Source organism: Camelus dromedarius, chromosome 7, assembly GCF_036321535.1.
Source record: "Camelus dromedarius isolate mCamDro1 chromosome 7, mCamDro1.pat, whole genome shotgun sequence".
Taxonomy (NCBI): domain Eukaryota; kingdom Metazoa; phylum Chordata; class Mammalia; order Artiodactyla; family Camelidae; genus Camelus; species Camelus dromedarius.
Window position 1 is genome coordinate 51,769,833 of NC_087442.1, and position 487,587 is coordinate 52,257,419.

The window sequence follows — 487,587 nt, forward strand, 5'->3', positions numbered from 1 at the left end:
GAAACGGCTACAGTAATACTTGATAAAACAGACTTTCAAGCAAGAAATATTACCAGGAACAGAGAGAGGCATTTCATAATGATGAAGTTATCAAGCCAATAGGAAGATATAACAACTCTGAATTCTTCTGAAAAATCATATTGGGAGATTTTTAGCATCCGGCCTTCAGAAACTGGTAGAAAAAGTAGGCAAAAGATCTTAAAGGTAAAGAAGATTAAGAATACATTATTAATTCACACTAGTATGAATTTAACATGAATTTTAGAGGATACATAACCTTTCATAATACTCTTTTCAAGTACGACACGATGAGCTTCTCTCACAGTCTCATTCTCTCCTCTAGTCCCCCATATCCAGCCTATCAGAATCCTATTGGTGATACCTTCAAAGTATATGCAACACCCATCTCTTTCCCAAAGTACCTGATATCTCCCTGGTCTGTCCACTATTACATCTTACTTATATGACTGATTTAGCTCTTAACAAATCTTCCTACTTCTATTGTTTCTCTCCTACAGTTTAGTTCCAGCACAGTAGTGATTCCCTATTTCACTCAAAGTATAACAGGAACTCCTTATAGTGGCTTATAAGCCTTTCTCTATTTGCTTAAAGGAATCATCTCCCCTCTGTTCTGCTCCATCTTCAGTAGCCTCAATGATAGTCTTCCAACATCCGAGGAACACTGTCACCTTAAAGACTTTTTTTCTACTTTTTCTTTCTGCCTAGAATCCCCTTCCCCATATATTGGTTAGATTCCTCATTTCTTTCAAATATGTGCTCAAATTTCACCTTCTCAGTGAAGACTACTGTGGTAGAGTTTATTACCACCATCCTACTTTCCATCCCTAATATAAGACTGGGGTTGGCCATGTGACTTACACCGGCTGACGAGATGTAAGTGAGAAAGAAGCTTTAATAGGTTGTGCTTTGCTATATTCCCCCTTTCATTCAATATTATGACTAGGAAAGCACTGTTCTTGGTTCATTCTTGTGGGTACAAGAGAAAGGACAACTGCCATGAACAAGGTTCCCTGAAAATCATGGCGGACATGTATGATGAGTGAAACAAAAATCTGTCACTATAAACCATTAGGATTTAGAACTGTTTATTACTAGAGCATAATCTAGCCTATCCTATCCACACTGACCAACCTCTTCAGCTCTGCAGATTACCATTCCCTCTCCTTCCTCCCCTGTCCTAATGATCCTCATCTACTTTATTCTTTATTCCTTAGCAGCTGTCGCCTTCTACTTTTTGGAAATCACCTTGAAGGGTCACTTGTGCTTGTACACATCTTGCTGAGTATGTCAAGAATGCCAAGCCTAGATAGCTTTAACTAGGACATTTATCAGAGTTGTGTTGGTAGCAAGCAATTTTGAGAGAGAAGTTAGTGTCTTTCTCTGAGACAAAGAAAAGGAGTTTTTACTGCTTGTTAAAAAATGGTGATTTCCCCATACTCACTGTTCCTCCACAAAACAACTCTACTGAGGGCAGAGGATCTGTCTGGTCCTATCTGCATAAACCCCACACAAAATATGCTAATACTCACATTGCCTGTTCTGCTGTGCATAAAAGTTTCTGACCCAGGAGTCTCACATCTTCTGCCAACAACCATGAAACAACAGGGTATCTCTATCTTACTAATTTGTAAGTAGGTAAAATCCAAGATGACACCACCACATTATATTATTGACTTAAGTATTATTTTTATTATTCTTTGTCTCTTCCACTAAAATGTAATTTCGTTGAAAGTACAGATCCTTGATTTATGCCCAGCCATTAGATTAAGGTTGGGACATAGTAAAACACACAAAAATACTTCTTGATTAAATGACTGAATAAACAAACTTTATCACAAAATAGTAAGCATCTAAAATTAGATATATTTAAGCTTCTATGCTGGAAGTAAGAAGCTATATTAGACATCTATTTCTATGTTCTATTTTCTATTAACCTGTGTTTCTATGGTCCCTTCAATTGTTAAGATCATATAATTCAATTAGTGTCATAAGCAACCAATACTATAAGAAATTATAAAAAGAGACTTAAAATATAAGGCATGTATGAGAAATACTAAGAAATCCTGCCTCCAAATAATTCAGAAACATGATAGTATTTTTTTTCATAAGTTAATAAATAGAAATGGGCCATTTGGATATAATTCATCATGAACATGGTGTTAGCACATGTGTGAGAGTACTAAAGAAATTATAAGAATGGTTGAGACTAAAATAAAATAATTCCTTGCATTCAAGTTGATATATTTGGTGGAGTGATGATAAGTTTAAAAAGAGATAGAATTCTTTCCATTTGAAGAGAGTTCTTTTGATGCTTGAGATGGATGTGAAAATTCATTTTTACCTTCGTGAATGGTTGGCAGTGAGATATTTTAACTCATGGGAATAGGTGGGTTTGACATCTGAAGGGAAGAGGTTAGAGCTCATCATGTGGGTAGATTGGGAGGAAATGAAAACTCACAGGAGGGCCAGAAAATCTTTCAGAGGAGGATTTTGGCCTGTGACTAGATAAAGTTCCAGAAGGCTTGATTAATGGGTGAAGTATTGCAGAATACTAGACTATGTATGGGAGGAAGTTCACTTCAGTAACTCACTTGTGTGGAGTCAGATTAGGTAAAATGAAAAAATTCTAAGGGCCTTTTTTTTTTTTTTTTCCCCTGTAGTGGAGGAAGTGCAAAGGTTAGGAAGGAACACATCTTATTTCCTGAGGTTCTTTTCTAATTACCTAGAAAGCCATGTTTATGTTTCCTAAAAAAAATTGTACTCAGGATCAAACTAATTCCAGTATATAAGCCAGGTAAAGTCTCTGATGTCAAACCAATTGTTTCAGACATCAAAATTTGACAAACCATGGCTTTTCTCAAAAGACTAAGAAAGTGTAAATTATTTTGCTTTATTGCTTCTCTTGAGTAATTAACTCTCATAATTTTCTTCTAATTCCAAATTTTTAGACAAAGCTAAAAGAACATAATTATTTGATTGGGGTCAACATGTTCTCAATTTCCTCAGAAACAGCAGACTGCTACGATTCTCTCTCTCTCTCTCACACACACACATACACACACCCACACACACTCCAAAAAAGAGAAAGAGAGAAGAGGGATATTTATGTTATCTGATTTCTTATAGTAATAGTCATGGTCACGACAGGGCAAGATCTATATTACTATTCCATACTATACAAAAAAAAAAAAAAAGAATTCTAGGTTATGGTATACAGATGACAGCAAAAGTCAAATGATAAGGTCGATAAAGACATCTGTTAGAAGATATCTAATAAAATACATCTGGCTTGCTTCCTGAGTAAATCTTTAATAGAGAAGAAAGGTTATTTTTAAACTGATAATTTAATCTCAATAGCACTGGAAAATGAAAACAATGCCAGCCTACCCAGGAACACGCACATTAACAGGCAATGCATATACAGGGCATGACTCAAAAGGTACCATGCATAATACAGCGGCCCTGCCCCAGTGGATTAGAAATTAGGAGGAATTTCTGTAAGACAGAAAGCAGGTAGAATCAGACTGATAGGGAAGCTGCAGTTTAACTTGGTACAAAACACTTCATGGAAGATAGAGCAAAGTAACTGAATGTAAGAAACAGAATGATAACCAGGGGGCTGTTCAGGTGACCAGTGGTAAATGTCAGAGGAATTAGACCCTTCTCTATCTCCTGCTTTGGCTAATCAAGAGAAAGTAAAGGTCTCTAGACAACATTTCAGGTAGCTAGCAACTCTTTAAAAGGAAATGAATCTCCATGTCCAGAGGACACACTGCAATCACACCTCATACAGGCATACTATATATATTCACTTCCCACAGTCGAGCATGCAAATTCATACAATCAGAAATAGTTCTGATAAAATTTGATCAGGTGTTATCAAATAAAACAATGAGCAGACAATAAAGAACCACCAGATATGTGACCAAAAACCAATAACAAGAATAATATAGAAGAAAATTTCCCCCATAAAAACTGGCATTTTCAAATTAAATGTACATATAAGAAAATCCTAACATGAATGAATGAAGAAAGAACTACACACTGAAATGCATGGTAAAATGTGAAACTCTGAGGATAAAGAGAAAAGTTAAAAGCTTCTTGACAGTCAAATACAACTTGTCTACAAAAGCACAAGAATTAGAGTTGAATCGGCTTCTTTCTCAATGGCAGATGCTACAGCACAAGAAAGCAGTATTTATCAAGTTTACAGTATATGACTGTGAATTTAAGTCTGAATCTTATAGCCATCCAAATCATCAATCAACAGAAAGAACAAAATAAAGACATTATAAAACATAAATACTCATAAGTTTCCTAATCACAGGTCTTCCAGAAGAGTTCTACTAGAAAATTATTTTGAACAAAATTCAAAATAAATCCAATAAATTAAGTGGTAATAGACATATGGTTAAAAAACACTTTTTTATAGCTTTGAAAAATACAAGAAGAGTTTACAAATAAAAACATCTAGAAGATTTTTAAGATGAAAATGAAACATGATACATATATTCACATATATATACACACATATATATAGCGTGTATGTGTGTGTGTGTTCTACAAACAAAACAACACCTTTTTTTTAAGTTGGGGAATTCACCGCTTAGTCAGACACTAGGCCATACAGAACAGGAAATCTCTACAGATTTCAAAAAGCATGGACCACATAGCCCACATTACTTTTTAAAAATCACAATTAAGGTATCTACTTAATTAATTTTAAAATAAATTATTATATCTCTAAGGATAGTGAAGAAATCAATATGAAAATAAGAATCTCTTTAGAAACAAAGATCGGAATACTTTATATCAAAATTCCTGGGAAGTGACCAAAGTCATGCTCAAAAGAAAATGTTTACCCCAAAATTGATTTACTAAAAAATAAAAATAAGAAAATATAAAAATGAAGTAATCCAAGCTTTATATGAAAAAAGTAGGAAAAACAGTATAAAGCAAAGAGGATAAATAGATAAGAACACAATTTTAAAGAGTAATTATGATCAAAATGTCAAATGCTATTATTTAAATAGAATGTTAAATAGATATAATGTGACAAGATAAAAAAAGAAGAAAAAAGAAAAAGGCAAAAACATCACAAAATAATATTAGGAATGAGAAATAAAGCTGGAAATATATATATATATATAAAACTTCCCAGTTCATTTAAAAAAGTTAGCATAATTCTGTAACAAACAAACCAGAAGAACACAAAAAGATGAAATGAATTATTGGTCAATTCTGTTCATGAACTTGTATGAAACATCCTATATAGAATATTAGTAAATTGAATCTAGCAATATATTAAAAGAACAATGCATTATCAACAATAGTTTCTTCCAGGAATATAAGAATACTTCAGCATGAGGGAACATTATGAAGTAAGTCACTGCAGGGAAAGACTGAAGAAAAAGAGTATGATTTTCTCAATAGAAGGCAAAAAAAAAAAAAAAAAAAATTCCAAACTCAATTTTAATGGAATTTGCTAGCCAGACTGCAGAAGGAAACTTTCTTAACTTGATAAATGCTTGATAAATTCCAGAAAGCAACATACTATTGGTAAATCAGTAAAGAGAATCTCACTGAACTCAGTAAGATCATTGTTCCATTAGTTACTACTAAGCACTGTGAGGAGATCTCAAACAATGAAACCACATAAGAAAAAAGGATTAAGGTATAAATAGAAAGGGACAAAACTCTTATTTGCAGGACATTATGTCTTTTTAGTGTATTTGTTTTCTCTGTCATAAAAAAGTACCACAAACTGAATGGAGTAGTATAACAAGAATTTATTCTCATACAAATCTGTAGACTAGAAGTGAAAAATCAATGTGTTGGCAGGGACGTGCTTCTTCTGTGGGCTGTAGGGAAGATCGTTTCTTGCCTTTTCCTGGTTTCTTTAGTTTCCTTCTCTGCATCACTCTTAACTTTTATTCTGTAGTCACATGGCATTCTTCCCGTGTATCTCTGTTTGCCCACAGTGCTTTTTGCTCTTCTTGTAAGGACACCAATCATATTGGATTAGAGCTCACACTTATGCCTCATTTTAACTTGATTACATTTACAAGGATCCTATTTCCAAATAAGGTCACACTATAAAGGCACTGGAGATTAAGACCTCAAAATACCATTGGGGGGAATAAAATTGAGCTCCCCGCCCCAAAAGTATAAAAAGAACCAACTGAAAAACCTCTAGAACTAATAAGCAAGCTGAAAAAGATGATCATATATAATATTAACATCAATTACTTATTTTCCTTTAGATCAAAAATAAAAAGTTAAAAGCTGTCATAAGAGAGAGAATGAGAGAAGGGGGAGGGTGGCTTCCATAAAAAAAAACAACAACAACATAACAGTTAAAATAAGCATACAATAGGTCATCACTTCAAGGAGAGAATTCACCAATGGGCATAAAAGCCTGAATAACAGGGAAGAAATTCAGTATTTCTGCATGGGAAGATATAGTTAAAACACTCATTCCATGTAAATAACACTCATTCAATACAAGTTAATATATAAATTAAAATGTAATCTGTTACAAAAGAAATCAAAACAGCAAAATTTATCTTTTAATGAAATGCAACAAGTTTGTTTTCAACATCAGATAGAAGACAAAACTTTAAATTTTAAGATCAAACGTTTATTGAAAAATAAGAACACTTAAGGGGAGCACTTGCTCTATCACATGATAGCAACAATCACAGAATTAGTAAACACTGTAACAAATACCACTTTTGTACCAGGCATTTTTCTAAAAGTTTTACATATATATTATATAACATAGCTAAAAAAGCTTAATATCTTCATTTGACAGATGAGTTATTTGAGGCACTAGATGACTAAGTATACTGCCCAAGATTATACCATTAGTAACTGTGTGGTCTCATTCTAGAATCCACATCCTTGACCAATACCATATGCATCCTGATAATGAAATATACTATAAAGTCAAAGTAATTAAAACCATTTGGTGCTGTCATTAAGTATGGACATATAAGTAACAGGATAGTACAGAGTCCAGACATTGACCCATGTTAATGTGAGATTTCAAAAGATCTCCAAGTCAATATGAAATTTAACATGGGGAAATTTCTTTTCCATTTAGCAAATTTAAGTTAGCTCTTACTTCACAGTATTCAGTATTTAAGAATGCAAGATTACAAATAAATTAGAAGAAATATGAGAACCTGTATTATAATTTGTTCTTTTGTAAATAACTTTATTTTTAGAGCAGTTTTTGCTTCACAGCAAAATTGAGCTGTACATATGGAGTTTCCATCTACCCTCTGCCCACAAACAGGCACAGCCTCTCTTACCATCAACATCCTACATCTGAGTGGTAGATTGTTCGTTTGTTTTGTTTGTTTGTTTTTGTTTTTTCAACAATGGATAAAGTTACAGTGACATCATTATCACCCAAAGTTCAGACTTTACATTATGGTTTGTTCTTGGATGTTGAACACTGTATAGGTCTTGACAAATGTATTTATAATGACATGTATCCACCATTAGTATCAGACAGAATAGTTTCACTGCCCTAAATTAGGCTGTGTTCTGCCTATTCATCCCTCCCTCCAGCTCCTGACAACCAGCGATCTTTTTACTGTCACCATAGTTTTGCCTTTTCCATGTCACATACTTGGGATGATAACAGTATGTAGACTTTTCAGATTGGCTTCTTTCTCTAAAAAATATGCATTTAAATTTTCTTTATGTCTTTTCTTGGCTTGATAGCTCATTTCTTTTTAAAATTGAGTAATATTCCATTGTCTGAATGTATCACACTTTATGTATCCATTTACCAATGAAGGACATCTTGATTGCTTCCAAGTTTTGGCAATTATGAACAGAGTTGCTATAAACATCAGTGTGTAAGCTTTTATGCTGACATACATTTTCAACTCACTTTTGCATATACCAAGGAGCACCACTGTTGAATCATATGGTAAGAGTATGTTTATTTTTGGAAAAAGCTGCCAAAATGTCTTCCAAAGTGGTTGTACCATTTAGTATTCACACCAGCAGTAAGAGTTTCTGTTATAACTTTCTTCTGTAATCTACTTTCTTCACAGCAATTATCTTATGTATTTGTTTGTTTATTCTTAGTCTGACTTCCTTTACTGGACTGTCTTATTTATAACTGTTTTCCTAAGACATAAAAAAGTGATTGGCAAGTTACAATAAGTGCCTTTAGTAAATACACACTGACAAATAAACCATTTAGTTTAACTATCTCAAGGTGAGACTATATAGAGAGCTCTAATAAAACTAAAAAGAAAAATAAAAAAATCTAAAGAATACAAGTATACAAAAAGGAAATTAAAAGTAATATATAATCAATGAATTAACTGAAAGAACCTCAAATTCACTTATAACAAGAGAAAAGCAAATCAAAAAAGCAATCAAATATTTTTGTCCATAATACTGAAAACAATTTAATGAATAATGCTGTGTCCTGACAGAGTTATGAAAAAAATGCACTCTTACATACTCTTGGTGAAACTGTAAATTGGTCATTTGCAGTATATTATAAAATATTTGTGGAAGAAATAAGGGAATGAAAAATGTAGATATCCCTTTTCCCAAAGATTCTACTGCTGGTAATCTATCTCACGGAACTGGTTGTCCAGTTGTGTTATGTATAGTGTGAATCTTTCACAAGTGATATGTCTCTATGAATTACCTCTATAACTTAAACAAACCTTTAAAAAGCTAAATGAATGGTTAATTATTTCAATTTTATATCCAGACGTGCATACTTTACCAATTGACCTAGTAAGTGCCCTTTGGGGGCTGACTGAAAAAAATATTATTTAAGTATAAGACACTTTTGCCATTGGAGATATAGTATTTGTGTGTGTGTGTGTGTGTGTGTGTGAGAGAGAGAGAGAGAGAGAGAGAGAAGGCAAATTCTTAGTATTAAATTTTCTAATATATTTGTATATTAATATATCATTTTACATAGTTATTCCTAGATGATAAAATATTTTATTAGAGTATGTTCTCTTGTGAAGATCAGTTGTAGATTCTAAGTGCCTAAATCTTGTTGTTTTCAAGAAATATCTAATGTTATCTGACTAGAAGCTTAATTAACAATTAGAATCACCACCTTACCCCATGCCTTATTCTCTCTCTCTCTTATTCACTTGTGTAGAGAAATAGGAAATGACAGAGAACACTGAGGATTTCCCTACCATTTTTCCAAATCAAATTTAACTCACATGTCAGTGTACAGTTCGAAAGTTCCTAGAAAGCCCTGTTTCACATGTGCCTTTCAATTCCCGAATGTAATGGATTAAATTCAAACAGTGTGGGAAGATGTTCCCTGATGATGCTAACAACATAGATTTCTTTGTGTCTTTTTTATTAACAAAGACATTATTTTGGTCATAATTGTTACAAATGGATACTTTCACAATTAAGTTATGCAAAGGAGAGAAAAGTGAAAAGAGTCTAGCAAAACTCAAAAATTCAATGACATTTCTTTTTCTTCTTTCCAATAAATGTAATAAAAGGAAATAATCTAATGAATTAACAAAAATTCACATATTTAAATAATATTACATTGTTCTAAATATATGATCTCTTTACTAAGATAAAAGCCAAAGTTATATCTTTTCAGCTATCCAAACAATTCACAACTGTTCAGATTTATCCTAAATTGGCTTCATAGCTAAAATAATTTCTGAAATCTGCTTTCTGAGATTAGCAGTGCCTTCTCCCCCAGTTTGAACAAAAATAATTGGAAAGGCACACGCACAAGCTTCCAGTTTATACAAGTTCATTTATTTGAAATCCCTTGAGCGCCTCCAATTAGAAAACAAGTTTTTGAGTTAATATCCTTCAATTGTTAAAAACTTGCGTCACTGCAGGAGCACAGTGAAACGTAAAGGTCCCAGCACACTGGCAGTTGATTGTGAGGGGATGTAATTGTTCCACATTTAGACTGGAAAGGGTTAGGAACTCTGCTTCCCAATGTGGCTAATGAATGAAAGGAAAATTGGACCCCTGAGCCAGAGTCAATGACCTATGGGAGTGAAAAATGTTCACAGGTTAACCAGGGCAACTGTTCCTTGCCATAATTCCCAGAGGAGGTAAATGACAAAGGGGCCAATAAAATTCTTTCTTGGTATTAGTTATTAATCCATTTTCTCCCTTGGGAAAATAACCTGGTATAGCTCTGAAAGACACCGGCCTTGAACATCTTAAACTCTATTTTCTCTTTTGCTAATGACTCATTCATTAATATATTTAACTTTAATAATTAATTGTGACATGCTCAATTCAGATGTACTATGAGATTTAATTTATCATCCTATAAAATTTTAAACATTAAGGGTATATAGTACACTTTAACATAAAAGGCAAAGTTGAAATTTTTGCTGCTAACTTTATAGTAACATAATAACAGATTATTATCTAAAGAATGCAGTAGCTACAGAGATTTCTTTTTTTCTCCCTTAAGTGGGAATTATTTCAAACTTTTGTTTAAAAATATTGTTTCCTCCTGGACTGCAGGGAGTTTTCATAGCCAGAGCCAAGCCACCACCCCTGGTCGTTTTCAGATCGAGAACCCCTGATTGGCTGCTGATGAGTCATTCCTGGTGAGGAATTTTATCTTAACACCTGCCTTATCTTTGACATCCTTTTCAAATTCTTCTAGAAAAACAATAAGCAAAAAGGAAAAAAAAATTGGGACCAATCCAGTTTTGAAACACCTGCCTTAGAGATAAAGACTGCAATTTTGGGCTTTTATAATGTCTTTAGTTTTGATCTGCAATTTGTTTGGCCTGCTATAAGCATCTGCTGACTTTCTCAAACATGTGCTCTGCCTGGGTCTTACTTCAGCCTAGTAAATTATAAATGACAAGATACTCTCTGCTACCATGGAAATATCTGTGTATCAGAAAATCTGTGAAGCTCTGGCTTCACAATAAACGCATTTTGTGACTTGAAGAAACATTACAACACTAGCTCTAATGAATTAGTCAATAATTCTTTATGATATAACTCCAGCCTGATATAGATAATCTTCAACTGAAAGTTAAAGGTGATATCCCAGGCTTATGTGAGCACTGTGAACCAAAATAGAACCATTAAAAAAAATTACAGACAGGAACTACACAGCTGGAAACCAGAAGCACCAGTTTTACTTGGGCTATTAAGAAAATACACAGTTAACTGAATAAAAAATATTTATTCTACCTCATTTATTTTTCCCTTGGTATTTAGATGTGTCCCATATTGGTGCCTGTGAAGAGGTTATTATAAGGGCATAAATTTTAAAATCATGAGTTAATTTGCTATGTAAATAGCACAAATTATTGAGTAATTACATAATTTATGCTATTATATTTTTTAGTTATATTGACTTTTAAAATGTACTTTTTTCCTGATGTGTACATGCTCTGATATTACACAGTCGTGGCCTGAGGCTCACTTGGCTAAATTTTAGGCAACCAGAAACTATCTGGATGGAAACAGCAGGGAGAGAGTCTCAGCAAAATTAACCAGCTTTAGAGAGCTTGCCTTGTAAAACCATATTAACTAAATGATGGCAAATGTCATAATATTAAAAAAAAAAAGAAGTTCAAATAAATAAATAAAAACCCTAAATAGCTTCATAAGGTCCCTTCTATGTTTTGCTTTCTGGGAGTCAGCTGGCACTAGCTTGAAGAGAAGGAATGATAGGGAAAGGAAAACAAGTCAGTAAAGGGCAGAGGAAAGAATGTGAGTGGTTGTGGTTGAAACTATGATGGCAGGGAGTGTGCTCAAGAGTTCCTGTAAAATGACAAGCTTCAAACAATAACAAGTAGTGCTGAAGATGGGGAGAAATTGGAACCCTCATTCATTGCTGAGGACATAAAATAGTTCAGCCACTTTGGAAAAGAATCTGGCAAAGTCTCCAAAGGTTAAACATAGAGTCACCATAAGACCAGTAATTCCTCTCATAGATATATATGTGTTATGGACATTAACTATATGAAACTGAGTGTAATTAATGTGCTGCAAGACAAATAGAGCACCAGAACAGAATGGGGGTTGCAGTGGGAAAGGCTGTCTCCTTCTCCTAGTCAAAGAGGATTATTCTGGAGTCATAAGATCTAATGGAACATGCCTTGCTGGGCTGAGTTATAGACTTGCATGGGACCCGTTACCCTTTTCTTCTTTATAATTTCTCCCTTTTGTAATGGGAATGCTTATCCTATGACTGTCTAACCACTGTATTTTAGAAGCATATAACTTGTCCAGTTTTACAGGTTCATATGTGGAGAGGAATTTTGCCTCAGGGTGAATCATACCTTGAGCTTCACTTATATTTGACTTAGATGATATTCACATGAGACTTTGGACTTGGAATTGATGCTCTGGGGTTGCTGGGATGTGGTGGATGTGTTTTGCATGTAAGAAAAACATGAACTTTGAGGGGCAAGAGTATGGAAAGTTATGGACTGAACTGTGTCCCCCCATTTATATTTTGAAGCTCCAACCCCCAGTGTGATTCAACTTGGATATATTAATGAGACAACCAAAGTTAAGTGAGGTTATATGGGTGAGAGCCTAACCTAAATAAACTGCTCTCTAAGAAGAAGGGACATTCAGAGTATATGTGCACAGAAAGAAGTCCAGATGTGGATACAGGGAGAAGGTAACCATCTGCAAGTGAGGAGAGATTTCACCAGAAACCAACCCTGCCAGCACCTTGATCTTGGAATTCTAGTGTCCAGAACTGTGAGAAAATAAATTGCTGTTGTTTAAGCCACTCAGTCTGTGGTATCCTGTTACAGCAGCTTGAGCAGACTAATACAAGGTGTGAAAAAGGTCCATGCAAAACTTTGCATATGAATTCTGTAGAAGTATTATTCGTAATAGTCAAAATGTGGAAACAACCCAAATGTCCATTAACTGATGAAAAGATACCCAAAATATGGCATTATCCTACAACGAAATGAAGTTTGACCATAAAGTGAAATAAAGTACTGATCCATGCGATGACATGTATGAGCCTTGAAAACATTTAGCTAAATGAAAGAAACGAGCCGCAAGCACCACATTTCATACATATCTGTTTATATGAAATGTCCAGAAAAGACAAGTCTATAGGAAAAGAAAGTAAATCAGTGGTTGCCTATGTCAGAGGGCGGAGGGGTAAGGGGAGTGACAGCTTAACAGGCACAGCTTCTTTTTGGGGTGATGAAAATGTTCTAAACTTAGACTGTAGTGATGGTCACACAAGTCTGTGAATATAGTGAACATTATTGGCCTGTACATTTTAAATTGGCGAGTTTCATGTTACGTGAATTTTATCTCAATACAGTTTTTTTTTACATTGGCATTCTCCAAGGCCACACTAATTAATGCTGATATGTTTTGCTCACAGATAGTATATTCAACAATACTGTTTATGTCATGAACACAAACAGATGGAATTTGTCTGGAATAGAAATAGCATGTCAGATTCCTCCTTCTAGTCCTAAAAGTTTATAGTAAGTGCTTCATTTTCCTCTTTATCTCTTCCACCCTTCCTTTAGATTAGGCAGATCAAGGTAAATGGATATCCAGCATTATAAGGGGAGATATGAGGCTCACAGAGGGATGCCAGAGTCCAACTGGGGTGAGCAGTGTGCCCACATGGCAGGGATGCCTTAGAAAGATTATCTGAGTTCTACTGGGTTAAGAAGGGTATGGGTTAGCCAGAAACGAGGTGTCAAAGCCTAAGCAAGGTAGAGAGCAACCCTGTACAAAAGCTTCCCCATGCAGAGTGTCAGGGACTGAATGGGATGAGGAAAGAATGGACACAGGGCAAAGTGTCAACGCAGGGAGCCAGAGAGAGAGGAGAGTGAGAAGTGTGTTCCTGGGAAGGGACAACCTGGTGTGAGATATTAGCCTAGGAAGGACAAGGAGAAAATCTAAGCAATTGGGCAATTAGAATCCAAGCAAGGTAGTAAGGAGGACATGCACACAGAAGAAGAGCCCAGCATAAAAGTTGTTGGAGACCAGCTGCGCTAAAAAGAGTTTTTATGCAAGAAGATGGGTAGCCCTCTGTGAAGTGTCAGATTCTGAGCAGCATGAGAAGGATGTCCAAACGGAGGGGCTGTGTAGTGTGAGGTACTGAAGCCCAAAAAAGCTGAAGAGAGCACTGACGTGGAAGAAGGTGGACAAGGCCTTGGGAGTCAAAACTCAAGCTGGGTGATGAGGTATTCACAAGAATGATGTGATGGCAGCAGTGATGAAAAACTATCTGCATCCAGGGAAAATGCTTTTATATATATGTATGTGTATAATGGGAACTACATTACCCACTGCATGAGAAAGGATTTACAAATATCACAAGGGAGAAAGCTAGATAACCTGTTCTGTTACACAGGAATTGGAGGCTTTGGTGTGAACTCATAATTTCATCTATATACATTATGGCTATAAAAAAGATTATGCAAGGTATACATATGGACTACATTTGTTCTCAAATTTTAATGTGCTTAAGAATCACCTAGCATGATTTTTTAAAAATGATTCTTAAACATATTCCAAGAAAATCAGAAAATAGATCATGATAAAATAAGACTTATCTCAGGAAAGCAAGGTTGGCTTAACATTTGAAAATCAATATAATTCACTATATTAACAGAACTAAAGAAAAAAGACTGTGGTTATTTAAACAGACACAAAAATGCAACTGATAAAATGTAACGCCTTTCATGATAAACATCAGCAAATAAGGACTAGAAAGTAACTTCACTAATCTGATGTATTACAATTACAAATGCGGTCTCCATCAACCAGGCCAAAACTTTATTAGAATAGCACTGCAGCTTGACACTCTTCCTTTACAATCATCTTTCCTTCCTTTCCTTCAATGTATCAGATTTGAATTGTGGTCTGGAAGCTATTTCGTCTTCTCTGATTCTCCCTTTATCCTTCATAGTCACTTCTACCAAAAAATTTTTTTCACACCTAATCCCATTTTAATGTTTGATTTTCAGAGGATGGGAATTATGAACATGTAGTTCCAGAAACGTGTACAAATGTTAATAACAACTCTATTGTAAACAGCCCCATAATGGAAACAAATCTTGATACCTCTTAATAGGAGAACTAATGAATTATGGTATGTGTGATGATATGCAAGGTTATTAATATCCTTTATCTTGAATTTCCTTGATTGTGACATGAAGATACAAATAATAATATCTCCTCTATCACAGGTTTTATGAAAGATTAAATATGTTCATGAATGTGAGGTACTTAGAATAATTCTTAAATTTGGTAATTCTAATATGATCATATAAATTACCAATTATCATTATGAACATCATTATATAGTAATTTTTCTATTGAATATTAATCTTTTGAATTAACTTCCTCTAAAAAAAGTTCACAACTTTTCTTTCTGCTTAAGGGCTTAACATATTATCTATCCTGGAGAATATCTCATGTGCACTAGAGAACATGAATTCTGCCATTGTTGGGTTGTGATCAATAGATGTGTGTTAAGGCTAGTTGGTTTATAGTGTTATTCATTTTTCACTTTTTTGATGTTCTGCCTTGTTATTCTAATCATTACTGAAAGTGAGGTACTGAAATCTCCAAATATTATTGAATTGTCTGTATCTGCCTTCAATTCTGTCAGTTTTTGTTTAATTTTTGAAAGGGGTGCTTTTTTTCTTAAGTGGATATATACGTTCGTAACTGTTTTATCATCTTGATGAGTAGACTCTTCCGTCAACATAGTGTTTCTCCTCATCTTTAGTAACAATTTTTTGTCTGAAAGTATATTTTGTCTGATTTTAGTATAACTGTTCAAGCTCTCTTGTGGTTTCTATTTGAATGGTATTTATTTTTCCATCATGTACTTTCAAACTAGTTTTGCCTTTGAATCTCATGTCTCTGTACCTTCTAGACAGCATATAGTTAAGATTTTTTAAAAATCCATTATGCCAACATCTGTTTTATTAATTGGAAAGGTAAGCCTATCTGCAGTTCATGTAATTATAAATAAAGGAGGATTTGCGTTTGCCATTTTGCTGTTTTCCATAGTCTTATATTATTTAGTTGTTGCTGTTATTCCTCTATTCCTCCATAAGTGCTTTCTTCTGTGTTAAATAGATATTTTCTAATGAAATACTTTAAAATTTTTGTTGTTTCTTTTACTACATTTTGATTTATTGAGTCATTGCCCTATGATTACAATTAGCATCTTAACTGAAACAATCTAGTTCAAATAAGTATCTACTTAATTATACAAAAACTTTGCTCCAAGATAGCTCCATTCCCTCCCCACTCCTTTGGGTTACTTTTCCCCTACAAATTACATCTTTGCACATTATAGTCTCATCAACATGATGTAGGTGTCTGTCTTTTATACTAGATAGAAGAAAACGTTTACAAACAATGTAAACTGTAATTTTCATTAATTTATGTAATTACTTTTATCAGTGCTTTTATTTTTTCATGTTGAAGCAAGTTATTATCTAGTTTCATTTTAGCCTGAAGGACTTCCTTTAATATTTAATATTTCCTGTAAAGTAGGTCTCCTAATGATAAAGATTTTTAGTTTTAGTGTCTGAAAATGAATTTTTTCCTTTAATTTTGAAGGATGTTTATGTAAAATACATACTTCTTGGGTGAGTCTTTTCCAGTACTTTGAAAATGTCATCTCATTGCTTTCTAGTTTCCACAACTTCTGATGAAAAGTCAGCCACTGATCTTACTGAGGTTTCCCAAGGGTAATGCCAAAGCTCAAATTTGTGGTCTCTCCCTGACCTGCAGATTCAGGCCAATTTTCTGCATAGGCTCACTAGTCCTCTGCCAAAGTTCACTTTCACTACCATCAGGAGCATGTACAAGGAGTTGGCCACAAAGCACACAGAGCCCTGGGGATGCCCAACAGCTATTTGGGGAATCTAAAGGCAAGGCACCTGCATCTGCTCATGGGCAGCTTCTTCATGAAGTCCATAATGCAGTTAGTACGGTCCATGTCTCTTTAATGTCCTCCAAGAGTCCTATATACCATTCCCCCAGCCTCTTTGTGTCTCCAACTCATGAGGCTCACAACACAGTACTCTGGATGGAGAGAGAGAGAAATGGGCTTTTGTGGTAGCATCTCGTCCACACAGCTAGGAAAACTGGGTGTTCATTCACTTGCTCTTACTTTCCTCCTTGGGTGAAATCTAGGGCTGAGAAGGTCTCTTTGGCACTGGGCTCTGTCACCTTAGGCAGAGGTAATAAAAGTCAAATCATTCCTCTTACCTTCTTCAATGCCTGCAAACTCATTTTGCTGTTTCTGTTGTTGTTCCAATAAGTGCTAGAAGTTCTCCTGGATTTCCACAATAGGTCATCTATCCATAAGTGATTGTCTAAGACAGTGTTCTCTAAGAGAGAGCACAGAGAGAGAGCACTGAGTGTACCTAGAGCCAGTTTACAGATCACCGCAGCGTCCACCACCAAGACAAAGTCTGTAGGCCTATTACCTACTGTTCGGGTGGGTCCTCTCAGGTCTCTTGGCATATGGTGCTGGATCCCAAAGCTCCCTCAAGATATTTCTGACTGTGGACAGATGGCCAAATGTTGTTGGAGGGAAGACACAATGAGGAAGGTCTTATACAGCCACGTAGCTGACATCACTGTCACATCATCCATTTCTCATGAATAAATGCTCCTAGCATTGTTGTAAGACTGGTCAATTTCCAGAGTTTGAAAAAGTGGTTTTGACTGTTTTTGTTCTCATTACTTTTATGGAATCAAGGATTTTCAGAAGTCCTTACCTGTCATTTCATGGTGTTACTTTTGCCTTTCTTCTCACTATTGAATATCGTCATCATCATCTGGACTTAAATATTTTAAATGATAACTTTGCAGAAGAACTATATCAATAAGATGAATAAACTTTTATAAATGTAAACTTGATTGAGGCATCTCTTATTATTTAAACCATTCAAACTCTCAGATCAGATCTTTCTGAATAAAAATCAAAGCACTATGACACCTAGTTCCAAATTCACTATTTCCTTCCAGGCATCCTATGACTCAGAACTGTTTACCAAGTGTGCTGCACTCACTTACAGCTTTCAGTTTTTACTTACTCTGTTCCCTTTGCTTGGCTAGCTTAACTGATGAATTCCTTCTAGTCATTCTTCAAGTCAAATATCAAATCAAAACTCAATCATGCCTTTCCTGAAGCCTTTCTTTAATCCCAGAGGTAATGTCTTTTTATATCTTCATCACGCTGTGTGCATTCTTCTATTAAATCACTTTTTACATAGTATGTAATTGCGGTTTACCATCTCTTTCCCCACCACTTTGAGGGCTGGGATTACAGAATTTCAATTTTTTAAACCCTGTTCTTAGGAAAATGCCTGCCAGATCGTGTGACCTACTTGAACATTGTCTGAATAACTGGATGAGAGAGTTGAGAGTCATAGACATGGAAATTTTGAGGAGGGAGATAGTAATTAAGAGGATCACGGCACTATCTGCTTTTAACCAGAGAATATATATGGATGTGGATATTCTTCCTTTCTCCCCTCTCCAGCAAATGATAAATGGACTTGTTCTTTTCTCTTTCCCTGTAAGGAGAATCACCTTTAGCTTAGTAATATCTCTGGGTGCACAAAGAGTTAATAGTTCAGGACTCAAAGGAAAAGACTTGGCATGGGCAGGGATGGGAGGAGAATTATGCAGCCAAAATATTTCTATTCATTTTTCCCTCTAACTCTGGGAAGGGAGAAAACATAAAACTGAATATTATATTAAGCATTAAACAAGGATAATATTCTCACTCCATGATTAAAGGGTAATGGCATGCTTGTGATGGTGTCAGGTATAATAAAATAAACTAAATAAATGATAAGTAGTAATCTCATTTGTAGGAAGTTATACTGGTTGACATGTCATATCTTTTCCATTTGTAGTTTCCCTAACTTTGTGATTTGTTTCCAACAAAAATTGGTGTTGGTAAGATGAATAAAAACCTAAGCATGGGAAGAAGTTGATGGATAGCTTTATGTGGTGTGCATGGAAAAATCCTCTTCAGGAAAGAATCCAAATTACTAACTGGAAAAGGGTGGGAAGAATAACTCATGTCAGTAGAAAAAAAAAAGTTATGAAAACTCAAAAGGTCAGAATTTTGGATATTTGTAAGTTAAGGTGTATTTTGACTTGTCCTGGAGAGATTCAAAAACTACAATTGAACTGAATTACTTCCAATGAAATTACTTGGCTCAAATAATTTCCTATTTCATTACCTTGCTTACCATGAGGACAAGTGAAATAGACCAGTGCAACTAATAAGTCAAAATACATAATATTTTGGGAAGACCTTGAAACATGACAGTGTAAACTGTATTTCATCCATATTTCTATTCATGTACCATTTCTGTAATCAACTACTAGCTGTTCAAAGTAACCAAAACTTTTCTCAAGCTTTTTTACACTCTTTCTTCTATACTTATAAAAGTAGTATAATTTCTTGTACAAGACGAGATATTTATGTGTGACAGGTATCAATTTGATTGGTTAGTTTAAAATCCAGAATTAAAAAAATACAAATAGCAAATGCTGGCTTTTCTGTCACTTCAACTAAAATATTACTAACTGATTAAAAATAATGTTACTAATACATACATTACTTTGGGCAAGTTATTATCTATTAGTTATCTGGCATTTAGGAAAACAAATGTGCTAAAGACATTGATCAGAAACATATTAAATTTTCCTTTCCTTCGCATTAGCTGGTATCCCAGTTATTACATATATAATATGTGTATACATATAAGTATTATATATGATATAATATATAATCATATATAATTATATGATACATGCATGTTTTAAATTGTTTATTTATTCTAATATTTTAACAAAATATTATACCTTGTCCCTAGAGGCAAAAATTGCTAGCCCTTACTAATCTACATGAAAAGTATTATTAGTCTACTTCTATAGTGAGGAAAGTGCCTTACACAGAGCTTAATTTATTCATCCACATTCACACCCTAGCAAGAAGTTAAGCTGAAGTTGGAACATAAGAGTGTCTGACTTCATGTTCTTCTCACTTCTTTTCTTCCATATTTTTGTGTGTCCAATATACGCTAGGTAATATGCTGTACTGTACTAGGGCTTTAATCAGGAAAAGACCTCAGAAAGGAAATTAGTGTCCTTGCTCCCTTGAACCTTAATGCCTAGTAACTGTGAATTTAGTTAGCATCAAATAACGTCATGGTTGACTGAAAATAGAATTCGTATTCCTAATAGCACTGTAAAGGAACATAAAGATAGGGACCATCAGAGAGAAAAAAATAGCTGCCCTAGGGTGGGCTTATGGCCTGAGGACAGGGCAGGGACTGAGGGATGTCAACCAAGTTATGGATCAGAAGAACTCCCACAGAGAAAGGTCATGGGTTGGAAAAAAAAAAAGGTAACAGGAGACAGGTAGTTGAAATGACAGCAATTATTAGGACATTCTGGACAGAGGTAAAAGTGACAATGAGCCCAAAATGAGTTTAGAAAGAATTTCTAGGGCAGGTCAATGACTGGAATAGGCAAAACTTTTATTCTAGGAATTAAATTCTAAAGGTAGAAGTCGAGTTAGTTTTAGATTAGAAAAAGGGGAAAGCAAGGGAATGACATATTGCTGTCACAGATGATGACTGCAGTAGTGGCTAAGAGTACAAAAACAAAATTAAAACTTAGGAGCATGTATCTAGGGTATTTTTAGAATGTAAGGAGAGAGAAGTCCTACGTCAGCAGGATTAATTTCTCTGATACACATCTCCTTATATCATCACTGACTAATCTCAGGATTGGTCCTACACTCTGGAAATGCCAAACATGCAAATGTTCCCTAAGTGATCTTAGCTATATAAAGAGAGAACGGAAGTATCCAAAAATCACACAGATAATTATAATAAACAGGGACAACAGGAAGAAAAAAAGAAAAATTAGATTTGGAGAAACACCCATGGGGCTTTTCTTCCTTTCTTAAATTTCTGAATGACTAATTTGTCCCTGGATACCACAAACATCAATTACTCATTCCAAAACTACTTAGAACTTATTTTTTGAGTTTTTTAAAAACATTTTTCAATCATTAGTCCCAGTTTATACAAGCAGAGTTTAGATATAGCTCCTCTGAGCATTCTTATTTTACGATACACACGATACTATATTTTTTAATTGGGTAAATTTCCATTCACTTTATGTTTAGGCCTCCCAGGACCTTGTTTTATTAAGACTAAAGAAAATCAACTTGATTCCACAGAGGCAACATGTAAGTTATGGCATCCTCATAAATGTTGATTTGGGCCACGCTAGAGTAGAGGCAAAAAGAGATACTCCATAGAGTAGTCAGTAGTAGCGAATGAGAAACCTCTAGTTAGATACAAGAGGGAGAGTATGGCATGTACTACAGCAAAGCGGGTTCAGTACAGCTGTCACAGTTTGTAGTATATTGTGGTTACGAGCACAGACTGTGAGGGTAGGGTAACTGGGTTTCAGTCTCAGCTCTGCTACTTAACTAGCTATGTGATGTAGTGACACACAACAGCTCTGCATCTCTCTTGCTTATTAGTAAAATGAATATATTATAATAGGATCTATTTCAAAGGTGTGATGGTTAACAGGAGTTGATATATGTAAAGTGCTTTGACCAGAATACTGCAATTGTTATTATTTGTGGTTGGTGATACAATGTACACATTTTGGCAGTAAGTAATCTTATCATAGCCAAACCAGAAGGGGGCCTGTTTTCTGCTCATGTAACTAGAATCCAACAGAAACTAAGTTGGGACAAAAAACTCACTGACTACTTATTACTCAAAATTCAAGTTAGGATGACCACAGGCAGAAGTCATACAACTGACATTTTGAGCTAAAACAGAACTACCTAACCTAATATTACTAGTTTGATAGTCTTGAAAAAGAGGTCTCCTACTATGCCTTCTATAACATAAATGTTCTCCTAACATACCCCTTTGCCACCATTATGTGAAGTCTGGAGTACTGATCAGAAGATATCCCATCAAGTTTAATCTGATCAAGGTAGAAATGAGAATTTTGCTCTTTTTTTCCAGTCATCATATACAGCGTTAGTTTTTCTACAAGTTTTATCATATTTTCTCTCATATTGTTTGAATTTAGAGTTAACTAAATCCCTGTGCTGTCCTCAATATTCCACAAGTTGTTGCGCTGATAGGCAAGATGAGCTCTCCTTTATTGCTTCTCTTACTTAATAAACTACCTATTTTAGTTTTATTACTTCCAGTGAAAAAGTGACCTCATGCTTGCTGACACATGTTCAGTGGTAAAACAAGAAATGTTGATATTTTGTCTTTCGTGCACCAAGTCAGTCTTCTTTTGTCACTCTCTTGTACTTCCGCTTTCCAATTTCTTTGAAGCCACTGTCCATTTGACATGAAAAATGTACTTATAGTCTTGTGGCTAATTATTGCCTCAAGGAGAGATGAAAAAAAAATCTCGAATATGGCATGATTAACTCCATCTGCTTCAGCTAAAGCAACTGCATACTTGAGAATTCCTTTGCAAAGACAACTCTTCAGCAATTCAGTTTTGTTAAACATTGCATTCCATTCCTTCAATACTGGACTGATTTTTCTATGTATCTTCAGAGAATCAACCCTATCCTGTAGCACATTTTAAAGATCATATACTTCTGTGAAATATTATGTAACTGAATTGTCTTTCCTAGCTTTTACCAACTTATTATCACGACTCATGTCATTATTCAGGTCTTTAGCTCCTGGCATTCTAACTTCCCATCACAAAAGTGAATGGTCCCATGGTGGCTGGCTGTTCCATTCAAGATTTGAGGTTAAGAGCTAAAGTTGGGGCTTGAGGCCAGACTGAGGAGTGCTACTCACATCATTGATATATGACCATTATCTCTGCTACTCAGCTTCATATCAGGAATTTTTCTCTTGTTGCCATCCTACAGGATTGTTTGCAATAAAGCTCTTAAGAGTTCTGCAACTATCACCAAGGCTGGGGCTAGATCCTAGATGTGCTACTTAGTACCTGATAATCTTAGATAGGTTATTCAGACTTCCTAACCCTCAGATTCCTCGTATGTTAATAAAGATAATTAAGGCTGGAATGTTCCGGTTAGGGTTGTTACAGGATTGACTGAGTTAAATTATTTAAAATGTTCCATATAATGCCTGACACACAGAAATTACATAATAAATGACAGCTATTATTATTTCTGAAAATATGAACTCTTCAAAACTCTCTATGAAATACCTATTGATTTAGATTAAACGATCTTGTATTAGGTTATGATTCAATGTTGAAGCACTGGAATTTGTTAATGGCTTGAAGTAAACAGAACTCTAAGAATATACATATGACTTTTGAATCTTGTTGCTTAAATTTTAACATACTTGAGAAAAAAAAAAAGACTAAATAGCAACATTATTTAATTTTTACTAAGTGTAAGAATTAAGATGGCAAGTGCCCAAGTCAGAACCTACCCATTCCTTGATGACTTCTTCCACCACATTACTGTTAACTTTCTGAATTCTTATACATATTCTGTACCTAAAAGTTTTAGCAGTAAATTATTATATCCATATCTATTTTGATAATTGTTTCACATTTTTTTTCTTTTTTTTAACCTATGTTAGTTAATATAGCTCTAATGACTTGATTCGGATCCTTCAGCAATTAAATGTGTATGTCTTAAACTTTAAAACAAAAACATCATCACCTGTTCACCTGATCTGACTATAGTGGGAACTAAACACCTATATGTACATCTGTATATAATGACTGATGAACAACTCATTCTGGTATTTCCACAGTTTGAGAATATTGGATTACGTGGTGGACCTGGATCTCTCTTGTCAGCATGGCTGGGATTGCTGTTGGTGAACAGTGTTTACCTGCCAACTAATATAGGGATTGCCTCAGATGCAGAGATTGGCCTCACCCTAAAGTCCTGTCCCTTCCTAGAGTGGCCCACTTTCTCTTTGAGGCATCCCTGACCACCCTAACTAAAACTGCAGCTCCTTTCCCATAGCAGTACACATGCCCTTCTATATTTCTTTCTTTCTATAGCATTGCTATATGACATACTTGATATATTTATTTATGTTTGTGTTATTGTTTCTCTTTCCCCTTTAGAATACAGGCTCAATGAAAGCCATATTTGAGGTCTGCTTTGTTTACTACTGTATCCCAAATGCTTAGAAGAGTACGTGAAACATAATACTTGCTCAATAATTGTTTTTTAGATAGTTATGAACTGTAGAGTAAATATCGTACCTTCTGTTAAGGGAGAAAGGTGAAATACCACATATTCCATATACATATACTGCAATAAAATAAACAAAAGTTGTGTTGTAATTTGTATTTTCTCAAGTTCAGCTTCAATGATAAACGGTGTTTATTTATAATAATGAAGCTCTACTTGTTTTTCCTTTGGTTATTTATCCATGAATTTTTATTTCAGTAGTCAAAATCTAGAAGGAGAGGAACTTGTGTGGTAGTCAACATAGCTCCCTTTTACACACAGCTGCACAAGGCCACTCAGCTATCTCTTTGTCATTAAGAAAAACGTGTCTGGGTTCTGTTTCCTAAATCTGCTTCTTACACATACTTAATTCTCACTCATCCAGTAATTAACTTCACACCCAGAACTCCCTTTTTAAAGAAAGGCCATTCTTTCAGTTGGTTTTGCATTCAGAAGCTTCTGAAGACTGTTTCATAAACTCTCCTCTGTATCCCTGCTCTCAGAACCAGGTACAGCAAATTATTAGCAATTGAAACTGCCTCTTTGTCCAGTCAGGCATGCAGGCCTGCATTCCCTGATTGCTGGGAGGGGGATTTACCTTAAAATATTATTGTAAAAAATGTTATTGAGATATATTTTACATATTATACAACTCATCCATTTCTAATGTACATTTTAAAGATTACTAATGTTACTGACTAGTGTTATCACCATAGATCAGTTTTAGAACATTTTTATTCATCCAATAAGACTGTTCTTACCCATTTACAGTTAATCCCCATTTCCATTCCCAGCTTCAGGAAACCATTTAATCTACTTTATTTCTCTAAAAGTTTGCCATTTCTGGATATGTCATATAAACAGAATTATATAATATATGTTCTCTTGTGTCTGGTTTTTGTTACTTAGGATAGTGTCTTGAAGTTCATCCATGATACAGCATATATCCATAGTTTTTATTGCTGAATAGTATTTCATTGCATGGATATGCTACATTTTATCTATCCAACTATTTTGTCTATCCAGTTGATTGGCAGTTTTTCAGTTTGTGAAAATTATGAATAATATAACAATGAACACGTCCTTGTGGCGATATATGTGCTCAGTCCTCTTGTGTAGATCTTTAGTAATTTTATGTTTAACTTTTTCAGAAACTGACAAACCATTGTCCAAAGCAGCTGTACAAATTTCATTCCCACCAACATGTTTCTTTATATCCCATCAACATGTTATTGTCGGTCTCATTTATTATAGTCATTCTAGGTAGTGTAAAATGATCTTATTGTGGTTTTAAACTGCATTTCTGTGGACGGGAGGATGGGAGTAGGCCAAGTTAAACATCAAAGACCCCACTGTTTCTACTGCAGTTTGGTGGTTTTTCTTGAATAATCCCTCTTCAGACTGTTGTAAGCCTTTGGTTAATTTCTAGAGTTCTAAAAGAGTTTGATTTTGTTGATATTTGTTGTTTTTGTGGAGGAGATTTACCAAGGTTCTCACTTCACCACTTCATAAGTCCTGCTGAAGTCTAAAGTATTACTAAGTTTTAACTTTATAAAATTCATCGTTATTCAGATATTTCTTAATTCTCCCCCTATATTTTCTTTTTTATTATCTGACTTCTCAACATTTAAAATTTTCTCCATTAGAAATTTATTTTGATAGAAGCTAGTTAATTGTCTATCCACCACATGTTAAATATTATTTCTTTTCTTTTCTACATGCCTGCATTATTCTTTGTCAGGTATAAGCTTTTATTCAAGCTTGGATTTTTATTAAGAATGATATATTTATTTGCACATTTTTTGAACACAGAAAAATAGTTGCCCACTGAAATACTGAAATGCCACTTAAATACTATCATTTATATCATATTACTTATCTATTTCTCTATCTACCTATGTTTTCTAAAGTTTCACTTGTGTGTACATTTTACATAATCATACTGGCTGATGAATGCAGAGACATTTAACCATCATGTGAAAAACTCTCCAACTTTCCATTATTGGGAAAATGCCATGATGATGATGAAACAGCAACAAACACTTACAGTGCATCTATTATATGCCAGGTCTTCTAAGTACTTATATATATTAACACATTTAATTTCCATATCAATTCTATCAGATAGGTACTACTATGATCCCCATTTTGCAGATGAAGGAACTGAGGTGCAAAAGGATTAAATAACTTGTCCATAGTGATTTATCTAGAAAATAGTGGAGCTAGGATTCCAGTTCCAGAATCTTTACTGTTCAATCTTATTGCTATTCTTGCTTTACATGACTTAACTAAGGCACACAGGGGTTAACAGTTGTTCAACCAGTAATTGGTAAAACTGACACTTTGGTTCAACCATATTCTACAGAAGGCAACTGTTGGGGATACAGCACACACACACCTCCAGGTTTAAGATGGATCACCTTGGGAAGGGAGTTTGGTGAGGAAGAGATTACCACTGTCCAGATTACTGGGGACTTAAACCACATTCCAGAGTTCCATTCTCTGCCTTCTTTCCTAGAGGTGAGAGTAATAGACAGTTCAGACATATCCAGCCAGAAGAATAATGCTGGAGCAACAGGAGTGCGAATTCCAAAATGAGCTGTTAGCACATCTCACTCCAGCAGCAATCTGCCGATAGCAATACCCCAGCTAATGGGGGAGGACCACTCCAACGCCTACAAAGAGATGCTGGAAAAAGGTATAGCATAAACTTACCAATCACCTGCCTGAGCATTCGTGCCCTCTGGATAAGCTGGCAGCCCAGGATGACTAATACGATCCTCTAGAGTCCAGATACATTGATAGCTCTTACATCTTGACAACTCTGGGCATGCTGGCAACATACACATCGACTGTGACACATATATTGGTCCATTCAGATAAAGAGATCTTTCTAGAATACCCTAGGATTACCACGTTGAGCAGAATACCCATGAAACTCCCTTTCCCTCCTCAGAACCCAGGAAGACTCCTGGCCATCCACCCAGGCAGCACACAAAGCAGGAAGAGGGCCAGCTGGGATCTAAATTTTGGTCTACCAATATCCTCTTTTATCTTCTTTCATCTGCACAAACTTTTTATGTCCATTTCCCCAAACTCTGGTTTTCATGCGATCACTCCAGTGAATGCACTCCTGTTAGTTTTAAAATGTTAACACTGACAGGTGACAGTTAGGTAGCGACAGTTTATAAGAATTTTCTGTTTCTAAGCATTTGCTTACTTTAACTATTGAATGTAAACTTGGAATTTCCTCAACAGGTAATGTTAAACATATGTCACCGATTTTGAACTCAATATAATGCATAAAAGTATTTATGAAAATCACATGCATCTCAGAGTGTCACAGGGAAATATTCCGGCAGAATCTTATGCCGTCAGTAATATGTATCTAATCAGAGAACACTGCATATTACTTTCTTAAGAGTTTTATTATTGAGCTTATTTAGTGGTGACTATGGAGCAAATGTTTAATTATAGTCACCATAAATATATATAAATAACTAAATTAGACATGATTAATATCATTGATCTGCTAGAATATGTATTATGTAAAGATAACTTTGTTATAGTAGATATGTTATTTTTTTTACCCAATTAAAATAATATTTCATTGAACTTCAGAATCTGGTAGCAAGTCTACCAGAAGGCTTGTGAACAACACAGATAAGGAAATTGTTTCCCTTGGCTCATCAGCCAGATTACACTGTAAAAGGCCAACCTGCCAGTACACACATATTGACTATCCTGCCCACACATATGGGTTCAATGATGTTAACATTCCTTCCACCATGACTGCCCTTTGGGGATGATTTCTGACAGAACCTGTGTGATGAATTGTATTTGGTCCTAATGTTTATATAAGAGGGTCCAATAGAACATAGCTTGAGTTTTCTGTTGTGATTCATATCCAGTAACATGTTCAAATCAGATTTTCTTAGAAAGGTTTCAGACATTTATCCCTCTCTTTTGCAAGATTATTAAGTAGATCTTCCCAAGAACATCCTGTTTTATAATAAATAATTTTCAGATAGTTGTTTTCCCAAATCTTCAAAAAAAAAGTATTCTCTCTCTCGTGTTACAGAACTGTTTATAACTTGGTGGTGAGATTTTGTGTGTAGATGGATTTCTTTATTCATGGACGGGGAGACTTCTATCCCAGTCTGAAGATTAACCAACAAACATCCAAGACAGAGAAAAAAGCATAAAAAGATGAATATTTTATAATTACAGGTGTTCGCTTTCATTGTTTTAAGATGTAGAAGTGGCAAATGGCAATTCAATGTTAAGGAAGATACTGTCATTAAAAAAAGAAACATTTAAAGATCTTGGCAGTTGAAGTTCATTTAAAGCAATGTGTTTCCAAAGTGTGTTACTCTGAATGGCAGTAACTTTATGAAGGAATTGTTTCATTTCACCTAAGTAATCAATTTTGTGGGAATAGAGTCATTTACAACACTACTTTATCACCCTTTTAATATCCATGGGATCAGTAGTAATGACCCCTCTTTCATTTCTAATATTAGTCATTTGTAGCTTTTCTTTTTTCCTCTGGGTTAGCCTGGCTAGAAGTTTACACATTTTACTAATCTTTTAAAAGAACCAGCGCTTTTGGTTTCATTGATTTTATCTATTGATTTCCTGTTTTTAATTTGATTTCTGCTCTAATTTTTATGTCTTATTTTCTGCTTACTTTGGCTTTAATTTGCTCTTCTTTTTCTAGTTCCCTATGTGGAAGTATAGGCTTTTGAGTTTAGTGCTTTCTTCTTTTTAACTATATTCATTCAGTGCTATAAATAGCCATCTAAGCACTGCTTTCACTGTATTCTACAAACCTAATATGCTATCTTTTCACTTTCATTTACTTTAAAATACATTTTGATTTATCTTAAGATTTATTATTTGACTTGTGTTATTTAGAAGTTTGTAGTCTAATCCCCAAATACTTTGGGAATTACAAGCTATCATTCTGTTATTTATAATGTAACTCTATCGTGAACTGAAATCGTACTTTATATAATTTCTATTCTTTTAAATTTGTTAGTTACATGGCCCAGAACATGGTCTATATTGATGAATGTTCCAAGTGGGCTTGAGAAAAAAATGTGCATTCTGATATTGTTGGATGAAATATTTTATAACTGTCAATTAGAGCCAATTGATTGATGGTGCTGTTCAGTTAAATTATATACTTAATAATTTTCTGCCTAATGGATCTGTCGGTTATTGATAGTGTTGGAGTCTCCAACCATAAGAGTGGATGTCTATTTCTCCTTGAAGTTCTGAGTTTTTGTGTTAAGTATTTTGACACTTGTTAAATGCATACACATAAAACACTGTGATGTCTTCTTGGATATTTGATTCCTTTATGTTTATGTAATAGCCTCTTTATCCCTGTCAATTTTCCTTGCTCTGAAGTATACTTTGTCAGGAATGAATTATTATTCCAGCTTTCTTTTCATTAGTGTTAGCATGATATACCTTTCAATATCCCTTTATTTTTTAACCTGTTAAAGTCTTAAAAACTTCCTCAGTTTTATTGAGAGACAGTTAACATACAGCACAGCATAAGTTTAAAGTGTACAATATAATGGTTTAGTTTATATACATCATGAAGTGGTTATCACAGTGAATATCCACCATCTTATACAGATACAAAATTAATTAGAAAAAACAATAATAATAAATTAAATAATAATTTTTCTTGTGCTGAGAACTCTTAGGATTTACTCTCAACAGCTTTCATATATAACATAGAGCAGTGTTAATTATTAACTATATTTGTCATGTTGTACATTGCATCCCTAGTACTTACATATCTTGTAACTGGAAGTTTGCACCTTTTGACTACCTTCATCCAGTTTCTAACCCCCTGCCCGAAGCCCCTGGCTCTGGTAACCACAAATCTGAACTTTTTCTATGAGTTTTTTTTATTGGTTTGTTCTTGGTTGTTCTAAAGTATAATTGATGTACAATACTATGCTTATTCCTGTTACACAAAATATGGTTCAATACTTCTATACATTTGAAACTAATCACCGTGAATAAGTCTACTTACCAGATGTCACAATACAACGATAATACATAGTTACTGTCTATATTTCCTACACTATACATTTTATACCAAAAACTCATCTGTTTTGCAACCAGGAGTTTGTACCTTTTAATCTCCCTCACCTATTCCTTCTCTCCACCCCATCCTTTCTGGCAACCACCTGTTTGTTCTCTGTATCTATAACTCTGTTTCATGTTTGCTCATTTGTCTTAATTTTTAAGATTCAGCATATAACTGAAACCATACCATATTTGTCTGTATCTGTCTAACTTCACTTCACTTAGCATAATACCCTCTGGGCTCACCCACGTTGTCACAAATGGCAAGATTCCATTCTTTTTATGGCTGAGTAATATTCCATTGTGTGTGTGCATGTGTGCACGTGCATGTATCATATATCACATCTTTACCCAGTCATCTATGATGGGGACTTTGGCTATTATAAATAATGCTGCAATGAACACAGGGGTGCATATATCTTTTCTAATTAGTGTTTTTGTTTTCTTCAGATAAATACCCAAAAGTGGAATTGCTGGATCATATAGTATTTCTGTCTTTAATTTTTTGAGGTACCTCAATACTGTTTTACATGACTGCCCCAATTTACATTCCCACAAGTGTATGAGGGTTCCCTTTTCTCCACATCCTTGCCAACACTTGTTATTAATTCTCTTTTGGATAACAGCCATTTTGACAGTTGTGAGGTAATAGCTCATTGTGGTTTTGATTTGCATTTTCCTGATGGTTAGTGACATGGAGCATCTTTTCATGTGACTATTGGTCATCTGTATGACTTCCTTGGAAAAATGTCTATTCAGATCCTCGGCCCATTTTTCAATTGGGTTGATTTTTAAAAAATCTTTAGTTGTATGAGTTTGTTGTATATCTTTGGATGTTAACCCCTTATTGAATACATCATTTGCAAACATCTCCTATTCAGTAGATTTCCTTTTTGTTCTGTTAGCAGTTTCCTTCTCTGTGCAAAAGCTTTTTTAGTTTAATTTAGTTCCATTTGTTTATTTTTGGTTTTTTTTCCCCTTGCTGGGGAGACATATACAAAAAAAAAATACGAAGAACGATGTCAAAAAGCATACTATGTTTTCATTCTAGAAGTTTTATGTTTTAAGGTCTTATATTTAAGTCTTTTACCCATTTTGAATTTATTTTTGTACATGGTGTGAGAGAGTAATCCAGTGTGATTCTTTTGCATGCAGCTCTCCAGTTTTCCCAACACCATTTATTGAAAAGACTGTCTTTTTTCCACTGCATATTCTTGCCTCCTTTGTTGTAGATGAATTGCCCAGAGAAGTGTGGGTTTATTTCTGGGCTCTCTTCTGTCCCAGTGACCTATTTGTGCAAAAGTACCAAACTTTTTTGATGACTGTAGCTTTGTAGTATAGTTTGAAATCAGGGTATGAGATACATCCTGCTTTGTTCTTTTTTCTCAAGATTGTTTTCACTTTGGGTGAGGGGGTTTCTGTTATTCCACAGAAATTTTAGAATTATTTGTTCTAGTTCTGTGAAAAATGCCCTTGGTATTTTGATAGGGATTACAATGAATCTTAGACTGCCTTGGGTAGTATGGTCATTTTAACAATATTCATTCTTCCAATCTTCCAATCCATGAGCACGGTATACCCTTCCATGTGTTTCTGTCATCTTCAATTTCTTTCATCAGATCCCTAAAGTTTTCTGAGTACATGTCCTTTACCTCCTCAGTTAGATTTACTCCTACGTATTTTACTATTTCTCATGCAATTATAAACAGGATTGTTTTCTTAATTTCTCTTTGTGAGAGTTCATTTTTAGTGTATAGAAATGCAACACATTTATGCATATTTATTTTGTATCCCTTACTTTCCTGAATTCATAGATGAACTCTAGTAGTTTTTTGGTGGTGTCTTTGGGACTTTCCACATATAGTATCACGTCATCAGGAAACAGTGACTATTCTACTTCTTCTTTTCCTAAATGGATTCCTTTTATTTCTTTTTCTTTTCTGATTGCTTGTAACCAGGACTTCCAATACCACGTGGAATAAAAGTGGTGGGAACAGGCATCCTCGTCTTGTTCCTGATACAGAGAAAATGCTTTAACCTATTTAAGTCTTAAATTCTACTGGAGTTATAACTGTTTTCTTTCATTGGACTTGTTCTGTCTTGTTAGTTCTTGTCTTCTACTCTTTATTTGCCTTCTCTGGCTTGTTTGAGTAGTTTATATAATTCTATTTTCTCACCTGTCTTAGCATATCAATTATAATTTTGTTTTAATTTAGAACTCTATTGCTTTTAATATACATTTTTAGGTAATCTAAGTCCATTTTCCCATAACACTATACTGCTTGCCAGGTAGTGCAAGTTCCTTATAAAAGAGCATTCCCAACTCATCCCTCCCATTCCTAGTAAAGTCACTGTCATTCATTTTAATTATCCTTAAGCTATACTCAACAAATACATTGCTGCTATTATTATTTTAGACAAACTGGCATCTGTTAGATAAATTAAGTATAATAAAAGTATTTTATTTACTTTTGTTTCCTTCTCTAAAGCTATTCCTTTATTTGTTTAGATCTGAGTTTCTGACCTATATCATTTTTCTTCTTTCTGAAAATTATTTAACATTTCTTACAAAGTTGATCTACTGACAACAACATCTTCTTATGCCAGCTGTCTGTCGATGGACACTTGAGTTGTTTCCATGCCTTGGCTATTGTAAACAGTGCTATTGTCAACACTGGGGTGCATAAGACTTTATCATTTTAACTCGTTATGCATTTTTCAACCTGAATCTCTGACTGATAAATTCATGATATAGTAAAACTATTTGGGTTATTTAAATAGTCATATTATTCCATGCCCAAAAGCATCAATTATACATTATTAGTTGCAAGATGAAAGTTATGATTTTAATGTCAATTTAGATAAATCTGTGTTATAAGAAAAAACTATTTTTCAAAACATAATTTTTATCCTGATAGCTTCCACAAAAAATTATTATATCAGCAAGACTGTTTTCCAATATTTTGACATTTTTAGAATTATACATAATCTTGTTTTGTTATCCAATCCAAATCCTAATATCATTTTGACACAGAGTCTGAAATAAATGCAAACACAAAGTTAAATATCTTAACTCTAATCCATATTCTTTCAAGATGCATATAAATGATGATTCTTGCAATCCTATGTGCTGAGAAGCACAAACATTGACAGTCAATTTCAATGAAAACCTATTCCTGGCAATATATAGTCTTCTATCAGAATGTCAGAATGGAAGCCTTTCTGTTTCAGTTTTGGCTGAGGTTTCAAATTCCAAGAAGAAAACAATAGTGAGCAAGTGCTTTCACATTCCACACTGAGGTGAAATACAGCATATATCAGACTAGCAAAGGAAATAGCATGGGAAGAAAATGAATACTGCTTTTCAAGCCCTAGCTAAGTAATCACCATGGCACACACATTTTGAGGATTAAGCTGCTAAAAAAATAAACTTTTTTGGATAAAGTTGTTAAACTGCTATGACATTTTTTTCCTTCCCTCTACTCAAAGAGTCAGAAAAGTAAGGAGGGTATTTTACTCTTAATTGAATTCACTAAAAAGGAGTCTAAGCTATCCATTTGGAGACTCTGATATATATACTCTGATGTGAGGGAAGAACACGCAGGTGCCTGAGAAATCTCAGGGAGAGACAGAGACGAGAGAGAGAGAAAGGAGAGAGAGAGAGAAGTGAGGTAGACATCACACACACCCTGCAATAATATGTGAGTGTTTTCTATAATCTAGAGTTGTGTCAAATGAGAAAGAGCTGATGGACAGGAACAGATTAAAAAAGGACCATCTGTAGGTTTGATATTACCCAACCAAATGGGTACACCTTCAGAAATCCAGGGCTAAAGAAGGAATCTCGACTTGAGAGGCAAGGGACAAACAAAAAGGTACGTTACCTGAATAACCAGAAGTGCAGTAGAACACTCCAAGAGAAAAACAGTTAAACTTAAACATCTGTTGAGCAAGATCATGACAGTATTAACAAGTAAAATCATTCCTTCCCCTACCTCTCTTTTCTTCCAACTTCACTAGAGAGTGTAGAAACCTGGGCTAGCAAGTTGGAAGGTTGCCAGGCAGGTAGAGGAAAAAAGAAGCAATGGTTGGCAAAGTAAAGAAAATTAAGGCACATTCTTTTTTTTTTTTTTTTTTTTTAAACTACAGGCTCTACACGTGAACAGGTATAACAAGGGAGAGTGGAGAGAGGAGATCATTAATTTTGAGTTTTGACAATTACATGACCCTAAACATTTTAATTACTGAAATAAGACCAGACAAAGACAGGAGAACTACCTTAGGAAATAACTGGCCCCATGGAAAAGTTTTGAACAGGTAAAGGGGAAAAAGAATACAACTGTTTTCTGCTTCCACCACATGGAGACATTCTTTCTTTATAAAGTTACAGGAAGTTGCTTCTATTTAGCACCATCCAAAACCAGGGTCCTTTTTAACCATAAACTCCCTTCATGAACATACCCATTAACTTCAAGACACAGTTTAAGTCTCATAACTTCTAAAATAGCTCCTGTAACTGCCCCAATCTCAATGATCATCCAATTTTTGGAACTCCTGTAATTTAGATTTCTTCCACCTTCTACTCTGAATTTAGTATAAAATACCTTGTGTTGATTTTTTTTACCACTTTATTGAAATATAGTTGACTCAAAACATTTAGTGTTTAATACCTACTGATCATTACCATCAAGATATTAAATTCATCCATCAACCCCAAATATCTTCCCATCAGTCTTTGCAATTCTTCCTTCACATCACTCTGCCCCATCCCCCAGACCCAGGCAACCACTAATCTACTTTCTCTCACTATAGATTAATTCGTTTTTTTTCTGGAATTTTATATAAATGGATTATATATGTTTACATATATGTATATATATGAAGAGAGATATTGAGAGCCAGTCCAAGGCCTTATGACCTGAGCATCAAGAGCACTGAGGGGAGGAGATCAACGTACCAGCTGAAACAGTCAGGTAGAGAGTGAACTCAACATTTCTCCACCTTTTTGCTATATACAGGAATGCAATGCATTGGATGATATCCATGCATGTTGAGGACACCATCTGCTTTACTCAGTCCACTAACTTACATGCCATTCTCTTCCATAAACACCCTCACAAACACACTCAAAAACAATACTTAATCAGCTACTTGGGCATCCCACGGCCCAGTGAATTTGACACATAAAATTAATCATCAAATAAATCATTCACTATGGACTCTTTTTTATCTGGCATCTTACACTCAACATAATTATTTTGATATTCATCAACTGATGTTGCAGAGTAGAATTCCACTGCATAGATATTCTACAATTTATTTATTTACCTTTTGATAAACATTCAGGTTGTTCTCAAGTTACTAATAGGAATAAAAGTGTGGTAAACATTTGTGTGTATTCTTTATACGGATATTTGCTTTTATTTCTCTTGGATAAATGACTAGTTGTTAAATAAGTGAATCATATTATATGTTTAACTTTCTAAGAAACTTTCAAGTAGTTTTAGAAAAGTGGTTGTATAATTTTTACATTACCACTTGCAGTGTTTGAGTTCTAGTTATTTTGTTTCCTCACCAATAATTATTATTATTTGACTGTTTAATTTTACGCACTCTATAGGCATATTGGTATCTCATTGTAGTGTTAACCTGAATTTCGTTAATGACTCATAATGTTGAGCATCTTTTAATGTGCTTATTTGTCATCAAGTACAGAGTTTAGCTAATAACCCCAAAATTATATAAAATGGAATCATAAAAATAATCTGAAAGAAGACAAAAAAAGAGGAAAGAGAATAAATGAGATAAAAGCTTCAAAATAAAGAACAAACTGATGGTACCACAAGAAAAAAATATATAGAAAATCACCCATATAGGACCAGATTACATCCTTTACTCAATGACTGAGAGACCAAATAGACAGTATATCCTTAAGGATACAAAAAACATGAATTAAAAATACCAACCAATATGACCTAATTGGTGTTTATGAAATACTCCATTCAACAACAGAATACACATTCATTTCATGTGCACATGGAACACTTACTAAGAAAGGCTTAATTCAGGGCCATGAAAGAAGTCTCAATTTAGAAAGCCTAAAATTTATGAAGTATGTTCTCTGGCCAAAATGGAATTAAATTAGTAACCAATAACAGTAAATATTAGGCAAGTCCTAAAGTATTTGGAAACTACAAGACAAAAATTTAAATAATACATAAATCAGAGAACACATAAAGAAAGAAACTAGAAAGTGTTTTGAACTGAATAAAAATGAAAACACAGCATGTCAAAAATTCTGAGATGCAGCTAAAACTGTACTTAAAAACAAAAATATAGCACTAAATATCTATGCTATAACAGAAAATTATCAAATCAGTAGTTTAATCTTCTACGTTCAGAAACTAGCAAAATCTGAGAAAATTAATCCCAAGGGAAACAGAAGAAATGAAATAATTATTGTGAAAAGTTGAAATAAATGGAAACAGAAAAACAATACAAAAATAAAGTTAAAGCTGCTGCTTTGAGAAAACCAATATATCTGATAAACTTCTAACCAGACTGATAAAGAAAAAAAGTGAGAAGACAAATTACCAAATTTGGAATGTGAGAGGTGATGTCACTAAAATTTTTGTACACACTCAAAGGATAATAAGGGAATATAATAAATTTTATGCCTATACATTTGATAATTTGGAAGGAATGAAAAACTGCCTTGAAAGACACAAACCAACAAAGCTCACTCAAAAAGAAATAGGTCATTTGAATAGCCTAAATCTATAAAGAATCAACTAATTAGTTAAAATCTTCCCATAACGAAAAATCAAGGATCAGATAGCTTCACTGGAAAATTCTACCAAATATTTAAGGAGAGAATAGTATCAATTCTACAAAAAATCTTCAGGAAAATTGAAGAAGAAGGAACACTTCCCAACTTTATGTGGCCATTATGAACTTGATCCAAAAACAAGTAAAAATATTACAATAAAAGAAACAAGATGAATATCCATTATGAACTATTTTAGCAAATCAGTATAATGACATGTAAAAAAGCCAATGGGGCTTATCCCAGGGGTACCTGCTTAGTTTCACCTGAAAATTAACCTATGTAATTCTCCTTATCAACAGTTTTAAAAGGTAAAACCATGTGAAGAACCAAATAGTTGAAGAAAAAACATTTGACAAAATACACTATCCACTCCTGATAAAAACTCTTGGCAAACTAAGAATAGAAGTAAACTTAAAACTACAAGGAGATGAGTTGGTTTACTACTAGACTGGAAAAGCTCTTTATCTCGTAAGATGCCTAGCTGCCTGGTTTGTGACTTTAGGACCAGATAAGGGCAGTAGATTTTACAGCAGATTTTAAGATGTGCTGTTTAAAGTCTGAAACTCCTCTAATGACCCTCTTGGTCACTTTTTTTTACTGATACTTAACAACTTGTGTAACCACTTTGACAACATGCTTAACTAATTAAATGGCCAATGAAAGCTTCTCAAAGCACTCTCCTGAAGCCAACATTCCTTGCACAGATCAGCCAGTTCACGCTGGAGATACAGCATGGTACACATGCAGTACATGCATATAAACCGGGAACTCCCTTGTGGCATGTCTTTCAGAGACCTGTTGTTTGCCTGCATTCTCTTTCTCATTCTGTACCTTATCCTCTGCCTCTAAATAGTAGTCTCGAACATGTGCATTCTGTGGAGTCTGGTGAATATCAGTAATGATTAAACTCTTTGTAATCTGATAAATGACATCTATGAAAAACTAACAGTTTATACTTAATTACTTAATGGTGAAAGACTAAATGCTTTTCCTATAAAGTTAGGAACAAAGCAAGGTGGTAATAATTCTCATTATATCTATTCTGCATTATACTGGAGATTCTAGCCTGTTGATTCAGGTAAAAAAAGAAATAAAAGCAAATTGTCTATATACAAAATCAACAAAGAAAGCTATCAGAACCAGTAAATGAGTTTAACAAGATTGTAAGGATACAAGAAAAATTTACAAAATTAATCACAGTTCTATTATATTAGCAGTGAACAACTAGAAACTGAAATTATGAAAATAATTCACTTATAATAACATAAAATATATGAAATATTTAGGTATAAATTTGGCAGAAGAGGTGTAAGACATACACACTGAAAATTACAAAACATACCTAGGATAAAGTAAAGACCTGAATAGATGGATAAATATCTTGCACCTACAATTTGGATGACTCAATACTGTTAAGACATTAATGTTTTGCAAATTCATCTTTAGATTCAATGCAATCCCAATCAAAATCCCAGTTAACTTTACTTTAGAATCAAAAATTGTTCCCAAAATTTATATAGAAATAGGAAACATTTGCTTTTCAACAGACAGTTATAAAAACAAAAGGACAAGAAAAGGGCTTGAAAAATATTTGTAAGATATGTACCTGAGAAAGAACTTGTGTCTCAAATACATAAAGAATTTCTACAATTCAATAATTAGAAGATAATACAATTTTAAAATGCATAAAATATCTTAAGACACTCTTATTTGGATGTTTATCTTTTTATGTGGATAAGCTTTGCATAGCCTACATTTCTTGAAGCTACCAGCAGCAATCACAATTAATAAACATGTTTTAAATACGGCCTAAAACCTACAGAGGATGTAAATGAAATCTGCTGCCATAAAATCTGTATTTTTCTTTCCAGAGTCTTTGTGAAAGTCATCAATGGAATAAACTAATGTGAATATTCAGACTACTGAATACAGCAGTTCAGCAATGCTATTAACATTCTTCTTGTTCGATTTTGGTACCTTTTTGTTTGGTAGTCTAGACATAGCCTGTGTTTCTTAGACATGTTTATAAATGGATTGGAAAGGTGGTCTAAATAAAGGCATTACTGAAATACAAAGCATCTTTTTGTTATACATTGTTGTTATGAAGAAAAGATTCCAAAAGAGGGCTTCTGGCAGTGAGTCACATATTCTGACAGATGTTTTCTACAGATGAGAGTTCAGCTCCACCTTTCCCAAAAATGTTAAGTTTTAGAAGGAGAGGTCTGTCTTTTGGAGCCCTTGGGAAATAAGTTGCAGTGCAGACTGTGTTTCTTAAAACCACTCCTCTCATTGTTTGAAATCCAATGGCAAAGGTCTTTTCTGGTAAATAAATGATTTTGAAACTTTAAAACTTTCAACGTACTTTGTTCTTTGATTCAAAACTAGTCTTGCAAGAGAACTTAAAAAAACAAAGGCATGAGGGAACAGTAGGAAGGCTAATTTTAACTCATGAATGTGAAATTTAGTGTGAAGACAAAGATTCTTTCCATCCTAAAATACAGAAGAAGCTTAAGAAAATACCTGATCCAATCTCCTTCTTCCACAGATAGGGAGACTGAGGCCCAGAGTGAGTAGGAATATAGAGCCAGGCATGGAAACCAAAAAGCCATGGTCCTACTTCTAGGTCAGTGTTATAGCCATGGTCCTACTTCTAGGTCCTATTATATCTCTGGAATGACAGGAGGAAATAATCTCTGAAAAATGTAATTAAAACCACTTAGAGACATCAAATAAATTGCCCAAGGTCATAAAGTTAGTAAGTGTCAATGCTGCAACAAGAATCTAGATATCTGAGACCCCAAAGACGAATGATTTATACTATACCACTATATTCTTCAGATATTTTATAAAATTAAAATATATTTTTGTTAAAATATATTTGAGTTTCATGAAAGAAATTTCTAATTTGACTCACCAATGTATTCTTTAGCATAACATAAATGCACAATAAATATTGGATAGTCATTACCAATTCACACATATTGACTGATTTTAATACACATTATAATGTTTGACCTGACTGCATACCAACCACACACTTAGAAGACAATGGACATTTATGCTGGTCATAATTCTCTGACAGCAATAACTTCTCACCTCTGAATCTCTCTCAGAGATGTCTTTTTCATGACCCAGTGATCTGGAGTGGTGAAGGAAGTTTATGGTTGATTTAACTTACTCATAGAAAAAAATTAATAAAAGAATGATATAAATTTTTATTAATATATGAGTATAGCCATATTCAATTCTACCACTTATCTCATTTTCCTGGAGGAATTAAGAGCAATTGGGCTGAAAGAAAGATGAGAAAAAGAGTGAAGGAAAATGTCCCTAGTATAAATTCATTTATCTTGATTCCCCTAGTAACTTGGGATTTACTCCTTGAGCATCTCTCTTCAGCTATAACTTCTCATTTTCTATTTCTTTGAACTCCTCAGTCTTCGTCTTTTTTTTTTTTTAACATTTTTTATTGATTTATAATCATTTTACAATGTGTCAAATTCCAGTGTTCAGCACAATTTTTCAGTCATTCATGGACATATACACACTCATTGTCACATTTTTTTCTCTGTGAGTTATAATATTTTGTGTATATTTCCCTGTGCTATACAGCGTAATCTTGTTTATCTATTCTACAATTTTGAAATCCCAGGCTATCCCTTCCTACCCTCCACCCCCCGGTAACCACAAGTCTGTATTCTCTGTCTGTGAGTCTATTTCTGTCCTGTATTTACAAAGCTTTGTTTTTGTTTGTTTGTTTTTGTTTTTGTTTTTTAGATTCCACATATGAGCGATCTCATATGGTATTTTTCTTTCTCTTTCTGGCTTACTTCACTTAGAATGACATTCTCCAGGAGCATCCATGTTGCTGCAAATGGCATTATGTTGTCGGTTTTTATGGCTGAGTAGTATTCCATTGTATAAATATACCACTTCTTCTTTATCCAGTCACCTGTTGATGGACATTTAGGCTGTTTCCATGTTTTGGCTATTGTAAATAGTGCTGCTATGAACATTGGGGTGCAGGTGTCATCCTGAAGTAGATTTCCTTCTGGATACAAGCCCAGGAGTGGGATTCCTGGGTCATATGGTAAGTCTATTCCTAGTCTTTTGAGGAATCTCCACACTGTTTGAGTGGGATTCCTGGGTCATATGGTAAGTCTATTCCTAGTCTTTTGAGGAATCTCCACACTGTTTTCCATAGTGGCTGCACCAAACTGCATTCGCACCAGCAGTGTAGGAGGGTTCCCCTTTCTCCACAGCCTCTCCAGCATTTGTCATTTGTGGATTTTTGAATGGCGGCCATTCTGACTGGTGTGAGGTGATACCTCATTGTAGTTTTGATTTGCATTTCTCTGATAATTAATGATATTGAGCATTTTTTCATGTGCTTTTTGATCATTTGTATGTCTTCCTTGGAGAATTGCTTGTTTAGGTCTTCTGCCCATTTTTGGATTGGGTTGTTTATTTTTTTCTTATTGAGTCATATGAGCTGCTTATATATTCTGGAGATCAAGCCTTTGTCGGTTTCACTTGCAAAAATTTTCTCCCATTCCGTAGGTTTTCTTCTTGTTTTACTTCTGGTTTCCTTTGCTGTGCAGAAGCTTGTAAGTTTCATTAGGTCCCATTTGTTTATTCTTGCTTTTATTTCTTCTAGGAGAAAATTTTTGAGATGTATGTCAGATAATGTTTTGCCTATGTTTTCCTCTAGGAGGTTTATTGTATCTTGTCTTATGTTTAAGTCTTTAATCCATTTTGAGTTGATTTTTGTATATGGTGTAAGGGAGTGTTCTAGTTTCATTGTTTTACATGCTGCTGTCCAGTTTTCCCAACACCATTTGCTGAAGAGACTGTCTTTATTCCATTGTATATTCTTGCCTCCTTTGTCGAAGATGAGTTGACCAAAAGTTTGTTGGTTCATTTCTGGGCTCTCTATTCTGTTTCATTGGTCTATATGTCTGTTTTGGTACCAATACCATGCTGTCTTGATGACTGTAGCTGTATAGTATTGTCTGAAGTCTGGGAGAGTTATTCCTCCAGCCTCTTTCTTTCTCTTCAGTAATGCTTTGGCAATTCTAGGTCTTTGATGGTTCCATATAAATTTTATTATGATTTGTTCTAGTTCTGTGAAATATGTCCTGGGTAATTGGATAGGGATTGCATTAAATCTGTAGATTGCCTTGGGCAGTGTGACCATTTTAACACTATTGATTCTTCCAATCCAAGAGCATGGAATATCTTTCCATTTTTTAAAGTCTTCTTTAATTTCCTTCATCAATGGTTTATAGTTTTCTGTGTATAATTCTTTCACCTCCTTGGTTAGATTTATTCCCAGATATTTTATTACTTTGGGTGCTATTTTAAAGGGGATTGTTTCTTTACTTTCTTCTTCTGTTGATTTATCGTTAGTGTAAAGAAATGCAACTGATTTCTGAACGTTAATTTTGTAACCTGCTACCTTGCTGAATTCTTCAATCAGCTCTAGTAGCTTTTGTGTGGACCTTTTAGGGTTTTCTATATATAGTAACATGTCATCAGCATATAATGACACTTTAACCTCTTCTTTTCCAATTTGGATCCCTTTTACTTCTTTCTCTTGCCTGACTGCTGTGGCTAGGACTTCCAGGACTATGTTGAATAGGAGTGGTGATAGTGGGCATCCTTGTCTTGTCCCAGATTTTAGTGGGAAGCTTTTGAGTTTTTCACCGTTGAGTACTATGCTGGCTGTAGGTTTGTCATAAATAGCTTTTATTATGTTGAGATATGTTCCCTCTATACCCACTTTGGTGAGAGTTTTTATCGTAAATGGGTGTTGAATTTTTTCAAATGCTTTTTCTGCATCGATTGAGATGATCATGTGGTTTTTGTCCTTTCTCTTGTTGATGTGATGTATTACATTGATTGATTTGCGTATGTTGAACCACCGTTGTGTCCCTGGGATGAACCCCACTTGGTCATGATGTATAATCTTTTTTATGTGTTGTTGGATTCTATTTGCTAAAATTTTGGTGAGGATTTTGGCGTCTATGTTCATCAGTGATATTGGCCTATAATTCTCTTTTTTTGTAGTGTCTTTGCCTGGTTTTGGTATCAGGGTGATGGTGGCTTCATAGAATGAGTTTGGGAGTATTCCCTCCTTTTCAATTGTCTGGAAGAGTTTGAGAAGGACTGGTATGAGTTCTTCTTTGTATGTTTGGTAGAATTCCCCAGTGAAGCCGTCCGGTCCTGGACTTTTATTTGTAGGGAGGTTTTTAATTGCTGTTTCTATTTCCTTTCTAGTGATCGGATTGTTCAAGTGTTCAGATTCTTCTTGATTCAGTTTTGGTGGACAGTGTGTTTCCAGAAACTTGTCCATCTCCTCTAGGTTATCCAGTTTGGTTCCATATAGTTTTTCATAATATTCTCGTATGATATTCTGTATTTCTATTTTGTTTGTTGTAATTTCTCCATTTTCCTTTCTTATTTTGCTAATTTGTGCTCTCTCTTTTTTCTTCTTTGTGAGTTTGGCCAGAGGTTTGTCGATTTTATTTACTTTTTCAAAAAACCAGCTTTTGGTTTGGTTGATTTTTTTCTATGGTCTTGTTAATCTCTATTGTATTTAATTCCCCTCTGATCTTTATTATTTCCTTCCTTCTGCTGCTTTTTGGGACTTTTTGTTCTTCTTTTTCTAATTCATTCAGGTGGTGGGTTAAATTGTTTATTTGAGATTGTTCTTCTTTTTTGAGGAAGGCCTGTATCGCTATAAACTTCCCTCTTAGCACTGCCTTTGCTGTGTCCCATAGGTTTTGAGTGGTTGTGCTTTCATTATCATTTGTCTCAAGGTATTTTTTAATTTCAGCTTTGATTTCCTCATTGATCCATTGTTTTTTCAATAACATATTGTTTAATCTCCATGCTTTCCTTTTTTTCTCCTTTGTTTCTCTGTTGATTTCCAGTTTCATGGCATTGTGGTCAGTAAAGATGCTTGAGATAATTTCTATCTTTTTAAAATTGTTGAGGTTTCTTTTGTGCCCAAGTACATGATCGATCCTGGAAAATGTTCCATGTGCACTTGAAAAGAGTGTATATCCTATTTTTGGGGGGTGTAATGCTCTGAAAATATCCACCAAATCTAGTTTTTCTATTGTAGTATTTAATTTCTCTGTTGCCTTGTTTATTTTCTGTCTGGAAGATCTATCTAGTGATGTTAATGCAGTGTTAAAATCTCCAACTATGATTGTATTCCCATCAATATCCCCCTTTATCTCTGTTAGTAATTCTTGTATGTACTTAGGTGCTCCTATATTGGGTGCATATATATTCACGAGTGTAATATCCTCATCTTGTATCACTCCTTTAATTATTATAAAATGTCCTTCTTTATCTTTCTTTATGGCCTTTGTTTTAAAGTCTAGTTTGTCTGAAATCAGTACTGCAACACCTGCTTTTTTGGCTTTTCCATTTGCATGGAATATCCTTTTCCATCCTTTCACTCTCAATCTATATGTGTCCTTCTCCCTAAAGTGGGTCTCTTGTATGCAGCATATTGAAGGTTCTTGCTTTATTATCCAGTCTGCCACTCTATGTCTTTTGACTGGAGCATTTAGTCCATTAACATTTACAGTAATTAATGATAGATATGTGTTTATTGCCATTTTGAACTTATCTTTGCAGTTGAATTGGTATATCCTCTTTGTTCCTTTCTTCTGCCTTTTGTGGTTTGGTAATTTTCCTTTGTATTTTCATGGATTTTATTTAATTTTTGTGACTCCTTTGTAAATTTTTGGCTTGTGGTTACCCTTTTTTGTAAATCTATTAACCCATTACTATAACTGTTTTTATTAAACTGATAGTAACATGATCTCAAACCCATCCTACTGTTAAAAAAATTTAAAAAAAGAAAGAAAAAGATATTCTATATTTCCCTGCCTCCCTCTCCCACTCTCAGTGATTTGTATGTCTTTTTATAATTTCATGTTTACTTTATTTGTAATTCATGAGTTATCACCTTTCCAGTTGTGAGTTTCTCATTTCTGTAGCATCCTGCTGCTTTTCTATTTAGAATAGCCCTTTCAATATTTCTTTTAGCATGGGTTTAGTGTTGCTAAACTCCTGCAGCTTTTTTTGTCTGTGAAACTCTTTATTTCTCCTTCTATCCTCAAGGATAGCCTTGCTGGATAAAGGATCCTAGGCTGTATCTTTTTTTCATTCAGGGCTTTGAATATATCTTGCCACTCCTTTCTGGCCTGTTGTGTTTGTGTAGAGAAATCAGCTGAGAGCCTTATGGGGGTTCCCTTGTAGCTTACACTTTGCTTTTCTTTTGCTGCCTTTAGAATCCTTTCTTTATCCTTGACTCTGGCCATCTTGATTATGATATGTCTTGGTGTGGGTCTATTTGGGTTCTTCCTGTTTGGGACCCTCTGAGCTTCCTGTACTTGGATATCTGATTCCTTCTTTAAGTTTGGGAAGTTTTCAGTCATGATTTCTTCAAAAACCTTTTCAATCCCCTTTGATCTTTCTTCTCCTTCTGGGACCCCTATTATGCGAAGATTGGGACGCTTTATATTATCCCATAGGTCCCTTATGCTATTTTCATTATTTTTTATTTGCTTCTCTTGTAGTTCTTCTGAATGGGTGCTTTCTATTGCCCTGTCTTCTAGATCACTAATTCGTCCCTCTGCATTATCTAGTCGGCTTTGCACAGCTATTAGATCATTCCTCATCTCTGTCAATGAGTTTACCCAGTCTACTTGGCTCTTCTTTATAGCTTCAATTTCATTTTTGACATATTTTCTATCTCTAAACACTATCTCTTTTAATTCCTTCAGCAATTTGATCACTCGTTTTTTGAAATCTTGATCTAGTAGGCTATCGATGTCTATGTCGTTGATCTTTCTTTCAGGGGATTTCTCTTGTTCTTTTAATTGGGAAAGGTTTTTCTGCTTCTTCATCTTGCTCATACCTCTTTGGCACTGTGGTTTATGGAGTATCAGTTGTTTATTTTGGTCCTTAAGGATTTTATCTATCTAATACCTATTTAGGAATAGAACTTAGGAAAAAAAGAAAAAAAAAATAAGACAGAGAGAAAGAATTTTAAAAGAAGGGAGAAAGAGGGTTTGAAAACAGTGTATAATGAATAATAGAAGAGTGAGTTGAAGCTGAGTATTAATCGGGTTGAGATGTCCTTTTAAAACCTTTACAAAAATCAATAACAGGATATCAGAACCCAAGAGAAATAGAAATGAATTAAGAAGTAAAAATTAAGAGAGTAATAGAAAATAGAACAGGTAAAAACAGATTTAAAAAAAAAGGGGGGGGGGTGGGTTTGTCAGTGTTCTCCTGGAGTCTGTGTGATTTTAATGTGAAGTCTTTCTGTCTTCGTCCTGTTTTGGAAGCTCAGCTTGCTGTTTTCAGAGGCCCTCCGTTGGCGCCCTCTTCTGTGCTGCTCCCAGCACCTGTCGGCAAGCAGATCGCGCCTCCTCCTAACACTGGGTCAGGTGCAGCTCTCCTCTGCTGTGGGCGGGCGGGTCGCTGCCCCTCCGGATGCCGCAGTCAGATGTTGCAGACTGGCCGGGTAGGAGGGCGGGTTGTGCCCCCTCCCAGCACCTCGGTCAGGGGCTGTGTTCCTGCCCGAAAGGCGGGGGCTGCTCTCGCTCTACCTGCGCAGCCGGTAGCTCCGCTGCTCTGTGCAGCTGTGCGCTCCGCCCTGATCGGCGCTCCGCGGGTGGGCTCGGGGAAGACCGAGGGACAGCCTTGTCCCTGCTCAGAGCCAAAATCCAGCTCCTTGTTTGTCTTTGTGGAGCAAGTTCTCTGAGGGACCAGGATGGAAGGATCCTATCTGCCCCGGGCTGCAGGCCAGTCTCAGTCTGACCTTTGAGGCTGCTAAGCCCTTCGGTGCAGATGCAGGTTTCGCCCCCGCCCCCGCCTGGGTGCTCAGCGCCGGGGGATATGGCGGCTGTGCGTGAGCCCTGCCTCTCTTCCCCCGAAAACTTTCCGTGGGTTTTCAGAGATGGGGGTGTGCACCCTTCCCCTGAGAGCACATCAACCTTGCTGTTTTATGGAGGGCCCAGGTTGTCCTGCCCTGTGCACCCACAGCCACGGCGCGCAGCCCCTTGCGTTCCCCCGGGGCTGCCTCCGTGCAGCCACTTCCGTCCTCCGCCCGGCTTGTGCAGCCTGGCCTGCCCGCCGCTGCCGGCCCGCGCCTCCGGCTGGGTGTCGAGGGGACGCTCTGTGCCCGTTTAACTTAGTTCTGTTAGTCAAGGGCTGCTCTGTACAGATCCGAGCCTCAGAGGCTCCCCCTCCGTCCCGCTGGCCTCTCAGTTGGAGAGGGGAGACCCAGCGAGCGAGCGCCAGTCCTCCTTTGCCGCTCCCTCCCCGCGGGACCCGTCCAGTGCTGCTTTGCCTTTTGTTCTTTCTTTTTTCCTTTTCTCCTACCAGATTTTTGGCGTCTTTATCTTTTGAAGAGGGCAATGTTCTGTCGGAGTTCCACAGGTGCTCTGGTTGGCTGAGCGGGCCTGTAGATGTGGGTCTTGGTGTATTTGTGGGAGAGGGTGACCTGCGAGCGTCCTTCTACTCCGCCATCTTCTCCGTCTACTCTCTCAGTCTTCGTCTTTTAAAACACATTCACTGAAATCTGATTATTGCCTGTAAATCTAGTCCTAAAGTGCAACTGTAATCACTATTATACTGATACACAATGTGAAGTTGTGAAACAGTATTTTGTAGAGAAATAAAATAGTAAACTTGTTTATACGTGCCTTTCACAAACATGCTAAAAATCAGCTGTGCCTTAAACATATAACATATGAACAACTGTACAAAACAGTACTTCTGGTAAACATAATCTCAATTCTTTTATTCTTTGTAAATACTTCAATTATGTATGCTAAGTAGCTTTAAAATTGCCTTTAACGTATTGCTACTGCTGTGATTATGAGCAGACTGTACAAAGTTGACATATTTTACACGTTTTTAAAGTGCACATGGTAAGTTTTTTGTAATTGTATGTCCATTCAGGTAGATGAAGTCTATTTTTCCCTGTAGTCCTTGCTTAATGTAAAATCAAAAAGAAAATCAATTGTGGTTATTTAATGTAGCTTTAATCTTTTTAAGTACAATTGTTTAAAATACAAAGTTTAAAATGCTATATTCAAACAGAAGAATATATTTATAATCTAAATAAAATACACCAAAGTAAAGATGTCAGTAACATGTTAATAAAGAGTAGCTCTTACACATTATGTTTAGTAAAATCTAGGAAATAAAGCTTAGAAATAATTTCTAAAATAATTTAGTAAAATTTAGTAAATAAGAAAAAGAATAAAAGAAATGAAGATAAAAATTAATGTAAGAAGAAATATAAACAGTCAGAAAACAAAATGATCCTCATCCTCATTAATTTAATTAAAATAATATACTTTTTACATAGTTACTTAACTAAATTAAAACACTGATAGCATTCACTGTTGGCAAGGGTGTGGTAAAAAGGGTACTCAAATATTTGATGTGAGTAGATACAGGTTTTGAAGAGTCATCTGAGAATATGTATATAATTTTAAAATTTGCCTATTCTTTCTTCCAATAACTCAGCTTTGAATAATGTATTCTTCAGTTATATTGGTCTAATCATGGTAGCACACACACACATACACATTTATACTCTCAAGCAGAGCAATATTCATTGCAAACATTACCTGCAGTTTAAATGTCAGTAAAATAAAATGAATAAAAAAAAATACAGTACCTCCATTCAAAGATTACTATAAAACTCTTCAGTGGAATGAGATATTGACCTGTAACCCTACACATTATAATTTATTAAGTGGATTTTAAAAACCCAAACCAATGTATAGCACAGTTCCAGTTTTATAAACAAAGAAACTAATTAATGAATATAATAAATGTAACAGAGTGCATATGTGTATTTGTATAAATGTATGGAAATTAGAAAAATATATTTAGCAAATTCAGTAGTGGTTACATTTGGGAGATGGAAGTGACCAAGTCAAAAGCAACTTTGTGTAAAATAAAAAAGAAAAATAACTGAGGTTATTTGTTGTAGCTACAAGTTTAAAAAGAGGAAGGAAAGATGCTGGCATACTTGCTATTAAACTATAGATTTATAGCAACCCATTATATCTGATGTACTAAATAAAAGCAGGGAATTCTGCGTATATGGGGAACCAAAAAATGTGGACTGTGGCCCAGGTAGAATTAGCCCCACTGGAAATAGCTGGTCTCTAGAAATCTATGATCATCAACTTTACCTAGGGATAGTTATCAAGTTGATATCCTGGATGGTAGGCAAAATATGACAGTATGAGAACTGGACATATCAAGTCAGTAAGTGAAGATCCAAGTATGCATATAGTTGGCACCAAAGAGCGACTGCTAGTTAGAAACTCCAGCTACTGGGTTAAGTTATAGGTTTCCATAACCTTGGATCCATGTGGCAAACAGAACAGGAAATATTAATGTGAGGTTGAGATACTGAACTACACACTCAGGAGACTGTCTAGAACAAAACAAGAAGACAATTCACCTGAATAAAAAAAGATCTCACATCTTCCTCACAATTTGATTAAACCACCAGTAAAACAAAAATCATTTTCCATTCCCGCATCAAATATTCCTTTCAAATATTCCTATTGCTCCCGATGGCACCATTATATTGTGGTCCACTAGACTCAAAATTTACAATTGTCTATAACTCTTCTTCTCTTTAACCAACTTCCACAAATCTTGACAACCATAATCCTAGTCCATGTCTGTGTTTCATTCTAATTACAGAAACAGTCTTCTGACTTATCTTACTTTTTCTGATGAATCCTCCACAGAAGTGTCAAGATAATCTTTTTCAAATTCAAACTTACAAAGTCTCTATTCAACCCAAGAACATTAGCTGTAATGAAATGCTGCCTCTGACAGTAACAGTCCTAGATTCTCCCTTCTCAGACGGTTTGCACTGTCACAAGCCTGGATAATTTTCCAACTCTAGAAACTGAGGAAAGTTTCCCTCTAAGTATAATAAAGCAGATGGTTAATAAGATCATGGATTCTAAAACAAGACTCAACTGGTTTTGAATTTGCTTTACCACATTCCAGCTATGATTTTAGAATGATTTAATCACTCTAAACCTAGGTTTACCTATCCATAAAATAGGCATAACATTTCATAAAATTTGTATCTAAGAAAATTGTTGATAGAATTCAGTGTTATTTATCTTCTATGTAAAGTTTGTTACGCTTTGCCAAAGAGCATACAATAATCATTATCATAATTGTTCCTTAAAATGACAGTATTGTCTTTCCTTTTTCATGTGTTTCTTACCACTGTACCCATGTAGCCTTTTCAAAGAATAAAAAATATTTTTGTTCCTGCAAAGAATATTATGATGTTTTATACAACAATAAATCACTTACTGATATGATGTATCGGTAACCTTCAAAATGCTTTCCTCACCTTTCAAGTTCTTCTTGCTTTTTCCTCCATCATATAAGCCAGTGGTTCTTTCCACAGTCTGATCTTTTGGTGAAAAGCTTTCTTTGGAAATTTATCAATCCAAAACTAAATCTCTCTTTACCAAAAAAAAAAAAAAAAAAAAAAAAAATCAAAGCGTAGAAAAATCCAGGTAACTATGCTCTGCAGCTCTTTATATTTTCCTAGTTAAGGGCAGTGTTATTTCAATAAACAAAAATTAGAAGAGGAAAAATGAATGCTTCAGACGAAAACATGGCAATCTTCCGAACTAATTCGAAGGAAACGTAGCAAGGATTCCTGGAACCAGGGAGTCATTAGAATTCCCAGGGGCAGCTTCATTAGCTTCTAGCGGTTGAAGCTGTGCTCATCAAATTGAATGTCTTTATTAGGTTACAGGGGTCCAGAGCGGGGCACTGCTCCCTGCAGCCCCCGCTACCAAAGCCTGTGTTTGGTGAGGTTCCAGGCGCAAGATTTCCCAACAGCCAGGGGCGTGAGGGTTGGCCCATCTCTTCGAGCTAGCGGGCAAGCCGGTCCTGCTCCCAGAGAGACAAATGGGGCGTGTACAGCGGTCCCTACTCCGACGTGTGGCGGCTGGCTCAGTCATGTGCTCAGAGGCGCGCAATGACCAGTAATACTTCTTGTGGGGGATGAAGGTGGACCGGCTGCTGAACCTGATGTTGCACAGACCGCAGTACCTGTGGTTGCTGAGGGTCTGCAACGCCCCAGTCTGTCCACGTGGGAAGGAGGGTCGGGGGAAAGCAGCACACCTTCCCACAACGCTCCAGCGAGAGGCTGCGGGCCGGTGCGACGGCCGGGGTCCCGGACAGGCTGGGTCCCGGGGCGGCTCCTTCAGCTTCGTGGAGGCTGTCCCGGGAGGGGAAGCGAGGAGCCAGGGCTGCGAGGAGCTGGCGTGCGAGGACTGGCAGCGCTCCGCAGAAAACCAGGCCTCGGCCTAGAGGCGGCCGGAAGCTCGCCCACCGGCCGGCCGCGCGTCAGGCGGAAGTGCTCGATGACGTCTCCCACGAGCGCGCCGCCCGGTGGAAGCAGGGGCGCGCGCGACGGCAGCCCGGGCGCGGACGGAGTCGCCCCGGAGGGCTGGAGGACTTCTGCGCCAGGTAGGCCTGGAGGCTGTGGAAACTCACGCAGCGGCCTGTGCATTCATAGTGGTCGGCCACGGGGCATGTCGGGGATGGGGGCCTGTCGCCGCGGCTTCTTGCTCAGGTGGATGCGGCCTTTGGGGGACTCCGGGCACGCCAGCCCGCTTCTGCTCCTGGCGGTGGGGACAGAGTTAACCCTGGTGATTTTCTGCCACTCATTAAGCCAAATACCCACTACATTTTATTTGCAACCATATTTCTCTGTTGAATGATCAACTTATGCTTTGCTGAAATTGGCCGCTAGCCTCAGGATGCATAACCTTAAGGTTTGTGTCCAAACACTTTTTAATATCTTTGACACCGTTGGTATGAATGATTGGGAGAAAATCAGACTGGCCACTGGCCAGCAAATGAACTGAACTGCTTTAAATCAAATGTCTATTCTTGTCCAATCAGCCATGGCCAGAGGTGGAGGTTTCTCTAGACCCCACTGTTCAGTCGACAGAAACTGCGAACCAAAGCAGCTTCTCAGAAAAGGAAGCATAGAAAAGACACGTGAATTGACTGGCATGTTAGCTGCAGCCTCTTTGGTCTCCACCACCACCAAAATTAGTATCTCAAGAGAATCATTACTAATTAGGTGGTGTTAAGGCACTAGAGTGCTGCTGTCTTTTGTATTTTTATGCCAAGTATAGCTCATTGTTCGTTTTTCATTACTCTTGTGTATTAATACTATCTTTTTCAACGCTTAACATTGATATAGGACCTATTCCAATCACATATTCAATGCAAGGGAGAGCTGAGTTTAGGAGAATGGGAATTGGATTTAAAAAAATGCAACAGTTGAAGAGAAAATAGGGGAAATGATTCTTTCTTCTATACTCAGCCTCTTCCACCCCATGCCTCAGCCTCCAGGGGGAAGGAGGGACTTTCCAAAACAGAGTCTGAATAGGATTCCAATATATTCTTTCCAAGACAAAGTCAGATGTTAATGGTAGGGACTCCAATGATTCCTTCTCTTCCTGTTGGTCCTCATAGGCATTATTGATCAGCCACATCCCCAAACTAAAACACAAGGAAAGAACAAATTTTTTTTCAAATTCTTTCCACATTTGAATAGTCATTATATATTAAGCATGCAGCATCCCCTGCCTCAGAAGTTGTGTGCAGAAATGTTGTACAAGTTGAATAAAAGTTTAGGCCATTCTCGTATTCCCCCTGAAAACGTCAAGAGTGGACTTGAACAGGTCTTGCCACACATTGGAAGCAGATGGGAGTTTTGATAACTACTATTGTCCAAGATCCATCCCTGAACTATTTAATCATGATCTTTGATTACAGGTTTACCCATCGGTATTTTTTAAGTTACCCTGGTGATTCTCATGTATAGCCAGGTTGGAGAAGCATAGGCTAGCCTTTAGGGGAATAAAAATTATTAAAAAACAGATAGGAAGCAGATTCTAGCCAGTTGGCTGTACTTCTCCAAACTTCAAAACAAAACAAAACAAAACAAAAAAGAACAACAACAAAAACTAGAGAAAGTCAGGAAAATCCAAATATTCAAGAAACCATGGAAAAAAGGGCTAAATAAATGGGCAGCCTAGTTGCTTCATAGGAAGGGCTATCACTCAGTCATAGTTTCCAAACCTATATTCTACAATTCTGGCATGAGGTAGAAGCCACTAAATTCAAATTGCACTGTTCTAGATCACATACTTCATTTAAATACAAAGAAAAAAACATGGAACATTATTCTTACTGGGCCATGGTAGCTAAGATTTAGTTGGAAACAAATGATACTGACACTAAGATTTTTCTGGGACTACTACAAGATATAAGGGAAGGACCACTGAATGATGAACAATGATAATTGTCATCTGCTAAGTTATGGTGCAGTGTTTTCAAAGAGTGGCCTTAGACAAGTCTCTTAATCAAGCTACCTCTCAATTTCCTTGTGTCTCAAGTTACTAAGTTGATCTATTTGTTTATTCAGTCATCCATTCATTTATTCAGTGAACTTATATTGATTACCTCTGGTCAGGCCTTGTCTGGATCAAGTGTGCTTTCTGCCTATAAAATCTTAGAGACTCATGAATTCCAAGTAAGTGGTCACAGTACAATGTGAGAAGGAAACCTGGGTAGATGAATGGAGAAATTGAAGAGGTCAGGAAAGATTTCTCATAGGAGTGCCCTTTTGGTAGGTAGAATTAGTAAACATTTAGTAGAATGCCATCCCACATTAAAAAATGAAGGATGATGTCCTAAATATGTGCTATTGGGGTTAGGAGTAGGTGACTGAGAGAGAAAGTGAATGGCCTTTAAAATAACTGTCATCAAAAAAACACAAAAAATCAAAAAGCTGTCATCACTTCGGTGTGGCTAAATTTCAGGTTTGAGGTAGAGAAGTGAGGTGAAATCTTAACATGAGGGACTGTTGTTGAGTCCCTGTGTGTGTTTTTATGCAGTGGTAGGATAATCACATTAGGAAGATCAGTGTGATAACTGTGGAAAGGATTAACTGAAGAATAGTATGATTGAGGTTAGGGACACAGGGAGTGAAGCAGGAGTTCAGAGGAGAAGTTTTGATGGCCTGAGCTAAAAGCCTTTCTGGTAATAAAATTTTAATTCTATGTTAGAAAGAAAGAATGAAAAAATGAACTCATAATCTTCAAAAAGTAATACCAACAAAGTATATTTAATGGCAATTTCATGGTACATATATAATATATAAGTATATATTTAGAGCTTTGAGGCCAAGTTTTCATTATCTTCTGATTACCAGTTAACAAGATTCTATTAGTGTGAGAATGAATAAACTGTTAGGGATGTTGACGAATGGCACTTAGTTTGAAGATAGCCCCAGATTTCTAAACAACTCTATACGTCTTTACTTATCTCATCTCTAATATAACCCTGGGGATTTTCAGAAAAATAGCATGTAATGTTAACTCTGTACTTAAACTGTAAGAATCAAACCCTTGGGAACTATCAAGTTATCAGTCTTTACTACTGAAAACATAACACGGTTTAAGTAGAGCTACTCTAAATGGTTCAGATTACATTTAGGTAATATTTTGAGTGAAACGAAGACAGAGAGATTTTCACCCAAACGACATGTTTAAATTGCCTACATTTGCGTCCCAGATTGTTTTTTGTGAATTCAACCAAGTGTATAAAAAAGTTTCCTTTCCAAAAGGAAAAGGCTTATATATTGCTGAGGTCTGGACAAGTGCAAACTGAATACTCTTTCTTCCCAAAAGTTAAACAATCAGAACATTATTTGTGACCCTTTAAAATTCTTCATAAAGTTTTTAACGAAGTGAACCAAATAGAGCTTTATGATCCAGCAAATAAATGTTCTTTTCATTCATTTCATTTATAATACCTAGTGGAGATTATGTATGAAAGAAGAAATACCTTGAGGCAAATAATGTTTTCAACTTTTTATTGTATATGCTTATAAGCAAATTATCTTTTTTGAATCTTCAGAATAGATTCAAGTGCCAAACCCAATTCAATTACCCGTGGAAGCAATAGTGTTTCATCTAGGAAACTTTCTTACCCTTCAGCCTCACAGTTGGAATTAGTTCTCAGGGTTTACATAGCCTTTTCTGCTTTTCTAATTGTTTAGTGAAAAGGGAGACGTGTTGGGCCCCAAAAGGGCATTTCTTTCAAAATACTCAAATAATTTCTCTGCTTCTGTCAGAAAAAAAGGAGGAGAAAGAGGAAGAGGAAGAAAGGAAGGGTAGGAAATGAGAATGAAGCCAATTGATTGTTAGTTTTGGAAAGAAAAGCTTATACCACATGCCCATGAGAGATTTTAATGTCTTTTAACTAAAGCAGTGTTCCAGGGCAAAATTTAGAACAGTGTACCTCCCATCCTGCAGGCTCTAGACCAAATGATATATAAAAACATCTTGTGATAATACTTTAATGATTTAGTAATAAGTTTCTTTTCAATTATTTTCAAGTACCACAAGAGAAAAATAAAAACTAACCTTCTAGGCCCTTAAATGTCAAGCTCAAATCTGTACTAGAATTAAAGATAGGATTTTTCTGTACCCTAGAATACCGTGAGAAGACCTGTGATACAGAAATTCATGAAAGTATTCACTACATGACACACCATCACAGTTAGAAAGACATGGACATAGTGATGGAAACGTTAGCTGTCTTGATTGTGGTGGTGGTTTCATGGGTGTATACATCTATCAAAATTCATCAAATTGGAAAAAAAAAAATCCATCCCAGTTGAGGTGATGAATGTGTTAACTAACCTTATAGTGGTAATCACGTCGTTTTATATATATATATGTCAAAACATCATGTTGTATACCTTACATGTGCACAATATTATATGTATCAGTAAAGGTGGGGGAAAAGAAGGAAAAAGAGAGACATGGACAAAGTATGGACACTATCTTGTACTGGAGAAAATGTTGGTCCTGATTAATATTAATTGAGTTTTCCAATAGTAATTAGCTTAGGAAGCTGTGTTTTTGTGTGACAGGTAGACTTGTATATAGTGATTCATGGATTATGTGACTGCGTGCTTTTGGCTATCTGGAAACCACCTACATCATTTATTATGAGGCCATTAAAAGTATAAAGTGATGAGTTCAAAACAATGTTTCATCTTAGATACAGCTGTCTTATTACATAGCTTAAGAAAGAATTTGAGTTACTTACAGTCAGAGGGCTTGTTTTAAAATCTTTTTCATTGCAGTTTGAACTGCAACAGGTAGATGGCGCTGACAGGGTGTGATTCACCGCCATGGATGAAACCATTCTTTCACTCTTTTCTCGGAATTTCAGAAGCAAGTTCCATATTTGCAGAATCTGTTGGGGAATGTTCTCAGGTATTAAACATACTGAGATTGATTTTCCAAGTAATCCTCAGAAATTTCATTGGGTTTTGTGAAGTACGTTTGGTTGGCTGCTATTCTAGATAGCAAGATGTCTGGTGTCCTGGCAAACTTCTACTTCCCCAACACTTAAGCATATGTTCCAGTTTCTCTTTTCTTAAGTTGTTTTTTTCTTTTTGTATTCCCCCCACATCTGAGTCCCAATGGTGGATCATACAGGTGTAGGAAGTAGAGCTTTAGGAAAAAGGCTTTTCTTTCTTGTCTGTAGTTGTAACTGTATCCTGTTCCAATTCAACTTTTTAATTTCGTAACACCTAAACCTTTACAAGCATGCAGGGCCAAAAAATAATAATAAATTTTATGGTGCAGCATTTGTTTTTATCAACTTTCAGCCACATGATTATCTAAGGCTATTTTGTTCACTTGCTTGAGAGTTTAATGAGTTAGTTTAAAATATAAGGGAAGGGATTGTGAAGTATGTAGGAAAAGCAAGCAACTCAGAGGGGAAAAAAAGAAGAGGAACAAAACAAGGAAATATATCTTTCAGGTTTAATTTCCTTAGTGGTAGAGTGGTAAAGTCAGCCATTTTCGTGGTTCAGTCAGCACAAGTTCAAAACATCTGACCACTGGAAAAATAGGGGTTTTCCACATCTACATATTATGGGTCATTTCATAACAACAACAACAACAACAACAACAACAACAACAACAAAACACTTTTGGAGCTTTTTTTCCCTCTAGATTTACTCTGTTATTAGAGATTAAAATGTAATTATCTGGAGGAGTTTTTTGCTATTGGTTTATAGTCTACATTTAAAATATAATTTTTAAAATAATGTACATGTACTATAATTGTCAAAATGTCTTTGTTCAAGGGATTACAAAGTTAACAGAGTCACCTATCACCTAAGGATGCCCATTTTCTAATAGTTAGAGCTGAAGAATTCCATAAAGACCATCTTAAATGTATGGTTTTTAAATCGGCACTCCATATTAAAAGCAGATAAGGAATATTTTTGAAGATAATATTTAAATCTTCTCTTTATGAAGATAACATGATATTTAATACAGGCCATGTATAAACTGGACACTCAAGAAGCATTTGTACAAGAAGCATTCTAAATTTGAGGCATTAAAATCTATACATTTTAATACAACATTTTAACATTTTTAAATTTAAAAAGTATCTTTTAAGATGTTATGTATAAATCCCAAAATATCTTTGAAACAAATTCTCTCATACTAAGACATTGTATATTCTAATATTCTAAATTTAAAATCAAAACTATTGATTAGAATTGTACAAGAAGTCAGAAATTCAGCTTAGTGTTTCTAACTTCCTACTTGTATGTCAATATTATTTTGCCTCAATCCATTCATTTCTTCTTAAAATGAGTTCATCTGTTATGAATGTCTTAATTTAAAATATGCATTGATAAAATTAACTGTTAAATCAATGTTAATATTAAATAACATTAAATTTAAATATTCTAGTTCTATGGTGATACAGATTTTTAAATATCATGTAGTAGTTATTATAGATGTGAAAGTTTAATTTATATGGTTAGCAATAAAATGTTCCTTAACATTTCTCTGTACCTGAGGATGAACTCAGAAATAAATTTTTGTTGTGGTATCTTTTTCAAATATAGGCTTGCTTTCTTCAAATTAAGAAGGTATCTTATGAATTTAAAATAAGTCTTATGAAAATCACATAGGAAGAAAGTACCTTTTCGGATCACATTGTTTTCTATTTGTTAATTTTATGGCAGAAATATATAGTAGTCTTCCAGTTTATATTCCACTTTAATGTAGCAGTTGTGTGTACACATACATACCCCATATCTTTATTATTAATGAGACATGTGTATGTATATATGTATATAATTATCTCCTAATTATTAAGACAAATGAAATTCTCTCTCTCTAAATAGATATCTCTACATATATTAGAAATTAGATAAATATTAGATATAAGATATAAGTATAAATATCTGTATCTATTTCTACATACATTTATAGAGAGAGAAATATATAAATATACATATAAATATATATTTATAGAGAGATGTCTGTCTATATAGACATATCTGTCTATACAGATAGGCTGAAAGAGAGACAGTGACAGAGAGTCAGACAATCTTTCATTTGTTTAAAAATCTGTTTTTATAAGTTTTAAGATAACCTAAGTTATCTATGTTTCAAAAGTAAGAAAACCCTACCCCAACACATCTAACTGGAGATATTAGATTTCTATTGGTGATTTAATAATTAAAATTTATTATTTACCATCTTCTGGAAGAGGACATTAAACCTTTATTTAAATTGAAAGGGAATAACTTCAACATACACATTCTAATCCCAGATAATCACCGATTAAAAAAAAATATGGTCCTTTAGTTCTCATGTGCTTGCAAATTTGAATCTTTTTAGTACTTAATATTTATTCAGCAAAGGAATAAAAAGCAATGTTTTCAGCAGTAGTTGCATTTCCAACCTGACCCACAATGTTTGTTTATCCTACATATTGTGCATAGAGAAAAGCTCTATAATAGCATTACAAAAATATTAAACATAAGGAAAATTCGGGTGAAATCCTACCTTCCGATGCCACAGTCACACCTTAGCCCTCGCACTGGAATAGGAAGACCCTAGCTGGTTGCAGTATTTGGCATTTCATGAACTGTAACCTACCATTTGTGGTGCCATGTCTGGGACAAGGGGTCTGAGGGGACCAGGGAAGAAGTGGAAATGCGGGTTGGAAGGGAGAGCTCTATTAGGAGGCTATGTGAAGAGGGCACCATTTTTTATCTTTTTATTCTTTCCCTTTTTTGTTGTTATCTTCCCCATTAAGAATACAGAGACATGCAAACACAGAGGAATAATAATTATAAAAGTGCACAACTTCAGGTGAGGTTCCTGTGGAGGCTCCTTATACTCAGAGCACTCTAACAGGCAGTGAGTTTGATCACTTCCTTGTGTCTCTTGGAGCAGCCCCTCTGAAGGAAGAATGACAGGATGAGATCCATATTCTCTGGGGAGGTGGGGTGAGTGGAATGGGCAGCAAGGGTGTGCTCTCCTCACCTTCCTCATGCTCTTTCACTATCAGTCCTGATACGGGAAGTCCCACCCCTCAGAACTGAGGGAAATAATGTGACCATCCCAGAAAGTAGATGAAGTAAGAACATGACTAGGGCTAAAGGAAACTCAGTGTAGTTATTGTAGATATTGTATATGTGTTTGTGTGTAAATGTGTAGACATTTTATGAAGCATCAGATTTGGAGTGATGAGATGGAAAGCAATCAAGTGTAAGAGGGAATCTGGAAATCCCCTGGAATATTATTTTGGAAGAGGAAAAGATTTTCCAAATCCCTAGGCTGAAAGGAAGACTCTTTAATTCTTAGTGACATTTAGATTTAAGGGACATATTTAAATTGTATTGGTGCAAATTGAGAAAGTGTCTCCACTCTTAATTGTGCACTGATTTCCTTTAAAAATTATGTTTCTTTGTTTTCAGGCGCATTAAATCCTCCCCCAGTATGTTCACAGAAAACTTTCAGAACTGAGCTTCCAAAAATAACACAAAAATTATAACACAACATGTCAGCATAAAACAGTGAATCTGAACATTGGCAGAACCATGATATAACAATAGTCAAACATTTTTACTTGAGAAGTTAATAATTTTTCCCTTGTGACACACTTCAGTTTTATTTCTAAATTTTTTTAATTCCATCTTTTCCACACTTTCAGCCTAGCCTTGCCACCGAATTCCAAAGTGACTTTAGTGAAAGAAATTTGTTAAATTAATTCTTATAGTTAATCTCAGAAATACAGAATCCCTGTATGCACTGAAAGTGTGAGATTTCCCCCCCTTAAATAAGTTCTGGAATTCGGTTTAAGGAACACATATCCCATATTACCAATTTTCCAATACATGCTGATTTATATCTAGCATCAGTCAGTTCTTGTTTTGGAATTACTGCACTCCAGTTCATTGTCCGTGTTACAACAATAATACATGAAAATTGTTTTTAATGTTATCACCATGATACAAAGTAACTGAAAGGAATATTAAGACATTATATGACTTCAAGTGGAAATTTTTTGCAGATCTATACATAGTCTTATTCTTTCAGTAGTTAATACCATACACAGTACACTCTGTGTGTGTGTATCTGTGTGTGTGTATGTGTGTGTGTGTGTGTGAAATAAAGGCTGGTTCACTGCCTCAAATTTCTCTCATAGAACAATGGCTCCCCTAAGAGGGTTATAATATTCCATTGACTGGTTTGTGGATTTGTTTGCTGTGAGTTATTTCTGGCCAGTGGAAAGCTCACAGTTAACTTTTGGGTATTATTTAAGCAGACACTCTATGATTTTACCAGAGATTGTTTCTGTAGGAATAAATCTGTGTACTATTTGTCTAGTCAAAAACAGACCTTGCTGACATGGAATCAGTGGGGGATTGGAAAATGGATCAGAGGTTGAGAGGAAGGAAAAAGGGGAAATGTGCTTATTTTAATAATATATCTAGGATAGAAAAAACAAAATATGTTCTTTTATGTACCCCCCCAAAAAAGGATAAGTTGTTGAAATAATGTGTGTGCAGTGCTATATCCAGAAAAACCTTAATCGATTTAACTTCTCTACACACATACTTAACTCTCCTCTGTATCACGTAAGTTTTTGTCAGTGATTTCTGTTCCCCTTCTGGGTATATTTCACCATTTTAAACATCATCTTGTGCTTGATTTAAAAAGAGATGTAAATATGCAATTCTCAAAGTCCTGAAGGGAAAGTTCTCTATTTACCTCCTCATCGCATACATGAAAAAAGAGCCTGTGTATGCACGCAAACACATATACGTACACACGTACCACAGCTTTTGACTTTTCATCCTAACTATGCACAGTAAAGGGATATTACTTGTCTATTGAGGAAAATACATTTAATAATCACAATGACAGATAATGACTCTTAAAAACCCTTTAAACTACACATCTTTTAATGGTAACTGTCACATTTGTCCAATATGACAATCTAAGGGTAGCTATCCAGGAATGGATAGTTACCTTCTAAAGCAAGCCTGTAGACTTAGAATATTTTTCAGCAGTATTGATTGAAATGGGTGTATAATGATTGCTATATAAATTGTTAAAATTAGAGACTGAATGAACATGCTAGATATTTATCTTCCTGGCTTTTCCTTTCTCCCATCATTTCTGTAAAGCAGAGGCTTAGTTTTTTAGATAAGAGCTATGCCATCCTATTTACAGATAGCATTTTTTGTCTGTTTAGGTTTAGGTATGAGTTTAACTAATAAATAATTATTTATATTACCCAAGTGAATAGTGAAATCACTGTTCAGTATTTCTTCAGGAAGATGTAATTCAGTAAAATATAATTTAAAATATAATAGGGAAATGTTTTCAATGTTTCTGCTGATTTCTATAGAAGTGTTATATTATGTACTTGTCCAATGTCTTTATAAAAGGTATTCTCTTCATAAACATCGTGGTTATAATTCTTGATTATTTGGCCTTGATAGCTATTCCTGAGGTTAACTTTACAACTTATTTTCTAAAATAAATCTAATGAAATTTTTGAGGTTTTTATCACAGAAATACAGGTCACAAACAAACATTAAAGCCTTAGTACAACTGAACATCCACATGCAAAACAATGAATCTAGTCATAGACCTTACATGCTTCACAAAAATTAACCCAAAATGGATTATAGACCTAAATATATAGAATATGAGTTAATAAAACCCCTAGGAGACAGCAGAGTGTCTAGATGACCTTGAATATGGTGATGGCTTTTTAGATTCAACACCAAAGGCATGATTTATGAAAGAAAGACTTGATAATTTGGACTTCACTAAAATTAAAATAAACAAAAAAAAAACCCTTCTGCTCTGTGAATGACAATATCAAGAGAAAAAGACAAGCCACAGAATGAGAAAGAACGTTTGCAAAAGACATCTGATAAAGCCCTATTATCCAAAATATACAAAGAACTCTTAAAACTCAACGATAAGAAAGTAAACAAACCAATAAAAAAAAAAAAGGTCAAAAACCTGAGCAGAAACCTCACCTAAGAAGATATGCAAATGGCAAAGAAGCATATGAAAGATCCTCCACATCATACATCATTCAGGATAGAAAATTCAAACAAAAAGTGAGTTACCACTACACACCTATTAGAATGGCAGAATCCATACACTGCCAACAGCAAATGCGGACAAGAATGACACAGGAGCTCTCATACATTGCAAATGGTACAGCCATTTTGGAAGACAACAGTTTGTCAGTTTCTTACAAAACTGAACATAGTACTATATGAACCAGCAATCATGCTCCTTGGTATTTACTGAAATAAATTGAAAACTTATGTCCACACGAAAAATTGCATTTACAGCAGTTTAATTCATTATTGCCAAAACTCTGAAGCAACCAACATGTCCTTCATTGGTGAATAGATACATAAACTCTGATATGTTCAGATAATGGAATATTATTCACTACTAAAAATATATGAGTTGTCAAAACATGAAAAAACATGGAGGAAATTTAAATTCATATTGAGTGCAAGAAGCCAGTCTGCAAAGATTCCATGCTGCATAATTCTAACCAGGGATTGTGTGAAGGGAGGGATGAGTAGGCAGAGCACAGGATTTTTAAGGACGTGGAATTCTTCTACATGATACTGTAATGGTGTATAGATGTCATTACACATTTATCAAAACCCAGAGAATGTACAACACTAAGAGTGAACCCTAAGGTAAATTATGGACGTTAGGTAATATTGATGTGTCAATGTAGGTTCACCAGTTACAACAAATGTGCCATTCTGGTGGGGCATGTTGATGTAGGGGGAAGCTCTTTGTGTGTGGAAGCAGGGGTTAGATGGGTACTCTGTAATTTTCCAGTTAATTTTGCTATGAACCTAAAAAATCAAGTCCATTGAAAAAAATGAAACAAAACCTTAGTACTATGTTTTCTTTAAGGAACTAAGTAAATTGAATGATAGAAAAAAAATGTAGCTATAAATTACTTTCCTTTCCAGGTCTCAAAGTACTTTAAAGACATCACCTCATAACTAGTTTGTCCTTGATACTCTCTCAGTACTTCACAGGAGTTTTTATTCATTATCAGCACATAATTATTGAAGTAGATTTTAATGCTTAATTTCATTTTATAGATGAAAATTGGGATAAATTTCAAGCAAACTGTTACATGGTAGGATTAATTCCTGATCTGGGCAATGGTGAGGAAACTGATAAAAGAGATCTTGGAAATCCACATTTATCTGAAGTTTTTTATTTTATCCACTAATTTTAAACTTCTACTAAAATTATTGTTAGAGCTAATAACAAGGTAGGGCAAATTCTGTTTGATTTGTAATGCTTTCTTTTTTATCTACTACCTTTTCATTTTAGAAACTGCTAGTCAAGAATGAAAAAGCCAAAAAGTAGATACGAAAATAGGCATAAAAGAACATCAGTTAGTTTGGATTTCTCAAAATTAAGCAATTGACATTTAGCTGAAATTAGCACAAATTTAAAAGCTGAAAATTTGCAGGCCTCAAAGCTGTCTAGTACTGAGATATTGAGACAAATCTGATTTCTAAATATGGTTAAATCCATTTAGCTTTTTATAACAGTTTTCTATAACAGGTGTTGAATTTTAAAATTCATTACTTGATGTATTTCCTTATTTGCTTGTTTGTTTCTGCTGAAGGGGGAGAGCGTTATGCAACATATAAGCTCTTTGAAGCAACCAGTTCTGTTTCAGGTAATCTGTGATTGAGCAACCTATAATCACTAATGAGTCTGTATTTACTCATAGACTTCCAAAATAGAATTCAAAATCTATGACCAGTATTAATGGAAGTTGGACAGATGACTTGGCAAATTGCTTCCACTATGAGAAGCAGTAACAGTGAGTGTTCAGTATATATAAATTAAGTTAATGTGTGAATATCTTAGTGAAATTATGAATGGGCATTTCCAAAGGGTTCCCATAAATGAACCTGAGAATCTTCATTTAACATGAGAAATCATTTTAACCCATAGGATGGAAAATAATATTTTTTTCCTTACTATTGTTGAATTTTATGGTGGTAAAATTTATATTAATAATACTCAACATGTAATATTCTAGGAACGATTTCATTCGTAAGTCTTTAAGAATCCTGTTGCTGAATGAAATCGGAACTGTTATAACCACAATTTTCCTGCAGCACTGCAGTATGAATGGTCTTTTTCTAAGTGGCATTTCCATCACATGGATTGAATTTTAAACTATTTTTTTCAGTGACCAATCAGACATTATAAAATAGTTATGCTACTGACTTGGTATGTGTTCAATGTCAAGCCACTTTTTTCCATTGACAGCTTGAGAAGATTGTAAAACCATTAAAAAAATTTAAACTTGTGGCTCAAAGGGACTTTCTGCAGTTAGACTGCTTTTAATTTTCTCATTCTGTTTAGTGAACACCTGCCTTTGCTTGGATATTGAACCAAAGTAAGACTTAATGGAATTTTTTTTTTTAGTAGTTTTATTTTGGAGCTCAGATAAATATAGAAATTCTTTTATATATTAAATATTTAAATAAAGAAAACAAAAGGGAACTATTTATATTTAGACTTTATGTATTTATAAATATATACTTGGCAAGACCCTATTTTTTAAAATTTTACATTTAGTTGCTTATGGTAATGGAGTATTACTGAAGGAAAGAATGACTTGTTCTAGTCAATTGCAAATGTTGGTAGTCCTTGAAGAGTAATTTAAGATGCAGTGGCCTGATGCTACTATCACTATGTCCATTTCTGAGCACCTCACTGAATATGATTTTTCTAAAAGCTGACACTGTACTTTTGTACACCAACACCCCTTATATAGTCTGGCATAGTAGGTGATTAATAGCTGTTGACATGAATTGACATGACCATCCTTTAAAACTCAACCTTTTTTCCCATCAACTAGTTTTTTGCACTGACTTTGTTCAAGTACTCTTTCTGGTGCTTGGTTACAAAGGTGAAAAACATAGTCCCATCCTCAAAACCTCACAGCCTAGTAAGGAAAAACAAATGTGGGTAATAATCAGATGTGGCAAATGATATGCTAGAGCAGTATTCTCAATCCTGACTTCACATTAGAATCACTTGAGTAGTTAAAAAAAAACAAACAAACAAAAACTCCATGTCCAGGCTCCATCCCAAACCAATTGAATCAGAATATCTAAGAGTGGTTTCAAGCCATCAGTATTTTGAAATGATCCGCTGAGTAATCTCAATATGCAGGAGGTTGAGAAATACTGTGCTTGAGGCAAGGAAGGTCGTAAGAAAGGTGTTCTTAATTCAATCTGGTAGAATCAGGGAAATGTATCCAGAAAAGTTGGGACTTAGCCTTTACAGAATACTTAGGATTAGTCAGATGAAGACATGGTGAAGGGGATTTTGGGCAAAAGGGAAAAAAGTAGCTAATGGGAAGGAAGCACATGATATGTTCAGGAAACTAGAGGTAGTTTGTTGTGATTAGCATTTAGAGTATGTATAGGCAAATTGGGGCTATAAAGTGCAAAAATTAGATATGTTACATAAAGGGAGCACATGGTTTACTCTTCAGTATTCATTATACTCCAGATAATTTTTCTCCAGATATTGATAAACTTATCATTAGTTCTTTCATTCTTTCCCTAAAAATTGGCTCAGTGGTAATTAGATCTAAACAGATTGAAATCAATGAGAAACTTCCTCTAGCTCCGTGGAAAAGAGAAACAACTTTTTCTCCAAACATGGGAAGAATTATGTTCCACAGTTACTACTGGAATCCCTCTTGCAAACATGAAAGGAGCCAGATTGAGAATTAACTGATACAAGGCAGAGCCAAAAAACCAGAGAAGCAGGGCTGGAACCCTGAGGTAGCTAGCCCAGAGCCCACCCTATCTCTAAACTCCGTGTTATGTGAAATTCATATTATCCTTGTTAAGCCACTTTGCGTCTAGATTTCTTGTAGCAGGCTCATCGAATCAGTTTATCAAGGCAAAAAAGATTTTTACTTTGAAGACAAACAGGAAATATTGTGGCAATTTAGAAAGGGGATTTTAACTAGGGAAATAACATCATTCTACCTTAAGAAGGGGTCATTTTATATGTCAGGTCTTGTGTGTGTGCTTTATATATGTATAAAAAGTCTTATAAACAAATTTGGGTTTTATTCTTCACAACAGTATGTAGGTTAGTTTGACCAGCCTAACCCTAAACTGGAAGCAAAAGAATATGGAAGTTATTTTACAAACTGCAATAGAGATGACTATGGAGGAAAAGGAAATGAGTCAAAATGTATTTGGGAGATAGAAAAGATTTGATAACTGGTAGTTTTATGCCTAAGAGAAACGATTCTAGAATATACTGTTTCTTAGAAATATTTGACTAAGTGAGAATGGCTTGAGTTGAATGTTGAAACACTGGCTGGTTGGTCCTGCTTTTTGTCGTGAACTTAACTTGGACACAGCAAATGCTACAGAAATAAAGTTACTCAAGTTTTCTAACTATTCTGTGCATAAAGTAAGGATCAACAATTATAGATTGTAAATCAGAAGGTTTCATATAACATAGAAAATGTATTGAATAAATTTAATTGGCATTTCAGGGAGAGTAGACCCTGAAATTTTCCTGTGGAGCAGATATGGTAAATAAAAAGGAAATGCCTTGTACCTGTTTTTACCTGTTGTAAGTGTGAATCTAATTATATAATATATTTTAGTTAAAATTTTATTTCAAAGGGTATAAAAATATTGTTTATATTTTTCAGTAACCTCAGTTCCCAGCTTTTATGTGTCATGTGATTTTCATTTAAATAGGAATTCTCCTTCTTTAGGAAATTTCATTACCTTTAGTTGATGAAGTACAGATAGTATTACTTCATTGGTATAATGTTTCTTCTCATACATTAGTTCCCATAGCTTAATATTCTATACCTTTGTGTTGGACATATCACACACCATTAAATATTGACTTTTATTTGGTATTAGTGGCACAGTGCTATTAGAACAGTATTTCTGAAATCTAATCCGAGATCTTGTATCTATCACATTACTACAATTTTGAATTTAATACACTGTGGCAAAACTAAAACAGGTGCATCAGAAAGTATGTGCCTAAAAGCCAAATTATGTTTACATATTTTAAATTATACATATTTCCATCTTTTCAGGAGCTGTCAATCAGAGTTCAAACTTACTAAAGTAACATTTGGAATATGATTTTTCAGTAAATTTTTGAGTTAAGTTATGCATGAATCAACTCTAAGGCAACTTTTAAAACAAATCAGGTATTTCAAAGAACTGTTAAAAATGAAAAAGTATACACATGATGCTTATTGCAGGCTTAATGTTTGAGGGGCAACAGGAGGTACATAACAATGGCTAACAGTTATAGAGCACTTACTCTCTTCCAATTACTGGTCCATTTGCCTGACGTGTAATACTAAATTAAATCTTCGCTCCAGTAATCCTTGTGGTGGTATTATTTTCACTTTACAGATGAAAACACTGAAGTGCAAAGAGATGACATAACATGTCCAAGGTCATGGAGCTAGAATGCGGTAAAGCCAGGCTGCAAATCTAGACTCTTAAGCCCTGAAGTCCCAAATAGGGACTTCCCATAGGAACCTACAGAGATAAACAAGCTTAACTGAAACAACTAAGGTGAAGAACTTTCCAGCTCCATATCAATTATAAAAGCTGTAGGTGCTTAGAGAAAGTGGAAAATCAAAGAAGACTTTATGTTATAAAGACATGGATTATGATCTGAAAGTACTGGGCATTACTGTTGTCCTTGCCTCCAAGAGTTCTGCAAACTTGGGCAAACTATTAACGTCTCATTGGTGAATTGATTGAGAATAACTACAGGCATACATTGTGTTATTGTGCTTCACTTAATTGTACTTTGCAGATAATGTGTTATTTAAAAATTGAAGATTTGTGGCAACCCTGCACTAAGAAAGTCTCTTGGTGCCATTTTCCCACCAGCATTTGCTCACTTTGTATCTCTGTGTCACATTTTGGTAATTCCTACAGTATTTTAAGATTTTTCATTATTACTGTATTTGTTATGATGATTTGTCATCAGTGATCTTTGATGTTACTATTGTAATAGTTTGGGGATGCCATAACCTATGACTATATAAGACTACAAACTTAATAAATGTATCTATTCTGCCTGCTCCACCAGCTGGCGATTCCCTTGTCTCTTTCCCTCTCCTTGGGCCTCCCTAATTCCTGAGATACAACAATATTGAAACTAGGCCAATTAGTAACCCTATGATGGCCTCTAAGTATTCAAATAAAGGAAGAATCACACATCTCTCATTTTAAGTCAAAAGCTGGAGGTGATTCAGATTAGTGAGGAAGACATGTCAAAAATAAGATAGAATGAAGGCTAGGGCTCTTGAATCAAACAGACAGGTTGCAGATGCAAAGGAAAAGTTATTGAAAGAAGTTAAAAGTGCTATTCCAGTGAACATATAGGTGGTAAGAAAGTGAAACAGCCTTATTGCTGATACGGAGATAGTGTTAGTGGTCTGGATAGAAAATTAGACCAGCCACAACATTCCCTTAAGGCAAAGCCTAATTCAGAGCAAGTCCCTAACTTTCTTCAATTCTGTGAAGGCTGAGAGAAGTGAGGAAACTTCAGAAGAGAAGTGTAAAGCTAGCAGTGGTTAATTCATGAGATTTAGAAAGAAGCCATCTCTATAATATTAAAGTGCAAAATGAAGCAGGAAGTGCTAATGTAGAAGCTGCAGCATGTTATCCAGACGACCTAGCTAAGACAATTCATAAAGGTGGCTGCACTAAACAACAGTCTTTCAGTGTAGACTATACAGCCTTCTATTGGAAGAAGATGCCATCAGAGACTTTCATAGCTCAAGAGAAGTCAGTGCCTGGCTTCAAATTTCAAAAGACAGGCTGACTCTCTTGCTAGGCCCTAAGGCAACTGGTGACTTTAAGTTGAAGCGAGTGCACAGTTATCATTCTGACATCCTAGGATTTTTAATAATTATGCTAAGTCTGCCTGTGCTCTATAAATGCTAAGTCTGCCTGTGCTCTATAAATGCTCTATAAAGCCTGAATGATAGCACATCTGTTTACAGCATGTTTTACTGAAGATTTTTAAGCCCACTGTTGAGACCTACTGCTCAGAAAAAAAAAGTACTTCTTTCAAAATATTATGCATATTGACAATGCACCTGATCGCCCAAGAACTCTGATGGAGATGGACAATAAGATTAATGCTGTTTTCATGCCTGCTAACACAGCATGCATTCTGTTGCTCATGGATCAAGAAGTAATTTCAACTTTCAAGTCATATTATTTAAGAAGTACGTTTTGTAAGGAATTTCATACATAATTCTTTTCCTCTGACAGCTCTGTGAAGAGTACGGTGAAACCCTTCTGGGAAGTATTCACTATTCTAGATGCCATTACGAACCTTCATGTTTCATGGGAAAAGGGCAAAATATCAACATTAATAGGAGCTTAAAGGAAGTTGATTTCTACCCTTATGAATGACTTTGAGGGGTTCATCACTTCAGTGGAGGAAGTAATCACAGATGTGGTATTGGCAAGAGAACTTGAATTAAGAGTGGAGCCTGAAGATGTGACTCAATTGATTCAATCATATGATAAATAAAACTTTAATAGATGAGGAGTTGCTTCTCATTGATGAGCGAATAAAGTGCTTTCTTAAGATGAAATCTACTCCTGGTGAAGATTGTTGAAATGACAACAAAGGATTTAGAATATTACATAAACTTAGTTGTTAAAACAACTGTAAGATTTGAGAAAATTGACTCCGATTATGAAAAGTTCTGCTGAGGATAAAATGCTATCAAACAGCATTGCATGCTACAGAGAAATCGTTTATGAAAGGAAGAGTCAATCAGTATGGCACACTTCACTCTTCTTATTTTAAGAAATTGCCACGGCCACTTGAACCTTCAACAACCACTATTTTGATCAGTCAGCAGTCATCAACATCAAGGCAAGACCTTCCACCAACGTATAGGTTAAAATTCACTGTAGGTTCAGATGATGGTTAGCGATTTTTAGAAATAAAGTATTTTTCAATTAAGGTATGCACATTGTTTTTTAAGACCTAATGCTGTTGCACACTTAATAGACTGTAGTGTAAACATGATTTTTATATGCACTGGGAAACCAAAAAAATTCATGTGATTCACTTTATTGTGATACTCACTTCATTATGGTGGTCTGGAGGGAACCTGCAGTGTCTTGGAGGTATGCCTGTGTACTCTATGTAAGAGTTTTGATTGTTTTGTTTGTTTTTTGAGAAGCAATAGATGATATATGTAGAAGACTAAGTAAATAAAATATATGATATATTCCTGGCAAAACTGAGTCTTGGACTGGGCCTGGAAGGATTTAGAGAGCAGGAAAAAAAAAGAACAAGAGCGTGAGAAAGTAAAGAAAAGAATATATTGCTGTATCTCCAAGCCACATCCATCTAGTGATGATAGACATACTCCTGTCTTTAAACAGGGAGGGCATAAAAACTTTAATGAAACTCCGTTTAAGAGATTTAAGTGGAACAGACTAGATATGAATTCTCCATTTGAGGAAGAAATCCTTTTCTTGTTTTTCCATTGCAAAGCATGCCAGGTATAATTATCTTCTTAACATTTAAGACAAACTTTGCTAGGTCAAATAAACATTTCTCAGGGAGCAAATAGTCAGTAAAAAAAAAAAAAAAACTGATTCATCAGACTACCATTTATGGCTGACTATAGGGTGATTTTTTTCTGTAGGATGATGCAAAAAAGCAATTTTGGCCATTTTGGATTTATAAACTTAGAGAAATGTATGTAACCATAGATCTATTCATATTATGTAATCAGTTTTCAGACTTAAATTACACACTATATGAAATGATAGATGATTTACAAATGTTGCTATTTCCCACTCTCCACTTTTATAGAATACTTTCATTTACTATATTAGATTGAGTAGTGTCCCTCCAAAATTCATGTCCAATTGGAACCTCAGAATATGACCTTATTTGGAAATGGGGTATTTACAGGTGTTATTGACTAAGATGAGGTCATACATAGATTGGAGTGAGCTCAAAATTCACTATGACTAGTGTCCTTATATGAAAAAATGAGACACAGTGAACAAGGCCATGTAGCGACAGAAGAGGCATGAGTGATATATCTGCAGGCTACCCCAAGAAAGCAGGAAGAAGCAACAAAGGGTCCTTCCCTAGTGTTTTCAGAGGGCACATGGCCCTGCCCAATTTGTGGTAATTTTTTATAGCAGCCCTAGGAATACATTTACACTAAGATAGTTACACTTTTAATATACATTTCAGCATCAGTGCTTTCATACACACTGGAGTCATGTTTTGAATCTTCTAAGACAGTTTTCAAGAGTACATAATCCTCACCTTCTCCTATAGTGTTTGAGGCACAGAGCTTTTAAAAACTGCATAATTCTTTCACATGAAATTTTACCTCACTTTTTACGTATCAATTTGCAAAATATTACGACAGATTTTTTTCCCTATAAATGTATATTGATCTCACCACTTAACCATTCCCTATTTTTAAGTAATCTTCAGAAGACTTCTTTACAGCAACCTGAACTAATTAGATATCTAACACTTGTAACTCTGAGATCATTTCCTAGGAAAAAATTAAATCCACATTGGATTTCTTTTTCTACTTTTTTCTTTTTTTCAACACTCAATAGCATTAAAATTCTTATCATTTACTTCATTATTGATTGATGTTTCAGATTAGTATGTCTACAAACAGTGATCTGTAGTTCAAAATAAAGTAATTGAGACAGTGACCCATTGTAACTACACCGGATTCAAAGATCCAAAATGTGCTGTTTCCTCTAAGATAATATTGGGAAAACATGCTACCTTAAGTTTAAGCAAAGCGAACATGAGAGTTGCCTAATTGAACTTAATAGTCAATTCTTGATCAATTCATAGAAAAATGAAGTGTGATTTAAGGTTTATAAAGCAAATTATAAATTTGTATGAAAGAGTGAATCTTTTTAAAATTCATGGCCTGAAGTCCACAGTACTTTCTTCTGAGATGTGCCTAAAAATTGCATGCTTAACAACTTTCGGAGGCCTTAATAAGACAGCTATTTAGTTGCCAGTCTTTACCAAGTTCTTATTGGTCAGAATGTTGATACCCATAGTTAGTTACACTATTACATATTTATTACTTATTATAGAATTGATTACAGATACATATGGAAAACATTTTATATCAACTCCAGCATCCTTAAATGGTAAGTTTGAAAGAAAAATGTATATGGAAAAGATAAACTAAGGCCTCTAAGCAATATTTCTTATTATTATTTATAAATTCTTATTCTTTAATAATTATTCTTTCAAAGTGATAATTTATTCAAACTCTACAGTCCCATCCCAATGTATAGAAAAGATATGACTCTTAAAATATGTTTTACAAGTAGACTACTTCTCTCTCTCTTGATTTAAATGAACTCCTTACTTATAGTCACCCTCTCTGAATTCCAAAAAATATTCTTTTTAATTTTTTTGCCTTTTCCAACTAGTTTTCAATTATCCACTCAGTAAATATTGGCATGCACTAAGTAATGACAGCATAATCAGTTTCTTTTCTTCAACTTTAACTTCTTAAAAGTTGTCACTTCCTTAGGAAAAAAAAACAAACAAAAACGCTTCCACAATCTTTGACTCTCCTTTAGGTAACTGCACTATTTTTTTTTTTTTTTCTGGCTGATGTACACATTTTTGAAAAACACCGCATCCATTTCCTTCTTTCCTCTTGCATTCTGGGTCCAGGGATACTCTGCTGAAACATTCTCTGTGCTGTTAACCATATCCTTTTCTGAGTCTTTTTTCAAATATTATTTTCCAAAATAGCTCTACTCTACTTGAAACTATTCATCACCCATTTATAAAGTTTTTCTCTTCTCTGGACTTTCAGAATAATATGTTTGTTTGCCACTTGCTTCTTTAGTAATTCATCTGACAAGCGTTTATGGGTTTCAATCTTTTTTTTCTAAGTGAGAGGCTACCACAAAGCTGAGCTGTTATTTTTATATTGTTACCTTTTATACTCTTAGAAAGCTGATTCATAATCATAGCTTCAGTGATCACTTGGCAATCAAATCTTACTTTTATCCTTACTTCTAATGCATGCTCTAGTTCATCTAATAACAGGATCTATTCAATAAGCAAACATCGACTCAAATTCTATGCATGTAATATAAAACTCACCACTGTCTTCTTTAGATGGGATCCCTTTTTAATGTTTCTGATTCTGTCAACTACAGCAACATTCTAGTCCCGAAAGGATGGACACCGTGACCATTAATAACTACTTCTTCTTTGATCCTAAAATATAATCACCACAATTCCCGTCTGTCTAACTTGCTGCTCCAAACAATGCAAGAACATTGCCTCTAAGTGAAATTCCAAACTCCCTTCAAATTTATACTGTTTTATCTTCCTACAGAAACTCTGCAGGCCATTCCAATAGATAGAGCCTTTTTTACATTCATAAATTACAGAGGACTATCTATTTTTATATATTGTAGTATTATTTAGCTTCTTCATATATGTAAATCTTGTTTTACCAAAAATGGGGCAAGTTTCCTTAGGACAGGAATCTGACTATACTTTTTAAATATTACTTTTATGACTGAGCATTTCTTTGGAGCTATTTGGGATTATATCACGTCACACTTAGTTGAATTATTGGATTGTTAACAATTTTCTAGCAAAGCTAGATGTGTTTAATAATTAAAACCTGAAATGTTTTAGTATAGAATGAACAGTTACTTATATATAAAACATATTTTAAATAAAATAATAGGTATAAAGGAAAAAGTGAAGAAGAAGAAGAAAAAGTTTGTAACTTTTTTTTTAAACCTGGTTGGTTGTCATTTCAAAGTAGAATGAATACAACCAAATGCTGGAATCTGTATCCTTTAGTGCCTATTGAAGTAAGTTTTGAATCCTATTTTAAAATGAATAGAAATTTATTTTTATTTCAAGGTATATTTGTTGACATTTTTAACCTGCATTTTTCCCATTACAGAATCAAATTATTAAATTTTAACTTGATGGTTTTCATTTTCACTAAACATAATGGAGGAATATGCAGGCTCCATATATGTACATTCTCTCTCAATTAAACCAGCAATACTTGTCTTCATAAACATAGAAAATGGCTTTCATTTTATTTTAGCTAACAATCCTCATTCAATATTGACATAATTTATTTAAAAGTGTAATTTGCCTTTAGGGCACATGGTTAATATTATTTACAAGTTATATAATTGTCTAAAAATCTATAATGCTAAGAAAACAATTGTGGAAATTTGTAATAAACATAGACTTCTAAAAATGCTAACATCACTTCAGTCTACTCTGAATTTTGTAGCTCATTCTATGAATGTTCATATTAATGTGCCTAAAATAAAGCATATTTTTTATTAAGAAACACTTTAAAAATCTTGGGGTGCACACACCGATGCATGTATATACACACACTTTTAAGAGCAGGAGTCCTGAAAAATGAGATTTTAAATTAGGTAATTAAATTAGATACACCTGTGAAAATACTGAGTTAATACGTGTGAGGATATATGTAACACATCAGGTAAGAGTCTCCACTTTAATTGCTGTTATTTTGATGACTAAATATATCTTGAAAAGATAACATAGAAATAAAGGAGGAAAACTAAAATTTCATGACTAACTAATAAAGTACAAATATTGTGTAAGTCTTTCACATGCTCAGTCTCTTCTAATCCTGACTATAATTATTCTATTTATAGGAAGGACACTGAGGCTCAAAGAGATTAACTTTCAGGGTCATTTGATAGTAAATAGTGAAGCAGACACTCAAATCTTTGGTTTCTCTGTTTCTACAGCCCATGTAGAGCATGTACTTAAATGTCACACTTCAGTTTTCCATAAAGACTTATTATCAAATAGCAACATAATAAGGTTATTTTTTTAAATAAGGAAATGATGTATATTCATATTCTTGACACCTCCTTTGGAAATGCTGAGCTGATGGCAAATTTTATAGTGTAAATTTATTGCACTCACCTTTGGACCCAAACCGTATCTGGCCCATTAAAAGTGAAATATATGGCCCATATTAGAGTCAAATATTCCCATCATTGTGTCAGGTATATTAAAAAAAAAAAAAAACAACTCCTATTACCACAGCTGCAATATGTCAAATAAAATAAAATCTTGGATGTGAACAAAATAAATCAAGATAAAAAGGGAGGTACACTACTGACATTTACCAGATAAAAATATAAAATGATGTGTTTTTATCCATCTAACACACATTTATATACCAATGGAATCTTGAACCTCTTCCTTATAACTGCAATGTTTGCCACAAACTCTTTAGTTTTTTTCATCATTTACAACAAAAAATACATATCTTCTAGAAATCATGAGTCAGACTATTTATAGTACATAGGATAATTATTTTATGAGAAAAAGTTCGCTTACATATGATTTAATTTGGCATGGATTAAGGTATTCTTTCAAAGTATAACAGTGTTGGTGCAGAAATAGATGATAGGACTTCAAGATATATAATAATTTATAACCAATAGAACATATATGCTACTCACCTTCCTTAAATGTGAATCATAATAGTGTCTCAGTAGTATGTATTTTGCAAGGAAACTTTTTTAACACTTTTTATTGATTTATAATCATTTTACAATGTTGTGTCAAATTCCAGTGTAGAGCACAATTTTTCAGTTATACATGAACATATATATATTCATTGTCACGTATTTTTCTCTGTGAGCTACCATAAGATCTTGTATATATTTCCCTGTGCTATACAGTATAATCTTGTTTATTTATTCTACAATTTTGAAATCCCAGTCTATCCCTTCCCACCCCCTGCCCCCTTGGCAACCGCAAGTTTGTATTCTATGTCTATGAGTCTATTTCTGTTTTGTATTTATGCTTTGTTTGTTTGTTTGTTTTTAGATTCCACATATGAGCGATCTCATATGGTATTTTTCTTTCTCTTTCTGGCTTACTTCACTTAGAATGACATTCTCCAGGAGCATCCATGTTGCTGCAAATGGCGTTATGTTGTCGGTTTTTATGGCTGAGTAGTATTCCATTGTATAAATATACCACATCTTCTTTATCCAGTCATCTGTTGATGGACATTTAGGCTGTTTCCATGTCTTGGCTATTGTAAATAATGCTGCTATGAACATTAGGGTGCAGGTGTCATTTTGAAGTAGGGTTCCTTCTGGATATATGCCCAGGAGCAGTATTCCTGGGTCGGATGTTAAGTCTATTCCTAGTCTTTTGAGGAATCTCCATACTGTTTTCCACAGTGGCTGCACCAAACTCCATTCCCACCAGCAGTGTAGGAGGATTCCCTTTTCTCCACAGCCACTCCAGCATTTGTCATTTGTGGATTTTTGAACGATGGCCATTCTGACTGGTGTGAGGTGATACCTCATTGTAGTTTTGATTTGCATTTCACTGATAATTAGTTATATTGAGCATTTTTTCATGTGCCTATTGATCATTTGTATGTCTTCCTTGGAGAATTGCTTGTTTAGGTCTTCTGCCCGTTATTGGATTGGGTTGTTTGTTTTTTTCTTATTAAGTCGTATGAGCTGCTTATATATTCTGGAGATCAAGCCTTTGTTTCATTTGCAAAAATTTTCTCCCATTCCGTAAGTTGTCTTTTTGTTTTGCTTATGGTTTCCTTTGCTGTGCAGAAGCTTGTAATTTTCAATAGGTCTCATTTGTTTATTCTTGCTTTTATTTCTGTTGCTTGAGTAGATTTTTCTAGGAGAACATTTTTGAGATGTATGTCAGATAGTGTTTTGCCTATATTTTCCTCTAGGAGGTTTATTGTATCTTGTCTTATGTTTAAGTCTTTGATCCATTTTGAGTTTATTTTTTGTGTATGGTGTAAAAGGGAGTGTTCTAGCTTCATTGCTTTACATGCTGCTGTCCAGTTTTCCCAACACCATTTGCTGAAGAGATTGTCTTTATTCCATTGTATATTCTTGCCTCCTTTGTTGAAGATGAGTTGACCAAAAGTCTGTGGGTTCATTTCTGGGCTCTCTGTTCTGTTCCATTGGTCTATATGTCTGTTTTGGTACCAATACCATGCTGTCTTGATGACTGTAGCTGTATAGTATTGTCTGAAGTCTGGGAGAGTTATTCCTCCAGCCTCTTTCTTTCTCTTCAGTAATGCTTTGGCAATTCTAGGTCTTTGATGGTTCCATATAAATTTTATTATGATTTGTTCTAGTTCTGTGAAATATGTTCTGGGTAATTGGATAGGGATTGCATGAAATCTGTAGATTGCCTTGGGCAGTGTGACCATTTTAACACTATTGATTCTTCCAATCCAAGAGCATGGAATATCTTTCCCTTTTTTAAAGTCTTCTTTAATTTCCTTTATCAATGGTTTGTAGTTTTCTGTGTATAATTCTTTTACCTCCTTGGTTAGTTTTATTCTTAGGTATTTTACTTTGGGTGCTACTTTGGGTGCTATTTTAAAGGGGATTGTTTCTTTACTTTCTTTTTCTGTTGATTCATTGTTAGTGTAAAGAAATGCAGCTGATTTTTTAACGTTAATCTTGTAACCTGCTACTTTGCTGAAATCTTCGATCAGCTCTAGTAGTTTTTGTGTGTACCTTTTAGGGTTTTCTATATATAGTAACATGTCGTCGGCATATAGTGACACTTTTACCTCTTCTTTTCCAATTTGGATCCCTTTTATTTCTCTCTTTCCTGATTGCTATGGCTAGGACTTCCAAGACTATGTTGAATAGGAGTGGTGATAGTGGGCATCCTTGTCTTGTCCCAGATTTTAGTGGGAAGCTTTTGAGTTTTTCACCATTGAGTACTATGCTGGCTGTAGGTTTGTCATAAATAGCTTTTATTATGTTGTGATATGTTCCCTCTATACCCACTTTGGTGAGAGTTTTTATCGTAAATGGGTGTTGAATTTTTTCAAATGCTTTTTCTGCATCGATTGAGATGATCATGTGGTTTTTGTCCTTTCTCTTGTTAATGTGATGTATTACATTGATTGATTTGCGTATGTTGAACCACCGTTGTGTCCCTGGGATGAACCCCACTTGGTCATGATGTATAATCTTTTTTATGTGTTGTTGGATTCTATTTGCTAATATTTTGGTGAGGATTTTGGCATCTATGTTCATCATTGATGCAAGGAAACTTTTATGGACAGTTACTTTTAGTTAGTGTTGGTTATAGAAAATAAAAGAATAATCTTAAAAAATTTAAGAAGACAATAAAATATTAGTATTTCACACATGTATTTTTATATGATTTAGGGCAGTCACTTCTCTCAGTCATCAGATTAGTTCTTTCAAGATGCAAATGTATACTAATTGAGACCATTTAGAATTTCTGGGTCAAATTACCAATAGCCAAATAACTTTGTAATTTAATTGAGTATAAAATAAACAAATTTTGTTTTGAATTTTTTCCCCAACTGAGAAATTAAAAATTAGCATTTTAAAAGCAAAATATGTATGCAGTAATAGCAACAGGGAAGAAGAGAATGTGGGATATTTGTACCAATGGCATTTAAGTGATGTTACAAGTGCTTCAGTAATACACTTTCATTATTCCCAGATAAAATTCCTTTTATACACCCATCATATAACTCATATAGTTGTATACATGTGACCTTGTAAATGAACTTGGCTACTATGGCAATGTTAAATGATACCACATTTCTTTGGAAGCCATTGTTACATTAAAGTCCTCAGCAAAGTACCAGATGAGGAGTTATGCAGCTTTGACTGCTATTTGTGGACTGACTGGATGCAGCTCTCATGGGATTTGGAGACAAAGTCATGATGAATAATAAACAATTCAATTGGTGAATTTCTTGTTTTTCCATTGGTGCATTTAAGGCTAAAGAACTGTATTGGGTCTATTATTTTAAGGAAATTCTTAGAACAATTTTCTTGTCAAAGTAGAACTACTGCCCACTTTCTCTCTATATATTATACTTTGATAAAAAATTTTTGGAAAATATAAGATTATGCCATCATTTGTAGGGGTTATTCATTTAGAATTTTTGAATTCCTATATTTGTTAATATCATTTATATTCAATATGTTTCTCCCTCCCCATTTAAATGAAATGTAACTAAAAATGAGAAAGACCTCGTCAGATCCTTAATGAGAGCTTAAAGTAGATAATCAAATAATAGCAAGCATCAATGCTGTTTTGAAATATAGTATTAGACTTGTTGGCTGAAAGTTAAATTTTGTCACAACCTGTTAACAAATTACAACTAATTTAACTTGGGACTTTATGTGTAGCCTTCATATCCTTCTTTAAATAAAAAGAATTGAACTAGATGAGCTCTAAACTCTCTTCCAGCTCTAGGATTTGTTGTTAATTTTACATTTCGGTGAATTTCTGTTCTGGTTTAAACTCTGATGATGCCAAGTGTATTTTAATATTAAAGATACCAATAGCGTTATCTAAGTCATATGCTAGAGATGGAGGGGGTGGGAGACAGGGAGAGAGAAGATGAGGGAAAAAGAGAGAGAGGATGTTTCTTCGCTGCAAGTGGATTGAATCTGTGTTTTCTTGTGCAATACATTCACTATCAGGTAAGGAAAGAAAACTTCTTTGGCTATGTGTTAGAAATTTGAATGTGTTATATTTGCATTGTTAGTTAAATAATGTATTTCACAAAATGATATCAACTGGGAGAAAAGGTGATAGTTTGAGCTCTGCGGTGTATGTGAAAATCTCAAGATGCTGGAAGTCTGCTCTAACACTAGCAGCTCCTGCTTCTTAGACAATAGAAGGTGTCATGTGATACTCTGAACTTTTCCTTGTCATACCTTAATATGAGAACACCTTCTACAGTTCTGACCCCCTACTAAAGATTAAACCTTGCCATTGCCAAAAAAAAAAAAAAAAAAAAAAACCCTTACCCAGTCTCTACTTTCACACGTGGGAGAAGAATTGGTTTCAAATTTACTATAACTCAAACCATTAAGGATTGTATTTGTCCAAGACAACACCTTGGTTTATACTCCAGACACTGCCATGCAGCCAGTGTAAACTCTCAGTCTTAGGTGTAATGCACTCCATATGCTTCACCATACTGTATAGGCAGACAATTGAATCTTTCACATTTGAGTTGGTTCAGATTAGTAGCTTGAAATTGGAGATAGCACAATAATACAGTTTTAGAATGATGGATGCTATTTAGAAAGAGGAACAGCAATTTCTAAGGGAAAGATAAGCAAAGATAATTTATGTATTTGACACAAGCTACTAGTCAATAATTATATGGTCATTATTTCTATACATGATGGAACTATTTAACATGTAAAAAGTTTATTCCAACCACAAAGGTGTATTCTACTTCATAGGACATCTTTTAACTGTATGGAAATAGCAGTGTTATTTTATTGATTATGAAAGTGCCATTCATTCATTACCCTAAATTACAAAACAACTTCGAAACATCTGAAGAAATAATACAAATATCTACTAATCTCACCAACCAGATAACGTCAATTAAACTGTTGTCTTTTGGAGTATATCTGTTGATATTATATATGTGTGTATGTGTAATGTACAAAACAAATGCATAATATATACAAAAGATACATGATATGGTTGAATTTGAATCATCTTTTATATATATTTGTAACCTGCTTGCTTTCTTAGAATTATGACTGATTTCCTATATTCTTTCTTACTATTTTGGAACATGATTTTTAATAGTTGCAGTGTATTTGTAATGATTTACCGTAAGCATTTAATCAATGTTATTGTTGGATACACATTTTCAATATAATAAATATTACTTCAGATACTTGACTATACACAAACTTTTTGATATATCAGATTATATCTTTTGAACACATTAATTCATCTGAAATTATTGAATCAAAAGTTAATAATTATTTCTGATTTTGTCATAGCAATCTGTTTTAAATACACTCTTACCAAATAGTGTATGAATTTATTAATTTCCTAAATCCTTGTCATGATAACCTGTTTTTTAAATTTAGTCAACTTGGTAGGAGGAAAATGCTGTCTTCTTTAACTTGTATTTTCATTACAAGTAAGCTTGCATTATTTTTTTATTTCTTATTCATATGTATTTTTTTCTTTGATAATTTAGAAGATTGTGTCATCTGCCCCTTTTTCTATCTGGCAGTCTGTTTTTCTGGCACTGAATTCTATGGGAATTAGATCTTTTTTGGGTTCTATTAACATTGTGGTGTTCAGATCTTATGGAGATGTTCCTCATATAGCTATTTTTAATCTAATTTTGACTCTCGACACATATAGGGTTATTATATTAAAATTTTCTCCATTAAAAGGATTTCTACACTCAGCGTTTAACAATCTAACTTTATATTATTTTTGAAAAATTAGAAAATCTGAAGAAACTGATGTCTAGACATTTGAAGACAGAAATAGAAGAAAAGAATGTGGCTCAAATATTTACCTCAGGAATGTGCCTATCAAATAAATCAGTGGACCAGGAAAACACAGGTATGGCGATTGAGGGGCCACTTTACTGGGTGGACTGTATATATTGGAAAGATTAGTGGTTTTCAGGCTGTGTCCCTGCCTCCTTTGATTCTTTGTGGATGCTACTCACAAACCTGTAGTAGGTGAGGAGAAGGCAAAACACTAAGCACATGCTACCAGATCCCCAGGTAAACTGCATCCATCATAACTGCTCTGCTTCTCACCGTTCACTTTATATACTTGTTCTGTGATGAATTTCTTTTAAAAAAAAATAGGGCTCTTCTGATAATTAGGGTTTTGAAACTACTGCTCTAGAAGGTTTTCATTTCTTTGTGTTAAATTATTTTGTTATATCAAGTTTTACTGTAAAGCAACACAAAACCTTTCTGGAACTAGGAAAAGATTCAGTTCTAAAATAATAGAAATTTTAATCAATATAGTAAAATGTAGGTTTGTGTTTATCTCATAAAGCTATCTCAGATTATTCAGGCATAGATGATATAACGAGTTCTAAACAATACCTATGTGATAGCTTGCTTTTAGCATAATTTATATACTCAGTATATGATTCAAGCATAAGTTAGATAGATAAGTAGATATAGATACAGATACAGATACAGATATAGATATAGATAGACTTTAAATCTTAAGTCCTATAGTGTTGTTTGTCTTGGGGGTATTTTGTTTCGTTGTTAAATGTCTAATTGTTTGGAGTTGAAAGGGTTGCATATTGCAATAGAATTGAAGGTAGGATTAGTCCAGTTGTTATCAACCCACTAAACATCTGCTGTTAAAGAAATGTTCATTACCTTTAAACCAAAAGCTAGATCTAGTGAAACCTAAAATGAAATGTGCCAAATGCTACTATAAATTTATTCCAAATTTATTCCAAAGTACCATAGTGAAGCAGTGTTACATAGCTTTATGTAGCTTTTTCCTTAGAACTTAATAGTAAATAGTCCTTTTGGCCATACTGAAGAGTTTCTGTCATTCATCCAAATTTCTAGGTTTTATATGCTGAGAGGTTTTTAAAATCATATTTTGAAGCAAGTAGAAAAGTCAAGTGAAGTGTATGCAACATAAATGTCTGTTTGTTACACACAAAATGTTGAGATAAAGTTGTATTTATCATTAGTACATCATTTATTCATTCAACAAACATTTATGGAATCTTGTCTTGTTAATTGGGGAAAAAGTAGAATGAATGAATATTTGTAAGTACTTTCAAAATTTCTTACAGGGACTTCTTTTTAGACAGAATAAGATCCTTAGGATAGATGATAATGAAAATTACAATAATGATAATAATATATATCATTTATATACACACACACTTACTAGCCTTGAATTGACTTGCTAGTGTATATTATTTCATTGTTAACATGAAACTATAGAAATAAAAATCTTTATTTAGAAATGAGGAAATTTAGACACTAAAAGTTAATTAACCTTGTCACAATCTAAGTGCTAGTAAGTGACAAATAGAAGACACAGCCCAAAATGTCATATTCATGTCTATGCAATGACCCATTACAGAATGGACAGTATTGATTGAAAATAAAATACAATATCTAACAGGGAATGAATGTAATTTACACATAGAGGTAAGTGCCCCAACACAGCTGCAGACACTTGAAGAGAGATTCCCCCAAAGAATCTGAATGACTCTCATTGTGTATGGACACAACTTTTGTTCTAATTTTAATGACAATTAGGAATGAACTGCTCTAGAGCAAAGAAACAAAGTGAAAACTACAAAAATCAAAAACAAAATAAAATAAAACTGAATCTGAGCTGAGCAGTTTATCAATTAAACTTTCTTTACAGTTAGAGTTGCAGTTACACTTTCCTGATCTGATATAGCAGCTAAATGGGTACTCAAGTCCGATGATAAAATGAAACTTACAGATCTAAGTGCTCTGCTGAGTATATTTACGGAGTATTTACCCTGTGCCAGACACTGTACTAGAAAAACATCAATGTAAGATTCCAGGAAGACTCAAGAAATATACCGTTAGTGATGTGAATTAGGCCCCTCAGGAACAAATTTGAAGTCTGCCAAAAGCCTGGTGTGGCAGAAACATTTACTGCTCACCAAATAGCCATGTGCTCCAGAATATATTCCAGACCCGTAGCAGGTATATCAGGCTTTGTTCTTGCTTTCAAGCTGTGAGTAAAAATGACATGTATCACCTCTGCATCAAAGTATATAAGACCAGGTGTGTGACCCTCCACTTCTGTCTTCCCCTGCTGTGGAGTTTTGTTTTGGAGGAACGTGCGGAGATGACTAATTCACAAGGTCAGCATCTGCCTGGAGAACCAACAATCTCGCATTAGAATCTGCGGGAATAAGAACTAAACTTTTGCTAAGGCAATAAGACATAGAGGTTAATTCACTGTGACAGCAGTGTCTAGTCCATCACAAATAATATACCTGGCCCTCCTCTTTGCAAGTTTCGTTGCTAAACAAACTCTTTCAAGCATATCAATAGTTAATTAACGACGATGCTCCCGATGCACAGAGGAGTAATTGAATGTCTTCAAATAGGATGTTTTGCCACTCCAGGAATTTCCTGTGTTTCCTTGAGATCTTGTTCTGGAGATTTCCAGGTGTGGTACCACATTGTGAAGCTCCTAATCACAGGGTCAAGAGGATCAACTTACAGAGAGATTTCAGGTCTTACATCATCTTGACAGATCTATACGTAATTTAGTACCTATTTGTGGAAGGGGAAAGTAAGAGAGTGAAAGTTAAATGACATCCTCAAGATCAGCACTGTCCAAGAGAAATACTATGTAAGCCACATTTGTAATTTTAAATATTCTAGTAGCTACATTAAAAAAGGAAAAAGGAAGAAAATTAATTTTAATAATGTACTTTATTTAGGCCAGTGTATCCATCAAATAGCATTTTGACATGTATAAAATTTTATTAATTTCACAGTCTGAAAACTGATGTGCATTTTACTCTTAAAACATATCTTAATTTAGACTAGTCACATGTCAAATGCCCAGTAACCACATGAGGCTATATTTAACCGTGCAGCTCAAGATTTAACTTAAATTTATTCCACATTTATTAAGCTTATGTTAAGCACGGTACTAGGTACACTCACAACATTGTTGAATTTATTATAATATTCTTTTGAGTTAACAAATGAATATACTTGCAGGGTTAAAGTGACAGAGCTAAGATTTAAACCCAGTCTCCCTCCTGCCTCTGGAGATGGGACAATGCTCTAGGCAAGTGGATTACAATGGGGAGTCCTGTGTAATCCAAGTAATCTCCTTCCCATAAAGCAATGGCATTAGTGATGGAGAGAAAGATGAAGTTAATGAATATTAAAGAGGTATAGTTGAAACTACTCTACCTGAAGATTGATTGCATATGGACGGTGAGAATGGTGGGGCTTGTGGAGGATGAGTTCCTGTTTCTGACTTGAGAAACTGGATTGGCAATGATGCTGTTCAGAAAAAGACTGACATGAGACTTGTTAACTTGAAGTTGAGAATTAGCCATTTTTGATCACTGGAATTGCTAGTACAGTGCAAGGAACCTAACCTTTTTTGTTTAAGCCATGACTAGGTTATACTTGGTCACAAATGCCATATGATAATGATTTAACACCTGCTAACTATTTAAGAAAAACAGTTTCTGCATAACAGAACTACAAATAGATTGGCAAATCTCGAATATTATTATGGAAAGAGAAATACTAACAGCTAATTCAGTAACCTCAGATTTACAGCATAATACATTTACAAGCTCCTCTGGCTTCTTTATATCTTTTTAAAAGATACCCATTAGGCTTTGTCACTACACATGCAACAGTGGAGATTTTTGTGGAGTTTCATAATTGTGTGCTTATCTTTGGACCTGGAAGAACAATTCCAAGTGATGCCACCTGGGCCTGAGACATTTGACTTGGCAGGGTCTTGTCAGATGATAGTAGACCATGTACTTTGGAAAATCTGATCTTAATAATCCAAAGGGGCTTGGCTTTCTACTCCGATCAAATCACATTGTTAACTGCATAATGCGGGAAATAAGAGGTGACTAAGTACAAAACTTGGAGGAATCCAAGCATCTCAAAAGCAGTTGACAGGGACTACTGGCCCACAGATGGTAACTGCTTTGGGAAAAAAAAATGTAACAGTTATCCTAAAAAGTCATAATTGAGCTAATTTTACTTTTCTATATTTATTATATCAGGGAAATATTCTTAAAGTCGTTTGCAATAAGTGGAGGTTTATTGTAGTTGATAATGCATCACATTTATTTAAACTGACTTTGAGTATGTCTTCATAGAAACGTTAACCTACTGTAACCAACACATGTAGTCATCTGAAATGAGTTATTTGCAGAAATGCCACTGTAGATCGCTACAGATACTGTAGGTTAGAGGAAGGAACTGCCGAGTTCCCCACTACTCATGCAGCTCACTTTCAAGATCAGTAGTTTACTGTATTTTATCATAGATCGTTCCAAGATTGTTTTGACATTTTTACTCATGGCTCTGTTTTCCTGTCCATTAGTTACTTATGCCCTCAAGAATTAGCCCTTGGAAGCATGGAATTAGACCAAGATGGTATCTACAATTCTGAGGTTATAAGGCAAGGGTCAAGCAAAATGAACTTGCCAAGTAGATGGAAATAATCTTTTGTAGCCACTCTGTGTTGAAGAGGTTTCAGTTAGTACTTATACACTCATGTAGTACAAAGAAAGCTTTACTTTGATCACAGGTCTCCTAGTTGGTAAAAAACAACTGTTAGCTGATGGTATGAGGAATTGCCTTATACTGGGCCCTTGTGCTTAGAGCTAATATTCCTTCTGAGTTCTGGTTAGTGTTTTATTCTGCTGAGATTCCCTAGTACTTTGAAATGCTCTAGAATACATTTAGCCCAATACTTTTTTTTTCTTTCAGCCAATGAAAAGTGTTCTATATCAGCTTATTCCCTTCCCATATACTGTTTACCCCAACTTAATAAAAATCATCCTTTAAAAATAAAGAAAATTTTGAAAAACAATTGACTACAATGACTTTCAGGTTACAGATTTGTAAGCCCAGAAGGCAATGATTATTCTGAACCTCAGACATACAGTAGCTTGCACATTTCTAGGCGTTGACCACATTGCTACCTAAGTTTCACATTACGCATGTGTGACTGCTTGAAACTGTTTCTCAAAACAGTATTTTGTTACTATTACTTTTATCAAAAATATAAATGCCATATATATATGTTTAAGCATAAACCTTTCTGATTACTTATTTTTAAAATTCCAATTAAACTAAAATATGTACCTGGGATCTTTTTACCGTCATTATAAGTGTATACGTGGTTTATGAGGTACAAATACAGAATCATTTTCCATATGTTTAAGCTTATCTTACTTCTCTGCCTCTTTCCTGCTAAATACTTCCCTCTGGTTTTCCCTTGACCTATTCTGTCCTTCTATCATCTTTCTAATTTCTTAAGTCAACTAAGACATAAGCAGATAGTTGTCATTTAGTCATTCTCATTCTGTTTTGAACCATTTTCATATGTCCATTACCTTGTATAAAAATACTCCCTGTCATTTCCCAAAATCTTTACAAATCTGAGCTGAATTGAAGTATTACCATTAAATTTTTAAAAGTATTTTGTTACAAGGTATCTTGTATTTGACCTTAACTTTACGTTTTGTTTGGTAAGCAAAAAGTTTTCCCTTTATTCCAGTAAACAAAAATGTTGACATCAAAGGCAACCGGTATTTCTTTGCTGAGTCTGAACTATGTAAAATTGGAGTATGCAAGTAAATATTTTAGGGGAGCTATACCAGTACAGCTAAAACACTAGAAGTTTTTCGTGATACAAGTCATAAACCCGGGCTCACAATGAAAGAGGCACTTTAAGAATAAAACATGTTACAAATTGATGAAGCATGAAAAATAAAAACACGTAAGAATAACCTACTATAGTGCCATAATTACAGTAGTCATGTTAAACTCGTCAAGTTGGAAAACTTAAAACAAAAAGCTAAGGTTTTTACCTACAATTCCCCTCTTTAGTTTCAACTGAATTTTTATTCTCCAAGATTTATTACTTGTTCTAAATTCAGTCCACTTAAACGTATAGCGTTGCTTTTTATGACATGGTAGAAATAAATGATTTTATTTTCCCTTAAATGGTAGATAGAAATTTAATGTTTATGAGTTTGATGGTATAGAATATATAACATATTATATAGCATTTCATTATGTAACTGTCTTGCATTAGTGTGCCTCTGCATCTTATAGTTAAATATGTAAAGGAGGCAGTTTTCAACTATAAAAATTTAAAATGCATACGTTATCAATAAAGATAACATGCAAGTTGAATGCAAATGAAAATGTAGCAGTGGAATGTAATTATTCCTCAAATGCAGCATTTTAAGGTAACTTTGTGGAATAATTCTGGATTTAAAACAGGTGGACAAAAGGAAGTTCAGTTAGAAATTTTTGAAATTTGAGAGGTGGTCGGTTCCTTCCTAATTTTAACACTCCCCACACAGACAAAAAAAAAGATAATTAAAATTTCATAAAATACCTGTGGAAACCAATTGGAATTCTGCAAAATTGCATTTATTTTGAATTTTTAATTAAATCTTATAAATTTAATATTATCAGTCGTAATCTATATTTTGTGCTAGTTTTCTGCATATTATCTGATACATGGGACTTGAAGAAAACCACCAATTTCTGGAATAAATCATAAATCTAAATGTAGGAAGAGATAAAAATTAGAAAAATGAAATATGTTGAATATTATTTTATCCTTTTCAGAAATAATGAATAAGTATTTCTTATAGTATATGTAGAAACAGAATACATTTTATGGTGAAAGAACCGATTGTTGTTAGGTAAAAATAAGTGACTTATTTTAAAAATCAGTAAAATACATAGAATCACTAAATAACATGCAGTAGCAAAATTCTCTCTTAAATTTTGTGGTGCGTAATTCCTGGAGAAAGGCAATTCTTAAATTTTTAAAAATGGAGTGCATCATAAATCTCATAAATTACCATTGGCTGTTTAGCATATTTTAATATATTTTCAAAATTCTTTATTTCAGAATAACTAACTAAAGGACATAACTGTTATTTCTTGGAGAGATATAGCAGAAATAATATTTATATTCTCAACAAAACTTTCAGAGACAAATCCCAGATTCAAGTTAATTTTCTATACTTCAATTCACATATCATGACTGTATGTTACCAAGGCAATTTTATCTAGCAGGTAAAATGCAAAATAGAACTTTATAATATCTGTAACTAAAGATCATATTTAATTTGAAGTATTTTTATTCCCATCATACTTATTGGCACAGACATTCAGAAGAATGGCAGCTCTTAAAAGAATCATCATGATTCTTAAAATTTAAACATAAAATTTTCAGATTGCTTAAGTTCTATTCCCCTTAAAATAAAAGATTCTTAAAAATACCTCTGCCTTTATTATTGAATATCATTTCATTAAGCAGAAGGAATAATAGATATACACATTTATCAAATGTGAAGAGCTTAGTGCATGTTTAAAATAGTTTTGATCATATTTCCAACTAAAGGTGAGCAGTTTACATTTTTCATACATTCAACCTCTTATAATGTGCTGCTTGATATCAAAATCTTGCATAAAATGTTATTAATTAAACATTTTTTCAGAGAAATTCAAGCATATTGTCAATATAGGATAAATATGCTATATATAGTTTTAAATGAATGCTATAGAAATTCTATAATAAATTTTGTAATTTTTACTATTCTCCATGATATAATTAGCCATTAGAGGTAAAAAGGTGTCTTTCAGCATTGAGTTTTATAGGTGTAGACACTGATGTAGCTATTATAGGAATGCTAGGGATTTTTCCTGTTATCGTTGCATTTTTAAAAAATTCTCTATGGCCTCAAAAATAAATATTTTATATTATTCCAAATACTCTAAGAAGTGAAAATTTTGAAAAAAATGTAATATATATTTAGAAATTCACAGAAAATGAACCATATTTAATTCTAGAATGCATCAAGACCTTCTTTTTTACTTTTTTTTTCTTTGAATCACACTTTTTTTTTCCAAATAACAATTTCCTTATATAATGCTTTCTATTCAAAATCTGGACTTCATCATGTATACTGATGTATGTTTGGGGTCTTCATTTAAAAAGACCTTTCCTGCTAGCTTTGTTTCATTGTGTGCCTTTAAAAGAGACTCTTTTCTTTTTTAACCTTTTCTAATTTTTCTTTCGCAAGATTTCTGGCCCCACACTCAGCTGACTGACTGAGGCAGGTAGTAGAGAAATTTCTGGACATGTTGTTAACATCTAACACAATGAGTGAGGAAAAAAGCCAGCACAATCACCAGGCAGGTTCAAGGAGAAGTGGCAGCTCCTGGAGATGAGAACTTCTGTGTGTTTGCTAGTTGCTGGTTACCTGCAACACAATGGTTAAATTCAGCTCCATTCATTTCTCAATTGTGTTGCTCCCTCTAAACCGCTGTAGTGCAAATCGAAGGACCTTTATGGATTTTTTTTTACTGATGTGTGCAAATCAAGTGTATCTTTAATTAATCTTGTCTGACATTTTCCTCAATATCTTTAGTAGACAGCGTTACATTATGTAAATATTTCTGGTGACTGTTCATGGAGGTGGCTGCCTAAATTTTTCTTTGGATAAAGTGTTTAATGCTTTCACCCAGAATCCATAGAGGAGCCACCCAAGTTTGTGAAGTTTAGTGTTGCTCTTTGTACTTCAACTTTTAATATCAGAGCACATATTGAAACCATAAACACAATGAAAATTCAAAAAATATTCCGACGATATTAGAAGAATATATCCCCTCCTTTTTTTTCATCCTTAAAGAGCCAAGGGCGTGGGGAGTGGCAGGAAGAAACATTCTTAAGATCTAAGTCCTGGACGCCATCCTTCGAGTGCTTAAAACCCTTAGAAACGTGCAACGTGAAGAACACCCCCTTTCGAAGTCTAAAACAGTATTAGATTCCCAAAACATATCGGCAAAGAAAAGCCTTACCGTCAAACGCTTGCAGCAGGTTCCAGCTCAGACCCAGACTGAAAAGTTGAGCAGCTGGTGAACAAAAGTTTTAGCCTTTTTTTTTTTTAAACGAAGTCTGCAAAACTAATTTCCCTTAAAATAGGGCTCAATTTCCGTTAAAGAAAGCAGCACTTAGAAATCTCAGAATTCCTGATCACCCCCACCCCATCCCACCTCTGAGCAATGGAAAACAGTTCGAACTTTCACACGGAGGTAGAGGTTTATTGCGAAGCCACTATTCTACAAGACCACTTAAGAGAAAAGGGAGATGGTCAAATTGGAACCTGAGGGACTGGGTTAGGGAAAAGGTTCTGCCTTGGTGACACTTCTCAAAGATTAATCAATACTTTTTTTTTCCTAATTCAAACCAGATGACTGGCCCACTTTGCTGTCCCCATTAATCCCATTAACAACTTCAAAGACCTGCTCCCCGTCCTCTGGACACCTGAGACAATGAAAATAATAGGGTGACAATGCTGGTGGCACATTTGGGGTCCCAGGCAGGATAGGTGAGCGCTGATATTCTCCTGATGTGACATGTCCCAGGCAGGGCTGAACTGTTCCTGCACCTCATTACTGGCAGCCGGTGTGCTTGCCTTGTGTAAACGATTTGGCCCCCAGCAGACAGTGTCGCCCCTCAACCATGTGGCAGTATCAAAGCCCAGCCATCGCGCGCATTAATTCACTGGTGGCAAGTTTTCTCACTCATTTTCTAGAATTTCAGATTGTAACCGAGGAGACCCGAGGCACCAGGCTTAGTAAACTTTGAGGGATACCCAAGTGTTGGTTCTCAGAAAACGGAACCATGGCAGGGTTGGGGGAAGGGGTGCGATTTGCCGGTTTAATTTCGAGCAAAAGAGAGGGTGGATTTCTGAAGGGAAACGAGGAGACATGGGCTGGCTCCTGTGAGGAAAGACTGGAAATGTGCATGCAATATACACATCTCATGTGACCGGGACGAAATCGCTTCGAAATATTCCCGACCCAGGGAAAGTTCTTCTTGGTGGACAAGTGGCTAGGAAATGGAGTGAGACTAGGAAAGCGGAGGGAAGGACGTTTGCGGAAAGCGGGGAAGAGACCCCACCTGGCACCGCAGATGAGGATGCCAAGGTCTGGACATCAGGAACTGTCACCGCTCCGTGCTTTCTTCCACCCCACCAGGTCTCGCTCCTTGCTGCACGGCACGGAGAATGGCCTTTTCTTGCCCGCAGGGCACTTCCCTGCAACCTCAGATCTGGCGTCCGAGCCCAGTAACAACCCACCCACAGACACCGTCTGTAAAAAGCCAGGAGCGCCACTGTGCCCAGGGCACGAGTTGATGTGAAGTTTGAAAAACTTGAATTAGTGCGCTCCAAACAGGCTCTTTTTCCTTAATCTTACTGCTTCCTTCCTGCCCCTCCAGAACTAGGCACACTCCTAGATTTCCTGCAGGTGACAGTGCCCAGGTGGCACTGACAAGACACCTTTCCTGAGAGAAGTGGGCAGGTAGGACACTGGGTGCGGGGTTGGGACTATCGGGGCCGCTCCTGAACCGACCCAGCGGGAAGGGGAGCGGCTGCCGGCCGGAGCTCGGGCTTAGGCGCCGGGCGCGCCGCTTGCAGTCTTGGCGGCGGTCAGGGGTGGGCGGGCGTGGACACTCTGCGCGCGTCCAGCAAGCGATAGGAAATGGAACTGGGAGCGCATGGCGCGGACTGAGCGGGAGTTTTGGAGGGAGTTTGCATGTGGTCAGCACTGGGCTCCTAAGCCAGCCCCCAGCTCACATTACACTCTATTTATAACCTCTCAGAGCCGTTTCCCCCTGAAAGCAGTTCTTTGGGACCACCTTCTTTTGGCTTCAACCTCTCCACTCTTGACATCTGAGTAGTTCGGAGGGAAGCTCCTCCAGGTCCGAGTGGTTTATATGTAAAGGAGACTGGCCGCTAGGGCTCAGGACCGGGATTATCCGAGCTCTGCAGAAACGCGGGCGACTATTGATTTGGGAGGGGGAAAAGCCACACGGTTTCCAGTGAAAAGTGACAGAGTGTGGTGGCGTTTGGAACCGTCGTGGTCTTCTGCCTGGAACCCGAGACTTGCATGCTATGGAACACCCGCTCTTTGGCTGCCTGCGCAGCCCTCACGCCACCGCGCAAGGCTTGCACCCGTTCTCCCAATCCTCTCTCGCCCTCCATGGAAGATCTGACCATATGTCCTACCCCGAGCTCTCCACTTCTTCCTCGTCTTGCATAATCGCGGGATACCCCAACGAGGAGGGCATGTTTGCCAGCCAGCATCACAGGGGGCACCATCACCACCACCACCATCACCACCACCACCACCAGCAGCAGCAGCACCAAGCTCTGCAAACCAACTGGCACCTTCCGCAGATGTCCTCCCCCCCGAGTGCGGCTCGGCACAGCCTCTGCCTCCAGCCAGACTCGGGAGGGCCCCCGGAGCTGGGAAGCAGCCCGCCGGTCCTGTGTTCCAACTCTTCCAGCTTGGGCTCCAGCACCCCGACCGGGGCCGCGTGCCCGCCAGGGGACTACGGCCGCCAGGCGCTGTCACCCGCGGAGGCGGAGAAGAGAAGTGGCAGCAAGAGGAAAAGCGATAGCTCAGGTAAGGGCGCGCCGGGCACCCTCGGCGAAAGGGGGCGGAGAGATGACAGGGAAGATACTCGCATTAGAGTGAGGCGGCAGGGAACATGGTATGGTCTTTTCCTCTCTGGCTCCCCGCCGCCAAATTCGGCAAGGCTGCTTTGGTCCTGTTATTTGGGGGCACGTGTTTCTCCGAGGGCAACACTGCAGCCAACTGCACTGTGCTCTCCAAGATTCAAACTAGTTTACCAGAGGGTTGAGAAAAAAGGGCAAGTGACAAGTATGTGAAATCGATTGAGAAGCGTGACTTTCCATCTGAGCGATGGGGAGGAGAGTGCACCCTGGGATGCAGCGTCCGCTGGGCGGGCATGCGGGTGCCGTTCCTTGACTTTTCCTTTGCAAGTTCCCGACTCAGTGGCTCGATTTTTCCCATCGTTAACTGGATTTCCAAATTATTGCACAATATTTGGAACTTGCAATGGAACTTGGCAGAGCATATGAGAAAAAGTTTTAGGTTTTTTTTTTTTAATTCTGATTTCAGACTTCTTTAAATAGGACTTTATTCCAAATGGTAAAAATTTCCCTTTCTTGGGGAAGAAGACAAATCCAGGATTTCAGAGGATTTTAAGGAATGTCAGAGAATTGTAACTAGATACATGCTCAAACCCTTGAAGAAAGACGATTCTTAATAGTGCATTCATGTGATGCTAATCTAAAGAGAGAATTTAAGTTTCGAAAGTGGAAAGTAAAATTATCCTCCATTTGAGTATTATCAGAAACAAGTGGGAAACAAACAACCCGGGTATCGCTGGTACGCGAGGGTGCGCGCAGAAGGCGCTTATCTCCGTGGGTAAACGAGCCGCCACGCAAAAAGGGAAGCTTGCTGAACGCGGATGCTTGAAATTTAGCGCAGGCTGCCAACTAAATTTTAGCAATCCAGAGAAACTAAAGTTTTGCAGGGAACTCCTCAAAGCCCTTACCTATGTGTATCCTTATGGAATTGTTAAAAGATGCTTTACATTTAAGGAGGTTGTGAGTTTTCTTCTGTAGCAATAGCGGAACCTGTGTTCCATCTTTTTGAAAGAGCTGTCGTTTGTTTAATATTTACATATTTTCTTCCTTTGTAGAATTGGTTTAACAGTCCTGGAAGATAATTCTAGATATTAGTTTGAAAGATTGGAAAATGTTTATCCTTTAAAATGCTTTAGGTAAAATCCCACATGAATGACATTGATTGAGCCGCATATTTCATGTTCTTTTGCAGCAATGGTGTCAGTTATTCGCCAGCAGTAGTATAGGATGGATTCTCCTATCACAAACTTAAAATCTAACTTTTACTTTCCAAGGTCAGGGGTGAACTTCTGATGCCCCATCACAAATTAGTTTCTATCCAAGAAAGTTAGCAGTATCACTCATTTTTAATGATTTTTACTAGCTGTAAGTAAAACTCTCTTTCAGAGTGTTACAAAGTTAATCATAGCAAGAAAGTTTCCATCTTCATTAGGAAAAAATATCAGTTTTAGAATGCAGTGGTCATTTTATAGAATCAGCATTTGATAGTGTAACTTTTCTGGAATAAGATCTGTGTTCAGGTTGGTCAGCAGCACTTTTGCAATTACTAGAAACTTACTGTTCATTTTACTTTCGGCGGTGTGAAGCCTATGTCATGAATTGTTCCTTATTCTTCCTCAGCTGAATCAATGCACCCAAGTTTCGGAGGGCAAATTGAATTTTCGTATAGTCACGTTACTTTGGTTAAGTAGAAATGAGAAAAATGGGATCTCAGAACTGGTTCCCTTCAATTATTTTAATAACAACTTTCTTAGAAAATTCCTTATGTTAATAGTGCCACCCTCCTTTGGTGGGAAATAACCATACAACAAAATAAGTTTATTTTTACTTGTTGAAGATGATAATTAAAGTGATGGGAAAACAAAAGTTTTCTTCAACTACATAATGTATTAACAGATTACATCTTGACTAGGAAATACAATTAGTCATCACCAAGGGTGGAATCACTGGGGAGATAGAATGAACATTTTCTTTGATGGGATATTTTGAAAGAACTTTTGACTATCTAAAAGGAAATATCACGATAGTTTCTGATTAAATATAAGTATATTATTTGAAAATAAATTTTAATTTGCCAAATTCAGTATTTTGGTTAATTTATATTTGTTAGATTTTAGGGTAGATTTAAATTCAAGGTATCTTTTTCCTGTGATGATGTTGCATTTGGCCTTCCATAATTTATGTTCACAGCTACTTCATTTGATAATATTATAAGGGCATCTTGATCCAGCAGAAACTAAAGCAATGAAGAAAATCACCATAATTCTGATACATTGTTAACTCATATATTAACCATTACTTATAGCAGAGTTTTAATGTTACAATATTTTCAAAAAATAAATTAATTTCTAAACTCTTGAAATTTTAAAATTGTATTAGACAAAACCCACATCATACATTGTAGAGACCATTCATATTTTGTTATGCAGTTTATAATTACTATGTATTTCTTGTATTTCTAGTTGAGAGTAAATGTAGTACATAAATCCAAGTCACAGTCAGAACCAAAATTCTCTATCCTTGCGTCTCATACCCAGATTGTATGTATATGTGTATGTATGTACCACTGTGTGAAATTATGATGGAATTTTAAGCTCTGGAAAATACTGAAAACAACCCAAATTTTTATCCATGGTAATGATGCTGAAACTACAATATGTAACAAATTCCAGTGTGCATTTACATGCATTCCCCTTCCCAAACACACATGAACACATGCATGTACAAACTCAAGAAGCTTAAGGATCTAGAAACAAATATTTATGGACTTGACACTTCCACTGTAGTTTACTGACAATCAGAAACAACAAAGTTTAATAGAAAATCACACTATTTTTTATATGTGTTAAACATATTTCCAACTTGGAACCTGCTATGCTTTCCAGCATTATTAGCAAAGCCAACATCTGCCACACCTTCAAAGGAGCTCTTAAATATCAAAACTTTACAACTGCACTTAAAACAATCTATACAAAACAGGTGATTCTGAAAAAAAAGTCTATAAATAGTGTGAATTACTTGGCTTTGGTTACCTTTGATTGTTTGCCAAGCAGTGTAGTAATAGGTATAAACTGCCTACTTTCAGTTAGTATAGCCAAATAGATTAATGAATCTAACTTTAGTTTTTATGCAGGTAATATACAGTATAAGTATGTAAGTATTTCCTATTTAATTAATGGGATGAATATAAGCATATATTCAAAATTATATAAAAAAGAAAGGGAGTGATTTGGGAGTGTGGATTTTACAAGATTTTGAATCACATTATATTCTTGTAAAATTGTAAATATTATAGCTACAAGATCATGAAGTATCTGTTGTCAGATAATGTCTGTCTATATGCCTGGCTCTGCAGAATGGCAAGCAAGTATTACGTTAATAAGCTGGAAATTAAATACAGAGTAATATCTTCCCCACTCTAAGTCTAGTATTATATTACACTTTTTTCTAGATATTTCAATCTTCATTTTTTCTGAAAGAAAAGAAGTACTTTATTATTCATCTCTGTGTTACTGGATCATGGCTTTTCAGCACTTGGTTTAGAATTTAAAATACAGTCTATTGGATCTGGATAATTATAGGAGAATATTGAGCAAATTAAATGGCTCAAATCTGTGGAATAAAAAAAGTACCATTTTCAGTCTTTTACTTGGAGTGGTAGATTAATTTTAGCTGTGAACGTTTTTAAATGATGACCTGACATACAAAAATTTTTAAGTACTGTTGACCTATATGAGTGTTCTCAAATGATTACACTCAAAAGTCAAGAGCAGCAGTTCCTTTAGAATTAAGGTGCTTTATTGGTTGAAAGTCAGCAATGGATGGAAAGAAGAAAGCAAATAAATATTGGAAGAGTTTCTAGTTCTCTGTAAATATCTTTATTTATAGTTGGTTTGAAAAAGAAAAATATTAAATGCAAGACATGGCACTGCTAAAACTTTCATTTGGGTTTGAAACCCTGTACCAACTATTTTAAATTTTAATTTTTGTTTAAGGTAATTATCAATGGAAACCATTATGTTGGCGCACTGTAAGCTGATCCCCACTAATAAACTAAAAAAATGTTTTAAACATTACCTTGTTTTTCCTCTGTGTTTGGAAACCTAGACCCTTCATCACAGTGTTTATAATAACTTATAGTATTTATTATAAGATGTAAAAAGTCTAAGAAATTAATTTTAAACAAAAGTAAAATAGCAAAAGGGGCAACCCTTTCTCTTAGATTCACAAAATTTGGGAGACTAATTTTATATTTAGTAGAAGAATTAACTTTTTTTTTAGAAATAACCTGTGGGTGAATTAATAGCTGAATCATGTTTTTAAAAACCCCCACATGTAAATCTATTACATGTATTTGGCCTGGTAATGGTGCCAGTTTTATTCATTTACTATGTTAAAATATATATATGGTGGGCAGTTTTATTAATTTACTGTATTAAAAATGGCAGTCAGAAACAAAACAAAAATGTGAGGGCTTTTTTAGATTTTCATTTCAAATGAGAAAAACCAGTCTGATTCAATAATATATTTTAGTTTTAGGCTGTGTTCACTTCAGTAATTTATTTTTAAAATATCAGAGCATGTTTTTCCCCCAAGCATTGCTGTAATTATCACAAACATTAGTGAGTGATAAATGATGAGTGACAAAATATTATAAAATAAAATAGACACAGGAATTCCTTAATTAATATTTCTTGAGTTAATAGTTGCAGATGATTTATTTCTCAATTTTTTTTGTATTTTTGCCTCTTTTTTTAATGATAAAAATTTTTGTGGGGAAAATATATTAGCACATGAAGTAAGACTATCAGGAGTAGAATTTTCCCCCCTTGACCGTAATCAAAAAATAAGAAAGATTAATTATTGAGTGGCCAGGTAAATTACATTCCCTGAGTTATTGTATTGGTGACTGATTCCAATGGTTACAATAAAAAGAAGATAAAACACAAGGACTGAAGTCCACAAATTAGGAATTATTTTAGATATCATGTATTTCCTATTTAACATACTTAAACAGCAAAACACATTTCATTGTCACAGCTTGTTTCTGTTAAGTGTTTTAGTCAGTAATATGGTTTAGTTATCAATAATAAGCTTTTTGTAAAGGTTGTAAAGAAAATCAAATACAAACTTTTTTTCCTATTTTTGTTATGATACTTTTATGATTATTTCTTGAAATAGCTGTATCAAACTGAAACCCCCAAGGAGAGGTGGAGTAACACAATAAAGAAGAATTAGTTGCAACACTCTCTCATTCTCTACACTGCTGCTAAATGATAGTTATTAGTGAGGTTCAAAATCCAACTGGATAAAACTTTGCAGGATATTCTATTGCTCTTATGGAGTAAAACTTAACAATGGTAAAGTTCATTTTAGGTCTCATCCTTTAGTTTGCATTACCTGTGTTGATGCAAAATTAATTTAAATCAGGTGCCCTTTTCTCTAATGATTTTCCACTTACGTTATAAAATTGTAAGGAATTTATTTTCCCTTTAAAAAAACGTTTAGCATTTTATGATACAAAATAATCAAGAAACACACTTGTATAAATTTCAGATGTTTTCATATTTCAGAGTAAATGTTTCTATTTAAAACCTTTTGAAATATTTCTTTCTAAATTAACTGAAAATTACTTGGTAAAAATATACGTTCATATGTGATTGAATGTGTCAGCTATTAATTTTCCTCTATATTTGGAATTTTAAATATACAATTAAAATTGTCCCCTTATTCATGGATCCTTCTTTTATAATGTCACATTTCCACAGCAATATAATATTTCTGAATTTATACGTTAACTATCTGTAAATTTGGTACTGTGTATTGGCATACTGATTTTCATAGGGCTTTGAAATTATTTTATGATATGCTATTTGATCTCTTCCATGTGCATACAAACAAGAAAAATCAAGTAAAATCGGTATTAATATGTATACATTTTTAGAAAGGGTTTGAGGAAAATTCTTTCAAAAACAATCACTTTGCCTCTCTATACTATACAGATTTAAAATTAATAAAATCTTTAACTTATATGATATTATTGCTGTTCTAGTTTTCAAAATTATCATTTCCATAAAAGTTTAATCATTCTAAAATACTTGTGTATTTTGGTGACTTAATTCTTACATCCTTGGAGTTTTTATTTACTGCAAGTATAGCATAAGTTTACTGGGTAATAATGCGTAGTAGTGAAAACGTTAAGGTTTTGTTTAAAGATTTAAATTCAGAAGTTTGTTGCTCTTCAAAATTTCATAGAATCGATTTGATTAGAATATTGCAAGTGTATTTAAATATCCTATTGTTTGTTTTCATAAGCTTTCTTTTAAAGATGTTGTGTGTATGTTTCTTGAAGCTTGGATAAGCTATACTAGTTGAGATTATGAATATAAGGTGTTTATTTTTTATAGTTTTTATTTTCTACTTTATTTTAGTTGAAAGATTAATGATATAAAAATGGGAGGGTGCTCAATTAACTAGGTTATGGCAGCTGTACTTAAAGCACACTTTAATCTATTTATATAATATAAAGATAGAGACACACTAATAGATAGAATTTCAAATTTAATTTTTTTTCCCCGTGTGTAGCCTCAGTGGTGATAATTGTGAGTGCTAGGTGGGAGTGCCTGGCCTGACTGGATGAAAGCTGTGGGATGTTTGGGTTTGGGGAAGGGCTGTAAACATATTCCAGAGCAATAAAGTGGAGCCTGGGAGTGACTGGACCACAGGCAGGTCCAGCAGGACCTTATCTTTCCAAATTTAATTTCTTGATAACAGATCATCTGACCATATTAAAGACCATAATACAATGTTAAATGTTCCAGTTACAAAATAAAATATTAGGTTTAAAGCATATACAGCTGTGTGGAGAGTCCAACAGGCTGAAGTTGGTAATCAGTGATAGTCATAAAGTCCAGTCTGCCAACTCCCTGCAGTTTTTGTTTTCTTTTGTTTTTCTCTTCCTCTAGCTCATTATTTTGCATACACTTCAAGAGATTTTCATAAAGCTATCAAAAAAATTCTCAGTTATCTTACATGACTGTGGGCAAGAAAATAATTAAGATGAAGTCATCTCCCTCTCAGCTCTGTGGAAACCTCGAGGAGGGTCCAGCTTGGGTTGGTAGATGCCAGTAGAATTTTAAATGCCGGGAATTTTGCTCTTTGAAAATATGGCCTTAAAGCTTTGCCAGAAATGACACCCAAATAAAAACTTACTTTTGCAAATGAGAGTTATTTGCAAGTGTAGTGGTGAAATGTATTCAGTGTCTGTAGAGGCAGCTTCTTACAACTGTCTGGACTGCACAGAAAGGTTTTGGATAACCATTCTTAGCCTCCTGAAAAACTAGCGAGCTAAACTGAGGCAACTTCTTATTAGTTGGGAAGGAAAAGCATAAAATTGGTAGTGACTCTTATCAAATAAACAATGAGTACCAAGTAAATTTCACAAGTGATTGATTTTATTTTGATAGTTAAAACATGTAGTTCAGGAAAATTAGAACTGTGTCCTCAAAAACTTAGTGGTAGCTAAATTGATAAAATGTCACTTAGATCTTGTAGGATTCCAGTACTCTCACCAATGAGTTTCACATTTTGAGAACCCTCTAAAGAGAACTTTACTCCCAACTGGGTAGATGGAATTAAGTGATATCTCTCTTACTTAATATTTTTCAAAAGTAAAATGAGTTTTCAGTATGTTTAGTGCCTTTAACAAGAAAAATCTCCCCTACAGGCCATGTTTACTTTGGATTTTTTTCCTCTCATTTGAAGTATAAGAGGGCCTGGATACATTAAACTAGACAGCATCTAGATGTAAATGAGTAAGAAAGCTGAAATGACAGGAAACCTGGAGGCTAGGCCTCCAAATTTGGGTCCTGCTGCTGCCGCCTCCGGCTTCAGGATTATCATCTTCTGAATGTCTGCCTTCAAAATTCAGAGAATTATAGATGCCATTTCTTCCAGAACTATTCTTTGTTCCTAGAAGTGGAGCTTCACCAGACTTTTTTCTTGGATACTCTGATGTTTGGGTAAATTAAAAGAAATAGCAACACTTTTTTTATTGTTGCATTTTTTTGCCAATAGTTGATAAATCACAAAGGATTTAATCTTATTTCTTAGTCATCCTATCAGACAAGGAAAAAGGTGGCATGGTCAAAGGGATCACTAAAGAGAGGCTGATGTTGACTATTTGATGGTAGACAGTACGTAGGAAAGAAACAAGAAATGGGGAATCACTCAGGGTCTACCCCAAATTGGAAGAGATTAGCCCCTCTAAACCTGAGGGGGCAAATGGAGGGAGCTTTTACAAAAATCCAGAATCCAGTGAGAGCAGCAGGACAGAAGCCTTCCAGCAAAGTTGGGACCTCCTGGGGAGGATTGCAGCTGCTCTCAGATACCATCCAGTAGTCTGTCTTCATGCCTTCCAGTCTCCTTCTGTTGCATCCCATTGGCCAAATGTAATCAGAAGACAGAGGCAGATCACATGGGTCTTGGTGGATAAAAGCCATAGAAGTCAACCTAAAGGAATGCAGGCCACAGAAGAGAAATATCCAGAGTTGATCTGGGAGAACATAGTGGATCCTTCTGTCTCTTACTAATGAGATTTAACTTCTCTGTATACTGTAGTTTCCTAAAAATTAAAGTGAGTCAGTAAACATAAAGTACTTAGAACAATGTCTGGCTCAGTAAGTATTCACTGCTCCTTTTATCATCTATCAGTGTAAGTGCTGTTATGTTGTGGGTCTACACCATCTGAAAACAATCTGTCTTATTTGCCTGCTTATTCATATTTTGCTACTAACATTGCTGTAGAAAATGTTACTTGCCTGAAAGATTGCTGTTTAAAATAATCTGCAACTGTCCCTAGAATTGTAAGTTACGGATCATTTTCCTGACACATAGGGTGACTTCTAGACCAAGTTGTGTAAGAGACTCAAATTGCTTTCACTTAATCACTCTTAAGATTCCCATTTCATTGCCTCTTTTGCTTGGGCTTCTCCTAACCTTTCTCAGGTGTCTCTTACCACTTCTCCATCAAGCACCTGTTTTTAAGAGGAATGTACAGAGGGTTATTTAGTCAAGAGAGAACAGAACTTAAATGAAAACGTTTTAAATATGACCTTGAAATTTCAGTTCTCTGTTGCTGCTGTTAACTAAAAGGACAGACATGACATTTTTCTGCTGCGTTATAAAGTTCATTGCAAGGCAAATTTACAGATTATAGCCGTTGGTTATTTTGGGGGTTCCATTTGGAGACCCTCATGGGTGGCAAATATGCAAATACCACAGAAAAAATTGAAAATGTATTATATCCCACATAAAATGCACAACAGTTTTATGATGGTGATGAGTTCTTTTTCAAAGAAAATAGTTATTTATTTATATTTAAAAAATTCCTGAGAATTAATGCTTAGGTTGAGGCAACAGAGAACAAAATTCACTCAAGTTCCAAGTCCTGGGTGATTGGCTACTTTCATTCTATTTCACTTACTCACCTCTCCTATGTCCACAGTTTAACGTGGGGAATTCAGAAATATATTTCAGAGAAATTTTTAATTATTATATGTAATGATCTGTGGCAGTTGCTTTTGAGTAAACAGTAGAATCAAGTACTGTATTGTAATTCTAAATGTTGAGAGCTCTTACGAAGCTCTTTCTTAGATTGACAGCAGTTTAATCCCTACAATGAGAATTTCAAAGGACTAGAGATTGCTCTGCCAGACAATGTGAGAGCCAGGAGGTATTAGGGAGAGAGATGCAGGAAGGAAAACAAAACATTAAGTGATTAGGACTACACAGCAGTGACAAGAAAGGGCCAATTGCATCAACTATTTCGTTTCTCTCGGGTTTTAGCGTAGGCTTGATTTGTCAATTTTCTTAGAGATTTGTAACCTGTAATGTTTCAGCAGATCATTGGAATCAGAATTATCAAGACGAGAAGAGACCCAAGGCATCACCCAGTTCAGTGAATGTATTTTCTAGATGAAAGAATGTACCCAGAGAAGTTAAGTAATGTCTGTCCGTTCAGCCAAGTAGTGGCAGCTGAACTTCCATATCCTGACTTCTGCCTAATGCCCTTAAAAGGAAAATCTCATAACATTTTGAAACCTGAAGATTTTAGTTCTCCCAGTAAAAATAAATTTCAGCATTATTTAAAATGTTGGCTACTACCTTTGAGTGAATAAAATGGAGTTTGACAAAATACTTTGCCTGAGTGTAAACTACCTCTCTCTGAATCTGAATTTAAGGTTACTTCAGTCATTTTTCATTCTTGTTTTATGGATATGAACACTGTTAGTCTTTATTAGCTTTAATTTTCTGGTTATGTGGTTCTTGCTGTAGGTTACCATTGTGCCTAAATATTTTTGATACCTCCTACAATAAACCATCGCATTTTATAGTTTAATATCTGGTAATGTGCAGATGGACTTTGTTATGTTATATCTATATGTAATAGATGTTTATGTAAATGGAAGTATATTTTGGGTAGTCACTTGTGAATTGAAGAATCTGTTTCCTATTTTTAAATGTTTTATGTAATACCAGTATATTTTGTTGAATTGGGCGTTACCTGTGATATATTTGTCTTTTATTCAGAGTAATAAATAGCTGTAAGAAGATACCAAGCGACTTTCCCTTGTCTCAAGTCTTTAACTTTAACTTCGTTTGTAAATAAGTATTGAACTTAATTTTTAATTGAATGCAGTCTTTTTGCCCAGAAGATACTAAAAAATGTTCACGATTGGCCTTTTTTTGCCTTTTCTAATCAAACGAGTCTTCCTTGTTTATCCTCCTGTTCCACCATCTTCCCCACAATCTGTAAACACCAAGCCCATCTGCTCTTCCGCAGTACAATGAACCATGTAACTTCTGGAACACTCTTAACACTGACCTCCCGTAGTATTTTCAGATCCGTAGTTTTTACTAGACGCTCAAAACACAGAATTAAACTTCAAATACATGGTTGGTTCTTGCAATTTTTTTTTTTGTCTAAACATAGCTCCATTTCCAAAATAGTAAAATATAATTCCTCTTTTACAAAGTTAATTTTAATTTGCCTTCAGAATCCCTTCACATCAGTGGCCTCAATTGTTGATTTCTCCTTTTCCACTAGACTTAAATTCAAAACTCAGTCATGCTGCTTTTTCCTACATAGTTTGGCCCAAATCCATTCTATTGCACATCATTCTATATTTTTTTCCTATTCTTACTTTGATGTCTCTTGCACTTAATTTAGTTTTCTCCCCAGGACTTGTGATGTAGCTCTCCCTTCTGAATATCTTTACCTCAGTTCACTTTTCTCTGATGGAATCTTATATTCAATATTTAATATTTTGGTTTTGTCATTCCCCTTCTTGGAATTCTACATTAAACTGAAATTATTCCACGCTTACAATATGATTGTTTAGTTATAGACTTTGATGCGTATGACACATGGAGAGGCTAATGTCCATCAATGATGTACTACTAGATTTTACTTGTACTGCTTCTTGTGTGCAATTAAATTTTGTTTAGTATTATATACATCTAATATATATTATATATTACAAATAATTAAATATAATATACAACATAATCTCATATTTTATATATATATATATAATCTGATGGATATATTTAGAGCAGTTCTTTTCTGGCAAAATGATCTCTTTATTTAGTGTTTGGAACACAGTGCTAAATTTTACCTTAAAACTGTGTTCTGATACTTCCTAATGTGTGTACCTAAATATATATATATAATCATAGCTGCATTCAAGAGTTTTCCCACAGGACTTTTTGCATCTTCTATTTGTCAAGACATGCTACATATGACTTACAATCTAATTTCTTTTGATAAGAATTTACAGTTATATATTAATGGAATTCCATCTATAACCTCACAACTCAATCATTAAAGGCTTTGTTGACCAGCTGGGTCACTTTTGTTGATATTGATTTTGCTTTTATTTTAACCAATATTTCTTCAATAAACTCATTTATGTCTCTCTCTTTTTAAAAAGCTTTTTATTCTGAGAAAATTGTAAAATCACGTACAGTTGTGAGAAATAATGCAGAGAGATCCTGATACCCTTTACTTAATTTTCCCTAGTGTTAATACTGTAATACAGTAACATAACCAGGACTTTTATTTTTAATGGATTGAACCCAGGACATCCTGCAAGCTAACATGCACTGCACCACTGAGCTGTTTCCCTCCCCTGCCCCAGGAATTGATATCGATAAAGTCCACTAATCTTATTCAGATTTCATGAGTTCTTTTGCACTTGTCTGTGTGTGCATGTATGTGTGTATTTAGCTCTATGCTGCCTGCCAGATTTATTTTGTACTTTTAATTCCATAGCCTGTAATATATTTTTCCAATATATATTTATTACTTTCATTAGAATAATAGCTTTGACACCTTCTCAGGTCAGTACCACCCTAAGATAATCATTACATTTCCCTTACCACATTAATGTCTATATACTGCATAACAACACAATTAAATTTTGCCTTGTGGTTCTCTTTGCTGTTCCTATTTCATGTTTCAATCTTTATTTAAATTACATGCATCCCCAAAGAAAGAGTCAATGTCTTCTTTTCCTTTTAGTGTGGTATTCAGCATTGGGATAGGTGCACAGAATAGCTTGGTGAATCCCATTTGTGGCATAGAAAATGCTTTACTAATGTTGAATGAATTGTCTGTATCAGGATTTCTGAGACTCTCGGATCCAGGATTCTAGTAGTTGGACAAATTCAGAAAATTGTTGGGCAATTCATAAGGAAGTTTAATGAATATTCAGTTTAAGTAATTATTGTGTTTGTTTCCAAATAATTTTTATGGATGCTTTCTAAAGTGAAATACCTTTGATTACATCATATATTTACCGTATGTGAATTAATCGGGACAAAAGTAAATCCACATTTATTAAAAACTGTATTCTAAGTCAGCAAAAGTCATCTACATTTAAAAAGGTAAGATGCCTGTATTTTCAGGAATTTAGTGATTTTGAAATCCAATTTCCTGTTAACTAATGTATAGGAAAGCCTCATTCCATTATTTTGGGGTGAGATGTGAGATTCTATAAACATTCTGTGTAGTTATGCCATGCATTTTTGAGCTTTTGCACATTACGTACAGCCAAGTAATCATAGTATTTAAAACATACGTCTAACAAAGCCAAAATTAAATTAAGCTTGAAGTTATCAGGCAATTGGGGAAAATATGGAGTATTGATCAGTCCGTATTGTGTGTTGGATAGTGGCACAAATAGTTGGTGATTTGAAAAAGAAGATCATTTTTAAATGTTTCAAGTAGGCTGAATTTAAAAAAGAAATGAAAACTCCCTTTTCTGAGTACCTTGATACAGTCATGCTGATTCAACTCTTGATGCCTCAGTCTGTATCATTCTGCTTTGACTATGTCTGGTTAACCAACTTCAGGCAATGATATGTGGTTAGAGAATGTTGATCTAAGACTGACAACGGACAACACATGAGGTGGCCTGGCTAGTAGGGAAAAAGCAATGCTAGTGAGGGGTGGGCAAGCTAAAAACAATCGTCTCACTTGTGATTCTGAGCTTAGTCACCTAAACATTTGACAGCAAATGTTTAGTCAGCAAAACATTTTGACAGTTTTTTTAAAAAAAATCTGTTATCCATGACTATGATACTAATTCTATTTTAACAATTCCTTCAACTCATAAAGAAAAATAACTTTCAGATTTTCCATGCTTCTGGTCCTTTTCGTTAACCTGGTAGCACAAAATGCTTTATTCAGTCCAGTAGCTTTCAAACTGATGTCACATTGGAATGATTTGAGTACTCTTAAACAATTTTAATGCCTCATAGATTAAGTGAACCGAGAGTAGAGCTGGAATTTTAAAATTTTTATAATGAAACATTTTGGAATTAATAGAGATAATAGTATAATGAATGCTCAGGTACCCATTATGTTCAATATTTATCAACACATGGCAGATCTTATTTATATCTTCCTACTCCTCCCTTACCTTGTCCCAATTACTTTGAAACAAATTGCATTTATTTCATCTGAACTTGATATTTTTCTAAAAAAGCTCTCAAGAGATTCTAATGTATAGCCAAGACTGAGAACTACCAATAGAATATTCTTATTACTAGGTTGAAAAGTTCTGAAAGGCAAGACTCTATATTCTAAATTTTAAACTTTTCTGCACATGGAGGGCAGTGTTAGGTGGTTGCTCCAAAAAATTTACAGATTTACTAGAAATGGCCATTTGTACGTCTGTATTTATCATCAATAATAGTAATACTGTCGTATGCTGTGTAGTATGGTAGCCACTAGCCACATATGTCTATTTAAATTTAATCAAATAAAATTAATTAAATTGAAAAACCATTTTGTCCGTATCAGTAAACACATTTCAAATACTCACTAGCCATATGTGGCTATTGGTATTGAACAGTGCAGGCTTAGAACATTTCAGTCTGCTAGGAAGTCCAATAGAACAGTACTTCTAGACAGAAAGACAAATTTTCTTACTCTTCAGCTACTGAAAGAGTCATCAAGGATGGGAACCTTCTCTAGTGGAGAAAGAGATTATTAGAATTCAAACACCACTCAAAGCCAAATGTAGTTAAAAGAATAGTTCTGAAAGTTGAAGCATATCTGAAAGCAAAAGGTAAGGAGTATTATTTTGCTAAAAGATTTCTTGGATAAATGCTCGCTTTACCCAACCCAAATGTTCACTAAAATAAAACCATGGTTTTGAAGAGGCCAAAGTGTATCTGAAAATAATTAACAACTAAACATAATATATAAGCTAGGGATTGGGGCAGTTATCAGAATAAAGGCAAAATCAGAGATACTAAATTACTGAATTATAAATACAGAATTGAAATAAAATGCAACATGACAATGAATGTGAATGTAAAAAAATAATAGAAATTTGGAAGTGGGAATGCAAACAATGAAAGCATATTCAAAAATGTAAGGTCAACTAGGGAGATTCTTCCAGGCCTCTTGAGGAATAGGGAGGAGAACATTTTTCTGGGAAAGGGTGGGGAACATGCCAGGAATTAGGCTAGATTTTCCAGGGGGAAAGTATGAAAACTTAATAGAATCAGACAGTGGCAATTAATGACAAAGAATTATCAACTTTTAAAACCTCTCAAAAGACTTAGTGCTTTACAGTCCCTGGTGTGAATTTTAGAATTGCAAGTGAGGTAGCTAACAAACAGAAGAGCCTACTAGAGAGGATGTTTAACTTTTTAGAAAGAAAGTGAGGATAAAGTATTCATCTTGGCATTAGGAAAGAGCAAATGCAAGGGAAAGTGAAGTATAGGGAGTCTCGCATCTGTCCTGTGAACCATCTGGGCTTGTTTGGCTGCAGCCATACATTACACAATTAAGCTGCCACAACCGCAGAGTTTTGAATATGTGGGAAGCAAGACTATTCATCAGTGGATTCATTTTTAGTAGAGACTGATTGGTAACTAATTGATGATTGAACTGCTAGCGATTTGTGGGAGAAAAAGCAATGTTAACACTACACAGTAAGCAAAGATATCACTGGATACATTCACGTAAGAATGTATGAGTTGAGAGTGTACATTCAAGTAGGAAAATGTAGAAAAATGTTAATGATTGCCTTCAGACTATCTTAGGAGCACAAAAAGCAAATACGTACATTATAGCTCTGAGCCAACCAACTCTCACTGTTTTTTGAGAGGTGTTTGAATAGAATCAGGCCAGACCAAATGTCATTTGTAATAAAGTTATATTGCAGTGTGGAAAAAGCATAGAGAAAACATTTTAGTAGTTTTCAGTGAGTGAAATTTGTGAGCTTTTATTTTGGAAATTTGCTCATATGATGTTGGTGGCCTTTGGCTTGCGTGTGTGGATGTTGTAATCTATGTTACTAGTGATGGTTGGTTTTGTTTAGATGAATAAACTTAGTCTTTCTCAATTAAAAAAGTGCTTTTCCCATGGACATATTAGTAGAGATAACATGTTATTTTGTTTGTTTATTTTTATTGAAAGAGTCAATTACAATGTATCAATTTCTATTGTATAGCACAATGTCCTAGTCATGCATATACATACATATATTCATTTTCATATTCTTTTTCATTAAAGATTATTATAAGATATTGAATGCAGTTCCCTGTGCTATACAGAAGAAATTTGTTTTCTTAACCTATTTTTATATACAGTGGCTAACACTTGCAAAGCTCAAACTCCCAAATTTATCCCTTCCCACCCTCTTTCCCCCAGTGACCAAAAGATTGTTTACTATGTCTACGAATCTGTTTCTGTTTTCTAGAAGAGTTCATTAATGTCCTCTTTTTTTCTTTCTTTTTCTTTTAGATTCCACATATGAGTGATATCATGTGGTATTTTTCTTTCTCTTTCTGCTTTCTTCACTTAGAATGATTATCACTAGGTCCATCCATGTTGCTGCAAATGGCATTATTTTATTCTTTTTTATGGCTGATTAGTATTCCAATGTATAAAAATACCACAGCTTCTTTATCCAGTCATCTGTCAATGAACATTTAATTTAGGTAGTTTCCATGTCTTGGCTACTGTATATACTGCTGCTATGAACATTGGGGTGCATGTATCTTTCCAAATTAGAGTTCCCTCCAGATTTATGCCCAGGAGTGGGATTGCTGGATCATACGGTAAGTCTATTTTAAGTTTTTTGAGGAATCTTCATACTGTTTTCCATAATGACTACACCAAACTACATTTTCACCAGTAGTGTAGGAGGGCTCCCTTTTCTCCACACCCTCTCCGGCATTTATTTTTTGTGGACTTTTGAATGATGGGCATTCTGACTGGTGGGAGGTGATACCTCATTGTAGTTTTGATTTGCATTTCTCTGATAATTAGCAATATTGAGCATTTTTTCATGTGCCTATTGGCCATTTATATGTCTTCATTGTAGAATTGCTTGTTTAGGTCTTCTGCCCATTTTTGGATTGGGTTGTTTGTATTTTGTTATTAAGTTCTATGAGCTGTTTATATATTCTGGAAATTAAACCTTTGTTAGTTGCATCGATTGCAAGTATTTTCACCAATTCCATAAGTTGTCATTTTGTTTTGCTTATGGTTTCCTTTCCTGTGCAAAAGATTATATGTTTGATTAGGTCCCATTTGTTAATTTTTGCTTTTATTTCTATTGCCTGGGTAGTCTGCCTTAGGAGAACATTGCTAAGATTTATGTCAGAGAATGTTTTGCCTGTTTTCTTCTAGGAGGTTGATCATGTCTTGTCTTACATTTAAGTCGTTAAGCCATTTTGAGTTTATTTATGTGTGTGATATGAGGGAGTGTTTTAACTTCATTGATTTACATGCTGCTATCCATTTTTTCCAACATCACTTGCTGAAGAGACTGTCTTTTCTCCATTGTATATTCTTGCCTCCTTTGTTGAAGATTAATTGACTGTAGGTCTGTGGGTTTATTTCTAGGCTCTCTATTCTGTTCCATTGATCCATATGTCTGGTTTTGTGCCAATACCATGCTGCTTTGATTACTGTAGCTCTGTAGTATTGTCTGAAATCTGAGAGGGTTATTCTTCCAGCTTTGTTCTTTTTCTTCAGTATTGCTTTGGCAATTCTGAGTCTTTTGTGGTGCCATATAAATTTTATTATGATTTGTTCTAGTTCTGTGAAATATGTCCTGGGTAATTTGATAGGGATTGCATTAAATCTGTAGATTGCTTTGGGTAGTATGGCCATTTTAACAATATTAATTCTTCTAATCCAAGAACATGGGCTATCTTTCCATTTCTTTAAGTCATCTTTAATTTCCTTAGTCAGTGTTTTGTAGTTCTCCACATACAAGTCTTTCATTTCCTTGGTGATATTTATTTCTAAGTATTTTATTTTTGGGGGGGATGCAATTTTAAAAGGGATTGTTTCTTTACTTTCTTTTTTCTGATATTTCATTGTTAGTGTAAAGAAATGCAGCTGATTTCTGTATGTTAATCTTGTATCCTGCTACATTACCAAATTCTTTCATCAGCTCTTGTAGTTTTTGTGTGGAGCCTTTAGGGTTTTCTATATATAATATTATGTCATCTACATGTAATGACAATTTTACCTCCTGTCTTCCAATTTGGAGCCCTTTTATTTCTTTACCCTGACTGATTTCTATCTGCATAGGTAAAGCATCTATTTTTTTTTCTTTTTTTAAAACATTTTTTAATTGAGTTATAGTCATTTTATAGTGGTGTGTCAAATTCCAGTGTAGAGCACAATTTTTCAGTTATACATGAACATACATGTATTCATTGTCACACTTTTTTCGCTGTAAGCTACCGCAGATCTTATATATATTTCCCTGTGCTATACAGTATAATCTTGTTTATCTATTCTACATATGCCTGTCAGTATCTACAAATTTTGAAATTCCAGTCTATCCCTTCCCACCCCCCACCCCTAGGCAACCACAAGTTTGTATTCTATGTCTATGAGTCTGTTTCTGTAGAAAGAGAAAGAAAAATACCATGTGAGATCACTCATATGTGGAATCTATTTTTTTAAAGCATCACTAATTAAAGTATGTTAGTTAAATGCAATAAAGTAGTCAAATGTATTTTAGTACACAGTAGAAATAGGTAGGTGACTTCCAAATTGAATGATTCTACCTTGGAAACTCAGGTTGTAAGAGAGCCAAATCAAACCAACAGGAAATTTATAAATGTTACTCAAAGTGGATTGAATAAAGAGTTTCCTTAAATTTAACTATGTTCTAAAGAGGTGCTGAATGAGAGAGGGGATGCTTAACGCAAGAGTCACAAGCAGAACTATTATTATGGGATTTTCTTCATGAGGTGGTTGTGCTATTCTCAGGTCAAATATAAATACTTTCTCACATTTCTCTACCCTTGTTCTTATATTAATTTTTTTTTAAAGTATAAAACAAAAAAGTTCTCATTTTACACTTTCAAATAGAATTACACTTCATTTTGAATCACGTAATTGTTAACCTTAGAAAGCAGCATTAGTATTTTAGATAAAGCTGAATTCCTTAAAAACAAGCAGCTCAGAGAGGGACTGTTTAGGTAAATGGTAATTAGTATCAAATTGTGGCCTATCCTTCCTCTGCCCCCCAAAACACACAGGACACACACACCGATACCACAGATATTTCCGTAGCATCATAATTCACAAACTCAGACATAATTCTCTGTGCCAAGGACTTGGTTCTGTGCTGTGGGTACACTCACATGAATAGAACACCTTGAGGTTTCTGGAAGGGTCCACAGCAGGGTAGGAAAGGCAAAGATGGAAACAACTGGATGCAACCATATACCAAAAGAAATACTAATGTAGCAAAGGTGATGAGAATATCAGGAGAAATCCGGGAAGTTTTCAGAAAATGAATGACACCTGCCTCAATTCCTCTTACGTCTTATTTTTTCTTACTTTCAAGTCATGTAGACATGAAAATCTATTAAATTGTGACCTAGATCAAATCACCCTTGGAGAAAAATATGAGGGTCGTAGTTGAATAATGAAGATATGAAATACAGAGAAGTCATGCACGAAATCCATTCCTAGGACATTCTTGTCCGTATAATCAATTTTTATGATTTAAGCATTTCTTTCTCTTATGCACCAAGATTTGTAGGGCAGTAACTGATTGTAGATAGCTAGATTTCATGATTCAAAAATATTATTCCCTGGACATCATTTGATAAAATCACAGTGAAAGGTAACAAATTTTTCTAGCTGGTTAAATATATGTGCTGTATCATATCTGGCATGAAATCAATGTTATCTTGATAAGGCAGGAGAGGATTAGACCCATGAAAGACACTGTGGAATAGGCATGACTTTGATGTTATTAGTGCTCCCATATTTCAGGGGCTGACTTAGATGAATACTGTGAAACAAATGAAATAACTTTTAGTCCTCCCTAGGTTTCCCTTCGTAGTCTTTGTATTTGCCTCTGTCTTTATCTTGAGAGCTGTAAGACTTTCCTGCAGGTTATATTCAAATACCTTCATAGAGTGTTAGAATTGGAATGGGTTCTAGAATTTATTAAGACTACCCTCTCATTCTTAATGATGAGAAAACTGATGCTCAGAGAGTGGCACCCCTAAAATAATATATGTAGAGCTGGGACTAATAACTTGTAATCCAGTAACTTTCTCTTATTTCTATAATCTGCTGTTTGAAAATTTCTTCTCATTTATTTATGAAGATGTCAAATAGCTTAAATTTTTCTTCTGAGAATTACTCAACTGTTTACCTTCTACGAGAAGGGGATTGATAACATATAAATCTACTTTCCTATTCTAGCAACATTATCATTTAATTACCACTGTCCGTTTTATTTGAATGAATACTGAGTATTAGTTGTCTGATTTTTATCAATTAAATCTGAAAGGGATAGAATTTTCATTGATGAGATCCCAGTATCTGCCTTGCATGACATTTACTTCCTGATAAAATTGGTCATTCATTAAGGAAGATTAACTTGAGCCATTCTGGGGGTTGGTGTCTATTCTTCACATTCACTCTGAAAATGTAAACATTAACATATATTTTATCAGTGATTAATACAAGAGTTAAATCTATATTGTTGTTATGCTTGAAGTTACTTCATAATCTGGAGTTTGAGAGTTTCCTGGTGTTGCAAGTGCTCTTTCTGAATTCCAGACATCTTATTTGAATTCTTTTGTTTCATCACTTTTTGCTTTAATATTCCTTCAGTTATTTTCCAAAACATATTCAATGTTACCAATTCATCAGGGTGCTTTTACTCTCTTAGTTTAGGGAAATATTAGTTTTCTTTGCTCATTGTCTTTTCTCTGAATTATTCTGGAAATGTATGTAGAGGAAGTCATATCAGTTCACAAATTTGATTATATTGAATCACATGGGTTTGATTTGCCAAAATGTATAATATTGTCTTGAACATTTAGAGTGTGCTGAGAAGAAAGCCTTAACTGTAAGAAAAGGTTTTTGTGTCTGTGATGTCCACTTAACTAATAAATCTGTCATCACTGACTGGTCTCCATTTCCTCTGAAATAAACAAATCACTATTAAGTCCTTTGAAGCAGGAGACTGCCAGGAAACACGAAAGTCACTTTTGCTTCATCCTCCAAGATAAAGTATTTAATAAATGGAAATGAGATGCAGCAGAAGGAGCCATGGGGTCTTCACACCTGCTAGAAGGTCCAGCAGATCTCCACAGAGCAGGAATTCAAACAAACCTCAGACCTTGACGTTCACCAAAAGTGCAGAGACGAAGCCAAGAATAAACTTTGTCAAGCCCTTGGAAACGACTTAAGTAGAAAGCCTGAATTGTGGGAGCCTAGGAAATTTAAAGAGGAAAGTCTAGGAATCTAGAGGCCTGTAGCCCCCAACTGAATAAGCCCCTGTAATTGTTTTATCTTTAGAGTATTTTTTTTCTGCTTGCATAAGAACTTCCATTAGAAAGGCAGAGTCTTGGTTAAGGGGTAAATGTCAAGCATCCATCACTTGAGGTTTTTTTGTTTGTTTGCTTGCTTGCTTATTTAATTTTAGAGAATTCCAGATTAATGTTTTATTTTTGTTTATCTCAATCAAAATAAATGGGTTTCTTTAAAGTAAATGCACACGTATTCTAACCAGGAATTCATTAGAGAAATACAAGGTCACGTAAGAGGCAGAACAAAAAGTGAAGCCAAATGTCAAAACTCCTAGAAAGACCAAAGAACAAATAAGATACAAAGGAAATAAAAAACACATTAAAAGGAAAGCATGAAATGTATCTCCAAATTAAATTTAAAATAGATTGCTATTCTCTTTAAATTTTGTCTTCATCCTTTATTTTTAATTAAGGAATTTGTCTCAATAACAGAGCAAATTTCTCTTAACCTGTTTCCTTTATACTTAGTTATTAGCACTTTGATATTTGTTTTAGCAATCATAATGCTAAAAAAAAAAAAGCAAAACAAACTTGATTCAAATTACAATTTTTATTTGAATTAAAAATTTTCTTCATCTCAAGTTTTGATAAATCTTTTAACTCAGGTATATATATCTATATCTATATCTATACACACACACATATATATTTTTTCAAATAGATGATGTTGAAAGGACTAAGAGTGTAACTGGGGAGATCAAGACAGTAAGTCATTTTGTATCTGCCAGTAGCCCAGTGACTGGAATGATGCCATGACTGTACCCAGGCTTCTCACTGCCTGCCTTGTACTAATGTGTCCTTATTTTAAGGATGCCTGCACTGTATAATTACTTATAATCATTTGACCTTCGAAAAACTTGCACATTTATTTTTTTCTTTTAAAAATAAATTTAGTGCTATGCCATTCAGATATTTTAAAGATTATTGTAGAATGCTCTCTTACTTAACATTTATAGATTTGGCCACAAGATGAGAGTTCTTATTTCATTCCATCTTTTTTGAAAATTGAATCTTTCTACTTATCACCTCTTCATCAATAGATGTGTGATTATATTGGTTTTTTAGAAATTGATGATTTTTTTAAACAAAATGCAGTTTGTAGCTATGAAGTAGTGTCACACCAGTATGCTCTGTGCAGCCTCAGTCCTTGGGAGCTGCAATAAGAAAGTTGATTTTCTGTCCACAAGTAGAGCTTTGGTTATTTATAGATGTGGAAACAACCACTGTGTTAGTATAATTGAAGCTTGAGTAATTTACATCTCTCAGTTATTTGATAAAAAGCGATAGAGACCTTTTAATTCTAGGCCTTCTGTTCCCACAATACTGATAAACACCTTAGACTTCGACGTCCAGAACATGAAGAATTAATTGTCTGTTAGGCTGTTACTTTCTAACTATGGGAAACATTGATTGGGTTATGGGAGCTGTGTTTTTAAGCTTTTTATATGCACTACATTCAATCATAAATCTTTTGGAGTAGTTTCCTTCTTTATAAATCTCAGGATGAAATACAAATAAATTACCAAAAATACTCAGTTGCTGCACTATGTGGATATTAAAGAGGATGTGGAAAAATGTTGACGGAATGGGGGCTTGCTCCATTGTTCTAAGCCAAAAACATCAAAATTTGGCTTATAAGACTATGGAAACTAAAAGTCTACTTATTCCTATAGGGGATTAATGCATTACTCAACCTCGAAAAATTATATTGCCTGGCAACTACAAAATATGTTTAATTTCCAGTCCTATATTTATTCTTTTATTTTGAATCCAGTATCATTCTAAAGTTCTGATCTGCCGACAGTTAAAATCTCATCAGAATATTGTACAGCTGATAGTCTCTTCATGGTATAGGAGCCATTTTATGTATTTTATTGGTCACAAGTAGAGTTGACTCAAGATTTCTTTCCATATATGCTTAATTAGTTTAGTTTAGGCAAGCGGAGAACTGAAAAACACTAAAAATCAAGCTTTCCCTAAAGAAGAAAATATTATGCATTACATTGATGTGGCACCCTTCCTTGAAGACCTCAACATTGCTAAATATAGAATTCTGCAAATAAGTCTTTGGCTGATGCTATTTTTCCTTTCAAAAATAATTCATAAGGCAAGTAGCAGTGATGGTGTTGATTTTCTTTAGATATCTAGTCATCTCTAGAAAAGAGACTAAGCTACATTGTGGGGGAGCAGTGGTCTTGTCCTTTTTAACACCAGGGTAAATGGATGGTCTTGCCTAAAATAAACATGAAAGAGTTAACTCTGCAAAGTTCTAACTACAAAATTATTTTGTTTTACGCTATTTAACTTGACTCTTTCCGTTGCATAATATTATCTTATATTATGTGATTAAGTATAATAATGGTGATAGTAGCACCTATATCTGCTACCCCAGCCAGTCATTATCTGTTACTGGAAAATTTGTCCACTATCTCAAGTGGATAGAGTGGTGCTAATAATGCCAAAACCACAGGCGTAGGTTTTGTGACGTTAGCTTTTATTAGAGAACAACTTTCTTTCGTGGCTATAGAGCATTGCCCTAATCATTGACAGTCATATAATAAATGCATTCTGTGTTACACAGGGACCTGTGTGTGTTTGCTCCACCATAAATGGAAAACCTATTCAAGAAGGCCACTTTGAAATGGTTGATCATATTTTAGGGTGATTGATTCATCTCCCCGACTTGTTCAGTCATTCAGTCATCTATAATTGCATATTGAGTACCTCCCATTGACAAAGTGCTGTACTTCGTCAAAAAAAAAAGGTGTCATTGACTTAAAAAGCAAAAAGCATATAAAAGCTTAGGTCCCATATATTATGTACTTGCCTATTTGACCAAGTCAATTTACTGAATGTGTTAATGTATTCATCAATTGACAGGAAAATTTAAAATAATTTGAATATTCCTCTCTCAAAGCATGTTAATTAGCTAAGCTCTAAGATCTCAGCTACTGACCATGACAAGTCTGATAAGGAAAGAAGATAACCACTTAATAATAAAAAAGCTATTCATGTATTTTGTTATCACAGGCTATCAATTTTACATTCTGAACAACTGTTTAATATTTCCCTTAACCTGATTTCTTAGTTTAGAAATGCTATTTTTCACTTGTATCATTACAAGTCCCTCTCCAGTTTATTCTAATGCTTCCTTCCTCATTTTTTTTTTTTTAGTGCAAGTATGAACATTGATTTAAGCATCCTTCACTGACCACTGACTGTGTCAGGCACAGTGCTAGAACTTTAAAACAAGATTGATTGTTCTCAAACCAGGGTGATTTTGTCCCCAAGGAGACAGTTGGCAATATATGAAGATATTTGTCACAACTTGAAAGAAGGTGGAATGTTATTGGAATCTAGTGGTTAGGGCCAAGGATGCTTGGTAAACATCTTCCAGTGCACAGGACAGTGCCCACAGCGAAGAATTACCTGGTCCAAATGTCAATAGTGCCTAAACTGGAAAATCCGTGGGATGGGGATGGGTGGGAGGGATGAAGAGGGTCTAAAGAATAAGGTCAGTTTCCTGCTCTGAAGGCACACTCATCTAATTCTGCCCTGGGTAAAACCCTCACAGTAATACACTTTATGTTGCTCACAGCCCACACTTTCTTGCCAACGTTATTTTCACCAGTACTCCAGCATTCTCCATGTGCTGGGCTTCAACCCTAGGAGAGTGTTGCTTTCTAAAGGAAAGGGCATTCTGTGCTCTTTTGTGTTTGTAAGACTTTGTGCTTGCTATCTCCTTTGTCTGGAATACCCTTATTTTTGCATCTACAGAAATTCCACTCGTTCTTTAAGATCCACCCCAGATGTCACTTCTTCCATAACATCATCCTTAACTCACCTTAGAAAAGGTAGTCGTGTAGCTTATTGTGCACCCTTTATTTTGGAATGAGCCATTTGTGTTAAAATTATGTATTAATCCATAGCTCCTCTACTTGATTTCGGAGATTGATTCTTTAGCTCCAGGTGCGTAGGACAATGTCAGGCACAGAGTTGCTGTTTTAAGTGTTTGATAAAAGAATGAAATAAATACCTGAAAAATTGAAGAAAGAGAATGAAGGACCTAAATTGCACAAAACTTTTAAAAATAGATAAGCTTGATTCTCTTTACTTTCAAGTGTTTAAAATTCTGGTCTTAGACATTACTCATCCTTTGACATCTAACAGACGTAGATACAGAATTTGCGTTACATACATGAGAGCAAAAACTCATTTCCTTTTCTACTACTAATCTCTATACTTGCAAAGAAACACATGGAAATTGCTTGCAAAAAAGATGCAACATTATGGTTTCTATACCACTCATATTTTAAAATAACATTGCATAAAAGAAAAAACAGTGCATAGTTTATAAATACATTTATATATTAGAAGTAAATGTGGCTTCTGCTGCCATAAAGATAGAATAAATATACATTTATTGATTTCTTCCATTAAGTACAACTGAAAATCCTGGATACTATATATAAAACAAATCTAAGAAGATTCTGAAGAGTAGAGAAAGAAAGACAGAATGGCCAGAAACTCTGAGACCCCAGAAGTGACAAGGTGGTGAGGTCCCTGAGTTGGCATTTGCCTTATATGCGCCAGACATGGAACTGAAGAAGACAATAACGTCAGAACACCAACAAACACAAACAGAAGAAGCTCCAACAAAAGTCTGCTATCTTTGGGTAAAGGTCCAGGAAAGGGCTGGTCTGACAAAGCAAAATACTTTAAGACAACAACTGCTCTACTCAAGCAAAGCAAGTTTTGCTCTGTGATAGCCCATGTTAACAGGGTCAGCAATTAAAAAGGAGGTAACTGTTGATGAATCTTGCCGAGTTGGATAAATCTCCAGAGAACTATGGTGAATGAAAAAAGTCAATCCCACGGGTTATACACTGTACTATTCCATTTATATAACATTCTTGAAAGAACAAAAATTATAGAAACAGAACTGATTAATGGTTGCTAGAGATTAAAGAAGGGATGGAGCCCAGAAGGCATTGGGTGTGGCTATAAAAATAGCATGAGGGATCTTTATGGTGGGAAAAATGTTCTGAATCTTGACTGAATCAATGCCAATATCCTGACTGTGATATTGTGCTCTAGTTTTGCAAGAGTACCATTTGGTAAAACTGGGCAAAGAGTACTTGTGATTTCCTTGTGTTATTTATAATTGCATGTGCATCAGCAATCATTTCAAAATGAAAAAGTTAATTTAATAAAAAAATTATGATGGCTTAGTAGTTCTTTAGAATATCTTATTATACAAAATATTATATGTTTGTTTAACTTTTTATGTGAGACATGCTATAGTTTATACTCATAGTGGATATTTACTCTCCCAAAAAAAGAGATGTTAGTGCTGCTTCCTTTTGGCTGAGAATAGAAGATCTGCTTACATGACTGGTATTTACAAAAGATGTCACAACATACGTTCCATGCGTTTATGTCACATACATTTTGTTGAAAATATTGTAAATTACTTAGAGTATTCAGGGAACATGAGTAATTTCATAGGAGTTTTACACTGTGACAGGGTTCTAAAGAGGCATCCTAAGAATATCCTAGTTACAGCTAGTTCACATACCATAGTTTCTTTTGAGCAGTGAAAAACGCATGACTGCATTCGAAAACAAATCTTCAGAAAAAGTCCAGAGAAAATGAATTCATTGCTGAGATGCCTACACTTTCAAAGTAGCTGAGCCTAATACCCTATCATCATGCCCAATAGTAGTATCACACTGTTAAACATGGTATTTTGTTGGTAGAATCTAAGGCTGAGAAACAGATGAGCTTATCATAGGATGGGGTTTCGATCATTCCTTCTTCCCAGGATATGCTTGATAACGTCCAGTGGCCTTACGCTGGGGCAGCAAAATTACCTCGTAATCATGTGGGTGTATTGATAATGTGGTTCCCAATGCACTTACTTCTCAAAATAAAGATTCTAACATAATAATGCTGGTTAAAAAAAAGTAATGTGGTCCCCTATGTAATTAGAGACCTTGAGAATTCTGAAACTATCGATGGCTTTGAAGTTTTCCATATTGGAAAGCCATAAGCCATTAAATGTTGCTCACGGTGGTCTTTTGTCCTTATTTTGCGTTTTCTTCAGTAGGATCTCTTTTGACATGGGTTCAAGTAAGTACTTGGACAAGATTGTCTTGTGCAATGGCTAGGAGCATAGACTCTGGAGGAAGAATCCTCAGGATTAAACCCTAGCTTTAGCCTTGCTGACCAAGTGACCTTGCATGTGTTACTGGACCTCTCTGTGCCTCAATTTCCTTATTCCTGAAAGGAAGGATTGGTTGAGTTAATAAATGTAGGCTTAGAATACAGGCTGGTACATAATAAGCACAACTTACAGGGTAGCCATTATTATTATGTCAATATCAAGAATGCTGTAAAATTATATTATATTCTTAAAGGATTTCTTATTTTTAGTGATTGGAAATAAGAGACAATAGCTGGTCAAAGATGGTAATCACTGACCATCAAGATTGTGCAAGAATTAGTTGATTGGTTTTTGTTCAGTGCCTGCCTTGCACGACTACTGGTAATGATGTATTAAATGATCCCTACTTTTAACTGCTCTGGACTGGAGCAGTTAAGATTTTCATACTGGTAAAGAGGGAGCATATATCTTATTTCATTCATAAATACCAAAATTAGACGTTCAAAACTAATCTTTTACTTCCCCTGTTTTAAAACCATCAATGGCTTTCAATTATTAAGAGAAAGCACTCAGCCTAGAAATTCAAGGCTTTCACAGACTGGCCCTGGCCTCATCCCCTCCTCTTTCCCCACATCGTTTCTAGCACTTTGAGGTGGTAAATGTTCCTAGTACATTGCAGATGCTCCATCTCAGTCCTTTGTTCCCTCTAATCCTGCAATTCTCTGTTTCTCTTTTAGGCAAACCCTTCCTCATTTCCAAATTCTAGTTCACATTTGCCTTCTATAGGATTCTTTCCTAACTAAAATTAAGAAGATTGAGTGCTTCTCTTCTTTTAAAAACCACTATGAAAATCCCTCTGCCCTATCTCCTTCATTGTATTGATTTATTTTTTTTTTAGTCTAGTTGATTTTTTATTTCAAAATTTATCAATACAGGGAAGTACAAAGAAGAGAGTAATTGGCATTCTTTTTTTACTCTTTCTCTTTCTCCCTCTTTCTTTCTCTCTCCTCTCTAATGTCATGAGCTCCCCATGAGCCAGAATAATTTTTACTCATCTTTGTGTCCTCTACTGTGCGCAGCAGTTATGGGCACATAAGAAGCACTCAGTAAGCATTTTATGAATAATTGCATACACAGGAGATGGGATTAGCTTAAAATATTCTTAGGATACAGAAATGAAACCAAAGTCATTTGAACATATGACACTAACCTTGATAAAATAGGAAAATAGTTTTAAAGGCAGAGTGAAAGCAAATTCAGAAGTATCCAGAAGGGAGGTAAAGACTAAATGTGGCTGGAGCTAATCGATTATTGTGGTAATCTTAGCATGAAATGCTGAACCTGACTCCAGTGTTGTTTGCCTTCTCAAAGAAAAATTACACAAAGCATTGTGACTAATAGATTGTGCAGAATGGAGAAAAGTGGAAGGAATCTGAATCCTTTAAGCATTTTGAGGCTGGAAATGGGAAAACTTTGTGCCACTGACAGGTTAGAAAAGGAAGCTAGTTTAGTTTTGAGGAAGAACTTAACTTGAAATCTGTTGATTTGCGGGGGATGGCAAGACAGCTAAGTGGGAGTGCCCGGGGTCAGTTACAAGAGTGGGGCTGGGGGGAGCCCTCCTGACGGCCACCCCTACTTAGGTGTTGGTCCTCAAAACCTTTGCTTCATGGTCCAGTCTAGTCACCACCGGCTGTAAGAGTTTAGAATAAGTTGTTTGGCAAAATATACCAGTCCATCTTCCCTTAATTTGTATAGTGTTGTTTAAATTTGAAAGTCTTCTGTTTTACTTTTCCATGAGATGTCAGGCTCTATACTGAACTAGAGCCCTGCCCTAAGTCCCAGATGGTTTGTCAGCAGCTTAGAGTCGTGGTATACCCTTATTTGTCCCGTGAGCCCATAAGCTGAGTACCTGTAGTCTTGCCGCATCCCTTCCTTACCACAGTGACAGAACATTATTTTCTTATCAAAAATATACTACTTTCTCAGCTTATCCTTCATCTATCTTTCTGGAGTGATCCCATCATCCGTTCCATATGTACTCTATACTCCAGGTACTTACTGTTTTCTGCACCTGCTAGTCAGTCTCTAAGCTTAGTTTTTACTCTTATTTTCTTCTGCCATCTCGCATTGTAGAAGCCCTGCCTTTTTTGAGAACCATCATAAATGTGATCTGTTCTTGAGACTTTTCACATGAGTCATCAGTTTTGTGTGAAATTTTTCTTCTTTGTTTATCCATGGGTGTTTATATGTCTGTTCTGGCACTAAGCCTATTCTTTGATGTTTCAAATTAATTTTGAATTTTTATAAGTATCCGTTTTCCTGATATCTCCATCCAACACAGGTACACAGACACACACACACACACTCTCTCTCTCTCTCTCTCTCCCTTTTTATAAGCTCCTTAATGAAATTACATGATATATTACCTACCAGTTTGTACATATTCAATAAATATTTGCTGAATGGAATTCATATGGCAATTGACACCTTGAAGATGGAGAACTGTTAAGATATGTAAATTCATAATAAGAGATAGAAGACTGGACATAACCCAGAAGAGTAAGGGAAACAGAGATGAGGAAACCAAGATGTGATGACTTGCTTTGGTTATTTAAGGAGTCATGGGAGGGCCTCCCTAGAACTCAGGTCAACTGTGGCTTAGCTAGAGAACAACTTAATTTCATGTAAATCAGCTATTATTAATCATTTACAGAGTGAGACATTTCTACTCCTATTTTATAGTTGTACTGGCAAGTGGGTGCCAGAGGAAAAGGGAATTCCCTGAGTAACTAGCCTCCAGCCTCAATCCTCTTTACTTCCTCTGGATAATTAATTATGTTGCAAGATTGTTAACAAAGGATCCTTGATTCAGATCCCGAAGCATTAGGGTATTAATGCTGCAGCATTTTCTTTGCATCCTAGTTCAGTTCAGTTTTTCTCAAAGCTGGTTCCTATTTCTGGCAATAACTCTTCAGTTCTGGAACTTTAGTTCCAGCCAAAATAAACTGTTGTCTCAGGTCTGTCTTTTTCCTGAAGCACCATGGCATTTTTATGGAATGTGGAGACAGTTTTATGTAAGACTTTAATGGTAACAATAAAGGACCCAGATCCCCTTCTCTGGCCTGCAATTCTTCTCTCTATGGTCTAGCAGTGATTATACAGCTTCCAAAGAGAGGGCCATCTTAAACCTTCCAAAAGAAATCTGTCATTTATTGATGTGATCCTCACTTCCTTGGTTTTTTTTCCCCCCCTTTTTTTTCCTTCATCCATGGCAGCATCAAATTATTTTTTTATGTATAATTTGTTACATTTTTAAAGAAAAAAGGAAGTCCCCTACAACATGATTGTATGGTTCAAAATTGTCTTGTTATTCCATTAAATAATGCTAATTGAGTCAACTTTTAAAGTAACTGTGCTTTATCTGTCAACATTTATTATTCACGCTGCTAATGATAATTTAGAGAAGAAAACATTACATAAAATTTTGAAGATTTTTTAAATATGAAAGAGACAAAGCGTACCTATTCTTGATTTTTTTCCAATATGTATTAATTTACTTAAAAAAAATGTCTATCATAAGGATGAATTTGAATTCTATGGGACTATCTCTAGGATAATAGGATCAACATGTTAATATTCAACATTTTGAAGACCAGATTTTCGCACTTCAATGAGTAGATGGCGGAAATTCTTCTGAGATTATTATGTTTCCATTATTTGAGTTTGTCTTATGAGCTTTCCAAAACATGGTTTGTAAATTGAGGAATTTAAAAATAAAAGAGAGTTCTGAAGTCATGTCTTTGTAAGAAGATGAGCTAATGCATACATGTGCTAATCCTAGAAAAAGTGATCGTTTTTTCAAAGTTAGTTAAATTTTAAAAGTCCTATTGTTTTTTAAAATGGTTATTTTGTAAAATGAGAAATTATGTTCTAGCAATTTCAGGAAAATTGCAATAATAAACTTTCCGTGATTTGCTGTTGTTATTGGCTATTAAAAACAATTAAAATAGCTTAAATCTTATAGAGTTGACACTAGAATATAGTAACTGTTCACAGCAGCTTTAGTTTCATGTTCCATAAAATTGAGCTTCCTGTCTTTACATTTTAGGACCTAGATCATAATCCTTGAGATTTTGCTATGTTAATGCATACAATTGCTAAGGAAAGGAAATAGTGTAACATAAGAAGACAAAGAAATTGAACCATCAAAGTAGATTTTTGCATAATAAGCAGAATCTTGGTGCTTGTTGAACTTAGCTACAGAATTTACTGAAACATATTTTTGAGCCATATGTCTGAAAATGTCTTACATTTTAATGTGGAAAGCCCAGAGACCTCACCGAGATACTTTTAAGATGGGTTCATGAGGCAAACCTGGATTTCCGGTAAAAATGAGCAGTGAAAATATTCTTCCAACACTCATTTTATGTATGTTTAAGTATCATAGGTTTGTGGAAATTGCATGATGTTTTCTTTTTCTCAACAGAAACCTCAATTACTATTTTTAGAGCATAATAACTATCAGAAAAGACCTTACTTAAGCTAATAAAATCTATTCCTATAGAACTCTTGAAATACCTAACATAAGAAATTTTTCTATTTATGAACATTAGATAAATTATACCTTTAGCTATGATTTGTTTAATATAATACATTTATTTGTTACATTTGTTTCTTGGTGTGTATACCAATCTATATAAACAGAGAAGATGTGGGTAATACAGTACATGAATTGCATTTAGTGTGGCTAATCTATTTTGAGATACACATGTCACATGCAGTATAGTACCCTGAGGATAATGACTTATCACTAAAGAGAAAACGCTTATTAAATCCATTATTATCTTAGAGAGGAAGGGCTAATACAGATTAAGTCATTCACTGAGTCACTAATCTGGATATTAATTTTATGTCAGCATGATTTATTTAAGTGAAAAATGCTAGACCTCTTCTCAAATTGGTGATTAAATGTAATTATGAATTATGGAATTTTCTCTTTTCATTATAAAAACCTTCTCATGTTCCACAGAGTACTTTCTTTTAATACGTCATTGCTTTATAGCCAGCTAAGTGCATGATAGAGCTCTGTTTGTAATACAAGAAGCAATTAAATTATACTCACTTAAGTACATTCCAATAGCCCAGATATTTAATAGCATGGATTTTACTGAGTTTGACATACTTTATCAAACTTAAGTTCAAAACTTTTCTATGTTACAAAGATAAACTCTTCTTCAGTTGAGAAATAGAGTATTTCAGAGTGGAAGGAAGGAAATGTATAGGTATGTGAAAAAGACAATAATAGAGAGCCAGTGTCACTTTATCTAATATCTGGGGAGAAATAAAATACAATTTATTGTGAAACTATATTTTCAAAGTGCTACAGAAACTTTGTCCCAGGTAAAATGTTCTATTTATTTAAGGGGTAGTTTATAAAGTACTTTCACATATATTATCTCATTTGTCCATTTAAGAAATCTGTGAGGCCAGCAGTAAACTGGGAATAAAAAGATTACAACTATTAGATAAATGAACAGGGTTTCACAGCATTGAGGTTTTTATGTCAAGTTTATTGCCATTTTTGCTCCCATTGCTATGGCCAGAAAACTTGGTGTTTCAGTGTAGATTAAATAACATTTCAGTGTAGATTAATTAACATTTGTTGTGTGGCTCCTAACGTGGAACTTAATTATAAACACATTCTTTTTAATTTCCAATATTTTAGAGTAAGCACTCACTGTGGAAGATTAGCTTTGATGTTGTAATTAAATATAAGCTTAAAAACAGGAAAAATTTCCCTTAGTACCGCTGGAAGTACATACACATAAGCATGGAGATAAATGCTTGTCAAACAAAATGCATGTGACACAAAAATACTCATAGACGTTTCTCAGAATACAATGTTTGTATATGTTTTTGTGGTAATTTTCCTTCTGTTTACTATTTGAAAGCCAACTCTTTCTAGAGACTAGGTACTTTGTATATTCCACTTAATATAGTACTTAAAATAGCGTGACAGCCAAGAGCATCTAAGAAATGTGTTTTTCTTTGTTGACAGTCCTGACAATTCAGGTACTCTCTCATCTTCCAAACAACTGTTTATAGTTTTCTTTGTTTTAAGTTGCAAGTTCCCTAAGGAATTTCAGTGGAGAAATATTTTCAAGAGAAAACGTTATTACAATTGTGGGAAATTTGGAGGTTTTTTTTATCACTCTTATGAGACCATGTCTATACTTTTAGTTTCCAGCACTTGGATATTGAAGGGTTGTGCTCTGCTTTTTAACCTGTTTTATTCTGTGCTTTAGGTTTGACACAGCTCTTACTGCATTTAAACAACAGAACACTCAGATGTGGTGATCCTTGTTGGATGCCTCAGTAATCTATGATTAGCAACAGCTTACTGTATGTTTCTTGTGATTAAAAAAATCTTTTCCACTTATTTATAGCAACTCCTAGTCTTTTCTTAGTTCACAATGACATGAACATAGCCTCTGTGATTTACCCATTTTGGTGAACTGATCAACACAGCAGGAAGGGTTATTATATATCACAGAAAAATGTTAGTTCTATAGATAAACTTTAGAATTCTCTTTACACACTATTGTCTAATCACTAAGATCATTCCTGAATTGGCTAATCATACCGTCTTAGCCTAATCTGTCTTTCTAAGAGGTTATAACTGTAGATTGTTATCCATGATTCTATGATAGTTTTTAATTACTAGAACTTAGTTTGTGAAATAGTAAGGTATTGCAGCAGTGTGCTGGGGCCAGTTATTAGTGGCTCTATCGAGGCAATTGTTAAGTTTTCAGGAAATTTGTGAACTAGTAAACATCGCCTTAACTTAGTGGCTTGAAATTCACTATGGTGAGAATATTTCCCAGCATGAAAGTGGCAGATTGTACAAACCAGAGCATTTCCTCCTCCTACCAATACACAGCTGGATATAATTCATTCTCAGTCATTCAAAAGAGGATTCAAATATTGCATAAGTGATTGAAAATTTAAAGATCTACAAGTGCTTTAGGGGTGTCAGTATAGCTCAGTGGTAGAGTGCATGCTTAGCATGCAGGAGGTCCTGGGTTCAATACCCAGTACCTCCATTAAAAAACATTTAAAAAAACTAATTACCTACTCCCCCCTCCAAAATTTAAAAGTCCTTTAGATATGTACCAAAATGTCTAAGAGGTTGACTAAATGCCTATGTGACCAATGATAACTAAATAAATCAAAATATTTTAAATGTTTAAAGTGTAAATATATATGCACTCACACACATACAAACATATACACACTTTTTATTTTGATTTACTTTAAATATAAAGGACAATGGCATTTAATTACACTGAGGGAAAAAGTGTGCTTTAATTTTGACTACACTTTTTAGTAGCAGAGCTGTAAAAAGAAAGTATGAAAGGAATAAAATCATACATACTTGCAAAACCCATTTATTTTTTAAAAGGAAACATAATTAAACCTTGTTGATTGGCCAAAAAAAAATTATGAGCACAGCTGGGTCTTTTAAAATATGTGCTAGTAGAAAGAGCTAGAAAATATAATCACCTCCTTTTGAAATCAATTTCATTTTTAGAAAACAAATCAAGATGTATTTCACTAAATGCTAGGTGTGAAATGACAGTTTAGTAATTCAAATAAAATTAAAAGACTAATAAATGTGATTTAGTAAAAATTTCAGTTAATTAAATCTTACTCATGATTCATTTTAAGTTTAATAATATTAATAATAGATGTATATTATTGAATTGGTACTACAGCTCAGATATACATACTGTAAATTTGCTAATTTTCCTCTTTACAACAATCATATGTGGATTCTGTAAGCGGGGAATTTGAATTTCAGAAGACTTAAGCTCAGAAGACCACACAGATAGTAAGTAACCGCAGTGGATTTTCAATTCAGGTTGGCTGGCTTCAAAGCTCAGGCTACTTTCCCCAAGTCATTCTTCCCCTCTTAATACATAAAAGTTGTAAACAATATGTAAAACTTGTACAACTTTAATTATAACCATAATTCTGTTTAATCAATGCAAAATTTTCTAAAATTTATGCTATCAAGATTTTCCCACTAATATTATTATAAGATAAATAGAGGGTATGCTTTATGTGTGTGAGTGTGTGTTGGGGAATTACATTGTAGGAATGAATTGTGTGTTCCCTTGGACAACACAGGTGTTGACCCACAGTGTTAAGTACAACAAAAATGCTGATACTTCAAGCTCCTTTCCATCCACAGTGTAGTAGAATACTGAATGCTATTTAATATCTGAAACTCATAAGCTTTTCAAACATTTCAAAAGCCACAGGCTGTGATTTATAACGTGAAAAATTATTAAATTGTGAGTCTTGATGGAATGCCTCAATTTGATGTAAAATTAGAACCCATGAATTGTCTGTTAGACCTAGATAGAAGCTTCACTTTCTCATAAACTTAACTCTGTACCATTTATATGCTATCTTGGTAGTAATTTAAAATTAGTATAGAAGATTTTTCACATCTAATATAATATAAAAATAATTATCATTTTTATCTTTCAGACTTCAGTGAAAATTATTTTCCTGGTGAAATTCTTTCAGTAGTACATTCAAGTTAGTCTCTAAAATATTATGAATGCGTAGACAGTAATTACATTTCAGTTCTTAAGTTTCTATTTTTGTGTAATTGCATTTAAGACTTTGAAAAAGTATTTTAGAAGCTCATATATAGTTAACAATTCTTAAGGCTTTGCAGAATGTTTTATGCCATATGTGAGATTTAAAGGAAGGCTTCGTGGGTAGATGATGAGAGTATGTCTACCTATGCAAATATACATACGTATCCTTCTAAAATTGCCTCCCCCCATGAAATGGACTAATAGTGATAACATCCAGGTATTTCCCCTAAAGGGCTCTTAACAAAAATATAGGTTATGCATCCCAAAACATCATATTTCAACATCAAACATCAAACTGCCATGATATTACACCCAAAATGATTACTTACGATTATTTGTGGATTTCTCATAAGCAGCTTCTATCCCCAACTTGATTGTAAGCTACCTTTGGATAGGTACTGTGTCATATTGATCCATTTCATAGCACATTACATGATAAACTAATCACATATGTGTCTAACCCACCACACTGTCAACATAGAGTAATAGGCTATGGATACCTGATTCAAAGATGGATTATAGCATAAATTTGTATGTAAATGACATTTTATTATTGAACCTCTCAGGTGAACAAGATTGCCAGTTCCCAGTACTCCATTCTTCACAGACAGGCAGATCCAGACTTGACCATCATCCCTACCTTCTTTTGTCTGAGAAGTGGAACTCTAGAATCCGTCTTTCTGACCTCAACCTCTTCCTTCATCTCTCAGAATAACGTTTATAAACTAAATGGAAGCTCATCTTTTCCTGTCTTATTCACTGCAGCTGTTCTGGCTTCACTGGTCTCTGTCATCACCCAACCACCTTTGCCTACCTTTTTTTTTTTAATCACATAGCCTGGTAGTTCTTAACATTTTACCATCATTAATAATTTAAAATTATCATTTCATCCCCTAATTCAGATCTCATGTTTCAGGTTTTTTTCCAAGTAAATTTCATTGCATTTTTTTCTCAGCTCAAAACATATGTAAGTAGTAATGGTAACAACAATGAGGAGAAGGAGGGTGATATGACTTGTACATTTGGGGGACCACCAGCACTTCTTTGTCATTTTTATATCACTATGCTCAAACGTATTTACACCAGACTTCTTTTTTTATTATTATTATTTTGGGAAATCATCAAATCACACAACAACTTGATTTAATCACAGAGCACTGCCTTTGTTTTTGTTTTTTTAGAAAGCAAGTGCTACTTAGTCAGTGTGAAGAGAATTCTATTTGTGAAGTATCTAAATAGTGTCCCATAAATGTTAAGTCCTAAATTCTTAGACTTCCCCCAACTGGAAAAATCCCTTTACGGAAACCATCACAAATTGCTTTTAATGCAGAAAGATCACACTGAGGCTGCTTTCCTTCTTGCCAATATGGCTGCAATAGAGAAAAAGACCACAAAGCATTTAACCCCACCAGCAGCAGTCAAAAGGATTAGTGCGCAGGTCAGAATCCTGAGTTGGTTAGGATTTTCCAGTTATTTTTATTTTATTACCTTTATCTGTTATTATTTTTATAATTTGTCTTTTATAATGTGAAATTAAAGCAGAATCAATGTATAAGTCATTTGCTATTAATCATTCCATGTAATTATTTCTGAGGTTTAAAAAATACCTATTTGATTTTGCTTCTCAAACCCTCTAAGCAAGGAAGATTATAAGTAGACAGTATTTTCAAGCAAGATAATAGGAACATTATTTAAAATAGTGGGCTTACAATGTTGTTTCATAAATACTTCTGGTTTTATTTTTTGAATGAAAAAAATTTTAAACATGTTATATACTCTAATATCAAGGCAGAACATGACTCTTATCTACCTAACACGATTTACTTGGCTGCTAGGATTCTTTGCAGGAGAAGAAATGCATGTGAGTACACACACACAAACACACACACACACATACACACGCACGCACATACACAGCACGCTATCTGACCGCAGTTTATTGGGTATGCCAGGTTTGGTTAAGTGTCATCAAATTTCCCAATAAAGTTTTCAGAGGAAGCAAAAATTCATACATTGATCCCACTGGGCCTTGTAAAATGTCACCTCAACAGTTTCATTGGAAAAATCATAGTTAAACCTTCAGCTTCATTTGTAGACTAGCCAAAAATAATACACAGATCCTTTTAGAGATTCATCCATTTTTCAATGTAAAATAAAACTCTACTGGTCACTGTGTAAATTCTGAATTTCCTACGTGTTATATCGAGTTTTCAGAACAAAATTTTCCTACATGCAAAAACAAAAACAAGCAAACAAAAAAACCTTTCTAATTCCTGAATCTATCAAATCTATAGCTTTCAATTCCTGGGGTCTTTAGAGCACGGTCCTCCCCTAATAATGGCTAGTGCTTGCAGTTGATTATTGAGTGCCTGTAATATGCAGATATAGTGCTAAATGATTTATTTAATTTAATCCTCTTCACTTTAATTCTGTGTTAAAGGTGAGGGAAAGGGATGTTAATGGTTGAATAAGTAGGTAAGTGGCAGAGTCTGTGCTCTTAACATCTGCTCATTTGGCATCTTGGGTAATAAAGATTCTGTTTGTGTAGTTTAGCTTTCATAGCCATATTTAGGATCACAGTGAAATAGTGATGTTTCTCATACCGTTGTTCTTGTGAAAAGGCCATGAAAAAGATAAGGATGTTTAGGGGCTTAGAAAAAAGCATTTATGTCCCTTTCTGTAACTAAATGACACTTGAGGCCTAGAAACATAACCTGATAGTATGTGATCTCTGACGAGCACTTTAGTCACTCTGAGTCTCCTTTTTTCTCATCTGTAAATAAAGCAGGTGGAACTAGATGAGTATAAGAATCTGTTCAAGTTCTAAAATTCATGCGTACAAAAATCAAGATTTGTTAATTAAATAATATGTTTAATGAAATAATGAATTTATTAGAGCTCTTATGTGCTTTGATGTGTTGTAGAAACATAACATTGACAGAAACATTTAGCAATTTTAATCTGCAAACAATCTAGTTATTGGCCTGGAAGAGGTAAGACTTGGCGCTGGTATAAAGATGATATTGTTTACACATAAGACATTTATGCTAACTTATGAATTAAGTTGGTCATCCTAGAGAGTGTTGTGCAACTTGGAGTTAGTTATTAACGTTTTGTCTCAAATATTACCTATACTTAGTAGACCTCAACTGGGAGTAATTTTGCCCCTTGAGGGCGTTGGCATTATCTGGAGACGTTTTTGAGAGTCACAGCTTGGATAGGGTTGCCAGATTTAACCAGTATAAATCTACGATTCTCAGTTAAATTTGAACTTTTGATCAAAGATCAATATTTTTAACATAAATAGGTTCCATGCAATATTAGGGATATACTTATACAAAAATGCTATTCATTGTTTATTTGGATTTTAAATTGAACTGGTATTGCTGTATAGTATCTGACAACACTTAACTTGGGCGGAGGTTTGCTACAAGCAGCTGGTGAGTAGAAGCCAGGGATGCTGCTAAAACATCTTACAGTGCCCAGGATAGCCATCACCACCCATTTATCTTGAATAAGTTCATATTTCACTGCGTATAAATGTAATAAGAAATATTCAGTCCAAAACGTCTGTAGTGCTGACGGTGGGAATTATGAACTATGTACAATCCATTCCTTTGTTTGGTGTAACATTCACTCTCTCGGGCTGTAAATTTTCTAACAGTGACACTGATTTGGTACTTTTCTCTGTGAACATGTTTAGCTATATGATTATAGATTTAAAATGAAGGCAATATTGCCTGTCTCCATCTGCTATTAACTGCATGAAAGTTGTGTGCTTTGAAAAGTTAATATAAAGCAATGTTGAGTGATGCTTTCTCTTTTTTTAAGCTGAAAGTCATTTAAATTCTTATAATGGAAGAAAAGTCCCTTAGGGTTATCACTGGAGTCATAATCCATAACCAGAGCATGAAAACCAAAGATCAGAAGAGATTCAGAATTAGATGCTTAGCATTGGGAATATGAAGATGAATAAGTCAAGTTTCTTAATATTAAATTACCTAGGGTCTAGAATCCAGAGAAGCAAAGCAGACATAAAGTTAGAGAACTCAGTAATTTATGAGTTACTGCTATAAAAATATATTAAAGTCACTTGCCAAAAAATATATGGTGACTTGCCAAAAAAGGTTGAGAACAATGACATAAATGTAAGCCCTCACACTCTTAGAAGACATAGACTTGTATTCCAGAATATAAAAGAAAACTTTATGGAAGCTCTGCTCTTATGTGTCCAAGGGATTTACCAAGCTGCTAGCAGAATTGGTACTGAGTTTTCTAGAGCCTCACTGCAAAAGTTGTATTGTGGTATCTAATGTCATAAGGAAGCTCAGTCCTTTTTGCCCTGTTGACAGCTGTAAATTAGAAAAGTCACAGTTTTTCTGGCCACTGCCAAGTTACTTAGGTCCCTAGTTTCTGAAAATAGTTTCTTTCCTTCTTCGTTCTCTCAAGGATACAGGAATACCGTGTAACTCCAAGCCATTTGCTAACATAAGAGATGAATCGGAGGTGAATGAGGGAGGTGAATAGGAGATTTGCATCCTCTTCATGTCTTGTCTATTGCTTCTGGGTGTATTAAAATGTAAATGTGAATAATGGTATTACCTTTCTTCACCCCAGTTACTGAGTAAATGAGAACAACAGTTGACATTAAACATTTATATTGTAGTAGAGGAAATAAAGGATCCAGATCATGGCAGAATGTGGTAAGCATTGTAAGAAAGGAACAAAGACCATTTGATGGGAGTCTCAGAGGAAGGATGCACTTTTTTAAACTAACATGATCAGGAAAAATATAATGCAGTGCTATGTCAGAAACTCTTCAATAGGGGTTCCTGGTCCCATTGGAAACGCACAAGGTGATCTTTGCTATCAAGCACAATCCAAAAAGGTGCATGTGCCTCGTTTGGCTGCACAGATGGCCATGATATTTTTGTAGTTTATACTTTCTCTCTTGGGTATAGCTAGAGGCACAAAGTCAATTCTGGGCTTCTGTAGGGAGTTTCTAAGCCTAGAACTGTGTAGCAAGATTGAAGAAGTTTATGTTTACCCCGAAGTCATGTGCTGCTTTTGTTTTTGTGTTAAATACTTTGAACTTGGTAGTGAGAAGAACTAAATCTCTCCTAAATTTGACTCAATTTGCATTATATTCGCATTTTGTGTGTCTCTGGCTTCTCTTTAAATTTTTAGCAACAATACTGCTTTTTATTAAACATGTTTGGAATTGTATGACATTAATCATGATAGTTTCATCAAAATTTGTTAGTTCTTTGATATTTCATTTTTTATTTATGTTTCAAAGGAAGAATCATTAGGTTGGCATTTAACTATCAGAAAGAACTACATAGTCAATCAACAGTAAAAATGGCAAGGTAATGAATTTAAAACAAAATCAACTGTTAAAGTCTCATTATTTAAAAACAGAAAGATTCCATTAAGAAGCTATAAGTAAAACTGGCTTCATACATTGATAGGCAGAAAAATTGGTGAAATGAAATGAATTATTGCTTAGGTGCCTATTTATTTTACTCTAATTATTCTTATTACATATTTTATTGAGGAAAATTGATGTACAATATTATAGTAGTTTCAGGCGTACAACATAGTGATTGGACATTTATATGTATTGTGAAATGATCACCACAGTAAGTCTAGTTACCATCTGTAACCATACAAAGTTAATACAACATTACTGACTATATTCCCCAGGCTGTACTTTATGTGCCCATGACTTATTTATTTTATAACCAGAAGTTTGCACTTCTTGATCCTCTTTATCCATTTCCCATACCCCTACTTCCCCTCCCTCTGGCAAACACCAATCTGTTCTCTGTATCTGTGAGCCTGGGTTTTGTTCAGTTTTGTTTGTTTCGGTTTTTTTTTTTTTTAGATTCCATATATAAGTGAAGTCATGTGCTACTTGTCTTTCTCTGTCTGACTTACTTCACTTAGTACGATAATCTCTAGTCCATCCATGTTGCTGCAAATGGCATTATTTTATTCTTTTTTGTGGCTGAGTAGCATTCCATTGGGTATATACCACAATTTCTTTATCCATTCATCCATGCATGGACATTTAGGTTGTTTCCATATCTTGGCTATTGTAAATAATGCTGCAGTGAAGATATGCATATATCTTTCTGGATACATATTTTTATTTTCTTTGAAGTGGTGGAATTGTTGAATCATACAGTAGATCTATTTTTAAGTTTTTGAAGAACTTCTATACTGTTTTCTGTAGTGGCTGCACCAATTTACATTCCCACCAACAGTGTATGAAGGTTCCCTTTTCTTCACATTGTTGCCAACACTTGCTATGTGTTGTCTTTTTGATAGTGGCCATTCTGACTAATGTGAGATTATACCTTATTGAGGTTTTAATTTGCATTTCCCTAATGATTGATGATGTTGAGCATCTTTTCACATGCCTTGATTTTTTGTTATTGAGTTGTATGAGTTCTTTATATATTTTGAATATCAATCCCTTATTGGAAATAAGATTTTCAGTTATCTTCTCCCATTCAGTAGTTTGTCTTTTCTTTTTTTTTATGGTTTCCTTTACTGTGTTGAAGCTTTTTAGTTTGATATAGTCCCATTTGTTTATTTTTGCTTTTGTTTCTCTTGCTATTGAAGTCATATTTTTAAAAATTGCTAAGACCAGTGTGAAAGGACTTACTGCTTGTTTTCTTCTGGGAATTTTATAGTTTCAGGTTTTACATTCAATTCCTTAATCCAGTTTGAGTAAATTTTTGTAAATGGTGTAAAATAGTGATTCAGTTTCTTACTTTGGCATATGGCTGTCCAGGTTTCCCAGCACCATTTTTCGGAGAAACTGCCCTTTCCCTGATGTATATTCTTGCCTCCTTTGTTTGTAAATTATTTGACCAAATATGATGGGTTTATCTCTAGGCTCTCTGTTCTGTTCCAGTGATCTCTGTGTCTGTTTTTATGCCAATGCCACATTGTTTTAGCTAATATAACTTTATAGTATAACTGAAAATAAAGGAATATGACATTTCCAGCTTTGTTGTTCTTTTTCAATTTGCTTTTGGCTATTTGGGTATTTTGTTGTTCCATACAAATTTTAGAATTATTTGTTCTAATTATGTTAAAAAATGCCAGTGGAATTTTTATAGGAATTGTATTGACTGTAGATTGCTTAGGAGTATATGGACATTTTAATAATATTAAAATATGAGCATAACAATTACTAGTAAGAAGATGAATCATTAATCAAAACCCTTTCAACAAACAAAAGTCCAGGGACCAGATGCTTCACTGATAAATTCTGCTAAACATTCAAAAAATGTTTAATACCTATCCTCCTCAAAATCTTTCCAAAAAATGAGGAGGAGGGAATACTTCCAAACTTATTTCATTGGTAGGCTTTATTCTGATATGAAAAACAAACAAAGACAACACACAAACATGCAAAATTACAGGCCAATGTCCCTGGTGAACATAGATGCAAAAATTCTCAACAAAATATTAGCAAACCAAATTTAACAATACATGGAAGGATCACAATGTATTGATAATACATTAAAATTATCAAGGATGGTTTAACATTTGAAAATCAATCAACATGATATACCACATTGCAAAAATGAAAGATAAAAACTATACAATCATCTCAATAGATGCAGAAAAGACATCTATTCAAAATTCAATGTCCATTTATGTTAAAAAAGTTCTCAACAGAGTGGTATAAAGGAAATGTACCTTGATATAATAAAGGCTACACATGACACAGCTACAGCTAATATCATACTCAATGGTCAAAAGCTGAAAGGTTTTCCTCTAAGATCAGGAACAATTCAGGGACGACCGTTCTTGCTACTTTTCTTCAACATGTATTGGAAGTTCTAGCCACAGCAATCAGGCAAGAAAAGAAATAAAAATCATACAAATTGGAAAGTAAGAAGTAAACTGTTTCTGTTTGCAGATGACATGATATTATACAGAGAAAACCCTAAGGACTCCACCAAAAAACTGTTTGAGCTAAAGAATGGATTCAGTAAAGTTGCAGGATACAAAATTAACATACAAAGTTCTGTTGTATTTCTATGTACTAGTAACAACTCTTAGAAAGAGAAATCGAGAAAACAGCCCCATTTACGCTGACATCAAAAAGAGTAAAATACCTAGGAGTAGCTTTATTCAAGGAAGTGAAAGACCTATACATTAAAAATTGTAAGACTCTGATGAGTGAAATTGAAGGAGATGCAAATAAATGGAAAGATACTCTATGCTCCTGGATTGGAAGAATTAATATTATTAAAAGGTCAATATCTGTTTTAAACTGGCTAAAATTCCTATAACTGCTGTCATCTCAAAATTATAGAAGAGGGAGGAAGCTAAGAAAAAGACTTTGTTATGATATTTGCCAATTTACCCTAGGAATGCAGTGCAATGTCAAGGCAAGATTATTACCTACTTTGAGAAAACATCTACATATAAGGTGTGGATGCCTTTAGGGACCCTTTATTTTAAAAATAAAAATATTTTATTTTTATGTAAATTCTGAGGTATTTGCTTTCAAATTATTTATATCTGTATTCATACTAAGTTATTAAATTAGTAATAATTTAAGAACAATCATGCTATTATGTCTCTCTCTCATTCTAAAATGCAACCTAAAAATGTATAGATTTTATAAAGTATATCAACGCATCATACTCTTTCCCTTTAATGTAACTCCTTCAAAAAGCATGATTGTGTAATATTACCAATTATAATATTTGCTTATGTAGGTAGCTATTGCTAAGTACTGACACAACCATGTATACTGAATTTCCATTATTCTCGTTTTAAGAATTAGTTGTATGAAAATCTGCCCAAGTGTTGAATCTATAAACTAAAATTTACTCTTAATATAAAAATTACATAAAATTTTTAACTAGACACAGTCTTTCAATATCTCCCACCGAGTAAGATCCTAAATGCCTGTAACAGAAATAAATAAGATGTCCTTTATAAATTTGTTCAAAACATATAATTGGCAACACAAATATGATAAAAATAAATATATCTTCAGTTTCACTAACTTGGGATTTATCTGACTTACTTCATCATGAAAGCACACTAGACAATGAATGATCAAGGAGGCAGTGAACAGGGAGGCTGGATGATGAAAGAGTACATCTACCAATTGATAGTCACTGGTTCAGCACATCGAATGACTTTCACATGCTGAATACAACTATTACTAAAACTAAACTATTCCAAAATGGAAAATTTTTTTTGGTCTTTGAAATTTGGGTTTGCTTTACAAATAAAGAGAAAGTATTATAATGGCTATACATTTTTTTCATATCCAAGGTAAAATTATTAGTGCATATTTTCAATGCTAATTGCTTTTCTAGATTTAGTATAGTAGTGTTCAATCCTTTTTTAACCTTACACACTTCAGTGTATAGTAGACACGTTTATTACTAATAGTAGCTTACTATGACTGTGGTTATCAAATCGGGAGACTGGGTTAGTAGAGGATTTAAGAACCCTTGGGGAAGATTGTTTACTCTGAAAAAAAAAGTCTGGAAAGGTTGAAATGCTCATTCATTAAGAAGCTGGAGTAGCAAGTTGGATAAATTCTCCATAAGGAAGGCAATTTCCCATTTAAATGTGAAAATTACTAGCTTTAATAGGATTATTCTATAAAGTTCCCTGCCTCCATCCACAATCTCTATACCTATGTTAATATAATTATTAGCTTCTTACATCTACTATTTGTGCAGTTTTGTTAATAATAACAGAAGATCTATCATTTTGAATAGCTTACAAAATATACAAGAAATTGCAAAGGGCTAAAATAGACTGTGGCTTGGTATTCATTCTTTCTTCAGAATATGAAATAAGTATTCATTTTACTCTAAGCTAAAGAGACATTCCTTTACATTTTGATATTTTACAGACACAGGTAAATTATGTTCTTCATTTAAACAAGTTAATAATTTTACTCAGGGTAGCCAAAAATAGACTCCATCATACTTTGTTATTTCTTTTTTGCTAAAAGGCATTCTGTGCCACTAGTGAACAGACCAAGCCCTTGCATTACTTTTCTTCAATAAAACATTATTATCTTTTGGCATCCTCTTGCACTAGGGGAAATAAAAAGTCACATGTGGAGAAGTTCTAAATGCTAGACAGAAATGATCCTTGGAGGGCAGTTTTTATCCTCCACGGAAGTATTGCAGACTTCTTCCATTAGCATAGTCCCAGGGAGCAAAAGGTGAGGGAACTGGGACTGCCTACTATACCTGAACACATAAGTCAACATTTCTCCAGGCAGTGAGGGAGCATGAGAGTGCACCCACATGTGCATTTAAGTATCTGAGACGAGAAACAACAATTGTAATATTTTACACTGCAGTGTACTGTACAGATGGTGACGTTTTGTTTGTGGTTGTATGGAAAAAAGGAGGGCAGACACCCCCCTCAACACCTACCATTTGGCATCGGATATGGGAGGCTGAAGAAAACGCAGGGAGTTTTGCCTCAGTTGAAACAGCTGGGAAACAGATGGAAGCTAATGTGCAATTTGCCAAAAGCCCCGTCCAAGTCTCCCACCCATTCTCCACCAAAGAAAAGTTACTCAGGTGATAGTCATCGAGACTTCAGAGTCAGCAATTGGTGGGCTTTGAAAAGTGTAGGGTAAAAAATAAAAAATTAAAAAAAATTAAAATCCAAGATTATAGGAAATACAAGTCCAGAAATGCAATCCCAGGGAGCATGGTTTTAATAGGGAAAAAAGTGGGAGTATCATGAGTGGAAACCACCAAAGAATCATAGATGCAAGGATAAAAGTGTCCACAAAATTAGTTGACATTGGTGCTACCTCAACTACATTGACATGCTCTTTCTTAGGCGATGAAATCAAGAAGCACATACCCGCTCTTGTCATATTAATTACAATACAATTATCCCATTTGTGATTATTGTAAATGTAAGTGCACACAATTCACATCATTTTAGTCACTGGATTTCACTCTGTGAGCTACTTGAGTTTGGAATTCATGCACTTGGTAAGTTGGATTTTGTATTTCAGGGTTGAATTTTAGCCAAACTTTTGTTTAAATTCAGTCATTGGGTATACAAACCTCCTCTTTTATATTTCTAGTTTCAGTGGGTATGCATATGGACCCACTCCATGTGACCCTTCTTGTACACATTGGCCCAAGTACTGTGTTTATGTCTTTGTGTGTTTGTGTGTGTGTGTGTGGGGGGTATGTTTGTGGCATTTTTGAAGAATTTTTGAATACTTCAAAAGTTAAAGGAAATCGGTTTCAAAAATAAATACAACTTAATAGGCTTTCCTCAATGTGAATTTGTTCATTCATGCTTATGTAAGGGAATGTGTTAACCATGAATCATTCAAATTGAATTGCTCATGAGAAAAAATGCTCTGGCTTTGCTGTCAGTTTCCAGAGTTGCATTATTGAAGGGAAAAAAGCATTGTCCCCACATAAAGAATAATCAACCACAGATTTCAGACTGAGCATGGCTCCAAATTGGCAAAAATACTTTTTATTCACGTGAGAACATGAATCCTTGTGAGAGGGACTTATCTGAATATTCTGGGCTATGACTGAATTTGCAATCTGTCAGAACAGCCAATGGAAAAGTTAAATAAAAAAAAAAAATCAATCATTGGAAAGTTTTGTTCACATGATACCAGAAGACCTAAATGCTCCAAAGATGTGGAGATTGACAAAACTATAACTAAAAAAGGTGGGTGATGGACTGTGAGTTCCACTTAGAGCCAGGTAAATTGCCATTGTGTAAACACAGCCTACCTGAGAGCTAGCATATCATCTAATACATTAACTCATCTGGTCCCAGCATCTTACTATAAAATACAGTCAGCCTGTGCCTGACATATCACAAACGGCTTTTTGCACCAGATAAAGTCCTGCCTTCCCTGACAGAGTGGGGAGCTGGTCAACAGCGGGGTAAGTCACAAGCCCAGAAACGTGGTCAGTGAAATCTGAAGAATTTCCAACAGTACCAATGCACTAGAAAAGTGAAACATACCCTGTGATCCCTCAGAGCAAAAGTAATGGCCACATGTACCAAAATTTTGATGCACACCTATTGCCGCTACTGCTACTAGACCTGGAAAACTTTACATTTGGCCAACTTAGATTCTGGTAAGAGTCAAATCAAACTTGTTTCCACTAGAGCAACTTGTCTAGTGGATTTCCACTATGCAGTCCCCTCTTGACTTCAGTTAGACTACCCCAAGCCAGAAAGAAAGGAAAAGAACACTAGAAAAATAACAAAAATTGTTTTATATAGCCTGTGTAAACATGATTGGATGAAGAAACAAATATTGCCTTAAAAGATCCTTCATAAAGGTGTACCATACTACATTTGTCAATTAAAAAATCAAAATGTCTCTCTTTTTAATCTTTGGTTGACTATCTATTTTCCTGTATCACTTCTCTCACTTGGCCTCGTGAAAGAGATCATTGTATCCCTGCCACATAGAGGCATCACTAACTTGTGTGTACATGGGCAAAAGTAATTAGAAAACTGAAATAATTTTCAAGAGAGAACAAACATGCCACTTTATCTTGATTATGCTGATATTTCACTGAGGATAAATTTGACATGAATTATTAGAGCTGGTATGATTATCTATTACTTGGTGTATGTGGAATACTTTTCCATTATAGGCACACATTCTGCTCTTCAGTATATCTTCTCACCTACATCTTCTAACCTACATCTCAGGAATATTATGAGGATAAATAAAAACTATATGTTAACTATGTCTTGAACTCTTAGGAGGAAAGATGGCATTGTATTCTGTAAATTATTATTATTTCTACGTGGCACTATAAAAGATTTGATGCTTGGATAGATAGTGTTAGGTGTTTTACATCCTATGTTTGTCTCATATGTAGTGAAAAAACACTTTAAAACTCTGGTCATGTTTTGAGTTAAATGAACAAAATTTTATTCATAGATTCCTCATTGAACTAACTATTATGTAAAATGAAAGAAGAGCATTGCTACTGCCTTCAAGGAGACTGCACTGAAATAAAAATTAAAGGGTCAATAAATACACACATACACTTATGTATGCTTAGTCTGAGCTTGGACTAATTTTTGTGGTCCAGCTACTAAATGTTTGAATTGCTCAGTCACAAACTGAATCACCATTATTTTTTAGGATCACTCTGGTCACCATACTTAGACCTCAAGTATATATGTTGAAAAACTTATCTGAAGAAATTTTATATCTAAATTATTTCAGATATAAAATTGTTTTCTAGAAAGACTCTGGTTTATTTCATTATGATAGTAGCATATTAACAGCAGTTCCATTTTTGTTCATATTTTGAAAGAAGAAAACTAAACACTTCCACAATTACTCCGTTAGTCATTTGGAGGCACACTGAAAAAAAAGAAATTCAGCTCACTCTGTTGAGGTGAGATTAGTGTTACTGGTCTATCACTATTTTTCCCATGTCTAACACAGTACTTGAAAAAAGTAGTTACTCAACAAATATTTCTGATATGAATGATGTGACTGAATGTGTTTCCATGAATGAACTAAGTTGAATTCTGTCTTATTTCTTTTCAGATTCCCAGGAAGGAAATTACAAGTCAGAAGTCAATAGCAAACCCAGGAAGGAAAGGACAGCTTTCACCAAAGAGCAGATCAGAGAACTTGAAGCAGAATTTGCCCATCATAATTATCTGACCAGACTGAGGCGATATGAGATAGCAGTGAATTTGGATCTGACTGAAAGACAGGTACCGTGGGACATTTTCATTATATGATATTTTTAATTGCTTCAGGTCAACAGTCTTCTCTCTCCATTTTTGAAATATCTAGATCTGTGGTTCTTAAATACCATTTGGAAGACAGATTTTCTATCTCATGATGAGGTTTTTGCCCAGCAAAATAACAAAATTAAGGAAGAATAAGATAGCGATGTTTTAAAGAACACTACATTTATTCCATTTAACGAATCATCCTTTATTCTGTGATTGTGCCTTTATTTTTTTTGTTTGTTTTAACATATTATTTCTTTTACATAATGATGGCATACAGAGAGAAATTTGGTTTGCCTATATTTTAAAATCTCCTTATTTAGCATAATAGAAACAACCCCATGCTAGTTTCCTCTATTACCCAGGATAGGGTTTATGTTGTAGGGACACATTAACCCCCAAACCCCAAAGACATAAAAGAAAAGTTCATTATTTGCTTACTCTCCATCCTAACTTTACAAGTCCAGCATTCCAAATAGTCACTCGGGACCCAGTCTGACTCCCTGGCATCTCAACATGTGGTGTCCTTGGTAACACAGGAGGTAAGAAAGAGTTGGAGGTTCATTCATTGACCTTTTAATGTTTTCACCTGGAAATGACCCATGTCACTTCCATTTACACTCTAATGTCTGGAAATAGTCAATGGTACCACTTAAATTCAAGGGATCTGGGAACTGATGAGAGCAAGGGCATATGGATCATTGGTAAATATTTCTACCCTATTACTTCAGATATTTTTGAAATTGTTTTAGTCTCAGAAATTCAAAATTCTGATACTCATTCATTTAGAGAACTCTTTGAAATTATTAAAGATCTATGGACACCAGGTAATAAAATCTAAATAATAGTTTTAATTAATTACTTTTTAGGTCCTTTCTTGGATTTTATTTGAATGGCAAATGATTTGCTCCAGTAGTGTTCCCAGAGCACTCCTTGTATGGATCCTGATTTTCCCTAGGAGAATCTAGCCTACTGATGGTTAATAGTTGCTAATCTTTAGAAAAACATTCCTGAAAGGCAAATGCAAACATCTTTATGGACAGTGCAGTTATGATTGGCACTCTTAGGACTAGAGTCTCATTTCCTGTTTCACTGTGTGCACCTCCTCCAGGGATCCCATTGGAACCAAAGAAATATAAACAGGGTGTGGACAAATGAATACTATCTTAGGAGAGCAAGTTGTTTTATCCAATTTCTTAAATCATCTGCTTTCCTTCTGGTAATTTCTGTGTTTCAGCATTTGGTAGGATATTTCTGGGTAGTGAAAATATATGGAGGAACACTTTTATGTGGTTTTATTTATTGGCAGTTTATATTTTATTAAATATTATGACTAGTACCTAAGTTATGGAGCACAACATTTTCCTTCCCTTGAACTTCGCATACAAAGTTCCCTCCATAAGCGTACAACGTTTGGCATGCTGGAAAGCAGGATCCAAAATCTACATCATCTGTTTTGTTTTTATTTTTTTTTAAACTAGGAACAGGAAAAAAAGAAGAGGGGAATTACACTTTAATATTTTTATATAGAGAGTGAATTCTAGGAAATAAAATCATGTTTTAAAGGAGACATAAAGGAAATCAGAAAGTAGAGTTTGCTTGTGATCTGCAGAAATAATAGGATGCATTACTGTGCTGTTAGTCAAGAGAAAAGTCACGATCCATGCTTTCCTTTCTGGGGATGTCTTATGATCACTTGTTATCTGATCACAAACGGAAGTTTCACTTTTGGCTAAGAATAATTTCTTTTTAGGGGCAATTTTGTAAATTTGGTTTGGGAATTTTCAATCCAAAATTTTGGATATTTCTTCTTTTTTTCATTATATGAGAAAAATATCAATTTATATACACAATTTTAACCCTTTGTTTTTTTAAAATAGATCTCTTTTCAATTTTGTGTCAAAGTTAGCCTTTGCTGTGTAACAAGCCACTCAAAAATCTTAGTGGCTTCAAACAATAACCAGCATTTAATTTGCTCACATTTTTGTAGGTCAAAGATTTTGACTGGGTTCATTTGGACAGTTCTACTTCTGGCTTTACCTAGAACCCTTACGGAGCTGCAGTCAGCTGGTGGGTGACTAAGGGTTGGTTTAAGCAGCTCCATGTGGGACAGCTTGTCTCTGTTGCATGAGGATTCATCTTCTAATAGACTCACTGGGATTCTTCAAATGGTGCTAGGCACATTTCCAGCAGTATTTAGAGGAAAGAATGCCAATGTACAAAGGCTTTCCAAGCCTCCGCTTGCATCATATTTACTAATGGACCATTGTCTAAAGCAAATCATATGACCAACCTCAGTGGCCATGTAGGTGGGGATCACTTATGGGAGTCAGTAAGGGGAAAGAAGGCAAAATTTTTTGGCAATCATTAGTGAAACAATCAAACTATAGCCTCATGGGGGAAAAATAAAGGCAGCAAACAAACAAGCAAAAAACCCTGAGAGATAATTAGGTTTCCAAAGGATTGAAAATTTGGTATTGTGCAGAAAAAAATATTTTATCCTATAAATCTCTATCAGTGGTTTTGGAAGTTAATATAAAAAGGAAATGCCTTCATGTGGAGTCTGAATTCCCAATAAAAACTATGACTAGTATTTGTTAGTCAGAAAAAATTGAATTATTATGAGAAATACGGGACAAAAATCCTAGATTTGCCAGTTTGTAATTGTGTATTCTTAAGCAAGTAACAATGTGCCCAAGGCATAGAATGGAAACTAAAACTACCTTCTTTTTCTTCTACTCAGATTTATATATTATAATGGATGTGAAAGAAATTTTAGCATAAACCATAAAACACCTAACACCCAGAGAGGGGAAAAAGTCTTCGCCATGCAGGACATAGTGAATTAGTTCTTTTGTAACACAAATATTTGTTGAGCTAGATGCTAGAAATAAAATCTTGTTAAAGTAAGCTGGGCAAGTCTCATTAGAGCTTATGGAGGAGGCAAAAACTGAACAAATAATAACGATTGTGATGAGTGCTAAATATCACAAGAGAGGAATGTCAGAGTCGTATGAGAGAATGTTCCTGGTTATACCAATTCATTTTTTCCCCTATGCTTCTGTGTACATTTAGTATCTTAAATTAAGAATCTGAAGACGTCATTTATGTTTTCTGGGCTGAATTTTACTCTGCTAAATTTGTCAGAAAAATATTGTATGCTGTCAGGCATCAATTTTGCTATTCTAAAAATTCTGAAAGCATATTCCACCAAGATGCAAGTGCTCTCGTCCCAGTGAGATATTTTCATTTCATTTTTTCATGGTTGGACTTTTAAAATTATAAACATAGAGCTATAAACGGAACCATTTTCATTCATCTTCTTTTAATTGGAATATAGTTATTCATTTACTCTGATTTTGTGTTAATGCCGTACATATGTATTTATTTAATCTGTGTTTTGACATCTAAATTCTTAAATAATAAATTCTTTAATAATAAATTCTTTTTATAGGTGTTCCATATGTAAAATATTCTAATTATGGATGTGCACTTTTTTCAGTTCCATTCTGCTGCAAGATTTATTTTTTCTGTATTTTAAAATTACATGAGATTTATTAAAGTAATTTAAATGTATACACCAAAGAACATTATATCTAACTTCATATTGTGCAGTGTTTTCCTTAACTTTGTAGAATGTTTAATGTCCTAAAATATTTTTTCTCGATTTTTTAAAAGCCTTTCAAGATTCAAATACAGAGAAAGAACTTGTATGTTCTATATAATGTAAAGGGAAAAAGCAACAAATAGTGAACCATTTCAATCAATAGTAGAATTGTTTTACAGAAATAACTTTCTCGATAATGAAACCTCACTTTATAGCCAGAAACCATTTCTAGATGTACTTTTATTCAGAAATTGCACATAATTGCCTATAAAATATGTATATGTATAACTATTTACAGATAGTTTATTTATAGATACCTCTACCATGTTTCTATCACCAGTCACCATACCTGCCACACATTTTATGATGGGCCACATATATGTGGTCCTATGATTATAAATATTTGCAATAATGATTAGGTTTCCTTTTGGAAAAAAGTAAGATATGCTAAATCCTTAAATATCACTCAGGGCTCAAATTTTCAAATTTGAGTAACAGTTCTGAAATCTCACGAAGAAGTTGGACTCTTGTGTTTGTGTCTTCCATAATACAATGCCTGTACAGGTCAGGGAGGTCTAACAGCCCTTTGTACTCCATCTGGCCAAAAAGGAAGGAGATGGGGAAGGAGAAGGGCAGGAGAAAAGAGGTTTATCTTGAACAGTAATTCCATGTTAGCATTTAGATAATAAAGAAAATTATTTATGTTACATAAAAATGGAGACACTGAAATAAAGTTGAGTTTTAATATATTTCTATATATATAAAATGCTAAATATATAAATATTATATAATGCCATTTTGCAGAACTTTTACCACTCTAGTAGTCTTCCAGCTTCTAACTTATAGTTTCCAGTGAACAACATATTCTCATACACCCATCTCAATCAGCAGCTAACAGTCCTCCGCTGGCAGAGCCACTTGGAATATTTCGAAGAGCCAGTCAGTCTGAAGACTCTCCTGTCCCAAGGTAGTTTTAAGTCTGACAATCTTATTCTGGCTTTTCATCTATCCAGATACACTTGGAGAAAGCTCACACCAAATGTTTAATATCTCACAGTGGGAAGAAGAGAGAAGGCAGCTGCATAAAATGATAGGAGTGACAGAACGGAGATTTTTGTAGAGTTAAGGCTGCCAAATGTAGGAAGAATGGGAGATCCTTCCATTTCACAAAATTGTTTCACAGAGCTAATCAAAGGTGCAGTGTTGCGAATTTGTAAACTAAGACTGCCGGCATAAACAGACCGAACTTGTAGTATCTCTGCCAAGATAAATGGAAAATCCCACCTAGTTGGATCATATTCCATTAGAGGAAATGAGAGAGATTATGTTTTGTTTGTTACTCGTAAATCATTAAATGGCTCAACACCAAGTGTTTTCCAAATGGGCATCCATTTTTTTGATGACTATGAAGAATTTTGCCTGTGCCGATTAATCAGGGGTTTTGTCTTTTGCTCAGCATTTTACACAACCCCTCCGCTTTGCAGGGTTATTTCTATACATTTTTATGAATACTTTTAGTTATTTAGCTAATAAGTTATGTCTCCATGATCAGACATATTGTCTACTCAGAGTAATCCAAGACTACCTGTGTAGTAATTTTAGACTGTTTCCTCATTTCTTTAGAGTAGTATTTAGCAGTCATCTAGAATAACAGTAAGGTGTTTCTTTTGCCTACATCTGGTATATCTGCTATGTTGAGAGATTAAACATGACTTGACTCTGACTGAAAAAATGATAGGAGTTGATGGTGGAATATAGGATGAAATATCAGTCTGAGATAAAAAGAGATTATTTCCTGAGTAATGCAGTTTTGTTTTTTAAATAAATGCATATTAATAATGTGTGGTGAGCTCTAACAGCTATATTCAGAACCGCCGTAGGTTCCACAAAACGAAGTCTATGATTAAAAAAAGTAATTTAAGAAGATCAATTATAAAGCAAAATCTAAAAAGAGAATATTAACAATTCAACCCTCTCCTAAATTAATTTTCAGAGACATTAGCTATATAAAGTAGAGTGCTGAGAGATAAATAATTGAACTCTAATCATTTACAAATGTAAATATCCAAGTTTGAAATAATATAGAAAAACATTGGCCTTGAAAATATATAATCTATTTTAATGCTGTTAGGCAGATGAATAGATAGATATAGAGATACACAGATATATCTCTATCTATATGCATACACACACATACATCCATATATGTCTGTGTATGTGTAGGTGTGGAGATATATATATATATATATATATATATATATATATATATACATATATGCCTTAATTTTAGAAACTGTATTGAAATTTGCTCTTTAGATTTTTGCTGTAAGGATTCATCAAGCTGATATAATGAAAAAAATAGAGATAATCTTTCCATTAATCTCAGAATTTGCCACATTTCATTATATAATTTCATCAATAAGGGAACAAATATATTAATTTATATTTAATCAACAATAACATTCTGAAACATATCATGCATTATATCACAAGATCATCATTTAAAGTGTAATATTAAAGAAAAAATCTTACAATAATCTTGCCTCTAAGGAGACAGTCCCGACATCTAATAAGAATGTAGTGAAGGCTCACAGATATTCTGATATTGAACTTAAAGCTGTCTAGAAATAATCAGAATATTAATTTAATTCGATTGAACCATAGGAAGTTGCCAGTATTCTACTGTTCCTTTAAGAATAATGAATTTCTATATTTCAACCAAACATTTCTATTTGATGGGTTCTACTTTATTAGACAGTGGCTAGAGTAGAGGCTGTTCCTCAACATGATATATGCTGATTTTGATGTGTTGCTGACTATTGTTAAACATTATCCCAGAGTTTAGGTAAGATGTTGAGAACAAAGGCCATCATTCTACCTGGTTTTAGTAATTTTAACAAGTAAGTACCAATAGGGAATCAGAATACACAAATTCCATGTATTCAAGAATTACTATTCAGGAATTTTTTTAACACAATAATGGAGAAAAATACCTAATTTAGTTTTGGTATTTCCACTCAGATTTGCTGAAGTCATTTATTCATGATGTACCTTAGTAAACAATACCTTACTTAAAATAACTAAAACGCATATCTATTTTTTTAATCTTGCGTAAAAAATAGGATTAGGTGTAATGAATTTTCTCTGTAAATTAATATTGGTAAAATAGGCCATTTGAATTGAATTTCATCAGGCATGACAGGAAGAGGTATTAATTGTTAGCATTTACTATGACATTTCTAAAGGTCCATTTAAAAGGAATCAATTCTTTAAGAATTTTGCTCATCATGTGAGTGGTTACTTTGGTTGCATTTTTGGAAAGGAGAATATGATACATGTGATTGTCTTGTAATAGAACCCATAGCATTATAATTTATTATGGATAATTGTAGTTGCCTCAAGAAGAGGTTATTTCTTATTTAATATAATATTTGCCCGTAGCTAATGTGTATTCAGTTTGTTCAAAGACATGTGGAATAGCAAATGTTTTATGACTACATTTGTGAGCCTGGTTTTCAAGCATTCTAAATAGAAAAAAAGAGGCTGCAAAACTAAAAATTGTAGAGGCAGGGAAATGATTTCTTGGTTATAAACACTGTGTTAAAATAGAGGAGAAAGGAGAGAGGCAGTCCTCTAAGCAGGAATTCAGTCTTTAGTCATAGACTATGTCCTAACCCCCTTCACCTTCCAACACATGCACACACCACACACACACACACATACACAAACCACACCACACACCCACCTCTTAAGCCCATATTGCACTGGTGTAGAAAGAGCAGAGTCAACTGGTAGCTCTCATGAGCTTTTTGGAAATAGCTAAAGGATTCTTTCTCTTAATCAGATATAAATCTACTCAAGCAGGAAGAGTAGGGAGCTTTCTTTCCCCATTTTTCATCCTTTCCTTATGGAGCATTCTTGGTTCTATTTCTTCAGTTTAACTATTGACTTTGCCACTGAATTACTTGGGTAAGTCTTACTACAGTCTGTTTACATTAGGTTTACTAGATCAGCTGCCGTGACCAAATTTAATCACAAGGAATGTGATTAAATTTCAAAATTGTATTTATACAATTGATCTTTACATGTTTTCACATTTTAGAGATGTGGATAAATATTTGTTAGACAGAGTCTACAGGATTTCAAGTGCCCAGATACAAATAGAAACAGTTGAAATATTAAATCTACAAACTCCAGATGTTTAAAGACATCTGGATATGTCCCTGAAATATTCAGTTCCATCCAGATGTTGTATGTTATGATTGTTTCTTCAAAAGACAGACATTTATGGTATTCTATAAATATAGGTTATAGCATTGTGTAAAGTCTACTTTCTATCAACCAATTTGCCTCTGGCTATCTTAGGAAATTGTTATGATAATAAAAATACATATTTCATTTGTGTTCTCCTGTGATATATTGTGATCCCTAAAAAGACAGGTACTGTGAACTTACACATAGGAGGTTGTATGTGAACAAATAAATAAATCAAAGAGATAAAATGGATATTTAGCAAATGGCAACAATGACTTTCATTTACAGTATTTTTATTAAAGAGAAAAATATGATTTCTAGATTCTGACATACATCATTTAAACAAATTAACTACAGTAAAATTCTCTTGGCTTCTTTCTTCAGTAAAAAGTCAAGATGTGAATAAACATTTTTCTGTTTATTTAAAAGGTAGTTTGATCATCCAGGCAATGTAAATACTGAATACTTTGTCAACTAAGGGGTAAAAAGTGAGACTTCATAATAAGCAGATGGTCTGAAAAGTAAGGTCGGTAACTAAGCACTTTATATTTACTACTAATACTACTAATACTGCAGGCTGTTATTCACTTTTGTTATTTTTATTATGAAGATTTTGTTGAAATATATTATCTTCATGCAGAGATATTAAGAGCCTATAAGTTTTGGTTCATATTGTTTTGATTTCATGAACAATAGTATTTTTTCATTACTCAGATTCTTGTGGGAGAATTTATTTTTATCTGAGTTGTTAATCATACTGTATAACAAAACACACTTTGTGTGGAATCTTGTCTTAGTTTCAAGCTTAAAAAAAGGAAACGTTAAAAAAAAGTCTCATTAACCAGCATTTTCCAGTGAAACTGCAGATAGGAGATAAAATTGACTTTAAGCCCAAATAAAATAATGTAAGTTCACAAAATTTATATATCATGCCTCACGATGGACAGATTTGTTGTAATTGTGTGCAAAATAGTTGACGGTCCAATTTCCTAGCACCTACGGTACTACCCTAAGTTACTGGGACAAAAAATTCAGAGGTACACAGGATGCCAATAAAAACAACAATGCCAGAAGAAAGAAATTATTTTCTATAATTTTGTGGCAGCAAAGCAGTGTGGGATATTGAGTGTAGGGGTAGAGTTCATGCTATCTCATGGACCACTGGGGAAATCTCTTATTAAGGAGATTAGCAATGACACCAGCTAGAACAACAGTTTAGGGATATTCTGTAATATATGAAACTAATCTTTACGCATTTCAGTACATGCCAGAGGCCTCATGTATAGTCAGTAAACTGCCCTTGAGGGCAGAAATTATTTCTTATTTATTTGTACACGTTCCTCAATCTAGCCCCTCTTACCTGTTGCTGGATATTCAGTAATATTAAGTGTATGAATGAATGAATAAACAGAGATTCCAAACCACCAAGGAAATGTGAGGTTAGTTTTACTTCACTTAGTCTATAAATGCAGGTTATTATATGATACTTTCTTGTAAATTTTAATCAAAATAATTGGTGTTTTTTTAAATCATTAAACATTTGAATGATTATCCTTTAGCTATCTTACAAACAAAACAAAAGTTATGTTTTTTCAAGCCAGCCAATGAAGCTGGATTATTAAGTGAGAATAAATTAAACTATAAAGTTTCTTTATAAACTGCAATGTTATTATTCCAATGGCAATATCAGTTTATAATCTGGAATTACTTTGGTAGATTTGTTTTTAATACTGTGATGGTAGAAGGAAAACATACCCTTTTCCCCAGAACCTTCTTTCCTTATTTCAGTTCACCCCAGTATTTTATAGTATGTTTGAAAATAAATCGGGGCACACTGACTTTTAAAGCTCTGGACTCTTTATTCCCATTTTTATAAGATGTACTCATCATGCATCTGTTGCTCTTTTTCGTTCCATTACTAATTTCTTGGAGTTCTTGTATCAAACACATAGCTTGGTCCTTAAGGAAAATACTTAAAGACATTAGGATTATTTGATTTTTATATAATCATCAACTGTTCCCACGTGTATATGCATATCTCTACATGGCCATATACACGTATGGATATATAGCTACTATTGAAGTCTATGAAGTCTTTCATCAGTCTGCAAAGAAAAATGAAATGGCCAGATTTCCCATGGTAGACATAGGAAACAACACAAAACAGCCGATACTGTTTCTAAAATCAATACCATATTCTTAACATTTTTCTCATTTAGAATTGCACATAACAGATTTTATCCTGGTATTATAGAATTACTGCACCCCCTTCTCCCGGAAAAGGAAATAAGTGTAGATTTTAAGAAACCTATTCCTCCCATTTTTCTGCCAAAATGACTTTGGCTGGATATTTCACTTCTTGGTGACAATGATGATGATGTGTTTCTTCCATCTGGAATTGTCCATGGAGAAAATGTCCCTATAGAGAATCTTGAAAGGCTCATTATTCCAACATTACAAATATGAAAATTGAGGCAGAGAGAAGTATAATTTTCTCAAATTCACACAGAAATTTAGAAGTGAAGCCAGAAGTAGGAACCCAACTCATGTGGAAAAGATCTAATGAAACATGAAATGTCAAGCTTGCAAAGGTAATTAAACTGAGTAGTATAATCACCGAAATTATGGTACAGGAAAATAGTGTCATATTTACACACCTCATTATACTGAGGAGGAGAATTACCTGAATTTTAGTATTCATATGGATGGATTTCACATACTTTGTATGCTTTACTTTTCTAACCTGAAGGCTTAAAAAATAGGAGTTTGAAATATACCAGGAACAACAACAATAAAAAAACAAAAAACTCTATCTGGAGCCAAACCAACCTCCAAGTTTAAATTTTTGGCACCACGTTTTCCCATCTGTGTACTCTTAGGCAAGTCACTTAACCTTTGAGGCTCAATTTCCTTATCTATAAAACAGAAATAATGTTTGAAAAATGGAAAAAATATGTGGAAAAAATGAAATAGAAATAATGCATACATAGCACTTAACAGTATCCCTGCTTAGTCCTAGGTTGGTATGTGATAAAAAGTAACAATTTATCATTTGGTTAATAAGTAATAATAATGCATGAACACACATCAGCTAGTTGTTAATCTTTTTACCACACATTCTGGGTTTTTAAGCAATTTTTTCCTACATTTTCTTATTTTTTATTGTTAAGTGGATTAATATATGTACGGGTAACGTATGATACAAAATTTTAATTATGGCCTGATAGATTAATGAAAATCCAGAGTTGAGAAGTGACTTGCCTTAAATAGTGTTTTGGTGCCAGCATCTGAGAAAACTGTACTAATTTTGATGGAGTATTGTGATTTGAAGACTACTAAAATAATTATATCTTTAGAAATGCAATGTATTTGTCTTCACTTTCTCTTTAGCACTGTACATTTATTTATAGAAATTGATATTGTGTCTGAACTACAAATGAAGCATATTCAAAATATTCCTGAAGCAGAATGAAACAGAACTACCTCTGCTAGATATAAAGACTTACTATGAAATTACAGTAAGACTGTAGTTTTGTCACAAGATATAACAATTGAGTATATCAATAAAGCTATGCATATATGGAAACTTGATGTATGACAGAGTTGAAACAATGATTTCTGGAAAAAGGATGGACTATATGATAAATGGTCTTGAAACAACTTGTTATACATCTGGAATAAAGTAAATTTAGAAATTTTCTTTGCACTATATACTTAAATCAATACTTTATGGATTAAGCATTTCAACTTGAAATGCCAACAGTAATACTTTTAGAAAGAGAGATAGAAGAATATCTTCATGGTCTCAGAAGACAGAAGTTTTTTGAATAAAAGAGATAGCTGTAACAGAAACAGATGATAAATTTGAATATAATAAATTTTAGAATTTCCGATCATCAAAAGATACTCTAAAGAAAGAAAAAAGACACTATAAATTTAGAATGTAATACATCTGTGTAACCACAAAGCATTAAATTAGCATTCAGAACATATTTTTAAAGTCCATAAGGAATAAAACTAGAAAGAAAAAATTCAATGCAACCCAAACTTTAGAGGCATTTCCCAAAAGAAGAAATGGGCCATAAACATTTAAAGGTGCTTTACTTCATTAGTAATCAGGAAATACGAAATAATCACATGATGAGATAACATTTATAGTTGTTATATTGAAAAAAATTGATAACTCCAAATATTGATAAAGATGTGGGTTAATACACCCCTGATGGTTGGGGGGTGAGGGGAGCGTTAAATTGATGAAGCTGTGGAAAGTAATTTTTCTGTATTATGTGAAATTGAACATTCATACACCCTGTGACCTCTTGAAGCAACTCCTGGATGTATGTTCAGAGAAGTTCTATCACATGTTTATCACAACACAAATGCAAGAATGTTTATAGTGGCATCATTTTTGAAGAAGAAAAGAAAGTAGTTCAAGTGTCCTTGGACAGGAAAATGAGTACACCGCAGTATATTCACACAATGGAATTGCATACAGACATAAAAAATGAATGAACGCTGTCCCTTGAATCAACATGGATAAGGCAAGAAGCCTGGAGTTAAGAACATTCCATTTTGATAAACCTAAAAGACAAAACAAAGTTAAACGAGACTTTTTAGGATCATGTGTGGTGAAAAAAGCTATTGTTTCTGTTTATTTTGTTGGTTTTAAATAAAGGCTTGGGGATGATAAACACAAAATTCAAGCTGTGGTAACTTTGAGTGGAGAGGACAGAGAAATGCAATGTTTTAGGAACACTTAGCTTAACAAGAATAAACAAAGATGAGAAGTGCAGTGGGGAAGGAAAAGTTCCTCCTAGGAACTAGGAAGATGAAATGATGCCAACGTCATTCTGGTTCCGGTCATGGATGGTCATTTAGCGCATGTTTACAATTTTTTGTTTTATTATATATGTATATATCTCTATATAGATTTAATGTTTTAGGCAAATTCAATTAATATTTTAGAAGGAATACTTATCTCTACAAAGCTGATGTGACTAAAATACTGTGCAATCTCAGTATTAGCATTTAACCAATATCAGTGAGAATTTTTTATCTTGATCTTGTTTTCAGGAAATTATTGGAATTCACATTTTTGTAAAGTCAAGTAGAAGTACCAAGGGCAGGAGAAAAAAGAGTAGTTCCAAAGAAGATGGACTCACTTTGAGATAAAACAGTCAAGTAAAGCTTTGTGAATGCAGCAATGGACTGCAGTGGCAGAGAATGACCTTCCAAATGTAGCTTCATCAGTAGCAACCTGAGCATATTTAAAATTGGTTCAGAAATGACAGTGGCAGAGTGAGGGGGCAGGGCGGGGGGTTGTTTGACCAAGACAATTATTAAATGTTAATTCTAATTCACAGAAACTCTTTATAAAGCTAAATACCTTTGAACAACCAAATAACAGTTTTCTCACCTGTTTTTATATTGTATGTCATAAAACTTGAAATATAGTACTTCATACCTTCTGAAAGTTTTTTAATTATCATGAACGTGGTACCTGATCAGATTCAGTGTTGATTTATTTTCATATTCAATCCTTCACAGCATGTTTGCATAGGCCTTTGAAAAGCTATTTATTCAGTGATGACCAAAATGGAGGGAAAATGTCCATTTAATGTCTTTCCTTCCTTTGTTTCTTTGCTCCCTGTCTGTTAAAGGTGAAAGTCTGGTTCCAGAACAGGCGGATGAAGTGGAAGAGAGTAAAAGGAGGACAGCAAGGTGCTGCCGCTCGAGAAAAGGAACTGGTGAATGTGAAAAAAGGAACCCTTCTGCCTTCAGAGCTTTCGGGAATTGGTGCAGCCACCCTCCAGCAAACAGGGGACTCTCTAGCCAATGAAGACAGCCACGACAGTGACCACAGCTCAGAGCATGCGCACTTATGATAGACACAGAGGGGACCAGCTCCATTCTCAGGAAAGAAATGTTGTGATGGCAAGCCTTACTCAAACATCGTTTACACAGAGAGATGACTATGCTGGTGGTTTTTAATATTATTAAATTCAGGCATCTCAAGTCTGTTTTTCATGATTGTTAGAGGGTTTACACTAAGTGCCACTTATTAAAGATGCTTCCACAGTGAAGATGGAGGTGAACTTGCTTTGAATATTCCAGATGTGTTGGTCGTGTGTATGACAGTGAGCAACTTTGTGTTTGCTTTTGCTTGCACTGAAAATTAAATTGCTATCAAGAGCAAACTATGAGACATTTGTATCCAAGATGCCTCCAGAGTGAAGATGCAGAAGATGAATTTGCTTTGAACATTCCAGATGTCCGAGGTCATGGGTGACAGTGGGCAGGTATTTGCTCTTGCTTGCACTGACAATTACATTGCTATCAAGAATAAACCATGAAACACTCTATCCTGAACAGCCACAGTGCCTGAAATCACTCTTAAGTGGATAAAAAATGTATTTTAACTCTGTATATATTACCCTTAAGTCATTTTCCTGTCTTCACTACGTTTAGCAATGCATTCATATTAGCTGATGAAAATAGGCACTCACGATGACAACCAGAACCAGCTTCTTGTCTTTTATACATTTTGTCATCCCAGAAACAGTCAGCACATGCTTACTTGTGTTCAAGTAGAGAAAAATACATTAGAGTCTGATAGGACATATTCTTGTACCACAGACAAAACAAATCTTATGTTGCATTTTCTATCAACTGCTGCTAATACATTATTATAAAACTTACCTAGCTCCTCAACTCTTCCTATCTTATAGCTTTGAAAAAAAATTTAGGATCATAGGCAAATCAGTTACTTGCAGAAAGAGCTTTGTATGACAGACATTGTCTGATTTTGTTTCTATAAAATGTTAGCTGTTATGAATATGATTTAATTAACAAGGAAAAGGGTCCCCTCCTGATTGGCAATGGCATTAGACAAGTTGCAACGCAAAACTGATTCAAGTTGGTAGAATGTAAAATTCTGAATGTCTTCAAATTTAAATCAGTAATAACACATTATTTTTTCATATATGATGTATTCATGCAGAACAACAATCTTTGTATTTTGTAAAAAAAATGTTTAATAAATGATCCTTTGTAAATAATTTTGGTCTCCTACTGTGATTTTCTGAATGTTTACAGGTTTTAATGTAAATATTTAAGAAGGTTCCAAATTCATCTGCACTTGTATAAATCCAGATGATCATAATTAATAAATCATCTACATTTTTTATTACAAAAAAAATCAATCCTTGTGTAATAAATAAGCAGCTGAGACTAGGTATACAGTAAGCCATTTCCCTGACTTGAAGAATATGCCAAATGGATTTCCTTGTGTGTTTTATGAAATCAAAGATAAAGGTAAGAGAAAAAGTAATATTATTCACCATAATGAGAGAAACAAAATTCATATATTTTTAAGCTTATGTATAATAGATATGAATTCATCCAATAATTGTTTCTAATCAAAATATCCAGAGTTGTTGATGTGAAAATAAGCTAAGTAAGCTAATCAGAATTCTCAATCCTAGTGGACATTACCAATATAAGAAGTCAAGGATTATATTAACTTACTGTATTTTGTATCAAGCATGATTGCACATACAGTGGGTACCTAAGTTCTACTTACTACTTTATGACACTGTTTTTCATTTGTTCCATATTTTAACTTGGAATGTTTGCAAATATCCAGCACCTCCCCCTAGTCCTTAATTATTTAGAAATAAAAATAAAGAACACTAATCTGTTAAAAATTCCAAAAACCTCATTATCTGATTTCATATGCTTTAGAACGGTGAGACTTAAAAAAAAAAAATAGATTCGGTTACTTAGTCTAGCATGATATCTAAAAAGTATTCAAGAAATAAACGAGATTGTTTGTATCTCATTTTTCCCACTGTGTAATAAATTTTACCACAGCAGTCAGCAATATTTCTAAATTAACTTTAGAGGGAAGGCAATTCAGATTGGTATCTTCAGCTGTAAAACAGACACTCTTCTATCAATTACTTAAATGAATACAAAGTGTATTTGTACTGATGACATCTACTTGGGTGGAATGACTTTCTTATTGTAGGTTTAAATTCAAAACATCTTGACAAATTGAAGAAGTGGGAAGATATAAATGAAGTTGAGTTTGATAGGGACAAAGTGGAGAATAATTCATTTCGGCAGGAAAATAATTTCCAGAAATAAGAGGAAAGGACAGCTTAGGAGCAGCTAAAAAGAGAGCTAAGGTCTGTGGCCCAATGGAAAGATACGAGAATAACAATTTAACGTGATAAATGAAGTCAGAAAAAGTGATTCTGAATAGATACGACATTTAGGAAATGGGAAGCATTTGGATTGTGGATCATGCCTTTATTAGAGAATTGTGAGCTCTTTTAAAACGATGTAATGAAATCTGACTCCAGAGAACATTAATCATCAGGCAGGACAGGCCACTGACTGACCAAAAGGGGGCATCACTTTATTCATAGTGAATTAAAATGATCCACTATATAAGATGCTGGAACACATTAGCAAAACGATGACACATTGACGCTAGATTAATTTTAATCGGAAGAAGTTACTGTCATTTTGGAGTATTTCGTATTCTCCTATCGTAAAAGTGGTACGTTAAGTTTGCTAGACAAAAACTCAACACTCTTCTAGAATTAGAATCCTAAAAGGAAACTTAGGATATTCTCATTTTCTATTGGGTTTAATTTATTCCAGAAATGATAAAATCTAAAAGAGCTCTCCTTGTTTTGATTCTACACTGAGATCCCAGCTTGCCATCATATCTTTTCATATATAATGCCCTTTTTATGTAACTCTGTGTCAGACCTTGTAGCTCTGTGGAAATTTATAATAGCATGAAAGTACCTTTTTCTGAAAATAGTATGGAATCGTGGTTAGAGTGATTTTTCCAGCGAGATTCAGAGGGATGAACACTACAAAGTTTTTCCAAAAGCTGATCCATGTATTTTTAACTCATTATTAACATGATCCCAATTACTTTTTCCTTCCCACGTATACCTAGGGTTGTCAGCCTGCACTTTCCACGTCAGAGACCTGGGAACCAAGTTTGCCATTTTGTTTTTTCTTAAACAAACTAAATGCACATCAAATAATCCCAGCCACAGTTTTAATACACTCCTGAATGACACCACATATGGTAAATGTGGGAATGACTTGCGAAGTTCAATAAGGGCTTTCCCCTTTTATATAATGCGTTATTGATTTCTGTTAGTGTATAATCTTCAGGCACATTTGGAATGACTGTGTATTCAACACTTCAGTGTACTTATTTGGTTCAGTTCTGTTTGGTCGATGCAGAAACCTATTTACATCCCCTGAGTGCTGGGCAGGGGCAGCCAAAGCACCTTTACGTGAGCAAGCACTTGACAAGGGCTGGCTGACAGTTATTGCCCGTCATTTCTGTGTATTCAACTATCATTACATTTCTGCCAACAGATTTGCAAGACTGTGGCAAAAGCAGTAAGTATGACCATTCATGCTCCATATTTTGAAGTTTATTTTGATCATTCGTTATAATTTTACTCCTCTTTCTTACTTTGAAAATAGATTTTTAAATGCTTGTTAGACTATTACATGATTTTTACTCAATCACACTCGAAATTGTTTCTTATAATTCTTATAAATCTTTTAGAAAATTGAGTATACCTACAGTTTCCTTTGTCATTCTTTATAATCAATAATCAAATTATTAAAAAAATAATTTAAAAGTGACTTTTAAAGATGTTCAAAGTAATTTTGATGAACATATTCAAAGTTAAAGAAAGGTTATCTGCAAATTTTTAAAAAATCATTTCGCTAATAAAGCTGTATGAAACAGTTATTCTTTTCCAACCAGCGCTTGGAGTTCTAGGTGGCTCCCTGAGCAGTGGTCCTATGCTAAAGCCACTCACATAGTATTTAGGGAAATTTAACAAATGAAAATGGCTGTCCTCCTCATTTCCAATCTTCCTCTGCTCTAATCAGTTCTTCACACTGCAGCCAGAGTAGTCCCAGTAAAGCAGAAATCAGATTAACAAGTGGTTCAAGGTGACTTTTGCAATAGTAAAGTTTCAAGCGAAATCTGTAGTCCACAAGAATCATTTATGAATGTTTTAAAAAGACAACTCAGATCATGTCCCTCCTTTGCATAAAACACTCCAATAGCTCAGAGTAAAAACTAAAACCCTTACCTGGGCCTCAAGACTTCAAATCTGGCTGCAACCTGGTGACTTGTCTGCCAACACTTTTTCTGCAAGGCCTCTGCTCTGACCGCTCTTGGCTTCCCGCCTACCCGTGACCACGCTGAATTCCTGCCTCTCTCATCCGGGCCTTGCATTCCCTAGTCCCTCTGCATGGAATGCTCTTCTACCACATTTGTCTTAGACTTACTCCCTCATTTCCTGTAGCTCTCCACTTCCTTATATAGGCATTCCCTGATCTTAAATAACACAGTACCACCTGTCACATTCTAGTCCTTAAGGAAGTATTGTTTTTGTTTTTGTTTTCTTTTCTCTCAGCTGTTAGCTAAGTATCTGCTGATTTTTTCTTTTAATTGGTTGCAGGCTTCCTGAGAGCAAGAACTTTGTCTATTGACTTCCTTATTCTGTCTCTAGCACCTTGCACAGACCTTGGAAGCCCCACCACCAGCCCATATCCTGAATTTGTGTGAATTAGAAAAAGGGGGCTCCTGCCTCAGAATATTGCCAATATTGCCCGTATTGCCAATAATGCCGACGCTCGCTGACCAGTGTTTATTGTAAAACTGTTACTGAAGGCAAGTCCCTGTGCTGGCCGAACAAACCATGAGGCCAAACAAACTGAAACATCGAAACCTGGAGCAGGGAAAGGTTTACTGCAGGGTCGAGCAAGGAGGATGGGGTGGCTCATGCCCAAGCAACCCTAAACTACTCAAAGGGTTTCAGCAAAGCATATTTAAAGACCAGGAGAGGGAGGCAGGCGGCAGGGTGCTTGACCAGCTAGTGCACAATTCTCTGATTGTTTGATGTTAAGGTGACAGGGCAGTCAACGCTATCAACCCCGAGGCACCAGAAGGTCCGGGGGGCCATGCACTCTCGATCAAAGTAGTTAATTAATTTTTTCCCTTTGGTGGTGGTTTTAAGCATCTGAAAAACTCAGGAAATATACATGAGACACTATTATCTGGGAACTTCAGAGAGGAGCTACAGCAGAGGGTATGAAGGAGGGGTTTGACCTGGGAGGCCCCACAGGGTCCTATCTGTTACAAAACTAAACCGTAGTTGTGAAGTAAATGATACCCCCTGGCGACATGCAATTCATGATTTGCACAATTGCGAACACAGACCCTGAGCTTAAATGGTTATGTTACTGAACCAGGTTCCTCTGCCTTACGCAGCAAGCGGAGCGCTGAGAAGCCAAGGCGTGCTATCAGGAAAGAGTTTATTCACGAGGCAGCCAAAGGAGGAACGGACAGCAAGTCTCAGACCTGCCTCCCGGAAAGCGCGGAGTTGGGATTCTTTGGGATAAGCAGGGAGGTCTTCGGCACGGAGGAAGGAGATTGGAGGCGGGGATAAGTCAGGTGACCTGCGCAGGCGTTATCTGGGTTTCACGCGTGTACACATTCAAAATGGAGGGACTTCGCACGATCTGAGGAGGAGTTTTTCAGTCCTCTGATGGCACAAGGCCATTTGTCAGACACCTGTGTGGGCCCAGTTTTAGCGCTGGTGGTTCCAACAAGCCTCAGCGGGCTCGCCGCTGCACCAGCGCTCACTCCAAGTTCCTGTAAAACAACCCAAGGACTAGAAGTTGAAGCCGGGAAGGTACCTGAAGCTGGAAGGTATGCAATTAAAGAAAAGAAAGAAAAATAAATAACTAAAGCCAGCTTAATCGGTGAAGGCCCTTTATAAGCAGAGGGGTTTTAACAAGCTGTTTCACTATCTGTTGCTCTACAAGACAAGCTCAAGAGTTCCTGTCAGCCACCCGCTTCTGTTAAGCCTCCGGGGCGCGGCTGCAGTTGTAGCAAGCAATAAATATTGTTGAATTAATTCAGGAACCAAATAACATGAGGTCCAGTCAGAGATATACCTGAAAAGCTCGATTAGTTCTAAAATGCAGCTCTGGAACATTTTCTTAATGAGCCGTATGTGGGTGTCACAAGCCAAAACAAAAATTTGGTTAGAGTCTTTAAAATTGTACTAATAATATACCAAGTTGAATGAGAATAAATAGAAAGACAAGTTAAGGGGAATAGACTTTAACAGATGTTCATTTATGGTTCGGGAGAAAAGGGAAAATTTTTCCTTCTACTCAGATGCCTGTCTTGAAATTCTCACAATTTTTTGCAGACAGTTTGGCTGGTTTCCAAACATACATCGTTTCTTGTCTGGTATGAGGAATGCCATCTGTGCAGTATGGAAATCCTTTTTTAAAAATGGACTGCTAATTATACTCTGGGCAGGTGCTGTTAAAGTGAAATCAGGTGTCAAGCTTATAATTGTCTGAACTGACTATGCTATGTTGAAAAAGAATGGCATACCGTATTGTAAAATGGAATTTAAGCATGGCATGTAAGCATTCCGTTTTTGGGGTGTTGCAAAGGTCAGATCTCATAGCAAAGCTGTAAAACTTTCAAACGACTTCCACCGTCAACAATGGAATAGAGCTTTACTTGAAATCAAGGATATGGGCTACATCAAAGTTATATATTTCCTCACTGAAATATCTTTCCAATTATATTTTTTTCTGAAAAGTAGATGAAGGAGGAACAGTAAGCTGAAACATATGACTACCAATTCCAAAATACATCCATTAATTTTGAAAAATTAGTCCAAATTAGTTTTTCATAGTTATTACACAGAACTGATTTTATTATCAGAATAAATAGCCTCAATGGAGTTTTTAAGCCCCCTTCAGGGCAAAAGTGACCAATTTATTTTCTTTAAATATAGCAATTAGATAGAAGTTTATTGGCCTTCACAGTTATTCTGCAGATTCATGATGGCACACTAATTTGATACTGTGCTAACTGGTATAAAGCGAGATAGAAAAACCTCTCGGACAAATTTTGAAGTATGAGTATAGATGTATCTACTACAGTAAGAAGCCTTCATCATTATTGTGAGTCTAACTTTGTTGTTGCTTACTGTCTGTGACCTCTCTGCTGTTTGCCATATGGTTAATGCATTACTATCATTCAATCCTTACAGCGGCTCTATTAGAGTCCAGTATTGTCCTAGGTGAGATGAGACAATGGAAGCTGAGCAAGTTAAAGCATCTCGCCTAAACCCATGTGCAACCCATTAAATGGGGTTTATAGTGAAATCTGTTGAACCCCAAAGCCTGTGTTTTGACCACTCCAAAAATAGCCTCGTCATAAAACAAGTGTATTAGGCAGAAGGATTTCCCTTATTAGCCCATTTAATATCAAAGCAAATGTCATTAGCATAACAAATTATTGTAATTTCCATGCCGCTTGGTCTCAGCTGAAACTTCGGCCACTGTAGCCAAGGCAAACAGAGCCACAAACAGGGAGTTTAAAAGGCCCCTTCTTCACCAAGAATCTAGTGGTCTGTTAAAGCCAGCAGACTTAACAGAGGAAGCTTGGTCTTATATCCAATTCCAGCTAGCTCAGTTATCTTGTCTCTCATCCTACAATGCATTAGAATGATCAGATAAGACTTGGAAAGTTGTTACTGCCAAACACAGGGTGATGAACAGGACTGGAAACTATATATCAAAGGAGAACACAGAAAAATGATAAAAAGTAATTTGGAGTTGTTAAAAGATAAACTGAGGTATGTTAAAAATTTTAGGAGTTTATTTGAGCAAAAAGTGATTCAAATCCTGCAGCGCCAAACCAAAAGTGTTTAGGAGCACTCCACTGACAGGAGCTTGGGGAAATACTTACCTAGAGAAAATTTGGAAGCAAAGTAAGAAAATTATTGAATGGCTATAGCTTGAAGCCTACGTAGTTGGCTGTGATTGGTTGTCCTTAGCATTTTGATTTCATATACTTGAGGCATTTATAGGCTTAGATTTTGGTTTGCTTACATTGGCGGCCATGGTGTTACAGACACCTCAGTCTAAAAGCCTCCTTGTTTAATTAATTTAATGGAGCTAATTATCTTTACATGAAAAATCTCCATATTACAGCAGGATTTGGTTCATTAAGATGTGTTAAAAACAAAATGGAGTTGCTTATGCTAAGTCCCAATTCTCTAAACCAAGACTTAATTATAGTTTTGGCTCTGCCAGAAATGGAATCTTAAATTAGTCCATCAGGATTCACCTGATTAGCACTAGTTTGGTATTCTGTACATTAGGTAATAGATACTTGCCAGCCCCTAAAGGAAAGTAGCTTTGCAATAGCCGAGCCACTTCCCTGTCTGTCTGACTCCCTGTCCCTGCTCCATTCTGCCTGTAAAAATCTTACGTTTTGCACAGATTCTCAGAGCTCTCTTCTGTCTGCTAGATTGGATGCTGCCTGAATGGAATTGATTTTTGCTCAAACAAGTGCTTAAAAATTTAATGTACCTCAGTTAATCTTTTAACAGTGCTGGTGTCAGAGGAGGAAACTGAAGGAGACCCCCAAGGGCCCCCAGAAGCAGAGAGCAGCCAGGTGAGGGTACCTGTGAGGCCCTTGAGCTCACCACTTTCTTGCTGCCTCTGGAGGTGGGGGGTAAGTCGCTCTCAGATCCTAGCTCTGCAGCTTTTGTGTTATGAGCTGTCAGACTTCATTTGAAAATTTCTTTTTCTATCTAGACTGGGTCTGGAAACCAGCCAGAGTAGGCTTGGGTCCAACCTAGAATCCAGACTGGGTCTGAGGTAGGGCTGGGTTTGACTTAAGCTGGACTGGGTCCAGGGAGAGGCCTCAAGTGGGTAAAATTTTGCTTTAAAGCTGAATAAGTAGGCTAACATTACCAAAGATAATCTTGAATTACAGTGGCCACGGCCCCTAGATCAGCTAGACCAGCTTATCCTATTATGAGGTGCTCTAGAGAAAAAGGGGTTTCAGCCAATCACTCACCATAAAGGTAGAGGGAAATTATTTTACCTCCTTTGCAGATTCTGGTGACCAGGATGAGAGTTGCTGGGATACCCTGCTTGCTCCAGAGCCTGCAGACGAGATACTGGGAAAACTGACAGTAGCCAGCAAAGGGTGAGAATTCTTTTTTTTTTTTTTTTAAATTTCTGGTATACAGCACAATATTTCAACCATACATATACATAACTGTATTTGTTTTCACATTTTTCATTATAGGTTATCACAAGATATTGAATCTAGTTCCCTGTGGTATACAGAGAAATTCGGTTTTTTGTCTATTTTATATAGAATAGTTAGTATTTGCACATCTCGAACTCCCAATTTATCCCTTCCAACCCCCTTTCCCCATGGTATCCATAAGTTTGTTTACTATGTCTGTGAATCTGTTTCTGTTTTGTAGACAATTTCATTAGTCAAGAGTGTTTTCTTTTTTCTTTCTTTTTTATACTCCACATATGAGTGATATCATCTGGTATTTTTTTTTTCTCTTTCTGGCTTACTTCACTTAGAATGATGATCTCCAGGTGCATACATGTTGCTGCAAATGGCATTCTTTTATTCTTTTTTATGGCTGAGTAGTATTCCACTGTGTAAATATACTACAACTTCTTTATCCAGTCATCTCTCGATAGACATTTAGATTGTCTCCATGTCTTGGCTATTGTATAAGGTGCTGCTATGAACATTCTTTTTTAAATTGAGGTATAGTCAATTTACAGTGTTGTGTCAACTATGAATATTCTTATCAGAGCTCTCCCAAATCTCTATCTGTGTTGTCTGGTTAAGAGAGGAAGGTAAAATTTCACACAGCCCCTGCCTTCCAGATTGGTAGGAAAAAAAAAATTGTAAGGATCAGATCTCTGAATTGTGACTTGTAAATTTACTTTCAGGTCCTCATTGGTTATTGATCCTTCCTCTCCAGGGACAGCTATGCCTACTTGTTTGTCTCATTTTGTGTCCTGGAACTTCATGTGACTTTCTGCCTGACTGGGGCACACAGGTTCTTGTGTGTGCCAGCAGTATAACTGTCAGGTTGGGGGCCCCCAAAATATGGCTAAACAGAAATATGGGTTTCACTCCATTTTGGGCTAGGGTCTTATGAACTGTCGCTAGCTCTCAGGGAAACTCTTTCTTTCTTCCTTTTTTTTTTTTTTTGTTGTTGGCGGAGTGGCTCTGGAACTTAGGAGGGTAGTATGTTTTGCACTTTCTTTGGGGATGCCTCTTAAAGTGGCTCTATGGTCAGAAGTTGGCCAAATTGAAGCTGATGTTTAGAGTCAGATAAGAACTTTTTTAAGGCCTCCTTCCCTAAGTTAAGATGAAACTTTGTACATGGCAGCAGTGGAGGTACATAATTCTGAAGCCTTTGTGGAAAGATTTACTAAAACATTCCAAAGACTCATTGTTCTAAATCTAAACATAGGAAATTTTTCATTTCTTCTTAGTTGTAGACCTTCTCCTTGATATAAAGAAGCAAAATGAAGATAATTAGTTGGACGGGTGGGTCAGCCTTTTGTTATCATTCAGGTTGCAAACCAATTCTTTGAGGAATTAAAACCAACTGTACTTGTTTTAAAAATCCAGTCTTTACAAGAACAGAAATCAGCTCTAGAAACAATGCAAAGCCCACTTGTCCTTTTTATCAACTCCCAGACCTCTCCTTTTCATCTTCATAGGCTTGCTTACGTTGTAAAAGATCTGGACTTCAGAAACAAAAGCCCTTCCTCGAAAAACTGACATCCTTTCTCTGTGCTTTCTAGATGTAAATGTTCTACCATTTCCCCTCTTTGAACCAAGAGCCATAAGCTCTCTGTGTCTCTCTTTATGTTTATGTATATCTTTGTATGTATGTTATAGACGTGTGGGTTTTTTTCTGCCTCCAAGTGGTATTGCCAAAAATAGTTGGTAAACACCTCTATTCAATTGGCCTAAAGAAAATTAAGTGTTTATATAAATTAGATATACTCTCAGAAATATAGAAACTAACGTAAATGTTTTTCCAGTTCATGTTAGGATAATCTTTAGTAGATAAAAGCTAGTTTAAGTTTCTTGGTTTAAGTAAAACAGGCAGGTCTTTAGTGCTATCAGTGTTAAATATAACATAGGCATTTAACTTTTACTCTGCCTTTTTCTTTACCTAGGTTTACTAAAGGTCAAATAAGCTCATGTTATGTCTGTTAAAGAATTTGTCAGCAGAAAAACTTAAGACGATAGTAGCTCTTTAATGTTAGAACTGTTGAACAATGAAATTTTCATGGGTAATCTAAACATATTGTTAAGAACAAATAAGTTAAATAGATGTAAGTTAAAAGTTTATAAATGAGCTTTTCAACAGTTATTAACCTTAATAGTATGTCCACTGAAAAATAGTTTCCAAAATCTTACAATTATACAGAGATAATTAAATGATAAATATTCATTGATTATCTGGATCATTTCCAAATAAGATAAAATACTGAAACATTAATACTGAACACAAGTTTATTCACTTTTGGCTTTCTTTTTACTGAGGGACTAGAAATATTTGTCTACTAGTAAACATACTTGTGCCACATTAGAAAATTTAGTGTAAGGAAGAATATCCTTCTAGAAATTAAGAAACGTCTTTATAAATTTGCCAATACACAGAGTGCTTATGTAACAGACAGTCCACAATTGCTTACTTCTGAGTTTTCAATAGGAATTAAGGATTCTAAGGATTAAGAATTCTAATAAATATATGTAGTTAAAACTACTTAGACATAATAAGGGTGAAAGGAAACAACAATGTATAAAAAGTAGGTAAAGAAAGTAAAATGACTGGTTGTTCCAGAATGAGAAAAAGGAAAAAAAAAAAAATAGGACAAAACTAAATGGATGTAAAAAAAAAAACTGTAGAAGATTTGTGGAAAAGGCATCTTGAGGAAGAAATTGTATATATGTGCTTGCTAAGACTCGGATAGATTTATTCAAGTTTCTAAAAATTGAGTTTTAATATTAAAAGTACACTGGTACAAAGTTTGAATTTCGTTTTTTCTCTGTCAAAAGGACAAAGTTATTTTAGATTGTTGGTCTGCTCTTATAAGAAATTATAAACTAAGATTTTTCTTTACATTTAAGTACTCTACCTGGCAGCAAAGATTTTGCGTCCATACACACAAAAACAGTTTACTGTGTTTCACTGTGTTTCATGTTGCCTTTATCAGAGCTTTGCTTATTTAAGAAAACTCAGTCTTCTCAGTATTGACAGGGCTAAGTTTCCTTCACAACTGTGTAACCTTCTGCATTTGCCTTTAACATCTTCTTTTGTCACTTTGGTTCAATAGAAAATCATTATATCATAATGATTCTGAATTCTTCTACATGTAATCTAAATTTAAATGACAAAATTAATCTACCATGTGTATTTATAGTGAGTGACTCACTAGCCAATTCCTATAATACATCTTTAATCAACATGACCATAAAATGTGCAATGCAAAAAAACTAGGTAGAATAAGCCATGTTAGATTTTACCCAGCAATGAGTAGTGATTACTTTTATGATGGCATAGGACTCTCTACCTCCTTAGACCTTGTTACATGATTATCTGTCTAGAGAGTTAAGTGACTTGTTATGTGTGTTGCTTGTTTTATCACTTAATTTTGTTATTAATTTATATTATCTATCTCATTGATAGATTAAGGTTTTGCTTTTTTTTTAACTTGAATTTTTTCTGGAGGCTTAGGTCAGTGTCCTACTTTTTCAGGTCCAGTCCTTTCCAAATGCCAATGGCTTCCATCTGAGCACGTGGTTCAGGAGCATCCCAGCCTATGACAGCCCAGCAAGTAGTTGCAGGAACTCCTTTCAGGAATCAAGGCCACTTAATGTCTTGGGTTAGCTTTAAATAGGCTCTGTAATGGGGAACTCTCTGAGAGGAGAACATGGGTATGAGCTGAAATCTAAGAAGCTGAACTGGGATTCTGCAGTTGTTGTTGATTGGCTCTTGGCCTCTTTGACCACTTTTCTGAAAGTGAATATAGTTCAATTAAAAAAAAAAATTGCCCAAACCCACCATTTGACTTTTCCACCAAAATAAAGGTGTAAACTTTTCCTCTCATGAAATGGTTTGGAACCCCCTTCTTATTCATTCTGCATATGTATTCAATATAGACATTCCTTTTAGATCTCTGCCACTCTTTATTTACCATAATAAAGAAAATAATATATTTATAAGGTATAAATAAGGTGTTATATTGAATATAATAATACTTTATATAATTTGTTTCTAACGGATTAATCAATTTTCATCAATTGTTTATTTCCTTATAAGGCCCAGAACCACTTTTACAAACCACTTTTCTTAATGGCAAGAAGTAAAATTCCTTGGAAAGGGATTTTTATGTAAATATGCTGACAGAGAAAGAGAGAAGAAAATAAAGTAAAATTTAGTGTGTTCACAAAAATACAAATTAGATGAAGGCTTTAAAAGAACTGAAAATGCAAATCATCTTTTAGTTATACACAGTTTTCAAATATTATTAAAACTTTGTATGTAATCTGGAACTGAGACAGGAATGTCTTCTGTAAAGTTGCAAACTGAAGAGGAGTATATATTTCCAGCATATACTGATATTTCAGTAGCATCGTTTTCAGTTGAATGGAAAAACTATACTGAGACAAAATTTTGTTTTAAAAAATCATGAATTTGTGACTTCTACTTCGAATATGTAAAGTAATACTTTCATTTCACTTTTATAAATTCCTTTTTCTTTTATGCCCTTAAAAGAGTTCATTACCAACTTGACAATTTGCAGTTTTTAGACTTTCACCATGCAGCTTTTTGAGATGAACTTTAACAGGTGGCATTTACATCATGTATAGTCAGGCTGCCCAGTGATGGCAAATGCAAAGAGTCAGGTCCAGACATATTAAAATTATTGTTTTCCTAGACAGTTTTCCTGTAACGGGACACATCTCCACCTGGAACAAATCCATAGATACTTCAAAGTGTAATAAATCCCCATCCAAACTTATTAGCTCTTTAATTTCCTAAACCTACTCCCCCTGTGTTATGTCCTACTCAACTACCATCCTCCTACATGCTCAAATTGTAATTCTGAGTCCAAATTGCCTCTTCCTTCTGACTCTCAAACTTAAATTGATGGTAAACAGTTCAGTTAACTTTAAGTCCCTCCTTTTCACTCCATCTTACCTCTCATTACCTTGATCAAGACACTCACTATTATTAGAGACTTCGAAGATTTTACCTTCCTCCAGAAAGGATTCAGGTTTGCTTCTAGCATTCTTTTGGGTAGGACCACATAACTTAATTCAATTAGGAATGAGGTACTTTTTTTTTTTTTTCTGAGTTTGTCTATTTGAGGCTGATCTATTTCTAATTAATCCTCAATCTAGGTTGTTTGAGCCTTTCTTCATTACTGGAAACAGGACTCGATTTTTTGTCCCACATCCTACACACACTCAGCCCCATCAAATTATTGAAAGTTTTGCTGAGCTTCTGATTTTGTCAGTTTCTTCTTCAGCTCAGCCACTTTAGCCTCTGAGTTGAAGCTTAAAATCAACGAATGGTTTAATACAGAAAAAATGCTAAATGTCAGAATCACTGAAATTCACTTCCTTTCTCCTCAGGTCCAGGGGTTATCAAGTCCTACCTGGATTACTCTCTAATGCCTTCAAATAGAGATGCTTTAAAAATTTTTTCTGAGATGAAGTTCACATAATATAAAATTAACCCTTTCAAAGATGATCAATCCAGTGGAATTGTGTAACTTCACAACTTCACAATGTTGTGCAATCACTACTTCTATCTAGTTCTAAAACATTTTACCACCCTTAAAGGAAACACCATAACATTACTATTACTTTCCATTACCCCCCTCACCCTACAACAGTTCTCTGCCTCTAAGGAGTTACCTATTCTGGATATTTAATATAATTAGAATCATTTAATATGTGACCTTTTGTGCCTGGCCTCTTTCAATTAATAAAATACTTTTAAGAATCATCTATGTTGAATTATGTATTAGTACTTAACTCATTTTTATGGCTGAATAATATTCCATTGTATGTTTAGACAGCATTTTTTGAATCTGTTCATCATCTATTGATAGACAACTTGAACTGTTCCTACCTTTTTGGTTATTGCAGATAGACTGCTATAAACATAACTATCCAAGTATTTGTTAAATACTTGTTTTCAATTTTTTGGTGTTTATACCTAGAAGTGGACTTATTGGGTCATATGGTGACTCCCTGTTTAACTCTTAGAGATAATGGCATAATTTGTATATTGAGGTTCAATATTTCCTACACTGAATAGTAATCATGCAGTCAGAAAAAGTCCGTAAGAGAAAATACCATAAGAGTTTTCTCTTCTGAAGGAAAGATGGCATATTTTGACTTATTTATTCAAAAATACTTACTGACATCGTACACCTTGTAAGAACCTGTGCCAGGCTCTAGGATATCAGCACTGAAGAAAACACTTCAGAGTTCTCATTAATTATTTTTCTAGGCATACTGCATTTTGCTTTCTTTACTTTCTAGAGTCTATGGCTTTTAAAAATATCAGGCATATGCTGAATAAATATTATTAGGGAGAAAAATTCTAGTACTTAAGGCAGAAAGAACAGTTTTTGAGGAAAAAACTATTTAAACTGGAGCCATATGCATCCTTCTTTATGTGGCCATACTATGCCAAGGAGACAGGACTTTAACTCTGCTTTATGCATTAGTACAATGGAGTTTTTCCAGGCAGGCCAGGGTCTATGCCAAATTTGCCCCAGTGAAATCTACTGAACAGGCCTTCCTATTTTAAAAACTCATAAGCCATGAAGACAGAAGTCATCCAAGTATCTTCATTTTCAGAGTTTATAATGTCGATGTATCTTTCAGCTTCCTCTAACTTACTTTGAAATAGATTTGCACTTTGTGATGATTCTTAAAAATTATTCAGTTCTGAAAAATCATACTCTGTTGTATCTTGGTTCATCTAAAGTTTCTTGGGATATTTATATTTTTATATCAACAAGAAATCTGTTATGTAATACTGGTTTGCAGCAGGAATTATTAAAAGCATGTTCTTTAGATTTTTGTTGGAAATTAGAAGCAAGGTCATTTCAAATGTTTTCAAATCAGTATCTGTACTCTAGTAATTTAATAAGTATTGCAAAAACTTACAATGAATTAACTGGCACCATTAATAATTATATGGGATGATTAAATGTCTTCACAAAGATGGTACTATCCACCTCTGCTAATAACCACTAGAACCATAATTATGTCAAAAAAATTTCTTGCCTTTTGAGGCTGTGTTTAGGGTAAGAACTCTCCAGCAATACAAAACTAGGGAGAAATAGAAGAAAGATAACTCAAAGAATAAATAGAACATACAGAAACATATAGGAAGATGATAGGCTTAAGTAACCATGTCAATAATTACATTAAATGTAAATGTTCTATGTATCACAATTATCAGAAACCACGTCAGACTAAATATAAAAGCAAGACCAAACTATATGATGTCTACAGGAAACATGCTTTAACTATAAAGATGCAAATAGATTAAAAGTAAAAGAATAGAGACAGTCAATTGTAGCACTAACCAAAAGAAAGCTGGAATGATTATTTTAATCTTAGACAAACTAAATTTCAGGGCAAAAATATAACCACTAAAGAAATCTATGACATAATGATAAAGAGCCTACACATTAAGATGACATGGCAATACTGATATTTATCACCTAATAACAGAGAGAAAAAATACATGAAGGAAAAACTTACAGAATTAGAAGGAAAATAAAGAAAACCACAATTATAGTCAGAGATTTTAATACCACCCTCTCAAAAATAAATGAACAAGTAGAAATCGGTAAGGATATAAAAGCTTGAATGCTAACAGCTTGGTTTTTTTGATATTTATACAGCACTTCTCCAAATAACAGCAAAATATAGTTCTTCCCACAATGCATAGGAAACATTAAGATAGACTATATTCTGGATCATAAAACAAGTCTCAATAAATGAAAAAAGTTGCAAGTCTTACAAAAAACATTATTTAAACATAAAGTGGAACTAAATTATAAATCAATAGCAGAAAGATCTCTAGAAAACATTGAAATATCTGGAAAATAAATAACACACAGCAGTAACTGTGTACCAAAGAGTAAATCGTAAAAGGAATAAGAAATACTTAAAACTAAATACTACTGTTTTATACCATTTAGGGAACATTTTTAAAAAGTTATGTGTAGTGACAGAGAGTAGATCTGTGGTTGGCTGAGGGTGAGGCTGGAATTAGGGGGTGGTTTTGTGGGGGCAGAAGGAGAAGGACATATTGATCTTCCTTTATTTACAATGAGGTTACATCTCGATAACCTATCATAAGTTGAAGATATCCTAAGCTGAAAATGCATTTAATGTACTTAACCCAACAAACTTCCTAGCTTAACCTAGCCTGCCTTCACTGTGCTCAGAATACTTACATTAGCATACAGTTGGGCAAAATCATTTAACACAAAGCCCCTTTTACAATAAAATGTTGACTATCTTGTGTAATTAATGGAATACTGTACTGAAAGTGAGAAACAGAGATTGTTGCCTGGGTACAAAATGGCTGTAAGTGTGTCGGCCGTTAGCCAGGGAGATCATGTGGTTGACTAGGCACTGTGGCTGGCTGCTCAGCATAATGAGAGTGTATCACACCACATGTTGCTTGCCCGGGGAAAGATCACATTTCAAAATTCCAAGTACAGTTTCCACGAAACACACATCTCTTTCCCATCATCATAAAGTCAAATAATTGTAAGCTGAATCATCATAAGTCAGGGACCATTTGTATGTATTATAAAGGTCACAAGGAAATTGTGGATGAGACAAATGCATTCGTTTTCTTGATTACGGTGATGGTTGCATGAGAGCATATATATAGATATGTGAGTAGTGTACTTTAAATATGTACTGTTTTTTTGTATGTTAATTATACCTCAGTAAAGCTACTTGAAAATGCTCTGGTCCAAGTTGCATTTTGAATGAACCTTTTATCCATGCATGATTTTGGAAGAACATGCATTGGTGATTTGAAAAATATATGTCACTGAATTAAGCTAATGATGGACTATACAAATTTCCCAAGATGGTACTTTTCATTCAGAAGCTAAAATTCTTGTTGAGTTGGCAGACTTATTTATTTCAGTTTCTTGACAATGTCTCTAAGTTATAGCATCAAAATAATCATAATATTTGATTGTTCTTTTATGTCAAAATTGTTCCCATGGAAAAAAAGTGGATGGTTAAGTTCACAGCTCAATCATAAAAGTGACTTTTCTTGAGATTTCTATGATACTTCAATGTGCAACAGCAGGACTTGATCAGCATTCCTATCTTGTCACACAGAATATTATAAAGATGTACAATCAAGTGTTGAGATTTAATAAAGTTAACAATTTTGACTGCTTCAGCATGAACATGTTTAAATGTAATGGTCTTTTCCTTTTTGTTTTGCCCTGCCAGTGGGCAGCAGTGAGGAGTATGATTCCTAGTGCAGCTCCTTGCCAGCACTTTTACCCACCATTGATTTTACACACAGTGAAAAAGGCAAATAATGCCTTATTGCCATTATCAAAATAATTTAGACCTTATAGCTCACGAAAGGGTTTTGCTCTTTGAGAACCAATGGAAATGATGACGTAGTTGAAAAATAGAAAAACGTTGAGATATTGTAAAGGCAAATAGTATAAGGAACAAAAAGAGCAATTAAAAACTCCTGTAGCTCCAGGAATCCCCCTTCTGGGCATATATACAGAGAAAACTGTATTTTGAAAACACACATGCACCACAATGTTCATAGCAGCACTATTTACAATAGCCAAGGAAGCAACCTAAATGTCCATCAGTAGATGATTGAATAAAGATGTCCACACAGTGGAATATTACTCAGCCATAAAAAAGAATGAACTAATGACACTTGCAGCAACATGGATAAACCTAGAGATTATCATACTAAGTGAACTAAGTCAGACAGTGAAAGACAAATATATGATATCACTTATATGTGGAATCTAAAAAAATGATATAAATGTTATTTACAAACCAAAAATAGACTCATGGACATAGAAAGCAAACTATGGTGTCCAAAGGAGAAAGGGCAGGGGAGGGATAAATTAGGAGTTTTGGATTAACAGATACACATTACTATATATAAAATACATAAATGGCAAGGGCCTACTATATAGCATAGGGAACTATATTCAATTTCTGTAATAACATATGATGGAAAAGAATCTGAAATACATATACATGTGTATGTATAACTGAATTGCTTTGCTGTACACCTGAAAACTAACATTGTAAATCAACTATACTTCAGTAGAAAACAAAATTAAGAAAAAAAAAACACCTGGGGATAAATTAAACAAGTAAATTATGTTCCAAATAAAAAGCAAACTAAAATGTGGCATGATTTTAAACAGTTCAGAGAGTGTCTTAAATAAGAATACTGTTGATATTTTCCTCACATAGTCCAGGGTTCCTGACATTGGAACATATGAAAAAGAAATATAATCCTTGTATATTTTTTGGCCAGTAGTGAACAATATTTATATAGTCATGTAACTCAGATCGTGTTTATTTACTTTCAACCTTTTAGAGAACAAATCATGTAAGGCTTGCTTAGAATTGCAAAACAGATTCATGTATTAACATTGGCTGTGTAAGAAGAGCTCACTAAGGATGGAGTATGGAAGTGGAAATTGGCCAGAAAGGTGGAGGAAAGAGCAAGGCTGCTAAAAAAATAGGAGGCAAGAGGTACCACTGCATGTTGATTGAACAAGGAACACGGATTTAAATGAAGTATTTAAAGTTACAATCATAATAACATGTAAACAGTACTGCAGATAGCAACATTTAAAGGAGAAGATACAGAGGAGTGTGATGTAATGAGTGAGCTGAACCTTCAGTTTCAAGGACAAGGTGATCAGTAGTTAGTCGTGGAAACTGATGAATCACCATTGGAGTAGGAGAGTCATAGAACAATAGCCTCTGACAGAATTTAAAATATAAGCAATAGAATACTGTTTCTAGGGAATAAGACACAGAAGGAGGAATGATGCTTTTCAACATTACGTCTTCTATGGTGCTTTTTTCAAATAAAAGCAAGTATTGAATAAATATGTTAATAATAATATATAACATTAAGTACATATTATTTTACATATATTATGTCAATTATTTATATTTAAATATATTTATATATTATATACTAGAAAATATATAAAATAATTATAAAATTATATATAATAACATAAATAAATTTTTATCTGTGGTTTAACTCATGCTTTGCTCTCATGATAATGATACCTTGAGCCTTAAAAGTTTGAACCCCTTGAGTTTATAGGCTCTGTTTATTCTTCATATTTTAATGTTTAGTACAAGGTCTAGCATATCCTTGGTGCTCAATAACTATTAAGTAAATGTACAGTCACCATGATATTTGTGTAGGTCCAGGGAATACTGTGATATCCTTTAAGTAATCTCATCTGATACAACTTCACTTTTCCCCACCTATCATTATAGGAAATCTAGTGTAAAAGAGAATTACAGTCTGGTGGTAAATGCCCTTTTTCCAGAAAGGGAAGGGAGAAAAGTGATGTTTTTGAGTGCCTGCTTTTGCCTCATGCATCACTTGGTTTAATCTTTACAATAATTCTAGGTATGAATTCTGATAACAAGCCAATTGCCGTCATCTTGCATTTCCTGTTTGAGTGCCAGGCAAATGAAAGGGCCGCAGTAAAGAGTCATTGAACACGTAAATACCATTGAAATATAAAATTATTTTGGTTGCGAAATAGAGGAAGCAAAGCATCAGAAGCGTTAAGCAACTTTTTCAGGGTTGTACTAGAATCAGTAAATGGAATGAAATGTACGTGTGGCCGAGGCCAGAGCCTGGGGGTTCACGTTATGCCTTAGTGTGGGAAACAGCCTGGCACTCTGGGTGACAGCTCAGTATTCTGAGTTTTGTTTTCTAAGTTATTCTTGTTTTATTTGATTTCAGGGAAAGGACTTTATGTCTGATCCTTGAACAGTCTTCCAGAACAGGAATGGCAATGTCCATTTCAACCCTATTGAGCAGGCTGATTCTTTGCGGCTAACACAGCTGCAGCTCTGCAAGTGGCGTGCTGTTGGCTTTGAGTGCCCACTTCCTTCCCTCCGAAGGAGCCCTGCAGGAAACTGATACAAGTGATAGTAGCTATTGTGCTTAACATTCTTACAACCTCCTGGAATCTGGCTGCCTGAGTTTTATCATGTAGCATGTTAGGGAGTGAGATTAAACTAGGCCTTGATTTAGCATCGGCTTTGAAGCTTCACCTAGCAATTTGGCTGAGTCATGATGGCCTAGTCCAAGTATATTCCATTTTCTGTTAGGTATGTCAGTGCCATATATATTTTAAAGAATAATATGCACCTGCACACATGCACCCCCCCCCCCCAATCTATTGGTGCTGGCCAAAACGCAGCTTTTGGTTTGGCATTCTCTGTGTCAAGCATCTGTGCTACACTAGGTAGCCAGACTAATAATAAATGCCATATAAATCCCTAAAAAGATTCCACTGCCAATTTTGATATAGTCTGCAAATAGTTGGAAAAACAATAGAAGAGTAATTTTTTCAAGGATGTTCTCCGTTTTGTTAGCTTATTTCATATTGCAAGATAGTGTTAAATGACAGAAATAAATTGCATTGGCTCAGGTCTGAGTAGCAGTTCAAATCCAGTAAGTGGCTGTTTATTTCACCTTGTCCTGTCTAGCTTCTCTCCAACTTGTACTTCATGAGTTGTGTTTAGTTTAGGTACAATATTCAGAATCTCAATCAGGAAGCATCTGGGGATTCTGTTTTGGTGTGTGGATGGGTCATAAATAACCAAGAGAACTGTGAACATTGCCTGCTTTCCAAGTGGGCTACATTTCTCATCCCACTCAGGTTTGATGGATATCATTAAGTCTTCTAGGTATTTCCATATCTACGTGTATTTAATGTGAAGCATTCTGAAGTTAGTAGGTGGGGAAATTCCAGTTTTTTTCTTTTACTTTTAAATTTTGATTGTGTTTTAAAAGATGCCTGTTGTTTGCATTGGACTTCACTACTTCTGTTTTCACCTCCCAGGCAGGTTAATATGACTATACTTTACCTCCTTCTTACTGCCCCTTTTTCAGTCCTTTCTGCTAAGACACTGAGCACATCATATGCGGGGGGAGGGGCTCACATGATTGTCAGTAACAAAACTGCACACTCCTCAAAGTTAGGTTCTTTATCTTTGCCACCTTTAATGCATAGTGATGGTCAAAAAACATGTTGTATTTATGTTTTTCATAGTTCTCTTTGACTTTGATCACTTTAAATTATAAACGTGAACTTGAATAATTTAAGTACTCTTTCTGACCCCCAGTTTCCTCATTTGTAAAATGGAATAATGTATACCTCAGAAGATACAGATTTAATAAGATAGAACAGCATTAGTTCAACTTCACTTATGTATCAGTTTTGAAAAATTTCCCAGACTAATCGTATATTAAATATGTCTTTAATGGCATATTTCAAATAATACAATTAAAGAAGAAACTTTATATGACAAACATGAATGCTCACTCAGTAATACATTCTATAGATGACAAGTTAAAAAATAACATGGCAAAGTAAATGTCATTACCCATTTAACGTACAATAAAAGAACTTAAATTCAAATAATAAAATTTAATTTATAAAATGCTTGTAACTGAAAAAATGTCCCTGAATGAATAAAGGAAATTAGTAATCAGTTGGCAGTGAACTCAGCATCATACTCAGTATTGCTTTCTTTAAGATGAAGATGAGGTTATTTACCTGTAAGACGTCTCAGTGTATTGCTACTTGGATTGTCGTTTAAAATTTTAATAGAAGTGGGCAGCCTTACTGTCGGTAGAGGAGAGGTGCAAATGTTTATTAATTTACCTCAAGATATGTTGAATTATCAAAAAGATACCACATATTTGAAGACTCAGAAATATTCAGTGTTTCATAAGTAAAGTATTAAGTATGAACTGGCAAATTCACTTTACTAGAGAACTTCTAAAGGAAATTTTTAATTTTTTCAAGGAATATGATAAGTAAATTTAACAAAAAAAATTATTTAAATTGGCTGATAGTTTAAAGAAAGCTGCCAAACATTTATCTTAAAAGAATACCGAAAAAGGTAAAGATAAAAACAAGATAAAACTAGTACAAATCATGTATTAATGGATTAAAAAAAAAAGGAAAAGTCCATCACTGTAGCCTAGTTGTAGGAGACTCTACTGCGTGTTGTAACTGACGTGGAGCTGGAACTTGCCAGCTGTGCTCTCCTTGCTGTTGGACTTGGAGGCCTCAACCCTAAAGCAGGCGTGATTAGGCTCTAATTCACTACCCAAGCCATGAATGCACACAGTAGGGCATTGTACAGATGGAGAGATAGGCATGGCTGTTGCAAATTAGGTCATAGTATAATAATAATACCTATGAAGTGGGAAAATCCTAGGACATTATGTGCCTCAACCTTTATCTCTCTGTCTCTATCTCTGTCTGTCTCTGTTTTTGCCATGCGTGAAAAGCTGACATCCTAAGCTTTTTGGTTAGAAACAGCCATCTTCCTGGCTAGGAGAAGTTGAATTGACAAGACTCAAGAGACAGAATGGATGTGAGAGTGGGAGGGCTCAGAATGTGTCTAAACTGGAGAAACACCTGTCCTTTAAAAAGTGGCACGATTCGCAGAGGGAGGATATAGGAAAGACTCACAGCCTTGATGATAGTGGTGTGAGGCGGGGAGCAGGGAAAATAATGATGAGCTCAATATTGACATATTCAGGTCTCAACACGCAGTTAGTATTCAAGTAGAAATATCCAGGAGCTGGTTTGTATTCAAAGAAGACCACTTGAAGGAGGGCATATTGACATCATTCAGGAAGAATAAGAAGTATCTAAAGAGTCCAAGGAGCTGGGGAAACTATTCAAGGAAGAGGGAAAAACAAGCTCAAAGGTGCCAAGATGCATTTGAGATACCAACAGAAGGATCACAAGGAGGGAGGTGAAGGGGGCGGGGCATGCGGGGAGGTTGTCGCTGGGATAGGGTGGGTCGGTCCACGTTCAGTACTCCAGTCCAGGTAGGTGGGCATGGGGGTGTGATCTCATTTTGTTCCAAAAGCAATAAAAGGGAATGTAAAATTTTGAGGCGGATAAAGGATTGATATGATTAGCATCCTAAAAATACTTTTCTAGTTACTGTGCAGGTATTGGATCCAAAGCATGTTAGAGAGAAAATGAAAAGGAGTCAGAATAGGAGCACTCTTTCTGAGTCTTTTTTTTTTTTTAACTGCAACTTACATTTAAACAAAAATAAAGTTTCAACCTATGAGATGTGTGTATCTGTGAGGGGCATGTATGTGACTGAAACAGAATTTCATAAAATGATGCTTAATTTTATAACTGGTCAGAAATGTTGATATTTTGAAATAATTTTGTTACCTTTTGTTTTTGTTGTCCTATTTTGTTTTTGAAATTCTTCTCAAGTGCCACTATATTGATTTCACAACCCACTGGTAGGTTGTGATACTACATTGGTTTGCTGGTAGAACTTACAGGAGTTGATGTTAACTTAGATATGGGAAGTAAAAAAAAAAGCTGGAAGCATCGAAGTAGATTCCCAGATGTAGGCTGCACAGTGCAATTTGACAGAACAACTGAATATTCCCCAGAAAGCCACTATAGAATTGGGAACATCCAGCATGTTACATAATGAATCTATGGATTAGTGTGATTTGTCTGTTAAAAATACAAATAAGTGGGCTATGAACATGTGTGCAAGTATTTGTATGGATATATACTTTCCTTTTTTTCAGTGCATTTCTAGGAGTTAAATAGATAAGTCATAAGGTAAGTCTGTGTTTAATTTTTTTTTAGAAGAACTGCCAAACAGTCTTCCATAGTGATTTGTACCATTTTGCATTCCCACCAGTAGAGTATGAGACTCAGTTCCTTTCATCCTCACAAATGCTTGCTATCGCCAGTCCTGTGAATTTTATCCATTCTGATTGGTGTGTAGCCATTTAAATTTGCATCTCTCTAATTAGTAATGACACTGAGCATTATTTAAATACTGATTTGCCATTTGAATGATCTTTGGTGAAGAGTCTCTTCAAATCTCTTGCTCAGTTTTTTAAAATTAGGTTGCTTTTGAGTTTTGAGTTTTCAGAGTTATTTGTTTATTCTGGATCTGGGTCTTTTATTAAATACAGAATTTGTAAACATTTTTCCCAGTCTGAGGTTGTCTTTTCATTCTCATAACAGTGACTTTTGAAGAGTAGAAGTTTTACATTTTGATGTAGTTCTTGAGGGAGTGGGGACGAGGTAGAAGGTATGTGGCTTTGGATATATTTGTGTGAGGTTTCTTCTTTTAAAGAACCCCTATGCCTCCAGAGGTTTTTTCCATGAGTGAAAAAGCAGCAGGCAGATCATGAGGCATCCAGTTCATCCCTTTGGACAGGACAGGTGACAGTGATGCTCAGTAATGTTCCAGAAGCGGTAGCAAAAATGAACAGAAGATATTTTTGAGAAATTTCTGATTTCAGCTGAAACAGAAGAGTTCTTGATTAGGTGATGGCAGCAACAGAACAGTGATTGATTATAAGGCGAATTCTGGAGTCATTGTGTTGTGGAGTCATTGTGTTGTGGAGTCATTCAGCCTCGAGGGCAGGGGTTACACCAGCAAGGTGGGACTGTCCTTTTCCAACCAGGAACACCGACCCCCAGGTAGGATTCCTGAACTTCCTGGAGGAAGACATGGGGAAGTGATGTAGAGACATATGTTACTGAGAATTATTTTTTCTAGTACTACTGTAGACCCTTTTTTGTTGTGACCCAAAATGAGAATCCAAACATCACAGTTGTATATTTGAAGTATACTGCAGCACAGTTCCTTTTACAAAACACTGAGTAAACTTAATCCTTTTTCCCCAAGAAAAAGTCTGAAGTAAATGTCAACTATGATTCAAAGGTATTGATGTCTTTATTTTGGGAGATGGTGATTGAAATTTAAAAATTAAAGTAAATGAAAAATACATCAGTTTGCTTGGATAATGACTCAGTGCCTTGAAACATTCCAGTTTTTTCCACTGGTATCACCAGCAGTGTGAGTCCATTCATTGTTGGCTCTTCTTAATTGCAATCTATGCTTTTGTGAAGATAATAAAATTTTACAGGTGTCTCCTAAGAATGCCTATCAAAATGAGACACTATCTAACTATAGAATTGCTTTTTTTCACTTATTAACTAATCTATTAACTGTAAAAAAAATCTTTACCTCATGACAAGAAGAAATTGAAATATCTTACACCAATACACTCAATAACACTTAATAGAATAGAATGAAAAAGGGGATAAAAATTAAACAGGAAAAATATGAGCAGAATCAATGTGGATCCAGGGGTGAGTTTAATATGCCACCGCTTGAATCCTACACACTTGCTGGATTTATGTCATGAATTTGGCTCTAAGCTACATATTAAACCATCTGAAGTGGGAAACATGATTAGGTAGGTGATTCATAGCATCCATAAAGTTAAGTAACTCAAATGCTGTTCAGGAGAAACACATTATTCTTAGTCCTGAAACTAGAGAGAGATTCTTAACCACATGTCCTAGAGGATGATAAGAACTGGATTTACGTCTTAGATGAATTGCTTCAACTCTGTTTTATAAAAGAAGGTTCACAGGTCCTTTCATCAGCAGGCAGCAGTTCCTGTGATGGATATTTAGGTAAAGGGCTTTGTCTGATCTGCTGGTGTTATTAGAAACACACTTTTGTATGTATTGTAGAACACTAACTAATCTTGTCTTTTTACTTATTTTTAGGAATATACAAGTCTTTTATAGTGATTTTTTTTCAATAAGTGGGCATTAATTACTATTACCAAAGATAGGTGTCCATTTTTTCCCCACCAGAGAGATGGCACTGTAGAGATCCTAAGTAAGACAGCAATTCCCAAACCATGCACTATGTAATACACGTTCTCAGAGGTGTTTGCAAGTGTAGATTAACAGGAATTCTATAGTAAATTACAGTTGAGAAACTGTAAGTCGAACGAATTAAAATTAATGCATTTGCTGCTGGACTTGTCAGAACCTTTAAAAAATTTACTACACACAAGATTAATCTTTAAGAGGTATATGCATTATTTTGTGATTTCCAAACATTTTCCAAAAGAAATCGTCCTGTTTCTGGAGACTCTCATGAGCTATTTCAAGAAATGCTCTTGAGATTTTCCACATTTTTTTATTCTGCACTGTGCATTTGGATTAATTCCAACGTTGACTCAAAATCAATCCTATAAAGAGCAAGTTACATACATTCTGACACTGATATGAGTGCAGCACTTGGAGTTGCTCTTTTGGCTCTGACTACTGTTAAAATAACAATGAGATGTATTAGCTTGATGGGATTTTAAAGAACTAACTTCTGAAATACTATTTGTTTTTTAATGTTCTGAACTCAAGTGCATGCCATAAATTTCTTTAAAGATCATGTTCTACCTGATCTTTGCCTTCTGAATCGTGGAAAGGACTTTGGCCAAAAGTAATAAAATCTGATCTAAGAAAACAGAGAGAGTGATTTAAGTGTCATACGGTGCCATTTTCTAATGGAAAGTATTAATACAAAGGATTTGAAGACTCTTAGAGACAGTGTTAAATTTTTTGGCAAAACATAGCTATATTCTAAAAAATGCCCTCAAAATATATAGAAATACAATAGGAATGAAGATAATAAACTTTGCATTGTGACAACTTACATACTCTACACAAATTATGCCGCCATATAGATCTGAAAAAGAGGATAAAAAATAAAAACAGTCCTGAGTATACGAACTGCTATAAAGCATGCTCAAAGGTACATACATTTTGGAAAACAGTTTAGCAGTTTCTTACTATTAAAACATATGCTTACTGTACTGTATATTAACATAGGAGAACAATATAGCCTTTCAATGACTTCCATAATGAGATTCTTCATAATAATGTGCAAATTATAAAATTTTATGTTTTCAGTGTTTGAACTATAGAAATTTTGTTGTGGAAGTAAAATGAATATAGTATACATGGTTTTTAAATTAAAGTGAGTATTGTTTATGCATATGAGCATGGTTGAAGAATCTGTATATGGAAATCATCCTTTGGTTGGGCTTTGAACTCATTGGTAAAACTGGAGTAAAATAGGTCAAGGAGAAGAGAGCCAAGATAAGGAAAGCTGAACAGATAAAGAAAATGTGGTGTATATGTGTGTGTGTGTGTGTATACGTATACTACTCAGCCATAAAAAGGAATGAAATAATGTCATTGACAGCAACATGGATGGACCTAGAGATTATCATACTAAGTGAAGTAAGTCAGTCAGAGAAAGACAAATATATGCTATCACTTATATGTGGAATCTAAAGAAAATGACACAAACTAAATTATTCACAAAATGAAAGAGATTCACAGATGTAGAAAACAAACTAATAGTTACCGATGTGGAGGTGAGGGAGGTGAGGGGAGAGGGAGGGATAAATTGAGAGTTTGGGTTTGGCAGATACAAACCACTATGCACTGAATAAGTAAACAACAAGGTCCTACTTTCGAGCACAGGGAGCTGTGTTCAACGGCTTGTAAGTAACCTGTAATAAAATAGGATATAGAGGAGGTGCCAAGATGGCGAGTAGAGAGGCTCACAGATCACCCTCTCCCACAAATAGACCAAGAATTTCATCTAGAAACCCACTGAATCACACAGAACACCTACTGAACTCTGGCAGAGTATCTTTCATTTCAAAATACAGGAGGATTCTCACAAAATCTGATAAGAGAAATAAAAGGAGGGAAAAAAAAAGAAATAAGAAAAATTTGGTGCAGGACCCGTCCTGCAGGTTGGGAGCAGCATAGAAAGAAAGGCACCCTCAGGCTGGGATGTCCACTCTCCAGCTGGGAGGTCAGCGGGGACAGAAGCAGAGCTACTGAGTTTTGGAGGAGTAAGTGGCAGCTGCTTGGCAGACAGAACTAATGGAAAGTGACACAGAGGGTCTCTGCGATCCCCAGCCCTAGATGTGAGTCGGCAGGGACAAGCTGAGACTGGCTGTTGGAGATCGGTGAGGAGCCTGGGCAGAAGGCTGGGGCCCACTGCACAGAGGCAGCCTCGGGACTGGAGGGTGGTGTGAGCTCTGGCTGGCTGTGTGTATGGAATGCAACAGCCTAGGACCCCCATAAAAAAGCACTGCTGATGGTGTGTGTGTGTGCTGGGGGAGGGGGGGCATTGCAAGGCAGCCACACCGTAGCTGCTTTCTCCTTTTGCCTCCATTGTCGGTGTGTTCTTGCAAGTAGAGAGGTGGGGCTCGGTCATAGTCATCACTGCTGTGCAGAGGTGGGGATGAAAGCTGCATCCACACCCAGTGGCCCTGCAGCTTCACAGGCAGGGCTGAGATTTCCTAACAGCCCCAGGCAGAGAGAGTGGATTTGCTTTTTCTGGGCTTTTTGTGGACCTGTGCCTCTTGGAGGAACAGGTAGTGAGTGGAGTTCTGGCACACGGTGTGGGTGAGTTCAGGTATCTACAACAGGCTGGCGGACCATACCTTAAGTGGAGATGGAACTGGGATCTGCTCTGACCTTGTGGGTCACCACAGATGCAGCTGTGTGACCACATGCTTGCTACGGTGGGTCCTAGCATCTGACATTGGCAGACCTGCACTGGTGATTCCTGGGGCCCAGAACCTGGGGGACATCAGAGTGGGTGGCTGACATTCCCACAGCTAAGGCAGGGACAAAGGCAGTGTCAACAAAGAGTACTTTGTAAGCCCACATAACAAGTGACAGACAACACCACAGAGGGGACCTCCCAGTGGACGTCTCCTGCCAACTCTTCCTCCCAGCTAAAGTGCTCCAAGCCTGTCTACCACACACCACAGCTCAGAAACGGGTCTAGGAGCCTCTGTTCCAGCAACAGGGGAGCAGACCCGGCCCCTGTCAAGGCTGTGACAACCACAGAACAAAAAAGGAGGCCCTGCTCAACAACAACAATCAGGACAGACTCTGATCACCACAACACCAACCACACCTCCATCAAAGGGATAACAGCCAACACACCAGAAGAAAGACATGGCAAACATCCGTACTGAGAACAACCCTACAACAAAACTATTAGATGTACACAGTCTACACAGAAATGCTCCCACTTTAAATAAAAACAAACAAAATATGAAACAGCCCTTCAAGACCACAGTAGATAACTGATACTCCTAAATCCGTAGAGCCAGAGAAATATAAGTAAAATGAAGAAGCAGAGGAACCACTCCCAATTAAAAGAACAACAGAAGTCTCCTGAAAGAACGATCAATGAGATAGACTTTTACAGTCTACTAGATCATGACTTCAAAAGGGGATGAAAAAAGCACTGAAGAATGAGAGAGACTATGAATACAGACAGAGAAAACTATGAAAAGGAAATAGAAATTAGAAAGAGGAGCCAATTAAAAACAGAAAACTCAATGGCTGAGATAAGAGCTGAGCTAAAGGCAGTCAAAGCAGACCAGATAATGCAGAAGAACTAAGTGCCTTAGAAGACAGGATGACAGAAATCACCTTATCAGAACAACAGACAGAAAAGCAAGTAAAAACCAGTGAAAGCAACATAAGGGACCTATGGGATAATATAAAGCATGCCAGCCTACACATCATAGGGGTCCCAGAAGGGGGAAAAAAAAGCAAAGGGGATTGAAAGGTATTTGAAGAAATCATGACTGAAAATGTTCCAAACCCAAAGATATCCAAGTACAGGAAGCACAGAGGGTCCCAAATAAGAAGAACCCAAATAGACCTATACCAAGACACATTATAAATAAGATGGCCAAAGTTAAAGATAAAGAAAGGATTCTAAAGGCAGCAAGAGAAAAACAAAGAGTTAGTTAACAAGGGAATCCCCATAAGGCTTTCAGTTGATTTCTCTACACAAATACTCTGGCCAGAAGGGAGTGGCAAGATATAGTTGAAGTCCTGAATGAGAAAAGGCTGCAACCTAGGATACTCTGTCTGGCAAGGCTATTCTTTAGAGTAGAAGGAGAGATAAAGAGTTTCACAGACAAGCAAAAACTAAAAGAATTCTTCAATACTAAACCTATCCTAAAAGAAATGTTGAAAGGTCTACTCTAAATAGAAAATAAACAGGAAGCTATAGAAGTGAGAAAACCATAATTGGAAATGCAATAACTACAATGATTTGCAAGAGAATAAACAAGAAGATGTAAAAAAAAAAAAAGACATCAAAATCATAAAAAGTGGGAGAGAAGAGCAAGAAAATACAAATTTTTTTCCTCTCTCTTCTTTTTTTTTTTTTTTTTCATTCTTTTTAGGATGTGTTTGAGCCTACATGACTACCAGTCTAAAGCAAACAAATATAGTAAGGGGTTAACATACTTGAAAAACAGGGGAAACACAAATCAAAAGTATACAATTGAGTCACAAAAACCAAAAAGAAACTAAGCTAATAGAAAAGAAAATGATCAAATCAGAAAAATACTATATGATAGCACTTATATGTGGAATCTAAAAAAAAGACAAACTTATTTACAGAACAGAAACAGACTCACAGAAAGAAAGCAGGCTTGTGGTTACCAGGGTGGGGGGAAGAGGGTGGGAAGGGATAAATTTAGAGTTTGACATTTGCAGATACTAACTATATATATATATATATAAAATAAATAACAAGTTCATATTGTATAGCACAGGGAACTATAGTCAATATCTTGTAGTAACTTATGGTGGAAAAGAATATGAAACGAATATATGTATGTTCATGTATGACTGAAGTGTTATGCTGTACGCCAGAAATTGACATAACATTGTAAGCTAAACTATATTTCAATAAGAATATATATAAAATTAAAAAATATATAAATTTTATAAACCCTTCAACCACATAATTCCACTGCTAGGGATCTATTTAATACAAAATGTACACAAATGCACAAGACATTTATGACATGATGCTCATTGCTGCATTAAATTTATTAGCCCAACTGGAAGACTATACTGAATTGCATAATGATGGAGACGCAGTTAAGGAAGTTTTGATGGTGTGTTCGTCCTTGAGAGACTTTTCCCTCAGATCCATTCCTACCCCTCTCCTTCCCTGCTGTGCTCTCCAGGGGGCAGATTTCCTTTCCTGAGTTCCTCCCTCACCTGGCTTTGAACTACCTTAAGCCAAGGGGAAGTACTGCTGGGAGACTGGTTGGCAGAAGAAGGGAGAAGCCATAGTACCTTTTTCCATTCCCTCTCTGCACTCAAGTGAACTGCACAAAATGCATATATGTGCACATGCCTTAAACATCAACCAGTATCCTCAGTCCACCTATGTGTTATGAGCCATGGTAGCCATGTCTGGTTTTATAACTTCTAGTCTGATTTCAGATAAGCCTTTTTCCAATTCTCCACAGTAACTCGCAATCTGTAACTCTTCCAATGCCCATTTCCACAAATACAGGTCAGGTCTTTTGCAAGGTGAAGTACCATATTTATTGTAATATTTATGCATTTCTTTAGCACATAACATCTGTGTGTAAAAGTGTGCTACTAGTTTTACTAGGTTCTGACTTTTTTCTCCTTATGGATCATTAAGTTGTTGAGTTGTTGCAGTCTAATCTCTTTTTCATAAGCTCTGTGGTTTTTATTGCACAAACATGCATAGTACAGTAGTTACTGAGTTCAAGCTTGTGCTGCTCACCACATGACAGGCCAATAAGTTGAGAGATGAGTTGTTGGGGCTAGGAATAGAGACTTTATTCAAAAAGCCAGCAGATTGAGAATATGGTGGAGTAGTATCTCAAAGAAGCATCTTCCCTGAGTTAGAACCCAGGCTTCTTTTAGACTGGAAGGGGAGAGGGTAAAATCCTGGTTCTGGATACATTCAGTTCTTCCTTCCTGCAGCTTTTCACAGGTGGGCCTGGCCAGCGTGTTTCCTATGAGCTAGGCAAAGGTATTTTAGCTTAACACTCATTATATGGGAGGCAGGGTTCCCAGAGATGTGCTGTTATGAATAATTTGAATTTATAGGCAACATCCCTTTAGTGATTAACTTGTAGCAAAAGCAATAGAATACAAATGTTAAAGTTAAAAAAAAAAACCAAACAGATCCAATATTGGGTCAGATTTGTTCTTCCCCATTATACAGTGATTTTTAGCAGCAAGTACAGCACATGATAGTGAAACTGATTATACACATACCAAAATGTTGACAGCGTCTCTGGCTGGTGATTTATTTGTTGCTTATCTATAGTGTCTATTTATTTCTCCTAAAACAATAATGTATTAATAATTTAATTAAATTTATACAAACATACTAAAAGATGAGGAGGTAGCCAAAAGATGACCACAGCTATTCCAGGTGGAAGGCCTGAGTCTAATTGAGAAAGCTCTGCTTATTCAGTGGTGATGCAGTCAATTAAGTGCCCTCTAGTCTACCTGAAAGGCCAAATCAACCTATGCTTCTCCTGGAAAACTGAGATAAGTTTTCTCAGAAACATTTCAACAGCTTCTTCACTCAGAGGCCCCCTTGGTGCTAAGAATACAGATGTGAATAGTCAAGGTTCCATTAGACAACGCAGAGCATTTAATGAGCCAAATGCCCCTAAACTGGTTTGCAAACATTCAGAAGTGAACATGATACAGAAACACATAGGCAATCGCCAGTAAGATGTTTTCAGTGCTTAGTGACTTTCAAGCTCAGTCTTCCTAAGTGAGATTCAAGCACCTTGTCTTCTCAGGAAATAGGGCTCTGGGGGGAGACTACAAACCTGAACACAATGTGAATTTCAAAAGGGACAGGAAAAAATGTATTTTCCTCATGTGATTGAGTTTTGAATTTCTGTCCACTTTTTCAGAGTGAACTTTCACCTGCTATCATTTTTTTACCTTCTCCTTTCCAAGGAGGTATCATGTGCAGTTTTTTTGTTTGCCTGTTTTTCTTTTTTAATGATCAGTTACTCCACCTGCAGCAGAACTCCACTGTTTGTGTTTGATTTGGGCACGATCCCCTCCCCCTCCCCTCCCCCACGCGCCCTGTTTCTGGGACAGCGCCCACTGAACTCTGAACTCGTTCCTGATCCTTGTGTTTTCCTGTCTCTCAACACAGACTCTGCTGTTGGCTGTGTTCTATGGAGCTTTGTTTCTAGCTGTTCTCTGACAAAGGGCTTGATCTGTGCAGCACATCTTGTCCTCTTTGTTCAGCCTCTGGCTTCAACCACTGAATCACAAATACTCTCCAGCTGGGAATCAGACAAGGGCAGAGATGAAGAACCCAGAAGCCCAACAGGATGTTTCAGTTTCCCAGGGAATTCGCATGATGTTTTACATGATGAAGCCCAATGAGACGTCATTCCGGACCGTAGAAGACGTGCCTAATTATGTGCAAAAGGTGAGACTATCTGGGAAGAGGCTGCTCTTGCTTTTCTCTTAATAAAAAGTAAGTAAAAGACATTCAGGGCTTTTGTTCACTTTTGTTCTTCAAATAATTAAATTCTAATAAAAGTTAATTCAGTTTCATAAAAGCACGGAGCAAAAGTAGAATTTCTGCTTGAACTGAATTCCTGTACAATATCCACAACCATCTTCTATTAGGCTTTTCTTCCTTGAAATATCACTCCAGAATAGGATAAAATTTTTAAAAGTTTTCCTGGACACAGCAGCATTACAGATTCAGCCCTCACAAGCTCAGGATGTAATGGTTATATGACATTCATAACAGTTTTGTTTCTAAAGGGAAAACTTGTCTACCACCTCCCAGGAAACTATTTCCTCCTTATTTTAGTCAAGTAGTTCTGAAGAATGGATACACAGCTGACTGAGTTCAACCCTGACTTCCTAAGTTTGAACTTACACCAAGTTTTCTTTGAAACTCAGAAGTGTTCAGAGGCTCTTTTCACTCCTGGTTCCTGGCTATGATTAGATGTGGAAATATCCAGAATTAGAACTTGAGTACTGAAGTTCCCCTCCCTGTTACAGTTGTTCCTACAACACTTACTAGCTCAGACCAGAAATAGAAAAAAAAAATGACATCAGAGAGTATGTTCTTGGGAGTTGAGTTTAGAAAACTTCAAGACTCACAATCAGCTTCCAAATGAGTGAAACCCATAACTTTTTCAGGATTTGATATTACTTCTTTCTGTTTTTTTTTTTTCAGAAAAATATGTGGTACTAGTATCCTCAGAACTCATTACTTTCATATTATAATACCAATCCTAGTCCAATATTTGTCATTAATAGTGGAGTCTAAAACATTATATAAGAAAAAAACCAACTGAAAGAATAAAATTTGAATGATGTCAGAAACAAGCATTTAAAATGACCTTATTCTCTGCAATACTCAGAAGCATTTTTTTGTTCCTATAGTTTTCAGTGTTATTCCTGTAATTCCAGTGTGAAAGACTAGAATCGTGTGCATCCTTAAGGAAGGTCTTTTAAAGTAAACCTACCTTAGTCATGTAGATAACAGACTTATTATTGCAGTCATTTTAAAATGTATTTTTCAGACCTAACTTGAAACACGTCCCTCCTAACCTTATTATCTTCGTGATAGAATTATCATGGTTAAATCTGTATTTCATGTCCAAATTAGATGATAGAATTTGAGCACCTGTTTAGTGTGTGTCTGAAATAATCAGATTTCTCTGCCTGTTGGGAGGAAATGATCCTTTAGGGCGGGAATATATACCTTCTTCTGCTCTGAGATATCACTCTGGGCCTCCCACTTCGGGAATGACTAACCAGAAAACTTGGAAGAATTTCATACTGAGCCCAGTCGCATCTCTTTTCTGCAATTTCCTTTCCAGGCAACTCCACTTTTCATTTCCTTGATGCTTCTTGAACTGCTTGTCAGCTGGATTCATAAAGGGAAGCCACCCGGTCATTTGGATGATGCATTAACATCAGTGTCAGCCGGTGTTCTGTCTCGGCTTCCAAGGTGAGTTAGATGGTTACCCACATTGACTGAATAAACTGAAATTCTCCAAATAAAATGAAAAAGAAACCCACTGTATGGGGAATTAGTCTATTTGTACATATATCCCCAAAGAACTCAGTTACTGTCATTATTTAAATTTTTGATTTTGCTCATCATGGATTATTGTTATTTAAAATATTGCTCTAAATATTATTTCTCTTGGTTACTGAGTTTATCAGTGCCTCCGTAAATTCTGTGCCCAAGGCAAGTGCTTCACTTGCCTTACCCTCGTCCCAGCCCTGAGCGATGTTCTAGTTCACTATTAGAAAATTGATTTTGCCTCAGGCAGATTCACATGCTGTAGCAGTCTGGGGTGCAGACATTCCCCAGTTAAATCACACAAAGTTCTGGATTACTGGTGGTCAACTAAGTGGTACCCCTGTTTCTAGTGCTACTTACTTGCAGCCAAACATTTCCATAATGTGAATCGGGTGGAAACTCTTTACAGGTTCCATGTTGCCTGTGGACAGTTTCTTTCTTGATCTGTGGAGGCGTCTGTCTATCCGGCCTTGCTTCTGGCCCCTTTATTCTCCTTCCCCCTTTGCAGTAGTTGCTCCTACCACACTCTGCTACTTGCTATGACCCAGATTTTCATGTGACCATCCACGTGGCCAACTCCCATTCATTTCTTAAGTCTAAGCATAGACTGCTCTCAAAGAGGCATACTCTTGAGCAAATCGTGCCTGTTTTCCAAGCCTCCGTGATGCACCCCTTCACTGGGGGCTCTCTTCACTGTGGAGTATTGCGCTTACCCCATATGTACACTTGTCTCATGACCGTAAGCTCACCAGTTTGCCGCTCAGCTCTTCTTGCTAGCTTGCGTGCAACTTGAGAAAAAGAGGTGTTCTTTCTTTAGAGTCTTCTGCCTGGAATGATGTCCAGTACGTGATAGGTTTTTTTAAAATTTAATTTTCTTAGAGTGTTATATTGATGATCAAGTCTGAGGATGATGAGACCAAACAACAGTGAGCAATAGATGACCTGGTACTGTTGAGAAGGAGTAACTTTTAATGTGTTTAGAGGAGATATCAATGAATGGAAGGCTCTTTAGTACCCGAGAATTTTCCAAAGAGCAGCAGGCGAGGGAAGATTTCCCTAAGAAGTCTGTGCTTTGCTTTACTGATGAATGTTCTCATTCCTGCTTCCCACCCATTGCTTCTTTTACTGTTTTAAGAGCTTTACTTCTGCCCAGTGCTCATTGCTTTGGAATGTTTGTATGAACCGCCCAGTGGGAAACCAAGGTGGATTTTTTAAAAATAAAATGCAAACTTAAAGATATCTGAGAAACAGTAAAATAATTTCATTTAATTGTGTAAACTTGCTTAGATAGGAAGTAAACTAAAGGTAAAATATTTTTCATATTTGCTACTATGAAAAAGAGGTTAATAGTTATAAAATAACAATGATATAATCATAATAGTAATGGTTCTCTGAAAAACTACTCATTTGGTTGCACATTGCTGTCAGAAGTGAAGGATAATATCTTAAATTATTTGCAGTTAATTTCCAGAATATTCTAAATAAGAATTAACGGTTATACATAATTTTCTCTATTTCATCTCTCCCTTGAACAGAATTGAACAAGAAAAACCTTCAGCATACTCAAGGGCTGTGTATATTTGGTTATTGAAAAATACCCAGTTGTTTACTGTAGTTCAGTGTAAGAAAATTTAGTGTATAAATTTATGGAAATCAGATGATTGATCAACTATAAAAATAACTGGATGACTAAGTGCCCTGCAGGTACACTTATGGATCACATCTTTTGTTGAGTTGGAATGAATTTATTAAGAACTCAGGGAGATATCAAGTGAAATGAATGCTGCAGTGTTTCTTTTAGCTTTTTAAGTTTAACTTTGGTCACAAGTGAAATTAGATTGTTCTCTTGTCATAATACTGTAACAACGAGAAAAGTCAGCTGCATTCTTAGGTCTCTATTTCTGTTCAACGCTGTGATAAGAAAAAAAAGGTACAGAGAGAGAGAGAGACTGAAAGAGAGGGAGGGGTGGGGGTTGGGGGGAGAAAGAGAGAGAGGAACCAAAACAAACCAGCCCTTCAGGGATGACTGCAGTTTTTTTTTTCTTCTCATCCCACTACTCATAACACCCCTTAAGCTAACACAAGCTGTGAACTCTGGCGCCCTTTGAAAGAAAGGTAAAAGGTTGTGAACTTGAATTTGGAGCCTATTTTTCTAGAGCTGTATTTTGAATGAGAAGAGTAAATTGCTTCGTTCTTGTTCACTCTTCTAAGTTATGAAATATGGATCATTTTGCAAGCTTTGCAAAAGGTTTTCTTTTTCCTAGTCTTTTATCTGGAAGATGGCAGCAAAACAAATGATTTGAAAACGAAATTTTAAAATGTTTTCATTTATTTTGTTGCTATTTTTAAAAATTACGCAGATAGAGGCAGAGAAGGAAAGTTGAGCCTCAGGGTCCACTTCCCTCGATCTCCTTTCAGCCAAAGACGAGAAGGGGGATTTCACAGAAATTCTTAGAACAATATTTCAGTTGAAGCCGCAGCATCAAGGGGAATCCTCATGCAAATCGTTAACAGCTGAAGGTTAGATTAACACGGCATTGATCATATCCTCTCCAAGGGACTAATTTCATTTTCTACACCAGCTTTCTACAGGGGCTTTCCTCCTCCTTAAAATACACTATTGCAAGAAAAATGGTCGTATACCATTTGTTAATCCGTTCGTGAAGCATTAGACTTTGGATACTAATTCCAAATAGGCATGTGGCCTCTGACAAGAGAAGTCGTGGAAATCAAAGTGAAGCCCTGAACATGTTTTTCCACTTTGCCATTCATGTAATGGAAATGCTGTGTGCAGACTTGGAGGAAACACAGTGTTTATTTGAGGATCTCGAATTATTACATAAAATTCAAAGTACCTTGAAGATTAGTAGCATACTTACCATATTGGTAGAAAAAAATGTATATTGTATCTTTCAAACCTTTATGTAAGGGGAAATATTAATCATAGACAAGATTCTGTCTTGTTTACAAGCCTGTCGGACAGACCGTGATGTGTAATAAAAGTCCATCTGTCCTAAGAACCAGATTCTGGGCAGGCCTGCGTTTGTTTTGCTCTTCTGGAATCCAGTAGGCAGCCTTCCTAGTCGGATCTAGCCCTGGAGTTATAGACAGATACATGTATTTATCACAGTTAAACGCATTGTGCAGATAATCTGCCTTTCTGTCAATTACTTGCATATGTGACCATAAAAAAACATGAAACTTAACAAAAAATTTACTAAATGTATTTTTTTAAATCTATCTAAAACTTGTGAAATATCCTGCTACTGACTTAAATGCTAACGAGTGAAAAATAATTACAACTTTTTTTCCTTGCTTGTTGAAGCAGAACTCAATTTCCAATCCTTCATTAGAAAACCGGGACTTCAATTTGTTACTTCCTTCCAATGTTTCTGCTTCCATAAATTGCATCCTCCCCAGAGAAATTTTATTCCCGATATAAATATCTACAGTATGTTTGTTTTTAGGGGTTCATTTATTCTGTTGAAACAGCAGATTATAAATCAAATTGCAATAGGTTGGAGGGATAATTTAAGTGGGTAAATTTTCAAATAAGTTGGGGACACTCCACTTTTAATACATATGGGTCACTGCCAATTTTTACTGTGGGGCTACGTCTATGAGGTTCCACCATACATGTCTACACCGGCCGTGGCTGCCATGGAATTTTCCACTCCTGACAAGAAAGTTTCAATTCATCAAAAAAAATTTAAAGAAGAGGAAATTAAACTTTTTTGAAATACTTTTGACTCCCTGGGGTGGGACTAGAGAATAAAGGAAAATTGTGTACTGCATTTTTACACTAGACTTCAGTATCAGGGGCAATACTGTCTTTGGCAGCATCAGACTTCTGACAAATGAGTGCCTGTCATTGGGGATGATGCCTTTAATAAACAGTTATCCATTGCCCAAAATAAGAGATAAATTCATTTATGTAATGTTAATAATGGTAGTTTATTATCAATATTAATATATATCTTACTGACTTAGCAGATTATTAAAAGAACACCCCATGCTGACAAAATAAATTTTGAAAACCTGGGAGTTTGCTAATTATTTTTGCCAAAGAGAATGCCTTCTTTCCTCTTAACTTTACCTTGGAAACCTTATTATAAATAGACTTTGCTATGAATTGTGTAATTTCCGAGATTCCTATTGGACTCTCCTTCCTTAATGAGTTCAAGCTTCCTTGCCCTTATTAGTCTGGGTTTGTGTGCTTATTCAATAGGGTAATTGAATTACTTGAAGCAACTTATTTCTTGCAAAGTAGAGAAAATAGCAGATTTACTTCTAAATCCACCACATTGTGTTTGCACGAGTCTGTGGTTCAGTGGTTGTTGTAAGATGACATTAAATAAATGATTCTTTCATAAATGCAATGTCATTTCACAGTAAGAAAGTGCAGTACAAATTTCATCTGTCTGCAGAAGGTAGAGCTTGTATTGCGTGTTTTGTTATTACTGAGCAAAAATCAATATTCCACTAGATGGAGCAAAAGTGGCAGTAGCTTTACAAGTTCCTAGGCAGGTATAAGAGATTTTGAAATAACACAATTCCTCAGAAAAATCAGTATACATAGTTCAGATATATTTGTTTATAACTTCCCAGAACTTGTAAGGGTATATAGAATGGTTTCATTTAAATATTGGTTTATTTTCTAATACATGGCAAATTATTAGAAATAAAAAAATGTCTAAAATTTGTATTTCAGTTTTGCATAATATGGCCAAATCAGAGAGCACACACAGCTCTAATGACAGTTATGAAATCGTGCAGGTTGGCAGATGTCTGTGAGTACCGGGTACGTAATTCTGCTTACTCTGAAAGTTGCTCTGAAGTTTGAAGTTTGCAATGAGAGTATTACATCAAATTTCATTTGCTTGATTCAGGATTAGAGAATGAGAGGATGTGAAAGCTAGATAATGTGAGGGTCCATTCAGCCTAATGCTCTCATATCTGAAAGTAGCTGTGAGATAAAGGATGAAGAATGTGTCCAGTGGTACCTTTCTACTTTTGATGATGGGAACATTCAAACTGAGATGACTTTGATAATGAGTTAGCTTTGTAATTCTCAGTCCCCAAGTAATATTTATTCTCATTTACTGTTTTTAAATTTCTACATTATAAATTAACTTTACATATTTTTAAAATCCAGGATCAGTACTGAAATAGTATTTTAGTATCTTACCAAATATTACAGTCACTAAATATTGACAGGACAAATTTCTAGTATTGACAGAAGATGTTACATAAAACACATAAAAAATGAGCTGTTTTTCATTTGCCAAAAGGCATACTTAAAACCCAAGAGAAACAGCAATTGGGGGGAAATTTATAAAGCATATGGAAAACAGTAACCTCTCTCTCTGTACACATACAGGTTGTTGATTAGCAGATTCTAATATCCCCTTATATTTAGATCATTTTCTTGGTCTTGCATACAAACTTAATGAATAAAAGGGGTTTCGCATTTGGTTATTCACAGCCCCTTGTACAACCCAATATTCCATCTCCATGTGGTAAAGTAAGCTCACTCTATGCATACATATTACGTATGTCTCATCCCACAGGATGGGAGTTAGAGAGTTGTAGTCTGAATTCCAGAGCTCAGAGTCACATGCTGGGGCTGAGGGCTGGGAGAGAACGCAGGAATTGGGAAGAGAAAGAGGAAGGAGTTCAGCTTTATGATTCAAGGTCTGGTGGGGACATTTTAAAAAACGTAGGTGCTATTTCCTGCAATCAAGGGCTTTCCAGAACTTGCTAATCATTTCCCAGCTGTATCCCTTGCTGAGCTGTTTTTAGTTGTGGGCACTCTGTGGCTGTTTTTTCCCCTTCTATGATGGAAGAGGATCATATTCATCTTGCTGATAGAAAGCAGGGAATTTAACTCCCATAGCTTCTCTCCTCTTTCCCTTCACCTTGAGGAAAGTTTGGCTTCGTGCTAAAGTGTGAAAAAAAAAAAAAAAAAAAAAAAAAAAAGCCTTGACTGTAGCATGTCAGGCATATTTCAGCTCGATTTGTGTCAACCCTAATAAGTCAGATGACAGAATAATAAATTGGGTGTCTGCTCAAGACCTGGCACCTGTACAGGAAATAAAAAAAAAAAAATTTCAATGCAGGCAGGTTCCTTTTGTTTTACAAATGGAAGTTTTCCAGGGACCCTTTGTCTTTTATTGAAGTCTTGGTATCTAAAAGCCTATTTCAGTTATCACTGGTACTGACAAGAAAGATAGCAACTTTAAAAAGAGATACTGAATTGATGGGCCATTCATCAGGCAGGTGATTATATCTGTCCTCCTCCTTAATGTGTCCTCCCTTTCTTGTGCTGTACCTGGCACCACCCAGGCTCTTACTACGAATTTATTGAATGATTGAATGGTAACAGGAATTGATCTGCTTTGACATCATGTACTAAAGCTGATGTAAAAAAATCCTGTAGGTTATTTCAACTTTTTGCTGCATTTTCTAAGCTGCATTTCTTTCTTTCTAGATCAGTCTTTTTTAGGGTTATCAACTGGGACACTTTTGCCCCTAGGAGACATTTGGACATTTTTTGTCACAACTAGGGTGGAGAGCTAGGCCACTGGTATCTAGTAAACAGAGGTCAGTTATGCGGCTAAACATTCTAAGTTCAGAGGCCAGGCCTCCCAACAAAATTGTCTGGTCCAAATGGCACCAGCATCAAACTGTAGAATCTATGTTTTTGAGGATTATTTGGTTAAACCATATGAAATTGATATTATTCACCTTTTTAAAAAAAACTAAAACTTCAACTTTATATGATTAATCATCTACCAATGAGTACCAGGGAGCACTTTTTAAGATTTCATAATTTGGGGAACTGTTTCCACAGGACAGAGCTCTACAACAAAGAATTATCTTATTCAAAAGTTCATAATGACGCTGTTCAGAAGCCTAGTCTAAACGTATAAAAGTTACCAAGTTAACGTGCTTTAAAATAAAATTTGTTCTATCCACCCACGTTGATAAATAACCTGGATAACATATTGGAGGATACATGTTAAATTTCAAGTTCTTGAATGCCTCAGAGTTCCAGAGCAGTACGACAACCCCTGGCCCTTGGCTTGTCTGTCTCGTGAGGGAGCTCACACACGTGTGTGTGGCCTTCCCAGACTGCTCATCCCAGCTCTGTCTGCACATCCCAAAAACCTCTTTTGTCTACCTTGTCACGTCCAGGACTTTACACACCTGCACAAGTTGGCCCTCTGGAGGACTCGACCAGGAGAGAGGCCCACACAGGTCTTGGAAGCAGGCTCAGGGCCACTGTGACAGGGGATTTTGGAGTATCCAGGGCATGGCCTGATTTGTGACAGGAATTCTGGGTAGGCAGTCCCCTTGGGTCAAGGACTTATACTTAAGGACAGAATTATTGTTTCCAACGATATAACTGTTGGAGGAGATTGGAGAGAAGATGCGACCACTGGTTGACTTGCAAGCAGACCGCACTTATCCTCACCTTCTCCCTTACCCACTTCCTTGTCTGTGGAATGTAAGTTCCACCTACAATTCCCATGCTAGCAGCTGTTTCAGGGATGCAGCCTTGAGAGAGTAAGATGCTGTTGAGACCATCTGGACTAAACAAGTGACTGAACCCAATTAAGACCTTTCTGGAAACGTTGAAGGTTCTGGTGGGAGAGCGTGGAGATTGACGCATCTCGCAGCCACCCAAGACAAACCTCCTCTGTAGGTTCCCGTGCTTATTAGAACTGCCACCTCCCAGTCTGGAGTGTTCTGCCTCTTTCTTCTGTCTCTCCTTGCCCTGCGTGTATGGGGGCCAATTTACAAACCCATAGTAATCTTAAATTAAAATTGAGTTTTAAGATCTGATGATGTGTGATCCTTTTTGAAAGTGTAAAAATTTGGCATTTCTATTAGTTATTTATATTAATGCTGTTGTGAAGTAGCCTAGTGTTTTATATTTTTAATTAAATAATGATTTGAAGGATTCAAAATATAAGGCACTTTGAAAGTTATTAAATTAGTTAAAATCGTATTATAATTAAAGTCAAAAGTAGATTAAAATTAAAGACCTGGATCTCCAAATGACCCAGTTACAAGCTAATTCATAGAAGCGGATTCTGTAAAAAGAAATACTATTAAAATAATGAATTTTAACAATATACTAACTTGAGCTGCTGCTTTGACTTTTATTTAAAATCAGGATATTTAAGGATTTCCTCACTTGTTCATGGTTTATAAATAAACCTTTATTAGGTAGAATAATCAACTTATTTTTACATGTTAATGATAAATAGAAAAGTCAAATCAACCAAATTTATAAAAGTGATAAAGGAATAATTATCTTATCTGATCTTAAATTTGATCACAGGAAATTTAGAAGAAAAATGCTACACTTAAAAAAAAGTATGTTACATATATTTTTAAAAGTTCTTGAAATAAGAATTTATAGAAGCTTGGTAGAATGGGTGACAAGACACATTCTGTCTGGGTTTTAAAAACAGTTGTTTATCTTAACTAGGTTTGTATACTTTATTTCTAGGGGAAGATTGTTCCCTTATATTCTGAGAGCCATACTTTATATTACTACAAGAAATACTGAAATGCTATGATAATCCAATTTGTGATGTTAAGTATAAAATCTATAAAACATTAAAAGTGTATGTGTGTGTGTGTGTGTGTGTGTGTGTGTGTGTCTATGAGAAAGGGAGAGGAAGGAGAGAGTAGAGGAAGAGAGAAACGGAATTAGCAAAAGCAACTTTAATCTAAAGGCAAACTTTACGATTTAACGTATTTTAAGGTATTAGGCAGTTCACAGTCCCCTTTAAAAAGATGCTACTTATAATTTTCTGTCTTTTATATATCCCTTAAAAAGTACTCTTATTGTGTTCTTCATTAAGATTTAGACATGGAAATCACAGAAAAGAAGTCATACTGTTATATTTATGTGATACAGATTCCATGAAAAGTATTTTTAGGAGACAAAAAAGAAACACCCCCTTAATTCCATGAAATTGAGAGCAACAATAGCTGGCATCCATGATGCCTATGAAACAAAAGGAAACACCATGTGAATTTGATTCCAAGGAAACTGACCCTCTTAAAGTCATGATAGACCAATAAGAAACAAAGAAAGGGAGAAGGATTTTATTTTTATATGTGAACATATTAATTTTTAAATATTATCTAAATTTTTTAGCACAGTTTTAAATCTAAAATGTAGTATAATTATTGCTTGTAAATTTTATCTTTCCAGTTTGTTTTTCAAGAGCATTGAACTGACTAGTTACATTTACATCTGGGAGAACTACAGGCTCTTCAATCTGCCCTGCGATTCACCGTGGACTTGGTATTTAACTTTCTTGGGAGTTGACTTTGGCTACTACTGGTTCCACCGCATGGCTCACGGTAAGTTGCAAACCAAGGCTTTATTGATAACTTATGTTGAACTGTGTTGGCCACATAGTTGATATTCAGTAAATATGTATTGAATGAATGACTAAATGAATAACAGTCTATTTTACAGTGTCTAAAGATTAATAATGAAAGTTTACATTGCGATTTAAATGGAAAAAATCTGAAGTCAATGCTAGAAAAAAAAGTGAAATTACTAGAGGTACATTTTCCACATGTCTTGTATCTAATTTACTTAAAAAACTGTTTGGAAAGTGATGGCTATAGCATTACTTTTTAATATACTGCCTTACGTTGTTCTTATGATGACATGCTTGGTAGAGTCTACACGCACTTGCACACAATATCAAACTTCAGATCCCAGTTATCGAGGGTCATTGAGAAGAGCTTTGTAACAGCATGGAATCCTAGGTAATGTGTGCTGTCATAGGTAAGCTTGATTCCAGATCTTGGCAGTACTTGCCCATAACAAATGAGAATGCAATCTGCTCGGCGCTAGCCGTAATGCACGTTAGTAAGACCACAGCTTTGCAAATTTTCTTATCTGCTACACAGCTCTCTGACAGTACTAGTTCACTGAATTTGCTTTTTGGAATTCCTGGTTGCATCTTCCAAAGAAATGTTTTGTTCTGGAAAGGAAAATGGAAGAGCAAGGAGCTGTCTAAGCCTCTGTAGGGATAAGCAGAGGTTGGAGAATGACTGCAGAGCTAAGGTGAGCAAGTGGTCTCCAGGGAGGAATTAGGTTAGCACACGTATTTCTGGAGGGAAATGGAGGAAAGTGCTAATTTGGAAAAACTACTAAAGAGCAGTAGCTTTAGTGGCAGTTGGGTTGAGTGGGTGGGGAGGAAGGAAGGAAGAGGAAGAAACCTGGAATAATAATAAAAAATAGACGGGAGATGGAAAGAAGAGCCCAGAGATCAGGGTGAATAACTGAGCTGTGTGTGTAGGAGTTTGTGTGACCGAATGTCCTTCCCAAGTGAGGAGGAGAGAAATAGGAATAACATGGACAGCATTGTGCTTAAGGCAGCTAAGCCTTACACAGAGCATTATTTAGTTAAACACTTTAAACTTGCACCCTTGATGAAACTAGAAAGAGGGTTAATTCATTAAAACAATTTGGAGTGAACAGATAAACTAGAAAAAGTTATTTATTTTGTGTGAGAAACCTTTGTCTTTGAAAATAATAGGTCAACTCCTGACATCATTTCCTTGTGATAAATGTAAGAGGATGCTCCCAAATTGAACATGGTTAAGAATAAAATACAGTCTATGCAGTAAACTTACTATTTCATTTCAAAATAGTAGTTTTCTCCCTAAAATAAACCTATTGGCAATCTTCCTCACTTTCCACGCAGCACATGGGTAATGCAGAAAGCATTTACATTGTATTACTTAATTTCAGGAACCTTCTAATATCACACTGTCCTGCACAGATGTGTTTGTTTGGAGAAATCTGCAAATTCGCTTAATCTTTGAAAGCCCATTATAACAGGAAACAAAGAACCAACAACATATTACCAAATATAAAACTTGAAAAATATGTTGATTGTAAGTGCTCTCAGTTAGGGAAGAACAATAAAGTAAAATAGTATATTGAAAACATGGAATCAAGGCTGTTTAAAGTATGCTTCCCATTAGAAAATTTGGAACCAAATCCAGTAGGCAGGCATTGAAAAAAAATCTGAAAACCTTCTGGAAAAACACTCACCACTTTCAGGCTGTAAAGCCGAAGCATAAGTTCAAAGACTTGACTTGTGATGGAAAGCTAGTTGGAAAACAATAAAATATGTAGTTGAATGCGTCAAATTTCAATATGACGATTGGTTTTTAAATTTTATATGATAACGTAAAATACTAAAGCAGGGATTTAGAAATCTAGAAGTACAGAGGGATAAGAAAAATTAGTAATATCAAGTTTCTTGAGCCTCTTGGGTTACTGAGCCTATGGTGATTAATTGGTTAAATTTATTCAACAGAAAAGCTGAACCGTTCTAAAATCCAAGTGTCTTAAAATATTTTTTTAAAACCTTGCTTTTCCTAATGAATGTGTTACTTTCCTTTCATTATTTGCAATAAAATGATATAATAAAAATATGTTCCGCTTTTGTTAACATGTTAAATGCTATGAGTTTTGAAGAAAAAACGTATTATATATTTAAATTTTGGTGTTGCATGTATTTAACTTACTTCTTTAGTGACCCAAATTACTGGTGGGTTTTTGGACTTGTTGTTAATGCTTGTCTGTTTGCATACATGTAGAATTCTCTCACACCAAGGGGGTAGTTTGGTATTAGTAGAAAAGACTTTATTCGCAAAAACTTGAATTCCACCTCTGTTTCTTTGCATATGACAGAGGATTGTTTACAGCTGCATATGTTCTTTACATGTCATTCCCTTTTCCTCTGGAAAAATGAAAAAGAATATGATAATATTAGCAATTTATGCAAAACAAGAGTAGCATAATAATTTCCATAGACTACTTTAGAAAGCAATGTAGAATGATAAAATAAAATAGGTCTCAAAAGTAGCTTCTTGTATGCTTCATCTATATTACAAAGGCTGCATTATTTTTCTTGGTACATTCCTGTTAGTTGTGCTGAACATCTAACAAGAAAAGGAGTAAGAAATTTTAAGGGAACATTTAAAATACAAGTGATTACTGCTTAGGTGCAGGAAGAATGAGCCTTCCAGGGTCCTGGTAACAGATTCATTGGGTGCTGGTTACATGAGGTATATGTTTGTAAAAACGTATTAATCTATACTATTTATGTACTTTATCTGTATCTCAGTAAAAAGTTAGTAAAATAATGCCACCAATATGATTTTTTGATGAATAATTTGCAGTCAGAATTACATGATGAGTAACCAAATTTAGAAATAGGAACGATGAAGTTACCATTTGTGGCTGTAAGCATAAACATGTGACCTTGCACAGATTTTACCTCTATCAGTTTCCACAATCAAGGATGCTGGAAATGCCCGCATGCCAGTTATTCATTTCATCGCCTGTCTTCTCCACAACCTTCTTTGCTATGTCGTGTGTTACAAGAGGTGGACCTGATGGACCTTTCTCCTTTGCTAGCTGACTTGATGTTAGGCTTTGCCAATTTAAGGGTCTAGAGGGATATTGCAAAGCCAGAACAGGAGGAAGGGACTTTATTTCCATTTTCCAGAGCGCTATTTTCCACTGGCACTTAGCAGATTGGTATGTAGGGAACCTAGCAGTGTTCACCTCATGGCTAAGATGTAGCCTGTCACTTCCGGTAAGATCCTCTGTCCTCTAGAGAAGTATGCCAGAGGACCAGCTGTATCCTATACCTTCTGGGACCCACACACTTCAACAAGTCTCCCAGGCACCAGCAGGGTTACTGTGGTAGCCACCCCCTCTACAAAGATGTCTGACTCTTCGCCTTGGTGATTGTGGTGATAGGGGTCTCTTCTAAAGCGATAAGTAGCTGCCATGCTCACTCTCCTTCAGCTCTATAGGCAAACTTTGTGTTCTGTAGTTGCTAATTCTGTACTACTGAACTACCCCTTGTTTACCTCTTTTAGTAGTTAACTATCTTTTTAGTAATTCATGATTCTCTATATAACTTTTCCTTATTCAAATTACTATGTGGTTTTTGTCTCTTATTTAGACCCTGACTGACACACTGAGCCTCCCTACATGTTATATAGGATTGTAAATTAGAATTCACCTGACTATACTTTTACTATTTCATTAGGAGGCATTGATTACACATGTAATTAGCTAAACATTTATTCCCGAAACTTCGTTGTGATTAAGTTGAGCATTTGTGTGTGACCTAGTAAAGTTTTCATTTCTTTCTGAATTTTAGAGAGGTTAAATTTGGATAATTCTAATTTTCATCATTGTATAAAACAAGCATATGCATCAATCAGAAATTGTTCTGTTTTATGATAGTGCAAGGATTGTGGTCTAAATTGAAAAATAGGTTACTTAACATTCAGATACACTTGTGTTTCTGTTTTTTAACACCAAAATATACCTAATATTTTTGTAACTCTTTGCTATATATTATGTCTCACTTAAAAATAAATACAGGGTAATTGTGTTTTTATTGGATCACTGAGGGGTGATGTCCACTCTGCATTGGCTTAGTTGCTGCCATTCATCTCACTTTTCTCCCTGATTTCTCACCTTCTCCTAGCTCTTGGAGTAGTCATCACTCAGAATGTGTATAAGGGAAGCCTTGGTATTCCCATCAATGTGTCTGTGACCTCCAGTTTCCCATCACTACTTTCTACTAAGAAGTCTGGCACCTATGCCGACCATTTTCCTCTGAATTCTTTCAATGAGAGGGACTATCTTATGTCTAATGTTAAAAATTTACTTATAGGGGCACTCCAAATGTGCATGCACTGAAAGACTATCATGATTTCCTCTCAGAGAGCACCATTGGAAGGAAATTTCCTCCTAGAAATAACTTTTTTCTTATTACTGGCAGTTGCAGTCACCCTGAAGCCCACTGTCTAAATTTCCTTTGGTGTTCTTAGATTCTGCAGATAATGTATGAAAAGCACATTTGAAACAAAGATTCTGGCCATGATCCAGGGGTGGAGAGTATAGATGCTTTCAAACAGGGAAGTCATATATGTGATAATAAAGAATTAGAGTTTCAGTAATCTTCGTCAGCCAATTTTTGAACATTGATACTTAAGGAGAGAAATACTTCCAGGAATAGTTGGGAGCATTTGAGGATGGCCGTGGTAATATTTTCCAAGGATTAAGAAAGCTGTGAAATGATTAATCAAAACAAAACTGCAAGGCAGCAATAAAGACTAATCTGTCAGCCTGGTCTGACTTGTGACTGACTCTACTTGAGACAGAGAACATGCCGATTTTCTTTTAGTGCTAGGACCTAGTACACTTGCCTGTTACATAGCAGAGCACTGGAATTTGAGTCAAGAGATTTAAGTGTATACCCCTGTGCACGCAACTATTTACTACCCAAATAACCTTGGGCTTAACCTCTGTAAGATAGATTTTATTTACCGCACAGTTTTGTGAAGAAGTTTAAATGAAAAACACTGAGTGTTCAGGAACCAAGATAATATGAGTGAATGAATTAATGAATGAATGAATATACCAACTCTAAGAAAGCAACATGGAGGTTTGTGTAGAAATTTAGGGATGCTCAACATAGGTATGGGGGGGAAAACTTAAATTTGGGGTGGACTTCAGGATTTCAGTAAAACAATATTCAACTAAAGAACATCTGGAAAAACCAGATATTTTGTCCCAAGTATTTTCTTTTAAATGATCACCGTGATAAGTCTAGTTATGTCACCATACAAAGATACTAAATAGTTATTGACTATATTCCTCGCACTGTACATTTCATACCCATTACATTTATTTTGCAACTGGAAGTCTGTACTTGAAACTCCTCCACCTGTTTCTTTCCTGCCCACCTCCCCATCTGGCAATCACCTGTTTGTTCTCTGTATCTGTAATTCTGTTTCTGTTTTGTTATGTTTGTTCATTTGTTTTGTTTTTTAGATTTTACATATAAGTGAAATCATTTGGTGTTTGTTTTTCTCTGTCTGAATATTTCACTTAGCATAATACCCTCTAGGTCCATCCATGTTGTCACAAATGGTGAGATTTCTTTTTTATGGCTGAGTAATATTCCAGTGTGTGTGTGTGCACGTGTGTGTATATACACTTTGGTTGCTTATATATATATATATATATTCGTACTTTGGTTGCTTTCATATCTTACCTATCATAAATTATGCTGCAATAAGCATAGGAATGCACATACCTTTTCTAATTAGTGCTTTTGTTTTCATTGGATAAATGAAACGGCTGTGGAACTTCCTGTTTCAGGAAGTGGAAGTGGAAATGCTGGATCATGTGGTAGTTCTATTTTTAATGTTTTGAGATATCTACATATTGTTTTTCATAGTGGCTACACACCCACCAATATGCACAAGGGTTCCCTTTTCTGCACATCCTTGCCAACACTCATTATTTGTTGTCTTTTTGATAATACCTATTCTGACAGATGTGAGATAATACCTCATTGTGGTTTTGATTTGTATTTCCCTGATGATTAGTGATGCTTAGCATCTTTTCATGTGTCTGTTGGCCATCTGTATTGTGTCTTCTTTGGAAAATGTCTATTAAGATCCTCTGCCCATTTTTTAACTGGGTTTTGTTTTTTTTTGATGTTGAGTTGTATGAGTTCCTTCTATATTTTGGATATTAACCCCTTATCAGATATATCTTTTGCAAATACTTACTCCCATTCAGTAGGTGACCTTTTAATTTTGTTGACACCTTCCTTCTCTGTGCAAAAGCTTTTTAGTTTGATGTAGTCCCATTTTTTTTATTTTTGTTTTTGCTTCCCTTGCCTGAGGAGGTGGATCCAAAATATATTACTAAGACTGATGTCAAAAAGAATACTGCCTGTGTTTTCTCCTAGAAGTTTTATGATTTCAGGTCTTACATTTAAACCTTTAATACATTTAAAATTAATTTTTGTGCATGGTATTAGAGGATATTCTAGTTTGATTGTTCTGCATGTAGCTGTCCAGTTTTGCTAGCACTGTTTATTGAAAATGCTGTCTTTTCACTATTATATACTCTTGTCTCTTGTGTTGTAGTTAATTGCCCATATAATTGTGGGTTCATTTCTGAACTCTCTATTGTTTTCCATTTATTCATTTGTCTGTTTTTGTGCCAGTGCCATACTGTTTTGATGACTATAGCTTTATAGTGTAGTTTGATACCAGGGCATATGATACCTCCAGCTTTGTTCTTCTTTCTCAAAGTTGTTTTGGCTATTTGGATTTTTTTGTGTTTCCACACCAATTTGTCCCATTTTTCCCAAGTGGTTTTGTTCAAAAGAATTTGGAAAAGCCTCTCTTACTGAACATATATGATGCATTAGCAAATAAGATATTTGAGCACAAACATTTTAGACTGCAAAAGGCAAAATCAAGTAAAATTCTATTCTCTTTCATTTACTAAACAAGTGTAATTGTGACTGACTTGCTTTTATTATATGAAAGTACAATAAAAAAAGGCTAAGTAATGTGAAATACTAAGAGAATACACTAAGTAAAGATTCTTCTAGAATCATCAATTAACTTAGAGACTGCTTTCTACAGTTACAAACTTTTCATTCATGCATCCATTCATTCATGCATTAGTTTTCTCCAACAAATGTTTAATGACAGTGTATCTTATACCAACCCTAAATTAGGCACCATTGGATAATAACAGATCTCATCACCAATTGTTCATTCTACTATGGGTAAAAGATATTAACATAACTGTTATTTATTATAGTAAATAGTGGGGCAATGCACAGATGATTTTGAGGTGAATTCTAAAATTTACAAATGAAACTTTGTCCTTCTCATTGGACTAATTCTTAAATTTCCAAATTTCTGACTGTGCTTTGTTAAAGTGGTTACATAAAAGCCAAATAGAATTCTGTTAAAAATCCATATTCCTGATATAAGGATGCTATTAATAGTATTAATAGTACTGCTATTAAAAGCCAACTATTATTGAAAGCCATTGGAGAAGCAACAAGTATAGTTGTAGAAAAGATAGATTCTGAAGTCAGGTTACAATTGATTTCAGTTCCTAGTACTACCCCTTATTAACTGAGATTTGGAGCAGGTTAATATCTCTGTCTTATTTTCCTCATCTGTTGAAAGGATTAATAATACTATATACCTTATAGAATTTTTATAAAGCTTAAATGAATAAATACTTAGAAAATTGACTAGTATATTGTTAATACTTTTTAAGGATTACTGTTATTACTGAGTTATTATAAACATCATAGTGCTGGGTACTAAACTAAGTGCTTTATATTAATGAAACAACACACTATATAATTTCATTTGCAGAACAATCCAAAGAAGTAGGCATTTAGTTGTTCATCAGTTACTAAGTGGGAACCTACTAGATACTGGGAATTCTGACTTCTGGGAGTATAGCTGTATACAAATTAAAGTCATTGCTCTTACAGTGTTTACATTCTAATAGGAAAAAAACCCAGATGTAAAACATTTATAAAATACTACAGTTCCAGGTTAAAAAAAAAATGATGAATGGAATCAAAGAAGAACTAAATAAATTGAGATATATTCCATGTTTAAGAATTGGAAGACTCATATTCTTAAGATGTCATCTCTTTTCAAATGGTTCCATAGATTCCATGCATTTCTAATTGAAATCTGAGCAAGTTATTTGTGGATATTGACAAGTTGATTGTAACATTTATATGGAGAAGCAAACTACTAGCCAACACAGAACACTAAAGGAGAAGAACAGAAGAGCTGACCAGATGTTGAAGGAGAAGAACAAAGTTGGAGGACTGACACCAGCCAAATTCAAGACATATTATAAAGCTACAGTAGTCAAGACAGTGTCATGATGACAAAAGAATAGACAAATAGATTAATGGAACAGACTAGAGAGTCTAGCAATAGACCCACATAAACATAGTCAACTGATCTTTGACAGAAGAACAAAGGCAATATAATGAAGCAAAGAAAGTCTTTTTAACAAATAGTTCTGGAACAAATGGAAATCTACATGGACAAAGTGAATTGATATAAAGACCTTACATGCTTCACAAAAGTTTACCAAGACCTTACATGCTTCACAAAAACTAACTCAAAATGGACAACAGACCTAAATGTAAAACAAAACTATGAAAGTCCTTGAAAATAACATGAGTAAGCTTGTGTGATTTTGTGTATTGGAATGATGTAGATACAACAGTAATGGCATGATCTGTGAAGAACTGATAAGCTAGATTTCATTAAAATTAAAGATGTGTGCTCTATGAAAGATAATATCAAGATAATGAGAAGACAAGCCAGAGGGGAGGAAAAAAATCACAAAAGACACATCTATTATCTAAAATATACAAAGAACTTTTAAAATTCAATGTTAAGAAAGATAACCCAATTTAAAAATAGGTCAAAAACGGGAACAGAATTTTCACCAAAGAAGATATACAGATGGCAACTAAGCATATGAAAACATGCTCCATATCATATGCCATCAGGAAAATGCAAATGAAAACAACAATGAGATACCATTCCACACGTACTAAAATAGTCAAAATCTGAACACCAAATGCTGGTGAAGACATGGAACAATGGGAACTTTCATTATTGCTGGTGGGGATGCAAAATGGTACAGCCACTTTGGAAGATAGTTTGGTGGTTTCTTACAAAAGTAAAATGCTCTCTCTTACCATATGGTCTAGCAGTCATGCTCCCTAGTATTTACCCAAAGGTGCTGAAGAGCTATTTCTACACAAAAACCTGCACATGAATTTTTATAGCAGCTTTATTTATAATTTCCAAAATTTGCAAGGAACCAAAATGTCCTTTAGCAGGTGAATGGATCATAAACTCTGGTATATCCAGACAAAGGAATATTATTCAGTGTTAAAAAGAAATGAGTTATCAAGCTATTAAAAGACATGGAGGAGACAAATACATATTACTAAGTGAAAGAAGCCAATCTGAAAAGGCTGCATACTGTATAATTTGAACTATATGCACATTCTGGAAAAGGCAAAAACTATGAAGACAGTAGAAAGGTCAGTGTTTGCTAAGGGCTGTGGGGAACAAAGGATAAATGGGTAGAACATGGAGGTTTTTTAGGGCAGTGAAAATACTCTGTGTAACACTAGAATGATGGATACGTGTCTTTATACACTTATCCAAACCCATATATTTTGAACACCAAGAGTGACCCCTAATGTAGACTATGGACTGTGGATGTATCAGTGTATGTTCATCAATTGTAACAAATATCACACTCTGATGGAGGGTGTCCTAAATGGGTTGGGGGAGACAGAGAGTGTATGGGAAATCTATGAACCTTCCTCTCAATTTTGCTGTGGCTCTAAAACTGCTCCAAAGAAATCAAGTCCTTAAAAAATCTATTTTCAATACAGTGAATTGGTTTTATGACATTTATTATTAGAAATCTGTTTGTAATTTGAAACACTTAAAGCTCTGATTTTTGAGGTAGCTTCATTAATCCTTATATAAGTCTTCCCAAACCGATATTTAGTTATAGCCTTTTGCTTGGTGCCTCAGAATTTTCCTTATCCCAAGGTAATGAAATATATTAAGATAATATGTGGCTATGCTTTTTTTTTAAGTTAGAAAATGAATATTATGTATGCATGTTTATTTTTAGGTATATGATATTAGGAGCTTGTACATAAGGATGTTGACAATCTGGAAATGATTCCATAAAACTATCATTGCATTAAATGACACACTTTTAAACCTTTGTAGTTTTATAGCGCATACTCCAATTTTAAAGGCTCTACCTTAGATTATGATGGTATCAACAGAGGTGATGGGAATTGCTCAGATTCTGGATATATGTTGAAGCCAGTAGTATTTGCTAACATTTTTAATATGGACTATGTAGTAAAGAGGAAATTCACAATTGCTCCAAAAATTTGGCCTGAGAAAATGAGTGAATAGTTGTACTCATCTGGAAGGAGGATATTGAGGACTGAGTAGACTGGAATGTGGAGAGTGGGGCTGAGGATTGATTTATCAGTTTTATTCCCCCGATTACAGAGAAGAAAAAGCGATCAAGTAGTTAAGCAAAATGCCACAAAGCTAATAAATTTTAATGCTTGTTTTCAGTTCAACTTCAGTCTGACTATAGATGTGGGTTGTGAAGGAAACATGGGATGCTCTTATATACATTGTAGTTCTTGGCAAAGAAAGTACTGTAGGGCCAGAAGTAACTGTTAAGGAGGACTTGTGTGGAATTGGCCGTCCTTAACGTGCTGGCCTACTGGCCCTGTCCCAATTTTGGAACATATCAGTTTTCTTCTTTTTCCGATTAGGATATTTGGACTCAGATTGATTGTCTTGGCATTAGGTTGAATGTTTTGGGGGAATTTTCTGCTTCCAGGGTTAAGAAAAAAACAAAAAAATTTTTCTCACAATCATGGAAGCTTAAAGTCTGAGATCAAGATGTCACTGGTGTTGGTTTCTTCTGAGCCCTTTCTCCTTGGCTTTAGTGGGCCTTCTTCTCCCTGTGTCTTTGCAAGATCCTCCCTCTGTATGTGTCTGTGTCCTGACATTCTCTTTTATAAGGATATCAGTCATATTGGATTAGAACCCATCTTAATTTACAATCTCCCAGATAGTCACATTCTAAGGCACTGGGGGTTAAGACTTTAACATAAGAATTTTAAAAGGGCACAATTTAGCCCTTAACGATAACACAGTTGACCAATAAAGCAATAATGTTCTTTTTTCATGAGCATAAACGGAACTGGCTCAAGGAAGAGGCAATGTTTAGTGGGGAAAAAAAAGGACACCTTTTGAGCCAATGACGTGTTCCCTCACTTGTGAAATGGGAATAACTATCCCTTCAATTTGATGGGGTTATCAAGCTTGAACAAATAATGAATTGTGATACATCACAGAATCACACAGAATATTAATTCTTACTCTAATTTTAAAGAATGTTATATTTAATTAAAGTGCAAAATATTTTCTTACTGTTTTTTCTAAATCGTAAAACATTACAAAATATTTTTCTATGTACAGATTATAAATTAAAAACAAAAATCAAAGTAATTAGTTTGAAATGTATAATTTTGGGGGTTTGACTAATTTCAAAACCAGACAAACTTCTGATTTTAATTTCAGTTTGCAATGACATTTTTTATAACGTATTTTTTTTGAATTTGAATTCCTTTATTCTGAAGGTACAAAGAGAGACAGTGCCAGAAGAATTAACCCAACATTCATATTAAAAATGGGAGTGACATTTATTTTTCCCAAACATTCGTACAAAAAAATCATTAAGCAAAAAAAGTACAAATAGAAAATAAAATGTGTGCCTAAGTCCATCCCCAGAGACAGCCTTTGTAAGTATAGTCTAAGGAATGGGCTCTGGAGTCTGGATCCAGACCCTGGCTCTCCCACCTTCTGTGTAATATCAAGCAAGGTATACCTTTTCTTTTTTCTTATTTTTAAGATGCAAATAACAATAGGATTATTGTGAGGTTTAAATGTATTACAATTAAGAAGACAGGGCAGAGCTTGATACTAGTAAGTAAAAAATAAATACTAACTATTATGTTGTTGTCTGGTCTCTCTGTTTATATAATAATATGAAAATATTAAATGTTTCCCTTAAATGATAGTTTATATATATATTATATATATATGTATATATATATAATATACATATAAGTTATATACATATATATAATATATATATATAATATATATATAAGTTATCAAAATAGTTGCCTTTATCAGCATGCATAATTAAGTTTACTTATCCTCATATAAACTTATTTTTTTCCTCATTGTTACTTGGTGGTAATAGTAGTATTTCAAGAGGGATCCTGAAGGATTTGGCAAATATCTGTGTCATTGGGTATATGAACACACGTGTTATATCCTATACACTAAAGCTAGAGAATTTTGATTATGTAAAACAGGTCATGTGGATTTTTATTTATCAATTTTAACAGAATTATCTTTGTATTTAACAAGATGCATACCTAAGAAAATGAACATTTCAGGTCTCAGCTGTAGATATATAGACAGTAGGGAATGGTTAAAGACTGTTGTAGGCTTCCACTCACATAGTCATGGTATTAACAAACTTCCCCTAGATGAACAGTTGTCAGCTATACTAATAACATTACAATGTGCTTTTCTTTTAAAATTGTTTCTTTCCACAGGTAAATATCATATAATTTGAATTTTTTTTGGTAGGTCAAGCTTATTCATACCCTTTTTTCCTTCAGACGTCACAATTTCTACCTTGCTTGTTTGAAAAGTAGTAAAACAAAATTTAGAAGAAACAAAATCCATTAGAATGTATATTTTTATCTAAATATTAAAGTTCCTTTTGTTACCTTTTCAGCTTAATTAAATGTTAATTTATCAAAGAATTTTTCCAGCTTAGAGATTGAAATCTCTTTTCCAGAACCTGAAAAATGACTTGAAAAAAATCACTAAGACAGATTTGTTCTTTCTTCTCTTAACACTAGTAATTTGACTTTGTCTTCTTTCTTACAGTTTGAAGCCTCATATTTCTTAGAATGCTTTCCAAAAAGTAATTTTGTGTTATAGGTATTTCTAAAGTACGTGTATGACTTTTTTTGTCTCCCAATTCACACAGATCTTGATAATGCAATAAAACGTCACAACTGTCGATTTTCGCAGAATAGCTTGTGCTGCATCATTTTTAAAAACAAATGTTCAGTGCCAGCTCTGTGCTTTGGAGCTGTTTGAAGTATTGGAGGGGACACATCCTCTAATGTGAAGTGCTTATATCATGAGTTAAACAAACAGTACAGACAAGCCCCAGAAAAATACACCAGATGTGCAGGTGGTCGATAAATCAACAAGAAATCTTATTTCATCATATTCAATTTCATTAGCAGTAATCTCTTTTTCTTTAGAAATTTAAAAATATAGTGGGAAAATATGTCACTATGCAAAATTTTGTGGACTCCACCATGATGATAATATTGCTTAGGAAAAAAAACTAACTCCAAGTTAAAGGACGTAGTGAACTGCACATGAAGTATAATGAGTCAGAAGTAGGAAAAAGAATGCAAATGAGTTTGAGTGGAAGATATCTGAATGCAGGCAGTGATATAGAAATCATATTTATAGCTGTAATCTGTAATTTTTTTAACTTTACTAAAAATAAACAGTAGAAGCAACCATATAATTTAAGAATACAACAAGATAATACTTACATAGGTACGGTAAGTTATCATTGCTTATTTTTTTGACTAGATAAATGTCAGTGGGAAAGCTGGGATATGAAAAAGGATAGATACACTAAGACTTAATTTAATAATATGGGAGTAGAGTAATTCATGCTGTGAAACCTAAAATATTATGACGCAATGGAGACGATGAGTATGATTTCTAAGAAAAATAAGTATTACAAAGAAAAATGTTACCCTCAGCTAAATAAATAACTTATTTCTAGTTTAAAAAAAAGAAAAAGGATAAGATGTAAATTTTAAAAATTGAAGTATAGTTGATTTACAATGTTGTGTTAGTTTCAGGTGGCCGGCAAAGTGATTCAGTTATCCATATACATGTGTGTGTATATATATATATACATATACATATATATATACACACACACACATTCTTCTTTGGATTCTATTCCATTATAGGTTATTACAAGATACTGAAAATAGTTCCCTGTGCTATATAGTAGATCTGTGTTGTTCATCTATTTTATATAAAGGAGTGTATAGCTGCTAATCCTAAACTCTTGATTTATCCCTCCCCCCCCCCCGGATATAATTATTAATGTCAAGAAAAGAGGTTGATTAATGTCTTATGAAAATGCAGATGAATAAGAATATTTCAACATAAAGAAATATATAACCACAATGTAACAGGAACTTCTTGGAATGACAATACACATTACTTAGATCTTAAATACCCACCATCTTTTTAGTGACTCTACATGCATACTTCAGTGTATGCACAGATCAGAAACTTCAATAGGGCGAACTAGAGGGTGTCACTCTGAGTGGTTTTGCCAAAATTGTGGGTAATGGATGAGCACTGAATTTCATGAAAATTTAAATGTAAGTAGGATGTTCTACAGGTGACAAGAAGTCTTCTTGCCATTTTCAAATCTTATGAGACTCCAGAGTTTGACTCTTCTCCACCCAAATTAGGTATAGTAAACAAAAAATATTTGTGAGTATATTAAGGCCAAAGTATCAGACTTTCTTGTCCTAGTAGGCCTTGAAAACTTACCACTTTATAAAATAATACTAATAATACCTAACATTTACTGAGTTCTTTCTCAGTGTTTCTAAGTGCTCCTTATACATTCTCATAAATATGGAACAGCCAGGTGATGGCTTCTATCACAGCACTTTTACAAAAGAGGAAACTCAAGCAAATATTGTTTAAGTAACTTGCCCAACTCTGAGTTGACATTCCAGAGCCTGGTTATTTTGACCAGAGGCCATTGATCTGAGTCTCCTGGCTTTGCTGATGCCCTAGCCTCTATGAAGTTAATTTTTCACTAAATAAGGTATATACTAATGTCAACAGCTGTCCGACCTACTTGTTTTAGATTGCTGATGACATATAAACCCTCAAATATTTTGGTAGGAGAGAAAATTTAAAATTAGCATTTTGGTTGTTAAAGTGTCAAAACATTGTTGAAAATAAGAATTAATCTCCATTAGGATATAGGAGGGCTCACCCTCTTTCTCTCCTCTTGTAATCAATGCAGTACTCATACTGCTGTCCTTTCAAGCCCAGAGCACAGCGTGTGTTTGCTGATTGACTTGTGCTGTGATACTGTTTGTGGCTGCACATTAGAATCACCTTGGAAGCTTTAAAAAACATATTGATACCCAGACTATAAACGGAACCACTTACGTTAGAATCCTTGGGAGAGGGACTTGACTGTGTTTGTTGTTGATGTTGTTTTAAGCAATTCAGTTACTCTAATGTGTTTCCTAAATTGAGTAACATTGATTACTCATTGAAGATATTGACAGTTGGAACAAGAAACCTGCTAGCTCTTTTAAAGATGAATTGACAATAATATGTATTTAAATAATATAGATAGAATTCTGTGTATGTATATAATTGAACAATTTCCATGGATGTTGAAATATAACTCTACCCCCAGATACTTCATTTGTAATCATCCATTATAAGAACATTAGTTTTTATCCCTAAGAAATTAAACAATAAATTACATTATCTAATAGTCCAGCCATCTTTTAATTCTCCTAATTATGCCAAGAACGTCTTTTATTAAATTTTTAAATAGGTCAAATCAGTAGGTTTCTTTGGGGTTCTTTGTACCTTTGAGGTTAAAACTCTCACCCCATTTTAAAATGTCATTTATATCTGAAGTGCTTAGGCCCAGTTTTCTTGTAAAATGGTCCACATTTTAGATGTATCTGACTGTTCTCTGTCAGTGTTGCTTGACTTTACCCTCTGTCCTGAGTACTCTGCAATGGATGTTAGGTGTGGACTCTAGATTGACTGGATCCAGGGTAAGTAATTGTGGTGAGAAAACTTCATAAATGATGTGAGGCCCTTCAGATCAGGATGCCTGTAAAACAGGTTGCCACACACCATTAGGTAAGATCATGACAGATTATGATTGCTTTAGCCAAAACATATAAAGGTACATTTTCCCCTTTGTAATTAGTAAGAAATCAATACACAAATATGTATCTGTAATTATTTTCATATTATATATGTGTGTATGCCTGCGTGTGAAAAGAACATATGACAGATTTCTAGAAAAATAATGTTGCATATCAAATGGATTCAGTAAGTTGAGGAAAGTACAGATTTTCCTAAAGATGATTAGGAATTACATCAGTTGTTAAAGATTACAATTTTTTAAAGTAATTAGCAGTTAATCTATACGTTGACACATGGGTCTGTCTTATTCCCATTAAACATCTCATGTAATAATTTTAGCCTCCACTTTTGAAACTCATCTGAGTCAATTATTATTATTGGGATTTTATTTTGAGAGTATTATGATAATTTAAAAAAATTTATTATTTTTCCTACGACCATTAGTTGATAATTTTCTATCTCTTACAGTGGACCTAGAATATATGTAGGTGTGTATATATTTTCATATTGATATCTCAAATTGAAGTTTAATATTTTGACATTTTGTGCTTTTTTCATATTTACACTGAAAGTCTTGACTTGGAATAATATTAATGTATTTAATCATTTGCTATGTCACATAGTATACAGTTTTCCCTTGACGAATTGAAAAATTTAACGTTATGAAGTATGAGACCTTTATCTTTTGAAAGTACAAATCTGCCTCATTGGTGCTAAAGCTCCCTCCTTCCTGCATTCAAATTGTATTTCCTTTGTCAAAAAAAAGATACTTGTTTTATAACTGTGTGGACAGTCAGTGTCTGTTCTTTCATATAAAGGCTTTGTTCTTGACTCCATAGAAGCAAATATTAATGCAGCACATGTCCCTCATCCTCCTGTGCTCCTTTCTCCAGAGCCTGAAGGAATTCGGACTGCTTATTTTTATACTTACAGATATCCTGGGGAAAAAAGGTAAAGGAGAGTTTGTAAAACTTGGGCAAAAGAAAGTTACAACTTTTTCAATTCTCTCAAGGGCTGAATCTCAGCTGAAATAACTGACAGTTTTTGGACATACAGAAGGAAATGATGAGTTAGGCTAAATGTCCAGATGTGTGCTCAACAGATGTATAAGGTTACACTTTAAAAGACAAGGAATGCAATACCTGTATCTGTAGAGAGGAAGTTGTAAATAGTAAACACGTAACTCAGCTATCAGCTGTAGTTTGACTTTTAAAGATTTTAAAGTACCAAATACTTTTTTCATCTCTTTATACCATTTAAAAAATCCTTATTTATGTAAAACCAGATCAAAAAGATCATAGGTTGAATTAAACCAAATGGAGGCTTTGAATATGGTAATTCTTGCTTTATCACTTTTAATCTGAGGTTGCACATTTTTGATGAATTTGTTTTTATCATAATATAAAAAAAGACTGTTTTTTATTTTTACTCATCTATATCTGCAAATTTCTTGTGCTTTCTTCTTAGAGAGTAGTAAACAGCTTCATAAATACTTTTTTAGCAGTATATTTGTTGATTTTCTTATGAAGTAATATGAATAAAATCTTAAAATATATAATAAGAAAAGTGGAGTATTTTCTACGTGAGAAAGCCACTGTTCCAGTTTAGGATAGATACTGCCCTCATGCAAATATTCATTTATATACAGCAAGATATTCTTTTTGTCCTACATGGTTACCGTGCCTTGCATACTTCGTAGAAGCCAAAACATACATCCATGGGAATGACAACAAAGCACATCCTAATTCGGGAATTTTAAAGGGCTCTGGGATTTGAAGTTGACACTTCTTTGGCTGAGCTCCAACACACAACTTAACCAGGGAGAAGAAAGAAGCCATTTGGGTTCTGTGTTTCCCTCAATCTCATGTAGTTTTGAAGCGAAAAATGATGTCCAAAGTAAAAGTATGATAACTTGCTCAGATAATAGGAAGTTGATTCAAAATGAAACAGGCGACCTTTAATAAAGAGAAATTTGTCAGTGCAGATTCACTGGAGAGTTGGACCAGGGTGAAACCTTGTAGTCATCTCAGGAGCATAAGCAGACAGAAAGCGATTCCTCACGTTGAAAGAGAAATTTTAGAAGTCACAGCACTTCCTTTTCATCCTTTGTAAATGCACCCGAGGGAGGAGCTACTTCTCTGGGGTTTAACTTCCTCCTGTTCTAGACAGCTGGTGGGAGGGGGAAGAGCGTGGAGAAACTGCACGAAGAGGAGTCTGATGCTGGCAAGGTGTTCAGGCGTCACAGGGCTCAGGGACCCTCTCCTCTTCCAGAACAGCCTCCCAGTCCTAACAGAGATGTTGCGTCCCTCCTTCCCTTGTTTGCGTTTGAGTCCAGAGATGGGAGGGGGGCGGGGAGTGAGCAGGCTGCCAACATGTTGGCCTGTCTCTGGAAGAGTGTCCACACTTTAACCAATGCCCCGAAAAGCCATAGGAAACGATGTTGAATAAATGCGTTAATTTAGTTATTCTCGCAAAATATCCTGCTAGAACTGTTTCATGTTTTCCCTCACTGACATTAAGAGGCTATGCCTATGACAATTCTTTTATCAAGATTTAAAAGCATGTTTCACGTGCTCATGGACTCTTCTAAGACATCCACTTACTTTCTTTCCTAATTTTTAGATGCTCTTCATTTTAAGAGAGACAATTTCAGACAGAGGATAAGATGAGAGGTTTCAAAGTCAGACAGAGCGGATTTCACATTCTGAGTCTATCATCTATTCATTACTGTGACCTGGGGCAAATTGCTTAATTTCTCTGAGTGTCCATTTATTTGTTTGTAAAATGGGCATTAATATTATATGCCTCTCAAAGTGTTTTGAGGTTAAAAGAAGTAATCATGTGTTCTATGGCTGGCACGTAGTATATATCTTATCTGTGATAGTCATTTTTAATTATTGTTATTCATGTGTGTGATGACCATTCCAGGAATTCCAGAATTCCAGACTATAAGAGATCGTGCTGTTTGATTAAGGAGCTTTGTCTCACTGATACCAAACAACCTCAGAATCTTTTTCAGCCGAGTGGTCTAAATAATTACTTCTAAGGATGGAACTTACACTCCATCCCTTTGTGGGAATAGAATGTGAGACCAGCAGAGCAAGGATCTTGTCTTAGTCATCTTTGAAAAAACTCAACATCAAGTACTAACTGGTATATTCTATATGCTTATAAATGCTTTCTGAATTAATATTCTAGATGGGTACTATTCATTTGCTTTTACACTGTGTCTTTCTTTAAAGATGAAAATAATACCTTTCTTTATGTCTTTTCATCTTGAATTGGCTTCAGAGATTATTTAAATCAAATACTACCCACATTTTAAAACTGATTTAAAAGAATATTATTTTCATTACACAGAACAAATTGAATGTATTTTTACTTCTGAATCTCTGGTCAAGAGAAGCAGTGTAAGTAGGTTTAGGGGGCCAGGGATTCATGAGTTCCAGTTTGGACATGGTGAAGTTGAGATGACTGTTAGACTTGCAAGTGGAAATGTCGAGGAGGAAGTTTTACATAAGACTTCTTGACTGGTGCCAGGAAGATGCCAGGCTGGAAATTAAAATGAGCACATTGTTAGCATATCGATGGTATTTAAAATGATGGGAGAGACTGAGGTCCAAGCGAATGAATCTAGAGAGAGAGGACTCTCCGATAGCTGAGCCCTGTGGTGTTCTACCATTTGTGTTTGTGGGACTAGGAGGAACCAGCAAATGAGACTGGGAAGGCAGCAGAAAAAGCACGGGAGGGTGTAGTGTGGGGTCCCAAAAGGAGGTGAAGCAAGTATACCAAGGAGAAGGGCAGGATAAACTACGTCAAATACTTCTGAGAGATTCCTGCGTTAGGCACAGTAGGCCACGTCACTGGGACTGACTTCCTCTCTGAGGGCAAGTGAAACTGCTGGATGAAATACATAAACTGTCTTAAGAGCTTCAGAGACATGTCCAAAGAGTGAGGAGTCACCAGGTCAAATGCTGAAGACAGCCGGGACACCGAAATAAAGGTAACACTTTAATCCACTTTTATGGTGTGGCCTTACACTAGTTTCTTTCTCCTGGAAAACACAGCTGTGAAAATGAGTGGTGATTTTGGTTGTCTTTGGGGATAAGGGGAATAGAGACCCCAAAGATGGGGACGCTATCAGTTAAGCTGAGACCTCCAGAGGTAAGGGTCAAATAGACGTAAACCCACTCCTTCACCTACATTCCCACCAGAATGTGGGGAAAATTGTCTTGGTGCTGGGAAAACAGAGGAAGTGAAAAACAATAAAAACAAAACTGATCTCTAAGAGTTTGTAAATCAAACACCAGCCCAAACATAATTGTAGTCCAAAGGTACACTGTCGGGTTTATGCAAGACATTTGAAGCCATGAATGTCGTTTAAAGTGGTGCTCCAGGTACCTGACAACAACTAATGCAAATGCCTCTGGAAAAATAGTGATGCTTATCTTTACCACAATGATTTTTTTCAACTTTTCAACAGCAATGACCAGCACACATCATTGAAAATCAGGCACACAAGGAAACAAGCAATTATATTTGACAACCAGCAAAACAATAGACAAATGAAACTTACTTGTGGAGATTTCAGACACCATAGTATCAGATGCAAATTTGAGCGGCTATGCTTATTATATTGAGAGAGATTTTTTTTAAGATGTTGCAAATACATAGGCATTAAGTGACACTGCAGATTTGCAAAAGAATTAAATAGAATTTCTAGACATGAAATAGACAAATATTGAAATTAAATTGAGTACTCAGATTTGATAGCAGGTTGTATAAAGCAGAAAAGAATATTGCTCAGTAGTGGATCAAAAAAAAAAAAAACTACAAAAACTAGAGCTTAGAGGAAAGAAAGGATGGAAACTATGGAAGAAATGATAAGAAAACAGAAAACGGAGTGAAGTCTCACGTATGTTGGAGTCCTAATTCTCTAAAACTTCTTAAGACCTGAAGCCAATCCTAACATTACTCCACAAATTTTCTAAATAAATGAAAATGTTATAGAAATGGAGAAAGTCTAAAAAAATATTGTCTGAGGACACTGACCTATGAATTACTGACCCAATGTAATCAATGTTATTAGATGTGTAGGCAAATTTCTAGTTTACATATTTCTCAGTTGAAAAAGAAATACCAAACTTCATCATAAGCGAGTTATTAATGAGAAAGCTCAATATTATTTGCTAATTTAATTTTTAAAGACACCACCAGAGATTGGTAAATTCAAAAAACATTAAATAGTCTGTGACTCTGAGGGTGCAATATTGAAATGAATGATGCATCCTGCATCAAAATAAATTCTATTTAACTTATTTAAATTATTATGTTTGTTTTCTTTTCTTACTCAGTAACTACTTGCCCTTCACTAAGCTGCTTTTTCTTTAAAACCTCTCTTTCCTTAACTAAAAATTAGAATTAATGCAACTGTCCCCTTTTACCTTATTAGATTTCCATGAGGCTCAGATAAGGTGATTTGTGTCAGACGACTAAGAGCCCTGCAGTTGGAAGCAGTGGTTCCACGCAGAGCTCTGAAGCTCCCATATAAACAAGATTCTTATGCCAACTTAGAATGTTACGCCAACTTTTTAGTTTCTTTTTGTTATTCATGTATGTTTTTAAAAGCAGCTAAATTATCTGGAAAGTATTCCCTAGATCTAATTGCATTGACTTGAACGGAACATATTTAGATATATCTATATGTTCAGTTTTCATCCATTATTATTTACATGATGTAAAAACAGAAATATGTCAAAAATATGGTTAATTTTTATTTGCTCTCTTACAAAAAATCACTCTCCATCAAACCTAGTATGGGTGAGGGGTGAGAAGGAAAAAGAGTCTGCTGTCGGGTGGGACGTGCGCAGGCTGCGTGTCCTGGGTTGGCATTCTTGTTGGTGGACTTCCCTTGGCATTTGTATCTTTCCCCTTGTGGATCAGTTTGAGTTCAGCCTTGTTGCCACATTCTTTATCTCTTCATCTGTTTTTGGCTGCCTGCATATGTTTATCACCCACTTCCTAGTGGGGTATGTTAGCAAGACAAAAGAGGGTTTTTACTGCAACAAGCAGCTGCCCCAGATGCATTTCAATAGTTTCACTGTTGGTAAAAATAAACAAATATACCACTGTAGTCTCTAATCTTCTGAAGAAAAGAAGTCTCTAGCTTTCCAGCCACGGCGACTGCACAGAGGCAGCTTGCGTTCTTGAGTCAGTGCAGCGGATGGTGAGTCTGTGCTGTGCTACTTCCCAGACAGTGCAGGGATCACAGGCTGTTTCCGTCAGTGACTCTCCTGTCTTTTGTGCAATTTTCACCAGGTGTTTCACTTCTACACATATTTCAGCATCCCCAGACCCTTACTGTTATCTTAAACAGTGAGCATTCATTTAGATTTACCCACTTACTTGCCTTTTCCAAGGACCTTATTTCCCTCCTGCTTTAGTGTGCCCTCATCTGGGATACTTTTCCTTCTTGAAAACCCCTTGTAGTGCTACTTTTAACACGGGTCTGTTCGTAATGAGTTCTTCTAACTTCTGTCGGTTTGAAAGTGTCTTTATTTCATTTCCATATTAATTTTTGTTATGGTGAATTTTTAACACAGACAAAAATAGGCATATAGGACCCATCACCCACCCCAATGGCCGTCACTCCATGACTGATCCCACTGTGAACTCTCACTTCCATCCCCACTAAATTAGTGTGACGCAAGAATCCGACCTTGTATTTGTGCTTTCATTTGATCTGTGAATGATGTATTTTAGTATCTAAAGAGCAGGCCTTCTTTTCCTTCTTTCATGTGTTTACCTGACCAATGTAACTTTATAAAAATGGTTCAGAAGAATTGCATAATGTCATGTGCTATCTGTTCAGGCTTCAAATTTCTCATGGTCTCATAAATGTCATAACATTTTTGGAGCTTAGATTATTAATAAGGATGGCAAAAAAAAACCCTCTTTACATTGCAATGATTGCTTCATTTGTTAAATCTCGTTTAACTGTAAGTTCCACTTTTATTTATTGAAGAAATTGTGCCTCTTCTTCCCACACATACAGCTATCGAGTGTTTGCTGATTGCATCCCTGTGGTATAGCTTAACGTAGTCTTCTGGCCTCTGTAATTCCTATGAAATAATGGTAGGGTCTAGAGGTGGGGTAAAATCCCGGTTTGATTTGATGGGGACAAGGTCACTTTATAAGTGCTATTATTCTCCTCTGCCAGGAGGAGCGTGCTGCTGTGCTTTCTCTCTTTTTGTGAGGTTAGTACTGACGTTGTTGCGACTAGCCCTTTTACTGGTGGCTCTCCATCCATGGTGGTTTTCCGAAGTGTGCTCTGTAGTGGGTTCCTCTGGGAACAATGTTTCTTGACTTTTTGTATGCGATCACAATTTGTCCTTGGCTCTTACACTTGGAAGTCATTTTAGCTGCATATAAAATCTTTGGCTCACATTTTCTTTCCTTGAGTATCTTAAATATGTTATTCTTTTCCTTTTTGTTTCTTCTCTGAAAAGTAAAGAATTATTTTTAATAAAAGGGATAGAAGTTTGATTTCTTTTCCTGTTTAAATGACCTTGCATAGTCTCTGGTATATGAGACCATGATCCTTTTACTTGTTCCCCGGGAATTTACTTTTCCTTCCCTTTATGTTTTTGTTTTATTTTATTTTTTTAATGAAGTACGGTCAGGTACAATGTGTCTGTCTCTGGTGTACAGCACAATGTCCCAGTCATACATATACATAAATATATTCGTTTCCATATCCTTCACTTTAGGAGAAAGCATGTACTGCTAGAGTTCTTTCCACCTCATAGTGCTAACACTTTTTCTTTTGTAGTTTTTATGAAATGTTAATGTAATATGTATGCATTTCACATATATTATATATTTTATATATTAATATATTTATTTGTATAGATCACACCTCATATTTTCTGAGCTATCCTGGTTCTATTTTCTTCTCTACTTTTACCTGAATTTCCCGTTTCCTATGTTCTGTACAGTTTCTACATCTACAGTGGTATTAAAATTAACATGCAATTTCAGGTGGAATATTAGTGTCTCATATTATTTAAGAAACTTGTCTTTATTTATGTTTTGTTCCACAAACAAAGATACAGGAGTAAATAGTCAACTAAGGTTCAAAACCAAAACAAGCAGAAACACACAAGCTTGCAATCATCTATCAGTGCTCAGGGAGTAATGCAGATTCCCGGGACACAGACAGACGGCCGCGGAGTACAGCAGTGTCATAAACACGCTCCCGTCGACGACGAGGGTGGCACTGGCTACCAGCATAGACTCTGGAATCTGACTCCTGGTGTTTGAATCCCGGCTCTCTCACTTAGAACTTGTGCACCCTAACCAAGTTTCTTAACTTCTTTATGCCTCAGTTTCCTCGTTTATAAAAAGAAAGTGATAGTAATCACCTACCTTTTTATCATTTATGTGAGGTTCCCAGCACATAGTAAATGCTCAGTTACTAAAAACTTCACTCAGTTCAACTTCAGAGGTTTTGAGAAAAATTCATATCACTGAGCTCCAGGTGTCCCTCCAAGTAGATTTATTAATTTGACTTTACTTTTGAGTTTAATAAAAATCATAGTTCAAATGAAAATGAATATTCCTTCTAGGTAGTTTTGATCTTTATAAGATTAAATTTGTGTTTTCCTGTCCTTTTCTAAATTTGCCATGGCAGTAATCTAGACTTTGGTCACTTGCCAAGTATGTAGGTGGACACTTCATTTTAAAATACTGAATTTTGTATCATGCTGAAGCTATTAAGCTTTAAAAAGTCATCAGACTGCTCATCTGATAGTCATTTTTGTTTTACTTTCTTCTTTAGAAACAGAAATAAAGTCTATTTGAACTTCTTAGACTCTCTCTGTTATGAACAATTTAAACAAAAATATTTCCTAAAATCACTAAGAGGTGGTAATTATCCATAGTTTCAACTTCATGGGAATTTAATATCAGTTAATTTTTACAGAAGTAGTTATACTTCTTACATTCATATCAACTCCTTTTTGTCCCCAGGAATAAAAACTCAAGAACTTTTGCAACTCTGTAACACAAATAGATGCCTGAGAGCTGGTTTTTGTTTATTTTAGTAACACAAGACACTGATTGGAAGGAGGAGTGACATAGCCCTTGGGTTCCTACGGGTTATGTAGAAATAACGTCTGCCCACTTGGTTGAAGTGGCAGAGAGCAGTTTTAGCTGTAGGCTTGAGTTAGTACAGATATCCATAAATTCTGCTAAATTACTGACTGCCTTTCAGCCAGACAGACAGATGTTAGCTTTACATTATCTTGTATGAATACCAGGTCTGTGTGTCACACTAGCTTGTTTGTCTGGTCCATCAACTATGCTGCTCATAAATCCTGATGACCTTGAGAAGAACAAAAAGAAAACAGCCTTTTGTCCTGCTATTTTAAATTGATACTATTCTCTTATTTTAAGTACAATGAAAAGATTCCATTCATCTGTATCTTCATTAGTACATCAAAAAGGAACAAGTTAGCAGTTGGGGATTTGATGCGAAGCATGGATAAAGCCAGAAGTATAGGTCTGTGCCCACTGGAGATCATACTCAGGAAACTGGTTTAATGCCTCTTATAATAATCATGAAATTAGCATTGACGTTATAAAATTGAGGACTTGGAACACATAATAATCCTAGAAAAACACATCAGGGAAGAAGAAGTGCTTACTAATACTACTAAAAACTTAATAATCTTTTTAAAGGATATGAATATTGAACTGAGTATTTTGCACTTGTTGAGGCAATATTAGAAAATGATTGCATCTCCAGTTCCTGGTTGGGGATTTTTTTTCTGGCATCTATGAAAGGATGTTTTCTCTTATCCAATGTTTTTTCATTTTAGCTAGAAAAAGAAAACTCTTTCTTGCCAGATTTTTTTTTTAACCCTGTCTAAGTAATAAAGTTGTATTCAAGAATGTAGTTGTTAGAAAGTACTGTTATCTGTTTAAAACTTACGGAAACACTTAATTTTTAAGGCAACATTAACTAAGGTTGAATTATGGAGCAATTCCTCCGGAAGTTCATGTCAGAGGAATGTTATTGCCGAATAAATCCACTATGATCAGTTGAGCGACAGTGAATAGGAAAAGCACTTAAAATAATTGGACACTCAGGGGTACCTTTCCAAAGTCTGTTGTGACATGTTAGCTGTGTCACTCCCATTAAAACCAGTGGGGGTTTTGAGGTTGAAATTCATCTTTACAGATTAAAGCCTTCCTTCTTAACACATGGCGCTGTAGAAACCATCAGAGAAGCCCAGGGTTGGAACATATCAAATGTTCTTTAGAAAGTAGTGGGACTCATTTTTTTCCCTCACATTTATCTTTATAAACTTTCCAGTTATAAATTTTGATGTATTCAACTGAAGATGGAAGGAGAAGCTAGGATGTTTACATTAGAATTTATGTATTAGAAGCATGATTTTTGCAGTTGATGTGCTGGGTCAGAAAATAATTATTGCCTTTTAAAATGTTTCCTTTTAGTCTCTCCCAAAACGTATCCTTCTTAGATCTCCACTCCCTCTGCTGGTATCCAGATAGATGCTTGAATTTCTTCTGGAAGAATTAAGAGGGCTTTTACGTAAATTTGATGGGATTGCCTCTGTGATTGCTTTGGGGAGAACGGAAGAAAATAAAGAATGATTTTTAAAACTATACACAACCAGTCTCCTCATGTAATCAGAAAAATGAAAGTATGCTTATTTTACTTATCACAAAACATGTAATACAGTTTTTATTAATTTTTGAAATGGGGCAAGAAATGTAACGTACTTCCTATTGCTGATTTTAGAGAAAGGCCTCTGATATTGTCAGAGAATACTTATCAATGTTTACATTCATTGCATGCCCGGATTCACATTGTACAAGTAAAAAAAAAATTTTCTATTGTAATTTTAAGTGTATTTCACTGGTATGCAAATGCAGTATTTGAGTGATATCTTTCTTGAAATATATAATTTTTATTAAATCAGTAAATACTAAATAGAATAAGCAAAATTGACCTCAACCCCTTGTTCTGTCATTGAACAACTGGATGCTCAAGATACTTGATTTAACTTCTTTTATCCTACTTCTTTCATCTGTAAAATCATGATAATAAAACTTCTTTATCAAAGTGTTTGTGAACAGTAAATGACCCCATGGATGTTTGGCGCTAGCAATTTTTTTGATGATAATCTCTATTCCAGATTAACAGGTACACCTTCCAAACCACCTCAGAGAACAGAGTGAATAAATAGGGAGAATAAATGAATTACTTAGAAGTTGTGGGCCAGTCTGGCTGATTTGTCCCACTTTTCTAACTCAGTGCCTCAATTCCAAAAGTACCATCAGGGATACTGGGCTTAGGGCGCTGGTGCGGACAGGCTGAAGAAGGTGTGAGGGAGTTATTATTGTTATCATTTTGTCTGACTACATGTAAATCTCCTTTATTAACAGAGTCAGAAATCTGATGCATAATGAAGTTGCAGCCGGAACACAGATCTTTAGGCATCAAATTCAGTGTTTTTTTGATTTTTTTTTTTTAACCACAGTGACACTGTCTTGCCCTTTAGCGGCTTAAATAAGGAAGACATTTTCTCTGTTTCACTAAGTATATTTGCCTGATTGACTTTCCACATTTTTTGTTTCTACCTGCCTAACATCTACTTACCGAAAGCATTGTTTTTCCTCTTCGTTGCCAAACTGAAGTCGACCTTTCTGCAGTTCATCATTTATTCCTTAGAATAATTTGCCCCGGCATTTCCTAGGGTGGCCCTTACAGAATCCAGGAGAAGAGATGAGAGGGAACTTTATGAGGAGGCAACACAGGATGCAAATATAAAGCCAGACCCTTGAAACCATCAGGACTCTCTGGAGAACTGACCCTGCGAGCTGAGGACCACTGCTTTGATAATTTTAAGAGGTCCATTGTTTATTATAAATTGTCTCTCCCTCCGAGGTGACAGCAGCAGTATATATGATTATAAATTGCTTCCCAGCATCCTGCCTCTGGCACTCACCCGTGCTGCCAAAATGTGTCGGGGGTGGGGTTGGGGGTGGGGAGAGAAAGAGTGTTTAGAAATGAGGGAGGAAGGGCAGGGCTGCATACAGTTGATCTCCTCTACTCTGGAAAGGTATAAAGGATCAGGGAATTTTGAAGTAAGAAGAAATAAACTTGAGTCATCTAATTACAGAATGTTAATTCTAGATCAGTCATGATGTCACTTGACTTAAAACCTTACTCCTCTGGAAGATGAAATAATTAATGCTTGCCCAGAGAGAATAAATTGGTTAATCTGTCATCTAAAATCTGAGATTTGTGCTTAGGTTTGTGAACTTCAAGACCTGGAACAACTTACTGCCTCTGAATTGTTCTTTCCATTTTATACTTGCTGAGTAGTCTTGATAAAATTTGTTCTAAATGCAAAATAAAATTGCAGTGTTAACTAAATATAGAATTAAATTAACCTCCATAACAGGAAAGCTCCTTGAAATCATTTAGGTTCTTGTGCCGTTCATTTTGATTTATTCCCTTGGGATTATTTACTCTTGGATTATTACATTTTCTCCTGGATTCTACTTTTCATAGAGAGTTCCTGTCTTCCTTTATCCTTTCTACTTTTTGGTTCAGTTACACTCCCCTTCCTATTAAACTTACAATTACTGTCCTGAGTCTGTTCTTGATTTTAAAAACTCAAATGCCACTGACACCCTTTCCCCACTGTCAGCACAGTTCTATCACATACGCTCTTGGCATTGTGTTCTCCCTCATTTTATCACACTCCTCCTTTTATAGGATGCAGTAATGGAGTTCTTGTGTGTTATTTTTGTGTGTGTGTATTCTTTTGATTTGACCTAAAGCCAATCATTAAAGTGATTCGGTCATTTAGTCACACACTTTATTATTATTCTTTTAATTTTTATGGAAATTTTCAAATACATACAAAAGTGGAAAGAATACTGCACTCAACACCAAGGTGCTCATTACCATTTCAAAATTACCAACCTCCAGCCATTCTTATTTCCTCCATCAAAAGCACGTAGCTTTTTGTGTGAGATAGTGTAAAACCAATGTGAAACATTGTATATCACTTTTGAATATTTCAGCTTACAACTATGACAACACTTTTGTTTTAAATAAAAACAAAACAATTTTCACATGACATAATTCATAATAATTCCTTAATAGTATCTAATGAACATTTGTGTTTGTTTTTAACAGTTGATTATTCATATTAGAATCTAAGTAAGGGCAAACAGTACATTTATATCAAATGTTTTTTAGTCCTTTAAAATCTCTAACAGTCTACCCTTTTCTTGCCATTTATATGTTGAAAAACCATGCATCTTTTTTTCCAAGACCTTCCCATATTTAGTTCTTGTAACACTATTTAACTTTTATTTCCTTCACCATATTTCATGAAAGCCATGATTTGACCTAGAGAATTGATTAGGTTTAAGTCGAATTTTTGGCAGGAGATGGGAATAACAAAGATACTTCTAAGGTGGTGCTATATACTCTTATGTTAATGTATCACGTCTAGTGCCAGGTTGACCCATCCATTATGAAGGTCCACATCAACTGTCAATCCAGTGATTACAGCATCCAGTGACAGCCTTTCTTAGTTCCTGATCTCATCAGGACTTGTCAGATGGCTGTTTTCTAAGTATATTGTTTCTCTTGCATTGCATATTTATAAAGAAAATTTCCCATTACTGTATATTTTGTTAGTTTACCAGCTAGTTAGTCAGTTCAGGAAAGGCAGGGTAACTGTTTGGTTTTTTCCTAATAATTTTCAGATTCATGAATTTATGTCCTAGCAAAGATTATCCATGAGTACATTTTTCTTTTGGAATATCATACAATCCTGGCTTTATGAGCTTTCTAAAATGTGCTTGCTGTGTTAAGCCTTTAGATTCATGATGTGTTTTCGTATTATAATCGATACCTCTATGACATTTCAATATGACCTTAATAGTATTTGATACCTTTTTGCTTTCAGGCAAGAAAGCTGACCCAGATTTATGGTGTACATTTTCTGACCCAAACCTAGAATTAGTTATTTCTTCAAAAAGTTCTGATTTCATTTAAGGGAGATGGTATATAGGAGCCACATTCCAGGTATTAGGTTGTCCATTTCTAGGAGATTGTCACTGTTTATAGGCCATTTTAGTGGACAAGCTATGAGATATTTTTCTTTCTTTAAAAAAATTGGGGAAATTAGAAAGAGTTTATGGGGCCTCCTTATTCTATACTTGACACTTTTCCAATCTGGTATAATATCAAAATTAAAAGTAACATACAAACATAAATTTAAACTGATACTTGCACATAAAAATAAATATTGTAGAGTTTTGCTTCTTGGGTTTTTAAAACGTTTTTCACTTAAAATGAAATTTTGGTTCCAAATAATGTTGATGTAATTATTCATCTATATATCCTACTCTTTTTAAAAACAACGCCACTTAATGAAGTTTTAGACTCCTTTGTGGTTCTTTTTTTTCATTGCATATATCTCACTAGGGATAAACACTCAAAATATTCTGTTTAAAATCACTAGAAATAGGTTTCTTTGGTATTCGATTAACAGAGTATTCAGTGAAGCCCATGTGTTAGTTTCAGTTTCTAAATGTTGCTATTTAAAATTTTAATCTTGTTTCTTAGATGAAACATTTGTATCTGAAGTCAAAGCTGTAAGACAACACATATTCAGAAAGAATTTGCTTTCTTATAATACACATGTGCACACATCTAGTTCTGTCCTTTATTATCTGTCTAAACATTTTTCAGTAATACTTATTTCAAAATTTATTTGCTTTTTTGGGAGAAAAAGCCCAAATATTTATGTGTATGTGTGTGTATATGTAATCATAGCATACTCCTTTTCGTCACAAAAATTGCTTGATTATGGTTAACTATAACTCTGTACATTGCTTTTTCTCACTTAATAATGTATCTTGGAGATCATTTTGAAGAAGCTCAAAGAGATCGGCCTTGTTCGATTACAGTTGCTTAATACATTGTGGGATGTGTCCTAGTTTACTCAGGCAGTTCACTATTGGTGGTTATTTGGATTATTTCACGCTTTGGCAGCAATAAATAGCCCTGTCCATATATACTTTATTATTTTTTGGCAGTGTATATCTGACATAGGTTCTTTGGAGGAGACCGCAAAGGGAAAATGAATATGCAGTAACTGTCAGGTTATTGCAAAATCCCCTTCCAGTGGCGCTGATCCATTTTGTATACACATCAGCCTTGCATGAGAGCACCGGTCTCCTCATAGTCTCTCCGCAAGGAGTGTATTGTCAGCCTTCTAAAGATGGGCCAATCTGATAGGTGAAAATAGGATCTGAGAGTGATTTAAAGGCACAGAAACCCACTGGGAGCACCTCTGGTGGATACAATAAGGGATCATGTGTATTATGAATTTTCATGCACATGTATCTCCCAATAAACCTATTCTGAGGTAAGTGTTTGCTTCAAAGCTCTGTTCAGTTCTATGCAAGGCAGGAGACAAACACATGAAGGGAGAGGGACCCTCGGGTAAATGCTTTTATAGATAGATGTTTGCAGTGGAATGAAAGTGAGATCCGCATTGTTCCCAAACTTACCACAGAGAGGACGAAGGGTCCTCATGTGCTGCATGGACGCATTTATTTATGACTTCCTGGTGGTCACTTAATAATGATCTTCTCTGAAAAGATCTGAGAACCTTGATTTAAAACTTTATGTGTTACTCATTTTAAGATCAAGAATAGGAGCATACTTGCGACTCCATGACTCCTCGTATTTTCTACTCTAAACACTCATGACTCATGCAACTTCATATGTTCTTTGAGGGTGACGTGACTTTTATATCAGTCAGAGGTCTTTTTTCCCCCCCATATCTAGGTATCAAATAAAATGTTCTTACATTTTAGAAACTGCTGCAAAAGAGTTGGAAATTTATAAACACGGCTGGGAAAATATACAATAGATGTCTTCAGAAAGTACATTTCTCACTGTTTCTCATTTATATTCTAAAATCACAATGAAACAAGAACCAGACACCCTTTACATGTTTGTACCTCTGATTAAATCAGACACTTGTGGTAAATCAAAACGTATTTTGTAAGTGAAGGAATAGGAAGCCAAATTGCTATTTGGGCTGGAGATTTTCTAGAGAAAAAAATAAGCACATTGTTTTGATTTGGTCAATGCATCGGTAAGTTTAATTTTCCAATTGACTAGAGAGATGCTGTAATACCTTATACAAACATGATTTGTAACCTTCTAACCTCTTTTATTCTGAGCACACAAAATTAAACTATTTTTCATCTGTAACAAACTGCAGAAACTTAAGCATGGAAAAGTCATTCCTCGCTTCCTCTATGTATACAAGTGACTTAAACAATATAAACAAGAGTAATGTCTCCCCAAAAAAGCATTCTTCAGTTTTCTGATGCAGAAATTGGAGTTACACTATAAACTGTTAAAAAATCCCACTGGCTACCTCTTTTGTTAATAATCAAAGTAAATTATCACTCTTGCATTTTTCCATAGGGAAAACTTTTGCAAGGAGTTATATCCACATATTTTTTGAGTGCTAGGAAATCATACCTATCCTTTCTAAAAACTATCCTTTTGAACAGCTGTATTGTTTTGTTTTGTTCTTCTGTAATAGGAGATATACTTAATACTTAGACAAATTAAGTCTCTAATAGTAAAATTAATTAAATTTGAGGCAAATTATGTTAAGTCAGTGTCATCTAATTTATTGAGCGGAAACGGCTTAATTTTCCACATAGACTGAGTATGTGGAAGTGGCAGCCTACATAGTATTATTTGAGAAGACTTCTTGCCCCCAAATATTTCTCCCATCAAGCATGATATGGTGGTCCCCCTCCCCCCACAAAAAAGTAGTTTCAAACATACTCATTTTTTCTGGTCTCAGCCAGGTTTCTAAAATCTCAGTTTCTCAAGTCCCACTAAGCTACACTGAGACTCTCCTAGAGATTGACACAAAACCTAATACCTTTTAAAATGTTGATATTCATAGGATTTCACTTTGAGGAACCACTGAGTTAAGGAACTATAATCTTTATGTCTCTCTATTAAATTGCAATTGTCCTATGAGTGAAAACAGACTATACTGGAGTTCCCAAGTCAGGTAAGTCCCAGGCAGTGTTGTTATCAGTGTGGCAAAGATGTTTTTATTGCAGTTCTTCTGGCTCCTCTATGTTTCTGTGTGTCCTGTCTCTTCATACTTTTTCTCTCTCACCAAGACATGGTTTTAAAAAGAATCTACTAACTGTGTTTACAGCTGAGCTTTAGAGTTAATGTGACTCAGTGTGTATGCACTCCCACTATTTGGAATTATCAAAGGAATGGCTGTCTAACAGTTAAATAAGGATATATTCTGATGCTTTCCTCTCCTGAGATGGCTTATTTCACTTGTCAAAGCTATGTGAGAGGTTCTTTCCTCCTTGCTAATGTTTATACCTGCATTTATAGAGTTCTTTACAATTTAAAATGCTTTCTCAACTATGTTTTTATTTGATGCTAAAAACAAATCCATGTGAAATGAAATAGTTTGATCTTAGAAACAAATACTCAAAGAGGTAACGTTGCTTAGGAGACAATACGAAGAAGTGTCTGGGCCTTTGAGCCTGACAAGTCAGGTCCAAATCGTGGCTGCATCGTGGATCCCTGAGCAAAATATTTTACTTCTCCGGCTCACCTTTCCTCGTCTGCACAATAAGAATAGTAGGGTTGTTGTGAAGATTTAATGTGTTAAAATGATTTAAATAAATAATTCAGTGCTGAAAAAAACAGAGGCTATTTGCACAAATAAATGAGACAACTAAGGTGAGAGTTCCAGTTCTCTGACTTAGAGTTCATTGTTCTTCCCTCTCAAGCACAACTGAGATGCTTGTAGTCAGATCCATTTCAGATGTTACAGCTAGCAGAGAGCTGGAGAGGAATGGATTATAGTGTAGACAGGTTTTGAGGGCAGAGGAGTAGATTCAAGCCTAGGGGCATTGTAAGGGACAGCAGGCCTAAGTGAAGTGCCGCTGAGCTTTGGGGTAACTGGGGATATGACCCATGGTTAGTAAAAGAGTGAACTACCATGAATAAGTGAATATGGCACAAGGGCCAAGGTAACTCAAATGGGCCTTGCTAATTTCATTACATTCCTAAGCTACTACTAATTTTGAAATATGATTTTGAAAAAGTACGTTTAACCAATATTTTGTGAAGTATATTTCAATCAACTGGAAAAGTTAAAAGAATTGTCAGTGATCACCCACATAACCATTCACTACCTAGATCCTATGATTGCCTTCTTGATATATTTGCTTTATGACATATCCATCCATGTGTCCAGTCTTCTCACAGCAATTGGAGTAGATAAGGTATCAGCATCTCCACTGGCTCCTCCAGCCCTGGTTCCTGTAAACCAGTAGGGAGAGAGTGTCAGGTGACATCAGAACACACGGTAAGTTACATTGCAGGAGAGAAACTGTGATCTGAGGGAATCCAAGTCTTTCATAATAGACAGTAAGCATCCTTTCCTTTTGTGCTAAAGAGATTCTCTATCTGAAATGCAGTCATTTGTTATTTTGCTGAGGTATAACTTTATCTCTCAACACACCTTACAAGGCTGATGGGCAAAGCCCAAAATCATTTGTTCAGTGGCCAGCCTGGCTGGATGGATGCTGATCAGGCACATCTCAGTTTTGCTCTGTCCTCACTGAGCTCTCCTCACTGCCTGTGTTAGCCCTCTCAGGACGGTAGTCTGCTCCCATGGGAGGTGAAGTCTTTCTGCTCACCTTCAGGATAGGTGTGATGATATTTGCAGTGTCGCCCATGTTGTGTGAGAGACAGTATTCCATGGTATTCCTTCTCTAATATGTTTTAAATGTTTTGTAGACATTAGGAAGTGAATGTTGATATTCTCCCCAAAATCTATATGTTGAAGCTCTTAATTCCTAATGATGATGGTATTGGAGATGGAGCCTCTGGGAGGTAATTAGGTTTATCTTAAGTCACGAGGGTAGGAACTTTATCATGGGATTAGAGCCTATTAAAAGAGGAAGAGATGCATATGCTTGCACTCAGGGAAGTCCAGGTATGCACACAGTGGGAAGGCAGCTGTCTATCTGCAGGAAGAAAGCTTTCACCAAGAATCAGATTTGCCAGCACCTTGATCTTGGACTTCCCAGCCTCCAGAACTGTGAGAAATAAATACCTATTTTTAAGCTGCCCAGTCTATGGTGTTTTGTTGCAGCAGCCTGAGCAGGCTAAGATAGTAGATGCACTTAAAAACAGAGCTATGGGAAGCTTTGGGCTATAGGAATTTAAAAGCAAAACCCCTTTTCCCCTTTGGTTCCTGTGTAAGGCTTACAAAATCCCTCCGTCTATTTTAAAGAGAAATGGTGTATGAACTAATTTGGTAAGACGGACTTGGGCATCAAGTAATTCTAAGCAAACACTGTTTTGATGACATAAGGGTAAATGAATCGGAAACATATGGACTGAATTTTCTCTGAAATACTTTGGAGCATAAACATGATGGGGAAGGGGCAGTATTTGGAAGGACGCCAAATCCTCTTGGGCACTCAAGTTAGCTTGAGAAGAGGAGGAGGTGTTTTACAACTTACAGGAGCCACCAGAGCCTTCTAAGTCCTGGAGTTTAGGGTGTCAGAATCTTAAAAATTTAAAGCACAGGGCAAAATGCTCTAAGTCAAGTGTGTACTAGCAAAGGCATTGATGCGTCAATGATAATGCTGCGGGAGGGGGGCAGTATTTTTGTCATCAGCCTTGTATTTGCCAAAGTTTCATTTATTAAAGCAAACAAATGAAAAAGTCATACTTCAGGTTATATTGCCATGCTAAAATTTCTTACATCCTAGAGGCATCAAATGCAAGGCAATATTAGAGTCTGTTTGTAATTAGTGACAGCTGCCTGTTCATCCAATTTGTAAAAATTAATCAATAGACTTGCAAGAGGGAAGTGGCTGTGCAGTTGTATGACAGTCTGACAGTCCCTTCAGGACAATATATTTAGTCTGGTAGGTTGTGGCTGTATTTCTAAGCTCCTGCAAAATGGAACTCTTGAGTCCAGATCTTTTCCCTAATGCTTGAAGATATTCATGTGTTAGGCATTTTCTGTAAACTAGCTACTTACTTGCATAATTATTAAGACTAATGAGGAAAAAGGCAATATTTTCTTTGCTCAAACCTTCAACCACAGTGGGCATGCATCTCCCACGTGGAGGTCAGTCCAGGAGCACCTTGGCTAGCTGGGCTGTGAACAGCTTCTCTGGGACCTTATTTAAGTGTCCGCTACAGCTGTTTCAGCTGACACAGGGTAATTAGTATAAACACACTACAACATCATTTCATGTATTTATACTATAATTGCACATTTTAATTTCAGTCATTAAACTATTTAGAGTGCATTAATTTTTAAATGAAGTAATTATTTTAATTGTAGCATGAATATAATCAACTCTAATGCACTGGATCTGGTTCTAAATGCAGTTTTCCCGTATGTTTCAGTCTGTGAATAGCTCTGTTTAAACATCCTGAACCCCTTATGTTTTAATTTTGATGAGCCTCTGTTTTCAAACCAATATTTGGTAGAGGAGTGCCTCATGAAAGCCGCCTTCTCTTTGTCTTGAGGAAGTTATCAAGACACATTTACTTCTTCCCCGCTACGTGTGATATGTACTGTGCCAGATTCAGACGGTGTATGGTGCTGTGGGAGTCACTCATGGAACTTAAGAGCTTTAGTTTAGTGTTAAGGAGGAAATAAGAAACATATATTACAAATAAATGTCTGTAAAACCATGTCCCGATTTTGATCATTATACAAGGATTATGTAAGTAAATACACTGGTCCTTAGGAAATACACGTGAAAAGACGGGTAAAGAAGCACGAGGCCTCCAAGTAACTAACAAATTGTTAGAAAACAGTCTATGATGTTTGTGTGTGTGTGCGCGCGCGTGCACAGAGGAGAGGGAGAAAGGGAGAGAATAATACAACAAATGGGGCAAATGCAAAAAAATTAGTGAGTATGGGTAATGATTATATGGGGCTTTTTTTGTCCTTTGCAACTTTTAACTAAGATTGAACTTACCTAAAAATCTTATTTTTAATATAGCTTATTTAAGTAAATCTCTGATATAAACCTTTACTAGAGCAATTTGGCAATGTCTAAATGTAGATCCTTAAGATGTCTATATATGAAGTTTGAAACAAAATTTTCACTCCCAGGCATCTAGCCTAAGGAAATAATGGAAAATTGTTTATTGTGGCATTGGTTATAATACCAAACACTTAAAAAAAACCCCTAAATATCCCATAATAAGAGAAGAAGGTGATGAGGTCAGAAATGGCAAGTTTCACTTGTAGAAGGAGGCCAAACAAAATCCAAAGCAGGGCCAGAAGGAAAGGCTATAAAAGGACCAGGATAAAGGCAGTTGTGGGAGCAATCCTTCCTTCCTTATCTATTAATTCAACGTGTATTTACTGCATGCCTACTAAGTCCCATGCACTTTGCTAGTACTGGGGAAATAACGAAAAACTAGGTAAAGAAGGTCCTTCCCTTTATTGAGCTAATGGTTTAATAAAAATATACACACACGCACGCGCACACACACACACACACATATAACAACAATAGAAGAAGATGATTAAGAGTTTTTAATGTTATAAAAACTTTGAGTAAGAAAGTATATAAAGAAGGTCAGAAATATTTGATTTCAAACCATTCAGGGAGCATGGGGAAGCAAAAGGGAAGGGGTATTTTTCAATGCGAGTACATTTGGGTTATTTGACTTTTTACTACGTGAACGTATTTCATTTTTGTTAAAAGGAAAATAATTTGGTTTTTCGTTAAGTGCAACATCTACTACTTTGTGGAAAACTAGAAAATAATTTAATAAAGGGAAGATTTCCTATGTTCTCCATTTTGCAAAATTATTTCCTTTACGAAAGGAGCCCAAGAAGCCATTTGCTGAGAAACTTCGATAGTCATTCTAAACTTCTAAGCAGAAGTTTCCAAAGTTCTTGGCTTACGATGTTCTTAGTGTCTCAGTTACTTTTTCATGGCATTCCTAGCCTCAGACAAATAGCCAGCCGTCCTGTTTATTGGGCAGTTAGGTCAAATCAACTTAAAAGTATTTACGTCCTAACAACTTAGTAACTGTTTGAAAAAATAAGACATATAAATTGAAAACATTTATTTCATTTTTAAACAACCACGATTACTTCCTAATGGAGTATGTGTGTCTATTGGGCACTGCACAGTTTCCTGGATCTGGGAATCAGATTGTGCACCAATGTGCTCATTTCCTTTCCTGTGTTGCATTATGCACGGTGTTTGTGTTTCATGAAAACCCCCTTTCTTGAAGACGGGACGTCATAGAAAGAAATGTAATGCAATGTAACCTTGGAATTGTGAACACTTTGCGTTAGTAATTTGTACAGTATCAGACGGATGTCAGGTATAGCTGGGAGGGACCTGGGGTACCTAAGGAACAATTTGGAAACTGCAATTGTAGACGATTCCACTTGTGGAACTTGTGTAGCCCTGTGGAAAATCAGAACATTTCTCTTGCTAGTGAGGGAATTATATAACAACAACAGCAACAGTAATAATAATAATAATAAAAATATTGCAGTAGTAGTATTGGGCCTCAAAAGGACCTGCTACAACTTGCAGTAGGTTGTGTTTACCCACTGTAGTAGCTGAGCAAAAGAGCATTTTCTTATCTCCAGGGAGGAGCCATACTAACCCTGGTGTGGCGTAGAGTATAAAAAAAGGACTGGACTTTGACAACCAGATTCTAGCTGTGTGTTAAGCAAATCATTTCACTCCACAGAGATTCAGTTTCCCCGAGTGAAAAACACATCTTGCTCTATTAACAATCCTAGAGTGAGTATCAAATAAAAAGTTATGTTTGAGAGGCCTTTAGAATGCAGGAAACTCTGCCTAAGGGTGATGTTTTAATACGGCCATCACTGCTGGTGTTGCCGCTCTGCAAGGTCTGAGGGGCTAGATCATTTATTCTAGAACTGTACTGCAAATATTTCTAGCTTTGGCCAACTAGAGTAATTGGGGGTGAAGCCAGGACACGATCTCTCCTCCCCCCACCCAACTGAAAGATGATAGACTTTAGTGTCTCTGACTTTAAGATTCCGAAAGTGGCTCTTTAGTTCCTCTGTGAAGATCTATATATATTGTTCGTTCACTACCAATATAAAAAATTACCCAGAGAGAAGTCTTCTTTTGCCTCCATCTTCTGGATTTCACGTGGTGTGCTTTTTGGTGCTCACAAATACGAAAGTGTGACTTTTGCATGAACTGATGAACACATGTCTTTAAAATGTACCAAAAGATAATCCATCTGTCTCTGGGATCTCATCCTGGGCTGTGCTGTTGAAGTGTAGCGTTGGGACATGGTACTTTATTTTTTGTTACTAATATGATGAAGTGAAATAGATGATTTAATATTGTTAAAGTCCTCACAACATTATACATAGTGCTGACTTTGTGGTATGACACATAATAAGTATTATATTTAAGTGCTTAATAGCAGAAACTTGGGCGAATTTACTTACTTTCAGTCTTATAACTAATGGAGAGCCAATAGAATAAATACCAGTGAGACCATTTCAGCAAGTGATGTTAAGATCACTCTGGGATCGAGACTGTTCCTAGCACTGCTTATCTCATAACGCCCACTATAGTTTATTTTTCTATTTCACGCACATGACACTGAAAAATTATTCCTTGCTCACATATTTGTCCTCCCAGCTAGACCAAGAGATTCAGGTTGGTGGCGACTTTTTCTCCATCATCTCTGCATATTCCAGGGCCTGGACCTAGAGGAGTTGTTTGATACATCTATGTTAATGAACGGGACTGAGAAATGAAACAGTAAATAAATGTAATCACACCTAACTGTAAGATTGAGCAGATTAGAGTTCTCAGATTTATAGACACTGAAACATCAGGGCTCTCGTTTGTGCCTCCACTTGGCATGAAGTCCTGATGGCAGAAGACATTCTTACCAAAATATTGATTCTTGAGCCAAGCTAGTATTAATAACTGGTTTCATCGCCATGCATGATTACTTACTACCTTCAAGCATCTTACACGTTTTGATTTTAAAATTATAAGACTTAAAAAAAAAAGCACATGAGTTTCTGATGAGCTCAAGATCTGGGGCAGACCATGTTCTATTTTTTTCCCTCAGATTTATTTTGCATAAGAAATGGTGGGATTACTTTTTATTTTCTTGTATTGATTTCCTTCTTTACTTGATTTAAATTCCGTATGCTCCCTCAGTTTAGAATTGTCTGTTACTAAAATGTTCCTTGCAGATTGTTCAGTTTATGGCGTACAATATTACTTTTTCATTGGTAATTGCACTGCAGATTATTATATGAAAAAAGATCCATTCTTTTCTTGAGGCATAAAACCAAGTTCCTGTCTGTGTTGCGGATGTTAAAAAATCCCAAGACACTTAAGGAAGAAGAGTGGGAGTATTAATTCTAGAAAAAAACGGTTGGCCAAATACCCATGAAAAGCCTCTCTCATCACAGCACAGGGGATTAAGATTGTTAAGAACGATCTTTCTGAGAGAACTACTTTATGCAATTATAATAAAATATTGACCATTTCTTTGGATTTTATGCACATTCCTTTCCAAGAGGAAATCCCAAAACATTTTGTAAAATCTCACAAATTTATACTACCAGCAAGTAAAATTAATGATTTAAATAAATTATCAGCATTTCAGAAACCATAATTTAGTTGATCCATAAAATATTTCAAATACTAAATTGCTAAAAGTGAGTTTTTCCCATCTAAAAATATGTAATGTTTACATCTCAGGAGTCTTTTCTTATATGAATCTATTATTTTAAAATAACTTAAGGAAGCCTTCTAAAAGCCGACCAAAGATTACATTGAAATAACTTATTGGTAAGTACCCTCAAATTAGACATTTTCCAATTCAGAGTGCCATGTGCAGGGAATAGCATAAGTTCTAAAAATAGTTTCTTTTTCAAAATATTTTAACTTTTTCCCATTTAGTTGTTTGTAATATTTGAAATAGTCTCCGTCGTGTTTTGAGGTCATTTACCCATGATTATATTGAAATATGTTTGCTTTTGTTGTTGCAAATTCTTTTCCTTAAAACTCATTCCCCTCATCTCAAAATGCAAACCCTATCAACTTTTTGAAGCGGACAGACACTCTGACCTACTCGTTACCTTAGATGACATCAGGTGACAAACCACAGGAGTCTAGGCTACTGTGCCCAGCAGGACTGATGACAGCACTCATTGTAACGGGGGGCTTTGAGTGTGCACTGGTTGTTAAGATAAACACAGTATGTTGGTGCCAAGAGAACTGGTCCAACAGAGCTGTAGATGGATGTTATTATTTTTACGAAGAAGGCCTCTGGTGATAAAACAGGGTTGACCCTGTTAGTAGGAGCTCCATAAATCTTTCCTGGCTGAAGGTTCCTGGCCGTGCAGGTTGGAAGGCGGACAAAAGAATCAAAAGATCCAGGATGTACTGTGCATGTGAGGATTGCCTATGGGACTTTGCAATAATATAACAATAGCCAAGACTGCAAGGCACGACTTCAGTTCCTGCCTGCTTTCAACTGCTTCTAATAACAGTTTTAATTTTAGATTCTGCTTTTTCTTCTGCGTTAAAGAAAATTCTTAAAGTTATACAGATTTTTTATTGTCATTTGGAGTTTTCGTACCCCAGTGAAAGGCTTTCCATAATTCTACACAGCCTTATAATAAATACTTGTTGTTTTATTTTTATTTTATGCCCATTATGAAAGTAGTGTTTTCCAGTTATTTATGTTGAACATGTTCAAGAGCCTTTCCTAAATTCAAAAACAATCATTGACAACTACAGACTTTACCTTTTTTATAGTAGTGGTCATAGTTTGAAGACATAGTATGTCATTTGTTGAATTCTTTATATTTTATTAGTTATTACAAATGAAAGTAAGGATAAACTGATTATGTTACATTGTAACTATTTCCAAATTTTTCTATTTGATTTGAAATCTTTAGCTTTAATAAACCAACTTATCACACAATCAGTTTATCAAATACTATCATTTGTTTCTGTAAATTGTTAACGTAAACTATTATTAGCACTAATTATATTTCTATTATTGTTTACATATAGTGTAAGGATCACAAGAGAATATGTTTTTATACACCTATTGTTGAACATGAACAGGCCAAAAATATAGTTTTTCCTGCTGGCAGTTCTAAACTATCTTGGAAATAGTTTGTCAGAATCCAAATTAAATAATTTTTAAATATTTATTAAGTAGCTTCTAACTATTCAGCACTGTTTGTTGCTTTGTGGCTTAAATGAAATGTGTGATATCATCCTTAATGATTTTCAAAGTTTAGATCAAGCCCAGTAATTTCCCATGCTTTGCCCAACAGATACAACAAGGTTTGTGTTATATGATCGATGATAATGTCAAGAATGGGCTTATTTAAAGTTGTTTGAGTGTGATTGCTCCAAGTCATTTTTATATATTACCAAAAAAATATTATCATGAAGACAGAGAGTGTGACAGAGGTCAACTGCCCTTTTAGTATGTTTCAATGAAAAACAAAACAAAACAAAACTCCTCTTCTTTTGTAATAAGGTGTCTGACTGTAAGTACCCGTTGTGAATCGTCAGAGGCGAAACTATTAAAAAAACAATAATTTGCCCAGGAAACTACAGTTCCAAAGAGCACCTTTTATAATCTAGGCTAAACGGACTCACTAGGAGTGTAAGATTAAAAAACTACCTTCTACCTTTTGTTAAGCTGAAGCTCAGGTTGAATAGCTTTTGAAAGTTGGGGAAAACTTTGCGTTCATATTTCAATAAACGTAGTGGCTTTATGCCTTGTTCTCTGCTTATGGGCTGGCAATAAAATGTGCCGCTTCCCTCCCTTCATTCTAAGTAGATCTTGGGGAAAATTGTACGTATATTGTTAAGAGAAACTACTGAAGACTTAAAGTTTGAATCCTTGCTGTTTATTTTTTTAAATATTTAAAATTTGTTTAAGTCATTATCCTCAGAAACTGGTGTACTATTTATTCTCTGTGTCTATTCTAATTACACTGTAGGTGAAAATATATTTTAGTCGTAACTGACATTCCAAAAATTTATAAAATGTTTTCAGATATTCTTAAGGGCTCTGAATATAGTTTTCATTACTTTGGAAAGCTAAGCTCATTTTACGTACTTTTTTTTCCTCAAAATGTTTGACATCATTTGGCAAAACTGGTTTAAGTGTAAAATAAAAGATGTGATTAAGAAACAAGTTTAAATACAACAGTAAATTTTCTTGTTGGTTTTCATGGTGTTTAGGGAGAGAGTGGATCCTTGCATCTTTAGGAAGCTGACAATTAAAATATATTTTAAAAAATAATTGTACTTCTAAATAGGTTGCCCAAACAGAACATGCTACATAAACAGAATCCCCATCCAATTGGTCAGACACGACAGTTATTATGAAAGTGAAATTGTACTCTTCATCTCTACACATTTAAGTATGTTATTCAGTTGTATCTAACATATTCACTTATCTCCCAGATTGAATTTGGCAGCACAAGGAGGTCATAGGATGCTCTAGTCACAAAAATTTTATGACTATGTATGGCTTTTGACTTGTTTCTCTGTGTTCCATTCTGTGGCTAGTCTCTTACTCCTATTATTTTCAGTGATTCTGTTTTGTTTCACATTTATATTTTTCCATTTTCATTATTTTTACAATTCATTTTTAATCTTTTTTTCCACCAAGTTAGAGCGTAAAATACAACTTTTTATTTAAAATCTTTGTTAATGAACTTTAATCCACCACTATTTCAAATATAATAGATTACAGTCAATTTGGGACCAGTTACTAATAAGTAATTTCATGTCCTTTTCATCAATTCTTAACTTCTCTTAATATGTTCAGACTGAATGGGATTTGACAGGTTTTCCATAGAGGATGGGAGGGATGGAGGAGGCGCCTGATGGTTGCCAAGAAAACAGAGGAGCAAAGAAAGACGCTGTTGCCAGTGGTTCTTTGTTTTCGCCTCGCTGGCGTATACTTTTGTGAAGGTAGAGCAAACAAGTTACTTAAAGCCAAATAATTTTGCTATTTTTTCCCCAGTGAGTAAGATATTTTTCATAAAGGACACGTTTGAGATAAAATATACAGAATATTATTATGTTTTTCCAGAAATCTAAAATGAGCATTGTTAATCATATTTGCCATGACAATCCAGTCACTAAGTACAATACAGGGTGTACTGTAATTGGGTTTTATAATTTAGCTTCGGTTTCCCTAAACTAATGACAGCATCATTTCTTTTTAACTACCACATTTTCTCAGTCTCCCTATGTTTACCTTTTCTTTTTTTTTTTTTTCTTACAAAATTTAACTTGTTTTTTCTTTATGTGTTTATTTAGAATGGGTTACAAAATTCAGGAGTATTTGAATGTTTTTTTCCATCAAGCGAACTCGCCATGTGTTCCTATTTAGTAGGTGTTGTCACTTTCTCAAACTTGTTTCTTTCCATCCCTAAGAAAGTGTTTTTCATAAGCCCAGGATTACAGGTTTGAACTGCACGTAGGCGACATCACTTTCTAGAAACAACATTCTGCCTCCTAAATACAAATTACACCCCGAACGTCTGCAGATTTTGTGTTGAGGTGCTCCTGGAGACCACTGAGCTTGAGTGGCATAGTCTAGATACTGAACAGCACTCTCACAGCCCAGGTCCACTTGCAAACATTAAATAGCAATGCTTCTGTACATATGAAGGGTGGCTTGCATTGTCTCCAAAGCCTAGACTGCATTTACAGTGGAAAAAGCAGTCGCAGTTGCAGTCATACTATTTCGAATGTGAAATTTAAAACTGCTGCTGACAAACATTGCCTAATCTCACAAAACACAGAAATTGCAGAAATGCAGTTAAGTAGAATTGAGCTTCACTTAAGAAGACTACCAAAATATGATGTTGTAACTATACCAATAGCTTAGAAAATTTCAGACCTTGGTGCCCCCAGTAAGGCCTATTTATAAAAGAGAGGTCGATACAAGGAAATAAAGCATGTTTCACTGAGAAGGTAGACTTGTTCGTCAACAAAAGTTACTCCTTGATGACATGAAGAGCGAGAAGGAGTAACACAATCCTGGTAGTGATCAAGAGGGCACCTTGTAAAGAGTGTGAAGCCTGTAATTTGTCATCTACATTTTCTTCCAAGGCTGCCATCAATCTCCATCAGGCCCCAGCTTCTCCCATACCCCAGACCAAAGTGGGAGAAATATCTCTGTTATGTTTTAAGCAACGAGTTACAATGTGCATTTGTTAACACTGAGCAGGGTGCCCTGACCGCCAAAGCACAAACCACCCGAGGGACCCCAGCTGAACATGAGAAAATTGATGAAGCCCACTAAAAGCTTATGACCACAGATACAGGTCATGTATACAGACCTGTCTTCTACCAACTGCACCCCTTGGTAGCTGTAAGAACTCACTGCTCTGGGGAGACCTGATCTGGCTGTGCCTGATGGGCAGTGAGGAGGATGAGAACTTGGACCTGGTCCTCAGCATCCCTTACCCTCTATCCACTCCTTTTTCTGTGCCACCCTCTGCAGATCTGGTTGGTTTTTACCTAAGTACAATAAAAAGTCTGAGTTTAAAAAAAAAAAGGTTTCTTGGGTTTGTTTTTATCTTTTGAGCTGACTTTGTTGACCATCATTCCTGTATCTCTCTCTCTTTCTAATTTTTCTCTCATTTTCCCTTGCTTAAAAACAAAACATCTTTTTCTTACCATCATCATTTCTGTATCTCTCTGTACTCTTATCACTTTATCTTATACCCCATCTCACTTCTTTTAACTCTCAAACCTTAGAACTTCTTGTCTACCTCCTACATACTTCATTCATGTGTAAACCTAGCTAAATAGAAATCATGGGCCCTTTTAAACCAATTGGTCCTCAATAATATTTTTAAGACTCTGATACTACTTTTTTTTCCCTCCAGCTCTGAGACATCTTATGTTTTAGTGTTTTTCATCTATTTTTCAAAGATAGTGCAGCATTATTTTCCTTTTTTATAATTTCATTTTCAGAATTTGGTACAAAAGGAATGCTAGCCATCAAGTAGAGATGGGAAATGTCCCTGCTTTTTCTAGTATATATAAGTGTTTAAATTTGGCACTGTTTCTTCCTTACTGATCAATAGAATTCATCCATGAAAACATCTGGGCCTGCATATTTAGTTTAGGGCAGTTTCTAATTACGGATTTAATTTCTTTAGGAAATCTACCACTATACAGATTTTCTAATTATTGTTTCCTTTTCCATAAGTTTTTGCTTATAGGTACTTGTTTAATTTATCTAAATTTTCAAATGTATTGGCATTAATTTTTTCATAATGTAATCCTATTAACTTTTTTTAGAATGGTAGATTTTAGACTATCTTAATTTTTTTGTTCCTTACATAGGTCATCTATGCCGTCCTTAATTTTTCTTGATCTGTCTTGCTGATGGTGCATCAACTTTCAATCCTTTCAAAGGAATATCTGTTTTGGTTGTGTCTTTATTATACATTTATTTTATATTTCTGCTCTTACTTTTATTATTTCCATCTTTCTCCTTCCTTTGAGTTTAATTTTTTAAACTTTTCAATATAGATACTTATGTCATTGATTTCCCACCTTCTTCTTTGCTAATCTGTATGCTAGAACTATAAATTGCACTCAAAGCACAGCTTTCTATGCATCTCACTATTTGTGATTTATTATGTTTTTACTAGCATTTAGTTCATTGTGACTTCTTCATGAACTGTTGTGGTACTTATAAGTGTATCGTTTAATTTCCAAACAGTTGGTAGTTTTCTAGTTAGATTTTTCTTATTGATTCTAGCTTAATCCCATTGTGTTCAGAGAACATGATCTGAACTATTTCAATCTTTTGAAAATTATTAAACTTGGTTATGGTCCAGCATTTAGCTTTAAAATTGCAACAGGAGCTTTTGAAAAGAATTGAATTTTGTATTTGTGGATCCCAAATAGCAAAATTAATAGGTGATATAATTTCTATATCCTTACTAAGTTTCTTTTTGTGTACTTGTCTTACCAATTATGTCTCCTAGTCTGAATACAGGTTTGTTTATTTATTTTCTTTTAGTTCTGTTATTTTCTTTTCGCTTAAAAATTTTTGTGAAGCTATACTGTAAGGTCTATACAATTAAGACAGTTGTAGTTTCCTTTTGTATTGATCTTCTTATCATTTTGAAATATTCCTCTTTTTGAGAGATGATTTGTGCCTTTCTAGAATCAAGGAAACTGTCTGCTTCTTCTTCATGTTAAGCTTTGATGTACTTGGCAGAGATCCGAGGACCCAGTAGTAGCTCCCAACACTTCAGTCACTCTCAAAGTGTTCTAAAACTCCTTCACTACTGACAAAGCTTCCTCTGCACTTCCCCAGACCTTCCCATTGTTAGAAACTATGGAAGGGATCACTAGAATAAAATACTTCGTGTTAAGAGCCATTATATTTTCTCCCTTGTTTTCTTTCCCTTTTTATGTCACTGTTTTCCTTCAAAATAGTGAAAGGAGACTATTAAAATCTAGAAATAATTTTTCTTTGAGTCCACCATCTTGCAATGATGTGGCAGTATATATTAATGCTATAGCTGCTTCCATTTCTCTCTGACACCTCAGAGCCTGTAGCTGTGAGCATGTCTTATTCATTAGTCAATCATCATGACCAACACAAACTTAGTTCTCACTTACTTTAACATTAGGTGGGGCTTGATTAGGGGTTCGAACAATTATCATCACTTTCCTGGGGCAATAACAGGTGACTTTTCCAATATATTTTTTATATAATAGCAAAGACTTAGAAAAACATGACCTAAAAGATTCAAACTATAAGCTTTTCTTATAAAGTAAGAGATAGATCAAGAAAATTCCATTTAAAAGTCTTTTAAACTTTGATGCTAAAGAATTCAGCTAATTTGGGGAAGTGTTTGAATGTATATGGACCAGGAGGAGAATTCCAGCCCAAATCAGGGCAATTTAAAAATTGAGTCTAATCTTATTCTGATTGTGGTATCCTGTTATTTATTTGCTACTTAGTGATAGGAAATGCCAAGACTCTTTGTTCTCTGATGCTGTCTGGTTCTCTCCTTATCTACATTGCTTTTAGTAATATCAACTGCACCCAGAAGGCGACTCAATCCCCCACTTCTTACTTCATTCATCATTTCAAACTTTAGGAAGTGACGTTCAATGGATTCGAGACACCATTACCTTTCCCATAGAACTTTAAACTGAAGATGCCTTGAACAGAACTTCTCTGTCCTAAGAAACCTACGCTTTCTTCCATGGGCCTGAAGCACCCATACTCTAATCTGGAATAAAGGAATAATCCTTTACTACGTGCACCAGCAACTTAATCACTTTCTAATTACTGCTCAAGACCAGTAACTGCTGACTCAAACATTTCTACGTCTGTTTTGTTTCAGATTCACTGTCTTCTCAGTCTATGGTAACTGCTTCTGATTTGATCACCATGCAGTCTTTTCTTCTTTTGTCCATTACCTCAACAAGCCAGAGTAATTCCTAAATAAACCTGTCCGTGTTACTTTTTTTTTGGCTTAAAGTCATCCACTGACTCTTGTCTGCCAAAACAGAGTCCTTTCCAAGGACAACTTCTTCCTAATCTGGCTCCTTCTTATAATCCCAGCCATGTTACCATTCCTACCATATACCTTTTTTGCAGCCATCTATTTATATGCTTGTCTCCTTTACTAGACGAGGAAATGCCCTGGCACAGGGTAAGCCCTCACTATAGATGAAATGTGGGACTGCATGATGCATGAGATGAGAGCTCAATTTTTATTTATTTATTATTATATTATTATTGTTATTATTTATTGAAATGACTCCCACTAAATTATGTCTGCCAGTGTTAACTCAAACCACCATGCCTTCCTTGTTTTCATCATATGATAGTGCATGAAAAAAAATGATAATCTCTTTTTCAATTTTGAATCACCTATATTCAGTGGAGCTGTTTAATAACCTGAAACTGTCGCTATGGAAAAGAGTAGAAAGAACAGTGGTCAGGAGTCTGGAAATCCTGGTTCTAGTCCTGTGAATTTAAGCAAGTCCTCTAAGATCTCAGGGGATCTTTCACTTCTAGGTCTTTCTCAGGTCTTTTCAACTGTAGAATTCTGTGGATTTAGAATGATCTTCACATCCCCTGTGTTTGTATGAGATTCATTCTATTTTCTGCATTTGGACTGGCTTCTTCCCTTTCCTGGTCCTGCCTCATTTTGCTTTTTTTCATTTTAAATTCTGGTATCACAAACAGAAAAATGATCTCTGATTTTGGGATGTCTCCTCTTTTCCATACTAATTAAATGTTTTTAATAGCTATTATTTCTGCAGAGCAAATGATCGGGTAAAGCAATGCATCTTTGCTTTGTCTCTACAGATATTTATATTGATTCTAATGAAAACTATGCAGAGCAATTGTGTATCTAACTTCTTCAACCTCAGAGCTGTATCACTGGCAGGCACAATGTTCATTAGCTCATTTGTCTGACATCACGTGATGTAAAGTTACTAAATAAGCTTGTGTTTCCAGCACCTATCCCAGGTGATGAGCCACACGATAGACTGGGGTCCTAGAGCACCAAATTTAGCCTAAAACTGGTTACCCGAGTTTTTCAAAAACTAAATCATTAACTTAAAAATAGAAGAGAAGGTCTTGATTAAGTCAAAATAATTGCTTAAGATTTGATCTGGTCTGAACAGTCTTTACCACAATGTATATAACAGACACTCTGGCTGGCTCTGGAGTGAGAACAGGAACACGACCAGTGATGACAACACATGACATGGCCAGTGTCTGAGGTTCCCATCATTATGTGTGGTGTCCTGTTCAGTTCAGCAAATTCCGCAGGATTTTGCACCCCATTGACTGTACTAGTGACAAGATCTGATGTCTGTCAGCAGACAGGAAAGTCACAGCCTGTTGCGTGCATGTGTTGGACTCACTCTTCTGGTTTTTGTAAAGTGTATTGGCTGGTTTGCTTCAGTGATCACTTTGTAGTCTGATCCACACTGAATTTGGAAAGGAGAAAAAAGCAGTGAAACATTTCTCTTGTACTTTAGTGTGTCTTCAGTGATCCTCGAGAGCAAGTGGTCCTTCCTCTTATAGAAGAACCCCCAGAGATGACCGAATCATACATTCTTGTTTTATAGATGAAGGAATTAAAGGTTGATGGGATTAAGTGGCATGCTCAAGGTCATGTATCAAATTAGGGACTGTGTGAGAGATACAGATTCACCCTCTTCTAACTCCCAGTCCAGGGCTTTCCCATTTTTCTATGCTCGTTTTCCACTTAAGGCTAAAGCTATACTTAATTCATACATATGATTAAACTATTACCACAAACAAGCTTTATTTTTCTGTACCCAGGAGTGGATGGTAGCCAGTCAAAGACAGAGCATTTCTCTGGAGGATACGCATCTCTTTCATACGCCCTGGAGAAGGATTCAAGGATTCACTTTCTCCTGTTCTGAAATTGGTGTTTGATTGCAGGGTGGCCCAGATTCAACAGACGTCCGGCATTGAAGTCTTTCTAAAATTTGGCTGGGTATTAGACTCACCGAGGGTTACGTGATTATATATTTATCCATCTGCTCTGTTTTAATTATTTATATTTTCGTATAGATTCTCAAGTATCATGACAGAACAACAGAATCAAAATCCCTGTTGGCAAGATCAGCCCATCTGTATTGGTTTAGCGTCCTGAGGTGATTCTGACTTGTGGTCAGGTTTCGGACTTCAGCCTTTGTGGAAAGAGGACTCAGCTGTTTGTGGTTTTTTCTGCTGTGGCCCAAACATCTCAGACACTCCGCACCGCAACTGGGAATGTTTAGGTCATGTAACACCTTTCAGTAAAGTTTGGAAAGCTCGCTCCACGTTGACAAGCCCATACATTTAGACAATAATGCTTTCCTGGTCTTTTCACAAGGCATTATTTTCTCTATAATATGCAGCTAAGCAGCCATCAGGAATGGACAAGTATATTTTCGACTGAATCACGCCTTGGAAGTGTAGAGTATCTTTTTTCCTCTGCTGGCCTCCTTGCCCTAATCTGAAGGGCAGTGACATCATTTGAAACTGTTTTTAACATTTTAAACCTGCGTCTAGAAGGTAATTTCAAACTTTGAAGTACCACACAGAAATTCTGGGGAAACGAAGCTTCGTGTTACTGTCTATGAAAAATCGTCTTTATGGATTATTCATGATAATTCCTCCATTTCATCAAACTTTCAGGCATGAGCTCCAAGTTAAAATTGTGGCGTTCAAAGCAGAGGGAAGGAAGGAGTGACTAAACTGAGGCATGCATTATTTAAACAGAAAGGATGACTGTGGGGAAATACTGACATTTAGGTAAACAACTTAAAGTTGATTGCTATCAATTAGTAGCTTCTAGGCACACTTGCCTTTTTATTCTTAGACTTTTTACTTAAAAATAGGAAACTGACTTAATCATTCTGCTGCTTTCTTATATGGAAATTGGTTAATTTCATAGCAGTGATTCTGAAGAAGAGACAAAATTATAAAAGAAAGGAAGCTTTACTTTTGAGGGTCTTGAGTATCAAGGAAATTTATTACTTGTGATAATTAATAGTAACAAATTCAGAATTGAAACAGGGAAAAAAGTTATTTTACTGGCTCTCTGAGCTCATACATTGTTGTTATTTTAGATACCAACTTTATAGAAATATTAGACAACCCACAAGAATTGCCTGATTTTTTTCTTTCAAAGTTTATAAACTAAGAAACTCTTTTTATTCTACTGGCAGATATACAGTCTTTTCTCATTTCCCTGCCCCAGGTTCTTACTCATTTACATTCACTGTATGCTGCCTTGCTGAGCATAGTCAGTTACACCTCGAAACGTGGTAGGATTATACAAAAGACAGAGTGAACGTGTTTCTAACAGTTATTTCATAGGAGCCTATGCTATTGTCTACAATCAGATTCTACAATCCGGTTTAGTTCCTTGTTTGAGTGGCACCCAGGTCCTGCAGCCAAGCAATCTTTTCTTATTTATTTATTGCTAAATGTTTTCTTCCCATTCTTCAAGGCTTTATTTCAAAGTTTTATTCCTTTCTTTCATCTGAGACTCTCAACTTTGCATTACACATAAAACAGTTTTGAGACTCTCTTTTTTTTAAAGCACATTCTAGAATGGATAATTAATGATAGGCTATTAATTTTGTTATATATACATACTTTGTTTAGCATAAACTGATGTAATGAAATGAAACAAAAAAGCACTCTCAGATAATTGGGGGACTTTGCAGAGGTAGGAAGTAGATCATGATCCAAGAGGTGGTCCTGGAACTCAGAATGTTGCAGTTCACATCCCAGCTCAGCTGGTAAGCTACTTTAACCGACTCTTGTCTCCATTTCCTCACATATAACATTGGGAGGATGATAATAATAACATTAATCTTGGAGGGCTGTTGTAAGAATTTAATTATGTGACATGGAAAGTCCTTCAAATAGTGCAAACCTTCTCTTATTTTATTTTACATGTATTTTGCAATATTTGGAAATGTGAGTAAAAAGTTTTAAAGCCCAGCATACATAACCTTATCAACAACTTTCAAAGTTTAATAAGAGGCTATTTGGTTCCTCAGCATTTCATTCTCCTCGCAGAGGACAAAAACCAACAACTGGGCAGAAAGAACTCTACAAAAAAGAAAAGGAAAAAAGAAAGAAAGATTAAAACCACCATGACCACAAACTTGGGTTTGTTAGTTTTCTCCCAACTTTGAAAAGAATCCAAGTTGAAGGAGAAAGTTGCAGAGATACTACCTTACTTTATGCTCATGGAAAATTGAAGCCGAACAACAATGTCTTTTTCCCATGTCCTGCCCTCCGTAGGGCTTCTTGTCAAATAAACACACACTGGGGCATGAAGAATCATTCCATGGGAAGAATATCTTCAGAGACTGCATTTTTCCTGAATGTTATAGTTCACTACTTTCAGTAAAATGTCAAGAATGATATAACCCATATTTGGATTAATGCACCCTCACAGAAATCTTTGTAATGTGAGACCTGTTTTGGAAAACTGTTACCTTGGTTTCCACAGTTCTTTCTTAAAATCCTCTGCTTATTCAAACAGCAATCATTCTTGGTAATTGAGGTCATCTTCTATTCCTTAAGGATAAAGACAAACCAGAAGTGAAATTAGATTTCTGCTTTGAAATGTATTCCCACTTTGGACATATTTATATCAATAAGCTTCCTCTTAAAGTGGCACTTGTATTACTTGCCTAGAAGTTTTGCCTCAGTCCAATGGCAGCCGGACTCAGCCGCTCACTTGCCTTGATTATGAAACTCCAGTTCATGGTTGAGGGTCTCCTAAGTGATGGTCTGGATGTATTTCTACCTCAGGATTTGAAAATTAGGGCTCACAGAAATGAATTTTTTTTTTATATTTCACATGGAAAATGTAACCACACTTATTTACAGCTCAGTTCAGTCCTCTTGAAATCTTGTTTCTCGAATCAGTTTCCTTCTTTCTCTTTTTAGCCTACGGTCCTTTCTAGGTGAGTTACCACAGTAGAAATTCTAAATAAGATGGAAAAGCATTGTTAGATGTACATTTAATGAGCTTAAATTCTTGCTTAGGAAGTGCAATTGTAGGTTTACAAACTCTTGATACTTTCCACTGAAGAAAATGAGATTTGGCCATGCTAATGAAATATATGACAGACGCAAAAAGAGTTCAGTGTGGGACTGTAAAAACTGGACACCAGATCTCCTGTTGTTTGGTTCTGTACCTGCGTTTGTTCTAAATGTGCAGAGTCCAAAGTTACTTTTAAGACTACTCTTAGTCACAGTACACATGCTCCGTTACCTTGTAAGAGAGGTCACTCACAGAAGAGGGTGGAATATTTTGGTTTCATAATACATATTTACAGTGTATGCCAATAGTTACTGGCGTAAGCTAAGGTACAATGTCTAGGCCAGTATTGCCAGGACAGTTCCTTTAAATATCATCCAGAAATATGATCGCATTAATGTTATTAAAACATCCAACAAATACATTTTTCAGCATAAAAATACTTTTAAATTACTTGTGACATCGACGTCTTTCTGTGATTTTACAACAGGGCTGTGTGACCTTTCTCAAGTCAGCACGACCTTTCATTTTCCTATGTGGAAAACTGAGGGTCTAGACTGGGGGCATCTTTTTTTCCCCCAGTTCTAAAATAATACGATTCTACAGTACTTCATGTTTCAGTGTTTCAGTGTGCTAAGGAGTTCCCAGATTTAGTTCTATATTGTGATTTTACAGAGGGGAAATGGGTTGAAGTAATTGGCTAATTTCATCCGTCTGAGTGGCCCACAGCATTGCACACTAGGTGCTGGGAAGTTTAGAGATTTGAGAGGCCCTTAACTTCAAAGCCTTGAAAGTCTATTGTAAGCTGCTAAAATTCAATATATCTTTCAAAACCTTTTCATCAAAATTTGTAGGCTGGAGCATTTTGAATGACTAGATCATTCAGAATCAGGCCCCTATTTATTGTCAGAATTCTTTTTAATTGGAAATTCTTTGTTTTGAGTCTCCAGTTTCTGGGCAGCCGAGTCACCCTGCTATTCAGTCTATACTTACATGACTTCCAAAAGTGCACACTGAACCGCTGCTTTTCCTCCTCAGAGATTTGCTGTCCCATTTGTTTTTAAGCTTTTTGAAAGAAAAAAAAATTTGGCTTCACATGAGAGCTGTGCCTTGTGGAAGTTTTGGAAATTTTAAATTGCAGTCAAGCTCCCCACTCGCAGGTGAAACATTATCTGGTCATCTTGTCATTAGTGCTGACAGTTTTGGCTGAGGTTGAAGTTAAGAAAAATGCTGGAATGAACCTGGAAACAGTCATCTGTTCCTCATCCATCACCTCATTAATCACAATGTTAACATTGTCTCCGGAACAATGCTGCTTTAGTGTGGGGTAATCCCCATTTATAGTTAAGCTACTAAACAATATTCAAGAGTAAAGATTCTCCTCCATGCCCTGACAAGTATGGCTGAGACATGACAATCATGACATTATTCATTGATAATTAAAGAAGAAAGGAAGATCCTGGGCAATGATCTCATTCTTATACAGAATGGAACACGCTCATCAGAGGTTCATGCTGACCCATCATGATTATCTTGCTTTTGGGGGGTACTATGTGTATCATAGATTATGGCTGGAAATACAATGAAGTCACAAAATAGTAAATTTAAAGTTCTGTACTTCAGTCCTGTATTACCTCTGTCCACTAGTGGCCGTGGTATTTAATATCTCATCTCCAGCTTGCAAAGTTGTGAGATCATACCAGTGTGTAATATCAATATGGAGAATTATAGAGGAAATGGAGAAATGATAATGATGACAATTGGATTTGATTCTGATTTATGTGCACACTAGTCTAGAGGTATAAATAAACCACTTAGGGAAATGTGTTCATCTGAATGTGTTGGAGTTGCAATATATATCACTAAATCCAGAGAGCAAATATATCCCCACAAGCGCTTAAGTTTTACTCAGAGGCAACTGATTGTCCCAGAAGGATCTCGTTATTCTTTTTAAAAATATACAATTTAGGTCAAAAATTATAAATACATTTCACTGTTCATAAAATATTTACATGCCATAAATAAGAAAAAGAAATGTGTTACCTGTTCACTCCCCAAAAAGAAAAGGATAAATTTGAAATAAATATTTGTATATATATGGGCATTCTAAAAAAGCTCTGTAATATAAGGGTAAATGCTTATGTTCCCATAGTTTGCTGTCCTGGAGAATAAAAAAAATTAATAATAACAATGAAAAAATAGCAGTTTTTTAGTGATCTAAGATGACTTAAAGTGAGATTTCGGTATTACATAGGTTTGAAAGGGCAGTCTCCCTTTGGGAACATGAGAACATTCTAAACCTATGAAAGTCAAACTATTAACATTCTAATTATGGATACCTTAAGTTGTAAGATTATAGAAACAGATTGATGCTATTATTCCTGCTTAAAGATTTACAAGCCTGTGTAATAGATGAAATTTTAAAAATTATGTTGAAAAAACTTAAGTCATGCTAATACAGTATGACTGTTTTGACTATTAATGTTGTGTTCCCTTAACTTTCAAATTTCTTGCTATTTATTTAGCTGTTCCGTCTAGTTTCTGTTTCTGACACTCTACCAAACTCTTCCTACAAAAGTTTAATGTAATCTAATGATTAAATTATGGAGCAGATTTCCAGACATTATTTTATTTGATCTCTTTCCATAATATGCTATCTTTCTTGAGCATCTGCCTTCTATTTCAGGTCACCTCTTCTAAGTCTCCTATATCTTTACTACCCTTTGTAGTCATTCACTCATTCCTTTTTTTTTTTTTTTTAAGCTGAGACCTTAAAAATTGCTTCCTTTAAATTTTTACTTGGTCCATTTACGGTTAAGTCAGCTACTCCAGCATGAGATCATCCATTCTTTTGGTTTTCTCTAGATGCCTTTCCAGGCATGCTAGACATTACAATAATCCACATCCTCACCTGACCTCTCTCCCCTGAGACCTAGATTTCTATTATCAACTATATCTCCTAGACATTTCTTCTTGGATATCCTCCAGCCCCTTCAGAATAACTTGTGTTAAGATGAAATCCTATTCCATCCAGGCTCTTCTCATGTATTTTATATCTCTATTAACAACATCGCCATCTCAAAGTCATCTCACAGGTTTAGTCATTGACTCTTCTCTAATTCTCTTCCACATTCAGCCAGTCACAAAATCCTGTCAATTTACTCTGAGAGGTTCTTGAGTCTGCTCATCGCTTTTCGTTCTCCCTGTCCTAGTTCAGCCTCTGTCTCTTGCCAGAAGGCATGAGGAACTCAGATGACCAACCGAGGTTACGTAGTCAGTAACTGCCTCAGCAGATGGCAGAACTCCAGTGAGTCTTTCTGACTCTTTGTCCTACAGTCAGATAATGAATGGTACAATCTATTTATTCATTGTCTTAAAATTGGTTTTGTAGATGGTTTAGTTGTTGCTTTTACTGGATTAAAATCTGTGTTAGACATTATGGAGAAAATAGTAACTTTCCTCAGCTATCAGACATGAAGATAATATGATATCAGTGTATTATTTCACCAGAAATTCCACTTCCTTAGCTTTTGACAAGGCAAACTATGCATTCATATGTGAGATTTTTCAAAACAGTCTTCAAGTAGACATAGGAAAAGTTGTAAGATATTAAAATAACTAATAAAAGGGGGAGTTCTAAAATTCTCATTTCCAGAATGAGATAGAGAGGAATGTTGAAAGAAGATATTATCGTGCGTAAGAGCAAGAGTCTTATTACTACCAAGACTGCTTTCCAGGAGCTTGGAGAAGCAGTGGAGAGTGTACGGAACTTCTGTCTAGGTCATCATGGCTTTATATTGTGTTAATTTATCAGGCCAACCAAGTGTTTATATCCTTACCTCGTAACATGCAAAGAAAACGACCAGTAAATTCCCAATTGAAAAGTTTACTCCCCAGATATGTTCTGAGTATACATTTACACAAATTGAAAACGAAAACAGAAATCAGCCTACAAAGCAAATAGAATTCTTAGTTTCTTCTGTTATTGTGATAACTTATTGATATAAAGATAGATATTGGGTATGTCAATAAAGCAAAATTTTAGTGAATTTTCTCCTCAATTTGCAGTGGTAGTGTTGAGATATTAGAAAAAAACTGAATACTAAAATCACCCTTCTCTGCTTACTTTACCCCAATCCATATACCTGTGTAAGCTTCAGGCATATGTGAAAAACAAGTCAAATATAAACTCTTGCTGATAAGAATTCATATAAACAAAAACATAAATAAGTGAACAGAAATATATACATATATATTATTCATATAAAGTTTATGTAATTGTATTGTGTCTTTTTTATGTGATATGTAAATATATGTTGTGATACCATGGTCTATAATAAGAAATATATATTTGGTCTTTGTTCCTGTTGAGGAATCTGAGCTACTTCCTAAGTGGTGAAAGCAGTAGAGGTGTCTTTTGCTATGTTAATGAGCTAACTTTTGGAAAGCACCTAAAGAAAGGGGCTGGTTGCCAGTGGAGCCAACCCTATGGTTAGAGGGTTAGAACTTCCAGTTCCACCCCCAGAACTCTGGGGAGAGGGGCTGGAGATTGAGCTCAGTTGCCAATGGCTGATCATTTAATCAATAGTACCTATGTAATGAAGCCTCCATAAAAACCTAAAAGTAGAGGGTTCAGAGAGCTTCTGTGTTGGCAATAATGTGGAGGTTTGGAAAGAAATGATGAGCTCGGAGAGGGCACAGGAGTTCTGCTTTCCTTCCCCACACCTTGCCCTATGCATCTCGTCCATCTGGGTCTTCCTGAGTATATCCTTTTATAGCAGTTCCGTGATTGGTAAGTACCATGTTCTCCTAAGCTCTTTGAGCCACTCTAGCAAATTAAGAAGGGGTCTTGGGAGCTACCAGTCTGTAGCTGCTGGGTCAGAAGCACAGCTACTAACGTGGGCTAGTGGCTGGAGGCCAAAGTGAGAGGGGAAGGTCTCATAGGACTGAGCCCTGCCTTAACCTGTGGACTCTGATGCCGTCTCTGGATAGATAGTGTCAGAACTGAGTTGGCCTCTCAGACACCCTGCTGGTGTCCAAGAGTTCCTTGATGTGTGGAAAGACCCCTCCCCAAACACATGATGTAATTGGGTCCAGGAACCCAAAATATGTGTATACACATCTTCAGATACAATCTGAGTTTATACTTCTAAGGCACCATCTTATCAAGTGTAGAAAAAAATCACGTAAACACATACATATATATGCTTGTATAGAAATTATATATGCATATATAATTTTTGTCCATAAACTCACACAAGTGCACATAATGTTAAATGCTAGTACACATACTCATATGTATTGTACATGTACATATAATTATACAATTGACAGGACTGCACATTTTTTCTACAGCAAAATTGTTAAGCAGTATAGGAAATTTCAAACATGAGTGATCTTGCATTTGAATATTCAGAAAAAAGTTATTATACAGCAGATATATCCTTGGCATAGTCATCTTGGTACCAATGTCAGGTACTGTCAGAATTAAGGGCAAAAATTAAAACAAAAACAAAGCAATGCTTGCATTGTGGGTGCTGCCACTTATAAGACTATTACAATGGATGTATCGGTATTTTTGCCATCACCATTTTGGGTTAGCGACTAAAGCCAGCATTTACATTCAGCATCTTCTTGATGACTTATCCCAGAAGCAGATGAGAATTTAATGAACTGCCCACCTATTTTGTCAGGAGAGGTGGGGAGAGCTGTTTGTGAGCAGATCTGTTAGAACATCTTGTTAAGTGAGGCAAAGGAAGAGTTACAAATGAGAAACAGACTATTAGGTCTGCTGAGGTCAAAGGAGAATTTGAGTTTGTGTGGGAGGTGGCGGGGGCCTAACAGGGGTCAGGGGCGGGACAAATCCTTCCCCCAGGATCTCCGGATAATACTGTAGTGAACAATGAACATCTTCCTAAAACAGCAACATATAAACCACTCTTCTAAAGGGATTAAAAGTCGTCATCTTTAGTTATATTTCCTTAAAATTATAGAATTATGAATAAGACTTAGTGAATTCAAATATAGATTTATTTAACAAATCCCATAGCTGCCTCAGAAATAATATCCAAAAACTACAGATACCTGTTATTTAATATGGTGCAAATACCCTGTGTAAAATTCTGGATTTTCTATTTGCCTGGAAGAACCATTATAGACGCAGTGTTGGGGTGTAAATATTTTCAGGAATCCTGCTATTATTAAATTTCCATGCACTGTTGTGAAGTTTTACTCTTTTGTATATATTTAAAACGCTTTTGATTCTTTTTTTTTCTTTTTTGGTAAAGCAAGAAAACTACAGTGCTTTCAATTAAAACAGGCTTAATTATGAAACACCTATGTCCAAACAGGTAAAAATCCGGTAACCATTTATAGTGTCAGGACGAATATTGTAGCTGCCATTCCTTTCCCATGAATGAAGCCTGATGTGTCTGGCCAAGTTTTCCCCCAACAACAGAATCCCCTTGCTCTTCTTAGGCCTTTAACGTTCCCTAAATGTACCCTTTCCTGCTCAATATGTTCCACATGTCCACAGGAAAACAGGGGAGCCATGGTAAATTCAACACATCTATTAGGCGAGTAAGAATACAACATTTCATTGTTGTCTGGATCGTGCTTCCCCTGTAAAATCCCCGGAGACTATTACATTGACTAGGATTTACATTCTTCCACTCTTTGTAATATATATTTTTGAATTTAGTACTATAAACCTGAATTATCCACCTTTGAGTGTTTGAGACTCAGCAGATGCAAGCTACTAAATGCTATTTTAAACCCCTAATTTGTACTTACCTTGCTAGGTCATTACTAATCATTGTCTTCCTTGCCATTTCCTGGTTAACGTTATCTATTACTGTTACCACAGTAGAAGACAGTATAACCAAACGTAAAGTATGGGATCTACACCCAGCATTTCACTTGGAACTGACTTTACTCCTTATCAAACACACTGTATTTTAAGTGGGAGTACTTAAAACTGCTTGAAATGCTTTACAAATATTAACTTGTTGAATTCTGTAGCAGGGCTATGAGGGAGACAGGGTTACGAGTCCACTTAATAGACAAATAAATCGCATCACAGTGAACTCAAAGTCATGGAGCACATACACAGCAGAGCAGGAATTCAAACCCAGCGAGCTTAGTTCTAAAGTCTGTATTCTTAAATTAGCCTCTGTTACCTCTCCATAAATACAACCTTGGTCAGTTTCCTTAACCTTTCTCAGCCTTTCCTCATCTGTAAATACGGGACTGCGAAGGATCCCTAATTCAGAGATGTGTGAAAATTAGATGTAATAATAGTGGTAAAATGCTTAGAGCAGTACTTGGCATGCAGTGTTAACTATTGTTATTTTCAACCTCACTTTTCCCTACTGACCTTCTTTCATGACTTTAGAGGCGCTGTGCTCCCACCCTCATCAGAGCTTTGCACGTGCAAGCTGAATTCTCCCTCCTTCTGCCTCTAACCCTCCTGACCTCCGTCTCCAATCATTCTATGCACTGATAAGATCTGCACAAATGTACCTTTCTCACGAAGGCCTTTCCTGACCCTCATACAAGGGGCACACTCCCCACCCCTTAGCTTTGGCTCCCTAGGAAAAAGAGCTTGAGGCAAAGGCATATGTTTTTCCCATTTGGCTGGATATTTCCTCAGGAAGTGCAATCCCAGGGAAGCAGGAGGACAGTGAAAGCCAGGTATTAGTGGAGCGCGAGTACATGCAAGGGAGCACATTTCTCGGGTGGCCGAGCTTCTTGACAAGCTGATTGTCCTTCTCCCGCTGCATCTTCCACGAGTCCTGAGAAGCTCCCTGAGTGGTCCATTATTCTTCTGGTTCTTGTTTTCCATTAGTCAAATGTGCCCTATGAGGTTTTAATGCCTCCACATTTTTCTGTACATGCCTGGGTGCCAAGCAGATCTACCCTGGCTTTTACTTTAAAGGCAACATCCAGTTCACAAGATAAAAGGTTAGAGGTGTTTTGCAAAGCCTGGAGGTAAGACACAGTTTGTGTGCTCTCTTGAATCACATGAGGACTGAAACAGCCACCACTCTAGGCCCCTGGGTGTGTGATGGGGCTGTAGTTGGCTGCAATGCCAGCAATTTGACCTCATGATTTCAGGAAGAGCACAGATAGGATATCTCAAGTTGTAAAGCAAGTATACAAATTGAGTATGGGAAAGTGCAAAATTCAGACCAGTATGCCCTGTTGTACACATTTATAAATCCAGGTCTCTTTTCCTTTATAGTATTTATCATAGTTTAAAATTACATGCTTATTTGTAAGATTATTGACATTAATTCTCGTCTCCTCCACCAGGCTGAAAGAATCCTTAAGCATAGGAATCCTTAAGCGTGAGGCTCATACTACCTGGTTTTGGATCCTGGATCCACTAATTACTAACTTTGTGTCTTTGGGAAAGTTACCCCAATTCTCTGTGGTCCACTTCTGCACTTGTACCACAGGATAAAGATAGAACTTCTCTGGGTATTAAAGGAGAGGCACGCAGTGAATATTAACTGTTGTCACTGTTGTCACCAGCATCCCTATCTCTGTACCTGCAGCAGTTAGCATAGTGCTGCCTGAAGCACAAGCTCTGGAATAATAGAACATGAGATCTGTGAGGACTGAAATTTTGGTCTTTTCCATCCCTTTTTGGACCTCTAGCTTATAAAGGAGAATTAAAAACATGCCAGGAGTTTCAGTAAGAATGTTCAGAATGACTAGATAAATGAGACAGTGAATGCCAGTGTGTTCATCCCATTTGTGTTCTTGAAAGTGAATCTTACACTGATTTAGGAGAGGCTTTACAACAGTCCAGAGTAGTTCTTACAATAATAAACTAAATTAAATTTTTATTATAAATTAATATTATATAAATTGATTTTTATTGTACTTGTCTTAGCTAATCTCCAGAACACATCTTTAAGTAAAGAAAGATAAATAATATCGGTAGCATAGATTAACTCCTAAACATATGAGACTATTTCCTGTACTAAAAATGGATGCTGTAGGGCAAATTTGCTGTAGGGCAAAAATGCTCCCTTCTTTGGATTAATAAAGTGAGAAAACTTTTGTTCTTTTTTGAATAGAGACTGGTACACATTGAAGTGTTGTATTTCCCAACATTAATATATGTCATAATAATGCCAAATTACTGCAGTTTCGTCTCGTACTAAGCCATGTAGTAAGTTTTTGAAATTAACCACTGTGCCCTTTTTGATCATGACTTTTCCATAAGCATTTAAATCATGATCAGAAGTTTACATTTCACCAACAGATTCTGTTTTCCTGGCACGCTGTGGCAGTGTGGAGTCGGTGATGTGTCAAGCAGTCAATGCCTTCTGGTCTGTGCTTGCAGACTGCAGTGAACTCAGAGCACTGCTTCCTGCCAAAGTGGCCTCAGTTTATGTTATTAATTAAAAAATACCAAGCTATTATTTTCTGCTCAAGAGTTAGTGTCCTGGGATCAACAAGTTCCACTATTGCATTTTTGGGCCTTGTCCTTAGCATTTAATCTTTTGTAATTATACTTGGTGATTTCTTACAAAAAACCCCCCTTTGCTTATTATTACAACATAATGCACAATACTTGTAACTACTGTCTTGTGTACAAATGATACCATCATCTAATATTCTGAAACAACCACAAACCTCACCCTAGATTTTTCTAGGCTCATTTTGCTGAATGTTTTTATATTAGAAGACATTCCTCTTAGATTATTCAACTAACTTTTTTTGAGACTTTATTGCCAGTGTCTTTCATGGATTGTGGAGGAAGCATAATAAGACAGAAACTACCAGAGGAATTAAGTAATTCATGAACACTAGTAAGACTTACCTGTTTAAAAATTTTTTATTAGAAATTTTTATTTTCTGATGTGCCATGGAGCACCCTGGAGATTAATTTTGTTTAAGAGGATTAGCTAAAGTCTGTATTTCAAGCTGTAGATTTTTAAAAAAAAAAAAATTTAAAAGACAATCAACAGCCACGGCCCTAGTTTATTTATGGCAAGTGACCAAGTAGCTCTGGCTAAAATGACATGTTTTTATGGAGAGAGGAGCTAAAAAGAACTGGTAAACTTCTGGTTCCATTCCAATTCAGCCAGAGTAATGCACAAACATGAATTCTAAAGAATGTGCATTTATCTAAGTTTTGCTTGAGGAATTTATAAAAAAGACCTTCATTTAGTGATTGGAATTGTGTCATCTTCAAGCAAACAAGTAGAAATGTTGAGGAATCCCCTTGGCTATTAATGGGGCATATTATTGTAAGACATGGTTCAATATATTTCTCATGGCTCAATATACCAAATTAAGCTCTAAACTTTTGTCGGTCCTGATAAAATGCTCTGAAGATTATTTTTCAATTTTGCATTATAGAGCTTCATCTAGACTTCAGGCTAAAAATAATCAGATATAACTTTAAAGTTTTTCTTTTATTTTTGCAGGTACAAATGTTCAAAATGGTCATTGTAGTCCTGTATCTGAACATTAAAACTATAATTTCTCTGTTGCTTTAACATTTGTGTACACTTCAGGCATCATATTTATTCTTGTTTTTCCTGAATGTTCTCTTTGTGTCTTAACTGTTCATTTCTCTCCCCATCTGGTATTCCCACCTTCCTTTTCTACCTTATAAAAATTCTATTCAAATTTTGTTACTGTTTTACTTGTTTCCAAAAGGTTATTACATTGTCCAGTTTTACACAGATAGATTAGAGGCATTGGCTCAAGCAGCCCATTGAAAATACACCCATATAAACTTCTTAAGGAAGAAAAGGGACCCTATCTGGTTTTCTCCTTGGACCTTCAGTGTTGAACCTATTATGTGTTCAAGAAATTCTTGTTAATTTTTCTCTTGAAAGTAAATAGAAAGAAAGTAAAATTACAGAATCTTAAGGGCAACCCAGTTTATTATTATTATTATTATTTCTGTGTGTGTATGTGTGTGTGTGTGTGTGTGTGTGTTGCCAGCAGGAGTGGCGTATAGAAGATACTTGGTGGAGAAACCTCTGGTCTTTCCCTTTGAGCAACTATAGTAAAATAAATACGGTTTAATTTGCTGGCCTACAGTAGGAAAAGGAGAGAAGTATCAAGTAAGGTTGTGTAATTTGCTAACAGTGAAACAAATGTCCAGCACGTTGTCACTGCTTCTAAGCATGCTGGTCCATGTCCATGGCCTCCACTTACTCACCCCCCAAAACTGCCTCTACTTACACTCTAGTCTTTTATACTCACTCTCTTTTAAATTTTCACTGCTCACTGTGTACTGATGAATCCACTGCATCCCTGATATGTACACCAAAATTTTATCCAGTGACTGAGAAGTCAATGACAGTGGGATGTACTTTCTATTTACAACTTATCCCAGTTACCTAATTCATAGTAATCCTACACCCCAGGTGTTTCCATCCAATTAATTTATTCGCGTTCTATAGTAAAACTCTGTGAAAGGGCATCTTTTCCAGGCATCTGACAACCTGTCATCTCATCACTTATCCTGCCAACTCCCCCTACCCTCAAGGAAATTTGAAATTTCACTCGATGAATGTTAGAAGATGCCTTTAGGGGAGACAGGATTGACTATACTTTGTACAGTAATTCATTTTTTTCTTTCTCTCCCCGTTTCTCATGGATTCATTTATAAATCTACTCCACCATTATATGGATTGGCTATATGAAATGTTTATACAGGGCGTTTGGCCAGTCACATGATAGAGCTCGTATGTCCTCATCCCTGTGACAGAAGTCTATAAAGAGAAAATTTTTAACTTTTGCAGTTAGTGAATCAAAAATGTACACAAGTTTCTTCAATAGTGTTGATATAGACCCAGAGTTCCTACATGTCTTGCAATTCGGATGACTGTGATTTAGCCATGCCTATTAACTTTTATTTTTAGTGCTCAGTAGTCAAGGCTTATCATTTTGCTACAGGAAATATGGTTTCTTTTAAGTTATTTCTTGGTATATTTTAGCACTTAACTGGATATTTCAATTTGTAGAACTTTGCCAGTGGTTGAACACTGTAGAAAGAAAACTTTCTATGACATTAGTAGAATTGATTTTCCAGCACACTAATAAATATTCTCAATGACTTGTACTTGATGGAACAATTATATAAAAACATTTGATTTTTACAGACTTGAAACCTTCCATCTTTTTCAGAACATCAAATAAATTAGAATAGAATAGTTTTACTTTACAAAAATTTTACAATACATCAGTGCCAACTGATATTTATGGAGATCACATGGTGTGTTAGACATAATTTAGGGTGCTGGGGAATATGTACAATGAAATTAGCTTTCTGATATTCTGTAAAACTTACCTTACTTAGAAATTCTGTCTTGATATAGGTGATAAAGTGGGAATACATTATCATACATATTTTGTATCTTGTTTTAGTTTTAGAATTTTTTTTTTACTTTTTCCAAGTAGGATTCTTCTGGGTCCAACTTAATATCATTCAACCTTAGGCTTATGGACCTATAGTCATTTGCAGAAATAACATGAATTATTTGAAACATTTGTGCTGCATAAATAAAGAAAAGGTCTTGTTTCATTTATTTCAGTGTTTGTAATATTTGTCTATCATGACATTGAATCTCTGGTCGTTTTGCCAAATACAACCACTAGATAGTATTCTTATTTTCCTAGGAGTCCTGGGAATTTGCACCGCACTTCTTCGAGTAAATACATGTGTAAATATGTGTGCTTCTCAGCCCCCCAAAGATTCTGGTTTTCCTTTCTTGGCAAGGGAAATGAATTCTCAAATCCTGAATCATTTACTGAGCATGCTTGCTTTCTGTTCTCCCAAGGGTCTGATCAACAAAGTGCCAAAAGACATGCTCATTCTAGAGAGACCAGCAGCCCAGGTCTCTCTGCAGGAGGATTTGAGGAATGTTAATGAAAACCCCTACTGCTCAGAAATAGACAAGTTAGTGCTCTGGAAAAGTAGGTCCTTCATGGTTATCATAATATCTAACATCCTACTATCTACGTAGATCACCATGTCCTGTTCTTCTTAACTGAAGCTCTTAATGCTTGTCCTTAAGTCTGACCCATTAATGGTTGTTATTATCTAGAGGTGGTAAAGATGAAGCTGTAACATTTAGAGGAACTATGAATGATGCTGTTTCTGTACAGTCTTTACTTAACATGTGTTTTTTGAAAACAGAAAGGATGATCAAGTTATTTTTATACACATGGAGTTAAATATGAGAAATTTTTGATTATCTTCGAATATAAAATTTTAAAGAAATATTACACTGATATCAAAAGCATACAGCACTGTAATAATGAGAATGTTAACTGGCAGGCAGAAATTTACAGCTACTTTAAAACAATGATTTCTTGCCCGATGACGCATGCTTTAGCTGGAGATGTCCCCTCATCCTTGGCCACTTACACAACGTTCATCTTCTTTGTTTAATGGCAGGTCCACTGGAGCAGGGACTACCTCTTTCTTCTTCAGCACTGGCTGTATTACATAGTAGGCCCACAATAAATGTCTATTGCATGTGTTACTAGAACATTATGATTATAATTTAATGAAGGAATCATGTACTAAAATATCACAATCTATCTCTTTTATTAATAATCAGGAATTACTTTAGCTTTCTCAAAAACTCAGCTTAATTTCCATTTCAGAAGTTAAAAACTATTTCTTTTTTATTTCATATTTTACCTAAAATGTTTCTTCATAAACTTATTTTTGTTCCAACTTTCTCTGATCAGCTTCCTATTAAAGTTTCCAATTATGTATATGTGTTACTTTTTTACTACTGCCTTATTTTAAGATCATGACAATATGAGTCAAAAATCTTATTTCTAAGCCAAGGTCAATAATTTAATTTCTCAGTTCTCACTAGCTAGCTTATTAAAATTAATATTCTTTCTTTTGATCCATTATTTAAGTTATACGCATTTTAATATAGTAAGTATAATTGAACATAATCTAATTTAAATGAGATAAAATATTTTCCATAATCATGATGAATGTACTTTTCTGAAGCTCATCATAAAGAAAACATTCCTGGAACATATGTGTCTATGATCTCGTGTTTATGAAAAATTGAAAAATGAGGACTTGCATCTAAGGTTTAACAAGCAAGTTTCACTTTTAAAAAACTGTGAAATTGGATAAATAGCCACCTTAAAACCTCGTGTATCCCTTTTGTTCACCATTGTATCCCCAGGGCTGCAAAGTCCCTGAGTAAATCCATGAGAAGCACTCGTTAGGTATTTGTTCTGAACAAATAAAAAATTAATCAGTGAATTAATGAAATAATGAAAATTCTTAATAAATATTAATCACAGCATAGCTTCAAATTCAATACTGATCATGCCTTATAAAGCATGCTATCCTTCGGATAGAATCTGGTAAGATTAAGGAGACTACCTCTATCTCAAACAGCAATTGTTACAGTTTGCTTGTCAACCAGCTTACCATATCGATCTCTTGCTCTTCCTCCTCTTATTTTTCTCTCAGTTTAAACCATGTAAAATCTATGCCTTTTAAAATACATACTTTGTTTAGAACCATCATAAAATCTGGAAACACAACTTACTAAATTCATGGCTTGGGCAATGTGAGGATTTTCTTTTTTTAGTGACTGAAAACCATGTCTTTGAAAAAACAAATCAAACCTAAATTTTATCCATCCCTTAAAAGTTGAAAATGAATTATTTTAAGGTTCAGAGAAGTTCATTCCAGGACCTTTTATGATATCTATGCCTCCCTGGGGAGGGGGCAGGAAATGAGAGAATTCTGAGCACGACGGCCCTTCCCTCCCTCTCAGCATCCTGCATCCTGCGTCCTTGCACAAGGGCTTCTGTCATCCCAGGACTCCCCCGAACCTCTACCCACAAGCACCGTTTCTAACTGCACCACTTACGCTGTTGCTACACAAATGAGCCCTATTAAACTAACTTTGTATTGATTTATTCATTATAAAACAAAAACAGACAAAGAGTTTTAAGTCAAAACAACCCATCAGATTATTTTATTTGCATGGACTTAACTAAGTCAGTCATATGGATGAAACCAGCGTGAGTGCATAGACACAGCTTAGAGTGCTCGAACTGATGTTTAAAAAAAATTAACTTTTTGGGATATAGTTTTAAAACAGGATCTCTGTGTATGAGCAGTATTGCAAATGGTCAAATATCTTTGCATGGGTTCTGTGTGTATTAGATTGTATATTGTGAAGTTGCTGATATTCAACTGCTTCTGACCTGAAAAAACAATGGTAAATTCGTGTGCTTCAATCTGACATATAATGGAAAATAATCCCCCAGTGTAGGCTGGCATTTTGTAAAGTCCTGAGTCATGTTAAACTAATTAAAGGAAGAAAGAACATGTCACAGAGGTGGGAGAGGGGAGTGTCCTCTGTGGATTTGGAAGCAGAGGCTCAGTGTTCCACATTTGGCTCTGTTATTTGGTTTGTGCGGTCTTAGGCAACACACTAATCCCTTCTGATCTTCAGTTTTCTCTTAGATAAAGCAGAGATATTAATAACAGCCTCAACAGTTGTTGCAAGAGTTAAAGGAGGCGATGTATGTGAAAGTACTTTGCAAACCGCAGAGAGCGATAAAATCCAAGATAATATGCAGACTTCTGTTTAATACTGTCTAGCAAAAGTACAATGAATAATGAGAAAAGCAAGAAAACTTGTCTCCTGTATAATAACTGATTCCTATCATAAAATGAAAAAAATGTAAAATATTATACTTGTTGCTTTATAAGACAGACATCCCATGTGCATATTTAAGCTATGATATCTGCCAATAAAATTCCCAGGCTAGGCCATTCCTTTCCTATGAAAGCAAGTCACACCACTCCCAAGCTTCATGCAAACTGTCAGTACCATCTAAAAATACTCCTGCGCATTATGAATTAATGCTTCCCTCTGTGACATTACAATATCTTTTTTATATACTTTCTCAGTCTTTTCCCCAAGCATGATTTTATTAACGCTCACTTTTGGTACAAGACAAAAATCTTTGCAAATATTTGTTCTTGTTTTTCTTTGGAACTGTGAGAGGAGACTGCTGGCTGTTGAAGGAGGGACAGGATGTCTTTTTTGGGCTGTAGTTGTATTTGGCTTGATCGACTGCAGGAGAGACTGTGCTCTTATGTGCCAATATTTGGTTAAGAGCTAACAGCAGAAAAATAACTACTTCGGTGATTCAAATGACACTTTCTTGTAGGCAAGTGAGGGAATAAATAGAAATAGTCTTGTGAGCTAAATGACCATTTTCCCCCCTATTTCTGAGTATTTTATGTAAAGTTACCCCATTTGACTTCATCATATAGTATATAATTGGAATAACAATTTTGAATATCACAGGTGGGGTGGATTTTAAAAGTACATGTATCTGTACTACACAGTAAAACACAGCAAGGATGTGATTTCAGCATTAACTATAAAACTAGATTAAAGTGTAGAGACGGCAGGTGTAATGCATTCTTCATGTTTGTGTCTTCTGCATAAACTATGACTGTCACGATTGAGAGTTGGAGTCCAAACAATGATATTACTGTAGTCATATATTATATAAAAAAGCATTTACATTTTAAATGACTACTTATGTAGTCTTATCCTTGCCAAACTTATTAACTAAATTTGAGGCAAGTAACATTATTATCATGGCAACAAATCCACTTTTCCCTCTTTTCTAAGACATTTAAAAGTGTTGATAGTAATTTCAATAAGCATTAGTTACACATTATGTCTGTAAACTGTACGAGAGTAAATATTAAAACCACAGCAAAATTCCTCAGAATATATTGCACAAAATGAGACCATTTGTAAAGGTTTCTTTCTTTTTCTTTTCCTTTTTTAAAGTAAGCAGTGCTAACTTTGTATTTATGTTTTCTTCAGTATTTTTAAGGTAATTAAAAATTTTTTTATTGAAGAATAGTTGATTTACAATGTTGTGTTAGTTTCTGGTGTACAGCATAATGATTCAGTTATACATGTGTATATAAATTCTATTTCATATTCTTTTTCATAATAGGTTATTACAATCTATTGAGTATAGTTCCCTGTGCTATACAGTAGGCCCTTGCTGTTTATCTATTCTGTATATGGTAGTTTGTGTCTGCTAATTGTAAATTCCCACTTTATCCCTCCCCCCACCCCTTTGATAACCATAAGTTTGTTTCGTATGTCTGTAAGTCTCTTTCTGTTTTGTAAATAAGTTCATTTGTGTCATTTTTTTAGATTCCACATATTAGTGATATCGTGTGATATTTGTCTTTCTTCCTCTACCCTCTACCCAGTGAAGTTTTTATTTTAACTTATTGAAATATAATTTCCATATCCATTAAAGTAAAATTTACCCTTTTAAAATGCACAGTTCAGTAGCTTTTGATATATTGCCAAGGTTGTGTAACCATCCCGACTATCTAATTCCAGGTCATTTCATCACCCCAAAGGAAACCCTGTACACATTATCAGTGACTCCCCGTTCCTCTCTCTTAGACCTTGGCAACCACTGATCTACTTTCTGTTTCAGTAGAGTTGCCTATTTTGGACATTTCATGTAAATGGTATCTGGCCTTTTGTACTTAGCATATTATTTTGAGGTTCATCCACACTGTAGCATGTGTTGTTAGTACTTCATTCCTCCCACGGTGCAGTAATATTTCATTGAATGGATATATCACATTTTGTTTATCCATTTACTAGCTGGTAGATATTTGGGTTGTTTCTACCCTTTGGCTATTATAAATAATGCTGTTATGAACATCTGTGTACAAGTTTTTGTGTAGACACTTATTTTCAGTTCTCTTGAGTACCACCTGGGAGTGTAATTGCAGGGTCATGTGGTAACTTGATGTTTAACTTTTTGAGAGACTTTTAAACTATTTGCCAAAGCAGCTGTACCATTTTACATTCCTATCAGCAATGTATGAGTGTTCCAGTTTCTACACTTCTTCACTAACACTTGTTATTGTCTACTTTTAATTATAATCCTCTTTGTAGATATAAAGTAGTATCTTGTTATGGTTTTGATTTGCATTTCACTAATGATTAATGATGTTGAGTATCTTTTCCTGTGCTTATTGTTCTTCTGTATGTCTTTTTGAGAGAAATGTCTATTCAAATATTTTGCTCATATTTAAATCAGATAATTTGTCTTTTTATTGTGGAGTTAAAAGAGTTCTTTATGTATTCTGGAGACGAGGTTTTTAATATGGTTTGAAAATATTTCCTTTCATTCAGTGGATTGTCTTTCACTTTCCTGATTGGTTCCTCCAATGCACAAAAGTTCTACATTTTAATTAAGGCCAGTATATCTTTTTTTTTTTTCCTCTTCCTGCTTGGGCTTTGGTGTATCTAAAAGACTATTGCCTAATTCAAGGTCACAAAGATAGACACCTATGTTTTCTTCCAAGAGTTTTATGGTTTTAGCTCTTATATTTAGGTTTTGATCCATTTTAAGTTATTTTGTGTGTAGAATGAGCATAATGTTTTACAAATAGAGGATGCACAGAAAATGTTTACTGAATTTAACTGAGTTGAGGATGAAATGACTGGAGCATTGACTTCTAATGGAATTTTATTCCACTAAGAAACTATAGAGCTGGAATTGGCCAGGCAGAGAGGTAAAGATAAATATTGAAAAATGTATTCACATCCAGTATGATATATGGGAAAACACAGAAATGAATTTCCAGAGACGGAGGTTATAGTTGCTTTGTTGAGAGTACGATTATAATATATAAACTATAGTAAAGCATGTGGATTGCTGTAAATTGCTACACATATGTAAGAGGTGATTATTTAGGTGATTATTTGTACTATTAGATCAGTTTTGTCACCAAATTGTTTTGTGCCCTTGGGCAAGTTACTCTCTGAATCTCACTTTCCTTCTCTATGTGAAAACTTGATAATGTCCAGGGATTTCAGTGAGAAGAATAAAAAAAAATCAAGTGTAAAGTCTAGATGACAAGGACATTTGTCATACTGATATTCCAAGAAAAGCAAATATGAAACAGGTACATGAAGAAATAAGAGTCCCTTAGAACTGCCATTCAGGTGAGATAAAAGGCTGGAGGACCAGGATATTTAATAATTGGAAGAAGAAAAGATGGTCTTAAAGACAAGTTTTATGCAAATTGTATAATATACATCAAATTCAAAGGGGTATGATTTAATTTTTACTTTTTATACAGCAAAAGTAAGCTATGAGATTCATGTACAGAACTAAGCAGGATGTTAACCCTTAACTGATAGTGAAACTTGGGAGTCACGATTCTGGTTCCTAGATAATGACATTGTAATAACTCTATAGCATTTAATACTTGCTTATTATCAGGTTACAATTATTTTTCTTGCTTCCCTTCCTTCCCTCCCTCCCTCTTTCTCTTCCTTCTTTCCTTCTTACTTCCTTTTTTCTTTTCCCTTCGTTTTTCTCTTTTTTTCTTCTTTCCTTCTCTTTCTTTCTTTTTAATTTCTCTCTTTCTTTCATTTTCCTTTGTTCAGATTTCCAATTTCTTAAAGAAGTATCAGTTTTACTGGTTGATGCTATTCCTAGCCACTGGTTGGCTGTTCATACCATACCAAATAGGAGCCAGCCTATTCCTAGGCACAAATGTTTGTGCAAATGAATGTAAATGTGATGCAAATGATAGTAAAGCCCTTCTGCAAGCATTTGCCAAAATGCCATTGTCCCTCTAATGAAGAAACTGAAACCATGCAAGGTTAAGTAATATAATATAATAAATTTGGGAGTCTGCAATTTGCAAATGTTAGCCACTCTATATAAAAATAGATTTAAAAAATTTATTCTGTGTAGCACAGGGAACTCTATTCAATATCTTATAATAACTTTTAATGAAAAAGAATGTGAAAATGAATGTATGTATGTATATGCATGACTGGGACATTGTGCTGTACATCAGAAATTGACACATTGTAACTGACTATACTTCAATTTAAAAATATATAATAATAATGTAATGATTTGGGTTATCGTATACTAGAACTTGAGACATTTAAACTTGTGTGCCTTTTATGTTACTAGAAAAATCCTTATTCTAGATTAGCGTGTTACTAATATCCCCTTTGAAAGGGAAATGGTCCCTCATAATCATCTCTAAGTGAGTAGCATCAAGAGGTCAAAGGTTATTTAGAAGGAGAGGTTCCCCCAGAGGTCCCTGGGGAAGAGAAAAAGATGGGAACAAAGGAAAGAAGGAAGGGAGGAAGGAGGGAGGGAGGGAAAGAGAAAGGAAGTAAGGAAAGACAGACTGTCTTCAAACTACTTCAAAGTATCTAACAGTATTTTGTTTTGAAGCAGCTCTGAATCAATAGCACAAGGTCAGCGTCCCTTTTCTTTCAATGGTGGGCAAAAATCTCTATAGCTGATCAACATGTTATAATAACAGATAAGTGCTATCAAATTAAAGGCAGTGTCTGAAGCTCTTTGCAACCCTGGGCCTCTCACTACACACATTGTCTGCACACGTGCCATCCAACATTGCTGGAGCGGTGACATGGACCTGAGGCGTTTCAATACTATGTACTTTTTGAAAGGAGAAAGATTTCATTATCTCAGTGTAGTTTCATGTGGCCATTATTATTAGTCTAATTCTTTGAAAATGGATAATTCATATGAGTTGTATTTATCTCTTAACTAGAGTAATTACACAGAACTCCTCATGTTCTATTAATTATAGAAAGATTATTTGAATCACTCATACCTTTTTAAAAGATAGGCAACAAATTGTAAACAATGTCTTCTTGGAGCCTTGTAGATTTCATTGCAGTGAAAAATAATTGTATATCATATCAGGTTTCTTTTCTATTAAGAAAAAATGTATGTAACCCTCTACATAATTGCTTGTTTTCCCTAAAGAAGTGGCTATAAAAGCCCAGCTAAGATTCTGGATAAAAGGAGATGAAAGGATTGACTGAAACATCCTTTGCTGAAATTTTTATTTTCTTAAAGTAAAATGTGATGCTAAACAATTTTTCTAACAAACTTAACATCATTTCTCACAATGTAATTGAACAATTAACATAATAGTTAGCATTATTTGTTGAAGTTTTTTTTCCCTTTAGTTAGGTTCTTTATTTGGCCCCTTCCAAAATATTGCATAAAAGTATTTATTTAATTTTTTTGTCAGTGTTTCATGTTTTGATTCCTAAATATATTTTTCAAATCAAAGTAAAAAAAAAAAATTGTCAAATGGGTTTTTCTATTAAAGGAGAGTGAATTAGCCAGCAACAGACCTGTCAGTGAAACCAAAGAAAGTAACATACATTTATGTGCATTTTATTGTTAGGAGCACATTTTATTGCTAAAAAGGTACAAAATCCAACAGCTTAAGGCATTGATGACAATATCAGGCACTTTGTGTGTGTGTGTGTCTGTGTGGTTGTGACTACACACAGACTGAGATGAATAATCTCATTTATGTAAATATTCACTCTGAAATCTGTAGAGGGACTTGTTCTCTTTCTTTATTTCTAAAAAATACATTTCAGTAAGTATTTTTGGTGACATTTCAAGACCCTAGCACAAATATTTTGAGGAAAAAATTAGCATTTTCAGTAAACTTAATTAACTGAAAGAGAAATTTTAAATACTTAGTTGATAAAACAAAGATCATTTGTGATATTTTAATAAAACTTTGCTAAGGCTTTTAAAGAAAAATTATGCTTCATGATTATGTAAATTAAGTTGGAAAAAGAGCAGAAATTCATTTAACTGTCTGTGTCTTAGAACTGTTTGTTGTAAAATTTGAGAAATGAGGTTTTCAAGATGTGATGAAGTATTAAGTGGTCTTTATTTAAAACAAATGATATTTAAATTCTATTTTTTCTTTCCCTAAATGGAAAATTATTAGATTGTTTATATTTTGTAGACTTCACTTTGAATGTTAGTAATAGTTCCTAAAAATATGCATAGAATAATTTTTAAACCACGTAATACTTTACCTTTTTAAACCAAGTTGTACTTTGTAAAAGTAAAAAATATACATCAGTTGGGTTCATCTCAATGTCAATGTTGTGACTTTGTTTTAAAGGAAAGCATACCCTGACAAATATTTTGGTTTGTGTGTGTGTGTGTGTGTATTTAGTAGAGAAATTTCCTCTTATAATATGAGAAACTCCAGCCTTCTGGACATTACAATTTTATCCTTTAGGCAGAGCTTTAACCCTAACCTTTTCAGAGGATTTAACCTGACTCATCAGTTCTCAGCTACATTGTTCTGTCCCTGAGCTCCCTTATCTGCAGTGTTTACACAACTAATTTGGCACTAGTGGTTTACCATTTTCTAATATTTAATTTTCCTTATGAATGTCTTTATCTTCTCTTTCTGTCTAGGAACAAACTATTAAAGGTAAACACCGTGCATCCCTGGCCTCACGCAGAGCTGTGGGCAGGTACCTAGGTTAGAGCTCAGGAGAAGGTGTGGCTCTGAGGCCTGGATTCAGATTCTCGCTCTGAATCTTTGTAGCTGTGATCTTGAAAAGTTCTTACCTCAGTTTCCTCTTCTTTGAAACAGCAAGAAAATAAGTGTTAACTGATTGTTAAGATTAGCAAGGATCATCTCAAATTTCTGCCTAGAACTCTATACATTTTCACTCTTCAATATATCTTTAATTTCTCCTTCAGCTACCCTCACCTCTCCTCACAGTTGCTTGCAAGAATGATTTTTTAAAAAAAATCTTTACTACCCTATTCCCTTTTAATGGTTACTTTTCGGTGTCCTTAATTCAAAAGCAAGATAAAAAACCTGGTAGAATTTTACTTATATTTGATAAAGTCTTGGTAGTGACCTAGGCAAAAAGTAAAACAAACAAACAAACAAACAAAAAAACAATCTAAACTGCCAGAGAAATCTCACATGGCTGTTGGGATCAATTAGAGTTTTTACACTTACTGGTTTTACTTGTAAACTATTAAATGTCTATTTCATTGGAAGGTTCCAAGAATTAGGTAACTTGCTTAAAGCATGGAGACAACAAGACCAAGGTGATAGGTCACATCACCATGTGGTTAGTCCTTGTCACTGGATTTGGTGGCTTTGACTACATTTGTGACCTGAGGCAATCAAATGAGCTCATTTATAACATTCAGAATCAAATTCATTTATAAGAAAGAAAAATCCACATTCTAACTCTGCCTGACATCACACAGCTACATTGTTCTTCATGAAAAGCAATACCATAACTCCTCACTGAGATGGGAACATTGCAGACTTTAAATTTAAATGAGTCTGCCACCATCACACAGCTTCTGAACATCCTGCTTCCGCAATAGCACTTTTTTTCCCCCACTAAGGCACGCAATGTGTCTCAAACACCTGTTTCATGTCATCTTATATAAATTCCTTTCATTTTACTTGTGTTGCAAAGGGTTCCCTCCTATTGCTCGGTTCTCCATAGGGGTGGAGGTAGAGCTGCAACATGTTATCCTGTGCAGATTACCTCTAAAAAGCACACTGACAATTGCTACCATTAACACAATTGATCACTAAATTCTTGTGTCTGGAAAAAGAGGGTCAAGGCGTCCTTAAACAGATCCAGATTCTCCCAGGCTATCATGAGGATGATATTTTGGTGAAAAGTTTAATGATAGAGGAAATTTCGAATCTCTTTTAGCTTTGGTTAGATAAATAGCACTCGTACTTTTCAGCTAACGTGTTCATTTATTCCCTTCAGCCTGGCTATTTGGTTCCTCAGCCTTCAACCACTAAGTTTCGAGCATTGTGGGAAAGGTTTCATTGGCATCACTTACTGCCATTAAAGCACTTCCCTTCTGAATGTTGGCTGCCAAAGTATGTGGTATCCTGTGGTGCAAGAGGATGAGGACATAGATTGCAGTGAGGCTGAACAGTTTGCACTTCCTAGCAGTGACACCAGACATCAATCTTTCCTAAAGACAGCAGAGAACACATGAACGTAAGAACTCTTTAAAAAGAACAAACGAGACATTATCCAACCGAGAAAAAAAAAAAGCCACAAAGCATTTTCCTAGTAAGTTTCTCAAGGATGAAAATGCACTGAAATTACTTAGGTTGTCATGATGGTTGTTTAAAGAAACAAATGAAAAGCCACCTCTACTTTATAAGGTGGATATTTATGAGGTTTAAATGATTTACGGCATAGTGTTTGAGAATCATTTAATTGCATCTCCAAGTATGAGTGTGCTTCATGTTTTACATGTGCGTATCAGCTGGCCTTACAAAAGAATGCTAATTTGGTCACAGTTAATCTGTTTCACATGGTCTGCAGCATCAAACGTGACATCATTATAGGAAATCACATTATGCAACTCTGCAACACCAGGAAAACTGTTTTTTCTATTTTGTTGTTTTTCTCATTTGACAAGGTTTCAGACAAGTTGATCACAAGAAAAGGGAGAATTAAGAAATGTGCTCAAATCACTGTTCTGACCTGTAGGAATTTGTTGTGTTATATACTAATAGATTTGTAGCTGCTCAAATTCATATTTTCCTGCAAAGCTCAGAGATCAAGGCAAGTTACTATGGACCCTCGGGTGTTACGTTGTGCTGCGAAATGTTCAATGTGAGCCTTAAACTTTAATAATATTTTGCTTCGTGACCTTTTATCTGTAACCAATTTAATTAATCTTCATTGCTTGCAACATAACTTTAAAAATAACAGTTCCTGATTCTAATGATGTTATAAAACGTTCCCAACGACTTGCTTTCAAAATTATATTGAAATACAACGGTCCTCCTAGGGAAGAGTATTTCTTCAATAAAAATTCTGGTTCTGTGTATTCGACGGGGTAGGATTAAGTTTAGTTCACAGACAACCACACATATTTGGAATGGCAGAAGAGAGGGGGTGCATGGAAGCCTTAACTTCCTTTAGGTTTTATGAGCAAGTGGAGGTTACACAGCAGCAGAACCACCTGGATAGTAGCCCTATGTGTTTTCACAATTTCTTTGTTTTCCATTTGAGGATTTAAAAAATTTTAGGGAGTTCTGTGTAGCCATATTCTTTATTTGTTTTGGGTTTTTTAATGTTTGAGGCTTCTGAAAAGAAAATCATGCTAAAATTCTGTATCACATTCATATTCTACCAATATCTTAAATATATCAAATATAGATATGTTCAAGTAAAGGTGCAATTAATGAGATAAGCTTAATTATGAGCAGGTGAGATAGCTGTAGTCATGATTTGCAAATAGTTAGAAACTCTGAAAACAGCGTCCAGGTGGATGGGCTCCAAGTGTGATATTATAACTTCAGATCTGGAGGGGCACATACATCACATAATAATATCTAAAATACTTTGAGGAATTAGAGGAAATTTTTCTTTAGTATGAAAGCTATATCACTATTTTAGAGTTTGTGTCAAACACAGGTTTTGAGTTTCTTCGTGTACTATTCCTTATGGATTTCTCTAAAATGTCAAATCTTTGAGGAAAGAACTTCACATTTTATTACAGATTTTCACAAATAATGTTTTTTCATGTTACCTTTGCAATTCCACATTTCTCTTTATATTTTCTCATATAGATGTTCGTTCCTATTAGTAATAAAGCCAACTTTTGGGCCTGATTTGCTACAGTGTCTTAAAAGTCAATATCACAAGCTAATGTAAAGTCATTTAAAAACATTTATTCACTCAGAAATACTGGCATTTGTCCTGATTATGTACTAAGTACTGCATAAATATCAAAAGAGAGATCAGAAGATGCAAAAACAAAAAACAAAAAAAACACATCTAGTTCTGCTCTGAGACCCTCCTGGCTGTTATCTCCCTTGCCTAGGTGGCCAAGGTGACAGCGATGCCATTAAGAAAGAAGGAACAAGAGGGGACAAAGAGTAAGACCATGAGGTAGACATAATATGTATTGAATTGCTAAGAGGAATTCACACCAAGGTCAAGTTAGTGGAAACCAGTAGACTGAAGTACTTGGGAGCCGTCAACTTTTGGATAAGTAATCACTGAAGTCATTTCAAGTGGTAGCACACCAGGAAAAACAGTGACAGCAAGGAGCAAAGGAAAACAAGAGTTGTCCCTTTTAAGGTGAGTGAGAATCAGGGAAGAAGTCAGGGAAGTGCACGTGGATAATAAAGAAAGGAAAACTGGGAGTAAGGGATGATACTAAATCCAAAAGGAAAGCTTTTCAAGACAGAAGCAGTGGTCAAACATCTCAGAAAGTCCAAATAGAATGTTATCTAAAATGACATCTTCAGTTTTAGCAAGAAAGAGGCCATCAATGATTTTGGAGAGAACTAAGTGATATTAACAATGAGCTTAAGAATGAATGAGAGGTAAGTAAATAACCTGCTCTTTTAAGATGTTTGAGATAAAAATAAATGAAGGAAAGGAGAGGTCAAAAGATCATGTTTTACAAAGTGGGATGTTTGGACATGAATGAAATTGGAGAGAAGGAATCAGTGTAAAGCAAAAGGAAAAATTTAAAAAGCCCTGATTTTACTGGTGACAATACACATATTTAGCAAATAAAATAAATATTGACTTGGTTATTGATTATTCAAATGAACCAGTTTTATAAGCACAGTGATCAAGACAATATTAGTGATCCACTATGCAAAGATAATAGTAGATACTGTGGAAAATACAAAGATGGACAAATTAATCCCTCTCATTACAAAACTCATAAAATATGGGAGGATACAAAACAGCAGAATATTTGTGATATTAAAAGCTAGGGCTAATGAAGATTATGTAATAATTGTGTCTGGGACTCCTGAATATGATTTCCTGGAGAAAATGACACATGCAGTTATTCTTGAAAAATGAAGAATATTTTGACAAGTCACTTGAAGACAGGGGACTGTGAAAGTGTTGAAGGTGTTCAAGGAGCCCAGAAAATGGAAAAAAAGGGGACAATACATATTTTTTTGTATGTAACATTCACAAATCACAAACTGACTCTGCCGATTTTTCTTCAATCGTTTAAAAACCATTCTCAGCTTGATGGCTGTACAAAGCAGGCTGTGGGCTGGGGTTTGCTGACCTGCCCTGGATTGTGATATAAGGGCAGCATATCTTGTGCATCGGTATCATGCAGGGAATATTTGCTGATTGTCCTGAGGCAATGAGGCTCCAATCTAGGAAGGCAGCTAGGGGATAGGAAAGGAAAAAAATCAGGTGATTCAGTGGATTGATGGAAGCCAATTGTGGAGTCGTGGTGGGGACTGGAGGGAGGAAACAGGGGTGATCAAAGACACAATAGTCATATTCCAGGATCAGAAACAGAAAGAAGAAGCATTGGCAGAAAACAATGAATTCAGCTAATAAATAGCATTTGAGTTTGAAGGTCATGTAGCAATAGAGTCATGGTTGGGGATTTAGGGGATAGAATACGGGGTTTCCTCTATTAGAATAATGGGGGTTGTATTCCTGCTTAGCCACTTCCATCTCTCAGTGGCCAAAAGTCAAAGAATATTCCATGAGACCTCTTCCTCCAGTAGTAGTGGGTCCCCCTGGGAGTCATTGATAGCCTTCCTTTTATTTGAAAAAATTTTTTAAATTGAAATTTAATTGATTACAATGTTGTGTTAGTTTCTGGTGTACAGCATAGCAATTCAGCTGTGTGTATATATATATGTGTGTGTGTATATATATATGTGTGTGTGTGTGTGTGTGTGTATATATATTCCTTTTCATATTCTTTTTCATAGTAGGTCATTACAAGATATTGACTATAGTTCCCTGTGATAGGATCCCTTTTAAACTAGACATATATTCAGATTTCAGACATTTACTTTGAAGGGATTAGAAGAAAGGGCAAAGTAACTCATTAAAGTAAATAACAATCAGCGTAAAGACAAAAGCCGTAAAAACAGAGTGAGGAACAATAGGCCCCAAATGCACAAAATAGAATCTATCAGGTCCAGATTGCTTTCTCAAAGATCAGTGACAATGCTAATCTATGTCAGAGTGAAGCCATTCACAAAGGACACACTGACCTGTTCCAACGTGGACATCCAGTTCTAATTCATTCTGGCACCTTCACTAGACACCTGCGTGCTTCTTGCAAATTCTGTAGTTTTGAAAGCTTCTGACTCCTTTGCTGCAAAGCAGTGAAAATTAGTTTCAAAACACAAAGGCAAATGGTAAGGCCAATAGGAAGCCCTAGTTATTGGCAAAGAGATCCTGGTAGCTTTTTGTTGCTGTTGACAGGGGTAATCTATATCAATCCATGAGGCTTATTAGAGAGAGAATAAAGATAGATTGCAGCCACTTTTTAACTCATGGTTTTAGTGCCGTTTTTCTGCTTTCCTGTCATTTCCTGATAATCCCTCATTGTTTTGCTTTCCTATTCACTTCCTTACGTTGCTCTCCTTTTAAACTTTGGAGGTTATTTGTTCTTGGATTCTGTGACTTGTGGAGACAAATTACATACATCATTATTCCAAACATAATACAGCAGAAGTTCACTCTGTCTCACCACAGGCCAACGTGCTGCAACAGAAGGTGTGGTAGGAGTGCTTGCCAATCCCAGGTGACTCTGCTGACAAAAAGACAGTTCTCCCATGAGTTCTGCCCCAGATTGTGCTAGTTAGGTCATTATGAATGACACATATATGTCATTAAATCCTCTGGAGGATTCCTCGCTTTTAATCTATGTAAATCATGTGGATTCCTTAGAATCTAAATAGATTGTAAGTCTCATGATAAAATCACTAACAGCACACTAAAACCTAAGCCATGATTTTACTGTTGCTGCTAACCAGGATCCATGTGCCCTAGAATTTGGTTTCATTAAATAAATAAGTGATTTCATGAGACATAAAAATTGTCCAAATAGTAATTGTTTTAAAATGTAATACTGATAACTTTTATTTCAAAGGATATTTATCTGATCCTGCCAATTTTTGCAGAGAGGGCTAGTTTTCCTACAAACACAGCTTATTTTTCACACAGTTGAAAACTATGGGAATCTCCCTTAACCAAAAATCTCTCTTCACTAATCTGTTACGTTTCTAGGAATGTCAGTATTCAAGCCACTTCATCCTTTAGATCAATAACACTTTTTCTCTTGAGTGAGGAAGAACACTTTCCATGCATCACTGGTGATATAATCAGGGCTCTCTAGCAGATTGCTTGACCCATGGCCTGGGATCAAGGTAATATAAATTTGAACAGGAAGAAGAGGATTCTAGGTGACTATTTTGTCTTGGCAAGTATCAACACACAAAATGAGTGAGAGTAGATAGATATAAACGGAGAATGATAAAGCTTAGAGAAAGAAGAGTGTGTGTGACATCAAACCATCATATTCACAGCATTACTTTCAGGCATCCTTGCATATAACTTCTAATAGAGTGGACAGTAGGGTCAAAAATTACCATTTTATTCTTAAGCTAGTAGGCAGCCAGTTTATTTGTTGGGTTGGAAGTGTTGCGAAGAATATATGGATTGACAGCATGCAATAAAGTTTAGAATGTTGGCTACAAAGTGGAACTCTCTGCTTTCATACATACACGCATGACTATTTCTTTCTACTCTATCAGTGAAGCCATGAGCGCCATACTACATATCTGCATACTTCAATGTGGAATGTAATATGAAACTACGTGTGTTTTATATCTGTCTACCTTAAATGTACATAAACACACATACATACAGATGTACAATATGCAAATGTGTGTGCATATGTGTGATAATTACATTGGACATTTACCTCATTTTCTTTTTCTCTCCATAGATTCACGTTCATTCCCTTTTTCAATTCCCAAAACACGAATATGAGGAATTTCCACATATGAATGACCAGTATTTAGAAATCTTGGTTATAAACTGGCTCTTAGGACCCAGGTGCACCTTTCTCATAAAGAAGTGCACCTTTCTGAACTTAGGTTCTCAGATCTGCCTATATAAATACATATAGTTCATCATAACACTGAGAGACTGTTCTATGGGACATAATTATTATGTTCAGTAATATTTGAGGAGGGAACTGCTTTTAGCCTTCCAACTTGGGAAGCTAAAAGGCATGTCTCTCTTTGCAGTGGGATGAAGGACCCCCTGTCGCTTTCTGTTCTACCTGCCTGACTTAGGAGAAGGAACGTACACATTTAATTTCAAGAAATGGCTGGTTTGGTGTTTTCTGGTTTTGGACAAGGGTTCTAAGCTGGAAGGGGTTAGTAAATATGGTAAAGGGTAGAGAGAGATTGGAAGTGAGTTTTTAGGGCTCACTGTAGCTCCCAGCATGAGCTGCTTTCATTCTATCACTCCTCACAGCCTATCTATCTGTTTCCCTTTCTAATCCTTATACTTCTGGCTCATCATAGGGACCTTTGTTCCTAGTATTTTGTCTCACTCCCTGTGGAACAGAACATGGTCCTACAGCTTTTCGCCTTCTCTATGCCAAGGATAGCTCACAGTTCCACTGAAGTTTTCTAAAATCTCTTACTCCTTGATCTGGCAAGGGAACAAGAAAAGTTTTCCTGTTCTTTATATATTTAGGTAGTAAAGGTATAAATAAGATCATACGCAGTAATAAAATGGTGGGTCTTTGGTAAATAAAATTTAGACTTATCTGCATTTTGAGAAAAACTATTAGGCTTGGGCTTTCCAAAGCAAGGTGGTGATGAAAGAGTGGATTGTAAAATCAGGAATACTGTTGAGAAGATACGGAGCACTCTCATAAACATGGGAATGAGACTTGGGTATCAGATGCTACTAAGAAGACAGGAGACATTTTTCTTTCCTTAACATTCCCAGCCCTATTACACACACCTGCCCACCTAGTAAAGCCTTTCATTAGAATGAAGTGAGGGAAGACTCAATGTTGTAGAAGAAAGAGAGAGACAAAAAATCTGCAAGATATGTTCTAGATTCCATATGTCCATCTCTTCAAAGCACTCATGTTGGAAAGTTAAGAAAATGTATTACTTTGAGCTATGCTGGTTAGAGTCTGCTTTCAGAAACATAGGTACCAGTATACCCAGTATGCTGCAGAGTGTTTTCCTCATAGAATTCAGTCCATAGGAAACGCTGAGTGATGGAGAACATAAGTTTGTAATAAGGTCACTGATATTGGTGGTTATAGCATCAAATTCATATGTATTAAGAGTAAAAATTACTAGTGGGGAGTAAATTCACTGGGCTATAACACATCCCAGTGACTTAACACAACAAAGATGCATTTCTCATTCATATCCTGGTAAAATATGGATCAGTGGGGGCACGCTATGCTTTTATTCAGATCCTTCCATCTGGTGTCTTTGCATACCCCCAGGCTTCAGTATCTTACTGAAGTATCCTGTATGTTGCTTGCAGTTGGAGAGGAACAGAGGGAGTACAGAGGAGCACCCCAATTCTCTACCCCAGCCCAGGGTGACACACATTATTTCCATCACACAGCACCATTGAGAATCAGACACACAAACCCATTGAGGGGTAGTGGGGCTAGAAGATACAGTTTCTACCATCAACAAATGTATTCATATGTAATAAGAAAAATAATCATTACTTGTTTTTTTTAAAAACATTTTCATTGAGATATAATTGACACATTATATTGGTTTCAGGTGTACAACATAATGATTCAATAGTTGTATATGTTGTTCATTACTTGTCTTGTAAGAGTTGTTACATTTTTTATCTCCATTTCCTGATCTATGAAAGGGAAATTATACAAATGTCTATCTTCCAATATAGCTATAGATAATACACAAATTAATACGTATGAAATGTTGAGAATATCCTCTAGTATATGTTACGTACTTTTGTGCATTTAGGATAATAGCTATCAATATTATTATTACTATTAAATCTTATCTTTGAGTAAAGACAAATAAGAACTCTCATGGTAATTCAGACCATTGAGGTAAGTAGGCAATGACCCAAATTTGAATGGTATGAGGGATTATAAAATCTCATTCCTAGAGCATGTGGAGAAAAGACAATTCAGAAAGCAGGTAGGGAAGTGGTGACAAATGACTGCAAAGTGATACAGGACATGTATAATTTATATAACACTGTTTTTATTTTAAGGGGTGTAGAAGTTTCCGGTATCAGTCAGTTCTTTATATATGTATACATATTTTATATATGTATATATATATTTTTTGCTTCTATTTGTCTGTAGGTTCTTTGAGGGATGTTTTTTGTTTGATTTCATCTATCATAATACTAACACAAAGATGAACATAGTAGGGATTCAATAAATCAGTGCTAAGTAAATCCTTATTTTTGAAAAATACACAATGTAAATAAAATCTAATTAAATATAATCTTAATTCTTAGGCTTTCTCAATGGATTTAAAACAATAAAGCTGATGTATATATGGACAAGTCAAAATTCTGAAATTTTAAAATATTATTTCATTTTTAATGCTAGTGAATATGGTGGGTAGAAATAACATTCTTATAAGTATATCTTTAATTAATTTTAGCATTTTGTTCAAATAACTAAATAATAAGCGTTATATTATTTCTTGCTCTTGCATTGTATATAAACAGAAGTTTTGATTGAAAAGATGATGCACAGTCTTACGGATTTTTTTTTTTTTTGCTTCATACTAAAAAACTGTATCTTATTTTATTTTGTTTAAATTTTGAAACAGTATAAACATATACATGGAGAGGTAGCCTTTTAAAATTCTGCATGTTAGCAGAAAAAAACTTTCCATTTGACCATAAATTAAGCAGAAAAAAACAGTATTAAATTTGTGATTTTTAGAAAGATTAGAATGACAGTTTAGTGTTTGTGACAGTTTTAGAGCCATCATTTTTTACCTCCTCTAGAGAGATGATTTAATATCTACATGTTGCCAAATGTCCAGATAAAAAGTGAAAATTTTGGTCAATCCTTCAGATGACTGGCTTCTATGATGATATACATCTGGATATTTGCAAAATATATTGAACAGAACTATGGAGATACAGTCAACTTATTACTTTTATTCTCATTGACTTGACATTTTTAGATATACTTAGTAATGTGTGTTTTGATATTAAGGGGGCAAAGGACAGATTAGTCCTTTAAAAAATCCTATTAAAAATATAGGATAAAAAATAATCTTTATTCACTGAATGAATTGGCATTGCCATCAATTTTAAAATCATTTTCATTTGCTGCTATAGGACGTGAATGAAGTTGTGATGACAGAATTGATGTTGCTAATTTATTCAATGAGTATCAAAGAATTTTTTAAAAAAAGAGTTTATTCATTTTTATTTCACCAGCTATTACATTTTCCATTTAGACTTTGGTTTGACAGTTTGAGTCTGTTACTAACTTTTTTTTTTAATATTTTTTATTGATTTATAATCATTTTACAATGTTGTGTCAAATTCCAGTGTTCAGCACAATTTTTCAGTTATTCATGGACATATACACACTCATTGTCACATTTTTTTCTCTGTGAGTTATCATAACATTTTGTGTATATTTCCCTGTGCTATACATTGTAGTCTATTCTACAATTTTGAAATCCCAGTCTATCCCTTCCCACCCTCCACCCCCCTGGTAACCACAAGTCTGTATTCTCTGTCTGTGAGTCTATTTCTGTCCTTTATTTATGCTTTGTTTTTGTTTGTTTGTTTTTGTTTTTGTTTTTTAGATTCCACATATGAGCGATCTCATATGGTATTTTTCTTTCTCTTTCTGGCTTACTTCACTTAGAATGACATTCTCCAGGAACATCCATGTTGCTGCAAATGGCATTATGTTGTCGGTTTTTATGGCTGAGTAGTATTCCATTGTATAAATATACCACTTCTTCTTTATCCAGTCACCTGTTGATGGACATTTAGGCTGTTTCCATGTTTTGGCTATTGTAAATAGTGCTGCTATGAACATTGGGGTGCAGGTGTCATCCTGAAGTAGATTTCCTTCTGGATACAAGCCCAGGAGTGGGATTCCTGGGTCATATGGTAAGTCTATTCCTAGTCTTTTGAGGAATCTCCACACTGTTTTCCATAGTGGCTGCACCAAACTGCATTCCCACCAGCAGTGTAGGAGGGTTCCCCTTTCTCCACAGCCTCTCCAGCATTTGTCATTTGTGGATTTTTGAATGACGGCCATTCTGACTGGTGTGAGGTGATACCTCATTGTAGTTTTGATTTGCATTTCTCTGATAATTAGTGATATTGAGCATTTTTTCATGTGCTTTTTGATCATTTGTATGTCTTCCTTGGAGAATTGCTTGTTTAGGTCTTCTGCCCATTTTTGGATTGGGTTTTTTATTTTTTTCTTATTGAGTCGTATGAGCTGCTTATATATTCTGGAGATCAATGTTACTAACTTTTTGATTGCTTAGTTTAGTTACTTTTTTGAAATCATTTATTCTTCCTGCTTATCTGTTGGGCAGAGATGGAACAAACTTTTAAAGGATTCACTTATATCTGGTATTTTCAAATTCAGAGCGACAGTTGTTTTCATTCAAAAATTTCATTCAAGTTCAGGGTTTTATAGTGTAAGATGAGTTCCTGTAAAAACCCATAAGCAGTTGCTCCAATTGAAAAGGTTTAGTGCCATCATTTAGTAATGTGTGTTGAGCTTCAAAATGTCCTTTACTTCTTAGAAGTTAGCAAATATGTGTCATCTGGGGCCCAGAGAATACTTGGACCCAGTCACCTCCATTCCTGAAGGAAAAATAAAAATCCAAGAGGGGAGAGAATGCATCAAACAAATCACTGTTGAAAAGAGAAAATTTAAAAAAGCTTTCTCTCCTTTAATGAAACTTTTTCCCTTCTCCCTTTCAATTTCATTTTTATCACTTATAAAATAAAAAAAAAATTGAAGTAATTTCACAAGTCTCTTTATAGTTCTCATATGCCATAGTCTCCACACAATATGCTAAATGTTCCCCAAAGTGTTACTAACATGCCTTTCTTGGTGCCAGACATCACTAACATTTTGCAAATATGCCTGAACATTGTTTCTTTCATAACATGAAGGTTTTCCAAAATATGAGTGAAGTCAATATTGTCACCCTCCAGATGCCCCAAGATTTCCTTGTCTGTCTGCTATTGAAGATTAAATAGCTATCATACAGCAGTGAAAGTTCCTTGTAGATCTGTGTTTACCTCTCAGGTTAATCTAAAGAATTATTTCTCTCTATTTCGTAGGTGACAAGATATGAGACAAGAGAGTTATTTAGATATAAATAAATTTAGACATATAATACATATAGACTCTGTTGGCTTCTAAATTATGAATTTACTGTTATCTTACATATTTCTCATCATTCTGAAAAATTTCTTTGAAATAATCTCTGTTCTTTGTTATATACACTAAAAATATCTTTTATTGAAACCATGAAATATATAAATTTGATTCTATCAAAATTAAAACACAGCATTCTTCATGAGACACAAAAAATGAAAAGTCAAGCCATAGACTAGGAGAAAATGTTTGTATGCAGAATATATAAAGATATCTCAGAACTCAATAAGAAAACAAACCAATTAAACTAATTTTGAATAGACTGTTAAAAGAAGACATATTAATGACCAATAAGTGCATGGAGAAGTAATCATTGTCATTAGCTATTACAATAAAGTAAACTAAAATTTCAATGTGATAACAATACACACCTATTAGAATGCTATGAAAGAAATAAAAAATGAAATTAATAAAGTCAAGTGCTGTCAGAGATGTACAGCAAATTTAACTCTCAGATACTACTGATGGTAATACAAAAGGGCATGATCACTTTGGAAAGTGCTTTGACAGTTTCTTAACAACCTACATGTAAATAGTCCATATAGTTCTGTACTCTCACTCCTAGGTATTTACCCAAATGAAATGAAACTTATGTTCACATGAAAACTATAATAGAAAGTTTATAGATGCTTTATTTATAATTGCCAAATACTGGAAACAACTGAAATGTTCTTCAAATACTGAATGTTCCTCAAATACTAAAAATCAAAACAGAAACTGTGGTACACCCATACAAATGGAATACTACTCAGCAAAAAAGGCAACAAACTACTGATAAACACAGCAAAATGGACAATCTTTGATGGATAATACTAAATGAAAGAAACCAGACTCAAAAGGCAGAATACTATATAATTCTTCACATGATGTTCTCAAAAAGGCAAAACTATAAGAAAGAACCCAGATCAGTGGATACTAGGGACTGAGGATGAGGTCAAGGAGGATTGTATTAATTGTCTACTGTTTTCTGATTTCACATCAGTGGCTTATTTCACAGCTTCTGTGGGTCAGATATCACAGCACAGCTTAGATAAGCTTAAGGTATCTCATGGGGTTGCAGTTAAGCAGTTAAGCTATCTGCTGGCTGCAGTGTTATCTGAAGACAACTGAGGGAGGATCTGCTTCCATTCACTTACATGGTTGTTGGAGTGGTTTTGTTTCTTGTGGGGTTGGATTGAGAAGCTTAGTTCAGTGCTAGCTGGTTACCTTGAGGCCTCTCCCAGTTCTCTGCCATATGTGCTTCTCCAAAGGGCAGCTCACAACATGGCAGCTGAATTTCCTTAGACAGAGCATGTGAGAATATCAGAGAAGGCACACAAGACCATAAGCCACAGTCTTTTTATAATCTAGTATCAGAAGTGACATCCCATTACCTTTGTCAAAATTACATTTACTAGAAAGGAGTAATTAAATCCAGCCCACACACAAGGGGAGGGGTTATACAAGGGGTTGGACACCAGTAGGCAAGAATCACTGGGGGCCATCTTAGAGGCTTCCTCCCACGGGAAGCCCTTTGGATCCCATTAATTCTTATTTCTCTCACATTCAAAACATTCTTAATTCTCTCAAGGTCCCAAGAGTTTCATCCCATTACATTATCAGTTTGAAGTCCAGAATCTCATCCTCTGAATCAGGGAGCTATGTTAGTGTTGGCTTCCCATAAGCAAAGTGGAACAGAGAATTTTGGAGATGATCAAAACTCTTCCATATCTTGATTGTGATAGGGATTGCACAGCTGTATTTGGTAAAAACTCATACAATTGAATACTAAAAGGGATGGATTTAATCGTATGTAAGTTGTACCTTAATTTTTAAAAAAGGGAAACAAGGAAACAGACTCAAGAATATAACATACACACAAACTCACATATCACATTAAATTTTAGACAAATAAATTGAATTATTGGTCAATGTATTAATAAAATATATTTAAAGAAATCTACATTTTGGCACTGTAAAGTAGCATAATTTTTTCCCAGTATCATTGAAAAGCCATAATAACATAACATGCTTATATAATTAATAATTTTCTTATGGAAAAATAAAATTATTAATGATGACAATTAATTTCCTCATAGAAATAAGTTTATTGTGATAATATTGTTTTTTCTCTAATATTTTGTTTTTATTCCTTAGAACAGAAAATTCATCAAGTATTAAGGAAGATGAACATTTTGTAAATGTACTATTAAATTTTTCTCATTTACTAAAAAAATTAGAACAATTTTCTATAAAATGCAGTTTTATAACCACATGTAAACTGAATATACACTATGAAAAAAAATCCTGTATTTCTTCTTGTTTTCCTCAGTTCTGAAAAGTGACAGAGGTAAGGCTGTAGGATCCAGTTGCTGTACCCTGTTTATACAGCTGTACTTCATTGAATGAAGGCTTGTGTTACACACAGTTTGTGATAGGAAGTAAATGCTTTTAAAACAACTAAAGAGACAGGTCTTTAACCTCCACCTTCATAGATTCTTTTTTCCACCCTTAGCTTCTGTGGAGTTTATAAGGAGGTTGTTCCAATACATGCTATTACCCTCTAATTAAACCCCATCTGATTAGCTCGTCTGCTTTTGAACTCATAACATGGATACATTATGATGAAGTTTTAAAAAGAAATCCTGAAAAGTCAATCAAAATGGGCATTGGTTTTATTTGAAATGAAGTTTATATGTGATAGGTTCTGAAATTTTCAATGATGGGTATGTTCTACAGAAATAATGATGTTTAGATTACTTCAAGAGTTCAATCTGTAAGAGGTTTTAAAAGATTTAGGAGCGTGGTCAAATTTAATACCTCTTAACGAACTTCCACACAACATTTATAGCTATCAGGGGCCATGGCATTCTTTGTATATCTCTTACTTAACAGCTATGCAGGCTAGTCAGTAAACCAGAGACGTAGGTTCTAGGTTATCTCAAGGATTATGCCTGGAAAGTGAGAGGTTGTTGTGGTGAAGTAGTTCTCATTTGTGTGGGAACAATTTCCTTAATTGTTTAGGTAGAAATACAGGGTCATTACAAGGAACAATTAAAATGATTAAAATGTCAACCAAACAGAGTTTAACTTAGATATAAGCTAATGGTTTGTGAAAATACTTGCCCTGCTTGATAATATATGACTTTAATAGAAATGACTTCTGATAGGGCTGTCTATTCATAATTCTTTTCATAATCTTCTCATTCTCTCAGAATTTTTTTATGTCTCATTTGTTTACCAAAACTCTTTTGCGAGTTTTGTTTGATATCTTCCTATGTAAATTGTCCATAGAGCTTTCATTTCTTAAGTGAAAGGCCAAGAAGAAATCCATTCAGACTGACTATATTTCCTTCTTCCTTCCTTCCTTTCTTTCTTTTTTTCTTTCTTTCTTTCTTTCTCTCAATATATTCATTCCTTTCATTTAAAAAATCTCAAATGATTCTGCCATGTGCCATGTATTTTAAATATGAGTATATAAGTATATGAGCAAAAACCATAGTAGTTCTGATAGGAAATGAAAAATGAGGGCACAATGAAAAATGTGGACGTTTTCATATATTCCATATACTTAGGGGGTCATTTTACTGGCATATTTGCTGTTGAAGGTACAAGCAACCATCCTTTGAGTATATATGAATTGCAAGGCAGTATGAGGGTAATTTGCATAATGCTCAATAAAAATTAAAAATTTACACTTTATATTTTATTATGAGGACAAATAGGAATTGTTTGGGACAATTTTAGAAATGGTGTGTTTTGGTAAGATATGGGAAGAAATATATATAACTATTAGTTATTAATATATTTTTATAAATGAAAGTGAAACCTTAAATATTCTTCTTCTTTGCCTCTGATTCCAACAGACAGATTTCAAGACTTCTTAAAAAGCCATTAGGGAAGAATATTATGTAATATTTCATTCCAAAATTTATACACCATTTTCTACCACCAGAATATTTTTCTTTAATTAGAAATATGTTATCACATACTGAAAACATATCTCTCTGAATTGACTGTATTGTTACATTACCAATTAGCTTTTATGATCTGTCATATTTTAATATGTTAGCAAAGAGTAAATTTTGGAAGTCATTTCAGTTTGCTGGAGGCATTTAATTATATCATATACATTATACATATTTATTGGCTTTGTTTCAATTTATTTATTTGTTTGTAATTTATACTGTCTCTGCTTTCAAAAATGATTTGAGGCAGCTTATTTTAATTATAATTATATTGCTAGCTTTTTCAAAGATGTTCCAAATTTTTCTTCCTCACTTAGCAGAGCAGCATACGTAACTGAAAATGGAAGTTGCTTTGTTCTTACTTTCATGGCTCATTTCAAATTATGTGTTTTGCAGAGGTTAATATCATGTGGGCTGCACACCAAACACACCACAGTTCTGAAGGCTATAACTTATCCACAGCTCTGAGACAATCTGTCTTCCAAATACATACTTCCTGGGTAAGTTTATGCAATTGAATAGATGTGACAATATAATCCATTTCTTAAAAGTCTCAACTGTTTCTATTTCTTCTGAGTAAACCAGTAGAAGGTGTTTTAGTAAGATACTTCTTTCTCCTCTATAAAGCCAGACACACATGAAGCAATTGGTGTTTTTCAATGGTAGTCTTTTGTTTGTGCCCTAAAACTTACCTTGAGGTAGACAGCAAGGTGAGAAAGCGGCTGTCTGTTCTTCATGTACAGTCAGCTAAGGGGAGTGATGGGTAGACGATATATCTCAATTCAAATATATGCAAAGATTTCATGAGAAACTTTTAAAAGCAGTTTTTTTAAAAAACAATTCCCATTTCTGCAAGTCCAAGTCAAATCTGCTTAAATCTTTTGCTTTTTATTTACGTGTTAGAGTGGTTCGTGCCATGCTCAACAAAAAGTTTGGCTCTAAAATATCTTAACACAAGGAAATGAAAAGACTCATGAAAACCAGAAGTTGTCTCTAGTTCCAAGGGTCTTCTCATTTGCTGGGCAGACCTGATCCGCTGGGTGTCAGACCTCATCTGTGATGGTTCCGCTTTAACTCTTCTTAGCTTTTCAAAATTCTGCTGCTGAAATGCATGTTGACTTAGAAAGTCAGGGTTATTGATGTGTAAATGCATTCGTCAATAGCTGTTTGCTGACTATAAATTATAATGATCTAACATTTGTATGGTTCGTTAGTTTGCAAGTGACCATTTATTGATTATTTTCTTTTTGCTGGATAGTCTTCTAAGATTTTATGTATTAATTTATTTGCTCTTCATGACAACTTCAAGACACAGGTAGTATTATACAACTCTCACTTCAAAATAGATGGTACTGAGTCCATAGTTCAGTTATGAAATTGGTAAAGGGAGAAATAGAATATGAACTCATTCAACCTGGCTGCAGAAGTCTCAACCTCCACACAAAATCCTGTGCCTTTATATTGTTTTTCACTTACGTTATCCCATTTGATCCTCACAATTAAGCCCTGTGGCATGCTAGATCAAGTACTACTATTATCAGGGAACTGTGGATTAGTGAGGTTAATTACACAGTGACAAAGCCCCATATTTGAAATCAGATGCCTCATAACCAGTAGAAAAATATACTGGCACGTGTTCTAACCCAAACAGGAGCATAGGCAGTACAAATGTATAAGCCAGGGATGGCACTGATACATTTCCTGAAATGGATATTAAAAAAAAAAAAACCATGCTCCCCACACCATACACCTATGTTACAGCTTGTATTAATTTCCTAGGCCTCTTGTAACAAAGTACCACAAACTGGGTGGTTTAGAACAACAGAAATGCATTGTCTCACAGTTCTGGAGGCCGGAAGTTTGAAATTAAAGTGCTGGTATGGTTGTGGGGATGTGTACTTATCCACCTCCCCCATCTTCTCTAGCCTTTGCCTGAACTCTGGATGGATTAAACGTAGAAGAAAATACCTGTTACACAGCTGTGTAACTCAAGACTAGTCTAGGGCTTCAGAGAATGGAGGGAAGAACGGGCCCCTGATGGAGAAGGGGGATCCTGTTCACCCTCCCTCCTTAGAGAGTAGCTGCATTAATACGAACTTCAATTATATCCTGTACAAAATAGGCAGACTGTATGACTGATTAAAATGTAATCTCAGAATATTTTTTCTCTCCTTAATTATGTATTTCACTTTGCATGAGGATGACTCAAACCTCCAACAGTTGCATTATGGGGGAGAAAGCCTCCAAGAAAGGGTGTAGCTGTGTGTGAAGTTGCTCCAGGGACATCAGTGCAGTTAGTGAATTAATTATCTGAGGCATTATCAAAGGACAATTTGTATCTGAATATCACAGATGTCAGAACTAGCAGAAACCTCAGAGATAATATATTTAAATCATCTATATTAAGGGCTACAAAATGAACCTCAAGGGAGCCTGAGACAGTATTGAACATTGCTGGTTGGAATTTGAGTCCAGACACCTGACTCCCAGTTTATGGTCATCTTTATCCTGCTTTAGCTTATGTTCTTTGCCCTATTAAGTCAGTGCATTCAAAGATACAGATTAGTGACGATCTAAGTGAAATGTAGATATAAATGTACCTCTATTTATCGCCAGAATAAAGCCCCTTTCTAATCTCATTTCTCTTTGCGAGGACACAGAAAATATGCTGAATAAGCAAATGGGCGTTTGGAACGCAACACATACTGCTAGTTTGGGGTGGAAATGGGGAAAAGGGAGGCTTTGCAGTGGGAGAGATGAAAGGTAGGGATTGTAAATCAGCCTGGATCCTTGTTTAGCATTTGTAGGTCTGATAGAAGATAATCTCGATGGTTTAAGGGCCTGAGATGGTTGCCAGTCTGTGACAGGTCTTTTAAAATTAAAATCAAGTTTAAAATTAAAATCAAAGGGACTTGTCAGGTCTCTTTATCTTCTTTGAGTCTTTTGTAAGACTCCCTTCATCAACAGAGCTACATAAGGCGTATAATTTGGTTACTAAGGTAACAATGTATTTTCGAACAAATAATAAATGGGTCATGTCTTTGAAGAAAAAACTGATTTGTGAAATGAAAAGCAAATTAAGCTCAGAGTGCTTTTCTTTGATATCACCATGAAAGTGAGGGTGGCAGACCTGTCATTTAATGTAGTTAAAGATGAGAATTCAGCATTCAAGAATTTACAACCATGCTTTCTGCATTTCTTTATCCATTTTGAAGCTTTTATTTAACATGACTCATCCCCAAAAAGCTACAATTAGTAGACTGCCTTTTTCCCCCCAAATTACTAATTTACTTTTATTGAAGTATTGTTGGTGTATATTATATAAGTTACAGGTATACAATACACCGACTCAGTTTTCAAAAGTTATACTCCATTTATAGTTATTATTATAATATGTTGACTGTATTCCTGTGTTATGCAATCTATCCTTATAGCTTATTTTATACACAGTAGTTTGCACCTCTTAATCCCCGACCCCATGTTGCTCTCTTTGAGAATGCCTTTTTAAGTTAAGTGAGGCTTATTTACTATATACTGAAATACACGGTTTTGCTTGCTACTTCAATCTTTAATACACATCTCGATTAATATAATGCCTTAAACATGTTTGTCTCTCCGCTTTGCAAATAATAAAATGTGTCTATATCCATGACTATTATGTAATATTTGATAGTGTCAGGATTAACATCTTATTTTCTTAGTGATACGTTAACAATAGGGAGATTGGGTGGAGGGAATGTGGCAAATTCTTGTACTACCTTTGCAACACTTTTCCAAGTATGAAACTATTATAAAATAAGCAATTTATTAAACAATAAAATTACGTGCACATACTTATATTTTCAAACTCAGAGCCACTATAGACGATATATCAACTCTAAAAAATAAAATAAAATAAAACAAATTTAGAACTAGCCATTAATAATAGACATTGACTCCTGGGACCCCCTAAAGAACAAGGATTCAACCATGCTATTTTAAATTGGCTGTTGTTCTGAAGTAGCCGTGCTTCCATTCTTAATCCCTCAATCCATCACTCACAGTTCCCTTTCCAGAATGCCAGCTGGGAACAAGCTAAACTCCTTTATGGCTCTGAGAGAGGAATCGCATAGAGTCCTTATCACACACAGAGGTATTCAAAACTTGATCCCACCTCTCCTTCCAGTCTCGTCTTCTACCCTCTGCCACTGTCACTCCATCTCCAGTTTAACAATTAATTTTCAGTTCTCTAAATCTACCATGCCATAATGCCTTGATACTTTATTAAGCATGGAGTTATCTCTGCCTGGAATGTTATTTCCGATTTACCTCTGATTGTTATATCCTTCAAGATTCAATGTATTTCTCGCTAACTTTCCTCGGTCACTTTTTTCTCCCGGTCCCATAAAGCCTTGCATATCTCTACTATAGATATTTACATTATTTGCATTGCTGCTTTTAATACCAGCCTGGAAATTTTAAAAGAAATGAATGTACTTCTACTTCTTTCACTGTTATATACTTAGCATGTATAAATGTTCACACAAGTGCTCACATAACATGAATGAATGAAATACAAATGTTTAATATTGTCAAAATAAATGTGTCAAAGAAAACATTTTTCAGAGTAACTAGAGTAAAGCCAATGTGTGAAATAATTTAAATCTGTTACTCATTTAAATGTTTGTGATCTAATAGATCCTCAAAAAATTAGAGCATGGGGTGAGTAACTTATTTGTCTTTTGGAATAGAATATATTTTAGCATATTTGTATAATTATATGAAACTATTAAATGGGAAATAGTTAAGCTATCTACATTTCTACAAGGTGAATATTTCTTTTAAAAACATAATAAAAAAAGATAAATGCACTTAGTTTCATGACTGGGTTGAGTAATTTTTTTTAGCTCTGTAGTAGGTCTCAAACGTTAAAATTTTGTTTTCTAGGTTGGTATTATTAATATTATAAAAATTAGTAAAATGGTTACAGCATATTAGTGAACTAAAAAGAGGTAAATTTTAACCATACCAGAGGAAAGGAATGTAGTTATAATGTCAATTTGTGAAAACCTTTATTTCTACAAGTTAGGAAATACATAAATATATGATGATTTTATTAGTTTTGAGCATAATAATTTCAAGATACATGTTGATTTTATTTAGAAAACAGTGGAAAGCAATTTATTAGGAAGAAAGAAGTCTGGTTCCCAGCCTTAGCTCAGTTATTAAGAAACTTTGCCACCCTGAACCAAATAATGTTGGATCTCAGTGATTTTGTACGTGAAATAAGGCAATTAATATTTGCTCTGCCTTCTCACTTTGTTATTTTGAAGATCACCTTAAAAAATGAGCGTGGAAATTCTTTGAACTGTATCAAGTATGATTCACATGTTTTTATATTACATATAAAACTGCAGAGGAACTTTTAGTGAAATCTCAGATCTTTTTATTACAATGTACTCTCTGCCAAACTACATAACCTAAGACTATTTTTCAATATGTGGGAGTTGGAGCTATATAAAGATGAATGTGAACAAATAAAGACACAAAAAACTAACAACTTTGATGTAATGCAATCAAATGCACTAGGGATAAAATTCTCATAACTCTTATGTCACAGAATGAAAGCAAGACTTGAGCCCCCCATGAAGTAAGAAAACAAGACTTCTCTCAGGACCTTTCCTCAGAACTCCCAGGCCTCCCTTCACCACCCTCAGCCACATTCAAAGACAGCAAATAAGACCAAGTTTGTGTCCATACGTTAAATAAACGAAGCCCTGTGCCAGTTTGTGTGTTGGCCACTTTTAGATAGTTGATTCTAGCATAGATGAAGAAAATGGAATTTCTCTGTTGCTTACCAAGTCATTTGGAAATTTGAGAAAATAAAATTATTTCCTGGTTCTCGAAATTTTTCTTTGCAGATATCTGACAGTCATTTGTAATGAAGATAGTCCTTGCAATGAAGAATAAATAAGGGGAATTGTAGTCAAAGGCTCTGCATAAAGCGGCATTATCTTATTGTCATCTTAAAAAGGTGTACAACAAGCTGAAATATTCAACACCCTTTACGTGTCACTGTGCTTGTTTTGAGAAGTGCATCCACTCATTTTTTTTTTCATATGCACTTTTGATTGGCAGAGGTTGTCATGGTGGCAAAGTTTGGGGATATGAGAAGAAGTAAGTCATGAGCTTCTATTCTTCAGGGGATTGCTTTCCTTGGAGGGACTCAAGCAAGCCTACAGCCATTGCAGTACGAGTTGTTAAGATTTTAGAGGGTTATGTCTGCTCTGAGAACCATGGTGGGAAGGGAAAAGTCACAGAAGAAATGATGCTTGATTTCAATTTGTAAGAATAAAATTTTGTCATAAATATTGTTGTAAGTAGAACATTATGTAGAAGGAGAATGCCTGTGAAAACCCAAATTATGAAAAACATGATAAATATAGGGAATTCCAAGTAAAATATATAGTATATGAATTATTTTCTTTGGAACCCCCTAACAAAGTATCCAAAACCATGTGGCTCAGGACAACTGAAATGTCTTGTGTCACAGTTCTGGAGGTTAGAAATCTAGGATCAAGTTATCTGCAGGGTCAGTTCCTTCGGAGGGCTGTGAGTAATGCCGGAGTATCACATATGCTTTCTTCCCTCTAGTTTTACAGAAAGTGCTCACCTCTCTTCAGTAAGTCTTATCCTTAGATCGGTGACATTGCTTCTACTTTGTTCCTCTCTTGGACTTTTTTTCATCAGCTACTTTTGGCGTTTGTCCCTCTTCCTCTCAACTGGCTCCTTCTGAATACATCATAAATATGTTAGTGTCTCTCATATTAAAAAAGGAAAGAAAGAAAACCCATAAAATCTCCTTTCTCATCCACATATTCTATCCAAAAATACCTCCAGCTCTCTCCTTCCTTGTACTCAGGAAAGAGAAAAGTAAGTAATCTCTACCTCTGTTTCATCACCTCTTTGAATGATTCTTAAATGTACTGGGTTTGGATTCCAGACCTCCTGCTCCACTGCTCTGTACCTGCTATCCAGTGTCATTTTTCAGTTCGGGTGATATTTGCAGGACACATCTGCTTACTCAACAACTTCCTTGGGAGATACCAAACACAGGATTCCCTACGTTGAACTTTATAAATCTAGTCCTCCTCCTATTCACCAGCTTGGTAAACACCATCAATCACCCATCGCACAAGCCAGAGACGTCTGGGTGTCTTCTGATACTCCTCTGTTCCTCTCATCGCCTATGTTTAAATAGTTACTAAATACTTGGATCTCTTATATGTTCTGCATCTCCGTCCCCATGGCTGCTGCTGTGGTTCACTGTACATGGTTTTTCACTGGGCTATTGAAATAGGATTCCATTCCATTTTGGGCATTAAAAGCTCCCTCTCTGTTTTGACCAATGTCTAAATTATCTTTTGTTTTTGCTTTTGTTTGTCTGTGGTGAGTGATGGATTCACCAGAGACTTCCAGATGAAAGCTGTTGATTGTTTTCTTAGAAAATTGCACATTGCCCCATGCACAGAAGCCCACACTTTGTTGTAGTGATGTCGGGGGAGTTCACAGACTCCCTGAGATCTACCCGTGAATTCTGTGGTTCAAACCAATTTCTTGCCACATTCTCCAACACCTCCAGCAATGCCAAAATACTTACAATGCCCCTTGAATGCCATGTTGTTTCTTGATTCATAATGCTTCCTCACATGACCACTGGCTGCCCCATTTACTTGATGAACAGGATAAAACCCACTCATCTTCTCCCCTAAGGCTCACCTTAGCCTAAGCTCACCTCTAAACCCATTCTCATTCTTTCTTCACACGTACAGATCTGGGTTGTTTCCCTCCCTTATGATGCTATAATAAATGACTACTATCCAGAGACAATAAAATAACCGTGGGTGGGCAGTACAGTTTAAGGGTAAAGAGTCTTGGAGTCAGGATTGCATATGGGTTTGAATGCATGGCAGGAAGGGAAGTATTTGGTAAATAGTGTAATAGCCTCTGGCTCAGGTATTGAGAATTTAAGTCTGAGAAGGAAGAAATTTATTCTGAGAAGTTAGTACCATCTGAGGGTTTATGATACAAGTGGCATTTAAATTGGGTTTGAAAACTGTACTGGATTTGGGAATGCAAAGATTGAAGGTGGAGAAGAAGATGAGTTAGAGGTCTCAGACCTAGGTGGCATTTATTAAGCTGTTTTTGATTTTAGAAATTAGAATCTTAGTTGTATTATTTGACTTTCTATAGAATTAATCACAAGAAATTAGCTTTATGTGATTCATGTGGCTTACTTCTGACCCATGTCTTTATTTCATGTCAGAAAAGTCATTTGTTAGAATTCCTGCTGAGCTCATTTTCTAATTGTCAGGTCACCATTGTATTTTCTGATTTGTAAAATTTGGGACATTGTTTCATCAGATGTGTTTTTTTTAGAAAGTCTAATCTTACAGGAAATTCATTTAAAAAGTCCTCTATGGGTTAAAAGGCTCCCGGTTTATACTAGGACGTCAGAGGCTCTGTGAAGTCCTATGGTGAAGAAACTTCACTTGCCTGACTCACCTCTTTACAATTTATCTGAAATAGAACCCCCTTTTCCAATAATAGCTGTTGCTACCTCAAAGGACTATTTCTTCACACTTTGAGGAATTACAATGAACTATAAATATTCTCCCCGTACACACTGTCTTTCCAAATAGTCATTTATTAAGCATCCCAGGTAAGGTGTTCTACATTTTAATTTACATCTCAAAGATTCCAAAATACTCCTTAACTTAAAATACTTAAATCATAAGTTATGTATGTGTTTCAAATATTTTTAATTAACCTATTGTAAGAGGACTATTTTAATATATCACAAAAAAATCGATTCACGGTTATCACAGAACTTTTGGAACTGAAGGGTGGCTAGATTTCAAATGGTTTTCTTCATCATTCTTTTGAGAAAACTAAAGGCTAAGAAGTTTAAGAACTTTGTGAATCCTACAAGTGATTCTGCAGTAAAACCAAGGCTTAAAAGAGAATGCCTTGAATAAGAGCCCAGTATTCTTTTGTTGCTCACTAATAGAATCCATTGCTTAATAATGCATTTATAAATAATGAAACTGATCCTGCTGCGATGACAGCTGAGATTTTTTCATGACTTAAGTTTTGAAACAAAACTAGAAGAGTTTATGTAAATGCCCAATTTCAAATGTATAATCATGACTAGACACTGTTGAAATGATATTGACCTAATTGAGAACAAAAGCTTTAAAATAATTTAAAAATAAAATTGTACTATTCTGAAAAAAAAGTTTTTAAAATATCTAGTCTTTTGGAAATGTTAACTCTGTAAAACCCAGAATATAAAGAGGAAGTCAGATTCTTTTCCTTCCTATTTGGTTGTTTAGTTTCTCACTTTATAAAATGTTTTTTTACAACATGAAACCACTCTTGGGGATCAAAGTCATTGGGTGAACACAGCAGATTGTGCTTATTAGTTGATTCTAACCAGTTCTGTGGTTTAAACGGTTTAAGCATAAGTTGTTTTTCCAAGTCAGAGGCATTTCCGTCTGTTAGGAAATAGGGACCTTCAAAATTTGCTTCCACTGTGGCACCACATCATAGCCCCTTCCTTGCTAACTGAAAAAGTCAGGAGCAATTGTCAACCACAGGAAAAAAAAAATTAAAAGGGAGAATATATTTTATCTTATTCTTTTAAGTTACTTTCTTTTATTATAATTTCATTTTATTATTAAGAATGCCATAATAATACAGTATTTGGGAACTGTCAAGGTATAAAGGCACATGCTTCTAAATTTTTTTTTTACTTAAAGAGAGTGTTTTTTGTGTATATAAAAAAACCTCCTAACTTCCAGGAAATACACTCAACCTTTTCAAGATTAAGGAAATAACATCACATACATTATTTTAACTCCACAATATTAAATGCAAAATAGAAGTCCAGTGGACTTAGCTCCCCAACATGTCTCTAATTTTATCATCATGTGGAAAATGAATGTTGCAAAGTCAAACCTGGCAATAAAATATATGGGATAAGATATATTTGCTAAAGCATGAGGTATATTTGCTGAAGTATATATTCAGAATGTTGCCATTAGTAAGAGTATATGTTACATTGAGAAATCATACTTGCAATTTTAAAATGTCTTAATCTTTCAGATATTCTACTCTCCCCTGGCCCTCTTCATACCACCTTCAGTATATGCTGTTCATCTTCAGTTTAATCTTCTCTACCAGTTTTGGATCCACACAAAGGTAATTTTTTTTCTTAAGTTTTATACCTAAATAGTTAGCCTAAAGCAATGTCCTGGAAATCCACCAGCAGCTGATTTATTGTGTAAGAAAAATCTTTGTCTGCCTTCTTTAAGGAGAAACATCTGTTCATTTTTATTCCTTTTTACTGAATATATATTGCAAAGTTTATAAGAAGCAATGAGGCCAGTTGGTCTCAATTAAATAAAACAATTTTTGAACTATTAAGTACCAAAACATTTTAATACTATATTCAATGCAATATCTTCCTGTATTACAGTTTATTAAACATTGCTCACCAAAAGATGTTGAGATTCATTTCAATTTAGAGATGCAAGTTTATATATAATTATATATTTGTAAATATATATACTATTTATTTATTTAATGTATTATTTATATAATGATTATATTTATAATAAAATTTCTTAAGTAATATTTAATTATATATAAATTTATAATATTTATACATTTTTATTTATAGATATACATATATCAATCAATGGAAACTCCTTGAAAACTTTAAAAAAGCTTAATGCTTAAAGAAAGTATCAAAGTGCTTTTTGACTAAAAATCTTGCTCCAATTTTAAAGTTTAGGTTTTATTTAAAGTGTGTTCAATATATTGTTAATTTTTTCCCCCAGAGAAGTGAACAAATATAATTTCTCGGGTCTTCTGTGGTATCTCAAATTGTCAGACTTGAATGTTTGCAGATAGATCATTAAGGAACTGATTGTTTTATGAACTATCGTACTGATCTGGTTGCTAAATACCAAAAATCACAGACCCAGAAAAATTCTTACTTATACACATGAGAACCCTTTCAAGCATTTGGTATTTATTGGAAGCCTTTTGAAGTTCAATAGGAAGCATGTTGACAGGTGTTGCAACTGGTTGAACAATACTGCAAATCACAGCTGCATTAGATGCCAGAGCTTGATACAACAAAGTGCATTATTTCATTAATCTGCAACATTTCATGCTACTGCTTTACGTGGGATAAAAAGACTATTACCGTAACTTTGGACATATGTGACATTATTTGAAGATCTGTCATGAGATAGTATTGCATTTTATGGTAGCTGACATACATCAAACAGTCAATAGTACAACCATCTGAAAGAGTTGTTGAGGCCAATTCTGACTCTAGAGGTCAAAGACCAAATTTGTTTAAATCAGTGGAGGGAAGCTTTCTGATGATTTACATGGAGGGGTTAAAGGAGAATTACGTTTTTATAGCAGCTCTGCTCCAGGTCATGCCACGCGTTGGGTCCCGTGTTAGTCTGGATACGGAACAATGGTGCCTAAGTAACTTCCGCCTTTTCCTGGGGCCCTCTGAGAAGTCCGAAAGCCAGGGCTTCAGATCCATCTCAGAAGGTAAATGAGGAATGCAGGAAAGCCAGTGGTCAGACATTTCTTTGAAAGCTCAGAACTTCCATGTGGCTTCATTTCACACTCAAAAGCAATGCTGTGGAACCTCTCCCCTGTGTTGCACTTCATCCTTTGCAAGGGCTGCACTTTGCACAGTTACTGCAGTCGAGCTGTGCAGAAGCAAGAATATCCTTCTGAAATTAAAGTCTGATTCTTAGAATTTTAAATTATATCATTAGCTGTGAGTCTATTTCTAAGATTTTTACTTAATTACATTCATTATTATAGACAGCATACTGTTATTCATTTACCTGTAATAAAATCATTCAGGAAGTAGAGCCAAAAGGATTGTAACAGTGGCTGCTTCTGGAGAGAGGGGCAGGTGGTATAGAGAACTGGAGCGAGAACACTTACATTTATTTTTTTGGTATTCATGCTCTTGCCCTACCTTTAAAAATTAAATGTTAATATGCACTAGATTAAGAAATAAAAGGTGAAAACTGAAAACAATGACCTTTAGTCTAGAAGAATACCCACCGTGTGACTCTGAGACACGTTAGCCCCTTAGGCCACTTTGGCACTGTTCAGTTTCAGGTATCACGGTTGGGTCTCCATTCACAGAAAAAAGCCTATGAGCCACACACATGGCGATGTTGGCTGCAGAGCCCTGTACACGCTTGCCTGGAGGTTTAATTTCTTACCAGTTGTTTCACCTGCTTATATCCATAAACTCAGTTCTCACTCTGAGGGGAATCTGGCATTAAGGAGGTACTGATTTTCCAAAATCAAAGAAAAGTTTATTCCCTTCAATTCAGGTGATGATCAAAGGAAGAAAAAAAAAAAACTAACAACATGCTTTTGAAATATTGTTGATGAGACATGAAATAGGTCATAAAACAAGCTAAAGAGTTTAAAATGAAATTTTCTGTTTACTTTTGAGTTACTTCAGTGCAGAAGCGATAGCATCTACTCCCTTCTTTTTTTGAGTTATAAAATATTTTACTTAAAACTGTATTCTGTGGCCTAATTTTTAAGACTACTTTTTTGTTTACATAGTCCATTATACTCTTTTCTTTTGAGTTTACTAAATGGAATTAGAAAAAATTATTTAATATGTTTTAAACTTAGTAACTGGACACTATAGTTACTTTTTAAGATATTAGATGATGCTTGAGTATTAACTGATTTACACAATACAGTAACAATAGTAACTTTACCTATTACCTTTGATTTAACTTAAATTTACTATCATATTGTTCATGTACATATCAGAGGATGTTTGGGCAAAGAAATATAAAAAAGAAACAGTTAGTTGGTATCCAAGATTTGGGCCGTATAACTTGATGATTTTTTATAGCGCTAAGCTCAAGCATCTATGAGTAACATTATTTTCAGTTGCAAACATAATAAGCAGTCTCTTTATGTACTAATAGGAACAGATTTCCAAATAAATCAGGCTGCATAAGGAAGTATAGTGTATGCCAATATTTATATCTAAAAAAAGAAAACAACTCTATGTTTTCCTGTATTCATACATGCCTAAAATGTCTCTAGAAGTACATGTGGATAGTCAGCCATTTTCCGAGGGGAAAGATATTCGGAATGGCTGAGAGGTAGGCTTAGAATAAGATATTAACATTAATTTTTCCCTTTCTATTGCGGGTTAAGAGCCATCTCTTTGTGGTAATGTATCCCTCATAATGAATGATCATGAGCAGCATTACATGTATTTATTGGACATCAATATATTTGCTTTAAGGAACTGTCTGTTCAAGCACTTACTTTTATTATGGTGTTTGCTTAAGTTGATTTGTTGGAGTTCTTTATAGATTCTAGATATAAATCAGTGTCAGATATATGTATTTTAAGTATATTCCCCAACTTGTATGGTTTTCATTTTCTTCCTAATGATTTTCATGAAAAGAAATACTGAATTTTGAAGATTAATTTATCAGGAAAAAATTTTTATGTTTAGGTTTATTTCATTGTATTTTTCTCTAAGAAATATTTGACTATCACAAACTCAAAGAAATTACCCTAGGATTTCCTTTGGAAATTTTTGAGTTTTAATTTTACCTTTGGGTCTATTAATACTGGAATAAACTTTTGTGAATTTTATTTGGTAGGGGTCAAAATTCATTATTTCTAGGCATACATCCACTTATTCCAACACATTTATTATGGATACTTTCTTTTATCCATTGGATTATTTAGGTTCTTTGTTGAAAAGAAATTGACCATATATGATTGGATCTAATTTTAGACTTCTCGTCCATTGACTCCTTTGTCTCCTCTTATATAGTCCCTCATTTTATTGATTACTATAGCTTTATAGGAAGAACTGTTCATAAAATTTGGAAGATAATTTGTTTTAAAATCCTCTAGGCCTTTTCTCATGCACAACTTTGTGATCTTTGAATAAAAATTTTATTCCTTTCTTTCCTGTATTTTTGTCATGTATTTATTTTTATTGCCTTATTGGTTAGCGTTCACAGACAGTATATTTTAAATCAAATTTTGGAATCTGGCCATTATTTCCTTAAATATTGGCTCTGTACTTTTCTCTATCTCTTCTGTTGGGACTCCAAATACTTGTTTATTAGACTACTTGATGTAATGCTCTGTAATTTAAAATTTTGCTTTTTTTCTTATTTGGATAGGATAAGTTCTATCAATTTGTCTTCAGGTTCATTTACACTTTTACTTGCTCTTACCACTCTGCCTTTAAGCCCGTTCAGTGACTTCTCACATCAGATATGTTTTAAATTTTGTTCCTTTGCTGGAATTATCACTCATTATGACTATCTTTTCCTTTAAGTCTTTTTTTTTAGCTTATTTATTTATTTTTAACATTTTTTATTGATTTAGAATCATTTTACAATGTTGTGTCAAATTCCAGTGTAGAGCACAATTTTTCAGTTATACATGAACATATATGTATTCATTGTCACATTTTTTTCTCTGTGAGGTACCATAAGAGCTTGTGTATATTTCCCTGTGCTATACAGTATAATCTTTTTATCTATTCTACAATTTTGAAATCCTGCCTATCCCTTCCCACCCTCCGCCCCCTTGGCAACCACTAAGTCTTAATTGTAATAATTATGCTTAAATTCTGGCTTGCTGATTCTAACATCTGAGTCATGTGCAAGTCCTATGCACTTCAATTAACTGTTTTTTTCCTTGATATAGATCACATTTTTTTTCTATGTATACTTAGTGAATTATTATTAGAGAATCTTTATGGCAGATTTGCTGTAGGGAATCTAGATTCTGTTTTATTCCTTTGAACATTTTTTTAAATTATAGGTGGCAGCAACATAATTAGCTAACCATCTTGTATTTTTGGAGGCTCTGATTTGCACTTTGATAAGACATGTCTTTTAGTACTGTCTTAAGTCCTGGGGCATATTTTTTATCCTTGGTGGTCTTTTATCTTAGGGCAAGGTCTGCCTTTTTTTCATTTGTTTTTGATGAAATGCCTAAGGTGTTTATATAAAGCCCATTTGACTTGCTAGGATATGAGTTCTAAATTCTCTCTTGCCAGTACCAGGCAGCAGTTGAAATTTCTCCTTAGAAATTTTCTAGCTTTTTACCTTCTTAGCTTTTTAGCAAGTTCCTTAGTGTCTTGTCCTATACATGAATAATTTAAGAGTCAGCCAAGATTCTTAATTCAAGAGTCAGGTTTAGGGGAGATTTGTGTGCAGGTATTGTGACTCCTTCCTCTGTGGTGCCTTTCTTTCTGGAATTTCTTTCAATTTACACTCACTCTTGCAGTCTCAAAATGTGACCAGCACTTTCTCTGAAAGATCTACCACCCCCACCTCCTCTTCTCCTTGCAATCAGAACATGCTTTAGGGTAGCCATTCTAGTAGAATCCTACTGTGCCGGCTATATGTATACCGAGAACAAACATTATTATCAGTGATCTAGATGACATGCTTTGAGGACAACAAGTTGTTCTCATCAGGAACACTATGTACTCATGCAACTGCCCCAATCTTTTTTTTGGAGATACATTTATGATAGACTATATAATAAGGGTCAGTAGAAATTAGAGTACAGGAGAACTGCAAAAATGTAATGTGCATAGATAGAAAGCATGAAAAATATGCAGTAGGATTGTGAAGCAACACAGCTAACAAGACAATAGAAGCCAGAAATTTGCAGAAGCTAGAATATATGGAGAAAAGAAAAATGTAACCCTGTAGGAGAAAAATGATAGCGTAATAGCAGCATGAGCACAGATTTAAGATGTCTGAGTTCTTGATCATGCAACCAAGAGTGTTTTGGTTTTGCCCTTCTGTATCCAACATTATGATTTTCATAGAAGTTTGGCAGTATTTATCTAGTCTTCAAAATCTCATATACTCTACTCAAGAAAAGTGACACCTGGGAAGACATTCTTGAATATTTTGTATACTATAAACATGTAAACTTAATTATGAGTACTGTAAACACACAATTATTCATCTCAAGTGCTTTTTTTGAAACATAAGTTAGAAGTAAGAGGTACCATTTGTATAATGTAAACTGTGGTTTCCTTTTGTGACCTCAGAGATTAAACTGCTTGAGTTCAAATCCTGATTTCATATATTAGCATCACTAAATCCTGCCCAGTTTGCTTTACTTTCCTATGCCTCTTTCCTCATGTGTAAAGTAAGGATAGGAACAATATATAGCATTGTTGTGAGGATTATAAAAGATAGTTCATGTTACAGTCTGTTGATTAAAACAGAGTTTGACACACAAAAAAATACTAGAAAATGTTTTCAGTACTATTATTGTTGTTGTTTTTACTATTTCTACATTCTAGATACCGATTTTACTGTATGTCACTTACTAATCATTCCTAGTCATTGTTATGATTATTTGTGTACATTTTATGATATAATTTTAATGTAATACATACTTTGTTTTATAGGAATTACTAATAAAATAGATGTAGTTGTATTTTAGACTTAAATAATTAATGTACAAGTTTACTTTGGGAAAAATACATTTCTAACTACAGGAGTTTGGGATTGTGATCATGAAGTGCATTGTTCAGGTTTTTGTTATAATCTTTTTTTGTGTGATTTAGAAACTAATCATTGTACAAAATTATTAAATTTGCCATGTTTAACATATCTTTCTAAATATTTCAATTATTATACCCTACAGGCATTTCTTGAGTGCCTACAACATTCCTAGTCTTGCATGTAATAACAAAAATAAAAATTGGATAAAGACCGGAATAAGATGCAATATTCTGGTAGAAGGAGAACTAGCTGAGCTTGAAAGATGTTAAAAAAAAGACTGAAGTTTAGGAGAATAAACAGTTACAGTCATCCCAGGACAATAATTCTCAGTTACTAATAGTTATCATTGGCTAAGATGTCCTCAGGCAAATATGAGATGATGTTTCTGTTTGTCTATTTAATTACTTCATTTTGTATATCATATACTTCTCAAGCACTCACTATTTTTCAGCATTTTATTAAACTATTAAATTTATTATTTATTTTAAATTAAATTTATGTTATTTATTTTATTAAATTATTAAATTGTATAAAATATTAATTTTTAAGCATTTTGACAAATATCTCATTATATCTTCATGACAACTCTATGAAATAGGTAATACTATTTCCTCCAATTAAATACAGTAAGGAACTTACTCTGGATCACACAATTGGTAAACGTCAAAGATGGGCTTCATACCAAGTGGTCAGGATCCAAATTCCCTGTTCTCATCTACTACTCTGCACAGCTTCTTACAGATGGGTCATTTCTGACCTTAATGTCGCAGTAAAATAGCTACCATGTATTAAGCATCCAGTACGTGCCAAGCAAAAATTTTTCATTTAATTCCCATAAAATAATTTGAGTCACTTAAGGCCAATTAAACTTTTACAGGTTGTAAAGAAAGAATATAAGTTCAAGTAAGTAGAGTTAATAAGGCTTTATTTTAAGGGTACATGTAGAAGTACATGCAGCAGGAAACCATACCAGAAATTTAATAGACAGTTTTAGAAAACTGGAATTTTTATATTCACCAACTCTGTGAGCAAACACCATTGCTTTTAAAGCTAAGAATACTGAGATTCTGTGGTTTATAAAAGGTAACATAGATGGCTTACAACTAATTTGGGGCCATTATTCACCCATCACACTTCTTTTTCAAACAAAACTTTTATTTGATCATGTCTCAGTATACCATGGCATTTGGCAACAGGGTTCATAAAGAACCTATATGGCACAGTGGAAAGATCAAGGCTATTGGTAACTTAAGATCAGTTGTAACCTTGCCTGTACCAAAGTACTGTGTGACCTTTACGTGAATCTACTTGTCTCTCTTAAAATTTAATCCATTCTCAGAGGCTACTCCTGCTGAAAACTCTATGGTGATGTTCCATAGCTTGCTGAGTAAAGTCTAAATTTCTTGCATTTCATGTTTCTCATGCACTGCCTTTTAAATAGATCTCCTGGTGTATATCCCATTACTTTCCATTCTGTACAGTTCAGTCAGACTAGACCATCTCCATTTCCCAAATACATCTGCTGTATAATCATTGCAGTTTCTCTCCTTTTTACATTTTCTGCATGCTGCTATTCCATGCATTCTTTAAGGCCCAACTCAATTCCCTCTTCTCCGTAAAGTGTTTCCTTTATTAAGAGCAAATGCCTGTGTGCCTCAGGCCATGTGTCAGTCACTATAAAATTTACTTACTTGATTATACAATGTACTTATTAATACAGCTATAGTGTTCCCATTCAAAGTGAGGAAATTGAACTAGATAGAGATGAAGGAACTTGTCTAGTGTTGTTGTAGCTAGTTAGTAGATCTGGGATTCAAACCTGGTAAACAATTTTCTCTCCTTTCCTCTCTTGAAATCCTGTATTATTGATTTTACATCTCTCAGTGATGCCCCAGTTTGCCTGAAATGGTTCCAATATATGCCTTTTTCCTGGCATAATTATTAATAGCACACCCTTTCACTCTCTTAAAGTATTCATTATACACTTGCTGAGTTTTCCTCAGCTTTCATCTCTCTTACATGTTTCATTTCTACTGCCTCACCTTAATTTATGCTCTTATCATTGGTTACATAGATGATAAACAGCAAAATTCCATTTTTTTTTCTATTCCCACGGACTCTTTTCTCTCCCATATATTTGCATGCGACAACTGTAATGATCAATTTAGAACCTAAATAATATTAGGGCACTCCCAGCATGAAACAAACACCAACAACAGACATTTTTAAATGGCTCTCTGTTGCCTCCAAGATACACTCAAACACCTTAAATACATACATAGATTTCAGCAGCCTTAGATGACCCTGCTTACCTTTCCAGTCTCACCCCATTAGTCAGCCAGCTAAACCACACTGCTTTTTGCTCCCTGAGCGCAACAAACATTTATTTGTTTTTTCTTCTGTATTTGCACAGACTCTCTGTGATGCCTTTTTCCCAAACATTCTCCGTGATGCAACTCAATTACCACTTCCCCTGGAATGTCTGTTTTTCACCTCCTACTTACAGTTGAGTGCACTTTTCTTAATGCTACCCGTGTGATTATATCTATTTCCATATGGGCAATTAATGACTAATAGCATGGGCTCTGCTGGGGGCGTAAATGAGATAACGTATTAGTTCCTTCATATGGGAAGCCCCCAGTTAATAGTAGTGGAATTTAATTCTTATACCACTATATTGTGGTATAAGCTCTGTGCTTAGCTCTGTTCCATTATTCTCTGAGGTCCTTGAAAGCAGAAAATGTCCCTCATCTATTATGTGAACATATGTTTGTGTGCATATGTACATAGATTTTATAAATATATAATGCAAACTTTGATAAAAAACAAATAATCATACTTAAATAAATAATTAACTATAACTTATTGATAACTATTAGTGTTAGATATTAATAAATACGTTATATGTGCACATATTTGTAATTATATTTGGAATATATGTATACCATATCTCCCCTAAGAGAGTGTGAATTTTTTTCTTTTATTTACTTATTTTTACATTTTTTTATTGAGTAATAGTTATTTTACAATGTTGTGTCAAATTCTAGTGTAGAGCACAATTTTTCAGTCATACATGAACATATATATATTCATTGTTACATTTTTTTTGCTATGAGCTACCACAAGATTTGTATATTTTTCCCTATGCTGTACAGTATAATCTGGTTTATATATTCTGCATTTTAAAAATCCCAGTCTGTCCCTTCCCATCCTCTGCCCCCTTGGCAACCGCAAGTTTGTATTCTATGTCTATGAGTCTGTTTCTGTTTTGTATTTATGTTTTGTTTTTGTTTTAGATTCCTCATATAAGCGATCTCATATGATATTTTTCTTTCTCTTTCTGGCTTACTTCACTTAGAATGACATTCTCCAGGAACATCCATGCTGCTGCAAATGGCATTATGTTGTCGGTTTTTGTGGCTGAATAGTATTCCATCATATAAATATACCACAGCTTCTTTATTCAGTCATCTGTTGATAGACATTTAGGCTGTTTCAATGTCTTGGCTATTGAAAATAGTGCTGCTATGAACATTGGGGTGCAGGTGTCATTTTGAAGTAGGATTTCTTCTGAATATATGCCCAGGAGCAGGATTCCTGGGTCATATGGTAAGTCTATTCCTAGTCTTTTGAGGAATCTCCATATTGTTTTCCACAGTGGTTTTCCTTGCTTCACTCCCCCACTCTTAATGATTTAGATGTCTTCTTTTACAATTTTGCGTTTATTCTTTTTGTAATTCATGGCAGTTATCTCCTCTCCAGTTACGAGTTTCTCATTTTTGTAGCATCCTGCTGCTTTTCTATTTAGAGTAGACCTGTCAATATTTCTTTTAGCATGGATTTAGTGTTGCTAAACTCTTTTAGTTTTGTTTGTCTGTGAAGTACTTTCTCTCTCCTTCTATTCTAAAGGATAGTCTTGCTGGATAGAGTATCCTAGGCTGCATCTTTTTTTTCATTCAGGACTTTGAATATATCTTGCCACCCCTTTCTGGCCTGTAGTGTTTGTGTAAAGAAATCAGCTGAGAGCCTTATGGGGGTTCCCCTGTAACTCACTCTTTGTTTGTCTCTTGCTGCCTTTAGGATCATTTCTTTATCCTTGACTCTGGCCATCTTGATTAGGATATGTCTTGGTATGGGTCTGTTTGGGTTCTTCCTGTTTGGGACCCTCTGAGCCTCCTGTACTTGGATATCTGATTCCTTTAGGTTTGGGAAGTTTTCAGTCATGATTTCTTCCAATACCTTTTCAATCCCCTGTGTTCCTTCTTCCCCTTCTGGAACCCCTATTATGCATTGATTGGCATGCTTTATATTATCCTATAGGCCCCTTATATTGTTTTCACTGTTTTTTATTTGTTTTTCTCTCAGCTGTTCTGATTGGGTGCTTTCTGTTGTCCTGTCTTCTAGGTCACTTATTCGTTCCTCTGCATTATCTAGTCTGCTTTGCACAGCCTTTAGGTCAGCTCTCATCTCAGCCAATGAGTTTACTAATTCTACTTGGTTCTTCTTTATAGCTTCTATTTCATTTTTGACATATTTTATATCTCTAAACACTATTTCTTTTAATTCCTTCAGTACCTTGATCAGTCCTTTTTTGAAATCTTGATCTAGTAGGCCATCAATGTATATTTCCTTGATCGTGCTTTCAGGGGATTTCTCTTGATCTTTTAATTGGGAGTGGTTCCTCTGCTTCTTCATGTTGCTCATATCTCTCTGGCACTGTGGCTTAAGGAGTATCAGTTATCTAGTTCTCTTGGAGACGGTGTGCTCTTAATGATTTTATTGAGAGGTCTTTATGTCTTTGCCCTGTTTCGTGAACTCAGCTTGCTGTTTCCAGAGTCCCTCTGTTGGCGCCCTCTTCTGCTCTCAGTGGCTGTCGGCTAGCAGATCACGCCCCCTCCTAACACTGGGTCAGGTGCTGAGCTCTTACCTGGTGGGCAGGCAGGTCACTCCCGCTGCAGTCTGATGCTGCAGTCAGATGCTGTGCTCTGGGGAGGCAGGTGGGCGGATTGCACCCCCACCCAGCACTGTGGTCAGGTGCTGCATTCCTGCCAGAACAGCGGGTGGCTGCTCGCCCTCTCCCGGTGCCAGTTGCCCCACTGCTCTGTGCAGCTGCCCGCTCCGCCTCAGGTCAGCGCTCCGAAGGCAGGCTTGGAAGACTGTGGAATGGCCCCGTCCCTGCTCCGTGCCAAATCTCAGCTCCTTGTTTGTCTTGGTGGCGCAAGTTCTCTGAGATACCAGGGCAGAAAGATCCTATCTGCCTCGGGCTGTAAACAAGTCTCAGTCCTGCCTAGGAGGTTGTGGAGCCCCCCGGTGCGGATTCAGGTCTCGGCCCTGCCCCCGCCTGGGCGCTGTGCACAGAAGGAGATGGCGGTTGTGGCTGCGCCCCACCTCTCTTCTCGCAAGATGCACCAGTAATGGCAGTGCAGGTCTGAGGAGACAAAGGCTATGGTGCCCCAACCCCCAGGGCATACCAGCCTTGTTGCTTTGCTTTTTTCACAATTTATGGGGGACCGAGGTTGTTCTGCTCCGTATCCCCTCCCAGCACGGCGCACATCACCCTGCTGTCCCCCAGGGCTGCCTCAGTGCAGCTGCCCTAGTCCTCTGCCCGGCTCAGTCGGCCTGTCCTGGCCCCCAGCTGCTGGCTCACATCTCGGGCTGGGTGTCACGGGGACCCTTTGTGCCCACTTAATTTAGCTCTGTCTGTCAAGGGGTGCTCGGGGCAGATCTGAGCCTTGGAGGCTCCCCGTCTATCCCGCTGGCCTCTCTGTTGGAAGGGGAAGACCCAGTGAATGAGCACCAGTCCTCCTTTGCTGCTCCCTCCCTGTGCGATCGGTCCTACACCGTTTTGTTTTTTCTTCTTTCTTTTTTCCTTTTCTCCTACCAGATTTTTGGCATCTTTGTCTTTTGAAGAGGACAGTGTTTTGTCGGAGTTTGGCAGGTGCTCTTGTTGGCTGAGTAGTTCCGTAGATGTGGGTTTTGGTGCATTTGTTGGAGAGGGTGAGCTACAAGCGTCCTTCTACTCCGCCATCTTGCTTCTCTGAGTGTGTAAATTTTTAAGGATTACAATTACATCTCTTGAAATTTTTAAGGAATTTTGGAAAGCAATTAAGTGATATTTCAAACTATTTTTGAAAATATTTTTGAATATTCAAATACATATTTTTGAATATGTATTTTTGAATATATTTTTGAAAATACTCATTTTAACAAAAATCAAATTTCATGCTTTTTTTGCTATCCAATGCTTATTCCAATAGTACCTAATTAAATAAATCATTTGTTCTTGAAATAAATTGAGACATTTCTCAGCATGTTTAGCTCTCCTTACTCCCTTATCCCATTTTACTTATTCCTGAATTTCTGGTTCTAATTCTCCTTTATTCTCTCAATTCTTCCTTCTTAGAATTTAATTTACTTTGCCATTTTTATGTCATCTCTAAGTAATTGCATAGTCTACTCTAATGCATATTTTCTTATGGATTTAAGATTGATGTTCCTAATGTTCGACTTAACATATTCAATAGAATTTGACACCACTCTGAGTCAGCACGTCCAAAACATATTTCATTACTCCTCTTCCCACCTCAGATCAGCTGTTCTTTGCTTCCATTGGTCCTTAAGACAATGTCAAGATCAAATCTTGGGTCAACTTTGACTCCTGTATCTTTCTTGTAGCCTATCTTTAAGATCTATACATGTTCTTTCTAGAAAGAATCTATTGTTCTGTTCTACAGTTACCTTTTAAGATAATTCACCCCACCCTGTTTATTCTTATATAAATTAGTAGTATTTTCCACATGTATTAGACATATAAAGCTCTTTAAAATTCATATATTCAAAAAATATTTCTTGACCACCTACTCTGGGCCCATGAGCTTATTCCAGTATTCTGACCTGAGTTGGAACCCTTTGTTACTAATATTTTGAGGATCACAGCCTCCTTCAAGAAACTGTTGGATTTTGGTGACTCTGCCAATGGAAAAAAAAAACTTCACAAAATTTCAAGAATTTTATTGAGCTTTCTGAAGTTTATCAATAGTCTGTCTAAATTGATAGATTGCCATTTTTAAATGTCTGTTGTGAAAGGGCTGGAATTGGAGGTCTTCAGACACAAGAAATAAAAAGGAAAGAAGACAGAAATTCATAATCAGAACTGAAGAGGAAGACATTTCAAGAACAAGGAATTAGTGAAACACAAGGACTACGAGTATAGATTTTATAATCAGAGTAATCTATCCTCGATTGGAGGTTTGTACACTTCCTTCACTGGCGTGTTCCCAGAATCTAAAAGGTTACCTACTTAATAGGAGATCAAGATATGTTTGTTGGATGAATGAATATTAATATTTAGTAAAGTTATTTAAACTCTCTGACCTTGCTTCCTAATCTGTTAAGTGAAAGTAGTCAAATCTACCTGACTAAAGTGTTAATAAGATTAGAGAAATAAGGTGTTATAATTATACAGTATGGAAAAATAATATGGTTTCAACAAATGATAATTATGAAAAAGCTAAAAAAAGAGACCCTACATATTGGAATTGGTACGCAGAGACAAAGCTAGAATAGAAGCAAGCATAACTGTTATGGGTCACCTGCACGCATCAGAATTATCTGTGTTTACTCAAGATACAGAATCATGATCCCCTTCTAAGAAGCACAGAATCTAAATGTCTGGAGAGTGAGTGCAGGAAACTGAGTTTTGAACAAGCACCCCAAGAGATTAGACTGAACATTGATGTGATGAAGTTTGAAGAATGAATGTGATGAATAGGAGCTGATAGTAAACTTGAAGACAAGGACTATGTTTTATTCATCTTTGTTTTCCTATTGTCTTGAACTTGGATGACCATCAGCAAATATTTTTTTTTTAGTGAATGAATGAATTGATCATGTTAACTAGATCCTTTATAGTATGTGTGCATATTGAAGACAAGCAAAGGAGAAACAAGAATAAACTACTCACAGCTCAGATTTGGATCAGAGAGGATGTGCTGTGGAGTGAATTGTGTTCCTCCAAAATTCATATGTTGAAGCCTTAATCTCTAATGTGATGATATTTGGACATGGAGCTTTTGGAAGGCAATCAGGCCTTGAGAGTGGAGCTTTCATGATGGGATTAGTGCCCTTTTAAGAAGAGACACAGAGGAGAGGATACAGCAAGAAGGTGGCCTCTCACAAGATGTTGAATCTGCTGGCACCTTGATCTTGGACTTCCTATTTCTCATCACTGGGAGAAATAAATATTTGTTGTTTAAGCCACTCCATCTATTCTATTTAGTTACAGCATTCTAAACTGACTAAGACAGGATGTGAAGATTAAAAAATAAATAAATTCTTAAAAATTTCTGAGGGACAAGGAGAGAAGATATACCTTAGCTTGTCCTTAGAAGGAAAATATGCAAATAGAAATAGGGCAAATAAATTTACTACAGATACTTGTAACTTCTAAACAATTGATTGAGAAATCATTCTATCATATTTGACTTCAAATGATTAGTATTTACGAGGATTTTTAAATGTTTTAATTGAAGGGTAGTTGATTTACAATGTTAGTTTCAGGTATACAGCAAAGTGATTCATTTATAGACAAGGAAAGGAGAAACAGGAAGAAACTACTCACAGCAAAGATTTGGATCAGGGAGGATGTGCTGTGGACTGAATAGCGTTCCTCCAAAATTCATATGTTGAAGCCTTAATTTTCAATGTGATGATACTTGGAGATGGAGCTTTTTTTAGCAGTATTTTTTAACAGACTAAAATTTATAATAAGTGACAGGAGATCTGACCTATGGGATTGTAAATATTAAAATGCAGATTTATATCTGTTTTATTCATGAAAATATCTAATGCTTAGAGAGTGCCATATACATGGTTGGTAATCATTGACACTTGCTGATTAATAAATGAAAAAGCTGCACAGAAATTGGGATTATGATCATAGTAACAGTCACAATGTACTGAGTTTTAATATGAGTCAAACATTTGGAGTATGTATAAGACCACCTGAACTGGATTTTTTTAATAAGAACTAACCCCTTAATTTATCAGTTACCTTCTTTTAACATAATGTTACTACTACTAATAATGGTAAATATAAAATGGTGTTACACAAGAATGAAGTTTTATATAGTTATGCTTATGAATAGTTCCCATTTTCCTTATGTCATTTAATTGAGTGCTGTTAAAAAAAAAAAAAGCCAGTTGGAATCCACCTCCCTTTGAAGGAACACATTCAACAGCTACTTGCGTTCATTTTTCCAAGGAAAAGTTAAAAGTGTTACTCAAAATGCAAGCAGAGATGAATTCAAATAAAATGCTAACTTGTCCAGCTCTTGTCCTCTTGTTTGAGGAATAATACAATCATAAGTGACAAGAATCAGCCTTCAAGATAATTTATTATAAGCACAGTCCTTTAAAACCGTTGTTTATTGTATAAACATAGCCTAGTCTCATTCTTCTTAAAACTAAGCTTTTAACACTTTAACCCTATGGTATGGATTCATCAAAAATTTACTCCCTATGAAGCTCTTTATGATCCAAACAGCCCTGATCCCTCCAGATTGTTTTATTTCCAAACTATAAATATTGTTTTTTCACTCTTTAGTGTGGAAATTCGGCTACCTCCATATTACATGCTTACTGAAGTAGAAAACTGCCTAATCAGATAGGAAAACATTTGGCTGTGAATAAATCAGCATTTGTTGAGGATTTCAAAGTGTGAGAGTAGGCAGACAGGCACAGATCCTAAGAGCTCCACTTTCTCTTGCTTCCCCATAGAGAAATCAGAGGCTAATATGGCTTCCACTACCATCTGTCTAAATACGTGGGTGTGTTGTCTTGAATTAACACAGCAGATCTAGTGGGGGGTGTAATTAAGATTTCATTTTTACAGTTCGTCACCAGATGCTCTACAGCATAAGTTTATCCATAAATGTTGATTGATCAAGTTTTTAATAAGGAAAACAATGGGTGTTTAACGATGAACTAATTCAGAACAAGAATTAAAATTATTTTAATATGTTGACTTATACTGTTTAGGGATTTTATCCTTTTTCTAAAACTTTAAGTGAGGAATCACTATAGATATTCTTAAGAGTGAAAACATATTCCTATATGTATTCAAATAGTAAAACCTGACATTGTCACTCATTCTACCTTCAAGAGTTAAACTACCTGCTACTGTATTGTGATTTGCATTGTTCTAGTTTGTGCTCTTACAGAAGACCTTAACACGGTACTTTGCATAAAATACGCACTCAATAAATACCTATTTATTCAAAGTGAAACCCACACAGGTTATTTTAATTTCCATATGGGCAGATGAAGTTTATGAACAAGGGTGCATTCTCCAGGAATAAATGATGGAACTTTTGCAAAGCCGCTCTGTAGAAAACTAAATAAAAGCATTTATCTTTATTAAAGTTAATTTTCAGTGAGTGACCTGGAAAAGGAACTCAATTTGCTTCTTGTTAAATTAACTCTTGTGTCAATTATATCTTCAAATTTTTATAAATTCAAATTTCTGAACTATCCATTGTAATTGAAAAGAAAAAAAAAGAATGATTTTCTCATCCTTCCCCAAAGAACACAAAATTATATGAGAAAGATCACTTTTTCGTAAAACTTTTTTTTTTAATAGCTTTGCCTTTCCATTCAAGAGTCCATGGACTATAAATAAACTTTCCAGGGAAAGTGCCTGCATATCCCTTTATTTCTTTTTACTTCTAAAACGTAGTAAAGTTCATAGAAATTCAATAAATGTTTGCAGAATGAATGGAATTGCTGATAAGAGACTTCTTGCTCTGATTATTATGCAAGTAGCATTTAATAAAAGGCTTTGATAATACAAACATAGGTTTTAGTCATCTGAAACAGATTATTTCCAATGCTAATAGAAAACTCTTATTGGTGGTTTGGTACTTAAAATTGTTGTTGATTGGCATTTGAGTTTAAATGTAATATTTAATATATATGATAAATACATTTAATAAGGATAAATATATGCACATACATTAATATTTTTGTCCTTCAGGTTTTTTATCTGTAAGTGGGACTGGAATATATTATTGAAAGGTCATAGAAATATTTATAACCATGTACTTTTCAGAAAGATATGCATGGGCCTAGAGTTAACTGTAAAGATCTTTCAAATAAAAGATTCTCCTAATTTTTATTCAAAAACACTCATGCATACATGTATAGATACATACATACATACATACATAGATAAAAGAAGGTAAAAGTGAAAAAGAGGGTGGAAGGAAGGAGGGAAGAAATTAAGAAAATTAATAGGCAAAAGCCAAATAATCATAGAAAAACTGTTAGTTCATTTACTTTTAGTTTGGATTTGCATTGAATCTTGCCACTAATTTACCTGAAAAGTTTTGCCATTTTCAGACTGCTCTTCAAGCATATCTTTCTCAGTTAATATAACATGACAATGATTTTTATATCAGATGATAAATGTATTAGGAGCTGGCTTAGTATTTCCCTTAAACACTGATGCAGTGAAACCCAGAGGCCCACAGTGGTACGGGTCCCTCTGGAACATCCATCACGCGGGATGCTGTAAGGAGAAGTCTTGCCTAGTTAGAGTCAATGTCGTCACTCTAACCAATGCTCATCTGAATGCAGGCATTTTTCTACTATGGAGATTTCATTTCACTTCACCCCAACCCACTCACCCCTCAGCATTTATCATGTTGTTAGCACATTCATTTTCATAATTCTGTAAAACACATGCTTTTTAGGACACGTTTTCCTTATTATAATATTTTCCTCTCAGACAGGAAGCATGAATATTTGTAAGCATCTCTTCTTTGGAAAGAACTTTACAAATAACCATAAGCTCATGACTTCTTTCTGAAAAGTAAGTGGTTATAACTATTCCTATGGCCTTTCAAAAATGCATTACAGTATTTTAGTGCCAGTTTGCAGACAGAAAAACTGCAAGGTAGAAATATAATAGGATACCCCCATATTATTCTAAAATTAGAAAAAAATAGAATTAAGAGTTTTTAAAATTAGATTTAGAAACTCTTCCCTAATCTCAAGGTCAGAGTGAAGTGAGAGGAGGCAATTTTCTAAGCAATGTAGGCAAACAAAATACTTTTGTTTTGAATTAATTGAGCATTTTTGTTGAAAGCAAGTCTTGTCATCTGATGAGGCCATTCATTTATTATTTCTGTACTCTTTATTGAACTGTAAAAATCTAACCAATGTTTCCCAATCAGAAGAATTCAATGAAACTAAATAAGAAATGTATAGAATGGACTGAGTTATTTTTGTAACAAATAATTTCAGACAGGACACTAATTTAGACTATTTATTTTGATGATTTTAGAGTTCAACTCTAAGCAGTTTTTCAGTTTCAACTGGAAGGACTTACTGAGGTATGTTTTTCATGTAATGTAGGGTAGTGAGAAAACTCTTTATGACTAGATTACGGAAAGAATTTTTCACAATCAGCTCATAGTAGACATTTAAATATTGGATTTACCACATGTATTTAGTTTATCAGTTTCCAAAGCAAAATTACTTCAAGCTGGTAACCTACTTACTATGTAAGTTTCATTACTTAGGCCCCTAAGTTATTCAGCTCATTCAAAGCGTGACTGGAGGGCAAGTAGGGCAGGGGGAGGTCATGAGAACTCTCAAAAGAATTTTCAAAATCACTTGATGATGTGGAAACTATATTTCCCATTTCTGATTCTTTTCCTTGAAACTGAAGCCCACACAATCCTGTGTTGAGAACATAAAATTATTCAAGAAATTCACCTGCCACTGTTTACCATAATTCAACTATCCTATCTTCTGGCCTCTGTGATTTTCTGGGAGTTTTTTGCAGGGGTGGTTAGCTCCTTTATTTTAGCTATTTATCTTAATTTTTCAATTCACTAGGTCAAAGATTATATTTGGACATACTTTCCTGGCTTTAAAGTTTAAGAACACTCCAGACTCATTTTTTGCCTCTAGCCTTAGGAGTAGCTATCAGGCTCACTCCCTAATGCACCCCTTCCTCCAACTTCCCAATTAGAAGACAGAAATTATACAGTCCTTCCTTCCTGAACTGCAGAAGACTAGAGTACAGCAAGACATTCCCACCTGTGACCCAGAGATTCTCACCCTCAGCACTATTGACATTTTGAACCAGATAATTCTTATTTGGTGGGACTGTCTTCTGTACTCTGGCATGTTTAGCAGCACTAAACCCCACTACTCACTGGATACCAGTAGCACTTCCCCCTGTTGTGACAACCAAAAAAATCTCCAGACATTGCCACACGTCCCCTGGGAGCACAATCACCTCCATTTGAGAACCACTACTATAAGGGCAGAAGTGTGGAGGGCAGTGAGGTGGACTTACCTACTCAATATAATCTTATTGAGCAAACACTGTGTGCATAGCAGTGTTGTCTGTGCTGTGAGAAACTTAAAGAAGTATGATGCACAGTTTCTGTCCTCACAGAACTTCCAAAAGAGTATAGGAAATGAATACAAATAACTAGGACTTAGAACAGCCTGACTTAGAAAGTAATGATATCTTGATATGTATTGAGAGAAAGGAAATCAAAATTCTCTTTGGAAAAATGAAGAAGTATACTTGGAAAATTTAGGGAGAACTTGAAAGTAAAGCATGATTCCAGCAGGTTAGGATGGAATGTCAAGGCCTTAGAGGCAAAGGAAAGAGAACACTGAAACACTGAGAAAGAATGTCAACAGATTTGAACTGTAAATGTTTTGGACTTTATCTAGTTCATTATGAAGATTCTTTCATTTGACTTCATTTTATTTTTGTTGAGAGGAAATGACATGATAAGACAATAGTTTTATGGTCCCTGTTCTCTTACTTTTACATTTAACTCTTTTCCCCTGCATTCACCATGAATTGTAGAGAAAGAAGTGAGTTTGTGACCAGTCCAGCAAATACAGTGCAGAGCACTTCTGCTGAATAAAACTAATCAATAGAATGCACATGCACCCTAATTTTCACAGCAGCACTATTTACAATAGGCAATAGGAAGCAACTAAATTAACAAATGATTGAGTAAAGAAGATGTGTTGTATATATACTATGGAATATTACTCAGCCATAAAAAAGAATGAAATAATGCCATTTGCAGCAACATGGGTGGACTTAGAAATTGTCATACTAAGTGAAGACAGACAGTGAAAGACAAATATCATATGATATCACTTATATGTGGAATCTAACAAAATGACACAAATGAACTTACTCTGTTTTATAAAACAGAAACAGAGACTCATAGACAAAGAAAACAAATTTATGATTACCAAGGGAAAGGCTGGGAGAGGGATGAATTAGGAGTTTGGGATTAGCAGTTATAAACACTGTATACAAAATAGGAAAACAACAAGGTTCTAGTTTATAGCACAGGAAACTATAATTAATAGCTTATAATAACCAAAATGAAAGATAATATGAAAAAGAATATATATGTATAACTGAATCACTATGCTGTACACCAGAAACTAAACACTACTTTAAATCAACCATACTTCAATCAAAAGAAAAAAAAAAAGATTAATCAATAGAATGGATGGAGCTTATAATCATAAAATTATTACTTTTCTTGTTTATTCATTTATAATTATTACTACACAGGTAAAAATAGCTTACGAAGTGATCTTTCTGGAAAACAATGCTTTCAAGAGATAAGCAGAAAAAAAGTTAAAGTTACTGTCTTTGAAGTTTGGGTGAGAAATTAGCACCCAAGTTTTAATAATGTAGGAACTAAAAACACAATATAAGTAGGAAAGGCAAAGGGAAAAATCTAAAGCCCTCTTTAGGACATTGATTCTTAGTCTCTGGGGACTTCCGGATCCCTTTAAATACACTGTGAAAATGGTGGTTCCCCCCCCCCCCAAAATACCTATAGGGAAATATTCATAAAACTTGATGTGACACTTCAGGGTGTCGTCAACCTGCTGAAGCCCTTCGGCGCCCTTCCATCCATGGTCCTCAGGTTGTAAAGCCCTGACAGGAAACTACAGGCTACGAGACACAGACCGTTGCTTCAGAGACCTAAGACGCCCCAGAAATGCCTATAACAAGATGAGCGGTAGTTTGGAAGCTGAAATCCCTGAACTCTTTCTAAATACCTGGATTCATTTTGACTGCAATGTAGTCAAAAGCATTGTTATAATATTCCATTCAAGTTCTTAAAAAATTACTTTTATTGGATGGAAAAAGTGCTATATCTCTTAAAAGCAACATGATTAAAAAAAAAAAAAAAAGAAGAAGAAGAAGGAAAAGAAAGAAGGATTCCTGAGCTGACACTGAGAAGGCTTTAGGGCTTCTTCCAAGATGTTTAAACTTGGACTAGTAATTAACTTCTCTGAGCTTTAGTCTCATGCTTTTGTATAACAGAGTACTGTATTATATTATCTTTAAGTCCTCTATACATTCTAAAATTTCATAATTGAAATTAACTCATCTAAATCTTTAAAAAACAAGACAAATAAACATGAGAATAGCTGCAGTTATTTCCACAATAACATTTTTTCGGGAAGTGATTCAAAGCTAGATGTGGTTGAATTGCTCCAAGACTGAATTTGCAAAAGTAGGCGATAATTCAGTCATTACGCTCAGCCCTTATTAATTATTATGACTTCTCCATGACTTTGAATCAGAAGGGTTTGCTATAAGAGAGATTCTGACTGGGCTGTCTGAATGATGAATCATCTCCCACACCAAGGTGGTCTTCCCCAGCTCCAAGGTACTCATAGGCACCACCAGGAAATTTAACTGTGGTTGCCTGTGTTGTACTTGGCATTTTACTGAAGGAAAAAAAAAAAAAAAAAGGAACTTTCAATATTGATATCAACATGCTTTAGCCTGCAGAAGCAAAAGATTTTCTTTGCGGAAAAGTGCTTGACATTAAAAAAATATAATGCACTCAGCCAGGGCTCCAGTCATCTGAATTCACTCACCATTTGTGTGGCTTTAAATATGGCTACACACACGCCAGAACCAAGGATCAGAAATGCATCTGGGTAGCAGAAGCTGGTTAGTGTCGTCTCTTCCACTTGCTTTTGTTGTCTGTTTTTGTAACATATGTCAGCCACCAAAGAGACAAACGGGTAAAATGGTTTTCTCCTTTCCCATCTGGTTCTCTGCCAGAGATACAAAGCCTGAGCAGAGAATCAGATTTCAATGTTCTGACTGCCGAGAAACCTTACTTTCTCATTCTCTATCCATCACCATTCTTCTCCTCAACAAATATTTTTCCACTAAGTACAAAGCAATGTAGTCCAATAAAATACAGGGTTATTTCTACTTACTCCTTTCCCAGTTCCTGGTCATTAATGCTGTATTTGCGTATATAGTCACAGTATTTTGAACTCCTGAAATTAAAAAAATATAGATGGTTCTCTGTGTATAAATGAGTTCTGTTCAATGAGTCAACCAAAAAGTCTCTTGTTTGGAACTCATGATACACTTTTCATGGAAGTAACTTTAAAAATGGTGATAAAACTCTACAGTATGAGAGACAGACAAGAAAAGAGAGAGAGAGAAGCCTAAATCAATATATAGCACGTAATATAACACATCCTTTGCATGCAAACATTTGCATCCTTTGCATGACTGTTCCGTCATGGAAACCAACAACCTCTTAAAAGCTGGGCAGCAGCGTAGGAGGCAAGTACTGTTATAGGTGTGTTAAACAATGGGTCTATTAAGGAGATACTGGTGGTACCTACCTGATGGAGAGATGCAGCGTTGTTACCTGGGAACACTGCTGCAGCTTCGACTTCAGGAACGTGCAGGACCGCACAGGCTGAGGACTGTGTGGCTACTGTGGCTGTCCACATTTGCAGAGCAATTGTAAATTGGGTGTTTTAACGTCAGAAGTTGCCAAAAAATTATTAAACCCTGCTATATAAAGAGTTACAATCTAGAAGTATGTTTGAGACTGCAGGGATCTATTAATATTTTCAATTGGCTAACTGAGCATTCCTATATATTACTAGAGTACTGATTTCTTTTACTTAAAATTGATCTTAAAAATTTTAAACATTCAGAAAAGTAGAGAGACTAACAGTATGAATGTACATATCCCCATCACTTCAACTTAAAAATGATTATAATTTTGATTCATTTTTATTAGTTTTCCTGTTTTTCTTTCATTGCCAAATGTTATGTAGCAAAACCTAGATCTCATGTCATGTATACTTCAGTTATATGATTCTTAAAAAAACAATTACATTTTCTTATGCAATGACAATGCCATTATAACTCTCAATAACACAGTATTTTTTATCATGTCATACCTAGTTTATGATCAATTTTCCCTCATTGCCTATAAAATGTCTTTTATGTTTGGTTTGATGAAATCAGTATCTAAACAAGATCCCCACAGTACATTGGTTGTTATGTATTGTAAATATCTTTACATCGGAAGCAGACCCATCTCCCTATTTTTTTCTCATACCACTGACTTGTTGCAAAATTCATATCAGTATCATGATTGTCAGTGACTGTTCTTTCCCCTTAAAAAGCATTGAACTTATTACTATATTCCTTATATATCCTTTAAATGGAAGTTAACTTTAGAGTGAGTAATTACTTAAAATACCATGACAATGTGTTGATTCTGTCATTAGTAGTCTCCAACAAATCCATTTAGATTGTGATTAAAGAAAAATAAAAGATTCTGTTATCTGCCATGGTTGATGGAAGAAAGAATAATGTAATTGAGATTAAAAGAGTTCCCACATTGTCCAGTATTAATTATATAACGTAACAAATGTCTGACATATGGCCTGCTGTTCTTTTTTATGACACATACCTGGTTCCTACACTCCTTAGAATTTATAGACTCTGGCAAAGGAGATTCTTACTAAAAAATGTTGAGAGAGAGCATTAGAGAATTATAGACCGGATTTTAAAGGGTCTTTATTTCCAAAAAAGGCCCCGTTACATATTTGACTTTGAATTGCACCTTAGGAATGGACTGGAAGGTGGGGCATCTAAAAGTAAGAGAGCATTTAGGAATGTACTTGACTGGGCAAGGATCACCCTAGCGCAGTAGATAACGCCTGTCATAGTAAGTTGCTCCATGACCGATTATTGGGCGAAATCAACCCCAGAAAATGAAAATAATACTGGGTTGCCCTCCCAGAGTTATACTCTTAACATAAATCCTCGTGAAACATGACGACAGGAAACCTGAAAAAAGTATCCCTTGATAGTAGTAGCATCTAAATGCAGTAACACGTGTAATCCTCAGAACACTATTGTATAGATACCATTTCCATTTGAAAGATGAGGAAACTGAGTTATAAAAAGCTTATGTTATTTCCCCAGTACCACATAATGATAAGTGAAGGATTCGGGAGCTGAACGGAGGCAGTCTAGCTCTTGACCTCACTGCTGTATTATACTGTCGCTTAGACTAGCGAGATGAGCTTCTTCTTGTCTTTGTATGAACACCAGGAGATAAACTTCTTCCGATAAACTCTGATGCCAACCCTGAAACTTGCAATATTTCTTAACCCATGTGGGATTTTAATGAGTCCTTAAATATTACATATAACTTAATAATAACTAGGTTCCTTTTCTTTTAAACAGGTTATCAATAACCTGGGTCCTTTGGAACTGATTCTTAATACTCCTAGCCATCACAGAGTTCATCACGGTAAGGAAATTTGATCTTTCTTTCCTTCTTCATTTCTTGAAAACTGGTATTATTATTTTGTATCATTTCATCAGTTACTTGACATAGTCACCACACACTGTGCAAACAGGTGTTGTTTCTTCCTTTGTACCTGGATACACTTTATCGCCAAAGCAAGGACTGGAGCAGAAAACACACACACAGAGACACACAAACCTTTCCATAGATGGCATTTGGATTTTCCTCATTGCCTAGATCTCAGTTGTAGTAGAAGAAAAGAGTTTACCAACCTAGGGGAACCACCCTAGGAATCTTGGTCTTAAAAGCTGTTGGTATCTGAGGAAAGCCTAAGAAACAGCACTTCACTTTCCTGCCTCAGTTCTGTGAAAAAACTCAACCTACGCTGCATTTGCTTGACTTAGAAAAAAAAATCCCATGTGGCCAGTGTCTAATGTTTACCATCAGCAGCTTAAGAAATAACAGAAATGTTTGCACCTGTGCACGCAAAGACCTGAACAAGAATGTGCATACCGGTATTATTTGTAACAGGGAGAACAAGAGATGTAACCCAGTGTTTATCAGCAGTAGAACAGATGCACTCATGTAATGGAGAACTGCATAGAAACGCAAATGCCCGAAGTGTTACGACAGGCAATGGCAGGAATAAATCTCACAAGCTTAATGTTGAAAGAAGGAAGCTAGTAATAAAATGGTGAATATCATGGCTCTGTTTTGACAAGCTTCCAGGCATCACAGGCAGTACTGGAGTACGGCAAGCCTGCCTTTCCCAGGCAGGCAGGTCCCTTTCCCCAGCCAGGGAGCAGAGCAGGAGCACAGGCTCCCCCGGGAGGGGAGAGGGTGGGATCAGGCTGTACATGGTCAGTTTCCTCTTCCAAACTCCACAGTCATTCCCCACCCCCAGCGAATCGTTAGTGAGGGGCCATGGAGAGGCCAACAGCGTTATGCTCTTGGGCTTCCCTCCATTTAAAAGGAAACTTAAGGAGTGAAGAAAACACGTCTACACTGAAGAAGAAATAGTTGCTAGTTTCCTGTTTGGCCTCAGAGCACCTTTCCAGGCATGTTGCTTTATTTCAGAATTTCATAACCTCTGAACTGCTAACATTTTGGACCAGACAGTTCATCTGGGAGCAGAGTGGAGGGCTGGCTGCCCTGTGTATTATAGGATGTTGGTCTTTACATACTAGATGCCAATAATATCCTCTCCCAGTTGTGACTACTAACAGTGTCTTCAGACATTGCCAAGCATCCCCTAGGGGCACAGTGCTCCTCTACCCAACTGGGAGCTATTGGTCAGCCCACGGATGGCAATGGGTAGTGGATCTGTGTAGCCAGCCCCACTCTGCTTTTGCACTGGGAGAGATTTTTCCTCGTGTCTTCACTTTCAAATGTACATTTGCATATATGGGAGGTGTGTAAAGAAATGACACATGAAGACAGTTGAATTTATCGCAGTAGTGGTTTATGGAACAATATTCTTTTTCCTTTGATTAATAATCACACGGGTATGATAGTGTATATTTAAGCTTTTTTAAATTAAGAAACTATGCCTTTCATTTCCCAGTACCTCTGTTTATAAAAATAAATAAACCTAAAATTACCTACCCCATTAAAAATATTTTTAAAAAGAAACAAAAGAAAAAAATTTAAAAAGGAAAAAAAAACCATTAAAGAAACTATACCTAACTATTTAAATTATTATTTAAGTTCTTTGAGGCATGAAAAATATCATATATGTTATGAGTTAATATAATTAAAAGTAACTTAATTTTTACTTATGTCTTTTATTATTAAAATAATAGTACTGTCTTACTCTAAGTGGAAAATTTTCTTCCTGGAAAAGATGCAATGAAAAGGGGTAAAGTTCACATCAAAATGTTAAAGAAAAAAGTATTTTCTTTATCTTATTTCCTATTGCCTTTTGTTCTGGACCATTTAATTTTTAATTGTTACTCTTTGATAGTCTTAAAGAAATTACTTAGCATTATCCCAGATTTTTAAAGAACAGGAAAATTGTGAGCAATGGTGCTTTTTTTTAATTTCTGGGATAATTCTAAATATAAATGACTAAGGAAATCTTTGCTCTTTTTAGTAAAATCAGTTGGAAAATAAAATGAAAACTCAGTTTAGTAGCAGATGAAGTCTAGTGATGTTAATGAAAATATATTTTGGGGAAAATCATTGTTTCAAAAAGCATGACTTTGTTTTTCAAAAAATGTTTAATATTTTGTCTCATAGGCAGAAACCGTTATTGCATAGACAAAAATTATGCTGGTACTCTTATTATATGGGATAGACTTTTTGGTAAGTACAAAGTATGAGAATTTAAAAATCAAATTAGCTCCTTAATTCATAGGAAGTCAAAGGTCATATCATTATTGTTTATCTTCCAGGAACATTTGAGGCAGAAAATGAAAAAGTTGTATATGGTCTAACACATCCCATTAATACATTTGAACCATTCAGGGTACAGGTAATGTACTTGATTTTATTCTTTCTGAATTGATTACATCACTTTTACAAATTTTATATTTAAAATAACAATTAGTTGTTGAAAGGCAGAAATACATAATATTAACCTGAAAAAATATATTTTTAACTGTAAAATAATTTGGAAATAACTCTGGCACTCGAAGGCTTGAATCAAATTCAGCAAAATACATTTGAAAAAAACTCGTATAAGAATTTTAAAATGTGTCTACTACCTAGAGTTTAAAAAAAAATAGCTCTTCAAGCAAACATATCCTTTCTCAGAATAGACCTGAAATGTATTCATGTATTCAGAAGGAGCAGTAGTGAAATGTATAATTAAGGCTGATCCCAGAGTAAGAAAAATGTTTGCTTCAAGGCTGCATGACTCTGGTTAGAAATTCAACGTGAGGCCTTTGCCCTCCTCTTCTTGGACTGAGGTGGCAGGAGCTATTACAGGTCGGTTATGTCTGCATATTACCTCACCTGCTAAGCCTTGTTGCCCGGGACCAGTTTTCTGTTCGACATGTGGTATTGGTTGTTCACTGATCTCAGTGGTTGGCACTAGAGAAATGAGGAATGTCTGTGAAGCTCTGATCCATCAGCGGCAGACCACCAATAAGACTCCTGGGGGTTGGGACTAGTAAATGAGAAAAAGATAAGAATGCTTGAAAAACTGAAGAGGTCAGTCAGTGACAGCTCTGTCCAGGGGACTGGGTACACAGCATTCAGAAAAGGAGGAAAGCCCAGGTTCATGTTGGGTCTGCTTTTTAAACCTACTTCTTCAAAGTTTTTAAGAAAGTTAAAATAACAGAATAAGTGAACATTTATTGAGCTTTTACTATCTGCAGGGCAGTGCTAACAGCCCAAATGTTTAATTTAATTTGTAACCATTACTAAAACCTTACGAGGTAGTGCTTCTTTCTAACCTCAATTTTTTTTTTATGGATGAAACTGAGGTTCGCAGATTTTAAATAATTCATCCAACCACACACAGCTTGTCAGATGCAAACCTGAGTCTACTCAACTGAATCCTACCTTGTTCTTTAATGGCTTTGGATTCCTTGTTGTAATAGTTCAAGTAATTTTAAAAACCATTTTTATAATGCCAGCAGTTAAAATTCTGCAAAAGACAGTGAAAATACCAATAAGACCACAAGGTCTGACAGAGCTAAGACTTCTTTCTACATTAATTTATCACTACACCTATAGTAGAACTCATTTCTAGAGTCTACAGCTGATGCCCTTATCTAGGACTAATTTCAGTCCTCTGGCACATTACTATCAGATGTATGGTATATATAGCTAGTGATCCTGATATTTATTGAGTACCTGTCATATGTGGGTATACTTTTAACTTCACATATATCAAGTGTATGTTTTTAAAGAATATGGATTCCTACTGTCAACCTCAAGGTAAACTTTTTGACTCAGCAAACTGTTCCTTTTCTTATTACAGAATATGGTCTGTTTATTACTCAGAAGTCTACTGTCAGAAATGACTTTGAACATTTTTTCTTAATATGATGTGTTTCTCTATAACTCAACACAATAAATGAAAGATTATTTTTAAAATATGTAACCAATATGTAGTATCTGTATGATTCCATGTTCAACTTTAATAAACATTTAGCAAGTCTAGAAGAGATGTCATTACATGGCTGTTGAGTGCACAGCCTGCTAGTTAATGACATGGAAGCAACGTCTCTGAACGCATTTTTTTCTTCTTTGCTGACTTTCTAATCAGTTGTCCTGTTTTTAAATTTCAAATGTACAATTTTGTGAAGCTTCAGAAATACCGGTAAGAACACATTTAAGCTTAAAGGTATGCAAAATGCATAGAATGAATTTCAATTTGAAATCAATTGCATATTAATCAACATTATCAATTATACATAACCTATTTATTGAAGATTAATATGTAACTTACATTAAATAATAAAATAAAATTTATAATTTATTGTATTTAATCTTTTTGGTTATGGGTTTTTCATATTTTAAATAAACTATATATTTATTCTTCTAGTTCCACTATTTAGTTTACATTTGGACTACATTCTGGGCCACACCTGGATTCTTCAATAAGTTTTCTGTCGTATTTAAAGGACCAGGATGGGGTCCAGGTAAACCAAGACTTGGACTAAGTGAAGAAATTCCAGAGGTAAATAAGAGTTTATGAATTTGATGATGGTGAAGATTAATCTTATATTGTCAGGTCTACAGCCAGCCTGTAATATATGCTGACTTCATGCAAATCTGAAAAAAATGTTCCCTTATGCACATGCAGTCCTGTCAAGTATAACTTAAAGAGTGAACACCACTTAGGGACCAGTGAAGGGGTGCCTTCTCCCAGGGTGACACTGCCTCTTACTAGGGAGCATGGTTTGAGGGCAGAGTAACAGAGGCTGGCTGTCAGATCCATCCGAACCAACAGCAAAGAGCCTTTGTGGGGTGCAGGAACTATGCAAACACTTGTGGATCAGTCACAGAAGCTAGAATATGAGAAATGGAGGAAGCCTTAAAAATTATTCAGTTTAGCCTTCATTTTGTCCATGAAAACCTGAGGTCTCCAGAACTGGAGGTCTATAGTTACACCAAGATGATATGGTTATTGGATTAGACCATAATTTTATTCACTCCATAGTTGAGTAGTAGCATTAAATACAGAAATCCCATTAAAATACAAATATAAACAAGGTAGAGATTTAAAACATTGGAAACCACAAAGAAAAATTCAGTTTGAATCTGGAATACCTCTTATAAAGATGAAAAAGGAATTTCTTTCCAATCATTCAGGATATATATTATGATTTCTTATCAAAATAATTGTCATTAATAGTAATATAGAAACAACAGAGTAAATCACTGTTGATTTCAAAGATTATTATGAATATAAAATTTGCCAATATTTTGAGGAAATAAAATCATGTTTTATTTGAATATTATTATTTTTCAAAAATCCTGATCTAAATAAGGATATTTTTTCATCCAGTTATGAAAGCTGCATGTTGAAGTTTCCCAGACTTTTTGATTATGTTCACAGCTAGTTGTGTAACAAGGATATAACTTGATATAGATAAAAATAATCTGCATACTTCAGGTCCAAAAAGTCTAGTCAGCTGTGGTCCATTTATTATTTTTCTTTTTTTAATTGATAATTCAAAGTGAAAATTTTAAAGTCATATTGATGCCTAAATCTGCACTATAAAAACAGAATTAGAGTCTTCCTGGGAAGACTATCATGGGAAAGTTGTTTTCAATAAGACAGTATTTCCCTTTGTGCCATGATTATCTACACTACCCCAAATCACCTTCCATCTTCTCTTTTGCTGTACTTTCGTGTATAATTATGGACATATTTTCATGTTTCATATTCCATGTTCATTTTGGTTATGTTTATCATCAGTATCAGTTCTTACATTGCTATATTTAAAACAGACTAGATCAGAATCCTAATGCCTCTGAAATGAAAAGCAAGTCTCCTAACTTTATTTTTTCTATCCAAAATAATAAATCTTAGATTCAGTTTGAGGATTAAAAAAAAAATAAATACTAGCAAAGCTGTTCATTTCTTTTTACGTGTCTCCTCTTCACTTAGCATGAGTTTCAGTGAGAGAGATAAGGGAGCAACATAACAAGAAGGCTTCTTTCTTGTCTTCCTAGGTCACAGGGAAAGAAGTTCCCTTCTCATCAGCAGCATCTCAACTATTAAGAATATATACAGTTGTGCAGTTTGCTCTGATGCTGTCATTTTATGAAGAGACCTTTGCAGATAAAGCTGTAAGTGGTGTCCATTTTAAACAGAGTATGAGAGAACTGTCACTTTGAAAATGAAAGTAACCTCCTTCTATTATAGCTGTGCTCTGTTCTTTTCTGTCATTGTCTTTTAATTTTGACAATATCTCACATTCCAACAGGTAAATTAATTCTTCTAGACTGTTAAATGTAAGTTGATTAATTATATCCAAAGTGTTTCTGTATAAAATATCCATCATATGGTACACCATGGATCTACATGATAAACAGAAAATGGTTTGTCACAAATAACTTATTCAGTAATTACAAGAAAAAGTATTCCAGAAGTTAGAATTACATGTTTTGGGAAAAGCAGACTTTATATCAATTTCAACATATTTATCTTCAATTAGAGACTACCCTGATACCTTGACTTTAGGGAGATTGTGAGGTAGGTTTTACTTCATTAATTTGGTCCTTTCTGAATAGTCAAAATATTGTTTGTCTTACACAAATATAAGGGAACCAGACCAGGGTTTAGAATCTGGAGTCTGATTCAGGCATTACTACCTGGAGAGTCATTCTTGGGCCACATGAGAATACCTTCACTGCCTACATTTTGGAGAAAACAAAAATAACCTAACATAGGTACAAATGCACTGTAAACTGTAAAAAGATAAAAACAGAGGCATTTTAAATATGTGTTTCATTTCACTGATTTATTTATATTATATTCTTCTGAAAGGATTTACAGTAGTTCAAAGCGGTACATAAATTGTAGGAAGGTAACTAAGTTGAAAGTAGGTGAAATTGAAAAGAGGATGACAGAAGAATGAAAAATCAGTGTCTTTGATTTTGTTTCCAAGAAAATATGTACCTCATGAAATAACCTCGCTGAAGGTTAAGGGCTCACATAGTAGCTCTATATGAATAATGGTTATGCTTTCAAGAAACAGGGGAAGGGAGGCTTCCATTTTGAGCAAAATGATAAGTTAAATACACCTATTTTTTATTAAGACATATCGAACACCTAGAATTGCTGGATAAAATGTAATTAAAAAACAAAAACAAAAAACTTCTTTAAATACATTGCATAGTTGAGCTGGCAGAAAACTGAGGCACTCCTTAGAGGCTGAAAATGTTGAGAATGTGTAAATGCAATGAATTAGTGGGCAGTGAATTCAGCTTTTCCCAACAGCTGTCCTAGGACCTCGAATGGTCTCTGCTGGTCAAGACCTTAAGGTTCCAGAGACAAAGATAAAAGCCTGCACTGGTGAATAGTCAGTAAAAGAACTTCAAATAAAACAACTGAAAACAAAAGAAATACTTACTCTCAGCGAAGGGGACGGGGTGGGGATAAAAAAAACAAGAATCATAAAAAGGAAACTTGTCTCTACCTGACTTGGCTTTAAGGAGGCAGAAAAAAGCCTTCCTGAGAATTTCTAACTACAAACCAGCCTTCACTCAGATATGGATCCAGGATTTACACTATCCATTGATTTATGAACCTAAACTAAGGATATAGTTAGCATGGTCCCAGATTAGGTCTTACGTGTTTAGAATACTCATATTCAAATCATGCTTAAAGCAATCCCCTTAACCCCACATCTCAGCATAGCCCCCAGGTAATGCCTCAGTGATGGCGAACTCAGAGATAAAAAGCACAGAAACACACAAGGGGACAGCCACTGTGACAAAGCATTAGCAGAAACCACACACAACAGAATTAAACCTTCAAAATAATAGATTTTGAAAGTAAAATTAATTAAAACACAAATTAAGTAAATTTAATATGTTTGAAGAAGCAAAAATTGAAATTAAAAAGAAATTTTAAATTATGAAAAATCAGGAAACAAAAGACTGTAAAATGATGAAGCATATTTAGAAATAATAAAATTAAACTTCTAAAACACAAAAGTATAATGGACATGAGGAAGTCAAAGACTTCATTGGCAGTTTAAAGAGAACTAAAAAGAATTAAGCACATTAAAAGAGACAAAAAAAGTATCTGTTATATAGTACTAACAGAAAATGATGTTAAAAAAATATAATAGAAGTTTTGTTCAGACATAAAGAATACTCTGAAAAAGTCTAAAAAAAATTACAAGAATCCAGAAAATGTGTAAGTGAATATAAGTAGGATTAGTGGGCAGTGAATTCAGGCAAGATGAGTTACCTTTTCAAAGAATAAGTCTGTGCTATTGACAGATATCAGTCTATCCATGAAAAACCCATAATAGAAATTAATAAAAATATGCACAGAAAAATTAGCCTATTATAAGGTTATTTTAATAATAAAATATATAAATCCCATGGAAGTACTTTTAATAATTAACTATCATTATAATGATCCCAGTATATTAATTCCACTGGAACAATCCCAAGTATTCCATATGCCTCACACAGTGAATCCTATAGATGAGTAGGTTACTGAATGTGTTAAGAAGGACTTTTTTGGTTATATATGAGACAGAAATTCAACTCAGAATGAATTTGTTAACTCATATAAGTGAAACATCTGGGATTTTTCTTCTTTAGGCAGGGCTGGATCCAGTGAGTCAAGTAACGTCTTGTGGAATTTTCTCATTCTGTTTTGCAGTTACGCGTTTCTCAATGCAGGCTGTCCTCCAGCAGCAGCTCTAGCTTTAAATACTGCCACACAAGGAACTCCAGAAGCGAAAGTTCCAAACTGGAGTTTGACATTGTGGGTTGGTTCATCTGGATATCACTGAACCAATCCATGTGATCAGGCCTGGATCATAGACTGTTCAGTCTCTGAATGGGAGGACAGGCTCTGCCCCACAGGATCCTCATGGTCTGAGAGGAGGGACAGAATGGCTTGAAAGGAATATTGAGATGATAGTACATGGAAAAAGGGAAATAGATTCAATAACGCAAAAATAACAAACGTTAGATCTATATGAATCCTCCTCACTCATAAATACCATGTAAATTGAACATGTTTTCAAATAATAATCTTTAAACACTTATAAAGTAACATCATAAACTTTCTTGCAGGATATCATTTTACTTGAAGTATCTATAAGTGTCCACTAGAAATCTTATTCTAAAGAAATTAAATATCCGATTAAATGTGGCTTAAATATAACTGAAAAATCAGAGGCAAGTACTTCCAGGATTGATTAATTCAGCAGTTCAAACATGTAGAGTTTCCGAAAAGGCTTCTCTCCAGTTCTCTAGGCTTCCATCATCATAATTACAGCAACTCCAGGCATTCTGTCCTCACACTGTGACCAAAGGCAGCAAGTGCAATTCTCCTAGAGCGTTATGTAAATTTCATTTAAGAAGAAGGGGGAAAAGTCCCTGAATATTTCCCATCAAATGTTCTTTCATTGTTCAGGACTAACTCACATGCCCACACTGAAGCAATAATTTAACACCAGGTCATGAATTAACCATGAATGAATTATTCTAAGCATAATTCATGCCCTGGGTTAAAAGGGTTCACTTTCCCTCTGAGCACATCCCCTCCTTATACTTGAACAAAATCAGCCTAGTATCAGTGCAGAAGATATGGGGCAAGTTTTCTGGTTGGGCAAATAACAGCGTATGTCACAGTGTGTCCTGCTAAATAAAACAGGTTTACAAAAAGTTATTACGGAAAAGAAAGCCATTTTAATTTTAAGCATATTTAAAGACTTTAATGATCGATGTTGTCCATAAGCTTTTGCATTTAAAATGAACAGTCAAAATTTGCTACAAATAGTGATCCCAATTTTGGACAACAGACAAGTTTACATGCGCTCTCTGTCGATGTGTAATTTTTGTTAAATTATAGTAAAATATGTAATAGACTTTTAAACTACAGGAAAATATGTAATAGCAGAAAACCATGATTTAAACTTTAGTTTCCATTTTGTGAAGTGAAAATAAGAAATCGGATATGATGTGACCAGAAATGCTCTGAAAATATCTTGGTAGGAAATACACTGGCTTATTGTTTTCTGGTTCCTATACGTGCTACAGTTAATAAAAGCAATTCCTCATTTGCCTTTAGCTTCAAAAGAGACAAAATTTGAACCCAGGAACTTCTTTCAGGAGTGTGAATTACATCAGTATTAGTAGTGCACATGTAGATGTCAAGCTATTATGATGGTTAGATTTATTAATTGCTTCACCTAAGGCCGCATAATCATGTCTTCAAGTATTATCTAATTAACTCATCATTGATTACTTTGTTAAACTACTATGTTGTTTCACCTAAATTATGACTAAAATATGCACGCATTAATGGAGCTTAGATAATTGAATAACACCAGAAGAAAAGCTTTGTCATCTGCATCTAAACATCTGACTTTTGATATACTGATCGATACTGAGTACATTTTGCATTATTGAATTTTTCAGTTATACTAAATAGTCTCAAAATAAACTATATTAATTTATAGAAATAAAAATGTACCCATTTTGATCTTGAAAGAGAGGCCTTAATATTAAGTTCACCAAGAGAATTTGAATGTCTAAGTGTGTATGAGTGCTTCTTGGGTATAAGTGTAGCCAGACAGGGTGTATATTAATATTGTAACTCATAGCATGGTTTTCACAAGATTTTTCCACTGTCGTAAAAAACTATATGAGAAACTCGTGTTAGCTCTATCGAGAAAGAGAAATATCAAGTGATGAAATCCTTTTCAAATTGAAATTAGAGTTGGAGACAGCTTCATTCCTGACACAAATGAATTTTGAAAAGTGCATTTGCTTGTTTCCCACACATGTTTTTCTCTACTAAAAACATGCTGTGAGACTAGGGGAAAAAGGTTGCTTATTTGCAAAATTCTATAGTGCCTTTCTAGTCTCAGGGATGTTTAAAAGCATCTGAAGACATTAAAATCCAATAGCAATATTTTTTTTCCAGATTCACTGTAGCCAATAATCACATAGAAAAGTTGTGGCTGACTTGTAATTGGGGACCCTGCTGTGGTCCCACAGCCTTTTCTGTTTATGCATATACCAGAGTAGATAAATACTTACTTGTTTCATGTGTGCAAGTTCTGTTTAAATAACTTCGGGAGTCAAAAAAGCAATTTGATGGCCACCAGAATGGTGTACAAGGCATATTCCTTTCGAACTGAAACTTGCAATGCATACATTTAAATACAGAGTGTTTAGTTTAGTGATATGCCCCACAGTCTTTTATGTTGATTTTAGTTTATTAATGCTTGGGAAATCAATTCCTCAGCTGCCAGGGTCCACTTCATGGGGTGATATCATGAATATGGGTTTGAAATGGAAATACGGATGTACCAGCATGTTTCCAAAGTAAAACTATAAAGGCAATGCTATCCTTTTAAATAATAGACACACTCAAAACAGTCTGAATATTTAACAGAGTCTTATAATAGAATGTATAATAAAGTTACTGCAGCGAGGTTTTAGCAGATTATTTGGTGATGTATTTCAGGTTAATGAGATGTCTGAGAATATCCAGTATAAACCTGGAAACAGATTTTTATGAATTCCCCTGGATGCTGTACTCTGTAAAATATTACGGGTGCTGCAGTGTTGTAACCAATGTTTTCATATTGACATGTTTTAACAGACCTTTGGAAAAAAATCAGTATATTTGGTTGTACTCTCATAACAGAGAGTGTCACTTGCACAAATTAGATCTAGCATAGGTTCTGTGTGAAACTTCTCAAATCAATATCCAGTGCGTACTGTTTTCTTCCAATGCGGTCCATTGGGATTTAATTTAATTTCCTCAGGTTTTTAGGTGGTAACTGAAGTAATATGAAAAAAAGAAATGTGAGCTAAATTGAGCATCAATTATAGTTTAAAGCCATGAAATGGATGTAATAAATATGTATGTAGTAAAGGAAGGGTATTAGCAAAAGCTACCTTTCTAATAAGCATAAACTTCAGGAACTTAGAAAAGTGACCATGGTGAATTCCAATGAAAACTATATTTTGTCCACTATACTGAAATATAGTAAAGTAGGAAATTGCCCATTTAAAAAATGCCTTTTTCATCAAATAATGAAATATTAACTGTGAAATTAAATATAGTTTCATACTATTAATACTGTCTCGAAATTTGGTATCAGGACGCTTCTTTAAAAACACAACCAATGATAAATGGATTATAATTTGAATTAAGATATTTTGATGTATTAAAAATATATAAAAATTAGACATTTTAATTCAGCTTTGGAAATTCAAAGTCTGCACAGTTTTTGAGGGCCATATTTATTAAAAATTTTCCTTATGAAAAGGAAGTTTGTCTGTCTAAAACTGTCTTAAAGTTTCTTTTATCTTTTGTATTTTGGGAAATAACTGAAAGGTGTATAGCTTATATTTCTACTTGTTTCTTTGAAAAAATAAAAGTAGCCTTTCAAGAATATAGAGAAAGTTAGTATATTGATTTCAGTGAGATCTTGAGACAAATACTGGTGATTCAGAGAGGCTCCAGTGACCCCTGAAGTAGTTCTCCCGAACATCCAAGAACGATAATGTGTCCACATGGGCATCTTCCTAAGCACACGCCATAGGGCCTTTCATTACTGAGGCTGCTCAGTCATGGACTAATTACCGCCCAATTCTGAGGTAAGACCCGTCCGTGTTCTTTACCCCGTGCGCAGTGAATCATGAGGCTGTCCAGTCTGGGTGGCGAGAACATGTACCATGCCTGGCCCTGTCTGAGCGCTGGGCATTGCAAGCTCTAGTCCTTTTCTGGCCTTCGATAGTTTCCTCACTTGCATGAGCTGATACACTAGACTGTCTGCAGATTTCTTAAAGTTCTGTCTATGCAGTTCTCTTTTCTTTGATATTCCATCTGAGTTCCCTCTGTGCTGCAACATAGAAACTCTCAAAGTAGCAAGCTGTGACAGTAGTTGGGGGTCGGGGGGAGTCCCATCACTTGTCTCCCATTTCCCTGCGATCGCTCACCCTTGTTGCCTGGTTTCTAGGGTATTGAAAATAATTGTTTCAGATATATTATTTTGCTTTGTTTTGTTTTGTTTTCAAGTGGGAAGGTCAACCAGCCCTTGTTTCTCTATATTCTGATATTCCAGGTGCACATTCATTTTTTAATGCAGTGGAATCATACTTTAAATATAACTGCCATGTAACTTGTTCTTTAAGTTATGTTACTTGACATTTTTAAAATGAAGTTTTTTGCTTTTATTTCTTACATGTTTTTGTAAAAACTCAATCACCCCATGTCAGTTCGTGTCTGAACTATATATTCATTATACTTTCTAGCCAATATATTTTCACCTTTGACATGTTTATTGTTTTTGATTCTTGTCTGAAATTATAGAAAATGTTCATTCTAATCATATTTCATTGTGTATGCTTCAGTAACCAAAAGTGCTGAAAATGTAGGGAAAATCTATTTAGTCAATATTGGTAATTTTTTCGAAAAGCAGGATGTTATTTCAATATCAATTCTTGAAATCTCTATAGAATTACAAATTGCATTATGGTATCACCCTGGCTTCTGCTCTTGTGTCTGTGTTGTAATACTGGGAAGCATCTTCAAGCCTTAGGTTTCAGCATGATAAATCCAGAAGCTAAAGGCATCTGGAAGAAGCCCTCACAGTCCTGAGGATGAAGAGGTAACAGATCAGGTGTGCCAGCAGCCCTTCTTCTGCCTTCACATCAGAGATTACAGAGGTTTAAGTGTAAGGGAATTTTGACCTCATTTTACAGATGTTTGGGAAGATGAGCATTTTGAATCAATATAACAACTTTAGTAGATCTTTTCAGAAAACTTTTAGAGAAACTCCTAAAATTGCACCACCTTGATATAATAAAATCCAGACATTTTTGTGTCTGAATCCTTAGATTTTGGCAAATATTATCAAATTAATTTTGACAATAAACAAAGTTCTAAAAAAGAATTTATATAGAAACGCACTGTTATTTTAGGACATAGTGTACAGGGCTGATATGGTGAGATTTGTCAGGGGGAAAATATAGAAGGTAATTATGTTGATCATTGGAGTTTTTCTATAGAATAGTATGAGGGTGATATCCTATTCAAGAAGAAAAAGGCTTATCATCTCAATAAATGCAGAAAAAAGCATTTGATAAAATTCAACACCCATTTTTATGATAAAAACTCTTACCCAAGTAGGTGTAGATGGACATATCTCAATATAATAAAAGCTATTTATTACCCACTGCCAGCATACTACTCAACAGTGAGAAGTTGAAAGCCATCCCACTAAAATCTGGAACAAGACAAGGATGCCCATCTCAGCATTTCTATTCAACATAGTATTGGAAGTCTTAGCTATGGCAGTCAGGCAAGAAAAAAGAAATAAAAGTGATCTGAATTGGAAGAGAAGAGGTAAAATTGTCACTAATGTGGATGACATGATACTTATAGGAAAACCCTGAAGGCTCCATGCAAAAACTACTAGAGCTGATAAAAGAATTTGTCAAGGTAGCAGGATACAAAATTAACATACAGAAATCATTTACATTTCCTTTACACTAACAATGAAATAGCAGAAAAAGAAAGTAAAGAAGCAATCCCTTTTAAAATCATATCCAAAACAATAAAATACTTAGGAATAAATCTGACCCAAGGAGGTAAAAGACTTATATGTGGAAAATTACAAAACAGTGATTAAGGAAATTAAAGATGACTTAAAGAAATGGAAAGATAGCCCATGTTCTTGGATTGGAATAATTAATATTGTTAAAATGGACATATTACCCAAAGCAGTCTACAGATTTAATTCTATCCTTATCAAATTACCCATGACATTTTTCACAAAACTAAAACAATCCTGAAACTTATATGGAATCAGAAAAGACCCAGAATTGCCAAAGCAATACTGAAGAAAAAGAATGAAGTTGGAGGAACAACCCTCCCAGACTTCAGATAATTCTACAGAGCTACAGTGATCAAAACAGCGTAATATTGGCACAGAGACAGACATATGGATCAATGGGACAGAATAGAGAGCCCAGAAATAAACCCAGAGACTTACAGTCAATTAATCTTCATCAAAGAGGCAAGAATATACAATGGAGAAAAGACAGTCTCTTCAGCAAGGGTAAGACAGCTGCACATAAATCAATGAAGTTAGAATACTCCCTTACACCATACATAAAAATATATTCAAAATGGCTTAAAGACTTAAATATAAGACAACACACTATAAGCCTCTTAGAAGAAAACACAGACAAAACATTCTCTGACATAAATCTTAGCAATGTTCCTCTAGGGCAATCTACCCAGATGATAGAAATAAAAGCAAAAATAAACAAATGGGACCTGATTAAACTTAAAAGATTTTGCACAGCAAAGGAAACCATAAGCAAAACGAAAAGACAACCTACAGAATGGGAGAAAATATTTGCAAAAGGTGAGACTGACAAAGGTTTAATTTCTGGAATATATAAAGCTCATACAACTTAATAACAAAAAACCAAACAGTCCAATCCAAAAAATGGACAGAAGACCTAAACAAGCAATTCTCCAGTGAAGACATACAAATAGTCAATAGGCACATGAAAAAATGCTCAGTATTGCTAATTATCAGAGAAATGCAAATCAAAACTACAATGAGGTATCACCTCATACCAGTCAGAATGGCCATCATTCAAAAGTCCACAAACGATAAATGCTGGAGAGGGTGTGGAGAAAAAGGAACCCTCTTACACTGCTGGTGGGAATGAAGTTTGGTGCACCATTATGGAAAACAATATGGAGATTCCTCAAAAAAACAGAAATAGACTTACCATATTATCCAGCAATTCCACCTCTGGGCTTTTATCTGGAGGGAACTCAGATTCAAAAAGATAGATACACCCCAATATTCATAGCAGCACTGTATACAATAGCCAAGACATGGAAACAACCTAAATGTCCATTGACAGATGACTATATAAAGAAGCTTTGTTGTATTTATACAATGGAATACTACTCAGCCATAAAAAAGAATAAAATAATGTCATTTGCAGTAACATGGATGGACCTGGAGAGGTCATCATTGTAAGTGAAGTAAGCCAGAAAGAGAAAGAAAAATACTATATGATACCACTCATATGTGGAATCAAAAAAAAAAAAGAAGGAGAAGGGGAAGGAGAAGAAGAAGGACACTAATGAACTTATCTACAAAACAGAAACAGACTCACAGACATAGTAAACAAACATGATTATCAGGGAGAAGGGGGGTGGGAAGAGTTAAATTGGGAGTTCGAGATTTGCAAATATTAACTACTATATATAAAATAGATAAACAACATGTTTCTTCTGTATAGCATAGGGAACTATATTCAATATCTTGTAGTAACCTATAATGAAAAAGAATATGAAAATGAATATATATATGTATATGTATGACTGAAACATACTGTACAGGAGAAATTTGACACATTGTAAACTGACTATATATACACACACACACATATACTATATATATATACATACACTATACTATATATATACTATATACTATATATGTGTGTATGGTGTGTATGTATATATATATATGTATGAAGAAAAAGTCTTTCTTCTTTATAGATCTGTGGGCAAAGGAAGGACTCCCACACCTTCATTATTTGTTTAAACAACATTGTGTCAAACAAGTAATTCTAGAGTTCCTATGCAGTTAATGTTATCTCATGAGTATTTTTTCTCATTTACTCAAAGTTGCAGAAGGGTACTGCTCTTCAGGCATACAAATCTGGGCACTGATTCCTACACTGGGAAACGTACAGAAATAGGGCTATCAAATTGCTCAGGATTTGAAAAATAATTTTAAATGAGGCAAATTAATTCATTGCTTCATAAGCTTTTTATAGTTATGAACCTTCTCATATTTTTTGTGATAAAGACTTACAGTCAAAGGTCAATTTAGAATAATTCTACTTCAGCACTTTAGGACAGCAGTATTTTACATGAAAGATATGCTAGCTGTGAGCGGTATGAAATGGTAGTAAACCCAATGAAAGATAAAATTACACTGCCATAAAAAGTAACAAGCTTTATGTCATTTCACATCTTGTTTACAACACAGGAGGCTAAGTATTTATAATGGTCAAAGCCTACCAAGTCTATTCTATTTTATTTTTTTCATTTTTGCTCCAGTGTTACTGGTCTGTGGTCCTATCAGTAGGGATTAAAGTCGTGACTTCTAGAGCAGGAATTTTGTCTTTCTTGCTCACAGTCTTAAACTCCTATTTACCGCAATAAATATTCATAGAATGCATGTGTAGAAATCAATTAAATTCTACAGATCACTTGATTATTAATTAGCCTATCAGAGGGTACTATATGGAAAAACTTGAGTCCCATAGGAAAATGGACTCTTAATGGATGTGTATGTGTTCTGTATTGAATTCCCTCTTCTAGTATTCTTAGTTTCCTGTAAACTCAGACACTTTTAGGACAATGCTGTTTTTAAGAAACTAAATATAGACATATTTTAAATAGTTAATCTTTTGAAGTATTTAATATATTAATATTAAATAATTATTTAATAATAAAAGAATTGAATTTTGAAGTTTAAGGAACTAAACTATCAAATGTTGTAATATTAAATTATTCACTAAGCCAATTAAAATTATATTAGAAGTATGAATAACAAACACAAATGTAAAATATAAATCATTTGGTCAGTCATTCAAAAAACATATATTGGATATGACTATGTGCCAGGCAGTGTTCTAGGCACTTGGGATGTAATAGTGGATAAGAAGAGGAAACATCTCAGGGGAGTGGGAGCAGACAGACAACAAACAGCTGAAGAAGTTACAAACAAACAAACGTATGAGTGTTACGGAAATGATACATTGTATGGAGAACAATACAACAGAATAATGTTATAAAGATTATGGAGAAGTTCTATTTGATGTAGGACAGACAAGGACGTGCACTTGCATGAATTTCAATGCTACGAAGGAATGAACCTGGGGACCCCTGGTGGAAGTCATACCTCAGCCGAAGAAGCAGTAGATGAAACCGATCTGAGTGAGAAGGATATTTGTCATTTTCAAGGAAGAGCAAAACTTCTGATATGGCTTACGAGTGACAGGCAGAGATTACTTAGGAATGAGATGATAATAGGGGATACGTTGTGTAGAGGCCGGAGTAAGGACTTTGGGCTTTATTCTAAGTGCAATTTTGAAGCTTCTGGAGGATTTAGAACATAAGAATGATGTACTATGACTTCTGTTTTAAAAAGAAAACTCTGGCTACACCCCAGGGGTGGGAGGCCATGACAGGTGGATACAAAGTTTAGAAGTGGAGAGTCCAGTTAGGGGGATATTTTAGTTGTGCTAGGGATCATGTTGGGAGTGAAACAGGGTATCCTTTTTGTGTTGTTTGTAACAAGTATCTTTATCTTGGATGTATTTCACAAATAATGCTGACATCTGTTTCTGATGTATTAGAAGTAGACAGTGAGAGAAAGATTCAAGGATGAGTTATGGATTTTTGGCTTGAGCAAATGAAAAACTGGAGGTGTCATTCCTAAAATAAGAAGAACTGGGGAGTGTGTGGTGTGGAGCAGAAAATCGAATGCACAGCATGCTAAGTTTCAGATATGTATTAGCCAAGTAGAGGCCTGAGTAGACAGCTGGATAGGGTATACTCAGTTGATTTTCACTCCAACACCATTAGCTATGAAGCAGTTTGTGGAAAGAAGGGTTCTTCTTTTTCCCCCAGGGATCATAAATTCTTTAACCAAAACAAAAAAATATATTTTTCCTGTCTCTGAATTTCCTATGATATGTGAAAGAGCTAATAAATCTTTAATTTGTGCTTCCTTATCTTATTGTAATTAGTTAAGATTAGCCTAAGTGTCATTTGGAAAGTTAGTTTAGCCTGAACGTAATAACGGTAATCATCATGACCGTCTGTTGACTTCTGTTGCCAAGCACTCTTTTAAATACTTTAGTGTCATCCTTGCCAGACTCGAACTTTGTTTCCAACGTACTAAACACATAACAGAGTTTTAGAAATGCTGAATGATTTGACCATGTTTACATGGCCGATAGGTTCGAATAATACCAAACCATACACTCTTATAGAGCATTTAAAATTATGCTATAATTTTGAAGCACAAATTATTTCTCCCTTCCCTTTGAAATTTTCCCTAAAAAATCAAAAAGAAGCAGTAATGGTGTAAGAGCATTTTTCTTTAAAGACAAAATGTTTCCCTTAAGTGAACACGAATCTATTTAAGTGCACCTGGTTACTCCTACCACCAAGAAAATGTTTTTCTGGTATATTTTTTCTTTACTGTCCCAAAGCAGTCACTGTTGAATTCCCCATAACCAAATAGCACTCTCCACTAAAACATCCTGGAGTCCTCTGAGCTCCCCATCCTATATCTGATTCCTAGCACTGTCCCCATATTCCTAAACATTCTGAACTTTTTATTTAGATTTTTGACTACTCAGCCATACTCTTCTGCTGAACTATGGCTCTGGATGATTAGAAGCCTTTGGCAATTCCAGGTGCCGTTCCAGGCATATGGAAAGCGAATAGGGAGGTGTTAGAAGTTGACTATGAGAGACAGAGCTGATTTAAAAGCTAGTTTAGTGCTGAGGTATTGGATGGGAGAAGCAACTGCCACTGGTGGCTTTTGCTTATTGTCTGTAACTTTGGACAGATGCAGCTTAGTTGTTGATGTATCTATTAGTTAATAATGACTTGAGATTACCTCTAGTTACTTCAGCAAAAAGCAAGAGGGTGTTTGTATAATGTCTTGATTACTATTTAGCCAACCTAAAACAACCTTAGCCTTCTTATAAAGGTGAAACATAAACACCATCAATGAGCAGGGGAACCATCCATTGGCTGTGTGTCTAACTCCTTGCTTTACTGATTGATCCACTCCCCATCTGAAGCAGTAATCGTCTGGCCCTAACATGAGCTATGTAACTTCAGTGTAGATCTCTGCCTTTGCCCCCTTTTAAGTCTGTTGCTCATGTGTCTTCTACTGTTGTCACACTCTCGGGTCAGGTAGGTCTGCTTTGAATTTCAGAGGCATCATTTACTTCTGTGTGATGATGGAAAAGTTACTTAATCTTTGGATTCCCACTTTGTTTTTTCATATATGAAGCATATATAATATCTACTCTGCAAGTTTGTTGGGAATATTAAAAGAATTAACGTGATGTATAGAAGCTATAAAATAGTAGATGCTCAAAAAACGTTATTATCAAATTTTTACATGTAAACAAAATGCATAGTTAATGTATACTTTTGATGTAAAAATATGTTGTTTTTTGTCATGGTAATTCAAAAAATGACCTTTGACATGTGTGTAGGAACATACAGATTTCATCAAATGTGAGTGTGAGTGGGTGTGTGCAGTCTCTTTCATATATATGTTTGCACTCATAAACACATTCTCCTTTAAATATTTTCTATATTAAAAACAGGTTTGGGTTTGAAACCACAAAGAATTGGGTATATTAAAAATAACCATTGGAATGTGGTATTTATTCATAAAAATGTAAGTGATATCTACATACGTGGAGGCATAGGTGTTTCAAAGAATTATGAAAGTCAACACTTTAAAGGAAGATTTTTAGAAAGAACACTTGGAGCCAAACATCACTGTGGAATTTTCTAATTCATTCCCCAAATGTCTGACAAGATAACTAAATGACATTAGGAAAAGCAAAATGTTCTCTGCATATTCAACCTTTTGAAAAATGTCAGTGACAAATGGTGTACTATAATATAAAATTTGGGGATGATTTCCTTGTCTAATGCTCCTCTCATGACTCACCTAAAGGACCTATTTGTTTAACAGGTGCTATCACAGGTCACTCTCCTTCTGAGGGTTTGCTTCATTATCCTGACCTTGACCTCCATTGGATTTCTTCTGGATCAAAGGTAAGAAGTGAAATTCTTTCATTTTATGTTACTTTATAATGTAATTTTTAAAAATATATGTGAAACTTTGATATTCAGCAAATATTTGTTATTAAAAATTTAAGTTGAAACTGCAATTTCACATCTTCATTGAAAATGAGGTAGAGTAGTACTTTATCTGATTTTAAATCAAGGATCCATTTTAAATTTAAGCCTTTTAAATGAAATTTATATTTTTTCAAGTATATTAAGAAATTTCTATAAAATACAATGATTAATTTGGCAAAACATAGACTGTAACCCTGAGTACTTAATAAAATATAAAATATATTTGAGTATTTTATCTTTGCCATTACATAATTCATACGTATGCCCAAATGTATTACACTTGTCCCTGGATACCTGCAGAGGGTTGGTTCCAGGACACCCTCCCCCTACCCCCCTCCCCATACCAAAATCTGCAGATGCTCAAGTGCCTTTTATAAAATGGTGTGCTATTTGTATAAAACCTATGCACATCCTCCCATATACTTTAAATCATCTCTAGATTATTTATAAAGCCTAATGCTATATTGATAGTTGTAAATACAATTTACATGCTACGTAAATAGTTGCTAGCAATGGGAAATTCAAGTTTTGCTTTTTGGAAATTTCTGGAATTTGGGGGGAATATTTTTCCATCTGAGGTTTTTTGAATCTGAGATGCAAAACCCACGGATATGGAGGGCCAATGTATTTAAAGTTTATGACATTTACCCTCACACACCGTATTATTTAATGAATTCTGTTTTAAATAGTACTCTGACCAGAAAATACATTCACTTGAACAAATTTAAATTGTTTTTATGGCAGGAGGTATATAGAAAACTCTCTGGTCATCATTGCTTAATATTTATCAATTATTAATATTAATACTAATACCAATATTTGTGTACTTAATATATATCATTCAGCATGTTATTAATTCTCACCACACTCTAAGAATTACTATAAACCCTATTTTACAGATCAAGCCAGACACGAGAACAGTAAGAGAACAGAACACGAACACAAGCAATGTGACTCCAAAATTTATATAATACAGATTTTACAAATATTGTAACTTTGAAAAACTGCAAAAAAGCTCCATCATTCTTGAAATCTTATCCTTGTTGTAGTGTAATTGTTTTTCAAGTAGGTAACCAGTAACCAAATTACCTTTAGGAAATTTTAAATATAAAAGTCCAATAAACATACATTTAATTTATATTGAATGTTATGTCACTGTCCTAAGAAATGTTTAATAGGTGTTTTGGAATATAAATCTATTCTGGAGTTTCTTCGAGATCCAGGTCCACATGAACTTACTGGTTAATGGTCTGTGTCCAATACACATTCTCATAAACATTTGGTAAAGAAAGATGCAGCTGGCACACTTCACATAAGGATATGTAAACAATGTGTAGGATTTTAAACTAATTTCCTTCAATAGTTAAAAAAAATTGAGTTCATTTTCATCATTCATTTTGTTTGGCTCTCCAGCCCTACTTTTCTATGCTAGAAATTAAGTACATACTGAGCCATAAAAAGAGAAAATGAAAAACTGAGTCACAAGACAATCTGAAATAACTACCCAGATCCAAAGAATCAGAATCACATTTTAAAGATCAAAATTCTTTTGGTTGCATATACTTACTAAAATGAGCAATCAGCCAACAACAATAGTAAAATTTCATTTTTTAATGAAGATTTTATTTATCTCCATGGATACAGATAAACAGGCCAAGTAAGCAAGCTATCAGTTTTACCACGATATCGCCTCTGATACATTAAGTCATTCTCGTTGTATGTATTTATATAAAAGTCTCAGCTGCGTCTGGCCTGCCCCAGGAACTTGTACTGAGATGCAGGTATGTCGCTCCAAACCAGTGCAGAGGGACCCAGAGAGGATGGAGCGATATTTTTAAAGTGCTGAAAGGAAATTACTGCCAACCAACCATTCTATATCCAGCAAAAATGTAGGCGAAGCAAAAACTATTTATATGCCCTTCTATAGCAAGCTTCACCTTTAGTAGTGGAATGTTGAAGTTTTTCTTTTGAAATTGAGAGCCAGTTATAGATATGCTTGTTATTTAGCCCTGTTCTGGAAACTGTCCGGGAAGAAAGGAAAAAGAAAGAAAGAAAAGGCATTAGGATTTGAAAAGAATTAATAAGTAGAAAATTACTTTATATTAATTAATCTAAAATATAGGAAAAGAATTTATTAGAAAAATTAAGGAATCTATAGGGAGAGTATTCAAATTAGTGGATGAATTTAGGAAAAGTTTTAAAGAAATGATCAACTGTATTTTTATATACTAGCAAATAAAAAATTATATGCAGTAGCATCAAGTATATCAAATACCAACAAAAACCAATCCTGAAAAAGTGAGTAAAAGCTCTCTAAAACACACTAAAAACTAGTGAAATATTCTGAAAAAATAAAGAATTAAAATAAATGGAGAGATAACTATGTTCATAGATTGGAAAGCTCAGTATTATAAATATTACACTCACCAGTTGAGTTACATATTCAGTGCAATTTGAATTAAAATTGTAAACTGTTTCTTCTTTGTGGAACTTGACAGGTTCTTTCTATAATACATGTACATGGAAATACAAAGGCCCAATAATAGCCAACACAGTCTTGAGATTTCAAAAAAAAAAAAAATGGCAGGAGTTGCACTACTGGCTATCAAGATTTATTAAAAAGCTACAGTAATTAGACATTGTTTTACTGGCACACAGACTAGAGCAGAGAACCTAGAAACAGATCTATGCATATACATAGACTTGATTTGTGACAAAGGTGTCCCTGCAGAGCTATGGGAAAAGCAGAGGCGTCATTTCAATAAAAGGTCTTAGAAAAATAGAATTTCCACATAGGAATAAGAAAAACAAGCTTGACAGATATTCCACACCATAAAAAATTAATTCTAGGGTCAGAGGGTTTTAGATTTAAAAGTGAGAGTGAAACCAATACAGTTCGAGCAAGTAGCGCAGTAAAATATCTCTGCAGCCTTGGAGTAGGTAAAAATGTTAAATGGGCCACAGAAGTGCCTCATCATACAGATCCAGTTGATGAATGAGGTTGTAATAATGTTAAGAAAGTCAGTTCTTCAAAAATTAACTGTTATTAAGACAGTAAAAATCTAAAACTTTCAGGTAGCTGATGCTGTTTGCAAACTGTATAAAGAGCAAGGACCTTATATCACAAATGGCTAAAATTAAAAGAATTGACAATACTAGCTGTTGGAATGCTCACACTTTGAAGAAGTTGGTTTATACTGTGACACCTAAATTGAAAAACAGAATTTTACTAAACTTGCACATATATATATATATATACACACCCTATAACCTGGCAATTCAATCCCAGGTATGTACTAACTGATACACCCAAAGACATGTGAAAGACGGCCGAGAAAGCATTGTTCATAATACACAAATGCTGCCAACAAGCCAGATGCCCTTCACCAGGTGAACGGGTGCATAAGTATTGGTCTCTTCACACACTGGAATGCTGTGCAAGAGTGAAGAATGAGCTACTGCTACATGCAGATGTAGTGTAGATGGAGCTCACTGACAGCATTAATTGAAAGATACTGAATACAAAAAAAGAATGCACATAAAATAGTTCCATTTTCTAAAAGTAAAAAAAGGTAAAACTAAAGAGTAGTTTTTAGCAATTCTTGCTAGAGCAGTAAAAATGTAACTAAAAAAGAGCAAGAAAGGGTCTGATTCTCATGAATGATAAACTGCCAGGTTGCAGTTCCTTCTGTGATAGAGGCAGGGTGGGAGCATTGAGGAGGTGAGATGTCTTTGAGGCTGCTGATGTTGAGTGGTGGGGGTCTGGTTGTTTATTTGTTGAGAACTATTGAGCTGTGTGTTCCTGTGTTGTGTACTGCTCTCTATGTATATTTCATTTCACAATATAAAAAGTTAAAAAGTAAACCATTGAACAGAATCAGTAAAAATAAATATGTTTTTAAATAGAAATTTTATATTCTGTTTTATCATTGAAAATTACCTGATATCAATTTTTTAACAAAATAGTTTACAGTAATTATATAGCATTATTTTACAAGGGGAAAAGTTCTTATTTTTTTTTCACATACATACCAATCACATTACTTGGATACAAATGAATCATGAACTGTTACTTTGTTTTAATTGAGTTTAAATTATTTGAAAAAAATGTGTTGTCTTTTTTGTACAAAAAATGTTACATTCAGTTTTCTATAAGCATGTCATAATTGATGGCTGAAGTATTTTTTAAGCTTAATAAATACACTATTTTAGATTTTTCTCACTTTTTTCTTTACCTCTACATTCTAAATTAACTACATAAAATATACCCACATCGTAATGACGTTAATTCAATAATATTTCATTAGAAAATTCACCTGTCATATAATACCATTTGTCTTTATAAAAATATTTCATTATACAACCAATGTTGGTTGATTATCATATGAAGTTTCTTTTAAGCTGTTAAAGTAGCTGTTCATTACTATTATTATAAGGCACTTGGTAAATGCCTATCTGGATGTGACACTCAACATATACATATTTCATATATGTTAGAGTTTGAATTTCAAGAATACTATACATATAAAGAGAATATTCATCATAAGATAATTAACAAAGATCTCTATTTATGCTGCCTATGATACTAGGCTTAACTACACATTCTCGTGTTCCCAATATTTCATAATTCAAGCATTCATTATTTTAGAGTAGGCAGCTCCCTCAGTCCTCCTGAGAAGTCATTTATTAAATGAATGAAGTATGAAGGTGTTAAGTGAGTGAGGGGAATCTAGTCTTTGAACTCCAGAACTTTAGTTGTAATACTTTATTTATTCGTTGAAAATTTGTTTCACCCTACTCCATGAATGCTCAAACCAAGCAATAAATTGATAAAGAATAGATTTTCTTTAAAAAGATGCATTCTGTGTCTTATTCTGTGTATGTGAATGACATTGTATTTCAGATCTAAGGCAGCTGTTCTGGAAACTTTCCGTTGTTTGGCGTTCCTGACGCTGTGTAGATTTGGTCACCTGAAGCCTTTCATTCCTTCCTTGGCGTTTGCTTCTGAGGTAAGACATTTGCTTTAGGGAGCTATAGTGGGAATGAGCGTCTGTTGCACATTTAATTCACTCACTCAACATTGTTTTCGTCTACTTTGTGGCTAGTAGTACTCCTCGGAAATGTTTACCCACTCATTACTTACCAATACTTACCCATGTCACCTTGCGCTAGTTAATATTGTAGAGTCTCAGTTTTTTGGATTGATACCATTAACCTCCATAAACTTGTTGAGCAAACTGCATTGCATAATGTTTATAAAGAAATTAGGCCATATAGTTTTTTCTCAACAGGTGATAGAAGTGATTTTACACAAAAAGTTCTTGGCAGATATTCTGCCATTTGAGACTTTTCTTTTAGGCTGTTAAAGTGAAAATTGTGATTAAGATATTTTGTCAGTTGCCTGCAAAAGTTAATAATTCTATAGAAATAAAACCATTAATGTCATTGAGATTTTTCTGCAGCTGAAAAATATGTTTTATTTATGATATGATATTTTGTTATGATAAAACTTATCTTCCAAGAACTACATTAAATTTTGGGATGCACGTTTATGACTTCAGATCTTAAACAACCGTTAAAAAAAACTTCATTCTCATTGCTAAGGTTTTAATGGACATGATTTTACTCTTTTAAATTAAAGGTTATGTTGTTAACTTTGGTGCTGAGCAACCTAATGGCCGTTAGTAGGGGACTGCTTAAAAATTATGGTTCACTTATAAAGTTGAATATGCATTTATAAATAGAAACGGGGAAATCTTTAGTACCAATACAGAGTATTTATATAAAATGCTATATATTTGAGCTTCCTCCATATATTTATATATATATATATAATGGAGAGAGAGAGGAAAAAAATAAAACATGATACAGGGGAGCATGTGAAGTATGAGAAGTATTGCTACCATCCAAGGCACAGAGTATAAAAATGAGGCAGAGTAGTTATATGCATATAACTATATAAATGTTTTCGTGTGCGTGTAAATATATCTGGAAAACTAAACAAGTACCTAACACATGGTTGGGAAAAGTTAATTGTGTGACTAGAAGAAAGGAGTAGAGAGAAGATTGTTCATTAAGGTAATATTTTTTGGTACCTTAAAATTTCTGAACCATGTAAACATATTTCCTATTCTAAAAAATAAATTAAAACATTAAATCATAGTATCAAGACCTTGGATTTCATCTAGGCTAATACATTCTGCATTTAAATAGGCATTAAACAAGGTTTATATGTGTACATATATTTTGTTTCTTGAGATTACAACCTAAAGTCAAATGGAAGCATAAATTGTACATATTTAATGAAATTTAGAAATATACATGCCAAAAGAAACTTAAAAAAAATAGCATTTTCATATTCTACCTGAGGAAAGATGTTCTAATTGTAGGCATAAAAGAGAGTAATTCTTGAGTATATTATGGTAGCTTATCTTACATGTTCTTTAATCCATGCTGTAAACATGTGAAAATGTATGCTTACAAAACCATTGCGTTTGGGGTTTTTCATGATGAGTTAGTGAAGGGCAGTGTAGTATGTCCAGCTTTTGAGTATGACTAACTCTGTGGGTGAAATGCTGTCCATCCATTTACTTACTTAGTCAATAGGTGAAAGAGAGTGGTTAAGCCTTGAGCTTTGAAGCTACATTGTCTGAATTTGATTCCTGGCTCAGGAACTTACTAGCTTTGTGTCTTTGGCCTTAAACTCCACACCTGTAAAAGGATAAACTGAAAATGTCTGTCAAATAGGGTTTTGGGGATTAAATGAAATAATCTATGTAAGAGTCTTAGTCTAGTGCTTAACACATAGTACAAGCTTAATAAGTATTAGGCGCTATTATAATTATTTTAAGTGAACTTAAGGATCCTTCGAAGCGATTCTTCGGCTCACCGTGAGATCCAAAAGTCAAGTTTGGGAACAACTGACATAGGGGCTGGGGAGGAGCAATAGTGCTGAACCAGAAGTTATGGTCGTGAATTCTTAGTCTGACACTTGCTTTATTGGACATTAGACTCTGTGCCTCGGGTCATTCACCTGTAAAATAGGTTTAATGAGAGCTAACATGCGTTGTCGAAAAGACTTACTTGCATTATTCCATTTAGTCCTCGTATCAAACTCATGACGTAGTCACTATTATTATTTTTATAATGGAAAATTGAAAAACAGAGATTAAGTTACTTGTTTGAATTCACACAGTCACACGCAGACAGGCCAGGACACAACTCAGGCAGTCTGACACCAGAGCTCTTGGTTACTTACCTAACAGTGTTTTCTTCCGTATGTTGATAGCAGTGCTCATCCACTTCAAGGGTTTTAGATGAAAATTCAGATGCAGTGTAGCAAAAGCACCTTGAAAAATGCAAACAGCAGTAATAAAGGGTCTTATCCATTTAACTGCAAAGTATTCTGAAAAGACTAATAGTTTAAATAATTGATCTCTGAGTTATCTTTGGTTTATGATTCAAGGAAGGCAGGACATGATGGCAAAATCTTTTAAGCTGCTTACCTATTGTTTCCAGAAAAGCACACACAGGGCCAATTCTTCTAGTGCAGATATTGCCTGTAATTTGCCACTAAAACGTTTTCTAACAATAGTGTAATAATGACATCTACTCCATGAAGCTTGGTGGAAAAATTAAAAGACACAAGGGAGGACCATAGGAAGCACTTGATACATTTTAGTTGCCGTTATTCATGTTACTGTTAGTACTGTTATTATTCTTGTTATAAAAACTATTTTTACTACTGTTATCATTATTAAAATACTATTATTATTAACCATTTAATTTCCGAGGTTAAATCTGAACAAGTCTTATCTGACTAGAGGTCAAAAACTATATGGAAAACAATGAGCTAGTATTTTACTATCAACATTTTGACCTGTGAAAAGCAGCCTTTTTTTCCACTTCTTTTTTTGTTGTTGTTATTCAGGCTTTTTATTTTACTTTTTATTGAATTATAGTTGATTTACAATTGTATTTTCTGGTGTATAGCATAGTGATTCAGTTATACGTGTATATATATATATATATATATATATATATATATATATTTACATTCTTTTTCATTATAGGTTATTATAAGCTATTGAATATATTTCCCTATGTTGTACAGTAGGATCTTGTAGTTTATCTATTTTATATATAGTAGTTAGTATCTGCAAATCTGAAACTCCTAATTTATCCCTCCCCCTCCCTTGGCCCTTTGGCAACAATAAGTTGTTTTCTGTTTGTGAATCTGTTTCTGTTTTGTAGATAAGTTCATTTGTGTCATTTTTTTTGTTTAGATTCCACATATAAGTGATATATGATATTTGTCTTTCTCTGACTTACTTCACTTAGTATAATAATCTCTAGGTCCATCTGTGTTGCTGCAAATGGCAATATTTCATTCTTTTTATGGCCGAGTAGTATTCCTCTGTGTGTGTGTGTGTGTTTGTGTGTGTGTGTGTATCACTAACTTCTGTATCCAATCATCTGTCAATGGACATTTAGGTTGCTTCTATGTCTTGGTTATTGTAAATAGTGCTGCTATGAATATTGAGTTACACGTACCTTTTCAAATTAGAGTTTCCTCTGGATATATGCCTAGGAGCGGGATCACTGGATCATATACTAGCTCTGTTTTCACTTTTTTAAGGAATCTCCATACTGTTTTCCGGAGTGACTGCACCAAATTACATTCTCAGCAACAGTGCAGGAGAGTTCCCGTTTCTCCACACCCTTTCCAGCATTTACTGTTTGTAGACTTTTTAATGATGGCCATTCTGACCAGTGTGGGGTGCTACCTCATTGTAGTTTTGATTTGCATTTTCCACTTCTTTTTAAAGTTCAAAAATTTTAAAATTAAAACGAGTTACCAATTCTTATTTGTTAATTGTGAATTTCAAACTTGTGTTTTCCTTACAGTTTTATTTCTTAGAACTTTATGTAAATTTTTGCTATTTATCATAGTGTTAATAAAACTGTTTTTTTGCATCTCACAAGTTGTCCAGAACTCTAATGTATGGCCTCAGTGACTCCATTCAATATGAATTAAGGCCAACTAAGAGTGATTATCCTACAAGAGTGTTCTCATCATTTTTCTTTGAGGCTATAATTAGAATCAGTGTCATAGAAGCAATTAATTCTCTTTCTTCTATAAATCAATGTACTATATACTGACTGGCAACATCAGCTTGTAGCCCTGTGACTCTTCTCTATTTATCTAGAAGGCTGGTTGGAGGCTGTCTGTTATGTTGCTTTATTTTGAAAGTCTAATTCCATAGGTGTGTATGGCAACAGTCCTACACTGAACAAGCATACAGCTGGCTACACTTTCAGCTAAAAACACATACACATGAGTACACACAGACTGGAAAATTGACCTTGAATTATTTTTCACTTAGATTATAAAGCAGCTCTTAGGTAGTTACAATCCGAGACAGAAGTACAAAGTATAATTTGAATTTGATCCTGGGATTTCCGTGTGGAAATTTTATTCCCTTTAGCTTATATCCAGAAAATTATTAAGTAAGAGTGTAGTACTCTTGCTATTTATGAACAAAATTTACTGCTGTACAACGTATGATTATCTATGTAGTGTGAGCAAAGTATAGTCCATGCCCTTGTACATTTCTCTTTGGATAGTTCCATCAGTATTTTGGCCAACTCACATACCATTTTTAAACTTGCTTTTTTATGCATGAGAAATTCGACTTAAAAACAATCCATTCATTCTTCCATTCACCCATTTCTTACTCACATAAGCAGATACTTTTTTTTTTTCCTGCTGGCTCAGGTATAGTTTGTTCTTTCTAAGGTACACCTGTGAATGTGAGCTTGCTTTAATTTCTCTTATCAGTAGCTTTAAAGATGTCTAACCTGATGAACACTTCAGCGAAGATAGCAAGGTGAAACATGAATAGCTATTTTGATAAGTATGTAGGTACATGAGATAATGAGAAATACTTGTTTGCATATATTTTGATACTATGTATATTTTATTTCACGTAACTGTGTATTTAATTAAGGAGATAGTTTAGGGTAATGAAAGAAGCACTGATTTTGAAGTCACACAAATCCAAGTGCCATCCTCAGCTCTGCCGATTAGTTGTATGGCCTTGAGGAAACATCTAAAATAATCACAACTTAGATCCCTCAGCAAGAAGGAGAATAAAAAACTTATGGGAGCTGTTTTTATATTCAAAGGAGTAAGTAAGACAGTCTGCAGAACCTACCATAAATTCTAGCATATAAGTAGTAGTATTAATAATAATTATATCCACTTATCTTTACTATATACACACATATGTACACAAATTACACAGACACATTTAAAATAATGTTTTGAGAAAGAGGGTAGTAAAAGCAATGAAAACATAAACCTGAGAATATCTGCTTATTAGCTGATTCCAAAAGAACATGCAATGTTTATAAATTTAGACCTCAAAAAAATTCTAAAATCCTATTTATAGCTTTTGTTTAAAATTAAAATGGAAGCACCTCACCTCTAAACTGCTGAAGATGTGCACAAGAGATGGGTAGGATTTGAACAAGCAGAGCAGAAGGTGGTGAACACTTTACTGAAAGGAGACAACAGTGAAAAGGCTGGAAGCAGGGGTACCATGGGCTGTTCAAGTGGTGAGATGTAGCAACGGCCCAAAGAGTGGGTCTTAATAGGTAATAAATAAATGCTCACAGAAGACAGAACCAGCTGGCCCCATGCTCTAGGTGGCAGACAGAAATGGTTATTCAGCCCTTACTGAATGCCTGCTCCAGCAAAATCACAGCAAAAGCCCTGCCTTTGTGGGGCTCAGTGTTAACTGGTGTATTAATTTTTGATTGCCGTAACAAATAACCACCAATTTAGTGGCTTAAACAACAGACATTTATTATCTAACTGTGTCCACGGGCTAGGAGGTCAGGCGCAATTTCTCTCTATCCTCTGCTCTCTGCTAGGGGTCTCAAAAGGCTGCATTTCAGGTGTCAGCTAGATTGTGTTCTCATCTGGAGGCTTAACTATGGAAAAATCCACTTCCAAACTCACTTAGGTCATTGACAGAATTCATTTCCTTGCAGCTGTATGACTTAGGGCCCCACTTTCTGCTGGCTTTGGACTGGGGGCTTCCCCCAGGTCCCACAGGCCACCACGGGCTTCCTCCACATGGCCGCCTACTTCATCCAACCGCAAGAACAAGCACTTGTTTCAGGGAGGCTCAGTCCCTCTTTTGGGGGCTCTCACCTGATGTAGGCAGGCTCATCCAGGATACTTTTATGGAGTGAAAATCAGCTGACCCTGCCTTAGTGCTCCGACCACGTTTCTACTACTTTCCTTCTTGCTTGCTCAGTTCTGGGCGTGTGCAGTGTTCTAGGAGCATGTTCAGTGTACCCTGCCTTGGGAGCTTTGTTCTTGATTTTCGCCTTTGCCTGTTCTTTCCCACGAATCCACCTGAATTTTGCCCTCACATCAGGTCTTAACTGATACGCTGCCAACCTTCCCTGGGTCCCTTTTTTTTTTTTTAATTTAAATATTCGGTTTACAATGTTGTGTCAATTTCTGATGTACAGCATCCCTGGGTACCATTTTTATTGTTGTTTTCTAATTTTGCCTTCCACCCCTGATTTATTCTTCACCCTAGTACATCCCAGTAGCTAATGAACACATATGAATACAAATATATATGTGTATAAGGATTTGTCTGAGTTATTGTCTGCACCCTCTCCAGCTGTGGCAGATAGAAACCAGAGTGGCCCAGTGAGCGCTGCCCCTGCTGTTTATAACCTGTCAGCCTACAGAATCCCCTTCCCTAGAGTGTGGGTAAGACCTGTGACTTGCTTCCAGCCAGTAGAATATGGTAAAGATGCTTCAACATTTATTTATTTATTTATTCAGTAAATTTTGAATGAGCACTGGCGTCACCTGCTCTGTAATTGTTCCTCAACAACATGGAGGAGAGCAAGTTGCTGGAATTTAAACTTACATAGACTGCTGAATTAAATATTGACTTCTAATAACCTGCATATTCAGATGTCCTTTGTTATCTAAATAACTGATAAAAGTGCATGTCTTAGAAAGTAAAGTTCTTAGCAGCTTCTTAGCAGTTTCGTGTTTTTATGGATTCTTCCTTTGTTCTTTCTTTTTTTCAAGTAAAACTCAGCCTTTTTTTTTTTTTTTTTGGTGTTTAAGTTCTCTATCTCTACACAACAAACCAACCCAAAACTTAATGGCTTAAAACAATGAAATTTTATTATTTCTCACTATTCTGTGTTGCTTCCACTGCTGGTCTCACCTGGCCTCACTCATCAGACTACTTTCAGCTTGGGGATCAGCTGGGCTTGAAAGTGCATGAGGGTCACATGAGGGCTGTCGGCAGGAATACCCTTATTTTCCCTCCACGTGACCTCTCACGCTCCAGTGGACTAGACTTGGTCTTTATCTGGCAATTCCAGGATCGTGACAATTGAATCTGCCACATTTCTTGAAGCATAGGCTCTGAAACTCAAAAAGCATCGTTTTTGTCACATTCCATTGTAATTTATACACATTCCAAGAACATCACTAGGCCAGCCACTGTTCAGGCAGTAGAAGAATGGACTCCATCTCTTGATTAGAAGAGCAGTCAGTTAAAAAAGGATATGCACAAATTTATGGCCATTATCCAAGACACCGCACTTGGGTTTTATATCACTTAGGTTTATCTCACAGTGATGATTAGTATATCACAAAATGTAGACATAGTTGTCTAAAGCCATCTTAGACGATTCATTTCAGCTGTACACCTGGCCATGTTATGAATGTGAAGACTAAATTGCACCCGAGTTTTTTTATGAAATATATGTTAATCTGCCATAAATATAATTATGGATTTAAGGGGAAAAATAGCACACACACACAGACATGCACACACACACACACATACACACTGACTTGTGAGTATTCATAATATCTAGCAGTTTTAACTAACCTATTTCAATATTTTTCAAGTCTCAAATATTTCTATCAACTGTACAAAGTTTGCGTTTGTGAGTAGTAGCTTATATGTTTTAAACAATACTTTCTTAATATCAACTTATAATTTTCCATTATATATGATATTTATTATGTACTAAATTATATAAAATAGTTTTTAAAAGATAATAAAAGGAAAGCCACCGACCTTAAGACTATTCCTCTACTTCATACTCCCACAGATACTACCGTGAAATTGTAATTTGTGTTTATCATAGCCATGCTTTTTCTGAACAAATTCTATTTTTTCATATATTCTTAAGTTTATCATTAAGCAATATTTGATTTATCAAAAAAAATCTTGAGTATAATAAAATGATATCATACTATATATATATATATAGTTTCCTACAATTTCCTTTAATTTACTGAATATTTTGTTTCTAAAGTGTATCCTTTTTCTTGCATATAGTTGTTGTTTATGTACCTTGTGTGATCATGTCCAATATCTATTCTCTAGTGTGTGTTTCTAGCTTTGACTTTTACAATGCTGCCGTGAGAATTCATGCACAGATCTTCTAGTGCACATGGCATATATGTAATTTCTGTGGGATCATACAGCTAGATGTGGAATTGTTGGATTGTAGGAAAGGTGGCCTGATTACATTCTTAAGAGAGTGCTAATTTGTTTTCCAAAGTAGTTGTAAAACTTATCACTGTAAGAGTGTAAATTTCCACCCCAAAGTCAGAATTGTCAGATTTCTTAAATTTTGTTCATCTGGGAGTTTAAATCATATCTCATTGTATTCCTAATTACCATTTTCTTGTTTACTAGTGAAGCAGATCATTTTTTCATCTTAATTGGCCATTTATGTTTCTTTTCCAGCAATATGCTTTTGCATGTCAGTTACCCATTTTTTTCTATTTGGTTGTTATTTAGTTCTGCTTTTTAGAAATTCTATGTATGATACCAGTCATTTGTCAGTTATATTTGTCAAAAATATCTTTCCTCAACTTGTAGCTTATCTCATTGCCCCTTGATTGAACTCAAATGCATTTTATTTCCATAAAGCAATGCCATATAAATAGTATTATACTTCTATATATGAAGATGGTACTACTAAACCATTCATCATTACTAATTCAGAAAAACATATACTTTTCCTATATATGTAGTGCCAGATGTGTCCAGCTACGGTTCTTCCTGTAACCACCAGTGCATCTATATGAATCTTAGACAGTGTTATGAATGTAGTCTATAATTATGTAAAAATATAAAGCTAACATATGAAGATTAATTCCACAAGCATCACTTCTTTAGCAAAGTTTATTAACCATTTGAATTTTAAATGCACAGATCAAAATTTCCCCTATCCTTTTGTAGGGGAGAGTATTCAAACAAAATTAATCCAAAATCTTTACATCATATCAAAAGTGCTAAAATGTATTGGAATTCTCCTATGTGCAGAGAACATATGAGGCTTCTATTAAAAAAACCAAATATTAGCCATTTCTTTCTGTTAATGAGCTATTTACCAATAGATTCATGAATATAAGCCACTTCACCAGGCAGATCACATCCCAGAATGTAATCCCTTTTGTACTCTATTAATTAAGAAATTTGAAAATAACTTGCAGGTGACACGTAAGAGAAAATATTTTATAGGATGTAGGAGATTTTTATTTTTAGCCACATATGCAGCATTCATGGAACAGCATAAAACACACAAATATTGAGTTTATTAGAAAATTCCCTTTAGATTTTTTTGCATATTCATACCATAAAGTTTTTCATTCTTTTGTCTTTACCTCTAGTTCAGTGTATCACTGCCGCTTTCTTTTATAATATTTTTATTGTTTATGTAGCACAGGGAACTATATACAATATCTTGCAGTAACCTATAATGAAAAAGAATATGAAAACAAATATATGTATGTATATACATGACTGAAACATTTTGCTGTACACCAGAAACTGACACACATTGTAAGCTGACTACACTACAATAAAAAATAAAATAAGATATTTTATTCTTTCACAGTCCATTATAATTCCTGCATTATTAGAATCTAAAGATATACATTTTTCAAGGTTTATTATCACATACAAATAATACAAATACAAATACATTTATTCTGCTCTGAGTCATGTGCAGAAAGCTTTATGTGTGTAAACTCACTCATAACACACATATATGTCTCATGTCCATTCATGTACTGTTCATAAGCATGGATAGAAAGTAACTAATGTATTGAATGTGGAGCAGGCTAAATAGCGGGTGAAAATAAGCTGATTGGAGTGATTTATATGAGGCCTATTTTTCCAAAAATCCTCTCCACTTCTTGTGTTTTTCTAGAAATAATTACTTTTTCTTTCTATGAGCAACAAAACACTTGGTAAACAAAATAAGGCAATGTTAGAATATATGCTTTTCTGTTTCATGATAGGAGAGAAAGACTACATTTGACACAGTAGACTGTAGATGATCACATTAAAATTCCTGAAATGTATTGGCCCTTGTGTGAGATTTTTAAATAAATTTTGAATCTACATATGAGAAAATGTTAACCCATAATAGTTTTCTAAATATCATGGCTTCCTATTAAGATGGTTAAAAGTTAAGAGATACAAATATATCACATATTCTTACCCACCCATCCCTTCTACTAAATTTTTTTAATTTTATAAAATGTATTTAATATTTCATAAATATTAAATGCAAATGAGTTAAAACACACAATAGAGAGTGGCTTTGTAACAGTTCGTGTAGAAAGGACTTAAAAGACTTCTTCATAGGAAGCAGTGTATATTCAAAAGTATAATAGTTTTAAGTAACTATCAAAAAATTCATGGCAGTATGGCCATTTGAACAATAGCGAATCTAGCAATGCAAGAACATGGTGTATCTTTCCATCTGTGTTGTCCTCAGTTTCTTTTAATCAACATCTTTTAGTTTTTGGAACATAGTTCCTTTGCCTCCTTAAGTAGGTTTATTCCTAGGTATTTTATTGGTTGTGATGCAATGGTAAATGGGATTGTTCCTTTAATTTCTTTTTCTGATATTTCATCGTTATTATATAGAAATACAACAGATTTCTGTATATTAATATTGTATCCTACACCTTTACCAAATTCATTGACGAGTTCTAGTAGTTTTCTGGTAATGTCTTTAGTATTTTCTGTGTATATCGTATCATTGCCATCCCTTCTACTTTAGGCTCTTATTTGAAAGTTACCAGTGTGGGCACCTGCCAAGTACAGCTGCTTTTGCAAACACTTTAGCTTCAAGGAAATTTTCACCATCAAGCACTTTTCCCCCACATTTTAATACTACGGGTATTATGAGGAACACTGATTTTACATATTTCTGTAAACTTATGTTGAAATCATCAAAGCAAAGATGTTTTAAGGAGAGTTGTACATCAAAATATATACTGAGTTTTTTGAGTGTTTTTTAAAAAACATTTTAAATGCATGTCTTTTTGTTTAGTTTTTGTTTGTTTCTTTTAGTTGGTCTTGCTTTTTCACTTGTTTTACTTTTCTTGTTTGAAAACAAGAAGTGCTTACTTGCCAAGAGTAGATTAGCTGGACGAGGAAACATCTTGAATTTATTTCACTATCACAAACTTTGGAGTTTTGAGTGAGTTCTCAAATGGATACCATCTCTATTAATTATATTGCTTAGATTAAAACAGAAATTTAGGAATGTTAGGAGTCTAGATTTCTGCGTCCCCCCCTTCCTGACCACTGAACCAGCGTCCATCCTGTTGACTTACGTCACTCTGCATTTTTCATGGCTGTCCTTTTACCTGACTTATTTGTGGGTGTAATCTACCAATGTCAGCAGAGTGAATTACGAGCAGCAGCTTAGGGTAAACATCATTTACTCGAAAGAAATGATTTCCACATCACCTTGGTTTTCTGCTTGGCATTAAAAAAAATCCTGCCCCTTTTTATAATCACCTGTCCTACATTTGAAATAACAAAGAGCCTCGAATTCTGTCTTCTCTAGTCAGAGTGTGCCACGTGCTGTGCTGTGTGATTTATGACCTGAGCATCCGACACTCTCCATGCACTAACAAGATGGCCCACTGCGTTTGAAATATATCCCCCGAATGAAAGCAAACACAACCTTGTGATATAAAGCCTTGTCAGCATGCAAGGAATTAAACACATGCAAGTTTTAATTTTTAGACTTTCTTTTTGCATTGCCTTTAATAATGGCTGAAATAACTTAAGATCCATGGGTAGGCAGGATTTCATATACTAGATGAGGGCTCTGAGGGGAAGCCTGACCCTGAGAAAAAGGTGCAGGGATATTTGGCAGAACATCAACGTGGTTTCCACTAGTACATGACAGGGACTCATTATGGGCTTGCTGTTGCCTGTAAGCTGGTTTCACTACCATCAACTACGAGGCCAGGATGCCTGGTTCCAGATGCTCTCGCCAATTGACCGTAAAATTGCTATGCATTTCTGGCCCAGCCCGAGATTTTAAAAGCTCCCCTCCCCCTCCCCTCAACACCCTAACCCCCCAATTCCCTCTAAAAAGCTGCTCATTATTCTTCCTTTGCCCCCTGATCTCAGCAAAAGAAATACTTCTGGAATCAATTAGAAACGTCTGCCCTTGATGAGGTTTGCACGTGAGTTTGGAGTTGAGCGGCTTTGATAGTGGCAGCCAACAGCTGCAGTTTCAGGTGGTAAAATCGAAGAAGGAATTTTCCAGGGTTTATTTACCATCATAAAAATTTTAAAAATAGGCAAGACATGTTAGGAGACGGTCTCATATGCCTTTGAAAGGGAAGTTAAATTTGGGTTACATATTTGTTTTATCCACAATGAGCAAACTGGAGATCTCTGAGTGGGGGAATCTTTCCATTGCTTTAATAGATTGTGTCAAATGGTTGTGAATACTGGAAAAGGGGCACTCCTTTCTGAAGGTTAATGGTAAAAGAACATCTGTTATTTTGTCTGTCATATTAATTGCTTGACAAGTAAAGATATTCAAGGTTAATGGAAATCAGAACCCATCTTCTGAAAATAATGTGAATTAATACTGTGTAATACGTTTGCCTACTCTCTAGCTATATGTGTATATAAGATATTTAATCTAAAATTGCAATAAGACTTTTTTCTTTTTTAAATGTAGCTTTTATTAATGCTTAATTGAGAAGATACTGTAAGACTCTTTTTTATATTTATGTGTCCAATTAAAATACATTAGCTATTATAGCATGAAAATGACACAATTTTCCTAAAGCCAAATTAAAAAGCATAGTAACACGGGTATCCAAATTATCACCTGGTACACACGCGCTTTTCTTTCCTTGATTGTGTGACATGCTTCCTGGAAGTCTGCTTTTGTTCCTCCTGTCGGCTAAAAAACAGATAAAATTTCAAGAGTACATTTTAGCACTGATATCTTCACTGTGTCATCAAGAAATGCTATCAAACTTTTGTTTCCCTCAGCAAATCACTGTTAAGTAGAGAATTTTAGGTCCCAGACCTACTTATTACTTCTCTAATCAAATGGGACTTCAAGCACCTGTTATTTCCTCTTAAAATATTGCAATTTCTATTTATATAATAGTGAAGAGGTATGTAGAAGGAATTCTAGGTCTGTTCTTCTGGTAGTATTTTTGTATTTAAAGGTGACAGAGGTAAATTTGCGTTTTTATGAGCACTCTCTCTACATGTACAGACATCTGCCTATTAATCAGTCTGGTCTCAGGACTGAAGTATATCCATTAGTACAACTAAGTGAATAAATAACTATTACTGAGTGTACCTTAAATATCATACACTAGTATTATCTTCATGGAATAACTTTAAGTAGGCTGAAAAATTCAGTTACTTAGAATACCTAATGTTACATGTACACCACAGTGTAATAAAAGTTAAAAAGACATATTTTGCCTAATAGTTTTCCGGGTAAATTAGCATACCAACAAAAACAAGAACAGAAAGAAACAAGGCTGAACAACTTAATTACCATCTTTCAAAAATAATGCCTCATTTATCCTTCTCAATGTCCTCCATATGTTCTACACGTTATTGGTGAACCAAACTTCCTTTTATTGAGTAAAACAAAACAAAAGAAAGCTCTCTGCGGCCTTTAACAACATTCTAAAAGTTACTTCCTTGTGATCAAATTGTTACAGAAAGGAAAAGTTGACTAATTTGTTCATTCCTTTTCTGTGAGATGAAACATTCCACGTGCCAGCTTTTCCTAAATATGTTCAGATCCAGGAGCCAAATCAGGCTGTTCGGTATTAAGCCCATTGACAGTTGAAACATTCTCTCTAGGGAGGAAGCAGAAATCTATTCTCTGACTCTCAAATATGAGGCTTCCTTGTAGGTATCAGGAAGACTTGATAATAACCATTTAGACATGCAATCTGACAGAAAAGCATCTAGCTGATGGAGAGTTACTGCTTGACACCTTCACCTGAGACTCCTAAGCTTGCTGTTTAAGTGGTATTATCTCTTCTATATGCATACATGATAGATCTGGGGAATCAGATGATACACATTAAAAGCTAATACAGATTTTTCAACACAGCTTATGCTGTCTTTCATAGAATTCCGACCAAAATTCAATACTTGTAAGGAATATGATCTAGCATGCAGCACAAGAAGGTACTATCTCTTTTAAACTGTATTTGTTTATGACAATGTTTGAAACTGGCTCAGCCTAGCTTTGTACAAGTGCTTAAGTTACTGTGATGAGAAGGAGAAAAAATTGGCATCAGATTCCAGACGCATGACTGTTACGAATTAACAACTTGAAGAAGTTCTCAGTTTCGCCATCTGTAAAGTCAAGGGAATGAAGTCAATTTCTAAAGTTACTTCAGTGTTTAAGTTTTCATACTGGCTATGTGATTTTTAAAAAACAGATTAAATAGATGCTCTTGGTTTACATTAATATAATTAATTCACTAAGAAGAGTGGGATTCAGAGGAATCTTTGGAAAATGAAGAGTTGACTCTCTGAGATTTTTCAGTACATGGTATGTGAGAACATGGAAGACAGGACTGGGACAATAATAATCCTAGTTGTGCTTTGCAAGAATTTAATTGCACCTGCATATAATTACCACCATGCCCTTGTCAAACTACAAAGTCACTGCAAATGAATGAATAATTAAGAAGCTAGATTTTTTTAAAAGTTTGCTTTCTATAAATTCACCTCCCAGACAAGCTCTTTTACTGGTAAGCATGGAGCTTAGAAGGGTTCCAGGCCAGTGGAAATGGAGTCAGGTCACTGGAGTGGAGCTTGGAATAAATTTGTGATTGGGAGAATATTAGATATTGAAATACTAAAGCCAGTATCTTTGATATAAATGACAGTAAGTTTTAATGAGGCTCTCTGAGAATCCCTGTGCCACAATCTGATAATAGCTGTGCAGAATGTTATCAACATTCAGCAAGACTAAGTTATTGTCAACGTGCCTAGTGTAAAGCAACCAGAGGAATATATTCCTTCTACTTTGTTCTCTTAAAGTGTTAATTATAAATCACAGAGGTGTCACTCACAGAAAGAAGTCTCTATGTGAGACACATGAATAGTTTATAATAAGCATGAGAAAGTGTTTAATCAAAATACATTAGGCAGAAAAATTAGGAAAACATTGTTTGCTCTTCCATTTTTTTGTCAGGGATACTATGTGGAAATCACAGTACAAAAAATATTTTCCTCAGTTTGCCAAATACTCTTCAGATGATTGCTGAAGGCTATGGATAATTTCGCATTAGATTTCTATTTACTTTGAATCCAAAAACTAAAATGGTAGACTAACTCTGTATCTTAAGGAACTAGAAAAAGGGGAACAAACTGAGCCCTAAGTCAGCAGAAGAAAGGAAATAATAAAAATTTGAACAGAAATAAATGAAATAGAGAACTGAAAAAACAATAGAAAAGATTAACTAAAATAAGAGGTGATTCATTAAAAAGCTAAACAAAACTGACAAACCCTTAGCTAGATTAACCTAGGAAAAAACAGAAGGGACTCAAATCAACAAAATTATAAATGTAAAAGGATAAATTACAACTGATACCACAGAAATTCAAGAGATCATAATAAGCTACTATGAATAGTTATCTGCCAATAAACTATCAATCTAGAAAAAATGGGAAATTTTTTAGAAACATACAACTTACCAAGACTTTATCATAAAGAAAAAGAAAATGTGAATAGACTGATTGCTATTAAGGGGATTTAATCAGTAGTCAAAAATCTCTCAAAGGAAAACCCAGAACCAGATGGCTTCATTAGTCAATTTTACCAAACATTTTGGAAAATTAACCTGAATCCTTATCAAAATCTTTCAAAAATAGAAGAGGAGGAAACACTTTCAAACTTATTTTACAAGGCCAGAATTATTCTGATACCAAAAACCAGAAAAGGACATTACTAGAGAAGAAAACTACAGGCCGATATCCCTGATGAGTACAGGTGCAAAAACTCTCAATCCATTACTAGCAAACCAAATTCAGCAGCGTATTTAAAAGATCATTTACTATGATCAAGTGAGATCTATCACTAGGAAGCAAGGATGGTACAACATACACAAATCAATCAATGTAATATATCACATTAATAGAATCAGAGAAAGAAGCATATGATCATTTTAGCAGAGAAAAAGCATTTGACAAAATTCAACATCCATTTATTATAAAATCCCTTAAATTAGGCATAGAAAGAACATATATTAACCTTTTAAAAGCAAATTATGACAAGTCTACAGCTAACATACTCAGTGGTGGAAAGTTGAAAGCTTTTTCTCTAAGATCAAGACAAGGGGTCCCACTCTCACCACTCCTATTCAACATAGTGTAGAGGTCCTAGCTAGAATAAATAGACAAGAAAAAGAACTAAAAGTTATCAGAATTGAAAAGGAAGAAGTAAAATTGTCTCTATTTGCATATGACATAATTTTATGTATAAAAAATTCTAAAGACTCAAAAAATCTGTTAGGCCTAATCAATGAATTCAGTAAAGTTGCAGGATATAAAATTAACATACAAAAATCAATAGCATTTCTATATAATAAGAACAAAATTTCTGTAAAAGAAGTAAACAAATTGACCTTATTTACAAAATCATCAAAAACAACAAAACACTTAGAATAAATTTAACTAAGGAGGTGCAAGATCTCTATGCTGAAAACTAAAAAAGTGATGAAAGAAATTAAAGAAAATGGAAATAAATGGAAATGTATCCTGTGTTCCATTTATTGGGTTGGAAGAACTAATATTGATAACATGTTCAATACTACCAAAGCCATTTCTAGATTCAGTGCAATCTTTATGAAGATTCCAATGGCATTTTTTGCAGAAGTAGGAAAAATAGTCCTAAAATGTATATCTAACCACAAAAGACCCCGAATAGCCAGAGAAATCTGAAGCAAGAAGAACAAAGCAGGAGGTACCACACTTCCTGATATCAAGCTATATTGTAAAGCTGTAGTCATCAAAACTGTATGGTACTGGCAAATAGACCAATTGAACAGTATCAAGAGTGCAGAAATAAATGTAGGCATATATGAGAAACTAATATTTGACAAGAGAGACAAGGCTACTCAGTGGGGAAAGGACTGTCTCTTCAATGAATAGTGCTGGGATAACTGGATATTCACATATAAAAGAATGAAACTGGACCCATATTTTATGTCACTCACAAAAATTAACTCAAAATGGATTAAAGCTTAAATGTAAGACCTGAAACCTTGAAAGTCCTAGAAGAAGACAGGAAACAGGAATAAAACTCCATGACATGGGTCTTGGTAATAATTTTTTTGGGATATTACGTGAACAACAAAATCAAAATTAAATAAGTGGGACTATACCAAACTAAAAAGCTTCTGCACAGACAAGGAAACCATCAGCAAGGTGAAAAAACAACCTATGAAATGGGAAAAATATTTGCAATTTGTATATCTGATAAGGGGTTAACAGCCAAAATATATAAAGAACTCATATAACTTAATAGCAAAACTCCGCAAATATCCCTATTAAAATGGGCAAAAGACCTAAATAGGTATTTCTCCAAAGAAAATATAGGAAGGACCAACAGGTACGTGAAAAGATACTCAATATTACTAGTCATTAGGAAAACGCAAATTAAAACTATGGGGTATGATTTCATACCTATTAGAATGGCCGTCATCAAAAAGACAGATAAATGCTGGCTTGAATGTGGAGTGAAGGAACACTTTTATACTGTTGGTGGATTGTAAATTGGTACAACCACTATGGAAAACAGTATGGAGGACCCTCCAAAAAGTTAAACTAGAATTACCAAATGATCCAGCAATTGGTCTTCAGAGACTATATTGAAAGGAAATGAAAATACTAATTTGTAAAGCTATCTGCACCACTATGTTCATAGCAGCATTAATTACAATAGCTGAGACATGGAAACAACCTAAATGTCCATCAACAGATGAATAAAGATAAAGAAGATGTGATATATATGTATAAACTGAACTGAAAAAAAAAATTAAAAGCTTACCAACATTTTTAAATCAAGAGACTTTTAAGAACCTGGGCTAAAGATTTCTCTTGAAAAATTTAAAGATCTGGCAACTGTGAACCTGCATTTCCTCCAGACATCAATGAGTTGGAGACAAAGAATAGTTATGAGTCCATAAATAGTCCTCTAGGCAGAGTTCTGATGCTTTCAGCTCATAGACGTCAAGAAGGGAAGGCAAACAGAAGTTACAGACGGCACGTGAGTTCCTGCTCTTGGTGCCATGTAAGAAAATGACGAAATTGCCTATTGTAGATTAAAGAAGGATGTTTCAACTTCAAGATGAAAATAAATGGAGGGATAAACTGCTGTTGTCAGCTTTCGTCATCTGAGCTATTTTAGAATTGGAAGAAACCTAATCATCCTTTCTGGCACTTCGCAGATATGCCCTGTAACTAAGAGTTTAAATGACTTCTCCAGAGTTCCATGGTTAGTGTAGAGCCAGGGCATGGATCTAAGTCTTCTGGTATTTGTGTATTTATGGTTGTATGTGCATAAAACTTGTCAGGTGTTTCTCTTTCATATACACACAATAACATTGGGATCCTCTGAGGAGAGGCATGGTAGGAGGACAGATGTGGAGGGAACTTTCCACAGAATCTTCTAGAGTTTGATACATGTGAATGTACTACTTATTTTTAACGACCTGTATTGACTCTCCAAAGAGTCATTTTCCCATGAATTATAAGAAATAAATATAATACAATAAAACATGTAAATTTAGTTATATAAAATGATTACTTGAAAATGCACTTTTAATTCAAACAAATGGATGTAATTAAAAAGTAACAAGGTGCAGTTCAATTCAGACAACTCTACTTTTTGCTTGTAATCAACACTAAAACTATTTTTCAAAGCCATATGTTGCATATACTCAACTCATTTGTCTGATTTTAACCCTTGAATAACTTTTTAAAAGTTAACGTCTTGACTAAAATCAAATTGTTAAATTTTTCTGAATATAACTTTTTTTAAAAATGCTTTATACTTTCTTTCCAGATCTGTGATGAAAAAATGAGGGGTCTTGAAATATAAGGAAGGTATAGCAATACAATATTCCTCTTATTATTTAGGTGTCATGCAGGAAAGAGTAGTTCAAGTAAATTACCTCCGTATCTGTCAAATAAAAATTGCCTGATGAGGTAAGATTAACAAATGTCATGCTTTACCATTGAATTCTCAGCCCAGAATTCTTGAAACACTTTGTAATGTTTAAATGTTGGATATAGGTGTTATGAAGAAATGAATATACAAAGCCCACGTTATTTACTAAATAAAGTACTTGAGACCTACACCAAATAATGCTGTTACCTCTTTCCCAGCGGGATTTGAGTGATTACATCTGTCTTGGCATAAGTGGATTGGTTTATCTTAATGTAAAGTCCATGTAATGCTTATATTACATTGTTTACATTGCTGATTGAAAGCTAATATACAGTATATGCAGTTTGAGATGCCTGTTTCCAGTTTGAAGTGTATAGTTTCTCTATGACAAAGAATACTGTCAGTGGATTTTGAAATTTACCTGAATTTAACACATCTTTTTTTTTATCACATCTACCATGAAAGAATCAGGTTTTTTTTTCCTATTAACAATAAAATCTATTTGCTATTATACTAGACTCCCAGATAGTTACATTGTTATTCTATCTCCCAAAGAATAACAGCAATGACTATGTGGATGAGAGTATTAACACATATGACAGTTCCTTTCAAAATACATGCATTAATGAAATAAGCTTTTTTTAAACAGTCTGATCAGGACAGCAAGCCCAAATTTCTTGATCTCCTAAAAATATTCCCATTCTGAGAACTTTTATTGATGAAACTGCCTGAAACCTTGGAAGACAAGCTATGAAGCCTGGCCTAATGTATGGCCGAGGTGAGGGATGAGGGATGGTGGGGCAGTTTACCAGTGACATCATTAACACTGGGTTTTAAAGACCAGTAAACTCTCCTTAGGTGGGAAAGGATTTGGAAGACATTCATGAATTTACTTCAGTTTAATTTTGGAGCAATAACCTTGACCTTTCCCTCCTTCCTCATGCCTTCTTGTTCCCACAGCAATGCACTCTTGTGAGCTTTATTCCTGCCTGACTAGCCACTCAATTTCAGCTACTAGAATCGACTTTCTAAACATGATTTCTCATAGTGCCTCAGGCTCAGTCCTCATACTTTCACTCTGTGTCATCTACTCCTAACCCAAGACGATTTACCCTAGTCTCATGGATTTAAATGCCTTTGAAATGCTATTGATATAAAATTTTATGTACCCTTCCCTGGTTTCTCCACTGACTTTCAGACTTAGATGTCTAATTGCCTGCTCTGTATCTATGATTGGAAATGCAAGTTTGGAAATAACAGGAGTTGCCTAGGTTGAACACGTAAATTTGGGAGACAACATTTTCAAGATCCATGGGAACTGATGAGTTTGAAGAAACAAGATAGGTTTCTCATATTATTCTAACTACAGAAATGCAACTATAAAACAATTTCAGCGCAAGCTCAGATTACTTAATTTGAATATATATAAATCAAACTACATAATGATTATTTCTAACTGAAACAATTTTTGTTTTAGAATTACTAGTTAGCATTCTAACTTATTTATATATAAGACCATAGATTAATAACAACTTAGTACTATTATCAGCTCTTCAATTCCTTACCAAGCAGCTGAGATTCAACCTTCTCTACCAAACAGTGATCTGTGTTAAAGTAAATATCTAACAGATGTAAATACAGGCAATGTGGTTGTGTGAAAATGGTTTCATTTCATTCTGTGCATTCTTAATGAAAGATTGAGTGTAGGTTATCATGAAATCTTCTCTTTTCTGAAATATACTTTTATTCATCCCTTCATTTGTCCCCCCATTTACAATCCCCAAGATACTTTTTTTTTAAGTCGGTTTACCTTTTAGAATACACGAGATGCTAGGTCATCTGGTTCCGGAGTAGAGACTGAGGGGAGACGAGGCCTGTGGAGGTATACGTGTGTGGAAGAGTTTTTAAAGTACATCTTCATCAGACAATGCACTTCAAATTAGATAATCTAAAAAGGTCAGAGCTTTGCAGCTACCAAATCTAGATGTATCAAAATGTCTCTAGATTGTAAAAAACAAAAACAAGCCCCCTACCCTGTTCACATACATGAAAGTATGTCTTAAGTACTAAGAAAACAGTCCTCTCCACCAGAGGTAAAAATTTCATAACATATTCCTTCCCGTCCCAAATCACTGCTTAATTAAAACCTCAGATCCTCTATTATGTCTGCCTGGGAGCCTTTAATCGCTTTCTTCAGTTAATTGCTGGAGCTGAGAATCCACTGGAGAGTAGCTTCTTCTTGCTATTAAAAGTTAGGCGGGTGGAGCCCAGGTGCCTTAATTTATCTGCCCACGGTCAAGAGGGCTAGCAATCTGGTAAATGTAAGAAACAGCTGTCTGGACTCGGCCAGTCACTGCAGTCAGAGACAGGTGGATGAAGACTGCTAAAGAGATTTTACCCCTGAGTACTGCTGCTGCTTTTTGTGAACATGTTGCTCGCAAGCTTTAAAATGTGCAGGATGAGCAGGTGGGTTACACTTGACCTTCCCGTGTCCCCTGGCAGAATTACAAAGAGCTCTTCTCTGGGGAGACGCTGCGTATCTTGCAGGTAAGGATGGATTTAATCAACCTTCCCATCTGCCCCTTTCTCCAAAATCCTTCGCTTAGCTTGGAAGATCTCTGACAAGGTTGAGATGAGCAGCTGGGCTGGATATCATCGTGTCCCCCTGAGCTATGCTAAGGTAGGGGACACACCCTGCTTTCTGGGTAATTACTCCTCTCATTGCCCATCTTCTCTTCCTATTTTGCCTTTTTTTTTTCCCCCTCCTGGAATGATTGAGAATGTAAATTCTATACAAAATATGTTCTGTTACTGAAATGTGATTTTTGGCTTGAGGTCTTCCTTCTTGTGTCCTTCTGGCATTGTGACTTGGTACTATTTATGGGTTTTGAATGAAAGGAAACTTAGAGTGGGTAGACTTGACTCCAACTTGAGAGAGCCTGTGGCTGTAGCTGAGCTGCTTGCTTCCTCAGAGCCCGTGTTCCTTACCTCACGGATTCAGAGCTGGGGCATTTTGCTGCCCTAATAAAAGGACCCAGTTACTTTCCTTCAAGGAAATTGGATGGCATATGACATGGTGATATACACGGTTACGTATGTTTGGATGCCCCCAGGGAGGGCACTGGAATGTTTGACAATCCTGCACATGTTTTCAGATGTTGAAGTTCATGAACTTTAAAGGACCAGGTGTCAACATGGCTTTGTTTATGTGGGTTGGGAAAATTATTCTACAGTCCAAATGTAAATACAGTCTAGGCCGTCTTGATTTGTTGAAATACGTGTAGGGCCTGATAAGATAATTAATACATTTTTAATCTTGTAAATCCTACGACCTAGAACTTAGTACATAGGTCGAAATTGGAAGTAACCCAGAGTTTATTTTCTTTATGACAGCCTCAATGTGTATCAAAACATACCAAGTAGTCAAATTCCAAACATTTGAAGATGAGTATAACAGCCCAGATGCTGGAGTCTGAAGAATGTGATAAATATATTCAATGGCACACACTTAAATGACAGGTTTCCCCAAAATCCTTAACTCAGAACATAGAACTTCATAAAATCGCTTTTATTCAACAGCAGTCCTTACACATGAATCAGTAAGACTGATTTTGGGATTCAAGATGAAGAATAGCAAGTGAATATGCTGGAAGTTAATGGTGGACGTTTTTTTCCGTATTGAGTCAACCAATTTTATAGGAAAGAACAGTGTCTACCAAATTTAAAGAAAACAACTCCTAAAATAGTGTAGTTGCTTTGATTTAATTGGCACTGAGATTTTCGAAAGAAAGGAGAGAACTGGGTGGACATGTATTTGTGGCGAGCGCCTAGTTTTTCAGGTTTTTTTTTTTTTTTTTGTCGTTCTTTTGGTGGGTATGATGGATTTCTTCTGCCGTCATAATTTGTGATGTGAATTGATTGTGGTAGAAGTGATGACCCATAGAATTTTTTGATGTGTATGTATTTGTATTTATGTGTGTGTAGAAGTTACTTACTTTTCACATGAATGCAAGAATTTAAATAATTGCGAGTACAGGGGTCATTGATTTTGGCTGGCGTGGCACTTAGCTTTAAGATTGGTATGTATTTGTATCGGGCGCCAGGCCTCTCCTGTATTGTAGAGTAGATCTGTTTATTAAGGTGTATTTTCTCATGACAGTGATTTGTTTAAAAAGGTAAACTGCTTTCTCTACTATTAGCCATATATATGGCTAATTTATATATATATATATATAAATGAAATTCCTCCATTTGGTTTAATGTGATCTATTTAAAGTAACGTGAAGACTACTGTTAAGTTTTGATGAGAAATCCGAATATTGTGAGTGGCTACTGAAACCACAGCTGAAGACAGGTAATATGGAGAGTGTAGACTGCTACTGTATTATCTAAGTTGTGGATATGAAAGCTAAAGTATATTTACCTACACATGTGACAATAAATCTTAACAGTTACTGGTATGCAGAGAACATTTGAAAGGTAGTGCTGGCCAGACACAAGTCATTTGGCAGTGGCCTTGCCTAGTATATATTTTCAGGCCTGTCTGCACAAAGATGCTGGCACGTTAACCATGATTTCTATTCCAGGTGATGGATTTCTATCCAAGTGAGCGAGTGACTAAATATTTTCCGGTGGAATCTAGGCACCATAAAATCAATGAAGCCAAATAAAAAAGTTGTCGACCTTTCTAAAAAGTACTTATAATAGATTTGCATCCCACTGTGACAGAAAAAATATTTCCACTTAGATTGCGAAATAATCAAATGGGGGGAACTTAATTAGAAGAAAAAAGTAAATACACGTATGCTGCTAATATTTGTTTTTAATCAACACTAATGAATGTCTTGCTGAATTTTTAAATGAGTTTCCAGCAAACTTCCGAGTCATTAACAATAACTGAATGCACTGATTCCACATCCAACTCTATCAGAGAAAAGAAATCCAGTCTGAACCCACTGAAAACCCATGCCATCAACACTTCATCTGATTTATTCTACACAGAACCAGTTCAGAAACTGAACACTCTACATTAGTTTATTTGTGTTACCCTAAGCAATTAGAGATGAATATGCCTTCCTGAGCGATACAAATGTGAGTCTCCCTTTGTGGCAAGCTGTTTAAATTTACAGCATAAAGCTAGCATTTCCATCTCCAATAAAATCCAAACAGACATTTCACTTTGGTGCATGACATTTCTGACTAAAATAGAGCCAGAAAAGGCTCTAGGACAGCTCTTATTGTTCATGAATCTGAACAAATTGGGGATCTGTGAATTTACAGCCAGGTTTTTCTCTACCATTGTTTAAAATAGCACACATGGAAAATACACCATGAGTGTGTTGTAACTTAGCTTTAATGATGTAACACTTGGTTTCAGTCAATTGTTGGAGGGCTGCAAGTGACATTGGTTTTGTGCTTCAGACATTGCATGTAACTTAGCAATTATAGTAAGGCTTTCAATAATGGCTGTTGGCGGGATATCTGCAAGTGAAGTCATAGCAATTTTGAAAGAGAAAGCTAATAAAAATACACCTGCTTGTAGTGGAAAGTGAGCCTTTAATATCTCTGCTTTGAAGTTGAGTGAAGCCTTTGGTATTAACTAACAGATATTATGACGTAGGACTAATCCAGTGCCCCAGGGGAGATCAAGGTTGAAGTTACAACAGATTGTTATTTTCTAATCACCTACTTTTCAGTCACTCTGATATCACAAAAGGAGAATAGAGTGAGGTGATTTTTTTTCTGAAATATCCCAAAGATATTACTATTTAAAAGCGGATCATTATAATTGTAAATATACAAGCTAGCACATGAATATTCCTTAAAACAGTCAACAAGGGCATAAATAACTCTTTCTGATAAGTGTGTTTTTGTCATCAGAAACTTCAGCATGATTTGAAATTTTACATTCCTATTATATTATTTCAAGATAATGTTTAAAGTTTCAACTTTATTTGTGAGTTTTTATCCCTTATCCCTTGTCCCTTTTCCTTGGCCACTTTTTAAGTGATCTTTTAATTCATAGTTCTTTATATGTTTTTTAAAAAATGAGAAAATAAAAGTGCTTATGAAACTTCCTCTGGAAACTTCCTCATTTGGAGCATTGCTGCTCGCGGGCATTGTCTGTGTGGTAAGGAAATCAATCCCTTCCCTTGTTCACTTGCTTCCTCCACACTTAACTTTGGCTAGCTTGTCATCTAGAATAATTTTAATGGGACATTCAAAATATTAAATCCATAATAAATACTGATACTGAGATCATTGGAAAAAGAGATACTTTAGGAATAGATACAGTTGGAATTTGGAAACTTCTGCAAAGAAAATGACTATTAGGTGCCTACATAATTGCTTTCACCACTTTCCCTGATATTTATTGCAGTAATATTTTAACTGTTGACTGTGATGTCTAGATTAGTGTGAAATCATTTGCATAATCAATATGTTTTCCAAGTGCTTTAAATATGGTTTTCTGTAGTCATTTTCTTTCCAAGTGAGTGTTTGAACCCATAGCATTAACTTTCTTTTTTTCTTCTCTCTCTTTTTTTTTTTTTTTGTCAATTTAGTAGTGCATCTCAATAGAGAGTATCAAGTAACCCAAAGGGTATACATTAGCACTTGTCAGGGCCACATTTAACATCAACATGCTAAGCACACTGAAACTTACTACCAAGTTCAAAGAGAATATATGGACTCTAAATCCCTTGTTAATATGGTAAAGAATCATCATCAGGGTGTTTGTTTTGTTGAAAGGAAGTCACATTTTATTTCTTATTTATGAAATGGACTTTGATGTTTCTTTAAGCCAGAAGGGGTTTTTTCCCCCCAGTTCATTTACGATATCATTTAAGTGCACTCTCATTAGAGAATATTGCACACGAAGTCTTTTTTGGGGGAAAGGAGTAGAGTTGTTTCCTCTATAGAATTTCAGTGCATAATTTGAATGTAACTTTGAAACTGGATTGTTGTTGAGTCTTGACACTTGCTGGGATGCGTATCCATTTCAGTCTACAAAGTGGTGCTCTGAAATAAATATCAGCCAGCTGGTTAAATTTTGTCAGCTCTATCACCACATTAGTACAAGATATTATGGTACAATAGAGTTGAGTTCAATTTTCTGGTTATATGTTTGGGCTATAAGCTTTTCCTTCTAGTACTCATTAATAAGTTTCCATTGCCAGAGATTCTAAAGATAAAAAAATAAGATAGACATTTATTTCACTTTCATATGCCCAGAAAGCATCATGTAATTTATACCACAATATAAGATATTGATATTATTCTGTAATGTCTTTCAGTGACTAGAGATGAAAAAAATACAGAGTTTTAAATATCATTATGTGTCAAAAAAGTAAAATGTATTTTCATTTTTGTAATGAATATAAATCTAAATCATTTTGGTAAATAATTTTTATTTTGAATAATAGTAGTCATTATTTTATTAAGTCCCTGTTAAGTACCAGCACTCTCTTTTGGGCCCCTGACTTCATTTACTTTATTTCACATTAATTATTCTTGGAGTCATACAAGAATGGCCTTGTTTCATATTTTGACTTGTCCAAGGTCATAAAAGGACAGCAGATTAGTAAGTGGAAAAAGCAGGATACCAGGTTAGGATGGGCCAGAAGCTGTAGCAGGTAGAAAGGAAAATGAGGTAAATTATCAGCAAGAGGATAGAATGAGAAAATGCATTAGAGAAAATGTAAATGAAGCACACTGAATCCAGTGCCTGAAGACATGATCTTTTGAAAATTTTGGTTTAGTGACAAGTTCCTGATGAGACAGCTCTTAGTCTCAGTGGTGCTTTAACAGTTGAAATCAATTCCGTTCCTCATGTACAGTTGTGTTCCTATGATATACCAGGACCAGGCACAGAGGAAAGTGTCCAGGACAGAGAAGGGAGTCCTGATAGAGAAGAAGAGATCAGTGTCCAGGGAAGGTGGGTGTGACTTTGCACCACACTACTTACTGCAACAGATAAACCGCAAGTTATTGGTGGCTTGTTTCCATAGAAGTTTATCTTTTGCTCACAAAAAGGAATGTCAGTGTTTATGTTTGGTGCACAGCCTTCTCTGTGGTCTTTTAGGAACCCAGGCTCCTTGCACCTTATGGTTTCACCTTCTTCTTCATTCTGAAGGAAGGGTGGAGAGAAAGTAGAAGATTGTACATGGGAGGGTTTGGGGCCACAGTGGAAGCAACACTTGTATCCTTTGCTCCCATTTCATTGGCTGGACTTAGCCACATGGCCATTCTTAATTAAAATCAAGGCTGAAAAATGCAATCTAGCCTAACAAGAAGAGGCAATATGTTTCAGTGAACATTTATTCTTGGCTATGAGTTGCAAAGATCTACATGGTAGCACAGCCTGTCCTGAGACTGTTCTATCCTTTGTCCCGGACGAAGCACCTCGCCCCCCAGCTCCCCTCCCGCCCTAACACATGCACACACACTTTGAATAATTCCTGCCATAACATTTGAAAGCACATACTGTGTGCTAGTCACTGTACTAACCTCTTTGTATGCATTTCCTCATTTTATCCCCGTAACAATTCCATCGGATATGTTGTCCCTGTTAGAGTTATTCTGACTGCATGACAAGTTATCCTAAACCTTAGTGGCCTAACAACAGCAATCATTTTTATTTTTCACAGCTCCTGTTGGTCAGGAATTCAGGAAAGGCTTAGCTGGGTAGTCCCTCCTTGGGCTGTCTCTTGCAGTTGCACGCATACGTTGGTTGGGACTGAAGTCATCTGAAGGCTTGACTAGGACTGGAGGTCTTACTTCCAAGGCTTAAAAGATGATGCTGGTCATGGACTTGATGACTTCAGTTCCTCCTTATACCGACTTCTCTACTTACTTGCTTTAAGGTCCTTAAAACGTGGCTTCTGGCTTGCCCAGAGTGAACAATCTAGGAGGCTAATGGCGAAGGTGTAATACCTTTTATGACCTAGTTTAGAGGTCACACAGTATCATTTCCCCATAGTCTATGGGTCACACAAGACCAATCGTAACTCACTGTGGGAGGATCTGACATAGCAGTGTGAATACCAAAAGGATAGATCATTGGGATCATTTTGCAAGGTGTACTTGTACTCCCCTTTGGGAGGCAAAGGAGGTGAGGCTTAAAGGAAGGTTAAGTGTCTTGCCCATGGTCACGTAATTAATTAGCAAGCCCAGACCTGCACACAAGAATATTTGGCTTTACAATCCCTGCTATTAACAATGAAAATACATTGTTTCTATAAGCAGATAAAGTACGTAGGCATGCATTTTTCCCAGAAAAATGTGTGTAGCTGGTAAGCAGAAACAAAAGCAAAGGCTGCTATAGAAATTCAAATAACTCAAATGTCAGTATTTGAAAGCTGCTCAATATCATAAAAGCTCAAAAATTTCTAGCAACTCAAATCCAGAAATTATAAATGATTGCCAAAATATTCTTTACCCTACATCCAGATTATATTACCAAGTTATCAGTTCCTCTTGGATATTGAAATTAGCAGAGGAAGGGGGCTTGGTGAGGGCTACAGTTAGGGTTGAAATTCAACATGCACTGAAAGTCCCTTTCTGAAGCCAGGATGATTGCTCCTGTTTTTCCTCCTCCCAGAGAGCTAAAGTTAACTTCTATCAATGGTTTTAAGTGAAGCACATTTAAACTATTAGCCTAGGGTTCTATTTTCTTTCTTTTTTAAAAAAGTTTTATTCATTTACTTTTTGTCGGTGGGGGGGAGGTAATTAGGTTTGTTTGTTTGTTTGTTTGTTTGTTTTCTTAATGGAGGTACTGGGGATTGAGCGCAGGACCTTGTGCATGCTAGTGTCGACTGAAATAAATGTGCAGCCTAAAAAGTTAAGAGTTATGTTTTATTTGGTGGGAGGACTCGAGCCAGGATGACAGCCTCTCAGATGGCTCTGAGGGACTGCTCCGAAGAGGTAGGGGAGGAGCTAGGATATACGGGAACTTTACAACAAAGACCAGGTAGTTGGAACATTAAAAGATTACTTGTTATCTAAAGAAAACAAGGCATTTCAAGTTAAAGAATTTAGTGCTTTTCTATGTATGGGAGGAAGCAAACATTTGGGCTCATTGAATTCATTCCTTTGACAAGCAAATAGCCATCTAGGGCCAGTATCTTTTTCTTTATTCTTCTGAGTCCCCTCAGGGTGCTCCACTGTGAGTTGCTTCAGAGGCTGGGCTGCAGGCTTGTCTTCACTGGGGTGTGGTAGCAGCCACTGATGACTTGATGGTTTCTGCATTCTTTGTTTACTGATATGGTTTGCAGTATTTTTTGTTTACACTAGGCATGCACTCTACCATTGAGCTATATCCTCCCCTCGGATTCTGTTTTCTTAGACTAGTGGTAAGTAGGTTGGCAGATGGATTCTTTTAGTCTCATAACACTGCAGAATAATCTAGTTTATCATTGGTGACTACAATCTAAAGAATGTGATGTTCAAAAAGTAATAGTCAAAACATTTAAGAAATCATTTTGTAATGTCATTAAATTTAATGCAGCAAAAATTAATAGATGCCATGTGCAATTCTATACATGAGTGACATTTCCCCTCCACCAGTCCATAAGCTGCCTGAGCACAAGATAAACGTCCTGTTTTAGTTTTAGTCCTCTGACGTAAAGCATAGAGTTAATACTTCACTAACGTTAGTGAGCTGCGTCTTCACTCTCTACCAAACTTCAGCAAGGAAAAGTCATCCATAGAAATGAAACTCCCTTACACTCCTCCAGCAAATAGCATCCTAACTCCCAGAAAGCGCTTTGAACCCAAAGTTATCATTTCCTATCCCATGATCATTCTGTTTCCCTTTCTGTAAATTGGGGAGAAACGGTAGGGATGAGAGGATTAAATATGGTAATGAAGAAGAGAACATATCTAATATAGATATTAGTTAGTGACAACTATAGTGTCGATAAATGGTAACTATTTAAAAATGGCACTTGCTAGTTGCTGGGTTATTCCTCTCTAAGAGTACAGACATAATTGAATCATTCTTCTATCAATTTTCCTTTCAGGAAATGTTTTCCTGTCAAGCAAGTGTGCATTGTTTACCTGGCCCTGGGTGCATGAGAACAATGTGTGTCTTACCACATTTTATAGGAGCTTTCAGTTAGTTGTGGAGGTTTTCTGCCTCTGCACTATCACACTTTAATTGGAAGTCCTCATCACCTCTCTTCTTATATTTCTGAAATTTTTAATAACCTGTATAATCAGCAATGATTATTGAAAAAAGTACTTCATAGGCGTAACTATGTGCCTGGAATTTTCTTTGGTTCTAGAGATATACCAAAAGCAATACACACAAAAATCAAAGCCCACAGGAAGCTTACATTTTATTAGAGAAAGAGAGACAATAGAAATAGGTTAATAAAATACACAGTATGTTAACATAATGATAAGCCAGATGTGAGGACTCACAAAACAGGGGAAGTGAAGGAGGAACTGGGGGAAGAAGGATCACAAAGGATGTATTTTTTTCCAGGCAAACTCGCAGTAAACATCAGAAGGAAGTACAGGAGCAAACCATCCTGTTATTTTAGGAAACAGGAATCCAGGCAGAGGGCAAGGATGATTCTGAGCTGTTTTATGGGAGGGTGATTGGTGTGTTCACGGAAGAGCTGGAAGAATGATGGGACTGGGAAGGACTGATGGAAGGAGAGAGGAGGAGAAGGAATGTCAAGCAAGTAACCTGGGAACAGAGTTCATAAAGACTCATTGGCTAGTATAAGGGATACATGGAAACTACTGGCGATTTTGAACAGAAGGGTCATGTGATATGACTTAACCTTTCGAAAATCACTCTAAAACTTAAGGAATTAAAGGAATATTGATTGACAAATTTGAAATAAAAATATAATGAGTTTCCTTCCACTGTCTAAAACCCTCAGTGACCGCTTCTGGGCATCAGACAGGGATCTGATAAGATCCTTTTTGATTAGCTCCTCCAACACCGCATTTTTCTTTCAGCTCTCCTGGTATCTTTGTCTTTGAGGAACACATTTTTCAGAGTTTAGCCAGAGTACAGGCTACTTGTTTGGGAAATATCTCCTTCCCTTGCTCTTCAGTGACAATCCTCTTTCCTTAATTTGCCTGAATGTTTAATAGCTTAAGAAATCAGCTTATCGTTGTCTCATGGAAGCCTCTCCTCCCTCCCTTTTATTTCCAAACTGTATAAACCCCAAAGGTAGGTAATCTTCCTGTGGTCTCCCATTATAATTTATATTTCTTATATCACTCTGCTATAGATTTCTCTTTTCTAATCTTTTTTTCCTCATTAAACTCCTAAGCTTCATAACTGACTTGCATTTATCGATATGCAGTGTTAACTCTGTGGCTGACACACTGTAGGTTCCGAACAAATGACCTTTGCATGTAAGCAAGTAAGTGAAGTTCTGGGAAGATGCCTTAGGCTCCATCTGGCCATTCCCACACTTGCTCCTTTTCTTTCTGGTACCCAGGCTCAAGTATTCTCCGTTTTTGATACAGTCTCCCCATCCCAAGGCGTTTTGTCGCCTCCAATACTGGTTTCTCCTTCTCTGAATGCTTAACCTCAAGCATTTTTCATTTTTAGTGTTATTTCTACTAATTACAAATATAAAACAGAAAATATTATTTAGACTGTCTTGGTCAGAGAAGTCAAAAAATGTTTCTTCCATACATAGTAAGTTGAGAACAACAGAGCTGAGTTGTGATGTGTATTCCAGGAAGTTAAGTAGAACTGCCATTAAGCTGAGAGGCTCATTCCTGCACAATGACTTCAAAACACAATGGGGAATTTAAACCTTTGCCTCAGCAAAGTTACAAATATTAAACATTGTGAACTTCCAGGCTTGACTAAAAACACTTGAAATAATTTGCATTAAGAATACAAATGCCAAAATTCTGTTCTCTGGAAAGTTACAAACTTTCCAGCCATTCACAAAATCTTTCCTCTCTTGGTCCTAGGACTACAGGTTTTGAATCTTTTCCAAGATAATATCTAGTAATCTGACCAGTTGAATTATTGAAGGCAGGATGCACCAAATCTCTGTTTTTCTTCTTTCTCACCATACCTTTTGCACATAGAAACCCTCCATCTACGATTACCTCACTTCTCAGAGGCCTAAAGATGCAACTGACAACAAATGGATATCATCTGTTTGTTTCAAGTAGGCCATTTGTATTTTTGATGTTGATATCGATCCCGAAGTGCTGCTCCTTGAGTTTTGTTGTCTTCTCATAAGAGATAAGGCCATTTCTTTAAATGAAATCATTGTAACCACATGTGAGAGATAGATATGGTATGATCGAGATCAAGCATGAATGGATCTTGATCAGTGGGTTCAGAACAAAATAAGAAAAATAGAGGAGAATTATATTAAAAGCATTTCTGATAATTCTAGAGAAGCCATTACAGACTAGATAGAATATTGAGAGGCAGGCAGACAAGTGAAGGAGTCTGTGTGTTTTTGGTGTTGGAGAATCTGTACTCAGGAAAGGGGGCTCTAAAGAGAAGTAATGTCTACTTTTAGTTAATTTATATTTTGACAAGATACTGCATTCTAAAAGACACCTATTTCCCAGTCCCCCCATTCATTTTATACTGCTCAGATGTCACTTTCTAAGTGATCAAATATAGCCGAATGGAAACTTCGTGAGAATTTTGCCATATAGATGCCAGGGCTCCACCTAGTGGTAGAAGGTAACTGGACGTTTTTACTGTTTTTCCAAACAGTGCTTTTTCCCCGCCCCCAATTTACTTAATAGTGTTTGCATCTGGAGAACATTATGAATTAAGTTGCATATTCTTTCTAAGAAACAATAATATCCAAGGTTAAATATTTGTTTCCACCATTTAGTTTTTACTGTTTTTAATGAGAATATTTTAAATCTTATGCTTTATAAAATTTGACCAAAACAGTAATTGTAGTGAATATTCCTTTATATAAGTTATTATTCTTCTGGTGTCTTCCTTTCTTTTCCTTCCTTCCTTCCTTTCTTTTTCTTTCTTTCTTTCTTTCTTCCTTTCTTCCTTCCTTTCTTTTCTTTCTTTCTTTCGTCATTCAAGAGGACAGACACAAATTGCAGACCAAGCTAAGACGTCATGAATTGTCTTATAGTTCAAACACAATGATAAAAGTTATGAACAAAAAATAATAACAAATTAATGAAACAAAGAATAAAAGAAAGTTAGAGTTGGATGAAAAATCTAAATTGGTTAGCTAAAAGTGAGATATGAAACAGTCAAGTACAATGCTATATTTTCAATTTAATCATTTTGTTTCTTACATGGTATTTCTTTTAATGTCTTGAGTTGTTATTTTTTCCTATTTTAAAAGTTTTTTTTTCTTAAACATATTTTAAACTCCTGATGTATTTATTAAAATACTGTCTGTACAAACATGTGACTGTGTGCATGTATGTATGTGTGTGTATAGAATATTTTACACTTTATTAGACAGTTTGGATGTGAATTTTGAGAGGGAAGTTAGTTTAAAAAACTGTTACTTTATTAGCTTTTTAAAAATCCTTTAATTCTCATTTATTAAATTACTGCAGATATTATTATGTATTAAATTGATGAACCCACCTTGACACATAATCACCCAAAGTTCATAGTTTACATTAGGGTTCATTATTGATGTTGTACATTCTGTGGGTTTGGACAAACGTGTAATGTCATGTATTCATCATTATAGTATCATTTAGAATATTTGCATTGCTCTTAAAATTCTCTGTGCCAAATTTACTCATCACTTCCCCCCATCCCTGGCAACCACTTATCTTTCTACTGTCTCCATAATTTTCCTTTTCTAGATGTTTCTTTTGCAGATATTTTCTCCCAGTCTGTGGCTTACTTATGTCCTCATTCCCTTGACATTGTCTTTCACAGAGCAGACGGTGGTAGCTAAGTGACAAATTACTGCTGTAGAGTAAGACGCACAATTATCTGATGGAGGCATTGGCCTAAACTTTTCCCCAACAAAAAGAAGTCTTTTACTTTCTCTGCAAATATGGGACATGGGGAGACACATGAGAGAAAACATAAGTCCAAGTTTCCCCCTCAAACACCTCTAAATGCTTTTTTGCCTAGCGTTCAGTGTCTTTGGTAATACGTTCTCATTTGCTAACTAACTGCGCTGGGCACTTTTCTCCAACACAGGCTCCATTTAATCAAGTCTCCTCGAAGCCGCTAACAAGCCACATTCATGCTTTATGCCCTTATCCATTTGCCTGAAATGCCTTCTCTCTTACTTGGAGAATGGGCTCCAGGTCTACTCCCTGTAGTTGCTGTGGTTGTATTTCGTCCTCTAAGATTCATTGTTTCTTTTATTTGTTGATTTGATTTCATTCTACCTTTTTAAATATTGATATATAAGTGACATATAACATTTTATTAGTTTCAGGTGTACAACACAATGTATGTATAGAATGTAAAATGATCACCGTAAGTCTAATTAACATCCACTTATGCTTTTTTATGCCTGGTAATTTTGTCTCCTTACCTGGACTATAAGTTCTCCAAGAATAAGGATTATTTTTATAGTTTGCCTCTGTATCACCAAAGTGCTGGCACAGTACTGAGCACACTATCCGCAGTAAATAAATACTTCTTGGTTGGTTGGTATGTGAGTTTGCGGGGGATGGTTGGGTGATGCAGTTTGAGCAAGGAGAATGGAAAATTGAAGAGGTTCCAGCAGAAGAACTTAAACTAGTCTTATTTTAATACATTTAGATTGTAATCCATTGTGTTGTCAATACATGATAATATATACAGAAATTATGTATATATATATGATTTTAATACAAAATACAACTATAAAGAAGGCAACACTCTCAAAAATGTTGCTAAAAATGTCTGATAATGATGTGTAATTTGGTGACTCATTTTATTTTACTTTCTTTTCTTGGTGTCTCATTTTATATTAATCAAAATTCTTCTATTTAACAAGGAAGTTAAGTTTCCTGTAGGAATTAGAATTTAAAAAAGAAACCCATAATCTATTTTGCTTAATTTATTTTCATTTTCAATAATTTTTAATTCTAGAAAACTCAGTAGGAAAAAATATATATATTAAATAAACCCCTAATTTTCCACTGTCATAGCCCAAGATTTTTGGCCCTGAAAACTGGGTATGGTGTAAAGGTTAAAGTAGAGAAAAATAGGCAGCTTACTAGCCTATACAGAATAATAACCAACCAACCCATATTTTTGGAATGTCCTTGAGTTCAAGTTACAGGAAAAGAAGTGATGAAACAAAAATCTCACGTCTCTTTTGTCTTTCTTTTTTCTATTAAAATTTAAAGTTGATTTTTACTGGGTTAATGTCTTCTAACTATAGCAGTAAAGTGCATCTCTTAGAAATGTGTAGATCCTTCTCTGTTAAAAGCAAAAGTTTAGGCAAATTATCTTATGTACAAATGCGAACTCTAGAGATGAGAGTGCTTTCTTTATATCATGCTTCTGCCCTCTGCCATCCAAGAAAATCCTCAAGAGCTCTGTTCTTATAACTAGTTAATTTTGGACATACCTGTTCTTGTTTGGAGGTGATGATATGTGTATAAACATTTGCCACCAACAGATCCTCGCCATTGCTTCATATAAGAATATATCCCACTCGGAAACCTTTAGTGCCAGATATGTTTGGAATTTGGTGTATTTTAGAATTTTTACAAGGTGCATATACCTGTATTATTGAACAGCCCTAGGAGGTCCTTGGCAGCACCCGTAGTCCAGCAATCAATATATTTTGTAGCAAATTTACCCTAAATTGTCCAAATGAAGAATCTAAATAGCCTTCTGTCAATTCCAATTAGGTTCTATGGCAAAATAAAATAAGAAACACACATACACACACAGTTAGATATCAGAGCTTGTGAATTCCGGAAAAAGAACCGTAAAATTGTACCAAAGAATCCTCTCTGGATGTGTCTCTGTCTCTCTCTTTTTTGACAGAATAGGGGCTTGAATGAAATGGGTGAGTGGATTTGGAATGAGAGTTTCCTAGCAGAACTGTTTCAGACAATTTGCCATAACATTTAACTTCATGTTAAAAATGTCATACAGCATTTAAACTTTAATTGTTTTTCAAGACTGAATAAACTAGCTACATAACCCACTTGACAATTATGTTAAACACAGTTTCTTAACTTGATTTTTCTGATTAGAAAGGGAAAGCTTGTGCTTTTTTGTTTTTCTAATTTGAAGGTTGTTTTTTCAAGTTCATTTATATCCATGCATTTATTAGGACATATATAACACTCTGTGACATCCATCATCTCATTTAATAATGGTTGTCAGTTCATTTCCCAGTAAAGACAGGGGAAACAAGAATGTTGAGCTACTTTAAAAATCTAACCACTTATTAAATAAATCCTCTCTAAGTTTATATTTCATGCTCCTTTTAATTTTTTTCAAACTAGGAAAATACAATGTGAACTTTTTAATGTATAAATGGAGAGTTGAGAGATTTAACGTCCTTTTCTTTTTTTTTTTTTACAAACATAACCATAATTCACTTAGAATAATTAAAAGCACAATCGCTAGTCAATTGTAGAACAAATATGAGAAGTCTTAGGAAAGAATCAAGATATTAGAGTTTTCACCTGGAGAAGTGACTATTTTATGGCTTCTCTCTGGATACTTGGAAGATTTTTGTCTTTGGCTTTCTGCAGTTTCACTAGGATACGTCTACTATTAGATTTCTTTTTGTTTATTTGCTTAGGATTCTCTGGGTTCCTTGAACTTGTGAATTGATGTCCTTCATTAAGTTGGGAATTAGTATCTTTCATTAAGTTGGGAAATTCTTACCTTTAATCCCTTCAAATACTGCTTCTGCTGTGTCCTCTTTGCTTTCTCATCCTGAAACTCTAATAAAACATATCAAAAGACTTCATTATTTTATCCTTTTGCAGTCACTTCTCTTTTATCCCCCCACCTCCACTCTTGTCCTTTACCTCCTGAATTTCATTCTGGATTTTTTTTTTCTTAGGTCTATATTCTACTTTACTTGTTTTTGCTTCATGTATGTCTAACTTGTTTCAAAGCAAGGCCACTGAATTGTTGTTTTTTAGTTCTGTATCTAGATAGTTCTTTTCCAAATCTTTTATGTAACTACCATTTTCTGTCCACAAAACTTGAACTTGGCATATATCTCCTTAAAATGTTAAAGATATGTATCTATAATCTATGTCAAAAAAATACCATTATCTTGAAGGACTCATGATCCTATTCTGTTGTCTATCATTTCTCTTGCTTCTCACTCATGGAGTCTTCTCTCTGATGTTTCTGGTGATTTTTGACTGTGTGATGGATATTAAGTTTAAAGTTTAATTTATACAGGTTTGTTTGAATCCTAGGAAAATCCACCAAAGAGGATTTTAAACTAGCATTGCCATAGTCTCTAAGAATTCAAGTGACCTTAATTCAACCTTGAGACATGGTATTTTCTACAGATATGACTCAAAGCCAAGCTTCAGAGCATGCAAAACATGGCTTAACTTGGTTTACACCCTCCATCATCAGAGGCATCCTTTTGGTCTCCAGTCCAAATTCAAGGTTGATTCATCAGAATCACTCCTGTGGGAGACGCCTGACTTTTATTTTCTTCCCCTAACTTCTTCCAGTTGGTAAATTCTGTGAGAGCAAGAGAGTCCTGAGTGTTGGACTGATTTCTCTGGATTTTGATTGTCTCCAATTTCTCGCTCTGATAATTCCACACTAGCATTTATTAATTTCCCCCCAAATATTTTAAATTATTTTGTCTCAACTTTTTGGTAGCTTCAGTCATGGATTGGTTACCAAGATTGCCATTCTTCAAAGAGGAAATTCCATAGAAACGCATCAACAATCAATTTTTTGTAGAATAGAAATAAGTAAGAGGAAGTTAGATCAGGACAAGGCTAGTAGAGGAAAAGGAGGATGAAAGATTTTGACAATAATTAGTGGTATAAATAGGAAGAAAGGGTCATGGAAGTTAAAGGGGGCTAAAGTTTTGAGAATGGATAATGATTAATACTGTAAGCATGACCAAAAAGGATGAGTGCTGAGAAAAGGGTAATTAAATTTGGTAATTAGGGAAACATTAGCAAATTTAATGTGAGCAGCTTTAAGAAGACTGGTTTTAGAGTTCTCAGAAGTCTTGTTAGATAAAAAGCATATTTACCATCTTCTTTAGGAGGCTGGGTAAAATCAAGGAAAGAAAAATGGTTTTGAGATAATGTAGAATATAATTCTAGTCCATATATTTTTGTACATTTTAATTAAATCATACCATGATTTAATTGGGATTAAATTTCTTCATGAACAGACCCCACAGATGATGCTTACCAAATCAATCCTCAAATTAATCTGGCAAGACATATAAAAGAAATTTCTATTAAATTTGGAAGAATGATAGTGTTAGATCTTCTATATTTTTCCTAATTTCATAATATATAATTTATTTAAACTCAAAAATCATCTTTTGATTCTGGTTTGTGAACTCAAGTAGGCAAACATATCTATCTGTTTGAAAATACAGACTAAGATTTCAAGACCAACAAGTTATTTTTATCTTTAAGCTGATCAGTTTTTAGATAATACCATTTTGAGAGATATACTATAGCCAAGGTTCTATCTTTTATCAGCAGAAACCTGAACTTGATTGTCATGTGTTAAAATAAAATTCACGTGAGGGGCAATTCTAAGACTTTTTAACCTTTTGGTTTATATATAACAAAGAACAGAAACCTGTCTGAATCCCTCCCAGTGGAAATTATTAAATGGTGCTATCCGTTGAAGACTACCATTGTCTTACGGGGTGGCAAATTCTCTTCTGCTGCTACACCGGATACTAGTATCAGATCACTTCTGACTCTGTGTTTGCAAGTTAATAAATAAATGAAAGTCTTCTGGAATATTCTAGTCTACTATTAGTAGCTTTAATAATAATGTGTTCATGTTCACTTCGATCAAGTTCATCTTTAAGAGGATTTATAAGGTGTTTAAAATGGGAACGATGTTTAGACCAACTAATAGGTTAAGAGACTTCTCTTATTATCTCTTAGAAGATGACTTTGTACCCAATAATTTGAGTGGAATTTGAAATTTTTGCCTATTCCCACTCCTGATTTAATAAAGAAAACTAGATTACTCATAAAGATTTATTCTAGTTTGTATTTATTTTTATATCCCAATACTGAATATAAGCTTCTAGTTTCACCTAAACGTCTGTCAATAGTTTACAGTTGGTTAATAAGCTTTTACAGTGTCCTGGGATTATGGAATTGACTACTTGTTCAAGGTCATAAATTCATACCTTATATGTTTTAGATATATAGTGTGTATCTATAATTCCAATCAAAATCTTAAAGGATAAAAATTCAACTTAATATCAATCCCCAATATAATGGAATAGTTCTATAATTTGTGTTAAACAGTGACACAGAATTTACGAAAGTGAAGTCAAAGTTACCATTTTGAGAGTCAGTCACAAGGAAGCTTCACTTGACTAATTAGGGGGAGAACAGAGCTGTAAACTGAAAGTCTTTTTAAAAGTACTTACAGTTTAATAACAATGCCACATGTGGGTATATTGATGTATTTCATTTTGCCTGTGTCCATCCTGCCAGTTATAGAGAGGAAAAAGCTAAACATTCTCTTTATGCGAAGATAAATTTGGTTTGACCACCATGAAATTGAAGTGCCATTGGCAGACAGTGAATTATACTGTCTACATACTGCCTAAAATTTTAAAAAATAATAATCTAAGTGACATACAGTCAATTAACCTGTAGAGTGGACTGATTTATCCAGTTACACTGAAATCTACTTTGAAACATTTTTTCTTGGATTTTTTGGCTGAAGGTCATATTGCTAGTAAAGTTAAATAATAAATATTTAGCCTCTTAAGGACCTCAACATGTCTTACAGCACACATTTAAAAAAAAGTCTACTTTACTGAGATCGACTTTGCTTGACTTTCTGACTAAATAAAAATTTTTTTGCTTATTTGTTGGGAAAGGTGACAATCTCATGTGCAATCTTTAGACCCTCATGCAGCCACCTAAGAATGGGTCTTGGATCTGAAATACTTTTTTACCTAGAAATAAAGAGCCCACACAGCCCATGCAGGGTTTATCACCTTGAGCTGGACTATCTTTTTAAATCTTTTTCTATTTCAGACTCCATTGAGTCCTGCTTTTTTCTGCTTAAGTCTGTGTATCAACGTCACAGAGGCTTCATTATTTTAGACTCCATAAAGGAGGAGGAGGGTCCTTCTACTGCACCAAGAACCTTCCACTGCACCTGAGAGAAGGGTGTGCTAAGCCAGGTGCTCTGCTTTCACTGCTGAGAGAACCCACCAGCCACATGGGAACTGATGCACAGTCTTTGTGCTGATCTTGCTCTGTCTCTTCTCTGCGTGGTTTACAGCATTATTCCACCCAGCGCTTGACTGTGTTGTGTTTTCCTTGGACACTCCTATACCAAGATGCAATGGGCAGAAGTGTTTGAACCTCTCTTCCTGGTGGCTGGGATGGTGATGATCTTTGCTGTCCTTCGTGGTTGGAGTCCTCCCCTGGTGCTGGTAATGGGTGTGTGGTGTTCTAATCAACAACAGTGCTTCTAATAATCTCTCTTAGAGTTAATACTTCTTGGAACATCATTTAGAAATTATATCTCCAGATATTTGAAATTTCAGGTATTAGAGAGTTCACGTGTTTTTGACATTTTTTTAAAATACTAGGGTATTGTCCAGTTGACTTACAATTAAGAATATTGTGAAAAAAGGTGTGATGGTCTTTTTTTAAGGAGACTTTTGCTCTTGTCCTTTTTCTTTTCCCCTCATTTTAGTTAACAGGTGTAGTTAATGTAATTTGACAAGCTCATTTATATCTTTCTTATGTATTGATGTCTGTTAATTTTGTAACTAGATTTTATTTTTCTATTTGTGTTGGTTGCTAAATAGCTCAGAGTCAAATAAGCAGCAAATATCCACATGTTCTGCCAGGGATTAGGGCATGGACATCTTTTGGGCATCACTACCCAACCTACTGCACTACACTTTGTAATATTTTGTATATTGCTTTTAATATACCATAAATAATATTTTCAGAATAATTCAGGAAAAAACTAGATTCTGTTTAATGAATCTGTGAAGGATAAAATTTGAGTTATAGTACAATGTAGGTGTTTTCATTTTTTAAATTTTAGATTGAGGTATATAAAATCAACATTTACAAGCCTAAACATGCATATTTACCAGGGTTTTGGGGGCCTATTTTCCTAAGTTACTGAACAAAATAAGTATCTGACCATAAATTACATTACTGTATTACTAAGACATCATCTGTTTTTCCTTATCTTTCTTCTTTCTGTCTGAGTTCACGAAGCAGTTGCTTTATTGCACTGAATCTTTTGTTTACCAGAAACTTAAATCCTTTCACTCTCTAAAATACAAGCACATCTGCTGGTAAAAATTTTCCATTCTTTTCAGGAAGCCTAAGTGTTAAGAAGTGGGTTTTTTGAAACCTCTATGGACAGAAGTAAGATAAATCTGGAACCAACTGCTTACTAGTTTTAGGATATTTGAATAGTATGTAACCTTATTATTTTGTTTCCTCATTTGTAAATGTGTTTAATAGTAGTTACCTCACAGGACTCTACGTAATAACTGTAAATTGCTTAGCAATATGTCTGGAATACAGTTAATAGAAAGTCAATGAGTGCGGATTTATTTTTATTAAAATTATTATTACAGGGGATCAGTGAGAAACATGCCTTTATTGCCATAAAAGAAGGCAAGTCATAAAAGGACTTTCTCTACCCACCTAAAACCTGTTTTTATTATTAACCATATAAGACATTGATCATACTTTTGTTACGTACTGAATGTTCATATAGACATTTCCATGTATTTACAGGCTGTTTCCCCATATTCCCCTCTGCATCTCTGACCTTCATCTCAGAGTATTTTTCTTTTGGTGAAGTTCATTCTTTAGAATTTCCTTCAGTGACTGTTGACTGGCAGTGGACTCTCCAAGTTTCTGTTTGTCTGAAAATATTTTCATTTCACAGCTTCTTTCGTGAAAGATCACACCTTTCTCCCAGAGTATAGAGTTCTAGTTTGGCATCTGTTTCCTTTCAGCACAATAAAGATATATTTGATTGTCTTATGACTTCCCTGACTATTCTTGAGAGGTCAGCTCTCATCTCAACTGCCAGTTATTTGAAGGAAACCTACCTTTTCTTCTCCCCCTGCCCTAGAAACTTTAAGCATTCCCCTTTTTGTATTTAGTGTTCTGTAGTTTTAATATGATGCATCTAGGCTTGGCTTTCTTTTTATCATGCTTGGCATTCATCTGGCTTCATGAAGCTGTGAAATAGTTTTATATCAGTCTTGGAAAATCTCCAGCCTTTCATTTCTCAAATACTGCCTCTAGCCAACTCTCTCTTCCTTTCCTTTTAGAACTCTGATAAAATGTGTGTTAGACCTTCTCACCCCATCTTCCATGTCTTTTAAGTCCTCTCTCTCCCAACAGTTTACAAATCCTTTCTTGATGTGTATCTAATATAATATTATAATCTGATGTTAAACCTATCTATTGAGTTAAAGTTTTTATTCTTGATTGCTTTTTGTCATATGTTGGTCACTGCCTTTAAAAAAAAAAATCATATATAGTGATTCAATTAGGCTTAAGATGTGGTGATTTCCTCCAGAGAGAATCTGCACTTGCCTTGACTAGATAGCTGGAGGTTCTATCAGACGAGTTATTTGGTCCCCCTAAGATACACGAACTTTGCTGCATGCCTGAGCAAGGGTTGGGTTGTGATTGCAGCTTCTTGAGGACATTTTTCTCCTACCTTTGTCAAAAAATAAGTCATGTTTGATGCAGCACAGATGGACTCAGCCCAAAACCAGTTCTCACACTTTTATGAGTTCCCATTTTTCCTTGAATTTTTGGCTTTGTAATTCTTTCATTAGCTCTTCAGTGTTTTAAAAAATATATCTACTCTACGTATCTGGCATTTTTGTGTTTAGTGGCCCCCTAAATATGTCCATATTTAATTTCCAGAACCTATGAATACATTGTGTTATAGGGTATGGCAGGGAGAAATCAAGATTGCAGATGGAATTAATGTTGTTAATTGTCTGACCTTAAGATGGGGAGATTACCCTGAATCATCTGGGTGGGCCCAGTGTAATCACAAGAGCTTTTCAGTGTGAAAGAGGGAGGTGGGAGAGGCAGAGTGAGGTGAAGTGAGAAGCCCTCAACTGGTTATTACTGGCTTTGAAGATGGAAGAGGGCCTTGAGCCAAAGAATGTGGGCAGCCTTTAGAAACTGGAAAGAGCAGGGAAACGGATTCTCCCTTAGAGCCTCCAGAAAGGAAGGCAGCCCTGCCAACATACTTGATCTTAGAACAGTAAGACCCAATGCAGACCTCTGACTTCAAGAACTTTAAAATGATCAGTGTGTGCTATTTTAAACCACTACATTGCGGTAACTTTATAACAGCAGCAATATGAAAATATACTTTATCTTATCACCAATAAAAGTTCCCCATTTTTATAAAGATTGTAGTTAAATATTAAAAATAACAATAGTTTTGTCCCCCAATATGACTGAAAGTTTACTTTACATGCTTATTATTATTAGCTAAAACATTACAATAGTGAAATAACATGATACTAAGGAAAGTAAAGGCATTTTTGTCTGATCCAACTTGTTATGATATTAGTGATTGATGTTCCCTACCTTAAATCCCAATTGATTGGAAGCTAAAAGACAAAATATTTCAAATCGTTACCAAATATGTTGATTTCTGGCAAAGTGGTAGAAACTGAAATTTTAACAGGGTCCCTTCCTCCAAAGCTATAGCTAAGGATGGAATGGGAATTTTTGCTAAAAATATTATCTTGATATTTTTAGCAAATAATAACCTAAATAACCACAGCTTTGATCATTTACTACATGTACATTTTTGTGAGAGATTTTTACATTTTTTAAAATAACACTACTGAATTAGGTTATTCTTTAAATTAAAACCAACTCCTTCTATTTAAAGTGTGCCAAGTTACTCAGCCTTACTGCTATGTGTCTGCTCATGGCGGCTGCTAATCCTAAAAGGACTGGCACGGACCATGTGAGGTGCTTAGGGATGGGATCCTGTGACAAATCACAATGAGCAAAGATTTCCTGCCAGACAGCATGTGACATACATGTTTCATCGTAAAATTTATATGAAGTTGAAGGGATGTAGATGTATTTAGCGTTAATTTGGAAACCTGCAAAGATGGGGTTGGGAGAATTAGACCTCACTCCTGCTGATCCTGGAATCAAGTATACTTTCCAATGGGTAACCATATTTATTAAATATAGGGGATAATGTTTATTAAATAGAATGATGATCATTGATTGAGGGACCTCAGGCAAGTCACAGCTTCTTGGCTTTATTTGTATTATTTCTAAAATGATAAGAAATAAATATGATAATAACCAAGGTTCTTCTCTCTCTAACTTTCTGACTATTTTAGAGAAGGTACACACACACACCCCTATACACACATATATATGAGCACATATTAGTATATATGATATAGTAATAAACAAGGACCCTCCTATAACATTCTGAATTTTTTTAGATGAGCTCTTATGTTATGTGGAGGAGCTGGACAAAGGTCCATCTCCTTACAGCTAGGGCAACGGACTTCAAAGTTGCCTTAGTTTCCTCCAACCCACAAAGTGTAGTCTGTAACTTTTTTGGTGTAGTTGAAAATCATCACTATTACAGAGAGATGTTAAGAAAGTATAAAGAATTTCCCCTCTGATGATCATGTTTTACTGGTACCTACTCAAAAATTTAGAGATGTCCTCCTATGGAAAAAATGTTGGCCCTGCTCATCTTGCTGGTCTGTGAAACAGCTCAGTGGGGATAATGATGATTCTTCATAATGTGTGCCTGCAGTTGCAATTAACGTGTTCCCCCAAAGGATTTTTAGCAGGGCCTGTCTTTCTATAATAGACCATGTCTCTTCTATACTGAGTATTTGATAAATAACTGCTTGAAGGGAATGTTGCTGATGGACCTTTGCTTGATGAGGCTGTTTCAGCTAGTGATTTCAGTCCAGTATCTGGGATAATGGAATGCTTAGTAAAGCTGCTTAATACTACAAAATGGTAAGCTTTTAAGTTGTGAATTTAAGCCAGAACACTCTGTGTGACCAAGTGTAAGTCAGTGATTTTGAAATCAAACTTAAATTGGATTAAATATTCATTTTCCCATCCACTGAGTGAAGGATTTCAGACAAATTACTTAAATAATGTGAAATTTATTTCTTTATCCACAAAATGTAGAAAAGATTGCCTGCTTCCGAGTGTTATGTGAAATCCTCTGTAAAGCACAGAGCATATCACTTTAGTGGTTCTGCTCTCATTATATGTGCTGTAATAATATGATTATCAACAGATACAGGAATATCTTTGCTTAGCAGAGAAGTATTTATGTGATTTTACTTATTTAGCATTTTGACTTATAATTTGATGAAGACACATTTAAAGGCATAAGCTTTGTCTTTAAGCTTACAGTAAATCGATACATACAAATGAGGAAAGTTACTGTGCAAAGTGAAAATCTGTATGATACAGGTAGATATAAGGAGGATACTGCAGGTGAATAGTGGAAGAAATAGCCCATCTTGACTGGGAATCCAGAAAGCACTTCTTAAACTAGGTAAACTTGGTCAAAGGCTCACAGAAGAACAAGAGTAAATTGAGCAGAAGAAGGGGAAAAGAACACATTTCTAAACAGGAAGAAAAGCATGTGCAAATGTATGGCAAATTTTCTATGTTCATGGAGTAACACATGTTTTGGAGTGGCAGGTGAATGTGTGGGGAGTGGAAGGGATATGATGAGTAAAGGGCATGCATACAGAATAAGCAAAGTTTATCCCACTCTAGTTATAAGAAGAACTGAAATTCTTAGAGAAGGGACATGAATGGATTCACTTTCTTGGGAGATTCTTCTGGCAGTTTGTAGGTAATGGATGGGAAACTGGAGGAAAACAGTGAGAAAAGGGGCAAGTGAGACTGGAGGCATGGGATCTCGTGGGGAAATCCTAGGGAGTTAGAAAGTGGGGATAAAAGTAGACTAAAACATTAGGCACTGGGAACAGACAGGATTGACGCAAGAGAGACTTAATAGAGACACTCCATCAGGCTTGTTTACTAACTGATCAGAGGTGGGGGATACATGAGGAGTCTCACATAGTCTTCTGAATTTCTGAATTGGTGAGCTCATACTGTCACTGAGATGGTGACCTGGGAATAGGCAAAGATTTGAAGAGAGAGATACGGAGTTTTTTTGTTGATATGTTTATGAGGTACCTGTAAGACACCTGGATTTCAGTTGCAAGTCTAAAACTCAAGAAAATAGGTCAGGCCGGGAGGTGTAGATTTGGGTGTCAGTTTGAAGGTGGTAATTGCAACCATCTGCATAGAAGCAATCACCTTGGGAAATTTTTTGTTGTCCCTCACTTTGATGCAATTTCACGATTAGGTAGTTATTTTAATGTCCCTTTCCCATAGGTGTCATAAGAAAAAAAAAAAGCCTAGTATAACTTTGGGATTTACTTTAAAACATCCACATTAGTTTTACAACTACTAAATCAAAGAATTATATTCTGTTAGATTTCAAATTAACTTGCCCATCTAAGAAAAAAGGGTTCTTTATCAGCCACTGTCACTATCACCTTTAGATTACTTTCAGTTATACTGGTAAGTAAAAGCGTATGCCTGTTTTAACTTTTTACTGTGTGATAAAATGGGTGATTTCATCTTCTCCAAATAAATGGGTTTGGCTTGAAGACAAGTCATATCAAAAAAGAATTCCCACATTTTAGGATCCCAAAGTAATTCATCTTGATGGAATATAAATTATGTCTTCATCTTTCACAAGACTATTAGAATTAGGGGACTAGACTAGACATTAAGATGGTATAATACAGTATATCATCATCATTACTGTAGATTTGTCTTATTAGTGATGAAAAACTGTATAATTACAAGTTGGAAATTATTTTTTTCTTTTGGAGTCACTTTGTCATTGTTTCACGTCTAAGTAAGTAAATGTAGACACTTACATGGCTTTTTAATATCAAAATTTCCCCAAATTTGATGTGTTTTAGTGGCTTTTATTTCTGGTAGTTGTAAACTATGCATTTAGAAATGGTGAACTATTTTGTATAAAAAAAGAGTACATTATCTTTATTATAACTTATTTTAAACGTTAGATATATGCAATATGTTTCTCCACTAGCCCTTTTCCATTGTGGCATACTTAGCATGATAAAGTAGAGATCTTAGTTTGGGGACATATTTTTCTGCCTATAGGAGTTTAGACAATCTTAAATTGTAGGTGAAAATTTAAATTGTGCTAATTCTCAACATTAAAAATCTAACCATTCAAGGGATTAACAATCCTTTACAGTGTCATAGATCATTTTAACCTTTTAGCAAAGTAACAAAAATTGCTATATTTTGTAATGCTTTTTTTTACACAGTCATATTCTGTTATAAGCAAATTTGGGCTTCAGGCCAAGGAGAACTTTGGAGAACTTTTAAGTTTGAGTGACTGTCTCACAGCTGGAAAGCACACCAAAGTGGATTGATTGGAGAAGAATATGTTTTCCATTACCCAGCCCTCTACCAAACTATTTCTTGTAGCTTGAAAATAATAAAGATTTTGTAAGCCCCAAGAGGTCTTTTTTGATCCATGAATGAAGTTACCCTGGATTCATATAACTAAAATCTGACTTCCTTTCAGCCATTGAAATTCAAAACCCTTCCATTTATTAGTATGAAATAGGAAAATTCTTCCCTGTCAAAACTTCGTATTTTAATGAAGTCAATGTCAGTGCTTATCAAAAGTTTTTGTTCTATTTAAGGTGAGTACAATATGATGTAAAAGAAAATGTAAAGTGAGTCATGGGAGTAGGTTAATTAAAATAGTTTCAGAGGATGCATTCAAGTAGTCTTCTAATTACTCTTAACAACTTTCTTTTATCAAAAGTTATACTTTTTTCTTCTACTTATCACAAAATTATCCATATTTAAATGTTTAGAGTTTATGAATTTCCGGAAAAATAAGATATTTGGTTTCTTTTGCTGTTGCCTTAAATGTTTTGTTACTCAGAATTTTAAGGTGAAAAGAAATCTTTAAAAAATGACTTCTTCTTATAGCCCATCCAGGTACCCATAATGCCGTTTTACCCATGATTGGGCATTGTACATGTATTACACATTTTTAGTACCTTTTTGTAGAGGGAACCAAGTATAATTCATAGAATCTTCTATATGATTTCTCTAGAACTACACTCTCCATTTTAAACTACTACAGAGGGCAAATTGAGTTTATATATAACTGTGGTATCCTAGTAAAATTTCTCTTGATGCCTCAAGTAAAATCCAGATCAACACTCTAAAGTCTAGATCACATATACATCCAGAATGTAGTTTTGAAGCAATTTTCCTCAGAATACAATTGGAAATTATTATTAAGAATTATTTACTAGAAACATCTGAATCAAAGGAAATAACTATAAAATCACAAGATTTAAAAAGTGGCACAATCACTCATCTTGCCTAGTGAGGAGAAATCGATGCAACATGTTAGACTTTGATCATTTGTGTTTTACCAGGGAACCCAAACACACAGAAAACACTTAAATTGCTTAGAATGAGTACCAGTCCTCATCATTTCTCTGTATCAAGAGAGGGGGATATGGAAGAATATTAAAAATCTGTGGATCATCCTCAAATCTAGATTCAGACAATATTTTTTACTTCCTGTCCTATCTTACTTTTATAAAACTAGGTTTCCTGACAGGACTGCCTTCTCCTTGCCCCTGCCTGCCCTCTCGTGGAGAGCAGTGGGAGCATAAAGAGAGAGGAAGGGCGCAGACACGTGGCAGAGCATGCATGGTGAGATGATGCTCGATTACTTAAGATAGCTGTAGCCACGTGTCCCTGGATACGAACGTCTAGTGAGAGTTTGTGTATTTCAGAACAGTGCCTTGTTTTTAACATTAAATTTCTTTTTAACTATTGACTGTCTGCTGGTTCACCTTGCTTTAAGATTTCAGGAGGGAATCCCAGAGAAAAGGGAAAGTGAGAGGAAATTGTTATCCAATGTGCTTCCCAGAGTTTAACTAAATCATTGGCCAGAGTGGACTTTCTTATTACATGTTAGTGCTTTGTGTAAATGAAAGAGTAACAGTGCCTCATGTTTCCCATGAGAATGTTTTGCGGGATAAGGGGACGGATGGGAGAAGACATATTGCTTCTCGGTTCTGTTTAAATAACTTGATTAATAGTTTCACCTCAGTTCCTGCATGCAGCATCCTCAAAAGTAAAAGTTTCTGTTTCTTTGGATTCATTGGACTATTAAAAAATTGTGGCCCAGTAAAAGGTTCAGTCACAGACTTTTGAAATAGGTAAACAGGAGCCTTGATTCATAACCAGTAACTAAGTACGTAAAATTTTGATTATAAATAACCAGAAAAAAACACAAATCCTTTCATTGTAAAGTCTCCCCAATATTTCTGTAATAGAACACCGAATGACAAACACCGAGTCACCACCGTTTAACTTACTTGAGAACTCTAAATTGTTCAGTTGTCCTTATACCAGTAGATTTGAAATCATAACCAATATTTCTGCCCTGGTTTGGCCTCGTGCCTCGGTCTAACTCATCCCTTCCACAGCTGTTTGCTGGGTGCATTCTTAAATATTTGGACTCTGTGGAGGAGAACTCAAGGGGATTGAAGGGCTAGAGAGAGCTGGAGAGGAGAGAGGGATGAAAGAAGCTTTTAAAGATGAAACAAATGGTAGGAGTGTATGTAGGACAAGTCACTTACGTTTCCTTTAATTTATATTATAATGTGGGGATTTTTTTGAGCAGAAAGCCCACTTACTTTATGGAATAAAAATATTCTGAGGATGCTGTTGGACAAGGGTGTTGACTTGGGTATTGTTACCATTAAAAGGGCTGAAAGTTGAACTCCATAAATCTATGTCTTAGACGTGGGGACACTAGGAGTTCATGGGAAAAGAGATGCTTTGAGCTGTAAGAGATAAGCCCACAGACTTGTGCCCTCCCAGGTAAATATCATTATTTTAGTGATCAGCAGAAGATGTCATCTGAAAAAGAACTAATCCCCAGAGTTAAACAAAGAACAACAACAAAAAGCTCTGTGTGTATGTACGTGTGTTACCTACTTGTGTGTGGAGAAGTACAGATACACACATTTCTTTTTATCTTTCTTTCGTACCTAACATGTTTGAAAGGCAGAGCCAACTTGAGGTTCCGTTTTTTCCATAGCCTGCATCAGGTTCTCCACTTCTTTCTTCTGCTTTTCAGCACCTTCCTATCCCTCACATTCTTTTATGGCAGAACACAACTCTCTCCCTTTTTTTTTCTAACAAGAAACACACATTGCAGTTAAACAGCCGAGGTCATCCTCATGTTCGCGTCACAGGTCAAGCAGGATCACTTACATTTTTGAGGGGGTCACTTCTTCTCGCTGGGTGGGATGTGACCTTTTTCCTTTTCAGAGAAAAGAAACCAGCCCAGATGTTCACCACCCCTTCTCCCTGTTTTTCCTTCCATTCGCTTCCTTGTTTGCTGCCAAACATACACTTAGACGTCATTCGTCTTGCTAGTTATCTTCCACTATGTTGAGAAAAGATTGATCTCTATTTCTATCTAATATATTTTAAATACAAAAAAAAAAAAAAAGCCCTAACTGATATTTAGAATAAACTTTAGGTCACAGAGACTCATTTTTTTAACTCAAATGTCTAATTCTGAAAACTCTCATATTAGAAAGTCCTTTCTCCACATCAGAGTTACCATCTTAATATCTTCTCTGGCTGTGCTTTTCTCCGAACCATCTGCATTGCAGGCTGTCTTTTGAGGAGTAGCTCTAAGGATGCATTTACTTTTGTTCTTCCTGTGTGGACTGTCCATCCTGTTTCTTCACTGACTGTCCCAGATAACTTGTCTCTTTTGAGATCCTTCAAATTTTCTCCTCTAATGCAACAAAGGTTGCAGGTGTTCTGTACTGATTAGAAACATAGAGATAATCCTCGTGTTTTAATCTTTCAGAAGGGTGGTCAAGAAGGGATAGCAGCAGAAACAATAATTATTATCAGTAACAGTTCCTTGGCTTGAACCCAGCCTTCTTTGTGAAGCTCCTAGTTCATTGGTTCATTTGACACATGTTAATTGAAAATGTGTTATGTGACAGGTACTACTTCAAATTCTGGAGGTACAGCAGTGAACAAAACGAAACAAAAAAGCCTTCTCTTCATGGGCCTGTAGTCTAGTGAAAATACACTTTCTAATTCAAAGGAGCCAGTGTATTGGAAAATAGATACCTGCTCCTCACCCACTAGTGAACCGAAAGCCCTGTACTGGTCGGCTCAATTTATGTATTTTTTATTCTCATTGCCAGTGATTTTAATTTTTAAAAAACGTTCATGTTTTCCATCTCTTTTACATTCCTAAGTTTGTTTTTATTAAGTTCTGGAGTTGGAACAAAATAATACGTTTTAAAATAAGGAAATCTTGCAAAAATACCCCGCACCTTTTGTCACCATGCCAATTTTATTAGGGAACATTAATACCCTATAAAAAATCCATAACCAACATGATTTTCAGAAAAAGTTTGCTGTCTAATTTTTTGGTTAGAAGAACAATTTGGTAAAATTAAAATCACATTTCTCTTAAGAGGAAATATTTCTTTCCAGAGACAGTTTATTCATTTGAGACATGAAAAATATTTGTGACGACCATACGAACAGCTTATCTTACAGACATTCGGAAATGTTATCTTTAAAAATCTGATGAGTAGCAAAGAATTCATTCAATCAAAAGGATCAATTATTAACATTTTAATTGTGAATTGCTAAAATAATAAACTGATAGAGAAGACGCAGCAAAGGTGTATATACCCAAGAGAGTTTTATCAAATCATGTTATGTTTAATACTTGTAAATAAATAAAATGGTACCAAAAAAGTTGAGGAGTTGTCTCTATATACTCTTCTTTATTATCGTTTTCCTCCTTTCAGTACTAGAAGTAGCTTCTAGTATGAATTCAAGGAGGACTACATTCTGATTTTCATGGATTCTTGGAGCTTTTGTCTTCTTGGGTCTCTTTCTCCATAATAAGAATCTTAAAACTTTGTATTTTACAGCTGTGTTGGAAGTAAGATGATTATAATCCAGGGCAGAGTCCTTGTTACATATTAAGACTATTATATTCATTTTTATAGTTAAAAAATTAAATTTAAAGCGTTTCTTTGAGCTCCTCAAATTACCCTGGGCCTTTGCACTGTGGCTGTTGTATTTAGTGGATGTCAGTCCTGACTTTAGGCTTTATCATTCCTATGTTTTTTGCTCATCTTCTTTATCTATAAAGATGAATTTTTTAATTGCCACTTGTTGAGTGGTTTTTAGATCATGTTATAGAAGGTGGCATGATTTTTGGTTGTCATGTTCTGGCATTTAAAAAAAAAAAACAGTATCTGCCTATATTTTGTCTGCATTCAGATTACCACCAGTGACTTTTAATTTCACCCACAAATACATACAGTCACTAAAACAATATAAATGTGGGAAAGACTTCTTAAATGTACAGTTGCTTCTTGAAACATGAGAATTTGTTTTCCTATGTTCTCCAGAGGAAAATTCCTGTGTGTGTGTGTACGCACGCACGTGAAAATCAGAGGAGAGAGGGGTTCAGCTGACTCCCTCGTGTAACTTGGGATATACTGCAAACTTGCACTTAAACGTAAACGTTGGCATGCTGAGAAATGAATCCCTGGAAAAATGTGCATTTTGCCATGGAGAGACGATCTGCTGCTGTTTGGTTTTACAGTTCAGTGCCATAATTTGTGTGGTTGTTTTTGGACAACCACTACTACAGAATGTCATCCACACCTTGAAGATTTGCTAATTTCCTCCAAGAGTTTTACTGTTTCTCATGCCAGTTAGTGGTAGAAAAATAGCTTCTTCCATTCATCAGATGAGGTAATGCTCTGGTACTCTTCACGTTTGAATGCACTACAAGTGTAATATTTAAATGATAATTGCGAGAGAAAAAATAGCTTCTTTCTGTGGAAGACAACTTCTGTCCTCTAGGGATTTTAGGATAACTGTATTAAACTATTTTCTTGAAGATTTGTGAATTTTCTTCACCACAGTTAATTAATAATGAACCTGGCTATATCAGCTACTGTTTTATGTCATTTCTAGATGTCAGGACCTCTATGATAAGTTAATCCCGTCATGTAACTGTTATGCCTGAGACCATGCTGTGCCATTCAACATATCCACGTCTGATTAAGCTGTTGAACTACCTTTGCTGGTGAAAGACATTCACCACTTTTACTGTTATGAACTCTTAATCTAATGGATCTATTTGCTGGTAATTAAACATGCCCAGCATTTTCTCACTGTGCTTTTTTTTTTTTTTTCCTCTTTATCTGATATTTCTTCTACCTTTACCCCTTGGATCCCTCTGTGTTCAAATTCTTACTGCCTTTCCAAGTATCAACTCAAATGCTACAGATTTCTTTGACTCTTCCTCATTTCCTACTGTGTTACCTCGACCTCTGTTTTCCCCCGTTCTTAACAGGATGGGAATATTTGTTGACTTCTGAAATCCCATGCCTTTGCAAGTGTTTAACCTAATGGTATTCACAGCATTCTTTCTCATGAAAGGGTTTGCCCATGTCACCTTTATATGTTCTTAACTGCTAAGTAAAGGCTAATGATATGTTGAATACATACTTCTAATTCATAAAACTCTGAGGACAGCATTAGCCCTTAGTAAATCATTACATTAGAAACAGGTATCAGCTGTTACTTGTCCTAGATAAGGTGCTGAGATACAAAGTTGAGAATTGCACACAGTATTTCTTCTCTCAAGAAGTTCATAGTCTGCTAGGGGACACCAAGACAAAATAAATTATAGCAAAGCCTGCTGGTCAGTAATACCATAGAGGTATGAACAGGGAGCACAGAACGAAGAGAAAAAGAAGTGGTATACTCCAGGCAATGCACTTTTCTTTCATCAAAACAATGCTGTTGATAAAATATATGACTTTATACAGATACGGTAACTAAAACTTAGTGAGGTTAACTTGTGCAGCATGAATAACTCATAAGTAAAAGGGACAGATTTTAAATTTCAGATCTGGCTAATCTTAACTTAAAGAACATGAGGAGAGGAACCTAACAATTTGGGGTGATGATGAGAAAGCGGCTAGAGATCAATTACAAGAGGAGGTGACACTTGAGCTGAGCCTTGAAAGATGAGTAGAAAGAGCAATGTGAGGAGACCCGGAGGACAATGACAAAAGCAGACGTGAGGTGTGAAATACCATGAGGACTTAGGGGAAATGAAATAGTTCAGTGGGAGTGAGACAAAAGTGATGAAGTAAGAAGTGGGCAAGAATAAAATCATAGAGGACATTAGCCCTAAGACACTCTTATTTCAACCCAGTAATGATGAGGAGATTTAAGCAGAAAATAAGATGGTTAGTGTTGCTCTAGTAGAGAGCAGATGGGTTTAACATTTATGAGTCTGTAGAGAGCAAACTAGTGGTTACCAGTGGGGAGAGGGAAGAAGAAGGGACAAGACTAGAGTAGGGGATTAAAAGATACAACTGCTGTGTATAAAATGAATAAGCAACAAGGACATATAGCACAGTACAAGGAAATATAGCCATTATTTTGTAATAATGTTAAATGAACTATAGTCTATAAAAATATTGAGTCACTATGTTGTATACCTGAAACTAATATAATATTGTAAGTCAACTATATACTTCAGTAAAAAAATTGTAACATACTTTATTTCTCATTAAAAAAAAAGAGGCTATAGCTTGAAATGAGTGGCAATGGTAACAGAAAAACATAAAAGAGATATGGGATAATTAGAAGATAAAATTGAACAGATGTTAAATAGAATAGTGTGAAAGGAAATCACTAAGAGGGGAAGGAATCAGAGTTAGTGGGCTAGATTGTAAAATTAAAGTGTATGTTGAACTAATTAAATATTCTTAATGTTTTTCATATCACATTAATCATATTATAAGGAAAATTGATTAGCATATAGTCTGCCAGGATAATTCTTATCATACATAGCTGGTCTCTGTGTTTCTTAGTTTTCAACATGTATTCTGCAAAAGCCCAGACGATAATGAATCTTGTTATTTTTATGGACTTACTCAAATATTCCGTATCAAATATGCTTGGATATTTTATTGACTTAAATCTTGAGTTAAAGTATTGCTTTTAGAAGGGAATCATGTTTAAAAAAATGGACTGAAATAATTCCTTTCAACATCAAATTCAGCATCTCCTCCAAGAATAAATATTTAACCAATTAGAAGAGCCTTCCTGGCTATTTGTTCATGTCATTTCAGTATCTGTCATTTGTTCTTTACACAAACCTCATTCACTCATGTTTTCCTACCTTCCTGTCAACTCGTTAAATGCATATAATTCTCTCTTCATACTTGAAATGATTTCTTGGAAATATTCCTGGAGTAAATACTTTAATAATTGTTTGAAAATCTTTCACATTCTCACACGACAAGGTCAACGTTGCCAGGGAGGAGATATACTGGTTAGATATTTTTCTTTAGCACATTCGTATGTCTTATTCTCGACTCGTTAGCCAAATGCAACACTAACTTGCTTGTGATTTGCTCTGTAGTAAATCAAGAACGAGGCAAACCTTTTTTTTCAAAATCTGCATGTTTTGGCAAGCTTTCCTGAGTCATTAGATGCTGAAAATTTACCACACTGTACGATTATAGCTCCATTTCTATTAAGATATTTGACTTGAAGAAAGTCCATTTAAAACTGTATTCCATAATGCCAATAACTACAATAGTAAAATGCAGCACCACCTAGGATTTATACGCTCTCGTCCGTTAGAAGTATTAAAAGTATTTTCCATTTTCCCTGCTCCGCATTCTTCCCAGCCCTGCGTCAGTGCGGTTGGTTTTCATGGTGTATTCCAGGGATTTCAGGCCCGTGTTACCTTTAACACTGAAATTAGAAATGTTAATAAAGGCTCATTTGCGACAGGTTCAGCTGGGCTTTTCTTTATGTCAGTTCAGTGACATTGATTGAGCAAGTGTTTTCCTATGTGGAGTATTTATTGAGCAACATGAAACATTGTGTCTGTGTGTGTGTGTGTATACGTTTGCCTGTGTGACACGGCGGGCAACATGAGGAAGAAAGGCAGATGTTTATGATATGAGGTAGTCTGTAAACTCAGTACTGCACTCAAGTTCAAAATACAGTTGGGAAACTATAAGGGGAGAGGTTTGTTGCATCTAAGGGCTCTTGGGAAGACTATGGTAATGTGGAAAAATGGGGGAAAACCACAAAACCCTAGTTTTGGCTTCTTTCAGGCCCAAAGACAAATCCCGGCTCAGCTAATTTGGTAGTTGTGTTGCTGTAGCAAGTTATTGGGCCTTCTTGAATTCCTGTTTCCTAATTTGGGATGGAGAAATAAAAATACCCACTCTGTGGTTTGGGGTGGAGAGAAACTAACACAGAATTAATATCGTTAAAATACTTTCACTAGTAATCTCTCAATTATATGCCTTTTACGATGTGTTTTCACTGCTGTTATTCCTATGTTTACTATTACTAATTCTTCACTTCACTATGGAATAAAGAAAATTTAAGCCATGACCTAAAACATGAGGAAGACTTTAAAAAGGAGATGGAAAAGGGCTGGCTAGTTCACTGGGATGTGATGGGTACTGTGAGTGGGGGAATGAAGGAATGAAGCGGGGACAGTTTAAGGCCATGAATATGCCTGAAAGGAGTTGCTAGCATCAGAAATCTTGTAGGTGGAAAAGCCCTATTTTGTTAGACAAGATGAGGTAAGGCACCTTGTCTTTTCTGCAATTCATAATTTAGCTGGATAAGCTGTGGGCCTTGGAAAAGGTGAAAGCTAGACAAAAGTGTATCTTAGCAGGGAGCAATCCTTTGACATGAACTAAATTATCTTGGCATAATGTAGAGTGGTTTCTCTATTGGTTTAGAGGTTAAAATTGATCACTATATGATCTCATTCACTATAAAATTATGTGATTCTGGATAAAAATACTATCATTTTAAATCAGATTATTTCTAGGGAAGGATATAGCTCAAGTGGTAGAGCACATGCTTAGCATGCATGAGGTCCTGGGTTCAGTCCCCAGTACCCACTCTAAAAATAAATAAATAAGTAAACCTAATTACATCCCCCCTCCAAAAACAAACAAACGAAAAACTGAAATTAAATCAGATTATTTCTATATACTTTATTTCATGAAATTTTTGTTTCATTCTTAGCTGTTTGTGTATAAGAAAATTTAAAAATTTTTGTATACAATAGAATACTCTGATATTCTTCAGTGAACATTACATTTGTTTATATTTTCAATATGTTTAAAAGACTTGACAACATAATTTTTAATGATCACAAAAATATACGTATAAAGCTCTGTGTAAATAGCCCCTAGAGATGGGATTTGGATTTCCAAATTTGCTTCCAAATTTTGGCTGTTAAAAATTAAATTGTGCTGAGCATTGCAGTTCCTAAGAGCCATTTCTATATTTTTTACTGTTTCCTCCAAATAACTTTCCAGAATTGGAATTCCTGAGTGAAATGTTGTGAACATTCCAAAGAATTCTGACAAATATAGCACTCTGCTTTCTTAAAGTATTGTAACATTATGCATTTCCATGAATGACAGATACCCACTGATTCCTGTTTTCATGACATCCACATATTATTATTATATTATAATTAGCATACAATATTATATTAGTTTTAGGTGTACAACGTAGTGATTTAGTATTTGTATGCATTACAAAATGATCACCACAGTATGTCTGGTTACCATCTGTCACCATACAGTTACTACAATATGGTTGATAATATACCCTATGCTGTACGTCTGCTTGATTTACTCATTTTATAGCCTGAAGTTTGTACCTCTTAATCTCCTTCACCTATTTTGCCATCTCCCCACTCTCCTCTTCTCTGGCAACCACCAGTTTGTTCTCTGTATCTATGAGTCTGTTTTCTGTTTTAACTGTTCATTTGCTTTGTTTTTTTAGATTCCACATATAAGTGAAATTGTATGGTATTTGTCTTTCTCTGTCTGACTTACTTTACTTAACAAATTACCCTATAGGTCCATCCATGCTGTTGTAAATAGAAAAATTTCATTACTTTCTACAGCTTATAATATTCCATTGTGTGTGTGTGTGTGTGTGTGTGTGTGTGTGTGTAAATATATGTCACATCCTTTTCACCCATTCATCTGTCAAAGGAAACAGGTTGCCTCTATACCTTGGTTATTGCAAATACTGCTGTAATGAACCTAGGGGGTGCATATATATCTTTTCTAATTAGTGTATTTTGCTTTCTTTGGATAAATTCCAGGAGTGGAAATGCTGGATCATATGGTGGTCTTATTCTTAATTTTTTGAGGAACCGTTATCCTATTTTCCATAGTGGCTGCACCAACTTACAGTCTCACAACAGTGCAAAAAGGTTCCCTTTTCTCCACATTCTCGCCAATGCTTGTTATTACCTGCCTTTTTGATAATAGCCGTTACGACAAATACAAGGTGGTATTCATTGTGATTTTTATTTGCATTTCCCTGTTGATTAGTGATGTTAAGCATCTTTTCATCTGCCTGTTGGCTATCTGTTCATCATCTTTGGAAAATGTCTATTCAGATCCTCTGCCCGTTTTTTAATTGGGTTGCTTGCTTTTTTGATACTGAGTTATATGAGTACTTTGTATATTTTAGCTATCAACCCCTTCTAAGATAAATTGTTGGCAAGTATCTTCGCCCATTCATTAGGTTGCCTTTTCATTTTGTTGCTGGTTTCCTTTGCTGTGCAAAAGCTTTTTAGTTTGATGTAGTCCCATTTGTTTATTTTTGCTTTTGTTGCCTTTGCCTAAGGAAACATACCCAAAAACATATTACTAAGACTGATGTCAAAGAGCAGAGCATACCTCCTATCTTTCTATAAGGAATTTTATAGTTTCAGTTCTTACATTTAAGTCTGTAATCCATTTTGAGTTTCTTTTTGTATATGGTGTAAGAGAGTGGTCCAGTTTCATTCTTTTGCATGGTAGCTATCCAGTTTTCCCAGCACCATTTATTGAAGAGACTCCTTTCCTCATTGTGTATTCTTGCCTCCTTTGTTACAGAGTAATTGATGATAGAAGTGTTGGTTTATTTCTGTATTATTTTATTTCAAAATTATTTTGCAAAGTGAGAATTAAATTTTAGATCACCTTGCCATTCTCTAAACATTTATTTATTATTTGAAGGCTGTGGACTAGAGTCTCCTTCCCACTTCCACATTTCTTCTCACCCGCCCCCGAATTATTTTTCTCCATGGCAATTACTGCCAACATATTAGGTCACACTTACTTGTCTTATTTAATGTCTATCCCTCTTGCATAAGGGTAACATATTTTGTCTATTTGTATGCTGCTGTCTTTTTCAGATTTAGAACAGTGCTTGTCATATAGCATGTAGTTAGTAAATATTTGTTAAATAAATAAATGGATAATTATACTACTTTCATTTTGGTCGATTTTTTAGTCCATTGTTTCTTTTAAAGTAATTTTTTTTTCTAAATATAAGTGAGGATTGTATACAATATTCAAATCCTATATCTATATTGGGCTCTGAAAATATTTTCCTACTTTGCTGTTTTACATATATACTTAATAAATATGTGATTAATAGATGCATGTATTTGCTTATGTCAATATAAACATGACGGTTGTCAGTATTTATGTCAGTATAGATGTTTTAGGAATATAAAAAAGTGAAGACTAGAATGGTAGTTACTGGGGGTGGGAGAGTGGAGGAAATGCGGAGATGTTGGTCAAAGAGTTCAAACTTACAGTTTTAAGCTAAGTTCTGGGTACCTACTGTATAGCATGGTGATTATAATTAATAATAGTGTAAAATATATACTTGAAATTCACAAGGAGGTCGATCTTCAATGTCTCTACCACAAAAACACTCGTAGATATGTGATGTGATGAAGGTGTTAGCTAACGCGACAGTGGTCATCGATTTGCAGTCTATGTGTATCAAATCAACAAGTTGTATACCATAAACTGACACCATGTTGTCTGTCAGTTGTATCGCAATAAAGCTGGAAAAAATAGTTGTTTTAATTTGTGAACATCTGTTCGTCTTTTCTCTTGCAATTGTGATTATATTCATAGCTTTCAAGATTTGAATTTTCTCTTTTATTTTTGAGGTTGTAAAAAATAATTTAGTTCTATTAGATTTTATTTTATGGGGTTTTTTTCTATTATTTTTTATTATTATTTTATTTAGGTATTATTTAGGTTTATGATGTGGAGGTTAAATTTTCTGTTTTCATATTCATTGTAATAGTTTTTGGAAAATTTCATGAATTTTTATGTTTCTTTTATCATGTACTGAATTATTATACGCAGCTTATACATTCCTTTCTATTTCTCACATTGTTTCAGTGATCAGAAGGAAACTTTAGATACATTTTAGCATAATTTGGTAGTGCTCAAGTAACTCCCAGTGATTTTAGATGGGGTTTTAAGCCTCTAAATAAATATAAAAATATGCAATACATTCAAAATAATCAGTTTTTCCATCCCCCGAATTATATTTGTCTTGTTATTCACATTTTTAAAGGGAATATTTTTAGTATTGTTTTAAGATTGTCTTCATGTATATTATACACTTTGCTTTCATTAGGGTTATCCCCATGTAGTTTATATTTTTGTTATTGAAAATGAGCTGGTGTCATGTTTTATAATTTGATATTATTGACATGTTGGCATATTAGTTTATATTTATATTGCAACTGGCAATTTATCATCTACTCCTATTTATCTTAATTGTTTTTAGTTTATTACTTCTGGGTTATGTGAATTAATAATTTACTTTTTTGATTTTCTGTTTTTATTTTTGTTTCATTGTAATTTAAGGACATCCAAAAGTATTAGCAGATATATCTTTATTACATTCAACTTTAATTGAGTCTTTCTATCATGTTATGTCTAAGCTGTTGTGCATTTGTACTATATGCCCTAATGGTGTAAGAAAAAATAATCTGTTAAAGGTTTTCTGTTCCTCTATGATTAAATGCCAACTCTATTATATCATTAAAGTCAGTATAATTTGCTGGCCGCTTGTCACATAGTTTGAAAAATATGCCTTATTATCTTGAATCTGTTCAAGATTTTAGACTTCTACTATTTATTTGTTATTAAATACAAATGCTTTGAACTAAGACACTTCTTCATTAATGTATTTTAACCAATATTAAGTAAATAACTTCCTTTTTAAAAGATTTCTACTTAGACGTCATGCTAAATTTTCTTTCTGCTAAATACCTCAGCAACAATGTTTCCCCTGTATACTAATCTCTGCTTTTCTTTATAATACTTGAAAGTTTATGATGTGACTTTGGTTAATACCACTGTTCTTTAAGAGATATTGCACCTTTGTGCGTTCTGAATGCTTTAATTATCTCACAACTGTCTAATACATATGTGTTCTAAGAATCTATAAATATTTAAAATTAGAGACAATGAAGGAGGCATGTTACTTATATTGTTACATAGAACAAAGAAAATGCATAGAGTATTAGTTTAATACTCACTACAGCAAAAGGTTGAGCATGGCTTAAGCACACAGAAAATGCAGAGAATCAGACATAATTTATATTATTCTTCACTAGTCAACACTGGTCTTTCTGTGAACAACTAATTGTGGATTTTAACCATTGGCTTGGGGAGCTAGACCACAAGCTGAGATGCACCACTCCTTTGTCAATAGTACCTGGGGGTTTGTTTGTTTAAATTTTATATAGCTTGGAGAAATCATAGATTCCTGCATTGGGATAATCCAACCTTTTTAGGATTATTATCTACACATGTAGAAATCACTCAGGGCCAAATAATTCCTTCTCTTACCCTAATCCCTCTACCAACATTTTTACTTTACTTAACCTGCTCTGGTTAGCTAAGTATTCTCTGAAATCTTTCAGCGTCATCAAAGGAATGATACAGTTTAATTATAGGTCTCTCCTTTGTCTTAGTCTTCCGTTGTAAAAATCACCTAGCTTTGAAGTGGGTGAAACCTGTTCAGTCTAAGTGACTAAGTTAAGGCCAGGAATACCAGTAGTCTGGAAGGAAGATAAGCCTTAAATGAAGTTGAGAATAGATCTCACTCCTCTTTGAGGACTCTCTAATACAAATGAACTCCCTAGTTCATCGAATGAATAAGTGATAAATAAAGAAAACTCAACCTAAAACATGAGGAACAGGATATGTTCCTAGGGGCTGGGGAATCAGAACCCATACTGATGGAAATCTTAATATTTAAATTCTTCTCTATCATTTCCTTTCTTATGTCCGTCTAGGCTTTTCTCATTCTCCCAAACCAACAAAAGTTCACAAGCAAGTACAGGAAAAATCTTTACAGTATTGTAAAACATGTTTCTCTAAATCCAGAATGTTAACGGTTTGTCTCATAATCATGTTAACAGTATTCAGTATTCAGTTGTCCTCTCCATTTCCCATCAGTTCAAGTGCTTAACTATTTACCCAGTTCCTCCAGCAAAAATCCCCAAGTTGAACTTGATGTCTCCTTCCCTCTCATCACCTGCATGGATCAACCGTTTAGCCCAAGAGAACAATCTAATTAGTTCTCAATTTTGACTGCACCTTAGAATCACCTAGGGAGCTTTAAACAATCCCGGTGCCTTGGTTGCATCCCCTACAGATTCTGCTGTAATTGGGCAAGTGTGCATTTGGGGCATTATGTTTTTACAACTCCCCAGGAGATTCACATATTTAGCCAAAATGATCTAAATGCTGTAAGTTAAAACACTCCTCACCTCCTGCAGGGCATATTATATTATCCTTCTCCAATGCCCGCACCACCCCATATTATCACTGTTTTTAAGAATCTTTGACTCTTCATTGACTGTGGGATATGATCCAAATACATCTGAAAGACAATGCATTTCATTCATTACCTTACTTGAGTCTACCTTCTAATCTCAGCATATGGTCGTGTTCAAGCTTCTACATCAGCACAATCCGCACCTCAAGTCCTCCATTCCTCCTCACAATCCCCATGCTCCCTCCACTGCCTCTTTAGATGTCCTTCTTTTTCTTCTCCATCTGAAGAACTCCTGCTTCCACTCTATTGCTCTTCTTTAGCGTAACATCCTTTATGAGGTCTTCCTCCTTGCTCATAGACCTCCAGCTTGTTCCCTGGTATTTTCACATCGTGTCTTTGTTACGTGTTTATACGTCTGTCTTCGGCTCGGCTGAGTCCTTTGAGAACAGGGAGTCTGTATTAGTATTTGTATCCACTTCACTGTTCAGCCCTAGCATGGTTCTCATTACTTAAGGGCTATTCGATGGATTTTTAAAAAATGAATAAGTGAATTTTTGGAAAGCTTGTAGTATTTTTTATGATTAATAAAGAGCTTATTTTTCATTAATATATAGGCAAATAGTGAGAATACTTTCCATAGTTTTGAAAAAAAAAATTCCGTGTTACAAAGATTGAGTCACATTTAAGAGACCTCTGTACTTGCAAAGCTTGAAAAATAATAGATCTGGAGAAAATGTCTGCATTCCTACATATTTTCTTATTTCAGGAATATATGATCTATGATGAAAGGATTATATGGTTTCCTTTTGCATGTAATAAATAAAAATTTGTTTAGTCTATATTTCTCTATACTGATGTGTATGTAAGCTTATTTATGAAAGGATATGCATCTACATTATATTTAACTACAAATATTTTAATTTTAAAAAGATAAATTAAAGTTCACATACCATAAAAAATATAATATATACCACCTGAAGACTTTAAACAAATTTGTAGATATAATCTGACTTGTACATATTGTGAAATTCTAAGTACTAGGGAAATTGCTGGAATCCAGAAAATGTTTAAAACTTGAGTTTTATTGTAGGTGAAAATGAATGAAATTCACTGTCAGTACAACAGAGTTAAATTAGGTTAAGCAGACTCCATTATCTATTCTAGTAGATGATTTCCTAGCTCTTTTTTCTTAATTAGAAACACTGGGTAAAAATGTTAAAATTAATGATTCCCAGATCAGTCATCCGGAAATTATGAATTAAGATATCTGGTTGTGGAAGCCTCAAAGTCTCCATGTTAATCATCATTCAGATACGTTTCTTAATCATCACAGAATTCTGGGAAATATTGACGTAAGTAAAATTTAAATCTTTTAAAAATTTTCTTTAAGTGCTCTGGTAAAATGGAATACGCGTACATCTAAGTTACCTTGGATCTAGACTCAAAGTCAGCATCTTTGCTATAGACATCTTTACCTCAGGCATTTTTGCTGCAAATATTTGCTCATAACTAATTGATCATAAGGCAATTTTGCCTTGAAGATAAAACAGAAATAAAAGAGGGACATTAAAGAGTTCACAATGAAATAAGAGAAATGAATAACAATTTAAAAGACTTGTGAAATATAAAATATTTGACTACATTTAGAATGTGTACAGGTTCATACAATACTATACAACAAATAACTAATTTTATTTAGTGGCTTGTACTTAAGCACTTGTCTTCCAAATCTTGTTCAGAATATTATATTCATTTTGGGGGGCTTGTTGATTCATCTTCTCCTTCCACATCACATTTTTCCTTTTTTGCTAGAATTTCCCCCTTCATTAAAAGAGATGTCAGTTTCCAAATACTAGGAGGCATATTTGTAAGCGCGCTTTGTGTTGTATTGTGAAAGTCTCTGCTCTGTTGTTTGTTCTTGGCATATTGCCACATATCCCTTGATAGATGTTCCAAAGTTCTATGAGAAGTGTAGGTCCAACTCTGCACGTTTGACACCCTCAGCCTCTTTCTCCTTCAGTGTAGTGCTTCACATTAAGAAACCAACTCTTGGGGGCAAATCATCATCATCTGCCAGCTCAGTAAGTCATCAGCAATGTCACTAACTAGAAGAAATGCTAACATTTCAACCAGTTGAAACCAGACTCTCAACCAGTTATGTTATCTTTCAAGGGCAAAAATGCCTTATGGCCAATTAGCTATTTCGCCCTTGACCTCTCTCTCCTTCAATATAGTGTATTTCAAAATAAGAAACCAACTTTGGGGCAAATCATTGTCATCTGTCAGCTCCATGAAGCCATCAATAACATCACTACTGGAAGAAATGCTAATGCATTTCAACCAGTTGAAACCAAACTGTCAAAACCAAAACTGTCAACCAATTATTTTGTGTTTCACAGGCAAAATTGCCTTATGGTCAATTAGTTATGGATTGAAAATGTTTGCAGCAAAAGTGCTTATCCTGAAAATACTGGGCATGATAACCTAACTTATATGTAGGGAATTCATTACTTACATGCAAAATCATGATATGAACCAGTTTTCTAACAGCTTCATTCCTCCATACAGCCACCTGTAAGCCCAGTCTCTTCTATTCAGCATAGATACCACACAGAACAATAAAAAGCACGTGAGAACCACTGAGCTGAGTCTTGTCAGAAGATAATAATGAGTGCATTTGATTTTAGACTTTGAGCAGTGTTACAGAAAGAACAATTTTCATGGATTTTAGTTAACCCAACAGTTTCCTAACAATATATCTCAGAAATTTTTTCTGAGCTCCGTAACACTCAACAACTACTACTATTTTATGAGAACAGTGCTTTAAGAAACACATTTTGGAAAATGCTTGAATAAAGAATACTCTTGCATGTGATGGCATAACAGACACTTACAGGTGAAAGTTTTCAGGCAAAAGAGTGGTCATCTAGATTCCTAACAAAAGGATTCCCATTTACTCACCTTTTACTGCAGAAAAATTTAGCATAGATCATTTTCTCTTTTTTAACAGATCAGTAAATTGAGGAACTGATCATTGTAGCTTTAAATACTAGAACCCAGTACTTACCTTTCTTCCTTTGGCGCATTTTATTTCTCAAGGAAGTCAGTAGAAGCCAGTAACAGATTTTCCATGGATACATTCATGAAATAATATATATCCTTGAAGAAATATTATAGATTCAATGGAGTCTATATATCAAATGCTTCTGTAAATTTCTTTTTCAGAGTTTGTACTCTTGGTGAACCACAAAGTATATATTACCAAAGTAATGACTAAACCAAAGTTATTGTAGTAAAACTGAATACTTACTAGTTATGTTTTGAATTTTTTGCCTATAAATATATCAGACTAAATGTTGTTCTTAAAAATTTACCTACTATTTAAAAAGACTTAATTATTAGACAATTATAAATTTTAAAATTCAACAACAAATAATCATTCATCATTTAGTTCTATAAATGAACACAATTAACACTCTAAAACATCTGCTTTATGCAACTGGTTGAAAGTTCCATAAAACCCTGTAATTTCTTTTATGATGTAATGCAAAATGAAGAACCAGAAAGGTTTTAATTATCTGAATTATAAATTCAAGTAAATTACTTTGTATATGGAAACATAGGTTAAAAAGATTCAGTTTTTTGTAAATAAGAAGGAAGAAGCAGCTCTTATATTACTTTTAAGATTCAACAAAAAGAAACAGAAAATATAAAGAGTGAATAAAAAAATGTTTCAAATTGAGCCAAAAGTGTCAGGTAATAGAGCAACAACACACTTAGCAGATCTCTGACTACCAGAGTTTTGGATCAACTCCCAGCTTTAGAAGTTGGATAAGGCTGGTGTGATGTTTGCCAAAATTGATGGAGTCTTGAAAAATGTTAAAAAAAAAAAAAAAACAGCTTTTGTTTATAAAGATGGAAATGTTCTTTCTTCTCCATACATAGCTTTTCTTTTTTGCCAGTATGATTTGATTCCTAAAATCTATTATGATAGCACATTTAATAACTATTTTGAAGACATGTAAAAATGGTGATACAGGTAAACTAAAAATAAAATTGTGCATCAGAATCTTTAACAGAGCACAAGAAAATTTCACATATATAAGGAAAATGGGATTTCTATTCCCCTTTTATGTCTATATTCTTCAGTAAATAAATATGCATATAATTTTGGGTGTAAAGAACTGTGTCTTTATTAATTCATAGAATTGTTCCTTGATCCCTAGTGAAACAGAAAAGAAAATAAGATATAATTTATAATTTTCATTCAGATTCATTATATCAAAAGCTACTTACTATTGGGAAGAAATGTCTCATGATAAGAAACGAGTTCACAAACAAAATTTTAGTTTAGTTTATGAACTTAACTGAGAGGAATTCCAACTTATAATTTGTGTATTTTAAAAAGCTTTTAAATTAAAGAAACAGAACAGTTTAGAAAGAACTATGTTTCAAGACTGGTACAACATTTCTATATCTTAAGACATAATGATTTAATCAAAATTGACATATTTTAAATAAATTATTATTTTTGGAAAATGACAGTAAGCATTCTAGTTAAATTAAATGAGACTCAGGATTCCTAAAGCACCTAGAAAATATACGTTATGGGTATATAACTATTGGTTGACTAAAAATGCCACCAATGAAAAGGACAAGAATTATGGGAAAGACCTTAGTACACTGAAAACACGTTTGGTAATGTATTCCAAGGACCCAGATTTAACACACATAAAATTATATTAACTGTGCTAAAATACACCTAAAATAGTCATTGACGCCAATACAGACACTGGATCAGTCAATGGAATATTTTGAAATGTTCTGAAGCTTGCATGTAAGCATCCTTAGACACGTGCATATCGATGACGAGTTCTTAGAGTGCTTTGGATCCAATTAATATAATTCGCTTTTAAAGTAGAGTCTATGTAGTCTCAATAGTATATTTATAAGTGTTCTCACCTATTCAAAAATTGACCAAAATACATCATGGCACAGGATGGGAAAAATCTGTTTTGTGTCAGGTGTAGGACCAAATTATGAATTGTCTTGGGAGCCAAGTAGGGAGCTTCACACTTAATATTTTATATTCTTGAATAAGGCAAATGACCTGATGAAAATATTACTCTGTCTGGTGAGGAGGAAATTTTGGTGGCAAAAAAAATAAGAATAGGAATACCACATGGGACATTTAAAGCAATAGATTTCATGAGATGTAGTTGATTAAGTTACTTCATTCCCAATGTTTTGATACTTTCTATTAATTTTTGCCCATGATTCAATGTTTTAAAAAGCTTATTTTTTTTAAAAAAAAACAGTATTTATCAAGTAATTGGTTTACTATTTTATTTTATCTTTTGATAACTATACACTGGGTTATTATAATTCAAGGCCCCTTTAAAGCCAAACAAATGAATAAACAAAATGACACCTGATAACTGTGGAATCCTATGGAACACACACGTAAGATTTCCACTAGACATTCTGAAATATCGATAATTACGGGGGATACCCATTTAAATCTTCAAATTTGGAATCTAAAAGGACTTTGGACTCCATATTGGTAAGCACCAGGATAGAGGTGAGGGCAGAAACAGAAGTGATAGAATGAAGAAAGTTTGATTTTGAAAGCAAAGGATCTTGAGGAATAATGAGAAAAAATAATAAAAGAATAGAATTTTAGTTTTTAAAAGCATCTTAAAGGACAATCTGGATGCAAATCTTAACTATACACATAAGGCAACTAAGGCTTCATGAAGTTAGAATGATTTTGTTTTCTTATCACTAGATTAACAAGAATAGACAACTATCAAAGGAAGCTAATGGGACTTCTGTTGTCACTCAGAGGTCTAGAAATAAATATTTCTCTAGGTATGATCATAACAATGTTCCTGTTAGGAAAAAATTAAACCTTTCTTTATTTTTATGCACTTATGTATAGCTCCCATAATAATTGTGCAATAAGTGTTTGATTATGATTTTGTGATGAATAAATATAGGCATTTAATTTAGAGTAAATTTTAACAGAGTGATCATGTTTAGTATATATTAGTGCTTCTGGCAATGTATCAGAGTTGTTACAAAATTAATTTATTATATTTCTTAGAATAGGAAATATTTATCACATCTTGGAATACATCATGTTAACGTTTTTGGCTCAGGCATGATGAAATTGTGAACTTCCATTCTGATACAAGTTTTGTACAATCTTCAATCTTTGCTTTGTGTAATCTTCGCTTTGTGTAACCTTCAGTTTGTAATCAGTTTGTGCCCTTGAATGTTGTCAATTTATGTCTCTGAGCAAGTATGCACCCATTTTTACCTCCAACTTCTATTTCCAATTGAAATTGATAAATAGGAAGCTATGTTCCCTCTTGTTGAGCATATAGTACCATAAGGAGCCACTAACAAAAGGTAGGTGTAAAAAAAAAGTTGTGAACTGCTGTATTGAACTGATAACCCAACTTGTCCCTGAATAATTGTCTTGACTGTAAGTAAAATATTGAATGAAAACAAATATGGATTGGTTTAGATGAAATAGTTGTTGGGACATCCCAAAATAACAATCCTGATGTCTTTTTACCTTTAAAAATCATTATGACTAAAGAAATTCACTTTCTTTCATGAAATGTTTGAAAATACTTTGAATTTATTTTCTAAGTCTTTTTCAGTGAATGAGTCCAGCTATCTTTAGATTAATGCATAAAACACATTTTGGTATAGTCAACGTATCTCACTGTAATGATCTGTGGTATATTTTTCCAAGAAACAAAAGAGAAATGAGTTTGAAAATAATAGCTTTGTCTAAGGAAGAAAATAATGAGGATTAGTTATACAAGAAACATTTGCCAATTTTTTGCAAATGTTTTTAACTAAATCTCAAGGGATTTCCCCTTAATGAGAAGAAACCTCCTGACTACTAAAGTTCTCTGAAACAAAGCAACCACCTCTAATGGGATGATTCTATACAAGAGGTCAAAGAAAGAACCTTTTTCCATTTTCTCTAAATTCTCTCTTTTATTAAGTGATAGTTTTTGCAAAAGTAAAGAAGTTTATTGTCCAGTTAAGTCAATGTTTTAGACATCAGATTGCCCCTTCCATGGAATTTTCAAAATTGGCTACAATTTTGAGCCATCTCAAATCTCTTCTAGTTTGAAATGATTAATTGTAGTCGGCCTTTTATTTTATTTCTCTATATATTTTGATGCTGTTTGTATATATTTTGTTATACTATTCAGAAACGTGGATTTTCCAAATTTCATAAGACTGTTAATTACAGTTGAAAAATATATATGAAAGAAGAATATGGAAAGTATTTTATTTGGAAGACTTACGTTAGTAAGGAGAATGATTTCATAAAAACTCATGAAGGAAAACTCCCAATGTTCAAAAAGTTTGTAAGTCTCTCTTAGACCTCTCTAGGATATTTTTATGAAGCTGTGAGCTACTGGGAAAGAATCTGAAAATGACAAACACTGAGCAGAAGACAAATAGAAATAGAAATAGAAATAAGCCATATGGGTTGAAAAATGAATCACAGTCCAAAGGAAAAAGCCTAATTTATTTAGTAAAAATTTAATATGAGAGAGTTACAAGAAAGAAGTCTTCCACAATAATTGTCCCTTTGAAGTTCATTAAAATTACTTTTTAAACAGGGACTGAAAAAAGTAATCAATGTTAAAGTATCTTTGAAAGTCCACCTTATCATTTTCAATACTAATTAATACTACACAAAGCCTTGATGATGAATTAATCCAAGATACATTTTTTTTTCCTCCAAATGTAATTTAAAGTATTTTTTGGCTGGGACTATTCATTTCTTTGGTTTTATTGCAGACTATTTAAGATAGAATGTATGCCAGTTATTTTACTTTGAAGAAATTCTTTTTATGCCATTTCTGACTGAGTTATGGTGTGTGATTAAAGGAGTTTAAAAATATCTTTTGGACTTTTCTAAAGCTATCATTTGAAAATGGATAATGATCAATCTTTTAAAAGATTGTTTTTAGCTATCATTATTTTAGATGTGTACATATAATTAGCTAATATAACCTTAAAATATGTTCTTCTTTCTTCTCTTTTCTGATATTTCAAACATCCATTTAATTTATTATTTCAACCTTTGATATTCTGTTTCACATCTCATTCTTTTCTGCATAGAAATGGCCTGCATGGCAATGTATTGTGTTATTATTTTATTCACAGTCTGTGCGTTTTCTTGATGTTGTGCTTACCAATGAAGATTACAGAGATTTCCTGAAAGTATTCATGTTAAGTTTACTATGATTTCACTCTTGTTAAAAAATAAATAAAGATTGCAGAAGATGTATCAGGTGGACATCGGAATTTTGTAACATACTAAAAACTAAAATGTCAGTAGAAACAGTATTTTTAGTGCAGATAATGAATCAATGGATAGTATCATGGAGGTCATTTGATCACCTAAAATTAAAAAAACAAAAAGAGAGAGAGAGGAAAGAAGGGACAGGGAAAATAATTTAATCAAAAATAGTATCTAAATACTCTAACTGGAAAAATTATCTTTCGTCTCACATAATCTATACCCACTTCAAAAATTAATCTCAAATTGTGGCCCTCAAAATTAGAGACCACAAGAACGTAGAAACGTACTGATATGTAACAAAGGATGATACTTTAACTTTTGTAAAATATAACCTAAATTAGCACCTTGATACTACAAATTTACATGGATAGTGTAAATTACATTGTTATAAGATGGCAGTGTGATTAAGAATGTTATAAATGTAATGAAGAATGGAGACTCATGTGCTTTTAGTTTATTATTCTGAGTTTTCATATTATGCTAAACAGATTACTTAAAATGCAGTTTTGGTTAACTACAAAGGAAAACTCCATAAAATAAATCTGTGTAGGATGTGTGCTTGGGTGTGGTGCTGAGCAGCAGCTTCATGTTTTAGCATAATTTGTTAAATGGGTGGTAATCTGCACTGCCCACACCACTTGTTCACAGAAGTTTTAAAAAGTAGGATGAAAGCATATGATTTCACTTTGGATGGAAGCAGCCATTAAACCTTTCTTCACTGTCCTTCCCCCAACCCCCACTTCCTGCCTCCCACATCCTCCCCACCTCCCGGCCAGGCAGGCTTTCAATTACTGTTCATATTACTATAATGACCCGAACACATGTTTCAGGTAAGTAACATCCTTTGGATCAATTCTTCTTGTTACATTGGATTTTCTTAAGAAGTTCTGTGCCATAAAGAAATTGTGTTTATAATTAATCAGAGGGAAAAGTCTGAAAAAGCATTCTAAGACTTAAGTAGAAAGTGATGTTCTTTGTATCTTACAATCAAGAGAATTGAAATTCAGCTAAATTTATCTCTTTTATATGGCCCAAACGTCAATGCAATAATAAGATGAGCATAGAGAAATTGGGATCTCAATAAAGTATCCTAAATTTTGTTTTATAATAATAGCATTAAACAATGATAATATTTCCATAACAACTACCCAATTCATACTTTAACATTTGCATTATTTAAAAATCTGTCTGGAGTCCTGTGTTGCATATTGTTGTCCTTTGTAGACACTCATTCCATATTTTCCATATGTAAATAATGTATTTCAAACATTTTTCACTTCTTTTGATTTCATGGGTTATCATTAATGTGCTTTGAAGAGCTGTTCTAAAAGTAAAATTCATACTAAAACCAAACCAAACCAAAAAACTTTGTTAAAAAGTTAAGGTAATTGCTTTTATCATTCTTACCTTTAAAGAGTATAGAATGTTGGAAACACAAATATAAGGTTCTCATGGAGAATTGGTCCTCTTTATTTAGAGACTTACTAGGAGATTATTATGGAACATCTCCCTATTTATTTGTTTGTTTGTTTGTTTGTTTGCTTTCTCTGGTATTTTCATTGTAATTTCTTGGGTAAACAGTTTTTATTTTTCCAATGCCATCTTAGAATTTATCTATTTATTTGGTTGACCTTTTCTGTCAGTACAGTGACATTTTAATAACAAATTAGGATCTGTAATCCTCTATATTTCTCCATAGCATCTAGTTGTGTGTAAATAAGTTGAAAGTTTGAAGCATGGATTTTCTTTTTCTGATATTTCTCTTTAAAAATGATGTGTATTTCATCACCCATTCATACATTGAACCTTTGCTTATTGAGCATCTGTTACCTATTTTAGGCACAGTGCTCAATACTGGATTTATAAAAGCAAACTCGATAGGCATGAAATTTAGAGTTTGCTATGAACAGTAACGTGGATGAAGGTGTGTAAGTTGCTCTAGAAGGGCATAGGAGGGAAATGAGCTTGTATTGGGATGATCATGGGAGAACTTGCTGGAGGAAATTATATTAAAAGCTGAGAACTGAAGAGGATTTAGCGAATGAAATGGATGATAAGGATTAAGAAAGCAGGAATAGAAAGAACCTGTGAATGTATGTAGACTATAAGGCCAAAGAATATGGCCATAGTGTGGAAGTGGCGATGTGGTAGGAGTTGAGGCTGGGGATGCAAGCAAGTGCCAGATGGTGCTGGATTGTTTCAACTTTGGGCATTGGACCTTATCCTGAGGAGACTTTAAAGCCATGGACAGAATTTAAGGGAAGGAATCCCTTAAATCATAGTTGCTTTATAAAAATACTGGTCTTTGGTGCCATGGAGAATGGGCTGGCAGTTTCAAGAGACATTGTGAAAGGTAATATCTCAACAAACCAATCTGAAAATTCCTTTTCCTTTCTTATTCTAAGTAAAACCAGTACTGCCATAGGGACGTTGCTTCACCCAGACCCCTGCCAGGTGATAATTCTTTTTTCTTCCACATCAATCGAATCAGCATGTCTAGGGGTGAGGTAGGTAGTTTCTCAGCTCTTCACTGATGCCTTAACTCCGTTATCTCTCTCTGCTTCATAAAAACACTCAGCTTTGAATCTAACGCAGTGAGACTTTATCAAATCCTGCCCCTCACAGTTGTCCTCCTATAGGCCACCAGGATACAGCCCCTGATTCCTTAATGGTTTTTAACTCCTGGCTATGTTCATTCTACCCAGTACCACTCTCAACTAAATTCTGGGCAATTGTAATAGGTATCGACATGTTCTTTTCCAAATCTCTGGACTACTGTTTTCCAATCAGCTGGCCCTACTCCTATGGATATATCAAGGAACTTCATCATGACCAGTGAGTTCTGGCATCTCCCAGTTTCCAATTCCATAGCTCCCACTCATTGACCACCACTTCTATTTTATGGGTTTACTACCGCTAATATCTATACTATTACAATATTTCCACGACACCATCACATTGAATTGGTAGAATGTTTTACCTGTTTACCCTTATGTCCCTGGTGTCCCGTCATCCCTCCTTCCTCCGCTTAAAGCCTATGGCCAATCATTACAGTAACCACTTCATATATACCCTCTTTCCTCTCTGTCATCGTGCTTTGCAAAACCCAAACCCTGGTTCATCCCAAATCTTCACCTATTCCATGTCTGCACTCACCCGATGAGTGTGGTTGGAATAAAAAGAGAAAAAGCATAATACCATCTTCATTCATTTTACTTCAGATTCATAATCACAAAATGCAAGCTGGTCCTTCACCCTGCGCAGAAATCATTCTCTCTTTCCTATCCATTCTCTATGCCATTCTCCCAGATGATTATTGTACATTATCTAGCTTCTGCTTGAACTGTCAGTAGCTACTCTCCGTCCTCATTCCTAGCTGATAGTCTTACTTCCTGTTTAATTGACAAAATTGAAGCAGTAATAAAGAACGTTGGTAAACTCCTACTTACCAGCATTAGTATCTCCATCTTCTGCTGCCTTTCCTATTCTATGACATCTACTTTCTCTGTTTCTACCCAGGCTTTGGCTTTAAGAAGACCTCATCCTTCCTCATCTACACAAAAACATCACTCCAGCAACTCTCCTCTTTCTATTCCACATTGCCGATTTCCCTGTGCTATTTCTCTCATCTCAGAACAACTACAGTAACAGACTAATCTCTTATCTTCATCCTGTGAGCTACTGCATATTTATCAGATTTAATCTTACTGCTCTTCTGAATCTGTTTTTATGAAGCTTATGAATAACTTCTACAGAATCCAATGGTTCTCAGTTTGTTTTATCACTCAGCATCATTTGACATAATGTAGCACATCCTCTTCCTGGAAACATTCTCTGCGCTTGGTTCTCTTTATGCCACAATCCCTTGGTTTGTTTTGTAACCTATTGGTCCCATTTTTGCAGTCTCTGTTGTTGGTTCCTTCTTTTTCTAAAGCTGCTTGGAGTGCTTTAGCACTCAGTCCATGAACTCTCTCTATGTTCACCCCCTTAGTAAACTTGTTCATCCTCACAGTTTTGATTACCGTAGCTCTGTAGTATTGTCTGAAGTCTGGGAGGGTTACTCCTCTGGCTTCGTTCTTTTTGTTTGGTATTGCTCTGGCAATTCTGGGTCTTTTGTGATTCCATATGAATTTTAGGATTATATGTTCTATTTCTGTGAAAAATGCCCTGGGTAATTTGATAGTGATTGCATTAAATATGTAGATTGCTTTGGGTAGTATGGACATTTTAAGAATATTTATTCTTCCAATCCAAGAGCATGAGATACCTTTCCATTTCTTTAAATCATTTCCTTTATCAATGTTTTATAATTCTCAGCATATAAGTCTTTCACCTCCTCGGTCACATTTATTCCTAAATATTTTATTTTTGGATACAATTTTTAAAAGGATTGTTTTTTTTTTTAACTTTCCTTTTCTGATATTTCATTATTAATGTAAAGAAACAGCCTCACAATTTTAAATATCTAAATGTATCCGTCAGGCTGTGCCTCCCCACTGAATTAAAGGTACAACAGTACTGATAGAACACTCCCAGCAGGATGCCTAGTAGACATGCAAGTGTCACATGTCCTTGACTGAGCTTCTGATACTCCCTACCCTCTTACTGAAAAACAAAACAAAGCAAAACAAACAAAACACCTGCTCACTCACAGTTTTCTCTATCTTGATCGTCTCTGCCCAAACCCATGTAGTCATCCTTGAGTCTTCTTTTACTTACATTCTATATTGAATTCACCTGGAATTCCTGTTGGTCATAGCTTCAAAATATAACCAGAATCCAACCACTTCTCACCACTTACTCTGTCACTCACTCTGATCCAAGTCACCATCATCTCTCACCTTTATTATTGTAATAGCATCCTAACTGGTCTCTTTTATTACTATTTGGGTCTCTTACAGTCTATTCTCAACACACCAGCCAATATGAAGCCATTAAAATGTTAACTCATAGCATGTTACTTCATTCAAACCCTCTAATTAATGTCTCTACTTCACTCAGAATCTCAAAAGTCCTTACTGTAGCTTATGAATTCCGACATGTTTCTCTCTTTCTCCATTTACCCTTTCCCTTGCTCATTCAATTCCAACCGCACTTCCTCATTGCCAGTCCTAAAACATTCTGAGTACATTCCCACTTAAGGATTTTTTCACTCTGTTTTCTCTGCCCCAAATACTCTTCACCCTGAGAACCACATGACTTTGTGCACCTTCTTAATGCAAACTCCATTGATGTATTAGTTATCTATTGCTGCATAACAAAATTACTACACATTTTTCAGCCAAAAATAACACACACTTATTTTCTCACAGTTTCTGTGAGTCGAGAGTCCAGTCGTGACTTAGCTGTGTCCTCTGCAAGGCTGCAGTCAAGCTGCCAAGTCTGCAGTCACATAGGAGGCTTGATTGAGAAAAAATCTAGATTTTTGTTCACATGGTTGTAAGCAGCATTCAGTTCTTCATGGGCTATTGGAATGAGAGATTCCATTTCTTGGCTGGAGTTTTCCCTCAGCTCGTATCCAGATAGGCCTTCTCAATATGGCCACATTCTTCCTCAAAGCCAGAAATGAAAAGGTATCGCAGTCATCTGAAATGTGATCACAGAAGTGACATCCTGCCACCTTTAGCATATTCCATTTGATGTAAAGAAAGTCACAGGCTTCACCCACACTCAAGGTGAGGGGCTATCACAAGAGGAAGCGCGTCAGAAGGTGGAGACCATGTGGCCCACCTTAGAGTAGGTCCATCATACTTCACCACCATGTTTAAGGTTGTAACCTCTTCCAACTTCTAAATTCTAAGGTACTTCTTATCCTCTTATCCTTGAACTGTGTGAGGAAAGTCAGAACAGTCATTTGGAAAGCTGAATAATGACCACAGATCCATCAATTAGAAAATTATTGCTGACCTTGATGGAGAGAATACCAATAAAAAGAAAAACTATGAGGGGAATTCAAACTGCAGTAGGTTTAGGAGTAGGAAACAGAAAGCATGGCCTGTTCTTGGGTGAAGGTATGGCACCTACGGTGACCTACGCTGGGAAACAATGTCTGTGAAGTTCTGTTGTAGGCCATCACAATCTGTTAATTTTTATTAATGATCAAGGTAGTTGTCAAAAAGTATTTAGTAGGATATTCCCAGTATTAGAGAAAGAATCCTCAGACGCTTAAGGAGTGACTAGATTTTCTTGTTAAGGAGTCAGTCTCATACACTGGAAAAATGAAGGCACACGATATTAAAGAAAAGTTATTCTGCATGTGTGAAGCATCTACTAGGTATAAAAATTAATCATCTGTTTATTCTATAATAGGTACAACCAGGATCTGGTAGCATTCAAGCATTATTGAGTCTGTTTGATGCTCTGATAATATATTCCAGTAAAGGGAAGGCTCGGACGGAAATGAGTCTAAAAGGAAATTGAATCACACACACACTGACGCATGTGACTGAATTGTTTTGACTGTATAAATCTGAGGTTGAAGAAACTCCTGCGGTGACTACTTAAAAAAAAAAAAAATTTGAAAGGTTTCACTGCTGAGTTGTATTGTAGGTTCAACCAGACAAAGTACAGTCCAATGAGGAAATGAAGAATTTATGTGTGAATGTCTAAGCCAGCAAAAATTGTCTGGGAACCAGCAAAGTTTGTTCATGCATATATCTGTGCTCTTAATCCAAGCATGTTTTGCTTGAATATATTAGAATTTGACAGCTCAGTTAAAACATTATATATCTCAGTCCATCTCAATCTGCCTCTCTTTCTTTGAGACAGTCCTTCGATGTTCCCATCAGTCACCTCCACACTGCATGGCCCTGTTTCTTTGTCCATAGCTGACAGATTCAGGGGTGGGCACCTGACCAAATGTGAGCCAATGAGATTCTCTCTCAAAGTACGTTGGAATTTTGAACTTAATCAGAGACTGGGGTTTATACAAATCAGGTACCAACCAGGAAAATAAAAAGTATCCTAGGTAATTTAAATGGAGAATTTAATGTGAGAAATTTGTTACATCTGTGATGAAAAATCTGTGTATGTTTAGGGTAATTAGAATATGGCTTTGTTGGTGAAGAGTAGTGGGACAGTGACTTCACATGTATGAAAGGTTTCATGCATGTTATGTGTGTGTGTAAGTATAATACACATATATTTTTCCACATTATTATTTGGTAATAAAATGTAACTAGAATTATTATAATTTGGGGACTATCATTTTTTCATCATATTTCACCTTTTCAACATTTGAAATTTTAATGAATTTTAAAGAAATATTTTCCATTTTAATAAAAGGATATAGAAAGGGTAAGATTCTATCTGAACATTATAAATGCCATTTATAATTTCCTGCTTTCTAAAACTGGGTTATATATGAGAAATTTGGGTAATGGTAATTTATCTTTAGATATGATAGGTTGACTTTGGAATGGTTGTTTCAATTTTTATTTACACTAGCAATGTATGAATTATTTCCTTATAAACTTTCTGGGAAATGCATTATTAATCATATTTTAATTTGCATCTGTTTAGTTACCAGTGAATTTGCCATTTAATAAATAATATATTTGCTCATGAAGACGATTGAATGAATCAGGTCAAAGGATCAGGGAAAATCTGAGAACTGTATCACAGAAACCAAGGGATAAGAGTTTAAGAAAGGTATTGTAAGAAGTCACATAAGATAAGGACCGCAGCGTGACCAGGGAGCAGTCTTGGCACATTCAGGACAGGTATAGAGGAGCAACAGGAAAAGAAATTTCTATTTTGGGTTGAGGTCTGGAATTTGAAGCCAGAAAGTAAAACAGTGACTATCAAATACACTTTTCAGAAGCTTAGCTTTTCAAGCGGCAAAAGAAATGCTAGTTAGACTAAGGTGGACAAAAGGGAGTAAAGTACCAAAGGGTGAAGGGGAAAAAAGGGGAAGTTTAGAGTGTTAAGTCTATTTAAAGATGGAATAGAAGGTGAGAAATTCAAGAATAAAAGCAAAGTGAGGCATTTGATAAGCAGGTAGGTATACAATGAAGGAGCTGGATATTGGGTTCAGTTGGATATTGTTGGAAATTGTTGAAAGATCCTCTTATCATGGAAAGTACAAATAGATAAGATAATAAAAAAAAATATAATATACTAAAACAGTTATAACATATGTTATTGGTGAGGGGGAAGACTGTAAGAATTTAAGAAAGCTCTTTCGTTCTTTCTTTCTACTGCGGTATAGTCAGTTTACAATGTGTCAATTTCTGGTGTACAGCATAATGTCATATATGGAGACGCATATATTAATTTTCATATTCTTTTTCACTGTAAGCTACTACAAGATATTGAAGATACTTCCCTGTGCTATACAGTATGAGCTTGTTTAGACAAAGCTCTTCTTGATAGCTTCTATTGGGAAAGAATGCAGCATAAGTTGTGGAGAATGACTAAACATCAATTCATCATCAATTAACTGACACTTTAAAAAAAAAAATCTGCCAAGGAATATAAGAAACAAGGTTCTATTAGTAGCTGTTCTCCCAGAAAGTCACTATATAAAACATATTTTAGGGGGTTTTAATTAACAGCAGGTGGCATTTACTATCACAGAAGTGGATGTATTCGTTAGTTAAGCAACTTCCTACTGAGTACCAAATGCTAACATATTCAGTTTGGAAATGCTTATCTATTTTAACCACTGGAAGCTATTTTGTAAAACCGGGGTCCTTGGAGACCTATTGCTGGGATATGTAATCATTTTGGCATAAAACCTAATCCCTAAAAAATGCAGTTTGAATTATTGCATGAGTTCTTTATCTTTAGTAAGTGAGGGTTTGTGATGAAACAGATGAGACATTTAATCAGCTTAAAAAAATATTTTCAGTGATGTATTCTAGGAAAATGCCTCTATTTTCTATGGTAAGACATCTCTTAATCATACTGGACAGTTTCATTGTATCTGCAATAAAGGAAATGAACAATGGAAACATTTATGTAGTGTCTGATTGTCTGGGGATGATGATCTATAAGATGCAGGCCTATTATTTAATGCTTTGGGGATTCCCTTCGCTTCCTCCATCATTCCTTTTGAGCTCTGGTTTCTGTACTAATCCTAGAGAGAAAACACAAGCATTTATGCTATTTCTGGATTGGAAAATTAGGCCTGTACTTAACAGTTAAATAATATTCTTAATTAACTAAAAATAGAGTTGGTTAAATTGCCGTGAGTGATCATTGTGGCGTTTTCCTCCTTTTTAGTGCAGAAAATTGTCCATAACTCTGGGCACTCTGGACATATACATGAAACCCTTCCAATCTGTAAGTTTGTGATTGTAGGTTTTGAATATTTATGGTGCACTATACCTCTATGATGGTGATTTATTTTTACTGAGCCTCATGGGTTACAAATTGTCTTGCCAAGTTGGGGGAGGATCAGAAGAGGGAAGAAAGGCTGCATGGTATTTTGTTCCCTGTTGAGCTAATTAGGAATCTAGGGCTTATTTAGAAACCTGCAAATCTCAGACTCACTTTCAGTCAATTAGTCTAGCTCAGGCTCTAATTTAGACTGTATTTAGATTTTCCCCAGGTCAGAGGGAAAAGAGGTATATTTTACTCTCAGGCTTCAGAGAAAAAAGGAAAAAAAAAAGATTGTCAGTGATGACATTGGGAATCTGGTAGAGGGGTAGATTAGTTGCAAAGGGGGACATCTTTTATTGTAGAAAAAGTGAAAGGAAATGAAGGATTTGTAACGGAATGTGTCATATAACATACAATAATCTGATCTATTAGAGAGTTCAAATGTCCCTGTGATCTGGAATACTCAGATCATCTGCTATTGACATTGTTATCCTTATAATCAACAAACTAACCTGTATTTTTAATTTTCTAGACTCTGAGATGTCTTCTTTGTAGTCTAAGAGAGGTATATATATTATTATTTTCAAGGTACTAAGTCAACTAAAATTAGTTATATTTTCATCTCTTTAAGAATTAATGAATACTTTTTTGTCTTTGATTGAGACGGGAAAGATGTTCTGGTCTCATCATCAACATATTCATGGTGTAAACTATTACTTCCACAGAGTAGGAAGATGTGGTTTCTTTGTGTTGATTTTAATTAGCTTTTGTTTCAGAATATACCCTAACGGGGCAAGTTGCGGGACAAGCGTATATGCACTGTCTTTAATGCCTACACGAAACAAAATCAGGTAAGGGATAAAAAAATATGAACAATGTAGAGCCCCTATTTTAGGAGAACTTACCAAAAAATAAGGGAGCAAATGTTCATAGAAAACAGTGATGCAAGATTTTTTTCTTACATTTGAATACATCTTTGAACAAATAATCACTGGTTCATAAAATCAAGTTGATAGACAAAGGTACACATTGAGAACAATTATTCCCTCTCACTTCTTACATTTCTTGTATTACCTTTTCATGATTTCTTTATGCAAACAAACTGTATGTGTTTCCTCCTTTCTTACATACCTGTCTTGCTACATACCTACCATTTTACTCCTCGTGCAAGGTTTGCTAGGAGTTGTGAGCACAACACTTTAAGAACGGACAAAAGATGAAAATGACTTCTGGCTAAGAAGAGTTAAGGGATGTTTCAAGGATGAGTTGGTGTTTGATTCAAGTCCTAAAATGCGGTCATGCAGGGAAAGAACATTCTGTGTAGAAATGACATCAAAAGCCCAGAAGCAGCAAAGTAGACGTTCAAGGAATGATTAGAAAAGAACAAGCAGTTGAGTGACTATAAATGGAGCGAGTAGTGGGTGACAAAACTGGAGGGATGATTTCGGGGGAATTGTGGGTATTTCTGTCTGTTGTAACCTTGAAATTTTCCGTTCTTTGGAAAAATATATACAGATTGCGCATTCCTAGAGTTGGTAGATTTCTGAGTTTTGATGACTGCTAAAATCTCCTAGTTTGACTCAACAACTCAATGCTTTTTATGTTACTACTTAAAATATTTAAAAATCCAGTTTAAAACTTAATGGCATATGTTTTGATCACACTGTGGCTTTTCTCCTTGAAACTTTCCAGCCATGATCACTACATACTCTTCTCAGCTTCGTGTCAGATGACGTGTACACTATCCATTGCTATCGGTCATGGGCCAACATTAAAAAAAGCAGATTCTTCCAAGTCCCAAACAGAGAATAAAATAGGAGGGTCTGGATTGATTTAACTTTTTGCTCTATCTTCTGGGGAAAACTCTAGCTCAGAGGATTTCTGTGTAACAAGGGTCCATCAATTTTAACCAGATGCACTTTTGGGTCGCCAGATGATATCATAATAATAGAATAGTCTAGAGAATAATGATGCTGTAGCTGCTTGGGAGAACAAAGAAACATTGACGAATGTTTACCACCCAACTCTAAAAAGATATTTTGCTTAAATTCAATTTAAAGATTACTTTCCTGATGATTTACATCTAGTGAGTAGGATTGTAAAAGCAGTCCCTTGAGAGCTGACCATTCCGTGCATATTAAGACTAAGGAGATTTTTTTTTTTCATTTAAATCTCTATTTTTTTGTAAGTATACAAAATTATATCATATGATAGAGTGGGGTTTTTCAAGAAATTCCTTTCAGCTATTCCCACATTCTCTCCCTAGCTCTCATTCCAAAAAAACAACACTTGTTTTCTGACTTAAAATTTTTCTTCCATCTTAGATTAGTTAATCTGCTGAAATGTTTTAGTAGCATCTATTGTCTACACTTAATGTTATTTACCTTATCTCCATAATTCAATGAATTAAATCATTTTAGTTTTTAAATATAACTAAAATAATACAATTGTCAGGTGATAAAGTTTCTGCTCATCATTTCACGTACTTATTTTATATTGTACATATTTCACTTATTGTGTGTATTCCCCTGGAGTTTTACCCTACAATGGGGAAGATAGTGATTATGTAAATATCCAGGTCCTTCTCATTTTTGTTAATTAGTCACAGAAATTCTTTGCTCCTTTTATATGATACAGGTTTTAAATCAGTTGTTCATTGATCAGTTTAACTCTCTGTCCTGGTCTCTGGACCTAGTACACGCCCAAGCCAGGGACTGGATCTTCACAACTGCCTGTTAGCAGCCCGGCCTCCATGGTCTTTCCTATTCCTTCCTCCAGCATTTAGTCTTAAAACTATTGACATTATCTATCTGTCTATCTGTGTACCTGTCTATCTGTGTGTGTATCTATCTATCTATCTATCTATCTATCTATCTATCTATCTATCTATCTATCTATGATCATTTCATTACATTATCCCTTTCATGTAGTTTAATCATCTGTCAGGAGAAAACATTTTTTTCTCTTTTAAAAGTTTCTGTGGGCAGCTGCAGTTACTACTTCACAAACGGGTTAAAGCAACAACACAAGAGAAAAAGAAAGATAGTTGCAAGGGAGAATGTTAGTTGCAAAATGCTCAGATGAGGAAATACACACAGGAAAAACAGGCTGTTCTTACATGTCCTAGACAAAACCCTAAGATTAGCTGTTAAGGCTAAAAATCAGTAATGGTCATTAAACAGTTTTATTCAGTTCAAGAAGGTGTTCAAAATACATTAATTTGCAGGCACATCTACATAGAGTTAAATGATAACAAGTTAAATTATTTATAAAACACCCTGATTGAGTTACAAATTATCCTGATTGGCTTGTTAACATAAATGGTGCTTCAAAAAGCATATTAAAACGTCAACCTAAAATAGTTAATTTATTCAGCAGGCATACTGCTTTAAACAAAACCGCAAATTCCTATAGTGGTCCTTTAAGAGATATGAAGAATGCAAAATATATACTCCCACATCCAGCTTGGACAGTAAAGATCCAGTTGCCAGGCCTCCATACAGCCCAGTACATGAATTCAAATGCCTTTATTCTGCCATTGTCTTCTTTAGCATGATTTTAGCCCAGGAAAATTGCTTGGTATTTCATACAGGTCCAGACTGAACCATGTTCAACAAAAAGCATCAACAATTTTTGCCTTGAAGGGGCAGAGAAATGATTTACAATTGCAAGTTTTTCTCAAGTAACTACTCTTAAGAAAAAGGAGGTCATGGGATTATAGTCAGAAAGAAGGTATCAATCTGAGAGAAACCTAAGGCCATCCTGGTCAATATACATGGCATATAACTATTTTTTAAAGGACAATTTTGGATATTTTACACCTGCAGAAGGAATGCTTATCTTGACTTTTATCTTTACTTAATTCTCACAGATGCATATCTTTTAGTTTCTATGACATTTTATATTCTACTTCCTGAAACACACTTTAAATTCCATAGTTTTGTGTGGTCAAGTTTCAAGTGCAAATTGTTCTATATGCAAGAAAAAAATATTTCTCTAGATTTAACTCAAATATGCTATTGACATTGTCACAGAACTGTAGACAAGATCTGAAATACCAAATAGAACTATTTCTTCTTTTCATAAATGAAAAGAACACAGGGGACACAAAAAGAAAAGGAAATCTGGATAAGCTTCTTCTTTTTTTTTTTTTTCTTAATGTTTCTTTCATCTTTTCTGGTGAAAATGTCTGAAAACTCTGACATAACTGTGACCCTCCAAAGAAGAAAGGACATCCTACATTGGTGGACGCATTTCTCCACCCACACGTTCTGGATCTCAGCTGCTGCTTCTGGAAGCTACTTCCCCTTGTTTTCTCTCCGTTGTCTGTTGTGAATATGTGAAGACACAGAGCTTCATAGCAAAATAATCTTTCAGGAAGTTCCGAGAGTTATAGGACAAATTAGAGGTCTGTTACACAGTGGTTATAGAAGAAAAGCATTCCAGGCTCTTTCTCTGTGTTAATCATAAAGATCTCTTCAGTTTTAATACTGGGGTTTGAGTATTTTCTGTTTCCCAGATGGCTATTTCTTAGTTGTTTGGGTTTTAGTTGATGGTTGCATTTGTCATGCCCTTCAGTTTGGTTTTCCCGTAATTACAGTGTTTGGAAATTTTTTAAGAAGAATTTTGTTGGTGAAATAGGAAGTAGTATAAAATTTTGAGTTATTTAAAAAGCCCCAGACCAACTTTTTAACATTAACCAGTAATGACACTCCAATTTTTTAGATTAGGACAACTTCCAGTACATAACAGGAGGGCAGCAACCCCACATCTCTTGGTATTCAAAGTATATATTTCTAATTCACATCTTAGTTGGTTGTCTTTCACGTCATTGCACCTGCCAATTATCTCTGGCTGCCCCTTTAAACTTTTAAGTTATGCACTTCGGTCCTGGGACCAATTATCTCTATACATATCTCTCACATCCCAGTCAAAGCCCGGATCTTGGAACAGCATTTTCACATGTGACATCTGATACAGATAGTTCAAGACAGAGATCTTTATCTCCTTTTGTCATTCTTACCTCTCAAGAGCTGTTTCCTTTTGTTCACTATTTTTTTAAATAAACATACAACCACCCTCTGCGTTTATGAAAAATAGAATAACGTCTTACTTATAAACAGCATACAAATGTAGTTGTGAACAAAATCTGTAAAATCATATCTCAGTACGTGAAATCACGACATCCCCTGAGTTATTTCTAGAAAGAATATTATCCACTCACTCCACACAGATTTTTTTTTGCTTAACAGTGTCAGAATAACTGTCTTCAATTAAGCGATCCTTTCAATAGCTTTAAATCATTTTCCACTGGCAATGCTTCACAGTGGGCAACTTAAATTCCTTGTACTTGCCCCTCTTGCTCAGGATATAGAAGGCAGTATTTCGTTCCCTTTATTTAATATTTCTTTATGGTATTTGAGGGATGTTTTGAAGCTGTTCTTCTGGTTCCCTGTCCACTAATAGCAATGTTTCTAGGAATTATCGCTTGAAAGATACAAGAGGCAGAGGACAAAAAGTACTTTTTGTGTGGAATTTCTTTCCAGTCTCCCCATTTCCCTTTAAAAAAATAATCACACAAATTGTGCAGTCAGAAACACAATATTGCCTTGTTTACCAGTTTGTTTTTTAAAAAGTAATGTTTTAAATTACTTCCCCAAGTGAATTAATTCCTTCTTCTACCCAAAAAGAGTAGAACAGACAAAAAATGGCCAGTGTAGTTTTTGGACACTTCATCTGCGTGTCTCCAAGGGTCTGTGACTGTTGGAGGCGATAGTGATCTCAATCTCTATTTTTCTTCTTTAGGATCTGTTTTCCAAAACAATAATTAATTAGTGTTTAGGAAAATTAAAAACAAGATAAAACAAAAACCAATCACCTATTTCTGATTATAGCTCCACTAACAGGACCCACCTCTCTTGTGTCATTGCAGTAGCTGTCTGAGCAGAATTGGGTTTGAAGTGACCTTATACATATGATGCTCTGAACCAGACTTACTCCCCGGTGGTTAGATGAGAAAGCACTGCTAAGCTCAACATTTATGGTCCTTGCTTATCTGTTAGGATGAAGGATTAAATTTTATTTTAATTAATTGGCAGTCTGTATTCATTCAATGGACAATTTTTCATGAGGTATTTGCCATTTTATAAAGGCATTTTATAAAATTCTAGGGATGAAAATACAAAGCAAGGACGGTCTTTGTCTGCATGAAGCAAAAGGTCAGTGGGAATGAAGATGTACAGATGGTTTCAGTACAGTGAGAACCATGCTTACTTAGGCACATACACATATTACAGACAGTGAGAGGTTTCAAGAGAAATGCTGCATGAGGTAGCTCAAAGGCCTGAGTAAGGGTCCCAGAGGAGGGGCTCTTTGAGCAGCGATTTGCAGAATGCAAAGAAGAAAGAAGAGTCATTCCAGGCAGAGGAAAATTGTAGCAGATAGCACAGTTTGTTCAAAGAACAGTAAGTAAGCTCAGCATCACGAAACAACTGTGCAAGAGTGGAGAATGGAAAGACAGAAGACTGTTAAGAAGGGAGGGGCCAGATCTTCGGAAATACCGCGCTGTGAGTCGGCTTCGCAGCCTGTCTTTTGTTTTTGGACCGTCCACAAGCTAAGAATAGTTTCTCTATGTTTAAATAGTAGGATAAAAGTCAAAAGAAGAAGAAGATTTTGTGTCACATGAAATTACATGAAATCAAGTTTCAGCTCACATAAATAAAGTTTTATCGGAACATAGCCTTCTGTTTACAGATTGTCTGTGGTTGCTCTCACATCAGGATGGCAGAAAGGAGTAGTTGTGACAGAGACCTTATTGCCTGCAAAACCTGAAATATTTACTATTCCCTTCCAGAAAAAAAATTTGCTGATCTTCATTGTAGATCAAAGTCTTTCAAAGTTTACGCTGTAAGAGAAAAAAAGAAGAAAAAGAAAAAGCGTGGATGAGGTTTTAAGAAGAAAGTGTCTTACCAAGAGCTGTCTTGTAAACTCTTTCTGGGTTTTTGGGTGTATTTTGAAAGCATTTTGAAATATTTTGAAAGTAGCTTGACTGCAGTCAAGACCAGTGTCCTGGTGAACTATGCCATCAGCTGATGAGCAGGTCAAGATATTTTTGGTTCTTTGCTGTGCTTGAGAGATGGAAAAGACATAAAGCATACACTAACCTTGGAAGAGATAGACATTCACACAGAATAAAGTGCTCACCGATGGCAAGAAAACAACTCTATCTCTTTTGAGATAGGAAATAATGAGCCTCACACTGGAAGATTCAAGTTATAAATTATTTGATAAAAATAAATTCACCTGCGGTCCAAGAAGTAAATGGATGGAAGAACTCTTTTTAGTCCCTTTCCAGAGGTGGTTTTTAGTGGTTGATTTCAGGAGATTTATTTTGACCTTTCTCTCTCTGTTTTGTAATTTGGTCAAATCATTATAATAATATTTTTGATCAAGTTTTTTTTTTTTTTTTTAATGTCCACCTACACCATCAGTGATGCAGGTTGTGTGTGGTTACTTCTCCCAGATGCATTCCCTGCCTTTTCCTTGCTCTGCTCTGGATTGAGGGGACTGAACCCTGCCAAGTACACGGCGGGGCTCCTTAACCTCTGTCTTCCTACTTCTGGCCGCTGTAGGGCAGCAGTGGGAAACTGAGAGTTGGGAGGAAGGCAGAAACCAGAATAGCTTCCCCTCTGACTACTTTGGGCAGCATTTTCAGCAGTAGTTGCATCTCCTTGGTGGTTGCAGCCTCTCCTGCTGTTCTAGTCCTAAAACCTTGTCTCCCAGACTCTGATAACTCCATTCTTCTCTTCTTTGGTTCCCCCAGCATAGGGAGCAAAGGCTTCTTGCTGTGGTTAATCTACTGCTGTGTTTAATCTCTAACTTGTCACACTGACTCCTGTTGGTTTTTGTGCTCTGCCATCACTTTATTGACTGCTCTTTTAATGCTTTTATTTTTAATTGTAGTAAAAATTTCACAACAGACAGTTTATTAATTTGACCATTGCTAATTCTATGATTCACTGTATCATAAGTCAACCTTTCAAGTGTAAGATTCAGTGGCATAGAATATATTCACAATGTTATGTATCCATATCCACTATCCATTTCCAAAACTTTTCCATCATCCAGAACAAATACACTGTAACTATTAAGCAATAACCCCCTCATCCCCTCTCCCCAGCCCTGGTCACCTCTGTTCTCTGCCATCACATTTGTTACTGGTTCTCCATATTCGATCTCTCCCTCAAAACTCCCTGCAGTGGGCTGTGTCTTCTTGCCTGTGCCTTGCCCAGTACACATTGTGAGTCCACTCTAAGAGAGGGTTTCCTTACACCCAGCCAGGCAAGTGTGCAGGATACCAGACTGTGGCTGGAGCTTTAGATGAGTTCATTTTATCCCATGAAACATTTTTCGTAAAACTTCTTCATTGTGGTCCAAAACAAACAAAAAAGCTAATATGCTTGTGTAAAAATCTATAGATTTGGAGGCTGTTAACCCCCTTTTTCTTTTTTCTGATGTCTTCAACTTTTCTCTTTGTATTCTCGGGATTTTTTGACAGTTGATAATGAATCAAAAATAAGTGACTATTTCTATAGAACAGCAGTCCTATTCTCAGGTAGAAATCATGGTATAAAATTCCACCAATACCACTGTTTGATCGTTTGCAATCTCTCTTCTTTGAAAGACTTTATTTTTCTTTGAGCACTTCTGTACTTCTCCTTTTTTCATCTGTTAGAAAATACAATTCAACTGAGTAAATTTTAAAGATCTCATTGACTTTAATGATTCATCAGGCAGCATCTCATTTAGCAAATAGAAAAGAGTTCCCTCAAAGGAGCTGTCTGGAAGGCTTTTGTAGGCAGAAGGAAGCAGGGACAAGGAGAGAGTGAGTTACTTCATTTTTCTTGAGGGATTGAAGGTTTCGGTTACGCAGATGACCTCACTAGTGCTGGCCAGGGAATTCTAGACTGACCCATGAAGATTACATTCCTAGGGGAGGTTGAACCTGTAATTAGGTTACTTATTAACTCTCAATTTGTATGGTGATGTGGACTTAGCATAAGTGACTCCATTTTGAGCCTGTTGTCTCTTTTTGAACACATCCTAAATTCAAATCATGTAGCAGAGACATTCTAAGGTCTAAAGGCAGAATTCCTTTCTCCATAAAATATTCAAACATTAATTAGCTGATCACTTGGAGCTCTTCCCCAAACCTCTTGCCCATCAAATTAGCAGTAGTGTAAGACTCACATTTTTTGTGTTTCACATATTCTGACATGTTGATGCATAATGGGGACTGTTTGGTTTACAGAAAGAGAGGACTAGAGCCAGGACAGAGGGGAGATGGAGGGAAAGAGAAGACAAAGAGTGAATACTAAATCTTTCATTTACTAAATTTGTGACCTTATATAAGTCACTTAGCTTCACAAATCCTGTTTCCCCAAGTGTACGTGGATACTCACCATCTCCACCTCCCATGCCTTGTAAGGAGCAGGTTTGACCAGCCAGATTCTTGGACAATCACAGTACAGACTGAGCAAATGAGTGATGGAGAGAGATGAAAGCTTTTCATTGAAGAGGTCTGTTTGAGAACTGAGGAAAAGAGAAGAAAACATTCAGCAGGTAGAGGATGAGAAATTTTAAAAATGACTTCGGAGATTTTTGTGAGAGAGATTGAGAGCAGATACAATTTGTCTTGGATGACAAATATGACTTTTGGGGAAAAGATAGTGAAAAAGATTTTAAGTGTTTTTCTTTTCTGTGCATAACCTTCCTTGGGCATTTTTCAAAGAATCTGCAATGAATATATAAATTACCTCTCCATTACTTTTGATTTTCAGGTTGGTATTACTTTGGCCATGACACCATGCTATGTCTGGACCACAAGGCTGAGCGGATTTTTAACCGGTTGCACATGAAAAGAGGTGCAGAAGTAAGGGAAGAAATAGGTGTTGAAGATCATATTTTCATTTTACCCTCATACAACCCTGAAAGACGGTAACATTATCCCCACAGATAACTCAGTAATGCCTTGGAGACCTGGGAATCTAACCCAGGACTGACTGGCTCCATTAGACTTTGCTTTGCGAAATGGAATATTGGTCAGTGTCATTCATTATGCAAAGCTGTTGACTAAACATGGATACATACTTCCTTAAATGGCATTATGCTTAACATGATTTTTATCCTAAATCATAATCACATCATAAAATATAATGCAAGCTTTGAATTATATAATACAAAATGGAACTTCAAAGATAGTTCAAGATGTGAGAGATGAAAATTTGATCTATGCTGTCTATGCCAGATAAAGTGGAGACTGTTGAGGGCCAAGGGAGAGTATACGTTGGTTCCCATTGCGGATGTAGTGAGGGATGGTTGTAGAAGCAGCATCTGGGCAACTGTCTTATGTATAGGTTTTGATTGTAAAACAAAAAGGATAGAAATATATGAGAAGTTGAGCAGGCTTCCCAGTGTACCAGAAGGGAGCAGCGATCACGCTCCTGTCCTGGTGTAACCTCTGTTTCCTCTACTGCTGCCACTGAACTAAGATGCTCAGGAATTAAACAGAAATGAAAGGGGAAACACTTTCTATTTCGTGATGCTCTGAAAAGCTTCTTTTTGATGACGCTTTACATTATAAGTGAGTGAATTTTGCTCATTATTGTCTGGGGCTCAGCTGAGCTAGGAGAGAGAGGACAGAGCGGCCAGGCGTCAGAGTAGCTGATTAAAGTAGCTCACCGAAAAACCAAGACGTGAAGCCCGGGAAACTGCGATGGTGTAAGCAGGGGTCCAAGCCCAGACAAAGCCCCGAGTTCCCCTCTTCCTTTTCCTCACACAGGTGGGGGTCAGGTGGATCAGCACAGATGTTGGTGCTGTGGGGGTCGTGTCTCCCTGCTGAGGGAGCCCCAAATCAAATGCTCTGGCAGTTTTATGGACCCAGGGTTGGGGAGAGAGCAAGGAGGAAGGGCTACGAGTGGAAGAATACTGGGTCCTGAGTCAGAGTGGAGTCTTCGAAGTTTCCTGTACCTTCCCCCACAAGGAGGTCTCAGCGGAGACACCTGACAAAGAAAGACCTCTGCCCAAGGCCTCAGATCAAGAAACCCAGGCATGAAATGGCCTGGGTCAAGACTGTCAATCTGGGAAAGAGCGTGTCCCACCTGGTTGGGGGGAAGGGGAGGGGTGGCTGAGCCCCTGACAGCAGCTCCTTCCAGACTGCGCACCGAGTGTCGTGGGGAGAGCAGCTTTCCCCTCCTGGCCTGCCAGGGAAAGCCTTCGGAATAGCCTATGCTATGGACTTTTAAGCAGGAGCCCGATTCCCTAATTATCTTTCCTGGTGAACTTTATGAAAACTCTAAATTTGCAGTGTACCAAATAAACTTATAACTGTAAGGGGAAAATGTAAGCACCTTTCTGTTCTTCTGCAAGGAAAAAAAAAACACACACACACACTGCTTTGGCTATTATTGCTTTTTTTTCTTGAAACACAATTGTCAAAACACCTGCAGTCAGCCACCCGGAAGCCGCTGGTTTTGCTGCTGTCCTTATTTCTCTCCTCTGTTCCTCCTCCTTCCCCTCCACCTGGTCCTCCTTTTTGTGGACTTTCAATGGGGATAGTAATCATTTTAGAAAACTTGGCTTAAGATTCTGAATGCGCCTATGTGTAGACACTTGCTGTATTAAAATGAGAAATTAATGTGAATTTCGTAAGTTATAATATTAATTTGGGTTGCATGAATTAAAAGTGGGAAATACGGTTTGTCTTGGGGGATTGTTACAATTTTCAAATTGATTATTGGAGGCGGCATATTAACGTATCAAGTGTCGGGAGACTGTTTCAGATTCCCTTTCGGGACAGCATCTATCCTATTCTGGATTCTTCAGTAGTGAGTCTCTTCATAGAAGGTGTGGGTTTCATGGCTTCGTTTGCAAGACACAAAATGTCCTGGTTCAAATTAGGAGTACCTGATATATTTGATTTTTCATTTTTCCATAACCATTGTCATTTCTGACATTTTTATTCTTAGGGTAGAATAGTTTGTTGTTGTTATTGTTTTTTAAGTTGACCTTGACATGAGGGAGAGTTTTTGGAAATTGGCAAAGTTCTTATCTTTCTTCTCCTTCTGCTGAACCCACTTTTCAGAGGTATGTTTGTCTTTTTTTCTTCCCTTCCCTTAATTTTGGAAGGATAGGGGGAATGTGTAGATGAAGAGAAGTCCCTAGGATCAAGAGTTAAGGCAGTAACAAGACAGAAATTCCACTCTTGGGGAATAGCCTGTCTTTGTCTTTCTAATTCCAACCACTGAAATCCACCTTTCGTTTTCTATAAACTGTCTATTCTAGTATGAACACAGTGTGAAGGAATTTTGTGGATTGAACGTGTGCCGTGTTCGCGTACAGTATCTCTGGTTGTAAACATGATAAAATTATCAATGAAACTCCCTGATTTGATCCTGAAGTGAAGGGATGTTGTCCAGTGAATCATTTGTGTTCATAGGAGGCAGCGTCGTAGTAACAGAGCAGGAATGGGACCCAGATGTTTTCTGAAAAGTTGGTTGCACTGGAGGCAAAGAGCATTACCTAAAGTGGAGGCGGCCATATGGAAGTGAAGGTTGGAAACATCCCATTACAAGTCATATATCACTGAACTGACAGCAAGGGTTTCAGCTTGTTTTTATTTAAATCATGAAAGCAGCTGCTCAGCTGTCTAGCTGTATTAAATTTAACCCCTTTTCCTGGCAATTGAATTCAGTAATTTATGCAGTTTTGATTGGACCACTGCATAAATATCATTTGGAAAGCTTTCACTTATTCGTGTCCCTTAAATTCACATCCAGATTTGTGATTGGCTAATTTTTCTCCTGAATAAGAATGTGTACAGATAATGCACCTGGCTGAGTCTATTAAGGCGAATCACAGAGGAATACTGTAATTTCAGCTTGGGCAGATAATTGCTATGGCAAAACGTGGAGAAATGCCAGATAGTTTTTGAAATGATCATTTTATCTCTTGGTATCTTACTTATTTTCCTTTGGTTATTGTCTTTCCTTCTTTTTCTCTTAGGGACTTGCTTTTTCACTTCTCTGTTCTCTATGCATTTCCAATATTTCATTCTGCCTAACTCTTAATATTTTATGTCCGACTTGTGTCTCTTGGCTCGTTTAGTTGACCCTTTCGCAGCTCTCCTCCAGCCCTTTTTCCTCAATCTTTCTTTGCCTCTCCCTCCCTGTGTCTCTCTTTCTTCATAGTTAGCCTCCCTTTCAACCCCTTTCCAGTTTTACAACTTGCCGAGTCGGTTTTAATCACCTTTCCTTGAGCTCTATGGAGCTTTTGGGATGTTCCATGCCCTCCATGAAGTGTGTTTTGTCAACATTTGGAGAGCCTTTGTCTCATGTTCTGGCCACATGTGCCTCAAGCTACCTGCTAACTTAAAGTGTATTTTGTCACTTGCCCACCAAAGTAGAAACTTGCAGTATCACCTGTAGGAAAAGTATAGACTTTAATTTCCTGTGGAAAGAAACAGTATGGAAAGAAACACACGTTTTTATTTAAAACAATAGGAAAAAAATAGGAATAAGCTGTTTCTAGGGAAAAAAAGATGAAGTTAAGGCGAGGTTTTTGCCCTTGTCTGGATTTTCCAGGTAATACTTGGGTAATAGTTCACCATTCTTCCTAATTACAATAAAAAAGTCCTTGTCTTTCTTCTGCTAGATGATGTTTTGCTGGAGATACTCAGTCTGACAAACATAGTCCTTGGTTTTTCTTTTTATTGATTTTATGAGGATGTCTTCTGTTGGATTATTTTTCGTGAATATAAAACTCTCTGGAAAGTGACTCTGATAATGAGTTATATCTATAAGATCAGGATCCAGTGTTTTCACCCTAAAAATAGTTGGGAATTAAGGTTTGAGAGTAATTTAGTGCACCATTAGGTGCCAAAATGATTTGCTGTGGGTCAGTGAGCAAGCTGACATTCTCCAGGGCTCTTTTTTTCCCTGGCCTAATCATAAAGTAAAGGTCCTATGCAGAGAGAATTACTTTTTTTCCCCCCTCAAAATCCAGCTCTACCTAAACAGAAATTCTGACCCCATATTTCTACTCTTTGACAGTGCAGCATGGCTTAATGAGCTCAGTAATGGACTGGAACATCAAGGATTATTTGTTAATATAGGGTCTGTAGAAAACTGATGTGATTAATTTATATCCACTATTTTCTCATTAGAAATCAGCTCAGAATATCCTTCTCAGTATTGGCGTCGGAAGACACTTGCCATCTCACAGCTTAACTGACTTTTCTAATGTCATGTCTGACATGGCCAAACAATATAGAATTCCTGTAATCAAAGAGCAAACTGGTGCCTTTCAGTGCAGATCACCTCCTTGGCTGTCAGTGTGACTTTAGAGGTGGATCTCATCTGGTGGTACTTGAAGGAAAGAGTGCCTTGTCAGGTGTCAGTTGTGAAGAGGTAACATGGAACTCAAAGTTCTGCTTTTTGGATATCCTCCAGACCTAAGTTTGATAAGATTTTAGCCAATACAATCTCATGTGAGAAGGGCTGGTTTCTTATTATGGCAGAGGATGAACAGGACTGGGGCAAATAGAGCCAGGACAAACTTTGGTCACATCTACACAAGTGAAATATGCAACGAGAAAATGCATTATCACCATAGGGGCTGACTTGTCTTTTCTGTTGATTCAATAAATGTTTAGTAAGAAAGTGCTATGAGTCCAGGTAGTGGGCTAGGTAACTAGATGCCTATATTAGAGAAGAACTATGGAAAAAAATGGTCAGGAAAAAGCCAAATTTCACAGAATGAATATCATAATTTGGATCAATTAGTTTAACCAGTATGCAAATTGTTAAGAAGATGCATTAAGATTCTTACTATGTACTTGTCTTTCCTGAATATTTCATAAACCAAAACATACTTATGTACTCATATGAACAATAAATGACCTTAGGGATGAATATGTTGGGTTTTTTTATTGGGAGCTAGTATGAATTATCTTAGCAATTATGCAAAAAAAATTATTAGGCTGCCTTTATCCATCACTCAAATTAACATAGATTTTTTAAAAACAGGTAATACTAAGATTGGTGTGAGTGTAATGAGATGTATATATTTCATATTTCTAGTTGGATTATAAATTTTCACACAATTTTACAAGGGGCTTTGGCAATATGTACTGAAAAAATTTAAAAATCTAAAGTCTTTTATATAGTAATTCCAACTACCAAAACATATCATAAGAAAATACAAAGATTGGCTGTAAGATCTCTCCTTATAGAGGTCAATTATTAGGAGCATATGGAATGCTCAATTTCAGGTAATGAATAAAAACTGTGAACATTTATGCAGTGAAAAGCTACATAATACTTGAGAATCTTTCTTTCTGAAGAATATGTAATCACACAGAAAAATGTTCACGTCTTAAATAAAAATATATCAAAGTATTTATAATGATTTTAGCATGCATGAATAAAAAGAGAGAAACATATGAAAAACATATTAAAAGAATTATACAAAGTGTTAATAATGTCTTCCCAAACTGTGCCCCCCACTGCTGAATTAAGATCTTTATTTTTGTTTTTTATAATATTCCCATTTCCAGTATTTCTATAAGTTTGTATATATTTATTAAACAAAAATTAAAAGTTTAAAAATTTCTTAATATTACTAGATGTGTAATATAAAACAAAAGAATTTTTTAAAACTTCTGTAGATATCATTGGACCATGTTACTAATACTGCCAACTTTGCTAACTGCTTTGATCCTTTTCATAACCCAACCATTGTGTCTTGTTTCCTATGGACAGTCCTTTCTAATCACTTAGAATAGGAAAGCAGTGCTCAGACAAACAGTAGAAGAGGAATTTCAAGCATATAGAGTTCCAGTGGCACTGGGTGACGAGGAAGAGCTGTAACATAGAGGTCAAAGATTTGGCAGCAGTGTATAGGTCTAAAGAATGGTGGGGCTCTGTAAAATCCTTTTTTTGTTGTTTATTTTACTCTTATTCTTCTGGAACTCTCTGGAAACCTTTTGATAGGTAACATCCTATCTCCTTGAAAATTATAGCTCCCCAGATTCATTTAATTTAATTTGTCTCTGTTTTATTCTTTTACCCATTTATAGTTTTCCTGACACACATCAATGTAAATGAATGTCATCTATGAAAGGTCCATCAAAATAATACTTCATGTAATAGTTATTTGACAATAAAGGTGTGATTTCTCCTGCAAGGTTTGCTTACAGCATCTATTTTTAGCACATTATATAATAAAGCTACTGATAAAAAGTTTGTATATTTGCATATTCATAATTTATTTTACCCTTTGATCTCAATAATTGAAATGCCATGATATCCGTGTTCCTCTGTAGTTAAATGCAGTCGTTGTAATACTTTTAAATGGGTGAGGGCAGTAATTAAAAGGGATATGGGGGAAAATGTGCACTTAAGTGAAAAACTACATTGTCTAGACTCTTGGGAAAAATCTTTTCAAGTATCAGGTTCGTATTCTAGCAAAGCTGTTTTATAACTATAAATAATAGATAACTGATAGCAAGGTAAAATAGTGCTTCTCGGTAGACATGTAAATTCTGTCCTGTCTAGTTCACTCTTCCACATGATGAAAGGCGATTTTTCCTCCTATTTCTCATTCATTTTAATATTTTGTAAATGTGCCTGTTCTTAACATTCTCTTCTGACCCAGTTATAAAATCTGCCTGGTTTCCTCATTGAGTTCAATCCCTGACAAATGTTCATTCGTGTATCTAGATGAAATTCACCTTTTTTTCTGAAAATTATCTTTTTAAAAGAAAAGAAAGTAGTCGTTTCTACTTGAAAATATGATGGAGAATTTCAATATAATATAATAATCTCACTGGAACTGTAATCTCGTCAAACTTTTATCTGCTAATTTTATCTTGGATATCAGATAACAGCATTTCTAGTAACCTTTAGTATCAACACTAAATTGAGCGGGAATAATGATCAAATTAGAAATACCAATTACTGTGACTTTTTGGATTTTCTTCACATCTCTTAGGTTTTGGCAGAAACTTGATTTCAATATTTTCTTTAAATTTTGATCGTTCATTTAAAATTTGCAAAGTTATTAGATTCTAACAATTGTACTTCATCTATGCCCATAAGATCTTAAAGTGCTGTTAAAATGAAATATAAAATTTAACCAAATGCAGTGCTTGATTTTGAGTATGTCTTGGTTGCACATATACATGCACATGCACACACATGCATATTTTGAGACATTTGGAGAGGTATGAATATGGGCTGAGTTATTTTATCAATGTTAAACACTTTGCTATGTGTTGCTATTTTTGTAATTACATAAGACAAAATTTTCATTCTTAGGAAACAAATACTAAAGTATGCAGGTATAAAATGTCTTGCTATTTGCAATTTCAAATGGTGAAAAATGTTTAGAAAGAGGGAAAAGGACAGATGGGGAAAAGCACAAATAGCAAACTATAAATATATGTGAAAGATGTGAAGATAGGTATTTGCAGTACTATTCTTTCCACTTTTTTACAGGTTCAAAGTTTTCCTAATAAAACAATGGGAAATTTTTATATTTATTTAACAAATTAAGAGGATTATTTAGTATAAGTAACAATTTTCTCTAAAAGGAAGTATCCAGCAGGGTTGCTGGTAACTACTGAGAATTTCTAATCATTTATCAAGTTGCAAAAGGGGGCTAACACAGAAAAAAGTCCTGGCTTTAACGGAATATTTGTGGAAATGTTAAGAATTGATGCAGGCAAAACAGATGTGGGGCGTGAGGAGGGCCGTGTCCCAGGCTTTGGTTGGGCCGCTGGGACGTACCCCGCCAAGTGTGGGTCCTTGGCTTCGCACAGGAAAGAATTCAAGAGCGAGCCACAGTTGAGTAAAGGTAGATTTATGCAGAGAGATACATCGAAGGGCAAGAGAACGGCCACAGGGTGTGGGGGTTGAGTGCTCAGATTAGAGTAAAAAGTAGGTACACACTCCACAGACAGCATGCGGGGCCGTCTCTGAAGTGGGGAGAGAGAGAGGGTGGCAGCTGCAAGGCACCATGTTGCCAGTGGCTTCAGATGCTAATAAGTGGAAGGACCAGTCTGACTAGCCTGGGGAAGGGGCTGGGATTCCCAGGAAGTTGGCCATTTCCCACTCTTTGACCTTTTGTGGCTAGACCTGGGACTGCCGTGGTGCCTGTGGGCAGGTTATTTACCATGTTAATGTATTACAATGGGCGTATAATGAAGCTCAAGTTCTGCTAGAAATCAAATCTCCCATCATCTTGAGCCTCAAGGCCTACTTGGGGTTGAATCTTCCACCATTTTGATGTTAATTGCTGTTAATCATTCCTTGAATGGCTGTGCCCTGCCCCCTTCCTGTTTCAGAATCACCGAATCTCAATTCTCTCTCTCCCTTTCTCTCTTTCTCATTCTCTCTCTCTTTCCTTTCTTTCCCTTTGTTTTATTTTCAAAATACTTTGAGCCTTTTGTCTAAGTTTGCTGTTAATCAGGCTGAGTCTCACTTCATTCTGGTTTCCAGAATCAAAAGTTGAGGCTACCTTTCAGATATTTATAAAATAGTTAATTGAACTGATCACCAAATCATGAGTAACCTGAGGATTCTGTTTACCTAGATCAAAAATATTCTGTTACCAGATACCTCCCAAAGTATATTGGGTTCATTAACAGGAATACTCTTTTTTCCAAAATACCTTAATAAAGTGATTGAAAAGTAGCAAAGTGGTCCAACTTGAAGCTTATATCTTACCTTCTCCTCCAATGGTAGCATTGCAGACCAAAATCTCTCAAAAGAAAAACTATGGGGAAGATCAGAGGTTTTACTCTCCAAATGGAATCTCTAATCATAAAAAATTATTTAAGCTGTCTATATATTTCTTCTTTGTAAAGTTCGAGATAATTTGAAGGTAAAAAGGATAATACTATATAAATATTAAGAATCTTGGACTTTTAAGTTGATGGAAATTGTTATGAAATTGATGAAGTTGCACAATATGTATGTAGTCATCACCTGCTAATTCACAGATACTGCAGAAGAGGTAAGGTTCCTTGTGTTGGTGTTTCTCTCCAGAAGGAGGGCAAGTGGCTATTTCTTGAGGGAAGCAGATGCTTAAATTTAACTTAATGTTTAACATTCAACTGCACAATATTTTTTTTTAAACAACTCCCATATGTTTATTCTCTCTTTAAAAGGAATTCCACAATTTACTTCCAGAATGTCTGCAAACAAAGGCAAGGTAGTATATCCAACTCTTCAGTAAGGAGGAAGAATATCAAAGTTGACTGCTAAGAACTCAGGAATCTGTATTTGACTTTTTTTAGGGGGAAAGAGAGTTATATGTATTGTTGCCACTATTGCCCTTTGTCTCAGGGAGGGAAATAAAGAATTCAAAGAGAAAAACAAGGAGGAGTTTTTTTTTAATCATGTCATTTTTTTCTCTCTTTCTGTAATTATGATGTAGGTAAAGTTATTTCATGAAAGGCACCTCTCCAGCAGTCAGCATTATCAGCCAGATTCCAAAGTTTTGATAGATGACTTATAAGAGCTGAGCTCTGGCTCAGGGAACTGACAGATGGACTTTACTTCCAGAAGGGTTGGAATAGATTCATGGAAATCACCCTGTAACTCTGATCCGACACACATGTCTTCAATATCCAGAAGCCAAATAGGGGCCGAGTGAGTCTTCTACATTTTCTATTGGCCCTGGACCAAGAAGGTAGACTGATTCAGAAAAATAAAAAATAAGTTTATCCAATTTGCCTCTCTCTCCTTCTAATCTTGGAGAGGGTGTAAAAGGAAATAACGTTACTAAAAATTCTAATATCTTGATTTTATTGTCCTTTTCTCTCAGATCTATTGAATGCTTTGATGGTTTTCATTATTTTATAAGATTTATGAATATCACCACCAAAAAATAACATCATTGTAAGCCTACATATCACTTTAGATGCCTACTTTACTTAAAATTAGATTACTTTTATTTATTTCAAGGGACAGATATTAAAAGCTACATGAGGATGTTAATGATAATAATTAGCATATATTGACATGAGTTAATAGCCAGTTCTAGACTTGGTTTCACAATCAGTTCTAAAATTTAATCATCTAAATATTTTCAAAATTAAATTAATTTTCTATTGAAATAAATTGCAAATTCATACTTAATGAAATATTTCTGGATTAATACAATGTATTATTACTACATACACTGTAGTGTATTACATGTAAAGACTAACTTTGGTGTACATAAGACAGTATGTGGAGTACTTTAGAGGGAAACAAACTGAATATGTTTCCTGGCCTTAAAGCTCGGTTGGGTAGGCCTGTAAGATATACAGTGGCCATCCCTTCAGGCAATATGTAGTAATAAGAAACAAAGGGGGGAAATCTGGAGGTTTAGATGAAGTAGAGAGTCTATATTTTTGATAATGGAGATTATGGAAGACCATGAAGGAGGTAACACTGAGGCCCACCTTGGAGGATGGCTGAGATTTAAAGAGATGAGATTGGAGAAGAGAATTAGGGGGAGTGAGCATGAAGAGAGCCACAGAACAGGAAAGATCTGGTGTGTATTTAGGAAACAAGTAATAAGCCATCTGGTTTTTCTGGAAATATACTAGGAGATTATCAGGAGAGTATAAAAATATTTTCTTATGTATATATTCCTTGGGGAACTCATTCACTCTCATGGTTTAATCCTCCAAAATCCTTGAAATCCATCATCTTCTCTCTAACCCTGCAGCCAATGCTATCCTAGGTCTGGCCACTGTCATCATCAGCTTACTGAGACAGCATCCTCACAGGTCTCTCATCCAGTTTGCCAGTCTCCATCCCCCATCCACATCTACCGCCATGTGCTTCAGAACAAATATAATCATATCACTTTGTGATGCAAATCCCTCAGCTGCCTGCTCTGTCTCAGGCAAAACTTATCTCTCTTTGTCTACTCTTTTCTTGTGCTTTTGGGTATACCTCTTCAAATGTCTCTTAATTCTTCCAGAGAAAGGTCTTTATTTCCTCCCTGGATTGCTGTCTCTGCCCGCCCCCCTGATTTTCCATTCTTTTATCAACTAGTAAATTCCCCTTTTTCCTTTCCTGTCCTTTAATGTCTCAGTTTAAATACCAGTTTGTTCAATCATGCTGTCATTCATTCATACAGATTTAGTTGAGGAGGTAATGTGTTCCAGGCACTTCATTATTCCAAGACACTTTCCTTGATCTCCTAGACTGTATCGTGTGCCCCTGCTACTCTGTATTGTGATTGTCTGTGCAGTGATCTGTATTATCTATTCCAGTGCAAATCTCATATGAGTAGAAATAGCCTGATGAATGTTGATGAGTATTATATAGATAACTTATGCATGGAGGTAATCAAAACAAATTTGAACAATTAGTTAATAACCCTATATTATTCTTTCTTTTGGTAAACATGACTCTGCCAGATTTTCCTGATTTAAATGGTCTCCTACTCAGTTTATCTCACATATTTTAAACTTCTATAATGGTTTTCTCCTACAAAATCATCCAATGAGATATCCATTCTTCAGTCTGCTTTTGAATAGCCCCCACAGAAAGTCTGCTTTTCCAATTGTTCTTTTACTCTCAACTGTGTTCAAAGAGAGTCAGGCCAACTCCATCTCCAACAAGGATGACTGTGAATCCATCTCTTCACTTGTGTTAATTCTCCTCTCCACCTCAGATCTGGTCCAGTGCTTAGGCCCACAGGACTATCATTTCTACCTAAAGCTGTCCTGAACCTTTGCAAGTCTCATTAACGTCCTTCTTTCTTTAACTAAAAAATACTTTTAAACTATAATTTTTTCCAAAAACACAGGAAAAAAGCAAATAAATTCAAAATACCCATGATCTAACATTAACCAAATTTAATCAGAGTTGATATTTTTAGATTAATTTTTTCAGCTTTATTGAGGTATGCCGACAAACAACATTATAAGATATTTAAAGTGTGCACAGGATGATTTGCTGTACCTGTACATAGTGGAAGAATTCCCCTATCAAGTTAATTAACACATCCATCACCTTGGACAGTTAATTTCTACTCTATCAGCAAATTTCAGTTATAGGATACAGTGTTATGTGGTATATATCTACAGTTATATAGGTATCAACTATAGTCCCCACATTATACATTAGATCCTCATACCTTATTCATCTCATAACTGACAGTTTATACCCTTTTATCAACACCTCCCTATTTCTTCCTTCTCCATCTGACCCCACCAGCCACTGGCAACCACTTTTCTACTCTCTGTTTCTATGAATTTGACTCTTTTTTAGGTTCCACATGTAAGTGTTATCATGCAACGTTTGTCTTTGTCTGTCTTATTTCAATTCGCATAATGCCTTCAAGGTCTATCCATGAATGTTGTCACAAGTAGTAAGATTTTCTCACTTCTAATGGCTGAGTAATATATATATATATATATATAATAAATATTTATTATATATATATATTAAATATTTTATATATAATTTTCTTTATCCACTCTACTGTCAACAAACACTTAGATCATTTCCATATGTTGGCTACTGTCAAGCCACAGAGAACACGAGAGCACAGATATCTCCGAGATAATGATTTAATTTCCTTTGAATACATGTCTAGAAGTGGGATTTTGGGATCATAAGGTGATTCTACTTTGAATTTCTTGAAGAATATCCATATTGTTTTCTGTAGTGGGTGTACCATTTTACATTCCCATCGGCAGTGTATAAAGTTTCCCCTTTCTGTACATCCTCACCAGTATTTATTATCTCTTATCTTTTCAGTGATAGATGTTATAACAGGTGTGAGGTGATAGTTCATTGTGGTTTTGATTTACAATTGCCTGATGATTAGTGATGTTGAATATATTTTCATGTACCTATTGGCTATTTGTATGTCTTCATTGGAAAAAGGATCTATTTAGATAGTCTGCCCATCTTTTAGTTGGGTTGCTTTTTCACAATTGATTTGTTTGAATTCTTTGTGTATTAAATCCTTATCAGACATGTAGTCTGCAGATATTTTTCCCATTCCATAGGTTGCCTTTTTATTTTACTGAAGGCTTCCTTTGCTGTGCAGAAGTTTTTGGTTTGACATTATCCCACTTGTTTAATTTTGCTTTTGTTGCCTTTGGTTTTAGTGTCAGGTACAAAAAGTCGTGTACAAGACAGGTCAAGAAGTTTACCCTACTAAGTGTTTTTCTAGGAGTTTTATGATTTCAAGCTCTTATGTTCAAGTTTTTAATCAATTTTGATTTTTGTGTATGGTGTAAGATAGGGGTCCAGTTTCATTCTTCTGCATGTGGCTATGTAGTTTTCCTAATGTTGTTTATTCAAGAGATTATCCTTTCCCCATCATATATTCTTGGCTCCTTTGTCATAAATTAATTGACCATATATGTGTAGATTTATTTCTGAGCTTTTTGTTCTCTTCTATTGAATTAAGTCTTTTTTTTTTTTTTTTTGCCAATTCCGTATTGTTTTGATTGTTATACCTTTGTAATACGGTTTGAAATTAGCAAGTGTGACACCTCCAGCTTTGTTTCTTTCTCAAGATTGCTTTAGCTATTCAGGGCCCTGAGTTAATATTTTCATACAGATTCTGAAGGAAATTCATTTTTATCTGGGCATTTAGAGCTTGTTTCCCTTAACATCATCCACTGTCTTTTTGTCTAATGTGATGGCTATGCAGACTAACTTTGAAAACAACTGAAACGCAAAACTTCCAAAATAGTAAAACAAAAATTTGCAAAGCACATACATACACAGTAGTCAAAGTAGTAGTATTGCTTATTATTCCTTTATATGATGTAATACATTTTCATTTATATATATCCAATATATGGCAGTTTTTTCCTCCTTTAAAAAATACATGACTGAACTATTATGCTGTACACCAGAAACTGACACTACAATGTAAACTGATTATACTTCAATTAAAAAATATATATATATATAAATTATGTCATACTATATAGGCATATATATTTAGGGATATTATATTATCCCTCAATTTTGTTTTTTGAAATTTATCCACATAGCATTATAAAACTTTAATTTATTCATTTTTATCTACTTTACAGTATTTAATTAGCTGAAATACATATCAACATTTATGTGTTTTTAGTATTTTTATTGATTTATATCTATAAATTCCCTTTCTACAATTTTAGATATATCTCACAATTTTGATAAGCCAGTTTCCTCATCATTTCACTCTTTCTGGTAATCTCCCTTGTAAATTATATTGACCAATAAGTTACTTAACATGTTACTCAAATTCCAAATATTTGATTTTTAGTGTTTTTTACTTTATATTGTTACTCTTTTTTGATCAAAAACTATGGGCAGTATGATATCTTCTTATTTAATACAAAATGACACATCTTTTATTTACTAATACAGGGGTTTTTAAAAAATAAGGGTTCTATTTTTGCTTGAAAATAATATTCTCTTGTTTAGTGTATGGCTTTATATATGTTATATAATATGTATACATAATATGTACATGTTTTGCTTAAATGTTCTCTCTATTTTTATAACCCTATTATGTTTATTTTGTGTTTTGAGAAAGGGGTTCTCATGTGTCTTGGCATGTGATAGCACTTTTTTTGCATTTTTTTTAACTGAAGTATAGTCAGTTTACAATGTGTCAATTTCTGGTGTACAGCATCATTTTTCAGTCATATATATACAAACATATATTCCTTTTCCTTATACTACAAGATATTGAATATAGTTCCCTGTGCTATACAGTAGAAACTTATTTACCTAGATAGCATCTTTATGATATTTAACATTTATTTCTTTTGCATGCCCAGCAATTTCACGTTATAGACCCATTTTTATGTTAGTTTATCATCTTTGGATATCTGAACCACACTCACTTCTAGAGTGTCTTTTCAGTTTCTCACACAACACTTGTTTTTCCCTATCCATAGCATAGAATGAACTTAAAAAGTTTCTTGCCATCTCTTTGGACCAGTGTTTGTTTTTCTAGTATCTTTTCATGGAATGAGCATCTTTTAGAATTGTCATCTCCAGCACCACAACACTTAAAGATTCAAGACCACATTTCATGGCTCTATGGAGCATTAAAACTTCAGCCCCAACTTTGTATTCCCTCCCTCTCCTGCTCTTTTCCCCAGGATCTAGTATCCCCTTTCTTTCTTTTGAGATGAGCTGTATCTTACGTTTTCAAAAGATGCATTTGTCCAATATTTCTGTGTATTTGTAGTAGAAGAGAGTTCTACCGGTGTCTGTGTAATCTGTCACTTTATAGAAAGGCTCAGCACCTTTGACGTTGTGTATTATACTCTCCGCCTCTTTTATGTTATTTCCCAATCACTTTAGTTCTAGTACGTATCTAGGACTAATACATGCTCAGTATATATGTATTAGTCTTTTGGTCCTGGAGCTTCCAACTCAGCCATGCAGTGACTCAGTTTTATGGTTTATGGTTTATATAAAAAGAACTTTAACAACAGTATACTTGATTTTTTTCTGTCATATTCTGAATCCAATATGCAATTTCACCAAATAGGAATTTTCCGTTAGACTTTTTTTTACAGTTAGAAAATGTTATTATTTTTATTTGATATTATTACTGTGTACAAGTAATTCATATAGAATTTCACTCAAAAGATTTGGTTCATCCTTTTACCATAAAGATAAAAGTCAATAGTTATGGTGTGAAAATCAAGGCTCCTGGAATTTAGTATTGCTCACAAGTATATCCATTTGTGGCCACAACTGGAAAAAAGAGAAAAAGAAAGGGAAAGGGAAAGGAAGGGAAGAGAAGGGAAGGGAAAGGGGAAGGGGAAGGGAAAGGGAAAGGAAGGGAAAGGAAGGGAAAGAAAAAGAAAAAAGAAATCCTGTAAAGTCATAACCTTGGAGAAAGTAGTTTTCTAACTCTCATTTAAAATTTCCCCAAGAGAACAGGAAACCCCTTCATGGATTTGAACAGAGCTGGGGTTTGGTCACAAAGCCATGAATTCTCTTTCTGATTGCTATTTGGCCTGAAGGTTTGCTGGAAGCATCACTGTCCTAGTTAGACTGTTTTCCAGCTTTGAAATGTACTAGAGTACGATTGTATTATGTGTTGACCCTGATTTATATTGAAAACCCAGAAACATTTTTTCCAGAAGAAGTGCTTTGTGTATGTGTGAGCCTTTGAGGCCTGGCTCCTTCTGAGAGTTGACTGGCTCACCTCAGGTACTGTTCATTTATTCAGATGGCTGGGCTCGAAAGGAGGAATCTTTAAATATCCAGTGGTATTTCAGTGAAATAAATATTGTGAAGCAGATAGGGGTTGTTTAAAATGTATCACTCTGATGTCATATGTCAATGCTCAATTATACTTTTGCATGCACCTTAAAAGATTCTGTCTCCAGAGAAAAACTGATTGTCATAATATGGCGTTTCAATTAAACCCACATCCTAGGCATTTTGAGTTCCAAATTCCTGAAACCCTCAAGCTAATGTGTTCCATGTTGTGGGGTTAATTTACATAAAGTTCTGGAGCTCCCGCTGCACTGTTTCAAATCTTGGTAGCTTTGATATTCTCCACAGTGCTATACACAAATATTATAAACTAGTTTTCACTGAGACAAGTTATGATTATCAGCAGGAATTAGCTTCATACAGTGATCTCTAACCATATTGTACCAGAACATTACCCAGATCCCCTTCATTTTGCAGTCCCTATAAAACACATCTGTTCCACTGTATGTGTTTTGAAAATGAAATGTACTAATATCATTCTGACTGACCCAGCCACCAAACTCATGTGGGAGAAATACAGTCCACAGCCCAAGCTGCACTGAGGCTTCAGGTCTTGTGGGAGCTTGTAACTCACTTCACCGCAGCAAAGAAAAAAAGAAAGAGAGAAAAAAAAAGAAAAAGAAAAAGAAAAGTAGCATTTCTGAATATGTGTGCTTTCTTCTGATAAGAGCATAAAAAATTCAGTTAATTATAATGCAATTGAGTCAGTATTCCTCCCGGTGAAATGCTCAAGGTCAGGATAGTCATCTCCTTACAGGATTCTGTAAAGTTTCACTGTATAACTCCTGCTTTATAGAAAGGGAAATCCCTGTACTAAATACTCTGTGATGGACTGGTTTACTGCAGAGGGTCATAATAAGGGAAAGAAAAAGATAGCATTCAAATCTAAAATTTGTTTACTCTCAGCAGAAAGTCTTGATACATCCTATTTGTTGTGACAGAATTTGAACTGGATTTTCTCATTTGAATATTTGAAATAAAACTACTGCCTGTATGACTTCTGTAGGATCATTGCTGTCAAAGATGCAGTTAGAAATAGCAATGGACACAAAAAGCTATGAGCAATTAAAACAGCATTTTCAAATGAATTTTTATGGCAAAGAATTCAAGCTATATATTCTCCTGTATATTTAGACAAAGTGGAGTAGCATCACATATGTATTTAAGCTACTCTCAGAATTTGGAATTTACTGTCGTCTCCAAGATGCACTCTAATAATCTTGCTTGACCCTCACGGAAACAATCCCTTCATTTAACACGTAGTCCTAGAGGAATAGAGGCTCAGTATTAAAAATAAAAGGGAGTAAACCTTACAGATAATCAGAAACAATTTAGAGCTCATTATCCCTTCATTCCTTCTTTCCTTCCTTCCTTCCTTCCTTCCCTTTCCTTTCTTTCTTTTCTTTCCTGTTTTGCCACTTAACGAAAAGGCAAGATTGGTTTAAATTTTCAGACATCTACGTGGAGACTGTCCTTTGTCTACTTCCTTCAGTCTAGCACAATGGCTCTCAAACTCGAGTCTGTGAAGGAATTACCATAAAGGGTTTGCATGCACACAAAGCCATGTGTATTATACTATCAGGGTTATGTAAGGGATTTGCTAGGGCAATTTTAACTCTGGACAACTTTTGTTGCATGTGCTAACTTCAGAAGCCAACAAAGAGGTTCCACTTGCCCTTCCTTATTTCTGAAAATTATTAACACATTTCTCTGGAATCCATAAAATATACCTTTTGACGTAATTATGAACACATTTGCAGCTACAGAGACACTTTCTGAAAACTCATACTGTGCTAAAATATAATTCTTCCTTTATTCAATATTTTATATTGGTTACAAGTTTCGTCCATGGACTTCATGGCCCAAATTCTACCTATAATTTACGTCTCCTTATCTATCGCTCTGTCTTCACACTTAATGTATTGAATCTTTTCAGCAAGAAAAATAAACTTTAAAGTTCTGTCTTATATCTTTATAAAGCTTTACAATTAAAAATTAAGTCAATATTCACCATAATCTTTTGAAAATTAGAGACGCTATTATTCCCATTTTATAGAAGTAGAAACTGAAATTTGAAGTAACTTCTTGAGGTAGAATAATTTGTGTTGAATTGGGACAAGCTAATCTCCTTATTTCTTTTCCAGAATTCTTCTGTTTTAGCTAGGGTCGCTTTATGTCCCAAGTTAATTGCAATGTATATGTGGTTTATCATGCTTAGTCTTCACTAATTTACCAATTAACTTCAGATTTCCTGTCAATAGCTTTGTCTTGTTTTGTTTTGTTTTGTTTGATTAGCAATTGATCACTTTTTCCAAAGCTATTATTCTCGAACAAGCTATTATTCTGCTGCTTTTATTCAGTGGCGTTTGTTACTTGAAAGAGTCCAACTTAAAATCCATATCAAAGAATATATACCCTGTCTTGGAGGAAAGAAAATTACAGCCAGATAATAGATACAGTGAAGAGAATTGGCCTAGTCAAAAATCATTTTTATGAATCATTGAGGTAAAAATAAATGAGAACCTTAAGGTAAAAAATTAAGTGCAATTCTGTTCTTTGGGATAGGAACACCACTTTGTTGTACAGAAAATTGAACAGTCACCTAGAAATTTAGATTACTAAAACTCCAATTCAATTCTTACAATGTTTGCACAGAGTCTTGATCTAATATGCCAAAATAAAGAAAACTTAAAAACATAATAAACCTAAATATGTGACATATAAGCATGAGTCAGTTATTTAAATCTTTCTGTTTTCAACTATCAGATCCAGGAAGTTGATATGTATGTACTTTTTTAAGCCAGAAAAATTCATCTTAATTAAAATGTGAATTAACATCTTCTCTAGACTTCTGGACCTGATTTTATTATACAGAGGACCTTATGTAATCATTCATTAATATACTTTATAGGATAGTTTACATTAGGAGTTTAAAATAGTATTTTGAATATATGTGACTGAAAAGGAAAATGCGCTAGAAAACATATGGACAATGCAACATCTGATTGTTTTTTGCCTGGATTGTGCAAAAAAATAAAAAAATCAAGTAAATTAAGTGCACATTTTGACCTTGCTGTTTCATAAAGGAGCGCTGACCCTGTAATGTGGAAATTTCTCATCTTTCCAGTTCTCTCTGTATAATTTGAGCTCTTTCCCAGCAGCTCGTGTTATCGTGTTTCCTTTAATACTCTTTGCTTTCACAATTAAAGCCATTATTATCATTACTCTCACCATCGGCATCGTTGTCATTATCGGTCTTTGGAGCGGAGGAGATGTCGGGTGTTGGTGCCGGCTCACACCTTTTTTATAGCTTAAAAGCTAGAAAATATGCTCTTTGAATGTTTGTAGTGTTTATGTAATCAGTACCTACATTGCCAAGGCTGATTGAAAACAGCCGGGTGCCTGCTGCTCACCTCGCCCTTTGTTAGAACTGTTGCCAGAACAGGTAGTCAGAAATGGAAAGTAAGGGAAAATTCAGGCATCTGAGGTGCCTCTCAGGAAAGCAGCTGTGGCTTCCTAAGGAAGCAGTCATTGTTTCCCATCAGCCAAGACTGTGTATACCCCGGGGTCCAGTTCTGGCATGGCTGGACTAGTAGGATGCAGTTTACGACTTAGGACTTACGCGAGAAACCATTTGGGCAGTCCCATCTCTGGCAGAACATCGAGAGAAATCCCCCAAGCTGCAAGCCATATGTGGTTTGTTGGCCTTCCACACAGTGTGCTCTGGGAGGTTCCCGTTTACTGGTGCTCGGATCATTCCTTCGACACAAGCAAAAACAATACAAAGGGATCTTTTCAAAACATATCTTTCTAAGATACACTGTCCTGTTTTTAAAACCAGACATCACGACTATTTCTGTAAACATGGCATTTTTTTTCCCCTAAAAATGAACTCATTTTTTAAGAGACCTGTTTTGTTTCCTAGCTGGAAGGCAAGTATCAAGAATTTTTTCAACCGCACGATAAAAGTCCTGGATTAGCAGTGTTGAGTGGTATTCTGCATTTGTAAATATACGCTCTTCCAGATATAAATTGTCATACATCAAGTATTAAAAGTTGTTATTCATGGGAGACGACCTAGGCTGCTGATTTATGTCAGAGAGGTGCCTGGAGCGTTGCTGTGTAGGCTACAGTGAGCATCAGTATGCTATTGTGGTAAGATTATCTGGCAGGGACTGTTACTCATTTACCACGAAAATGACGTTTTGGTGAATTAGAACCGAATGATTTTCTTGATAATTTTTGTTGAAACAAAACTCTGATTTTAGAATATAAGTCCTTTAATTTTTAGTAGCCAGAAATAAAAGGTTATTAGAAAGGTGTAGTACTTTGAATTTTAGGTTAAATATCATGGCGTTTATCATTACAGAGAGTTCTGTTAGGGCACTTAAGAAACCGTGATTAATCCAGCAACATTTTATTCAGAACTCTTCAGTTTCAAAACATACTGGATATGAGGCAAACAATTTTATGCCGATGTTAGGCATACTTGGGAAAATTAAATGAAATTTTGAGTTGTAACCAGAACTTATTTGCAGAAATATAAAAGTAAAAATAAAAATAATAATTTTTTTTTAATTCACTGAACTATCATACTTTTTTAAAAAAAAGTATAGTCACAGTACACAGGACAAGGAGTCAGGTTATTTCTAATGGTTTACCCATCACTGATTTTAATTCATAAAAATTTCACAGCACAGTCAAACCAGGTAGCATTCATCATCCAGTCCCTTGTTATTTTTCCTACTCTTGTTTTATTCCCAACTTTTTAAAAACTAAAACAGACGATCCTTAAAATTTTTCATTGCCCTGGTTTTTGTCCTTCTCACATCCATAAAAAGTAAAGAATATGAGGCTTCGTGAACAGTACAACAGGAAGACTAGGCACATAAAAGGACTTTTCATAAAGGATTCCTTTCCTGAGCTATCTTCCCAACAGAATGGTGAACGGTCACCCTTCACTCAACATCCATCCTCACAAGTGGTGTTTGGTCCCTTATTAATTTGACCTTGTAACTCTCTCCATCTCCATATTGTTTTCTCTCCTGGACTTCAAGGAAAAGTCCTAAAATCTTACCCTTATATAGCATTAAGAACTTGGACAATTAGAAAAATGTACAGTCAGGCTTCAGTTTTGACAAAGCACGTATTCTGATCATCCTTTGCGAATAAATCATGTCCAGTCAACTTTGGTTGTCTCTTTAATTTTTCTCTATGTGTTACTTGCAGTAAGTGGGGCATTTCCTTCTACCTGTCCTTGTGACAAACTTCAACTAAGAACACAGAGAAAACTAACCTAGAAAAAAACTGAGAAGGAAGCCTGGATATTAAGAGTATCTGAATTAAAATATCTAGAAAATTTCTAGGACATTGATATAAATAGAAGATGTTATCATTGCATATAAGAAAAAGCAACAGTGTAGTAAGTAATCAAAGGTAACTTTAAAATCCATGTTACTGGATGGCCACGCCCTTAGAACAAGGGTTGGTAATACTAGAAAGTTTTGAAGTCATATAGCTATAGAGATACTTTATTTATAACTTTGAATTCAGAGATGAAAAAAACAGATGTTTTTCAGAAATGTAGCATCTATTTTCACTTTATGCTAATTATGGTTTATACAGTTTCCACCAGATGGGTTTGTATGCACAGTAGCTAATTCATGCCAACTGTCTTCAAGTATATTTCCTAAACTGTAGGTAGATTTTGGAGACCTCTGTGTGACCTCTAATCATTTTACTTATATTATGGCTTTCAAATGTCTCAAACGTGGTATGGATAAACAATGGGACAGTTTAGAAGTGAATATGTTATTGTACATAATAAGAGGTAATCATCTCTGAGGAACTGAATAAATGGTTGCATTTGTTGTCTAAATTAGTACTTTTTTGTCACTGAAATTATAAGGGTCCTTTGCTCCCACTGAGTCATGGAAGAGTGAAATGCCTGATTTTTCAGGGTGAAGCTGAATTATTTTAAAACCTTGTTCTAATGTTTATTTTGTGTTTATTTTCTTTCAAAATCATTGTGGTATGTTAAGTGTATTTTCTTGCTTAAACATTAATGTCAGGAGATATTTAATGATCGAGGAAAACATTGTTTTCAAATAAGCCATTTTTATGACATGAGCATTCACAAGAACTTTGTTTTCATATTGTTTTTCCTTAGTTAAGAACATTAATATATATTTAAACTAATGTAAAATAATGTTTTATTTAAAGTCTAACATAGTAATAATCTTTGTAAGACCACATATTAAACATAGCTGTGATTACATCTATTCATGGAATAGGGTCTAGAAATAAAGACAGAGAACACAAGACTTCCAAGAAATAGGTGTCAGGTCTGGAAACTGTTTCTCTGAAGCTTTTTGTTTGTCTGCGTGAGACTCAGTATTTCGGTCATATACAGAATATACTGGAAGTAAAATCAATAATTCTCAATTTCTTTTGCATTGTAACTTGTCAAATTGAGTTCTTGCAAACTTCTAGGAGAAAAAATATTGTTACCTAATACCTTCTAGTGTTTTCAGAAGAACCTTTAATACATTTGGCTTCAATTTCTACTCCAGTTCTATTTATGTTTGTTCTCTTGCATTAATAGGAAATAGAGAGATTTTGTAGCAGTTCAGATCTGATTCTCTGTTTAAATTCTTATGTGTACAGCAGACAATGGTCACTGTGAAAAGAATAAAATAACAGTGTTCAAAAAGTATATTTAACAACAGATTGGTTTTATTTTTCTCCAGATAATTCAGAAAAACTCCGTGTTTAACACATTTCCCTTAAAACAAATTGCTGCTGTCATGGTTGAAAAGTTGTGTTAAATAGTCAGTTAACTAGTATTTCATGAACCTCATCAATGTCAGAGAAATGGCTTTTAAATAAAAAACATACTCTTCTGTTTATAGGTAGGGTATGATTTGTTAGTGATACAAAATAGATACGTCCATTCCAGGAGGATTTTAGGAAACTGACATGAATGTCTACATTTGGCTGCAAATTTACACCGTGGAGTACAGGCCAACCTTGGAGATACTGTGGCTTTGGTTTCAGACCACCACAGTAAAGGAATATTGCAATAAAGCGAGGCACACAGTTTTATTGGTTTCCCACTGCATAGAAGTTATGTTTACATTGTAATGTGGGCTATTAAGTGTACAATACCATTATGTCTAAAAAAATTTATACCCCTTAATTAAAAAATACTTTATTGCTAAAAATGTTCCCCATCACCTGAGCCTTCAACGAGTTGTGGTAGTACCATCAAAGATCATCATAACAAATGTAATAATAATTTTAAAAGTTTGAAATTTGTGAAAATTACCACGGTGTGACCCAGAGACAGGGAGTGAGGAAGTACTGCTGGGAAAAGGGCACCAATAAACTTGCTCCAAGCAGGGTTGCCACAGGCCTTAAATTTGTAAAAAGCAGTATTTGCAAAGAGCAATAAAGCAAAGCACAATGAAATGAGGTATGCCTGTGTGTGATAATACATTTTGAAAAATTATTTGAAAGTGATTAAAAATCAGATCTTCACAAAAATGCTATTTTGTGTTTAAAATAGCTCAAGTTTCTTCCTTGGCAAGGTAGAATTTAGCAAGTAACTTTACCCATCGTTTACAAAATTTTTTGTAAATTTGCATTTACATTTCTAAATTGTTCACCTCTTCTGCATAATTATACTGCCACTGTGAATAGGCATAAAATTAAATGAGGTACTGTAGCAGTGTTTTCTATTTCAATATTTGTAGCAATAAATATGTTTGGAAATCAACATATATTTGAGAAATTTCAGAGATTTTATTTCTCTTGTGGTAATTTTTCAAGTACTCTTAAAGCTTTCATTTTATTTGCAAGTTCATCTATAGAGACTGAATGATTTGAGAAGCGTGGGATATTGCTCGCTAGTTGAAATGGAAATTGGCCACTCCTCAAGGTGACATTTGTTTTCCTTTGCTCCTGAGATCACTTATTACTACATACAGTAGGTGGATTCAAACCAACAGAGAGAGATATGTCCACAGGTTTAAGGAAAACTCACCAGCTTTGTAATTTGTAACCAACAGTTTGAAAAGGTGCCACATGCACACAAATGCCTCTTCAGATACTGTTCTCTCTCCTTTAATATGAGACGTGTGATTCACTCATAGCTGGAGCCATTATTAATAAGGCCTCTTGAAACGCAGACATAACTGGGAGGAGCAGCAGAATAACACATCAGTTCCCACTGGTGTTTTATTATGGGTTAGTGGCTCAGATTAGCCACCTGCCAACTGATGAACTTTTTGGAAAGGGGTGGAGGAAATGTGGGGAGCATCTGCACGGGCCAGAGTTCAGGCATCAGAGTCGAGGGCCCTGGAATGTCAAGGAAATAGCCTGAGGACAAGGGCCACTAACGATGTGTTAGCACAGCGAGGGCTTGACACCAAGAGTGAACTTCCTCTGTTTCATATTTTGAATCCAGCTGTTAAAATCATGGCACTTGCCCAGACGTAGAATAAAATAAGTGTTCATTGAGTTTGTACATATCCAGAAACATCATGTCTATAGACTAGACAAGAATATTGTTAAAAACCCGCTATGATTGCCATTTATTCTTACACTAGCCCAAGTAGTAATTCTCCTGCCTTCATTAAACAGTCGATTGAGAAATATGGTAATGAACAATAATCTCAAATGATGCATTTAATCTGATCAACTATGGAGAACTAAAATGAACAGCCTAATATAAAAATCAAGAGAAATGTGGGACAAGGGAAAATGTTAAATAGAATGGCTGTAATAATCAAGTGATCATATTGAGTCCACATTAAAAAATTTTTCTAGCTTAAATTATATAAGAAATATATATTTAGATCTATTATAGATATATATACACACACTCAGAAATATAAAAGCAAATCTGTTTTCTTGTTCTTGACTATTTTCTAAAAAATAGGTTGTCTATTTCAAGGTCATGTATATTTTGAGAAGAGCATATTCACTGTGTTTAATTTCTATGATCCTATGCCAATCTGGATTTCATTATATAGAAAAACTCCAGTATGCTTAAAATATCTATTGAGAAAAGGTCTTAGAGACCTAGAAGTTACTGGCAAAAGAAATACACATGATTGCTTAAAAAGGGAAAATGAATTCAGTATTGACTTTCATATTGTCTGAACTGACTTCCCTGGATGTGTAGTTTGATTTTCTGGGGGATATGAAGTAAACAAAAAATGCCATACTAGATCTGATATTTAGCAGTTTTGTGATTTCTTGGTAAACCACATAAAAGATTCTAAGTCCCCATTGTCTCATCAGTACCGTGGATACTGATTCTTCAAGGTTGGCCATGAGAATAAAACATGATAACCCAGTAAAGGACACTAAGACAATGGCCCACCTAAGCAAGGGTCTCCCTGTGCATTAATATTGTATCTGAGTCTGACCCCTTTGCTTCAACTTTTCTCCCCCATGTGTTTGGAGGGGCCTGAAAAAACAAAATATCCAAAAGCAGAGAAGCAAAAGTACAAAGTATGCAGCATTTCATTTTTTGATAAGACACTGAAAGTGTTTTAGATTATTGGAAATGACAAATCCTTGTGTTCTAGTAAGGGATAGATCCTTAGGGAAATAGGACTTGAATTATAATTTCAAAAGTGGGTTTAGTTGTGAGGTGGTGAATTAACAGCAAAGGCGTGGACTGAACCGTGATCTTTTTCACTCCATTGTTAGATCAGAACTTCTTAGTATTTCTGGGATCCCAGATGGAGGTATGGGTAGTCTAGTGGGTGGGGTGGAGGGGTGAAGAGACATACAAAATTTGTACAGTTTGAGAGGTTTCACAGAAATCATAATCCCAAGGCATCAATCAATGAAATAATCCTCGTGACCCTAGACACTAGATTCAAAACCAATCAAAACCTCTATTGCCAAATATAGTTCAGATACCAGTGCCTTGCACAACACAAGGTCTCTGTTAGTTGCTCAATGAATATTATGGATCCAAATTAAACTATTTATCCTGATATCGCAGATTTATCATCTCTGTCCCACTGGACAGCTATCCATCTCTGTCAACATTAACCCATCTTCATATACAAATGAAATACATCACACAATCTATTTACTTTCACAAATACTCCCTTATCTTGCTACTACTTTGCTTGGCACCACCATGAGAAATGCCATGAGGTCATTTTACTTGAATTAAGGTCAAAAGAAACAAAATCAAAACCAACCTTTAAATATATTGTATTTGATTTCTGAGGCAATGCCAGAATGTTAATATTATTCTTGACTCCTGCTTCAATGTAACTTACGGTTTTATTTTTGGCATTTTTTTTTTATATTGTGGTTGTTATAGGCTGAAAGGAATGCATGGATTTGAGGAAAACTATCAGATTAGCTAATGTGAAGGATAATGGCTCTCTAGAAAGGACTAGAAGGTTCACGTGAAACTGAACAATCATCTAATCTAAATATCAGGATTTCAGAGGGTTTTGCTATTGTTATTGTTGGTGGTGTTTTCATATCCAGGTTTTAATAGCAAACTCACCACGGTTCAGGGTGTTTTCTGTGAATGAATGACTGGCCTTGGTTAATGGCCTTGGCATCACCTTAGTGTGTCACCCCAGAACATTCCCCATGCCGCCATCTTATTACTTATATGTGTTTCTTTGTGTACTTTAATGGATCTTTCAGTGGTCATATTTTAATAGTTTGAAGAGGACGTTTGCACAGTAAAAAAAATAGTGGAAACTCTTTCACAGCTATCCCAGTATCCCCCGCTGCTGGGGCAGTTTTCTTCATCATACTAATAACGCTTAAAATGGAGATCCTAAAAGCAATCCTGTAGCTTAATTTTAGTGCTTAGGTAGAGGGGCGGGTTGAATCGGAAAGCTCTGATGATGTAAAGACTATGACCAGTGCCTAAACTTTACCTCTGGAGAAGCAGAAGATACGTGTGTTTGTGTCACTGTGGCATTTAGGTTACACACAGTGAAAAAAATCTGCAACCTGTGCATTCTGACTGAGGATAGCTGTATTATCATTCTTGCTAGAACCAGTAGAAATCAATAGTTTTCTTTGGCTAAATTTTGGTGATTTACTGGGAATGTTTGGTGCTAATTGAAAGCAAAGGAGTAAGCTCAGTGAATTCCTATGCTGCCTATTATGTGTTAGTATGTCTTCAATTTTAAAGAGAATTTTGCAGTTACATTTTTAACACTTGATAAGATCAAAAGACTGAGAAGTCAAGTCAGCAGTGTTTAGAATTTAATTCATGTTGGATGAAGTTCATAATATGCTAGATCACATTGCCTCAGACTGTTTCCTTATTAATGTTTTTACTTCTCCTTTTCCAAAGGCTTCTTAAACTATATAAATAATGAGATCATTTAATACAGTACGTACAACATGCAATGTACCCAACTGCCAGAAAAAAGTTCTGTTTTGTTCAGTGTCTAACTTACATAGCCCCATCCCTAGAAATAACGCAGGTTTGTGAGGATATTTGTTTTAAACCCACAGAAACAAAACTTTTTACTCCTACTCTCATCTTTACATAACGTGTTTTAAGCTGGGTTGGCGAAGTTCTATCAGTGAACAACTGCTAGATTCAATTTGAATAATTTATCTGCTTTAAATATGTATATTTATTTTCCCCTAGAAAGGTATTTCTAACTCAGCCGAACAAAAGTTTTGATTCAATTTTAATTGTTCTTCCTCTTTGTATTTTATTTCTTCAGATTTTCTTTTCCATCTGCGTTGCTTTCTGGGGAGTAAGAAGTGTGAAACAACTTGCCTCAGGCCCTTGGAAATAACTTAAGTTTGTACACAATTCTCTCAATCTTTTCTCCACAACTGTAATACATTACTGCTGCCTATGGAAATAGAACTCTCTTATAAAATGATTATATGAACCACTTCTTTAATGAAAGGTAAATATATTTACTCTTGCTTGCTGTCCACACTTATTATTCTCTATTAAAATTAAAAGTCAGCTGCAGTCACTTTCCTGTGTTGCTAGGGTTGAAAGCAAGTGATTTCAAATATAATGATGTTATGTCCATTGGTAGCATCTAAACCAAACCAATGAATATGAGAAAAAGAAGGGAGAAATTTTCAAAACAGTAAAAAGAATGAAGATTTCATTTGCATTGATTTGGTAATTTTTCCTTTGCTGTTGGCTTAATTTGTGCTTAGATACATAGTTGTTGCCATAAAAATGTATTACATGAGTTATCTGCCTAAGGTTTTGTTTCCTTTTGAAAACCTTGAACCTAAGGAGTGACATTACAGACAATGACATCACTTAAATGAAAATGAACAGAATTTGTCAGAATTCGTTTATTCAGCAGATAAATTTGTGATACATATGTCTAATATGTTTGGTCAGTTTGTTTTGGCAGATTGAGGAGCATTCAGTAACTCTGCATTATTTTAAATTGTCACAGTATTAATAAGACTCTCTAAATAAAATTGCACCAGGCACTGTGTGTACATTTTTCATTGAGGTTGTAAAAATCTGCCAAGTATTTCAGTAAGAGGGAACTGACAGAGATAAGAAGGGAAAGTTTCAAAGGAGGGAGGCCTGAAAACAGTTGGAATTCTTTTCTTTCCTTCTTCCAATATTTCTTAGATTTAAACTCTCAATTTAAGTAACCAACATTATAAGCACCAAAACAATGGATGTGATCCTTCATTGAGCTTTGTCTATATTCATTGCTGGTTTAAAGAGACTGAGCAGTTGGTTAACTTATTTTTAATATATGCTTCTTAAGCTTTGAACAGAGAAAAGTTGTGGAACTAGTAAAAGAATCCATCTGCAGGTGTCTTTGTGAACTCATGACGCAGAATTGAAGCACATTTATTTTGCAAACTGGAAAAGCAGAGGGAGATTACATTTTGCATGATGGAAACATTAGCAAATTATATCTCAAGCATCAGAAGTAGAGACTTGGCTTTGCTTCATTCATCTTTTTATACTTTCTTAATTTAACACAGAGTTACAGCAAATATTTGAGCTCATAGCAAGTATTAGACCTTACTCTTGTCCCTTACCAACAGTGCTTGCTGGACTTCGCATATATAGAATCACTTTAAAGAAGGGAGCCCTCTGCTGGTTTGAAATTGCCAAATTTACAGCAGAATACCCATATTCTACATCCTAATGACTCTGTCTATAGGTTACAGTCTTCAAGAACAGTAATGAAAAGAGAGGTTTCACAAACCTGAGAGCAGGTTTCTAATATGTTAGAACAGTTTATTGGTTTCCCCACGAGTCATGTATAAACAAGTATATGTGCTTGAATATATATAATTTTATAGGAGAGGCCTAAAAGTGAGCTTAATCGGAAATAAAGAATTCAAAACGGATAAAATATATTTTGACGGTGAAGTTTAGTTTTCTTAGAGTCTACTCAGATTTATCCATTCTTTGTTTTCTCTCTTAGTTACCCTCACTATGATTGTAAATGATTTTTTTTTTTTAAAGAAACGCAGCCATTTTCAGGGTAGGAATTTTCAGGCCTTTGAAAGTAGACGTGATTGCCAGATAGGGAGGGTTCCCAGGGCCTGTGTGCATTACCCAGGGCACTTTATTTTTCACCTCCAACCTTGTTAATTGTTCATCCAGCTTCCTCTTGCCAAGCTCTAATACATGATGACAGATCATATAACTATTATTAATGTTGTAAATTAATCTTGAGTTATGCCATGTAATTTATGCTTACTTTTGACTGGAAGCACTTTACGTCTCTCTCTTTCTCTTTCTCTCTCTCTCTCCCTCTCTCTCTCTCTCATTCTTTCAAGAGAAAAGCACCAAAACTAGGGCTCATCGATTACTCAGCATTTCTAATGGGGAGATGCAAACCAGTTTTGCAAATAATTGTGAATAGTCTCAGGCTTGCTAGTCTACCACAAGGAAGACTAGAGAGAAGAAAGACACATTCGTTTGTTGACTATAAGTGTTGTTAACACCATTTCACAAAGAGAATTTTGAGGCTAAGAGAGGTTAAAACTTTGTTCAGGCCCATCATGCTTAGTCGGTAGTTAGAAGAAAATTTAACACCTCTAAATTCTGATGTTGAAGTCCATGATGTGTTTCTTTGTTCCATGATGTCAGATATCCAAGGCAAGCCTTTAGAATTATAGGCTCGGGAGTTTAAGTTCGGAGAACTTCCTATTCAAGTCGATACTCCAAGGTGCAAAATAAAGTTCAGAGAAGAAGTAGTTTAGTTACAGGATGGAATAGTTGACTATATGAATGAGTACAGAATGTCTGATCTTTCTAAGAGTGACAAGACCCTAGGTTATTTTATAGGATTGTCATATAGGATTGTCTGAAAGAAATCCATTCCTGTACTTGATTCGATTGGATAAAATTGCTCATTTCTCTAGCTCTGTTATTGTGTCATTTACTTCCCCTTCATCTTGTTCTTTCTAATTATTTTTATTAAACTTAATCTAATCATCTCATGGCCATGATTTTTCTGAACTATGTGGTTCTGTAATTGAGTATCTGAAATTCAGTTAATGACTGAAGTATCTGAACGCTTGTTGTATTTAACATTACCAACTTGTGTTAATGTTTGTTAGAGGGTCTCACATTTCACTTTACTGATAGTATATAATTCATTCATTTAGTGTGCAATTGGCAAGACAAACATTGAGTGGAATTCTTTAAGGTGTGCTGTGCAATTTATTAAGGAGAGCAACGGTAGTTAGAAAATCAGTTCCTTTTTTTATGCCTCCTTCTCTATTTTCCGTAATCATAGCTTCCAGAATCCCAAGGAAAAACAGAAAACACAAAGGCTAGTTTGGATTTCAGAAACTTAAAAACATTTTTCATGACATGATTTTCAGCAGCCCTGTGGAGATTAGGCTCCATCTTAATCCTACCTCAGTGAAAGTAAATTTAACAATGTTCTATTTATTACTGTGGTATTTTTTCAAATCTCACTCTAATCTACCACCTTTTCTTCTCAATAGCATGACAGATAACTCCTCCCTTGCCAAAGGCTCAATTAGAAAAAAATTACTAGCACAAAAAGGCAAACAAACAAGCATTGATGGTTGTCTCTTGTGGGTTGTGTCTTCTTTTTGGAATTCTGCAAGTCTAACACCTCTTAGTCAGAATTTCCAACGATTCCAGCCTTGCCAGTAGCCATCAATCACAAGTGAATGAATCATCAGTTCATTCCTTGGGTGTGTTCTTTTGTTTTAGCAGCAATAAATCCAAGTCTAACTTGCATAGCTTTATGTTACTGAAAATAGAAAGAAGCCTTTGTCTTTATGGGTCAAGATTCTCTCTTGATCTTTGTAAAAATGCAAATTCCTGGTAGGAACATTAGAATTCTGATTTAGTGAGATTTAAGCAGTGCCAGAGAATCCGTATTCTTCAAGGTTCTGTTAAGGCCATAATGAAACTAGAATGAAAGAAAAGTTCTCTAGCTCCTTCCCTCAAGTTTCAGAAAAATGTAGGAAAGTCATACAAAGGGAATACTGTTTCTCAAGCAAATTAAAAGAAAGGAATGATAATGATTAAGTAAGCATGGATATTTAGATAATGCCACCCAGGGAAGAGTATCACTTTAGCATGAGGTCATTTTGCATATACTTACAAACCTGAAAAGAAGGCTAAAAGTTTAAAGCCTCGGTCGGCATCAGTGAGATGGGGAGAGGAGGGAAGTCTAGCAGGCAAAGGAGACATGATTAAAAAATATTGGTGCCATGGGCTCTGTTTATGTTTGCCCTTGATTTTTCACTTTTAGTAAAGTATTATTAATAGCAGAATTAAAATGTACTGGGTGAGGTTTGGCAGACATCATTTTTGTACTTTCAGCTTTTTCCGGGTTTTCTTGTGGTAATGTGAAAGATGGAGGTGCGGTGAGGGCAGTCCTCACATGAACACAAAGTTAAATAGGAAAGACGTCCATATGCAATGGTTTCTGTTCACTCTGCCCTATTTGGACAAAATACAACTAACATCACCCTTTCAGGAACAGTGCCCAGCATGCATTCTACTTTGCTGGTAAAATGATGCGTGCCAAGACAATCAGTGGTTAAGGATGGCTAATTCCTTCTAGGCAGGAGATGTGGGGAGACTGTTTAACAATGGCATCTGGCAGCCACCTGGCGCTCTAAGAAGCCTTACCTTGGCCTATGCAATCCTCTGCAAGAACAAAATCATTGGGCTGCTAATTGGCATTAATAAGTCAAAAATTAATAAGTGCATATTTAGTGATGAATTAAGTATTGCTTTTTTCCAGAAAATTCATGCTAAGTATATAATTTGCATAAAATGTTTATGAATCTGTGCTATTCACAAGGCGGAGAAAAGCTTACTGAGGTCGCTGGTCATGTGAAACCTAGAAGAAATAAATTTGCTAACGAAGCCGCAGCATCTGTTTTAAAAGACAGTACTCATTTTAAGAAGACTGTGCTCAAAGGTGACAATTTAACATATGCAACTGTAGAAGGTGAATGCACTTTCTGGAACCTGACTTCATCTAGATTAAAAGGCTCTAATAGGTGCACTTCCTTTTCTATTGTAAGTTTTCTTGTGCACAAACAGAAAGTGAAGCAATAGCTCATAATGTGTTGACTTCATTAGCTGAAGGACTTTCAGTCAGTTAAAAGCTGTCAGTTTATCTCAGTGTCATCTGATGCTGTAAATGGAAAATCAGCTAACACCAACGATAGGCCATTATTTTCATCCAATTCGTGGAATCAAGGCAGTTTTGAATAGCTCTTCCTGCCAACTGTGAAACATCTGATACTACCATGCTAATTAAAAACTTTAATATTCGAGATAGAATTGTTTCTGTTTTGTGTTGGTATTTTGAGTATAAATTTTAGTGGAGTACAGAGTAGTGATAAAAGTAGTGTTCTTTCTAAGTTAAAAAACTGATGGCAGAGAAACTGCTTGAAACCATTTGTGCTAGACACGTAATTAGTAATAGTATTCAAATTGTTAGAATTGAAAAAAATGTATACAGAGTTACTATAAATTATCTAGAAAATTGTCTGTTGTGAAGATGACGTTCAGTACAGAAGGATACATGAACACGACAGTGTGCTCTGCAGCCTGACAGCAGACAGATTTTAGAAATGTGCGAGCCTTTGCAGAGCAAGGCCAGCCTGTGCCCTGCAGCAGCATGATTGCATTTGGTAGAGTCAGCTAAACTCGGTTGCATTTTGTCCCAGACTAGATGGGAATCCTTAGGCAAGTATCCATGAATAGAGTGACAAAACTGCAGCATTGATGCTGTTAGGAAATCTCACTTAGTAAAGACAGAGCTTCTAAACAGGAGGGTATTGGAATTTATCCCTGTGAAAGTAGGGAAGATCTGAACAAATAAAATTTTAAGAGTTCAAACCTCACATGAAACTTAATTTTGAAATCTTATACTTAAGCTCTAGCATATCTTTATTTGTGAGGATTCAAAAAAACCTATTGATGAAGCTTCTGTTTTCAAATGGATAAATTTATGTTATGTACCAAAAAGAAACAAAATAGAAAAAAACTATAATTTGAAGCATGTAAACTTGATGAAAAATAAATAATAAAGACAAATTATTTGATGAGTTTTGTAAAATATATTTCAAGTAAGTTATTCTGAATGGAGGCAAAAATACAAGATTTGTTATACTTATTGGACTTCAAGATTTACATTTTCAGTAAGAAAAAAAGGAAAGAAAATATTTCATTTGCCATATTTTTCTGAGCTTACCAGCTACCTAGTAAAGAGTATTTTCACAATTAAAAATGTTGTACAGACCAGAGTCAGTTGCAAGTATTAATCATAATATGAAACTCTGAATATGAATAAAGGTAATTTTATGGGAAATTTCAAAATAATAAGGCTATATTGGGGAAAATCTTCAGAAAAATACCATTGGCATGCTATTAGCAATATAAGTGGTTAAAAAACTGATTAAAGTAGTTAATATTTATCAAGAATATTCACTCTGACAGGGGAGGGTATAGCTCAGTGGTAGACTGCCTACCTGGTATGCATGAGGTCCTGGGTTCAATTCCCAGTACCTCCATTAAATAAACGAGCAAACAAACAAACCTGTTTACCTCCCCTCATTAAAAAAAAAAAGTAATTATTCTGTTTGTTTTTTTTTTTAATATTCTAGAATCTAGATAATCATTATGGAGGGGTTTTTTTATTTGCTTTGATCACATGGTTTGTTATTCTTTGAAAGAATTTTATTTTGGGAAATAGTTTTAAATATACTACTACATAAGTCTGCAATATATTCGAATAAATTCTTGTTTAATAGGGCTGTAGGGCTGTGTGTGTATGTGTATGCATACATATGTTTGTGCGTGTGTAAATGAGTAAAAGGGAGAGAGAGAGATCTTGTTTGGCCAGTAATTTAGACAGTCACTCTATCAATAAACCATGTATAATCCACTGATAATTATCCTGAAGACAGAAAATTCTTCCACATTCTTTAACACTAATGTGATGTGTCCTATTTTGAAGTGCTGGAAATGAAGTTAAATTTTTTTCATATTTTAAATTCTAAATATATTAACTTAGTAAATACAAGAATTAATGCATTAGTGTTTATAACCACTTACTAAGTGATAATTTTTATTGAAGTACAGTTTCAATGTGTCAATTTCTAGTGTACAGCAACCAATGTCCCAGTCATGCATATACATACGTATATTCATTTTCATATTCTTTTTCATTAAAGGTTATTACAAGATATCTAATATAGTTCCCTATGCTATACAGAAGAAAGTTGTTTTTTTAAATCTATTTTTATATACAGTGGCTAACATTTGCAAATCTCAAACTCCCAAATTTATCCCTTCCCACCCTCTTTCCCCGGTAACCATAAGATTGTTAACTATGTCTGAGAGTCTATTTCTGTTTTGTAGATGAGTTCATAGTGTCCTTTTCTTTCTTACATTTTTAGATTCCACATATGAGTGATATCATATGATATTTTTCTTTCTCTTTTTGGCTTACTGCTCTTAGAATGATGATCTGTAATTCCATCCATGCTGCTGCAAATGGCATTGTTTTACTCTTTTTTATGGCTGAGTAGTATTCCATTGTATAAATATACTGCAGCTTCTTTATCCAGTCATCTGTTGATGGACATTTAGGTTACCTCCATGTCTTGGCTATTGTAAATAGTGCTGCTATGAACATTGGGGTGCATGTATCTTTTTGAATTAGAGTTCCCTCTGATACATACCCAGGAGTGGGATTGCTGGGTCATATGGTAAGTCTATTTTTAATTTTTTGAGGAATCCTCATACTGTTTTCCATAATGGCTGCACCAAACTACATTCCCACCAGCAGTGTAGGAGGGTTCCCTTTTCTCCACACCCTCTCCAGCATTTATCATTTGTGGACTTCTTAATGATGGCCATTCTGACTGGTGTGAGGTGATACCTCATTATAGTTTTGATTTGCATTTCTCTGATGATTAGTGATATTGAGCATTTTTTCATGTGCCTATTGTCCATTTGTATGTGTTCATTGGAGAATTGCTTGTTTAGGAATTGCTGCCCATTTTTGGATTGGCCTGTCTTTTGTTGTTGTTGTTGTTGTCAAAATACCTGTTACGTCCAGGGCTTCATCTCAGACTTTAGGAATCTGGGCCTCAGGAGACAGGTTCTAGCTCCTACATATATAAATCACTCCTCAGGGGAATTCTTTTTACCCTAAAGTGTAAAAATTTCTTCTCTAAAGAAAGGGTCATATGTCCTCTAATATTTAGCAAGAGATCTTGTCCTCCTGCACTGTTTTTGTTGTTTCACAAGCTTCCTTTTGCACTTGTAATCACTTATTCTCAACTGATCTAAAATTTTCTTTTCCACTCTCTGTAAAGAAACTATTCTTTTTCTATTACTTTAAAGTATGAATACTATGCCATATTTTCATCAAAACCTAGGACCACATTTAAACTATTAAAAATAACCTTTCCTACAAAGAAATGCCTGAGTTGTTAACACACTTACAGTAAATAATCCATTAACCAAGCCCTCAAAGGTGAATTTTGCTTGGTTGTAGAAAATGAGACTATGACCTGCGTTTAGATACTCGTGCCAGTTTAGCCACTTACTAGCCATGTGATCCTGAACAGAGATAGAAAGTGGCGGAGTGGGTCTTTAGAACACAAGCCTCAAAACCCAGTCTCGTCATATATTGTCTTATGTTTTTCACTGAAAAAATGTGAGCACTGGCATAGATTATGTCTTGTAGTCCCTTGTAACTCTAACCTTCCAATGAACAGCTAATCCAAATTACTTACATATTTTAAAGTAGTAAAACTACATTTCTTTTAAAACTATGATCAAATCTGGACTTAGATCAATAATACATTAATGACATTTTATTTCAGAGAATGTTAATTAGAATCAAGTTGGTGGGGACAGCCTTCTAAAGAAGATAAGGGAGCTGTAAAATTATAATGTGAAAAGTAAAATCTCCTTCATCCATTTAACAATCCTAGAACAATTTACACAGTCTCATTCTTATTTTTCAGACATGCTTTTCTTTTTAATGCCTATTGTCTTGTCTTTGTTCTCTGTGTTTTATTCTGTTCCTTCCATTACTTCTCCCACTCTGATGTTTTCTACTAGTTAAGTTAAAATAGTTTTACATGAAGTATGGTCTAGTTTACATTCTGTGTGTTTATCATGGCCACCACAAGTTGACTTACTAGTTAATAAATTATTTCTTCGGACTTTTTTTTTTTTTTTTTTGGAGCAAAAAAAAATCTCAATTCAATGAATATTTCCTCTGAAATTAAAAAGAAACAACTGCTCACTGCGTAAAGCCCTTGGAAACCTTGGGTACAGGGACTACACAAAGATCTCAGGAAATTCAGGTTATCTTATACAGATAAGTGTGGTCAGACTCTTGGAACACCAGGGAAAGTCCCAGAACACAAGAGGAAATTGCTTACAGTATCAGGAAAACATGCAGGTTTAAAATCTATTATTAAATGTGAATGGTAAACATTTATTTAAGGGATTGCTATAACTTTTTTAGAAATGTAACCTATCAGCTTAAAATATGCAACAAGAAATGGCTTTTTTCTGTCCTTACCTCTCTGTCCTGAAATATATGAGGCAATGGTCATATAAAAATTAGCTTTCTTTGGATATGTTGATAATTTGAAATTGACTGTCACAACTCTGTATCCTTATGAGCCCCCAGAGAACGTGGAAGATGGGGAAGTGCTGTAGACGGTGCTGATACAGAGAGGCATTTGCTGCTTGCTATTTTATTAGTTGACAAATTCAGCACAGAGTTGAGTTTCCTTCCAGCTCTCTGATGGAATGGAGGCTTTAAAAATTATAGAAAATGAGATTTTATCTTCATAGGCCTTTGAGAATGAAATAAAAAATCCTAAAGAAATATCAAAATCAGTTGGCATTGTCTCTCTGTGAGGAAGTCATGTAAACCCCTGCTTGTAAATCCCTTTAATAATATAGGTCACTTTCCTTGTGGCAGTTTTTACCACTCTCTAGATCACTCCTCTAATTCCTTAAAGACTTTTGCTGGTGGCTCACTGTTTTCTCCAATACTCTTGTAATTCTCAGTAATTCAGTATCCACTTAAATGATTTTTCTATTAACCTGGCATCTCAGGTCCTTGATCTCCTTGCCCCAAAGATTGTGTTGCCCTCTTTACGTGAGTCATGTTGTCATTACAGTAACTGTAATTCCACCATAGTTTCAACTTCAGACCTCCCACTCACCACTGCATCTCTCTTTCCAGCTCACTGTCTCTGGTACTCCACAGCCAACATCTGCCCCACTGGGGTATCCCTTCCCACCTTTCCATGTGCCTCCCTTTCTTATGTATTTACTTAACTGTCTTAGATGATTGAATTTCATGGTCAATCATTATAATCACTCTTTGAGTTTTACTAAGTCACAGAAAAGATTAGGTCTAACTGCAGTTCTCCTGTATTTTGTGCTCTTGTAGCTGAATGTGGATAGAGAAAAGTGCACAATCATGAAACTGGTTTCACCTCTTCGTGATTACATACCTCAAGCAAGCTCTTAACTCTGTCCGGCAATCATGCTATATGTCCCCAGCCCTATTTACTCTTCCACACACTTTGATGACTGACTGGGTCATACTCCTCAGACTGTCAACATGCCCTCAGTATTGGCTGATGACCTTGTTCTTGTTCCCTTTTTTTTTTCACTGAGATCAAACAAACAAAAATGGACGCCGTCAAAGAGAACTTCACCCATCTAACCTACCACCCAAACCTGTTTCTGTTAATGAGCTGCTCATGCTCTTGTAAAGCTAAACCGC

At 35.1% G+C, this 487,587-nt stretch overlaps 2 protein-coding genes, 2 long non-coding RNA genes and 1 other non-coding gene across 7 annotated transcripts; 4 read left to right on the forward strand and 1 right to left on the reverse strand.

The window, feature by feature from the left end:
- Positions 1-83,695: 83,695 nt before the first annotated feature.
- Positions 83,696-85,876, reverse strand: LOC105092875 (uncharacterized). Its single transcript, XR_837493.3, has 3 exons — positions 85,618-85,876; positions 84,681-84,963; positions 83,696-84,557 (listed from the first exon to the last, which is right to left on the reverse strand). It is a non-coding gene; the product is annotated as an uncharacterized LOC105092875 (long non-coding RNA).
- Positions 85,877-93,048: 7,172 nt separating this feature from the next.
- MEOX2 (mesenchyme homeobox 2) lies at positions 93,049-158,882 on the forward strand. Its single transcript, XM_010984637.3, has 3 exons — positions 93,049-93,906; positions 143,770-143,942; positions 157,485-158,882. The coding sequence occupies exons 1-3, from the start codon at positions 93,393-93,395 to the stop codon at positions 157,707-157,709; spliced, it is 912 nt and encodes a 303-aa protein (XP_010982939.2). The 5' UTR covers positions 93,049-93,392; the 3' UTR covers positions 157,710-158,882.
- A 4,448-nt stretch (positions 158,883-163,330) lies between these two features.
- LOC135321750 (uncharacterized) lies at positions 163,331-170,943 on the forward strand. The gene is made up of 3 exons (XR_010381788.1): positions 163,331-163,594; positions 166,822-166,915; positions 170,526-170,943. It is a non-coding gene; the product is annotated as an uncharacterized LOC135321750 (long non-coding RNA).
- Positions 170,944-191,983: 21,040 nt separating this feature from the next.
- On the forward strand, positions 191,984-477,750 carry AGMO (alkylglycerol monooxygenase). 3 transcript variants are annotated; one of them, XM_031454981.2, is made up of 13 exons: positions 191,984-192,271; positions 193,686-193,816; positions 203,130-203,281; positions 296,733-296,836; positions 306,483-306,578; positions 331,563-331,629; positions 333,865-333,930; positions 334,020-334,099; positions 336,122-336,256; positions 337,759-337,875; positions 352,578-352,660; positions 357,651-357,756; positions 477,022-477,750. In XM_031454981.2, the coding sequence occupies exons 1-13, from the start codon at positions 192,146-192,148 to the stop codon at positions 477,094-477,096; spliced, it is 1,338 nt and encodes a 445-aa protein (XP_031310841.2). In that variant the 5' UTR covers positions 191,984-192,145; the 3' UTR covers positions 477,097-477,750. The 3 variants fall into 3 exon arrangements, with proteins under 3 accessions (XP_031310841.2, XP_031310842.2, XP_031310843.2); XM_031454982.2 differs by having other exon boundaries at positions 192,239-192,319; XM_031454983.2 differs by lacking the exon at positions 191,984-192,271 and adding an exon at positions 198,606-198,695 and having other exon boundaries at positions 193,732-193,816.
- Positions 477,751-483,255: 5,505 nt separating this feature from the next.
- TRNAT-GGU (transfer RNA threonine (anticodon GGU)) lies at positions 483,256-483,328 on the forward strand. Its single transcript has one exon. It is a non-coding gene; the product is annotated as a tRNA-Thr (tRNA).
- Positions 483,329-487,587: the final 4,259 nt, after the last annotated feature.

Bases quoted from the DNA above. Each gene is read 5' to 3' on its own strand.
- AGMO (XM_031454981.2), top strand. From the start codon at position 192,146: ATGAAGAACCCAGAAGCCCAACAGGATGTTTCAGTTTCCCAGGGAATT. The intron at 192,272-193,685 runs GTGAGACTATCT...TTTCCTTTCCAG, and splicing joins TGCCTAATTATGTGCAAAAG to GCAACTCCACTTTTCATTTC. The intron at 333,931-334,019 runs GTAAGTACAAAG...TTTATCTTCCAG, and splicing joins TATATGGGATAGACTTTTTG to GAACATTTGAGGCAGAAAAT.
- MEOX2 (XM_010984637.3), top strand. From the start codon at position 93,393: ATGGAACACCCGCTCTTTGGCTGCCTGCGCAGCCCTCACGCCACCGCG. The intron at 93,907-143,769 runs GTAAGGGCGCGC...ATTTCTTTTCAG, and splicing joins GAGGAAAAGCGATAGCTCAG to ATTCCCAGGAAGGAAATTAC. The intron at 143,943-157,484 runs GTACCGTGGGAC...TGTCTGTTAAAG, and splicing joins TGGATCTGACTGAAAGACAG to GTGAAAGTCTGGTTCCAGAA.